The sequence below is a fragment of the Mustela lutreola genome, chromosome 8 (genome assembly GCF_030435805.1).
Source record: "Mustela lutreola isolate mMusLut2 chromosome 8, mMusLut2.pri, whole genome shotgun sequence".
Lineage (NCBI taxonomy): Eukaryota > Metazoa > Chordata > Mammalia > Carnivora > Mustelidae > Mustela > Mustela lutreola.
The window spans coordinates 98,303,997-98,851,696 of NC_081297.1; the positions used below are offsets into that span (position 1 = coordinate 98,303,997).

Here is a 547,700-nt window from a genome sequence, read left to right on the forward strand (position 1 = left end):
TACAACCGTTAATGAGAAAAGAGAAGAGACTGTTACATCTTAGAAGAGTTACTTAGGGATATTTGAGGATAATACGAATATGAAGAGATCTAAGACATTCTCCAAAAACACTTTTCCCTAAGCACTATGTTAATATCCTATCGATTTGGCTACTCACCGTAAACATCATTCCTCTATAAAGCTTACGCACATTAGTCATTGACCACACTCTAGGGTTTTTTGATATCAATGCTCTTGACATTTTGGGTCAGATGGTTAGTTGTGAGGGGCTGTCCTGGACTCTTCAATGTTTAGCAGTACCCCTGTCCTTTCCCCACTAGACGCCAGTAACACCCTACTCCCAGTTGAGACCAGGTAAAATCACCCCTGGTTAAGAATTCGTGTTGTAGGGGTGCTGGGTAGCTTAGTCAGTTGAGCCTCTAACTCTTGATCTCAGCTTAGGTCATGATGTCAGGGTTGTGAGATCGAGCCCCACATCAGGCTCCATCCTTAATGGGGAGTCCACTTATGATTCTCTCTCTTCCTCTCCCTTTGCCAACCCCCCCCAAATAAATAAAATAAATCTTAAAAAAAAAAAAAAAAAAAGAAAGAAGAAGAATCAGTGTTCTAAGCTCCAGACTAAATCTGTAGGATTCTTCCAATAAGAAATTATCTAAGGTGAGCCAGAAAATTGTACGATTTAAATGGAAGTAGACCAAGTAGAGTTCACTTTGATCTTCATAGGATGATTAAGAAGTCCTGTTCAGGCTCTCCACTCCTTTCTACCTACCCTGTGAACTCCCTTCTGACCTTCTCTTTAAACTGAGCTTCCTTTTCAAAGCTGAAGTTCTTGGAATTTTCCTTTCTTGTTAAACATCCAGAGAATCTGAATTTTCACTCCTACAATCTTCTTTCAATATTTAGGATGGACCTAGGGAAACTTCTGTTTTTCAGAGACATTAGGTGTAGAGAATGTAAAATAAGCTGTATAAAAGAAGAAAAGAAGGTTGGGAAAGTTCAGCTGTCTCATATGACTACTCGTAGCCAGTTTCTCTCATTCTTCTATCTACATTAACACCAGTCACTCTGGTGTTAATCAGCTTGCTGATTTTTTGACCCAGTCTTTGAAAGATAAAGCCAAGAGGACTATTGATGAAAAAGAGCAGGCTGCATCTTCTAGAAAGAGAGAATAATCCCTTAAGACAAAAGCAATATACGGGAAAATAAGTGGCGGGGCTAATTCACATCAATAATCTTGTATTTCATTTACAGAAATTATAGCATAAGTTTGATGAGGCCTGAAAGGCAATGAGAAAGGAAAAAAAAATGAGTAGGTGTATACTTCAGGGGGAAAAGCCAGCATCCCATCGTGGTAACCAACACAGACTTTGGGGGGAAATCCCTGCTACCAAAAACTTACTCTGTGGAAGTGGGTTCTGACATTTCCAGGACACAGTGGTGGCTCTCCAGGCTTTATCCAGATATGGAACAGCCACCTGCACCAGGACTGGGAAAGCTGCACAGGTGACCATCCAGAATTCACAGTCATTTGTCACAAATTTCCAAGTGGACGACAACAACCTCCTGTTGCGGCATCAGGTCTCATTGCCAGAGCTGCCTAGAGAATATTCTATAACAGTGACTGGAGACAGATGTGTGTATCTTCAGGTAAGACTCCAGTTATGTGGGAAAGTTTAACCTTACTGAATGAAAGGGGAGCTCTGATCTCTCCTTCCTGGACAAGTAAAGGGCAAATCAGAAAAGTTGAATGATAAAAAAGTGAGGAGTCCCAGGTAAGGAGAGAAGCTGACGGTGTGTCTGGTGTTCCACAGACATCCGTGATATACAATATTCTTCCAGAGAAGGAGGACTCCCCATTTGCCTTGGAGGTGCAGACTATACCCCATACTTGTGATGGACCCAAAGCTCACACCAGCTTCCAGATCTCACTGAATGTCAAGTAAGACTTCTGACTGAATCACATAATCCTGAGTCTAAAAGCTATCTGGAAACTTTAGTAATTAAAAATATATTTGGAAGCTATGCTGCTAGGTGGATATAATTTAAAATTGATATATCTACTAATGAAGTTAGCCTTATATACATTCAAAGTGATCCTTTTCTCTAGCAATTTTTTTTGTCTTAAAGTTTCAGTAACTTTAAAAACATTTAAAAGCAAAGTCTGGTCTTAAGCTGTCAAATAAAAAATGTAGACCATTCAAATGTTCTAATAAATTCCTACTTTTACACAAATTTTTTGTTCAACTCACTGCTGAAGAATGAGTTCCTTTCGGGCACTGGGGCGGCTGAGTCGTCTAAGCAACTGCCTTTGTCTCAGGTCATGATCCCAGGTCCCGGGATTGAGCTCTATACCAGGCTTCCTGCTCAGTGGGGGAGCTGCTTTTCCCTCTCTTCTTGCTCCTACCCCCTGCTCATGCTCTCTCTCTCTCTGTTGAATGAATCAATAAAATCTTTTTTTAAAAAAATTACTTTCCACAAAGATTTGTACTTTATGTTGAAGTAAGTCTTCCTTACCTCTTCTGAATAATTAAATTCTATTTTATTATTTTTCTAATCAAATACATAAATAGCAGATGTTAATATAAATGGTATAAATTAAATGTAAAATACAGAAATTGCCCTATAATAACCCATCAAAAACCTATAGGAATTTGGGGCTCATGGCTAGCTCAATCAGATGAGCATCCAGCTCTTGGTTCAGATCATGATTTTGCTGTTGTGAGATCCAGCCCTGAATTGGACTCCACGCTCCACATGGAGTCTGCTTCAGATTCTCTCTCCCTCTGCCCCTCCCCCTACTCGCATATGCTCTCTCCCTCTCCCTCTCTCTCTCTCAAATAAATAAATAAATCCTTAATTTTAAAAAATCTTATAGGAATCCTAAGAAAACATAACAGCATATAGTACTATGTGTCTACTGCTAATGATATTGATATTGTAAAACAAATTTTATTTCAGACAACCAACCTAATTAGTAAATATGGGTTTATTCAAAGTATAAAGCTTAAGAGTCTATCTGATCCCACAACACTTTGGAACTTCTCTGGAGACATGCTGTATTCAGGTTAACTAAAAATAGAAAAGAAATAGGGGTGCCTGTGGGGCTCAGTAGGTTAAAGCCTCTGACTTTGGCTCAGGTTGCAATCCCAGGGTCCTGGGATTGAGTCCCGCATCAGGCCCTCTGCTCAGCGGGGAGCCTGCTTCCTCCTCTCTCTCTCTGCCTTGTGATCTCTCTCTGTCAAATAAATAAATAAAATCTTTAAAAAAGAAATAGAAAAGAAATACCTACAAAATAAAAACTGTATAGTATAAATGCAGTGTCCAAAAACTGGCGATGCAGATTACCAAGCTTCCGTTCCAAAGATTCTGATTTGATAGTTTGGACTGAGACTTGAACATTTATGATTTTAGTAAGCTATAGATCTGACGTACATTCAGGGTTCCAAACACCAATGTCATACGTGTCCATGGAACAGAGATTTCTAGGAGTTAAAATGTTACAGAAAACTTCATGAAGCTAGGCATGTGTATGGTAGGTCTTAAAGGAGGGACTCTGTCTTTCTTTCACATACAAAGCCCTAATTCCTTTTTCCTTTGACACTACAGTTACACAAGGAGCCATCCTGTTTCTAATATGGTGACTGTTGATGTGAAGACAGTTATCATTCTCGACCCACAAGAACGACACGTAGCCTGGTATCTTGTTCATGTGGCTTCTCCTTTATTATCATACCACACTTGCTTATATGCAGTAGGGCACCCTATCAGAAGACAGAAATTCTCAAGACATCCAATCACAGACCTGCTGCTAAGCTTCCCCTAATTAGTCTATCCAGTGTCTGCTTTTCCTCCCCCACATGGGCCATCGCCGATATCAACTTGTTTACGTGGAGGTTTGTTTTGGCACCTGGCCAGGCGCCATCTTGTAATGGCGGGGACTTCCTTGGCCACAGATGGTCGCCTACATCTCCCCATTTTTTGTTTTATGGCAGGGATCGTGCCTGTCTTAGGTTGTCAACAGTAGAAGACATCCTCACCCGTCATTAGACATGAGATAGCAAAGATCTCTGTCCTGTCTTAGGTTGGTATGTCTCTCTGCTGATCTTACCCGTCCTTGACTACTGACCCAGCATGCTTAACCATATCTGGGGGATGTTCCAGCTTCAATCGCCAGCAGAGCTTGTACTAGGGCTCACTTTTGCTCCCGATGTTGTCATCTCCACTGACATATTTTCTTATTAAGAAGTAGCATGCCAATGAGGAGAAGGACAAGCAGACCAATCGTTCCAGCCCATTGTTTAGTAAAGTTAAAAACATTGCCGAATGCATTTAGTATGTCTGGAAATGATGCAGGCCGTACACGAGTACTATTAACCTTAGTGATCTCAGCAAGAAGGCTCCGTGTAAAATTTTGAAAGTCTTCAGACCAGGTGCCTTGTAAATATCGGGAGAGCAGTCGGGAGGAATTGCTAATCTGACTAAGGTTAGAGAATTTTACAGGGGTCACACAGAGTGCAGAAAAAGGAACAATACAACCAACACTCAGTATTACAGCTAGAATCATCGGATTTATGCACTGTGGGTAAGCCTAGGGTTTGATTGGTAGTGAAGAACGGGGGGAAGATAAAGGAAGAATTAGTTAAAGGTAAAGGATAGGGCCAAGCTTTCAGAATAGCTCATAATTTACGTGTCGCTGTCGGGGGAATTAGGAATATCAGAGTCCCCCACGACAGTAGGAGGACCACGGCTTCCTCTGTCCTCATCTTCGTTCTCAGGGGCCTTCCAGACCAATCTCTCTGGAATCCAAATCAGCACTTCTTTGTCCTGTGGGAAAACACAAACAGAACCTCTGCTCCAGATTAATACAGGATCCGGGCCTTTCCATTGTCCCGTAAGGATATCCTTCCAAAGAACTAAGGGCTTGGGGGAAGAATCCATATGGGCTGAATGTCTTTCAGCTGCTGCTTGACCGTTTTTATCGAGCATCAAAAAATTTAAAATAAATAGAATGGTATTTAGTTTGTCTTTAGGGGACTGGAACGTGTCCCCTATTCCCCCTTTTTGTTTTAAAAGAGTTTGTTTGATGGTTAAGTGGGCACGTTCCACGATGGCTTGTCCTTGAGGATTGTAGGGAATACCATGATTTAGGGTAATGTTTAGTTGAGTAAGGAAACCGTGGAATACTTGTGAGGTGTATGCAGGTCCATTGTCTGTTTTTATTTGTCGAAGTTTACCCCAAGCGGCGAAGGCTTGAAGGCAGTGGGAAATAACATCTTTGGATTTTTCTCCAGCATGGATAGAGGCGAATATATCAGAACATGTGTCCATGGAAACATGCACATATTTTAGTTTGCCAAATTCAGGGATGTGAGTAACATCCATTTGCCATATATGGTTGGGTAACAGGCCTCGTGGGTTGACTCCTAAGGAGGGGGATGGCAAGAGGGTAACACAGTTTTTGCAAGAGACTACAATGTCCCTAGCTTGAGCTTTAGTTATGTTGAATTTAAGTCTGAGAGTAAGAGCATTAACATGAAATAGCTTGTGAAATTGTTTTGCTTGTTGAATATTTTCCATTAAAGTGAAGATAAATTGCTCTTTGGTTAACATGTCTGCAGTGCGATTGCCTTCCGTCAAGGCGCCAGGGAGAGCCCATGTGCCCTGATATGCCCTATATAAAAGGGTACCTTTCTGTCCCATATAATGTGTTGGAGATTCTTTAAAGTTTCTGTAATGGTGGATTTGGTGCTGATGTGACCTACGTTTTCCAGGACGAAGACAGCTTGGACAACATATTTGCTCTCTGATAACAAGTTAAAAGGTGTATCATGAAACAACTGAGGCTTTAATGACTGCAAATAGCTCTGTAATTTGAGGGGATGGGCTTTGAAATAAAAAGGTCCAAGTGTTATCTTGGGTAACCACAGCACCCACCCCATTTTTAGAACCATCAGTAAAAACGAGTTTTGCATTATCCAAAGGTGATTGACGTGTAACCCTTGGATAAATTAATGGGTGAGTAAGACTAAATTGCAGCCATGGGTTTGCTGGATAATGATTGTCAAATTTTGCAGTTGAGATAGTCATGGTAATGGCCCAATCAACATCACATGCTGCTAAGCAAGTTAACTGCTCTTGTGTATAAGGAGTTAGGATGATGTCAGGTTGTTTGCCAAATGCAGTGATGCTAAGTTTTAGTTCTTTCAATATGATTTTATCTATGGCATTGGGATACCATGGCAGAACTTTTCCTGGAGAGTAAGCTAAATTGACCCAGGAGATGGGACCTTCCTGCCAAAAAACATCAGTGGGCGTGTGCTCTACTGCAAGAACACAATAATGTAGGGTTTCAGAGTAATTAATTCTATCAACTTGGGCAGTCTCAAGTCTATTTTGAATCAATTTAACAGCTTCTTGAGCTTGTTCAGATAAAATACGGGGGGAGTTCAAGTCAGAGTCTCCTTTCAATGTCTCAAACAGGGGCTGTAGTTCCTGATTAGTGAGTTTTAGGTATGGCCTGATCCAGTTAATATCTCCCAGGAGTTTTTGAAAATCACTTAATGTCTTTAATGAATCAGTTCGCAAAGTGATTTTCAAGGGCTTGACCTTTGTGCTGTCAAGCTTGGTGCCCAAGTATTCCTTGATAACTGTTTTTTGAATTTTTTCTGGGGCTATATTCAAGTCAAACTGTTTGAAACATTCGAAAAGGGAAACAAGGGCCTTTTCAAGCTGTTCTTCCTGTTTATGGCAAAGTAGTACATCATCCATATAATGGTATGGATGGATACCGAAGGATAGAGCTCCTTGACCTTTTGCAAGGCCTGATCAACATAAAGTTGACACATTGTGGGGCTGTTAGCCATATCCTGAGGAAGAACTGTCCATTCAAATTGCTGATCGGGACCAGAATGATTAATAGTGGGTATGGTAAATGCAAATTGGGGGGTATAATTGGGGTGTAATGGTATAGAAAAAAAGCAATCTTTGATATCTATAACAATTGAAGGCCATCTCGAGGGGAGGGCAGATACCAAGGGTAACCCTAATTGGACTGGTCCCATGATAACCATTTGGGCATTGATTGCTCTCAAATCATGCAATAACCGCCATTTACCTGATTTTTTCTTAATGACAAAGATAGGAGTATTCCATGGTGAAGAGGAAGGCTTTATATGTCCTGCAACAAGTTGTCCCTACACTAATGTGTGGGCTGCTTCATATTTTCCTTTGGGCAGGGGCCACTGAGAAACCCACACAGGCTTGTCATCGTGCCATTGAATTTTCAAAGGCTCAGTGGCCCCTATGAAAAACCCAACCCCAGTCACCAATCCCAGAGGTATAATTACTTAGGGATACTGAATTTGTAATACCCTGATTTTTCCTCCCTAATCCTCCAACTCCTGAATATCCAGCTTTAGTCATGAGGTTTCGAGCTTTCTCACTGTAAAAGGCTTCAGTAGTCAATTTTAGGTCCATTTGAGTAAGAATATCTCTTCCCCAGAGAGATATAGGGATCTTAAGTACATATGGCTGAACCAGGCCGCTATAACCTTCATCATCCTTCCATGGTAATGTAGCAGCACTACACATAGGACTTTGGGCAACCCCTAGGCCTCTAAGGGTTTGATCAGCCCTTTGTAGGGGCCAATCTTTTGGCCAATCAACTTCATTAATGATACTACGATCAGCCCCGGTATCCAGAAGGCCCATAAACTTTTTATTTCTGATCCACAGAGAATAAAGAGGTCTATCCTCCATTCCAAGTGTTAGACATGCGAGGGGTGGGCCAGTGGAGCCAAAACCCCTCTGTCCACGGGATTTTTCTGTGTTGGGGAATAGTTTATGACAGCTTGGTAACACTATAATTTGTGCTATTTTATCACCTGGACTGATAACTATAATGCCACGAGGGGAAGACACTAATATTTTGACTATTCCTGTATAATCAGCATCAATTACTCCAGGGTGTACTATTAATCTGGCAAGGGCTGTGGAGCTACGCCCTAATAATAGGCCTACAGTGTTCACAGGCAGTGGGCCCTTAAAATCCGATTCCACAACCTGGTTTCCCATCTCAGGGGTTAGTACGAATCTGGTGGTAGTGCGGATGTCCAATCCGGCGCTTCCTTTTATAGCCCGTCTTGGTTCGTCAGTGAGTAATGTGTGCGGGCTACCTGTTGAAGCACCTCATACATTTGAGGGCCCTGGGGTGATGGGCCCTATTTCCGGTTTTTTTAATTCCTTGGGGGTAGTGGATTACCTTGAATATCTTTTACTGCGCGACATTCATTCGCCCAGTGTGTACCCTTGCTACACCTAGGACATATGCCAGGTTGCTTTGCTGTTGGGGGACCCTTGCTGTCGGGACATTCTCGCTTAAAGGGCTCCTAAGTTCCACATTTGTAGCATCCCCCAGAATTTTCTTTAGTGCCCTTACGTTGGGGTAGCTGAATGCCCTGAAGGCCTTGAGTAATGGCTGAAGCAAGTACTTGTCCTTGAATAATGCTGTCATTAATATCCCTGCATACCTTGATGTATGTGCTTAAATCTTTAGCTTTCCATGGCCTAATGGCCTCTTTACACCATTTATTGGCTTGCTCATAGGCCAGTTGTTTAATTAGAGGCATGGCTGTGTCAACATCTCCAAATATTCTCCCAGCTGTTTGCATCAATCTTGCAACAAAATCAGCATATGCTTCATTTGGTCCTTGTATCACCTTAGATAGTTGACCCTGCAAGTCCCCACTGCCCTGGAGGGTCTTCCATGCTTTGGTAGCAGCAGCTGCAATCTGAATGTATACGGCAGGGTTGTATTGCAATTGGTCATGTTTACCAGTGTATGGCCCCATGCCCATAAGCATATCCAGATTCCATTGTGGATTGCCTGCTGTGGCATTACGCCATGCAACATCCTGGGAATGCTCTTGCCATGCTGTCTTCCAGACCAAATATTGCCCTCCAGAAAGGGCTGCCCTTGCTAAATTCCCCCAATCTTCGGGGATTAAATTCATGCCTGCTATGGACTCCACTAGAGAAATAGTAAATGCTGCCTGAGAGCCATACTGCATGACCACTTCCTTTAATTGTTTAACTAATTTAAAGTCCAAGAGCTGGTGATATCGTTGATGATTTTGGTCTTCTAGAACTGGGAACATCGAGCTGCTATTGGCCCCCCTCCATGCGGTCTTCCAATCCTCATTGGCAGAGGGATGACATTTACATGTTATCTCCTCCGCCAGGGGGTTGTAGGGAGGCGGAGCATTAGGGGTCACTGCTGAACAGGGAGGGCCTAGTTTTAATTTGAACTTCCACTCTAGCTCCTCCCCCGACATTTCTTCTTCCCCTTTGCTAGAACTACTCCTTTCCGAAGCACGAGATGAGCGTTCTTCTTTTACTTCCTCGAGTGCCTCAGCGCCCTCCTGAATAGCTGAGTCACATTTCGGCTTACATCCTCCCAGGCACCTTCTGACTAGAGTCCATATAACTAACGTTCCCGGCGGCAATGGTTTGTTTTTGTCCCCCTTCTTAAAAGCCTCACCTAAATGGTCCCATTGGGGGATATTTAGCAAGCCCTCGTCCAGAAACCAAGGCACCACTGTCTCAACTGTATTCAAGAAAGTTCTAGCAGTTTTCATTTTTAATGGCGTACCATTGGCCTTTAGAAGGTCCTTTAGGGAACCCTCTAACCTCGACTTTGACAGTCCAGATCCCATAATTAGAATCCCAACCAAATGGTTGTTCAGCGTATACTCGCGGCTAAATCCCGGCTCTAAGGCCGCCCCGCTTCTTATTGCGGACTTGTACAAGTTTCCCACCACCTTTGTCGTGGTTTTACCCCGCTTACCTGCGGACTTCTCCCTTGCAAGGTTTTTCTATTTTTCTTAATATATCCCGGGTTTCAGCACCAATTATCGTTCTCGACCCGCAAGAACGACACGTAGCCTGGTATCTTGTTCATGTGGCTTCTCCTTTATTATCATACCACACTTGCTTATATGCAGTAGGGCACCCTATCAGAAGACAGAAATTCTCAAGACATCCAATCACAGACCTGCTGCTAAGCTTCCCCTAATTAGTCTATCCAATGTCTGCTTTTCCTCCCCAGCATGGGCCCTCGCGGATATCAACTTGTTTACATGGAGGTTTGTTTTGGCACCTGGCCAGGCGCCATCTTGTAATGGCGGGGACTTCCTTGGCCACAGGCGGTCCCCGACAGACAGTGTCCGGTTTTATCCCCTTGAAACCAACAGTAAAAATGGTAGGTGTGTTTTAAGCCTAATAGATCTCATACAAAAGAATACTCTGTATCTTCAAACTAAGACCATATCAATATTAAAGCCTTATTTATAGCATCCTGCCTCAAGAAATATTTTTGAAAATCCAGGAAATTCATTTCAGTAATTGCTTATTTGTCTCTAATTGAGGGACTCTTGTGATACTGGAGAAACCCAAGAGGAGCCCCTCTCCTTGAGCCATACACAGGCTAGTTAGGGATTTAAAGCACATTTCAGTAATTGCTTATTTGTCTCTAACTGAGGGACTCTTGTGATACTGGAGAAACCCAAGAGGAGCCCCTCTCCTTGAGCCATACACAGGCTAGTTAGGGATTTAAAGCACATAGGGATTTATTTTACTGTAACAATGCAAGAAAGACAAACTATGATTAAGTACCAAATTGGCTGAAATGCTCTAAAAAATTCGGCAGTGATAAAGTTAATCTGACTAGATTCATCGCAGATGCCAGAGGGTCTAATTGTTACTTGGATATTGAGGCATGAAGGAAATCCTGATCTGAAAATACCTGGCTTCTGTCTCTTCACAGAAAGCCAGATGGTTTTTTCACACTCAAGACACAATAATGTTGGCCGTATCCAAATCTGATTCCTACCCCTCACCCATCTTTTATGTCTTTAATGTAACCCAGATATTTAATCATGAAAATTATTTATAGGAATCCTTCCCCTGACATCATTTAGACATCTGTCCCGGGGCACCTGGGTGGCTCAGTGGTTAAATCCTCTGCCTTCAGCTCGGGTCGTGATCTCAGGGTCCTGGGATCGAGCCCAGCGGGGAGCCTGCTTCCTCCCCTCTCTCTGCCTGCATCTCTGCCTGCTTGTGATCTCTGCCTGTCAAATAAATAAATAAAATCTTTAAAAAAAAAAATAGACATCTGTCCCTTACTACAATCTGCTTTCATTTTCTAACTTTAAATTTTCTGATTTTCCTCAGCTTAAGAGATCTAGCCATGTGAGCAGGATGGATGTAAGGAATAACCATGTCCTCATTTGTGTGGAACAGGTAAGAGTTCTGACATTTTGGCTGACACTATACATATTGGTGGTTTTTAAGTAGGTCTCTTCACTAGAAAATAAGTAGTATGAGGAAAGCAGTAATTAGTAGCACCCTTCCAAGAAGTTCCTTTATTCTAAGAGAACAGAAATCTCCTTTTAGATCCATGGAGTCTACTGTTCTCTCTAATTATGTTAAAATTGGAAAATGAGTATTTCTATGAAATTTCAAGTAGAAAAGCAATAGAACAAAAGGTTTATTGTGTCTGTTATTTTGAAGACCTCCCCCAAAAGAATAAATATACCACATGGTGACTGATCAATGATAGTGTAAACATTTCTAATAAATCACTATATAAGAGAAAATATAATCTAGACCTCATGAATATCTTCAAATCTGACTATAAAGCAAAAGAAATTACTTATCTGGCACACAAGTAGAATAGTTGAATAATTACAAATGGTACCTCTGCATCTTAGAAACCATTCACATGGGGTCAGAGAGTTAATCTCACACAGAAGATGACAAGAGAATATGGGGTCTCGGGTGTTTAGGAGAAAATCAGGGGAATTTTGCTCATGGTAAAGTGTTTCCAAAGTTGTGTATAAAACCCATCTTGGGGGCATCTAGGTGGATCAGGTCATAGTCTCAGTGTCGTGAGATCAAGCCCCACATCAGACTTCAGGGGGAGTCTGCTTGGAATTCTCCCTCTGCCTCCTCCCTTTGCTTCTACACCTTCTGTCTCTCTCTCTCTCTAACATAAATAAGTAAATATTTTTAAAAATAAGAAAATAAAACTCATCTTGTCACCCATAAATGTTTGGTCATGTAAAAGACACTACTGTATAAGAATCAGAGAACAAAAAATAATATAATTTACTCAGGGAAAAGGGAAGGAAGCTTTCTAGCCTCATCATTACTCCCACTTTTCCTTTTAGGTAACAAGTCAGACACTCAGCTTTTCCTTCATGGTTCTGCAAGACATCCTAGTAAGAGACCTCAAGCCAGTGACTGTTAGTCTATGATTACTATGAGACAGGTAAGTCAAAGGAAACCAAAACAACTACAGAATCTCAACCCAGAGCCAAGAAATGCATCCTGTTGTTACAGCAGACCCTAGTTTTAGTCCATCCAGTCAGTAGTACATCTATTTGTCTCTCTGCTCTGAGATACATAGTGTAGAAACTACTATCAGAACCAATTTATCAATATCTGTTGAGTCAGAAACTTAGAAATTTAAAAAGAAAGATAATATTTGGTCACTACTCTCAAAGAGTTTAGAGACACAGAGTGTAATACACATACGATGATAATACAATGAGGAAAAGCAGTTTATTAAAAATGTGTTAGAATATAGATATTTTAACCATCCTGTTCAACACTTGTATATTTATGCAGTTTTGACAATCCTGATATGATGTACTTTTCCCCACAAGTAAAGTGGACAGACAATATGGGCTCCAGTTTATAGATTTTTTTTTTTGGGGGGGGTCTCCTTTCATCCAACGATTCCTTCAGATGAGTCAGCCATTATTGAGTACATTGCCTCCTGCACCATAGGTAAGAGATCACATGCCAGGACCATAACTCCACAGAAATAGTGCTCCCTAACCTTCCTTTTGAATTTAAAATTCTCTACAAGTCTTTTCCTACACCCTTCATTGGGCACATTCTCACACAAAAAAACTGTGGAGAAAAGCACTTACTCTGTAGGTAGACTCCAACTTCAGTTATTCACACCATTATTAGAAAAGTCAATAAGCATTGTTTGCTCATTTGTTGATAAGATAGCTCTCACTATTAGGCAACATTTTCCATCACAGCTGATTTGTTTCCTTCTGACAAAGTCTAGCCCAATGTCTATCTTTATAAATGAAGTGTTTATTGGAACAGAGCCACACTCATTACATTATTTTTTTATAACTGCTTTCAAAAGTTGAGTAGCTGTGACAGAATCCACATGGCCTATACCATCCAAAATATTTACCATGTGGCCTTTCACAGCCAAAGTGTGCCAACCTCTGTTCTAGTCCCCTCTGCTCCCCAGGCTCAACTGAGGGAGTCTTCCTGAGAAAATCCCACAACCTTCCTATGTTTCTCTTTTTTCCATAGATGCAGAGTATGGCAACGTTTGAAGACCATAAGTAGGCTCTGTATTTTGCTGATTCCCTGTCCTGTACTTCTATTTAAAAGAAATGGAGTTGTTTGTCTCTGTGAAACAGACATCAAAGAAGCTTGTTGAATAAATGTAAGTCTCTGTTCAAGTGATCATTTGTTCTGTTGTTTACTTATCAAATATTAACTACATGTTCACATAAAGAATTATATTATTTTAAATAATGTGAAGAAGACAGATGTGTAATAAATCTACTTAGAGTTCAGCTGTGGATATTACCTATAAAGTCAAACAGGGAATAACTGATAATAGCTGACATTCTGAGAGACCTCAAGAAAAAACTCATCCATTGTTCTAGGAACCCTTTGCTTAGAGAGAGATTTTTTGAGAGGAAACTGGAAATATTTGTCTTTGTCTCTCAGCTAAGACATCAAAAATGGACTTCAGAAGAGACTAAAATAATTGAAATAAGAGAATGTGTTGGAGGGGCACCTGGGTGGCCCAGTGGCTTAAAGCATCTGCCTTTGGCTCGGGTCATGATCCCAGGGTCTCCACTCAGCAAGAAGCTTCCTTCCCTTCCTCTCCCTCTCTCTGCCTGCCTGTCTGCCGACTTGTGATCTCTCTCCTCTGTCAAATAAACAAATAAAATCTGTAAAAAAGAAAAAAAAAAAGAATGTGTTGGAGACAGGCAGTATCGTGCAGTGGTTTAAGTCTAGACACAGGCACCAGATTGCCTAGAGACAAATTCAGACTCCATCCTTTCCTCACCCGCTGAGTGAGAAGGAGAGGTACCTAACCTCTCAGCCTCAGATTCCTCACAAAGAAATGGGAATAACAGATTCTCCCTCAATGTAATGTTATGAGTATAAACTATTCTCGTGGAAGAGGGGAAAGAGAAACAGCTGAATCAAGCAAGGGCTCTTAAAGCTTTGGCTAAAATGAAGAGTATGTAAGTTCCATTTATATTCTATTGGCTAAGGCAAGTCACATGACCAAGCCAAACTTTAATGGGGCACTCATTCAGTAAGTTCTCACTTCCCTTCTTGGGAAAAATACAGGCCATGGGGGTTTCTGCTGGCACCAAACTGTGCCACCTTGGGGGAGAGTGATGAAAGCAAAGTGAAAGTATTCTTCTAACCCTCTTCAGTGCATCTATTCTCAGATCTCCCCCACCCCACACAGTGTGCTGGGACTTCCCCACTGGACTCTCCAACTCCCCCAGGGTACTCTCATCCATAACTGCTAAAATCAATGTTCTGTGGGGGGTGATGGTACAGAACTCTTATTGATGATGTCCCCTCTCATTTTTAGCCCTACTGTGGGTTTCTTCCTATCTCCAAAATTCCTTAATTGGTGATTGGGAAGAGGAAAGGAGGGTAAATGGACCTATATTTGATTCAGAAGCCAAATTATCTTTCAGTTGCTGTCCCCTTGATGAAAGCATTCTCAACTCAAACCATTTTTGAGGAGGAATTTTGTCTATTTACTTTTTATTTTTAATTTATATGGGTCTTCTCCTCACCCTCCTCCTCCTCTTCCTCCTCCTTCCTCTCCCCCACCTCCCCTTCCCCTTGCTCCTCCTTCTCCTCCTTCTTCTCTTCTCCATTCCCCTCCTCCTCCCCTTCTGCTTCCTCTACCTCCTCCTTCTTCTTCAGAAAATCAAATATTGATGAAATTTTATATTTGCATAGTATTTTAAACATCTCAGAGACTTTTCTAAATATCTCATTTTACCTAAACCATTTTGCAACTCACAATGAAATAATGTATCTAGGTCTTGAACACCAACAATTGCTAACATCACAAAGAAAAATAATTAGACATTCTGTGCACCCCAGTGGATGAATATAATGTTTCCTATGAAGTAGTATTGCCAAAAAATTAAATCTAATTCTCTGTTCCTGAGAAAAAGCTAAGAAACTGTATGAAAAAAACATTCTCTTGGCCTCCCTCAGAATCAAAGTCACCATGTTTCAAAATGGAAAGTTTTAAAGTCTTTAAAGATGACCCAAAGGATCTGATGCCAAATGAATGTGGGAATTTTGTAAAAAACAAGAGGTTTCTCAATCACAGGGATTAGATGGGACAACGAGAGGGAGGACAGAAGGGCAGGTCAGCCAGGAGCCTAAGAAATCCTCCCCTTGATCAGACCACTTATTGATTTCACCTTAGGTTTTCCAAAGAGAAAAGAATAAACTCTGCACTAATCCCTTCCTTTCAGTGATGCAGGTAGTGCTATTTATCCCCATGAATTTTATCCCTTTCTTATGAGGTCAAGTATTGCTGATCCATTCTAACATAAAGAATGGAAGAAGTAATAAACAGAGATTAACACATTTTTCCAACATTTCACTACTCCCAGAAAAAGACGTAACTCTCTTGATGCTAGTGCTCTTTATTAAATCCTGGGATTAAAATTCCATATTTCTAGGATCATATTTTTGCTTGCACAAGCAGGAAGAATATGTGTGTGGGCAGTAATGGCATTATCAAATAGAGACCAAAGAAGAAACTGGGGGGAGGGGGAGGGTAATTTTACCCACTCCTGTATAAGAAAATCATAACATGGGAGCCTAGCACCAGAAGTCTTTCTTTAAAAAGAAAAAAAAAAAAAAGTCTTTTAAACAAAAAGTGTTTTAATCCAATAATGTGAGGTTATGGAGATGTATATATAAAATGGAAATTACCAAAATGATAACTAGACTGTTCTCCCTTCCTTTATCTTTTCCTTTCTCTTTTTTCAAAAAGAAAATATATCTATGCACATACCTGAACTGAAACTATATATGTTCATTTTTCTTTCAAAACACTTGAAATATTCCTCAGTTTCCCAGCTTCCTTCCCTGAATAGCATGGAAGGATAACTTACTGAAAATTAACTGGTGTTTTGTTTTCACTTCTAAAAAGGATTTGGTAAGAATGTGATCTGTGCTGATACTAATCCCTTGTTTTTCCCTTCCCTATTTCAAAAGTGTAGCCAGGCCCTTGTGTTCTCTTGCCTTAAGAATTGTTAAGCTTAGAAGCAGAGGTTACTTAAAGATAACCTTGTGAAAGCCCTGCCTACTGAGCAAATTACTTACTCTAGGTGCTCGGGAAGAAGAGGAGAAAGAAGTTTTTGCAGGGAGGAAAGAATAGAAACCCAATTGGCAGGGAGAATCCAAAACCAGGAGTAGGGTGGAGTTTTGTGTGACCCAAGATAGTGGATACCTGTGGTCCCCTCCCTCCCTGCACAGAAGAGGCAAGACAGAGCCTCTCAGTTAAATGAGGCCCACTCTGAGCTACAAAGCTCTTAGTCTCAGCAAACAATCTCACGCCCAAATCTAACATAGAAACACCCAAGCAGCCAGGCTTTAAAGGGGTCTCAGGGATTTGACAATGACACGGCCATATCAGGAGTACCATTTCAAGCAAACACTAAAGCAATCTCCTCATTTTCCTTTGCAAATCGCACTGTGAAAAAAGCTCTAATAGAAACTAAGATTAAGTCTCACCCAGCAATTTGGAAAAATGGAAGCAGAATTGGGTTTAATTCAACAATTTTTTAAAAAAGGAATGTTATAGTTCTTGAATGCCACAATTTGTGGTTTCTAATTCATATCTGCTATGGCAATAAATGTCCTTAAAAATATGCCAACACTTCTATATCCTTACACCTGAAAATTGAAAGTTCTTATTCTTTTTACCATAATTGTGCAACCACTGTGACTAATTCAGGGTGTAGCATAAAGTAGTCAATTTCTTCCTCCCTTCCTCCCTTCCTTCCTATCTTCCTTCCTTACTTCTTTCCTTCCTTTATTTCTAAGTGGTTATTTTTCTTGAGGTATGACTGACATACAAAAAAAGACACACATATATCATGTCTACATCTTGATGAGTTTGAAGGTAAGTATATACTTATGAAACCATCACCATATACAATGCCACATATGTAATCATCATCAGTTTCTTCCCTCCCTCTTCTTTGATAAGAACATTTAACATAAGATCTACTCTTTTTGAGAAACTTTTTATGGATAGCCACATGCAAAAGAATGAAACTGGACATTTCTTTACACCATACACAAAATAGACTCAAAATGGATGAAAGACCTAAATGTGGGACAGGAATCCATCAAAATCCTAGAAGAGAACACAGGCAGCTACATTTGTGGCCCTCACCATAACAAATTATTGCTAGACATGTCTCCAAAGGCAAGGGAAACAAAGGCAAAGATGAACTATTGGGACTTCTCAAGACAAAAAGCTTTTGCACAGCAAAAGAAACAGTCAACAAAACCAAAAGACAACCCACAGAATGGGAGAAGATATTTGCAAATGACATATCAGATAAAGGGCTAGTATCCAAAATCTATAAAGAATTTATCAAACTCAACACTAGAAGAACAAATAATCCAATCAAGAAATGGGCTGAAGGCTTGAACAGACATTTCTGCAAAGAAGACATCCAAATGGCCAACAGACACATGAAAAAATGCTCAACATCACTCGGCACCAGGGAAATACAGATCAAAACCACAGTGAGATACCACCTCACACCAGTCGGAATGACTACAATTAACAAGTTAGGAAATACAGGTGTTGGTGAGGATGCAGAGAAAGGGGAACCCTCCTACACTGTTGGTGGGGATGCAAGTTGGTGCAGCTACTCTTGAAGACAGTATGGAGGTTCCTCAGAAAATTAAAAATAGAGCTCCTCTATGACCCAGCAATTGCACTACTAGGAATTTACACCAAAAGCCACAAATGCAGTGATCCAAAAGGGTACCTGCACACCAATGTTTATAGCAGCAATGTCCACAATAACCAAACTATGGAAAGAGCCCAGATGTCCATCGACAGAAGAATGGATAAAGAAGATGTGATTGATACACACACACACACAATGGAATATTAATCAACCATCAAAAAAATGAAATCTTAGCATTTGCAATGATGTGGATGGAACTAGAGAGTATTATGCTAAGAAAAATAATTCAATCAAAGAAAGGCAATTATCTTGTGATTTCACTGATACATGGCATTTAAGAACCAAAACAGAGGATCATAGAGGAAGGAAGGGAAAAATAAAATAAGATCAAATCAGACAGGAAGACAAAACAATAACAGACTCTTAACTACAGGAAATAAACAGAGAGGTGCTGAAGAGGACATTGGTGGGGGAATGGGGTAAATGAGTGAACAGCATTAAGGTGGGCACATGATGTAATGAGCACTGAGTGTTATATGCAGCTGATAAAGCACTGAACTCTACCTCTGAAACTAATAATACACTATGTATTACTTTATTGAATTTAAATAAAATAAAATAAACTTTTACACATACAATACAATGTTGTTAACTATACATGCTATGCTATACAGATTTCTAAAGCTTAGTCACTATGTGTAGGTAAAACTATATGCCCTTTAACCAACATCTCCCTGATTCTTCTTGCCCTTGGTAACCACCATTCTACCCTCTGCTTTTATGAGTTCCATTGTTTTTGATTTCTGATATAAGACAATAGATTTTTTGTTATTCTGTGTCTGATTTATTTCCTGTAGCATAGTGTCTTTGAAGTTCATCCATGTAGTAGCAAATGGCAGAATTTCCTTCATTTCTATTTTTTTTATTAACATATAATGGAATTTCCTTCCTCTTTAAAGCTAAGTGTATCTACTACCTGTATATACCACAGTTTCTTTATTATATTGTCCATAGATATTTAGGTTGTTTCCATGTCTTTGTTATTATAAATACTGTTTCAATAAACATGAAAGTACAGATATATCTTTAAGATCTGATTCCAGTTCTTTTGGGTAAACACCCAGAAGTGGGACTGCTATATCCTAAGGTAGTTCTATTTTTTTTTTTAATTGTTTGAAGAGCCTCCATACTGTTTCACATAACGGCTTTACCAATTTACATTTCCACTGACAACCTACAAGGAGTACCTCTGATCCACATGTTTCTAAATACTTGTTATCTTTTGACTTTTTGATAATGGTTATCCTGACACTTGGGAGGTGCTATCTCATTGTGGCTTTATTTGCCTTTCCCTGATGATTACTGATGTTGAACAGCATTTCATATACCAATAGGTCATTTGTACGCCTTCTCTGGAGAAATATCTATTTGGAGAAATAGTCTTTTGTCCTTTTTTTAATCATTATTTTTGGTGTAGTTTTGGGGGTTTTGGTGGGGGAGGGTTTTGGGGCGGGGTTTGCTATTGAGTCATGTGAGTTCCTTATATATTTTGGATATTAACCTTTTATCAGATACATGATTTGAAAAATTATTCTCTTCCATTCTGTAGGTTACCTTCTCACTTTGCTAATGATTTCCTTTGCTGTGCAAAAGCATTTTAGTTTGATATAGTCCATTTGTCTATTTTTGCTTTTGTTGCCTATGCATTTAGTGTCTTATACAAGAAAGCATTGCCAAGTCATTTGCTCTCTGTTTTCTTCTAGGAGTTTTACAGTTTTATGCTTAAATCTTTTTTTTTTTTTTCAAAGATTTTATTTATTTATTTGACAGAGAGAGATCACAAGCAGGCAGAGAGGCAGGCAGAGAGAGAGAGGAGGAAGCAGGCTCCCCGCTGAGCAGAGAGCCCGATGCAGGACTCAATCCCAGGATCCTGAGATCGTGACCCGAGCCAAAGGCAGCAGCTTAACCCACTGAGCCACCCAGGCGCCCCTATGCTTAAATCTTAATGCTCGTTGAGTTGATTTTAATGTATGGTGTAAGATAAGGGCACAATTTCTTTTGTATGTAGCTATCCTGTTTTCCCAAAAACATTTATTGAATAGACTATTCGTTCCCCATTGTGATTCTTGTCCCCCTTGTTGAAATTTACTGTAAACATATGGGTTTATTTCTGGGCCTTCTCTTTTGTTCCATTGGCCTAAGTGTCTGTTTTTATACCAGTACTATACTTCTTTGGTTGCTATAGCTCTGTAATACAGTTTGAAATCAGAAAGTGTGATGCCTTCTGCTTTGTTTTTCTTGCTCCAGATTGCTTTGGCTGTTCAGGCTCTATAGCAGTTGGAAAGGTTAATAAGCCTCTATCAGAAATGGAGTTAGAGCAGGCAGAAAATCAGCACCATCTGACAGCTGGCTATAACTGACATCTATAGACTACTTGATCCAAAACCAGCAGAACACACATTCTTCTCAAGCTCACATGAAATATTCATCAAAACAGACCACATTCTGGGCCATAAAATGCACCTTAACAAATTTAAAAGAATGGAAGTCATACAATGTTTGCTCATAGACCACAATAGAATTAAACAAGAAATCAGTAATAAAAAGATACCTTGGAAATAAAATACTTGGAGATTTAATTTCTAAATAACACATTTCAAAGAAGAAATCTCAAGAATATTTTAAAATATAATGAACTGATATTATGAACTGCTAATAAAAATACAACTTATCAAAATTTATGGGGTGCAGCAAAAACAGTGCTTGGAGGGAAATTCACTGTATTGAATGCACATATTAGAAAGAAGTAAACAGGGCGCCTGGGTGGCTCAGTGGGTTAAAGCCTCTGCCTTCAGCTCAGGTCATGATATCAGGGTCCTGGGATCAAGCCCCGCCTGGGGCTCTCTGCTCAGCAGAGAGCCTGCTTCCTCCTCTCTGTCTGCCTGCCTCTCTGCCTACTTGTGATCCCTCTCTCTCTGTCAAATAAATAAATGAAAATTTAAAAAAAAAGAAAGAGAGAAACACTTAAAATCAATAACCTAAGCTTCCATCTTAAGAAAGTAGAAAAAGAAAACAAATTAAATCCAAAGTGATTATTAGAAAAAAAAATTAACAATTAGAGCAGAAATCAATGAAACTGAAAAGAGGAAACAAATAGAGAAAACCAATGAAACCAAAAGCTTCTTCTTTGAAAAGATCAATAAAATTAATAATCCTCTTGAGACTAATTAAGAAACAAAAATAGATGACCCAAATTACTAATATCAGAAATGAAAACAGAGACATACTAGAGACCTCATGGACATCAGAAGGATAATAAAGGATACTATGGATAAGTCTACGCCCATAAATTTAATAATCCAGATGAAACCAATTCCTCAAAAGACACTTCCACAAAAACTCACAAAAGAAGAAACAGACAATTTTCATAGGTCTGTATCTATTAAAGAAATTGAATCAATAATTAATAATCTTCCAAAACAGAAACCACCAGGCCCAGACAGGTTGACTAGTGAATTCTACCAAATATTTAAGGAAGGAATCATACCAATTCTCTATAATTTCTTCTAGAAGATAGAAGCAGGAGAAGTACTTCCTAATTCATTATAAGCCAGTATTAATTTAATACCAAAACAAGACAAAAACATTATAGGAAAACTACAGACCAATAATGTCTCATAAGCATAGGTGTAAAAATCCTCAACAAAATATTACTAAATTAAGTTCAACATTGTATGAAAGAATTATACACAATGATGGGGCACCTGGGTGGCTCAGTGGGTTAAAGCCTCTGCCTTCAGCTCAGGTCATGATCCTGGAGTCCTGGGATCAAGCCCCACATCGGGCTCTCTGCTCAACTGGAAGCCTGCTTCCCCCTCTCTCCCTGCCTATCTGCCTACTTGTGATCTCTGTCTGTCAAATAAATAAATAAAATCTTAAAAAAAATAATAATTATACACAATGACCAAATGGGATTAATCCCAGGTACACAAGGCCAATTCAATATTTGAAAATCAATTATTCATCATATGAACAGGCTAAAGGAGAAAAGTCATATGGTCAAATCAATAGATGCAGAAAAAGCATTTGAAAAAAATCCAAAACACAATCATGTTAAAAACTCAGCAAATTAGGAATGGAGGGGAATTTCCTCAATTTCATAAAAAAAATATTTACTAAAAATTTAGAGCTAACATCACACTGAGCTTTTCCACTAAAATCAGAAGAAAGGGAAGGATATCCCCTCTCACCACTCTTTCCCAATATCATCCTGGAAGTCCTAGCTGATGCAATAAGTGGGAAAAAGGAAATAAAAGTTATATGGAGTGGGAAAGAAGAAAATAAAACTTTCTTTGTTCAAAGAGAACATGATTTCTTGTGCAGATGTCTGAAAGAATCAACAACAACAACCAAAAAAAAACCCTCCTAGAACTAATAAATGATTATAGCAAGGTCACAGTACATAAGGTTAATATAAAAAAGTCAATTGCTTTCTTATATATCAGCAATGAAGAAGTGGAATTTGAAATTAAAAACATAATACCATTTATATCAGCACCCCCCCAGTAAAGTGAAATACTTAAGTTTATATCTAACAAAATATATATAAAACCCAGATGAGGAAAACTATAAAACTCTGATGAAAGAAATCAAAATACTAAATAAATGGGGAGATACTCCATGTTTATGAATAGTAAAACTCAATATTGTCAAGCTGTCAGTCTTTCCAACTTGATCTACACACTTAATGCAATCCCAATCAAGTCCCAGCAAGTTATTTTGTGGATACCAACAAATTAATTTAAAAGTTTATATAAAGAGGCAAAACACCCAGTACAATATTTAAGGAAAAGAAAAAATTTGGAGGATACCCACTACCCAACTTTGGGCCTTTGTAATTAAGATAGTATGGTATTGGTGAAAGAAAAGACAAATAGATCAATGGAACAGAATAGAGAGCCCAGAAATTGACCCACATGATCTTTGATAAAGTAGAAAAGGCAGGGGATCCTGGGTGGCTCAGTGGGTTAAAGCCTCTGCCTTCGACTCAGGTCATGATCCCGGGGTCCTGGGATCGAGCCCCACATTGGGCTCTCTGCTTGGCAGGAAGCCTGCTTCCTCCTCTCTCTCTCTCTGCCTGCCTCTCTGCCTACTTGTGATCTCTGTCAAATAAATAAATAAAATCTTAAAAAAAAAAAAAGAAGTAGAAAAGGCTATTGCCTTTTCAACCAATGGTGAAGAAAGAAGGAAAGAAAAGGAAGAAAGAGGGAAGGGAGAGAGGGAGGGAAAGAAAAGAAAGGGAAGGAAGGAAGGAAGAAGAAGAAGGAGGAGGAGGAGGAGGAGGAGGAGAAAGAAAAGAAGAAAAGAAAAGAAAAGAAAAGAAAAGAAAAGAAAAAGGAAGGAAGGAGGGAAGGAATGAAGGAAGGGTGGGTGGGTCTGGGTCTGAGGGCACGGAAGGAGGTTAAGAGAAGGCGAGGATAGAAAGGAAAAGATCTAGACACAGAACTTATACTCACCACAAAAATAACTGAGGGCATATCATAGACCTAAACGTAAAGCACAAAACTATAAAAACTTGGAAGATAACATAGGAGAAAATCTGGGTAACCTTCGGTATGGTTGGTGACTTTAGATACACAGCAGAGACACTATCTATGAAAGAAACAATTGATAAGCAGGACTTCATTTAAAATTAAAAATCTGCTCTGTAAAAGATGCTGTCAATAGAATGAGAAGACAAGCCAAGGAGTGGGAGAAAATATGTATAAAAGACATGTCTGATAAAGCACTGTTATCCAAAATATTTTTTAAAACTCTTTAAACTCACTAATAAGAAAACAAACAACTTCATTTAAAAAATGGTCAAAAACCCAAACCTATACCTCACCAAAGAAGATATATAAATAGCAAATAAACATATGAAAACGTGCTCCACATCATATGTTATTAGAGAAATGTAAATTAAAACAATAAAATACCACTACACACCTATTAGAATGACACAAATTCAAAACACTGAAAAATACCAAATGCTGGTGAGAATAGGTCAAAGGAATTCTCATCTACTGCTGATGGGCATGCAAAATGATACAGCCACTTTAGTAAACAGTTTGGCAGAGTCTTACAAAACAAAATTTACTCTTGCTGTACAATCCAATGATTACACTCCTTGGTGATTTATCCAAATGAGTTGGAAAATTAAGTCCATACAAAAACCTGCACACAAATGTTTCTAGAAACTATATTCATCATTGCCAAACTTGGAAGCAACCAAGATGTCCTTCAGTGGGCGAATAGATAAATAAACATAATACATCAAGACAACAGAATATTATCTAGTATGAAGAAGAAAAAGCTGTCAAGCCATGAAAAGACATGGAGGAAACTTAAAGGTATATTACTAAGTAAAAGGAACCAATGTGAAAAAGCTGCATACTATATGACTCCCAACTATAGGACATTCTGGAGAAGGCGTAACTGAAGAGAACAAAAGATCAGTAACTGCTAGTGGTTAAGGGAGAGGGTTGGGTGGGTAGGCAGAGCACAGGGAATGTTATGGTGGTGGACCTATTCTGTATACTATAATTTCTACATTGTATAAATGTATTGTCAAAACCCATAGAATGCAGGACAGGAAGAATGAGCCCTAAGGTAAACTGGACTTTGGGTGATAATGATGTGTCAGCGAAGGTCATTATTTTCAAAGGCAGTACCACTCTGGGGAGGATGTTCTTTGTGGAGACTGAATTTGGGGGAGCAGGGCATATAGGAACTTTCTGGGCCTTTGATTTTGCTGTGAATCTAAAACTACTCTGAAAAAGTCAGTTTTATTTTTTAAAAGAAAAATATACATAGCTTTCAACTCCATGTAGATGTTGAAGGCCTCTGTGTTCTTAGCTATATCTCTCTCTCTTTGGACCACAACAATTAGTCCAAACACCCATTTCATCTTTCAAACCCTGTTGGCCACTATTCCTTTCTTACTCTCAGTATATGACCTTGGCCCATATTTTACTGAAAAACAGAGTTTATCACTTGAGAGCACCAGAAATTTCCTTTCTGCCAACCCAAGCAGATCAGAACTTATACTAATCCTGTCTTCCATCCTTTCTGGGTCAGAGAAGATGTGACCTTCTCCTCTCTGAGGATAATCTTACCCATTGTGTTTGGGACACCAGGCTTTTTAAAATTTATGAACTAAATATTTTACTTTATTAAATAAATGAATTAAATTTCTCTCTTTATTGGATCTCCTACCACAACTACTAAATATATTGAAATTGACCCCATTTTATGGGAAAAAAGAACAAATTAAAAAAAAAAAAAAAAAAAAAAAAAAAACACTTTCCTGGAGCTCAATTCACCATACCTACCATCCTGTTTCTCTTTTCTTTTGCAACTATTTCTTGTCTTTTTTTTTTTAAGATTTTATTTATTTATTTGACAGAGAGAATGAGAGCAGGAATATAAGGTGGGGGGAGGGGTGTGGGGGAGGGAGAATCAGGCTTCCTGCCAAGCTGGGAGCCCCATGCAGGGCTTAATCCCAGGATGCTGGGATCAAGACCTGAGCCTAAGGCAGACGCTTAACAACTGAGGCAACCAGGCGCCCCATGTAACTATTTTTTTTTTTATTTTAACTAAATACTAATTAAGTATTCCCTGAAGAAATTAACTTTACATTCTCGTCCCTACAGAATAAATAGCAATTTAACAAGATAAACTTATACAGATACGTTTAAGTTTGTGTCTGTTTCACAGTTAATTTTTTTTTTTTAATTTTGTAAGCAGTACATACCTATTGAAGTATATTTGGAAAATCCAGTAAGTCACAAAAGTAAAAATTAGCTACCTCTTCCCTTCTTCTCCTGAACAATTCAATCCAGTGCCACTAGGTGGAGCCATGTAAACTAGTTGCCAAACTGAATGAAAGACAGTTAACATAGAGTGGGGTGTACTACCCTGACAAGGGTGAGAATGTTGGCTAAGGAATGTGGTCTGGTTAAAGCTGTCAGAGCCAGAATAAGAAGAGGAAGATGTTCTTATGGATGGGATAGGCATTCTGTGGAGTATAGAAGGTATCAGGTTACGAAACCAGATTATGTATGTGCATATGTATGTATGTCTAAATATGCATATATTCCCTAGCTCTGTTTGCTGAGAGAGCCTGGTATACCTACAGCCCAGTTTGTGATTTTTAATATTATCCTCTAAAATCAGCAAGAAAACCTAAGTCCTTAGAGAAATGATGATCCCGGGTTTGGAGAAGGGAAATTAGAAAATGAGCTTAAAATATTTTAGACCTGAAAATAAAGAATTGTTTAAAGAATGATGAGGGCCTGTCGAAAGGACTCAGAAAGGAGCTTAAAAAGTGGCCAAATGGGGGCCAATTTAGTATCCAAATAATGACAGTAAAAGACTACAACCATTAAATGAAACAGAAGCCTTTACTCCATATTGGCATAAACAAATAAATGAATGCATTGATATTTTGATGAGAAGCAAGACATTTACATAGCCTGATAGTACATAAAATATTTATTAATTATAAAGGAAAAAATAACTTTGTAGGCCAGAAGCCTGGCACATATCACCTTAATCAAGTGATCAAATTTAATATTACCCAAAATGGAAGAAATAGAAACTTATGCCGCCTACCATAAGAACACAGTGTGGGATGTTCCTACTAAAGATGTAAATGTCTTCTACACATTTCTACTTGAATGTCTTACAAACATGTCAACTCTCCTCCTTCCTTTTCCTCTCCTCCTATGTGAACTGTCTTGGTAATGACAGGATCATGACTTAATCAGCTAAATTTACTCTTTCTCCCTCCATTCTAGATCCTTACCTGAAACACCATTATCTCTCACCCTGTAAGAACCTCCTTTCTGATCTCTTTGCTCATTTTCTTGCTCTCTTAAATCCATTTCCTACATAGCAATCATGTTTTTTTTTAATGTCCACAAGAGTACACCACTCTTGCTTAAATGCTTTTACTGGCTACTCCTTACAACTGGAGTAATATCCAACACCCTTGCATGATCCAGACTTTCCTTTTCAAACTCGTGTCACTATCCTCCCTATGCACTGTGCTCCCTTCACACTGGCTCCCTGCCAGAGTCTTAAGTGCTCCAAGGCCTTTTGTCATTCAGAGGGACTAACCCATTTGCCTCGAAACCTCCTTTTCTCTAATTTTTCCTGTCTAGTTCTTACTCAGGGATCAGCCAAATGTCCTTTCCTTTTCTGGATACCTGCCAATCTGTCTTCCACATTGCTATCAGGATGCTAGTTCTGGAGCACATAACTGATTGTGTCACTTCTCTGTTTTAGACTCTTTTGGTGAAGACTTTTAGCTTAGCCCCAGATCCCCACGTTCTGGCCCCTACCTCCTTCTCGGCTCTCAGCTCCCCTCACCTTTGCTCCTCACAGGTAGCCTTGACTATGTGCAGGGCATCAGGGAGACCATGCCCTTCATATCCCCATGTGTTGTCTCCTCTTCCTACTCTATCATCTGAAGAACTTCTGCTCTTCCTTCTAAACTCAGGTCCATGAGAATTATCCCCAGGAGCTTTTTCTTTGCCAGATTTAGGTGTCCCCCTACCACCTCCCCAACACACTAACTAGATTTAAGTCTTCTAGGACACTTGATACACAACAGTGTCATCATTTATTTATTCATCTGTCACTCAATAGATGAAGTACTCTCAGGGCTTTTCAGCTTAAGGAATCACAGCACTCCCCATACAGAGTAAGTAAGTGGGCAAACAAATGATGGTGAAATGAGTGACCTGTTTACACGAAGTGCCATCATCAATCTGCACAAATCAGTTTGTTTTTGTTGTGGGTCTATAAATTGTGCTACTAAAGATATTTCTCAGATAATCCAAATGAAAATTTTCAAAGTTCAGCCAACTTTTCAAAAGCCACTCAGCTTGTTTGCCTTAAAATGTTTACAGTCTGGTTTTTTTTGCTTGTTTGTTTTTTTGTTTTTTTCTTTTAAATGGGTAGCCGTCACATAGCTCAAACACAAGAACATATAAAAAGCTATGCAGTGGGGGTGCCTGGTTGACTCAGTTGGCTGAGCTTCCAACTCTTGATTTCAGCTCAAGTCATGATCTCAGGGTTGTGGGATCCCATGTTGTGGGATGGAGCCCTGCATCAGGCTCTGTGCTTAGCAGCGAACTGCTTGAGATTCTCTTTCTCCCTCCCCCCAACCTGCATATACTCTCTCTTTCTCTCAAATAAATAAATAAATCTTAAAAAAAAAAAAAAAGTTTTTATACAGTGAAAAGCTGGTTTCTCACCCTTGCTTTAGATTTACCTGCTTCTCACTCACTCCCACCTTTAGGCAATCCCTTTTCTTAGTGTTTTATGTAACTTTCCAAACTCTCAATACCCAAACAAATATGATTATTCACTCTTCTTTCCACCTTGTTAACATAAAAGGTAACATAAACTCACTTTTTATTTTCACATAATATATCTTAAGTGTATTTCCATATCAGTGAAGATTTTTTTCACAGCTTCAGGCATTATATTGTGTGCATGTCCCAAATCTTATTAACCTGCTGCCTACTGATGTAAATTTGGGCTGTTTCCAGTCTTTTACTACTACAAACAAGACAGCAATGAATAATCTTGAACATACACCATTTTGCAAGAGTGTTAATAAAGCAATAGACGGAATTCCTAGAAATTTGACTCAGCAGTCAAATAATTTGTGCACTTATAGGGGTTATTTGTGATTTATTTTTGATAGTTAGATGTTTTCTATAATGACAAATATTGCTGCATATTAATTTTATGTCCAGCTAACTTACTGATTCTCCTACTCTTTAATGTAGTTTCTTAGTTGGTTCTCTTATATTTTCCAGATATAAATCATCTCATATTCAGATAATCATCGTTTCATCTTTTCTTTTTGTACTTAATACCTCTATACTGGGACGCCTGGGTGGCTCAGTGGGTTAAAGCCTCTGCCTTCAGCTCAGGTCATGATCCCAGGATCCTGGGATTGAACCCCACATTAGGCTCTCTGCTCAGCAGGGAGCCTGCTTCCTCCTCTCGCTCTGCCTGCCTCTCTGCCTCCTTGTGATCTCTGTCTGCCAAATAAATAAATAAAATATATTTTTTAAATATCTCTATTTTACTTTATTTGTATTTGCTGAAATGTGTAGAACAAACTTAGAATAGTAGAAATAACCTTTTTGTCTTCAGTCTTCCTGTTGGAAATACTTTAATATTTTCATCTTAAGCATGGTCCTGGCTTTCAAGAAAAGATAATACATATGTATAATTATGAAATTAACCATTCATTACTCTTTTACTGAGTTTTTATAAAGAGTGGATTTAAATCTCTTCCTACATCTGTGGAAATGAATTCAACTTGGCCATGATGTAAAATCAGTTCTTCTTTGATGTGCTGTGGGATCATGCTTACAAATTTTTCATTTAAGACATGTTGCCGATGTTCCTGAGTGAGATTAGTCTCTATGTTATCTTTGCCAGGTCTGGTATCAATGTTTAACCCAGCTCATAAAAAGAAGTTGGAGTTTTTTGTTTTTCTGTACTGAGAAACAATTCACAAATTTTTGAGCATATTAAGTGAAATAATTAAAGCAAGATTCTCAGCACAATGCCTGGCACAAAGCACTTACAAATATTAGCTATTACCAACTTTCAGTGATTCTAAGATACAAATCTTTTCACATATCTGAAACCAGAATGTGTTTTACAATCAGTGGTGTATTCTAATTCAATTAGATGAGATTCTTTTCTTTAAATAGTGCCTTGGATGATGGTATCCTTTATATCAATGATATCTTAGAGGTGATAAAATGCAGTAATATAACTTTCTCCACTGTGCCTGTCGATATTAAACTAGTAATTAAGTCATGTTCAGTATACTTCAAATCCATATTTTCCCCCTCTGCCCACCGTTTCAACCTTACTTCAGGCCTTTCCTTTCTCTCACTGCAACACTGAAATAGTCTCCTGATTGGTCTTCTTGTCTCCTACAAGCTCTGCTCCAACATGTGTACCACCTTCCTACCAGAGTGATGATCATGCTTCTCCCATGTCTAACTCATTTCTACACAGTTGTCTACAGAATGAAATCCAAATTCTTCCCAATGGCACAAAAGCTCTAACTCCGTGTCTCTCTCTCTCTCTGGTCTTATCCCTAAGCCCCAGCCAAGCTGAACTCCTTTCTGTACTTGCAGATTACCTAATACCTGTGTTGTTTCAAAACCCATGTTTTTCATCACACTGACCTATCTACTTAGAATATATTTTGCATCTGTCTCTGTGTGAGCTAGGAATCCCTCTGGCAATAAATAACAGAAAAGCAACTAGTAGTTGTTTAAACAAATAAGGAAGAGGTCCATAGGTTGACATTTCAAGGTTGATACAATTGCCCAATAATGCCATCAGAGACCAAGGCCCTTTCTCTCTTATTTAGTGTGCAGACCTTCATCCTCCTCTTGTTGGTTCGTCTCAAGATGGTCACTGAATTCTCAGTCGTCACATTTCCATACAGGAAGAATGAGGAAAAACATTCAATGTGTGACTACTGAAATTTTTTCTTTTTATTAAGAAAGCAAAAGTTTTCCATAAACCCACTCTGCAGCACTTTTGCACTTACATGTCATTGGTCAGAATACCAAGCTAGACCCATGGCTTGAAGATGACTAGGGAGAAGGATGTTGCATAAGTAGTTAAGCCAATGAGCAGTGTCTGCAATGGTCTGCTTGGTAAATATCTTCTCAATTTTTGAGACTGAACCCAAGAACTATATCCTAGGAATTTAGAATATGTATCATCATTAAATGAATATTCATTAAACACCCAATACATACCAGGTACTGTTCTGTTCTAGGCTCTGGGAATATAGCAATAAACAAAATCCTTCCCCTTGTGAAACTTCTATCCTAGTATTAACCCTTTGATCCAATATGTCTACTTCTAGTAATTAACCTTTCAGACTACTCTTCAAAAACCCAGGTACTCCAAAACCAGACACATAGATCAATGGAACAGAATAGAGATCCCAGAAATGGAACCTCAACTCTATAGTCAACTAATCTTTGACAAAGCAAGAAAGAATGTCCAATGGAAAAAAGACAGTCTCTTCAACAAGTGTTGGAAAAACTGGACAGCCACATGCAGAAAAATGAAACTGGACCATTTCCCTACACTATACACAAAAATAAACTCAAAAGAGTTGGTGAGGATGCAAGCTGGCATAACCACTCTGGGAAACAGAGTTATCTTCCATGTATGTTCATTTTATTTAAGATTTTATTTATTTATTTTACAGATATCACAAGTAGGCAGAGAGGCGGGCAGAGAGAGAGGAGGGGAAGCAGGCTCCCCACTGAGCAGAGAGCCCAAAGCGGGGCTCGAACCCAGGACCCTGTGATCATGACCTGAGCCAAAAGCAGAGGCTTTAACCCACTGAGCCACCCAGGTGCCCCTTCCATGTATGTTTTAATGAGAATAAAATGTAAAGTAAAATGTATAGTATAGTAAAATCACACTTTTAAAAGAAAATCCATAACAAATTCATGTGGAATCTCAAGGGACCCTAAATACACGAAATGGCTTTGAGAAGAAGAATAAATTTAGAGGACTCACACTCCTTGATTTCAAAAATATTACAAAACTATAGTAATCAAAACAGAGTGGTACTGGCATAAAGTTAGATACAGAGATCAATGAAAGAGAATAGAGAGCCCCAAAATAAATCCTTCCATGGATGATCGAATGGTCTTCAACAACGGCGCCAAGACCACGCAAGAGGGTAAAAACAGTCTTTTCAACAAAAGATGTTGGGAAAACTGGATACCACATACAAAAGAATGAAGCTGGACCCTTATCTTATAAAATATACAAAAATTAACACAAATTATTATATTCCATTATTTATTTCTTACACAGTGCTATAGTACTACTATAAATTGTGGGTTATTTAATAACCCACAATTCAACTAATGGTTAAATAACCTTTAGGCATGACCAAAAAAACAAATAAATTAGAACATTTAAAGCTCTTAGAACATTGTTCAGTGTGTCTGTATAATATGTAGTATGTAATTACTAGCTATCATCTCTATTGTTGTTGTTAGGATTGTCTTTAACATCTGAGTAATTAAAGCTTGACATGTAATTTCAGCTTTTCCTGTTCTTAAAATCTGACTCTACTGTTTCTCCTGGACTAAATATAACTCTCTAAAATGAAGGTTCTGGGCCACCTGGATGGCTCAGTTTTAAGAATCCAGCTCTTTATTTCGGCTCAGGTGGTGATCTCAGGGTAGTGAGATTGAGCCCTGCATCGGTTTCTGCACTGGGCATGGAGTCTGCTTGAGATTCTCTCTTCCTCTGCCCCTAACCTGTATCACAATGTAGAATCCCATAAAAGACTATTTTTGGTTATCAGTACTCTTTAGAAATACAAAGAAGCAAATGGACTTTAACTTAAAAGATAAAACACTGAGGGGTGCCTGGGAGGGTCAGTTGCTTTAAGTGTCTGCCTGCAGATGAGGTCATGATCCCAGGCTCCTGGGATTGAGGCCCAAGTCTGGCTCCTTGCTCAGCAGGAAGTCTGTTTCTCCCTCTCGCTCTTCTTGCCAGGTCCCTGCTTGTGCTTTCTGTCAAATAAACAGTCTTAAAAAATAATAATAATAAACATAAAACATTGAGCTTTTTGATAATTTTGAGAAACTATATTAAGCATATTGTCTGAGTAGAAACAATCTGAGGGTTTGTTAGGCTTTTTATTTTTGTACATTCAAATATGTTTCCCACCAAAAATTAAATAAGCTTAATGAGATAGCACAAAGTTGAAACACTGATCTTTGAGACTGTCTCTGGAGATACAGAGTGTCCGAACTCCCAAGTTTTCCTCAAGCTACTTGTGCCAAGATAAAGCAAATGCACTCTCTGCTAGAATGAATATAATAGGCCATTCATTAAACTTTCTGGCTTTGAAGGAGGTTAACATGTAATCAGCTGAAATGTGCTTGATTTCACTGTGAGAAGCTGCACTATCCTGATGGTTCTCTTCACCCACACAAAGTAAACTGAGTATAACAGTTGTTACCACTAGACAAGCTATATTCAGTCCCTGGCAAGCACTATACCAATACAACGGAAACATTTTTTTTCTATGCATTTCTGTTAAGACCCATATAGGCCCTAATCCTATTTTCTCTCAATTCCAAAATAATCCTCCCTTGTTCTTAACGGCATGGGTTTTCCTGAATTTCCCTCCCTTGCTTTCTTTTCCAGGAACTGACTTTTTTCTTTCTCCTACTTTCCCTCCTATCTTATCCTTTTAACTCAGTAAATACAGTAAGTATTTGCAAAATACTTCAAACTTGTGTGGAACCTGTTCTCTTCTCTGTCAAGAACTTGTTACTCAGGTACCCTAACTTTCCTTATTTGGATGCCATTCTAGACCAAAGCCCAAAGCCCTTCTTCAGTCATTAAGATTCAAAAGATAAATATTCATTTTCATGGTTTCACGAAGGTTAACAGTTTAAAAAAAAACTTTCTTCCACATAACGTTATGTGTAAAACTACCCCAGGAAGCTGATAGCACAGAAATCACCAACCACATATTTTTTGGTGTGGAAGTTGAAGCTCAGGACAGTCAACTCAGTTATCCAGGACCTTATAACTGGGTCAGGGCTAGGACTCAGTGTCCTGACAACCAATCCAGTCACTTTTTCCTCTATACTCGCTTTTCCCTTTCCCAAGAAGAGAAACTCCATTTTGGGTGAAAGGAGCATTTTTGATAAAACTTACTTTCTACTGTTATACTGAAGTGATGTTATTTCTCCTGAAGATAATCTCTCTGTCCACTCACTTAGCATCCTCCTGACACATCCTCAGCCTTCTCTTGGTATAATCACTTCTCACAGCACAATATTCAGCCTCTCCCTTTTCATTCGACCCTCCCACTCAGCATTTATAGAAGCAACATTTCATTTAAACTTGTTCAAATTCCTTTCCTCTTAAAGAAACTCCTTGTCACCCAACATGGCTCCAAAGACTGCCCTATCATTCTCCTTCCCTTCAGATGAACTCAGCAAAATTGGCTCTGGTTCTCAGTTTTCTTCTCACTCCACAAGCTGTCATCAGGCTTCTGCCCAACATAGACACCAAAAATGCTGGGTCCCAGTGTTCTCCTCCCTATAACTAGGGAGGAAAAAAAAAAAGATAATTCAATCTATTATTTGATTTCTCTGTGGCATTTGACATGGATAGCCAGGGGTTTAACAATAAAAATCTTTATAGATCATCTTTGTAATTTATAAGGCAACAAATTAATGCTTTTAATGTTAATAATCCCTTATCCTTTAAGTAATTAATCTTGCGAATAAGTATTTCTTTGTTTCTAGTTTCTTCTTTTTTATTTATTTTTTATTTTTTTTAAATTTCTTTTCAGTGTACCAGAATTCATTGTTTATGCACCACACCCAGTGCTCCATACAATGCGTGCCCTCCATACTACCCACCACCAGGCTCACCCAACCTCCCACCCCCCACCCCTTCAAAACCCTCAGATTGTTTTTCAGAGTCCATAGTCTCTCGTGGTTCATTTCCCCCTCCAATCTCCCCCAACTCCCTTCTCCTCTCCATCTCCCCATGTCCTCCATGTTATTTCTCCACAAATTGCTCCGTGTTATTGCTCCACAAATAAGTGAAACCATATGATATTTGACTCTCTCTGCTTGACTTACTTCACTCAGCATAATCTCTTCCAGTCCCGTCCATGTTGCTACAAAAGTTGGGTATTCATCCTTTCTGATGGAGGCATAATACTCCGTAGTGTATATGGACTCCATCTTCCTTATCCATTCATCTGTTGAAGGGCATCTTGGTTCTTTCCACAGTTTGGTGACCATGACCATTGCTGCTATAAACATTGGGGTACAGATGGCCTTTCTTTTCAGTACATCTGTATCTTTGGGGTAAATACCTAGTAGTGCAATTGCAGGGTCATAGGGAAGCTCTATTTTTAATTTCTTAAGGAATCTCCACACTGTTTTCCAAAGTGGCTGCACCAACTTGCATTCCCACCAACAGTGTAAGAGGGTTCCCCTTTCTCCACATCCTCTCCAATACACGTTGTTTATTGTATTGTTAATTTTGACCATTCTAATTGATGTAAGGTGGTATCTCAATGTGGTTTCTATTTGAATCTCCCTGATGGCTAGTGATGATGAACATTTTTTCATGTGTCTGATAGCCATTTGTATGTCTTCATTGGAGAAGTGTCTGTTCATTAGCAACAAGCCCTAATAACTCCAAATAGGAAAAATCTTCTTTTGACTCTTCCTTTCTTAAAAATGTCCTTTTGTCAGGGAGGGCTTAGAGATCCTACACACTCCTATGTTTCTCTCTCTGCTGAGCCTTTCTTATTCCATTGGCTTCCCCTCCCTATCAAGTAGACCCTGGGGTTCCTTGGGGCTCTGTTCTGGGCTCTTTTCTCTTTTCACCAACATATCCTATCTGGGTATTCTCATCCATTCCCATGGCATCAGCTTTCCCAACAAACTGAGAAATCTCTAATCAGTATAAGTAGTCCATCTCAGTAAACTGGCAGTGTCCCGATTGTTTCAACTTTAACCTACAATAATAAATTCTGTACATCCTCATTGGACAGCTCACAATGAAACACTATAATCACATTTTCACATGTATGAGTACATTCATAGTTAAGAATAGAGATTATGAGAGACAGAGAGAGCGATAAAGAAATGACTTAGTTAGAATATAAGCTTTACTGCTCAGTGAGGAGATCTCAAAATGCAATGACTTAAATAAAAGAAAGTATTTTTCAATTATATGAAAGTCTAGGCTATAGTGGCCTTTGGCCTTTGGATGACTCAGGAACTCAGATGGTGTCTTGCTTGTTGCTCTGCCTTCTTTGACATGTGGCTTCCATCTTAAGGCCTACAACAGAAGCTATGAGTATAGCCATCATGCCCACATTCCAGCCAATGGTGAGGAAGGAAGGGGGAGCACAAAACCCAACTCGTCCTTTTGAAGTCATGAAAAGCTACAACCATCATTTTCACTCATAGTCCAATCACCAGAACATAGTCATATGCCACACTCAGCTTCAAGGGAGGAGGCTAGAAAATGAAAGTTTTCAGCTATGCAGCTTGTGTGCAGCTAAAACTCGGGAGTTCTGTTATTTTTTTAATGCTTTTATTTATTTATTTGAGAAAGAGAGCATGAGCCAGGGGGAGAGGCAAAGGGAGAGGAAAAGCAGGGAGCATGACCTGGGGTTCGATCCCAGGACCTTGGGATCATGACTTGAACCAAAGTCTAACACTGACTGAGCCACCCAGGCACCCCCTCAGGAGTTCTATTATTTAAGATTATAAAGATAGAATTGGAGAAGAGGATCATAGGATACCACCAACAGTTTCTGCTGCATGGATGTGAAATGAATGTTTCTGAAATCAATATCTCTTACTCATTCTGTTCATTACAATATTTCCTATTTTACTATATTCTAGATCACATTTTTTAAATCATACCATAGTTCATTGTGGATAATGACCCAAAATTTGAAAAATTTTGCTCTAAGCCTTTTGTGTCAAACATGGTAACAAGTAGCCACATGGCCTTTTGAGCACTCAACATGTGGCTAGTCTAAATTGATATGTGCTGTTAGTATAGAATCCCACACCAGATTTCAAAGACTTAGTACAAAAAAGAACGTGAAGTATCTTAGCAATTTTTATATTGATTAAATGTTTAAATGATAATATTTTAGCTATATTAAGTAAGATAGATAATCAAAATTAATTTAATTGTCGTATTTTTGTTTTTTAATGTGGCTACCAAAAAATGTAAAATTACATAGGAGGTTCATGTTGTATTTCTATTAAGCCATACTACTCTAAACTCTGGATGCAGACGTCAAACTCCCTTTGAAAATTAATACTTGAATATTCCATGAGCGCTCTCTTTTTTTTCTTTTTTCTTTTTTTCTTTTTAGAGAGAGTGTGTGCACACAGGCAGGGAGGGGCGAGGGGGAGAGAGAGAGAGAGAGAGAATCCCAAACAGACTTGTGCCCAGTGCAGAGTCTGATGTGGGGCTCCATCTCATGACCCTGAAACCATGACCCGAGCTGAAATCAAGAGTGGGACACTTAACCAGCTGAGCTACAAGGGTGCCCCTACAAGCACTTTCTAAAACCAGACTCCTTATCTTCCCAGCCCTCAGCCCTTCTTCTGTCCTTCGTTCCCACTCTGTATTCCCTCTGTTCCATTCAGTCAATTAAAGGCAACACAATTCACTCCATGACCAGCCAGGAAAACTGAAGGGCACATTTCATCACATACATATATTTGCTGTGTACTATAATTTTACCTCTTAAATAGGATATAAATGTATCAGTCTTTTTCTAATGTGATTATAAATGCCCTAGTTCGAAGATACCATCATTTCTCACCTACAATAATTGTATCAATTCCCAAACTGGCCCCTCTGCCTCGGGATTGTGTCCTTCCCATCAGTCTTCCAAATTTCAGTAAAAGCCGGAGAAGTGACTCCACTTATTACTCCCCACATACCTTACTACTGCCAACAAGATCCTTTTTGATTTGAGGTCAGCTTGTTTCACCACTTTCCTCAACACATGGGCATTTTTTTCTATACCAAGTACTTTTCATTCCACTAAATGGGTCTTGATTTATTCTCATCTCCTGAGCCTTTGTATAAGTCATTCCTTATGTGCTTAGAATGCATTTTTCATCTCCTTCTTTCCTCTGGCTAAACACTACTCATACTTTAGAGCTTAATTAAAATTTTGCTTTGCCATAGATTTCCTTTCCAAAGTCCAAGAGAGGATTATGTGCCCCTCTTACGTGCTCCCACAGTATCCTGGACGTCAATAATAATTTTTGGCTACCAAAAGGATGAGATCATGCCATTTGAGACAGCATGAATGGACCTTGAGGGTATTGTGCTAAGTGAAATAAGTCAGACTGAGAAAGACAAATACCATATTATTTTACTCATAAGTGGAATCTTTTAAAAATGTGTAAAAAAACAAAAAGAAGAATGGGAACTATAAATTCAGAGAATAAACTGTATTCCCTACCTCCAGTGGGAGCTAGAGAAGGCATGACGGGCAAAATTGGTGAAGGGGAATGGGAGGTCCAGACTTCCAGCTATAAAATGAGTAAGTCATAGGAATAAAAGGCACAGCATAAGGCGTATCATCACTGATACTGTGTAGCAGTGTATAGGGACAGATAGGGACACTTGTAGTGGACATAGCATATTGTATAATGTATAAATTTGTCACTATGTTGTACACCTGAAACCAATGTAACAGGGTGTGTCAACTATACTCAAAAAGTAAATAGATAAGTATCCTTCCATAAAAGCCTATGTATAAAAGATATTTGTAGGAGCGCTAGATGCTTGAAAGAATCAGGAGAATGCTGTCTCGGTGGACACATTGCTCAGCAGTATGGGCAGCATGTGACACACTCCTAAAAGAAACATGCACAACAATTTTTGGTAACAGTGGTATCTGAGTGAACTAAACCATACCACTGATTTTAGTAAAACACCGTATTTAGCGCTCTGTGCTGCGTGTTATACACTCCATATAGGAACATGTCCACAAGGTGATCCTGGCAATCAACGCTGGCTTCATGAATGATTCATTGCACTGCTATTCCCAAATAAAAAGACACAAAATATGAAAAGGAATCAATCACAGTTGAAGAATATAATAACCAATGAAACTATACTAGAGGAAATCAAGAGAAGATTAGGAGATGCCAAAAAATATACCAGAGATCTGGAAGACAAGGTAAAAATAGAAAGCACCCAAGCTGAAGAGAAAAAAAGAAAAAAAAATTTAAAAAGAGGAAACATTAAGGAATCTTTTGTACAGGATCAAGTAAATAAACATTCATATTTCAGGGATCCAAATAAATAATAATGTTTGCCTCCTATATTTTTATTGCTTGCTTATTTGTCTGGTTTCACACCCATAGAACATAAGATCTTTGGGGGCATATCTGTTTCTACATAATTGACCACACCATCTCCATAATTTTGCATGATACCTAGCCCTACTAGGCTCAATGAATATTTATAAAACAACCAGATGGATGGATGGATGAAATAGTTTACTTAATTAGAGATTGTTAGGTAGTAGCATATTTAGAAGGCTGTAACAAAATTTGTTTGTATAGTAGATTATAAATTGGGTTCTTTGTTATAAACAATAGGTCAAAGCTTTGCATTTTTTATTTATTTTTTATTTTATTTTTTTATAATTTTTTTTTGAGGTTCTGCTGCTTCTCTTTTCATCATTTCACTTTCTTAATACAGGAAAAATATTTCCCTATTATCATTCTTCCAGGGTCTGGCTCATCATCCACATTCAGGTACTATCCCTAAAGTCAAAAACTTATTACTGTAATCCAATACCATTTCCATAGGGAACTACTGAATTCTGAAAGTGCTTCAACATTGGAGTAGGCATATCTAATGGAGGACTCGCTCTGACTTGAAGTGAAATAGCTATTTTGAGCCTGTCCAGTGTTGCTTAAATTGTAGCTTCCCTTGCCAACTATTTAGGCAAGGGACGTGAGGAAAGCCTTAAAAGGAGCAGTGGGGAAATGGATGGAGGGAGAAGAGAGAGAAGGGGTTGAAGAGCCGCTTAGCTGCTTTACAGTAAAACCCAGAGAAAGGGAGCACTTAAGGGGAATGTGGATTTTATCCTTCCAGGAATTCTATTCACCCCACCCGGAAATAACCTTGACTGTAATTAGGCTGCGTAGAGCCATGACCCTTTCACAGAACATTCAGAAACCTCTACTTTGTTTAGACACCATGTGTGGGTGGAACTTCCTGTTTGCACCGGGAGCAGCATAAAGCCTCCTTGCTCTGAGGAATGTTTGGGACCAGCCCAGTTGCAGGGAGCAGGGCACAATACAGCCTGGTCTCCTCAGGGCCCTTCTCCCTGCAGCATGGGGAAGAACACACTCGTTCATCCAAATCTTATTCTCCTCCTTCTGGTCTTCCTGCCTGCAGATGCCTCAGTCTCTGGAAAACCGTGAGTTTCACAGAGGATGTGAAGAATCTTTTCCTTAGAGGAGAATTCTTTGATTCTCATTTAGACTATTCATATGTCTTTCCCACGAAACTGTCATCTTCTTATCTCCAAGGTTTCCTCCAATGATGAGATTGCATAAATCTGGTTTATTCATTCTTTACTTACTCTTAATTATTTTTCTCCAACTCTGAATCTCTGACTTTATAAATTTTCTAGGGTTATACAAAGTTTTCTGAGGGGCATTGGCAGTTGATACTTTTAAAGGAATCAATTTTCAGATCCTCACATTCAGATTGATTTGCTCGAGACCAGGCTATTTATCCTTCCTTATTTCTTTCTTAATTGCCCATCTTCCACTTTATAAAAGAAAGACAAATCTTTCCCTCAATCAGATGTCACTGTGGAGCATTGTCCTAGAGTATAAAAATCTATAGGGTGGAATAATTTGAAACAACTGATGCTGACGTTGAGAAAGCAAAGGATTCTAACAATGAGGGAGAAAATTCTTTTGCTTCAACCAAGTTGAAGGGGGATCTAAAGGAAACACCAGCTGATAGGTGATTAGGAGCAATAGGTACTGGGTGATTTTTGGTACCTAATGCGGAAGGAGTTCTAAGAACTGGTAACAATGATATAATTGTTTTATCTGTATTTTATTTACTTTATGTAAATAATTTTTTGTGGCACTCATGTCCATAAAAACTAAAAATACCAACAGAATTAATGTTACGCCTCCTTTAATTCTCACAATTAAGGAATATCCATCCATGGATACAGAAAAAAAGCTCATTGTTCTTATTAAAGATGTGTTTCAAAAATATTTTTATTTTATATCTAATATGTATGAATATTATAATACATGTATTTTGTTTTGATCAGTTATAGACTAGTAAGACTTGAAAATAATTCAATCCAGAAGAAAATGTTTAACAGTTTTATGATTATATAAAGAGTTGAATTTAAATTAAGCATCCATATATAACATTACATATATATGAGTATATGTCTCTCTCTATATATACATATATAGTTAATAAAGAAGCAAGAGCTATCCATAAATATATTTTGAAGCATAAAAATCTTAGGATAAACTTTTATGTAGTAAGTGGCATGGTAATTCAAGTTTACGAGGAAAAAAAAGGAAAGATGTTAAATTTCTGATCAAAAATAACCTTTTGGTGTACTTTTTAAGTAGGTCATACTGGGTATTTTATCACTAATATTTAAGAATCCATCGAAAACTTATAGAAGACTAAGTTTTAACTTAAAATTTCATCAAAAATATTGTCTTTTGTTATTGTTTGTGATAAAAATGTAGACGTTTACTTGAAAATATGTAAGGAATGCATAGTGTCTAAAAATTATTTTAGGAATTCTGTAAGCAAAAAAGTTTGAAAACTACGTAGTCAAAATTATATATGAGGATATTGGCAAAGCTTCTGTTCTAGTTGATGGGTTACCAAAACCCAAAATTCCATCACTAGAAGGCCATTTTTGGGTGGAGCCATTGTCTAGCCATGAGTTGAATGCCAAATATTTAAAATGCGAACAGCCAGGGTTAGATAACATGAAGATTTCATTAGTTACTTATAACTGAGACTTTAAACTAATGACTCATTTTCTTTGAGACTCGGATTCCACATCTGTAACGTGGAAGCAAGTATTTGCCTTATCATTTTCACAGGGTTGTTGAATATATATATCCAATGAAAATACTGTTTATTGATCGATTTTTGTAGTGTCTCTCCTGAGACTTTGCTTGCTTTTTATAGCAATCCTCGTGTAAAATAGATTTACAACATGAATAAACATAATTAGCATATTTTTATTTGAATTCAGATGCTTGCATATTGTGTTCCTTAAAGTGAAGTATCCTAGCAAATTTTAATCTATTTAAAGCTCACTTCCAGCAAAATGTTCACTGCCATGGCACTGGTGATGAACAGGGAATAATTCTCACGCATGCCATTCAACAGCAGAGACCAATGTCATGTTCATCAATATATCCTCTCTTGGTATCAAACTAATGGTAGTAACAATCATCGTGTTGGAAAATAGTGCTGGTCACAGCAATACCTGTCCTCCTGCACTTTCCGCTAACTGGACTCCCCCATTGCAGGCAGTACATGGTCCTGGTCCCCTCCCTGCTCCACTCTGAAACTCCTGAGAAGGGCTGCCTCCTTCTGAGCTACCTGAATGAGACAGTGACTGTGAGTGCTTCCTTGGAGTCTGTCAGGGAGAACAAGAGCCTCTTCACTGACCTGGTGGTAGAGAAGGACTTATTCCACTGTGTCTCCTTCACTGTGAGTATGCCTGTTTGACTTCATATACTTGATTCTACTGGTTAGGATAATAGGCATCTAGAATTCAGTCAAGATAAAGCTTGGAGAGCCTGGCAAAGACTTCAGAAGGAAATGTAAGTGTGGCAGCTGTGTGTAGAAATTAAGAAGCAATGCATGAATTTCCAATGGGGGACAAATACTTAGAGGCATATTAAAAAGCAACTTGATGATCGAAGAAAATTTCTTTTGGCCAGGAGGAAAAAGCAGTATGCACTAGACAAAAGGAAAATGTGACTTCTTAACATTAAAATGGAAAAAATATTAATAAAGCAAGCCGGATTAACCCATGACTTAAGCCTCCAGTGGGGGTCTGGCAGGAACACATCAGCCCATATTAAACAGGGAAAATTGTAGAAATTACCATAAGCCAATATCCACTATCTCTTCAGAGTTGCCCATATGTAAAATGCTTACAGCCTACGGCCAATAAAGTATGGTAGCTTCATTTCCCATAGACTTAAATATGCTTCTGCCATGCCCTTTTAACACAGAACATCAACTTGGTAAAGTTCATCATATAATTGAATCAAGACATATTGGCTGATCTATAAGGAGATGTAAGTCTCAATTACAAACTCTTTTATGATGTATTTTCCCCCACCTTCTGTTCTGTCTCCCCATTTGTAAAATAACAGAAGTAATTCCTGTCCATGCCAACTTCCCCTGATGAAAACGGGGGTGTAGTAAAAGGACCAGATCTCCAGGGAGGAGAGGAACAAAGAGTGGAGGAGGAAACTTGCAAGACTGAATGGGTTCTTATGGCCTGTCCTATATTTCAGGTCCCAAGATCTCCATCCAATGAAGAGGTCATGTTCCTCACTATCCAAGTGAAAGGACCAACCCAAGAATTCAAAAGGCGGACCACAGTGGTGGTTAAAAATGAAGAGAATTTGGTCTTTGTCCAGACAGACAAGCCCATCTACAAACCAGGGCAGACAGGTACAAAAAGGCCCTATAGTCAAAACAACTCCCAAAAGGAAAGACCTTCCTTCCCCGCATCTTCCCCAGTTAATGGCTCTATAGCCCTGGTTCTTTAAGAGTTTTTTTTTTTTTTTTTTCTATCAACTGCTAAGCCTGATTTAAGGTTTCTGGGACTCATGGAAAATATTTCTGTTTCAGTGAAGTTCCGTGTTGTTGCGTTGGATGAAAACTTTCACCCCTTGAATGAGCTGGTAAGTCTCCGAATACCTATCTAAAATCATTATTATCTGTGTAAACAATCTGGATGGTGGGGGAAGATACGGTGAGAAAGAAACCGGTATCATTAGCAGTGGTTTATGCCATTACAATAGTGCATGATCCTCGTTTAAACCAGAATCTCAGGTCAAGGAAGTAGCTAGTTCTTTCCACCTTGGTACTGGTACTTAGTTGTCACACAATCAAACTTACTCTTTATAAAGTTCTCCAGTAGGCAAATTAGAAAGATATATTAAGTAATAGACATGGCCTACACCATGAAATAAGTTAAATTCAAATAACTTCTCAAAGTTTTAGAATTTTTCTAAACACACCTACCAGAACCTCTTCTGTCAAGGAAGAGTATAATCAGTGTTTGTTCTTTGAGACTAACACCTGATTCTTATAAGAAACAACTCTTTCAATTTTAATGCAGACATCAAAGCAGAAAGTCTTCATTTTTCTCTCCCAAATGCACTGCTTCACTACATCTTCTTATCTCAGAGGCAATTCTTTTCTTCTAATCCTAAAACAAAAGCTTATCTTGGGGCACTTGGGTGGCTCAGTTGGTTAAGTAACCCACTCTTGATTTTGGTTCAGGTCGTGATCTCAAGGGTCCTGAGATCAAGCCCAGTGTCAGGCTGTGTTTAGTGAGGAGTTCGCTTGAGGATTCTCCCTCTCCCTCTCTCTCTGGCCCTCCTCCCACTCCCACTCACTCCCTCTAAAATAAATAAATAAATCTCTAAAAAAAAAAAAAGATTATTGCATAATCCCTATTTCCTCTCTTTCTCTCATACCTACATCCACTTTGTCAGAAAATCATGCTAGCTTGAAATATATCCATACTATTTCTATTTCCAACAACCTGAATTGCCACAATCTTCATCCTGGCCAATATCACCTCTAAACAAAGCTGTTGCAGTAACCTTGAAGCTGATCTAGTTTCTACTTCCATTCCTCTATCTAAAATAAACACCTCATCCATCATTCTGGCAGCCTTACCCTGCTTCATTTTGCTTCTCAATGTTTCAATACCTAATATAAAGTGTGTGTGTGTGTGTGTGTGTACACATATATATGTTTATCGTACATTTTTTTATCTTTGAGATATAGGATTGATACCATATCATTGATATATATGTCAAATAAATATCAATATCAAATTATATATATAAAATATTAAGTATATATAAAATCTATATCTCTCAGACATGTGTATGTGTGTATATATATGTGTATGTGTGTGTGTTTCTTATATATCGATCCCTATTAGAATACAAGCTCCATGAGAGCAAATATATCATTCTTTTGTGTATTGCTATACTTCTAGCACCTAGAATGACGTACAGTGCATGGTAACACTTAATAAATATTAGTTTTTTTTAAATGACTAACCACTGATAGTAAAGGAGCTATTCTTCCTCTTTAGTCTTAGAACTAAGAATTCCATGACCATCTCAGTATTTGGGACTAAGTACAAGTCTCATAGTTCCATTAGTTTATTTCTTAATCCATAAAATTTCATAACAAAGGAGTGTTCCTCACAGGATCCTTTAAGTATTTAAGTTATATTAGTAAATCCCATTCTAAATGAGTGGCTATGCATATGGATATTTGTTGCTCATAGCTTAATAAGTTCTTAACATTATTTATTAATTGCTTAAAATAGATTAATTGAAAGTTTGGTAAAATTTTTTAAATTTAATGTTAATTTAATTTTTTAAATTTAATGTTATTTTTTCAGTGTTCCAAGATTCATTGTTTATGCACCACACCCAGTGCTCCATGTAATACGTGCCCTCCTTAATACCCACCACCAGGTTCACCCATCCCCTCCCCTCCAAAACCCTCAGTTTGTTTCTCAGAGTCCACAGTCTCTATGGTTCGTCTCCCCCTAAGTTTTGTAAAATTTAACCCAGACTCTTTTTTCTGTTTTACTACAAAAGCTGTCTTGTTTATAAACCAGAACTGAGAATATTTGAGAATAATTCTGCATTCCTTTATTTCTCTTTTGTCTTTCAGATTCCACTAGTATACATTCAGGTAAGCAACATGAAACATTCCATAAACAGAATTAAATAAATTTAGAGAAAATGCTCATATTTGAGAGGTTCTTACAGCATACCAGAAACTTGTCATTAAGGGAGAAATGATTGAGTTCACATAGCGCTAGATAGTTCTAACATTTTTCCTCCCCACCCCTCACCACCACCCCATTGGTTCTCTTTGTGGATAACATAGGAGTTTCCATAGATTGCTTTTATTGTCTCTAATGCTCTAAGCTTTGTAAGTTACAATTACTGTATCCATAGGACCCGAAAGGAAATCGCATCGCACAATGGCAGAAACTCCTATTAGAGAATGGTCTCAAGCAATTGAGCTTTCCCCTCTCGTCAGAGCCCTTTCAGGGCTCTTATGAGGTGGTGGTACAGAAGGAATCAGGTGGAGTGACAACACACGCCTTCACTGTGGAGGAATTTGGTATGGATTATGAAAAGTCGTGGAGCATTTTCTTCATATCTAAACTTCTAGAGCCTAGTGTTGGTGCTTATTTAGAGTCCTTCTGTTTTCTATGTGTGAGGTTGAGCTTTGAGGAGAATCAATTATATTTAACTCCAATGAGACTGTCAGTGATCGGTGCATAGAACTTCTCATAGCTTGGTTATTTTTTGTAATAATTTTTAATCTCAAAAAATATGTAGAACATCCTTGTTTTAGATAAGTCTTCCATAATTCATTAAGGATACAGTCCTTCTATCAGAATATCCATTTTAGGGGTACCTAAATGGTGAGGGGTGGCCCAGTCAGTTAAGCATCTGTCTTGGGCTCAGTTCATGATCCCAGGGATCCCTGCCCAGTAGGGCGTCTGCTTATTCCTCTCCCTCTGCCCCTACCCCTGCTTTTGCTCACTTTCTTTCAAATAATTAATTAAAATCTTAAAAAAAAAATATATCCATTGATAGTAAGGTGGTTGTATTGGAAAGTATAGCTACCTTTTCAGAGCCCTAAAATATTATTAGGGAGTTTTACTGAAAATACTAAATCCCCCAAAATTGAAAAATAATCACTAACTTCCTTTTTCTCCAATAAACAGTGCTTCCCAAGTTTGAAGTGCAAATAACAATGCCAAAGATAATCACTATCTTGGAAGAAGATGTGAATGTGTCAGTATGTGGCCTGTGAGTTTATATATTTTTTAATCTTTTGAGAGCATTATATAAAGGAGACTCACCATTTGGGATATTTTGACTCATTTTTTTTAGGAGCAGTGAGAGTACAAATACTTTAAGTACTTGGGATCATCCTATCTCTGGAATGTTCCTCACCTGTTGTTTTTCTATTTTTCCTTCTTTTTCCTTTCATGGCCTTATCAGTATTATTATAACTATCATGGGGCAAACAACTGTTCTTAGAGAAGCTATCTACAGTGGTTGATTCTGAAAGTGACAAAGCTATACACACACATACACACACACAAATGGAACAATGTTGAAGAGTATAGTGACTTTTCCTTCTGTAGAGGAAATTCTGTCATCAACAGATCATTTACCTGACCTTGCATACATAGTGGAAAAACAGCTTAGATTCAGAATTTGTAGTGATAGACATATTACCAAAATCTCAGCTGAGTCATCGGTCTACCAAAGGCATGTCACACACCTCTCAGCACTGCCATTTTTACTGATGGGACTGGACACAATCTCTCAGCTTGGTCCTTTCCAACCTTGAAAATTCATGTTTCTAAAAATCTCATACCCTTCTCCAGTAGTCCAGGGGTAACACTAGCAGAAAACACTAGCAGAAAGCAGCACTAGCACTGAAGAAACCAGCTCTGCCTAAAGACCACACATGTAATGCGCCCACAGTTCACCTGGGTCCCTGCACTGTCTCAGAGCAATTGCCACCAAGTTCCTGATCCTATATAACGGGTGAGCCCATACTCTTGCAAATAAAGATAGGTAGGGACGGAAACAAATACCCTCGAAAACACACTAACCATCAATGACTTACATGTATATATGCCACAACCCCATTTTTATAAAAAGTAGACAAGTTAAACTCCATATAAATAGAGAGCTACACATTGGACGAGGATAATGGAAGGAAACACCATCATAGTCACAGTTTGTATTCCTAGGTAGAATTGAGGTCCTCTTCTCTCTCTCATTTTCATTTTGTTGATACTGCTTTTTTTTTCTTTTAAGAACAGGTGTAGCTTTAGTAATAAATACATCTTTTTAAAGATGAAATTAAAAATAAAAAATTAAGGGGAAAAAGATATGATCAAAGACTGTAGTCAATTTTAGCATGTGGCACTGGATATTTTTTTTTCAGTGTAACAGTATTCATTGTTTGTGCACCACACCCAGTGCTCCATGCAATACGTGCCCTCTCTAATACCCACCACCTGATTCCCCCAAACTCCCACCCCCCGCCCCTTCATAACCCTCAGATTGTTTTTCAGAGTCCATAGTCTCTCATGGTTTACCTCCCCTTCCAATTACCCTCAACTCCCTTCTCCTCTCCATCTCCCCTTGTCCTCCATGCTGAGTGAAATAAGTCAGGCACTGGAGATTTTTTTAAAAAGAGTCATAACTTAGCGTACTTGCTCTCAACACTGTGCTCTCAGCCTGCAGAGATTAGAAGTACAGAGGGTAAAAACATACTATTGCTAAGAGGGGAATGGAAATAAGTAGAAAATGGAGATTTTCAATGTCTGCTTTGACTCATTTGGCAATGTTCTTATGACAGATACACATATGGGAAGCCCGTCCCGGGACATATGACTATGAGAGTGTGCAGAAAGTACAGTAACCCTTCTCACTGCTATAGTGGAGAGTCACAGGCTGTCTGTGAGAAATTCAGTCACCAGGTAGGTGAAAAACTGTTCTTTCCAGGGACTAACAATGGAGACATTGTTAATAAGCAATGAATTACAACATGGTCCTAACTCAGGAAGAGAGCAATCTGTAAGGGAATTCTATGTTGGCTACAGTGATTTTTAAATATCAGTGATTCAGCACAATAGGAATTATTTATTTCTTGTAATTTTCCACTGTGGGTGTTCCTGGCTCACCATGCTCCCAGGATAATGAAAGTTGAGCAACCTCCAATACTTGGCATCCAGAGCTGCCTTGGGCATCTACTTGTATGAAGGAAGAAGAAAAAGCATTACACCTGTTAATCACTTTGGCTGGGAAGGGTATATGTTTTGCTTTTTTTCCATGAGCAAGAACTTGTCAGATAGCCCTTCCGAGGGCTCACAAAGATAGGAAACTGAGTCTCCAGATGGGCAGCCCCTTCCCAGCAACAGTTGGATACTATGGAAGGGGAGCTCAACTTGTGAAAAATTAGCTCCCTGCTATAGTAGGATTACCCACAAATTTTTAAGACATTTTCTATCACATTAACTCTAGGGAATATCAGATGCTAAGAAATATATCCATTATAAACCAGATACTATTATGAAATGCAATCATAATTAATCTCTAGAGAATATGTATTGTATTCTTGTCATAGAAGATCCCAGGTTATATTGTCCCCAAAAAATCCCACTGGATTAATCAACGACTGATCTGTCCAGTATTGTGTTTTTGTATTTTATCCCCACCTAGCTAAACAGCCAGGGTTGTGTCTCTCAGCAAGTAAAAACCAGGATCTTCCAGATGAAGAGACAAGGGTATGAAATGAAACTTGAAGTGGAGGCCAAGATCCAAGAAGAAGGAACAGGTTTGCATACCACGTGGGTATGGGAGAAAAAAAATGAACATGGATTTATTTCCTTTGCTGAACTATAAACTGCAATGGAAGTAATGTAAGAAGTTCAGGGAGATCATCCTTCCAGAAAAACTTATTTTTTTCTTTTCTTTTTTTCCAGGGGTAGAATTAACTGGAAAAAGATCCATTGAAATAACAACAACCATAACCAAACTTTCATTCATAAAAGTGGACCCATACTTTAGACGAGGGATCCCCTTCTTTGGACAGGTGAAGTATTTTCTAAGTCACAAATCAAATTGTGACTTAATAAGCATATTATATTCTGCTTAATCACTTAATAAGCATATTATGTTCTGCTAAAACCAGACCTGGTTTATTATCTATTGATTAGCATAACCAAAAGTGTAAAACCACATAAAAATAAATCTGTTCCTCTGAAATTAGTATATGAAATCTACAAAATTATTCTAAAACACCATCAAAATTTTTTTCACCTTTAGAACAACATTGTTAGATATCACTCAGTCTTTCCTTGGTTTACCAGTAGTCTCGGATTTTTATATTTTGTCACAAGAAAATATTTTCTCAGAAATTATGGTGGCCTTTTAAATCATCATGCTGTTACTAACTTTGTATGGAAATGAGTGGGTAGGCGGCTTTTTTATTTTGAAGTATAAAATATTCTACTGTACCTGGTGTTTCTTTCATGGATATTATATTTACATTATTTTCTCTATAATTTTCTCTATAAAGCAGGAACACATTTTTAAAAAACTGTACACAAAAGGATAAAATATTTCTATTTAAGGCTTCCAGATTTTATAAATATAAATTTTCTCATGTATCTACAAAATATCTGGTATTGTTATTTTTTGTATTATAAGCAGATGTGCAGATGGATCTTTCTGACTCCAGAAGTCTGAGATGGCAGATTTATGCCATCCCAGGACCCTGGGATCCTGACCTGAGCAGAAAGCAGAGGCTTTAACCCACTGAGCCATCCAGGCGCCCCTGTGTGTCATATTCTTAATGGAAATGTTATGAGGTTGTAGGTGTGGAGACCAAAGCAGAGAGGGATGAGACCCCACTACAGAGGGGCGGAGTATGTTTTAGAATGTTTTGATTATGTTATGACAGCAAAAGATTTGAGAAATTTTTGTCACTTCCCAAAATGAACAGTCCATTTATTTTAAATTTCTGAGAGGTATAGTGTATTTTTTGATACTTCATTCCTGCTAAATAACTACCCCATTAGTCATAAGACTCTTTCATCAAAAGAGAATCAGAATTTTGTACCTATCCTTGAATTTGTACGTGCAGCTAATATTTCATTGGCAAACTGAGATTTTATTAATCAATTACAAATATGGATCCAAGTCTCCCAATTGTGCTTCCTTCTACCAAAAGTAGCTTTAATGAAAAAGAATCATCATCTTTACAATCTGAATCAGATCATTTCATCTACTGAGTTCAATAATAGCAATAATTTGACTTTACGCCCTTATGTAATACTGTATGATTCTATTCAACTTTGCATTTCTCACATGGAAAGTCCCTCATAATATCTGCCTACCTTCCAAAAGTTTGAAAGTCTGGATTGAGAAGCAGATGTATAAAAAAACAACTAGAAAAGTATACAAAGTAATGTATTAGCAATTGCTATCTTTTGCACTTATATTTTAGAACACTAATCCACAGAAAGTTAAGGGTCGGTCATAAAAAATAAGTGTTTGGAGCTCAGTTAAATTTGGCTAAGGAGTTAAAAATTTTCATTACTATCTGGCACTTGTTGCTCTGTAACTCTCCAAGAGTTCTATATAGTACATGGCATTTCCAAAATATCCACCGAATCCTTTTTTCAGGTCACCCCTATCATCAGCTCCATAATTCTTAATCTTTTCACACTGCTTTATTTTATTTTATTTTATTTGGAGGGGAGAAGGAGCAGGGGAGAGGAAGAGAGAGAATCATAAGCAGGCTCTGCACCCAGTGCAGAGCCCAGTGTGGAGCTCAATCCCACAAATCTGAGATCAACCTGAGCTGAAATCAAGAAGCAATTGATTAACTGACTGAGCCACCCAGGCATCCCCACAATGCTTTATTTTTTGTCTTAGGGCTGATTACTACTAAATAAATATATATCATCTATGTGTTTATTTAACATATATCTCTTTTCTATGGCAGCAGGAACCTTGCTTTGTTCACCACTGTTAGCCTCAATGCCTGGAACCACGTGCAGTATATAGGACATAATAAATATTTGTGATAAAATGAATGTTTGGTGAATACTGGGTATTAATCATATAACTGATCCACAGATTTTAATCTTCAGGTGCAACTAGTGGATGGGAAAGGTGTCCCCATGCCAGATGAACTTGTCTTCATCACAGCAAATGAAGCTAACTATAACTCCAATGCCACCACTGATGAGCATGGCCTCGTTCAGTTCTCTATCAACACCACCAACATTACGGGTACCTCTCTCACTGTCAGGGTAAGTTTGAGGAGAAGTTACCAATGACATGAAGTAGTCTTGGAAATAAGGTTGCAGCCTAAAGGTGATGATACTTCCAAGTTGTGTTTAGTCCTATGGAAACAATCAATAAATAAATAAACAAACAAACATAACACCCTTCAGTTTTCAGGGTGGTGGGATTAAATGCGATGTTTAATTTCTTTTTTAACAGTTGATGTGTTTTTTTGAAATAAAAATAAATAAAAATTTACATATAAGAAATGATAACACAAGCTCCCTTTACCTTGGCTTTCATTGTAAAAGTCCAGTTCAACATCACTAGCATTTGCTTTCGAGCATATATACTCTCAATTGTTTTTTCTACTTTATTTTTGTCCTGCTATTCTAGTGTTTCTCCAGATTTTTTTTAATCCCCATATAATTTACTTTGTATAGCATAGAAATGTAGATATACAGTAAGAGATATATGGCTATACAATAGATATTACATAATAATGATAAATAAACAGGATAAATAGTATATTATATTGACTGCACTTAAAATAGATGGCATGAAAGCCCATATCTTCTTTTTTTTTAATCTTTTGTATTTAATTTTTTAACTTTATTTTTCCACTGTTTTAAAATTCATTGTTTATGCATCACACCCAGTGCTCCATGCAAAACGTGTCCTCCTTAATACCCACGAGCAGCTAGTTTTTTTTGTTTTTTTGTTTTGTTTTATTTCTTTTCAGCATAACAGAATTCATTGCTTATGCACCACACCCAATGCTCCATGCAATACATGCCCTCCATAATACCCACCACCTCGCTCCCCCAACCTCCAACCCCCCAGACCTTCAAAACCCTCAGATATCTTCTAATAATTAAAAATTGAGCATTCATTCATTTATTCGATCAAGAAGTGTCTTGGATATTTTCTATGTGCTAGGCAGTGTTCTCAACCTGAAAATAAAAATATTATTTTTAGGGGCACCGGTGGCTCAGTGGGTTAAGCCTCTGCCTTTGGCTTAGGTCATGATCTCAGGTCCTGGGATCGAGCTCACATCTGGGCTCTCTGCTCAGTGGGGAACCTGCTTCCCTCCCACCCCACACCCCACCTGCCTCTATGCCTTCTTGTGATCTTTCTCTCTGTCAAATAAATAAATTAAATCTTTTTCAAAAAATTATTTTTAAATGCTCCCTCTTTTTGATAATCATTTACTGTTATCACTAGAACATATATTAAAATATAAATGAAAGTGTTTTGCTGACACAAGGATTCATTCAATCGCTTGGGAGGCGAGGATAAGAATAAGGAATAAGGAATAACTTCTACATAGAGAAAAGTTGCACTGCAACTCAAATAGCGCCTATAAACCTTGAGAGTCCAGAACCACAGAAAGCTTTAAAAATAACCAGCCCTAGGACAGCCCAAGAGAGAGCGATGTCAGTTAATTCATCAACTCAACTCATGAACCAAAGCCATTGACAGAAAGTGTTCTCAGACCCCTATGGCTGCAGTATCACATTTATTCATAGTACCTATTTGAAACCCATCATAAATAGGTTTCTGGAATGTTGTTCTTCAGTTTCTGGAGAGTATTTAATCTCCTCAATGAGGCTTTATATTTCCAGCCTCTCTGTCGGCATAGGTAAAGTGGCCCCAAAAATGTCGAGCACATTAAGCAGAGCAAAAAAAAATGCCTCCATGTATGCACTTCAGAAATTTAAACACCAACCCAAGGAGCCTCTGCAGGGTTAAGGTCTGCAATACAGATAAACACTCTCTCACTTTTTACTGTGGAGCAAAAGCTTTCTAAGTACTAGTTAAGGGAGGACAGTGAACTAATGTAGTTTTGTGACAATGCTGATTCTCTATGACATACAATCTAGAAAATAATATTGTTTTTTAAATTCATTAGGTCAGACACAAGGATCCTAGTCCCTGTTACATCTACCAGTGGCTGTCGGCAGAGTACGAAGAAGCTGATCACACTGCTGATCTTGTATTTTCCCCAAGCAAGAGTTTTGTCCACCTAGAGCCCATGCCTGTTGAACTGCCCTGCGGCCAAACTCAGACAGTTCGAGCACATTATATTCTGAGTGGACAGGTCCTGCAGGAGCTGAAGGAACTCGTGTTCTATTATCTGGTAAGAAGGAAGGCCACTTCATTGACTCACCCATAAGCAAAAGTCCTCTGTGAGGCAAGGAATTAGGAAATTCTTTTAGCCATCACTACTTTGACTTATTATCCAAGTTCCTGTTGAAAGTTCGACTTCTCTTAGGGCTAATTATTGCCAGCTGGAGCTCAGTACAACAAACATAACGCATGAAGGGCAGGACGTGGGGTACAAGATTTCTGCCAGGCAAACAAAATTTCTTTTCCTTTCGTTTTTTGCAGATCATGGCAAAGGGAGGCATTGTCCGAAATGGGATGCACGTGCTGCCTGTGGAACAGGGAAATAGTGAGTATTTCCACAATTGTACGTCTCTGCCCCACTTTGACATAGTCAGCGTTAAGTTGCAGAAATACCAGAAAAAGTTTCAAATAAACGGTGGTGATTTCCATCAAACTCCAATAAATGAGAAGTTGAGAGGAGAAAAAAAGAATGGGTGTTTGTTTGTTCGTCTATTTTGCCCTTTATGAAATATTTTTCTTTTCCTTCAGCTTCTTCTGTTCAGATTACTTAAAATGTTGAGGTTGTTGTTTTAGAATCTATGCTTATTCCAGATTTTCAAACCATAAATTTTCATGGAGCTTCTTCTCAAAATGACATTTTAGAACTATTTCAGAAGACAGAGAGAATGCTTGGAATGCTTGGAATGCTTCCTAGGCACTAGGTCTTTGGCTGAGTCATTTCTATCTTTGTATCATATTTCCTTTTTGAAGATAGTTCTGATTTATGGAAAGTTGCATTAGATACTTCCACCATTGAATTGGACTCTCGCCATGAACAAATATGCAGCAATATAAACCTGTGACGTCTTCTGCTCTTCTAAAGAAGTTTGAAAACCACTTATAAGAAAACTATCTGTGAGCTACTCTCTTAACTATCAGTGAGCTACTATTTTGATGCATCTTCATAGCAACAGAAAAGCACCATTGTAGCCTTATTTACAGAACTTTAATATGACTATGTAGGCATCAAAAAACAACTATCAAAGGAGCACAGTATTCCCCTTAAGAAAAAAAAGTAGAATATTTTGTTCATAGAAAGTTAAAGAAGATAGAAGGATAAATACAATGTGCTGAACTCTGACGATTACATCACACAGCTTCATGTTCTAGTTCCCTCCTCTCGTGTGAAGTCTAGATCAAATAGTAGCCAAGTGGATGTCTCCATATCCTCAGATAGCATCAGAACTTTACAGAGATGAGCTAAAGCTGAAAATTGGTGTGAAATCATTATATGATTTATGAGAGAACACTTCAATAAAATTTTCTCTAAAGCTAGAGTTCTTAGCGGTAGAGAATTCTTAGACATAAATATTCATTTATCACATCTACTTTTTCTTTTATCTGTTATACCAACTAATAGAAACAGTCATTCACTGGCCCAGGCTCCTAAAAATGGCTCTGTGCAACAGAAAAATTTCATTTCAGCCCCGGGGAGTTGTCTAAGCCATAATCACCTCCTCGTTCTCTCTGTGCTCCAGTGAATGGCCATTTTTCCGTGTCCGTCCCTGTGGAGACAGACATTGCTCCCATCGCTCGATTGCTCCTCTTCACCATTTTACCTGATGGGGAAGTGGTCGGGGATTCTGCAAAATACGAGGTTGAAAACTGTCTAGCCAACAAGGTGGGTTTCTTTATCATGAAATTTTCAACATTTAAAACCAAAAGTTGCTGTTATTATCAATTACGTTCTGCATGTGGACACTGGGGCCAAAGGAATTAAATGAATTTTCCAGAGATTCCCGGCAGGGTAATGGCAGAGTCACACTAAGAAGACATGTCATTTGACTCTTGGTTCAAAATTCTCATGCATTGTCTCTTACTATATGATACAGTTCAGAATACCTTGCTCCTTTCCATGATGAAGTGTTGGAAAATATGTAAGTGAGTTTTTAAGGCTACTAAAGAGCCAAAAGAAAAATACAAGAGCATCTAGAACCATTTGCGTTCCACCCACACTTGATAAACACCTTACCATGTGCCAAAGGTAAAAAATGACGTCTCAAATTTAACAATTTATAAGAATAATTAGATATCATTATAATGGCTCAACTGACTCTTGAGCATCAGAATGATGTGTAAGGGACAAAAAGCCCCAAGACTCACATGGTGCCAACCATCACCAAGTCAGAGTGAGCGTATATTGAACGTGAGGAACCCTCGGGAAATGCTTGTGAATGCACAGTTAAATCAGGACATTTGTTTTTTCGACTGTTCTCCCCAATTCCATAGGTGGACCTGAGCTTCCGCCCAGCGCAAAGTCTTCCGGCTTCACATGCCCACCTGCGAGTTTCAGCTTCTCCTCAATCCCTGTGCGCCCTCCGTGCGGTGGACCAAAGTGTGCTGCTCATGAAGCCTGAAGCAGAGCTGTCAGCAGCCTCGGTGAGTTCCCAGCAGCCTTGGTGGTCAGGAAAGGCCACACAAGGGGCTCAGAGCAAGGAGAAATGCCTACCTGAGTAAGATCGGATCTATTAAAATTTTATTTATCTAGGAGTTCATAGTTTTTATCTCCTTCATGGGCACTTTTTTGATAAGAAATATATTACATTTGAATACATATATATTTATTTACATAATTTTATATACATGCTTATACAAACATATGTATGTATATGTTTTATATACATATTAATAAAATCAAGCACCATTCAAAGTTCCTGAAATCCTGGAGCTTGATGAAACCAGTAATAGTCATTTTCAAGCTAGTTGTAATGTTTGAAAAAGCCTAACAAAAGTGGTGCACTGACCTGCACTAAAACTGATATTAAATATCAGATTTCTGTTTTTATAAGAATTATAGCAAACAGTGTATGTCCCAAGATGAACACCATTTCTAAAGGAAGAAACAATATCTCTGATGAATAAAAATTTGGAAAAATGAATTACTTTCATTTACCAATTATGTTGGTAAATGAAATCCTTTAAAATGTTGGGTGAAGAGAAGAAATAGCACAAGCGTGTGGCTGGAGTAGAACAATGAGAAACAACCACACGAACTAACATTAGTCCGCTTACATCTTCCAATTTTCAATAGAAAGTCAGTTGAAATAACCTCGGTATTTTTTTTTTCTTACTATCAAAATTTTACAAAAGGAAATTAATATTTTACTCCCTGAAAAAGAAAGTTATAAGAAAAGACATTTAACATTTTGGTCCTTCCAAATGAAATTTAATCGAAAATATTAGAATTCTTCTAAAGGAAGTATTAAGTACATTTCAATGGGAACAAGAGGATATGTGGGAAAATAATGATGTTTTATGTTTATATAACATAATTTTATAGTTCTCAGGGGGGTTTTCTAAATTATAACAGTGTTGGCAGATAGAGAAGGCAGAATGTCCTTCCCATTGATTTTCTTAATTAAAAAAAAGCAGAAACTTTTAGGTAGTTAACAATAGACTTGGGGTAGAACACTAGCCCAATCCTCCACAGCCTTGATAACATTTTACTAATGAAACACTTCACTCCCAACAGCATAAGCCATCCATTCAACACATATTTATTTAGTGTCTGCTGCGTTCTAGGTGTGCCCACTGTTTGCTGAAGTGCTGCGGATCTAGTAGTGACCTATTCAAAAGACAAAAAGCCATGCTTTCTTGGGACTTGTGTTTCCAAAGATGAGATAGATAGTAACACATGATACGCTTTGGAGAAAATAGCAGAGCAGGGAGGTGGGGAATAGTAAGACAGAGCTACCTTTGAGAGAGCATTTAATTTCATTACCCTACTTACTTGGCCAAGCAGTTTTAAACCCCTCTGAACATAACACAGTGCACTATCAACATTTTTACATCTCTCTTCCCCTTCCCTTTCAAATGAATTTGGAAACATCATTTCCAGTACTTTATGTGCTGTGTGAAGGTCTGGAGCATTTTGTTCCCATGAATAATACCTAAGAAAATCTATCCTGTCCTACTTAGAGGACATAGGCTTATTCATGTGCCAGTTTAGAACATAAGTTCATTAACTTTGTTACACACTAGGTCAGTTGCAAACCACAAGGAGAGACAAAGCCATCATTTCATTCTATCATCCTGAAATTTTATGCTATGTCTCAAATACAGCAGACATCAATTTATCTCAAAGTTTTATTCCATTCTAGTATGGAGTCTAGTGTTTGCCTCTGAACTTTGTAACAAATTATTGTGGTCTTTGAGTACTCAGATGGGAATGTTTAGGCTTTTTTTCTCTCTCTCTCTTAAAAACAGCTTTGAAATCATCTCTGCAAATTACTGAAGCAACACGGGCACTCAAAGACTGATGGTGATTATACTTTTCTCTTTGCATTTAAAAAGAATAAGCCACAAGTAAGTTTGTCCTTTTGTCCTTTGCATTTGTACAGGTTTATAACCTGCTACCCATGAAGGACCTCACTGGTTTCCCTGGAAGCTTGCATCAGCAGGAGGAAGATGAGAGAGACTGTGTCAATCACCATAATGTCTATATCAACGGGGTCATGTATTCCCCTGTGTCAAATACAAATGAAAAAGATATGTATAGCTTCCTACAGGTAAATTCCTTATACAATAGATGATCCCTTCTAAAGATTTACAAAATATTATATATGAAAAAATTATTTATTATAATTTCTTCATATCATAATTGAAGGTACTAGGACACAGAGAGGTCAAGTGACTTCTCCAAGGTCACTGATAGTTGCAGATCTGCTAATAGCAACAGAGTCAAGGCTAGAATTTTTTGGACTAGTAATCAAGTATTTTTTTAAATTTAAATTTTAATTTTTTTAATTTAATTTTCCTGAAATTCATTGCCTTGTGCTATTTATAAAAATCATATATATAAAATATTACTGTTAAAAGAATCTTAACAACAGAATAAAATTACCTCCATATGTATACCAATATCCCTTCTACAGATGTGAACATTGAAAGTTTAGTATTAAGTTAATTGAATTATTTGTGAAATGCAATGAAATGTGTGCCCATATATATTTTAGAATACTTAGATACTGATTAGGTGATAATCTCGTTCACAGGATATGGGCTTAAAGGTGTTCACCAACACAAAGATTCACAAACCCAAAGTATGTTCACAACCTGAACACAAAGCAATATACTCATCTCGAAGACTATTCGCTTCTCCAGGTAAAGAACTAATAAAAGTTAATATCCTTAGTCAAATAAAAGAATATTTTAAAAGATCAAATGTGATAAAATTAACCAAAAAGTCCCTGTGATTCAGATATATTAAAGTTCTTGCTCAAGATCACATAGTGATACAAACCCCAAATTTCTGACTGTGTCAAACCCCCACATGCTGAAGAGAATACAAAGCAGACTGAGATGTTTTCTGAGAGGTACAGTAACATCGTGTGTCGACTTTTAAAAAAAGAAAGAGAGAGAGAGGCAGATAAGCAAAATAAAAGAAAGGGTTAATTCTCACTGAGCAATTGGGAAAGTCATTCCTAAAAGAATCTGCCTCTAGTAAATGGAGATGTGGGAATGGGTGATGTTGAGAAGAAAAGATAATTTCCAGAGGATTGGTATAAACTGAAACAGAAATGTTCACAAGTTGGGACTACATTCTCACTGGTTAGATAAGGAAGCTCTAACTTACCAAAATTAACAGCCAATATTCATGTTGAAGTCACATTCATTTGTCAATGAAATGGATTACTTTACTGATGAATCAGATAGTAACCAACCACTTATTTCTAGTCTGATTTTGTCAAATCATGGAATGTGTCAAAAATCAAGGAAAGCGTTTGGTGAAAATTAACTGGTTATGTGGAATTTAAGTAAATATTATATATTTTTATTACTTATAAATAAAAGTCTACCATCCTTTACAGTAGAATTTATAGTAAACTTATGTATGTACGAGGTATATATATATATGTACAAACTTTTTTCAGAGAACTGATTGTTGACTATTTACCAGTACACCATTAACAGAAGGTAAATAGGTGAAAAGACCTGACTGACTTTCTGGCACATGTCGAAATAAAGAATTTTTTTAATCCTTGATCCCTCACTCCTATAAACTTTCTCAGAGCCATTGTCTTCATGTTTGGGTATGATGTTTCTTTGATCCCAAAGAGGAACACACTAAATGGAAACTGAGTCTTCTCCTCCTCCTAACACACTTCCTATCATTTTCCTCTTGAGACAGAGCGTAGTGACCACAGAGGACTCTTTTTCTGCTCCATAGGCCATCCCAAGCTCCTTCTGCCTCTAGGCCTCTGCCCTCTGCTTGTGACTCTTTTCTTCCAGCTCACTTAGAACTCATCTAAGACTCCAGGAGTCAGCAAAAATATCACCTCCTCAAGGAAGCTTTCCATTATCACCCAAGCATCCTCTCTTGGTTTTTGTCTATTCTATCACCCTATTTATTTCTTCTGTAGAATGTATTATAATCTCTTTATCTGTGTATTTATTATTTCTGTCTCCCCCCCACCCACCATAGTTGTATCTGAATTGCAAAAAGGCAATGAATTTACGGAGATGGCCCTTGTTTCCGAGGCTCCCCCAGAGACTGTGCGAAAGTACTTCCCTGAGACGTGGATCTGGGACTTGCTGGTGTTAGAGTAAGTAACTTTCTTTATATAAAAAGGCAATGATATAGACTTCTCACAATTTTCCATTTTTAGCCAATTTTTCAATATCCAAGTATCTCTTAGACACATTGCATCAGAGCTAAGAAATTTTGCACACGGTTAATTCTAAGACTTCCAGAAAATGGGAATAAGGAGTAAATATGACCAGGCCCTGCAGAGACTAACACCTATATGAGATTCTTCACTGGCCAACAATCTTGAGTTAAAAACAGAATCAGTCAGGCCAACTACACACCGTAGTAGTAGAATTAAAACTTTAAAAAGCCTGCCTTCATTAGAACAGCATTTTAAAGAGTAAAATTTAAAAGCAATCTCAAAATACATATTTATTTCATAACAATAGTGTCTATACTAGAAAATGCTATAATTCTGTGTCTATAGGAAATTCTGATAAAGGCTAGAATTGAAAACAGAATTGGAAGTAAAGGACTTCTTACATTTTCCCACTTTGAGTCTTGATGATACTCTCCTTTATTGACATTTCTACTGGGTGCATAAGTCATGACAATAGAATTATTTATAGGGATTCTCTTCCTAGAAAGGATTTCTTTAACTGCTCACTTTCTGTTCTTCACATTGCCATCCTCCCCAGCTCATCAGGAGTGGCCGAAGTAGGAGTAAGAGTCCCTGATACCATCACGGAGTGGAAGGCAGGGGCCTTCTGCCTGTCCAATGTCACTGGACTTGGTCTCTCTCTTCCTGCCTCCTTCCAAGCCTTCCAGCCCTTCTTTGTGGAACTCACAATGCCCTACTCTGTGATCCGTGGAGAGGCCTTCACACTCAAGGCCACTGTCCTCAACTACCTTCCCAAATGCATCCAGGTAAAGACCTTTCTTTTCTAAATTGAATACAGGTATGGCAGTCAAGTAAATTAAAAATTCTATTCTTTGAAATACTGACAAGCTTCTGTGTATAAAGGGCTCTTACCCGAGGAGGAATACTCTCAGAGATATTCAGATGTGACAGAAGCTATGGTTGCTGATATTTCCATATACTTGCAACTTCAAACAAGCTTCTGACCCTTGCCCATAAGATTAGGAAGTTTTCACAATATGAAGATTCCTGACATAGCAAACAAAAATCAGTAGACTTCATTCTCATGTCCTAGATCCAAGTTTTTGACTTGTATGTTCCATATATTTAACTTTTGTATATCATCATAAAGCATTAATTAGATTAAGCCTTACTTTGAAAGTTATTTGTGAGCATCTTACCTCTGCTGAACCCATAACAGTTTATAAATCTTGAACACTCTGCTGGGAGAGCTGAGAGAATGGTCAAGATTCCAGGCCAAAGAAGTAGAAGTTCTGCAGGCAGGGGTGTTCTACTTTTCCTGACCTCTTGTGTCACCCCACAAAAGAGCAGATTAAAATACAAAGATTTCAATGTCAGATCCACTGTTAGGTAGTCAGTCTATGTTTAGATCAGCTTCAGTAGTAGGCAACTTAATATCTAAGCAGTCCCCCAATATGCTTTTTTTCAAACCATTCTACCTTTGGTTCCCTTCTCCCTCTAATCTTTCTTTTTGTCTCACCTGGGGTTTCAGGTTAGTGTGCAGCTAGAACTGAATCCTGCATTCCTAGTCCAGGAGAAGGAACAAGAGTCTCACTGCATCTGTGGGAACGGCCGACAAACCGTGTCCTGGGCAGTAAGGCCAAAGGCATTAGGTGAGGAACAGTCTCCTAGAGACAATTCTCTACTCAAGGATTGTATATATCAGTTGGATCCTTACATCTAGTGCTACTTCCCTCAGGCAAAGACCATGCCCCCCCCCCATACACACACCCCATCCCTGCTGCCACTGCCTTGTAGATACTTTTTCCTTTGTCTTTTATTCTAGGATGTCTAGAAGACTATCCCCTCCCTTCGCTTGCCTCCATCTATCTCTGCCTTGGATTCTCAGGGTCACTAGCCTCTAGTTGCTGCTGCTTCCATTCCTGCTCCTGTGTTTTCATAAAACAACAACAAAAAAAAAGGTTACAAAGTATTGAACACTTAACAAATCTTGAGGTTTGGAGACATGGAGAAAGAAGGAGATGGTGCTCATCTGTATTGCCCCTTTTTTAGGAAATGTGAATTTCACCGTGAGTGCAGAGGCACTGGAGTCTCAAGAGCTATGTGGGACTGAGGTGGTGGTGGTCCCTGAATATGGCAAGAAGGACACCATTATTAAGTCCCTGCTGGTTGAAGTAAGTAAGCCTACCTATTTGGTAGGTCACCATGAGCCAATAAAAACAATGGTGCATTGAAGGTTCCAAGTTTTAGATAAGAAGGGTGAAATAATACATAAGCACATAAGATTATAAATAATACTTAAGTACATAAGAATATTTCACAATAGTCTCTCTTCTCTCTCTTTATCTCTCAATCTCTATCTTTCTCTCTTGATATTTACATAATTTTTCCTCATTTTCTCCTCTCTGTTCTTCATATTGCTTATACTTAACAATTCTTTATGTGATACAATTGGAAGTCAGCTCCAATTCTTCTCTTCCTGATCAGGAAATTGGTGGTTCCACTATCAGCATAATTGTCCATTCTCACCTCTACCTTTCTTTCTTGCCACCTACAGCCTGAAGGACTAGAGAAGGAAGCAACATTTAATTCCCTGCTCTGCCCATCAGGTAAGAGTCATTCATCACAATTAGAATAGCACTGACTAAAGTTTCTATAATATTTAAAGTTGAGAGAATCCTATATCTTATTCCTACACCTCCCTATGAGCTTGACCCATTTGATAAATGAGGCAACTAGTTCCTAGAGAAGCCACATAATTTGATCAGGAGACTATCCCTAGCCCATGCTTTCCAAATTTTTACGTGTTATAGCACTTTTACAAACACCCAGATGTCCTTCTATGTATGACATGGTTACATAGGCAATGGTTACATAGGCAATGACTATTGTCAAAAGCAATGTTTCCTTGAATATTTGGTTACATACCATATGGGTAGCCAAATTCAAGCCACCTCATCATTGAGTTTTGCATAGGCAAGAGCATTTGATAATGGGACCATGCTGTGTCCTAAAGAAAGAATAGTCTCAGCCTATACCATTATTGTCATATCATTATTTGTTTGATGCCAATCTTGTACCTAATGTTCTATCAGTCATTTGAGAAGATACTAAAGAAACTCACAGTAGAAGATATAACTTTATTTTGGTGGAGAGTGTTCTAGTCTAAACAAAAACACAGAATGTTAATACACTAAGAAAGTTATCAGCACAGTATGTTCTCACCTCAAACAATGTCAAATCAATATCATACATGTCTTTTTGCCTTTCTCTTCAGTTTATATAATATTCAGTTTATATAATATTATATATATATTTCTTTTCTCTTTGTATAATAAGCAGTTCTGTTTATTATGCTTATTATACTCTCAAGACTTCAAATATATAAAATGTGTTCTAAAAACATAATTGCCTGGTTGTTTAGCCTTATTTTAAAATTTAAGTAAGTTTGCCACCAAATCCTTTAATCTTGGTATGTCTTCCATTACTGAGTTCTTCATTTTTTATTTATTTCTTATGTATCTAGGGCTAATCATCAAGTAGTTCTATTAAAATTAACTTAATTTCCCATGTAATACAAAAATATATTCTCCTTTACAAAATAAAACTTCATATTAAAGGGAAACTTTTTCAATACTTCAATGATCATCCATATATGTTTAGAAATACTGTGCACATGAATGTTTACATATGTGATTTATATAACTGGTATATGTTTCATTCTGTAACTAACATTTATAACTTTTTACTGAGCAACCTATTTTAGAAATCTAGCCATATTAAATTATAGAAGTAGGTAATCTTTTTCAGTCCCTTTTAATTCCATACTATCAATATATCATGGTTCTGATTGTTTTTTAGCTATTGATCAATTTTTTTAAACTATTTGCCAGAATGAATGAATGAATGAATGAATGCCTCCTTATATATACATGCAAGTATATTTAAGGTAGATAACAAAATGTGAAATTTCTAACAGGGAACATGTATATTCTTAAATTTTAATAGAACTTAAAAACCTTTCTTTTATTACCTAAATGTGTTAATAGTCTCACCAGTTTATATTGTGCTGCACAATCACCATCATCTTTAACCATCAGAGTTTTCAATTTTCATGAAAAATTTGCATGAAAAATAGTGTTGTTTCTATCTTAATTTCTATACTCACAAGTGAATATGAGCTTATTTTTACATATTCATGAATGACTTCATATCCTTTGACCATTCAGGTTCTAGTGGTTTGTCTTTTTTTCTGCTTCATCTGTATGACACTGATTTTTTATCAAATAAGTTGCAATTTTTTTCGCTTGGCAATTTGTCTTTTACCTTTGTTTATGGCATCTGTTTTCTTATTTTTTTGAATGAAGGTAAGAGAGGTTTCTTTAACATATAAATAATATATACGCAAGTATGTCTTACAGATATATCTCTTATTATAGTTTTATGTGATAAGAACACTTAATGTGAGATCTATCTTATTAACAAGTTTTTAAGTGTAAAGTATGATACTGTTAATAGTAGGCACTGTTCTAGAATGTATGTTGGTACAGCCACTCTGGAAAACAAAATGGAAACTCCTCAAAAAATTAAAAATGAGCTACCCTATGACCTAGCAATTGCACTACTGGGTATTTACCCCAAAGATATAAATGACATGATCCAAAGGGATACTTGCCCCCCAATGTTTAGAGCAGCAGTGTCCACAATAGCCAAACTATGGAGCGAGCCCAGATGTCCATCGACAGATTAATGGATAAAAAAAGACATGGTGTATATATATTTATATAATGCAATATTACTTGGCCATCAAAAAATTAAATCTTACATTTGCAACAATGTAGATGGAACTAAAAGGTAGTATGCTAAGCAAAATAAGTCAGTCAGAGAAAAGCAATTATCATGGGATCTCACTGATATGTAGAATTTAAGAAACAAAAGAGAGGATCATAGAGGAAGGGAGGGAAAAATAAAATAAGACAAAATGGGATAGGGAGACAAACCATAAGAGACTCTTAACTAGGGGAAACATGGGTGGCTGGGTGGTTTAGTGAGTTAAGCGTCTACCTTCAGCTCAGGTCATGGTCCCAGGTCCTGAAATCAAACCCCACATCACAGTCCCTGCTCAGTGGGGAGTCTGCTTCTCTCTCTCTCTTTGCCCCTCTCCCCTGCTTATGCTGTCTTAAAATCTTAAAGGAAAAAAAAAAAAAAAAACTGCAGGAAGCCAACTTAGGGTTCCTGGAAGGGAGGGGGATGGGAGGATGGGAGAATTGGGTGATGGGCATTAAGGAGGGCACGTGGTGGAATGAGCCCTGGGTGTTATATAAATATGACTGATGAAACTGAGCTCTGCTTCTGAAACTAATAATGCACTATATGTTAATCAATTGAATTTAAATTAAATAGTAGGCACTGTTCTCTACAACATAATCCTCTTGCATAACTGAAATTTTGTACCCTTTGACAAAAATTTCAATATTAATTTCATGAGGAAAGGCGGGCAGCATGAAAATAAATACATTTCTCTTTCATCATCCTGAAATTTACCAGGACTAAAACGGCGGTACATATATGCCTGTCACCAGCAATTATTTTATTTTTAGTGAGTCAAACGTCGTTCTTCTTCACCCCCAACTTCCACATCTTCCATGAAAATACTATCTTCATATCTGGTGAAATTTGATGGCAGTGAGGACAGAGCATTATTATAGAATTCAGAAACTTTCAGAGATTTTTTTCTTTGCTTATGTATACATTAGGGTTTTTTTCATTACACTGTTGAATAAAGAGGTTAGAGATGAACACTAAAGAGATCATCTTGTGATAACCATCTCATGCTAGCCACAGGATGACCACAACAGAGTCACAACATCATGGACACTTCTCAATCTGTAGCCTTCTTTTGGAATATACTCTACATATGGGGGAAAAAAAGGGATGAGGAAGGAGAATTTCTGGAAATCTCAGTTTCCCATTCGTACACATTTAAGATAAATACACACACACACATAAAACAAGCATATTAAAATAGTGACAACTTTTCAGAAGTTTAAGTGTAAGGCACAGTTCTGGCTTCTGGGTTTGGAGCTCTTCAAGAAGTTACATGGCAGAAGTAATTTCCATTATTTCTCTAGGTGCTGAGGTATCTGAACAATTATCTTTGAAGTTGCCAGAGAATGTAGTAGAAGAATCTGCCCGAGCCTCCACCTTCGTAGTGGGTAAGCTCCAGCCCTAGTGAATTATTCTCCTGTATTGATTGTTTTTCCTTTATTCTTTTCCATAAATACTCAAAATCACCATTGTAATATTAACTTGATTCTTCCCTCTTTCTTTGGGCTTTTGTATTATTCCCAATCATACTTCTGTCCCTGGACAGCTCACCCTTACTAAAAATATTTATTTTTCAATCTTCCTAAAATTATTCATTTCTTCTTAATGATTCACATAGATTATAATCTATAAGCTTTATCACATCCCATCTCTCTCACTCTCTAGGAGACATACTGGGCTCTGCCATGAAAAACATACAAAATCTCCTCCAAATGCCGTATGGCTGCGGAGAACAGAATATGGTCCTCTTCGCTCCCAACATCCATGTTCTGGATTATCTAAATAAAACACAACAGCTGACTCCAGAAGTAATGTCCAAGGCCATTGGCTACCTCAATACTGGTGAGTGATTAAATGAGTGAAGACTTCACAGTGTCATTTTAACAATAGATTGGATTTCCTAATAGGCTTGAGTTACTTATCAAGTCTATGATATGTTAGCGAATCATAGTATCATAGTTACTATGATAGGAAGGACAGTTAATTTTAAGATTATCCAGGGTCCAGCCTCTAATAAATGTTTAAAATGAAGAACCTTGTAACATAGGACAGCAAAATTTAGGAAATATCACAAGAGAAACTGAAGCATTTTAGTAATTTCTCTGGCCGCAACATACACAGTCGATCAAATTGTTTCATTAACCTTCCGTTTCAGGTTACCAGAGGCAGCTGAATTACAGGCACCATGATGGCTCCTATAGCACCTTTGGGGAGAAATATGGCAGGAATGAGGGCAATACCTGGTAAGTGATTGACAGTTCTTTGAGGTCCTATTTTTTTTACCAGCTCTTTACATATATTATCACAATTACATTCACAGTAACCTTATCAGATATGTATTATTAAACCTCTAGTTGGTTATACTTGACAAATATAGCAAGGTAACAAGCGGAAAAGCTGACATTCAAATATATGTTAGATTTGTTCCCTAAATTCATCCTGTTAGTAATAACCAAGGTATTCTTTCTAAAACAGCTAGTTTTTTGAGAGGAAGAGCGCACGAGCAGGGGGAGGGACAAAGGGAGAGAATCTTAAGCAGCCTCTGTACTCAGCACAGACTCCGACGTGGGGCTCGATCTCATGATTCTGAGATCATGACTTGAGCCAAAAATCAAGAGTCAGACAGTTAATTTCAGGTGGTTATCTGACTGAGCCACCCAGACACCCAGAAACAGCTCTTTTTTTTTTAATGGTTACTTTTTTTTCTAGAATAGTTCCCATAGCCATGAGTTTTTTAATACATTACCAGTGAACATATCATCTAATTTCTAGATAAACATCTAATTTCTAGATGTTCACTTCAGCTTTTAATATGTTTTTATATCATGGTCATCCTGACTGTGAATACATTCACTCATAGGAAGAAAGAAAAGAGGAGAACCCAGTGACAAGCAACATTGTTTTAAAATCCTTAAGGTGTGGGGCTCAGTCAGATAAGCACCTGACTCTTCATCTCAGCTCAGGTCTTGATCTCAGGGTCACAAGTTCAAGCCCTGTGCTAGGCAACAAGGTGGATGTACAGCCTACTTAAAAATAAATGGATAAATAAAATCCCAAAGGCAAACCAAAGCAGTGTGAAGTTATTCAATCTTCTTTTTTTTATTATTCTTTTTTTATTCAACCTTCTAAGTAAGGAGATTCTGCCATCTACAGAAGGAAATCTCTAATGAGAAGAAAGCCTTACTCAAATAAGTAAAAACAAGTAACATCAGAAGTTCTTATGGGGTGCCTGAGTGGCTCAGTGGGTTAAAGCCTCTGCCTTCGGCTCAGGTCATGATCCCAGGGTCCGGAAATCAAGCCCTGCATCAGGCTCTCTTCTTATCAGGGAGCCTGCTTCCCCCTCTCGCCCTCTGCGTGCCTCTCTGCCTACTTGTGATCTGTCTGTCAAATAAATAAATAAATAGAATATTTAAAAAAAAAAAAAGGAAAAGAAAAAGAAGTTCTTAGACTCTCTGTAGCAATGAGAAAATGAGTCAGCAAGGAAATACTAGATGTAGCCAACAAATCAAGCAGTCTAAAGACAATGGGAATTCTAAATACACAGGAATAGTTGTCAGGTGACTCACATAAATGTAAGCAGTGTCATAGGAAGCTTTTTCTGTGCCACAGTTATAAAACTATTGTAACAACATAAATATCATCTCTTCCGCCCTGCTCAGGCTCACCGCTTTTGTAATAAAGACTTTTGCCCAGGCTCAAAACTACATCTTTATCGAGAAATCACACATCACCCAAGCCCTCATCTGGCTCTCCCAAAGGCAGAAGGACAATGGTTGTTTCAGGAGTTCCGGGTCTCTGCTCAACAATGCCATTAAGGTGAGGTGTTCTCACATTCGTTTTGGTTTTTTGTTTTTTTTTCTAATAAGATTTTATTTATTTATTTGGGAGAGAGAGCGAGAGAGCACGAGCAGGGGGAGCAGCATAGGGAGAGGGAGAAGCAGTCTTTCTTGTGAGCAGGGAGTCCGATGTGATACTCCATCCCAGGACCCTGAGATCATGACCTGAACCGAAGGCAGGCACAACAGATTGGGCCACTCAGGCGCCCTTGGAATTAGTTTTGATTTGTCCATTTATGATGTCCACAAGGATGAGAAGAGGTAATAATATAGGAATATTTTAGCAAAGGTAACTAACTAACTAAAAAATAAATAAATGAAACCTGGATAGTACCAAGAAAGAGGGGATGGGACTTAGCTTGATTGTGGTAACTGGCCCCATGGGGAGGAATCTGAATCGGGATAAATTCCAGGACACAGCAGAAGGCAAAGAGCTGGTGAAGAGCGTGCTCAGAAGTTAAATTACTCTGATCTCTCCCTCTGACTCTCACTTACAGGGTGGAGTGGAAGACGAAGTGACCCTCTCTGCCTACATCACCATTGCCCTTCTGGAGATTCCTCTCCCTGCCACTGTAGGTACCACCCCCTCCCCTGTGTAGTTCTAGATGCAGTGACATCACTGCCCTGCTGTCAGAACCAGCCCTCTGCTCAAAGTCTGGTGTCAGCTCTCCCTTTATGCCTGGGATGGTGCTTCCCAGATCAGCAGAAAATTTGGACAATCCACTAAGAAAGATTGACACCATCCCAGGGTATGGACCTCCCACTGCTGCCATGTACACACCCAAAATGAATTCTAAAAATATGGCCTGTGTTCCTGACTTATGAATGTCATGATAACACGAAGATACTTTTCTCTCCATCCACAAGAATGAGAATAGATGAACACATGCCTTTGAAAATTGACCTGTGCTTTCTTGGTTCCCTCCTTGTTCCCCACCCCAGCACCCCGTTGTCCGCAATGCCCTGTTCTGCCTGGAGTCAGCCTGGAAGTCAGCAAAGGAAGGACCCCATGGAAAGCATGTCTACACCAAGGCACTGTTGGCCTACGCTTTCGCCCTGGCAGGTAACCAGGAGAAGAGGAGAGACGTACTCAGCTCCCTTCATCAGGAAGCCGTGAAGGAAGGTGAGCGCACATCTGCGGTCCTCTCCCTGCCCCCATTCTCTGTGTCAAGAACCGTACAGCAGAACCCCCACACCTACATTCTGTGACCCCTTTCCCCTGGCTTCTTTTGTCTATATCACTATAAAATCTGGGTTCTCTTAAGCAAGTCACACATCAAAAGATAAGAGGCAGTGTAGTGTAGTAGTGAGACACCCAGCCTCTAGAGACTAGCTCCAAAGCCTCTTAACCTACGAGGCCTTGGACAACTCACTTACCATGTCTGTGTTTCAGTTCCTGCAATGATAAAATGTGGATAATAGTCTTTACCTCATAGGGTTCTGTCAATATTAAATGAATGAATACAAGCAAAGCACTTAGTAAATAATATGGTACAAGTAAGTGCTGTGACAGGATTACCTATCGTGATTTTAATAGTCATTCTTTTTTTTTTTTTTTTAAGTTTTTACTTACTATTTGACAGACAGAGATCACAAGTAGGCAGAGAGGCAGGCAGAGAGAGAGGAGGAAGCAGGCCCCCTGCTGAGCAGAGAGCAGATGCGGGGCTTGATCCCAGGACCGCGTGATCATGACCTGAGCTGAAGGCAGAGGCTTTAACCCACTGAGCCACCCAGGTGCCCCTTTAATAGCCATTCTTAAGATATACCCAGTCCTTTCCTGGTGCATCATACCTTCTTAAACATAAGAAAAGAGTGAAGGAAGTCACCTCACAAATAAATTATGGTATTTTATGCTCATATCAAAAGTCTGATAATGTTGACAAATCTATTCATATTCACACGATATTTCTATGTGTGCTGTGGTCTATATGAGGGGTCAAAGAAATAGAAAATGCAAATGCAAATAATACTTTATCCAGTAAAACATATTTTACCTTTCACCCTTGACAGTGCCATTAATTGCTTATCCTTAAAATGTATTGGGAATATTTCAGATATGTAAACCACTTTATACTTTCCTCCCAGTTTAAGAAACACGAAATGACCAGTGCAGGAAAAATTCCCTGTGTACTACTCCCACCCCAAAAGGTAGCCATTATCCTGAATTTGTCCTTATAATTTCCCTGGGTTTCTTTATTTTTCCTACATACCTATTTCTAAACAATATTTGGAATTTTTACGTGTTCCTCATCTTTACATAAAGGTATCACACTTTTGAGTATTTCTGCATCTTGTTTTCTTGCCTGTTTGTCTGCCTTTTGTTTTTGATATTGAACCCTGGGGGAAGAGGAGGCCCCATATGAGTGCCTGTGGCTCTAATGCATTGTTTTCACTGCCACATAATATCTCACGATATATACATAGGTCATGATTTATAGTAAGGAGTCTCTCCCTCATGGACGTTTTCTTGTTTCTTATTTGTGGCTATTGCAAACCACGCTGCAATGAACACTCACAAACATGCCTCCTTGTACCTGTGTGAGTTTCTCTGAGCTACACTTCCAAGAAGTGAATTGCTGATTAGCAGGCTAAGCACATCTTCCTCTTTGCTGGATATACCCGAATTGCTTTCCAAAGAGCAGCTTCCTTCCCTCGGCAGCGTAAATTCCTATTATTTCCCATCTTCGTTAGCCTTTGGTATTTTAAGATTATGTACTTTTTCTGGCCTAAGGAGTATGAACTCCATTATCTCATGTCATCTGTGATCCTCACAAGAAACTTCTATAGAAAAAGGCTCAGTGGGTTAAGCCTTTGCCTTCGGCTCAGGTCATGGTCTCAGAGTTCTAGGATCGAGCCCCGCATCGAGCTCTCTGCTCAGTGAGGAGCCTGCTTCCTCCTCTCTGTCTGCCTGCCTCTGCCTACCTGTGACCTCTCTCTGTCAAAAAAATTAATATAATCTTTTAAAAAAAAATTTTTTTTAAAGAAAAATTTGTAGAAAATTTAACAAAGCCTAGATAAGGTCTGATTAACATCAAAAAGAGGAAATTCCCACAGCTGGTGAGGGATCTTGCTCTGCTCTGTCTCCCCAACAACCCAACCACAGCAACTTTTTGGAAACTTTGATGGCTGTGGGCTTCTGACTCCAGCAACATGTCTGCCTTCACCTAACTGAAACAAACAAGTTCAGATTTACACAGAAGGAAAAGCATCTAGATAAGGTTAAAGAGTGTACTCCACTTCAGCTCTGGCTTAGGCACTTTCACTTCACTTAAATAAGAATAGGTAGTCACTCATAAATCTCTTTTTCTCATCTCCAGAGAGTTCTGTCCATTGGGAGCGACCTCAGAAACCCAGGGAACCAGTGGGGCATTTTTACAAACCTCCGGCTCCCTCAGCTGAGGTGGAGATGACATCCTATGTGCTCCTGGCTTACCTCACAGCCCAGCCTGCCCCAGCCTCAGAGGAGCTGACTTCTGCCTCGCACATCGTGAAGTGGATCACAAAGCAACAGAATTCCCACGGGGGCTTCTCCTCCACCCAGGTCTGTGTTTCCCAGAACCTTTCACTTCACCTTTAGGTAGCAAAAGTTTTGGGATGGGCACCTGGATGGCTCAGTGGGTTAAAGCCTCTGCCTTCAGCTCAGGTCGTGATCCCAGGGTCCTGGGATCGAGCCCCACATCAGGCTCTCTGCTCAGTGGGGAGCCTGCTTCCCTTCCTCTCTCTCTGCCTGCCTCTCTGCCTGCTTGTGATCTCTGTCTGTCAAATAAATAAATATTTTTTTAAAAGGTTTTGGGGACATCTGGGTGGCTCAGTTGGTTAATCTGCTGCCTTCGGCTTGGGTCATGATCCCAGTATCCTTGCTCAGCAAGAAGCCTGCTTCTCTCTCTGCCTCTGCCTGCCACTCTGCCTGCTTGCGCATTCTCTCTCTCTGGCAAGTAAATAAATAAATAAAATCTTTAAAAAAATAGTTTTGAACAAGCTATAAAGACACACAAGAAGAAAAACTGAAGTTGAAAATAACTTGAATGAGGTAAATATTACTAGTATTCAGGGATAGTGAGGAAATAAGGAAAAATGAAAGTCAAAGAGGGCTAAAAAGAAAATGTCTGCAATCCTGGGATTCCATCCTTGTTACCATCATGGACTTCTCCTCCCGACAAAAATTCTACCTCCCTAAAGAAATGGGACCTGGTATGCAATGGCCACAGCAGAATGAATTTAAAAAAAAAAAAAAAAAAAAAAAAAAAAAAACAACCAACAAAAAAACTTACCTTCTGGAATCTTCTGGAAGTTCTAAGAGTGCCTTTCAAAAGTACCTTTCAAACTGTTCCCAGGAATGCTGCTCAAAACCCAATAACCTCTCCTTGCAAATCTCTCCATTCGTAGGTCCCCTTTAACTGGCTTATTTTAAAGTGGACACATTTTATACTTCTACTATTCACCTCTTACTATACAAACATCTGTTCACCAGGAACATGAAGAAATTTTTTTACTGAGCCAACATTCATCAATATGTACACAGCAGGTCATTTCCTTTTCAGAGAATTGAGAGGTTATCCTAAAGGCTAAACCTAAAAGAGAAAGAGAAAGTGACAACATGGCATCCCATCTTTTTTCCATTGTAATTTATCTCTTACTTTTCCATATGAATGGAAAAAAACTGAATACTTTTTACTACAAGCCATTCTTTCTCAGTAATCTATTATTTAATGGTGAGTGCTGTGAAGTGTGTAAGCCTGATGATTCACAGACCTGTACCCCTGGGGCCAATAATACATTATATGTTAATAAAAATAATTTTTTAAAAAAATCTGGAAAAAAAGAAATTTATTCTTTAAAGACTCATTCAGGTTCAGGTTCAGTGCTGATGAGAATGGAGAATATGACATGTAGGGATGGGAGGAATCCAGACTTCCAATAAAAAAGGGAGAGCCATAAATAATTATAATTAAGCATGACCCTAATCATGGTGGCAAAGGACCTAGGGCTTCCTCAGGGCGCTGACCTCACCCTAGAGCAGAGTTTCATCTGGGGTGAGAGCTGGACTGAATTTTGGCTGAATGGTGGCGGGTATGACCATAGTTATTAAGCAGGACCTCTGAGCAAACAACTAATGCCATTAACTGATTCCAATTCATGTATATTTTCCACATTCCATATCCCACAAGTATTTATAGAGAAAGATCCATTTTCTGAGAAATAAAATGCACTCCTAAAGCAGATATGTGACTGTTATGGTTCGATCTAAGGATTAGAATCAATCTTGAAATTAGAGCTCCAGTATTTAAGTAGTGAGGGGAGCCGGAGAGAGTGAATCAAGGCCCCCGTTGTGGCGGCTGACGTGGGCCTTTGGGCTTCAGAAGGTTACCAAGCCTACGCAGGTTCTCTCACTCCTGTCTTCCAGGACACAGTGGTGGCTCTCCAGGCCTTGTCCAGATACGGAGCAGCCACCTTCACCAGGACTGGGAAGCCCACACAAGTGACCATCCAACATTCGGGAACACTTGTCGCCAAATTCCAAGTGGATGACGACAACCGCCTGTTACTACAGCAGACCTCACTGCCAAAGGTGCCTGAGGAATATACCATGACGGTGACAGGAGGAGGTTGTGTCTACCTCCAGGTGAGATTCTTGGTCCACATTAGCCATTAATCTCTGACTCGGCAGAGGAGAAGGCAAGTCAGAGAAAGAGTTGAGGAAATTGGGAGAAGGAGAAACACAGATTTTTGTCTTTGATATTCCACAGACATCCCTGAAATACAATATTCTGCCAGAAAAGGCAGAGTTCCCATTTGCTTTGGAGGTACAGACTCTGCCCCAAAGTTGTGATGGACCCAAAGCCCACACCAGCTTCCAGATCTCACTGAAGGTCAGGTAAGACCTCTGCCTGAATCATCTAATTCTGTTTATAACAACTAGTCCTCTTACTGGAGTTTGTCATTAAGCTGAGCAACATGTCCATAAATATCTGCACTACGTTTATTGAAAAAGCAGTGTGTCCTCGGGTTCATACAGAATTTCTCTGTGGTGGGGAATTTATTCATGGTATGTCCTGTCTCCAGGATCTATGCTTGTTGAACCTCGTTATTTAAAGGTTAATTCCCCTCAATAACAGCTAAAAACAGAGAACATTCATCCTTGCCTCTGACCTGAATTCCTGATTTAATACTAATGTCATAGATCCATTCTTGGATTTCATTCTATTACAGAATATAAAATGTATATTCCATGTATAATGTACATGTATGTATATGTACATGTAATATAGAATATTGTAATATTGTAATAGAATATAAATACTGACCATTTCAGCAAGGATGCACCATAAAATGATAAGATCAGTCGACCAATAAGCCAATCTCATTTTATAGTTCTGTGTTCTAACATAATTTATTAGGTCTTACATTTGTGGACTTTATATTTTACAAGTTTTATGCACTTTTAATAAGGCTATAATGGTAGACCTTTTGATATTTGATATCATCCTTGCTCTATCCAGGGCAGATATGGAGAATTCCTGAAAAGCATGAATAGAAGGAAGTAGTGACTCTCTAATTAGAATTCCTACTGGCAATAAATAAATCTCAGATTCTATACAAAATAATCAATTTGGGAGAAAAATAGATATATATATACAGCACTATTCAGATGGCTCTAGGGCTAACAAAAAATGTATCTGTCCACAAGAATATTCTAACCTGGGTGGGGATACTATTCAGGAAAAAAAGTTAAAGTACATGTCACAAATAACTGGCAGAGATTAGAGGTCTCAGACCCAGCTCTGCATCACATGCTTTCTCAAACTGCAGTGCCTCGAGTCCACACATGTGAAGTCCTGACTCATCAGGTCTTGGGTACAGCCTGGTCTTTGTGGTTTCAACACATTCCCTGGAGATTGTAATGCATCCACTTGGGGAGGACATTTAGGAAGCCCTCCATGTACCTTTGAGGGCAGTGAGGGCTTGCTCTGGGCATAGAAAAGGAGAATACTTAGTAACACAGAAAATTTTAACTCCTTTCTTCCCTGAATCTTCAGTTACACCGGGAGTCGTCCCGCCTCCAACATGGTGATTATTGACGTGAAGATGGTGTCCGGCTTCATTCCCCTGAAACCAACAGTGAGAATGGTAGGTCTAGCGTATGTCCAGGAGGCTCTATTTTATTTAATGTTTTAGGTGTCTCCGGACTAAGAAAATATTAGAATCTTTTCAGTCACTTCTATGAAACGTCAAAAAATTACTTTCTCCAAAGTCAGAAATAGAATTTAACATGTTTGTATACAGGTTTTTTGGTGTGTGTGGACTTGCTCATTAAGCTTTGTTTTAGGGGGTCTCAAAATTCTCTGACAAATTTTTTGGTCAAGTTTCTCCCATTAAAAAGTACTTGTTTTTAAAACTAATAAGTTAAAACTCACACACACACACACACACACACACACACACACACGCACATACGCATATATACACAAATGAATGATCCACAAAACATTCTCTCTTCCCTCCAAAGGTTTTCTGGGGCATTTTTATCATTAGCCAGTCTTCCTTTTAAACTTAAGTGGCCAATTAAGACACACATTACTGTAACCATTCTTCTACAGCTGGTTAGGACTGGGGTGGAGGGCATTAGGGATAATATTCATTGAGCCTCCTGAACTTTCCGTGCAGACTTGGTGACCTTGCCAGCTCCAGCAGGCTTCCCGTCACTGCTTTGGTGACACCCACAGAGACTATCTGTTTCATGTTACAAACAGCTCCCTTCCAAGAGCCACATCTACTAGAAGAATGTCAGCAAGCTCCTGCTTTCATGGAGCTTAGACACTTAAGAAGATAAAGCTTGGGCTCCTGGCTGGCTCAGTCAGAAGAGCATGAAACTCTGGAACCTCAGGGTCGTGAGCTTAAGCCACATTTTGGGTGTAGAGGGTTACTTAAATAAATAAAACTTTAAAAAAAAAAAAGAAGAAGAAGATAAAGCTTATGCACCAGTGGAAAAAAATACAAAAATGACCAATAGATAAAAATGACCAATAAATATAAACTCTAATTATTACAGAAGTTCAGAGAAAAATGAGATTGCTATAAGAGCAAGCAAAAAGAAAAGTTTTAAGAGAAACCCTCCTTGGGCGCCTGGGTGGCTCAGTGGGTTAAGCCGCTGCCTTCGGCTCAGGTCATGATCTCAGGGTCCTGGGATCGAGTCCCGTATCGGGCTCTCTGCTCAGCAGGGAGCCTGCTTCCTCCTCTCTCTGCCTGCCTCTCTGCTTACTTGTAATTTCTCTCTGTCAAATAAATAAATAAAATCTTTAAAAAAAAAAAAAAAAAGAGAAACCCTCCTCTTGAAGGAATAGAATATACATTGAACATCGAAATACAGAAAGTTCCCAAGTTTAGGATACTTATTTCACTTCTCTTCAGATATATCAACTTTACACATAGGTCATGTGTCCTAATATCAAACCCTGCATCCCAATTATCTCTCATTTTTAATTTAAAAACATTATCATCTTCACTTACAAAAATCCCTTGAAGAAACTTTACCCTCAGGCTTAATTTGGTAATAAAAATTCTTCGTTTCTCTGGTTTTCGCAGAGGCTTCACCTGTTTATTAACATTTGTGATGTATTAATTTTCTTCAGCTTGAAAGATCAAACTATGTGAGCCGAACAGAAGTCAACAATAACCATGTTTTGATTTATCTGGATAAGGTGAGAGTCCTGCCAATCTAATTGCAAAAAATATATAGGCAATAATCTCTCGAAGGGAGATATACTAATCCTATCCTAAGGAAAGTGAATGAAGGCATTTTGGAGACATCGCCTCCATGGCAAAAGTTTGAGCATTCTAATATTAATTCCAGTAAATACTCTCCTCTTCTTTATTTGCAATTCATGTAAGACTGTGAGAAAAAATGACTATTATAATATGAGGATATGAATACTTCTTGACCTCATAAACAAAAAATTTCTCTGCACAATGTGTTTATGTCCATAACCTGTTTGGAAGATATCAAGTAATGTAAGAAAGAAACCCATTGGTTTCTTCCTTATATTATTGTATCAACATCAACATAATTGATGTTATACATTACATATTACATATATCATACCTCAGATATATCAATTATATAATTCACATCTCAATTATTATGTCGACAGTATAAAACGAGGAAATACTGACCATTTTAGCAAGGATACACCATAAAATGATAAGATCAGTCAACCAATAAGCCAATCTCATTTTCTAGTTCTGTGTTCTAACATAATTTATTCATTCTTATATTTACGGACATTATATTTTACAAGTTTTGTGAAATTGTAATAAGGCTGTAATGATAGATCTTTTATATGACTTGTTAAGCCAACACAGTATTTCTACAAGACAGAGAAGTAAAACTATACCAAATCTCTGGATATGGAAAAATGAATGTCGTCATTCACCCAACAAAATCATGTATCATTCACCCTTTACAAAGAGCCCATGGACCAGTATTGATCAGAGTATATGAATTGTTTGGGTTATTTAAGCAAAATTTAGGGATATTTTCATTCACCCTGGGAGCTTTCTGTGCCACTTAAGGACACTGTTAGTCGATAAAAAGTTTTTCTCTCCAAAAGTAGATGACTAATTAAACTCATTCAAAGAAGAGAGAAGAAAGCTTGTAATTCCCTTTTGCTTTCTAGGTGACAAATCAGACACTCAGCATGTCCTTCACGGTTCTACAAGATGTCCCAGTAATAGAGCTGAAGCCAGCCATAGTGAAAGTCTATGATTACTATGAGACAGGTGAGTGTGAAAAACTTTGACTTAGAAACTAAATTTCTGGTCACAAAAATTTAGATTTGAGAAATGTGGGGGGGCAACTTATTACACTGTTCTTTAATTTTGTCCCCATCAAATCTGACTCTTCTCTGTCTTCTATACATGTTATAGAAACTATCTATCATACAAATACATCAACTACTAACACAGACCACCTGTAGGATATTTAGTTCCCTTTTCTTCAGATAAATCAACTGCAAAACAATGTGAGACTTAAATACATAGAACAACTGAACTGTCTTTCAGACGTTTAGGGGAAAGAAATATACTGTATTTGAAGAGTTAACATATAAAACAGCAAGCAATGTATGAAATGGATGATGCTGATGTTTCTGATACAATTCTTCCCATAATAAAATATTTTTAACTGACCTGTATTCCATAAATCTTTCCCTCTCACTTCACCTAATGGTTTTGTTTTCATTCAGATGAGTTTGCAATTGCTGAGTATGATGCTCCTTGCAGCAAAGGTAAGTAATGCACTTTCTTTCCAAATGCAGTCAGAACCCCTTGGCTTGTCTCTTACATCCCTCCATAAAATTCTGGCTAACTATTTTTCATAGACATCATCTTGCTCACAGTGCAACTTATTAAAGAAAAATGCATTTATTGGGAAAGGGCCACTGATAGTCAAACTTCACATAGTTCATAGGATTATTTGTTGGATACATATAAGTAATAAATCTCACTTCCCACTATGCCAATCAGGCCTCCTTAGACAGAATGCTACCCAGATCTGAGGGATGGAAGAGTCACTACTCAGGAAGCCTGAGTCCATCTTGATTCTCTCTTCTTTCCACTATCACAGATCATGGAAATGCCTGAAGATCACCAACGACAAGGAAAACCGCTTTGCTGGGGTCCCTGTTCCATGGACTGAGGTCTCTGTAGATGAAAAGAATTTTTGTGATCTATGAAGATTTGAAATAAACCTTTTTACCTGGTCAATCTTTATCACTGTTTCCTCATTCTTTCAATAAACATTTATTACATTTCCATACAATTCCCGGTAGATTCCTGGGGTTAAAAATTCATAGCAATCAGGGGTTGAGGGACTTCAGCAAATGAGAACTATTACAGCAATGTTGGTCTGAACAGCCTTCATTAGGGGTTGCAGAGAAAGTATTGGATTATGCCCTAGGACAGTGTGAAGGGTGTTTAGCTACAGGAATACCCTAAGAAAAAGTCAGCATGCATTTTATGACTAGAAAAGAATTTTCACATTAAAGGGAAATAATGAAATACAATGTTGGGTAAGTTACATTGGGAGACATCATCATTAGTTGGAAATTTACCTGAACAGGGATTACATCTCCTCAGAACCAAATCTGCCATTGACTGATACAAGTGATTTGTCAGTTAACTGTGGGTCTCAGGTTCAATAAAGGATGACAGATGGAAAATGCTGAAAGGGTGACATGTTAGAAGCAAGCTCTCTTAGGAGTGCCTGAGTGGCTCAGACAGTTGAGTGCGGGACTCTTGATTTTGGCTCAGATCATGATCTTAGTGTCATGGGATCGAGCCCCTCTCTCCCTCTCCCACAGCCCCTCCCCCCGACTCTCTCTCTCTCAAAAGAAAGTGAGCTCTCTTAGAAGAAAGGGTATATAGGACTCAAAAGCCCGAATAAGTATGTTATATTGGAGTATTTTTTTTTTCCCAGAACATCAAACCAGGATCAAAGGATAGGTGTAAACTCAAGGAGGAGTTCAGAGGCAGAAATCACTGGCCAGGGGCGCCTGGATGGCTCAGCGGGTTAGGGCCTCTGCCCTCAGCTCAGGTCATGATCTCAGGGTCCTGGGATCGAGCTCCGCATTGGGCTCTCTGCTTAGCAGGGAGCCTGCTTCCTCCTCTCGCTCTGCCTGCTTCTCTGCCTACTTGTGATCTCCCTCTGTCAAATAAATAAAATCTTGAAAAAAAAAAAAAAAAAAAAAAAAGAGGGACGCCTGGGTGGCTCAGCAGGTTAAGCCGCTGCCTTTGGCTCAGGTCATGGGATCGAGTCCTGCATTGGGCTCCTTGCTCCTGCCTCTGCCTGCCTCTCTGCCTACTTGGGCGTACTCGCTTGCTCTTTTTCTCTCTCTCTCTGGTAAATAAATAAAATCTTTTAAAAAAAAGAAAGAAAGAAATCAGTGTCCCCAGAATACCCAGTCTCTACATTTTCTTTGTGGTAAGTATTGAAAGCATTTATTTATGGGTGGAGGGACAGAAGCCTCAGGAGTTCACCGAGATCTCTGGAGTTGTCCTAGGAGTCCATGTCTTCATTGGGGTTAGTTTGACTGAAGCTTGGATGGTATCAGCTAAGAACTCTCAAGGACTTTGAAGTTCAAGCATTATTAGCTCTATCCCTGGACTGGGCAAAAGTAAAAGATAAAAGCTATCACTGAATTCCACACATTCAGGCACCCCCCCTACTTGAATCCCAGATCACTTGCCCAGCTGCAGTAGCACAGCCGAGACCCCACACAGAAAAATTCACAGCGATGATGAGGCATAAGATTTATTCAGCACAAACTCGATAACCAGGGCCAAGCTATGATTATCCTAATGGTAAAGTGGTCAGGGACTGGGTTTCCCTCTTCTGCGAATCCTCTTCCTTCCACATTTTACATTATTTGCAGTGTCATATGGTAGGGGAAAAGCACATGTTTTCACAGATGTGGAAAATGGAATGGACTCAAAATTCAACTCTGCTACTTAGCACCTATGGAATCTTACCCACACTTAACTCCTCTCAAAACTCAGTTTTCTCATCCGTAAAGAAGGAAATCATTATCACCCTCCACAGGTGTGTGTGTGAGGGTGCAAAGACATCCACTGGAAGATGTTATTTATCTGACAGAGACACAGAGAGAGAGGGAACACTGTCGAGGCAAAGAAAAACAAGGCTGTACCCACCTCGAGTCTAGCCCTGACATAAGTACAGCCATCTTGACAAAACAAAAGCTGGCACTTTGTACCCCCTTTCCACCCACTCCCCTCCCCTTGGTAGTATGTGTGACATCCTCAGCCACCCGGGGCTGCCCTAAAAGAAAAACAAATAGCTAACTTGCTGAGATCACAATCCTGCAAGACAGGAGTCTCCCTTGGTTTACAAATGTCCTGGAGATTTACAACAAAGAAGCTATCTTAACAATAGCCCAATTTCCAAAGGTAAGTAACGCAGTTCCCCAAGCCCTAACGTCGCCCTCCCCACCATAAAACTAAAGAAGGCTGAGGCAGAAGGAAATGGAAATAAAGTTAAATTTCTCCTAAGCCCAAATCTCACTAACAAGGACACTTGATAGGAGAAATGTGAAACTTTATCTCTAAACCTCCAAGATAGTGTCGAGAATCATTCCCAAGTATATGGCCCACTGGTATACATCTAAAGGGTTTCACGAGAAGATTTTCAGTAATAAATAACCTTTCTCCCAACAATAGCTAGCCCTGCAAGGTCCTGGAGACCTTGCTTCCAAAATTCCTTAGAGACTTACAACAGCCCCTTTGTCCTCACCCACTGCCGAGTCCACCCCTACTCTGCCTTTAAAAACTTTGACTGTAATCTGGTTTGGGGTCCAAGTCCCTACTCCATTGTGTTAGGTATACTTGGGCCCAAGCTTAAGCTTGCTGAATAAACCCTCATATGTTTACATCGGTGTTGGCTCCTTGATGGTCTCTCGGACGCGAAAACTCAGGCACAACAAACACAAGCAGGAGGAAAGGGAGAGGGAGAAGCAGGCTTCCCGCCTAGCAAAGAGCCGATTCGGAACTCTATGGCAGGAGCTAAGCACAAGGCAGATGCACAACTAACTCAGTCATCCAGGCGCCCCAATTAAATAATGTTTTAAAGCCTGCCAGTAATAACATGATCTGTCCAAGGGAAATCCATTCAGAAATAGGAATGCTCAAGGTTGTTTCTGAACAATAATAACAATGCACTGGAAAGCAATTAACCACAAAAAAGCAAATGTGAAATGGCTTACCATTTTAAAAATTACATTTTATATCCAATCATTTTCTCCAATTTCCTGTGCACAGAGTTAATAGAAATCTGAGGCTTTAAAAATATATTGGAAAATGCAAGTAATTGGGTCCATGCCCTTGTATTCATTGTGCTGGCAGAGAAGGGAATGGGGAGATGACAAGGCAGAAGGGCCTGAGCCTGAGGGGCTCCTGCAATGGTTAATGAAATATGACACCAAAGACACAGATAGTAAGAGAAAATATAAGTAAACAGAACTTCGTTAAAATTAGAAACTTCATGCATCAACGGACACTTTCATTTTTTTATTTTTTTTAAGATTTTATGTATTTATTTGACAGAGATCACAAGTAGGCAGAGAGGCAGGCAGAGAGAGAGAAAGGGGGAAGCAGGCTCCCCCAATGGATACTTTCAAAGAGTGAAGAACGACCCACACAATGGAGGACAATATTTGCAAATCACTTATCTGATAGAAGTATGACATTCAGAATACAGAGAGAACTATAAATCAACAACAAAAACAGAACCCAGTTTAAAAACCTCCAATTTGGGACACCTGGGTGGCTCAGTCAGTTAAGCGGCTGCCTTTGGCTCGGGTCATAATCCCAGTGTCCTGGGATCGAGTCCTACATCGGGCTCCTTGATGGGCGGGGAGCCTGCTTCTCCCTCTGCCTCTGCCTGCCACTCTGCTTGCCTGTGCTTGCTCTCTCTCTCTGACAAATAAATAAACATAAAATCTTTATAAATAAATAAATAAAAATGTCAAAGCACTTGAATAGAGATTTCTCCAAAGAACATACAAAAATGGCAAATACGTACACAACAGACACTCAATACCATTAGTCATCAGGGAAATGTAAATCAAAACTACAATGAGATACCTCCTTAAGCCTACTAGGATGAGTAATTAAAAAAAAAAAAAAAAAAGGCAAGTAACAGTCGTTGCCCAGGATGTAGAGAAATTTTAACCCTTATATATTGCTCCTAAGAAGGTAAAATCCATAGCCACTAGGAAAACACTTAGTGATTCCTCAAAAGATTAAACACTGAATTACTGTATGGTTCAACAACTCCACTCCTAAGGACCAACTCACCCCAAAGATCTGAAAACAGCAGCTCATACACCACTGTTCACAGCAACATTATTCCCAATAAGGTAGAAGTCAAGCGTCCAACAGCAGATGAATGGAAAAATAAAATGTGCTGTATACTTGGGCTGGAATATTATTCAGCCATAAAAAGAATGAAGTTCTGGTACACACTGCAACTGCAGGAAACTTAAAGACATTATGCCAAGAGAAGTGAGCCAGACACACAAGGACAAAAACACTGTCTGATTCCACTTGTATGAAGTTATCTAGAATAGGCAAATTCATAGACAAGAGGTAGATTAGGAGCTACTGGAGGCAGGTGGAAGATGGGGGGCCAGCTATTGTGTAGTGAGTAGAGAGTTTGTCTTGTGTCTTAGGAATGATGAAAAGGCTTCTTTAGGGGCACCTGGGTAGCTCAGTCTTGTTAAGCATCTGCCTTCGGCTCAGGTCATGATCCCAGGGTCCTGGGATCAAGCCCTGAATCAGGCTCCCTGCTCAGCGGGAAGCCTGCTTCTCTCTTTCCCACTCCCCCTGCTTGTGTTCCCTCTCTGGCTGTCTGTCTCTGTCAAATAAATAAATAAAATCTTTAAAGGAAAAAAAGAAAAGAAAAGGCTTCTTCAGAACTAGTAGGGATGGTTCTACAACATTGCGTATGTAATTAATGCCACTGGACTGTACATTTAAACAATGGTTAAAATGGCTAATTTTATACTAAGATTTTTTCCACCAATTTTTGAAAAACAAAAAAATAGAAACCACAATTTGGATATTGAAATGTAATAAAATGTAGTATTGCACAATAGAACACTATAGGGCAGCTAAAATGAATTATCTGTCTCTTTATACATAGCAACATGGCTTGTGAAACACTATAACTGGGAGAACATAGCAAATTTTAGACTGACTATTTGCATACTGCTACCGTTATAGAGAAAAAACACTCAGCCGTGAGTTTTTTTCTATTGAGATACATAGATGGATGTAAAATAGTGATTTTTTTTTAAAAAGATTTTACTTATTTATTTGACAGAGAGAGAAATCACAAGTAGGCGGGGCGGGGGGGGCAGGCTCCCCGCTGAGCAGAGAGCCCAATGCGGAGCTCGATCCCAGGACCCTGGGATCATGACCTGAGCTGAAGGCAGAGGCCTAACCTACCGAGCCACCCAGGTGCCCCGTGATTGTTTTGTTTTTTTTTTTTTAATTCTAAATATCTCTTTGGAGAGTGTGGAAGACAGCAAATGAAGGGTAGTCACAGAGAACTTTCTCTTCATTTGTAATCATCTTTTTTTTTTCTAAGTATGCTTTCCATGCTTTTAAAAGAATGGAAAGAAAACTTCCCTGGAGAGAAACAAAATAAATGAACAGTGGATATTTCTAAAACAGGAAGTAGAAGAGTAGGGCTGATGAATGGAAGCCTTTTTTATTTTTTCTTTTTAATCTTCTGCATTTTTACCCAGTGTGTATTTTACTTTTGTCAGTTTTTAAATGCTGAATGGCTTCCCTATGTTATAAGCAATATTTAAGGCTGAGACATTGTTATTACTCCACCTGTGAAATGTGATTATGAATTTATCTCTGATTTTTTTTATTAGAACATTCAGAAACTCTTCTTCTATTAGATGAAATTCTTAATTCTTTACACATAAATGGCAGATTTTACCCACCTGGGGCAAGGAAAGAGAGAACTCAGCAAAATCCATGGGAAGTTTATGGGATCCCATAGGGAAAAAAGTAAATACGATTGATTTGCATTTAAAATGTCCAGTGAGGGGCTCCTCTGCTCAGCAGGGAGCCTGCTTCCTCCTCTCTCTCTGCCTGCCTCTCTGCCTGCTTGTCATCTCTCTCTGTCAAATAAATAAATAAAATCTTTAAAAAAATAAATAAAAAATAAAATGTCCAGTGAGTCAGTTTGTTTAATTTGCCTTACAACCCAGAAAAAAAGTTGAAAACAATAATAAAGCCTGGGTTTGCATTCCAGGCGTTGTCTGTTTTTGTTTGCAGCCCTCTATAACTGACCAGATGCTTGTGGACTATCATAAAAGATGTCTTTCATGCATCCTTTAAAAAAAAAAAAAAAAGGCAAGATGGAGAGATATTAAAACTCCCCTAGACAAAAATTTTGCAGGGGATTAAAGGAGCCATTGTTCTCACTGGACAATGGACTTGGGTCATTTGGGGGAGTAACCTTAAAGAAACAAGATCTTAATACTCAGAGACTGACACTGTTACCAAAGTATTGTATTTTTATAGCTTTTAGAAATGAATGAAATTGCCTAAATTACCAAATTCATTTTTAAAATGAAAGAATTATCATCTGATGAATAGCAATCATCTGAAAAACGTTTATTAGGTTTTTCACATAGTGTATTCTCATTAGCTTCCCATAAAAACAAGTATAGAGAATTAATATCATAGCATACATAGTTGGGCTGGCATTTTGAGAACAAAAAATTGGTCATGTCCAGTTATTGGGCTTTTTGCATTTGAAAGCAGTTAATATTTAACTAGACAAAATGTCCCTCAGCCACCGTAGGACTCAGGCAAAGTGCAGCTAATGTACTCTTACGTCATTTATTCTGATAAAGTTCAAATACAAGACAGAGACTCCTAGAATGCAGGAAGACAGGAGAGTTAATCCAGCCACACTGTAATTGTTATGGGAAACAAACATTTCATACAGCTTTCCTGTGCGTCTAGCCTCATAATCCCTATCTGCGTCAACTCTCAAATATTTTGCTTTCTGTTTCATGTTAAGGAACCACGCGTTCATTCAACAGTCATTCATTGAGCAGCCACACTGTGGACCAACAGGAAACAGAACAGAAGGCAAAATCTCTGCCTTCAGAGAACTTAATATTCTAGAGGATGTAGAAAGATTTAAAAAAATATATATATATAATATATATTTTTTATATATAAATTTTTATAAATTATATATATTTATATATAATATATATAATTTTTATCTATATATTTATATATAAGTTTTATATATAAATATAAATATATAAATATATATATATATAAACAAGAAATTTAAATTGCAAATAAGAAATGTTTCCTGCTATGGAGGGGGAAAAGGGGAGCACTGAAGTAGGGATGGGGCATGGTTACAGCTCCACTCTGCGTGGGGGTGCAGGAAAGACCTCTGTAAGAAAGTGTTGGGAGAAGAGACTTGTAAAAGGTGAAAAAATACTGCTCAGGGAAATGCTAATCACTTCTCAACTACATTTATGTGCTGCAAAAAGAATCAAGGTGTGTCCCAAATATTGAACCCTCAGCCCTCAAAGCAGTCACCTTTAGCTGCAACAAAACCTTTGACTTACTACTATCCTGAGCAAATATTCTCATTTTCCACGTGTGCCGTGATGTGGTAAAGTCTGGGGAACACTATTTTTTTTTAAGATTTTTTAATTAGTTAACTAATTTGACAGACGGAAATCACAAGTGGGCAGAGAAGCAGGCAGAGAGAGGAGAGGGAAGCAGCCTCCCTGCAGAGCAGAGAGCTGAGCAGGACCCTGGGATCATGACTTGAGCCCCAGGCAGAGGCTTTAACCCACTGAGCCACCCAGGCGCTCCCAGGAACACTATTCTGCTGAAGAAACTGCAGGCAATGACATGTCACTGGTAATAAGGTCTGAATCTTCCCAGCGTCCACAAACTGGGAGAGCTGAAAATCTCTTATCAGGACTTCATAAGCTAGTCGTTCTCGACAGAGGAGACCGGAGACGTCTTTGGTTGTCACACTGGGCAAATGCTACTGACATCTAATGGGTAAAGGCGGGGAGGCGGCAAAACACACTACAATCACAGCTCAGCACCCCAGAATAAACCCTCATCTGACCCTAAATGTCCACAGTGCTGAGGCTGCGAGGCTGTTCTAAGATGAGGAACATCTAAGATGTGGGTTCTGGCTATAGGATTTCCATTCCCTGGACTCTTTACTACCAGCATCTGCTTTGACCCACTTCTGGACACCGCTGAGAGCCATGACCCCTATCAGGGAGTTCTTGCCAAATGCCACACACCCTGCTTGGAAGCCTTGGAGTGGGACATTCTGTTTGCACAGAGCGCTCTCAGAAATAAATTCCTGTGAAGTGGGGGGGTTTCTGAGACCAGACAGAGTGCAAGGAGGGAGACACCATGTTTCTGATCTCTTGCACCATGGGGACAAGAAGATACGCTCTGGCACGTCTAGTTCTAATTCTTCTTGCCCTCAGTGCATGGAAGACCATGAGTACCACCCATAGCCCTATTTTATATTGTCCCCTTTCCTTCCAGGCTCTCTTCTGCTACCTCTTTCTATTGCTGTTTTCCACACCAAATCTCCAACTGTATGCTTGAATGCCACCTCCTACTCTAATACTACATAATTCTTTATCCTCTTTTTTGCTAAAGTAACTAACGTGACTAAACTTATATGCGATTTTATTGAGGAGAATTCCCTTCCTATGAGTCTGTCGCTGTTGGTTCATACCCTCCTCAGGAACTTCCCAGGTGAAATTTGAAACCAGCCCCTGGACATTGAGGGCAGAGAGAGACCAAATAAGCAAAGAGAACTTACACAGGGGCTGTGTTCAACAGCTGCAAAATGAGTAGCTCTCCACAGCCACGCGCCAAAACTTAACCTGGGTTCAGTATACCATGCAGGTGTTCCCAGGGCAGCTTCTGGGAGTAGGAAAGACAAGCTGAATATGTTCCAAGGCAAGAATGGGTAAGGAGCCTCCCAGTGCCAAGGTCAAGCCCATGGGTCAACCCACAGTCATGTCCTCTTAACAATGGCCTCCAACATTCCACTGGCTCTTATAATTTCTTCCCCAGTGTGGTCGGAGAAGTCAGCAAGGGGGTTCATGAGGATGGAGGTGGCTCATTTTCTGGTTCTCTGGCTGAGCTGGCCAAAAATGCCACTGGAAGAATGCAGATACAAGGAAGTGGAAAACACAGACTGAGACAAATATTCCCAAAATCCGTGACAATGTTTTCCAGCCAACGCCCTATGATCCAAAGCACTGATTTCTTCAAACCTGTAGCCTGGGGATCAGATGTTTCCGGCTGTTTACTTGTATCCTTACGTGACTTAATAAGGATGATATATTAGCAGACTGACTCACTGAGTGTGAACACACAACATTCTGTTTGGAAAATGGTACAAGTACTTCCTTGTGAGACATAATGACGTCTAAGGCCAGCCTGTTTGGAGGACAATCTTTCTCTTTAGAGCCACTGTGGTACTCAGTAAGGGCAGGCTTTGTTGCTATCATTTGAGGCTTGCTGCATGAGTTTAGGAAAGGTTTCTCTCTGTGCCATAATGCTCTCCAGGTCAATGGAGGGGACACAGGATCGTACCAGTGGAAAACAGAATGTGTCCACCTACGCTTGAGGAGAAGGAGATTGGCAGTTCAAGAGCTAGACCTGGTTGTACGTACCACAAATGCCGGTCAGGGAGACAGCACTGCCAGGCAGGAGGAGACAGGCCAAGGGAGAGAGATGCCAGACCAGGACTCCCATCTTTTCTTCAACACCAGGGTACAGATGGCCCGTTTCCAACTCCCTAAGGATTTGTTGTGACTCCCCTCCAGATGTCCAGGGTCTCACGTGCCCAGCGAGATCCCTGCAGGCTGGAGTAATCCAATCTATACAGGAGAGTCTGGATCCCACAGGGGACCATGAAGGACCGGGTGTGTGTGATGTGGCTCATTTTCTCTGCCTCCTTCTGGGTCAGAGCAACGCTGTGGCTCCTGTATTCTACAGCTGCGCAAACCACACCTGGAAACTTCCTGGGTCTTTTGTGGGAAGCTGGCAGCTCCTCAGTAAGCTCAGCGAGCCTGTATTCTCTGTCATAAGCATTTCCTGACTTGGGGGCTCCCCGCTAGCTGGGGGTGTTGTTGCTGTGTTTTTCTTTTTCAGTTTTCTTTTTCAGTTTTCCTTTGCATTACGAGCTGGAAGCCATGGAACTTGTTATCTGTTTCCCCGTCAAACCACACGACACCTCCCATCCCTTCTCCTCACTTTCCCAGGGATCCTCTTGGCTGCAGTGCACTGTGCACAGTTCTCAAACCAGCACATCAAAGCAGCAAGCGTATCCATGCCAAGGTCCACAAGCATCTGACATCTGGGCCACCCCTCCCCACACAGACGGCGGTGGTCAACGTGGGATCCCCCCCAACAGTCACTGAGACATAAAGTTCCAATAATGTTAAAGAGCCATTCCTTTGTGTTTTGAAGCCATTTAAACGCGACGGTCTAAAACACAAATACTTAAATTGTGGACACTCATGATTAGATGAAACGTTAAGACTGGAGCCGTACACTTGGGCCCCATGTGAGATGTGAACTAATCTCCTCTTTTTTGTTGTTATTATTTAAACTATTGTTTTTAATATTTTATTTATTTATTTATTTGACAGACAGAGATCACAAGTAGGCAGAGAGGTGGGCAGAGAGAGAGGGGGAAGCAGGCTCCCCGCTGAGCAGAGAGCCTGATATGGGGCTCAATCCCAGGACCCTGAGATCATGACCTGAGCCAAAGGCATAGGCTTAACCCACTGAGCCACCCAGGTGCCCCACTAATCACCTCTTGAGTCTAGATCAGTGTCTATAAAATGACCCTCACTGCTATACAGGGCTCTTGTGAGGATCAAAATGCCTTGGAAATCATCAGGTGTGCTATCAACAGAAAGTATTAAACACGCTATCAGGAGTCGTGTTGTCACATTGCTTTTCAAGCTCCGAGTCAGTCTCCCAGCTCAGCCTTCTTCTCCCTCTCCCACTCCCCTTGGTTGTGATCCCTCTCTTGCTGTCTCTCTCTTTCTGTGTGTGTCAAAAAATAAATAAATAATCTAAAAAAAAAAAAAAAAAGAAGAAGGAATAAGTATGGTGGTGGCAAAGTTCCGAGGAGATAAGAAAGTACAGAAGCAAATGAAATAGATACAGGGTTAACTTAATTTTTTAAAAAAGCCAATACTGTCTACTACCTGCTAGGCACTGTTCTCAGCATCGTGTTTGATATGTAATTCCAACTTCAGAATCACTCTCTGATTACCCAGTACGGTTAATACCATTTTTTTTACAATGAGGAGACAGAGGTGTGGAGAAGTTCAGAAACTTCCCAAGGTCAGCTGATGAGGAGGCAAAATTTGAAGCCCAGCATTCTAGCCTCAATCTCTACCTAACTTCCCTCTGTTACTTAGCTATGGGAAAGAAAGCGTCTCCTTTGGAGACTTTAGATAGTGGTAAGAGGCTGGATGCAGAAAGAGAGAGGTGTTTAAAAGAAGAACAATGTATGTGAGAGCAGAGAACGGGTAAGAAAAATGGGGCAGAGAAAGCAGGAAAGGCCGAAGTTAGGGGTTTGGCGGAGACCCTCAGGCAAATTCACCTCTAAGACCTGTGGGCATCACCAGGTAGTAATTGTCCCTTTCTTGCGGGAAGCAGAGGGGATTGACAGACTCTGGCCAGTGCTGCTAACACGGCAATAGGCCTTTCCCAAAATTCAAACCACACTGGAGAAGGAGGAAAGGTAACATCTACAAAATTTCGTGCTTAAAGCTTCTTTGAAGATGATGTTGCCTTATTTCCTTCCTAGAGTATACAGAAAGAAAAGAGCCCTTCAGTATTCCAAAAGAGCTAACAGACTTATGATTGGATAGTATCATAAGAGCCAAGAATCTTCTCTACGTGATCACAATGAAAGGGTCGGAGAACCTCTACCCTCAGCCTCAATCTGGCCATGCCCACAGGCTCTCTCTCATAAAAGGCAAATACTCTCTCTCTGTTAGATGCCCCAATCACAAGAGAGGCTACAAGGAGCTTAGAGCCCAGATTTGTGGAGCTCCTCCCAGAAATGGGCACAGTGAAGAATCCCAACTTCATGCAGTGAATTAGGAGTATTGTAAACCAGTAACCAAATACTGTTCGCATGGTACTTAGTGACAAAGAAACAGGGAAATCCTGCTGACAAGCCTCAGACTCTTGGAGCCCTGATATTTTTGTCTAATTGCAATAAAAGAAATATAAGACCGAGGATAGAAAGTGGAAGCAGCTTTCAGTTTTAGTCTGTGTTAGGAGAATCAGACCAGGTTGAATGTTAAAAAGGCATAACAGTGTTTATGGGAATGATAAAAGCTAAAGCCACAGGGTAGCCCAGGTGCCTCAGTCTGTTAAGCGTCTGCTTTTGGCTCAGGTCATAATCCCAGGGTCCTGAGTTTGAGCCGAGCCCCACGTTGGGCTCCCTGTTCAGTGGAAAGCTTGCTTCTCCCCCCCCCTCTGTCTTTCCCTCTTCTTGTTCTCTCTCTCTTGTATAAAAAGAATCTTAAAAAAAAAAAAAAAAAAAAAAAAACCTGAAGCTACAGAAGCTACAGAGATCAGGTGAGACTGATTCCTCAAGCATCTTCAAAGAAGTCTATATTTTATCCTACAATAGGGAGTGAATGGAATCTTTTAAAAACAGGTCAGTGCACAATGGATTTTGGTTTAGGACGGTAACAAGTGACAGGAAGGGGCTAGGTGGCAAGGAGATTATTACAAGAGTACTTATTTCTCATGAAAAATGTGCCTGGAAAATATGCTGTGAGTATACTCTACTTCTTAAAACTGTATTCCTTAATTTTCTACAATTTAGGGAAAGCCAGATGCTGTGTATCAATATGATCAGTTCTAGACCAAAATAAACGTCTACAAAAAAAAAAAAAAAATTAAGAATTGGGCCTATGGTGGATAGGTTCAGCTTCCTATGCTGTTTTTTTTTTTTTTTAAATTCCTGTACTCATAAAAAGGCACAATTGGTACTACATGGCAAATCAAGGTCAACAACTAATGTGTTTCCGTAGTAATTATACTTCTGGGTTAGAGGATGAGGAATGGGAAACTAAGAAAATAAGGTAATATTCAAGCTAACAAGATTTTAAAGGACAAATACTATAAGAAGATACAGATAGCATCTACGAGATTCATGGCTAAGATCCTGAGCATTCTGGCGAAAGATCATCTTGGATGTTCTGCTTTTTTTTTTTTTTTTTTTTTTTTTTCTCTTTAACGTGTCTCCTGCACACTTGCCTCTCCTCTAACAGCTTAGCATCAGTGGTGCCATGCCCCCTTTTCACGTACAGTAACGACAATCAGCCACAGGGTGGCAGCAAAGTTTAAAGAGTGAGTACCGCTTCTGCATTATTTAAAAAAAATTTTTTTTTTTTTTAAGTTAGGCATAAGGAAAAGAGAAAAAGAGGAATAAATAATTTTGGAAACTTAAAACAAGAAGATACCAAACTGAGGTATCTAGAACACACGATCCTTATCTGTGGGCAGAATTACATTCACAGTGCAGGACAGCGTGGGCTGGTGGGCAGGGAGCAGTTCTTGGAATCCGTGCATTCTACAAGAAAGATTACAATTTTTGTTTTCTGTCAGTGAAATGTGACTTTAAGCCTTAGCGCCATTGGACTACAGGAAATTCATCCCAGATATCCTGGGAAACGAATGCAGGATGGAGGTGTTGGGTCTTCAGGGGCTGCCGTCACCTATTGATTCACTACTCTGTGGCCTCCTTGTCCTTCGTAGGGATCCGACTCTTTGACGAAGATCTGTAATGTCTTTCTCTGGTTTTGGTGTTAGGGGAATGCTGGCCTCATAGAATGGGTCAGGAAGTGTTCCTCCTGTTTCTACCTCCGGAAAGAGAGTAGAGAATTGTATAAATGTTGGGTAGGATTCACCAACAAAACCATTTGGTTCTCGTGCTTTCTGTTTCGGAAGGTTAAAAATTGCTGCTTCAAATTCTTTAATAGATATAGACCTATTCAGATGATCAAGTTCTTCATATTAGAGTTTTGGTAGATTGTATCTTTCAAAGAACTAGTCCATTTTAGGTAAGTTATTAAATTTATGGGCATGAAGTTGTTCATAGTATTCCTTTAATTACCATTCTAGTTCCCAGCTTTGCGCAGTGGCAGTATCGTAGCCAATGAGGTTTATGCGAGGCGCTATTATTGCTAACTGAAAACCCTTCTAGTTCCCATAAAATCGGCTGTAATGTTGCTCTTTCATTTCTGATATTAGTAACTTGGTTCTACTTTTTTTCCCCCGTGATTAACCTGGTTCAAAATTTTATCAATTTTATTGATCTTTTGATTTTTTTCTATTGATTTCTTGCTTTTAATTACATTTATTTCTGCTCTAATTTTTATCGTTTCCTTCCTTCTACTTACTTTGGATTTAATTTGCTTTTCTTCTTTTTTCTTTTTTTTTTTTTTTTTGAGTTTCATTGGATTTTTTTTTTAATTTTTTATTTTTTATAAACATATATTTTTATCCCCAGGGGTACAGGTCTGTGAATCACCAGGTTTACACACTTCACAGCACTCACCAAAGCACATACCCTCCCTAATGTCCATAATACCACCCCCTTCTCCCAAACCCCCTCCCCCCAGCAACACTCAGTTTGTTTTGTGAGATTAAGAGTCACTTATGGTTTTTCTCCCTCCCAATCCCATCTTGTTTCATTTATTCTTCTCCTACCCACTTAAGCCCCCATGTTGCATCACCACTTCCTCATATCAGGGAGATCATATGATAGTTGTCTTTCTCTGCTTGACTTATTTCACTAAGCATGATACGCTCTAGTTCCATCAGTGTTGTCGCACATGGCAAGATTTCATTTCTTTTGATGGCTGCATAGTATTCCATTGTGTATATATACCACATCTACTTGATCCATTCTTCTGTTGATGGACATCTAGGTTCTTTCCACAGTTTAGCTATTGTGGACATTGCTGCTATAAACATTCGGGTGCATGTGCCCCTTTGGATCACTACGTTTGTATCTTTAGGGTAAATACCCAATAGTGCAATTGCTGGGTCATAGGGCAGTTCTATTTTCAACATTTTGAGGAACCTCCATGCTGTTTTCCAGAGTGGCTGCACCAGCTTGCATTCCCACCAACAGGTAAGAGGGTTCCCCTTTCTCCGCATCCTCGCCAGCATCTGTCATTTCCTGACTTGTTTATTTTAGCCATTCTGACTGGTGTGAGGTGATATCTCACTGTGGTTTTGATTTGTATTTCCTGATGCCGAGTGATATGGAGCACTTTTTCATGTGTCTGTTGGCCATCTGGATGTCTTCTTTGCAGAAATGTCTGTTCATGTCCTCTGCCCATTTCTTGATTGGATTATTTGTTCTTTGGGTGTTGAGTTTGCTAAGTTCTTTATAGATTCTGGACACTAGTCCTTTATCTGATATGTCGTTTGCAAATATCTTCTCCCATTCTGTCAGTTGTCTTTTGATTTTGTTAACTGTTTCCTTTGCTGTGCAAAAGCTTTTGATCTTGATGAAATCCCAATAGTTCATTTTTGCCCTTGCTTCCCTTGCCTTTGGCATTGTTCCTAGGAAGATGTTGCTGCGGCTGAGGTCGAAGAGGTTGCTGCCTGTGTTCTCCTCAAGGATTTGCATGGATTCCTTTCGCACATTGAGGTCCTTCATCCATTTTGAGTCTATTTTTGTGTGTGGTGTAAGGAAATGGTCCAATTTCATTGTTCTGCATGTGGCTGTCCAATTTTCCCAGCACCATTTATTGAAGAGGCTGTCTTTTTTCCATTGGACATTCTTTCCTGCTTTGTCAAAGATTAGTTGACTGTAGAGTTGAGAGTCTATTTCTGGGCTCTCTATTCTGTTCCATTGATCTATGTGTCTGTTTTTGTGCCAGTACCATGCTGTCTTGATGATGACAGCTTTGTAATAGAGCCTGAAGTCCGGAATTGTGATGCCACCAACGTTGGCTTTCTTTTTCAATATTCCTTTGGCTATTCGAGGTCTTTTCTGGTTCCATATAAATTTTAGAATTATTTGTTCCATTTCTTTGAAAAAGATGGATGGTACTTTGATAGGAATTGCATTAAATGTGTAGATTGCATTAGGTAGCATAGACATTTTCACAATATTTATTCTTCCAAAACAGGAGCATGGAACATTTTTCCATTTCTTTGTATCTTCCTCAATTTCTTTCATGAGTACTTTATAGTTTTCTGAGTATAGATTCTGTGCCTCTTTGGTTAGGTTTATTCCTAGGTATCTTATGGTTTGGGGTGCAATTGTAAATGGGATTGACTCCTTAATTTCTCTTTCTTCTGTCTTGCTGTTGGTGTAGAGAAATGCAACTGATTTCTGTGCATTGATTTTATATCCTGACACTTTACTGAATTCCTGTACCAGTTCTAGCAGTTTTGGAATGGAGTCTTTTGGGTTTTCCACATATAGTATCATATCATCTGCGAAGAGTGATAATTTGACTTCTTCTTTGCCGATTTGGATGCCTTTAATTTCATTTTGTTGTCTGATTGCTGAGGCTAGGACCTCTAGTACGATGTTGAATAGCAGTGGTGATAATGGACATCCCTGCCGTGTTCCTGACCTTAGCGGAAAAGCTTTCAGTTTTTCTACATTGAGAATTATATTTGCGGTGGGTTTTTCATAGATGGCTTTGATGATATTGAGGTATGTGCCCTCTATCCCTACACTTTGAAGAGTTTTGATCAGGAAGGGATGCTGTACTTTGTCAAATGCTTTTTTAGCATCTATTGAGAGTATCATATGGTTCTTGTTCTTTCTTTTATTGATGTGTTGTATCACATTGACTGATTTGCGGATGTTGAACCAAACTTGCAGCCCTGGAATAAGTCCCACTTGGTCGTGGTGAATAATCCTTTTAATGTACTGTTGAAGCCTATTGGCTAGTATTTTGGTGAGAATTTTCGCATCTGTGTTCATCAAGGATATTGGTCTATAGCTCTCATTTTGATGGGATCCTTGTCTGGTTTGGGGATCAAGGTGATGCTGGCCTCATAAAATGAGTTTGGAAGTTATCCGTCCATTTCTATTTTTTGGAACAGTTTCAGGAGAATAGGAATTAGTTCTTCTTTAAATGTTTGGTAGAATTCCCCCGGGAAGCCGTCTGGCCCTGGGCTTTTGTTTGTTTGGAGATTTTTAATGACTGTTTCAATCTCCTTACTGGTTATGGGTCTGTTCAAGCTTTCTACTTCTTCCTGGTTCAGTTGTGGTAGTTCATATGTTTCTAGGAATGCATCCATTTCTTCCAGATTGTCAAATTTGTTGGCGTAGAGTTGCTCATAGTATGTTCTTATAATAGTTTGTATTTCTTTGGTGTTAGTTGTAATCTCTCCTCTTTCATTCGTGATTTTATTTATTTGGGTCCTTTTTCTTTTCTTTTTGATAAGTCTGGCCAGGGGTTTATCAATTTTATTAATTCTTTCAAAGAACCAGCTCCTACTTTCGTTGATTTGCTCTATTTTCTTTTTGGTTTCTATTTCATTGATTTCTGCTCTGATCTTTATGATTTCTCTTCTCCTGCTTGGCTTAGGGTTTCTTTCTTGTTCTTTCTCCAGCTCCTTTAGATGTAGGGTTAGGTTATGTACCTTAGACCTTTCTTGTTTCTTGAGAAAGGCTTGTACCGCTATATATTTTTCTCTCAGGACTGCCTTTGTTGTGTCCCACAGATTTTGAACCATTGTATTTTCATTATCATTTGTTTCCATGATTTTTTTCAATTATTCTTTAATTTCCCGGTTGACCCATTCATTCTTTAGCAGGATGCTGTTTAGTCTCCATGTATTTGGGTTCTTTTCAAACTTCCTTTTGTGGTTGAGTTCTAGCTTTAGGGCATTGTGGTCTGAAAATATGCAGGGAATGATCCCAGTCTTTTGATACCGGTTGCGTCCTGATTTAGGACCGAGGATGTGATCTATTCTGGAGAATGTTCCATGTGCACTAGAAAAGAATGTGTGTTCTGTTGCTTGGGATGAAATGTTCTGAATATATCTGTGATGTCCATCTGGTCCAGTGTGTCGTTTAAGGCCTTTATTTGCTTGCTGATCTTTTGCTTGGATGATCTGTCCATTTCAGTGAGGGGAGTGTTAAAGTCCCCTACTATAATTGTATTATTGTTGATGTGTTTCTTTGCTTTTGTTATTAATTGGTTTATATAGTTGTCTGCTCCCACGTTGGGGGCATAGATATTTAAAATTGTTAAATCTTCTTGTTGGACAGACCCTTTGAGTATGATATAGTGTCCTTCCTCATCTCTTATTATAGTCTTTGGCTTAAAATCTAATTGATCTGATATAAGGATTGCCACTCCTGCTTTCTTCTGATGTCCATTAGCATAGTAAATTCTTTTCCACCCCCTCACTTTAAATCTGGAGGTGTCTTCGGGCTTAAAATGAGTTTCTTGGAGGCAACATATAGATGGGTATTGTTTTTTTATCCATTCTGATACCCTGTGTCTTTTGACAGGGGCATTTAGCCCATTAATATTCAGGGTAACTATTGAGAGATATGAATTTAGTGCCATTGTATTGCCTGTAAGGTGACTGTTACTGTATATGGTCTCTTTCCTTTCTGATCTACCACTTGTAGGCTCTCTCTTTGCTTAGAGGACCCCTTTCAATATTTCCTGTAGAGCTGGTTTGGTGTTTGCAAATTCTTTCAGTTTTTGTTTGTCCTGGAAGCTTTTAATCTCTCCTTCTATTTTCAATGATAGCCTAGCTGGATATAGTATTCTTGGCTGCATGTTTTTCTCGTTTAGTGCTCTCAAAATATCAGGCCAGCTCTTTCTGGCCGGCCAGGTCTCTGTGGATAAGTCAGCTGCCAATCTAATATTTTTACCATTGTATGTTACAGACTTCTTTTCCCGGGCTGCTTTCAGAATTTTCTCTTTGTCACTGAGACTTGTAAATTTTACTATTAGGTGATGGGGTGTGGGCCTATTCTTATTGATTTTGAGGGGCATTCTCTGAACCTCCTGAATTTTGATGCTCGTTCCCTTTGCCATATTGGGGAAATTTTCCCCAATAATTCTCTCCAGTATACCTTCTGCTCCCCTCTCTCTTTCTTCTTCTGGAATACCAATTATTCTAATGTTTCGTCTTATGGTGTCACTTATCTCTCAAATTCTCCCCTTGTGGTCCAGTAGCTGTTTGTCCCTCTTTTGTTCAGCTTCTTTATTCTCTGTCATTTGGTCTTCTATATCACTAATTCTTTCTCCTGCCTCATTTATCCTAGCAGTGAGAGCCTCCATTTTTGATTGCACCTCATTAATAGCTTTTTTGATTTCAACTTGGTTAGATTTTAGTTCTTTTATTTCTCCAGAAAGGGCTTTTATATCTCTCAAGAGGGTTTCTCTAATATCTTCCATGCCTTTTTCGAGCCCGGCTAGAACCTTGATAATTGACATTCTGAACTCTAGATCTGGCATATTACCAATGTCTGTATTGATTAGGTCCCTAGCCTTCGGTACTGCCTCTTGTTCTTTTTTTTGTGTTGAATTTTTCCATCTTGTCATTTTGTCCAGATAAGAGTATATGAAGGAGCAAGTAAAATACTAAAAGGGTGGCAACAACCCCAGGAAAATATGCTTTAACCAAATTAGAAGAGATCCCAAATCGTGAGGGGGAAGAAAGGGGATAAAAAGAGGTTCAAAAAGGAAGAAAGAAAAAAAAAGAAAAGAAAATAATTTAAAAAAAGAAAACAAATAAGAAAAATATAAAAAAAAATATATTTATATTGGATAAACTAGTTAAAAAACGTTAAAAAAGAAAAAGGTAAAAATTAAAAAAAATATTTACCAGAAGGCGAGAAAAAAAACAAAAAATGAAAAAGAAAAAAAATAAATAAACTGCAAGACTAAAAAAAAATCACAGGGTAAAAGCCATGAGTTCCGTGCTTTGCTTTCTCCTCCTCTGGAATTCTGCTGCTCTCCTTGGTATTGAAACCGCACTCCTTGGTAGGTGAACTTGGTTTCGGCTGGATTTCTTGTTGATCTTCTGGGGGAGGGGCCTGTTGTAGTGATTCTCATGTGTCTTTGCCCCAGGCGGAATTGCACCGCCCTTACCAGGGGCCGGGGTGAGTAATCCGCTCGGGTTTGCTTTCAGGAGCTTTTGTTCCCTGAGTGCTTTCCATAGAGTTCCGGAGGACGGGAATTCAAATGTTGGCCTCCTGGTCTCTGGCCCGGAGGAGCCGAGAGCCCAGTGCCGCACTCCTCAGTGCGCCCTCAGAGAACAGCGCCCAGTTACTCCCATCTGCCTGACCTCTGGCCGCGCTCCGAGCTCACCGAGCCTGCGACCGGTTCAAGGTTACACTAAGCTGTGAGCTTACTGTCGGCTCTGTCTCTGTAGCCGACTTTCCCGTTCCAATACCTGCAAGCTCTGCGACACTCAGACACCCCCGATCCTTCTGTGACCCTGCGGGACCTGAGGCCACGCTGACCCCGTGTGGGCTTCGCCCCAGTTTAGCCTCTGGAGCGATGTCCCTCCATGGAACAGACTTTTAAAAGTCCTGATTTTGTGTGCCGTTGCTCCGCCGCTTGCGGGGAGCCGGCCCCTCCCCCTGGGTCTATCTTCCCGTCGCTTTGGATTCACTTCTCCGCCGGTCCTACCTTTCAGAAAGTGGTTGTTTTTCTGTTTCCAGAATTGCTGTTGTTCTTCTCTTCGATCTGCCTATGGATTTTCAGGTGTTTGCAATCTTTAGATAAGCTATCTAGCTGATCTCCTGCTAGCTGAAGTAGTCTCAGCCTGCTACTTCTCCGCCATCTTGACTCCTCCTCCTAATTTGCTTTTCTTTTTCAAGTTTCCTAAGGTGGAAGCATACATTATCAATATTAGATGTTTCTTTTTTTTCTAACACACACGTTCAGTGCTATAAAATTCTGTCAAAGCACTGCAAGGACAGAAAAGGTCTGGGGAGTTAGCACTGTGTCTGTGACAGTGAGGGTTTTGTGCTAGATATTGAAATTACATAATTTCAATATAGGATTATAAGCCATTCTAAAAGATAACAAGAGGGGCGCCTGGTTGGCTAAGTGGTTTGGGCCTCTGCCTTTGGCTCGGGTCATGATCCCGGGGTCCTGGGATCAAACCCCGCATCAGGCTCTCTGCTCACCGGGCAGCCTGCTTCCTCCCCTCTCTCTGCCTGCCTCTCTGCCTACTTGTGATCTCTCTGTCAAATAAATAAATAAAATCTTTAAAAAAAAAAAAGATAACAAGATTTAGCTCTTTATTCTACCACACTGCTTTTTCTCCTACCTTACTGAAAGTTTAATTTCGTATAATTCAGTGTCACCTTTTATTAAGCATATGACGTGTCTCTGTTTTAGTCTCCTATGTTCTTTTTTCATTATAGAAACTTCTACTCCTGAAATTTCCAAGTTTCCTTGCTACTGAATGCTAGCATTTTTTTCTTTCTTACTAACTTGCTATCACTTTTGGACTAGTGTTCAAAACTAGCAACAACCTGAATACAATGTACATGCAGTCTTGCTAATCAAATGATCCTAGATCTTGATCTTGAAAATGTACAGGAACAATGGGAATGCCTGGCCACAAATAAACTATTCGTATCTGAGATCTGTCTAGAATCAAGGTAATAAGAAAATATTTTTTCCACAAGTGATTGAAAATATTCTACCCTTGACTGGCCACCAAAAACAGACAAACAAGATACGTGAAGGGGTATCTTTAATTATGTATCTTCTTTTTTGTTTGTTTGTTTTTTAATTTTTTTATTTTTTTAATAAACATATAATGTATTTTTATCCCCAGGGGTACAGTAATTAAGTATCTTCTCAGATGACCTTGGGCTAAGTGCTTTAGCAACTATCATTATCACTGCCATCCTTGGCTTTGACAGCAAGAGGGTTTAATTGCCCATTGTGTAATGAGATGATTACATATCAGTTTTTTAAAGTAAAGAAACAGAGGAAAAAGGTAGTAGAATAGGAAAAAGTGTTCTAATGTTTAAAAGCATGGGGTGCCTGGGTGGCTCAGTGGGTTAAACCTCTGCATTTGGCTCAGGGTCCTGGGATCAAACCCCACATCAGACTCTCTTCTCAACAGGGAGCCTGTTTCTCCCTCTCTCTCTCTGCCTGCCTCTCTGCCTACCTGTAATCTCTGTCTGTCAAATAAATAAATAAAATCTTGAAAAAAAAAGAATTTAAGAATTTAAAAGCAAAAGCATAATATTACACATGTGCAGAAGTAAGACTGTGTTGTCAGTTCTCTGTTTCTATGCCCACAAATCTAAATCAAAATGTCAGTCTTATAACCAATTCAAAAATTTCCCCTGCTGTTCTCTTGGTTCTGATCCTTGTTTCCGCAGACCAGCAGTGCAGTGGTGAGGCAGTCCTCCAGTCTCAGGACTGGAGGGGACTGGAAGAAAAAGCAAAGTCCTTCTCGTTAGTACTGAGGTTACCGGGTGGTGATTCTGTATGGAAGTTATCTGTGATGGTTAGCTGATGTGTCAGCCTGACTAGGCAACAGTCCCCAGTTATTTAATTAAAACATTAATCTTAGATGTTGCTATAGGGTATTTTAGAGAGATAATTAAAGTTTATAACCAATTGACTTTAAGTAAGAGAGGTGGTAGATAATCCTGGTGGGCTTGATTCAATCAGTTCAAAGGCCTGAAGAGCAGACTGGACACTTCTCAGATGAAGAAACCGCCCCAGTGCACCCCAGCTTCAGCCCTGCTGAGAAGTTCTAGCCTGCCTTTCCCCGCAGCCTGCCCTATGGATTTTGGACTTGTGAAGTCAGCTGCACGGTTGCACAAACCAATTCCTTGCAATAATTTCTTCATGTAAACCTAATGGTTCTGTTTCTCTTGTCGGATTGGATATAATACCAATACTAGTTATCTTTCACAGGACCTTCTATAGGTTTTAGCAATTCCTATATGCAGAGAGATACACTCCTGAGGAATTTCTGCCCGGCATCATTCCATGATACAGGTGATATGCTCTCTAGAAGGCCTCTTAGAGCCTCTTATGGCTTTATCTTAGCTCTCAACTTATGGTGAAACATTCCACAAGACTTCTTCCTTCTGGAGTCCCTTTGGCTGGCAGGACATCCTGTTGGATAAAGCCCTTTGTAGGTGACTCAAATCCCATTACCTTCTTCCACTTCCTCTGTGCTCAGGGAGCTCATATATGCACTCAACAAACAGTGAAACTGCAGCTTGTGTCCCTGCCAGCTCTTCTTCCTTACCTCATCTTTAGGGGCAATCTCTACAAATTTTTCTACAACCATCAGACCTCTTGAAAGCAGCATTCAGAGAGAAGTTTCTATGCCCTCCAAAGTAGGGAACTTGGGTCAAGTTCTTCTAAGCCCTCTCTTGTTCTCCAGGCAGTCTCAAATCTACAAGTTTCCAGGGCTGAGCAACACAGAACCAGGGAGTTCGACTCTGTTTCCACCTCCAGGAAGAAGCCCCGCTCTGTCTCAGCTGCCCTCTAGTTTTTCCTCTCACTTGGCTTGGTTGTGGGAGCACAGATACCCCAGCCATCTCTCCATCTACAAACTCCTGCAAAGGGCTTACCTGAAATCAGTCTTTAATTTCCCCTAATGAACTCTTAGTAATTGTCCTTAAACCCAGTACGGGGTTGGTCTAAGGACTCCCTTTAGAACATAGGACTTCTTGTCACCTACTACTCCCAGCGTTAGCTTTCAGCCAAAATTTCAAGATCATAGGATGAGATCTTTCTCTAATCTTCTACGGCTCTCATCACTAAGCGTTTGCACTCTCAGGAAAAGCTATTATTCATAGGTAAGCTTCTATGTAGAATTTTGTATCTTTATAGAGTATCTCAGGCTTTTCCAGACTTTCAACAATGTTTTCCACTTGCAGCTGTTTCTGAGTCTATGGATATTTGATGAGCTCATGAGTCAGTGACTATCTGTCCCACCATACAGTGCTTCTTAAAGCCTCCTGGATGAATCTTCAAACACATAATCGTTGACTCATCCATGTCTCACTGGCAGATGCACCAATTTTCCACGCTTCTTGTCACAACCATGCCGATCAGTTAGTTCTGATCCTTCCGTAATTCTGCATTTCATTAGAAGTCAATTGTCTAACTAATTAAGTTGTCTAACTAATTTGATCTTAGAATGGAGAATGAAAGAATTCAAATGCTATGAAACCCAGAACTGATTAAAAAACTATAAATTTGTGGGGCACCTGGGTGGCTCAGTGGGTTAAAGCGTCTGCCTTTGGCTCAGGTCATGATCTCATGGTCCTGGGATTGAGCCCCAAATCGGGTTCTCTGCTCAGCAGGGAGCCTGCTTCCCCCTTCTCTCTCTCTCTCTCTGCCTGCCTCTCTGCCTACTTTTGATCTCAGTCTGTAAAATAAATAAATAAATCTAAAAAAATAAGTAAATAAAAAATTAAAAACTATAAATTTGAGACATAAAAATCGCAAGTTTCTAACCAGGAAAAAAATCCCATCATATATAAGAAAAAAAGTGACCAACTAAGACAAAATATTTTCAATTTTTATCACACTCAAAAGGCTAATTTATTTAGTATATAAAGAACATTTTTTCTTACCAATTATTGAGGAAAAGCTCGCTCATCCAAAGTTTTTTTAAAGACTTTATTTTTTAATTTTAGAACACATGAGGGGGAGGGAGAGGTACAGGTAGAGGGAGAAGCAGACTCCCCACTGAGCAGGGAGCCCGATGTAGGACTCAATCTGTGACTCGATCCCAGAACCCCAAGATAATGACCTGAGCCTAAGGGAGACACTTAACCAACTGAGCCACCCAGGTATCCCCCTCATCCATTTTCTTTTTAAAGGATAAAGGTTGTGTCAGTTCACAGAAAAGCAAATGGCCCTTAGGCATGTGAAAAGATGCTCTCTATAGTTCCTAATAAGAGAAATACAAATTAAAGCCATAATGGGAAAATATTTTTTACCTATCTAATTAGCAAAGATCAAAACGTTTGATGAGAAAATGCATTGGTGAAGAAATTCTTATACATTGCTGGTGGAAAGACAAATCTGCAGATTTAAACAGAGCAATTTGGCAGGTCTACAAACACTCAAAAAGCATGTAGTTATGCCTATATGAAATATAATCATTGCAGCATTGTTTCTAAAGACAAAAAAGAGGAAATGATCTAAAACTTCCATTAATAGAAGACTAGGTTAGAGGTGCTTAGAAGACTAGCTTGCGGATGCCTTCAGCTCAAGTCATGATCCCAGGGTCCTGGGGGCAGGCTCCCTGCTGAGCAGGGATCCTGCTTCTCCCTCTCCCTCTGCCACTCCTCCTGCTTGTGCTCTCTTGCTCTCTCCCTCAAATAAATAAAACATTTTTAAAAAATAGAAGACTAGCTAAATAGTTATATCCATAAAATAGAATTCTATCCAACCATTAAAAAGAAAGAAGCAGCTCTTATGAGTATAATCATAAAAAGATACGAGATAGGGGTGCCTGGTTGGCTCAGTGGGTTAAAACCTCTGGCTTCAGCTCTGCTCATGGTCTCAGGGTCCTGGGATGGAGCCCTGCATCGTATTCTCTGCTCCTCAGGGAGCCTGCTTCCCCCTCTCTTTCTCTGCCTGCCTCTCTGTCCTACTTGTGATCTCTCCCAATCTGTCAAATAAATAAATAAATAAAGTCTTTTTAAAGAAAGATATGAGATAGATTGTTAATGGGTAAATGAGTTAATGAGTAAACTTCAGAGCAGCACGTGTACTAAGCTATAGTTCAGGTGTGTGTGTGTGTGTGTGTGCACACTCCTGTAAGTAAATGCTGTGTATGAAAAGATTATATCTGGAAAGGAACACGAAAAGGAATAAAACTGAGTGAGTCAGCAATCAGAGGTGGGAACAGACTGTTTTCACAGACACATCCCTTTGTCGCTTTTGCATTTTAAACTGTGAACATACACATTGGCAAAACATAGTAAGTAATAATTTCAAAGTAACACATAAAGAGAATCACAGACTTGACAGGAGTTTTGAAGGAACTACACAGTGGATGTCATAGAGACCAAGAGATTGGCTATTTCAGATGGAATGATCTTATAGGATGGATAAACCTACGCTGGGAGAAGTTAAGCATTTTGCCTCAAGTCGCACAGTAATTATTTTAAAACGGATTCAAATACAGGTTTGTCTTATTAACTCCAGCACTGGTGTTCTTCCCAATATGTTCCCACAGCTCCCAGGTAGGGACAAAGTATTGTCTAAAAATATACATATAACATACGGCCATACAAAGAGCTAGTGTAACTAATAGGTTTCAGGAGAGTGTTTGAGCATTGTATACCAATCACAGTAAGCAGCAATTAGATGTTATTAGTCACATAGGGTCTCGCAGTAAGGAATACCTAAGGAAAAAAACAGAAAAAACTGGGTGCCTGGGTGGCTTAGTTGGGTAGGCGCCTGCCTTCAGCTCAGGTCATGATCCTGGGGTCCCAGAATGGAGTCCTGCACTGGGCTCTCTGCTCAGCAGGGAGTCTGCTTCTCCCTCTGGCCCTCCACCATCTCATGCTCTTTCTCTCTCTCTCTCTTAAATAAACAAATACTTAAGAAAAATAAAAATAAAATAATATTAAAAAAAAAAAAAAACAGAAAGAACTAAGGGGAAAAACAAAAAAACAAAAAAACCTTCTCCTGGTTTTGACCAGGGAATCTACAGAACACATTCTACCAGCCTGTGGAGAGACAGCACATACATAACAGCTGTTTTGGGGCCACGCTGGTAAGAGCAGAACAGGCCACAACAGAACTTTTAGCCCAGAAAGGCCACCACCTTCGTCTCGGCATCCATTAGGAATCTGGAGGGAAGTCACTAACTCTGTAGTCATGTGACGAAGTGCGTCGCAATTTTAAAATGAGGGAGGATCTGTTCTGAGGGGGTGGGCGGGGAGAAGAAGAAAATGCAACATTTGATAGTGGATTCTTAAAACAGGGAGTGGTGGGGGTAGAGGGGAGAGGAAAAGGTACACTAAGCAATCTCAAGCACCACAAGGCAGCGGGACCACCCTCTAAACTTGCATTCCCACCGGAGCCAAACCAAACTAAGCCTCCAGCTGGGAAGAGCTGTGCAGAAACCCGGAGTCTGGGTGAACAAGAGCACCATGGAGCCCGAGGACCTCTTCACCCCTCATGGGCATTCGAGCTTGACGATTTTGTTGGAGGATAAAGACTGGTGGCTTTTTGTCCATTATTTTTGTTGTTTGGGCAAAAGATAAAAACATTCTCATTTTATAAGGTCTATTCTACAGAAAGAAAGCAAAGGTAAGGTGATACATTTAATCATTTCAATACCAATAGATATTTGAGTCGTTTGTAATTTTTCCCATTGGAGAAATGTAAAAACGTTCTTTGTACATAAATCTTGGCGCAGGCATACAAACATCCCTTTCGAATCCATTGCGGGCATTACCAGCTTACTGACCAGGTTGGAAGCAGGAAGACTGATCTGGTGTGAGGCACCATCAGTGTCCTGTCTGAGTCGGCAGGAAATGCTCACGCCTATCCTGGGTACCTGTGCCCACTCTTGTCCCAGTCCTGATCTGGGCCTCCCTGATCAGCCACCCTCTTGTTGCTCCTGCAGGCAAATCCCCTACCACTCGGGTGTGCCCACTGAACTCCAGTCACACTGAAAACAGGTTACATTATACTATTCACCTGTGTGCAGAATGTTCCCAAATTTCTTTATCTTAACTGGCCACAACAGTTTTGTTTTTTTTTTTTTCATTTTGTTTTTAAAGATTTTATTTATTTATTTGAGATACACAGAGTGAGAGGAGAAAAAGAGAGAGAGCACGAACAGAGTGAGAAGGACAAGCAGACGCCCTGCTGAACAAGGAGCTCGATGTGGGACTCGATCCCAGGACCCTGGGATCATAACCTGAGCTAAAGGCAGATACTTAAAGACTGAGCCACCCAGGTGTCCCATTAGGAAAAAATTTGGAAAATGTATGCATAATCCCAGGTAAAGTAGAAAACCAGACTCCGTAACTTGGGGGAGGGGTGGTAGTAGAGAATGAGAGATTTGACCTTATTAAAACTTAAAATACATGAATGGAAAAAAATCTCCATGACATTAAAAAAACACACAAATAATAGAAAGAAAACATCTGTAACACATATAACTAACAAAAATTTATTCCAAGTATACACAGTGCCTACAGATCAGTAAGAAAGGAAAAAACCAAAAACGCTGAGAGAATAAATAGTCAAGAAATATGTATGAAAAGGTAATTCAAAGGAAATACAAATTACAAATAAACTTGAGAAGATGCTCAAAGATATTAGCAGCTAGAAAAACCCAAACTATAACGGCGATGTAACATTCCTCCTCCTCCCCTCATACACAACACAAGAAAAAGAGTAAGACTGATGATAATAAGCCAAATTTAAAACTTTGAAAACATCTGGAGCTGAGAAGAAGGGAGGACCAGTGTTCTTATCCACTGCTAGTGGAAGTAAAATGGTTTCAGTCTTACAATCTTTTAGTATCATTTAAATTTTTAATTTGGCATACATTTTGGCCCAGGACTCTCACTTTTAGGAATCTGTTATAGAGAAATAGGATATATGTACAACAATGTTCACTGCAGTATTTCTGTCATCTCCTGTACTATTGATGAGGGAGCAGAAGGCAAGTTGAGAACAAAGCACAAGCTGACACCCCGCAAACCCTCCACAACTCCTCAGGCACTCCTGGCTGCTCTAAACCTAAGGGAAGGAGGGGGATGCTGGGGGGATGGTTAACTAACAGAGATCACAGTCCAACAAGACAGGAGTCTCCCTCAATTTACAAATGTCTTAGTGTTTACAAGAAAAAAAGCATTCTTATCAATAACATAACTTCCAGACGGAAACTGTTTTTTTGTTTTGTTTTGTTTTGTTTTTTTAGATTTTATGTATTTGACAGAGAGAGAGAGAGACATCACAAGCAGGCAGAGAGGAGGGGATGGGAGGGGGGCAGGCTCCCTGCTGAGCAGAGAGCCTGATGTGGTGGCTCCATCCCCGGAACCTGAGATCATGACCTGAGCTGAAGGCAGAGGCTTAACCCACTGAGCCATCCAGGCGCCCCGGAAGGAAACTGTCTTAATGTTAATGCTTAACTAGAGGGAAAAACTACCTTAACTGTGCAGTGACAAGGGCCCCAGTATCTTGTAGGTCCTCCTTAGCAAATAAAAGTTATTTTGATAACCTCCCTTTTCCTAAATCCCCCACCTACCAAGTATATAACCAGTCACGCCTCAGAGCCCCAGGGCAGCAGCTTTTTCTGCCCATGAGTCCTGTCCCCATGCTTTAATGAAATCACCTTTTTGCACCAAAGATGGCTCAAGAATTCTTTTTTGGTCGTCTCCTCTGGACCTCACCTACATTCCTAAAGTACATCCCTGTCACTCCCAAATCTTTTCCCATCCAGTACGTTCCTCACTCCAGGATTCCCTATTCTTTGGGTTTCTTATCTTCTTCTGGCTACTTCTATTTCCTTGAAAACTCCCTGCAAAATCCCCACCCCCCATCATTCCCACCACTTGACTTCTCTGTTATTACAACTAGTCTGACGGGGGCTGCAGCCAATAATCAGGCAGTAGTGCAGGCTGAAATCACCAAACATGTGTGGCCTCCTGCCTCACCTGAGCTCTCAGTGCTGGCCTGCAGTGCTGGGTCTCTAGGCAGAGATCTGTTTTCCCTGTGCAGAAATTCCACAATTCTGCCTTCTGTAGATCCCAAACCTATCACTTTCTCCTTCATTCTTAGCATATAAACTTGTCCTTTATTTCACTGAAAAAAATAGAGTTCGCCAGGCAAGAACAGTACATTTTCTTTTCTATCACTTAAACAAACAAATCAGAATCTTCCCCCATCATTCCCCCTTCCATAGGAAAAGAGACACTCTTTCCACACAAAATTATTTCTTCCATTTGAGCATTGGGTCACCCAGTCATCCACTGCCCCAAGGATCCTGGTCTTGCATAAATATATTTTTTAAAGATTTTATTTATTTATTTGACAGACAGATCACAAGTAGGCAGAGAGGCAGGCAGGCAGAGAGGAGAGAGGAGGAAGCAGGCTCCCTAGCTGAACAGAGAGCCCTATGTGGGGCTCGATCCTAGGATCCTGGGATCATGACCTGAGCTGAAGGCAGAGGCTTTAACCCACTGAGCCACCCATGCGCCCCATGGTCTTGCATAAATTTTTAATCTCTCTCTTTCAACTAAGTTGAAAGCTATAAACTCGAGCTACTCTTTCTTCTCTATATGTAAAAATGTATTGGTACAACATACAGCCTTTATTTAGATGTTATCATTTTCCTTTCTGCTGTAAGAAAAGTTCTTAAAAATTTCTTAAAAGATATATCTAAACTCATTTTTTTCCATTCCCTTACCCCCGTTTCACATCTTTCACATGCTAATAAAGCATGATGAACAATGACCTCCATATTGTCAATTTCATTGAATATTCTTCTGTCATTATGCTACTTTACATCTCTTTAGCATGTTATATTGATGAATGCTCCCTCCACCTTGAAAGCTTCCCTTAGCTTTTATCACATTTCTTTCGTATTTTCTGCTATGTGCTAAGAGCTTTCTCCCCTACCCTTTATTTCCTTCCTCATCTCATTACTAATATGGAAACAAAGACTTTATTATCATCAAGATTTTGCTTTGAGAGAGAATTATTAGCAAAGATCATTGCGAACTTTGCCTTATAGATTTCTTCCAATGTGAAGAACTTTCTTAAAAAAAAAAAAAACTCATAAGAGGGTAGAGCCAGGCGTGAAAATTCATGATCATAAGGAGCAAGTGGCTCACTTCAGCCTTACCAGAGGAGAGGAGGGTAGAGAGCAACAGGTACTTAACCTCATACATTGCTGGAGAGTTTAAATTAGTAGGCTCATTTGGACAAAGTATCCATTGACCCAGTAATTCATCCTGATATATTCATACATTTACAAAATAACACAGGAATAGAATATTTATCTAAAATATACAGTAAAATATCATAGGACTTAGAACAACTAAAACAATTTTGAAAAAGAAAAACAAAGTTGGAGGATCACACCACTTGATTTCAAGACATATGATAAAATTACAGTGGTATAGAAATGAACTGACAGACACATTAATAAATGGCACAAAAGATAAAATGCAGAAATAGGCCAATATAATCATTGATCTTCAACAAAGGTATCAAAGGAGCTTAATGACAAATGGTAGTTATTTCAATAAAAAGCGCTGGCACAATTAGGTTTAGATAAAAAGAAGAAAAAAGAGACCTCCACCCATACCTCACACCATATGTAAAAGTTGGATCAAAACAGATCACAGGCCTCAATGCAAAAGCTAAAACTGTAAAATTTCTGGAAGAAACATAAAGGCAATCTTTGAGAACATGGACTAGGCAAAGATTTCTTAGGTAACATACAAACACCACAAACTATAATACAAAGATTGATAACACAGACTTCATAAAAATTTTAAAATTCTATTCTTTGAAACTCATTATTAAGAGGATGAAAAGACAAACCACAGCCTGGGAGAAAATATTTACAAAGTGTATATCTGGTAAGAACTTGTATCCAGAATATTAAGCACTCTGAAAACTCAGCAGCAAGAAAACAAATAAAGAAGCAAAATATTTGAACAATTATTTCACTAAAGAAAAATATGTGGATGGCAATTAACCTTATGAAAAGTTGCTCAACACCACTAATCTTTAAGGAAATGGTCATTAAAACCACAACTAAATACCACTGAGTACCTACTAGAATGGCTAAAAACGAAAAGACTGCTGATACCCAGGATCACCGAGGATGTGAAGGAACTAGAATTCCCATACACTGCTGGCTGGAATATAAAATGGTACAAAGACTTTGAAAATAAGGTTTACAGGTTCTTAAAAAGTTCAACGTATACCTACCATATGATCCAGCCATTCCACCTCCTACATATTGTATCAAGAGAAAAGGAAGACTACGTCCATACTAAGATTTGTACCCAAATGTTCAGAACAGCTTTATTTTTAATAGCTCCAAACTGAAACTTCCAAAATGTCAATCAGCAAGTGAATGAAGAAACAAATTATGACACATCCATATTGTCGGAGGCAGGCCCCTGGCCAGGGTGGCCTCCGCCATTAAAAGATGGCGCCTGGCGAGTTGCCAGGTTAGGGTTGCCTCCTGCGACTAAGCGGAATGCCCAAAGAGGAAGTAAACAGCATTGGTTGCTAGCGAAGTTGTTCGTTTAGGTGCGCAGCCTGATTCGCTCCCTCCTGTACCCTGCTCACTGATTGGTCATGTAAGCATATATAAGTGTGTAGACTTGCAGAAATAAAAAGAGGAAGATGCATCTGAACTGGGGCTTCTTGTCATCCTTGCGGGTCGAGGGTGATAAATGGCGCCGGCACCCGGGAACTAAATAAAGGAATCTTGCAAGGTAATCCGCAGGAAAGCGGGGAGTAAAGGTCCGCAGGTAAGCGGGGACATTAGCCACGTTCAAAAGTGGGAATTCCGCGGTAAAGCAGGGAGTAATGGTCGACTGAAGTACATGCGTGTAAAAGGTTAATGTGTGTGTTAGTGTCGTTAACATCCGCGTCTATTGTCTGTGTGTTCATAATGGGATCTGAAGTATCTAAAGTGCGGTTGGAAGGGTCTTTAAAAGACCTGCTGAAAGCCAATGGAACTTCACTAAAAGCAAAAACTGCTCAGGCCTTTTTGAATACAGTGGAAAAGGCGGCTCCATGGTTCCTAGATGAAGGCTTGCTAAACATACCTCAATGGGACCGCTTAGGGGAGGATTTGAAGAAACAGGACAATAAAACGCCTTTGCCACCCGGGACCCTGGCAATATGGACCTTAGTCTGGGGATGCCTGGTGGGGCCTAAACCCAGATGTGAATCAGCTCTACAAGAGGGAGAAGAGGCATTGGAGGAAGTGAAAGAGGAGCGGTCTTCTCGTGCCTTAGAGGGAGTAGTTCTAGTGAAGACTTAGAAGAAATGTCAGGGGAGGAGTTAGACCATAAAATGCACTCCAAGTTTGAACAGTTGAAACTGTCGACTCCAGCGACACCTAGTGCCCCTCCGCAGTATAATCCTATGGCATGCCAAGGAGCTTGTAGCTGCTGCGCCACATGTGGTAGTGGCAGGTTTTCAAGCTGGAGAGATCATGACCTGACCTCTGCCTTTCCGGTTTTAGAGGACCAAAACAACCAGCGGTATCATCAGCCTCTTGATTTTAAACTAGTTAAGCAATTAAAGGAAGCAGTCATGCAGTATGGCCCTCAGGCAGCCTTTACGGTCTCTTTGTTGGAGACCATAGCGGGAATGAAATTAGTCCCTGAAGATTGGGGTAACCTAGCCTGTGCAACCTTGTCAGGAGGGCAATATCTAGTATGGAAAACAGCCTGGCAAGAATACTACAGGACACTGCCCGCCGTAATGCAGCAGCTGGAAATCCTCAGTGGGACCTAGAAATGTTAATGGGAATGGGACCGGACATGGGAAAGCAGGCCCAAATACAATACAACCCTGCAGTGTATCTGCAAATAGCCGCGGCGGCCACTAAAGCATGAAGAACAATTCAAGGCAGTGGGGATTTACAGGGTCAGCTGTCTAAGGTAATACAAGGACCAAATGAAGCATATGCTGATTTTGTAGCGAGGCTGATGCAAACAGCTGGTCGAATATTTGGGGAGGTAGAGGCAGCCATGCCATTGATAAAACAGCTGGCGTATGAGCAAGCTAATAAATGGTGTAAAGAAGCCAAAGACTTGAGTGCATATATTAAAGTTTGCAGGGATATAAATGACAGTGTTATTCAAGGGCAGGTTACGGCTGCACCAATCACTCAAGGTTTACAGGGATTACAGGGAGCTCAACAATATAAACATAGGGGTACTCCTGGAGTTTGCTATTACTGCAAGAAGCCAGGACACCTGTAGGAGCTATGGTTACCAAAGAAGAGAGTTGGACCTTCCTATTTCAAAGCTCCTCTCCCCAAGAAACCGAGCTGCTCACAGTGATAAAACATTCAAACATTTCAAATGTTTCATCAAGAACCCTTCAACCTTTTATCAGATAGTAGATAATGTGGTGCAAGCTGTCTCTATCATTGAAAGTGTGGGTTCTATTAATGCCAGGTCTACTATCTCTGAGGCATTACAAGAAATCCAAACATTAGTTTGGGACAGGAAGGCTCCATTTTTTAATGGCCACATACAAGCTCATACAACCTTACCAGGCCCCCTGATAAAAGGTAATTAATTGGTTGGCAGACTCCTTAACCAGAGGAGAATTTGTCTTTGCCATTGAGGACCCTGTGCAACAGGCGAGACATTATCATAAGCTGTTCCATGTGAATGCTTTAACCCTTCACCTCACATTTAACATAACAAAAGCACAGGCAAGGGACATAGTAGTCTCCTGCAGAAATAGCGTGACCTTACTACCTGCACCATCCTTGGGGGTTAATCCTAAGGGTTTGTTACCTAATCATATATGGCAAATGGATGTCACACATGTTTCAGAATTTGAAAAGTTAAAATATGTTCATGTCTCTGTAGATACCTGCTCTGGAATAATTTTCGCCTCAGTGCATACGGGGGGCGGGGGGGGGATCCAGAGATATTATCGTCCATTGCCTACAGGCTTTCGCAGCATGGGGAAAGCCACGCCAGTTAAAGACAGATAATGGCCCAGCCTACACCTCACAACCCTTTAAAGCCTTCCTACAACAACTTGACATTCACTTGATACATGGAATACCCTATAACCCACAAGGACAGAGTGTTATGGAGCGCGCGCATCTTACAATAAAAAATGTGCTTTATAAACAAAAAGGGGGGATAGGGGACACCTTCCCGCCCCCTAAAGATAAGCTCAACACCATTCTCTTTATTTTGAATTTTTTAACATTGGACAAAATGGGTAAATCAGCTGCAGACAGACATGCAAATAATGCTGCTGCTCCCCCTAAGCCTTTAGTACTTTGGAAGGACATCCTCACAGGAAAGTGGAATGGACCAGATCCAGTGTTAGTATGGAGTAGGGGGTCTGTATGTGTTTTTCCACAGGAAAAGGAGGCTACAATTTGGATCCCAGAGCGGCTGGTGCGTGCAGCCTTGCCTCTGAACACCAGTCATGATGCTGAAGATGCTGATGATAACTCTGGGGATGCTACACCTCCTGAAGCGGACTCAAGCCAGAGAACTGTGAGCAGTGGTTAAAGCATGGCCATATCCTTTACCAGTGACTAACTCTTCTCTCATATTCCCTCCTCTCTTTACTACCAACTCTCCTATAGGGCTACCCACTGTTCACATATCTACAGACATTGCAGAGGTGACTAATATTACTGTCTCTCTGTCCAGCACTCTCTGCTTTGTGTTGTATCTCAATACATCAGTCCGCACCCTGGACTGTATTCGCCTGAGCAATCAGACCCTGGGGCAATTTCAACCTTTTCACCATTCCTCAAACATAGGTAACGTTACTGTGATCCAGGGTTTGGCCCCTGTGAAACCTATTAATGCCTCGGGGCCATATCAACCTTTTAAGTTGCCCCGGTGCACCAATAATAGGGTATGGCCACCGGAGTGGTCTGGATGTCAGAGTACCTCGTGCTCAGTCTACCCATGTTCCTATCCCAGTTTCCATTCCAGAGGACAAGTTACCGGTGGTGCTATCCAGAAAGAAGAGAGACTTTGGTATCACAGCTGCCATTGTGACAGCATTGGCTGTATCTACAGCAGCTGCCACGGCAGCAGCAGTCTCACTTGCTACAACTATACCCACTGCGGAAGCTGTGAACACCCTTGCAGAAGGAACGGTGGCTGCCTTTCAAACACAGACTCAGATCAATGCACATTTGCAAGCAGGAATCCTGATAGTCAACCAGAGAGTGGATTTGGTTCAAGAACAAGTGGACATATTGGGGGCCCTATTGGGACTGGGATATATAGCACCCTTCCTGGCAATTTGTGTAACTCCCATAGCCTATACTAATATGAGTGACTTACAGAATGTCTCCTGACAGCTCTCCCAATACTTGCAGGGGAATTGGTTCGCAGAATTCCAAAACTATACTCAGCACCTGCTACTAGGCATAACAAGGATAAATACCAGAGTTGAGTTTGCAAACCTCCCAGAGATAATCAAAACATTGCAAGATGTGTTAACCTTCATGAAACAATGGGCTAGCGTAATTGGTCTGCTGATAATCCTTGTAGTGGGCTTGATTCTGCTAGTAAGGAAACTGCAAATTTGGAGGTGATAGCAACATAGGCAACAGCAAGCCATGGTGCGTGCCTTGTTAGCCATCGAGGCTGGTACATCCCCCCAAGTGTGGCTAAGTATGCTGGATCAGTAGTCAACAATGGGTAAGATTGGTGGGGGAAATATACCAACCTAAGACAGGACGCAGATCATTGATATCTGCCGTCTGGTGACAGGTAAGGATATTCCCCGCCACTGACAACCTAAGACAGGCATGATCCCTGCCATAAAAGAAAAAAGGGGAAGATATTGGAGGCAGGCCCCTGGCCAGGGCGGCCTCCACCATTAAAAGATGGCGCCTGGGTAGTTGCCAGGTTAGGGTTGCCTCATGAGACTAAGTGGAACACCCAAAGAGGAAGTAAACAGCATTGGTTGCTAGCGAAGTTGTTCATTTAGGTGCGCAGCCTGATTCGCTCCCTCCTGTACCCTGCTCGCTGATTGGTCATGTAAGCGTATATAAGTGTGTAGACTTGCGGAAATAAAAGGAGAAAAGATACATCTGAACTGGGGCTTCTTGTCGTCCTTGCGGGTCGAGGGCGATATCATATAATGGAATATTAGCAATAAAAAAGGGTAAACCATTGATACAATACCAGGAATGAATCTCAAAATAATTATTCTGAGTGAAAGAACACTGAAAAAGAAGAGTGCATATTTAATGACTCTGTAAAACTCTATGTACTGTAAAACTCTAGAAGACATAATCTAATCTATAGTGACATAAAGTAGATCAGGGTTTCCTGAGGACAGGAGAGTGTTGGGTGACAGGGACAAGAGAGAAGGAGGAATTACAAAATGCATGAGGAAGCTTTTCGGGATAGTTGCTGTTTTCACCATCTTGATTATGGTGACATTTTCATGGAGATAGATAAATAGAGATAGATATACGTCAAAACTTACCAAATTTTACTCTTGAAATATATTCAGATTATTGTGTGTCAACTATATCTCAATAAAACTATTTTTTTAAGATTCTATTTATTTGGACAGTGCACAGACATGAACAGGGGAAGAGGCAGAAGGAGAGAGAGAATCCTAAGCAGATTCCCTGCTCAGCACAGAGCTGCCTTCACACTCCATCCCATGACCTGAGATCATGAGCCACAACCAGGAGCTGGACACAACCACCTGAGCCAACCATGCACCCCCTTACTGAAACTATTTTTAAAGTTCATAACAAAAGACACTGTCACAGTAATCCAGGTGAACAACAACAGAGGTTTGGAATGGAATTAAAAGTGGAAATGGAGGAGCACCTTAGTGGCTGCTAGGTATCTCAACTGACAATTTTGGTTGAGGTCATGATCTCATGGGTCATGAGATGGAGCCCAGGTTGCTCAGCGGGAGTCTGCTTAAAAGTCTCTCCCTCTGCCCCTTTTCCAACTCAAACTAGTGTGCATGCTTTCTCACTCCCTAATAAATTAATAAATCTTTTTTTAAAAGGTAGAAATGGAGGGGCACCTGGGTGGTTCAGTAAAGCCTCTGCCTTCGGCTCAAGTCATGATCTCAGGGTCCTGGGATCAAGTCCCCCATCGGGCTCTCTGCTCAGCGGGGAGCCTGTTTCCCCTTCTCTCTTTCTGCCTGCCTTTCTGCCTACTTGTGATCTCTCGCTTGCTCGCTCGCTCTTTGTCAAATAAATAAATAAAATCTTTTTTTCAAAAGTAGAAATGGAAAGAAGAGATGAGATTTAGAATATACTTCGCTGGTGGCAATGATAAAATTTGTTGATGTAGAAAAATGAAATCAGGAAGCTCTTCAGTTTGGAATCTGAACAACTTAAGGTCATTTCCTAAGATGGGGAAGACTTTGGAGTAGGGATATAGAAGAGAATATCTACCCCATCACTGTTTGGGCTAGTGGGGAAACGGGGGTAACTAGGTGTCCATCATCAAGAGAATGAATACATGAAATGGAGATAATGCAGCAGCTAGAAGGATGAATTACATGTACCTCGTGCAACATGAATAGAACTCAAAAACATGTTCATGGAAAAAGTAAAATAATAAAATATATAGAATAATTTAACTAAATATGAAACAAATAAAGAATAGTACATATTTTATAAAGATACAAACAAGCTCAAGGACTATATCAAACATCAAAGTATGTTTGTGAAAGTGGGGATATGGGGGCAAGGGGAAAGGTAAATGGACTGCAAGAGAGGCATATATGACTGATGAAGATGGTGACCCATGACCTTAGGAATCTGATTAACTCTAATCACTATAAACTTTAAAACATGGATGAAAGAAATTGCAAACAACACAAACCAATGGAAAGATATCCCACGCTCACGGATTGGAAAAATAAATATTGGGGGCTTCTGGCTGGCATCGTCAGTACAGCATGTGACTCTTGATCTCAGGAATGGTAAGTTTGAACCCCACACTGGATATAGAGATTACTTAAAAATAATAAAAAATCTTTTAAAAAAAGAATATTATTAAAAATGTCTACACTACCCAAAGCAGTATATAAATTTAATGCAATCCCTTTCAAAACACCAACAGATTTTTCAAAGAACTAGAACAAACAATCCTAAAATTTGTATGGAACCACAAAAGACCCCAACTAGCCAAAGCAGTCTTGAAAAAAAAAAAAAAAAAAACAACTGGAGGTATCACAATTCGAGATTTCAAGAATCCCTACAAAGCTGTAGTAATCCAAACAGTACAGTACTAGCACAAAACAGACATATGAATCAATGGAATGGAAATGAACATCCAGAAATAAGCCCACAGTTATATGGTCAACAAATCTTTGACAAAGGAGGCAGGAATATGCAAGAGAGAAAGACAATGGTAGTCGAGCTAGGGCTAAGCATTTATTTCCTTCCAGGACTTTCTAGTTCTTAAGTTTTATGCTTGTATTTGATTATAGATGTCAGTGACATTTCATGGTTTCAAAGTCCTTGATGCTCTGAGAAGTGTAGAGTCTAGTGAAAATTACACTGCCATAAAAGAAATGTGTTTTGGGGGCACCTGGGTGGCTCAGTGGGTTAAAGTCTCTGCCTTCAGCTCAGGTCCTGATCTCAGGGTCCTAGGATCAAGCCCCGCATCAGGCTCTCTGCTCAGCAGGGAGCCTGCTTCCCCGCCATTCTGCCTGCCTCTCTGCCTACTTGTGATCCCTCTCTGTCAAATAAATAAATAAAATCTTTTAAAAAAATGTGTTTTGTTTTTGTTTCTTTTTTAAAAGTTGTGCTCTTATTGGTTCTACACTACCTAGAATACTGCTGCTTTGTGACAGTCCAACTGGATGCAGCGCCCTCCTTGTATTTAGCAAGGGTAAGCCTGGGTCTCTTACTACTTGATATGTTTGCATTAGTTAAGAGAGAAACTTGGTAGCTTGGTAGCTCAGTTAGAGGGGAGGGGAAATCTGCTGCTAGATGGGTCTGAACTGAGCCATACTCGTCTGGGTAAGAGCTGAGAAACAACCTCTGTACATTAAAAAAAAAAAAAAAAAAAAAATTAGTCAAACATCACATAGTAGGCAGCCATTAAATTATTTAAAAAGTTAATTTATGGGGGTGCTTGGGTGGCTCAGTGGGTTAAAGCCACTGCCTTCAGCTTGGGCCATGATCTCGGGTCCTGGGATTGAGCCCCACATCAGGCTCTCTGCTTAGCAGGGAGCCTGCTTCCTCCTTTCTCTCTCTCTATCTCTCTCTGCCTGCCTCCCCGTCTACTTGTGATCTCTCTCTATCAAATAAATAAATAAAATCTTTAAAAAAAAAAAAAGAAATTGTAATCTAGCATCATCAACAGTACAGTACAGAATGATGGTCCCCTCAGTATTCCTGCCCACGTCTTTTTTTTTTTTAAAAAAAGATTTTATTTATTTATTTGAGAGAGAGAGCATGAGTGAGGAGAAGGGCAGAGAGAGAAGCAGACTCCCCGTGGAGCTGGGAGCCCGATGCGGGACTTGATCCCCAGACTCCGAGATCATGAACTGAGCCGAAGGCAGTTGTCCAACCAACTGAGCCACCCAGGCGTCCCAACTGCCCACGTCTTTTAAACAGCACCTTCCCTCCCTATCTATCTCCAAACCCTACTTTTTTAAAAATATTTTATTTATTTATCAGAGAGAGAGTGAGAGTGAGAGTGAGTGAGCACAAGCAAGGGAGCAGCAGGCAGAGGGAGAAGCAGGCTGCACACCGAGCAGGGAGCCCGATGTGGGACTCCATCCCAGGACCCTGGGATCATGACCTGAGCCGAAGGCAGTCACTTAACCGACTGAGCCACCCAGGCGTCCCTCTCCAAACCCTACTTAAGAGAAATAACCAAGTTTTTCTCATTGTTGAGGCATTCATGCCTAAAATAATTTGGGAATCAAGCATATAAATGGCTTCTGTAAACTTTCCTCAGATTGACCACTATGTGAAATTAACCTGCAAATCACACATCCACAACATGGAAAAGATATGGTCATATATCAGTTTATTCAACCACATCTATGCACGCCTATAAAAATTAAATTCAGCCAAGGCCATGTCTTTAAGTGGTGAAGAGCTGAGAAGCAGAAAGCACCACCCTGTTCTCATCCTCTTTCTACAACTTAGGTTCTCACTATTAGCATTATCCTTTAGAATATAGCTTTCTCCGTGAAGGGCCACCATTAGGATAAAAATATATTATGAGGAATCAGTAACATGCCAACTTCCTAGCACTCATCAAAAACACCTACAACACATGAGCAATAGTATATACCTGCGCAGAGTTCATCAGTTCAGACCATAACATTGAGACATTGAGGAAAGGCACACTTTTTTTTTTTTTTTTTTTTTTTTTTTTTTTTTTTTTTATGACGGACAGAGATCACAGTAGGCAGAGAAGCAGGCAGATAGAGAGGAAGTGAAGCAAGCCCCCTGCTGAGCAGAGAGCCCAATGTGGGACTCGATCCCAGGACCCTGAGATCATGACTCGAGCTGAAGGCAGCACCTTAAGCCACTGAAGCAACCAGGTGCCTCAAAGGTACACTTTTGACAGAAATGGTGGGAATGGGGGTGAAGGAGGCAGCATCAGTCACTACAGTGAGAAGTACTACAAAAAACTTATATTTCCCAAATGATCCTAGATCTGATCTTTAAATTGTTAGGATAATATCTAAATGTTCTCAAGGAGAGTCCAGCAACAAACCTTCAGTTCCCAGGGAAGCTGCACTAATCTTACATCAAATGCTATGTCCTAGAAGGTTCATCATTCACCAAATAAATGCTCAGGGTCATCTGAGCACCCAGAGGCCTGCTCCCTCGTGTGAGGGAGCCTTACCACAGATCTGACCCCCTCAAAGTCTGACCTTCTTACAGATCCACGGTAAAAGAGCTTCACAGCTAGCAGCTTGGAGATGGTGTTGGTTGATGGCTCCACACTTCTGGATCAAGCTGTTTGAAACAATGCTGTAAGAAATCAGGAAAGTCAATCATTTAAGGTAACATGAGAGCAAAGGAGCTGCAGGCATGGAAGAGATAAAAACTGAGCAGTTCTTTCTCCCTATTCAGGCCCCACTTCTCTCAGCATCCAGAACATTAGCCTCTCTTTTTTTAGTTGTTGTTGGGGTTTTTTGTTTTTTGGGGTTTTGGGTTTTGTTTTTGTTTTTTGGGGTTTTTTTTGGCTCTTATCCACCATTCATTTCCTCTCCTGTTCTCGAGTTCCTTTCCTTACCCTTTCCTCTCCCCACCATCTATTGACCTTGACCTATTTCCCCATCACATACTTTCTCTTCTCCTTTTCTCTTTTTTCCCCATTTTTTTGAACCCCCTTACCTTGAGATTTTTAGGGGTGACCCATCTTCCCACCTCCAGCCAGATTTGTTCCTCAGACCAATCCAATAAAAATCATTTTTGAGGAACCGTAGAAGCAGGCTCTAGGGAGAGATTGAAGATGATGGAAAAAGGTAAGAAACTGTAGAAAACTAAAGAAGAGATTCAGTGTCATGATCGATAATTATTCTTTACACCCCCTCTCGTTACCATTATTATGGACTGAATATTTCTCCCCAAAATTCATATATTGAAGCTCTAATTAATAACATGATGGTACCTAGGCATATGGCCTTTGGAAGGTTATTAGTTTTAGACAAGGTCATGAGGCCCTCACTAATGATGAGATTAGTGTCCTTGTAAGAAGAAGAGTTCCCAGCGCACTCTCCCTCTGTCAGGAAAGGACACAATTATAGGGCAACTGTCTGCAAGCCACAAACAAGATCCTCACCAGAGACGGAACCCATCAACATTTTGATCTTAGACTTCTCAGCCTCCAGAACTGTGAGACATCAATGTCTATGGCTTAAGCCACCCAGTGATACTCTGGTTAGCAGTTCAAGCTGATTAAAACCACCACCTAGTCCAAATAACTAATCTCTCTTTTAAACTTTAATTCTAGAGTTACACGGCAGAGTGCAACATTTCCTATAATTCAACTTTATGTGTATAATTGCATTCTATAGCATGAAAGACAAGATAAATATTATACTCTGCCTTCCACTGTAACTTCCTCCTTGGTTAGATGAAGTACTTAATCGGTATTCAAATAACTTTTACAGAAGAAAAGCTTAATACCACTACGGAAGCAGTAATCTTTCTTATTATCATTTAATACATAAGTTATTATTAAGCTTTCAGCAATATACTTGCTTTTTTCCCACTACACTCTTATTTTTAAAGTTCTCATCAATCTTGCATATGACAAGTAAAATAAAAACAGTTCTTAAGGAAACAAGCATAAGACAAAGTTAAGTTGGTCCCATGCTACCACTAGAACAGAGATAACAGATTCTTTGCTCTGTAGAGTCTGACATTCAAATGAAGGAGTTATACTCTAAGGTAATTGCCTCAATAAGTGGAATAAAATAAAGGATAAATCCCAGAAGATTAATTCTATTGTACGATTTGGCATTAGTGTAATGAATAGACTTTGCAATAAACATCCTCAGCTTTGAAAATTGCTTTTGTTACAGAGACTTTTCTTGTGATGCTGAATTTTCAATGTGATGTTAATGTTAACAAGTAATGTGTTTCTTCATGAGCAAAATGGATAAAATTGTAAGTTTGAAGACCAATCTATTCATGGGAGACAGTTACATATAACATAAGTAGCTCAGTTTGTGTGTGTTTTAGAGCATGAGTGAATATTTAAAGGTATTCACATGTATTTTAACAGATACTCAACCCCCTGGGTTACAGGTGGTGGGCAAGCAAATATGTGTGCAGGAGCATTTGTAGACATTTGATAACTGATGTCCCTGTGTATTCAGCAAATACTGTATGTATACTTAATGAGATAATTTCCTGCATCTTCTCAACACTCTACTTCTTATTCTTAATCCTTGACGTCACTGCAATTCCCTTGCGAAAAAAAATAAAAACTAAAACTAATAAGAAAGCATCCAAGTTATATCTCCAGTCCTTCGATTTTGCTACCAGGAATCTTGTGTGTTAATGGTTTTGTTTGGTTGCTTGGTTGGTTTGGTTTTCTCTGAGTTAGAGTTTGACCTGATAGATGTTAAATGAAAAGGCCATAACTTGTTCCTGTGATCATGTACTTCCTGACTATTTGTCTTAAGCTTCCTTCCTACATTAATGCTCTGAGATAACCGTGACATCTTCTGGCAGTGGCCATCACAAAAGCACCATATTCTCAAATTCAGTGAACTTGCTTTGCTCTCTCTCCTCACTCCATAGACTTCTTCTGCTTGAAGGAATAGAAACTCAAAAAAGAGCAATTATTCCACAGCAACTTAGTGATAGTACTTGGACTAGAACCCAAGGTCTTGACCTAGTATGCAACACCTTGGCATGTCCTGTACTGAGATAGTCCATCTCTCTGCAACATCTCTCTCTCCTAAACTATGCTTTCTCGGAGTACCTGCCTGGCTCAGTTGGTATAGCATGAGACTCTTGATCTTGGGGTTGTAAGTTGGAGTCCCATGTTTGGTGTACATATTACTTAAAAAATAAAATAAAATGATGCTTTACCAGCCCTGAAAAAGATCATGAGACTAATAGGATGTGTCAAGAAACGTGCACATTTGGCTAAGAGACCACATTCTCTTTGATGAAACACACCAAGAAGACAACTTAAGCTTATAACATTAGATTTCAGTATTATTTACTGGGTCCCAGTGTTGCCACAGAACAGGCTGATGTATGGATAAGGAGGTCTACTAAAGTGAACACATCACGTTTGTTTCTCATTACAACCAAGGTCAGATATCCTAAAACTTGGGCTGGGTGAGGAAGACCTCACATGGTAAAGTACAAACTGCAGAACTAGAGGGTGAAAAGAAGCCACATCAGGGAAGAGAGGAAGTGTGAGGACATAATTCTGTGGAGAAAAGAAATGCAGGTGCACTCATGCACACTCTCTCTCAAATAAATAAATAAATAAAATTTTTAAAAGAAACTCATTGATAATAACACAATCATAGAAGGGGACTTTAACACCCCACTTACAGCAATAGACAGATCATCTAAGCAGGAAATTAAAAAGGAAATAATGGCTTTGAATGACACAATGGACCAGACAGATTTAACAGACATATTCAGAACACTTTATCCTAAAGCAGCAGAATACACTTTTTTTCCCTAATGCATATTGAACATTCTCCAGAAAAGATCACATACTAGGTCCCAAATCAGCCCTCAACAAGTACAAAAACACTGAGATCATACTATGTGTATTTTCAGGCCACAAAACTCTAAAACCTGAATTGGAAAGACCACAAATACATAGAGATTAAAGAACATCTTGGGGCGCCTGGGTGGCTCAGTGGGTTGAGCCGCTGCATTCGGCTCAGGTCATGATCTCAGGGTCCGGGGATCGAGTCCCGTGTCGGGCTCTCTGCTCGGCAGGGAGTCTGCTTCCTCCTCTCTCTCTCTCTCTGCCCACTTGTGATCTCTCTCTGTCAAATAAATAAAATCTTTAAAAAAAAAAATAAAGAACATCTTACTAAAGAATGAATGGGTTAACCAGGAAATTAAGGAAGAACTTTAAAAATGCATGGAAACAAATGAAAATGAAAACACAACAGTCCAAAACCTCTGGGATGCAGCAAAGGTGGTTATAAAAGGAAAATATGTAGCAATACAGGCCTACCTCAAGAAGCAAGAAAAGTCTCAAATACACAACCTAACCTATACCGAAAGGAGATAGAAAAGGAACAGCAAATAAAGCCTAACACCAGCAGAAGTAAAATTTTAATAAAGGTTAGAGCAGAAATAAACAATATAGAAACAAACAACAAAAACAAAAACAGCAGAACAGATAAACAAAAAGAGCTGGTTCTTTGAAAGAATTAATCAAGTTGATAAACCCCTAATCAGACATATGATAAAGAAAAAGAGGGTGCCTGGGTGGCTCAGCCGGTTAAGCATCTGTATTTGGCTCAGGTCACCAACTCAGGGTCCTGGGATCAAGTCCATCATCAGTCTCCCTGCTCAGTGGGGAGCCTGCTTCTCCTTCTGCCTGGTCTTCCTGCTGCTCCTCCTGCTTGTACTCTCTCTCTCTCTCTGATAAATAAATAAAAACCTTTAAAAAAAAACAGATTTTTATTTTAAAAAAGAGAGCAAGATAGAAAGGATCCAAATAAATAAAACCACCAGTGAAAGAAGAGAGATCACAACCAACACCACAGAACTATAAACAATTACAAGAAGTTATTATGAAAAATTATATGGCAACAAAAGGGGCAGTCTGGAAGAAATGGATAAATTCCTAGAAACATACAAACTACCAATAGAAAACTGAAACAGTAAGAAATTGCAAATTTGAATAGACCCATAACCATCAAGGAAATTGAATCTGTAATCAAAAATCTCACAACAGATAAAAGTCCAGGGCCAGATGGCTTCCCAGGGGAATTCTACCATACATTTAGAGAAGAGCTAATACCTATTCTTCTCAAACTGTTCCAAAAAATAGAAATGGAAGGAAAACTTCTGAACTCCTTCTAGGAGGCCAGCATCACCTTAATTCCAAAACAAAAGACCTCACTAAAAAGGAGAATTACAAGCCAATAAGCCTGATTAACATGGATGCAAAAAATCCTCAACAAGATACTAGCAAATGGAATCAAACAGTACCTTAAAAGAATTATTCACCATGATCAAGTGGGATTTGTTCCTGGGTTGCAGGGGTGGTTCAGTACTTGCAAATCAATCAACATGACATATCACATTAATAAAAGAAAGGATAAGAACCATATGATCCTCTCAATAGATGCAGAAAAATCATTTGACAAAATACACCATCAATTCTTGACAGAAACCCTCAACAAAATAGAGATAGAGGGAATACATCTTAACATCATAAAGGCCATTATAAAAGGCCCACAGTGAATACCATCCAGAACGGGAGAAACTGAGAGCTTTTCCTCTACAGTCAGGAACAAGACAGAGAAACAAGACATATATATATATATATAACAGATAAGTCTTGTGCCACAAGAATTTAAAACCTTTTGAACACAAATGCTCTGCCCTTTTTACTTTACCCCCATGGAGTACTTACTTATATATGTCGGGGGTAGGGAGGTAAACTGAAGAGTCAGGGAAGGGTAAGAGAGATGAAATGATGTCTTAATTTCCAGAATAGCTTGAAACTTTTCATGCAGTTTTTAACCAAGTTGATTTAAAGGAAAAAATGAGCTTGTTCTCATTCCTCTGGACATGGCAAGAAAAAGTCCGTTTCTTTCTTCCCTTTATTTCAAGGGTAGAGGGATGGCTGATAAAGCACAGAAATGAACAAAGACTTGCTCAAAAACCTCAGGTAGAGGGGTGCCTGGGTGGCTCAGTGGGTTAAAGCCTCTGCCTTCTGCTCAGGTCATGATCCCAGGGTCCTGGGATCGAGCCCCACGTCGGGCTCTCTGCTCTCTCTCTCTCTGCCTGCCTCTCTGCCTACTTCTGATCTCTGTCTGTCAAATAAATAAAAATCCTTAAAAAAACAAAAAACAAAAACCTGAGGTAGAGTCTGAGGAGCTGGGATTAGATAGTGCCAGCATACAAATGCCAACCCTGCACTAATTTACTACTCTCTCAACCCGCACAATTTTAAGTCACATGATCAGACCAGTTTACCACTTCTCACTGGTGAGGCTGGAGAGTGAAAGTTTTATTACCCCACTCAGAATAAACCTCAAAACCAGACTGTAATGATCAGTGCTCTGTGTACTCATGGACTGCGTGCGTGTGCATGTGCGTGTGCGCGTGTGTGTGGGTAGAAGCAGCACAGAAGCATAACCAAGGGCGTTGACTCAGAATCCTCGTCCTCCAGAGAGGGTATAAACGAAAGGACTCAGGTTTGTTGTATTTACTTTAGAGTTTGTGATATTTGGTCTTATTTTACAGAGAAAAAAATGTAAAACCTAAAAGCAAAATGAAGACAAAGCTCAAACAGATAAAATCAGATTATTTTTCTTTCTTTTTTTTTTAGATCAGTATTTATGCTTATATACCCACATACCTTTGCAAGTAATATTTTTAAATTATAACTTAAGTATTATTAAGGCATAGAACATACTCCTTAATCTACCAAACTAACATGGCTTATAGGATATAACTAAATTATTTCAATCTGTATGGAAATAAACTAATAATATGTCAAAGTTACTTGGTCATAACTTCAATTGGCTCATCTAATCTTAGGAACTATATCCTTAAAAAATGACTTCAAGAGAAATAATTCATATACATATGTTTTAAATGAATAAAAATTAGAAATAAGAAAAATGTTGTCTAAGATAAGAAAAATAGATAAACAATAATAGAATAAAACAGAACCATAAAAAATAAGTACCTACAATAATTTTTAAATGTTTGGAAAAAACAGTAAGGAAACAATGTTATATGATGAAAGCAGAACATAAATATAAGGTGTCCAAAAAACCTGGAAACATAGGATAAATATATTTTTAAATATATATATATATATGTTATAAATGTATATGTTATGTTTCTAAATAATATCATTAATTTATTTTTCTTCAATCTCTGGAAACCTTTTCATGTAAGGTATTTAAAGCAATGGATGTAGTTACTAATTTGGAAAAAAAAGTACAATACAGATCACCCATATCTAAAATCAACTGGGATCTATTGTTTTAAATTTAAAGGAGTTTTGCCTAAAAACATATCTAGAGATATATGGAGCATATTACTTGAAAATGTAACTAATATACTATTTAAAAATAAGTTTATCCTATGTTTCCAGACTTTCAGATACCTTATAGTTTACAGACAGCAATTAGTATCATATAAAAACATGCAGATACATTAAAACATATCAAAGGAAAATTTGACAGACTACAAATTACTAGAGTTTAATATTGATATGAATGTTCCCTATAATTTTGTCAAGTGCACAATAATAAAAATAAATTAAGACTTGCTATGTAAACCAGAGCACTCTCTTTAAAAGACAGTGAGACTGTCCATTAACAAATGAATGGATAAACACAATGTGATATATCCATGTAATTGACTATTATTCAGCCATAGAAAGTATTGCCCTCGATGCGCAAGGAAGACAAGCCGCCCCAGTTCAGATGCATCTTCTCTCTCTTTATTTCTGCAAGTCTACACATTTATATACGCTTACATGACCAATCAGTGAGCAGGGTACAAGAGGGAGTGAATCAGGCTGCACACCTAAACAAACAACTTTTGCTAGCAACCAATGCTGTTTACCTCCTCTTTGGGCATTCCGCTTAGTCTCATGAGGCAACTTTTCTTGGCAAATCGCCAGGTGCCATCTTTTAATGGCGGAGGCCACCCTGGCCAGGGGCCTGCCTCCGACATCTCCCCCTTTTTTCTTTTATGGCAGGGATCGTGCCTGTCTTAGGTTGTCAGTGGCGGGGAATATCCTTACCCGTCATCAGACGGCAGATATCAATGATCTGCGTCCTGTCTTAGGTTGGTATATTTCCCCCACCAATCTTACCCATCATTGACTACCGATCCAGCATACTTAGCCACACTTGGGGGGATGTTTCAACCTCGATGGCTAACAAGGCCTGCACCAGGGCTTGCTGTTGCCTAGGTTGCTGTCACCTCCAAATTTGCAGTTTCCTTACTAGTAGAATCAAGCCCACTACAAGGATTGTCATCAGATCAATTACGCTAGCCCATTGTTTCCTAAATGTTAACACATCTTGCAATGTTTTGATTATCTCTGGGAGGGTTGCAAGCTCAACTCTGGTGTTATTTATCCTTGTTATGCCTAGTAGCAGGTGCTGAGTGTAGTTTTGGAATTCTGCGGACTAATTCCCCCGCAAGTATCGGGAGAGCTGTCGGGAGACATTCTGTAAGTCACTCATATTAGTATAGGCTATGGGAATTACACAAATTGCCAGGAAGGGTGCTATACATCCCAGTCCCAATAAGACCCCCAATATGTCCACTTGTTCTTGAACCAAATCCACTCTCTGGTTGACTAACAGGATTCCTGCTTGCAGATGTGCATTGATCTGAGTCTGTGTTTGAAGGGAAGCCGCCGTTCCTTCTGCAAGGGTGTTCACAGCTTCCGCAGTGGGTATAGTTGTAGCAAGTGAGACTGCTGCTGCCGTGGCAGCTGCTGTAGATATAGCCAATGCTGTCACAATGGCGGCTGTGATACCAAAATCTCTCTTCTTTCTGGATATCACCACCGGTAACTTGTCCTCTGGAATGGAAACTGGGATAGGAACATGGGTAGGGATATGCATAATCACAGCCAGCTTGAAGGCTGTGACATTCCAGCACTGGGAAAGATAGCAATTCTTAGTGCAATTTAATGTATCATTCAGCTCGCTAGCATTTGCTACGAGGAAAAGGAATGGTGGCAAGATGCATATGGGAGCGGGCTGATAAGTAATATTATTGGGACAAGACATATTAACTGTTGTCTCAAAGGTACTAGAGTCATTTTGCTTATAAGAACAGTTGAGGTATTTGCCACCATTTAACATGGACACTGCTGAGATATCAGTACATGCTCCTAGCAAGTTACAGACCTGCCATGCATCAAAGGGAGAGGAGGGAATATGAGAGAAGAGTTAGTCACTGGTAAAGGATATGGCCATGCTTTAACCACTGCCCACAGCTCTCTGGCTTGAGTCTGCCGCAGGAGGTGTAGCATCCCCAGAGTTATCATCAGCATCTTCAGCATCATGACTGGTGTTCGGAGGCAAGGCTGCACGCACCAGCCACTCTGGGATCCAAATTGGAGTCTCCTTTGCCTGTGGAAAAACACATACAGACCCCCTACTCCATACTAACACTGGATCTGGTCCATTCCACTTTCCTGTGAGTATGTCCTTCCAAAGTACTAAAGGCTTAGGGGGAGCAGCAGCATTACTTGCCTGTCTGTCTGCAGCTGATTTACCCGTTTTGTCCAACGTTAAAATATTCAAAATAAAGAGAATGGTATTGAGCTTATCTTTAGGGGACCTGAAGGTGTTCCGTATTCCCCCGTTTTGTTTATAAAGTGCATTTTTTATAGTAAGATGTGCGCTCCACAACACTCTGTCCTTGTGGGTTATAGGGTATTCCATGTATCAAGTGAATGTCAAGTTGTTGTAGGAAGGCTTTAAAGGGTTGTGAGGTGTAGGCTGGACCATTATCTGTCTTTAGCTAGCGTGGCTTTCCCCATGCCGCAAAAGCCTGTAGGCAATGGGCGATAATATCTCTGGATTTTTCCCCCGTATGCCCTGAGGCGAAAATTATTCCAGAGCAGGTACCGACAGAGAAATGAACATATCTTAACTTTCCAAATTCTGAAACATGTGTGACATCCATTTGCCATATATGATTAGGTAACAAACTCTTAGGATTAACCCCCAAGGACGGTGCAGGTAGTAAGGTCACGCAATTTCTGCAGGAGACTAGTATGTCCAGTGCCTGTGCTTTTGTTATGTTAAATTTGAGGTGAAGAGTTAAAGCATTCACATGGAGCAGCCTATGATAATGTCTCGCCTGTTGCACTGGGTCCTCAATGGCAAAGACAAATTCTCCTCTGGTTAAGGAGTCTGCTAACTGATTTCCTTTTGTCAGAGGGCCTGGTAAGGTTGTATGAGCTCATATGTGGCCAATATGAAATGGAGCTTTCCCATCCCAAACTAATGTTTGGATTTCTTGTAATGCCTTAGAGATAGTAGACCTGTCATTAATAGAACCCATATTTTCAATGATAGAGACAGCTTGCACCACATTATCTACTATCTGATAAAAGGTTGAAGGGTTCTTGATGAAACATTTGAAATGTTTGAATGTTTTATCACTGTGAGCAGCTCGGTTTCTTGGGGAGAGGAGCTTTGAAATAGGAAGGTCCAACTCTCTTCTTTGGTAACCATAGCTCCTACAGGTGTCCTGGCTTCTTGCAGTAATAGCAAACTCCAGCAGTACCTCTATGTTTATATTGTTGAGCTCCCTGTAATCCCTGTAAACCTTGAGTGATTGGTGCAGCCGTAACCTGCCCTTGAATAACACTGTTATTTATATCCCTGCAAACTTTAATATATGCACTCAAGTCTTTGCTTTTCCAAGGTCTGATGGCTTCTTTACACCATTTATTAGCTTGCTCATACGCCAGCTGTTTTATCAATGGCATGGCTGCCTCTACCTCCCCAAATATTCGACCAGCTGTTTGCATCAGCCTCGCTACAAAATCAGCATATGCTTCATTTGGTCCTTGTATTACCTTAGACAGCTGACCCTGTAAATCCCCACTGCCTTGAATTGTTCTTCATGCTTTAGTGGCCGCCGCGGCTATTTGCAGATACACTGCAGGGTTGTATTGTATTTGGGCCTGCTTTCCCATGTCCGGTCCCATTCCCATTAACATTTCTAGGTCCCACTGAGGATTTCCAGCTGCTGCATTACGGCGGGCAGTGTCCTGTAGTATTCTTGCCAGGCTGTTTTCCATACTAGATATTGCCCTCCTGACAAGGTTGCACAGGCTAGGTTACCCCAATCTTCAGGGACTAATTTCATTCCCGCTATGGTCTCCAACAAAGAGACCGTAAAGGCTGCCTGAGGGCCATACTGCATGACTGCTTCCTTTAATTGCTTAACTAGTTTAAAATCAAGAGGCTGATGATACCGCTGGTTGTTTTGGTCCTCTAAAACTGGAAAGGCAGAGGTCAGGTCATGATCTCTCCAGCTTGAAAACCTGCCACCACCACATGTGGTGCAGCAGCTACAAGCTCCTTGGCAGGCCATAGGATTATACAGCGGAGAGGCACTAGGTGTCGCTGGAGTTGACAGTTTCAACTGTTCAAACTTGGGAGTGCATTTTAAGGTCTAACTCCTCCCCTGACATTTCTTCTAAGTCTTCACTAGAACTACCCCCTCTAAAGCACGAGAAGACCGCTCCTCTTTCACTTCCTCCAATGCCTCTTCTCCCTCTTGTAGAGCTGATTCACATCTGGGTTTAGGCCCCACCAGGCATCCCCAGACTAAGGTCCATATTGCCAGGGTCCTGGGTGGCAAAGGCGTTTTATTGTCCTGTTTCTTCAAATCCTCCCCTAAGCGGTCCCATTGAGGTATGTTTAGCAAGCCTTCATCTAGGAACCATGGAGCCGCCTTTTCCACTGTATTCAAAAAGGCCTGAGCAGTTTTTGCTTTTAGTGAAGTTCCATTGGCTTTCAGCAGGTCTTTTAAAGACCCTTCCAACCGCACTTTAGATACTTCAGATCCCATTATGAACGCACAGACAACAGACGCGGACATTAACGACACTAACACACACATTAACCTTTTACACGCATGTACTTCAGTCGACCATTACTCCCTGCTTTACCGCGGAATTCCCACTTTTGAACGTGGCTAATGTCCCCGCTTACCTGCGGGCCTTTACTCCCTGCCTTACCACGGATTACCTTGCAAGATTCCTTTATTTAGTTCCCGGGTCCCAGCGCCATTTATTGCCCTCCACGCGCAAGGATGACAAGAAGCCCCAGTTCAGATGCATCATCTCTCTATTTCTGCAAGTCTACACACTTATATACGCTTACATGACCAATCAGCAAGCAGGGTACAGGAGGGAGCGAATCAGGCTGCACACCTACACAAACAACTTTTGCTAGCAACCAATGCTGTTTACCTCCTCTTTGGGCGTTCCGCTTAGTCTCCTGAGGCAACTTTTCTTGGCAACTCGCCAGGCGCCATCTTTTAATGGCGGAGGCTGCCCTGGCCAGGGGCCTGCCTCTGACAAGAAAGGAATGAAATTCTGATACGTATTACAGCATGAATGGACCTTGAAAACATGGTCCGTGAGATAAGCCAGATACAAAAGTACGTAAGAGGCAAATTCAGAGACACAAGAAGTAGAACAGTGGTTACCAGGGGTTGGGGGAAGGGGGAATGGGAGTTAAGTGTTTAATGGATACAGAGTTTTGGTTTGGGATGAAGAAAAAGTTCTGGAGAGGAACAGTGGTGACAGTTGAAAAACAATGTAACTATACTTAATGCCACTTAATTGTACAATTGAAAATTGTTAAAACTGTATGTTTTATGTTTTGCATATATTTTACCACAATTCTGTAAAATGTTAACCAAAAAAAAAGATACTGAGAGATATCTTAACCTATTTACCACACCTACAATTTTTGTGTGAAGGTCACAGCTGCTGCTCGTTCTGTTTATGAGGGAAGGGTGACAAAAACATAGACATTATCAGAGTTCAACAGTTCTACCATCACCCAAATGCCTGTGTTTCCAGGCATTTCTTTGAATCTTCTAACATATTTCAGATATCCTCATAACAAAAATGCTTAGCTCGACAAGTCGTAATTTATTTTGTGATACATATTTATTGAAATTTCACATCTTGGGAGACATAAGAGAAAAGCAAGTTATTTTGACTCTAGGCTTCATTTTGAGTGACAAGGAAAATTAAAGTGGAAAAGAAGAAAAACTAAAATTAAGTGATTCCTATATGTTAAAGGAAATTCCACACAGATTTTCTCATTTAATATCATAATAATTCTGAAAAGAACTTTCTCTACTTCATACCTGAGGAAACTGAGAGTCACAGAAGGTAAGAAAATTTCTCGAGTTCACGTAGCTAGTAAAGCAAGTAGTAAAAACCAACTTGTGACTGTCTCAATGACACCAAAAAAAAGCCCTTTCTGTTACTTAAAATATGGGGGAAAGTGACCACCTTACCATAGTGTTTGTATTGTACTATCCAAAGAAGGAAGCCCTGATTATGTTTAGATGTAAATCCTAAACACAAAGAAAAGCCAATATCAAAAGTTCAGGAGGAAGATAGGGACAATCCCGAAGTCATAAACTCTGACAGGGAAGAGGGTTAAGGCTGAATGAGAAGTTGTTAAAACAAGAGCCTGGTGATAGAATGATTATGATAATAAGGAAGAAAGATGTCACAGGGTGAGGAGCATTGGAATAGCTTTAAAGAAACCAAAGTATTTCCACGGGGAACTTTCTGATCAACAAGGGTGTATTTTACGATAACTTACCAACAACTATAACAAAGGTTAAGAGAAGGGCAGAGCCACAAGGGGCTGGTTCTTGTGAGCTGGTGGAGGGTGCGGCTAAAAACAAACCCAAAACAACAACAAAAAACCCTAAAAGCAAATGCTAACATCCTAAATGAACTGAGCCTAACGGAAAAACATGGCAGCAAAAATCAAGAACTTGAATATACCTAAAGATCTAAAGATAAATTCAAAAGAGCAAGAAAAACAACAGAGTCAATGCCATCATGTAAACAGAAAAGTGAAGAAATAATGGAGTGATTCAATTTCCATTTCATTATTTTCTCAAAAATAAAATAAATATTTAAGTCCAAGATAGAAAAAAAGATAATAAGTGAGAATCTCACTACCTTAAATAGATTTAAATCCTTTAAGGTACATTCCAGATTTCAACTTCAAATAATTTTTTAAACATGAATAAGAAAAGCACAGCAGACAATTAATGGGAAAAGTCATCTCAGTTTTCAGCATGTGCAAGATGTATCTGGAAGCCATCAAGTACAATATTTCTGAGAGAGACTTTAAAAGGTTGACCTTTGCATATAGCGAACTAATTCTCTAGATGTGTTCTCCACCAGTGGAATCCCAGTTTGAAAACTTTCCTCCTTAATAGGCCCGTATGCTCTTCTAGCAGCTGTTTAGTCCGAAGTATGACACTAGGAATATCAGGCATACCTTAAAATAGAATATAAATCTTGCCTTGAGAACAAAAGAATAATGTCGCTAGTACAGGAGGCTCAGCAGATCAGACAGAAGTCAAGCCAGTGCTATAGAATCTGACAAAAGCTGGGGGCAAGACAAAGAATTAGACCCAAGAATCGAGCAAGGCTCCCTGGAGGGTCAGAAGCGAAACCCATCTGACTGCTATTAAATCTCTCAGGGGCATTCTACCCTCTCCGGCATCACCTTGAACCAAGGGGCCTTATGAGAAAATAAACAGGTTTTGGAAATGCAGCCAAACTAACTCTGTTCAGCTTACTTGACAGCAGAGGCAAGACTCAGGGAAAGTAAAGAAAGACAGACAAAAATCCTCTAATACCGCTCCATTCCTTTGGGAAGTGCTGAGAATCAGAAATATCCCACGCCCCAGATATTCTGAGCATTAGCCCCGGTCCCCCTCCCTTCTTATTAGCACACTGCCTCATTTGCAATAATAGCTGCTACACCACACTGCCTCTGGCATTGTTTCGCATTACGACTCACTACTCTATCAGCATGGTTCCTGCAATGTTTCAAGCTCTTTGCTCACTTCTATTGACGTTGGTCAGCTCAAGTCTTCAGATGCGGATATATCAGAGTGAGAACAGAAGTTGCTGCAAAAGGTGCAGAAAGTAAGGCTATTATGATAAGATGCCACAAAACCAAGATCTCACATATCGAACGAATAGATCCCAATGCATCCTATCATCTAGTTTAGGGAAGGCATATAAGAAAAGGGAGTAACAGGGACAGATTGATTTGAAATTAGATTCTATGTAGAATTTCAAAGGAATGGGGGCACATGAGTGCGTTAGTCAAGTGTCTGCCTTCGGCTCAGGTCATGATTCCAGGGTTCTGGGATTGAGCCCTGCATTGGGCTCCCTGCTCAGCTGGAAGCCTGCTTCTCTCTCTCTCCCATTCCCCCTACTTGTGTTCCCTTTTGCTGTGTCTCTGTCAAATAAATAAATAAATCTTTAGGGGGAAAAAAAGAATTTCTTTTTTTTTTTTAAGATTTTATTTATTTATTTGACAGACAGAGATCACAAGTAGGCAGAGACGCAGGCAGAGAGAGACGGGGAAGCAGGCTCCCCGCTGAGCAGAGAGCCCGATGCGGGGCTCAATCCCAGGACCCTGGGATCATGACCCGAGCTGAAGGCAGAGGCTTAACCCGCTGAGCCACCCAGATGCCCCAAAAAAAGAATTTCAAAGGAATGACTATTCCTCTTTCAACAGAAAACAAGACATCTAGATACTTTAATCTTTTCTTAAAATAAAAGTTATACAATTTAGGGACTGTATGTTCTCCTCATCAGCTTTAGAGTAGTTACTTCTCTGAATTTCCCCAAAGAATGTTAATATAATTGAGTTCTTTTTTTTTTTTTAATTGAAGTATAGTTGACACACAATGTTACATCAGTTTCAGATGTAGAATATAGTGTGGACAACTCTGGGTAAACAATGCTACAAAAGTATTTAACATCCATCACCATACAATGTTGTTATAATCATTATAGTTTCTTTTTTTTCTTCCTGATCCTTCTCTTTTTTATTATTATTATTAACATATAATGTATTATTTGTTTCAGGGGTACAGGTCTGTGATTCATCAGTCTTACACAATTCACAGAGCTCACCATAGCACATACCCTCCCCAATGTCCATCACCCAGCCACCCCAACCTCCTGCCTCCCTTCCAGAAACCCTCAGTTTGTTTCCTGGGATTAAGAGTCTCTTATGATTTGTCTCCCTTTCTGGTTTCCTCTTGTTATATTTTTTCCTCTCTCCCCCTATGATCCTCTGCCTTGTTTCTCAAATTCCACGTATGAGTGAGACCATAGGATAATTGTCTCTGATTGACTTATTTTGCTTAGTATAATACCCTTTAGTTCCAACCACGTCATTGCAAATAACAAGTTATAGTTTAATTCTTTTTTTTTAAGATTTTATTTATTTATTTATTTATTTATTTGACAGAGAGATCACAAGCAGGCAGAGAGGCAGGCAGAGAGAGAGAGAGGGGAAAGCATGCTCCCTGCTGAGCAGAGAGCCAGATGTGGGGCTCCATCCCAGGACCCTGGGATCATGACCTGAGCCGAAGGCAGAGGCCCAACCCACTGAGCCACCCAGGCGCCTCTATAGTTTAATTCTTAATAAACTGTTCTCTATGACTTAATTCTACCCAAAAGAGAACACGTAAAACAATATCAACACACAAAAAATCAACATGAAATTAGCACTAAAAACCTAACTAGGATTTATTTTCTTTGTATACTTTATTTACACTGACAAGTTAGAATTTGATTTTTGTACCAGGTTATCTCAGGATATCAATTCCTTGAGATGCTCTAGAATTAATAAAGAGCTCTCCTCCAGAAGACTGCTGGATGGACAGGAAGGATCTGAGGGTCATATAGGAAGTGGAGCCCACCAGATTAGCCCTGCAAGAAGAGTACGATCTCTCCCTCTCTCTCTCTGTCTCTCACACACACCTTTCCTTTCTTCTTTTCCAGCTCTCTGGAACTGCTTCCTCTTCATGCCCTACTCCTCAACCCAAGTGTTTCCTAGCCTAGAACTTACTGGATTCTAATAAATGAAGGTAAATCACTGAAAAAGGCACTGAAGCCCTTGCTACAGTCTCTTTGTTCCCATGATCTCTCTCTCTTCTGCTCCCTCCCAAATTCCACCAGCTGTTGCACAGGAATCTGCTATCTCCTTGTTGTTGGACCCGTATATTTCTGGCTCTAATGCTTTCTTTTCATTAGACTTGTATTTCAGGCCTAATTCAAATCTGTAATAGTCACCATCCTTCCACCTCCAGCACACACACAGACACACATACAGGAGTACACAAACATCTTCACTTAATAAACTTTCACATCGCTTCCCACCTTTGTGTCCACAAGATTTATTCTTTGACTCCATGAGACAAGAACCTTGCAATCCTACAACACTTTGATCCTTTTTTCTATTGTATTATGATCAGAGACTATGGACAGTAAAATCAATACTTAATAAAATCTGTTAAAATTTTATTTGTGGCAACATAAATGACCATGTTTTACTAATATAGACTCTTGAAAGCAGATGAGTCTTTAAACTTGCTTTAAATAAAGTGTGTTGCTCATATTGTTGACTGCTCTGTGCTTACTCAATGCTGTTACTATTTTTAGCAACTCGCTGTGTTTCTAATGCTCATCTAATGTTTATAGATTTATGTTCTCTGATTTAGTATCTTCTTGGTAAATTATCTTTTATTGCTGTCTATTATGTAATGCTGGTCATTAACCAATTTACTATTTTCAACCTTAAATAACATCTTGCATGCTGATGATATACGAACTCCTGATTTGGGTACATCTTCCATTCTCCCATTTCTTTACTTTAGAGTTTCTATAATATTCTTGTTTTAAATGTTTTTGTAAATTGTTTTAAGTTGAAAGTTCCTTTTTTTTTTTTTTTTCAGCTCAATCTGGTAGTCTGTGTTTTAATGAGAGAATTCAGTCCATTCATGTTGTGTGGTAATTATATTTGATATTGTTTCTGATTTACTTCCTGTGAATTATTTAATTACTTCATTGTAGAAGCATTATAGTACAGTAGTAAAAACATAGACACAGGAAGCACACTACCTTGGCTAAAATGTCAACCTTACCACTTGCAATCTGGGCACATTTTGTAACATTTTTTGCTTCAGTTTTCTCAACTGTGAAATATGTAGTACCGCAAGTGGGTCCTTTGAATTGAGGGAGAAAGGTGGGGACAATCTCTGGTAAGGTAAGTCAAGCTCAGCCTCTTGCAAGAACATATGTGGAAGAAGATTCCAAAGTGAAGTAAACGTGGCTAGAAGAGTCCGGCAGAATAGGGTCATGGGATATTAAGGAAGCAGGACTTATGCATGTCTCCTGTTTCAATTTCTGGAGCACCATGAACTTCAGGCTTCTGTCAATTGCAACCTGTCATTTGCACCTGCACCATCTTATGGATTACATCTTACTACTTTGCAGTGAAATAGAATTAATGTAGCATCTGTTAACTGAATAGCAATTGTCTATTAGATAGTCTTTTTAACTCTATCAGCACCCATTTTTTCTAAACAGATTATGTAACCTTGTGGTTTTTGCCTTTACAAGCCTATACTACTCACTTTTGATTTTGGTCCACTCTGTCTCCAGAATTCCAATCCATTGACTCTAATGGATTTGGTTACTTTACTATTTCTTTTTCTTGGTCAACACCTCCTGCCAGATCTGAATTCTCCAGGTACCGGCCCCTGCTCCTTGGACTTCCAAGGAGGCTTTGGCTGCCCAGATGTGAATCTCAGCACTCTGTTATTTTTTTTTTAATATTTTATTTATTCATCTTGACAGAGAAAGAGAGTGGGAGAGGGAGAGAGGGAATATAAGCAGGGGGAATGGGAAAGAAGGCTTCCTGCTGACCAGAGAGCCTGATGCAGGGCTCGATCTCAGGATCCTGTGATCATGACCTGAGCTGAAGGCAAATGCTTAATGACTGAATGACCCAGGCACCCCCATCTCAGCACTCTTGATGCACTATGTAATATAATATAATATAATATCACATAATTTTGAGGGGCTGTCTACAAGTAATCCTATAGTAGATAGAAAGGGTTTGAACATGTTTTCTCCAGAGACTTTTGCTTCGATTTCAGTAGCAGACCTTGAAAAGAAAATCTGCAGTCTTTTGTTTACCACTTTCAATGCGGCTGACTGAGCTTTTGAATATCCACAAGCCCAAATAGGTAGCCTTAAAAGAATAGTGCTAGAAAACTGCTGAGCCTTAAATCTGCTTACTGCTTAGCAGGGGTCACCTGGGCCCAACTTGGAAAAAAAAAAATGTTTTTATGTGAGTAATTTGAGAAAAATAACACGAGAACTAAACATAATGAAAGACAGTAGCAAGTAGCTAAGAGAAGTTCACCAAACCCCTGGAACTTGGGACAGTTTTGATCTATTAAAAATGAGCAATTGGGGAAATTGGCTGAGAAGTGTTATAACAAATAGCAACCATTGGGCTTTGGGTCATCAGATTAATTGTTTTATTACATTTCTAATGTCCCGAATTAGGAAGCAAATGTCTTCTTCCCAAATGTAGGTTCTCTGAGGTCGGCGGCTCTGGGAATGCAGGAGGAACAATAAAAATGGCCGCCAGGCCGTCATCTTCCAGGCTGCCCTCTTCCTTAACCCATGACTCTCCCACCAGAAGAACGTATGCTGAGGACACGAGGACACGTCACCAAAATTAACCCAATACCTATGCAGGAAATAGGAGCATCAAGAGTCCCCCAACCCTCCAATCACCGAATACCTTACCTTGTATGGCTGTGAACCTATGTCCTGTCTAAACCCAGATAAGAGACCCACTGGACCCATCCCGTGTGCGACTTCCCTGACTCAGGACTCTCTTCTCAGTCAGGGAACCTCGCCCGAGGGCACCTTTAATAAACATTTCCTTGTGCCTATCTCGCCTGGTGTCATGTTTATCTCACCTGTAAAGCCTTTCAGGTTCAAAATAAAATTCTTTTCCTTTCAAAGGATTTTCCTAAAACTCAACTGACCACGGATACTAAACCAACCCTCTTAAAAGGACATAACTGAGATGCTTGAATTTCAACCCTCTTGAAGGCCAGTGATATTCCATACCATGTCCCTCCTCTGCGGAACAAAACACATGAGATGGCCCCCCAGCTTCATGGAAAAACCCACTTGAGGACAACCTTTCTCTGCTCTACACTATATGATACAATCTTTAAAGAACTATGACTTTGACAAAAATTAACAACATCTGAATGACAGAATTGACCAGCATTGTTTTCTTTGAAGCATCTTGATCAAAGGGGGAAATGTGAAAAAAGGGGAAGCATGTAAAAGAATTTCAATCTAAAATGGAAAATCTCAGGCAAAAGTCAACAAGGGAAAAGGGAGGAAAAACATAAGAAAACATGAGAAAGAGACTGATTTCCCATCAATGCCTTATTTAGAGAAAACTGAATTTTCTTAAATGATAGGGAATTGGTCAGGGGTTCCCTGACCCCTGGTCAGGGGTGAGGGGTTCCCTCACATAAACCTTGGGGAATTTTTGCTGTGGATTCCAGAGATGTGAACAATGACCTCATCAGGTTAACCTCACAAAAAGCTGACTTGAGGGACACCTGGGTGGTTCAGTTGGTTAAGTGTCTGCCCTCGGAACAGATCAAGTGCCGGACCCTTGGCCAGGGTCCAGGGATCAAGTCCGGGCATCAGGCTCACTGCTCATCAGGGAACCAGCTTCTCCCTCTGCCTCTGCATACCACTCCCCCTACTTGCTCTCTTTACCTCGCTCTGACAAATAGATATATTTATTAAAAAAAAAAAAATGCTGACCTGAGCTTTATATGTATGATTGGACTGGTTTAGTCTGCTCAGGGAATTTTCAAAGCTGTTTTCTGTGTTTCATTTTCACAGTCTCTAAGTGGACTCTCCCCTCTTCACAGTCCCTGCCCAAAAAAACAGCCCACCTCAAACCCTCAACACACCCACCTGCAGCCTCTTACACTTTCTATGCCCCTAATGGCAACTCCTTTCTATTCCCAAATGAATTCATCTTTTTTGGACAATTTTGAGCTTGCCCCAGTTTAACTCTTTATTCAGTTGGCAACTTCTTTCTTCTTTTTACTACTTCATCTTATATTTCATAATTGACATTCTTCTTAACATGCATTTATTTTTATATTTTCAGTTTCCATTTTTAGCTTATTTTATTTTTTTCATGATTGATTTGAGAGAGAGAGAGAGAGAGAGAACTCTCTGCAGAGGGAGAGGGAGAAAGGAGTCCCAAACAGACTCCCTGCTGGGCTCCATCTCAGGACCCTGAGATCACCACCTGAGCCAAAACCGGAAGCCAGACCCTCAGCCAACTGCCACCTAGTCACCCTAATTTGTTCACTATTTTCATAGTTTATTACAGCATTTCAACCATATCTTTTATGTACTTCACCTTGTCATGGAATTACCTATGTTTTATATTAGAAAGCATTATTCCAAAGATACAATTGTTTCCGTTTCTGGACTTTTCTCGCAGCCTTGAGGAAGTTCTAATTTCCTAAATAACCACTCTGTTATTTCACTTATAGCTTCCCCTTCGCAATCCCAATGCTAAAAATTTGAAATGAGTCATTCTAAAGGTGTATAACTCCAAATCTCCACCACCATCCCGTAACACTTACACAGCAGTGATCACTCCATAGATAGTCCAATTCTTCCAAGGAAAAAATAAAATATAAAATACATAATATTTAACATACAGTCAGTGATGACTACATCCTGAAGAGGTATTACTGCATAATTGGAAAGAGAGATTGCAATTTACAGAGACATCTTAAATATGCAATTACCTCTAATTCTCTGTAATTATCAATTACAGAGAAATCTTAAATATAAGCTCAACATCTATTTGTTAATAGTAACCAGCTTGCTTCCAGTAGCGTCTCAAGGACTGTTCTCCCCTGCTTCTTGTAATAAATTCATCAGCTGATTTGCCAACAGGTAATTAAGAGAAACTTCTATTACTTCTGTTACTCCACATTTTCAACAAATAGAAGTCCTTCTTTCTGCATTTGATTTGATGAGAAATAATAACAATAACAATAATGATAATGTTTGATTGATTACTTGGGCAAGATGTGAAATGAAATGCATAAAAAAGTCAGGCATTTATTTCAAGCTTAAAACTTTGCGACATTATTTTGTCTCAATATCTGGAGTCCAGTTTTATTCTACAACTGGCAATACTTATAACTCTACCTCCCATTCTACACACACTAACATGGCAAGGACACTCATTCTCACCCACTCACAGTTGCTCAATGTACTGTAAAAATATCGTTCTTCATATAATTAACACATCAGATTATCAATGACACAAAGTCAACTCTTTTCATGGTTACTTACTCTCCTCTAGTCCTTGTTTATGTAAATATTTAATGCTGCTATTAGAACCATCCCTTAGCTTTGTGATGATTTACCTATGTTAATTAATGTAATACAGTCATACAGGAGTTATTATTATTAATCCAATGTTACAGCTGAAGAAGCAGAAGCACTGAGAAGTTGTGTAATTGGCCCAAGACGGCAGAATACCTGAGTGAGTCTATTCCGTTAACCCCTGTGTTGTCCAAACTTAAGTCCAGTTGAAATATTCCCAGGGTCACCTGGGTGGCAGTCGGTTGTGTCCAACTCTTGATTTCCACTAAGCAGGGTCTGCTCAGGGTCGTGAGATTGAGCCCTGCATACAGTTCTCTGCTCAGCGTGAAGTCTGCTTGTCCCTCTGCCTTTGCTCCTCTCCCTGCTTTCTCTCTCTCTCTCTCTAATAAACAAATAAATGACTTTTTAAAGATTTTTTCTTATTTATTTGAGACAGTGTGAGAAAAAGAGAGAGAGTGCGTGCATGAGCCAGAGAAGGGGCAGAGGGAGGAGGAGAAGCAGCCTCCCTGCTGAGCAGAGAGGCCTCCGCAGGACTTCATCCCAGGACCCCAGGAGTATGACCTGATTCAAATGCAGATGCTTAACTGACTGAGACCCAGGTGGCCCATATAAAATCTTAAAAATATATATTCTCACTCTGTATTTCAGATTTCTTCTTTTCCAGATACTTTTATTGCTTATATGAACATTATTTTAGCCAGGAAATGATATCAAATTATTTTATTTATTACTTCATTCCACAAATATTTATTGAGTGTCTATTTAACAGATGACTGGAATTTCATTAAATTTTCATTACTATTAAAAATTGGAATGCTGTGACTTTGACCTCTGACTTTGACATTTGGCTCAAATCTACCATTCATGTTCATCTTTGGCCTCAACCTATTTCAACATCATTTCTGGATCCCCCATTTTGTGTATAATCAATAATCCTATCATCTTTGTAGGTAATAATTATATAAAATCACTATCATAATGTTACTAATATAATTTAGATATAATTTGAAGATATATTTTAATATATGAATATTCACTTAGAGTTATATGTATTTTGGATCTATCTTGGAGTAGGAAACTACTTTCAGCCCCTTCCAAAAAGAAAATTCAAAAAATTGATATTTTCGGGACACCTAGGTGGCTCAGTCAGTTAAGCATCTGCCTTTGGCTCAGGTCATGATCCCAAGATCCTGGAATCAAGTCCCGCATAGGGGTTCTTGCTCAGTGGGGAGCCTGCTTCTCCTTCTGCCCACAGTTCCCTCTACCTGTGCTCACTCTCACCCTCTCTCTCTCTCTCTCTCTCTGAAATAAATGAACAGAATCTTTTTAAAAATGTGACATTTGCAAAAACTCCCTTAAGACATCAGAGCCCACTATTGGCCTTATACATCCAACTGTCCCAAACATATTCCTGGAATAAAAAAAGATACAACATTATAAGTGGGTAATTGGGGCTCATTTTGAAATTTTCTGTACTTATACATATTGTAGCAGTGGGTGGCAGAAATGATGACAACTTTCATTTAAAGTGCCCCCTCTTTTCCCCAGCCATTGTCAATGTCTATTTCCTCTGAGAGTTCCATAACAATAAAGCAGAGAGTGTGGGAAGAAATACTGAAGGGGGCATCTGTACTTCAATGTCCATAGCAGCAATGGTCACAATCACCAAACTGTGGAAAAAGCCAAGATGCCCTACAACAGACGAAGGGATAAAGAAGATATGGTCCATATATACAATGGAATATTATGCAGCCATCAGAAGGGTCAACATGGACAGGCCTGGAGGAGAGGATGCTGAGTGAAAGAAGTCAAGCAGGGAAAGTCAATTATCCTATGGTTTCACTTACTTGTGGACCACAAGGAATGACATGGAGGACATTAGGAAAAGGAAAGGAAAATGAATTGGGGTAAAGCTGAGGGGGAGATGGAGCATTAGAGACTGTGGGCTCCGATAAACAAACTGAGGGTTTTCAGGGGCAGGGGGTAGGGGATGGGTGAGTCTGGTGGTGGGTATTAAGGAGGGCATGTATTGCATGGAGCACTGCATGTGGTGCATAAACAATGCATCTTGGAACACTGAAAAAATAAAATAAAATTTAAAAGAAAAAAGAAATTCTTAAGTGGCAATGTCCTCCTGCCTCTGGGTAACAAGTACCCAGCAAGACTCTACCTTACCCTAGAATTTAGAAGTCAAACAATGATCATAAGGATGTGTATTTATGGGTTTATTAGGATACAAAAATGAAGCATTACTTGTCCTATCAGAAATGTTTTATCTGACCAATTATTTTGACTATGAGAACTGGCTTTGCAAAATTAGGTTAGTGGTGAACATTTACTAGAAATTTAATCAGCTAAATGTGTGAGTCATGATTTAGTAAATAAGTAAAGAATTTTATGAGGTTTTTGTTTACAAAACCATAATTGATTTAGAAATTATTTAATTTTCCAAATTTTTAAAAGTATATTAGCTGTCAGTAGGTAAGAAAGTAACAATCAGTAACACCTTATAAGTACTGGTAAGTCTATTTCATGCATTTCCTAGAAACTGAGAATGAGATGGATTCTAATGACTGAGTTCCAAACTCTTGTGCAATTGACCTAGTTACCAGTGATTTGTTTTCAACGAAATTAAGGAGGCTATATTTTTAGCTGAGAATTATAATTATATAACTACAACTATATTTAATGATAATTATAATGTGACCTTTGGCTTATACCTGAGACACCTAAATACTTAAATGATATTGTTCTAATTGAACCTCTCTCATTTCTCTCTTCTCTGTGTGAACAAGATTGCTTGGTGCTCAGACCTACATGATAGGAAACAAAACAGGAAAATTCTATAAAAGAAAAAGAATAGAACAGAAAAACTAGGAGGTAAATAGATAGTGGAAACTTGCCTTAATAGAGCATAAGTAATATTCATTCAAGGATACAAAATCTGACTGCAGAAACCAGATCGATGAAATGTACAATTTATTTCACTAAGAAATTATTTTCCAATAAAATTATCTCTTGTGCTTCATATTCAATAAGACCGTAGTAGATATAGATGGTCTTGATAGGTAATATACTGACAACACTTGTAATGAGAATTCAATCCAGAAAAATTGCATTACTACTCAGAACCTTATAGGTACAAAAACTTTTAGTGATTTTGATTACCTTAGTTACAGAAATGAATGATAAGGTGTTCATTAAAATATATTGAAGAGTACAGGAACCTGGGTGGCTCATTTGGTTGAGCGTCTGCCTTCGGCTCTGGTCACGGTCCCGATATCCTGGGATCAAGCCCCACATCCAGCTCCTTCCTCCGCAGGGAGCCTGCTTCTCCCTCTCCTTCTGCCTGCAGCTCTCCCTGCTTGTGTGCTTTCTCTCTCTCTCTTTCTCTCTGTCACATAAATAAATAAAAATCTTTTTAAAATTTTAAATAAATAAATAATATTGAAGAATAAAACACCAGGATGAAATTATGTGGGGAATTACAATGGAAATATAAGATTAAGAAGAAGCAAGAATGATGTAAAATTTCCAACTAGCAACAAAAGAATGCAACAAATGGATGATGGTAGACATAAATTACTGACAGTATGTACAATTCATTGGATATGTTTTAAAAGTGGAATTATAGTTTTATTTTTAAAATAGCAGTATTTATAATACACTTTTTTATCACCTTGCACATGACAAAAAAATTTAAGTTAAGGAAGTGTGACGAGTTACACGTTCAATAAAATTTTTCAGGGAATATAACTAAAAATATTGAAGACCAAAGAACGTAGAAGTTTTAGTTGAGAATGCTGAGAAAAGTATCATTTATGCCACGTAATATATATATTAAATATACCTAATAAAATTTACAATTAAAAATCAATATGGAGAAGATGGCAGAGAAGTAGCAGGCTGAGACTACTTCATCTAGCCGAGATCAGCTAGATAGCTTATCTAAAGATTGCAAACACCTGCAAATCCATCAGCAGATCGAAGAGAAGAAGAACAGCAATTCTGGAAACAGAAAAACAACCACTTTCTGAAAGGTAGGATTGGCGGAGACGTGAATCCAAAGCGACAGGAAGATAGACCCCGGGGGGAGGGGCCGGCTCCCGACAAGTGGCGGAGCAACGGAGCACAAAATCAGGACTTTTTAAAGTCTGTTCCGCTGAGGGACATCACTCCAGAGGCTAAACCGGGGCGAAGCCCACGCAGGGTCAGCGGGGCCTCAGGTCCTGCAGGGTCACAGAAGGATCGGGGGTGTGTGAGTGTCGCAGAGCCTGCGGGTATTGGAACAGGAAAGCCGGCTACAGAGACAGAGCCGACAGTAAGCTCCCAGCTCAGTGTTACCTTGAACCAGTTGCAGGCTCGGTGAGCTCGGAGCGCGGCCGGAGGTCAGGCAGATAGGAGTAACTGGGCGCTGTTCTCTGAGTGCGCACTGAGGAGTGGGGCCCCGGACTCTCGGCTCCACCAGGCCAGAGACCAGGAGGCCGCCATTTGTATTCCTGTCCCCCGGAACTCTACGGAAAGCGGAAAGCGCTCAGGGAACAAAAGCTCCTGAAAGCAAACCTGAGCGGATTACTCAGCCCGGCCCCTGGTAAGGGCTGTGCAATTCTGCCTGGGGCAAAGACACTTGAGAATCACTACACTAGGCCCCTCCCCCAGAAGATGAACAATAAATCCAGTGGAGACCAAGTTCACCTACCAAGGAGTGCGGTTTCAATACCAAGGAGAGCAGCAGAATTCCAGAGGAGGAGAAAGCAAAGCACGGAACTCATGGCTTTCTCCCTGTGATTTTTTTTAGTCTTGCAGTTCATTTAATTTTTTTCTTTTTCATTTTTTGTTTTTTTTTTTTCTTGCCTTCTGGTAAAATTTTTTTTAACTTTTACCCTTTTCTTTTTTAACGTTTTTTAACTAGTTTATCTTATACATATATTTTTTCTTTTTTATATTTTATCTTTTACGTTTTCTTTTTTTAAAATTCTTTTCTTCTTTCTTTCTTTTTTCTTTCTTTCTTTTTTTCTTTCTTCCTTTTTGAACCTCTTTTTATCCCCTTTCTCCCCCCTCACGATTTGGGATCTCTTCTAATTTGGTTAAAGCATATTTTCCTGGGGTTTTTGCCACCCTTTTAGTATTTTACTTGCTCCTTCATATAATCTTATCTGGACAAAATGACAAGGCGGAAAAACTCTCCACAAAAAAAAAAGAACAAGAGGCAGTACCGAAGGCTAGGGACCTAATCAATACAGACATTAGTAATATGTCAGATCTAGAGTTTAGAATGACAATTCTCAAGGTTCTAGCCGGGCTCAAAAAAGGCATGGAAGATATTAGAGAAACCCTCTCAGGAGATATAAAAGCCCTTTCTGGAGAAATAAAAGAACTAAAATCTAACCAAGTTGAAATCAAAAAAGCTATTAATGAGGTGCAATCAAAAATGGAGGCTCTCACTGCTAGGATAAATGAGGCAGAAGAAAGAATTAGTGATATAGAAGACCAAGTGACAGAGAATAAAGAAGCTGAGCAAAAGAGGGACAAACAGCTACTGGACCACGAGGCGAGAATTCGAGAGATAAGTGACACCATAAGACGAAACAACATTAGAATAATTGGGATTCCAGAAGAAGAAGAAAGAGAGAGGGGAGCAGAAGGTATACTGGAGAGAATTATTGAGGAAAATTTCCCCAATATGGCAAAGGGAACGAGCATCAAAATTCAGGAGGTTCAGAGAACGCCCCTCAAAATCAATAAGAATAGGCCCACACCCCGTCACCTAATAGTAAAATTTACAAGTCTCAGTGACAAAGAGAAAATCCTGAAAGCAGCCCGGGAAAAGAAGTCTGTAACATACAATGGTAAAAATAGTAGATTGGCAGCTGACTTATCCACAGAGACCTGGAAGGCCAGAAAGAGCTGGCCTGATGTTTTCAGAGCACTAAACGAGAAAAACATGCAGCCAAGAATACTATATCCAGCTAGGCTATCATTGAAAATAGAAGGAGAGATTAAAAGCTTCCAGGACAAACAACAACTGAAAGAATTTGCAAACACCAAATCAGCTCTACAGGAAATATTGAAAGGGGTCCTCTAAGCAAAGAGAGAGTCTACAAGTGGTAGATCAGAAAGGAACAGAGACCATATTCAGTAACAGTCACCTTACAGGCAATACAATGGCACTAAATTCATATCTCTCAATAGTTACCCTGAATGTTAATGGGCTAAATGCCCCTGTCAAAAGACACAGGGTATCAGAATGGATAAAAAAACAAAACCCATCTATATGTTGCCTCCAAGAAACTCATTTTAAGCCCGAAGACACCTCCAGATTTAAAGTGAGGGGGTGGAAAAGAATTTACCATCCTAATGGACATCAGAAGAAAGCAGGAGTGGCAATCCTTATATCAGATCAATTAGATTTAAAGCCAAAGACTATAATAAGAGATGAGGAAGGACACTATATCATACTCAAAGGGTCTGTCCAACAAGAAGATTTAACAATTTTAAATATCTATGCCCCCAACGTGGAAGCAGAAAACTATATAAACCAATTAATAACAAAAGCAAAGAAACACATCAACAATAATACAATAATAGTAGGGGATGTTAACACTCCCCTCACTGAAATGGACAGATCATCCAAGCAAAAGATCAGCAAGCAAATAAAGGCCTTAAACGACACACTGGACCAGATGGACATCACAGATATATTCAGAACATTTCATCCCAAAGCAACAGAATACACATGCTTCTCTAGTGCACATGGAACATTCTCCAGAATAGATCACATCCTCGGTCCTAAATCGGGACTCCACCGGTATCAGAAGACTGGGATCATTCCCTGCATATTTTCAGACCATAATGCTCTAAAGCTAGAACTCAACCACAAAAGGAAGTTTGGAAAGAATCCAAATACATGGAGACTAAACAGCATCCTTCTAAAGAATGAATGGGTCAACCGGGAAATTAAAGAAGAATTGAAAAAAATCATGGAAACAAATGATAATGAAAATACAACGGTTCAAAATCTGTGGGACACAACAAAGGCAGTCATGAAAGGAAAAAATATAGCTGTACAAGCCTTTCTCAAGAAACAAGAAAGGTCTCAGGTACACAACCTAACCCTACACCTAAAGGAGCTGGAGAAAGAACAAGAAAGAAACCCTAAGCCCAGCAGGAGAAGAGAAATCATAACGATCAGAGCAGAAATCAATGAAATAGAAACCAAAAAGACAATAGAACAAATCCACGAAACTAGGAGCTGGTTCTTTGAAAGAATTAATAAAATTGATAAACCCCTGACCCGACTTATCAAAAAGAAAAGAGAAAGGACCCAAATAAATAAAATCATGAATGAAAGAGGAGAGATCACAACTAACACCAAAGAAATACAAACTATTATAAGAACATACTATGAGCAACTCTACGCCAACAAATTTGACAATCTGGAAGAAATGGATGCATTCCTAGAAACATATAAACTACCACAACTGAACCAGGAAGAAGTAGAAAGCTTGAACAGACCCATAACCAGTAAGGAGATTGAAACAGTCATTAAAAATCTCCAAACAAACAAAAGCCCAGGGCCAGACGGCTTCCCGGGGGAATTCTACCAAACATTTAAAGAAGAACTAATTCCTATTCTCCTGAAACTGTTCCAAAAAATAGAAATGGACGGATAACTTCCAAACTCATTTTATGAGGCCAGCATCACCTTGATCCCAAAACCAGACAAGGATCCCATCAAAAAAGAGAGCTATAGACCAATATCCTTGATGAACACAGATGCAAAAATTCCCACCAAAATACTAGCCAATAGGCTTCAACAGTACATTAAAAGGATTATTCACCACGACCAAGTGGGCTTTATTCCAGGGCTGCAAGGTTGGTTCAACATCCGCAAATCAGTCAATGTGATACAACACATCAGTAAAAGAAAGAACAAGAACCATATGATACTCTCAATAGATGCTGAAAAAGCATTTGACAAAGTACAGCATCCCTTCCTGATCAAAACTCTTCAAAGTGTAGGGATAGAGGGCACATACCTCAATATCATCAAAGCCATCTATGAAAAACCCACCGCAAATATCATTCTCAATGGAGAAAAACTGAAAGCTTTTCCGCTAAGGTCAGGAACACGGCAGGGATGTCCATTATCACCACTGCTATTCAACATAGTACTAGAGGTCCTAGCCTCAGCAATCAGGCAACAAAAGGAAATTAAAGAGTCAAATTATCACTCTTCGCAGATGATATAATACTATATGTGGAAAATCCAAAAGACTCCACTCCAAAACTGCTAGAACTTATACAGGAATTCAGTAAAGTGTCAGGATATAAAATCAATGCACAGAAATCAGTTGCATTTCTCTACACCAACAACAAGACAGAAGGAAGAGAAATTAAGGGGTCAATCCCATTTACAATTGCAACCAAAACCATAAGATACCTAGGAATAAACCTAACCAAAGAGACACAGAATCTATACTCAGAAAACTATAAAGTACTCATGAAAGAAATTGAGGAAGACACAAAGAAATGGAAAAATGTTCCATGCTCCTGTTTTGGAAGAATAAATATTGTGATAATGTCTATGCTACCTAATGCAATCTACACATTTAATGCAATTCCTATCAAAGTACCATCCATCTTTTTCAAAGAAATGGAACAAATAATTCTAAAATTTATATGGAACCAGAAAAGACCTCAAATAGCCAAAGGGATATTGAAAAAGAAAGCCAACGTTGGTGGCATCACAAATCCGGACTTCAAGCTCTATTACAAAGCTGTCATCATCAAGACAGCATGGTACTGGCACAAAAACAGACACATAGATCAATGGAACAGAATAGAGAGCCCAGAAATAGACCCTCAACTCTACAGTCAACTAATCTTCGACAAAGCAGGAAAGAATGTCCAATGGAAAAAAGACAGCCTCTTCAATAAATGGTGCTGGGAAAATTGAACAGCTACATGCAGAAAAATGAAATTGGACCATTTCCTTACACCACACACACAAAAATAGACTCAAAATGGATGAAGGACCTCAATGTGAGAAAGAAATCCATCCAAATCCTTGAGGAGAACACAGGCAGCAACCTCTTCGACCTCAGCCGCAGCAACAGGAACAAAGCCAAAGGCAAGGGAAGCAAGGGCAAAAATGAACTATTGGGATTTCATCAAGATCAAAAGCTTTTGCACAGCAAAGGAAACAGTTAACAAAATCAAAAGACAACTGAAAGAATGGGAGAAGATATTTGCAAACGACATATCAGATAAAGGACTAGTGTCCAAAATCTATAAAGAACTTAGCAAACTCAACACCCAAAGAACAAATAATCCAATCAAGAAATGGGCAGAGGACATGAACAGACATTTCTGCAAAGAAGACATCCAGATGGCCAACAGACACATGAAAAAGTGCTCCATATCACTCGGCATCAGGGAAATACAAATCAAAACCACAATGAGATATCACTTCACACCAGTCAGAATGGCTAAAATCAACAAGTCAGGAAATGACAGATGCTGGCGAGGATGCGGAGAAAGGGGAACCCTCCTACCTGTTGGTGGGAATGCAAGCTGGTGCAGCCACTCTGGAAAACAGCATGGAGGTTCCTCAAAATGTTGAAAATAGAACTGCCCTATGACCCAGCAATTGCACTACTGGGTATTTACCCTAAAGATACAAACGTTGTGATCCAAAGGGTCATGTGCACCCGAATGTTTATAGCAGCAATGTCCACAATGGCCAAACTATGGAAAGAACCTAGATGTCCATCAACAGATGAATGGATCAAGAAGATGTGGTGTATATACCCAATGGAATACTATGCAGCCATCAAAAGAAATGAAATCTTGCCATTTGTGACAACATGGATGGGACTAGAGCGTATCATGCTTAGTTAAGTAAGTCAAGCAGAGAAAAACAACTATCATATGATCTCCCTGATATGAGGAAGTGGTGATGCAACATGGGGGCTTAAGTGGGTAGGAGAAGAATCAATGAAACAAGATGGAATTGGGAGGGAGACAAACCATAAGTGACTCTCAATATAACAAAACAAACTGAGGGTTGCTGGTGGGAGGAGGGTGGGAGAAGGGGGTGGGATTATGGACATTGGGTAGGGTATATGCTTTGGTGAGTGCTATGAAGTGTGTAAACCTCTTGATTCACAGACCTGTATCCCTGGGGATAAAAATCTATGTTTATAAAAAAATAAAAAATTAAAAAAAATCAATATGCAAACGTTTTGAAGACACCCCATTTATTCTTGTGTGCCTGAAGTTCAAGCTACAGTGATGATTTTTGCTTCATCCAAATATGGATTTTTCATTTTAGTCTTTAGACATTTGGCCAAAATACAGGTTTCTTTGTACATTCAATAAGTTTTTTTTTGCCTGGGAAAAGTAATATAGGACCTCTCATAAGTCATATATTACTTATTATACATTAATTCATCCTACATTAAGGAGGTGGAAAGTGTGTTATTTATGAAAGTTCAGGAGTGGAGAGGGAGAGTACAAGAGACCTTACTGTAGTGGAGGGAAGGACCCAAAATAAGATAGAAGATATTTATATTCTTTGAGCAAACATTTGCCACCTACTAAGGGCTGTGACAATGCTTTCTCACAGTTTATTCTGTTTGACTTTGCTTTATGTCACCCATAGTTTATTATCCTCCCAGGAATTGAAATATCTTACATACCTATAGTTTTACAGTTCCCCAGGAGTGCCACATACACTAGCATCACTTCTCACTCTCTCAGATCATTTACCAAATGTAGACAAAGCGGCACCAGGGTGGCTCAGTCTCTTAAGCATGCGACTCTTCATTTCATTCAGGTCGTGATCTCAGGGTAGTGACATTGAGCCTCGCCTCTAGCTCCCCACTGGGCGTGGAGCCTGATTCAAATTCTCTCTTTCTCTCTCCCTCTGCTCCCCCCTTCACTCATGCTCTCTCTCATTCTCAAATAAATAAATAGATTTTTTTTTAAGTACATCAAAAACAAAATGTACTTCATCTACGGAAATGCCTGTCTCTCACCACATCTTATTTTAAAGTGGTTCTCTACTAAAAATATGTCCACTTCTTTTTCTGGGGTCCCAGTTAAATTCGTGTAACAGTGTGGATCTTTCTTATTTTCAGGATTCCATGAATATAGATTCTAACACCCCAATCTCCCTTGGAAAGAAAACAGGATGATGAATCACAATTGATAACATCTTTTAAAAGATAAAATCTTTTAAAAGATTTTATTTATTTATTTATTTATTTATTTATTTATTTATTTGACAAAGAGAGAGAGAACACAAGCAGGTGGAGCAGCAGGCAGAGGGAGAAGGAGAAGCACACTCCCTACTGAGCAAGGACCCACAACGTGGGACTTGATCCCAGGATCCCAAGATCCTGACTTGAACTGAAGGCAGATGCTTAACTGTCTGAGCCACCCAGGCACCCTGATAAAACATTTTTATATTGCTCAAAATAGAATTATATAAGAATGTTCATCCAATAAAGGTCATTCCTTTAGGGAATAAAATGAGTGAATTGGCTTTAATTCTAGATGTTCAATGAACTTAGAAATAATAAGTATGCATTCCATTGGTTGTATCCATATGAACTTGCATTTTCTTTACAAACAAACATAAAGAGAGCTATGAATTGCACACGGTAAGCTGCTAACCAAAGGAGAGATTGTCTTCATATTTATTTTCTTTAAAATACTCTGATAATACATTATATGTTTATTTAAAATAAATGAAATCCTGTGATAAATTTCACTTCTTTGTTTCATTAAAGAACCAAATAGGATGAAGCCAAGGGGAATATGTGATGTTCCCTAGACTATTAAAAACTGATATGGGAGATGTACATTAATACTTCTTTTAAAAAAGAAATTGAAGCAGAGAGAGTCAATTATCATATGGTTTCACTTATTTCTAGAGCATAACAAATAGCATGGAGGACAAGGAGAGATGGAGAGGAGAAGGGAGTTGGGGGAAATTGGAGGGGGAAGTGAGCCATGAGAGACTATGGACTCTGAAAAACAATCTGAGGGTTTTGAAGGGGCGGGGGCTGGGAGGTTGGGGGAACCAGGTGGTGGGTATTAGAGAGAACATGGATTGCATGGAGCACTGGGTGTGGTGCAAAAACAATGAATACTGTTACATTGAAAAGAAATAAAATGTTGAATATAAATAAATAAATAAATAAAAATAAAGAAGAAATTGAAAGTCAAAAATATTGATTGATTTCATCAAGTCATATAATTTATTTTGTTTCTTCTTTAAAATATTTAAGGTACTGATTAATAACCAGAGCCAGTGTAGCCTTCAAGTCCTATTTCTCAAAGACTTAGAAAATTTGATAAAGTGGATTAAAGAATACTGATAGTTGTAGAAATAATCTGGAATTGATTTCTTTATACGGGAAGTAGTTAATGTGTTACAAAAGTCAACGGTTATCAGTTTCCTTTCACTGCCCATCAGGTAAAATAAAAACCGGAGATTGCAAGAACAGAGTTCAAGGAATCAAGGACTCAGCTTCCTATTATTTCCTCTTTGTCTCCCCACCATGAGGGGAAATCAACTGCCCAATCCAGTCTTGATTCTGTTTCTCCTGCTCCTTCCCAGAGATGCTTCCACTGCTTCAAAACCGTAAGCAACATTTCCAGAAAATTCTATGTCCTTCTCTATCTCATTGTGCTATCTGCCTCTTGCTATGTTTCTCTCACTTATTTTCTGATTTCCTCTGAAGTTATCGGCTGTTGAGGGGGTTGGAAAGGGCAATAAATTGTTATGGCTCATTTGGAAAGGGGCATACTCCAGTTCTAGAAAACAGAGATGTAGGGCAGTAACATTTATGAAACATTCACCAAATAAGAATACAGCATTATACAATATTCAGTTAATAATAACATAAAATCCCCGCCAAAAGGGGGGGGGGTCATACTTTTATAATTGTCTCATGAAAAGGGCTGCTGTGTCTCGTCCACTGTGAAATGGCTCAGTGGCCCTATTTTCCCCCAGTCAGGGATCACCAGGACAGATGCATGACTTTTCACACAAGCCAGGCTTTGTGTGTCAGATCACCCAATGTGTCAACAAAGCTGTAGAGGCTGGCATTAGATCTTGGGAATATACAGATTAACAAAATGTGGGCTCTGCCTTCAATACCTCACAGTATAGAAAATAGGAGGAGACAGTGCACAAAGGAATACAGTGCAAAACCAGAAGCAAGCACTACAGGATTTTGTGAGAATACCCACAGAGAAAACCTCCCTCCTCCTGGAAACTAAGTGATATAAGAGAAGGGTGTCACCTAAGTGTGCCGAGAGAAAGCTGTTCTTGACCAAAGTCCTATGAAATAAATAGTATGTATCGAGATAGACAAGGACACTTCAGAAGGAGAGACAGGCCTGGGCAAACCAGAGCATTGCAAATACGGCGCGTTTGAGTGGTTGCAAAGGATGGGCAAAGAACAGCAGGAAAGTGGTATTTTCTTCTGGGTGGACATGGTAATATATTTGGTGATTAGCCTTGCCTAGCTTGGCTTGTCTTCCAACATCAGAGAGCGTGAGAGAGAAAAGAGCTAAAATTGTTCCTGGAAAAATACTGCAAAGCAATTCAATTCCTCCTTACCTATTAACTGGTACCACTTTAGCGTCCTGAAATAAGCACATTCATGTCCTCCACATGAAACGCAAGACCATCAGTAGGTAGGTTCTTAAGGCTTTCATGATAATCAATGGGCTCATTACATTTTGTTGTTGCTAAAAAATTTTTTTTAAGTTTTTTCATCTTTATATACATATAATTGACAAATAAAATTGAAAAATATTTCAACTGTACCACCTGATGATTTCATATACACATATATGGAAGGATTTCTCTCTGGGTGAATTAACACATCCATCTCATGCATATTTACTCTACTTTTATTTTTCTAAGAACATATAAATTCTACTTCCAGCAAATTTCATTTATACAATGCAGAGTTGTCAACTATAGTCACCATGTTTTACATTATATCCTCAGACTTCATTCATCTTATTATAACTGAAAGTTTGTACCCTTTTACCAACCTTTCCATACTTCCATCAATACCCCTCCACCCCAGGCCCTGGTAGCCACCTTTCTATTCTCTGTCTCTATGAATTTGACTTTTTTTTTAAAAAAGATTCTATGTATAAGTGACAGCATGCAATATTATCTTTCTCTGGCACATTTCACTAATAATGATATCAAAGCCCATCATGTTGTTGCAAATGATAAGATTTCCTTTTGTTAAAGCTGAATAGTATCCCATTTCTAAATTTGAAAATGACTTCTTTTTTTTTTTTTAATAAAAAAAATTGTATTTACTTAGAAGCATTCAGAATGTCAACAAAACAGCTGCAATTTTTTTTTTTTTTTTTTTTTTGCAATTACAGAGTGGTATTCAGTTAACAGAACAACAATTATTTCGTAGAAGCTGCATCAGAGACAACTGAAGATGAAAAACTACCATCCCCATATATAACTAATTTGTGCTGTGCACCAACAAGAACTTGCTTTAAGTTTCCATGCCAATTTACAACCCCCATACTGTACCAGGCAAGGTTAGTGGCTATTGAAAATACCACCAGGACAGGGCTATCTAAAGACACATTCGGTAGTGTGTTAACTATACAAAAAAAGACACTGTACAGTTTAAAAACAAATCTTACACAGCCTTACATTTCAATTTTTTTCTTTAAAAGGAGTGAGTTGTGTACAGGGGGGTTAAATGCTTTATAGACAAGAAAAAAAAAACTGCGCTAGAACCAACTTATTCATCATCATCATCTTCTTCTTCATCTTCATCTTCTTCATCTTCCTCCTCCTCCTCATCCTCTTCATCTTCCTCATCCTCCTCCTCTTCCTTCTTTTTCTTGCTCTTTTCAGCCTTGACGACTCCCTTTTTTGCCGCATCAGGCTTTCCTTTAGCTCGGTATGCAGCAATATCCTTTTCATATTTTTCCTTCAGCTTAGCAGCCTTCTTTTCGTAAGGCTGCTTGTCATCTGCAGCAGTGTTATTCCACATTTCTCCCAGTTTCTTTGCAACATCACCAATGGATAGGCCTGGATGTTCTCCTTTGATTTGGGGGCGATACTCAGAACAAAACAAGAAAAAGGCCGAAGGAGGCCTCTTGGGTGCATTGGGATCCTTGAACTTCTTTTTGTTTCCCCTTTAGGGGGAATATAAGTTTTCATTTCTCTTTCATAAAGGGCCTTGTCAGCCTTTGCCATGTCTTCAAATTTTCCTTTCTCTTTAGCAGACATGGTCTTCCACCTTTCTGAGCACTTCTTAGAAAACTCTGAGAAGTTGACTGAAGCATCTGGGTGCTTCTTCTTGTGCTCCTCCCGGCAAGTTTGCACAAAGAATGCATATGATGACATTTTGCCTCTTGGCTTCTTAGGATCTCCTTTGCCCATGGTTAATTATTTTCCTCAGCGAGGCACAGAGTCACCCAGTGCCCGTCTGGCTCTCACTTGCCCCGGCGCTGTCTCTATGGAGCTCAATGTACTGCAATGGCTGTGAGAGCGGGAGCCAGACGCAGCCTCCTCACTCTCTCCGCTCTGTAACATTACTCTCCAGCCAGCGCGGCTCCTATTGGCTCGAAAATGACTTCTTTTTTTAAAAAGATATTATTTATTTGAGAGAGAGAGAGAGCACAAGCAAAGGGGCAGGGCAGAGGGGAAGCGAGAAGCAGACTTTCTGCTGAACAGGGAGCCCAACGTGGGTCTTTATCTCAGGACCGCAAGACCTGACCTGAGCTGAAGGCAGACACTTAACTGAAGCCGCCACCCAGGCGCCCCTGAAAATAATTTCTATCCAAAATTCAAAATGACTCCTTGATTGCTTATCCATAGCTTATGAATAGTTCTACAAATATTGTGAGGGTGAATATCTCCACAGCACAACAGCGGCTTATCAGTGCTTAACTGGTTGGAGGTTTCTGAGTTTCTAAGGTCTTTTGGATTGGCCTTTGAAGAATACATTCCTCTACCTTCTTGACGAAATCTGGCTCTGTTCTATGATTGGTGATTCCAGAAAAGGCGATCTAGAATACTGCCACAATAATGATGTCTTTCTAACTCTCCATGATTGATCCAGATGCCTCTTCTCCACAGGCAGTATCTGGTGCTGGTCCCATCACAGCTGTATGTGGGGGTTCCCGAGAAAGCTTGTGTCATGCTTAATCACCTGAATGAGACGGTGACACTGAACATAATTCTGGAATATGGAATGCAGACCAGAAACCTCCTTGCAGACGTGGTGACAGAGAAGAACTCCTTCTACTGCAGCCCATTCACTGTCAGTAGGACTCCTTGGGATACAGAAGCCTGTTAGAGGAAGACCATATTAGCTGATGCCTTGAGTCCTGACCCCTGACAATAAAAAAACATAATGAAAACACTGAGAAGTACAAAGTGGCTTTCAAATTAGATTCAAATTAGATTCTATTTGAACATATTTTCATAATATTTACAAACAACCCCAGTGCGATAGGCAAAATATAATAGTAGTGGTAGGAAAAGTTTCATTTGCCCTTAAACTTGTGATGGAAATAAAGTTCACGCCATTACCATAAAAACACTAAAAGTCATAAATCTAAGTGACTTACTTAAGATCTCACAAGTGGTCACTGATTAATGTCTTGTCCTTGTAGCCGTTTATTACATGAGGAATTAAATAGTTAAATGATACTGGCTTATTACCAATGATATAACACATAGTGTTGATGTTGACCAATGGAAAATAACATTTGATAATCATTTTAATGCCATCGTATTGCTGTGGAAATGAGAGCATGTTATTTCCTTCATGCCCATGACTGTTTGAAAAACTAGTTCCTTTCATTGCAGTGACATTTTCCCTTTAAATCAACAAAGTGTTACTGTTATGTTACATTAAACCTAAGAATCAATAAACCCAGGGACATAATTTTTGATTTATTCTTCCCTCGTTCTCTGGAACTGACCAGAGAAATAAGAAAGTCATGAAGGCTGAGACATTCAGAAGTGGGTCTACACAGATTTTTAGTTCTTTTCTACCTTCCAGCTTCCGGAGTTCCCGTCTTCCTCAGGGTTGATTACTGTGGAGGTGAAGGGGCCAACCCAGCAGTTCATAAAGAGGAAGACAGTGCACATCATGAAAGTAAACAGCCTTGTCTTTGTCCAAACAGACAAACCCATCTATAAACCGGGACAAACAGGTATCAGGAACCAAATCAGCAAGGGCCACTTTATGGGGCAGGTGTGTGGTTCCCTATTACCTTATTCTATAGTCATGAAAATCCAGGCACGTCGTTATCTGTGTTATTTACCCTCGATTCCCACTGGGTAGTTTAATGGGGAAAATCTCTATGTTTCAGTGAGATTCCGCATTGTCTCTGTGGATGTTAGTTTTCGCCCTTTGAATGACACGGTAAGTCTCATTACAGTGGATGCGTTTGGGGGAAATGGGAAATAATGTCAAGCCCATTTTTTTGCAGAACATGAGACCAATACAATCTCCTAAGAGTAACACTGCTGGCGAATAGTTCACCAACTGCATTGTTAAACTATTCAGTTGAAATTATCCTTTTTTTTAAAGATTTTATTTATTTATTTGACAGAGGGAGAGAGAGAGAGATCACAAGTAGGCAGAGAGGGGGCAACAGGCTCCCTGCTGAGCAGGGAGCCCGATACGGGGCTCGATCCCAGGACCCTGAGATCATGATCTGAGCTGAAGGCAGAGGCTTAACCCACTGAGCCACCCAGGCGCCCCAGTTGAAATTATCCTTTTAAAGATCCCAGTAATTTTTATTGAACAAAAGAAAGTAAGTGTGCTTGATTTCTTCCTTAGAGAAATGGAAACTTTCTCGGAGATAAATTTCATCTGCAAAATAATTTTATTTGGACATTTTTACCATAGCATAACTTTCCTCAATTGTACAATATTTCATAAAGGTAAAGTCATGACTTCTCAAGAGCTCTATGTCCCAAACTAAACATGTAAACCAAACTGAGGCACATTTCCTTGATTGGACAAGAAATAGACAGACTCACTCCTCTCATCTAGACAACATATCAGTGCGGATGAAATGGCTCTCTTGTTCTGACGTCTATCCCACACTCATACTATTTTTTTTTCTTTCCAGTTCCCAGTGGTTTATATTGAGGTAGGTAATATCTTATGCATCTCAGTTGGGATGAAGACTTACTACAAGTTATGTTCCATTGCCCCTTGCCACCCGTCTCCTCCCTTCCCACTAGCACTTCACCAAAACTAAACAGATTTCTCTATCTATCTTCAATCCTTTGGAGAGTGGAAAAGATGTAAATGAAGGGGAAAAAAATCCCCTGAAGACTATACAAGTTCATGACCTTCCAATATTTCTGACCAAATTGGATATGCATAATTTCACAAAGAGATATTGCGATCTGGAATATCTCAGAGCTGGTAAACTTGCTGCCCTTTGCTCAGTGTGGAATTCCTAGAAAACTTGGCTCAGTACGTTTGGTATCAACTTCACAACCATCTCTTACCCAACTCCCAATGTGTCCTCCCTAAAAAGCTTTTCCCCTACTCAGATTATGTATTTCAGTTGTTTCTATGAACTCATAGTATTTTTATCTATAGAATCCCAAGAGGAACCGAATTTTCCAATGGCAAAGTCTCAGACTACAAGGAGGACTCAGCCAGCTGTCCTTCCCACTCTCAGTGGAGCCCACGCTGGGTGCTTATAAGGTCAAGCTTCAGAGGGAGTCAGGGGAAGAAATAGAGCACCCCTTCGAAGTGAATGAATATGGTAAGAATTCTGCCTTTCTCCAAGACATTTATGACATTACTTAAGAGTTTAGGAGTTTTGACACATAGGTATAGGCAAAAATCTAACAGATAATAGTTGGAAATTAGCAAGTTTTTTTTTTTACTTTTTCCAAATATTCACTAAGAATCTTTCATCTACTATCTTATTTAATCCTTGTATCAACCATCTGAGGCAGATACTCTATGGTCTCCATTTTACAAATGAGTACATACTAGAACAGTTAGGAATTTACCGAAATTAGAGAGCCAGTTAGAGGTAAGAGAGATTTTAATAGGTCTATTACCTTATTCAAACCAAAATAGTTAACCAATGTAACATAGATCTGCATCATCTGTTGATCTGTATCTTATACCTCTATGATCTACACCTAGACTACTCTAATCAAAATGGTGAGACATTCAAGCCATCTTATTAGTTATCAGCCATGTGGATTTTCTCATGAAAATGAAGTATTTCATGCCATGGATGAAGAGATTGCTCACAAAAACATCATTCCCCAAATTCACCGGAACTGCTATGAGGATTATAGAACAGGGATATATTACAGGAACAGCGAGCCTTACACACCTGTGAGAGAGGATGGGAAAGTAAGGGTCCAGGAGGAGGAGCTAGATCATAGGAAATGAATAACTAGTTCTCCTGAACCATGGGTGAGGAGGAATAAATTAGCACCTTCCAGGGTACCTTCAGATTCCAAAGTGGACCACCAAGGGAAACCAACAGAAGAATCTATGGAACACTGGATGTATCTGTTCTTCGTATCTACCACTTCTTTATTTCTGTAATAAGTGTCTGGTGGTGGGTCTGGGGACTCTTTTAGTCAGCAGGACAAGCAGCTGGGAAGAACTGGACACAGAGGGAAAGAATAAAGACAAATTGGAATTTCCTCACCTCTCTGTACCTGCCACCACATCGAACTAATCATCATGATCTTCAGAGACTAACAATGCTGCTTTCTTTCCATCTTTAAGTCTCAACCAAGTTCAAAGGGGATTTTAGGAAATGTAGTGCCAGCGTATAGATAAACATGGTACAAGGACCCACGACCATAATTACATTTCTGTGGTCAGTAGAGGCCTTGCAGCTTCGTAATGTAATTGAAATCAGTTCACGTGCTTCGATGTTATAAGGTTCTGTAATAAAATCATTTGAAATACTCACAAGATATCCTGCCCACCCACATTCACCTCTTTCTTCCTTCTGTTGACAACAGTTTTGCCCAAGTTCGAGGTCCAAGTGAAAATGCCCAAGACTATCAGTTTTCTAGATGAAGAATTTACAGTATCTGCCTGTGGCATGTGAGTTACATTTTTTCATCCATTTTGATCTCCCTACTCTATGTTCATTGCAATTAATCGTTACCGGACTTCCAAGTATTTTAATTAGAGAATGACTTTCTCTCCAGGATACCTGAGCTCCAGTTAGAGAGCAGGGATGGCAGCATAAGACACTCTTACTACTACAAACAAAAGCATTTACAGAACACCTAAAATGTGCCAGAAAATGTTTTAAGTGCCTTGTGAGATGGGGGTAGTTCTCCCTAATTTGCAAATAAGGAGCTATAACACATGGGGGATAGAAAACTTGTTCAAGTCAATGGAGGACTAGAATTTAACTCCAGCAGTCTGGTTCCAGACCCTCAACTCTTCACCCTACAATTGCCTCTGCAGTTAAAAAAAGAAAATCTAGTTTCATGAAACATTCTACATGCCAAACACTGTTCCAAACTGAACACAGGACATCCAGCTCAAGCTCATGCTCATGTTCATAACCTCTGTGTTATTCTGTCTCCTATGATCCCCATTTTCCTATTGCTCACAATTTCATAAACTATGGAAAATTAGGGGGGGAAACGAAGCAGACCTTCTTAAATAGATATACAGATATATAATGTAGAATTTAAAAGACGTGTCATAATTATTTCCCTGATTGCATTTTAGTTCAATAGAATATTCTCCATTTGCACACCTCATCTCTTGCTTTTGAAAACAGTGTGGGGATCATATTTTCATCTTTCTTACCAGTTTTGATGCTTCAGATTTTTCCAACAGAAGGGAAAGCCCTTTGAGTGACACTTAAAGGTAACATTCAAACAAAGTGAGATACAGTAAGTGACTTACTGCTTTATCAGCCCTCCTAGAAATTAGCGGGGAAGAAACCTTAAAAAGGGGAGGATCAGGGTCATCGAAGCCAAAACTCATCTACCTCACAGTTTGGACCAAAGCAATAGGTCTCAAACTTAGGTGGACATCAAAATCTATGGAGGTAATTGGTTAAAATGTAGATTGCTTGACCCCCATATCTAAAGATTCCAACATAAATCTGAGGAAGGATTCTGGACTCTGAATCTCAATATATACATCAGGTAATCTCAATGTAGGTGGTCCGTTAAGCATAGACTGAGAAACAATGGATGAAGTTTGGCTTCCCATCATGTCTTACTTCACTCAGCCTGCTATGACAAAATACCACAGAATGGGTAGTTTATAAACAACAGAAATTTATTAGTCTTAGTTCTAGAGGTTGAGACATCTAAGATCAAGGTGCCAGCGTGGTCACGTTCTGGTGAAGGTTCTCTCTAATTCATAGCTGGTGCCCTCTTGGCATGTTCTCTTAGAGCAGAAGGGGCCATAAAAGAACATAAAAGGAGCTTCTTTTATAAAGGGACCAATCACATTCATGAAGGCTCCAGCCTCACTATCTAAGCACCTCTTAAAGAACTCATCCCCTAAAACTATCATCCTTGGCGTTTAAGACTTCCACATATACATGTAGGGGGGATGCAAACATTCAGACCAGACCATAGCATATCCTTCCATTAGATGTAGCAGAATCAGACTAAGTCATTGTGATTCTCTTCATTTATAACAGATATATATGTAAGTAATGCTTTTGAATATTTAAATTCCCATTTCACTTCTCATTTATCCTCTTAAAATACATACGAATTAGGGAAGATTTAGAAATACCCTGTCTACATATCCTTACATTTTCCCCTAAAACAACTTGGTTCTTGTCAAAGCTGGAATTATAACCTAGATCATCTGATGGCAGGGAAAGAAGGAAATAAGATAGTCTTATAGTAAAACCTCAACTGAAAGGGAGGAAAGATCTGAGAAACACTACATTGTTAATTTCCCCTTTAGAGGTGTTTCAAAGAAGATTCAGTAAGTATTTTCTCTTGGAGTTGTAGACGTAGGTCAACTTAGATAATTAAGACCTAGTCTCAGAATAAGTGCTCCTGAAGTACAAATGATACGTAAGGAAATATAATTGTTATATGACCGAGATGGATGTATGAGGGGATCAAATCACGTGAAAAAATATAGGAGTTGTTTATATCAAATATTCTTTTGTGTAACTGCTTTACTGTTATAGATACACATATGGAAAGCCTGTCTCTGGTCTGGTGACAATTAATGTATGCAGAAAACACTCACAATTCCATTCGACCTGCCATGGAAGACATTCACAAAGTATCTGTGAAGAATTTGGTCAACAGGTATGTGGAAACCATCCTCCCCAGACGCTAACACCAGATCTTGTTTTCTCATGGATTATAATGCAAGAAAGAATATCATACAAAAAAATATATAATATTGTATGGTGAAAACAGTACAACAGAAAGTAGTGTGGAGTAATGGAAACATTGTAAGATTGTCTGGTAATGCTTGGAGCCCACTGGAGAGTTGAGTTCATGAATTTATACTTTTATTTATTTGGTCAGTTTTGTAACTTCCTTCTGAGAGCAATCAGCATGCCAGGTGTAAAGGCATAAAATAATATGGAAGTATCCAAAGTTTGCCTTTCTCAAGCAGATAATAGAAAAAGAATGTGACTGATGTTAAGAATTTGGTTAGTGGGAGGGGGCAACTGATTGCTCAGCTGGAAGAGCCTACTACTCTTGAATGCAGGTTCATGAGTTCCAGCCCCCTGTTGGGTGAAGAGCTTACTTAAAAATTTTTTTTTTGGTTAGTGGAAGAATCAAATGACATGCTATGGAATCTAAACTTCATATGGAAGAATAAAAAGATAACATAAAAGTCCAGGGAGTGGCAGTGAGTGGGAACTCTAAAGGTATGGAAAAGAAAGTGACCAAAGCTTCAGAGAGGGTCGCCTGGGTGGCTCAGTCAGTTTAGCACCCAACTCCTGCTTTCAGCTTGGGGAATCATCTTGGGATGGTGGAATCGAGCCCCACTTTGGGCACCATGCTGGGTGGGGAGCCTGCATAAGATTCTCTCTCCTTCTCCTCTGCCTCTTCCCCAACCCACCATACTCCTCCTCCTAGACTCATGCGTGCTTGCCCTATTTCTCTTAAAACAAACAAACAAACAAAAAACATGCAGAGAGCAAATGAATGAAACGCTTATTTTGACAAATAAACATCAGTAAGAAAGATAAACATGAGAGAAAGTAGTTGCCAAAACTCTAATATATCAAGGACGCAGGAATTAATTTTTACTTTCAAGTGAATACATTAAAAAATGATTAAGTAAATTATAAGTAAATATAGGTACATTAAATATGCTTAAGCTTTATTATGCAATGCATATTTTCATGTAAATAAGTAAAAAAAAATGAAAACAAATCTTTCTTAAGATGTGGTTCCCAATGTTTAGTTTGGAAATCTAATGACCGTAATGATTCATCTATTCAGAGAATATATATGTTTTTAGTAATGTCCTAGGCATAGAGAAATACAGCCAAGAAAATGTAATCCTTAGTTGAGGTGTAGATGAAGACGAAGATGATCGCAGAGGAAGTGTTGTGTCTGAGCTGTGTTTAGAAGAGCAGTAACTGTTAGGCATGATAAGAATGGAAGAAAAAGAATGTTATCACTTGGGGAACTATGTATGCAGAGAGATTTCGATGGCACATTTGGAAACCAGTTAGTTTATTTGGAAGAGACAGGATAGACTTTCAGAAGAGAAGGAGGAAGGGAAAGGTGGGCAATGAGTAACTCAACGGTTAATGAAGACATCTGATGCCATTTTTGGCTTGGGAAAGGATCAGCACCTACAAGATGGTGAGAACTTTTGTAAAATTTCCTTTGCCAATGAAAAACATTCACAGGTTGGTAAATGACTTTTTTTGACGGCAAACCAGAGGACCCAGAAACTCTCTTTCTTCCTCTTCAGGCAGACAGTGAAGGCTGTTTCACACAACTCGTGAAGACTAAAGTATTCCAGCTGAGACAGAAGGGGTATGACATGAGCATACAAGTGGAAGCCAAAGTCAAAGAAGACGGAACAGGTTCATGTGATTTTGAAATATTTATTATTTCATTAATCCACCGATATATTAAGCATTTTTCAAATGCCCATTCCATGTGAAACACTTTGTAGTTTCTGGGGACTATAAAATAACACAGTCCTTCCTGTTAGGGATCTAGAAATCTAAAAAGAAATTACTTAGAGGTATGCATATGTGTATATGTATATACGCTTATATGAATATATTTATAACCATAACAAAATTTCCATGAGCAATGGAAAAACTAAAGCCCAAATGAATATGAAAAGAGAGAATTAATTCTTCTATAGAGATAAAGAAAGTTTATAAAGTACCACATGAGCTGATTTATGTAAAATGGCTAAAATTTTGAAAGCTCGTGAGGGACTGAGAACACATGATTCACATAAAGCAAATGTGTTTGGTCTCAGAAGAATCTGAAAACATAAGTTGGAGCTAAGGTGTGTAAAAAAGTAAATCGTGTGCTACAAAGATTAGACTGTATTATGAAAAACCTTGGATATTGGCAGATAAATTCAAAGAGATGTTCTAAATAAACTGATTTTTGAAAATATAATTCCAAAAGACACAAAGAGGACAGGCTAGAGGAAGCGATTTGAAGAGGTTACAATGGGATACATCAGATTCCTGTCCTAAATTCTTTCAAAGATGACGAATCTGGGACCTGGGAAATGGAAATGCCACTCACTAAGATTAGGAGTAGATGAGAATGTGTCAAAGATAATCAATTATAATCTGGAATATCCAGATAGAAGTTGACTCATTCTGCTTTAAAAATAATTTTAAAGGAAAACCAGAGCAAAATCAAGACCAGAAATGTAAATCTGAAACAAGTCCCATTGTATCTATTTCCTCCTAAGAGTAAGTGCATTTATTCTGAAAGTGAACTCACTTAACATTGCCAAATAGGAGCCAGAGACAAACAAAGAGAGAGTCTCCAAGGACAGAAACAACTACATTGAGGACATAGTGTCAAATAAACCAGCTATAATAAAAATAGAAGTCATAGAGATGGGGGGAAACAATAAAGCTTTAGATGATGAAGCCCAAACACAGACTACACTTCACTTATGGAAAGACACTCATGGAAAGACACCAGGTGTTGGCTATACGGGAAGAGCCATACAGTGACAAGAAGGGTCTTGCTGGGGAAGTAGTTTGTGATAGACATTTAAGTATATTTTGAAGCCAATGTGAAAACTCATGTTGCATGCAAAAAGTCATGGGGAGAGGGGAGGGATCTGGGAGACACAGAAACGAAAATGGAGCAAGCTCATGGAGGACATGGGAAGAACCTAAGAACATGGATGCAACAGGTAAGATACCTGTGAAACCAGAGGAACTGGGAAATTAGATATAAACTTTTGTATGAAAGTGAAGCTACTGTCAAGTCGATTGTATTTTCTAGGTGTGAAAAATTCTGGAAAGGGTAAGAAATAGAATAGAGATAGTACTTTGCTGTGATGAAGTGAGGCTGGGGTGGGTGTGAGAGGCGAGTGGAATCTAAAGAACAATTAAACTTCACTTTTTTCTTTTTCAGAGTTGGAATTAACTGGACATGGATCGTGTGAAATCACAAATACTTTAAGCAAACTGAAATTTACAAAAGCGGATACACATTACAGGCATGGGCTCCCTTTTTGGGGGCAGGTAAAATAATTTCTCAAGGGAATCATAACTTCTATAATTTGGGGGATGTGGACTTTAAGAAAACAAATTTTTAGGGTGCCTGGGTGCCTCAGTGGGTTAAGCCGCTGCCTTCGGTTCAGGTCATGATCTCAGGGTCCTGGGATCAAGTCCCGCATCGGGCTCTCTGCTCAGCAGGGAACCTGATTCCCCCTCTCTCTCTCTCTGCCTGCCTCTCCATCTACTTGTGATTTCTCTCTGTCAAATAAATAAATAAAATCTTTAAAAAAAAAGAAAACAAATTTTTATACCACAAAAGTAAAATTGATTATAAAAATATTTATTTAGAATGAGGAAAGAAATTATAGCCAATGACAAACTTAAAAGGCGAATACCATCACATCCAGAAAAACAAAGCACGCTTTTACTAGTTTACTTCCTAACACACCTCTATAATCCATTTCTCCTGTGTAGTTTGGCTGCATACTTTTTGATTGCCTCTTTATAAACAATGATTTTGTAATATAATCTTTAAAGATATTTCCTCATCTAGATTTTTTCTATTGCTAGTTTTTAAAAGTTTTTCTTAGCTTCAAAGCTCAATATTGGTAACTATTGATAAGTTTCCAGACTGATATCCAACCTAGTGAACTCCCAGTTTTCTGTTGTATAAGAGATATAGGTTACTAGCCATTGTAAATTTCCTTTTTTAGTATCTTGGAATGGACAGTTGATAGGCGATTGACAGTTGATAAGCAATTGGGAGATGATAGGCAAAATCTCTTTGTCAACTGGGACATTCCTAAGTATGTCACAGTTAATAACATTATGAATTTTCTATTTTCTTCATTTATTGCAGCATTTTGTATCAAATAGACAAGAGATTAATAAATGTATAGATAGATATGTTGGGGCAGGGCCATTTTGGATCAAGAGAAGAACGTGAGGAAACCGAGGACTTAAAATGAATATGACTTGGCCAGAAATTTAAGAGAGGGGAGAACGACCAGGGCTCTAGGTATTAAACAGCTTTTAAAAAGCAGAGAACTAGGAGTGTGACTGACTGAGGTAGAAGACAGACTAACTGGATTGGCTGGATAGCTGTAGGTAAGCCAGAGCAGATCTTGAGGGCCTTTTAGGTTACGTTCAGAATTTTGGACTGAGAAGTTACTGAAGGATTGAAGGAGAATAACATGAACGTTTACTCAGGCTGTAGGAAGAATGGTTTGAAGTAAGCCTGAAGCAGCAAGAGGGTGAACTGTATAAGGTTAAATAAAAAGCTATTGGAAATTGGGTAGGGAAAAAAGATTGTGTTTTGTTGGCTGAGAAAAGAGGTAGAGCTAAGATAAAAACAAAGCCTTTATTTGGGGCCTAAGACTTGCAATGCAGAAAACATGGATTTCGGCTGCAGCTCAAATAGCGGCTCCCTGTCCCCAAGAACCAATAACAAGGGTTTTTGAAGACAAGAGAATTCTTGGACACGTAATTCAAATGGAGTTTTGATTGGTGCTGTTGGCAGAAAAATAATCTCGACTGACTACAATTGGTTGCTAAGGCTACCACCGAGTAAAAGCTTCTGCAGCAGGTTGCAGGTGTTTCTGTGAGTTTGGGCCCAGTTCAAAAGTTCATGGGTCCTCTGGTGAGGATGTCAGAAGGCCCATCTCCTTAATGGCCTCCCAGCTCCATTGGAAACCCCTTGATAAGTGATCTCATTTTATTTCACCTGAAACAGGTTTAACTGAGATAGAAATCAATGAAGTGTGTTTAACAGAGTAAGAGATAGCACTTGGCCATGGGTTAGCATGAGTCAGTGAAGGAGAGAAAATGATTTTTTAAAAGGCCCTTGATATTGCTGCATAACCTATGGGATGGATAAAAGCACCACATACCGAGACAGAGAACCCTGGGAATGAAGAAAATAGGGAAGGGTGATACCCTGAGTCCATTTTTTGGATATTATCAATTGTTTTGTGCTCACAGAATACTTATATAGGAATGTTGAAAAGAAAAATAGTTTATAGCCCAGAAAACAAATCTTATTTTCAGACTGATTCTAAGATCTTCAGTCAATGACAGCGGCCACGGGGTCAAGAGGTGAACGCAACTGAAAGGGTAAGATGTCATTGCTATGTAACACCAGCTATCATTTCCACACTTCTAGGTTCTTCTTGTGGATGAGAAGGATCAACCAATCCCCAATAAAGCTGTAAGCGTCAATGTGGATGTGACTGCGTACCATTCCATCCTTACCACAGATGAGCACGGTCTGGTGAACATTTCCATTGATACCACCAACTTCATATCTTCTTCCTTTACAATTAGGGTAAGTGGGAAGGGGCATCCAGGACTACAGAGAGATTGCTGAGGTCACATGATTTAAGGATATATGGGGAGCATGTAAATTCTAGGGAGAAAAGAAATGGCAGTAAAGAGTAAAATAGAAATTAAGCAATTTGGAGACCTAAATTATAAGAAATCACTATTTGTCAAAAAACTTTGGCTTTAGAGAGACTCCGTTTGTGGAATGGTCTAGCTTCAGAAAACACATATTAGATCATCTTGATTGATCTTTGACTCCTTGATTCTTGATTCCCTTGTAAAATTCTATATTTTTACAATTTTATTACAGATTAGATTTTGTTTGGTTTCTTTGGCGTACTGCCATTTTTTGCTTCCTGTAAAAAATTTAAATATCTTTATGTAGTTTATAGGCATAAGGGTATTAAGGAAAATAACTGATCTTGATTGTGAGTGAATATGATCTACCAAAATGGTATAGAACAACCTTATATAAATTTACGGAAAAGGCACTCACAGATTATGCTTTATTTGGGAAAGCAGATTATGACGGAACCAAATAAGCACGGTTCACATAAAATCTTCAGTAAACGACTCTTCAGAGTGACGAATATATACATAATGTACATTAACCAATAGCCTTTCTAAGACCTTTATTCTTTCCACCAGGTCACTTACAAACAAAGTAACCGCTGTTTTGATAACTGGTGGCTTGAAGAAGTTCATACAGAAGCACAGCACACTGTAAAGCATATTTTCTCCGCAAGCAATAGCTATGTTCACCTTGAACTTTTCACTGGTACCATGGCCTGTGGACAAATCCAGGATATACGGGCACACTACATCCTGAATGGACAGATCCTGAAGGATGAAAAACAATTAACCTTCTACTATTTGGTAAGAGTGGAAACCACTGTAGCTCTTCCTAAATGTGTAAACGCCAAAATGATTGAATTCCTATCTAAGTAATGCTTTTGTAAGATATCAGAATAAACCCTTTTTTGAAGAAAAGCTGCTTCCTAATAAAATTCTTAATGCTTTAATTGCTTATTTATGTTCTGGTCTCTACAGAAACATTTAGTTTTTATGAGTTCCAATGGAAAACTATTGAATGAGAGGAAAAATCAGAAACTTAATCAAGAGGAAGTAAAAATTATAAACTTTGAGACACTTGTTTGGATTAGTTGGTGGTTAAGCACCCAAGTTGCAATTGGTCTCAGCTCAGGTCTTGATCTCAGGGTTTCAAGTTCATGCCTCATGCTGGGCTTGCATTGCACAAAGAGCCTACTTTCTTTTTTCTTTTTTTTTTCAGTGTTCCAAGATTCATTGTTTATGCACCACATTCAGATTTTTAGGATCCTACTTCAAAAAAAAAAATACTTCTGGAAAATACTCAATTTTGACAATAATTGGGGAAGTGGGAAAAAGAACAATAAAGCAGTAACATTTTACACACATAAAGCTTCTAAATAGACTACAAAGTTCATGACTAGTGCCATCGCAGGGGGAAAAGGGCATTGACAGGCATATTATAAATTGGGATGATGCTTCTGAGAGCGATAAACCTATTTGTATCCCAAGACATAAAATAAGATCTAAAGTTGGTAGTTATTCAAATAAGTCATTCTAAGAAAAAAAGTTAATGTGTGGGAAATTCTATATAGGAACATTAACTATAAATAATATTTTTTAAAATTCTGTGAAAAAGTAAAAAAAAAAGACAATAAAAATCTTAGTTTTATTTCTTCCTAGTTCTGTGATCCTGGGCACTTTATATAATCCTTATTTGTACAGACAAATGTCAATCATCTTCCCTGAATACTAGGGATGAAATTTAAATCTATTTCATGGGAATATTGTGCACACTAAATAAAATCCGAAAACCAAATTATTTTGTTCAATGCCTGGCACATAGAAATTATCATATATTTAGTTTTTTAACAATACAGAATACCAACATTTATTTTATATCTGCCTTTACTGTATATTACTTTGTGTATTTCTAAAATATTTGTTGAAAGGACATGTAAACTTGAAGTACTGATATTCAAGATAAATAGCAAACATTAAGTAAAGTACTAAAACATTACAAATGTTATTTATGGTGTTACCGTTATTCATGGTGTATAACTATACATATAGAAAAATGCTGAAAGAGAACTTGAGTATTTGAAACTTCAGGGTTGGAGTTGTGAAATAATTTACTTCTCTCTTTTGAATACACTTATGTAAGTTTAATATGTGTGTGCCCTTTAGAATGATAATGGATATATTTCTCTACTCAGATCAAAGCAAGAGGAAGCATCTCTCAATCGGGAACCCACGTGTTATCCATTGAACAAGGAGACAGTAAGTACTTCCAGGGTTTCCGGGGTTTTTTTCTCGCATATACTCAATCCTGAACATTGTAGCAAGATGGAGTTATTTTCACATCTTATATTTTACATGTACAGTTTATGGAGATTATGGTGACCAACCTTCTTCCATCAACCAAAGATGAAGAAGTTAATATAAAAAGATAGTGTACTAGGTTCATTTTAGTCTGTTTAGTATTTTCTTCATTTTATAGCATTTCTATATTTTAAATTTTATTCCTAAAGTAAAATATACTCATTTTATAAGTAAATGTCTCAAAACACATAAAATAATTTGAAAGCACAGAAAATCACCAAAGAAAAATCTTACTGTGTAGGTCTTTGTGTATTCATTTCCTATTGTTACTGTATTAGATTGCCACCCACTCTCTGGCTTAAAACCACGCAAATTTATCAGCTTACGTCTTTGGTCAGACATCTCCCTAGGCTAATATCAGGGTGTCGGTAGGATTGCATGCCTTCTGGAGCTCTAAGGAATTAATTATCTGTTTCCTTGCCCAAGGACCTCTTGCTTCCCTTGGTTTCTGTCTCCAATGCCAGAAGTACATCATCTTCAAACTCTCTCTTGCTTTTCTGCCCCCTCTTTAAAGGTCTCTGTGATGACATTGGGCTCACTTCGTTAACCCAGGATCATCTTCGCATCTCAAGGTCCTTAAATTATTCACATTTGCCAAGTCCCTTTTGCTAATAACATAGCACATAGATGTTTTTGAGATTATGCTGTCTTTTGGAGACATTAGTCTACATATCCAAACTGCCCTCTGGCCCCAAAGAGTCGCATCCATCCCGTATACAAAATCCATTCATCCAATTCCACCAACCCTAAAAGACTCAATCTCTTATAGCATTTACTCAAGTCCAAAAGTCTCATATAAGTTTCATCAGCTCAAAAGGCCCAAAGAACATCATCTCAATTATCTAAATTAGGTACTGGTGAGGCCTTGGGTATAATCCTTCCCAGGATGACAAAGAAATTTTGAAAGGAGCTGGGAAAATAACATTAGGTTTCAAGATACTGCTTTTTCTGCATCTTACCGGTATCTGCACAACATCTTCATTTATGCTTGGTTCAAAACCTTTTCAGGGGTATCTGGGTGGCTCAGTGGGTAAGCTCCCACCTTCAGCTCAGGTCATGATCTCAGGGTCCTAGGATTGAGGCCCATACAGGGCTCTCTGCTCATCAGGGAGCCTGCTTTCCCCTCTTTTTCTGCCTGCCTCTCTGCTTACTCTCTCTCTCCCTGTTTCAAATAAATAAATAAAATCTTAAAAAAAAAAACATGATTTTTTTTCAAATTTCCCTATGAATGTCTACTTTGGACTATGGGAGATTCATAAAATAAATATGTTATTTAGTTTCTAAATATTGAGATTTTTTTCAGAATTTTTCTTATTGATTTCTCATTTAATGCCATTATGATCATTTCTTTTAAATTTACTGAGACGTGGGGAGCCTGGGTTGCTCAGTCAGTTAAGTTTCTGATACTTGATTTCAGGTCAAGTCATGATCTCATGGTCATGAGATCAAGCCCCATGTCAGCTCTGCACTCAGTGCAAAGTCTGTTTAGGATTCTCTCCCCCAATTCCCCTGTTCAGGCATGCTCTAAACAAACAAGCAAATAAATAAATAAATAAATAAATAAATAAATGCCGTCCTTTAAAAATTAAAAAAGATAAATTTACTGAGACACATTTTATGGCCCCAAATATGATCTCCCTTGGTAAATGTTAACATTTCTATTCTTTTGCTCAGAAGTAGAGTGTGTTCTAAATGTCATTTAAGTCAAGTTGGTTCAGAGCATTTCTATATCTTAGACCATACTTTCCTTCTGGATTTTCTTGAATCATCTCCATCTCTTGATGAAAGAAAAATTAACTTTCTAAAAAGGGTCTGTTACAAAAAGATGAGTACATTTGGTCTATTTATTGGTTACATGTCCCGAGTCTAAATCTCATAAGTAGCTTCCCTTTTTTCTATTCATTTGAATAATGACAAGCTATCATTTTACTAAGAGAAAATAAAAATAAAATAAAAACTTTTTATTGACAGAGCATATTTAGAGAGATCAAAAACCTCATTTACCCAAAATGGGTCAGAATATCCAGGATAAATTGAAGAATACATGTTACAAAGGTTAAAAAGTGTTTGTCTTTTGTCTTTGAACTCCCATTTATTCTACTAGTCCTTGGCACACACTGGGTATGAACTAAATATTTTTAAACTAATTCATTAATGAAGGCTGGATATCTCTTTGTTTATAATTTGTGATAGCTAAACTTCATTTGAGGTTTATATATTTGAACTATCCTTGATGAAAACTGAATTGGAAGGTAATATATTTTCCTATTTTCATAGAGTTCAATATTAAGACTTTTGGATAAAAACATTCATAAAATATGGCCCATGCTCTCAAGATGCTACGTTACTTATGAGCTCCTTGTATGGTTTTAGTACTATCGTTTCAAATTATTTTATTGAAGTATAATTAACACAATGTTATATTAGTTTCAGGTGTACAATATATTGAGATGACAATTCTATACATTACTCAGTGCTCACCTTGAGAAATATAGTCACCACCTATCACCATGCAATGTTATTACAGTATTATTGACTGTATTCCCTGCCTGGTACTACTCAGCCATAAAGGAAAAAAGCATGAGATCATGGCACGTGAGACAACATGGGTGGACCTAAGTCAGAAGTTTCAAATTTATTTTGACCCTGTGGTTTCTGCGTATTTTCACCACAAACTGTCCTCAAATTTTCTATAGATAGAGGACAGCTACAATTTTTAAAGCATTTTATGCTACACAGAATTTAGGACATTTATGAAAGAATTAAGTGGGTATGTCCTATAAGCACTATGTCCACACACAGAAAGAAAGCACCGAGATAAATACAGGGACCTCTCTGATAAAAATCAGAGACACAGCTGGTTTTGTATGGTACTATTTGTACTTGTATCTCTGCAGTATTGAGAACGGCCTGAAGGTAAACCCTGGGCTGCATTCTTTGAATTATCCTCATGCCTATGACAGGAATTGTGTTGATCTGGATCATAAATAGAGATAATTAAATGTCTAGACGTTCTTCTCTCTTGACTTCTTTATTAAACAATCTTTTTATTTTTTAAATTTTAAAACAAAATTGTGCATTAAATGTTTTTCTCTACTTAAGCAAAGGAAATGAACAATTTATCCTACATCCTTAAGAAAAACTGTTATTGGTGCAGCATGTCAGCATATGTGCACAATGGTACACATGCACGTCTTCTCTTACTTTAGTGTGCTCCAAATGTGAGTAAGTTAAATAATTGGAGAGCCTCCTCTTCCTCAAGTTGAGAACTCTTCCCTCTTCCTAACCAATTATCCTGGACTTTCTTTATTCTCCAGGGAAAGGGGTATTTTCCTTCTCGTTTCGAGTGGACTCAGACATTGCTCCTGCCGCCCAGTTGCTGGTTTATGCCATTTTACCCAATGGAGAAATTATTGCCGATACTGAGAAACTCGAGATTGAAAACTGTTTTGCCAATAAGGTGGGTCTTTTGTGCAAGCAGTTTTTTATTCACCTCCCTTTTTGAAGTATGGAAAAGAAGGAAATTGTGTCTGCTTTTAAAACTACTGTGTAGGGTTCCTAAAACATCCTCTGATGGACCTCCAAAGGCCAACAGTGATGTCATACCGTGCCTGAGAGGGTTAGTGAAGACATCCAAAGCAGGTGGTCATAAACACGATGTTGTAAAAATTTCTTGTTTTATCTTGAAATGCATGTGGAATCCAAAATATGTTCTCTTATAAAGCTTATTTTTGCAGTGTTTTGTGCCCTAAATTTTCAATTAGAAATGATGCTTCCCAAGGATGTGTCAATTTACCCCACCATACCCCCACCAAGTACACATTCATGTACTATCACAGAAGCCAGTAACTCACTGTGAGTTAAATTCTGATATTACAGAACAGAGGTGTATGTATGTGGTCCATGTTGAGAAAAATAGCCTGGGCTCTCTAAAAAGGACCACAGCAGTAAAATCAAACATATTTTCAAATGGGATCTTATATTTCCAAAGAATACACTGTTGTAATAAGAAGCCCACTGAAATATAAATAAGATTTATCCCAAGAGAATTTCATGCTGTAACTGTAACATTAACAATCAGATAACATTCACTGACTTCACATATATTTTTTATAGTATACCTAGATGGGCACCTGGGTGGAAGCAAGCCCCGCATCGGGCTCTCTGCTCAGCAGAGAGCCTGCTTCCCCATCTTTCTCTGCCTACCTCTCTCCCTACTTGTGATTTCTCTCTGTGTCAAATAAATAACTAAATCTTTTTTTTAAAGAAAAAAAAAAAAAAAATATATATATATATATATATATATATATATAAACTCTTTAACATGAGGTTTTTGGAGATTGAAACTGCATTATAGCAACTGAACATTTCTGCAAGGAAAACTGTATTAGAGTAACCTTTTTAAATATTTAATGATCCACATAAACAATGATCCAAAAAAATACTCAATGGATATTGATTTACTATTCATCCATCTTAGTAAAGAATGCTATTAAATCTGGACAGGTATCCAAGAGCATAGTTTCTGTTCTGTTTGAATGTTCTGTGTGTTAGATGGGAACCTGGGAGACATTCCTGTCTTGAACTTCCATGCCCTCCCTGCTAATCGTGGGTAGTTAGTGTGTTAAACCATTTTCCATTCTAAATTCATATCCCTCTTTCTAAATTTAAAAATAACAGATTTATATGGACATTGGGGAAGCTGTGTGCTATGGTGAGTGCTGTGAAGTGTGTAAACATGGCGATTCACTGACCTGTACAGTGCGGCTAATACATTATATGTTAATGTATTAACATATATATTAATGCGGCTAATACATTATCTGTTAATAAAAATTATAAATTTTTTTTAAAATAACAGATTTAGTATACATGTTAAATACAAGATAAGGGTTTGAATTGCCTGTACTTCTTGACCAGATATGATTATTTGTTAAGGATAACATTGATTAATATGAGTAAACAAAGACTCTCAAAGTATGTCTTCAAATTCTCTTTTGTTCTCATATCAATAAAACATTTTACACTTTCTAGCACAGCCACTTCTTGATTAACAGTATTTTCAGTTGATCATAATCCCCAATAATTCATGTGTTCATTTGAAATAGGCACTCACAAACATATTTTAAGAAACTTAAATTTTCTAAAAATAAAAACAAACATGCTTAAAGCAGAATTTTTCATAAGCAGTTTTCATAATTTATTGAACTCTAGAGATGAATATTACTTCTTTGTTTTGAAGATTCATTTATGTATTTTGAGAGAGAAAGAGAGCGGCACGACTGAAGGGAGGGTAGAGGGAGAGAATCTTTAAACAGACTCCCTGCTGAGCACAGGGGTCACTCTCATGACCTGTGAAATCATGATCTGAGCTGACACCAAGCATCAGATGCTTAACTGACTGAGCCACCTAGGAGCCCCTAGAGATGAATATTCTTTCACTTCGACAGTAAATCAATTAATATTTTTCATATAGGTCTCATGATACATGAATCCAACTGTTACATTAACTCACAGATCTCACAGCAGGATTATCATAGTTGAATTCACCAATCCAAGTCAAATATTATTTAACTAAACATACTGACGTTTCATTCCAATCCAAATCAACTTGCAATTCAAGAACCTAGGAAGTTACCTGACGCTACTTCAGTATCTAAAGCCTAAATGATTTGATTTTATATAGGTCAACTACAGCAAGGTATGTAACTTCCTTAGCATGCGTGTTCTTATTCCCATTCAGGTTTCTGTTTCAGTGTGACCAAAACCAATTTACATTTCACCAGATATACAAGGAGCAGGAAACCTGAGTCAACTGGAACCACGTTTCCAGTTTATTCCAGAGAGAGTTAACCAGTAGTCCCAAAATGTAAGAACCACTTGAACCTGGCCTAAAATGGATGAAGAGAAGCTGAGTGTAGAAAGAAAGAGTCCTAGCCTGGGGTAGAAGAGAGTGTTTGAGGTTGCAATACTTTGAAAATTTGCTGCCATAATCATATCCTCTTTACAGGTGAATTTGAGCTTCTCCTCAGTCCAGAGCCTGCCAGCCTCACACAACAATCTGGAGGTCACAGCCAGTCCTCACTCCCTCTGTGCCCTCCGTGCAGTAGACAAGAGTATTCTGCTGATGAAGCCTGAAGCTGAGCTCTCCTCTCAGTCGGTGAGTCCCCTTTCAGTCTCGCATGTCAGAAAATGCACACGTGAGAGGACCAATTTGAGAAAATGGAGGTTGTGACTGAGAAGACATGCTCTTCTGAGTGTCAGGCACAGTGTACTAAGTTATGTATGAGATGAAATTAAATTCATTTCCACAGAAGACATTGCACAGACAGCTTCATGTGTCTCACCTTGCTTCGTGCTCCGTTATAATATGTTCTCAGTGAGGGAGCAACATGGTTCCCCTCCGCATTCCCTGCCTAGCCCAGTACCTCATGTATAAAAGATGCTCAACACATCATCCATGAATGAATACAAGAAGAATAATTCTTGAAGGTGGGTATTATTAACTTCATTTTAAGAATGAAGAAAACATAACGCAGATACATCAAGCCCCTACAGAAAGAGCAGGCCAAAAATATAACTGGAGGGTGGAATTGGAGTCAGATTTCTCGTTCGGTGCCACCTTCAATGCACCACATTTCAAGACAGTCTGTGAAATGCCTGAGTTTTAAGCTTTCCTTAAAATCTAAGCCCTTACTCACTGGTTTGAAGTATGGACAAAAATGTTCTCATTCCAACTTGTCTTTGAGAGCTGCCTCTTATACCAAAGCACTTTCCAAAACGCCCTGTAGTTTACTTTCATCATCCCTTTACTCATTTAACAAATGTTCACTGCACCTTTTTTTATATTTTTGATTTATTTATATATTTGACAGGCAGAGATCACAAGTAGGCAGAGAGGCAGGAAGAGAGAGAGAGAGAGAGAGGAGGAAACAGTCTCCCTGTAGAGCAGAGAGCCTGACATGGGGTTCTATCCCAGGACCCTGGAATCATGACCTAAGCTGAAGGCAGAGGCTTTAACCCGCTAAGCCACCCAGGCATCTTGACTAGATGCCACTGCATCTTGACTAGAGACTGGAGCCTCCTCTGGGAACAGGAGTTCTATTGGTGAATAATCAGATGTGGTTCTTTGACCATCTTGGACTTACAGCCTTGTGAAGTATTAGAATAAACAAACAAGCAACAGAAACATATAAACATGGAATCGTTCCAAATTTTGCTGAATATAATGAAAAGAACAAAAACTGATGACATATAGAAAAAAGGAGTTGGACATTTTTTGAAATCGTGATTAGGAGTGTCTTCTTAGATGGTCGGAGAATGAAGGGGTAAGGGCAGGTATGTCAAAGAATGAGAGCAGCATCCCCGAATGTCTTGGGTTCAGGCTAAGACTGGAGCGCTCTAAAAGGAAAAGGTAATGACCTAATATGTAGTGGGTAGGGAAAAGGATGGTAGAGGCCATAAGCAAAATGGAAAGTAAGGAAAATTGTGACTAGCTCTGTTAGACTGGAATGGAATTTGGAGTTGACAGCAGATGCGGAGTTGACAGCAGATGCTATGGTAAATCTCAAGAGTTTGTTTGTTTTTAAGATTTTATTTATTTATTTAACAGAGAGAGAGAGAGAGAGAGAGCTCACAAGCATGGTAGAAGAGGCAGAGGAAGAATCACACTCCCCACTGAGCAGAGAGCCCAATGTGGGACTCGATCCCAGCACCCTGGGATCATGACCTGAGCCCAGGGCAGATGCTTAATCAACTGAGCCATCGAGGAGCCCCAAAGCTCAAGTATTTTAAACAGCAGAATGACCATTCAGATTCATCAGTTAGGGAGCTGCTGTTTGCTGCTGAGAGGATGAGAGCAAGAAAGAAAGATGAAAATGGTTAGTAGATTATTGTAGTAGCGTACATAAGAGATTAATGTAGCCAGATGAGGAGGTCCACACAGAGGCCAGTGTTTGCTTAATGGCCCCGGGTGCTATGTGACCCAGCAGGTGGCCCCACACTAGGCTCTGAGCAAAAAACTAACTGCAGCTGATTTCCAGGATGACTGTGCACCTATTTTTCCCTCAAGCTAAAGCTGGTCCTAACACAGTAGACTAAAACAAACAAACACAACACTTGGTAAGAGTTAAAAACAACTTAATCATTTTATAAAGTGGAAAAAGGAACAAGGGGAACCTGGGTGGCTCAGTGGGTTAAGCCTCGAGGCCGAGGCTTAACCCACTTAAGCCTCAGCTCAGGTCATGATCTCAGGGTCCTGCGATGGAACCCCACCATCAGGCTCTCTGATCAGCGGAAAGTCTGATTCCCATGCCCCCCCCCGACTCCACCTGCCTCTCTCCCTACTTGTGATCTCTCTCTGTAAAATAAATAAATCAAATCTCTTTAAAAAAGGAACGAATCAAGAATTTACAGTGATTATTTCTGAGTGATGGCATTATGAGTGCTTTTGTTCTTTCATCACACTTCTCCATACTGTTCGCATTTTCTGCTTCCTGTCTTCCTTAAGACTTATTTACTTGTCTAGGAAAGAAAAAGTGCATGTGCAAGTAGGGGAGGAGAGCAGAGGGAAAGGGAGAATCTCAAGCAGACTAATGAACCTGACAGGATCATGACCTGAGCAACCCAGGAGCCCCTTGGTTTCCTTTTGAAAGAATGCATTTGGGCTGGGAAACAGGAAACTTGAGTTTTATTCTTACTCAACGAAAATGGAATCTGAGACTTGGATCAATTAATTTGATTTTTGTATGTATTAATTTCTCTTGTATAACAGGAGGATTCGGAAACAAAACTTTCATGGTCTTCCCATGATTGTGTTCCTTTTAATAGTATTGGCATGGGAGTATTAAAGAAACACCATGATCTTTAAATCCCAGACTGAATATTTTCACACAAAAAATAAAATTAAGGACAACATCATCAGAAAGGATGAATACCCAACTCTTGTAGCAACATGGACAGGACTGGAAGAGATTATGCTGAGTGAAATCAGTCAAGCAGAGAGAGTCAATTATCATATGGTTTCCCTTATTTGTGGAGCATAACAAATAGCATGGAGGACATGGGGAGGTAGAGAGGAGAAGGGAGTTGGGGGAAATTGGAAGGGGAGGTGAATCATGAGAGACTATGGACTCTAAAAAACAATCTGAGGGGTTTGAAGTGGTGAGGGGGTGGAATGTTAGGGTACCAGGTGGTGGGCATTATAGAGGGCATGATTGCATGGAGCACTGGGTGTGGTGAAAAAATAATGAACACTGTTATGCTGAAAATAAATTTTAAAATAAATTAAATTAAATTAAATTAAGAAACAAAACAAGAGTTTTTCCCTTTGTTGTCTTGATTTTTCAGGTCTATAATTTGCTGCCAGTAAAGAGTGTCTTTAGCCCTGAATATGGCTACCCCCTGAATGAAGATGGTGAGCCCTGTATCAATGCAGAGGACATCATGCTGCATGGAATCATGTACACACCAAGGCGGATCCTGGATGACGATGACATTTACAGTGTTTTTGAGGTAATTCATCTTCCCAAATATATAACCAAAATCGAGTTTTAAGTCTTTGTTAAAATGGAGAACAAGCGACTTCTCAGCTCTAGAATCTGATCCTGTGTCCCATAAAGCAAAACGAAGATGAACAGAGAAATGCTGAGCCCTCGGAGGCATGGAGGACTTGTAGACATGTAGATGTTCAATCACCAATTTATCTGGCCCTTTAAAGAGCAAGAGGTATAACTTTAGGAACCCCAGCCTTAACCAAGTTAATCCCAAAGCTATTTATTACTGTCATATCCCCCTCTCAGCCTCTGCCAGAGATTCTAGTAAGTGAGAATAACCTAACATTTTCCGTCATGCCTCTGACACATTGGAAAGGGGAGTGAGTACATTATGGACAGCCATTTTAGCAGCCTTTGGCACAATAAATACGTATTGAATGAATAAATGACTGAAAACGAAAAGTCTGATACTTTCATCATCTTCAGGGCAGCAGAACTTCAGGAAAACTTGAAAGCAGCCTTTCAGGAAGAAAAGATTGACAAAACTAGGGTAATCATGCTCACTTTCTGGGTCTGTTAGATAAACTGCTTCTCTTAGAGATTAACTTTAAGGAGGCAGTGTTATGTAAGGAGAGTACATCCAGCTTGTGAGATTAAATCTTATCACCACCAAGAGGACTAACAACTCTCTTTAAACTTGAAGGAAAAACAGGTCATTCTTCTGCAGCCAGGCAGACAGCAATTTGAATCTCCCTGTTCTGGAGCCTCCAGAATCATACTCCATTGGTGGCAGCGATAGAGGACTTTTTAGGTCTACTAGAAGATTGTTTCATCTTTTATCGCCCTCGACCCGCAAGGACAACAAGAAGCCCCAGTTCAGATGTATCATCTCTCTTTTTATTTCCGCAATCTACATACTTATATATGTTTACATGACCAATCAGCGAGCAGGGTACAGGAGGGAACGAATCAGGCTGTGCACCTAAACGAACAACTTCGCTAGCAACCAATGCTGTTTACATCCTCTTTGGGCATTCCGCTTAGTCTCATGAGGCAACCCTAACCTGGCAACTAGCCAGGCGCCATCTTTTAATGGCGGAGGCCGCCCTAACCAGGGGCCTGCCTCTGACATCTCCCCCTTTTTTCTTTTATGGCAGGGATCGTGCCTGTCTTAGGTTGTCAGTGGTGGGGAATATCCTTACCCATCATCAGACGGCAGATATCAATGATCTGCGTCCTGTCTTAGGTTGGTATATTTCCCCCACCAATCTTACCCATCGTTGACTACCGATCCAGCATACTTAGCCACACTTGGGGGGATGTTCCAGCCTCTATGGCTAACAAGGCCTGCACCATGGCTTGCTGTTGCCTATGTTGCTGTCGCCTCCAAATCTGCAGTTTCCTTACTAGCAGAATCAAGCCCACTACGAGGATTGTCATCAGACCAATTATGCTAGCCCATTGTTTCCTAAAGGTTAACACATCTTGCAATGTTTTGATTATCTCTGGGAGGGTGGCAAGCTCAACTCTGGTGTTATTTATCCTTGTTATGCCTAGTAGCAGTGCTGAGTATAGTTTGGGAATTCTGAGGACCAATTCCCCCGCAAGTATTGGGAGAGCTGTTAGGAGACATTCTGTAAGTCAATCATATTAGTATAGGCTATGGGAGTTACACAAATTTCCAGGAAGGGTGCTATACATCCCAGTCCCAATAAGGCCCCCAATATGTCCACTTGTTCTTGAACCAAATCCACTCTCTGGTTGACTATCAGGATTCCTGCTTGCAGATGTGCATTGATCTGAGTGTGTTGGAAGGGCAGCCACCTTTCCTTCTGCAAGGGTGTTCACAGCTTCCGCAGTGGTTATAGTTGGAGCAAGCGAGACTGCTGCTGCCGTGGCAGCTGCTGTAGATATAGCCAATGCTGTCACAATGGCAGCTGTGATACCAAAATCTCTCTTCTTTCTGGATAGCACCACCGGTAACTTGTCCTCTGGAATGGAAACTGGGATAGGAACATGGGTAGGGATACGCATAATCACAGCCAGCTTGAAGGCCGTGACATTCCAGCCCTGGGAAAGATAGCAATTCTTAATGCAATTCAACGTATCATTCAGCTCGCTAGCATTTGCTACAAGGAAAAGGAACGGTGGCGAGACGCATATGGGAGTGGGCTGATAAGTAATATTATTGGGACTAGACACATCAACTGTTTTGTTTATAGAACAGTTGAGGAACTTGCCACCCTTTAACATGGACACTGCTGAGATATCAGTACATGCTCCTAGCAAGTTACAGACCTGCCATGTATCAAAAGGAGAGGAGGGAATATGAGAGAAGAGTTAGTCACTGGTAAAGGATATGGCCATGCTTTAACCACTGCCCACAGCTCTCTGGCGTGAGTCGGCCACAGGAGGTGTAGCATCCCCCAGAGTTATCATCAGTATCTTCAGCATCATGACTGGTGTTCGGAGGCAAGGCTGCATGCACCAGCCACTCTGGGATCCAAATTGGAGTTTCCTTTTCCTGTGGAAAAACACATACAGACCCCCTACTCCATAATAACACTGGATCTGGTCCATTCCACTTTCTGTGAGGATGTCCTTCCAAAGTACTAAAGCTTAGGGGGAGCAGCAGCATTACTTGCATGTCTGTCTGCAGCTGATTTACCCATTTTGTCCAATGTTAAAAAATTCAAAATAAAGAGAATGGTGTTCAGTTTATCTTTAGGGGACCTGAAGGTGTCCCCTATCCCCCCTTTTTGTTTATAAAGCGCATTTTTTATTGTAAGATGCGCGCGTTCCACAACACCCAGTCCTTGTGGGTTATAGGGTATTCCATGTATCAAGTGAATGTCAAGTTGTTGTAGGAAGGCTTTAAAGGGTTGTGAGGTGTAGGCTGGGCCATTATCTGTCTTTAACTGGCGTGGCTTTCCCCATACCATGAAAGCCTGTAGGCAATGGGCGATAACATCTCTGGATTCCGCCCCCCCCCCCATATGCACTGAGGCGAAAATTATTCCAGAGCAGGTATCTACAGAGACATGAACATATCTTAACTTTCCAAATTCTGGAACATGTGTGACATCCATTTGCCATATATGATTAGGTAACAAGCCTTTAGGATTAACCCCCAAGGACAGTGCAGGTAGTAAGGTCACACAATTTCTGCAGGAGACTACTATGTCCCGTGCCTGTGCTTTTGTTATGTTAAATTTGAGGCAAAGAGTTAAAGCATTCACATGGAACAGCTTATGATAATGTCTTGCCTGTTGCACCGGGTCCTCAATGGCAAAGACAAATTCTCCTCTGGTTAAGCAGTCTGCTAACAGATTACCTTTTGTCATGGGGCCTGGTAAGGTTGTATGAGCTTGTATGTGGCCAATATAAAATGGAGCCTTCCTGTCCCAGCACCACATATCTACTATCTGATAAAAGGTTGAAGGGTTCTTGATGAAACATTTGAAATGCTTTTATCACTGTGAGCTCGGTTTCTTGTGGAGAGGAGCTTTGAAATAGGAAGGTCCAACTCTCTTCTTTGGTAACTATAGCTCCTACTCCTTGCTTTGATCCATCAGTGAATAAAAGCCTTACATTACTGAAGGGTTTATGGTGAGTGATCCTAGGGTATATGATTCACTAGAACTACTCCCCTCTGAGGCACGAGAAGACCATTCCTCTTTCACTTCCTCCAATGCCTCTGCTCCCTCTTGTAGAGCTGATTCACATTTGGGTTTAGGCCGCACCAGACATCCCCGGACTAAGGTCCATATTGCCAGGGTCCCGGGTGGCAAAGGCGTTTTATTGTCCTGTTTCTTCAAATCCTCCCCTACGTGGTCCCATTGAGGTATGTTTAGCAAGCCTTCATCTAGGAACCATGGAGCCGCCTTTTCCACTGTATTCAAAAAGGCCTGAGCAGTTTTTGCTTTTAGTGAAGTTCCACTGGCTTTCAGCAGGTCTTTTAAAGACCCTTCCAACCGCACTTTAGATACTTCAGATCCCATTATGAACACACAGACAACAGATGCGGACGTTAAAGACACTAACTAACACATTAACATTTTACACGCATATACTTCAGTCGACATTAACTCCCCGCTTTACCGCGGATTACCTTGCAAGATTCCTTTATTTAGTTCCCGGGTGCCGGCGGCATTTATCGCCCTCGACCCGCAAGGACGACAAGAAGCCCCAGTTCAGATGTATCTTCTCTGCTTTTATTTCCACAAGTCTACACACTTATATACGCTTACATGACCAATCAGCGAGCAGGGTACAGGAGGGAGCGAATCAGGCTGCGCACCTACACGAACAACTTCGCTAGCAACCAATGCTGTTTACATCCTCTTTGGGCGTTCCGCTTAGTCTCATGAGGCAACCCTAACCTGGCATCTAGCCAGGCGCCATCTTTCAATGTCGGAGGCTGCCCTGGCCAGGGGCCTGCCTCCGACAGTCTTTAAACACGTATTTCTGACATCTTTCTCCGTGTTCCATGTGGCCGCCACCATGGACAGCTGTGCCTCAGTGTCCCACAATTTGCCGGTACTCTGAGCAAAGACAGCAAGTAGTATTTGCCTGTGACTAGTATTGAAGAGAAAGATGACTGGGACCAGGTGGACTGTAGGGGTCAGGCTATCCTATAGCCATCTGCCTACCTTATATTTGTTTGGGGCCAGAAAAGAAAGGGAAGATAAACATCCAAGCGTGTTTATTTAGCTTCTTGGATGCAAAAGATAGTTAAAGGGGCATCAGTTTACAACACACAAAATTCGGAAATAGGAATCAGGAGTCATGGGTTCTGAACCCAACTTCTCTTTGCTAACTGGATGCACTCGACTTTCCATGACTCTGTTTCCCTATTTGTAAAATAGCTCTGTTCCCTATTGTGTAGAATTTTCATGAGGATGAGCTCCGTGCATAAAATAATGAAAGTGTCATAGTGTAGGGAAAGAAAAATTCTTCCTCTACCCTCCTTCAGAGTCTTCCTTCTGAACTAAGAATTACATTTACATGCGACAGATTAACTGGAGATTAAAAAAAGACAAAAAACAGTGTCATTATGTGTTCATGAAGGTCCAATAACAAAACCAAGGCCTAAAGAAATGAAGAAGCCCCCGGCTTTTACACTTTTTACACAAAGACACAATCCATTTGTGAGAAATTGGCAGGGTAAGGAAAACAGAGGATTGAGAGCTTTAGGATTCTAAGTGGAATTTGGCTTGAGGTCATGGATTAGAAAACAAAACTAACAGGGCTTTTTTGGCTTTAAAGTTTCTATCTCTGGTGATAAGGATTTTTTTTTTATTATTCCTAGTACAGGGCGTGCACCTCTCACGGGAGATGTGTTTCCTGCTGTGAGAGGGACAGAGAAGGGACTAAGAGTCCTTGTACCAGCTGTCCCCCAAATAACTTTAACTCAAAATAATCAAACGCCATGTGGGATATCTTGGGGCACACTGCCCTTGGCCCCTACAGTCCAAACGTAAGATAATATTCCACTCTCAAGATTGGTTTGCCAATGTGCTCTCATAATTAATTTTAGTCCAGTCCGCAGGATTAAATGTTTTTACCAACTCAAGAATCCGCAAGCTGCATTTCTGTCCATCGTTCTTGCCGTATCCAGGAATGCCTATGACCTATCCAGAAGGTAAGGATGAGATTTACTTACCTGCTAGGATAATCAGCGGGGGGTGGGGGGATAATGTTTTTCTGAATATAAATGTTGTGACTCTAGACCAACTTCTTGGTAAGTTTCCCCCAAATCACATGCCCTCCCACCAAAAAATCTGATTTTTAAAGCAATTATTGTTCTCTCTCTCTCTCTCTGAAATCTCAAAATTGACTGTCTTTTTGTCCCAGCCTTCAGCAATCTTTCTATTTCGAATCCTTCTTATCCAGGGTGGTTTCAACACCTACATGGTCAGGGTAAGACAGACTGTACTGCAGTAAAACAAACCCCCACATCTCAGTGTCCAAGCATATAACAGTTTTATTTTCTGCTCATACAAAACTGCTTTTTGAGTCCAGTGGCTGTCCGGAGCAGCTCATTACCAATCAATGAGTCTGGGATACCCATTCTTGTTTCACCTATGACTCCATCTCCAATGTGACATTTAAGGTCATTACCACGGGAAAGGAGTGGTTTCCACATGACCTTTTGTGGCCAGCTGTGGAAGTGGCATATATCACGTCTTCCCTTATGGCAAGGGAGACTGAAAAATGAGAAGGATCCTACAGACATTTATTGTCTGTGTGACATTCTTTTATAAAAACCAAAGAGATGGGGCGCCTGGGTGGCTCGGTGGGTTAAAGCCTCTGCTTTCAGCTCAGGTCATGGTCTCAGGGTCCTGGGATTGAGCCCTGCATAGGGCTCTCTGCTCAGCGGGGAGCCTGCTTCCTCCTTTCTCTCTGCCTGCCTCTTTGCCTACTTGTGATCCCTGTCTGTCAAATAAATAAATAAAATCTTTAAAAAACAAAAACATGATACGCTCTAGTTCCATCCATGTTGTCGCAAATAGCAAGATTTCATTTCTTTTGATGGCTGCATAGTATTCCATTGTGTATGTATACCACATCTTCTTGAAAAAACAAAAAACAAAACAAAGAGGTTTTGATGTATTGGACAAAACAGAATAATCCAACTTTCAGCAGAAATACCACAAGTCTCCTTGTGGGTTTCAAGTATATCTGCAAATGAGGGAAAGTTGAAAAGATTCTCAGTAATCTTTTTGATGGCTGTCAGGCCTAGAGAAATTTCTCATTGCATGTTTGGATATCTACTAATCTTACTTTTTAATGGGAAATGGGCTGGGGTAAAGCATTTCTTAAAAATAAACACATACTGTAGTACAGTAGAAATACTTTAATAGAGTAGGAATTATTTACCTAAGAAGACAAAGAATAATGTTCTAATTGACAACAGGGGAGTAACTAAGAATACTCCCTCAACAGAAAGAAAATTCTGCATACAAAAAAAAAAAAAAAAAAGAAAGAAAGAAAGAAAAAGAAAATTCTGTGTACAGAAAAAAGAGCACTGTGCTGAGAGCAATGGGACACGTTCTCGTCATACTCCTGCGTGGTAGGGCATATGGAACTTTGAAAATTCACAGGCTCATTTAAACTTCCAAAGGCTCAGTTTCTTCCAATCTAAAACCAGAGTGACAACCTCAAAGTTACTGAGCATATGTGCGAACATAAAAGAAGAAAATAGAATTATGATTCCATGAATAGTATGTTTTTTAAAAAAATAATTTGAAAGCACTATTATTTTCATATCCCTCTTAATACCAAGGGTGTATTTTCTTTCCAGTCCTAAGAGAAAATGTATTCGTACAATGATCCTGAAAACAGAGTACCATCATTACATTCCTTTATATATATATATATATAAAAAAAAAAGTTCTATTTATTTGCAAGACAGAGAGAGAGGGAAAGGTCTCACTGGAACAGGGGGAGGGGCTCTGAGGGAGGGAGTAGCAGACTCCCCGCTGAGCTTGGAGCCCAGCACAGCTGGATCTCACAACCCTGAGATCACAGTCTGAGCAGAATGAAAACCAAGAGTTGAATGCTTAACCAATTCTTCGCCACCACCAGAGGCCCAGTCCTTGCATGCTTCTCCCACATATTCTCTAAGGCTCTATGCAAACTCTGCATTTGTATCTGTCACCTATCCATCATTTCTTTTTCATTTCCACCTTAGTCTTGTGCCTCCTTATTTAGGAAGGAAATGACTTAAAAACCATCCTAAATTACCTTCTTGCCTCCAGTCCTTCTCTATTTCAATCTGTCCTGGACACTGCAAAAAGCATTATCACCCTTAAATATTACTTTTATCATGTCACTTAGTTCTCATAAACGTTTACTATTTTCAGAATTTGTAGAATTACTGCTTTAATGTTCTAAAAAAGCATATCCCATGATATTATTTTATATATGTAATATATGTATCACATTTCTATTTATATATTTATACCTGTGATCTCTATCTTCTGATCTCTAGAGTATCACCTTTTTTTAATTAAATTTTTTTAAAGATTTTATTTATTTATTTGACAGAGATCACAAGTAGGCAGAGACGCAGTCAGAGAGACAGAGGAAGCAGGCACCCTGCAGAGCAGAGAACCTGATGCAGGGCTCCATCCCAGGACCCTGGGATCATGACCTGAGCCAAAGGCAGAGGCTTTAACCCATGAGCCACCAGGCGCACCATATCACTTTTTTTTTTTTAAATCAACCTAACTCCTACCTTCACAGATCTAATTTTTTGTCCCAATCTTCATGGTGTTTCATTATATACATCAACTATTTACTCAACACAGCCCTAAATTAGACAGCTTCCTCCATTTTCCCTGCAGGGAAAATTCTGACCTCTGCATGTGTGTTCATAGAGCCATTTCCATCAAATACCTCCTCCATTCTCCTTTGTTTCTCTTTCTCCAGGGATCATCTAAAAGTCTACTTCAGTGAAGTCTTCTCTAGCCAATCTGAAGTTCATTTTCTGTTCTTTATTGAGTCTCTGCTGTCTGTAATACATACTTTACTGTATCCTAGAGTTTCTGTCCATATCTCAACCACTGTAAAAAAACAAGAACAACAAAAAACATTTCTGAAATCCTCTTGCTGTAGCTACTATTCACTCTTCTTTTTTCAATTAGCAATAATCGTGCCTCGGATAAACCTCATTGGCTACGATACTGCCACTGCGCAAAGCTTCACTCTTCTTTTTTGATTCTCCCTGCCAATGGAGAACATGTGATTATCCTTTCAGCATCAAAACAGTATTTGGTGTGTTAAATTACTCTTTAGTCTTCCCTTTGCCCCTTGAATAATCAGCTTCTAGAGAGCTACATTTGCTTTCATGTCCAGAGAAAAATACATTTACCTCCAGTCTCTTTGAAGAAGCGATAGGATTCACTTGCCTAGAAGACAAATAGATGAATGAACAAAGTCACAAGCTGGTAGATTAGGCCATTCCAATAATAAACATTCCCTGAGCAAATGACCTCATTTTACTTGAGAAACTAGGCAACTCTAAGGAATTCATGATAAAAATGAGGTTTACACGGGGACCCTCATATTGTCCTGCCACAGTCCTTCCTCTAGCAAGTGGTGCTGGAGGACCAGTGCTCCCGAGAGAGAACTCTCCCGTTGTGGAAGTGAAAGAGACAGTCCGGACGTATTTCCCTGAGACCTGGATCTGGGACTTGGTTCCACTCAGGTAAGTAGGGTGTTGCCCAGAATTTCGTTGAGGAAAAGATGTGGCTCACCCTCTGTGATTCTGGTGTTCCTGTGCCTTGCAGTTCTGTTCCACTTCTTCCTGGTAAACTTTTAGGTTCATAGTTCATTGATCTCATAGCTCAACGATGCAATTTTTTTTAAATTTTTAAACTTTATTTAAAATTTTTTATAAACATATAATATATTTTTATCCTCAGGGTACAGGTCTGTGAATCGCCAGGTTTGCACAGTTCACAGCACTCACCAAAGCACATACCCTCCCCAATGTCCATAACCCCACCCCCCTTTGCCCAATCCCCTTCCCCTCAGCAACCCTCAGTTTGTTTTGTGAGATTAAGAGTCACTTATGGTTTGTCTCCCTCCCAATCCCATCTTGTTTCATTTATTCTTCTCCTACCTCCTTAACCCCCCATGTAACATGCAATATTTTTTTTAATTTGGCCCTGAGATATCTAAAATCATGATAAGTAGGAAAATACCCTTGTCTCTAAAAGGAAAGGAAAACTTTTCAGAGACCTCGCTAGCAGTGCCAAACTAGTAATCAGGTTTAGCGTTAACCATACTGGGTTACTAGGTTAGCACACTATCAGCTAGTATTTGTGCTAAAAAAAAAATAAAAATAAAAAAAAATAAAAGATTGTTTCCCAAGACTTCCTCTTATTCCCTTCTCTAGTTTATCAGGTAGAAGTGAGTTGGCCGTGAAGGTCCCTGACACCATCACGGAGTGGAAGGCCAGCGCACTCTGCTTGTCTGGAACCACAGGGCTGGGCCTCTCCCCCATCATCTCTCTTCAAGTGTTCCAGCCCTTCTTCCTGGAACTCACTCTCCCCTACTCTGTGGTGCGAGGAGAAGCCTTTACGCTGAAAGCCACCGTGTTCAACTATTTGGCCCATTGCATTCGGGTAAGGACACTTCTCTGGAGGAGAGCAAAAGTGGAAGGGAGACACCCAGTTGCCATTTAATATCCAGGTCTCCTAGGTAATGTGCCAGCAAATCATAGCTGAAGAATGGTGTAACCTCATTTGGCAATGGAATAGTTGCTAAGGGCAAAGCTCACTGGTTGAGGTGAGGTTATATTCACTTGGGACTTTATATTTCCTGTGTATTCCTAAATTCAGACCTCATTTCCACCTGATTTTTTTTTTCCACTCAGACTAAAGCAAACACCTCTTCGCTGTGCTGGCACAATCCTAAATCCTGGGAATTATCTCAGTTCTTGTCAGTTTTTTAGCTCCCTATTGGCAACATCTAAACTACAAAGTGCTGGACAGGATTTACCTTGTTTGAACAATTTCCCAAAGCCTCTCAGTTCCCATTGTCCCTTGAAGCTCCTTGCACCTGTTATTGTCCCTCTACTTGTGTTCTTTCTCAAACTTGTGCATGGTTATGGGGATAGGTCAGTGTGCAGCTGGAAGCCTTCCCTGACAAGTCAGCCGACTTAGTGAAAAAGAATGAAGACACTCCCTGTATCTGTGGAAATAAGCAGGAAACCATGTCCTGGGCTGTGACCCCAAAGTCACTGGGTAAGTGGTAAATCTGTTGACAGATCCTACTTCTTATGTTGTAATGATTTGCTTTCCACACTCTGAACCAGGTACATGTCTTTTTCTCCTCCTTCAACAGTGATGCCTTGAAAGAAAAAAAAAAAATATATATATATATATATATATATATATATATATATAGTGCAATATATGTAGTGTAGGAGAAACTTAAAGACAAACCATGCAATATAGAATCACTGTTTAACTCCGTAAGACTCTTACTCCTCAGGAAAGGTGAATTTCACAGCTACTGTGGAAGCCCTACAGTCTCAGGAGTTGTGCGGCAAGGAGGTGCCAAGAGTTCCAGAACTTGGACAGAAGGATACCGTAATCAAGCCCTTATTAGTTGAGGTATGCCGATAAACTTTCTCTGTGTCTCAGAGGCCTTATTATATTATACAGCATGGTCTAATATGTCTGTCATGGTGACATTTCACTCCCAAAAATATGGATGTATCTACAACTCAGTTTCTTACTAATGTTTCCTCCTCTACTTTAAAGTGATTGATTTTTTTCCTATACACTCAGTATGACCTTCTTTTTCACCTTTTTTCCCAATATAAAGCCCGAAGGAATAGAACAGGAAGAAACTTTCAACACACTCCTCTGTGCAGGTAAAAAAGAGACAAAATTTCCGTGTTAAGCCACTTGCCAAAGTATATAGTTTTAGAATGCTCTTCGGGGTAGGTTTTCCTCTGGGGAAACAAAAAAATTAGTGTAATCTCCTGTGTGAAAATCTAAGGATATTTGATTCAGAAGTCTCTTCTGCTGACGGCTTAAAGAAATTAAAAGACCTAGAAGATCCTGGCTGATAAGGAGAACTAAAGTCAAAGACCATAGAACAGGATTCTTTCCCATACTTTCAAACTACATTTTAAACAATTTTCAAAGTATTAAAATATCTACATGCAAAATATCTAATAAATAGTAATATTTTTATTCCATTAATAGTTTAAAGGTACTCAAGGTTAATTTTCTTGTGTCAGTTATTGAAGAAGAACTTCAGGTCACTAACGTATGTAGAAAATCCATAAAAATTACCTTTAAAATATTCAACTCTGTACCATCTAGTCTCATCTTGAGGACAATGCTCAGGGTGAGATCTCCCCTCTCTAGAAGCATCCCTTGATAATCTCATTTAGTCACAGAACTTAAATAACAACTTTGTAATGGAGACCACAAAATAAACAACTTGGTCCACACAGCTTTCCTCACTCAAACTTGTGTATTCAGTTGCCCACTAATCATCTCCACTTACAGGCCTGTAAACAAATAGACATCTCAAACCTAGCATGTTCAAAACTGCTCTTCTGTTGGTCTCCACAAACCCACACCTCCTACAATTTTCTCCATCTCAGAGAATGGAAATTCCATTATTCTACCTGCTTGAAATAAAACTTTGGAGTCATCCTTTAGTATGTTCTTTCTCTTTCTCTCCACACCCAATCTACTTTCAAATCTAGTTGGCTCCACCTTCACATTATGTCCAGAATCTTCCCACTTCTCACCATGTCTACTTCTATTCTAGCCTTTTCTCTCTCAGATCATCTCAATAACCTCCTACCTGGTCGCCTGGTCATCTTTCCTTACATCCCTGCAACAAAAGGGATCATTTAAAGCACGTTTCAGATCATGTGCCTCTCTGTCCAAGCCTTCCAAGAGTTTCCCATGTCCCTGAAAGTTAAGGGCTATGTCTCCAATGTCCCCTCCAACCCTTGCTAACCAAGACTTCATATCCTATTACTCTCTCCCTCACTCACCCTCCCCCGGCCACACAGGACTCCTAGTCTGCTCTTGTAACACAGCTAGCATGCTCTCATCTCTGGATTCTATTTGCTTTTGTTCCTTCTTTCTGGAGATCTCTTTTCCCAGATACCTATAAATCTTACACCTTGGCATACTTAAAGTCTCCAGTCACCTATGATTTTGTTTTATCAAAGAGGAGAACCCGCTTCCCTCACCCTACACTTTCTGATTGGCGCTGTCTTACTAGCTCACCCGTACAAACACTTTGCTTTAATTTTCTCTAAGAACTTACTAGCATCTATCATACTAAATATTTATTTGGTATCTTATTATTCCCATTATTATGAAAACTCTGGGACATCAGGGAATTTTTTTTTAAATTGTTTTATCACTGCACTTAAAACAGAACCCATCACATAGCATGCACTTAACACATATTTATGACATGAGTGTTACTTTCAAAAAAACAGTAATAATAAATACTAACAAAAACAATGAAGGGCAAGAAAGAAGTATAACATAAGGTATGTGCCTATAAGGAAATCTGTAAAAATTTAGCACATAATATGAATTTCACTGCGAAATGAATCACGACTTTAGGAGAAACTCAGATTGCATCGAAGAAAGTATAGAATGATCAAAAGACATGACAGGCTGAAATTTGATCCAAAGAGGAAAAATTTCAAAGAAAAACTTGAATATTTCTCTCATTTTTTCCCTTCCCATATATATATATATATATATATATATATATATATATATATATATATATTTGTCTTCTTTCCTTAGAAACTGGTGTATCTGAAAAGTTGTCACTGAAAGTTCCTTCAGATGTGGTTGAAGGATCTGCCAGGGAGACGTTTTCTGTTTTGGGTGAGTCTCCCAGCCCAAGGCAAGCCACTGTCCATCTCATTACTCTAGTGCATGCAGCCTCAACATCCACGGTTAGTGAAGACTTTGGCTGTAAGCACTGGGTTGAGAGAAAGAGCGCTAAGCTAAGAATTACACTGTATCTTCATCAGGAAGGGGGTTAAAGAGATGTTGTGCTTATTTCTATACCTTGACATACTCAAAAGTGTCATCTCTCTGTGCCCTTATCTTCAGAGACTGACTAGGTGGTGAGGCTTCCTAATAGATTTGAAAACAGTTGGTTTTTACCAGGCATGTGGTTCTTCAGAAAAGATATGCCCAGCCATTGTTTTTTCCATCCTGGAATCATCAACTTTTTTTTACCACTTTTGTCTGTCCTTTCTGTTCGTTGTTTTTCTTCACCTCTTATGCTTTCTTGTATTACTCTCCATACATGATTTGACCTCTTGTTTAGCAAGTAATCTATCTTCTTATCCCAGTAGAAACCAGCCCTGAGTTCCTCTGGGTTTTTTTAAAGGTTTATTTCTTCATCTGAGAGAGAGAGAGAGCCACCACGGAAGCCAGTGGAGGAACAGAGGCAGAGGAAGAGAAGACTCCTCCCTAAGCACAGAGCCCAAGGCGGGGCTCAATCCCACCACCCTTGAGATAGATCAGGACCTAAGCAGAAACTAAGAGTTGGACACTTAACTGACTGAGCCACCCAGGCACCCTTCCTCTAATTTTTTGAATGCCTTTCATTCCCCAGGTGACATATTGGGCTCTGCAATGAAAAATCTTCAGAATCTTCTCCGGATGCCGTATGGTTGTGGAGAGCAAAATATGGTCCTTTTTGTCCCTAACATCTATGTTCTGAACTATCTGAATGAGACCCGACAGCTGACAGAGACCATCAAGTCCAAAGCCATCGGTTACCTCATCAGGGGTAAGCAATAATCCCAAAAGGAGAAATCTTGATTCCCTAAATATGTCTCTCAGGGAACTCAAATCAGCATCCCTTTGGTTAAGATTTAATAATCACTGTTGCTGTGACAACCAATAAAATGTCCCACTCTAATACCAGGAAATTCAATGGCATATCAAGCCTTGGAGACATCTTAACAAAATAGGCGTTTTCCTATGATTCCCAACCACATTCTGAAGAAAAAATCTAATTACTTCTCCAATGTCTCTGCTATTTCATAAATCGATGAAAACTTCCTCTTCAGGGTACCAAAGGCAGTTGAATTATAAGCACAGTGATGGTTCATACAGCACCTTTGGGGATCATTATGGTAGAAGTCAAGGAAATACATGGTAAGATCATTATTTTCATATGCTTGCTATAGATCCATTCTATTCTCAAATTCTAAAAATAATTATTCTCTGATACCTGGAGTTCTTTCATGGAAATGGGTTATCCTTTAAAAATCCATATGTCTTCCAATTACCCCCAACTCCCTTCTCCTCTCTTTCTCTAAGAGAGGAGAAGGGAATTGGGGGAAATTGGAGGGGAGGTGAACCATGAGAGACTATGGACTCTGAAAAACAATCTGAGGGGTTCAAAGTGGCGGGGGGTGGGAAGTAGGGGAACCAGGTGGTGGGTATTAGAGAGGGCACAGTTTGCATGGAGCACTGGGTGTGGTGCAAAAATAATGAATACTGTTATGCTGAAAATAAATAAAAAATAAATTTAAAAGAAGTCCAAAAAAATCCTTCTGTCTGTCATCACTACTATGTGATTGCATCATTTCGTGTATGAAGGCATGCCAGCTGTGATAGCACAGTAAATAGCAGTAAAATGAAGATTCCCCCGAAATGGAAATAGAAGGCAGAAGGTGTTATAAAGTGAAATGGTAGTAGAAGAAGTTCTATACTGTGCATTAAGGGAAAGGCAGAGGGAAAAGAGAGAAAGAGGCTGTGATGTTATTCAAATCATTCAGGAAATGGCAACATGGGGGATAGAAAAGATTGGGATCTCCAGCAAACATTTTGTGAGAGGAAAAAAAAGAAAAAAGTGAAAAGCATCAATTTGGAGGAAAACAATAAAGTAGAGATTGTAAAAGGAATCCAGATACTTGCTGAACAAACAAGAGTATTTAGTGCACAAGTGTCGCTTCTCCCAACCAATTCTCCCCAACAATTTCCTCCCGTGGATGGCAAAGACCAATGTCTAAATGCAGTTGCCAAAGTGGGCTTTAAATGTGAGATTGTCCTCATGTCTGTCTCTCCTGTACTGGACAGGCTCACAGCATTTGTGCTCAAGTCCTTTGCTCAAGCCCAGTCACACATTTTTGTGGAGATATCACACATCACGAGTGCCCTCACCTGGATCTCACAGAGACAAAAAGAAAATGGTTGTTTCCAACGCTCTGGATCGCTTCTAAACAACGCCATTAAGGTGGATGCTGTTCATTTTGTTCTAGTCCCTGAAAACAGAGACAGGGAGGGGCAAAGACACTCCTGTTCATTCCTCTTGTCCTGGTGACATATCTTTAAGGAAGGATGGTACTCTCTAAAGCTTCTGAAATCTGACAATAAAATAGTCATTTTTTACTGAATAATAAAATAGGGTGCATAAAAACCTCAATGTATTACTAAAAGTGAGGGAAAAAATTTGAGGTTGATTCAAGAATTTAAGAGTGGAGGGGAATGGGGAAAAATCAACAAGATTGTGCAAGAAAAGATGCTTTCTAGTGAAGAGTGTGTGGAGTAGAGAGGGTGGGGGAATAGAATGATCCAGCCCTGCCTAATGACTATTGGAGTGTTTGAGTGTCTCTGCTTCTGCTCTCTACAGGGTGGGGTAGATGATGAACTGACGCTCTCTGCCTACATCACCATTGCTCTGCTAGAGATGCCACTGCCTGTCACTGTATGTACCAGCACCTCTACCTCTCTCACAGATACAAGGAATACCAATCATGAAGCTGTGACTCTGTGAGGAAAATAAGTTGTGGTTGTCCTGTTATTTAATTTTGGTATATTTCACTAGACCATAAAAGGCTAAATGCCTTTGGAAGCTGCCAAGGAAATTATTCTCTGGTCAGAACCATGAGTAACCTGACACATTGGGCCTTTTGATCTGGTGTTAGCCTGTGGACAATTCATTAGCCTGCTTCCACTATCGAAAGATTTTTTTATCTGCCTTATAGCACCCTGTTGTTCGCAGTGCTCTATTCTGCCTGGAAAATGCCTGGAGATCCATCTCAGAGGACCAGGGAAATCCTGTCTACACCAAGGCATTACTGGCCTATGCCTTTGCCCTAGCAGGAAACCAGGCCAAGCGAAGTGAGCTTCTTGATTCGCTGGACAAAGATGCCATAAAAGAAGGTAAGGGCTGCTACTGCAAAATTTACCTCCAGAATCAACAGTGATTGATGGGTGCCTGGGTGGCTCAGTTGTTAAATGTCTGCCTTCAGCTCAGGTCATGATGCCCAGGTGCTGGAATCGAGTCCCACATCAGGCTCTCTGTTCAGTGGGGAGTCTGCTTCTCCCTCTACCAATTCCCCCTGCTCATGATCTCTCGCTCTCTCTCTCTCTCAAATAAAAAAATAAAATCTTCAACAACTAATTAAATAAGATCACTCTTTAAGTCTAAGATCATATCCTTTTCCATTTCAAAGAGGACTCAATCCACTGGCAGCGTCCTGGAAAATTTGAAGAACTTACGACACTTTATTATCAACCTCGGGCTCCTTCTGTTGAAGTGGAGATGACCTCATACTTGCTCCTTGCCTATCTGACTGCTTGGCCTGCCCCATCTTCAGAAGACCTGTCTGTGGCTTCACGGATTGTGAAATGGATCATGAAGCAACAAAACCCCAATGGGGGCTTCTCCTCTACTCAGGTCTGTGGAGAGCCTCTAGGAAGAAAAATACATATGTCAATACATATGTAGACACAAGCATATTCTAGGAGTTGACTAATCAGATAGTATTTCTAATTCATGCTTTCCCCATTTCTCCATCACCAGAAAGGTTCCAGACTCATTATTTAATATATTCATTATTGTTCTGTCCTCTGTCCAATCTCTCATCTCTTCTCTCCTTCGTCAACCCATAAATGTAATATGGATCAATCTTCCTAAAGCAATACTTCATAAAATGACTTCCCTGGTAAAGGAAACCTTTTTTTTTTCTCATACAAAAGAAGACTGAAACAATCTACTAATGTTATTCAAAGTATTTACTCTTCCCCACTAAACACAAATACTCCCTTCTAATTAATTTCTGGAATTGGCCATCTCTTTTTTCAATGTCTCCACATATCCCACTCTGGTAGCCCCTGATGCCTCTCTTTCTGTCTGTATAAATCCTTCTCAAGATTCACACATGATTTTATTTCTTCTTCACAGTACCTTCTTCAAGTAAGTCTTCTTACTTACCTTCTTTAGGAAGGGTTCTCTTACTAATCTAGCTCTGCTTTCTTCCCCCTTCCCTGAATGTTTACAACAAATATATATTATATAAATTTCTATTATTATTATATATTATTACATAAATTTCTAATTTATTGAAGTAGCCTCTGCTCTATGTCAATGTTTGGGTCTAATTTCCACATGTATAGTGTAAACTACTTGAATGGGGAAACTTTTTCATGTCCCCCTAAAGTACACAGAATAGTTCGGGGTTAATAATGGGTCTGGGTTTAACATGAAATCACTCTGAGAGAGAGTAGTATTGATGTGATCTACATCCAGTATGATTCTGTTACCTTCACTCCTGTGACTTCTGCCCCATCTTTTTTTAGGACACGGTGGTAGCTCTCCAAGCCCTGTCCAAATATGGAGCGGCAACTTTCAGTAAAAGGGAGAAAGCATCTGTAGTCACGGTCAAGTCTTCAGAGACGTTCTCTGAAGAATTCCAAGTCCACGATGCCAATCGCCTGTTGCTGCAGGAGGTCGGGCTGCCGGAGATTCCAGGGGAGTACAGCACGACCGTGTCAGGGTCCGGATGTGTGTACCTCCAGGTGAGTCTTCCAGGGTTGAGGGGATGCTACAGATGCAGGGGGAAAGCTTCAAGAACTGGATATGAATCTCCAAATGGAAAAAGATGTGTGAGCTAAGGAAAACAGACTATTTGAGGGCAATGATAAAGGATTTTTTTCCATTTGTTTTAGACATCCTTGAGATATAACATCCTGCCCAAGAAGGAAGGAACAGTCCCCTTCACTCTGAAGGTTGATACTCTCCCCAAGAATTGTGATGGAGTACATGCTCACAGGAAATTCCAGATTAGCATCAACATTAGGTAAATCCTTTTGTTGGTAAGACTTTTTGTAGAACATGGAGAGAGTGGTTTTCTTTTGCAGGGGAGTAAGCCACAAACTATGAATATGGCATTCTTGCAATATTTACTAACAAGAAAATTTCCTTCACCCAAACTGAAAAACCTTGACACTGAGCATATGGTGTTGCCATACCTGCAGAGTGTGACTCATACTGCTCGGTTCTCCAAAAGCAGAGCAGACACAAATAGAATAGATGGGGAAGCTGAGCGGTAGTTCAAGATAGGGAACAGCACAAATGAAAGAGAGGGGGAGTTTATGTCTTCAATGAACTCTAAAGAATTTTGTTTGAATGCCTTGTCCCTGTGCCTTGTCTTCATAGTTACACTGGGGAGCGACCTAGCTCCAACATGGTCATCGTTGACGTGAAGATGGTATCAGGCTTCATACCTGTGAAATCATCTGTGAAAAAGGTAAACCCTAAGTCCCTTACAGAGAGCAAAATTATGATAAATGCTGACATTAATGCTTGTCCGTTTTATTGGGTTTTCAAGAGGTTTACTCCCTCACAAGTCTTCTCTGGAGTGTTTAAGTCATTTCAATAGTGGGTGTAGCTGTTTTGCAGTAGGCAGTGTAAGACATAAGTCATCGACATGGTTAATAATGCTCCAGCATCCCTTGAGACATTAGGTATATGGAGAGGTATTGAATTATCCTATATTTTAAAGAAGAGAAAATGTATATAGACATATGTATGATATAAAAATATACTCACATATACACATATGTATGATATATGTGATTGTCTTCCTTTCTTCTTTTTTTATGGAAAAGATGAGTCTCATATATCACGAAAATGTGGGGGGTGCCTGGATGGCTCAGTGGGTTAAGGCCTCTGCCTTCATCTCGGTCATGATCCCAGGGCCATGGGATCAAGCTCCACATCAGGCTGTCTGCTCATTGGGGAGCCTGCTTCTCTCTCTTGTCTCTGCCTACTTGTGATCTCTGTCTATAAAATAAATAAATAAAATCCTTCGAAAAAAAAGAAAATAAAATGTGTATGATAGAGATAGTTTAGATAGATGATAGACAGATGGACAGATAGATACAGATATATATATATATATACAGGTATAAATGGATGATGGAGATGATAGTTAATAGGAAAGTGTTTGATAAATATTACTGTAATTCTCAAAGAAATCAAAATTAGCCATTTGGATGTTTCTGAACAGCCAGTTAGATCCTAAATACCTGAAAAGTGCTCTTAGCCTGGAATTTCCTGATCCCCTATGTCTGGTTTATACTCTTGGTCAACAGCTCCAACAGAAGCCTCAGATTCAAAGGACTGAAGTGAGCACCAACCATGTCCTGATTTACTTTGAAGAGGTAAGATTCTGTGACTCTGCTAGATCTGGGGGAACTACTAGAGGTTCCAACACACCAATCCAGATTCTGGAGAAAGTTTTGCACACACATACAAGTGAGGGAGAAGAAAATCGCGATAGAGGGAAATGAAACCTGTATTGATCAACAAGGCTCACTTTACTACATTTGTCTCTCCATAGAATCATCTCATTTGTCCTCCTTATATCTGCCATTGAGTGTATTCTGCAAGTCTCAAAATGTCCCATTCTTTCCATAGGTTTTGATACAGTTGAATAGCATAACCATAAGGTTGGATAATACCATAGGAAGAGAAAATGGTAACTAGAAACAAGTTAATCTTTGATTCCAATTCAGTTTTCCTGTCTCTCCAGCTAACCAATCAAACCCTGAGTTTCTCCTTCTCAGTGGAACAAGACATCCAAGTTGATCATTTAAAACCAGCCACCATAAAAGCCTATGATTATTACGAGACAGGTGAGTGAGATTCAGACATGCTGAGCTTTGAAAGGGAAGAACTGAGGAGCCTGATAAAGAGTGACCCTGCCTCAAACAAAATTCCACAATCTTTCACCAGAAGAAAGAAGGAGTTTGTGGTCTTTGCATAACCATGTGCCCCCTAAATGAGTCTTGAATCGTTCGTATAAAGTAATAAGAGGATCAGTTCTTTCTAAATCCTCTTATAAAGTTGTTTGTCCTGGAGTGAAATATTCCAGAAATATAAGTAGAGTAGCAATAACTAAAAAAAAAAAAAAAAAATCAGTACTGATATATGATATGAGATCTAAAATTTGATCTGTTTAAAAAATATTTTATTTACTTATTTGAGAGAGAGAGTATGCACAAAAGAGAGAGCATGATCTGGGAGGAGGGATGGAGGGAATGGGTGAAGCAGACCTCCCCTGAACAAGGAGTTTGATGGTAGGAAACTGGGAAAGAAAGTATAAAGATCCCAGGACCTGAGCACAAGGCAGATACTTCAATTACTGAGCCACCCTAGTACCCCAAATTTGATCCATTGTTGACTCATGCCTTGAGTAGTCTCACAAAGTTTGGGAAACTCTGGAATACAGCAGGAAATTCTTCCATTTGCTCATGACTTTGAACTAGAAATTTGCAAGCATCCTAAGATGCTGGTAACGTAATACTTTACTCCTTCCTGGAGTGAGAAAGAGTTCAGAGAGGAAGTTAAATTCCTATGAAGAAAACACAGCTGTGAAGAGGGCCATAGAGTATCCCATCGACAGACAACCTTCCATCTTTGAAACCTGCCCTTGACTTCTGTATCCAAGCCCAGTTTTCTCTCACTGCCTCCTCCGGTAGTCCCGGATGGGTTAGTACAGAAGTCATTCATTTCCATTGGCTCCATAACTGTCTTTATACTTTCTCTCCTAGTTTACACAGTTTATTTACAGTTAACTTCCCATATGCCTATTACTGAATGTCTTCACTCTTTCTGTCTTATATATTCTCTTTCAGAGGAATTCGCTGTGGAAGAATACAGGGATCCCTGCAGTGCTGGTAAAGTATAAACAGCAAAGTCTAATGCCAACATAAAGAAAATAAATAAACATCAGTTGTCCGTATAAGGCTGTTTCTCGAGTATATCCTGATCATATTATAAAGCCCATGATGTATCATTTAGGAACTTCAACTATTTCAAATATATCCTAGAATTTCTCAGTTAAAAAATGCATGTAAATTATAATTACTGGGTCTGAGGTGACTTGTTTGCAGATGAGTCCAGGAATTTGCAACATATAAAAACTAAATCCTCTAATATTTAGTTTATATTCGGTACCCAGTCGTGATCTGTTTATCGCCTATCACCTTTTCAGGATACTTCTAAACTTACACTAGTTAAGGTCAGGAAATTTTTCCCTGTAGTTTCCTATATAACACAGCATGAGAGATGTGATCTACAAGATTTTCCTTTAGGCCAGTCAACAATGTTCATTTCGGCAATAGAACACTCACTGTGACACCTTCAGTTCTCCATTCTAAAAGAGGAAACAAAAAACAAAAACAGCCCTATCATTAAAAATAATTAAAATTTATTAAGGTCAAATATTTATGATTGAGGTATGAAAAGTTATTCCTTCAGTGGATGACAGGATTTCCCTAACTTTCCTGTCATTTATTCTACTGTTTAGAATCTGAACACAGAAATGCTTGAAAATGGAAACTTATGGACCTCATCAGATGCTCTTCTCCAGAAACGAAAGACAAAGCCTTATCAGAAGAGAGAAAATAGTAGGAGAAATAGGGGACAGGAATTGGAAATATATGAAATTTGTATGTTGAATAAATTTATGACATATACACTTCTACCATTTCTTTTCTTCTTTATCAATATTAGATTTCCCTTCTGAAGTATGTGTCTATTCTCTGCAGCATTCTTACAAACACTATAGAAATTATCTGAAAAACTAAGCTAAATGCACTTCAGAGAAATCAAAATGGAATTCCAAAAAGTGTTCAAGTAATCCACAGAAAAGTAGGCGAAAGAAAACAATGTTTCCAAATATTGGAAACAACCAAAATGTCCATGTCAGGTGAATGATTATACTAACTGTGGCTCATTCATGCTGTGGAATACTACTCAGCAGTAAAAAGAAACAAACTATTAATCTATACAACAATTTGAATGGATCTCAAGAACATGATGCTTGGTTAAAAATAAAGCCACTTTCAAAAGGTCACATGGTATGATTCCTTTTATCTAACAGTCTGGAAATGAAAGAATCATAGAAATGGGGAAAAATCAGTGGTTTCCAGGGATTAGTGAAGGTAGGCCAAGAGGGTTGGGATTGGCATGCCTGTAAAGGGACAGCTTTAGAGAGATCTTTGGGGTGATAAAATCCGGCATGCCTTTCTTTACAATTAAAATACTTGCATTTCCGTGGCTTAATAAAATGTTTTAATAATGACTATGTGTTAATTAAATGGCTGTCTTCTGCTCAGTTCATGATCCTGGGGTCCTGGGATGGAGCCCCAGGCTGGGCACCCTGCTCAGTGGGGAGTCAGCTTCGCCCTCTCCTTCTGCCCCTCCCCAACCCCCACTCATGCTCACTTTCTCTTTCTCTCTCTCAAATTAATAAATAAAGTCTTTTAAAAATATAACTGCTATGGTTGGTTCCTCTCATTTCTCTTTTCATCTTTTTTTTAAAAATAATACTGTTTATTATTTTCCCCAGGTAAAACTTTGAAATCCTTTGTCGAGTTAATTGCCCCGATAATCACACTGGGTACTGTGTAGTGCTGCATTGAATATTTCTCAATTTATAATGATTATGTATGTCAACATCCTTATAATATTTAGCCTTCCCTAGTCAGACACAGTTTATCTTCCTTTATTCAATGCGCATGAAGTGAATTCTACGTTTGATTTGCTTTCTCCATTTGAACTGAACTTCAAAGTTAAAATTGAAGATTAACTTCATGAATATATATAACATGATAAGATGAAAGCATGAAACAATGTATACATGGAGACAAAAGATATATGCTAGAATCAGATTACAAGATAATGACATTGTTGTATGAGTTCCAGTAGTTCGGGGGTGGAGTCTTTGGATTTTCCATATAAACAATCAGGTCATCTGCGAAGAGAGAGAGTTTGACTTCTTCCTTGCCAATTTGGATACCTTTTATTTCTCTTTGTTGTCTGATTGCTGTTGCTAGGATTTCTAATACTATGTTGAACAAGAGTGGTGAGAGTGGGCATCCTTGTCGTGTTCCTGTAGTCAATGGGAAGGCTGCAAGCTTTGTCCCATTGAGGATGATATTTGTTGTGGGTCTTTCATAGATTTGATGAAGTTCAGGAATGTTCCCTCTATCCCTATACTTTGAAGCGTTTTAATCAGGAACGGATGCTGGATTTTGTCAAATGCTTTTTCTGCATCGATTGAGAGGACCATGTGGTTCTTCTCTCTTCTCATATTAATTTGTTCTATCACATTGATTGATTTGTGAATGTTGAACCATCCTTGTAGCGCAGGGATGAGTCCCACCTGGTCATGGTGGATAATCTTTTTAAAGTGCTGTTGGATCCTGTTTGCTAGGATCTTGTTGAGAATCTTAGCACCCATATTCATAAGTGACATTGTTCTGAAATTCTCCTTTTTGGTAAGGTCTTTGCCTGGTTTGGGGATCAGGGTAATGCTGACTTCATAGAAAGACTCTGGAAGTTTTCCTTCTGCTTCAATTTTTTGAAACAGCTTCAGAAGAATAGGTGTTATATCTTCTTTGAAAGTTTGGTAGAATTCCCCAGGGAATCCGTCAGGTCCTGGGCTCTTGTGTTTTGGGAGGTTTTTGATCACTGCTTCAATCTCGTCACTAGATATAGGTCTATTCAGGTTGTCAATATCTTCCTGGTTCAATTTTGGGAGTTTATAGTTTTCCAGGAATGCATCCATTTCATCTAGGTTGCTTAGCTTATTGGCATATAACTGTTGATAATAACTTCTGATGATTGTTTCTACTTCCTTGGTGTTAGTTGTGATCTCTCCCTTTTCATTCATAATTTTATGAGTTTGGGCTTTCTCTTTTCTTTTGGATTAGTGTGGCCAATGGTTTATTGATCTTATTGATTCTTTCAAAAAATCAGCTTCTGGTTTCATTGATATGTTCTACTGTATCTCTGGTTTCTACCTCATTGATCTCAGCTCTAATCTTGATGATTTCCCTTCTTATGTGTGGAGTTGGTTTGATTTGTTGTTGATTCTCCAGTTCTTCAAGGTGTAGAGACAGCTGCTGTGTTCTGGATTTTTCAATTTTTTTGAGAGAGGCTTGGATGGCTATGTATTTCCCCCTTAGGACAGCCTTTGCTGTATCCCATAGATTTTGGAACGAAGTGTCTTCCTTCTCATTGGTTTCCATGAATTGTTATAGTTCTTCTTTGATCTCAACGACAGACTACAACAATATTTTTCATTTGTTGATAGAAACCATTGCAACATTGGAAGCAAGAGACTATTTCAGATTTGCATTTTAAGAGTTTGTCTTCTAAGTGGAGGCAAGAAGGAAGTTTTTGCTGATCTCCAAATACACAGGCCATTTCTGCAAAGCTCAGCTCCATTCTTTATGCTTCATCAAATGGGTTAGCACACTTGTGTCTATTCACTCTTATACAATTCTACACTTTAAAAAATTATTCTCCTTTGACCTATGACTCAGACCTCTTTGAAAACCAAACCTGTATCTTGTCTGCAGCGTGTTCACTCAATGTGCCATGACTATCGCAGGCACTCAGTGAAACAAAGGAGTGACTGAATGGGTCACTGCCCAAATGAGCATATTCCCATATGTAGGTGAAGGAGAAACAGAAGAACACAGAGGTGTTGGAATAACCTGTAAGGAAACTGAGATAGAAGAATTTCTAGAGGGAAGGTGAAGGGGTTGGGCATTAAGGAGGACATTTGAATTAATGAGCACTGGGTGTTATATGGAACAGATGAACCCGTAAATTCTACCTCTGAAAACTAAAAAAAAAAAAAAAAAAAAAAAAAGAGGAAAAAAGGCTATATTTTAAAAAGAAGAAAGAAATAAAGAAAATGAGCCAGGAAGACCATTTTACTTAAACCTGAGCTGAATCACTTAATGCTTCACAAATGTATTATGGAAAAGATTTTTGTTCTTTTCCAAAGTCAAATAAATGAGAAGGAAAAGGATATTTCATTATTTATTAACACGTTAAGCAGAACTTGTTTAAAAGTACCTTTTATACATTCACTGAGCTCTAAGAGGAAAATTATTGCCTCTGTCTTGTAAAACTGGCTGTCAGCAATCATCAAAAGGGTCTATATGTATTTTCTCTGTTGTGGGTTGAATTGTGCCCCCCAAAAGATATACTGAAGTCCCAATCCCTGGCACCTGCGAATGTGACCTTATCTGGAAATAGGGTCTTTGCAGATGTACTTGAGATGTAAGTTAAGATGAGATCATCCTGGAGTGGGATGGGCCCTTTATCCAATACTACTGTTTTTCCATAAGAAAAGGTGAAGATATACAGAGACAAGCATGCATAGGGAAGACAGCATCAGACACACAGAGAAAAGGTCATGTGGTGATGGAAGCAGAGACAGAAACCCCAAGGGCTGCTGGCAACAGGTGAAGCGAAGAGAAAGGCAAGCAAGAGTTTGCCCTGTAGAGCACTTGGAAGCTGTGTGATGCTTTTCTCACCTTGATTTGTGACATTTTGCCTTCAAAACTAGGAGCGAATAAATTTCCATTCTTTTAAACCACCCAGCTATAGGAAACTACTGTATTACCCAATAGAAATAATATATTTTCATTACTGGCTCAGTGTACTTGGTTCATTCATATCTGTCTTTTAAATCAGAGCAAATGGAATGCTTGTGTGGTTCACTCAGTTAAGCATCTGACTTTGGTTCAGATCATGATGTCAGGGTCCTGGGATGGAGCCATGTATCAGGCTCCACCATCAATGCTGAGTCTCCTTGAGTCTCTCTCCCTCTACCCCTCGCCTGACTCATGCTCTCTCTTCCTCCCCCTCTCCCTCAAATAAATGAACAGTAAAAATCTTTAAAAGAAAATTAAATAAATCAGAGCAAATGAGCCTGTTCCAAATGATTGAGTGGTGGAAGGAAAAACCAAGAAATTTTCTTCTTGTTTTATATATTCCTGCACAGCTTAATAATAAGATATCTTGTTCCATAACATAAAACAAACAAAAACTAAAATGAGATATGGGGTCTATTTTCGCACATCTAGCCTTCTAACATGTTTATAGCTTATCTCAAAAAAGATGAATCTCTTCTTGCTCTTAAAGTTCTCCAGGAGGATTTTCTTGTTTATTTCTCCCATGGATCATAAAGAAAATAAAACGGTTCATAATACAAATAAATAAACCCGTGAGCCATTAAGATTGCTGGACTTCAAGACACATTTGGGTGAAAATGCTGATTCGTAGATTTTAATCTCTGCTCATATGCTCCCTCAAGGAATATTTGATTAGTACTTAAAACAAAGTACAAGTTACAGACCCTTCTTCTTAGAGATTTTATAAATATAAAGGAGTCACTATTATTTAAATGACAATAGTGCACAAAATATCTCTATATGCTTTTCACTTGATTTTCTCAGGCACTCTTCTTATAAAATTTAGGAATCAGAATTAATGAGATAATATTAAAATTAAGAATACTCAAGCTACTAACTGCAAAAGGTCTGCAAGGATTGAAATTATTGTCAAACAAAGTTTGGCCTGAGAAAATCTGTGCCAAGATCCAATGTGTACTTAATCTGACAAAATGAAACTTGTTATGTCCAGTAAATGATCTTTGATTACCCAAATTCTGTTCATATATAAGCCACACAAAGACATTCATCCTCAGTACACTTGGATATCACCTGGCCCAAAAATTCTCTCCCAAAGACACTAAGCAGCTGAATATAAAATTAAATTGCTTCTTGATACCAGGCATACAAAAAGAAATGGTTGAAAATAAAAGAGCACTACATGTGGTGCATACACAATGAATCTTGGAACACTGAAAGAAATTATATAAATAAATAAATACAGGGGAAAAAAGAAGTCCTTTGCCAATTCGTGTAAACTAAAACAACACCTTTTCTATGAATTTTTTCATAATCTGTACCCAGACTCATAGATAAATATTATTAACTATGGGATCTTCTTATTTTAACTAGTTATTCATCAAAGTATAATTTTCAAAAAGAAACTATGTATTCACATATACAAAAGTTATATTCTCAAGAAAACATAAACACATGTCAAAGATTTTATTTGACCTATTGATTAAGTAGTCAGTAAGATGTTATAACCACTTCAAAGAACATCCAAAAGCTAGGATATTTACAGACAATTTAGCAAAACTGTTAAGATAAGAAGGATGAGTTGTGTCTAAAACTAAATAATGTAAAATATGCCATAAAATCCTTGGGGTTATCTTTTCCATTGGACAGAAATTATTTGCATTTTTATCAGACAAAAATGCACAAGTAACTTCACTGAGCCTGGGGCCTTTCAGTTGTAGTAAGTTATGATGAACTAAGTATATTCCCCTTGATAAACTTTAAGTGGCCCTTGCCCGCAAGTTGTATTGAAAGAATGTGTTACTCCATATTTTTGCCTTATTGCTGAGTTTCTGGTCATTTTTCTGGCAGTCTCCCCTCTGCAAATATTATTCTTAATTTTAAAAAAGAGAAGTGACAGTCTCCTGAGTGAGGTCTGCACAAATCGTTTTCATAAGTGGTAGGATGGTTAGTTAGTCATATAGGCCTCCTTGATTTTGTCTACAAATCTTGAGCCTTCAGCATTAAGCAACATAATTAACTTCTGTCCAGCAGCTTTCATAAGCCTGAATTTTGGTTCAGGCTTTTAAGATCCTCTATGACACCATTTCACCCACAGTACCACAAAGATAGATGAATGCTTCTTATCTAAAAGTCCCTGAAATTCTGGGGACCTTGGCTTGCACGAAAGTGGCCTGATTTATACTTAAGAGACAGAGGCCCTGTAAGTCAGGCACCAGGTCAGTTTCATGAGAGAACTTTGTAGGCATTGACTCCACTGATATTTCTCAATAGTGACCTTAACATGCTCGATGATAAATAAGAATTATCTTCAAATAATTGTAGGCCTTGATTACACAATCAACCTGTCCAATTATCTCCATGTTAAAACCAAACAACAGATTCTTATTAACCATGCAATATTTGCCAAGCAAAGTGTAAAAATTCAGTGACAGTATGTATTTGAACTACAAGGGAATCAGTGGGAATCAGATATAATTTTTAAATGTTTTGTTTTCATCCACAGAAACAAAATCTACTAAATTAGGGGTTAGATACAATGTAAAAAGAAAGAAAAATACTTGTCCCATTTTTGTTAAAAACACAAAATTTAAAATAATACTTAACCATATTCCAAAGAGAGAACCACATTTTAATTTCCCTCCTTGGTTTATTCAATCCTCGTGATTCTTGTTCTGTTTGATCTTGAACCAAGCATTCTTGCTCTATTTGCTTTTAAACTAAAAAGAGTCCTGGATACCTTGACTGATCCATTAGCACAGCCTGAAAGTTGTCTAAGGAAGAACGGCTCAGAAACCTGAATTCAAGAGTCTGCTCTTTGAAATACTGATGTTCATAGTATCTAATACAGGACTTTCCAGAAGCATTCAGCAAAAATCCAGAAGTAAACACCTATGGCACCTGGTGGCTCAGTCAGTTGGGCGTCCCAGTTCTTGATTTCAGCTCAAGGCATGATCTCAGGGTTGTGAGATCCAGCCACACTTGTGGCTTGCATGGAGCATGGAGCCTGCTTGAGAGTCTCTCTCCCTTTCCCTCTGCACCCCCAGATTCTAAAACAAAAAGAAAAAAGGAGACACCTCCATGATAGTGAAATTAGTTAATTTATAACAATAACCAATAACATTACAGTGAAGGAGGACAAATTTCTCTATAGGCATACCGCGCATAGCTATTCTACAACGGTTTGATCACTGTTTTCCTAGAAGTGACAATAGGGCTGCCTGGGTGGCCCAGTCAGTTAGGCATTCAATTCCTGGTTTCAGCTCAGGTTGTGATCTCAGAGTCGTGATAGTGAGCCCTGCATCAGGCTCCGCACTCAACTGAGAGTCTGCTTGAGATCCCTTCTGCCTCTCCTGTTGTGTTCTCTCTCCTTCTCTCTCTCCAATGAGTAAATAAATATTTTTTTAAAGTGAAACTATGCTATGAACAGTGAAGACATTGACAAATCTCCAGTGTCTTCACATAAAAGGTATAATTTCTGAAATATTTATACTGATATTTTGCCTGTTCAGATTTAAACTAGGGTAGGCTAACTCTATCTTCTAATTTGATCATTCTAACCAACTAGGTCTTACAACACTGATAAGCTAAATATAAATGCAATGAAAAAATCCTGAATTTATTTTTTTTTTTTTAATTTAGAATTCCACCCAAGGGAAGCAAAAGAAAGTAGTTCAATTGTACCTGGTAACTAGGTTAAAAGGGGAAAATGATACTTTGTTACCTATTACTTAATCAAAGTATTAGGTAATACTTTGTTACTTATTACTTAATCAAAGTGAAAATATTTTAAAGCTAATGTAAGGGAAGAAAAATAACATGATTGTGAAGTCAACACAAAGCTAAGAAAAATATTCTGGTGCAACACTGAATAGTTGTTATCTGGACACATTACAAAAGAAAATAAGTAAAATTCTCAACCACTGTTGAGAACAAAACCTACTAAATTGAGCATTAGATATAGCACATAAAGAAATGAAAAGAACTTCTTATATTCTTTTTTTTAAGATTTTTATTTATTTATTTGACAGAGAAAGACACAGAGACAGAGGGAACACAAGAAGAGGGAGTGAAGGAGGCTTTCCACTGAGCAGAGAGCCCAATGCAAGGCTCAACACCAGGATCCTGGGATCATGAACTCAGCTGAAGGCAGATGCTTAAGGACTGAGCCACCCAGGTGCCCCTCTTATATTCTTTAGAAATACAATCTTTATAATCATACCTACTATATTCCAAGTAAATAAACACAATTTAATTTCTAAGAACAATATATCATTAATACCAAAAGTCCAATCTTAGTTTTACATTAATATAAATTCTGCAGTAAAAGTTTTATAAGTTTTTAAAAATTAATAAACCCATCAAAATTGACCCAAAAAGGAACATCAACAAAAATGGTAGAGTAAGGAACTTCAAAATATCAAATACTCATGAACTGAAAGACATATATTAATATAAAATATATTACACAGAGTAATGAAATATATATAAATTTTACTATACTAATATATTGATATTATTAAGATGGCAATATATCCCAAAGTGATCAGTGCAATAGATTCAGTGTAATCTCAACCAAAATTACAAGTACTTTTCTTTCACAATGAGCAAGTTGATCCTGAAATTCATTTGGAGATGCAAGGAACCCAAATTAGCCAAAACCATATTGAAAAGGAACAAAGAAGACTCACATTACCCTATTTTTAAACTATTTTCAGAATTTGATCTGGGATCCAGAACACATAAAATCCTCTAAAAACTCAACCATAAGAAAACAATCAAATTAAAATGTGGTAAAGGAATTGCATAGAAATGTCTCTAAAAAAGATATGCAAATAATAAACTCATGAAAATATGCTTAACATTATTCATTTTTAGGGAAATGCAAATCAAACCCACAATGAGACATCTCTTCACACCCAGTAGGATAGGGATAATAAAACAACAACAACAAAACAGAGAACTACAGGTGTTTGTGAGGATGTGGAGAAAAGAGAAGACTCATTTATGGAATGCAGCAATGTGAAAAGCTGCAGCTGTTTGGAAAACAGTCTGGCAGTTCCCCCAAAATGCTGGACAGAGAGTTCCAGTGTGAACCAGCAATTCTACTCCAGCGTACACCCTGAAGAGACTTGAAAACATATATTCACACAGAAACTTTTACACAACTCTTCATGCCAGCATTATTCATAGTAGCCAAACAGTGGCAATAGCCCAAATATCTTATCAACTGAACAATAAATAAAATATGGTTTGTCCTTATAATGGAATATCTTTCATCCATATAAAAAAGTAAAGTACTGAGGGGCCCAGGTGCCTCAGTCGGTTAAGTGTCTGCCTTTGGCTCAAGTAATGATCCCAGGGGCCTGGGACCCAGCCCCCTGTCAGGCTCCCTGCTCCTCAGTAAAGCCTGGGACCCAGCCCCCTGTCAGGCTCCCTGCTCCTCAGTAAAGCACTGATACAGAACAGCAGGAATGAACCTTGAAAATATGGTGCTAAATGAAAGAAGCCAGACGCAAATGGTCACATAAGGAATTATTCCAGTTATTTACATGAAATGTCTAACCAGACAAATCCATAGAGAAAGAAAATAGATTAAAAGTTGTCAGAAACTGAGGAGGAAAAAATTGGGAGCAGGTACAACATTTCTTTGAGGAGTAATGGAATATTTAACAATTAGACCCTAAAGATACAAACGTAGTGATCCAAAGGGGCACGTGCACCCGAATGTTTATAGCAGCAAAGTCCACAATAGCCAAACTATGGAAAGAACCTAGATGTCCATCAACAGATGAATGGATCAAGAAGATGTGGTATATATATACAATGGAATACTACGCAGCCATCAAAAGAAATGAAATCTTGCCATTTGCAACAACATGGATGGAACTAGAGCGTATCATGCTTAGCGAAATAAGTCAAGCAGAGAAAGACAACTATCATATGATCTCCCTGATATGAGGAAGTGGCGATGCAACATGGGGGCTTAAGTGGGTACGAGAAGAATAAATGAAACAAGATGGGATTGGGAGGGAGACAAACCATAAGTGACTCTTAATCTCACAAAACAAACTGAGGGTTGCTGGGGGGGAGGGGGTTTGGGAGAAGGGGGTGGGATTATGGACATTGGGGAGGGTATGTGCTTTGGTGAGTGCTGTGAAGTGTATAAACCTGATGATTCACAGACCTGTACCCCTGGGGATAAAAATATATGTTTATAAAAAATAAAAAATTTAAAAAAAAAAAACAATTAGACAATGGTAATGATTGCCTAACACCATGAATATACTGAAGTCATTTAACTGGACACTTGAAAAGGAACTCTAGCATTATGTGACTTACATCTAAGTAAAAAATTACCCCAAAAATGTGCTATCTATGGGAAAAGGTGTAATGCTTCTTTCCAGATTCAGTGCTACAAATGAAGCGGGGGGGATCCTTTCCTGCAGACCTTGTTCTACATTCATTCTGGTTTTCTCTTTCACTGTTCTATTTCATATTTTGAAATAATATTTTATTTTTTATGTTAATAAAGTCATTTCAGAGCAAAAGTATTCTCTTTTTTCCCTTGGAAAAAGAAACATTCAACTCATTACTTTGCACAATTGTGTTTTTCGGTTTCCAATATGGTCTCCCCTTATTCATAATTACAACTTGTAGCCCTATATACAGAAAAACAACTGGAAAAGAGATCAGTGAGCAGTGTCAGCTCCCAAGAATACACATATTATAATTTTCTGCAGCCACCCATATCCCTTTTACAACTTTTCAAAGGTTGGAGTTGTAAAAACAAGGACCAGAAAATATAAGGCAAGGAAAATGTGGTTAGTACGAAAAAAATTACAAATCATGCAAGAAATAAAAAATTACTTCATTGAAATAAAAAAGAAATCAGGGGAACCTGGTTGGCTCAATCAATTAAGCAACTGACTCTTGATTTCAGCTCGGGTCTTAACCTCAGGGTTCTGAGTTCAGGCCCCAAGTTGGTCATTGGGCTGAGCATGGAGCCTACTGAAAGAAAGAAAGAAAGAAAGAAAGAAAGAAAGAAAGAAAGAAAGAAAGAAAGAAATCAACTAATCCTTTAAGCAGTAGTTCTAACAGAGATAAAATGAAAATCAAAAAATTTGTATTTACCCCAAAGATACAGATGGAGTGAAAAGAAGGGCCATCTGTACCCCAATTGTTCATAGCAGCAATGGCCATGGTCACCAAACTGTGGAAAGAACCAAGATGCCCTTCAACAGAGGAATGGATAAGGAAGATGTGGTCCCTATACACTATGGAGTATTATGCCTCCATAAGAAAGGATGAATACACAACTTTTGTAGCAACATGGACGGGACTGCAAGAGATTATGCTGAGTGAAATAAGTCTAGCAGAGAGAGTCAATTATCATATGGTTTCACTTATTTGTGGAGCATAACAAATAGCATGGAGGACATGCGGAGTTAGAAAGGAGAAGGGATTTGGGGGAAATTGGAAGGGGAGGTGAACCATGAGAGACTATGGACTCTGAAAAATAATCTGAGGGTTTGAAGTGGCAGGGGGGGTAGGAGGTTGGGGGAACCAGGTGGTGGGTATTATAGAGGGCACGGATTGCATGGAGTACTGGGTGTGGTGCAAAAATAATGAATACTGTTATGCAGAAAATAAATAAAACATAAATTTTAAAAAATTGTACTAAGATCTGAAGAAATTACTCATGATGCAAAAGAGAAAAAAAGTTATACAAAATATCAAAAACCAGTTTTAGAGTCAACAATTATTTCCGACAAAATGGAAAATTAAATTTTTTTAAAAATGGAAAATCAGCACAGACTGTTTCTTCCTTCTTTCAGATAACCCTTGAGAAACAATATAAGCAAGAGAGAAACAGAGGTTGTAGGAACCAACAAAATATTAGATAAAAAAGCTGAAGAAAATGAAAGCAATCTGGAGCTGATGAAGAAGTGGCAGGGGAGTTGGCAGTCAAAGAGAAAGGAATTTGGGAAATGACTGACTTGGTAAATTAAAAAAAGATTATTTAAGTTCTGCTGCTAGTTTTCTTTGAAGCCAGTTTGGGACCATCTAAATTCCTTCACCACAGAAATCAGCAGCAAAAGCCTAGAGTAAAATTCCGTTAACCAAACCAAACCAAATCCAATGTGGAACAACCAGTGCTTGGTTATTTTTCCAGTCTCTCCCCCTATCATTCCTCGAAGCACTGGATTCAATTTCTTTTCACTGCTGTCACCTAAAGATATAAAAATGTACCAAGTAAGAGTGGTCACCACTGGCCCTTGGTGACTGGGGATTCCCTCCCTGGACTCTACCTCCCCATAATTTTAAGTCACTGGCAAGATCACAGGCAAGGGTCTGATCTTTGGCTCTTCCCCTACAAATATATGGACAAAGTAGCCCATTAATAATGGACTCATAGGCCAAAATAACTAAACACATGTAAGCTGTTCAAGTCCTATAAAAGAAACACAGTATACTGTGTTTGTTCAATACATATGTTCAACATATAATACCTAGAGAATTACATTCTTAATATAAACAATCTTAATATTTTACAATCTTAATATAATATAATCTTAATATTTTAATATAAAACAATCTTAATATTTTAAAGTAGTTAATAAAAGGTATACAAAATATAAATTAAAAACTAGAAACCATAACACAAAAAGAGTAATATTAGATATGGATACATTATTTGATATTTGTGAGATTAATATTCTGATGTATAAGCTGAAGAACAAAATAATGAGCTTGAAGATGAAGTTGAGGAACTTTGCAAAACAGCAGCAGAAAAGTTGAAATAAATATGTAGACAATGTAAATGGAAAGCTAAGTAATATGAAAGACTGAAGTAAAAGAATGAACATCTACATCTTAGATTTCCCAGGTGAGATACAAGTAAAAGTGAAAAGGAAAAAAATAGGAAACAATAATGGAAATAAATTTCCCGGAATCAAAAAAGTATAAATAACTACAAAAGAGAAATTTAAAAAAAACACAAACCTGGACACATGCTAAACTTTTTTTAAATGTATAAGATAAAGAAAAATTCTGGGACACCTGGGTGGCTCAGTTGGTTAAGCAACTGCTTTCAGCTCAGGTCAAGATCCTGGAGTCCTAGGATGGAGTTCCACATCGGGCTCCCAGCTCTGTGGAGAGCCTGCTTCTCCCTCTGAACTTCTCCCTCTCATGCTCACAACCTCAGAAGTTTTGCTAGACAAGAGCCCTACACTGAAACTATTCAAGAGAAAGTTTGCAAATAAAAAAAATGACATAAACTAGGGTATATAAAAGATGTGAAAGCAAGAATGCTTTAAAGCATTAGTGCTAATTATGGATTTCTTTGAATACAATGTGCAAAATCAAAGAAACAGAGAAAGTATACATTTCTATCAGGCAAGGTACACTCAGGGGATCAAAACATTATAATTTGAAGAGGGAAAGTTTAATATAAAGTATTATACACAAACACAGGAGATTAGGATAATGAGATATTGTTTATTTATTTATTTTCGAAAGTTTTTTTAAAATATGATTTATTTATTTGAGAGAGAGTGACCACGCACAAGCAGGGGGAGAGGCAGTGGGAGTGGCAGAGGGAAAACCAGGCTCCCCGCTGAGCAAGGAGCCTGATGCAGGGCTCCACCCCAGGACCCTAGGATCATGACCTAAGCCAAAGGCAGACACTTAAACGACTGAGCCATCCAGGCTCCCAAGTGAGATTAGTTAATACAGAATAAAAAGAACTCTTAAAAAAATGTAAGAGTAACAGGACTATGGAGCAGACACCACCCACGGGCTGAAATAGTGCACCAAGGAAACGACAGATCAGAAGTACATCCAAAGAAGGAAGAAAGAATACTGAGTACTGAATTTTGTTGGCGAGGGAGCAGCCCTGGCCCACTGGATGATAGAGAAGTTCACTAAGGCTTTGAAGCCAGGTGATAAGAAAAGGTACTGGGCTGGTGGCACTCTTGCTGGAAAGCACCTCAGAAGGTGTTGGGGAAAATCATACACAGGAAGTCACCCATTGCTGCTAGCTATGGGACACCATAGAAGCCTAGCGTGTGGAAGCCACACACACACTGCTGAAGATCGGTGCTGAACAGATCATGCAAACTGCAGGAAGCAGGCACCAGAGGAGGTTGGGACTGTGGAAACCACATCTGCTGAAGGAGACTACATAGAGGAGCACCTTAGAACCAAGAAGAGAAATTTGTTCCTACTCCGATGTTCCTCTAGAACTCTTTATTAGAAGAGCTTAACATCCTGGCAAAGGAAAAAAATTCATAGGCACCAGCTCCAGAAGGCAAAGTCGGCAATGAAGTATAGATTTGGAATATATTGAATTGGTAACTGGCACAAAACTCTGTAACTCATTACTTTAAAAAAAATAAAAAGTATATGGGAAAAAGGATAGATGTAGGAGAGTCTAAACATACATAAGAAGTTTCTAAAATATCTGCGTTATTACACTGAAGATGTGGAAAGTCTAAACTATCACAAGAATAAATAAACACAAGTATATCTTAGGTTAAAGCAACAATCATAAGACAAAACAGAATGTATATATTTTAAATCAGATGAATAAAAATTTCAAAAATTACAATAACTAAATGCATTAAACTTAAAAATTAAATGAGAGGAACTATTAAACTAGCTGATTTTTAAAAAGGGAAAAATCTAGTAATGTGTTGCCTACACTTAAATAAAAAGTTTGAAAAAAGAAAATTTGAAATGAGATATAGCTTGAGATGAGATAAAGCAATCAATTCGAATCGAAGAAAAGCTCCCCAGGTAACAATCTAATATCTACCAAAATTATACTTAAGGAAAAATAAATCAGAAGGGACTGTGAGGGACATTATATATTTTAAAAGAAATATAAAGCAGGAAGATATGTCCATTGTCAATATAGAGTCATTAAAAGTATACAAACAGAAGTGGAAATAAATTGCAATGCAAAATAAATATTAACTGACAGTGGCTGTAGAGGGAAAAAAACAAGAATATCAAACACTTGTGCAGTGAAATGAATAAGCTCAAATCACATGTATGCAGGGGAGAAGGATACTAGTACAAGAATGAACAAAAAGACCACTGGTAGGAAATTAAGAGTTCAGATATGGATCGATGTATATATGAGACTTTAACAGACCATCTAAGCAGCACAACAAATCAAGGGGATTAATAAGATTGTTAGTAGAAGGGGCTAGGAAAAGTAAAGTTTAAAAAAACACACAAAACTTGGATCTGTATAGAAAACTACATGCAAAGTTAGAATAGAGATAGTTTTCCTGGGGATAAAAATATATGTTTAAAAAAATAAAAAATTTTAAAAAAAAGAATACAGATAGTTTGCTGATACACTTGTACAGTCCTCTACCAACTGAGCTATCGAAAACTCCGCCACTGATACACTTGTAAAAGGTCAAACTATAAAATTAACAGAAGAATCAAATTTGGGCTGGGAAAAAATATCTTTTTTTTTTTTTTTTTTTTTACTTTGAATTCCAGTAACTTTTTTTTTATTTTTTTCTATTTTTTATTTTTTATAAACATATAATTTTATCCCCAGGGGTACAGGTCTGTGAATCACCAGGTTTACACACTTCACAGCACTCACCAAATCACATACCCTCCCCAATGTCCATAATCCCACCCCCTTCTCCCAAACCCCCTCCCCCCGGCAACCCTCAGTTTGTTTTGTGAGATTAAGAGTCACTTATGGTTTGTCTCCCTCCCAATCCCATCTTGTTTCATTTATTCTTCTTCTACCCACTTAAGCCTCCATGTTGTATCACCGCTTCCTCATATCAGGGAGATCATATGATAGTTGTCTTTCTCTGCTTGACTTATTTCGCTAAGCATGATACGCTCTAGTTCCATCCATGTTGTCACAAATGGCAAGATTTCATTTCTTTTGATGGCTGCATAGTATTCCATTGTGTATATATACCACATCTTCTTGATCCATTCATCTGTTGATGGACATCTAGGTTCTTTCCATAGTTTGGCTATTGTGGACATTGCTGCTATAAACATTCGGGTGCATGTGCCCCTTTGGATCACTACATTTGTATCTTTAGGGTAAATACCCAATAGTGCAATTGCTGGGTCATAGGGCAGTTCTATTTTCAACATTTTGAGGAACCTCCATGCTGTTTTCCAGAGTGGCTGCACCAGCTTGCATTCCCACCAACAGTGTAGGAGGGTTCCCCTTTCCCCGCATCCTCGCCAGCATCTGTCATTTCCTGACTTGTTGATTTTAGCCATTCTGACTGGTGTGAGGTGATATTTCATTGTGGTTTTGATTTGTACTTCCCTGATGCCGAGTGATATGGAGCACTTTTTCATGTGACTGTTCGCCATCTCGATGTCTTCTTTGCAGAAATGTCTGTTCATGTCCTCTGCCCATTTCTTGATTGGATTATTTGTTCTTTGGGTGTTGAGTTTGCTAAGTTCTTTATAGATTCTGGACACTAGTCCTTTATCTGATATGTCGTTTGCAAATATCTTCTCCCATTCTGTCAGTTGTCTTTTGATTTTGTTAACTGTTTCCTTTGCTGTGCAAAAGCTTTTGATCTTGATGAAATCCCAGTAGTTCATTTTTTCCCTTGCTTCCCTTGCCTTTTGCGTTGTTCCTAGGAAGATGTTGCTGCGGCAGAGGTCGAAGAGGTTGCTGCCCGTGTTCTCCTCAAGGATTTTGATGGATTCCTTTCGTACATTGAGGTCCTTCATCCATTTTGAGTCTATTTTTGTGTGTGGTGTAAGGGAATGGTCCAATTTCATTTTTCTGCATGTGGCTGTCCAATTTTCCCAGCACCATTTATTGAAAAGGCTGTCTTTTTTCCATTGGACATTCTTTCCTGCTTTGTCGAAGATTAGTTGACCATAGATTTGAGGGTCTATTTCTGGGCTCTCTGTTCTGTTCCATTGATCTATGTGTCTGTTTTTGTGCCAGTACCATGCTGTCTTGATGATGACAGCTTTGTAATAGAGCCTGAAGTCCGGAATTGTGATGCCACCAACGTTGGCTTTCTTTTTCAATATCCCTTTGGCTATTCGAGGTCTTTTCTGGTTCCATATAAATTTTAGCATTATTTGTTCCATTTCTTTGAAAAAGATGGATGGTACTTTGATAGGAATTGCATTAAATGTGTAGATTGCTTTAGGAAGCATAGACATTTTCACAATATTTATTCTTCCAATCCAGGAGCATGGAACATTTTTCCATTTCTTTGTGTCTTCCTCAATTTCTTTCATGAGTACTTTATAGTTTTCTGAGTATAGATTCTGTGTCTCCTTGGTTAGGTTTATTCCTAGGTATCTTATGGTTTTGGATGCAATTGTAAATGGGATTGACTCCTTAATATCTCTTTCTTCTGTCTTGCTGTTGGTGTAGAGAAATGCAACTGATTTCTGTGCATTGATTTTATATCCTGACACTTTACTGAATTGCTGTACAAGTTCTAGCAGTTTTGGAGTGGAGTCTTTTGGGTTTTCCACATATAGTATCATATCATCTGCGAAGAGTGATAATTTGACTTCTTCTTTGCCGATTTGGATGCCTTTATTTCCTTTTGTTGTCTGATTGCTGAGGCTAGGACCTCTAGTACGATGTTGAATAGCAGTGGTGATAATGGACATCCCTGCCGTGTTCCTGACCTTAGCGGAAAAGCTTTCAGTTATTCTCCATTGAGAATGATATTTGCGGTGGGTTTTTCATAGATGGCTTTGATGATATTGAGGTATGTGCCCTCTATCCCTACACTTTGAAGAGTTTTGATCAGGAAGGGATGTTGTACTTTGTCAAATGCTTTTTCAGCATCTATTGAGAGTATCATATGGTTCTTGTTCTTTCTTTTACTGATGTGTTGTATCACATTGACTGATTTGCGGATGTTGAACCAACCTTGCAGCCCTGGAATAAATCCCACTTGGTCGTGGTGAATAATCTTTTTAATGTACTGTTGAATCCTATTGGCTAGTATTTTGTTGAGTATTTTCGCATCTGTGTTCATCAAGGATATCGGTCTATAGCTCTCTTTTTTGGTGGGATCCTTGTCTGGTTTTGGGATCAAGGTGATGCTGGCCTCATAAAATGAGTTTGGAAGTTTTCCTTCCATTTCTATTTTTTGGAACAGTTTCAGGAGAATAGGAATTAGTTCTTCTTTAAATGTTTGGTAGAATTCCCCCGGGAAGCCGTCTGGCCCTGGGCTTTTGTTTGTTTGGAGATTTTTAATGACTGTTTCAATCTCCTTACTGGTTATGGGTCTTTTCAGGCTTTCTATTTCTTCCTGGTTCAGTTCTGGTAGTTTATATGTTTCTAGGAATGCATCCATTTCTTCCAGATTGTCAAATTTATTGCCGTAGAGTTGCTCATAGTATGTTCTTATAATAGTTTGTATTTCTTTGGTGTTAGTTGTGATCTCTCCTCTTTCATTCATGATTTTATTTATTTGGGTCCTTTCTCTTTTCTTTTTGATAAGTCGGGCCAGGGGTTTATCAATTGTATTAATTCTTTCAAAGAACCAGCTCCTACTTTCGTTGATTTGTTCTATTGTTTTTTTTTTGGTTTCTATTTCATTGATTTCTGCTCTGATCTTTATGATTTCTCTTCTCCTGCTGGGCTTAGGGTTTCTTTCTTGTTCTTTCTCCAGCTCCTTTAGGTGTAGGGTTAGGTTGTGTACCTGAGACCTTTCTTGTTTCTTGAGAAAGGCTTGTACCGCTATATATTTTCCTCTCAGGACTGCCTTTGTTGTGTCCCACAGATTTTGAACCGTTGTATTTTCATTATCATTTGTTTCCATGATTTTTTTTCAATTCTTCTTTAATTTCCCGGTTGACCCATTCATTCTTTAGAAGGATGCTGTTTAGTCTCCATGTATTTGGGTTCTTTCCAAACTTCCTTTTGTGGTTGAGTTCTAGCTTTAGAGCATTGTGGTCTGAAAATATGCAGGGAATGATCCCAATCTTTTGATACCGGTTGAGTCCTGATTTAGGACCGAGGATGTGATCTATTCTGGAGAATGTTCCATGTGCACTAGAGAAGAATGTGTATTCTGTTGCTTTGGGATGAAATATTCTGAATATATCTGTGATGTCCATCTGGTCCAGTGTGTCGTTTAAGGCCTTTATTTCCTTGCTGATCTTTTGCTTGGATGACCTGTCCATTTCAGTGAGGGGAGTGTTAAAGTCCCCTACTATTATTGTATTATTGTTGATGTGTTTCTTTGATTTTGTTATTAATTGGTTTATATAGTTGGCTGCTCCCACATTGGGGGCATAGATATTTAAAATTGTTAAATCTTCTTGTTGGACAGACCCTTTGAGTATGATATAGTGTCCTTCCTCATCTCTTATTATAGTCTTTGGCTTAAAATCTAATTGATCTGATATAAGGATTGCCACTCCTGCTTTCTTCTGATGTCCATTAGCATGGGAAATTCTTTTCCACCCCCTCACTTTAAATCTGGAGGTGTCTTCGGGCTTAAAATGTGTTTCTTGGAGGCAACATATAGATGGGTTTTGTTTTTTTATCCATTCTGATACCCTGTGTCTTTTGACAGGGGCATTTAGCCCATTCACATTCAGGGTAACTATTGAGAGATATGAATTTAGTGCCATTGTATTGCCTGTAAGGTGACTGTTACTGTATATGGTCTCTGTTCCTTTCTGATCTACCACTTGTAGGCTCTCTCTTTGCTTAGAGGACGCCTTTCAATATTTCCTGTAGAGCTGGTTTGGTATTTGCAAATTCTTTCAGTTGTTGTTTGTCCTGGAAGCTTTTAATCTCTCCTATTTTCAATGATAGCCTAGCTGGATATAGTATTCTTGGCTGCATGTTTTTCTCGTTTAGTGCTCTGAAAATATCATGCCCGCTGTTTCTGGCCTGCCAGGTCTCTGTGGATAAGTCAGCTGCCAATCTACTATTTTTACCATTGTATGTTACAGACTTTTTTTCCCGGGCTGCTTTCAGGATTTTCTCTTTGTCATTGAGACTTGTAAATTTTACTATTAGGTAACGGGGTGTGGGCCTATTCTTATTGATTTTGAGGGGCGTTCTCTGAACCTCCTGAATTTTGATGCTCGTTCCCTTTGCCATATTGGGGAAATTCTCCCCAATAATTCTCTCCAGTATACCTCTGCTCCCCTCTCACTTTCTTCTTCTTGTGGAATCCCAATTATTCTAATGTTGTTTCGTCTTATGGTGTCACTTATCTCTCGAATTCTCCCCTCGTGGTCCAGTAGCTGTTTGTCCCTCTTTTGCTCAGCTTCTTTATTCTCTGTCATTTGGTCTTCTATATCACTAATTCTTTCTTCTGCCTCATTTATCCTAGCAGTTAGAGCCTCCATTTTGATTGCACCTCATTAATAGCTTTTTTGATTTCACCTTGGTTAGATTTTAGTTCTTTTATTTCTCCAGAAAGGGCTTTTATATCTCTCGAGAGGCTTTCTCTAATATCTTCCATGCCTTTTTCGAGCCCGGCTAGAACCTTGAGAATTGTCATTCTGAACTCTAGATTTGACATATTACCGATGTCTGTATTGATTAGGTCCCTAGCCTTCGGTACTGCCTCTTGTTCTTTTTTTTGTGTTGAATTTTTATGTCTTGTCATTTTGTCCAGATAAGAGTAAATGAAGGGGCAAGTAAAATACTAAAAGGGTGGCAACAACCCCAGGAAAATATGCTTTAACCAAATTAGAAGAGATCCAAAATCGTGAGTGGGGAGAAAGGGGATAAAAAGAGGTTCAAAAAGGAAGAAAGAAAAAGAAAAGAAAAGAAAAGAATTTTTAACAAAAAGAAAACACCTTTCAGAAAGTGGTTGTTTTTCTGTTTCCAGAATTGCTGTTCTTCTTCTCTTCGATCTGCCGATGGATTTTCAGGTGTTTGCAATCTTTAGATAAGCTATCTAGCTGATCTCCGGCTAGCTGAAGCAGTCTCCGCTTGCTACTTCTCCGCCATCTTGACCTGGGCTGGGAAAAAATATCTTAAAGCAAACCACAAAAGCCTAAATCACAAGGAAAAGAAGTTGGAGATTATCAGTGCAACATTAAGAAATAAAGGATAATATGGACAGTTACAGATGAGAAAATGAAAGAAAATATCTATAATATCTAAAAATGATGATGAGTTGTATCTAGATTTATACAAAAAAAATTTCAGGAAATCAACAAGACTAAGATAGCAACTGTAATTTTTAAAAATGAGAAAAGGAAATGAACGAGCAATTTACAAACTAAAGGCATACTAAAAACAAACAAACAAACAAAAAAACCCCAAAGTCATTGATAGTGAGATAGATACAAATTGAAACAATGATACAATATCACTTCACACCTTTTTGTTTGGCAAAATGTAAAGACCACCTGCCATTAGAAATGTGAGGATATGAAAATCCTCCTGCACTATTTGGTGGAATCATAGTGTGTTACAGCCATCCTGGGAGAGTAACATGCCTCAGATCCAGAAAACCCACCTCTGTGTATGTGCCCTCCAAAGAATTTTGTCTAAGGGTCCAATGAAACATGTTAAAAAGATATTTATCAAGGCATTATTTGTGGTATCAGGAAGAAGGAGGTAATCTTGATTCTATCACTGGGAGAGTGGACACATAATGAGTGGTTGATGATGACCTAGCAGTGTGATACTGTAACAAAATACAACTGGTTCAATATCTACAAAATAACATGGATGAATCTCTTATATGGAGCTGTCCATCAGGAGCTTTGCTGTCAAAATAAAAGAAAGTTCATTCTAAATAAAATATGAATTTTATCCTCTGGAAATGCCTCAGAGCCTGTCAGAGGTTAGACTTGAGGATAATGAGGCAATCACTGAGAGCATTGACTTTTTTCTAGGAAGCTCTGCCCAATTCTGAGCTCCATTTGGAGGCCTTGCGGAGTTGGGCACAATACAGTGGCTGAGATCTATCCCTCACTATGGAGAAAGGCAGACTTCCTCATTCATGTTTTATGCTACTTCTCCTTGCCCTGCTTTCCACCAGTGCTTCAGACCCTGCAGAACCTAAGTCTCGCTTGAAGCCCCCTCCTCCCTTTTCTGTAACTTATCTTCCTCTCCTCTTTATATCTTTGCCTTGACTTTCCCATTAAATGCTACCCTTCCAATTCTTTTCTTTTTTTTTTAAGATTTTATTTATGTGGTTGTCAGAGAGAGTGAGCACAGGCAGACAGAGTGGCAGGCAGAGGCAGAGGGAGAAGCAGACTCCCTGCTGAACAAGGAGCCCAATGTGGGACTTGATCCCAGGATGCTGGGATCATGACCTATGACCTGAGCTGAAGGCAGCTACTTAACCAACTGAGCCACCCAGGCATCCCATACCCTTCCAATTCTTAACATACCTTGCAATCATAAGAGATGAATCATAAGTGTTCCTTCTTTCACTTTTCTCTACACTTTTTTTTTCCATTGGGTCATCATAATCATAAAAAGAATAAGTAGTCCCTAGAAGGCGTGATTTTACTAGAAGACACTGAAACCTCAGATCCCACCTTCACAGAATCATCCTTTAGGGAGGAAAGCATTGACTATAAAAATAGTTACAGTACATATTGTTTAATCCATACTGTAGATCACACATGTAGAAGTAGAACTCCTTTGTTTTTTGATAACTTACTGAATCTTTAGCAAGAGACCCCGGTAACTGGCCAGTCTGGTAGGGAGGCAGGGAGTAATGAAAAACTATTCAGTTATGAAGTTGGTGAAATCTAGTAATAGTAAGAATTCTCTTCTACCTCTCCCCAGTTCCTCCCCAAGACAAGATCTAGAAGGTTGTGATCTCCATTCCTTCCTGGTGGAGTAAAAGACTCAGAATCTTTGGTCTGAGAGTTCTTGGACTTCCTTGGCCATTGTTAATCTGGCTTCTCACCCACCAGCCTTCATCATCTGAATCTTCAGCCATCTGGTTTGTCTCAGCTCTGCCCCTTGACCAACAGTCCCAGAAGACCTCTCTGACTGACTCCCATTCACCTCAGCTCTTTTTTATCCTATAGAGCCCCCAACTTGCCACAGCATCCTGCTTCCAATTCTGCGACTATTCCAATACAACCTGTACTATAGTCACCTATCGCCTTTGAAGTTCAGACCCCTACCCACTGTGCACTCCTGCCTTGAATGGAGCTACATTCCGGATGGATACAGGCAGCCTCCAGAGTCCTAAACGTGCAGAGGGATCAAATGATCCTTTTCTCTTGGTGTTGGCTTAATCCACTTAAATACAATTGGCCCTCTTCAGGCCAGAGCCCAGGAAGCAGAAGTCAGAACTCTGACCAACTCACTTTCCTTTCTTCTTCAAAATTCTTCAGTGCACAATTTCCCAGTAATCAGTAGGGGTACATTTTTCTGCCACCATCCCTCTACCTCACATACAGCTGTGAATGGTAACACCTCCCACTAAATTCCACCCAGAAAGCATCTGGGAATATGTGGGGGCTGTCAGATTTCTTAGTAAAGGCTGAATGGATGAAGCAAGTGGCATTTATCAGGGTTAGATATGGTAAGCAGTCTGTTTTCAGTCCAGCACAACATACGATCATCCTGCCCACTGAAAACTTATTACTTTACATAACATCCAACATTTGATAAAGAACAACACACTTCACAGCCTAGTTGTCATGAACAGAAGAGGTATCTTCTCACTATGCAGAAAACATCCCATATCCCTCCAGCATTATTAGCCTTCCAGGCGATCAATGAGAACCATTGCCCGAAAGACCCAGTAACTACTCCTTTGCCTTCAGAGAGGTGAAGGTGGCAGGGGAACACGAAAAAGAGAAAATTAAAGGTCATGTTTAGTATTTGCAAAATTTAGTCACTCCTACAAAGGCAAATATTTAAAATGCAAACATTCATGGTTAAGTAATACTTTAGTGGTTTAATTGCTCACTTACAGATGAAACCTTGGGTAAATTACTCAACTTGATGGGTTCCAATTTTAATATCTATTAAATGATACTAACCAAACCTTTATGAAATAGTGAAATATCTAATATATGTGGAATTAATTTTTAAATTAAGACATCAATTAGGCTTATAACAAATAAGAATAAAAATAGTATATTGAATAAAATTATAATACAATGATCCCTTCTTTCATCTGAAGATCAAAGAAATAGAGGGGCAAAATGTAAAGGTGGGGAGGATTTAAAAAATAACTTATATCATGTACCATATCTTTGAAACAGTAGATGATTCACATAAAAAATATCCAGATGCCAGAAAGAGATTAAATGAGCAGTTCTATCTGAATGATTATGGGTAGGTTATTTTTTTTTAAGATTTTTACTTATTTATTTGACAGACAGAGATCTCAAGTAGGCAGAGAGGGAGGCAGAGAGAGGGGAGGAAACAGGATCCCTGCTGAGCAGAGAACCCAACAGGGGACTCTGCCCCAGGACCCTGGGATCATGACCTGAGCCAAAGGCTGAGGCTTTAACTCACGGAGCCACCCAGGCAACGCTATGGGTAGGTTATTTAACTGTTCTGAGATTCTCTGCTTTAGAACAAAACCTTAGCATTTATGCAATTTAAAAATCTTGAGATTTTGGGGCACCTGAGTGGCTCAGTGGGTTAAGCCGCTGCCTTTGGCTCAAGTCATTATCTCAGGGTCCTGGGATCGAGTCCCGCGTCGGGCTCTCTGCTCAGCAGGGAGCCTGCTTCCTTCTCTCTCTCTCTCTGCCTGCCTCTCAGTGTACTTGTAATTTCTCTCTGTCAAATAAATAAATAAAATCTTTAAAAAAAAAATCTTGAGGGCGCCTGGGTGGCTCAGTGGGTTAAGCTGCTGCCTTCGGCTCAGGTCATGATCTCAGGGTCCTGGGATCGAGTCCCGCATCGGGCTCTCTGCTCAGCAGGGAGCCTGCTTCCCTCTCTCTCTCTCTGCCTGCCTCTCCATCTACTTGTGATTTCTCTCTGTCAAATATAAATAAATAAAATCTTTAAAAAAAAAAAAATCTTGAGATTTTTCATTTCTGAAGACTGGATCTAAAGATACATGGCATATACTTTTGCTGAGGAATAACTTAAAATACATACAACATGATGACTGGGCTAGAGCAGACCACTTGGAGAGAGAACCAAACTTGACTTCCAGATGCCACAACTAAACTGTCTCTGTTACTCTCTGCTCCTAGTTTCACACCTATTAACTTTGAAAAGCAGTAAAATAGTTTTCCATGTGTCAGATTGCCTGGTTTGGGGGGTTTTACGGGGTTTTTTTTGTTGTTGTTGTTGTTTTTGTTTGGTTTTTAGTGTAAGAGTCCATGTTGGAAGTAGAAAGGAAAGGATAGTAAAACAATATAAGAAAATAATACCTCTCTTTTGCTTAATTGTAAATCAACTCTATACATAATGACTTAAACCTGCAGCTATTGAATCATTAAAGTCTTGAGGAGTCACATTTTATGCACGATTTACTGATTAGTGAGTAGGCAGGGATTTTATCTTACTGTTATATATTCAAATTTGGGGACTGGCAAGGATCTCATGTTTTAGTTTTCATGAATATGAAGAACATGAGGTATGCATCATACAAGGAGGATTAATACAGACACTGCTTAACACAATTCCTTGCAAGTAGTAAATATGTAGGAAACACACATTCTCTTTCAGCTCATAGGGATTCAGAGTATGGAGAGATTATACTGAGCTGACGGCTTCAGGAAGTTTTTGTATCAAATGTGTCACTTGGGATAATTCCCAAAGAATGGATATAATTGTGCCTGGAAATATGAGGGGACGAGTGGGTGGGGGGAAGTAGGATATGGGAGGATATAACAGATAATGGAAACTTAACGATGAAGTCAAGAGAGTAAACACCTGGGGACACCTGACTGGCTCAGTTGGTAGAGCATGCAAGTCTTGATCTTGGGACTATAAGTTCAAGCCCCACATTTTTTGTAAAGATTACGTAAAAATAAAATTTTAAAGAAAAGAAAGAAAAAGGAAATGAAAGATTGCATGTACATCTGAGTAATTATATTCAATATTTAGAACTAAAAAGTCTGCAGTATAACACATTTTATATGAACTTGTTTTTTTGTTAAGTAAAGATAAATTATCTACCTGTATAGGTATGACATAAGCATATATTCTTGGACTTTGAAGGATTAAAATTAATATATTAATATTGATTACCTCAACAGGGTGAGAATGAAGGAGAATGTTAAACAAATGCACTGTGTACTTGTGTGTGCTTACACATTATTGACAGAAATAAAAATTTGTTGATGAAAAAATTACTGATTTTGGCTAATATCTGAGGAACCATAGAAAATAGGAAGTATACTGTGTTTTCAGTTTTGCTGTGATATAGAAAATAATTTTACAATATAGATATGAGTTATTTTATGTAATGGATATATGTTTATGTAAATTTTTCAGTTGAATTTATATAAATTCAGTCATGGTGTTCATGTGTTAGGATGTTTATTAAGCAAATTTTAATGTAAATCTTTTTTTAAACATAGAATGTATTATTTCTTTCAGGGGTACAGTCTGTGATGCATCAGTCTTACACAATACACTAGATTTAGGGTATATTTTGGTCTGTTAGTCCAAAATTTTAAAGAAGGAAATTTTTAATAATTTAACTTTGGAAGACTAAAGAGTCATGGGGGAAAAGCCATGAATTCTATGTGCTGTATCCCCTAGCTCTTGACTTTCTCAGTTCTCATTGATCAGTAACCTTGGTCTCAGCTGGATGTTCTTGCTAATCTTCTGGGGGAGGGGCCTATTGCTGTGATTCTCAAATGTCTTTGCCGGAGGTGGAATTGCACCGCCCTTGCCAGGGGCCAGGCTAAGCAATCCGCTCGGTTCGCTCGTTCTCAGAAGCCTTTGTTCCCTGAACGTTTTCCATACCACTTTGGAGGATGGGAATGAAGATAGCAGTCTGCCAGTCTCGGACCTTGAGGAGCCCAGAGCTCTGGCCGCACCCCTCAGTGCGCCCTCAGAGAAAAGCAGTCAATCCCTCCCATCTCCCTGATGTCCAGCCGCACTCTGAGCTCATGAGGCCTGTGACCAAGGGTTTCTGTCTCTGGCGCATGGCTCCGTTTTTAGTCTCCAAACCCAGCCGATTCCTGTAGTGGGATCCCGTGCCACGCCCTCCAGAGGAGGAAAGAGGAGGTCTCCCCAGATCTGCCTCCTGTGCCTTGGATCACAATTTAAGGTAACCCTGAGCAGAAAGCTCACTCCTCGCCTCTATCTCTGTCTCTGTAACCGGCTTCCCCACTCCGATATCAGGAGCTCTGCCTGGTCTTTTTGTGACCTCACTGGTCCTGAAACCACACGGTCCCAATCAGTGGCCCAGACTTCTGAAAGTTCTGACCCTGTGCTCCACTGCTCTCTCATTTGCTGGACCCAGCTGATGGAGGTTCCCTCCCCCACCTGCGGTCTTGCTTCCATTATGTCACCTCAGACTCACTCTTCTGCATGTTCTACCTTCCAGAAAATAGTCACTCTTCTGTTCATAGAATTGTTACTATTTTTTTCTTTGATGGCCTGTTAAGTTTGTAGGTGTTCAGAATGCTTTGATAACTATCTAGCTGAATTCCTGGGACCAGATGAAATTTAGGTCTCCTACTCTTCCTACCATCTTGATCTTCCTTAATGTAAATCTTGTTATACAATGAATAATCACCAGCAATTCATTATATATGTGTACTTTTATGGCTATATATTCTGGAATTCATATATTAATGCTCTATAACACAAAGAATTCCTATAAAACTTAACATCCTTGAGGCAACTTCCAGCAGACTGTGTGGGTGAGGCACTACTAAGGAGTAAAAAATATAATTCTTACACCAGGCAGTGATACAATGTCCATCTTTTTTTTTAAGATTTTATTTATTTTTATTTATTCATCAGAAAGAGAGACAAAGAAATCACACAAGCAGGCAGAGAGGTAGGCAGAGGCGGAGAGAGAGGTGGGCTCCCCACCAAGCAAGGAGCCCACTGTGGTACTCCATCCCAGGACCCTGGGATCATGAACTGAGCCGAAGGCAGTGGCTTAACCCACTGAGCTACCCAGGCATTCCTAGAACGTCCATCTTAATGCTTTTAGTCCATTGACATTTGCTATACAACCAAATGTAGCAAGATAAATATATTGTTATAGAAAACACATACATAGTTGAAAATGCTTCCTATCCTCCATTTTTCCCTGATTTCAGTCTTCTTCTCTTCCCAGACAGTATGTGGTCCTGGAGCCTCCCTGCTCCACACAGGGACCCCTGAGAAGGGCTATCTGAATGAGACAGTGTCTGTAAGTGCTTCCTTGGAGTCCATCGGGGGCAACCAGAGCCTCTTCATTGACCCAGTGGTAGAGAAGGACTTAAATCACTGCATTTTCCTCACTGTGAGTACGATCTCCCTGTCCTTGTTTGATACAGTATATTGAGTCATGGTGATGAGGAAATGGTGCTGAATCCCAAAGAATGACTTTACTGTTAGTGAGGACTTCATCAAGGACGAAAGGGAGTAGGTTTTAAGCTACCAAGGAACAAAGTACAGATCTTACACCAACTTAGGAGAGAAATATTTTTTATGGTTTAAAATCCAATTTAAGTTCTTAAAGAAAATCCTATTAACCATAGAAAACATATGACTTTGTCAGAGAGATTTTTCAGCTTAGATATATAACCATCTCTTTAAGGCCAGAGTATGATAGTGCCTAGAAAGAAGTTATACAAAATCTCAAGATAGGACAGCATGTAGCAGAATGTTTCCCCTGGGTGAGACGTTAGACATCTCTGTCCTCTGAATGTGTAAATGGTGCAAGATACTCAAAGGAAACCTCCAGTACCTCTTCGAGGTTGCCCAGTTTGGGATACTCAGCTACCATATTCTCCCACGTTTTTTTTTTTTTTTTAAATTTTTAATTTTTTATAAACATATATTTTTAGTCCCCAGGGGTACAGGTCTGTGAATCACCAGGTTTACACACTTCAAAGCACTCACCAAAGCACATACCCTCCCCAATGTCCATAATTCCACCCCCTTCTCCCAAACCCCCTCCCCCCAGCAACCCTCAGTTTGTTTTGTGAGATTAAGAGTCACTTATGGTTTGTCTCCCTCCCATTCCCATCTTGTTTCATTTATTCTTCTCGTACCCACTTAAGCCCCCATGTTGCATCACCACTTCCTCATATCAGGGAGATCAGATGATAGTTGTCTTTCTCTGCTTGACTTATTTCACTAAGCATGATACGCTCTAGTTCCATCCATGTTGTCGCAAATGGCAAGATTTCATTTCTTTTGATGGCTGCATAGTATTCCATTGTGTATATATACCACATCTTCTTGATCCATTCATCTGTTGATGGATATCTAGGTTCCTTCCATAGTTTGGCTATTGTGGACATTGCTGCTATAAACATTCGGGTGCACGTGCCCCTTTGGATCACCACATTTGTATCTTTAGGGTAAATACCCAATAGTGCAATTGCTGGGTCATAGGCCAGTTCTATTTTCAACATTTTGAGGAACCTCCATGCTGTTTTCCAGAGTGGCTGCACCAGCTTCCATTCCCACCAACAGGTAGGAGGGTTCCCCTTTCTCCGCATCCTCGCCAACATCTGTCATTTCCTGACTTGTTGATTTTAGCCATTCTGACTGGTGTGAGGTGATATCTCATTGTGGTTTTGATTTGTACTTCCCTGATGCCGAGTGATATGGAGCACTTTTTCATGTGTCTGTTGGCCAGCTGGATGTCTTCTTTGCAGAAATGTCTGTTCATGTCCTCTGCCTATTTCTTGATTGGATTATTTGTTCTTTGGGTGTTGAGTTTGCTAAGTTCTTTATAGATTCTGGACACTAGTCCTTTATCTGATATGTCGTTTGCAAATATCTTCTCCCATTCTGTCAGTTGTCTTTTGATTTTGTTAACTGTTTCCTTTGCTGTGCAAAAGCTTTTGATCTTGATGAAATCCCAATAGTTCATTTTTGCCCTTGCTTCCCTTGCCTTCGGCATTGTTCCTAGGAAGATGTTGCTGCGGCTGAGGTCGAAGAGGTTGCTGCCTGTGTTCTCCTCAAAGATTTTGATGGATTCCTTTCTAACATTGAGGTCCTTCATCCATTTTGAGTCTACTTTTGTGTGTGGTGTAAGGAAATGGTCCAATTTCATTTTTCTGCATGTGGCTGTCCAATTATCCCAGCACCATTTATTGAAGAGGCTGTCTTTTTTCCATTGGACATTCTTTCCTGCTTTGTCGAAGATTAGTTGACTGTAGAGTTGAGGGTCTATTTCTGGGCTCTCTATTCTGTTCCATTGATCTATGTGTCTGTTTTTGTGCCAGTACCATGCTGTCTTGATGATGACAGCTTTGTAATAGAGCTTGAAGTCCGGAATTGTGATGCCACCAACGTTGGCTTTCTTTTTCAATATCCCTTTGGCTATTCGAGGTCTTTTCTGGTTCCATATAAATTTTAGCATTATTTGTTCCATTTCTTTGAAAAAGGTGGATGGTACTTTGATAGGAATTGCATTAAATGTGTAGATTGCTTTAGGAAGCATAGACATTTTCACAATATTTATTCTTCCAATCCAGGAGCATGGATCATTTTTCCATTTCTTTGTGTCTTCCTCAATTTCTTTCATGAGTACTTTATAGTTTTCTGAGTATAGATTCTGTGCCTCTTTGGTTAGGTTTATTCCTAGGTATCTTATGGTTTTGGGTGCAATTGTAAAGGGGATTGACTCCTTAATTTCTCTTCCTTCTGTCTTGCTGTTGGTGTAGAGAAATGCAACTGATTTCTGTGCATTGATTTTATATCCTGACACTTTACTGAATTGCTGTACAAGTTCTAGCAGTTTTGGAGTGGAGTCTTTTGGGTTTTCCACATATAGTATCATATCATCTGCGAAGAGTGATAATTTGACTTCTTCTTTGCTGATTTGGATGCCTTTAATTTCCTTTTGTTGTCTGATTGCTGAGGTTAGGACCTCTAGTACTATGTTGAATAGCAGTGGTGATAATGGACATCCCTGCCGTGTTCCTGACCTTAGCGGAAAAGCTTTCAGTTATTCTCCATTGAGAATGATATTTGCGGTGGGTTTTTCATAGATGGCTTTGATGATATTGAGGTATGTGCCCTCTATCCCTACACTTTGAAGAGTTTTGATCAGGAAGGGGTGTTGTACTTTGTCAAATGCTTTTTCAGCATCTATTGAGAGTATCATATGGTTCTTGTTCTTTCTTTTACTGATGTGTTGTATCACATTGACTGATTTGTGGATGTTGAACCAATCTTGCAGCCCTGGAATAAATCCCACTTGGTCGTGGTGAATAATCCTTTTAATGTATTGTTGAATCCTATTGGCTAGTATTTTGTTGAGTATTTTCGCATCTGTGTTCCTCAAGGATATTGGTCTATAGCTCTCTTTTTTGATGGGATCCTTGTCTGGTTTTGGGATCAAGGTGATGCTGGCCTCATAAAATGAGTTTGGAAGTTTTCCTTCCATTTCTATTTTTTGGAACAGTTTCAGGAGAATAGGAATTAGTTCTTCTTTAAATGTTTGGTAGAATTCCCCCGGGAAGCCGTCTGGCCCTGGGCTTTTGTTTGTTTGGAGATTTTTTAATGACTGTTTCAATCTTCTTACTGGTTATGGGTCTGTTCAGGCTTTCTATTTCTTCCTGGTTCAGTTCTGGTAGTTTATATGTTTCTAGGAATGCATCCATTTCTTCCAGATTGTCAAATTTATTGCCGTAGAGTTGCTCATAGTATGTTCTTATAATAGTTTGTATTTCTTTGGTGTTAGTTGTGATCTCTCCTCTTTCATTCATGATTTTATTTGGGTCATTTCTCTTTTCTTTTTGATAAGTTGGGCCAGGGGTTTATCAATTTTATTAATTCTTTCAAAGAACCAGCTCCTACTTTCGTTGATTTGTTCTATTACTTTTTGGTTTCTATTTCATTGATTTCTGCTCTGATCATTATGATTTCTCTTCTCCTGCTGGGCTTAGGGTTTCTTTCTTGTTCTTTCTCCAGCTCCTTTAGATGTAGGCTTAGGTTGTGTACCTGAGACCTTTCTTGTTTCTTGAGAAAGGCTTGTACCGCTATATATTTTCCTCTCAGGACTGCCTTTGTTGTGTCCCACAGATTTTGAACCGTTGTATTTTCATTATCATTTGTTTCCATGATTTTTTTCAATTCTTCTTTAATTTCCCGGTTGACCCATTCATTCTTTAGAAGGATGCTGTTTAGTCTCCATGTATTTGGGCTCTTTCCAAACTTCCTTTTGTGGTTGAGTTCTAGCTTTAGGGCATTGTGGTCTGAAAATATGCAGGGAATGATCCCAATCTTTTGATACCGGTTGAGTCCTGATTTAGGACCGAGGATGTGATCTATTCTGGAGAATGTTCCATGTGCACTAGAAAAGCATGTGTATTCTGTTGCTTGGGATGAAATGTTCTGAATATATCTGTGATGTCCATCTGGTCGAGTGTGTCATTTAAGGCCTTTATTTCCTTGTTGATCTTTTGCTTGGATGACCTGTCCATTTCAGTGAGGGGAGTGTTAAAGTCCCCTACTATTATTGTATTATTGTTGATGTGTTTCTTTGATTTTGTTATTAATTGGTTTATATAGTTGGCTGCTCCCACGTTGGGGGCATAGGTATTTAAAATTGTTAGATCTTCTTGTTGGACAGACCCTTTGAGTATGACATAGTATCCTTCCTCATCTCTTATTATAGTCTTTGGCTTAAAATCTAATTGATCTGATATAAGGATTGCCACTCCTGCTTTCTTCTGATGTCCGTTAGCATGGTAAATTCTTTTCCACCCCGTCACTTTAAATCTGGAGGTGTCTTCGGGCTTAAAATGAGTTTCTTGGAGGCAACATATAGATGGGTTTTTTTTTTTTTTTATCCATTCTGATACCCTGTGTCTTTGGACAGGGGCATTTAGCCCATTAACATTCAGGGTAACTATTGAGAGATATGAATTTAGTGCCATTGTATTGCCTGTAAGGTGACTGTTACTGTATATGGTCTCTGTTCCTATCCGATCTACCACTTGTAGGCTCTCTCTTTGCTTAGAGGACGCCTTTCAATATTTCCTGTAGAGCTGGTTTGGTGTTTGCAAATTCTTTTAGTTTTTGTTTGTCCTGGAAGCTTTTAATCTCTCCTTCTATTTTCAATGATAGCCTAGCTGGATATAGTATTCTTGACTGCATGTTTTTCTCATTTAGTGCTCTGAAAATATCATGCCCGCTGTTTCTGGCCTGCCAGGTCTCTGTGGATAAGTCAGCTGCCAATCTAATATTTTTACCATTGTATGTTACAGACTTCTTTTCCCGGGCTGCTTTCAGGATTTTCTCTTTGTCACTGAGACTTGTAAATTTTACTATTAGGTGACGGGGTGTGGGCCTATTCTTATTGATTTTGAGGGGCGTTCTCTAAACCTCCTGAATTTTGATGCTCATTCCCTTTGCCATATTGGGGAAATTCTCCCCAATGATTCTCTCCAGTATACCTTCTGCTCCCCTCTCTCTTTCTTCTTCTTCTGGAATCCCAATTATTCTAATGTTGTTTCGTCTTATGGTGTCACTTATCTCTCGAATTCTCGCCTCGTGGTCCAGTAGCTGTTTGTCCCTCTTTTGCTCAGCTTCTTTATTCTCTGCCATTTGGTCTTCTATATCACTAATTCTTTCTTCTGCCTCATTTATCCTAGCAGTGAGAGCCTCCATTTTTGATTGCACCTCATTAATAGCTTTTTTGATTTCAACTTGGTTAGATTTTAGTTCTTTTATTTCTCCAGAAAGGGCTTTTATATCTCTCGAGAGGGTTTCTCTCATATCTTCCATGCCTTTTTCGAGCCCGGCTAGAACCTTGAGAATTGTCATTCTGAACTCTAGATTTGACATATTACCAATGTCTGTATTGATTAGGTCCCTAGCCTTCGGTACTGCCTCTTGTTCTTCTTTTTGTGTTGAATTTTTCCGTCTTGTCATTTTGTCCAGATAAGAGTATATGAAGGAGCAAGGAAAATACTAAAAGGGTGGCAACAACCCCAGGAAAATATGCTTTAACCAAATTAGAAGAGATCCCAAATCGTGAGGGGGGAGAAAGGGGATAAAAAGAGGTTTAAAAAGGAATAAAGAAAGAAAAAAGAAAAGAATTTTAAAAAAGGAAACAAATAAGAAAAAAATATATATTAGATAAACTAGTTAAAAAAGAAAAAGGTAAAAGTTAAAAAAAAAATTTTTCCAGAAGGTGAGAAAAAAAAAACAAAAAATGATAAAGAAAAAAATTAAATTAAGTGCAATACTAAAAAAAATCACAGGGAAAAAGCCATGAGTTCCGTTCTTTGCTTTCTCCTCCTCTGGAATTCTGCTGCTCTCCTTGGTATTGATACCGCACTCCTTGTTAGGTGAGCTTGGTCTCGGTTGGATTTCTTGTTGATCTTCTGGGGGAGGGACCTGTTGTAGTGATTCTCAAGTGTCTTTGCCCCAGGCGGAATTGCACCCCCCTTAACAGGGGCCGTGGTGAGTAATCCCCTCGGGTTTGCTTTCAGGAGCTTCTGTTCCCTGAGCGCTTTCCGTAGAGTTCCAGAGAACGGGAATACAAATGGCGGCCTCCCAGTCTCCGGCCCGGAGGAGCCGAGAGCCCAGGGCCCTACTCCTCAGTGTGCCCTCAGAGAACAGTGCCCAGTTACTCCCATCTGCCTGACCTCTGGCCGCGCTCCGAGCTCACCGATCCTGCGACCGGTTCAAGGGAACACCAAGCTGTGAGCTTACTGTCGGCTCTGTCTCTGTAGCCGGCTTTCCTGTTCCAATACCCGCAAGCTCTGCAACACTCAGACACCCCTGATCCTCTGTGACCCTGCGGGACCTGAGGCCACGCTGACCCTGCGTGGGCTTCGCCCCGGTTTAGCCTCTGGAGCGATGTCCCTCAGCGGAACAGACTTTTAAAAGTCCTGATTTTGTGCACCGTTGCTCCACTGCTTGCCGGGAGCCGGCCCTTCCTCCCGGGGTCTATCTTCCTGTCGCTTTGGATTCACTTCTCCGCTGGTCCTACCTTTCAGTAAGTGGTTGTTTTTCTCTTTCCAGAATTGCTGTTCTTCTTCTCTTCGATCTGCCGATGGATTTTCAGGTGTTTGCAATCTTTAGATAAGCTATCTAGCTGATCTCGGCTAGCTGAAGTAGTCTCAGCCTGCTACTTCTCCGCCATCTTGACTCCTCCCTGCCACACATCTTCTCCCACGTTTTTACAGAGAGACTTCTTTCCATTCCTCCACAACGTATATACTCTGTTAATAGGAGAATGATTTTAGAACAAGAGTTCCTAGTAAGCTGTATGGAGATTTGGGTCCCACTGATGTGTGCTCTCACTGATCTCTTTCCCCTATATCTTATATTATTATCTCCAAACATTTCTACAGAAATATTCTACTTACTTAGCACTTTGTGAGGCTGAAAGAGAGACAGAAAACAGTCATGGATGAAGGATTGGGAGGGAGAAGATTGTGTGGCTCCTCAGCAGTGTTCTTTGTTCCGTAGCTCCCAAGGATCTCATCCTCCTTACCGGTGGTATCCCTCACTGTACAAATAAAGGGACCAACATAAGACTTTAGGAAGAGGAACACAGTGCTGGTAAAGAATGCTCAAAGTCTGGTCTTTTCCCAGACAGACAAACCCATCTATAAACCGGGACAGACAGGTATGTCGGGAAATTCCTCTATTTCTCTCAGTCGTGGGCAGTGCTGACAAGGAGAGGACTCCCCTCAGCAGGTTTTGCAGAGTAAACTTGCAAAATCCCCGTGTCTTAGCTTCCTGCCTTATCACTCACGTTCCCTGCTTTATCATGCCTGAGTCTTAGCAGAGAATTTCTTTTTCAGTAAAATTCCATATTGCCTCTGTGGATGAGAAATTTCACCCCCTGGATGAACTGGTAAGTATCTCAAGAGTTATGGTTTTGGTGAGGGGTTGGGTGGGAGTGGTCATCCAAGTGGGAGCAGGAAGGCCCAGGACAAGCAAGAAGACAAAAAACATTCCTTTTGGAACCTGGGCTCCAGCTGCACCACAGATCTAAACCCTTGTGGAAGGCCTAACTGAAGGGTGAGAGATGAGGAAGCTATTTCTCTTGGACAGTAATTAATCATTTGACCATAGATGGATTTATTGCTCTAAACACAATACATTAAACACAATGAAGAGACAAAATTAAAAAGTTAGGCGCTATCCATAGCCATACTCTCAAGGAGCTTATGATTATTTAAAGCATGAAAAGTTTCATTGATTCTGAATATATTTCTCCATCTATCTGTAGTAGACAATATTGTAATATAGTAGTAAATATGTATATTTTATATATTTTTTCAATAATATATATTAATACATAATGTAGCATAGATATAATATAGAACATACATTATACACAAAGATCTTTTTTTGCTAATCAGGTGTCCCTTCTTCTAACTAGCTTTCAACAAGGCAAAGGAATAAAGCTACTATGAAAACACTGAAAAAATAAAATAAACAACAATTTTTAAATTAGAAAAAATACTCTTGGTTAACTGTTAACCAAATCATTCTAAGAACTCTATTCCTATTTTGTCATAATTATAATAACATATCACTCTATTAATATCCATTTCCTAATTTATACAACTAAACAGTATAATCATATTCTTTACCTCAGTACCTAATTACTAGTAAATAATATTAATAAATTAGTAAATATTAAGAAAACTTATTCACCAATATTAAATTAGTAAATATTAAGAAAACTTATTCACCAATAATATTTTTCAAGGAAATGGCAACACAATGATTGTTGTGGAGTCCTTATGCTTTTCTTAGAACTATTTATTGTTGTGGATACTTATGCTTTTCTTAGAACTATTTCCTGGTTTCCCTAAGTAATTCTAGTTCTCTAATGTTTCAGGTTAAATATTATTATATCTTACTATTTTTCCTAAGTACGCTATTGAATCATGAGTCTGAAATCACAGCCTTTGGTGAAATTCCAATCACATCACATCAATTCTTTCCTTTTCTCATATAGATTTCACTGGTATACCTTGAAGTAAGCAACAGAAATAGTCTCATATAAAGAAATCAACACATTTAAAATTAGAAGTTCTGATATTCCTTACAGATGAATTACTATTTAAAAAATCCTTTTAGGGCGCCTGGGTGGCTCAGTGGGTTAGGCCGCTGCCTTCGGCTCAGGTCATGATCTCGGGGTCCTGGGATCGAGTCCCGCATCGGGCTCTCTGCTCAGCGGGGAGCCTGCTTCCTCCTCTCTCTCTCTGCCTGCCTCTCTGCCTACTTGTGATTTCTCTCTGTCAAATAAATAAATAAAATCTTTAAAAAAAAAAAATAAAAATAAAAATAAAAAATCCTTTTATATCTAAAATTTCCTATTCCCAAATGTCAGGTTTATTCTATCTTTCTTCTGTATTTATCTCTTCTGAAGGCAAAGCCAGTTACCAACCCAGAGTCATTTGTTTGGTTCAAAGACTGTCATGGTTACATAATTACTCCACTAGCTCCTTGTTTATCCCTAGGACCCCAAAAGAAATTGAATTCGACAATGGCAGAGTCTCAGGTTGAAGAGTAGCTTCCAACAGCTGGCTCTCGTCTGAGCCCATTCAGGGTTCTTACAAGCTGGTGGTATAGAAGAAATCAAGTGAAAGGATAGAGCACCCCTTCACTGTACAAGAATTTGGTATGCATTCTGAAAACTGAAAAAGACATAACTTTTGGGTTCATACCATGCATTCACTTGGACTTTCTGAATCTCCCAAAGGTATGTTGAACTTGGGTTAGAATCAACTTGAGCAGTCTCTAAAGCCATCATAATTCTGTGCACCAGAAACTCACAAGAGCTTGATTGTCAGTAGCAAGTTATACTTTGCCGAGTATCAAAATTCTTATTGCGGTGGAGCCAACATCCCTTGACAGTGTCATTGAGATCTGCTGTGATTATAAAGTCATTTAAATTTTACATGAATTGTTAAAACCTATCATCTTAAAGTTGGCACCTGAAAAATGGATCTAGGGCACCAAGGTGTCTCAATGTGTTAAGCCTCTGCCTTCAGCTCAGGTCATGATCTCAGCGTCTTGGGATCGAGTCCCACATTGGCTCTCTGCTCAGCAGGGAGCCTGCTTCCCTCTCTCCCTCTCTCTCTCTCTCTCTCTCTCTCTGCCTGCCTCTCTGCCCACTTGTGATCTCTGTCTGTCAAATAAATAAAATCTTTTAAAAAGAAAGAAAGAAGAAAGGAGAAAGGAAGGAAGGAAGGAAGGAAGGAAGGAAGGAAGGAAGGAAGGAAAGAAGGAAGGAAGATGGATCTAGCATTTCAGGGTATTATTTTGGGAAACATTGTAGACTTGAAATATTTGTATTTCCATTAAATGTTCACCCGTCTCCCTAGTTCCATTATCTCTATCAACAGTGCTTTCCAAGTTCGAGGTCAAAGTTCCAGGTGCCAAAGATAATCAGTATCCTGGATGAAAAGTGAACATATCAGTATGTGGGATGTGAGTTAAATTGCTTTTGTCTGAAATTTCATATTTTGCCTCAATTTTGAGTCATTATATATATAATTAGAAGTTAACTTTCTGCAGAATTAAAAATTATTTCAATGACTTATTTCAACTGCTTAATTACTAAGTTTTTCAAATATACAAAGGAATAGAAGACACCCCCCTTCATAATTTTAACAATTGGCATCATTCTATATTTGCTACACTATTTTCTTTGCTTTAATATTTCAGGATAATTTACAAAGATCATGACATTATGCCCTAGATATAGTACTATGTACCTCTAAAAATTACTGACATTTTTCGGGACATGGTCATGATGCCATTATGACACTTTACAACATTAAAAGTAATTTTCCAAAATTAGATTTTATTTTACAATTAAGTTTCCTCAATCTTTCTAAAAATGTGGTTTACCCATTGCTTTCAGTTATTATGACTCAAGTGTACCCTTTTGTTCCAACTCTCTACAATAGAAATTTTCAACAGAATGCAAAAGTTAACAAAATAGTAAAATGAAAATCCACATACCCATCAACCATGATAAAAACTATGAAATTTTGTCAATTTTGGTCCATTTATTCTCCCCCATTCCAATTTTTTTCTCCAATATTTTTTAACAAGCCATGGGAATCTGTAAATATATTAAAGCTTTAAAGGCCCTTACCCTCAGGGTGCCTGGGTGGCTCGGTCCATTAAGCATCTGTCTTCAGCTCAGGTTATGATTCCAGGGACCTGGGATTAAGCCCTGACATGGGCTCCCTACTCATAGGGAGCCTGCTTCTCCCTTTCCCTCTATCTCCTGCTCTGCCTACTTGTATTTCTCTCTCTCTCTCTCTGTCAAACAAATAAATAAGTAAAAACAAAAATCTTTAACCTCCTTTTATCCCCATGATGTTAATTTATTGAAAAGCATAGGTCAGTTGGGCTGCAAAAGCCCCACTTGCTGGATTTGCCTGATTGCCTCCTCATGGTACATTAAATTGATTAATTTTCATTTCTCCTCTGGCCAACTTCAAGAGTAGTATTTTGGAGTATTTTGCATAGATAGGTCATAGATCCTCTTGGTGCAGCATAAAAGAACAGATTTTTTTTTTCAAAGACTCCATTCATTTGACAGAGAGAGAGAAATCACAAGTAGGCAGAGAGGCAAGCAGAGAAAGAGAGAGGAGGAAGCAGGCTCCCCGCCAAGCAGAGAGCCCAATGCAGGGCTGGATCCCAGGACCCTGGGATCATGACCTGAGCAGAAGGCAGAGACTTTTACACTGAGCCACCCAGATGCCCCAAGAACAGATTTTTTAAATCTGAAATAATCTCCGTTTTTAATTTTTTGAGAAACCTCCATGCTTTTTTTCATTGTTACTGCACCATTTTACATTTCCATCAACAATGTACATAATGACCAGTATCATAAAGCTTCTCCCTATATTTTTGATAGAAATTTTATAATTTCAAGTCTTACATTTAAGTCTTTAATCTATTTTGAATCAATAATTGTGTATGGTATAATATAAGGGTTTAATTTCATTCTTTTGCTTGTGGGTATCCAGTTTTCCTGACCATTCTGTTGAAGACACTATCCTCACTATTTATTTTTGGCACCCTTTTCAAAGACCAACAGAACATATATATAAATGAATTTATTTCTGTGCTTTGATCCATAAAAAAAGAAAAAGCTTTTCCTTTTTTCTTAAGACTGTTTTGAGGTCCTTTATTATTCTATATGAATTTTAAGATTTTTTTCTCTTCCTGGAAAGAATGCCATTACAATTTTGACCGGGACTGCATTGAATCTGGAGATTGCCTTGGGCAGAATGGATACCTTAATGTTGTCTTCCAATCCATGAACATAGGATGCCTTTCCATTTATTTGTGACTACTTTCTTTCATTGATGTTTTGTAAGTGTACAAGTCTTTCATCTTCTTGGGTAAGTGTATTACTAAGTTTTTTACTCTTTTTGTTGCTATTATAAATAGGATTGTTTTCTTCATTTCTTTTTCATACAGTCCATTGTTAGTGTACAGAAACATAGCTGGGTTTGTATGTTGATTTTGTATCCTGCAACTTTATTGTATTGGTTTATTAGTTCTAACAGTTTTTGTGTAGTATGATGTCATTAGAAAGGTTTCTGTATATTATATTATGTCCTCAGCAAATAGTGATAATTTTACTTCTTTTCTGATTTGGGTGACTTATTTTTTTGGTATGCTTTCTATTTTTTTATCTGAGTATCGGTGACACATAATGTGACATTGGTTTCATTTGTACAACATAGGGATCTGACAATTTTATATGTTGTATGCATATATTTTACATTTTATATGTTTTATATGTTATATACTGAGCTCAGTCCAAGTGCAGCTACCATCTGTCACCATATAACATCAATAAAATGTCATTGAATATATTCCTTTTGCTGTGCATTTTACTCCCATGACTTATTCATTCCATAACTGGAAACCTGTGTCGCCCATTTCCTTTCACCCACTTTGTCCATCCCCTCTAGCAATCATCAGTTTGTTCTCTGCATGAAGAAATCTGATTCTGCCTTTTGTTTGTTTATTCATTTTTTGTTTTCCAGATTCCATATATAAGTGAAATTATACAGTAATTTTCTCTGTTTATTTCATTTAGCATAATACCCTCCAGATTCAAACATGTTGTTGTAAATGGCAAGACCTCATCCTTTTTTTTTTATTTCTTTTCAGTATAACAGAACTCATTGTTTATGCACCACACCCTGTGCACCATGCTATACATGCCCTCCTTAACACCCACCACCTGGCTCCCCCAACCTCCCACCCCTCACCCCTTCAAAACCCTCAGTTTGTTTTTCAGAGTCCATAGTCTCTCATGGTTCATCTCCAATTTCATGGTTCATCTTCCAATTTCCCTCAACTCCCTTCTCCTCTCCATCTCCCCATGTCCTCCATGTTATTTGTTATGCTACATAAATAAGTGAAACCATATGATAATTGACTCTCTCTGCTTGACTTATTTCACTCAGCATAATCTCTTCCTGTCCCATCCATTTTGAGACAAAAGTTGAGTATTCATCCTTTCTGATGGAAACATAATACTCCATAGTGTATATGGACCACATCTTCCTTATCCATTCGTCTGTTGAGGGGCATCTTGGTTCTTTCCACAGTTTGGTGACCATGGCCATTGCTGCTATAAACATTGGGGTACAGATGGCCCTTCTTTTCACTTCATCTGCATCTTTGGGGTGAATACCCAGTAGTTCAATTGCAGGGTCATAGAGAAGCTCTATTTTTAATTTCTTAAGGAATCTCCACACTGTCACACTGTTCTCCAAAGTGGCTGCACCAACTTGCATTCCCTCCAACAGTGTAAGAGGGTTCCCCTTTCTCCACATCCTCTCCAACACATGTTGTTTCCTGTCTTGCTAATTTTGGCCATTCTAACTGGTGTAAGGTGGTATCTCAATGTGATTTTAATTTGAATCTCCCTCATGGCTCATGATGATGAACATTTTTTCATGTGTCTGATAGCCATTTGTATGTCTTCATTGGAGGAGTAAGACCTCATCCTTTTTATGCTTGAGTAGATATATATATATATATAGATAGATAGATAGATAGATAGATATAGATATAGATATAGATATATATCACATCTTCTTTGTCCATTCATCAATTTATGGACACTTGTGTTGCTTCCATACCCCATACCTTGATTATTGTAAAAAAATGTTGCAGTAAACACAGTGGTGCATATATCTTTTCAAATTAGTATTTTCATTTTTCTTGGATAAATATCCAGTAGCAGAATTATTGAGTCATATGGTGATTCCATGTTTAATCTTTTGAAAAACCTCCATAATTTTTCACAGTGCTGTACCAATTTACATTCCTACCAATAGTGTACTAGGATTCCTTTTTGTCCACCATCTTTGCTGACATGGGGTATAATATGCTAAATATGTCTCTTAAGTACATGCAGTCTCTAAGGTTGTTCAGTATGTTTCCTTATTGAACTTATGTCTGGATAGTCTATCTATTATTGAAAGTGTGGTACTGAAGTCTCCTGCAATAATTGTATCATTGTCTGTTTCTCCTTTTTGTTCATCATCAACACAGTCAGCAGATACATTGGATTGCCTCCTGTGTGTCAGGCACTCTTCAAAGGCACTTTTTTTTTTTTCACTTTAATGTGTTTCTTCTATCTGACATTTAAATTAGAAACTTTGAAAATCTAAGCTTCTTTCTGTTTTTTTAACCCTAACAACAAACGTGAATTGGCCATCTTTAATCTTTGTATTGCAGAGAAGAGAGTTAAGTATCATTGAGAATGGGGAGGAAAAAGATGATGGACTGGTTTTTTCCTATGCTAGACACTGGGGTAGGCTTTCTTCCCTCTGTAAAGGCTCTCTCCCCTCAACACTTAATGAAGACACATACTGTATGTGCTGCAGGCATGAAACTGGGAAACTCACATGTGAATTTGAGTGCACTCCATGAATAAGTTGGGGGAAAGGAAACCAGGATTATTTTCTATCCCAATTAAATCATGTCAGGATTTAAATCACCAGAAGAACCCGTGAGCATTCTTGTAATTAACTGAAATTAAGGCCTGAAATATTCTGAAATATTTTACCAAATTCCACTTCAACCCAGAGCTAAACTTAACCATGGTTGGGATTTTTTCCATAGCCATGTGTGTGTGTTTTTTCTAAGATTTTATATATTTATTTGAAAGAGAGAGAAATTGAGAGAATGAGTGGGAGGAGGGGCAGAGGGAGAAGCAGACTCCCTGTGGAAATTGATCCCAGGACACTGGGATCATGACCTGAGCCACAGGCAGATGTTTAACCAACTGAGCCACCCAGGTGCCCTATAATTTTTTTTTTTATAATTCCTTTCTCTATCAAGCTGGAAAGTAAAACATCAATTATATTTTTGATTTTCCATATTGAAACAATACCAGGAGAGGTTAAATTTAAAAGAAGGTACTAATTAATACTCTCAACAATTAACAATTGTGGGGCACCTGGATGGCTCAGTTGGCTAAGGGTCTGCCTTCAGTTCGGGTCATGATCTCAGGGTCCTGGGATTGAGCCCCACTTCTGGCTTCTAGCTCAGTGGGGATTCTGCTTCTCCCTCTGCTTCTCCCCACTGCTCGTGCTCTCTCTTTATCTCAAATTAATAAATAAAATATTTTTTAAAATTAATACCTGTTTGAATTAAACATTAAAGAGTGCTGCCAGCTTTGAATATCAATTATCCCAATATTTATATAGGAAGAGTTTGATATAGAGAATGGACCCCACTATATGCCTTGTTTCCATTCAATACATTAATGTTACCTGTTTTTTCTATTTTCTTTTAATAATGGAATATATAACACATTTCTAGAAGTAGATGAGTGTCTTAAAACATTATAAGTTTATCTGATTTTTCTTTCCTGATATTTTAATTTGTGCATCATTCAGAAAAAGATCTCTACATAATAATATGAGGAAGAGTTTATTATTTACTTCATGAAGACATCACAAAAAAGTAATGCAAGTAACTCAGCCAATAATTAAAAGGAATTTCTTTATAAACTCAATGAATTCATAATTATTTATAATAAAACTATTTAATCACACATTGTAATTATGTTATTAATTACCAGTTTGTTCTTCATAAGATGTACAGAAAATCCTTGACTCTCTAAGTTAAAAGAACCAAGTCTGTTTACAACTTGTCTAAATTCAACCTTTTCCATTGCTTACTCACATTCTTTTCTAATACTACTCTGCAGGATTTTTTTTGTTTTTTGTTTGTTTGTTTGTTTTTGTTTTTTTTAAAGATTTTATTTATTTATTTGACAGAGAGAGATCACAAGTAGGCAGAGAGGCAGGCAGAGAGAGAGGAGGAAGCAGGCTCCCTGCGGAGCAGAGAGCCTTATGCGGGACTCAAACCCAGGACCCTGAGATCATGACCTGAGCCGAAGGCAGCGGCTTAACCCACTGAGCCACCCAGGTGCCCCACTACACTGCAGTTTTAACATCAGGGTGCAAATTACTAATTTCAGAACTATTTCTGAGTCTGTTTTAAATTCAGAATTCAGATTTTAATGACAAAGCCTTCACCATTTTCATTACTAAAAGGTTACTTTCCTTCCAATATTCTCTGGGGAAAAAAATCTTCCATAACTTCTCTTTCTATTTCTGTGATGCTTTAATAAATTCTTAACTATTGTTGATCACACCAGACATGGAAATACAAGGATTTATATTACCCTCCTGTGAGGGGCCGCTAGGTGGTTCAGTTGTTAAGCATCTGCCTTCAGCTCAGGTCACGATCCTGGGATCCCGGGATCCTGGGATCGAGTCCCATATCTGGCTCTCTGCTCAGTGCTTCTTCCTCTCCCACTCCCCCTGCTTGTGTTCTCTCTCTGTGTGTGTCAAATAAATACATAAAATCTTTTTTTTTTTTTAATTACCCTCCTGTTAGAGAAAAACTTATTTCCTTTTAAGGGGTCTAAGTTAAAACTTGATCCCTCCAATGGGACAAAAATATGAATGCCATGACACTTCCTTGGTTGTTCTAAGGGCAGGGGGATGGGAAACAGGAGAATTGTTGTTAAATGAGCATAGATTCAGATCTGCAACATGAGAAAGCTTTGGAGATCTATTCCACAGCAATGTGAATATACTTAACACTACTGAACTGTACACTTTTAAATGGTTAAGTTGATGAATTTTATGTTATATGTGTTTTTACCACCATAGAAAAGACATGTATTTGGGGGGAAAAAGTGAGCTCTATGATTATATCTTACAAATTATAGCTCTGTATTTTAATTGAGAATCACCTCTGGCCTGCAGTCTAAATGAAATGGTTTCCATTCATCATATAGATTTTTATATATCTTTACATATTTATAATATATTTATATAAATTTATATTTTTATGTATCATTACATAAATGACATATATAAGAAGTTCCTTATTCTATAATTTTTAACTGAGTACAGCGGGCTTTATAAAATATTTTGTACATATATACATATGTACAATAACTTTGAGCTCTTCTTACATAAGTTGGTTACCATCTTAGTTAAGTGGAAAATCAGACACAGCCTTGAGTGTAAGGAACTTTTACTTATTCTACAACTGAAGTTGTAAAGGGACACATTAGCCTATTAATGTCACCAAATAATGAGAATGACATTAAAGAGACCATGCATTGAATATGTCGGTACAGTTCTAAACTGGGTTAAGATCTAGCAACAGTGTTCTGACTCATGACCATCTTGTCTTATTTTCTCCACATCCCCTCAAAAGGCAGTTTTTCCTTATCCTTCCCTGTGGAGTTGGACATGGCTCCCGTTGCCCTATTGTTCATCTGTACCGTTTTCCCAGATGGCAAAGTTATTGGAGATTCAGAGAGCTTTGAGATTGAAAATTGCCTAGCCAACAAGGTGAGGCCAATCACAAGTAAATAGTACCATAGGTGTTGTCCATTTACCTCAGAGAAAACGGGTCCAGAAAATTAAATGAGTTGCCTAAGGGTTCTCAGCAAGTTAGTGGCAGAGCCAAATTTCCAGGCACCTAGCAGAGTACTTTTTCAATTATGCCAAATTGCTACAACATCAAACATAATTCAATCTTGTGTCCATGGTGCACTACTCCACTAATTCTATTGCTTGATGTATGTATGATGCTAACACTCAGAAGTTCCAAAAACCTGAAGGACAAATACAAATACCTGGAATCACCTTATAACGAATCAGAGGTAAAGACAGGCCTCTAAAAGTCAAACAAGCTATTTACCCCTTATGAGTATCAGTTGTGCCTGGAGGATAAGACTGAGCTATTGAATAAACTTTTTCAACAGTGAAGGGCAGAAGGGAAAAGAGGTTCCTGACTTGACACATCAGCAGTCCTAGAAGGCTAAGGTAAAGATGACTCGGGACAGGTGGGTGACTGCAGGATTGTAAAGGTAGAGGTCATGCTGACTGACTTTTCCTTCTATTCTCACAGGTGGACTTGAGCTTCCGCCCACCATAGTTTCCCGGCCTCACACGCCCACCTGAGAGTTTGAGCTTCTCCTCAGTCCCTGTGCGCCCTCCATGGTGTGGACAAAAGTGTGCTGTTCGTAAGGCCAGAGGCTGAGTTTCCCTGGATTTGGTGAGTTCCTGGCAGTCTTGGCGTCAGGAGGGGCCACTGGAGGGGCGGCAGGTGACAGGAGGCAAAAGTCCCTCTTGGGAGTAAAATATAAAAATAGTCACCATTGTCTAATTTTTTATAATTTCTTGAGTTTTCTCACATACATTTTCTCATGCAATCCTCCCTAGATCCTAGGGAGTAACAGACACATTTTAAGATGTGGAAACAAAGAGAATATTTGAGAGATTTGTGCAAGATTACCCAGAAATAAATGACATAGCTGAGCTTCTGAAACTGCCCAGAAGCTTTGATCTCTTCCCTGACATAACTTCTTTTTTCTCTAGAGAATCAAATCTAAATCTCAATTACTCATGCTTTACAATGATATTAATTAAAAGCGATGTGTTTTACAATTAACCACTTATGGGATTGTCTTATTTATAAAAGAATTAATACAAGATGGGATCGGGAGGGAGACAAACCATAAGAGATTCTTTTTTTTTTTTTTAAGATTTTTATTTATTTATTTGACAGACAAATCACAAGTAGGCAGAGAGGCAGGCAGAGAGAGAGGAGGAATCAGGCTCCCCGCTGAGCAGAGAGCCCAATGCGGGCCTTGATCCCAGGACCCTGTGATCATGACCTGAGCTGAAGGCAGAGGCTTTAACCCCCTGAGCCACCCAGGTTCCCCCATAAGAGATTCTTAATCTCACAAAACAAACTGAGGGTTGTGGGTGGGGGGGTGTGAAGAGGTAGGGATAGGGTGGTTGGGTGATGGACATTGGGGAGGGTATATGCTCTAGTGAGTGCTGTGAAATGTGTAAGACTGATGATTCACAGACCTGTACCCCTGGGGCAAGTAATACATTAAATGTTTATAAAAATATTTTTTAATTATTAAAAATTTTTTTAAAACAAAAAGGAATTAAAAATGGGACATCTGGGGGACTCCATCAGTTAAGCTCCTGCCTTTGGCTCAGATCATGATCCCAGAGTCCTGGGATGGAGCTCGAATCCTGCTCCTTGCTCAGTGGGGAGCCTGCTTCTCCCTCTTCTTCTGGCTGACCCCCTGTTTGTGCTCTTTCTTGCTCTCTCTCTCTGTCAAATACATCAACAAAAGCTTAAAGAAATAAATAAAAAGGAGAAAAGAATTAATAAGTTCCCAAAGTATTAGATAATATGGATCATATCTAAAAGAAAATCATTTTTGGTCAATGGAGTAAGTAAATTTTTTATAAAATTGATATTTACAGGCAAAAGTCCTGTACCGCCCAGCCAGTCTAATTATTTCTATCCCTAAAATTCTTGTGGTCTATGAAATTGAAAGTGATTCACAAATTATCTTCAACTTAAAAAAAAAATGACCTACTACATCTTTGTCAACAATGATGAGTCACAGCCTAACTAAAATTTTCAGTCTCTTCCTTTTTTTTTTTCCTAGAACTGTATTAATTCATAGTGATAATATTTGGTGTATCATGCTGATCTTTATTTTCTTCTTCTTCTTCATCATCATCATCATCATCTTGCAGACACACTATGTACTGGGTCTGTTTTAGGAGCTAGGGAAATAGTGGTAAACAATCATAGTCCTTGTCCTTAGAGAGCTGTCATTTTAGAGAAACTGTAATAAGAGATTACATGTGGCTCAGAAAAATAAAAGATGAAAATTAATATTAGGAGAGAGTACTTTCAAACATGAGGCTTTTGAAGAAAAAGCTATTGGCAGGAAGGGAAACTTCAGAAACAACTTCTCTAGCCTAGTCAGAACTAGATTACTCATATTTTGAAAATATTTAGTATGATGCAGGAAAAATGATATGTTATTAGAATTTGATCATTGTCAAAAAGTTATCCCTGGAAAATTCTATAGCTCTCATAGGCTTATGCATCAATATTTAAGCAGATCAGCTACCTAACCTGCCCATTTGGGAGTTATTACTTATCAATATTGGAGGATAAGTTGATAATATAGAAGTTCCTTCTGGTTTTGTTCTAGTTTCTACTTCTCAAAATTCATTTATATGTCTCACATTTTCTTTAAATATTTGTTTATTCATTTTGAGAGAGAGAGAGCACTCACATACAACAGGAGGGGCAAAGGGAGAAGGAGAGAGAAAATCTCAAGCAGACTCACTGCTGACACGGAGCCCAACACAGGACTCCATCTCACAATCCTGAGATCATGACCTGAGCCAAATCCAAGAGAAGGATGATTAATCAACCACACCACCCAGGTGCCCCATATGTATTAAATTTTAAGACTGTAAGATAAACATATCAAGAATCACTATCCTGTTTCTAGTTATCAAACTGAACATTCTTCAGAATGGAGTATATAATCAAAATTTTTCTCAACCTTGTCTTTTATTGACATGTCAAAATATCTCCCTATAGCATAATAATTTTTACATAAAAGACATGTTTCTCTGACTAGAGTTCTCTATTTGAATTAGAAGGTAGCATAGGAAGTTGACCTGAAAAGTAGAGAATTTTCTTCCCCGGTGCTTAATAGCTTACTTTTTAAAAAAGATTATTTATTTGAAAGAGAGAGAGAGAGCATGGGGAGGAGCAGAGGGAGAGAATTCAAGTGGACTTCACACTGCACACAGCACCCCACAGAGGGCTCAATCTCACAACTTTGAGGTCATGACCTGAGCTGAAATCAAGAGTCTGATGCTTAACCAACAGAGCCACCCAGGCATCCAAAGGAATGGCTTGTTTTTTTTTTATACTCCATATTTATGGTAGCCTGTTCTAAGCAGTTTTTCAGCTTATGTTGATGGAATTCAGTCTACTTTTCAGTATTTTTATGTCTGTCCCATTTTATGTCATTATATAAATTTAATAGTTGCTTCAGTTGCATTACACAGCTTTGTACATTATAGAGGTAAGAAAGGGTTTTGAACTAACTGGAGATTTGGGTTCTTAAAGTTGTGAAAATCCTTAAGTCACCTGCTTTCACCCTATATAGATAATGCATGCTCATTTATGTGACCATTTAGTTCTTCTACTCAAAAACAAAGTAAATAGATAAAGAAGTTTGAAGGGTGTTTATGGTTAGTTTTCTACTGATACAGAGCAACCTTTCCCAAACTTAGTGGTTTAAAACAATAAACAGCTATTATTGTATGCACTTTCTGTGGATTAAGAATCCCAAAGTGACTTATCTGGATGGTACTGCCTTGTGATCTTTCATGTCAGTCCATATGTCAACATGTTAGCTAGTGATTCAATCATCTGAAGGCTTGACTGAGGTTGAAAGTCCACTTCTGAGATGTGTTACTCATATAATTGTCAGGAGGCCTTAATTCCTCACCACACTGGCTCCTCCATAGGGCTGCCTGGGTGTCCCTACACATGGCAGGTGATTTCCTCCAGAACAAGCGATCCAAGAGAAAAGCTAAAGCTGTGATATATTTTATGACACAGCCTTGGAATTTATACACTATCACTTCCACAAAATCTTATTAGTTATAGATGTCAACCCTATTCGTAATGGGAGAAACTACATAAAAGCATGAATACCGTGAAGTAGAGATTTTGGGGGGCAATTTTGGAGGCTGTCTTCATGGTCTGCCCTTTGACTCCCAGTGATTTATGACCCTTCCACAGGTAAAATACACTCACTTTCCTCCCAAATTCCTAGAAGTGTCATTTCTCAATAGCAATAGCTCAAAGTTTGAATTTCATCATTTAAATTAGGTCCAGGTACAGATGACGTTTCTTGGATGTAGTTCCTCAACTGCAATTCCTCCTGATATGAAGACCTTGAACCAAAGTGAACTTAAGTTATTTACCCCCTTGTATGCATCCAGCATACAGTGGTGGAACTGGCACACTAACATTTCTGTTCAAAGGGGGGAAAAAGTCGCATGGGCATAATTGGTCCAAGGCAATTCTAAGATCCAGCCAAAGGTTCAAAGTACTTTGATTAGGATTTGTCTTACTCCAGCTTAGGAAATAAATACCCAGGCCTTTTGGTTCCACTCTACGGATTCTTGGTTCTTTCATTTAAGTCATCCCTATTCAAAAAAAAAGTGGCCCATATTTGTAATTGTGTAGACATTGTTTTATTGAATATAGATCATATATATTAATTTATGTACCTATGTGGTTCTTCTATCCAAGAACAAAGCCATATAGAAATGGAAGGTTAATAGATTGCAATAATTCTACCTAAATTTGTCAGGGTATTAAGTATTCATCAAACACAGAGACAATTTAGATCTCCTTTCTATATTTGATCTAGTTTTACCTATAGATATTATTTCTTTGAAACATTTTCCCAGGTAGGTTTTATATCATTAGAACAACAACAAAAAAAAAAAAAAAAAAAAAAAAAAAAACACTTAAAAATAAACAAACAAAAATTTTAACTTCTCTCTAAGGTACCAACTACTTGAAGGTACTCAAGAAAGGATTAGTGATGGGGGCATCTGAGGGGCACACTCAGTTAAGCATCCAACTCTTGATTTTGCCTTAGGTCATGAGATCCAGTCCCATGTTGGGCTCTGCACTTAGCATAGAATCTGCTTGGGATTTTCTCTGCTTCTCCCTCTGCCTCTCCTGCATACTCTCTCTCTCTCAAATAAATCAATCTTTTTTAAGAAACAAAAAAGGAAAGAAAGAAAGGATTGATGATGAATCTATTTCTCTCAGTTCCCTGGATATTTCAAGAGAAAAACAGGTACAAGCACTGTCTTTGATCTCTCCACTGTTACAGGTGTATAATCTGCTAAGTGTGAAAGATCTTACTGATTTCCCTAAAAATCTGGACCAGCAGGAAGAAGAACAAGCAAGTCATAGCCATCCTTATGTCCTTCATAAAGGAGCCATCTATATTCGCTTACCAAGTTATGATGAATGATAGCTTCCTAAAGGTAAAGTCCCTATTATTTATTAATGTACCATCTTATGAAAGTTTTAGTGTTGATAAAACTAAATATATATAGTTTAGAAATTGTTTAGCCTAACAGTTGGTAAGTCAGAGGTCCAGGTACCTCTGACTAGACCTAACCTCTGTCATTTCATTGAAAGATTTTTGTTATATTTAATTTATTTGCAAAAGGCCACATGTAATAAAATCTTAATAAGCCATAAAATTTATAATTTTACCACTCTCTATATATTTATTGAGTTTGTGTATCTCCATGAAATTAATATAACATTAAGGCTATTAGAGTTACATAGGGACATTTCTAAGGAAAATATATTTCATATATTCTAATCAAGTTTACAAATGTATTGAATCACAATTTTTACAGGTATGGGATTAAAGGTGTTCACTAACTCTAAAATCTGAAAACCACGGCCATGTTCAATGATTTACCCACATGTAGGAAGAGAAGGGCAACCACTGATGGCAGGTACAATAACAAGTTGCTTTCAGTTTTTTATTACATCCAACAATATTACTTAGCAAAAAAAAAAAAAAAAAAAAAGGTAAAATGAGATAGATAGTGTAACCATTTTATACATAGAGCAACCAAGGTTCAGATAACATGTTTCTTGCTGAGATCACTTAGCTGGGAAATGGCATATCCAGAACTGACCAGAGTGCTTTAAAGTTGATTCAGATACTTTAGGGCACAAAATCAGATGAAACACAAGATTCTACTATAAGATAAGGAAGGAAAAAATTTACAGAGTAAGGGGAGAATAATTTTAATTATGGAATCAAGAAACATTCTGTTCTGTATCTTAAAGAACAGAAAGGAAGAGAAAAAGGCACCTGGGTAGCTCAGTCTTTCAAGCATCTGACTTCAGTTTAGGTCATGATCCCAGGGTTGTGGGATGGAGTCCCGCATCAGGTTCCTTGTTCAGCGGGGAGCCTGCTTCTCCTTCTTTCTCTGCTCTTTCACCTGCTCATGTTATGTCTATATCTCAAATAAGTAAATCAAGTCTTTTTGAAGAAAAAAAGAAGGAGAAAAGGCCTCACTAGTGAAAAGAAGTAGTGTGAAGATGGCAGAAAAATCTCCTAATCCAAGGCCATAAATAAATAAATAAATAAATAAATAAACAAACAAACATCAAATGAAGCCACCTCTTACTACACCCCTCAATTTTCCATTAAAACTTACGTTCCAATCCCCAGGTCTATTTATACTTGGCAGCAATTAACCAATCCTTTTTCCTCCCTTTCTCCCATGATTCTGACTGTCCATGTGTCCAAGATATTCTTGAGGTCTACTATTTTTGAATATTAACATCTTTTGAGTTTGGGTTACAAATCAGGGGTTTTATGTGTTAGGTGCATATGTGATGCCTCTTCTCTATGCATCAAATCCTTCATCAATAAATTGAAGGAATTTGACTAAAGGCTCTTCAAGGCCTTTCAAAATACCCAATAAAAATAACAAAATATGATGTACCAGAACAAATTAAGAATTTTGACTGCTTAAAAATTGTTCTGAGACATTGGTAAGGTTAACTATACATCTATAAACCAGCCCTGTAATGAAGAAAAAAATGCTATCAGCTTACTTTTAAAAGACCATAGACTATTTTTCTCAATAATAACACAAATAAATTCCAAAGAGTTTCTCAGTGATGGTAAATACGATTTTGTCAAGTAACTAACATGTTATATAAATGATAGAGAATAAGGAAAAGGAAAATAATCATGAAAGTTACAAAGGAATAAGTCTGAGTTTAAACCATGGAAGTTTGAGGGAGAAGGAAATTTTCTAGAATTTAATAAGGATAGAATTGTAACCATATAATATAACTCAAAAAAAAAAAAAAAAACTTACGAAGTATATAGATATAAATAGCTGAGAATTGAAATAGGCAGATATATTGAATGATAAACAGGTAGATTTAAATGAATCAAGTATATGATGCAATGAAAGAGCTACAAAACTAGAATATTTTGTGGAAGTTCTTAAAAATAATTTGAAGAACATAAAATCCATTCCCATGTCTGTTTGGGAAGGTATCATACAACCTCCAAGGGCTTGATGACATGGAACAATATACCTGGAAAATAAAACTTTAATATTGTCCCTAGCATGAGAGAGAGAAAAGTGGTTCATCCAAAAAAGGGATTAAAATCATGTTAGACAATGATAAAAATAATTAGGGCCTGAAACTACAAAAATTAAGAAGTCATATGAATAGTCATTGAACACTTACAGACCTACTTTCTAGACATATAACAAATGTTGAGAACAAAAATCTTCACTGTTTTGAAGGTCATGTCCTAATGGACACAGGAAGGATGTAAACAAAATTAGCAAGTATATTATATAGTCTATTAACTGATGATAAAGGCTATGGGAAGAATTAAAAGAAAGAATGTAATATCAAGACTAAAGGATGTCAGGGACCGCCTCTGGCCAGGAAAGTCCCCGCCATTACAAGATGGCACTTGGCTCACTGTCAGCAAAATACGCTGCAAGTAAACAACAAACGTTCTGGTGAAGCCCACCTAAAGGAGGACATAGTCATTGGCTGTTTCAAATTTAATCAGCATAGTAACAGGACTCTCATTGGCTCTCCCCATTGCTTGGCCCCTTATTGGTCACCCAGCCGCATATAAGCTAAGGAAGTTGATGAAATAAACGAATGAAGCATTAACACCATACCAGGCTCATTGTCGTTCTTGTGGGCTGAGGGCGACAAATGGTGCCGAAACCTGGGAATTGTTAACGAGTAGTAAACCTTGCAAGGAGTAAAACCGCAGGTAAGAGGGAAGGGACCACGATCAAAGTGGTGGGAATCTTGTTTAAGACCACAAGAAGAAGTGGGGCGGCCATAGAGCCAGAATTTTCTTATCGCTTGTGAAATTAACCTAAGCGCCAGATGGGTTCTGAATTATCAAAATCTAGATTGGAGGGTTCTTTAAAGGACCTTCTCAAAGCCAACAGTGCACCTCTGAAATCAAAAACTGCTAGAGCATTTCTAACTACAGTGGAAACCGTTGCACCTTGGTTTTTGGATGAGGGTTTGTTAAATATTCCGCAATGGGACCATTTAGGAGAGGATCTTAAGAAAAGAGATAAAAGCCAACCATTTTCGCCTGGAACATTAGCTATATGGACTCTGGTTAGAGGATGCCTTGGGGGACATAAGCCAAGATGTGAGTCAGCTATTCAGGAGAGAGCTGAGGCCCTTGAGAGTTACACATAGCACCAGAAAAAATTCAAAAAACATCTATCAATGACTATCTGGGCACTAGACTTGATGATACTAAAGTTAAACCTTAAAAGGTAACCCTACAAACAGATAATTTAAAAACATTAAATGACTTCCAAAAGCTACTAGGAGACATTAATTGGATTAGGCCTTATTTAAAGCTTACAAACCAAGAATTACAACCTTTATTTGAAACACTCAAAGGAAATGCTGATCTCAATTCACCCCGTCATATGTCCAGATAAGCCCAAGCAGCTATGAAGTTAATTCAAAAAAGACTGGAAGCTGCTCATGTTGACAGAATTGATTATTCAAAAATGCTATATTATTGTATTCTCGCTGTGGAACAAGCCCCCACTGCGGTCTTCTGGCAGGAAGGACCCATATCATGGGTCAACCTAGCCTACTCTCCAGGAAAAATTCTGCCATGGTATCCAAACACCATTGCAAAAATTATACTGAAAGGTGTAAAACTCAGTGTCTCAGCATTTGGCAGACAACCTGACATCATCATCACTCCCTATACACAAGACCAATTAACCTGCTTAGCAGCATGTGATGACGATTGGGCTATAACCTTGACCATTAGCAAAGTTCGACAATCATTATCCTACAAGCCCATGGCTTCAATTTAGCTTAACCCATCCACTCATTTACCCTAGGGCAACTCACCACAAACCACTCAATGGTGCTAAATTGGTTTTCACTGATGGATCCAAACATGGGGTGGGTGCTATAGTCACAAAGGAAAAAAAATAAAAAATTGGACCTTCTGATTCAGAGCTCTTCCCCACAGGTCACAGAGCTACTTACTGTTACAAAAGCATTTCAAATGTTTCATCAAGAACCCTTCAACCTTTTATCAGATAGTAGATATGTGGTGCAAGCTGTCTCAATCATTGAAAATGTGGGTTCTATTAATGCCAGGTCTACTATCTCTAAGGCATTACAAGAAATCCAAACATTAGTTTGGGACAGGAAGGCTCCATTTTATAATGGCCACATACAAGCTCATACAACCTTACCAGGCCCCTGACAGAAGGTAATCGGTTAGCAGACTCCTTAACCAGAGGAGAATTTGTCTTTGCCATTGAGGACCCGGTGCAACAGGTGAGACATTATCATAAGCTGTTCCATGTGAATGCTTTAACTCTTTGCCTCAAATTTAACATAACAAAAGCACAGGCACAGGACATAGTAGTCTCCTACAGAAATTGCCTGACCTTACTACCTGCACTTAGGGGTTAATCCTAAGGGTTTGTTACCTAATCATATATGGCAAATGGATGTCACACATGTTTCAGAATTTGGAAAGTTAAGATATGTTCATGTCTCTGTAGATACCCGCTCTGGAATAATTTTCGCCTCAGTGTATATGGGGGGCGGGGAAATCCAGAGATGTTATCGCCCATTGCCTACAGGCTTTCACAGCGTGGGGAAAGCCACACCAGTTAAAGACAGATAATGGTCCAGCCTACACCTCACAACCCTTTAAAGCCTTCCTACAGCAACTTGACATTCACTTGATACATGGAATACCCTATAACCCACAAGGACAGTGTTGTGGAGCGCACACATCTTACAATAAAAAATGCGCTTTATAAACAAAAAGGGGGGATAGGGGACACCTTCAGATTTCCTAAAGATAAGCTCAACACCATTCTCTTTATTTTGAATTTTTTAACATTGGACAAAATGGGTAAATCAGCTGCAGACAGACATGCAAGTGATGCTGCTGCTCCCCCCAAGCCTTTAATCCTTTGGAAGGATATTCTTACAGGACAGTGGAAGGGTCCAGACCCTGTACTAATCTGGAGCAGAGGTTCTGTTTGTGTTTTTCCACAGGACAAGGAAGTACTTATTTGGATTCCTGAGCAGTTAACCCGACAAGCCTCAGACCCTGAAGACAGCGCTAAAGAAGATGCCACTGATACTACTGATATGGGGAGCATTAACACTCCACATCCCACTGATAGTGACCCGTGAATTGTGAGCAATCCTTAAAGCCTGGCCCTACCCTTTGCCAGTTACTAACTCCTCATTAATATTCCCTCTATTTTTCACAACTAATCAAACATTAGAACTGCCTACTGTACACAATTCACCTGACGTCGCATCTTTACAGAATCATACCTTCTATCTGCCAGGAACTTTACTATTACCTTAGACATGAACCAAACATCACCCCCATGTATCCAATTGAGTATAATCACACTGCCGTTAAAGGTTATGTTCCCGTCTTATAGGGTCTTACCCCCAGCCCTTTGTGTTACCCCTATAAAATTCTCTCAATTTAATAAGGCCAGGAATTCCTCCCAACAGCTCTCCCAGTATTTGCAGGGTGCTTGGCCTGACGATTTTCAAAATTTCACACGAATCCCTCTGGCTGAGATAACTCAACTAAATAGTATGCGTGTGCAACCAGCTTCCCTCCCAGAGCTATTTCAAACATTCAGCAATATATTCCAGTTCACCAAACAATGGGCTGGCACAATTGGTCTTCTTGTCCTCCTTCTTATTGGCATTCTGCTTTTATTCAGAAAAGTTCGCCAATGGAGAACACAGCAGCGAGAGCAGAGCCGAGCTATAGTACAAGCCCTTAGGTCAATAGAGGCTGGGACATCTCCCCAGATATGGCTAAGCATGCTAGATCGGTAATCAAAGACGGGTAAGATCAGTAGAGAAGCATACCAACCTAAGACAGGACAGAGATCATCGATATCTTGTGTCTGATGATGGGTAAGGATGTTTTCTGCTACTGACGACCTAAGACAGGGGGAGATGTCGGGGACCGCCTCTGGCCAGGAAAGTCCCCGCCATTACAAGATGGCACTTGGCTCACTGTCAGCAAAATACGCTGCAAGTAAACAACAAACGTTCTGGTGAAGCCCGCCTAAAGGAGGACATAGTCATTGGCTGTTTCAAATTTAATCAGCATAGTAACAGGACTCTCATTGGCTCTCCCCATTGCTTGGCCCCTTATTGGTCACCCAGCCACATATAAGCTAAGGAAGTTGATGAAATAAACGAATGAAGCATTAACACCATACCAGGCTCATTGTCGTTCTTGTGGGCCGAGGGCGACAAAAGGAGTTGCAACTTTCAATAAGGTGCTCAGTGACTATCCTATCAAGAGAGTGAAATCTGAGCAAAGACTTGAGGGAAGACGATAAAATAAGAGACTATCTGGAAGAAGAGTATATCAGTCATAGAAAGCAACATGAATAATAGAAAATAGAAAATACCTGTGGAGTGCTTACTTTGTTTTGGAATACCGATGAGAGGGAGATAGAAGATAGATGGCTTTATTGAGATGTAACTGACATGTAATATATGTTTAATATATATATATATATGTTTAATATAATGCTCTTATTTTTTAGAGGGTTGGAGCAGAGGAAGAGGAAGAGAGAGAATCTCAAGCAGACTGCCCATTGCACATAGAGCCCCACATAGGGCTCAATCTCATGACCCTTAGATCACGGCCTGAGCCAAAGCCAAGAGTCAGACACTTAACCACTAAGCCACCTAGATGTCCCATGATGCACTTATATATATTGCAAAATGATTATCACCACAGCATTAACTAAAATTTCCTTGGCCTTGTAATTTCCATTTCTTTAAGTTTTTGTTTTAATTCCAGTTAGTTAACATACAGTGTTTTATTAGTTTCAGGTGTAGAATTTAGTGATTTCTTTACTTCCATACATCATCTGGTGCTCATCACAAGTGCCTTCCTTGTAACCCATCGCTTACTTCACCCATCTCCTCAACCACCTCCCCTCTGGTAACCCATTAATTTGTTCTCTAGAGTTAAGAGTCTGTTTCTTGGTTTGTCTGTCTGTCTCCTTTTTCCCCTCCTTTGCTTGTTTGTTTTGCTCCTTAAATTCCACATATGAGTGAAATCATCTGGTAGTTGTCTTTCTCTGACTGCCTTAGGAATTTTATTCATCCATTTAAAAAAATGAAATCTTGCCATTTGCAACAACATGGATGGAGATAGAGACTGTAGAGCTAAGTGAAATGAGTCAGCCTATTTCTTTTTTATGTTTATCACCACTTTTCAAATGGAAAAGTAACTCAAGCCATTAAGATGCCACAGCCAGTTTAGATATGGAATGGGGATGGATTCAAATCTGGATGTTTGACTCCAAGATCCATGTTTTTTAACCTCTATACTATTCTGTCTCTCAAAGACTCTAAGGTGAGAGCTTGTCTAGAGCATTCTAAAGGTAAGGGAACCATTGTGGTCAGAACGGAGTGAATCAAGGGAGAGTGAAATCAATGGAATAACTGAGGCCAAATTGTATAGGGCTTTGTAGGTCATTAAAAGAACTTAACTTTTTACTCTGCGTGAGATGGAAAGATGTTTCAGAAGGGATGGGTAAAATGATCTAATATGTTCCTTATAAGATCACCTAAATACTACATTTAGAAGAAAATTAAGTTTTGAGTTTTTATACTTTTTTGCTTGAAATAGCAAAGGTCAAAAATGAATACAAGTATTACAAAGCTAGACTAAGTGGCCCTTTAACAGCCATGAACAGAATGTCCAGGAGAAAGTATTTTGTGATCAGCAGTGAAATAAAATATAAGAGGATATGTTCAGGGATCAACACATTTTGATGAAATCAGATGGGGAAAAGAAACAAAATAATAATAATAATATTTTGTCTTGGGAAATTAAAGGCATTTCAGTAGAGTTTATGAGTTGTGAAATAAAGAAGAATAAAATTTTAATGTAAACACTGTGGAAGGATCAGTAGAGAGTTATGGTGACCTTGAGAATAAGACAATAAGGAAAATATAGTCTTCATCCAATAAATGGAGTTAAAATAACACATTAAGCCATTCTTCATTAACTACAATAGCTGGAGAAGTTGAAGGGTCTTTGACATATGGAGCAGGAAAGAGAAAATAATTTATTTAGATGCACCATCCATTAAGATAAACTTGAATACTAATAATCTGTTTCCATATTCAACCTAAGAGTAAAGACATAATAGAGCAACATCAGTGAGAAACCAAAGGCAATAATAGAGATGACTGCCACTTAGAAGGACATGAGGGAAAGAAGATGTATGATATTTAAAGCAATTACTATTGATGCTTTTTATAGTTGAGAGATATTGAGGAGAAATTCCTGGTAATGGTTTTCCTTATAAATGTTCTTTCACAAAGGCAATTCTGAAATATCAGATGGAGTACTTGGATGGAGAGCCTCAATCAAATTCAATTAAGGATGATTTCTAACAAAAAAGAACCAGAAAGGCTTCATGTTTAGTTCTCTACTCCTTCACTTTGTAAATAATTTCTGTCTCCATCATAGAGCTATACCAAATGGAAATGTCTCTTTGGCATCTTGAATTTTTCATTTCTCCTTCCCAAGAAATAAAGAGAATGAATTCTAATGCTCTAGTCTTGTAATGAGTTTCCAAGCTTCAGTATAGTGCAAAGAGTTGATATTATTAAAATTCTGTTCACCCCATTGGTAATTCAAACAAATGAATACATGTTGCCTAAAGAGAATTTGGCATTTTCTGCTCAATCCTTTTTATGGAGAAAACAATACTCTGATCTTGAGAAGTCACTATTTCTCCCACAAACCATAAATGGATCTCCAAGTTATCTTGTCCTATTATCCATTATCTTGTCTTAGTATCCTGTTATCCATTGAGTCTCCACTCAACATAGAATTATGGTATCTCCAGGAAACATGGAGTTTCTACCTTCAACAAAGACTTCTCTCTGCTCAAAGAATAAGGACTCAACAAGTTATTTCCAAAGTTCTACAACTCTCAGGAGGACAATCTGAGTGGGAATACTAAAAATTTGCTCTTCTGAAGTAAGTCAATCAGAGAAAGACATTTATCATATGATCTCTCTGATATAAGGAATTTGAGAGCCAGGGTGGGGGGTTTGGGGAGTAGGGAAGGAAAAAATGAAACAAGATGGGATCAGGAGGGAGACAAACCATAGAGGACTCTTAATCTCATAAACAAACAGTGTTGCTGGGGCGTGGGGGGTAGGGAGAAGGTGGTTGGGTTATGGACATTGGGGAGGGTATGTGTTATGGTGACTGCTGTGAAACATGTAAGCCTGATGATTCACAGACCTGTACTCCTGGGGCAAATAATACATTATATGTTAATAAAAATAATTTTTTTAAAAAAGAAGAGACTAATAGATCTGATTCTTCCCCTCTGCATAGAAGCAAAGCACACAGCATTGTGAGGTTATTTTTTTTCACTAGCAGCAAGAAATTTGCTTATTTTAATGCAAGAGTATGTAAAATGGAAGTTTGCATTTGAATTACAGTTTCAATAAACAGAATCACTATAAAAAAATTTGCTCTTCTAAATTTTACATTGGCACCATGAAATGAATGGATGCTTTTTCTTTAACTTGATTGTAATTTTCCCTTAATTTTATAGCAGGTTTAGCAGCAGGTCCTCAATTTCACTCATATAATATGTCCGCAAATAATATGCAAAGTTCAGAGGCAATCTCTGAAACAGTATGGGTTTATTTCCCTGAGACCTGGATCTGGTATTGGGTGATGGTAGGGTAAGTACCTTCATTCTCCTCCATTTGCTGTGGGTGAGGGAATGTGGGTTCTTCAGCATTTTCAACTCTAAGAATAATCTTTCTGAAAAGTTCTAAATAATCATCTTAACATCTCATCCTTTCAGGATGAGCCTTTAAAAATGCTTTTATTATTTGGTTTTTATTTATTTGTTTGTTTGTTTATTATTTTATTAGTTATTTTTATGATTGATTTTAGTATTTTTATTAATATTTATATTTAATTGATAAATTTATTGTTTTATTTATTTATTTTTATATAAATCATTTTATTTATTTATTTTATTATTTGGGTTCATTAGTAAAATTGTCTCAGAGATAAGCAATTCTGAAAGAATTATTCCTGAGACTGCCAGAAAACAGATATGGGTACTAAAAGTATCCAAATGCTAGATTGCCTAATGCCATTGGGGGAGACTTCCATAAACAATATTAGAACATGCACATAAACACCCTAAGCTATATAAATTTATTGGTCTGCTTATTAGATCATGATCCTTAAGTATGCTGGTTTATGAGATCACACAACAGTGAGGGAAGTTTAATAACCAAACTGAATCACATTAAAATATTTTTCTTTAAAGTATAGACATGTTGATAAGGGAAAGAGGCAGCATTTAGTGCCTTTTGTATTCCCAACTCAGTTTGCCTATACATTACCTAGTGGACACATGTGCACATACTGATTCTCACTTGAGAAGAGATGTTTCACCTGTTCACTTTCTGTTCTTCACATTTCTATCTTCCCCCAGCTCATCAGGGGTGGCCAAAGTGGGAGTAACAGGCCCTGGTACTATCACAGAGTGGAAGGCAGGGGCCTTCTGCCTATCCAATGACACTGGACTTGGTCTCATTCTTCCTGCCTCCTGCTGAACCTTCCAGCCCTTCTTTGGGGAGCTCACAGTGCCCTACTCTGTGATCCACGGAGAGGTCTTCACACTCAAGACCACTGTCCTCAACTACCTTCCCAAATGCATCTGGGTAAGAAAAATAGGGTGAAGAGAATCAAAAATTTCTTTCCCTCAGCTCCTGATTCAGTTTAAACCTGACAAGCAGAAACCAGTAGGTCCTGCTCCCAAGGGCAATTATACCATTGCTTCTTTTCCCTACTGCCCACTGCTTCATCTGCAGAGTTCTCCAGTCTACCCTAATGCAAAGGCCAGATCCTCCTAGTAAGTGATCATCCTTGATTTGCATAATTGCATCCTCATACTTCTCAAAGCATACATGAGCTTATACGACATCATTTTGTCCAAATCCCAATTTAGTCCCCCACCTCATTTGTGGCCCCAATTCTGCACATTCATTGTCTCTCTGAACATATTCTGGTAATTTCTCTCCCTCTACTTCCCTTGCAAGTGATAGGTCAGTGTGGAACTGAAAGCTTCTCCAGCCTTCCTACAATCCCAAAATGAGAAGTGAGAAGAAACCTATCACATCTGTGCAAATGAGCAGCAAACCCTGGTTTGGATGATGACTCCTAAAACTCTGGGTAAGTGACATTCCACCAAAGGTTCTCAGGTGGACAAGGGTGGTGGATATCTGAACACTACTGATACCACATTTGCTTTTTTGTTTCCCATAAATATAATTCCATAAAGTTAGGTCTTTTCTTCTTTTGATTTCACCCACAGTGTTTTCCTCCCAGTACTCCCACTGCACCTGGGCCCCATAATCACTGTACTTGGGCACGGGAATGCTCCGTGTCCATTAGCCTTGAGGTTTTTTTCAGCTTTATTTCCTATTCCAGCTGGTAGTAAGTCTAAAGGGCAGCCCTTCAAGACGATTACAGAGCAAAAGTCATTTTCAGCTATTAGGAATGGCTTGGACTGCTATCAAGATGGTTGCTCATTTTTTTCCCACATTCTCTGTTTTAGGGAATGTGAATTTCTCAGTGAGTGCAGAGGCAGTGCAGTCCCCAGAGCTGTGTGGAAATGAAATTGCTGAGGTCCCTGAAATCAGGAGCAAAGATACGGTGGTCAAAACCTTGTTGGTGGAGGTAAGTTGGTCTGAACCACTTCAAAATTTTCCTGAGACTGTAACAATAGGAACAGTGAGAAACAGCATGACCATATTCTTGGACTAACAAAGAATAATTAACACTGTACCCACACAATCCACCTGATAATAAGACTAATGGAATTTCCTGCCCTAAAAGTATTATAGCAAACTTTTTTAGCTAACTTTTTTTTGTGTGGATATATTTCTTTATTAGCATAAATGAGAAATTTCCTTTTTTTTTTTTAATTTCTTTTCAGCGTAACAGTATTCATTGTTTTGCACCACACCCAGTGCTCCATGCAATACGTGCCCTCCTTAATACCCACCACCTGGCTCCCCCAACCTCCCACCCCCAGCCCCTTCAAAACCCTCAGGTTGTTTTTCAGAGTCCATAGTCTCTATCATAAATACTCTTTCTTACGAATTATTTCAGACCTAGTCCCTTTTCCTGACCTCTCCATCTCTTCTAAGATTCATTTATTTCTCACACTTTTTACCTTTGATTATCTTTCCTTATTATCCCTCATTTTCTCTTCTGCTGGTCTCCATGGTTCTTCAGAGTTTAATGGATTTATCATAATTTGATGATAAGTAGGGTGTTAAGATGAACCCCACCCTTCAAAGCAATGAACCTGTGGTTATCCTTCAAAAACCTGGACATTTATCCTTTTTCTCCTCCCCCCCCCCAACTTGAGCCTGAAGGTATTGAGCAAAGACTTTCAACTCTATAATTTGCACTTCAGGTAAGAGTCGATCTTCAGAGGGCTCCTGGATGTCTCAGTGGATTAAAGCCTCTGCCTTCAGCTCAGGTCGTGATCCCAGGATCCTGGGATCGAACCCCACATCAGGCTCTCTGCTCAGCGGCGAGCCTGCTTTCCCCCTCTCACTCTGCCTGCCTCTCTGCCTACTTGTGATCTCTCTGTGTCAAATAAATAAATAAATAAAATCTTTAAGAAAAAAAAAAAAGAGTCCATCTTCATAATCAGAGTGAGAATAATGCCTCCCAGGGACATGTATGTCAAGTTACAATGGATGTCCATACATGTTATCTCCCCTTATCTTTAGAACATTCTCTTAAATTTGACATAGCAATAAGTATTTCTTTATATGCATTTTACAGAAGAGGACACTGAGCCCAAGAGAGGGGGTTATTATGTCCTTGGGGTATGGACAAGACCAACACTGGGGCTTGCTCAGTTCACATTTAACCTTTACCTCCATAGTCCAGGAACTGCTCATGAACCAATAAGGACATAGTAGCTCAGAATGTCATAGTCTAGGTAGAAAGACAGCAAAGTCTTAATAAGGTTGAATGATGGTGATATTCTCCAAAATAGTTAATGATGAAACATACAGCATTTTGTACTCATCTTACTGAAAAATTGTTTCACGGCCAAAAAACAAACAAACAAACAAAAAAACACTTTACATTAGGGATTTATCATTTCATTAAGGAACAGCTGTAGCAGGGCACACCTGGGTGGCTCAGTGGGTTAAGCCTCTGCCTTCAGCTCAGGTCATGATTCCAGGGTCCTGGGATGGAGCCCCGCACTGGGCTCTCTGCTTAGCAGGGAGCCTGCTTCCTCCTCTCTCTCTGCCTGCCTTTCTACTTGTGATCTCTGTCTGTCAAATAAATAAATAAAATCTTTAAAAAAAAACAAAAAAAAGGAAACAGCTGTAGCCTTTAAATTACATTACCATATTAGTATTAGTTCTACATCCATAGTATATCTGACACTGTTCTTGTCTTTTGAGAAGGACCAATTTAAAACATAAAAAGCAGAGAACAATACAATCAGAGGATTAGACAATGAGATCAAAGAACTACACATCCTATCAGCTCCCACACCTTCTTTTAGAGAGAACCACCATGCAGAGCTACCCAGAACATAGTAAAATGAGAGGGGAAAGGACTCTGGAAGTCATTTTGTGCCAAGAAGAGCTGTACAATTAAAGGTAATTTCACCTTAAGTCAAAGTCCTTATTCCTCAGACCCAGGGTTCCTAAAGGAGACACAATAATATGACTAAATATAATAATAACCACAACAGTAACTGCCCACCTGTTTGGAGACATCAAGTGTTGCATGGGCTGTTCTAATGCACGTGTGTTTTACATGCATTCTTCCACTGAATCATCACATGGGCAAGTTTGACTATGAGGAGGTTGAGTAATGCACCCATGGTACAGAGGTAGTAAGTATGGATCTGAAGCCCCTCTCGAACCACTACATTCTATTACAATAAGAGATGTCATACGCTGGTGTGGGTTATCTGTTTCCAAAGGTACTGCATTATCTGAGCAGCTATCCCTGAAGCTCCCACCAAATGTGGGTCAAAGAATCTGCCAGAGCCTCTTTCTCACTTTTGGGTGAGTCATCTTGCACCTGGAAAACTTGGGACAAAAGAACAGCTATCATACATCTGAATCTATAAACCTATATCTATATATTTGTGGGGGATTTTAAGATTTGTTTATTTATTTGAGACAGAGAGAAAGAGAATAAGGGGAGGGGCAGAGGGAGAGAATCTTCAACCAGACTCCTCACTGAACATGGTGTCTGATGTGTGGCTCACAACTGTGGACCATGACCTGAGCTGAAACCAAGAGTCAGACACTCAACGGTTTGAGCCACCAAGGCACTCCAATATTTATATTTTAAATTGCAACTTATTGGGCACCTGGGTGGCTCAGTGGGTTAGACCTCTGCCTTCAGCTCAGGTCATGATCTCAGAGTTCTGGGAACAAGTCCCGCATTGGGCTCTCTGCTCAGCAGGGAGTCTGCTTCCCCTCTCTCTGCCTGTCTCTCTGCCCACTTGTGATCTCTCTCTCTGTGTCAAATAAATAAATAAAATCTTTATAAATAAATAAATAAATAAATTGCGACTTATTAATAGCATCTATCTCTCTTAGGATTCTGGAAGTCTTACTCTCTAAATATAAATTTCCTCTTACCTAAATGATGGTGTCTATGACTCTAAATATGAAAACAATTTGTCTTTAATAATGTTGGTCTAAGGGTGCCTGAGTGGCTCAGTGGGTTAAGCCTCTGCCTTTGGCTCAGGTCATGATCTCAGGATCCTGGGATCAAGCCCTGCATCGGGCTCTCTGCACAGCAGGGAGCCTGCTTCTCCCTTTTTCTCTGCCTGCCTCTCTGTCTGCTTGTGATCTCTCTCTCTGACAAATAAATAAAATATTTTAAAAAATAATTTTGGTCTTCTTAAGAGCTGAAATTACTCTGATATCTAATTTTTCACATTCCCTAGGTGACATATTATGTTCTGCTATGCAAAATATACAGTCTTCTCCATATGCCCTATGGCTAGGGAGAACAAAACATGGTCCTGTTTGCTCCTAATATCTATGTCTTGAACTATCTGAATGAAACCCAACAGTTGACTCCAGAGATCAAGTCCAAGGCCCTTGGCTATATAATCAGTGGTGAGACAAAAGTTTACTTTGTTATTCTGAGACTTTTCCCGATTAAACTTGAATTATATAACCAGATATTAAGCTAATGATGGTGACTTTGTGGAAATGATGATTTTCCCTCTATTTAATAAAATGTAGTATTATGGCATATCCATAATATTCTTAAAACCATGTCAGATAGGACATGTCTGTGGCTTCTGGCTGCATCAGCCTGCACTTATGGGTGGTCTGCCTTTCTATAACACTTCTTGTGCTTCTTGAACCTTCCATTCCAGGCTACCAGAGACAGCTGAACTACAAACACCAAGATGGTTCCTATAACACCTTTGGGGAACAATATGGCAGGAACCATGGTGACACTTGATAAGAAAAGAAAATCTATTCTGACTTTCAACTATGAGTTCACAGCATGTACATAAATTAGCCAATTTAATTCTTAACACAATCCTGTCAAATGAAAGCTATTCATTTCTTTTTACAAAGGAGGAAATGACATTCAGCATGGATAAATAAACATCTCTGGTACAAACAACTAATAAGTGGCAGAACGGAGAACACTTGGAAATTGATTTTTTTTTTTATATATCTGATACACCAAGCATCTTTTTCTCTCTCGTGTTGCTAAGGGACCATTGTAAGTTTGTAATTTTCCTTCTTAAGTTTTTTTCTCAGTACTGAGAGATACTAGAAACAGATTAGAAAAACTGAATGTATATTACCTTCTACTAGATGACTCTGTGTGTGTGTGCCTTTCTCTCTCTCTCTCTCTCTCTCTGTTTATATCTGTCTTCTGTCTCTCCATCCAACTGTCTGTCCATCCATCCATCCCATCTATGTACCTGTCTGTCCATCTGCTGATATACCTCTCTATGTATCTATCTGTCTTGAATAAGTCTGACCACACAGGAAAACAAGTGGAAATCAATGACCCAGAAAGTGGTGGAGGGGCTGGGTGATGTGGAGGGAAATATTTACTGAAGCAAGACCTTCAAAGTAGTTAGTTCATTAAAGTATTAGCTGCAGAAAAGACTATAAGAAATTTGTGAAAAAGAAATAAATACAGAAATCCCAGAAGTGTGAGAGCAAATATCATAACTACCCAAGAACCCTAGGAGATACCTGAATCTCTAAAGTGACACAGAAATGCTTTAGGAAGCAGGGATGGGTTGGTATGTGTTCACGTATCATCTACTAGTAATCAGGATTCTCTCATTTTTCTCACCCTTAAGACAACTCAGTCCACTGGGAGCAACCTCAGAAACTCAGGGCACCAGTGGGGCATTTTTACAAACCCCCGGCTCCCTCATCTGAGGTGGAGATGATGTCCTATGTGCTCCTAGCTAACCTCACGGCCCAGCCCGCCCCAACCTCAGAGGAGCTGACTTCTGCCTCGTGCATCATGAAGTGGATCACAAAGCAACAAAATTCCCACGGGGGTTTCTCCTCCACCCAGGTCCGTGGTTCCCAAATAGTCTTCTTCAGTCTCTAGATTCACTTGGCACATGGGAAGCTTGAAAATACAGCAGTTAATGAGGAAAGATAAGAGACTGTTACATCTTAGGGATATTTGAGGATAGTGAGAATATGAAGAGAAAGATCTAAGACATTCTCAAAAAACACTTTTCCCTAAGTACTATGTTAATATCCTGTCGATTTGGCTACTCACTGTAAACATCATTCCTCTCTAAAGCTTACGCACATTGGTCATTGACCACACTCTAGGGTTTTTTAATATCAATGCTCTTGACATTTTGGGTCAGATGGTTAGTTGTGAGGGGCTGTCTTGGACTCTTCAATGTTTAGCAGCACCCCTGTCCTTTCCCCACTAGACGCCAGTAACACCCTACTCCCAGTTGAGACCAGGTAAAATCACCCCTGGTTAAGAATCCGTGTTGTAGGGGTGCTGGGTGGCTTAGTCAGTTGAGCCTCTAACTCTTGATTTCAATTTAGGTCATGATGTCAGCATTGTGAGATGGAGCCCCACATCAGGCTCCATCGTTAATGGGGAGTCCGCTTATGATTCTCTCTCTTCCTCTCCCTTTGCCAACCCCCTCAAATAAATAAAATGAATCTTTAAAAAAAGTGGAAAATAGTGTTCTAGGCTCCAGACTAAATCTGTAGGATTCTTCCAACAAGAAATTATCTAAAGTGAGCCAGAAAATTGTATGATTTAAATGAAAGTAGACCAAGTGGAGTTCACTTTGATCTTCTTAGAATGATTAAGAAGTCCTGTTCAGGCTCTCCACTCCTTTCTACCTACCCTGTGAACTCCCTTCTGACCTTCTCTTTAAACTGAGCTTCCTTTTCAAAGCTGAAGTTCTTGGAATTTTCCTTTCTTGTTAAACATCCAGAGAATCTGAATTTTCACTCCTACAATCTTCTTTCAATATTTAGGATGGACCTAGGGAAACTTCTGTTTTTCAGAGACATTAGGTGTGGAGAATGTAAAATAAGCTGTATAAAAGAAGAAAAGAAGGTTGGGAAAGTTCAGCTGTCTCATATGACTACTCGCAGCCAGTTTCTCTCATTCTTCTATCTACATTAACACCAGTCACTCTTTTTCCTAGCTTGCTGATTTTTTGACCCAGTCTTTGAAAGATAAAGCCAAGAGGACTATTGATGAAAAAGAGCAGGCTGCATCTTCTAGAAAGAGAGAATAATCCCTTAGGACAAAACCAATATAAGGGAAAATAAGTGGCGGGGCTAATTCAAATCAATAATCTTGTATTTCATTTACAGAAACTATAGCATAAGTTTGATGAGGCCTGAAAGGCAGTGAGAAAGGAAAAACAATGAGTAGGTGTATACTTCAAGGGGAAAGCCAGCATCCCATCGTGGTAACCAACACAGACTTTGGGGGGAAATCCCTGCTACCAAAAACTTACTCTGTGGAAGTGGGTTCTGACATTTCCAGGACACAGTGGTGGCTCTCCAGGCTTTATCCAGATATGGAACAGCCACCTGCACCAGGACTGGGAAAGCTGCCCAGGTGACCATCCAGAACTCACAGGCATTTGTCACAAATTTCCAAGTGGACAACAACAACCTCCTGTTGCAGCATCAGGTCTCATTGCCAGAGCTGCCTAGTGAATATTCTATAACAGTGACTGGAGACAGATGTGTGTATCTTCAAGTAAGACTCCAGTTACGTGGGAAAGTTTAACCTTACTGAATGAAAGGGGAGCTCTGATCTCTCCTTCCTGGACAAGTAAAGGGCAAATAAGAAAAGTTGAATGATGAAAAAATGAGGAGTCCCAGGTAAGGAGAGAAGCTGACAGTGTGTTTGGTGTTCCACAGACATCCGTGATATACAATATTCTTCCAGAGAAGGAGGACTCTTCATTTGCCTTGGAGGTGCAGACTGTACCCCATACTTGTGATGGACCCAAAGCTCACATCAGCTTCCAGTTCTCACTGAATGTCAAGTAAGACTTCTGACTGAATTACATAATCCTGAGTCTAAAAGCTATCTGGAAACTTTAGTAATTAAAAATATATTTGGAAGCTATGCTGTTAGGTGGATATAATTTAAAATTGATATATCTACTAATGAAGTTAGCCTTGTATACATTACAAAGTGATCCTTTTCTCTAGCAATTTTTTTGTCTTAAAGTTTCAGTAACTTTAAGAACATTTAAAAGCAAAGTCTGGTCTTAAACTGTCAAATAAAAAATGTAGACCATTCAAATGTTCTAATAAATTCCTACTTTTGCACAAATTTTTGTTCAACTCATTGCTGAAGAATAAGTTACTTTCGGGTGCCAGGGCGGCTTAGTCGGCTAAGCAACTGCCTTCAGCTCAGGTCATGATCCCAGGTCCTGGGATTGAGCTCTACACCAGGCATGCTGCTCAGTGGGGAACCTGCTTCTCCCTCTCTCTTTGCTCCTACACCCTGCTCATGCTCTCTCTCTCTGTTGAATAAATTAATAAAATATTTTTTAATTACTTTCCACAAAGATTTGTACTTTAGGTTGAAGTAAGTCTTCCTTACCTCTTCTGAATAATTAAATTCTATTTTATTATTTTTCTAATCAAATACATAAATAGCAGATGTTAATATTAAATAGTATAAATTAAATGTAAAATATAGAAATTGCCCTGTAATAACCCATCAAAAACCTATAAAAATTTGGGGCTCTTGGGTGGCTCAGCCAGATGAGCATCTAGATCTTGGTTCAGGTCATGATTTCGCTATTGTGAGATCCAGCCCTGCAATGGACTCCATGCGCCACATGGAGTCTGCTTCAGATTCTCTCTCCCTCTGCCCCTCCCCCTGCTCGCACATGCTCTCTCTCTATTTCTCTCTCTCTCTAAAATAAATAAATAAATAAAATCCTTAAGTAAAAAATAACTTACAGGAATCCTAAGAAAACATAACAGCATATAATACTATGTGTCCACTGCTAATGATATTGATATCGTAAAATGAATTGTATTTCAGACAACCAACCTAATTAGTAAATATGGGTTTATGCAAAGTATAAAGCATAAGAGTCTATCTGATCCCACAACACTTTGGAACTTCTCAGGAGACATGCTGCATTCAGGTTAACTAAAAATAAAAAAGAAATAGGGCGCCTGTGTGGCTCAGTGGGTTAAAGCCTCTGACTTCAGCTTAGGTCACAGGGTCCTGGGATTGAGCCCCACATGGAGCCCTCTGCTCAGCAGGGAGCCTGATTCCTCCTCCTCTCTCTCTGCCTCTCTGCCTAGTTGTGACCTCTCTCTGTCAAATAAATAAATAAAATCTTTAAAAAAAAATAGAAAAGAAATACCTACAAAATAAAAACTGTATAGTATAAATGGAGTGTCCAAAAACTGGCAATGCAGATTACCAAGCTTCCGTTCCAAAGATTCTAATTTGATAGTTTTGGACTGAGACTTGAACATTTATTATTTTAGTAAGCTATAGATCTGATGTACATTCAGGTTTCCAAATATCAATGTCATACGTGTCCATGGAACAGAGATTTCTAGTAATTAAAATGTTACAGAAAATTTCAAGAAGCTAGGCATGTGTATGGTAGGTCTTGAAGGAGGGGGAGGGACTCTGGCTTTCTTTCACATACAAAGCCCTAATTCCTTTTTCCTTTGACACTACAGTTACACAGGGAGCCATCCTGTTTCCAATATGGTGACTGTTGATATGAAGACAGTGTCCGGTTTTATCCCCTTGAAACCAACAGTAAAAATGGTAGGTGTGTTTTAAGCCTAATAGATATCATACAAAAGGATACTCTGTATCTTCAAACTAAGACCATATCAATATCAAAGCCTTATTTATAGCGTCCTGCCTCAAGAGTATTTTTCCAAAACCCAGCAAATTCATTTCAGTAATTGCTTATTTGTCTCTAATTAAGGGACTCTTGTGGTACTGGAGAAACCCAAGAGAAGCCCCTGTCCTTGAGCTGTGCATTGGCTAGTTAGGGATTTAAAGCACATAGGCATGAAACTTTATTTTACTGTAACAATGCAAGAAAGACAGACGATGATTAAGTACCAAATTGGCTGAGATGCTCTAAAAATTTTGGCAGTGATAAAGTTAATCTGAACTAGATTCATCACATGCCAGAGTGTCTAATTGTTACTTGGATATTGAAGCATGATGGAAATCTTGATCTGAAAATACCTGGCTTCTGTCTCTTCACAGAAAGCCAGATGGTTTTTCCACAGTCAAGACACAATAATGTTGCCCATATCCAAATCTGATTCCTCCCCCTCACCCATCTTTTATGTCTTTAATGTGACCCAGTTATTTTATCATGGAAATGATTTATAGGAATCCTTCCCCTGACATCATTAGACATTTATCCCTTACTACAATCTGTTCTCATTTTCTAACTTTTTAAATTTTCTGAATTTCCTCAGCTTGAGAGATCTTGCCATGTGAGCAGGATGGAAGTAAGGAATAACCATGTCCTCATTTATGTGGAACAGGTAAGAGTTCTGACATTTGGCTGACACTATACATATTGGTGGTCTTTTTAAGTGGGTCTCTTCACTAGAAAATAAGTAGTATGAGGAAAGCAGTAATTAGTAGCACCCTTCCAGGAAGTTCCTTTGATTTAAGAGAAGAGAAATATCCCTTTAGATCCATGGAGTCTACTGCTCTCTTTAATTATGTTAAAATTGGAAAATGAGTATTTCTATGAAATTTCAAGTAGAAAACCAATAGAACAGAAGGTTTATTTTGAAGACCTCCCCCAAAAGAATAAATATGTCACATGGTGATTGATCAATGATAGTGTAAACATTTCTAATATATCACTATATTATAAGAGAAACTAAAATCTAAACCTCATGAATATCTTCAAATCTGACTATAAAGCAAAAAAAAAATTATTTATCTGGCACACAAGTAGAATAATTCAATAATTACAAATGGTACCTCTGCATCTTAGAAACCATTCACATGGGCTCAGAGAGTTAATCTCATACAGAAGACTACAGGAGAATATGGATTGTCTCAGGTGTTTAGGAGAAAATCAGGGGAATTTTGTTCATGGTAAAGTGTTTCCAAAATTGTGTATAAAACTCATCTTGGGGGCATCTAGGTGGATCAGGTCATGGTCTCAGTGTGGTGAGATCAAGCCCCACATCACACTTCAGGCTCAGTGGGGAGTCTGCTTGGGATTCTCCCTCTTCCTCTGCCCCCTCCCCTTGATTCTGCACTTTCTCTCTCTGTGTGTGTCTCTCTCTCTAACATAAATGAGTAAATATTTTTTTAAAAATAAGAAAATAAAACTCATCTTGTCACCCATAAATGTTTGCTCATGTAAAAGACCCTAATGTATAAGAATCAGAGAACAAAAAATAATATAATTTACTCAGGGAAAAGGGAAGGAAGATTTCTAGCCTCATCATTACTCCCACTTTTCCTTTCAGGTAACAAATCAGACACTCAGCTTTTCCTTCATGGTTCTGCAAGACATCCTGTAAGAGACCTCAAGCCAGCGACTGTTAGTCTATGACTACTTTGAGACATGTAAGTCAAAGGAAACCAAAACAACTACAGAATCTCAACCCAGAGCCAACAAATGCATCCTGTTGTTACAGTAGACCCTGGTTTTAGTCCATCCAGTCAGTAGTACATCTATTTGTCTCTCTGCTCTGAGATACATAGTGTAGAAACTATTATCAGAACCAATTTATCAATATCTGTTGAGTCAGAAACTTAGAAATTTAAAAAGAAGGATAATATTTGGTCACTGCTCTCAAAGAGTTTAGAGACATAGAGAGTGTAATACACATACAATGATAATACAATAAGGAAAAGCAGTTTATGAAAAATAAGTGTTAGAATATAGATAATTTAACCATCCTGTTCAACACTTGTATATTTGACAATCCTGATATGATGTACTTTTCCCCATAAGTAAAGTGGACAGACTTAATATGGGCTCCAGTTTATAGATTTTTTTTGGGGGGGGGTCTCTTTTCATCCAACAGTTCCTTCAGATGAGTCAGCCATTGTTGAGTACATTGCCTCCTGCAGCGTAGGTAAGAGGTCACAGGCCAGGACCATCATTCCACAGGAATCGTGCTCCCTAAACTTCCTTTTAAATTTAAAATTCTCTACAAGTTTTTTCCTACACCCAAGTCTGTTCACTGGGCACATTCTCACACAGAAAACTGTGGAGAAAAGCACTTACTCTGTAGGTAGACTCCAACTTCAGTTATTCACACCATTATCAGTAAAATCAATAAGCATTGTTTGCTCACATGTTGCTATTCATTTGTTGATAAGATAGCTCTTTCTATTAGGCAACATTTTCCATCACAGCTGATTTGTTTCCTTCTGACAAAGTCTAGCCCAATGTCTATCTTTATAAAATGAAGTGTTTATTGGAACAGAGTCACACTCATTACATTATTTTTTATAACTGCTTTCAAAAGTTGAGCAGCTATGACAGAATCCACATGGCCTGTAATATCCAAAATATTTAGCATGTGGCCTTTCACAGCCAAAGTGTGCCAACCTCTGTTCTAGTCCCCTCTGCTCCCCAGGCTCAAGTGAGGGAGTCTTCCTGAGAAAAATCCCACAACCTTCCTATGTTTCTCTTTTTTCTATAGATGCAGAATATGGCAATGTTTGAAGTCATAAGTAGGCTCTGTATTTTGCTGATTCCCTGTCCTGTACTACTATTTAAAAGAAATGGAGTTGTTTGTCTCTGTGAAACAGACATCAAAGAAGCTTGTTGAATAAATGTAAGACTCTATTCAAGCTATCATTTGTTCTGTTGTTTATTATCAAATATTAACTACATGTTCACATAAAGAATTATATTATTTTAAATAATGTGAAGAACACAGATGTGTAACAAATCTACTTAGAGTTCAGCTGTGGATATTACCTGTAAAGTCAAACAGGGAATAACTGATAATAGCTTACATTCTGAGAGACCCCAAGAAAAAACTCATCCATTGGTCTAGGAACCCTTTGTTTAGAGAGAGATTTTTTGAGAGGAAACCGGAAATATTTGTCTTTGTCTCTCAGCTAAGACATCAAAAATGGACTTCAGAAGAGACTAAAATAATTGAAATAAAAGAATGTGTTGAGGGGTGCCTGGGTGACTCAGTGGGTTAAAGCCTCTGCCTTAGGCTCAGGTCATGATCCTAGGGTCTCCACTCAGCAAGAAGCTTGCTTCCCTTCCTCTCCCTCTCTCTGCCTGCCTGTCTGCCTACTTGTGATCTCTCTCCCCTGTCAAATAAATATATAAAATCTTTAAAATAAATAAATAAATAAAAGAATGTGTTGGAGACAGGCAGTATCGTGCAGTGGTTTAAGTCTAGACACAGGCACCAGATTGCCTAGAGACAAATTCAGACTCCATCCTTTCCTCACCCGCTGAGTGAGAAGGAGAGGTACCTAACCTCTCAGCCTCAGATTCCTCCCAAAGAAATGGGAATAACAGATTCTCCCTCAATGTAAGTTATGAGTATAAACTATTCTCGTGGAAGAGGGGAAAGAGAAACAGCTGAATCAAGCAAGGGCTCTTAAAGCTTTGGCTAAAATGAAGAGTATGTAAGTTCCATTTGTATTCTATTGGCTAAAGCAAGTCACATGACCAAGCCAAACTTTAATGGGGCACTCATTCAGTAAGTTCTCACTTCCCTTCACGGGAAAAATCACAGGCCATGGGGGTTTCCCCGGCACCAAACTGTGCCATCTTGGGGGAAGGTGTTGAAAGCAAAGTGAAAATATTCTTCTTACCCTCTTCAGTGCATCTATTCTCAGATCTCCCCCACCCCACACAGTGTGCTGGGACTTCCCCACTGGACTCTCCAACTCCCCCAGGGTACTCTCATCCATAACTGCTAAAATCAATGTTCTGTGGGGGGTGATGGTACAGAACTCTTATTGATGATGTCCCCTCTCATTTTTAGCCCTACTGTGGGTTTCTTCTTGTCTCCAAAATTCCTTAAATGGTGATTGGGAAGAGGAAAGGAGGGTAAATGGACCTATATTTGATTCAGAAGCCAAATTATCTTTCAGTTGCTGTCCCCTTGATGAAAGCATTCTCAACTCAAACCATTTTTGAGGAGGAATTTTGTCTATTTACTTTTTATTTTTAATTTATATGGGTCTTCTCCTCACCCTCCTCCTCCTCTTCCTCCTCCTTCTTCTCCCCCACATCCCCTTCCCCTTGCTCCTCCTTCTCCTCCTTCTTCTCTTCTCCATTCCCCTCCTCCTCCCCTTCTTCTTCCTCTACCTCCTCCTTCTTCTTCAGAAAATCAAATATTGATGAAATTTTATATTTGCATAGTATTTTAAACATCTCAGAGACTTTTCTAAATATCTCATTTTACCTAAACCATTATGCAACTCATAATGAAAAATGTATCTAGGTCTTGAACACCAACAATTGCTAACATCACAAAGAAAAATAATTAGACATTCTGTGCACCCCAGTGGATGAATATAATGTTTCCTATGAAGTAGTATTGCCAAAAAATTAAATCTAATTCTCTGTTCCTGAGAAAAAGCTAAGAAACAGTATGAAAAACCGTTCTCTTGGCCTCCCTCAGAATCAAAGTCACCATGTTTCAAAATGGAAAGTTTAGAAGTCTTTAAAGATGACCCAAAGGATCTGATGCCAAATGAATGTGGGAATTTTGTAAAAAACAAGAGGTTTCTCAATCACAGGGATTAGATGGGACAACGAGAGGGAGGACAGAAGGGCAGGTCAGCCAGGAGCCTAAGAAATCCTCCCCTTGATCAGACCACTTATTGATTTCACCTTAGGTTTTCCAAAGAGAAAAGAATAAACTCTGCACTAATCCCTTCCTTCCTGTGATGCAGGTAGTGCTATTTATCCCCATGAATTTTATCCCTGTCTTATAAGGTCAAGTATTGCTGATCCATTCTTACATAAAGAATGGAAGAAGTAATAAACAGAGATTAACACATTTTTCCAACATTTCACTACTCCCAGAAAAAAGATGTAACTCTATTGAAGCTACTGCTCTTTATTAAATCCTGGGATTAAAAATTCCATATTTCTAGGATCATATTTTTGCTTGCACAAGCAGGAAGAATATGTGTGTGGGCAGTAATGGCATTATCAAATAGAGAACAAAGAAGAAATGGGGGGGGTAATTTTACCCACTCCTGTATAAGAAAATCATAACATGGGAGTCTAATACCAGAAGTCTTTCTTTAAAAAGAAAAAAAAAAAGTCTTTTAAACAAAAAGTGTTTTTATCCAATAATGTGAGGTTATGGAGATGTATATGTAAAATGGAAATTACCAAAATGATAACTAGACTGTTCTCCCTTTATCTTTTCCTTTCTCTATTTTCAAAAAGAAAATATATCTATGCACATACCTGAACTGAAACCATACATGTTTATTTTTCTTTCAAAACATGTGAAATATTCCTCAGTTTCCCAGCTTCCTTCCCTGAATAGATAACTTACTGAAAATTAACTGGTGTTTTGTTTTCACTTCTAAAAAGGATTTGGTAAGAATGTGATCTGTGCTGATCCTAATCCCTTGTTCTTCCCTTCCCTATTTCAAAAGTGTAGCCAGGCCCTTGTGTTCTCTTGCCGTGAGAATTCTTAAGGTTAGAAGCAGAGGTTACTTAAAGATAACTTTGTGAAAGCCCTGCCTACTGAGCAAATTACTTACTCTAGGTGCTCCCTAAGAAGAGGAGAAAGAAGTTTTTGCAGGGAGGAAAGAATAGAAACCCAATTGGCAGGGAGAATCCAAAACCAGGAGTAGGGTGGAGTTTTGTGTGACCCAAGATAGTGGATATCTGTGGTCCCCTCCCTCACTGCACCTAAGAGGCAAGACAGAGCCTCTCAGTTAAATGAGGCCCACTCTGAACTACAGAGCTCTTAGTCTCAGCAAACAATCTCATGCCCAAATCTAACATAGAAATGCCCAAGCAGCCAAAGGGGGTCAAAGGGGTCTCAGGGATTTGACAATGACACGGCCATATCAGGAGTACCATTTCAAGCAAACACGAAAGCAATCTCCTCATTTTCCTTTGCAAATCTCACTGTGAAAAAAGCTCTAATAGAAACTAAGATTAAGTCTCACCCAGCAATTTGGAAAAATGGAAGCAGAATTGGGTTTATTTTTTTTTATTTTTTTTAAAGATTTTATTTATTTATTTGACAGAGATCACAGTAGGAGAGAGGAAGGAAAGAGATCACAGAGAGAGAGGAAGGGAAGCAGGCCCCCCGCCGAGCAGAGAGCCCGATGTGGGACTCGATCCCAGGACCCTGAGATCATGACCTGAGCTGAAGGCAGCAGCTTAACCCACTGAGCCACCCACGCGCCCCAGAATTGGGTTTAATTCAACATTTTAAAAAAAGGAATGTTATATTTCTTGAATGCCACAGTTTGTGGTTTCTAATTCATATCTGCTATGACAATAAATGTCCTTAAAAATATGCCAACACTTCTATTTCCTTACACCTGAAAATTGAAAGCTCTTATTCTTTTTACCATAATTGTGCAACCACTGTGACTAATTCAGGGTGTAGCATAAAGTAGTCAATTTCTTCCTCCCTTCCTCCCTTCCTTCCTATCTTCCTTCCTTACTTCTTTCCTTCCTTTATTTCTAAGTGGTTATTTTTCTTGAGGTATGACTGACATACAAAAAAAGACACACATATATCATGTCTACATCTTGATGAGTTTGAAGATAAGTATATACTTATGAAACCATCACCATATACAATGCCACAAATGTAATCATCGTCAGTTTCTTCCCTCCCTGTTCTTTGATAAGAACATTTAACATAAGATCTACTCTTTTTAGAAAACTTTTATGGATAACCACATGCAAAAGAATGAAACTGGACATTTCCTTACACCATACACAAAATAGACTCAAAATGGATGAAAGTCCTAAATGTGAGACAGGAATCCATCAAAATCTTAGAAGAGAACACAGGCAGCTACCTTTGTGGCCCTCGCCATAGCAACTTCTTGCTAGACACATCTCCAAAGGCAAAGATGAACAATTGGGACTTCGTCAAGATAAAAAGCTTTTGCACAGCAAAAGAAACAGTCGACAAAACCAAAAGACAACCCACAGAATGGAAGATATTTGCAAATGACATATCAGATAAAGGGCTAGTATCCAAAATCTATAAAGAATTTATCAAACTCAACAACTGAAGAACAAATAATCCAATTAAGAAATGGGCAGAAGGCTTGAACAGACATTTCTGCAAAGAAGACATCCAAATGGCCAACAGACACATGAAAAAATGCTCGACATCAATCGGCACCAGGGAAATACAGATCAAAACCACAGTGAGATACCACCTCACACCAGTCAGAATGACTACAATTAACAAGTCAGGAAATACAGGTGTTGGTGAGGATTCAGAGAAATGGGAACCCTCTTACACTGTTGGTGGGGATGCAAGTTGGTGCAGCTACTCTTGAAGACAGTATGAATTTTTTCCTCAAAAAACTAAAAATAGAGCTACTCTATGACCCAGGAATTGCACTACTAGGAATTTACCAGAAAGACACAAATGCAGTGATCTAGAAGGGCACCTGCACACCAATGTTTATAGCAGCAATGTCCACAATAACCAAACTATGAAAAGAGCCCAGATGTCCATCAACAGATGAATGGATAAAGAAGATGTGATTGATATAGATACACACACACACACACACACACATACACGCACAATGGAATATTAATCAACCATGAAAAAAATGAAATCTTAGCATTTTCAATGATGTGGTTGGAACTAGAGGGTATTATGCTAAGAAAAATAATTCAATCAGAGAAAGGCAATTATCTTATGATCTCACTGATATGTGGCATTTAAGAACCAAAACAGAGGATCATAGAGGAAGGGAGGGAAAAATAAAATAAGATGAAATCAGACAGGGAGACAAAACAATAATACACAATTAACTACAGGAAATAGAGAGTTGCTGAAGAGGACATTGGTGGGGGAATGGGGTAAATGAGTGAATGGCATTAAGGTGGGCACATGATGTAATGAGCACTGAGTGTTATATGCAACTGATAAAGCACTGAACTCTACCTCTGAAACTAATAATATACTGTGTTAATTTATTGAATTTAAATAAAAGAAAATAAAATAAACTTTTACGCATACAATACAATGTTGTTAACTATACATGCTATGCTATACAGATTTCTAAAGCTTATTCACTATGTGTAGGTAAAACTATATGCCCTTTAACCAACATCTCCATGATTCTTCTTGCCCTTGGTAACCACCATTCTATCCTCTGCCTCTATGAGTTCCATTGTTTTTGATTTTTGATATAAGACAATAGATTTTTTGTTCTTCTGGGTCTGGTTTATTTCCTTTAGCATAGTGTCTTCGAAGTTCATCCATGGAGCATCAAATGGCAGAATTTCCTTCATTTCTATTTTTTTTATTACCATATAATGGAATATCCTTCTTTTTTAAAGCTAAGTATATCCACTACCTGTATATACCACATTTTCTTTATTATATTGTCCATAGACATTTAGGTTGCTTCCATGTATTTGTTATTATAAATACTGTTTCAATAAACATGAAAGTACAGATATCTCTTTGAGATCATAATTCCAATTCTTTTGGGTAAACACCCAGAAGTGGGACTGCTGTATTCTAAGGTAGTTCTATTTTTATTTTTAATTGTTTGAAGAGCCTCCATACTGTTTCCCATAATGGCTTTACCAATTTACATTTCCACTGACAATGTACAAGGAGTACCTCTGATCCACACGTTTCTAAATACTTTTTATCTTTTGACTTTTTGATAATGGTTATCCTAACATTTGGGAGGTGCTATCTCATTGTGGCTTTATTTGCCATTTCCCTGATGATTACTGATGTTGAACAGCATTTCATATACCAATAGGTCATTTATACGCCTTCTCTGGAGAAATATCTATTTGGAGAAATGGTCTTTTGTCCTTTTTTTAATCATTATTTTTAGTGCAGTTTGGGGGTTTTGGTGGGGAGGTTGCTATTGAGTCATGTGAGTTCCTTATATACTTTGGATATTAACCTTTGATCAGATACATGATTTGAAAAATTATTCTCTTCCATTCTGTAGGTTACCTTTTCACTTTGCTAATGATTTCCTTTGCTGTACAGAAGCATTGTAGTTTGATATAGTCCATTTGTCTATTTTTGCTTTTGTTGCCTAAGCATTTAGTGTCTTATACAAGAAAACACTGCCAAGTCATTTGCTCTCTATGTTTTCTTCTAGGAGTATTACAGTCTTATGCTTAAGTCTTAATGCATTTTGAGTTGATTTTAATGTATGATATAAGATAAGGGCACAATTTCTTTTGTATGTAGCTATCCTCTTTTCCCAAAAACATTTATGGAAGAGAGACTATTTTTTCCCCATTGTGATTTTTGTACCCCTTGTTGAAAATCAATTTACTGTAAACATATGGGTTTATTTCTGGGCCTTCTCTTTTGTTCCATTGGCCTACGTGTCTGTTTTTATACCAGTACTATACTTCTTTGGTTGCTATAGCTCTGTAATACAGTTTGAAATCAGAAAGTGTGATGCCTTCTGCTTTGTTCTTCTTGCTCCAGATTGCTTTGGCTATTCAGGCTCTACAGCAGTTGGAAAGGTTAACAATCCTCTATCAGAAATGGAGTTACAGCAGGCAGAAAATCAGCACCATCTGACAGCTGGCTATAACTGACATCTATAGACTACTTGATCCAAAACCAGCAGAACACACATTCTTCTCAAGCTCACACGAAATATTCATCAAAACAGACCACATTCTTGGCCATAAAATGCACCTTAACAAACTTAAAAGAATAGAAGTCATATAATGTTTGCTCATAGACCACAATAGAATTAAACAAGAAATCAGTAGTAAAAAGATCCCTTGGAAATAAAATACTGGAGATTTAAGAACATATTTCTAAATAACACATGAGTCAAAGAAGAAATCTCAAGAAAATTTTAAAATATAATGAACTTATTATGAAATGCTAATAAAAATAGAACTTATCAAAATTTCTGGGGTGCAGCAAAAACAGTGCTTAGAGGGAAATTCATTGTATTGAATGCATATATTAGAAAGAAAGAAACAGGGCGCCTGGGTGACTCAGTGGGTTAAAGCCTCTGCCTTCAACTCAGGTGATGATCTCAGGGTTCTGGGATCAAGCCCCGCCTGGGGCTCTCTGCTCAGCAGGGAGCCTGCTTCCTCCTCTCTGTCTGCCTGCCTCTCTGCCTACTTGTGATCTCTCTCTCTGTGTCAAATAAATAAATAAAAATTTTAAAAAAGAAAGAAAGAAACACTTAAAATCAATAACCTAAGCTTCCATCTTAAGAAATTAGAAAAAGAAAACAAATTAAATCCAAAGTGATTATTAGAAAAAAAATTAACAATTAGAGCAGAAATCAGTGAAACTGAAAAAGGAAATCAATAGAGAAAACCAATGAAACCAAAAGCTTCTTCTTTGAAAAGATCAATAAAATTAATAATCCTCTTGAGGCTAATTAAGAAACAAAAATAGATGACCCAAATTACTAATATCAGAAATGAAAACAGAGACATTACTAGAGACCTCATGGACATCAGAAGGATAATAAAGGATACTATGGATAAGTCTACGCCCATAAATTTAATAATCCAGATGAAACCGATTCCTGAAAAGACACTTCCACAAAAAAAGAAACAGACAATTTGCATAGGTCTGTATCTATTAAAGAAATTGAATCAATAATTAATAATCTTCCAAAACAGAAACCACCAGGCCCAGACAGGTTGACTAGTGAATTCTACCAAATATTTAAGGAAGGAATCATACTAATTCTCTATAATTTCTTCTAGAAGATAGAAGCAGGAGAAGTACTTCCTAATTCATTATGAGCCCATTATTAATTTAATACCAAAACAAGACAAAAACATTATAGGAAAACTATAGACCAATAATGTCTCATAAGCATAGGTGTAAAAGTCCTCAACAAAATATTACTAAATTAAGTTCAACATTGTATGAAAGAATTATACACAATAACCAAATGGGATTAATGCCAGGTAGGCAAGGCCAGTTCAATATTTGAAAATCAATTATTCATCATATGAAGAGGCTAAAGGAGAAAAGTCATATGGTCAAATCAATAGATTCAGAAAAAGCATTTGAAAAAATCTCAAACACAATCATGTTAAAAACTCAGCAAATTAGGAATGGAGGGGAATTTCCTCAATTTCATTAAAAAAATATTTACTAAAAACTTAGAGCTAACATCACACTGAGATTTTCCACTAAGATCAGAGGAAAGGGAAGGATATCCCCTCCCACCACTCCCTCCCAATATCATCCTGGAAGTCCTAGCTAATGTAATAGGGGAAAAAAGGAAATAAAAGTTATATGGAGTGGGAAAGAAGAAAATAAAACTTTCTTTGTTCAAAGAGAACATGATTTCTTGTGCAGATGTCTGAAAGAATCAACAACAACAACAACAACAAAAACCCTCCTAGAAGTAATAAATGATTATAGCAAGGTCACAGTATACAAGGTTAATATAAAAAAGTCAATTGCTTTCTTATATATCAGCAGTGAAGAAGTGGAATTTGAAATTAAAAACATAATACCATTTATATTAGCACCCCCCGGTAAAGTGAAATACTTAAGTTTATATCTAACAAAATATTTATAAAACCCAGATGAGGAAAACTATAAAACTCTGACGAAAGAAATCAAAATACTAAATAAATGGGGAGATACTCCATGTTCATGGATAGTAAGACTCAATATAGTCAAGCTGTCAGTCTTTCCAACTTGACCTACACATTTAATGCAATCCCAATCAAGTTCTAGCAAGTTATTTTGTGGATACTAGCAAATTAATTCAAAAGTTTATATAAAGAGGCAAAACACCCACTACAATATTTAAGGAAAAGAAAAAATTTGGAGGATACCTACTACCCAACTTTGAGCCTTTGTAATTAAGATAGTATGGTATTGGTGAAAGAAAAGACAAATAGATCAATGGAATAGAATAGAGAGCCCAGAAATTGACCCACATGATCTTTGATAAAGTAGGAAAGGCAGAGGTGCCTGGATGGCTCAGTGGGTTAAAGCCTCTGCCTTCGGCTCAGGTCATGATCCTGGGATCCTGGGATCAAGCCCCACATCGGGCTCTCTGCTCAGCAAGGAGCCTGCTTCCTCCTCCCTATCTCTCTGCCTGCCTCTCTGCCTACTTGTGATCTCTGTCATAAATAAAATCTTTGAGGAAAAAAAAAGTAGAAAAGGCAATACAATAGAGTGGGCTGCCTTTTCAACCAATGGTGAAGAAAGAAAGAAGGAAAGAAAGGAAGAAAAAAAGGAGGGAGGGAGGGAAAGAAAAGAAAGGAAAGGGAAGGAATGAAGAAGAAGAAAGAAAGAAAGAAAAGAAAAAGGAAGGAAGGAGGGAAGGAATGAAGGAAGGGTGGGTGGGTCTGGGTCTAAAGGCACGGAAGGAGGTTAAGAGAAGGGGAGGATACAAAGGAAAGGATTTAGACACAGAAATTACACTCGTCACAAAAATCAATTGAAGGCATAGCATAGACCTAAATGTAAAGCACAAAACTATCAAAACCTAGAAGATAACATAGGAGAAAATCTGGGTAACCTTCGGTATGGTTGGTGACTTTAGATACACAGCAGAGACACTATCTATGAAAGAAACAATTGATAAGCAGGACTTCATTAAAATTAAAAATCTGCTCTGTAAAAGATGCTGTCAATAGAATGAGAAGACAAGCCAAGGAGTGGGAGAAAATATGTATAAAAGACATGTCTGATAAAGCACTGTTATCCAAAATATTTTTTAAAACTCTTAAAACTCACTAATAAGAAAACAAACAACTTCATTAAAAAGTGGTCAAAACCCAAACCTATACCTCACCAAAGAAGATATATAGATAGCAAATAAACATATGAAAACATGCTCCACATCATATGTTATTAGAGAAATGTAAATTAAAACAACAAAATACCACTACACACCTATTAGAATGACACAAATTCAAAACACTGAAAAATACCAAATGCTGGTGAGAATAGGTCAAAGGAATTCTCATCTACTGCTGATGGGCATGCAAAATGATACAGCCACTTTGGAAGACAGTTTGACAGAGTCTTACAAAACTAAATTTACTCTTGCTGTACAATCCAATGATTGCACTCCTTGGTATTTATCCATCCAAATGAGTTGGAAAATTAAGTCCATACAAAACCCTGGACACAAATGTTTCTAGAAGCTTTATTCATCATTGCCAAACTTGGAAGCAACCAAGATGTCCTTCAGTAGGTGAATAGATAAATAAACGTGATACATCAAGACAACAGAAAATTATCTAGTATGAAGAAGAAAAAGCTATCAAGCCATGAAAAGACATGGAGGGAAATTAAAGGTATATTACTAAGTAAAAGGAACCAATGTGAAAAGGCTGCACACTGTATGACTCCCAACTATAGGACATTCTGGAGAAGGCGTAACTGGAGAGAGCAAAAGATCAGTAACTGCTAGTGGTTAAGGGAGAGGGTTGGGTGGGTAGGCAGAGCATAGAGAATTTTATGGCAGTGGACCTATTCTGTATACTATAATTTATACATTGTATATATGTATACATTGTATAAATGTGTAAATTATACATTTGTCAAAATCCACAGAATACAGGACCGGAAGAATGAGCCCTAAGGTAAACTATGGACTTTGGGTGATAATGATGTGTCAGCGAAGGTCATTATTTTCAAAGGCAGTACCACTCTGGGGAGGATGTTCTTTGTGGAACCTGAATTTGGGGGAGCAGGGCATATAGGAACTTTCTGGGCCTTTGATTTTGCTGTGAATCTAAAACTACTCTGAAAAAGTCAGTTTTATTTTTTAAAAGAAAAATATACATAACTTTCAACTCCATGTAGATGTCGAAGGCCTCTGTGTTCTTAGCTATATCTCTCTCTCTTTGGACCACAACAATTAGTCCAAACACCCATTTCAACTTTCAAACCCTGTTGGCCACTATTCCTTTCTTACTCTCAATATATGACCTTGGCCCATATTTTACTGAAAAACAGTTTATCACTTGAGAGCACCAGAACTTTCCTTTCTGCCAACCCAAGCAGATCAGAACTTATACTAATCCTGTCTTCCATCCTTTCTGGGTCAGAAAAGATGTGACCTTCTCCTCTCTGAGGATAATCTTACCCATTGTGTTTGGGATACCAGGCTTTTTAAAATTTATTAACTAAATATTTTACTTTATTAAATAAATATATTAAATTTCACTCTCTATTGGATCTCCTACCACAACTAATAAATATGTTGAAATTAACCCCATTTTATTGAAAAAAAGAGCAGATTAAAAAAAAATACACTGGGGCTCACGTCACCATACCTACCATCCTGTTTCTCTCTTTTCTTTTGTAACTATTTATTTTCTTTTTTTTTTAAGATTTTATTTATTTATTTGACAGAGAGAGAGTGAGAGCAGGAACACGAGTGGTGGGGATGGAGAGGGGAGAAGCAGGCTTCCTGCCAAGCCGGGAGCCCCATGCGGGCCTCAATCCCAGGACTCTGGGATCATGACCTGAGCAGAAGGCAGACGCTTAATGACTGAGCCACCCAGACGCCCCATGTAACTATTTCTTTACTATTTTAACTGGATACTAACTAAGCATTCCCTGAAGAAATTAAATTTACAGAATAAATAGCCCCTACAGAATAAATAGCAACTTACCAAAATAATTTATATAGATATGTCTAGGCTTGTGTCTGTTTCACAGTTAATTTTTTTTTAATTTTGTAAGCAAATTTTGCTTACAAATTTTGTAGATATCTACAAAATATCTATTTTTAAATTTTGTAAGCAAAATATCTGCATATCTACTGAAGTATATTTGGAAAATTCACTAAGTCACAAAAGTAAGAATTAACTACCTCTTCCCTTCTTCTCCTGAACAATTCAGTCCAGTGCCACTAGGTGGAGCCAGGCAAGCTGGCTGCCACACTGAATGAAAGAGAGGTAACAGTAGAGTGGGGTGTACTATCCTGACAAGGGTAAGAATGTTGGCCAAGGAAGGTGGTCTGGTTCAAGCTGTCAGAGCCAGAATAAGAAGAGGAAGATGTTCTTATAGATGGGATAGTCTATCTGTGGAGTATAGAAGGCATCAGGGTGGGAAGCCAATCAGATTGTGTATGTACATATATACGTATGTCTAAGCATACATACATTCCCTAGCTCTGTTTGCTGAGATAGCCTGGTATACCTCCAGCCCAGTTTGTGATTTTTAATATTACCCTCTAAAAACAACAAGAAAACCTAAGTCCTTAGAGAAATGATGATCCCGGTTTTGGAGAAGGGAAATTTAAAAGTGAGCTTGAAATATTATAGACCTGAAAATAAAGAATTGTTCAAAGAATGGTGAGGACCTGTCAAAAGGACTTGGAAACCAGCTTAAAAAGTGACCAAATGGGGCGCCTGGGTGGCTCAGTGGGTTGGGCCGCTGCCTTCGGCTCAGGTCATGATCTCAGGGTCCTGGGATTGAGTCCTGCATCGGGCTCTCTGCTCAGCGGGGAGCCTGCTTCCTCCTCTCTCTCTCTCTGCCTGCCTCTCTGCCTACTTGTAATCTCTGTCAAATAAATAAATAAATCTTAAAAAAAAAAAAGTGACCAAATGGGGGCCAATTTAGCATCCAAATAATGACAGTAAGAGATTATAACCCATTAAATAAAACAGGACGCCATTACTCTATATTGGCATAAATAAATAAATGAATGCATTGAAATATTGATGAGAAGTAAAACATTTCTTTTACTCTTTTTTTTAATTTTTTAATTTTTTTTTCTTTTCAGCATAACAGTATTCATTGTTTTTAAAACCCTGAGAAGCAAGACATTTACATAGCCTGAAAGTACATAAAATATTTTTTAATTATAAAGGAAAAAAATAATTTTATAGGCCAGAAGCCTGGCACATATCACCTTAATCAAGTGATCAAATTTAATATTGCCCAAAATAGAAGAAATTGAAACTTACGCTACCTACAGTAAGAACACAGTGTGGGATGTTCCTACTAAAGATGTAAATGTCTTCTACACATTTCCACTTGAATGTCTTACAAACTCGTCAACTCTTGCCGCTCCTCCTTCCTTTTCCTCTCCTCCTACGTGCACTGTCTTGGTAATGACAGGATCGTGACTTAATCAGCTAAATTTACTCTTTCTCCCTCCTTTCTAGATCCTTACCTGAAGCATCATTATCTCTCACCCTGTAAGAACCTCCTTTCTGATCTCTTTGCTCATTTTCTTGCTCTCTTAAATCCATTTCCTACATAGCAATCATGGTTTTTTTTTATGTCCATAAGAGTACACCACTCTTGCTTAAATGCTTTTACTGGCTACTCATTACAACTGGAGTAATATCCAACACCCTTGCAAGATCCAGACCTTCCTTTTCAAACTCGTGTCACTATCCTCCCTATGCACTGTGCTCGATTGACACTGGCTCCCTGCCAGTGTCTTAAGAGCTCCAAGGCCTATTGTCATTCAGAGGTACTAGACCATTTGCTGCCTTGAAACCTTCTTTTCTCTAATCTTTTCCTGGCTAGTTCTTACTCAAGGATCAGCCAAATGTCCTTTCCTTTTGTCTGTCTTCCACATTGCTACCAGGATCCTAGTTCTGGAGCACACAACTGATCATGTCACTTCTTGTTTTAGAATCTATTGGTGAAGACCTTTAGCTTAGCCCCAGATCCCCACGTTCTGGCACCTGACTCCTTCTCTGTTCCCAGCTCCCCCCACCTGTGCTCCTCACAAGTGGCCTTGACTGTGTGCAGGGCATCAGGGAGACCATGCCCTTCACATCCCCATGTGTTGTCTCCTCTTCCTTCTCTATCATCTGAAGAACTTCTGCTCTTCCTTCTAAAGTCAGATCCATGAGAATTATCCCCAGGAGCTTTTTCTCTGTCAGACTTAGGTGTCCCCCTTACCACTTCCCCAACACACTAGATTTAAGTCTTCTAGGACACTTGATACACAACAGTGTCATCATTTACTTATTCATCTGTTACTCAATAGGTGAAGTACTCTCAGGGCTTTTCAGCTTCAGGAATCACAGCGCTCCCCATATAGAGTAGGTGCGCAAACAAATGATGGTGAAATGAGTGACCTGTTTACACAAAGTGCCGTCATCAATCTGCACAAATCAGGGGCTTTTTTGTTGTTGTGGGTCTATAAATTGTGCAACTAAAGATATTTTTCAGATAATCCAAATGAAAATTTTCAAGGTTCAGCCAACTTTTCAAAAGTCACTCAGCTTGTTTTCCTTAAAATGTTTACAGTATGGGTTTTTTTTTTTTCTTTTAAAATGGATAGCCGTCACATAACTCAAACACAAGAACATATAAAAAGCTATACAGTGGGGAAGCCTGGGTGGCTCAGCTGGTTGAGCTTCCTGCTCTTGATTTCAGCTCAAGTTATGATCTCAGGGTTGTGGGATCCCATGTTGTAGTGTTGTGCCCAAATTCCAAGACCCCCCAAAGACGACCACCAGAGTCCAGAATCAAAGCCAAACAGCAGGGGTCCTTTATTATGAGTTCGAACCCGGACCTCCGCGCACTCGTGCCGGTGATGCTAAGAGGTCCCGAGCTTGGGATCACAACACCTTTTATACACTATTTTTGGGGAGGCAGGGACTTAGCATACATCATAGTGTCTTGTAACAAATCGCCACATACCGCGGGAAAATCAAAAAGGAACTCTATAATATGACTGGAGCGCTACAGAGCAGGAAAAGGCTGGGAACGGATTATTGGTTAGGTCAAAGGGCTGTCATTCTTCAAACTGCTGAGTTGGCGCCACTAGTGTATGTGTCACCTCAGGATTGGCCAGGGTCTCTCTGTCAAGCCGCAGGGTGCCAGATGGTTGTTATCTCTTGGCCCAGAGCCGGATGGGGGGTCCAGGAGCTGTCATTCTGTCATGCCCAATTCCGGGTGGGGATTTCTCTGGCGTCAGATGGCTGTTATCTCTTGGCCCAGAGCCGGATGGGGGGCCCCGGGAGCAGCCATTCTATCACGTTCAATCCTTGGCGGGGGATGTGTGGTTACAGAGTGTCTATAGAAAGTCTGCTGGTATTTTTCCACCTTCTCATAGGATAGCAAGCGAAGGTACAGAAGCAGAAATAGCGGTAATGGTTATAATTTAGGCATCTCAGTAGGACAGAGCCCTGCTCTGTCTGTGCTCAGCAGGAAACCTGCTTGAGATTCTCTTTCTCCCTCCCTCCTTTCCCCCCAACTTGCACATACTCTCTCTCTCTCTCTCTCTCTCTCTCAAATAAATAAATAAATCCTAAAAAAAAAAAAAAATAGCTTTTATAAAGTGAAAAGCTGGCTTCCCACCTTTGCTCCAGATTTACCTGCTTCTCACTCACTCCCTGCTTTAGGCAGTCCTTTTTTTAGTGTTTTATGTAACTTTCTAAACTCTCCATACCCAAACAAATAAGATTATTCACTCTTGTTTCCACCTTGTTAACATAAAAGGTAACATAAACTCACTTTTTATTTTCACATAATATACCTTAAGTGTATTTCAATATCAGTGGAAATTTTTTTCATAGCTTCATGGCATTATATTGTGTGCGTGTCCCATATCTTATTAACCAGCTGCCTACTGATGTAACTTGGGCTGTTTCCAGTCTTTTACTACCACAAACAATACAGCAATGAATGATCTTGAACATAAAACACCATTTTGCAAAAGTGTTAATAAAGCCATAGACTGAATTCTTAGAAATGTAACTGCTGAGTCAATTTGTGCACTTATAGGGGTTTTTTGTGATTTATTTTTGATAGATGTTGTCTATAATGATGAATATGGCTGCATGTTAATTTTATGTCCAGCTAACTTACTGATTCTCTTACTCTTTAATGTATTTTCTTAGTTGGTTCTCTTATATTTTCCAGGTATAAATTATCTCATATTCAGATAATCATCATTTCATCTTTTCTTTTTACACTTAATACCTCTATTTTACTTTATTTATATTTGCTGAAGTGTGTAGAACAAACTTAGAACTTAGAATAGTAGAAATAGCCTTTTTGTCTTCTGTCTTCCCTATTGTAAATACTTCGATGTTTTCATATTAAGCATGGTCCTGGCTTTCAAGAAAAGACAACACATACATGTAATTACAGAATTAACCATTCATTACTCTTTTACTGAGCCTTTATAAAGTGTGGATTTAAATCTCTTCCTACACCTACAGAAATGAAATCAACTTGACCATGATGTAAAAATCAGTTCTTTGATGTGCTGTTGGATCATGTTTACAAGTTTTTCATTTAAGACGTGTTGTCAATGTTCCTGACTGAGATTAGTCTCTATGTTATCTTTGCCAGGTCTGGTATCAATGTTATACCCAGCTCATAAAAAGAAGTTGGAGTTTTTGTTTTTCTAACTCAGAAACAATTCACAAACTTTTGAGGCTATTAAGTGAAATAATCAAAGCAAGATTCTCAGCACAATGCCTGGCACAAAGAACTTACAAATAGTAGCTATTACCAACTTTCAGTGATTCTAAGATAAAAATCTTTTCACATCTCTGAAACCAGAATGTGTTTGACAATCAGTGGTGTATCCTAATTCAATTAGATGAAATTCTTTTCTTTAAATAGTGCCTTAGATGCTGGTGTCCTTTATATCAATGATATCTTAGAGGTGATAAAATGCAGTAATATAACTTTCTCCACTGTGCCTGTCGATATTAAACTAGTAATTAAGTCATGTTCAGTATACTTCAAATCCATATTTTCCCCCTCTGCCCACCGTATCAACCTTACTTTAGGCCTTTCCTTTCTCTCACTGCAACACTGAAATAGTCTCCTGATTGGTCTTCTTGTCTCCTACAAGCTCTGCTCCAACATGTGTACCACCTTCCTACCAGAGTGATGATCATGCTTCTCCCATGTCTAACTCATTTCTACACAGTTGTCTACAGAATGAAATCCAAATTCTTCCCTATGGCACAAAAGGCTCTAACTCTCTCTCTCTCTGGTCTTATCCCTATGCCCCAGCCAAGCTAAACTCCTTTCTGTACTTGCAGATTACCTAACACCCGTGTTGTTTCAAAACCCCTGTTTTTCATCACACTGACCTATCTACTTAGAATATATTTGGCATCTGTCTCATTTGAGCTAGGAATCCCTCTAGCAATAAATAACAGAAAAGCAACTAGTAGCTGTTTAAACAAATAAGAAAGAGGTACAGAGGTTGACATCTCATGGTTGATACAATTGCCCAATGACGCTGGCAGACCAAGGTCCTTGCTATCTTATTTAGCATGCAGACCTTCACCCTCCTCCTGATTCATCTGAAAATGGTCACTGAATTCTCAAGCATCACATCCATTTTCCATACAGGAAGAATGAGCTAAAATATTCATTGTGTGACTACTGAAATTTTTTCTTTTTATTAAGAGAGCAAAAGTTTTCCATAAACCCACCCTTCAGCACTTTTCCACTTATAAGTCATTGGTCAGAATACCCATAGCTTGAAGATGGCTAGGGAGAAGGATGTTGCATGAGTAGTTAAGCCAATGAGCAGCGTCTGCAATGATCTGCTTGGCAAATATCTTCTCAATTTTTGAGACTGAGCCCAAGAACTATATTCTAGGAATTTCGTATATATATCATCATTAAATGAATATTTATTAAACACCTAATACATACCAGGTACTGTTCTGTTCTAGGCTCTGAGGATATAGCAATGAACAAAATCCTTCCCCTTGTGAAACTTCTATCCTATTAACCTTTTGATCCAATATGTCTACTTCTAGTAATTAACCTTTCAGACTATTCTTCAAAAACACAGATGTTCCAAAAACAGACACATAGAACAATGGAACAGAATAGAGATCCCAGAAACGGACCTCAATTCTATAGTCAACTAATCTTTGACAAAGCAGGAAAGAATGTCCAATGGAAAAAAAGACAGTCTCTTCAACAAGTTTTGGGGAAACTGGACAGCCACATTGAGAAGAATGAAACTGAATCATTTCCTTACACTATACACAAAAATAACCTCAAAAGAGTTGGTGAGGATGCAAGCTGGCATAGCCATTCTGCGAAACAAAGTTATCTTCAATATATATTTTAATGAGAAAAAATGTAAAGTAAAATGTACAGTATAGTAAAATTACACTTTCAAAAGAAAATCCATAACAAATTCATATGGAATCTCAAGGGACCCTAAATATACAAGAAGAGTAAATTTGAAAAGAAGAGTAAATTTAGAGGATACACACTTCTTGATTTCAAAAATATAACAAAACTATAGTAATCAAAACAGAGTGTTACTGGTATAAAGTTAGATACAGAGATCAATGAAAGAGAATAGAGAGCCCCAAAATAAGGATGAGCAAATAGTCTTCGACAACAGTGCCAAGACCACTCAAGAGGGAAAAGACAGTCTCTTCAACAAAAGATGTTGGGAAAACTGGATACCCACATGCAAAAGAATGAAGCTTGGGCACCTGAGTGGCTCAGTGGGTTAAACTGCTGCCTTTGGCTCAAGTCATGATCTCAGGGTCCTGGGATCGAGTCTCGCATCAGGCTCTCTGCTCAGCAGGGAGCCTGCTTCCCTTCCTCTTTCTCTGCCAACTGGTGATCTCTCTCTGTCAAATAAATAAATAAAATCTTTAAAAAAAAATGAAGCTGGACCCTAATCTTATATAATATACAAAAATTAACATGAATTATTATATTCCATTATTTATTTCTTACACATTGCTATAGTACTACTATAAATTGTGGGTTATATAATAACCCACTAATAATAACCAACCCACTATAATAACCAACTAATGGTTAAATAACCTTTAGGCATGACCAAAAAAAAAAAAAACACAAACAAACAAATAAATTAGAACATTTAAAGCTCTTAGAGGGGTACCTGGATGGCTCAGTGGGTTAAGCCACTACCTTCGGCTCAGGTCATGATCCCAGGGTCTTGGGATCAAGCCCCACATTGGGCTTTCTGCTTCCCCCCTCTCTCTGTCTGCCTCTCTGCCTACTTGTGATCTGTCTGTCAAATAAATAAATAAAATCTCAAAAAAAATAAATAAATAAAGCTCTTAGAACATTATTCAGTGTATCCATATAATATGTAGTATATAATTACTAGCTATCATCTCTATTGTTGTTGTTAGTATTGTCTTTAACATCTGAGTAATTAAAGCTTGACATGTAATTTCAGCTTTTCCTATTGTTAAAATCTGACTCTATTGTTTTCTTCTAGACTAAGTGTAACTCTCTAAAATGAAGGTTCTGGGACGCCTGGGTGGCTCAGTTGTTAAGCATCCAGCTCTTGATTTCAGCTCAGGTGGGGATCTCAGGGTAGTGAGATCGAGCCCTGCATTGGGTTCCACTCTGGGCATGAAGCCTGCTTGAGATTCTCTCTCCCTCTGCCCCTAACCTGTATCACAAGGTAGAATCCCAGAAAATAGACTATTTTCGGATATCAGTATTCTTTAGAAATACAAAGAAGCAAATGGACTTTAACTTAAAAGATAAAACACTGAGGGGTGCCTGGAGGGTTCAGTTGCTTAAGTGTCTGCCTTCAGATCAGATCATGATCCCAGACATCTGGGATGGAGGACCATGTCAGGCTCCTTGCTCAGCAGGAAGTCTGTTTCTCCCTCTCCCTCTGCCTGCCGCTCCCCCTGTTTGTGCTTTCTGTCAAATAAACAAAACCTTTAAAAAAAAAAAAAGATAAAACACTGAGCTTTTTTATCTTGAGAAACTATATTAAATGTATAGTCTGAGTAGAAACAATCTGAGGGTTTGTTATGCTTTTTATTTTTGTACATTCAAATATTTTTCCCACCAAAAGTTAAAGAAGCTTAATGAGATAGCACAAAATTGAAACACTGATCTTTGAGGTCATCTCTGGAGATAGAGTGTGGGAACTCCCAACTGTTCCTCAAGCTACTCACACCGAGACAAAGCAAATGTACACCCTGCTAGAGTGAATATAGTAGGCCATTCATTAAGCTTTCTGCCTTTGAAGGTGGTTAACATGTAATCAGCTGAAATGTCCTTGATTTCACTGTGAGAAGCTGCACTATCCTGAACAGTCTCTTCACCCACACAAAGTAAACCAAGTAACAGTTGTTACCACTAGATGAGCTATATTCAGTCCCTGGAAAGCACTATACCAATAAAATGGAAACGTGTTTTTCTATGCATTTCCGTTAAGACCCATATAGGCCCTAATCCTATTTTCTATCAATTCCAAAATAATCCTCTCTTGTTCTTAATGGCTTGAGTTTTCCTGCATTTTACTTCCTTGCTTTCTTTTCTAAGAACTGACTTTTTTCTTTCTCCTACTTTCCCTCCTATCTTATCCTTTTACCTCATTAAATACAGTAAGTATTTGCAAAATACTTCAAACTTGTGTAGAACCTGTTCTCTTTTCTGTCAAGAACTTGATACTCGGGTACCCTAACTTTCCTTATTTGGATGACATTCCAGACCAAAGCCCAGAGCCCTTCTTCAGTCATTAAGATTCAAAAGATAAATATTCATTTTCATGGGCTCACTAAGGTTAACAGTTTAAAAAAAAAAAAAAAAAACACCTTCTTCTACATAACATCATGTATAAAACTATCCCAGAAAGCTGATAGTACAGACATCACCTACCACCTATTTTTTGGTGAGGAAGTTGAAACTCAGGACAGTCAACTCAGTTATCTAAAACCTTATAGCTGGGTCAGAGCTAGGATTCAGTATCCTAACAACTGATCCAGGGACTTTTTCCTCTATACTCATTTTTCCTTTTCCCAAGAAGAGAAAGCTCCATTTTGGGTGAAGGGAGAGTTTTTGATAAAACTTACCTTCTATGATTATACTGAAGTGATGCCATTTCTCCTGAGGTAATCTCTCTGTCCACTCACTTAGCATCCTCCTGACACATCCTCAGCCTTCTCTTGGTATAATCACTTCTCACTGCACAATATTCAGCCTCTCCCTTTTCATTTGACTCTCCCACTCAGCATTTATAGAAGCAACATTTCATTTAAACTTGTTCAAGTTTCTTTACTCTTAAGGAAACTCCCTGTCACCCAACATGTCTCCAAGGACTACCTTATGATTCTCCTTCCCTTCAGATGAACTCAGCAAAATTGGCTCTGGTTCTCAGTTTTCTTCTCACTCCACAAGCGGCCACCAGGCTTCTGCCCAAAATAGACACCAAAAATGCTGGGTCCCAGTGTTCTCCTTGTGCCTAAAACTAGGGAGAAGAAAAAGAAAAAAAAAAAGATCATTTAATCTATTACTTGATTTCACTGTGGCATTTGACATAGATAGCCAGGGATCTAACAATAACAATCTTTATAGATCATCTTCGTAATTTATAAAGCAACAAATTCATGCTTGTAATGTTATTAATCCCTTCTTTAAGGAATTAATCTAGCAAGTAAGTATTTCTTTATTTCTAGTTTCTTAAAAACAACTTAAGTTCTGTTGTATTTTGAATCAACACATTATAAAAATCATGTAAAATTTTTTCTAATTCTGTATGCCATTAATAGATGCCTTAGCATCAAGCCCTAATAACTCCAACTAAGAAAAATCTTCTCTTGACTCTTCCTTTCTTAAAAATGTCCTTTTGTCGGGGAGGGCTTAGAGATCCTACACACTCCTATGTTGCTCTCTCTCGACAACAGTGCCAAGACCACTCTTATTCCATTGGGGTGCCCTTGCCCATCACGTAGATGCTGGGGTTCCTTGGGGCTCTATCCTGGGCTCTTTTCTCTTTTCACCAACATATCCTGTCTGGGTTTTCTCATCCATTCCCATGGCATCAGCTTTCGCAACAAGCTGAGAAAACTCTAATCAGTATAAGTAGTCTAGGTCTCAGTAAACTGGCAGTGTTCTAGTCATTTCAACTTTAATCTGCAATAACAAATTCCATACATCCTCATTGGACAGCTCACAAGGGAACACTATAATCACATCTTCACATGTATGAGTATACTCATAGTTAAGAATAGAGATTATGAGAGACAGAGAGAGCGATAAAGAAATGACTTAGTTAGAATATAAGCTTTGCTGCTCCAGTGAAGAGATCTCAAAATGCAATGACTTAAATAAGAGAAAGTATTTTTGAATTACATGAAAGTCTAGGCTACATCGGCCTTTGGATGACTCAGGAACACAGACTATTTCTTGCTTGTTGCTCTGCCTTCTTTAACACATGGCTTCCATCTTAATGTCTACAACAGAAGCTATGAGAATAGTCATCATGCCCACATTCCAGCCAGTGGTGAGGAAGGAAGGGGAAGCACAAAACCCAACTCATCCTTTTGAAGTCATGAAAAGCTGCAACCATCACTTCCACTCATAGTCCAATCACCAGAACATAGTCATATGCCACACTCAGCTTCAAGGGAGAAGACTAGAAAATGAAAGTTTTCAGCTATGCAGCTTGTGTGCAGCTAAAACTCAGGAGTTCTGTCATTTTTTAAATACCTTTATTTATTTATTTGAGAGAGAGAGCATGAGCCATTGGGAGAGGCAAAGGGAGAGGGAAAAGCAGGCTCCCCCTGAGCAGGGAGCATGACCTGGGGTTCCACCCCAGGACCTTGGGATCATGACCTGAGCCAAAGTCTGAAGTTTAACCAACTGAGCCATGCAGGCGCCCCCTCAAGAGTTCTATTATTTAAGATTATAAAGATAGAATTGGAGAAGGGATCATAGGATACAACCAACAGTTTCTGCTGCATGGATGTGAAATGAATGTTTCTGAAATCAATATCTTTACTTATTCTGTTCATTACGATATTTTCTATTTTACTATACTCTAGCTCAGATTTTTTAAATCTTGGTCATAACTCACTGAATATATAATAGCTCATTGTAGATAATGACCCACAATTTGAAAATTATTGCTCTAAGCCTACTGTGTAACCAGTAGCCACATGGCCTATTGAACACGCAAGATGTGGCCAGTCTAAATTGATATGTGTTGTAAGTATAGAATCCAACACCAGATTTCAAAGACTTAGTACAAAAAAAGAAATGAAGTATCTTAGCAATTTTTACATTGATTAAATGTTGAAATGATAATATTTTGGCTATATTAAGTAAAATAGATAATCAAAATTAGTTTGTCTTATATTTTTTTTAAGATTTCATTTATTCGTTTAACAGAGAGGGAGAGTACAAGCAGGGAGAGCAGCAGGCAGAGTGGGAGGGAGAAGCAGGCTCCCTGCTGAGACAGAAGCTGGATGTGAGACTTGATCCCAGGACCCTGGGAAAATGACCTGAGCAGAAGGCAGCCGCTTAACGAACTGAGCCACCCAGGCGTCCCTTATCTTTGTTTTTTAATATGGCTACTAAAAAATATAAAATTACATAAGAAGTTCACATTATATTTCTATATTATATTTCTATATTTCTATTTCTATTTCTACTCTAAACTCTAGATGCAAATGTCAAAATCCGTTGAATATTAATACTTGAAGATTCCATGACACTTTCTTTTTTTTTTTTCTTTTTTCTTTTTTTTCTTTTTGGAGAGAGAGTGTGTGTGCACAGGCAGGGGGGAGGGACAGAGGAAGAGAGAGAATCCCAAGCAGACTCCATGTCCAGTGCAGAGTCCGACATGGGGATCTATCTCATGACCCTATGGTACTATGCAGGTGCCCCTACAAGCACTTTCTAAAACCAGACTCCTTACCTTCCCAGCCCTCAGCCCTTCTTCCATCCTTCGTTCCCACTCTGTATTCCCTCTGTTCCATCCAGTCAATTAAAGGCAACACAATTCACTCCATGACCAGCCAGGAAAATTGAAAGGCACATTTCATCACATACATATATTTGCTGTGTACTATATTTTACCTCTTAAATATGGTATAAATGTATCAATCTTTTTCCAGTGTGATTATGAATGCCCTAATTCAAAGATACCATCATCTCTCACTTATATAATTGTATCAATTCCCAAATTGGCCCCTCTGCCTCTTGGATTGTCTCCTTCCTGTCAGTCTTCCGAATTTCAGTAAAAGCCAGAGAAGTGACCACTGATCACTCCCCACATACCCTAATACTGCCAACAAGATCCTTTTTGATTTGAGGCTAGTTTGCTTCATCACTTTCCTGAACACATGGGCATTTTTTTCTATACCAAGTACTTTTTCATTTCACTAAATGTGTCTTGATTATTCTCAACTCCTGAGCCTTTGTATAAGTCATTGCTTATGTGCTTAGAATGTGTTTTTCATCTCCTTCTTTCCTCTGGCTGAACACTACTCATACTTCAGAGCTTAATTAAAATTTTGCTTTGCCATAGATTTCCTTTCTAAAGCCCAAGAGTGGATTATGTGCCCCTCTTACATGCTCCCATAGCATCCTGGACTTCAATAATAATTTTTGACTACCGAAAGGATGAGATCATGCCAGTTGAGACAGCGTGAATGGAACTTGAGGGTATTCTGCTAAGTGAAATAAGTCAGACTGAGAACGACAAATACCATATGATCTTACTTATAAGTGGAATCATTAAAAAATGTATAAAAAAACAAAAGAATGGGAGCTATAAACTCAGAGAATAAACTGTATTCCCTACCTCCAGTGGGAGCTAGAGAAGGCGTGATAGGCAAAATGGGTGATGGGGAATGGGCGGTACAGACTTCCAGTTACAGAATGAGTAAATCACAGGAATAAAAGGCACAGCATAAGGAGTCAATGATACCATGTAGCAATGTATAGGGACAGCTGGAAACACTTGTAGTGGAATAGCATATTGTATAAGGTATAAATTTATCACCATGTTGTACACCTGAAACCAATGTAACAGGGTGTGTCAACTATACTCAAAAAGTAAATAGATAAGTAACATTCCATAAAAGCCCATGTATAAAAGATATTTGTAGGAGTGCTAGATGCTTGAAAGAATCAGTAGAGTGTTATCTCAGTGGACACATTACTCAGCAGTAGGGGCAGCATGTGACACACTCCTTAAAGAAATATGCACAGCAATTGTTGGTAAAAGGATCTGAGTGAATTAAACCATACCATTGATTTAAGTAAAACGCCATATTTAGCGCTCTGTGCTGCATGTTATACACTCCATACAGGAACATGTCCAAAAGGTGATCCTGGCAACACTGGCTTCATGAATGATTCATTGCAGTGCTGTTCCCAAATAAAAAGACACAAAATATAAACAGGAACCAATCACAGTTGAAGAAAATAATACCAATAAAACTACACTAGAGGAAATCAAGAGTAGATTAGGAGATGCAGAAAAATATATCAGAGATCTGGAAGACAAGGTAAAAATAGAAAGCACCCAAGCTGAAGAGCAAAAAAAGAAAAAAAAAATTTAAAAAGAGGGTAAGTTAAGGAATCTTTTGTACAGGATCAAGTGAAGAAACATTTGTATTTCAGGGGTCCAAATAAGTAATAATGCTTGCCTCCTGTATTTTTATTTCTTGCTTATTCGCCTGGTTTCATAACCATAGAACATAAGACCTTTCAGTGCATATCTGTTTCTACATATTAGACCACAACATCTCCATAATTTTGCATGATACTTAGCCCTACTGGGCTCAATAAATACTTACAAAACAACCAGAGGGATGGATGGATGGATGAAATAGTTTATTTGATTAGAGATTGTTAGGGAGTAGCATATTTAGAAGACCATAACAAAATTTGTTTGTATAGTAGATGATAAATTGGGTTCTTTGTTATAAACAGTAGGTCAAAGCTTTGCTTTTTTTTTTTTTTTTTTTTTTTTTTTTTTTTTTTTTTTTTTTTGAGGTCCTGCTGCTTCTCTTTTCACTTTCTTAATACAGGAAAAATATTTCCTATTATCATTCTTCCAGGGTCTGGCTCATCTTCCACAATCAGGCACTATCCCTAAGGTCAAAAAATTATTGCTGTAATCCAATACCATTTCCATAGGGAATATTGAATCTGAAAGTGCTTCAGCATTGGAGTAGGCATATCTAATGGAGGACTCCCAGGCACTCTGACTTGAAGTGAAGTAGCTATTTTGAACCTGTCCAGTGTTGCTTAAATTGTAGCTTCCCTAGCAAACTATTTAGGCAAGAGAGGATGAGGAAAGCCTTAAAAGGAGCAGTGGGGAAGTGGACCTAGGGAGAAAAGAGAGAAGGGGTTGAAAAGCCGATTAGCTGCTTTACAATAAAACCCAGAGAAAGTGAGCACTTAACGGGAATGTGGATTTTCATCCCTACAGGAATTCTATTCACCCCACCCAGAAATAATCTTGACTGTAAGTGGGCCCTGAGAGCAATGACCCTTTCACAGAACGTTCAGAAACCTCTACTTTGTTTAGACACCATGTGTGGGTGGAACTTCCTGTTTGCACAGGAGCAGCATAAAACCTAGCTCCTCTAAGGAATGTTTGGGATGAGACGAGTTGCAGGGAGCCGGGCACAATACAGTCTGGTCTCCTCAGGGCCCTTCTCCCTGCAGCATGGGGAAGGACACACTCATTCATCCAAAGCTTATTCTCCTCCTTCTGGTCTTCCTGCCTGTGGATGTCTCAGTCTCTGGAAAACCGTGAGTTTCGCAGAGGATGTGAAGAATCTTTTCCTTAGAAGAGAATTCTTTGATTCTCATTTAGACTGGTCATTTGTCTTTCCCACAAAACTGTCACCTTCTTATCTCTAAAGGCTCCTCCAATGATGAGATTTCATAAATCTAGTATATTCATTCTTTATTTACTCAATTCTTTTTCTCCAACTCTGAATCTCTGACTTTCTAAATTTTCTAAGGATATACAAAGATTTTCTGAGGGGCATTGGCAATGATACTTTTAAAGGAATCAATTTTCAGATCCTCACATTCAGATTGATTTGCTCGAGACCAGGCTATTTATCCTTCCTTATTTCTTTCTTAATTACAGATCTTCCACTTTATAAAAGAAAGACAAATCTTTCCCTCAATCAGATGTCACCATTTAGCATTGTCCTTGAGCACAGAAATCTGTACAGTGGAATAATTTGAAATACTGATAAAGGAATAATTTGAAATACTGATGCTGATGTTGAAAAAGCAAAGGATTCTAACAATGAGGGAGAAAGTTCTTTTGCAGATTATGTGGTGATGAATTCTTTATTTCAACAAAGTTGAAGGGAGATCTAAAGAAAACACGAGCTGATAGATGATTAGAAACAATTCTTGATAATAGGCACTGGGTGATTTTTGGTACCTAATGCAGAAGGAGTTCTAAGAACTGGAAACAGTGATACAGTTGTTTTTTCTGCATTTTATTTATTTTATGTAAACAATTTTTTGTGGCACTCATGTCCATACAAACTAAAAATAGCAACAGAATTAATGCTAAGCCTCCTTTAATTCTCACAATTAAGGCATATCCATCCATGGATACAGAAAAAAAGCTCATTGTTCTTATTAAAGATGTGTCTCAAAAATATTTTTATTTTATATCTAATATGTATGAATATTATAATACACTTATTTTGTTTTGATCAGTTATATACAAGTAAGACTTGAAAATAATTCAATCCAGAAGAAAATGTTTGTTTCATGATCACATAAAGAATTAAATTTAAATTAAGCATCCATAAATAACATTACATATATATGAGTATATGTGTGTATTTATACACATATATGTACATATACACACATATACATATGTATATGTACTCATATATATGTAATGTTATTTATGGATGTATAAATGTATAATGTTATTTATGGATGTGTATGTGTATACATACATATATACTTATGTATATATGTATGTATACACACATATACTCATATATATGTAATGTTATTTATGGATGCCTAATTTAAATTTAATTCTTTATGTGATCATGAAACAAACATTTTCTTCTGGATTGAATTATTTTCAAGTCTTATATATATGTATATATATACACAGGTATATATGCACACACATGTATATATACACACATATATAGTTAATAAAGAAACTAGTTAATAAAGAAGTAAGAGTTATCCATAAATATATTTTGAAGCATAAAAATCTTAGGTTAAACTTCTCTGTAGTAAGTGGCATGGTAATTCAAGTTTAAGGAGGGAAATAAAAGGAAAGATGTAAATTTCTGATCATTACAAAAAGAACCTTTTGGTGTACTTTTTAAGTAGGTCATACTGGGTATCTTATCACTGATATTTAAGAATCCATCGAAAACTTATAGAAGACTAAGTTTTAACTTAAAATTTCATTAAAAATAATATATTTTGTTATTATTTGTGTAAAAATGTACATGTTTGCTTGAAAATATGTAAGAAATGCATGGCATCTAAAAATTATTTTAGGAATCCTGTAAGCAAAAATGTTTGAAAACTACATAGTCAAAATGATATATGAGGGAATTGGCAAAGTTTCTGTTCTGCTCATGAGTTACCAAGACCCAAAATTCCATCACTAGAAGGCCGTTTTGGGGTGGAACCATTGTCTAGCCATGAGTTGAATGGCAAATATTTAAGATGCAAACAGCCAGGGTTAGGTAACATGAAGATTTCATTAGTTACTTACAACTGAGACTTTCAACTAGGTTTTTAGTTTGGGACTAAAAAACTAAGTTTTTTCTTTGGCACTCAGATTCCATATCTGTAAAGTGGAAGCAAGTATTTGCATTATCATTTTCACAGGGTTGTTGAATATATATACCCAATGAAAATAGTGTTTATTGATTGGTTTTTGTAGTGTCTCTCCTGAGACTTTGCTTACTTTTTTACAGCAATCCTCATGTAAAATAGATGTACAACATAATTAGCATATTTTTATTCGAATTCAGATGCTCTCATATTGTGTTCCTTAAAGTGAAGTATCCTAGCAAATTTTAATCTATTTAAAGCTCACTTCCAGCAAAATGTTCACTGCCATGGCACTGGTGATGGAACAGGGAATAATTCTCACGCATGCCATTCAACAGCAGAGACCAATGTCATGTTCATCAATATGTCCTCTCTTGGTATCAAACTAATGTTAGTAACAATCATTGAGATAGAAAATAGTGCTGGTCACAGCAATACCTGTCCTCCTGCACTTTCCGCTAACTGGACTCCCCCATTGCAGGCAGTACATGGTCCTGGTCCCCTCCCTGCTCCACTCTGAAACCCCTGAGAAGGGCTGCCTCCTTCTGAGCTACCTGAATGAGACAGTGACTGTGAGTGCTTCCTTGGAGTCTGTCAGGGAGAACAAGAGCCTCTTCACTGACCTGGTGGTAGAGAAGGACTTATTCCACTGTGTCTCCTTCACTGTGAGTATGCCTGTTTGACTTCATATACTTGATTCTACTGGTTAGGATAATAGGCATCAAAGATTTAGTCAAGATAAAGCTTGGAGAGCCTGGCAAAGACTTCAGAAAGAAATCTAAGTGGGGCAAAAAAATGTGTGCAGAAATTAAGAAACAATGCATGAATTTCCAATGGGAGACAAATACTTAGAAGCATATTAAAAATCAACTTAATGATCAAAGAAAATTTCTATTAGCCAGGAGGAAAAAGCAGTATATACTAGACAAAAGGAAAATGTGACTTCTTAACATTAAAATGGAAAAAATGGAAAAAATATTAATAAGGCAAGCCGGATTAATCCATGACATAAGCCTCCAGTGGTGGTCTGGCAAACACACATCAGCCCGTATTGAACACGGAAAACTGTAGAAATTACCATAAGCAAATATCCACTATCTCTTCAGAGTTGCCCATATGTAAAATGCTTACAGCCTATAGTCAATAAAATATGGTAATTTCATTTCCCATAGCCTTAAATATGCTCTGCCATGCCCTTTTAACACACAACATCAACTTGGTAAAGTTCATCATACAATTGAATCAAGATGTATTGGCTGATCTATAAGGAGACATAAGTCTCAATTATGACCTCTTTTTTCCTGTATTTTCTTCCATCTTCTGTTCTGTCTCCTCCCCATTGTAAAATAACAGAAGTAATTCCTGTCCATGCCAACTTCCCCTGATGAAAATGAGGGGGTGCAGTGAAGTAAAGGGGCCAGATCTCCAGGGAGGAGAGGAACAAGGACTGGAGGAGGAAACTTGCAAGACTGAATGGGTTCTTATGGTCTGTCCTATATTTCAGGTCCCAAGATCTCTAACCAATGAAGAGGTCATGTTCCTCACTATCCAAGTGAAAGGACCAACCCAAGAATTCAAAAGGCGGACCACAGTGGTAGTTAAAAACCAAGACAGTCTGATCTTTGTCCAGACAGACAAGCCCATCTACAAACCAGGGCAGACAGGTATGAAAAGGCCATATAGTCGGAACAACTCCCAAAAGGAAAGACATTCCTCCCCCACATCTTCCCCAGGGCTCTATAGCCCTGGTTCTTTAACAGTTGTTTTTTTTTTTTAATCAGCCGCTAAGCCTGATTTAAGGTTTCTGGGACTCATGGAAAATATTTCTGTTTCAGTGAAGTTTCGTGTTGTTGCGTTGGATGAAAATTTTCACCCCTTGAATGAGTTGGTGAGTCTCCAAATACCTATCATTATTATCTGCGTAAACAATCTGGATGCCTGTTTTTGGTGCTGGGGGCAGACAGGGAGAGAAAGAATCTGGTATCACTAGCATGATTTCTGGCATTAAAATAGTGCATGATCCTTGTTTAAACCAGAATCTCAGGTCAAGGAAGTATCTAGTTCTTTCCAGCTTGGTACTGGTACTTAGTTGTCACACAATCAAACTTACTCTTTATAAATTTCTCCACTAGGCAAATTAGAAAGATATATTAAATAATAGACATGCCTACACCATGAAATAAGTTAAATTCAAATAACCTCTTAAAGATTTAAAATTTTTCTAAACATGCCTACCAGAACCTCTTCTGTCAAGGAAGAGTATAATCAGTGTTTGTTCTTTGAGACTAACACCTGATACTTATAAGAAACAACTGTTTCAATTTTAATGCAGACATCAAAGCAGAAAGTCTTAATTTTTTTCTCCCAAATGTACTGCTTCACTACATCTTCTTATCTCAGAGGCAATTCTTTTTTTCTAACTCCTAAAACAAAAGTTTATCTTGGGGCACCTGGATGGCTCAGTTGGTTAAGCAACCCAGTCTTGATTTTGGCTCAGGTCACCATCTCAGGGTCCTGGGATCAAGCCCAGTGTCGGGCTCTGTGTTCGGTGAGGAGGTGGCTTGAGGATTCTCTCTCTCTCTCTCCCTCTGCCCCTCCTCCCACTCCCACTCTTGCTCCCTCTAAAATAAATAAATAAATCTTTAAAAAATTATTGCATAATCCCTATTTCCCCTCTTTCTTTCATACCTACATCCACTTTATCAGAAAATCATGCTAGCTTGAAATATATCCAGACTATTTCTATTTCTAACAACCTGAATTGCCACAATCTCATCCTGGCCAATATCACCTCTAAACAAGGCTGTTGCAGTAACTTTGAGCTGATCTTCTAGTTTCTACTTCCATTCCGCTATCTAAAATAAGCACCTCGGGGTGCCTGGTTGGCTCAGTGGGTTAAAGCCTCTGCCTTCAGCTCAGGTCATGATCCCAGGGTCCTGGGATCAAGCCCCTCATCAGGCTCTCAGCTCCGAAGGGAGCCTGCTTCCTCCTCTCTCTCTGCCTTGCCTCTCTGCCTACTTGTGATCTCTGTCTGTCAAATAAATAAATAAAATCTTTAAAAAAAAAAAAAAAAGAACAGCTTTAAAAAAAATTTTTTTAATAAATAAATAAATAATAAAATAAAATAAGCACCTCATCCATCACTCTGGAAGCCTTACCCTGCTCCATTTTGCTTCTCAACATTTCACTACCTAATATAAATCAGGTGTGTCCATATGTGTGTCTATGTGTGTGTGTGTATGTATATACACACATATATATGTTTATCATCATTTTTTATCTTTGAGATATAGGCTCCCTATCGCTCATTGATACATATGTCAAATAAATACTGAATATCAAATAAACACCAATATGAAATTAGATGATATAGTAATTTATAAATATATAATATTTTATATGTACTTAATATACTATATATTAAGTACATATAAAATATATATCTCTCAGATATATGTATCTGTGTGTATATATATATATGTGTGTGTATGTGTGTGTTTCTTATATATCCATCCTTCTTAGAATATAAGCTCTTTTGTGCATTGCTATACAATGCACATGGTAAGCACTTAATAAATATTAATTTTTTTAAAATGACTAACTACTGATAGTAAAGGAGCTATTTTCCCTCTTTATTCTTAGAACTAAGAATTCCATGACCATCTCAATATTTGGGACTGAGTACAGTTCTCATAGTTCCATTAGTTTATTTCTTAATCCATAAAGTTTCATAACAAAGGAGTGTTCCTCACTAGGATCCTATAAGTATTCAAGTAATGTTAGTAAATCCCATTCTAAATGAGTGGCTATGTACATGGATATTTGTTGCCCATAGGTCTAATAAGTTCTTAACATTATTTATTAATTGCTTAAAGTAGATTAATTAAATGTTTTATAAATTTTAATTTAATGTTATTTTTTCAGTGTTCCAAGATTCATTGTTTATGCACCACACCCAGTGCTCCATGCAATATGTGCCCTCCTTAATACCCACCACCAGGCTTACCCAACCCCCCAAAGCCCTCAGTTTACTTCTCAGAGTCCACAGTCTCTCATGGTTCATCTCCCCCTAAGTTTTGTAAAATTTAACTCAGATTTTTTTTTCCGTTTTACCACAGATAGAGTTATTCTACATAAAACTGTCTTGTTTATAAATCAGAATTTGAGAATAATTCTGCATTCCTTTATTTCTCTTGTCTTTCAGATTTCACAAGTATACATTCAGGTAAGCAAATAAACAGAATTAAATAAATTTAGAGAAAATGTTTATATTTGAGAGGTTCTGACAATGTACCAGAAACTTGTCATTAAGGGAGAAACCTTTGAGCTCACACAGCACTAGATGGTTCTAACATCTATCCTCCCCACCCCTCACCACCACCTCATTGGTTCTCTTTGTGGATAACTTAGGAGTTTCCATAGATTGTTTTTATTGTGTCTAATGCTCTAAGCTTTGTAAATTACAATTACTGTATCCATAGGACCCGAAAGGAAATCGCATCGCACGATGGCAGAAGCTCCTGTTAGAGAATGGTCTCAAGCAATTGAGCTTTCCCCTCTCGTCAGAGCCCTTTCAGGGCTCCTATAAGGTGGTGGTACAGAAGGAATCAGGTGGAGTGACAACACACGCCTTCACTGTGGAGGAATTTGGTATGGACTATGAAAAGTCGTGGAGCATTTTCTTCATATCTAAACTTCTAGGACCTAGAATTGGCATTTTAATTTAGAGTCCTTCTCTTTTCTATGTAGTGAGGTTAAGCTTTGAGTAGAATCAGTTATATCTAACTCCAATGAGACGATCAGTGATCTGTGCATAGAACTTCATATAGCTTGGTTATTTTTTGTAATAACTTTTAATCTCAAAAAATATGTAAAACATCCTTGTTTTAGACAAGTCTTCCATAATTCATTAAGGTTACAGTCCTTCAATCAGAATATCCATTTTAGGGGCACCTGGGTGGCTCAGTCAGTTAAGCACCTGCCTTGGGCTCAGGTCATGATCCCAGGGATCCCTGCCCAGCCGGGTGTCTGCTTATCCCTCTCCCTCTGCCCCTACCCCTGCTTGTGCTCTCTCTCTTTCAAATAATTAAATAAAATCTTTTAAAAATATATCCATTGATAGTAAGGTAGTCGTATTGGAGAGTATAGCTACCTTTTCAGAAACCTAAAATGTTATTAGGGAATTTTACTGAAAATACTAAGTCCCCAAAAGATGAAAAACAATCACTAACTTCCTTTATCTCCAATAAACAGTGCTTCCCAAGTTTGAAGTGCAAATAACAATGCCAAGGATAATCACTATCTTGGAAGAAGACGTGAATGTGTCAGTGTGTGGCCTGTGAGTTTATATATTTTTTAATATTTGGATATTTGGGATATTTTGACTCATTTTTTTAGGAGCAGTGAGAGTACAAATACTTTTAGTGCATGAGATCATCCCATCTCTGGAATGTTCCTCACCTGTTGTTGTTTTTTTTCCTTCTTTTTTCTTTCATGGCCTTAGTAGTATTATTGTAACTATCATGGGGCAAACAACTGTTCTAAGAGAAGCTATCTACAGTAGTTGATTCTGAAAGTGACAAAGCTACACACACACACATATACACACACAAATGGGATAGTGTTGAAGGGTATAGTGGCTTTCCCTTCCTTAGGCTGTAGAGGAAATTCTATCATCAACAGATCATTTACCTGACCTTGCATGCATAGTGGAAAAACAGCTTAGATTCAGAATTTGCAGAGATAGGCATATTACCAAAATCTCAGCTGAGTCACTGGTCTACTGAAGGCATATCACCTACCTCTCAGCACTGCCACTTTTACAGATGAGACTGGACATGATCTCTTAGCTTGGTCCTTTCCAACCTTGCAAATTCATGTTTCTAAAATCTCATGCCCATCTCTAGTAGTCCAGGGGTAGCACTAGCAGAAAACACTAGCAGAAAGCAGCACTAGCACTGAAGAAACCAGCTCTGCCTAAAGACCACACATGTAATGCACCCACGGTTCAGCTGGGTCCCTGCACCACCTCAGAGTAATTGCCACCAAGTTCCTGATCCGATATAACAGGTGAGCCAATACTCTTGCAAATAAAGATAGGTAGGGACGGAAACAAATACCCTTGAAAACACATCAACCATCAATGACATACATGTATATATGCCACAACCCCATTTTTATAAAAAGTAGAGAAGTTAAACTCCATATAGAGAGAGAGAGCTACACATTGGACGAGGATAATGGAAGGAAACACCATCATATTCACAGTTTGTATTCCTAGGTAGAATTGAGGTCCTCTTCTCTCTCTCATTTTCATTTTGTTGATACTGTTTTTTTTTTCTTTTAAGAACAGGTGTAGCTTTGGTAATAAATAAATAAATATATATATATATTTTTTTTAAGATGAAATTTAAAAAAATTAAGGGAAAAAAGACATGATCAAAGACTGTAGTCAATTTCAGCATTGGCACTGGAGATTTTTTTTAAAAGAGTCATAACTTAGTACTTGCTCTCAACACTGTGAGAGCCCTGCAAAGATTAGAGAGAAGTACAGAGGGTAAAAACATACTATTGCTAAGAGGAGAATGGAAGTAAGTAGAAAATGGAGATGTTCAATGTCTGATTTGATTCATTTGGCAATGTTCTTATGACAGATACACATATGGGAAGCCTGTCCCGGGACATATGACTATGAGAGTATGCAGAAAGTATAGTAACCCTTCTTACTGCTATAGTGGAGAGTCACAGGCTGTCTGTGAGAAATTCAGTCACCAGGTAGGTGAAAAACTGTTCTTTCCAGGGACTAACAATGGAGACATTGTTAAATAGCAATGAATTACAACATGGTACTAACTCAGGAAGAGAGCAATCTGTAAGGAATTCTATGTTAGGTACAATGATTTTTAAGTATCAGTGATTTAGCACAATAGGAATTATTTATTTCTTGTAATTTTCCACTGTGGGTGTTCCTGGCTCACCAAGCTCCCAGAATAATGAAAGTTGAGCAATCTCCAATACTTGGCATCCAGAGCTGCCTTGGGCATCTACTTGCATGAAGGAAGAAGAAAAAGCATTACACCTGTTAATCACTTTGGCTGGAAAGGGTATATGTTTTTCCTTCTTTCCATGAGCAAGAACTTGTCACCTGGTCCCTCCTAGGGATCAGGGAGACAGGAAACATAGTCTCCAGATGCGCAGCCCCTTTCCAGCAACAGTTGCATACTATGGAAGGGGAGCTAGACTTGTGAAAACTTAGTTCCCTGCTACAGTAGGATTACCCACAAATTTTTAAGACATTTTCTATTGCATTAACTCTAGGGACTATCAGATACTAAGAAATATATCCATTATAAACCAGATACTATTATGAAATGCAATCATAATTAATCTCTAGAGGATATGTGTTGTGTTCTTGTCATAAAAAATCCCTAGGTTATATTGTCTCCCCAAAAGTCCCACCAGATTAATCAACATCTGATCTGTCCAGTGTTATGTTTTTGTATTTTATCCCCACCTAGCTAAACAGCCAGGGTTGCATCTCTCAGCAAGTAAAAACCAGGATCTTCCAGATGAAGAGACAAGGGTATGAAATGAAACTTGAAGCGGAGGCCAAGATCCAAGAAGAAGGAACAGGTTTGCATACCACATGGTTATGGGAGAAAAAAAAATGGACATGGATTTATTTCCTTTGCTGAACTATGAACTGCAATGAAAGTAATGTAAGAAGTTCAGAGAGATCATCCTTCCAGGAAAACTTATTTTTTTCTTTTTCTTTTTTCCAGAGGTAGAATTAACTGGAAAAGGATCCACTGAAATAACAAGAACCATATCCAAACTCTCATTTACAAAAGTGGACCCATACTTTAGACAAGGGATCCCCTTCTTTGGGCAGGTGAAGTATTTTCTAAGTCACAAATCAAATTTTGTACTATCACTTAATAAGCATATTATGTTCTGCTAAAACCAGACCTGGTTTATTATCTATTGATTAACCTAACCAAAAGTGTAAAACCACATAAAAATAAATCTGTTCCTCTGTAAATTAGTGTATGAAATCTACAAATTATTCTAAAGCATCATCAAAATTTTTTTCACCTTTAGAACAGCATTGTGTGATATCACTCAGTCTTTCCTTGGTTTACCAGTAGTCTCAGATTTTTATATTTTCTCACAAGAATCTCAGAAGTTATGGTGGCCTTTTAAATTATCGTGCTATCACTAACTTTGTATGGGAAATGAGTGGGTAGGTGGCTTTTTCATTTTGAAGTATAAAAGATTCTACTTTACCTGGTGTTTCTTTCATGAGTATTATATTTACATTATTTTCCCTATAACGTAGGAATATATTTTAAAAAACAGTGCACAAAGGGGTAAAATATTTCTATTTAAGGCTTCCAGACTTGAAAAATGTAAATTTTCTCATTATGTACATAATATCTTGTATTGTTATTTTTTGTATTATAAGCAGATTTGCAGATGGATCTTTCTGACTCCAAAAGTCTGAGATGGCAGCTGTATGTCCATCAATGTATAATCATTGTGTGTCATATTCTTAATGGAAATGTTATGAGGTTGTAGTGTGGAGACCAAAGCAGAGAGGGACAAAACCCCACTAAAAAGGGGTGGAGTACGTTGTATAATGTTTTGATTATGTTATGACAGCAAAATATTTGAGAAATTTTAGTCACTTCCTAAAATAAACAGTCCATTTATTTTTAATTTCTGAGAGGTATATTGTACTTTTTTGATACTTCATTCCTGCTAAATAATTACCCCATAGTCATAAGACTCTTTCATCAAAAGAGAATCAGAATTTTGTACCTGTCCTTGAATTTGTACGTGCAGCCGATATTTCACTGGCAAACTGAGAGTTTATTAATCAATTACAAATATGGATCCAAGTCTCCCAATTGTGCTTCCTTCTACCAAAAGTAGCTTCTACTGAAAAAGAATCATCATCTTTGCAATCTGAATCAAATTATTCATCTACTGAGTTCAATATTAGCAATAATTTGACTTAGGCCTAATTTGACTTTAGGCCCTTATGTAATACTGTATGATTCTATTCAACTTTGCATTTTTCACATGGAAAGTCCCTCACAATACCTGCCTACCTTACAAAAGTTTGAAAGTCTAGATTGAGAAGCAGATGTATAAAAAAAAAAACAACTAGAAAAGTATACAAGGTAATGTATTAATAATTGCTATCTTGGGCACTTATATTTTAGAACACTAATCCATAGAAAGTTAACGGTTGATCATAAAATAAGTATATGGAGCTCAATTAAATTTGGCTAAGGAGTTAAAAATTTTCATTACTATCTGACACTTGTGCTCTGTAACTCTCCAAGAGTTCTATATAGTACATGGCATTTCCAAAATATCCACAGAACCCTTTTTTCAGGTCACCCCTATCATCAGCTCCATGATTCTCAGTCTTTTCACACTGCTTTATTTTGTTTTATTTGGGGAAGAGTGGGGCAGGGGAGAGGAAGAATGAGAATCATAAGCAGGCTCCGCACCCAGTACAGAATCCAATGTGGAGCTCAATCCCATAACCCTGAGATCAACCTGAACTGAAATCAAGAAGCAGATGCTTAACTGACTGAGCCACCCAGGCAACCCCACAATGCTTTACTTTTTGTCTTCGGGCTGATTACTACTAAATAAATATATATCATCTATGCATTTATTTAAAATAATCTCTTTTCTATGATGGCAGGAACTTTGCTTTGTTCACCACTGTAGCCTCAATGCCTGGAACCATGTCCAATATATAGGACATAATAAATATTTGTAATAAAATGAATGTTTGGTTACTGGGTATTAACCATATAACTGATCCACAAATTTTAATCTTCAGGTGCAACTAGTGAATGGGAAAGGTGTCCCCATGCCAAACGAACTTGTCTTCATCATATCAAATGAAGCTAACTATAACTCCAATGCCACCACTGATGAGCATGGCCTGGTTCAGTTCTCTATCAACACCACCAACATTAAGGGTACCTCTCTCACTGTCAGGGTAAGTTTGAGAAGTTACCAATGGCATGAAGTAGCCTAAGTTGCATTTAGTCCTATGGAAACAGAAAAATAAATTAATAAATAAACAAACAAACAAACACCCTTCAGTTTTCAGGGTGCTAGGATTAAATGTGATGTTTAATTTCTTTTTTAACAGTTGATGTGTTATTTTGAAATAACAATAAATAAAAATTTACATATAAGAAATGATAATGCAAGCTCCCTTTACCTTGGCTATCATTGTAAAGTCAAGTTTAACATCACTAGCATGTGCTTTCAAGTATATATACTCTCAACTGTTGTTCCTACTTTATTTTTGTCCTGCTATTCTAGTTTTCTCCAGGTTTTTGTTATACCCTTATAACTTACTTTGTATAGCATAGAGTTCTCTATTCATCAATAGAAATGTAGATATATAGTAATAGATATATTGATACACAATAGATATTACATAGCAATGATAAATAAACAGAATAAATAATATATTTTATTGACTGCACTTTAAATAGATGGCATGAAAGCCCATACTTTCTAATAATTAAAAACTGAGCTTTCATTCATTTATTCAATCAAGAAGTCTCTTGGAGGGGCACCTGGGTGGCTCAGTGGTTTAAAGCCTCTGCCTTCAGCTCGGGTCATAATCCCAGGGTCCTGGGATCGAGTCCCACATTCGGCTCTCAGCTCAGCGTGGAACCTGCTTCCTCCTCTCTCTCTGCCAGCTTCTCTGCCTACTTGTGATCTCTGTCTGTCAAATAAATAAATAAAATCTTTAAAAAAAAAAAAAAAAGATGAAGTCTCTTAGATGTTTTCTAAGTGCTAGGCAATGTTCTCATCCTGAAAATAAAAATATTATTTTTAGGGGCACCTGGGTGGCTCAGTGGGTTAGCCTCTGCCTTTGGCTCAGGTCATGATCTCGGGGTTCTGGGATCGAGCCCCACATCCAGCTCTCTGCTTAGCAGGGAGCCTGCTTCCTCTTCCCCCTCTGCTTGCCTCTCTGCCTATTTGTGATCTCTTTCTCTCTCTCTGTCAAATAAATAAATTCAATCTTTTTTAAAAAATTATTTTTAAACACTCCCTCTTTTTGATAATCATTTACCTGTTGTCACTAGAATATATATTAAAATAGAAATAAAATGTTTTGCTGACACAAGGATTCACTCACACCACTTGGGAGGTGAGGATGAGAATAAGGAATAAGGAGTAGCTTCTACATGGAGAAAAGTTAAACTACAACTCAAATAGGGCCTATAAACCTTGAGAGTCCAGAGCCACAGAAATCTTTAAAAATAACCAGCCTAGGACAGCCCAGGAGAGAGCGACTTCAGCTAATTCACCAACTCAACTCATGAACCAAAGCCATTGACAGAAAGTGTTCTCAGACCCCTATGGTTGCAGTATCACATTTATTCATAGTACCTTTTTGAAACCCATCATAAATAGGTTTCTGGAATGTAGTTCTTCTGGAGAGTATTTAATCTCCTCAGTGCGGTTTTATAGTTCCAGCCTCTCTGTCTGCATAGGTAAAGTGGCCCCAAAAACGTCGAGCAAATTAAGCAGAGCAAAGATGCCTCCATGTATGCACTTCAGAAATTTAAACACCAACCCAAGGAGCCTCTGCAGGGTTTATCTGCAATACAGATACACATCATTCACTTTTTACTGTGGAGCCAAGTCTTTCAAAGTCTTTCTAAGTACTAGTTAAGGGAGAACAGTGAACTAATGCAGTTTTGTGAGAACACTGATTCTCTATGACATACGATCTGGAAAATAATATCATTTTTTAAATTCTTTAGGTCAGACACAAGATTCCTAGTCCCTGTTACGCCTACCAGTGGCTGTTGGCAGAGTACAAAGAAGCTCATCACACTGCTAATCTTGTATTCTCCCCAAGCAAGAGTTTTGTTCGCTTAGAGCCCCTGCCTGGTGAACTGCCCTGCGGCCAAACTCAGACAGTTCGAGCACATTATATTCTGAATGGACGGGTCCTGCGGGAGCTGAAGGAACTCATGTTCTATTATCTGGTAAGAAGGAAGCCACTTCATTGACTCACCCATAGGCAAAAACCCTCTGTGAGGCAAGGAATTACGAAATTCTTTAAGCCATCACTATTTTGACTTAATATCCAAGTTCCTATTGGAAGTTTGACTTCTCTTAGGGCTAATTATTGCCAGCTGGAGCTCAATACAGCAAACATAATGCATGAAGGGCAGGATGTGGGGTACAAGATTTCTGTCAGGCAAATCAAATTTCTTTTCCTTTCCTTTTTTGCAGATCATGGCAAAGGGAGGCATTGTCCGAATTGGGATGCATGTGCTGCCTGTGGAACAGGGAGATAGTGAGTATTTCCACAGTTGTACATTTTTGTCCCACTTCAACATAGTTGGCCTTAAGTTGCAGAAATACCAGAAAAAGTTTCAAATAAACAGTGGTGATTTCCATCAAACTCTAATAAATGAGAAGCTGAGAGGAGAAAGAAAGAAAGAAAGAATGGGTGTTTGTTCGTCCATTTTGCCCCTTATGAAATATTTCTTTTCTTTTCCTTCAGCTTCTTCTGTTCGGATTACTTAAAATGATGAGGTTGTTGTTTTAGAATCTATGCTTATTCCAGATTTTAAAACCGTAAATATTCATGGAGCTTCTTCTCAAAATGGTATTTTAGAACTGTTTCAGGAAACAGAAAGAAGGCAAAATTTTGGAATGCTTCCTATACACTAGGTCTTTTGCTGAGTCATTTATATCTTTGTATCATATTTCCTTTTTGAAGATAGTTCTGATTTATGGAAAGTTGAATTGGATACTTCCACTATTGAATTGGATTCTTGCCATGAACAAATATGGAACAATATAAACCTCTGAAGTTTTCTGCTCTTCTAAGGAAGTTTGAAAGACCTCTTATAAGAAAACTATCAGTGAGCTACTCTTTTGATGCATCTTCATAGCAACAGAAAAGCACCATTGTAGACTTATTTATAGAACCTTAATAAGACTACGTAGGCATCGAAAAACAACTATCAAAGGAGCACAGTATTCCCTGTAAGAAAAAAAAATTAGAATATTTTGTTCATAGAAAGTTAAAGAAGATATAAGGATAAATACAATGTGCTAAACCCTTGGCGATTACATCACACAACTTCAGGTTCTATTCCCCTCCTCTAGTGTGAAGTCTTGATCAAATAGTAGCCAAGTGGATGTCTCCATATCCTCAGATAGCATCAGAAATTTAGAGATGGGCTAATGCTGAAAATTGGTGTGAAATCATTATATGCTTTATAAGAGAGCACTTCAATAAAGTTTTTTCTAAAGCTAGAGTTCTTAGTGGTAGAGAATTCTTAGACATAGACATTTATTTATTACATCTACTTTTTCTTTTATCTGTTACACCAACTAATAGAAACGGTCACTCACCAGCCCAGACTCCTAAAAATAGTTTTGTGCAACAGAAAAATTTCATTTCAGCCCTGGGGAGTTGTCTAAGCCATAATCACCTCCTCATTTTCTCTGTGCTCCAGTGAATGGCCATTTTTCTGTGTCAGTCCCCGTGGAGATAGACATTGCTCCCATCGCTCGATTGCTCCTCTTCACCATTTTACCTGATGGGGAAGTGGTCGGGGATTCTGCAAAATACAAGGTTGAAAACTGTCTAGCCAACAAGGTGGGTTTCTTTATCATGAAATTTTCAACATTTAAAACCAAAAGTTGCTATTATTATCAATTATGTTCTGCATGTGAACACTGGGGCCAAAGGAATTAAATGAATTTTTCAGAGTTTCTAGGCAAGGTAATGGCAAAGTCACACAAAGAAGCCATGTCATTTGACTCTTGGTTCAAAATTCTCATGCATTGTCTCTTACTATATGATACAGTTCAGAATACCTTGTTCCTTTCTATGATGAAGTGTTGGAAAATATGTAAGCAAGTTTTTAAGGCTACTAAAGAGCCAAAAGAAAAATACAAGAGCATCTAGAACCATTTGCGTTCCACCCACACTTGATAAACACCTTACCATGTGCCAAAGGTAAAAAATGACGTCTCAAATTTAACAATTTATAAGAATAATTAGATATCATTATAATGGCTCAACTGATTCTTGAGCATCAGAATGATGTGTAAGGGACAAAAAGCCCCAAGACTCACATGGTGCCAACCATCACCAAGTCAGAGTGAGCGTATATTGAACGTGAGGAACCCTCGGGAAATGCTTGTGAATGCACAGTTAAATCAGGACATTTGTTTTTTCGACTGTTCTTCCCAATTCCATAGGTGGACCTGAGCTTCCGTCCAGCACAAAGTCTTCCGGCTTCACATGCCCACCTGCGAGTTTCAGCTTCTCCTCAATCGCTGTGCGCCCTCCGTGCGGTGGACCAAAGTGTGCTGCTCCTGAGGCCTGAAGCAGAGCTGTCCGCAGCCTCGGTGAGTTCCCGGCAATCTTGGGGGTCAGGAAAGGCCACACAAGGGGCTCAGAGCAAGGAGAAATGCCTACCTGAGTAAGATCAGATCTATTAAAATTTTATTTATCTAGGAGTTCATAGGTTTTATCTCCTTCATGGGCCCTTTTTTGATAAGAAATATATTACATTTGAATACATAGATATTTATTTACATAATTTTTATATATGCATACACAAACATGTATATGTATATGTTTTTGTATGTGTATACATATATTAATAAAATCATATACCATTCGAAGCTCCTGAAATCCTAGAGCTTAATCATACTAGTAACAGTCGTCTTCAAGTTAATTTGTTGAAATGTTTGAAAAAGCCTAACAAAAGTGGTGCACTGACTTCAACTAAAACTGATATGAAATATGAAATTTCTGTTTTTATTTCTTTTTTAAGATTTTATTATTTCTTTGACAGACAAGTAGGCAGAGACACAAGCAGAGACAGAGAGAGGAGGAAGCAGGCTCCCCACAGAGCAGAGAGCCTGATGCAGGGCTCTATCCAAGGACCCTGGGATCGTGACCTGAGCCGAAGGCAGAGGCTTTAACCCACTGAGCCACCGAGGTGCCCCAAATTTCTGTTTTTATAAGAATTATATCAAACACTGTATGTCCCAAGATGAACACAATTTCTGAAGGAAGAAACACTGTCTCTGATGAAAAAAATTTGGAAAAATGAATTAATTTCATTTACCAATTGCATTGCTAAATGAAATCCTTTAAAATGTTGGGTGAATAGAAGAAATAGCACAAGGGTGTGGCCAGAGTAGAACAATGAAAAACAACACGAGCTAACAGTAACCTGCTTACATCTTCAGATTTTCTATGAGTTCAGTTGAAATAATCTCTTCCTTAAGGTACTTTTTTTCTCACTATCAAAATTTTACAAAGGGAAATTTATATTTTACTCTCTGAAAAAGAAAGTTATAAGAAAAGACATCTAGGGGCGCCTGGGTGGCTCAGTGGTTTGAGCCTCTGCCTACAGCTCAGGTCATGATCTCAAGGTCCTGGGATTGAGCCCCGCATCAGGCTCTCTGCTCAGTGAGAGCCTGCTTCCCTTCCTCTCTCTCTGCCTGCCTCTCTGCCCCTCTGTGATCTCTTATCAAATAAATAAATAAAATCTTTAAAAAAAAAAGAAAGAAAGAAAGAAAGAAAAGACTCTAACATTTTGGTCCTTCCAAATGGAATTTAATTGAAAATATTAGAATTCTTCTAAAGAAAGTATTAAGTACATTTCAATGGGAATAAGCGGATACATGGGAAAATAATGATGTTTTTATGTTTATATAACATAATTTTTTAGTTCTCGGTGGGGGTTCTAAATTGTAACAATGTTGGCAGATAGATAAGGCAGAATGTCCTTCCTATTGGTTTGTTAATTAAAAAAGTAGAAACTTTTAGGTAGTTAATAGTAGACTTTGGTTAGAACACTAACTCACTAACCCAATCCTCCACAGCCTTGATAATATTTTACTAATGAAACACTTCGCTCCCAATAGCATAAGCCATCCATTCAACACATACTTATTTAGTGTCGGCTGTGTTCTAGGTGTGCCCACTACTTGCTGAAGTGTTGGGGATCTAGTAGTAACCTACTCAAAAGACAAAAAGCCATGCTCTCATGGAACTTATGTTTCCAAAGATGAGATAGATAGTAACACATAATACGCTTTAGAGAAAATAGCAGAGCAGGGAGGTGGGGAATAGTAAGACAGCTACCTCTGAGAGAGCATTTAATTCCATTACCCTATTTACTTGACCAAGCAGTTTTAAACTCCTCTGAATATAACACAGTGCACTATCAGCATTTTTACATCCGTCTTCCCCTTCCCTTTCAAATGAATTTGAAAACATCGTTTCCAGTATTTTATGTACTGTGTGAAGATTTGGAGCATTTTGTTCCCATGAATAATACCTAAGAAAATACTATCCTGCCCTACATATAGGACATACACTTATTCATGTGCCAGTTTAGAACATAAGTTCATTAACTTTGTTACACACTAGGTCAGTTGTGAACCAGAAGGAGAGACAAAGCCATCATTTCGTTCTATCAACCTGAAGTTTTATACTATACTGTTTCAAATACAGCAGACATCAATTTATCTCAATAAAATTTTATTCTAATCCAGTATGGAGTCTAGTGTTTGCCTCTGAACTGTGTAACAAATTATTGTGGTCTTTGAGTACTCAGATGGGAATGTTTAGTTTTGTTTTTTTTTTCTCTTAAAACTCTTAAAAACAGCTTTGAAATCATATCTGTAAATAACTGAAGTGACAGTGGTGCTCAAAGACTGGTGGTGATTATTGTTTTCTCTTTGCATTTAAGAAGAATAAGCCACAAATAAGTTTGTCCTTTTGTCCTTTGCATTTGTACAGGTTTATAACCTGCTACCTGTGAAGGACCTCACCGGTTTCCCTGGGAGCTTGAATCAACAAAAGGAAGATGATAGAGATTGTATCGATCACCAAAATGTCTATATCAACGGGGTCATGTATTCCCCGGTAACAAATACAAATGAAAAAGATATGTATAGCTTCCTACAGGTAAATTCCTTATACACTAGATGATCCGTTCTGAAGATTTACAAAATATTATATGTGAAAAAAGTACTTATTGTAATGCCTTCATGTCATAATTGAAGGTAATAGGACACAGAGAGGTGACCTCTCCAAAATCACTAATAGGTGCAGATCTGCTAATAGCAACAGAGCCAGGGCTAGAATTTTTTGGACTAGTAATCAAGTGTTTTTTTAATTTTTTTAATTCAGTTTTCCTAAAAATCATTGCCTGGTGCTATTTATAAAGGATCATATATATAAAATGTTACTGTTAAAAGAATTTTAACAACAGAATAAAATTACCTCCATATGTATACCAATATCCCTTCTAAAGATATGAACATTGAAAGTTTAGTATTAAGTTAATTGAATTATTTGTGAAATGCAATGAAATATATGCCTGTATATATTTTAGAATACTTACGTGCTGATTAAGTGATAATCTCCTTTACAGGATATGGGCTTAAAAGTGTTCACCAACACAAAGATTCACAAACCCAAAGTATGTGCACAGCCTGAAAACATAGTAGCACACTCAACTCAAAGACTATTGGCTTCTCCAGGTAAAAAAAATAATAAAAGTTAATACATTGAGTCAAATAAAAGAATATTTTAAAAGATAAGATGTGATAAAATTAACAAAAAAGTCCTTGTGATTCAGATACATTAAGGTTCTCACTCAAGATCACAGAGCAATACAAACTCCAAATTTCTGATTGTGTCAAGCCCCCGCATGCTGGAGAGAATATGAGGCAGACTAAGATGTTTTCTGAGAGGTACAGTAACATCGTGTGTCGACTATACTTCCATTTTTAAAAAGAGAGAGAGAGAGAAGGGCAGATAAGCAAAATAATAAAAGAAAGGGTTAATTCTGACTGAGCAATCAAGAAAGTCATTCATAAAAGAATGACTCCCTCTAGTAAATGGAGATGTGGGAATGGGCAAGGTTGAGAAGGAAAGATAATTTCCAGAGAATAAGTATAAACTTATCTGTTGTGAAACAGAAATATTCACAAGTTGGGACTACATTCTCACCAGTTAGATAAGGAAGCCCTTTAATTACCAGAATTAGCAGCCAGTATTCATGTTGAAGTCACATTCATTTGTCAATGAAATGGATTACTTTACTGGTGAATCAGATGATACTTTACATTTATTTCTAGACTGATATCGTCAAATCATGGTGGAATATAGGTTGAGTACATCTAGAGAATGTGTCAAAAATCAAGGAAAGCGTTTGGTGAAAATTAACTGGTTATATGGAATTTAAGTAAATATTATTATATTTTTTATTATTTATAAATAAAAGTCTACCATCCTTTACAGTAGAATTTATAGTAAAATTACATATGTACAAGGTATATATATATATATATATATATATGGGGAGGGTGTGGGGGGCTGTGATATACAAATTTTTTTCAGAGAACTGATTGTTGACTATTTACCAGTACACTATTAACAGAAGGTAAATAGATGAGAAAATCTGACTGACTTTCTGGCACATGTGGAAATAAAGAATTTTTTTAATCCTTGATCCCCCACTCCTATAAACTTTCTCAGAGCCATTGTCTTCATGTTTGGGTATGATGTTTCTTTGATCCCACAGAGGAACACACCAAATGGGAACTAGTCCTGTCCTGCTCCCAACACACTTCCTATCACTTGCCTCTTGAGACAGAGCACAATGACCACAGAGGACTCTTTTTCTACTCCATAGACCATCCTAAGCTCCTTCTGCCTCTAGGGCTCTGCCCTCTGCTTGCGATTCTTTTCTTCCAGCTCACTTAGAACTGACCTAAGACTTCAGGATTCAGCAAAAAGACCACCTCCTCAAAGAAGCTTTCCCTTATCACCCAAGCATCGTCTCCTGGTTCTTGTCTGTTCCATCACCCTATTTATTTCTTTTGTAGCATGTATTATAATCTCTTTATCTGCCGGATTTATTATTTCTGTCTCCCCCCCTCACCCACCATAGTCGTATCTGGATTGCAAAGAGGCAATGAATTTATGGAGATGGCCCTTGTTTCCGAGGCTCCCCCAGAGACTGTGCGAAAGTACTTCCCTGAGACGTGGATCTGGGACTTGGTGGTGTTAGAGTAAGTAACTTTCTTTATATATAAAAGGCAATGATATAGACTTCTCACAAGTTCCCATTTTTAGCCAATTTTTCAATATCCAAGTATCTCTTAGACACATTGCATCAGAGCTAAGAAATTTTGCACACAGTTAATTCTAAGACTTCCAGAAAATAGGAATAAGGAGTAAATATGATCAGGCCCTGCAAAGACTAACACCTATAAGAGATTCTCCAGTGGCCAACAATCATGAGTTAAAAACAGAATCAGTCAGGCCAACTACACACCATTGTAGTAGAACTAAAACTTTAAAAACCCTGCCCTCATTAGAACAGTATTTTAAAGAGTAAAATTTAAGAGCAATCTCAAAATACATATTTGTTTCATAAGAATAGTGTCTATACTAGAAAATGCTATAATTCTGTGTCTATAGGAAATTCTGATAAAGACTAGAATTGAAAACAGATTTGGAAGTAAAGGACTTCTTAAGTTTTCCCACTTTGATGATACTCTCTTTTATTGACATTTCTACTGGGTGCATAAGTCATGACAATAGAATTATTTATAGGGATTCTCTTGCTAGAAAGGATTTCTTTAACTGCTCACTTTCAGTTCTTCACATTGCCATCCTCCCCAGCTCATCAGGAGTGGCCGAAGTGGGAGTAACTGTCCCTGATACCATCACGGACTGGAAGGCAGGGGCCTTCTGCCTGTCCAATGACACTGGACTTGGTCTCTCTCTTCCTGCCTCCTTCCGAGCCTTCCAGCCCTTCTTTGTGGAGCTCACAATGCCCTACTCTGTGATCCGCGGAGAGGCCTTCACACTCAAGGCCACTGTCTTCAACTACCTTCCCAAATGCATGGTGGTAAAGACCTCTCTTTTCTAAATTGAACACAATGTATGGCAGTCAAGTAAATTTAAAATCCTATTCTTTGAAATACTGACAAACTCCTATGTATAACGGGCTCTTACCCGAGGAGGAATACTCTCAGAGATACTCAGATGTGATAGAAGCTATGGTTGCTGAGATTTCCATATACTCGCAACTTCAAACAAGCCTCGGACCCTTGCCCCAACCCCATAAGATTAGGAAGTTTGCACACTATGAAGATTCCTGACATAGTGAACAAAAATCAGTAGGCTTCATTCTCATGTCCTAGATCCAAGTTTTTGACTTGTACATTCCATATATTTAACTTTTATATATCATCATAAAGCTTAATTAGATTAAACCTTACTTTGAAAGTTACTTTTGAGCATCTTACCTCTGCTGAACCCATAACAGTTTATAAATCTTGAACACTCTTGCTGGGAGAGCTGAGGGAATGTTCAAGATCCCAGGCCAAAGAAGTAGAAGTTCCACAGGCAGAGGCATTCTACTTTTCCTGACCTCTTGTGTCACCCCACAAAAGAGCAGATTATTTGTATTAAAATACAAAGATTTCAATGTCAGATCCACTGTTAGGTAGTCAGTTTATATTTAGATCAGTTTCAATATTAGGCAACTTAATATCTAAGCAGTCCCCCAATATGCTTTGTTTCAAACCATTCTACCTTTGGTTCCCTTCTCCCTCTAATCTGTCTCTTTGTCTCTGTGGTTTCAGGTTAGTGTGCACCTACACCTGAATTCTGCATTCCTAGTCCAGGAGAAGGAACAGGCACCTCACTGCATCTGTAGCCGGCAAACCATGTCCTGGGCAATAAGGCCAAAGGTGTTAGGTGAGTAATAGTCTCCTAGAGGCAATTCTCTACTCAAGAATTGTATATATCAGTTGGATCCTTACATCTAGTGCTACTTCCCTCAGGCAAAGACCATGCCCCTCACACACACACACATCACCCCTGTTGCCACTGCCTTGTAGATACTTTTTCCTTTGTCTTTTATTCTAGGATGTCTAGAAGACTATCCCCTCCCTTCGCTTGCCTCCATCTATCTCTGCCTTGTATTCTCAGGGTCACTAGCCTCTAGTTGATGCTGCTTCCATTCCTGCTCCTGTGTTTTCATAAAACACACACCAAAAAAAGCTTATAAGGATTGAGCACTCATAAATCTTGAGGTTTGGAGGCATGGCAAAAGAAGGAGATGGTACTCATCAGTATTGCCCCTTTTTTAGGAAATGTGAATTTCACCGTGAGTGCAGAGGCACTGGCATATCAAGAGATATGTGGGAATGATGTGGCGGTGGTCCCTGAATATGGCAAGAAGGACACCATTATTAAGTCCTTGCTGGTGGAAGTAAGTAAGCCTACCCATTTGATAGGTCACCATGAGCCAATAAAAACAATGGTGCGTTGAAGGTTCCAAGTTTTAGGTAAGAAGGGCTAAATAATACATAAGCACAGAATATTTCACAATAGTCTCTCCTCTCTCTATCTCTCAGTCTCTATCTTTCTTTCTCTCTTGATACTTACATAATTTTTCCTCATTTTCTACTCTATCAACCTATCTCCTTCATATTGCTTATACTTATCGATTCTTTATGTAATACATTTGGAAGTCAGCTCCAATTCTTCTCTTCCTGATCAGGAAATTGGTGGTTCCACTATCAACATAATTGTCCATTCTCACCTCTACCTTTCTTTCTTTCCACCTATAGCCTGAAGGACTAGAGAAGGAAGCAACATTTAATTCCCTGCTCTGCCCATCAGGTAAGAGTCATTCATCATAATTAAAATAGCATTGACTAAAGTTTCTATAATATTTAAAGTTCAGAGAATCCTCTATCTTATTCCTACACCTCCTTATGAGCTAAGACCCAAAGAACCATTGACCCATTTGATAAATGAGGGAAGCAGTTCTTAGAGAAACCACATAATTTAATCAGGAGACTATTCCTAGCCCATGCTTTCCAAATTTTTATCTGTTATAGCACCTGTACAAACACTCAAATGCCCTTCCATGTATGACGTGGTTACATAGAAAGTGAGTAGAATCAAATGAATATTGCCAATGTTTCCTTGATTATTTAGTTACATACCATATGGGTAGCCAAATTCAAGCCACCTCAATATTGAGTTTTGCATAGGCAAGAGCATTTGATAATGGGACCATGCTGTGTCCTAAAGAAAGAATTGTCTCAGCCTATACCATTATTGTCATATCAATATTTGTTTGATGCCAATCTTGTACCTAATGTTCTATCAGTCTTTGGAGAAGATACTAAAGAAACTCACAGCAGAAGATATATTTATTTTGGTGGAAAGTGTTCTAGTCCAAACAAAAACACAGAATGTTGATACACTAAGAAAGTTAATCAGCACAATATGTTCTCACCTCAAACAATGTCAAATCAATATCATATATCTTTTTTTTTTGCCTTTCTCTTCGGTTTATATAATATTCAGTTTATATAATATTTATATATATATATATATCTCTTCTGTTTGTATAATGAACATTTCTGTTTATTATGCTTATTATACTCTCAAGACTGCAAATATATAAAATATGTTCTAAAAACATAATTGCCTGGTTGTTTAGCCTTATTTCTACATTTAAGTAAATTTGCCACCAAATCCTTTTATCTTGGTACGACTTCCATCACTGAGCTCTTTTTATTTATTTCTTGTGTATCTAGGGATAATCATCAAGTAGTTTTATTAAAATTAACTTAATTGCCCATGTAATATAAAAATACATTCTCCTTTACAAGATTAAACAAAACTTCAGGAGCGCCTGGGTGGCTCAGTGGGTTAAGCCTCTGCCTTCGGCTCAGGTCATGATCTCAGCGTCCTGGGATCCAGCCCCACATCGGGCTCTCTGCTCAGCAGTGAGCCTACTTCCCCCTCTCTCTTCCTGCCTCTCTGCCTACTTGTGATCTCTCTCTCTCTGTCAAATAAATAAATAAAATCTTTCCAAAAAAAACTTCATATTAAAGGGAAACTTTGTCAATACTTTAATGATCATCCATGTATGTTTAGAAATAATATGCACATGAATTTGTTTATATATATGTGATTTTTATAAATGGTATATGTTCCATTCTATAACTAACATTTTATAACTTTTTACTGAGCAACCTGTTCTAGAAATCTAGCCATATTAAATTATAGAACTAGGTAATCTTTTTTAGTCCCTTTTAATTCCGTACTATCAATATATCATGGTTCTGATTGTTTTTTAGCTATTGCTCAATTTTTTTAACTATTTGCCAGAATGAATGAATGAATGAATGAATGCCTCCTTATAAACACATGAAAATATATTTAAGGTAGATACCAAAATGTGAAATTCCTAAGAGGGAACATATATATTCTTAAATTTTAATAGAACTTAAAAACCTTTCCTTTATTACCGAAATGTGTTACTATTCCCACCAGTTTATATTGTCCTGCACAATCACCATCATCTTTAACCATCAGAGTTTTCAGTTTTCCTGAAAAATAGTGTTGTTTCAATCTTAATTTCTATACTCACAAGTGATTATGAGCTTATTTTTACATATTCATGAATGACTTCAGATCCTTTGACCATTCAGGTTCTAGTGATTTGTCTTTTTTTCTGCTTCATCTGTATTACATTGATTCTTTATTGAATAAGTTGCAAATTTTTTTGCTTGGCAATTTGTCTTTTACCTTTGTTTATGGCATCTGTTTTCTTATTTTTTTGAATGAATGAATTTATTTAACATATAAATAATACATACATAAGTATGTATTACATTTCTATCTCTTACTATATTTTTATGTGATAAGAACACTTAATGTGAGATCTATCTTATTAATAAGTTTTTTTTAATAAATATTTTTCTTTATTTATTTGACAGATAGAGATCACAAGTAGGCAGAGAGGCAGGCAGAGAGAGAGAGGGAAGTGGGCTCTCTGCCCAATGTAGGGCTAGATCCCAGGACCCTGAGATTACAACCTGAGCCAAAGGCAGAGGCTTAACCCACAGAGCCACCCAGGCGCCCCTTATTAACAAGTTTTTAAGTGTACAGTATATTGTTAATAGTAGGCACTGTTCTAGAATGTATGTTGGTACAACCACTCTGGAAAACAAGATGGAAGTGCCTCAAAAAATTAAAAATGAGCTACCCTATGACCCAGCAATTGCACTACTGGGTATTTACCCCAAAGATATAAATTACATGATCCAAAGGGGAATAAGCCCCCCAATGTTTAGAGCAGCAGTGTCCACAATAGCCAAACTATGGAACGAGCCCAGATGTCCATCAACAGATGAATGGATAAAAAAAGATGTGGTGTATATATATATATATATATATATATATATGTATAATGGAATATTACTTGGCCATTAAAAAAATTAAATCTCACCATTTGTGACAATGCGGATGGAACTAAAAGGTAGTATGCTAAGCAAAACAAATCAGTCAGAGAAAAGCAATTATCATGTGATCTCACTGATATGTAGAATTTAAGAAACAAAAGAGAGGATCATAGAGGAAGGGAGGGAAAAATAAAATAAGACAAAATGGGATAGGGAGACAAACCATGAGAGACTTAACTAGAGGAAACAGGGGTGCCTGGGTGGTTTAGTGAGTTAAGCGTCTACCTTCAGCTCAAGTCATGGTCCCAGGTCCTGAAATCAAACCCCACATCGCAGTCCCTGCTCAGTGGGGAGTCTGCTTCTCTCTCTCCCTTTGCCCCCTCCCCTGCTTGTGCTGTCTTAAAATCTTGAAGAAAAAAAAAACTGCAGGAAGCCAACTTAGGGTTCCTGGAAGGGAGGGGGATGGGAGGATGGGAGAATTGGGTGATGGGCATTAAGGAGGGCACGTGGTAGAATGAGCCCTGGGTGTTATATAAATATGACTGATGAAACTGAGCTCTGCTTCTGAAACTAATAATGCACTATATGTTAATCAATTGAATTTAAATTAAATAGTAGGCACTGTTCTCTACAACATAATCCTCTTGCATAACTGAAATTTTGTACCTTTTTTTTTTGAATTTTGTACTCTTTGACAAAAGTTTCAATATTAATTTCATGAGGAAGGGAGGCAGCATGAAAATAAATACTAAATTTTCTTTCATCATCCTGAAATTTACCAGTACTAAAACGGCGGTACATATATGCCTGTCACCAGCAATTATTTTATTTTCAGTGAGTCAAACATTGTTCATCTTCAACCCCCCCACACACTCTCACATCTTCCACAAAAATACTATCTTCATATCTGGTGAAATTTAGTGGCAGTGAGGACAGAGCATTATTATAGAATTCAGAAACTTTCAGAGATTTTTTTCTTTGCTTGTGTATACATTAGGGTTTTTTTCATTACACTGTTGAATAAAGAGGTTAGAGATGAACACTAAAGAGATCATCTTGTGATAACGATCTCATGCTAGCCACAGGATGACCACAACAGAGTCACAACATCATGGACACTTCTCAATCTGTAGCCTTCTTTTGGAATGTACTCTACATATGGGGGGAAAAAAGGGATGAGGAAGGAGAATTTCTGGAAATCTCAGTTTCCCATTCGTACACATTTAAGATAAATACACACACACACACACACACACACATATGTGCATATGTATATATATATTTTTTTAAACAAGCATATTAAAAGAGTGACAACTTTTCAGAAGTTTAAGTGTAAGGCACAGTTCTGGCTTCTGGGTTTGGAGCTCTTCAAGACATACATGTCAGAAATAATTTCCATTATTTCTCTAGGTGCTGAGGTATCTGAACAATTATCTTTGAAGTTGCCAGAGAATGTAGTAGAAGACTCTGCTCGAGCCTTCACCTTCGTACTGGGTAAGCTCCAGCCCTAGTGAGTTATTCTGCTCTATTGATAGTTTTTCCTTTTTCCTTTTCCATAAATACTCGAAATCACAATTGTAATATTAACTTGGTTTTTCCCTCTTTCTCTGGACTTGTGTATTGTTCCCAATCATACTTCTGTCCCTGGACAGCTCACCCTTACTAAAAATATTTATTTTTTAATCTTCCTAAAATTATTCATTTCCTCTTAATGATTCACATAGATTATAATCTATAAGCTTTATCACATCCCATCTCTCTCACTCTCTAGGAGACATACTGGGCTCTGCCATGAAAAACATACAAAATCTCCTCCGAATGCCCTATGGCTGCGGAGAACAGAATATGGTCCTCTTCGCTCCCAACATCCATGTTCTGGATTATCTAAATAAAACCCAACAGCTGACTCCAGAAGTCATGTCCAAAGCCATTGGCTACCTCAATACTGGTGAGTGATTAAATGAGTGAAGACTTCACAGTGTCATTTTAACAATAGATTGGATTTCCTAATAGGCTTGAGTTACTTATCAAGTCTATGATATGTTAGCGAATCATAGTATCATAGTTACTATGATAGGAAGGACAGTTAATTTTAAGATTATCCAGGGTCCAGCCTCTAATAAATGTTTAAAATGCAGAACCTTGTAACATAGGACAGCACAATTTAAGAAATATCACAAAGAGAAACCAAAGCATTTTAGTAATTTCTCTGGCCGCAGCATACACACTCTGTCATATTGTTTCATTAACCTTCCGTTTCAGGTTACCAGAGGCAGCTGAATTACAGGCACCGTGATGGCTCCTATAGCACCTTTGGGGAGAAATATGGCAGGAATGAGGGCAACACCTGGTAAGTGATTGACAGTTCTTTGAGGTCCTATTTTTTTACCAGCTCTTTACATATATTATCACAATTACATTCACAGTAACCTTATCAGATATGTATTATTAAACCTCTAGAGCATGAGCATAGGGAGAAGGAGAAGCAGGCTTTCTGCTGAGCAGGGAGCCCTAGTTGGTTATACTTGACAAATATAGCAGGGTAACAAGCGGAAAAGCTGACATTCAACTATATGTTAGATTTGTCCCCCAAATTCATCCAGTCAGTAATAATCAAGGTATTCTTTCTAAAACAGCTAGTTTTTTAAGAGGAAGAGCACACGAGCAGGGGGAGGGACAGAGGGAGAGAATCTTAAGCAGCCTCTGTACTCAGCACAGACTCCGACGTGGGGCTCGATCTCATGATTCTGAAATCCTGACTTGAGCCAAAAATCAAGTCAGACAATTAATTTCAGGTGGTTAACTGACTGAGCCACCCCGACACCCAGAAACAGCTATTTTTTAAATGGTTACTTTTTTTCTAGAATAGCTCCCATAGCCATGAGTTTTTTAATATATGGCCAATGACCATATCCTCTAACTTCTAGATAAACCATGTTCACTTCAGCTTTTAATGTTTTTAGATCACAGTCATCTTGACTGTGAATAAATTCACTCATAGGAAGAAAGAAAAGAGGAGAACCCAGTGACAAGCAACATTGTTTTAAAATCCCTAAAGCATGGAATTGAGCCACTGGGTGGCTCAGTCAGATAAGCACCTGACTCTTAATCTCTTAATCTCAGCTCAGGTCTTGATCTCAGGGTCACAAATTCAAGCCCTGTGCTGGGCAATAAGGTGGGTGTACAGCCTACTTAAAAATAAATGGATAAATAAAATCCCAAAGGCAGACCAAAGCAGTTTGAAGTTACTCAATCTTTTTTTTTTATTCTTTTTTTTATTCAATCTTGTAAGTAAGGAGATTCTGCCATCTACAGAAGGAAATCTCAAAAGAGAAGAAAGCCTTACTCAAATAAGTTAAAACAAGTAACATCAGAAGTTCTTATGGGGTGGCTCAGTGGGTTAAAGCCTCTGCCTTTAGCTCAGGTCACGATCTCAGGGTCCTGGGATCAAGCCCCGCATCAGGCTCTCTGCTCAACAGGGAGACTGCTTCCCCCTCTCTCTCTGCCTGCCTCTCTGCCTACTTGAGATCTGTCAAATAAATAAATAAAACTTTAAAAAAAAGAAGAAGAAGTTCTTAGACTCTCTGTAGCAATGAGAAAATGAGTCAGCAAGGAAATACTAGATGTAGCCAACAAATCAAGCAGTCTAAAGGCGATGTGAGTTCTAAATACACAGAAAAAGTTGTCAGGTGACTCACATCAATGTAAGCAGTGTCATAGGAAGCTTTTTCTGTGCCACAGTTATAAAACTATTGTAACAACATAAATATCATCTCCTCTGCCCTGCTCAGGCTCACCGCCTTTGTAATGAAGACTTTTGCCCAGGCTCAAAACTACGTCTTTATCGAGAAATTACACATCACCCAAGCCCTCATCTGGCTCTCCCAAAAGCAGAAGGACAATGGTTGTTTCAGGAGTTCCGGGTCTCTGCTCAACAATGCCATTAAGGTGAGGTGTTCTCACATTCGTTTTGTTTTTGTTTTTGTTTTTGTTTTTTCTAATAAGATTTTATTTATTTATTTGGGAGAGAGAGAGCGAGAGAGCACGAGCAGGGGGAGCAGCATAGGAAGAAGGAGAAACAGGCTTTCTTCTGAGCAGGGAGTCCGATGTGAGACTCCATCCCAGGACCCTGAGATCATGACCTGAGTCGAAGGCAGACACTTAACAGATTGAGCCACTAATTCCAAGGCGCCCTTGGAATTAGTTTTGATTTGTCCATTTATGATGTCCACAAGGATGAGAGAAGGTAATAATATAGGAATATTTTAGCAAAGGTAACTAACTAACTAAAAACTAAATAAATGAAACCTGGATAGTACCAAGAAAGAGGGGATGGGACTTAGCTTGATTGTGGTAACTGGCCCCATGGGGAGGAATCTGAATCGGGATAAATTCCAGGACACAGCAGAAGGCAAAGAGCTGGTGAAGAGCGTGCTCAGAAGTTAAATTACTCTGATCTCTCCCTCTGACTCTCACTTACAGGGTGGAGTGGAAGACGAAGTGACCCTCTCTGCCTACATCACCATTGCCCTTCTGGAGATTCCTCTCCCTGCCACTGTAGGTACCACCCCCTCCCCTGCATAGTTCTAGATGCAGTGACATCGCTGCCCTGCTGTCAGAACCAGCCCTCTGCTCAAAGTCCAGTGTCCGCTCTCCTTTTATGCCTGGGATGGTGCTTCCCAGATCAGCAGAAAATTTGGACAATCCACTAAGAAAGATTGACACCATCCCAGAGATGCTATTTCTCCCGTATGAACCTCCAACTGCTGCCATATACACACCCAAAATGAATTCTAAAAATATGGCCTGTGTTCCTGACTGATGAATGTCATGATAACATGAAGATACTTTTCTCTCCATCCACAAGAATGAGAATAGATGAACACATGCATTTGGAAATTGACCTGTGCTTTCTTGGTTCCCTCCTTGTTCCCCACCCCAGCACCCCGTTGTCCGCAATGCCCTGTTCTGCCTGGAGTCAGCCTGGAAGTCAGCAAAGGAAGGACCCCATGGAAAGCATGTCTACACCAAGGCACTGTTGGCCTACGCTTTCGCCCTGGCAGGTAACCAGGAGAAGAGGAGAGACGTACTCAGCTCCCTTCATGAGGAAGCCGTGAAGGAAGGTGAGCGCACATCTGTGGTCCTCTCCCTGCCCCCATTCTCTGTGTCAAGAACCGTACAGCAGAACCCCCACACCTACATCCTGTGACCCCTTTCCCCTGGCTTCACTATATCATTATATTACTATATTATTTATATCACTGTAAAATCTGGGTTCTCTTAAGCAAGTCACACATCAAAAAATAAGAGGCAGTGTAGTGTAGTAGTGAGACACCCAGCCTCTAGAGACTAGCTCCAAAGCGTCTTCTCCTACGAGGCCTTGGACAACTCACTCACCATGTCTGTGTTTCAGTTCCTGCAATGATAAAATGCGGATAATAGTCTTTACCTCATAGGGTTCTGTCAATATTAAATGAATGAATACAAGCAAAGCACTTAGTAAATAATATGGTACAAGTAAGTGCTGTGACAGGATTACCTATTGTGATTTTAATAGTCATTCTTTTTTTTTTAAGTTTTTACTTACTATTTGACAGATAGAGATCACAAGTAGGCAGAGAGGCAGGCAGAGAGAGAGGAGGAAGCAGGCCCCCTGCTGAGCAGAGAGCGGATGCGGGGCTTGATCCCAGGACCGCGTGATCATGACCTGAGCTGAAGGCAGAGGCTTTAACCCACTGAGCCACCCAGGTGCCCCTTTAATAGCCATTCTTAAGATACACCCAGTCCTTTCCTGGTGCATCATACCTTCTTAAACATAAGAAAAGAGTGAAGGAAGTCACCTCACAAATAAATTATGGTATTTTATGCTCATATCAAAAGTCTGATAATGTTCACACGATATTTCTATGTGTGCGGTGGTCTATATGAGGGGTCAAAGAAATAGAAAGTAAAAACGCAAATAATATTTTATCCAGTAAAACATATTTTACCTTTCACCCTTGACAGTGCCATTAATTGCTTATCCTTAAACTGTATTGGGAATATTTCAGATATGTAAACCACTTTATACTTTCCTCCCAGTTTAAGAAACACGAAATGACCAGTGCAGGAAAAATTCCCTGTGTACCAATCCCACCCCAAAAGGTAACCATTATCCTGAATTTGTCCTTATAATTTCCCTGGGTTTCTTTATTTTTCCTACATACCTATTTCTAAACAATATTTGGAATTTTTATGTGTTCCTCATCTTTACATAAAGGTATCACACTTTTGAGTATTTCTGCATCTTGTTTTCTTGCCTGTTTGTCTGCCTTTTGTTTTTGACATTGAACCTTGGGGGAAGAGGAGGCCCCATATGAGTGCCTGTGGCTCTAATGCATTGTTTTCACTGCCACATAATATCTCACGATATATACATAGGTCATGATTTATAGTAAGGAGTCTCTCCCTCATGGACGTTTTCTTGTTTCTTATTTGTGGCTATTACAAACCACGCTGCAATGAACACTCACAAACATGCCTCCTTGTACCTGTGTGAGTTTCTCTGAGCTACACTTCCAAGAAATGAATTGCTGATTAGCAAGCTTAGCACATCTTCCTCTTTGCTGGATATTCCCAAATTGCTCTCCAAAGAGCAGTTTCCTTCCCAAGGCAGCGTAAATCAGTTCCTATTATTTTCCATCTTCATTAGCCTTTGGTATTTTAAGGATTATGTACTTTTTCTGGCCTAAGGAGTATGAACTCTATTATCTCATAACATCTGTGATCCTCACAAGAAACTTCTATAGAAAAATTTGTAGAGCGGCACCTGGGTGTCTCAGTGGGTTAAACCTCTGCCTTCGGCTCAGGTCATGATCTCAGGGTCCTGGGATCGAGCCCCACATCGGGCTCTCTGCTCAGTGGGGAGCCTGCTTCCTCCTCTCTCTCTGCCTGCCTCTGGCTACCTGTGACCTCTCTCTGTCAAATAAATAACTTTTTTTAAAGAATTTTTTAAAAAATTTAAAAAAGAAAAATTTATAGAAAAATGAACAAAGCCTAGATAAGGTCTGATTAACATCAAAAAGAGGAAATCCCCACAGCTGGTGAGGGATCTTGCTCTGCTCTTTCTCCCCGACAACCCAACCACGGCAACTTTATGGAAACTGACGGCTGTGGGCTTCTGACTCCAGCAACATGTCTGCCTTCAACTAACTGAAACAAACCAAGTTCAGATTTACACAGAAGGAAAAGCGTCTAGATACGGTTAAGAGTGTACTCCTCACTTCAGCTCTGCCTTAGGCATTTTCACTTCACTTCAATAAGAATAGGTAGTCTTAAATCTCTTCTTCTCATTTCCAGAGGGTTCTGTCCATTGGGAGCGACCTCAGAAACCCAGGGAACCAGTGGGGCATTTTTACAAACCTCCGGCTCCCTCAGCTGAGGTGGAGATGACATCCTATGTGCTCCTGGCTTACCTCACAGCCCAGCCTGCCCCGACCTCAGAGGAGCTGACTTCTGCCTCGCACATCGTGAAGTGGATCACAAAGCAACAGAATTCCCACGGGGGCTTCTCCTCCACCCAGGTCTGTGTTTCCCAGAACCTTTCACTTCACCTTTAGGTAACAAAAGTTTTGGGATGGGCACCTGAGTGGCTCAGTAGGTTAAAGCCTTTGCCTTCAGCTCAGGTCATGATACCAGGGTCCTGGGATCGAGTCCCACATCAGGCTCTCTGCTCAGGAGGGAGCCTGCTTCCCTTCCTCTCTTTCTGCCTGCCGCTCTGCCTGTTAGTGATCTCTGTCAAATAAATAAATAAAATATTTTTTAAAAAAAAGTTTTGGGGACGCCTGGGTGGCTCAGTTGGTTAAGCTGCTGCTTTCGGCTTGGGTCATGATCCCAGTGTCCTTGCCTGGTGGGAAGCCTGCTTCTCTCTCCGCCTCTGCCTGCCACTCTGCCTGCTTGTGTGTGCTCTCTCTCTCTCTCTCTCTCTCTCTGACAAATAAATAAATAAATAAAATCTTAAAAAAAAAAAAATTGAACAAGCTATAAAGACACTCAAGAAGAAAAACTAAAGTTGAGAATAACTTGAATGAGGTAAATATTACAATATTCAGGAATAGTGAGAAATAAGGAAAAATGAAATTCAAAGAGGGCTAAAAAGAAAATGTCTGCAATCCTGGGACCCCATCCTTGTTACCATCATGGACTTCTCCTCCCGATAAAAACTCTACCTCCCTAAAGAAATGGGACCTGGTATGCAATGGCCACAGCAGAATGAATTTTTAAAAAAACAACAGCAACCAAAAAAAAAAAAAAAAACAAAAACAAAAACAAAAAACCTACCTTCTGGAATCTTCTGGAAGTTCTAAGAGTGCCTTTCAAAAGTACCTTTCAAACTGTTCCCAGGAATGCTGCTCAAAACCCAATAACCTCTCCTTGCAAATCTCTCCATTTGTAGGTCCCCTTTAACTGGCTTATTTTAAAGTGGATATATTTTATACTTCTACTATTCACCTCTTACTATACAACCATCTGTTCACCAGGAGCATGAAGAATTTTTTTTACTGGGCCAACATCCTAAGCCTAACTCTATAATCTTATATTTGAAAAATTCATCAATATGTACACAGCAGGTCATTTCATCTTCAGAGAATTTAGCCCCTACAGGCTAAACCTAAAAGAGAAAGAGAAAGTGACAAAATGGCATCCCATCTTTTTTCCATTGTAATTTATCTCTTAATTTTCCAAATGAATGGAAAAAACTGAATACTTTTATTACAAGCCATTCTTTCTTAGTAATCTATTATTTAATGGTGAGTGCTGTGAAATGTGTAAGCTTGATGATTCACAGACCTGTACCCCTGGGGCCAATAATACTTTATATGTTAATAAAAATAATTTCTTTTAAAACCTGGAAAAAATAGAAATCTGTTCTTTAAAGACTCATTCAGGTTCAGGTTCAGTGCTGATGACAATGGAGAATATGACATGTGGGGATGGGAGGAATCCAGACTTCCAATAAAAAAGGGAGAGCCAAAAGTAATTATAATTAAGCATGACCCTCATCGTGGCTGCAAAGGACCTTGGGCTTCCTCAGAGCACTGACCTCACTGCAGAGCAGAGTTTCATCTGGGCTGAGAGCCAGATTGAATTTTGGCTGAGTGGTGGCGGGTATGACCACAGTTACCAAGTACGACCTCTTAGGCAAACAACTAATGCCAATAACTGATTCCAATTCATGTATATTTTCCACATTCCATATCCCACAAGTATTTATAGAGAAAGATCCATTTTCTGAGAAATAAAATGCACTCCTAAAGCAGATATGTGACTGTTATGGTTCGATCTAAGGATTAGAATCAATCTTGAAATTAGAGCTCCAGTATTTAAGTAGTGAGGGGAGCCGGAGAGAGTGAATCAAGGCCCCCGTTGTGGCGGCTGACGTGGGCCTTTGGGCTTCAGAAGGTTACCAAGCCTACGCAGGTTCTCTCACTCCTGTCTTCCAGGACACAGTGGTGGCTCTCCAGGCCTTGTCCAGATACGGAGCAGCCACCTTCACCAGGACTGGGAAGCCCACACAGGTGACCATCCAACATTCGGGAACACTTGTCACCAAATTCCAAGTGGACGACGACAACCGCCTGTTACTACAGCAGACCTCACTGCCAAAGGTGCCTGAGGAATATACCATGACAGTGACAGGAGAAGGTTGTGTCTACCTCCAGGTGAGACTCTTGGTCCACATTAGCCATTAATCTCTGACTCGGCAGAGGAGAAGGCAAGTCAGAGAAAGAGTTGAGGAAATTGGGAGGACAAGAGAGAAACACAGATTTTTGTCTTTGATATTCCACAGACATCCCTGAGATACAATATTCTGCCAGAAAAGGCAGAGTTCCCATTTGCTTTGGAGGTACAGACTCTGCCCCAAAGTTGTGATGGACCCAAAGCCCACACCAGCTTCCAGATCTCCCTGAATGTCAGGTAAGACCTCTGCCTGAATCATCTAATTCTGGTTAGAACAACCAGTCCTCTTACTGGAGTTCGTCATTAAGCTGAGCAGCATGTCCATAAATATCTGCACTACGTTTATTGAAAAAGCAGTGTGTCCTCGGGTTCATACAGAATTTCTCTGTGGTGGGGTATATATTCATGGTATGTCCTGGAAGATCTATGCTTGTCGAACCTCATTATTTAAAGGTTAATTCCCCTCAATAATAGCTAAAAAAGGAGAACATTCATCCTTGCCTCTGACCTGAATTCCTGATTTAATATGAATGTCATTGATTCATTCTCGGATTTCATACTATTACAGAATATAAAATGTATATTCTATGTATATGTGTACATGTATGTACATGTACATGTAATATAGAATATTGTAATAGAATGTAAATACTGACCATTTCAGCAGGATGCACCATAAAATGATAAGATCAGTCGACTAATAAGCCAATCTCATTTTATAGCTCTGTGTTCTAACATATTCAGTCTTATATTTATGGACTTTATATTTTGTAAGTTTTATGCAGTTCTAATAAGGCTGTAATGGTAGACCTTTTGATATTTGATATCATCCTTGCTCTATCCAGGGCAGATATGGAGAATTCTTGAAAAGCATGAATAGAAGGAAGTAGTGACTCTCTAGTTAGAATTCCTGCTGGCAATAAATAAATCTCAGATTATATACAAAATAAACAATTTGGGGGAAAATAGATAAATATGCAGCAGTATTCAGATGGCTCCAGGGCTAACAAAAAATGTATCTGTCTACAAGAATATTCTAACCTGGGTGGGGATACTATTCAGGAAAAAAAGTTAAAGTATATGTCACAAATAACTGGCCGAAATTAGAGGTCTCAGACCCAGCTCTGCATCACATGCTTTCTCAAACTGAGCCGCCTCAAGTCCACACACGTGAAGTCCTGACTCATCAGGTCTACGGTACAGCCTGGTCTTTGTGGCTTCAACACATTCCCTGGAGATTGTAATGCTTCCGCTTGGGGAGGACATTTAGGAAGACTTCCCATGTACCTTTGAGGGCAGTGAGGGCTTACTCTGGGCATAGAAAAGGAGAATATTTAGTAACACAGAAAACCTTAACTCCTTTCTTCCCTGAATCTTCAGTTACACCGGGAGTCGTCCTGCCTCCAACATGGTGATTATTGACGCGAAGATGGTGTCCGGCTTCATTCCCCTGAAACCAACAGTGAAAATGGTAGGTCTAACGTATGTCCAGGAGGCTCTATTTTATTTAATGTTTTAGGTGTCTCTGGACTAAGAAAATATTAATATCTTTTCAGTAACTTCTATCAAACACAAATACTTTCTCCAAAGTCAGAAATATAATATAACATACATATATATATATATATATATATATATAACATAATATAACATAAAACATGCTTGCATACAGGTTTTTTGGTTTTTTAATGTGTGTGGTTTTTTCCCTCATTAAACTTTGTTTTAGGGGGTCTCAAAATTCTGACAGATTTTTTTTTTTTAAGATTTTATTTATTTATTTGACAGACAGAGATCGCAAGCAGGCAGAGAGAGAGAGGAGGAGGCAGGCTCCCCCTGGAGCGGAGAGGCTGATATGGGGCTCGATCCCAGGACCCTGGGATTATGATCTGAGCTGAAAGCAGAGGCTTTAACCCACTGAGCCACCCAGGCACCCCACTGACAGATATTTTAGTCAAGTTGCTCCCACTAGAAAGTACTTGTTTTTAAAACTAATAAGTTAAAACTCACACACACACACGCACATATACACAAATGAATGATCCACAAAACATTCTCTCTTCCCTCCAAGGTTTTCTGGGACATTTTTATCATTTTATCATTAACCAGTCTTCCTTTTAGACTTAAATGGCCAATTGAGACACACAGTACTGTGATCATTCTTCTACAGCTAGTTAGGACTGGGGTGGCAGGCATTAGGGATAATATTCATTGAGCCTCCTGAGCTTTCCAGGCAGACGTGGTGACCTTGCCAACTCCAGCAGGCTTCCTGTCCACTGCTTTGATGACACCCATAGAGACTGTCTGTTTCATGTTACAAACAGCTCTTTTCCAAGAGCCACATCTACTAGAAGAAGAATGTCAACAAGCTCCTGCTTTCATGGAGCTTAGACACTTAAGATAAAGCTTGGGGCGCCTGGCTGGCTCAGTTAGAAGAGCATGAAACTCTGGATCCTCAGGGTCATGAGCTTGAGCCGCATATTGGGTGTAGAGGGCTACTTAAATAAATAATAAATAAAACTTTTAAAAAAAGAAGAAGATAAAGCTTATGCACCAGTGGAAAAAATACAAAAATGACCAATAAACAAAAATGACCAATAAATATTAACTCTAATTATTACAGAAGTTCAAAGAAAAATGAGATTGCTGTAAGAGCAAGCAAAAAAAAAAGTTTTAAGAAAAACCCTCCTTCATGAAGGAACAGAATGTACATCGAACATCGAAATACAGAAAATTCCCAAGTTTAGGATACTTGTTCCACTTTTCTTCAGATACATCAACTTTCCACATAGGTCATGTGTCCTACTAATATCAAACCCTGCATCCCAATTATCTCTCATTTTTTTATGTAAAAACATCATCATCTTCACTTACAAAAATCCCGTGAAGAAACTTTACCCTAAGGCTTAATTTGGTAATAAAAATTCTTCGTTTCTCTGGTTTTCCCAGAGACTTCATATGTTTATTAACATTTGTGATGTATTAATTTTCTTCAGCTTGAAAGATCTAACCATGTGAGCCGAACAGAAGTCAGCAACAACCATGTTTTGATTTATCTGGATAAGGTGAGAGCCCTGCCAATCTAATTGCAAAAAATATAGGTAATATACAGGTCATAATCTCTTGAAGGGAGATACACTAATCCTATCCTAAGGAAAGTGAATGAAGGCATTTTGGAGACATTACCTCCATGGCAAAAGTTTGAGCATTCTAATATTAATTCCAGTAAATACTCTCCTCTTCTTTATTTGCAATTCATGTAAGACTATGGGAAAAACTGACTATTATAATATAGGAATATGAATACTTCTTGGACCTCATAAACAAAAATTCTCTGCACAATGTGTTTATGTCCATAACCTATTTTTGAAGATATCAAGTAATGTAAGAAAGAAACCCAATGGTTTCTTCCTTTTATTATTACATCAACATCAACATAATTGATGTTATATATTACATATATCATACCTCAGATATATCAGTTATATAATTCACAGCTCAATTATTATATCAACAGTATAAAAGAGGGAAATACTGACGATTTCAGCAAGGATACACCATAAAACGATAAGATCAGTCAACCAATAAGCCAATCTCATTTTCTAGTTCTGTGTTCTAACATAATTTATTCATCTTATACTTACGGACATTATATCTTACAAGTTTTGTGAAATTTTAATAGGGCTGTAATGACAGATTTTTTATATGACTTGTTAAGCCAATACAGTATTTCTACAAGATAGAGAAGTAAAACTATACCAAATCTCTGGATATGGAAAAACGAATGTCACCATTCACCCAACAAAATCATGTATCATTCACCCTTTACAAAGAGCCCATGGACCAGTATTGATCAGAGTATATGAATTGCTTGGGTTATTTAAGCAAAATTTAGGGATATTTTCATTCACGCTGGGAGCTTTCTGTGCCACTTAAGGACACTGTTAGTCAATAAAAAGTTTTTCTCTCCAAAAGTAGATGACTAATTAAACTCATTCAAAGAAGAAAAAGAAAGCTTATAATTCCCTTTTGCTTTCTAGGTGACAAATCAGACACTCAGCATGTCCTTCACAGTTCTACAAGATGTCCCAGTAATAGAGCTAAAGCCAGCCATAGTGAAAGTCTATGATTACTATGAGACAGGTGAGTGTGAACAACTTTGACTTAGAAACTAAATTTCTGGTCACAAAAATTTAGATTTGAGAAATGTGTGGGGGCAACTTATTACACTGTTCTTTAATTTTGTCCCCATCAAATCTGACTCTTCTCTGTCTTCTATACATATTATAGAAGCTATCTATCATACAAATACATCAACTACGAACACAGACCACCTGTAGGATATTTAGTTTCCTTTTCTTCAGATAAATCAACTGCAAAACAATGTGAGATCATAGAACATTTCAGCATGACCCTGAGGAAAGAAATATACTGTATTTGAAGAGTTAACATATAAAACAGCAAGCAATGTATGAAATGGATGATGCTGATGTTTCTGATACAATTCTTCCCATAATAAAATATTTTTAACTGACCTGTATTCCATAAATCTTTCGCTCTCACTTCACCTAATGGTTTTGTTTTCATTCAGATGAGTTTGCAATTGCTGAGTATGATGCTCCTTGCAGCAAAGGTAAGTAATACACTTTCCTTCCAAATGCAATCAGAACCCCTTGGCTTGTCTCTTAAATCCCTTCATAAAATTCTGGCTAACTATTTTTCATAGACATCACTCACAGTGCAACTTATTATAGAAAAATGCATTTATTGGGAAAGGGCCAGATAGTCAAACTTCACATAGTTCATAGGATTACTTGTTGGATACATTTAAGTAATAAATCTCACTTCCCACTATACCAACAAGGCCTCCTTAGACAGTATGCTACCCAGATTTGAGGGATGGAAGAGTCACTACTCAGGAAGCCCGAGTCCATCTTGATTCTCTCTTCTTTCCACTATCACAGATCAAGGAAATGCCTGAAGATCACCAACAACAAGGAAAACCGCTTTGCTGGGGTCCCTGTTCCATGGACTGAGGTCTCTGTAGAAGAAAAGAATTTTTGTGATCTATGAAGATTTGAAATAAACCTTTTTTTCTGGTCGATCTTTATCACTGTTTCCTCATTCATTCAATAAACATTTATTACGTTTCCATATAATTCCCGGTAGATTCCTGGGGTTAAAAATTCACAGCAATCAAGGGTTGAGGGACTTCAGAAAATGAGAACTATTACAGCAATGTTGGTCTGAGCAGCCTTCATTAGGGGTATGCCCTAGGACAGTGTGAAGGGTGTTTAGCTACAGGAATACCCTAAGAAAAAGTCAGCATGCATTTTAGGACTAGAAAAGAATTTCCACATTAAAGGGAAATAATGAAATACTGTTGGATAAGTTACATTGAGAGACATCATCATTAGTTGGAACTTTACCTGAACAGGGGTTACATCTCCTCAGAACCAAATCTGCCATTGACTGATACAAGTGATTTGTCAGTTAACTGTGGGTCTCAGGTTCAATAAAGGAAGACAGATGGAAAATGCTGAAAGGGTGACACGTTAGAAGCAGCTCTCTTAGAAGCGCCTGAGTGGCTCGGAGAGTTGAGTGCGGGACTCTTGATTTTGGCTCAGGTCATGATCTTAGTGTCATGGGATCGAGCCCCACATGGGACTCTCTCCCTCTCTCCCTCTCCCACAGCCCCTCCCCCCGACTCTCTCTCTCTCAAAAGAAAGTGAGCTCTCTTAGAAGAAAGGGTATATAGGACTCAAAAGCCCAAATAAGTATGTTATATTGGAGTTTGTTTGTTTGTTTGTTTGTTTTTTTCCCAGAACATCAAGCCAGGATCAAAGGATAGTTGTAAACTCAAGGAGGAATTCAGAGGCAGAAATCACTGTAGAGGGGTGCCTGGATGGCTCAGTGGGTTAGAGCCTCTGCCTTCAGCTCAGGTCATGATCCCACGGTCCTGGGATCGAGCTCCGAGCTCTGCTCGGCGGGAAGCCTGCTTCCTCCTCTCTCTCTGCCTGCTTCTCTGCCTACTTGTGATCTCCCTCTGTCAAATAAATAAATAAAATCTTAAAAAAAAAAAAAAAAAAAAAAGAGGGACGCCTGGGTGGCTTAGTGGGTTAAGCCGCTGCCTTTGGCTCAGGTCATGACTCAGAGTCCTGGGATGAGTCCCGCATCAGGCTTCTTGATCGGCAGGGAACCTGCTTCTCTCGATGCCTCTGCCTGCCTGTGTGTACTCGCTTGCTCTCTCTCTCTCTCTCTCTCTGGCAAATAAATAAAATCTTAGAAAGAGAGAGAGAGAGAAAGAAAGGAAGGAAGGAAGATCAGTGTCCCCAGAATACCCAGTCTCTACATTTTCTTTGTGGTAAGTATTGAAAGCATTTATTTATGGGTGGAGGGACAGAAGCCTCAGGAGTTCACACAGATCTCTGGAGTTGTCCTAGGAGTCCTTGTCTTCATTTGAATTAGTTTGACTGAATTTGGATGGTATCAGCTAAGAACTCTCAAGGACTTTGAAGTTCAAGCGTTCTTAGCTCTATCCCTGGACTGGGCAAAAGTAAAAGATAAAAGCTATCACTGAATTCCACACATTCAGGCACCCCCTGCCCCACTTGACTCCCAGATCACTTGCCCAGCTGCAGTAGCACAGCCGAGACCCCACACAAAAAATTCACGGCGATGACGAGGCATAAGATTTATTCAGCACAAACTCAATAACCAGGGCCAAGCTAAAATCCTTCCAAAAACAAAGGGAAGAAATGATTATCCTAATGGTAAAGTGGTCAGGGACTGGGTTTCCCTCTTCTGCGAATCCTCTTCCTTCCACATTTTACATTATTTGCAGTGTCATATGGTAGGGGAAAAGCACATGTTTTCACAGATGTGGAAAATGGAATGGACTCAAAATTCAACTCTGCTACTTAGCACCTATGGAATCTTACCCACACTTAACTCCTCTCAAAACTCAGTTTTCTCATCCGTAAAGAAGGAAATCATTGTCACCCTTCACAGGTGTGTGTGTGAGGGTGCAAAGACATCCACTGGAAGATGTTATTTATCTGACAGAGACACAGAGAGAGAGGGAATACTGTCGAGGCAAAGAAAAACAAGGCTGTACCCACCTCGAGTCTAGCCCTGACATAAGTACAGCCATCTTGACAAAACAAAAGCTGGCACTTTGTACCCCCTTTCCACCCACTCCCCTCCCCTCGGTAGTATGCGTGACACCCTCAGCCACCCGGGGCTGCCCTAAAAGAAAAACAAATAGTGAACTTGCAGAGATCACAATCCTGCAAGACAGGAGTCTCCCTTGGTTTACAAATGTCCTCTAATGTCACCCTCCCCACCATAAAACTGAAGGAAGCTCATGCAGAAGGAAATGGAAATAAAGTTAAATTTCTTCTAAACCCAAATCTCACTAACAAGGACACTTGATAGGAGAAATATGAAACTTTATCTCTAAACCTCCAAGACAGTGTCGAGAATCATTCCCCAACATATGGCCCACTGATATACATCTAAAGGGTCTCACGAGAAGATTTTCAGTAATAACCTTTCTCCCAACAATAGCTAGCCCTGCAAGGTCCTGGAGACCTTGCTTCCAAAATTCCTTAGAGACTTACAACAGCCCCTTTGTCCTCACCCACTGCCGAGTCCACCCCTACTCAGCCTTTAAAAACTCCGACTGTAATCTTGTTCGGGGTCCAAGTCCCTCCTCCGCTGTGTCGGGTATACTTGGGCCCAAGCTTAAGCTTGCTGAATAAACCCTTGTATGTTTACATCGGTGTTGGCTCCTTGGCGGTGTCTTGGACGTGAAAACTCAGGCATAACAAACACAAGCAGGAGAGGGAGAGGGAGAAGTGGGCTTCCCGCCCAGTAAGGAGCCCAATGCAGAACTTGATGCCAGGAGCTGAGCGGAAGGCAGATGCACAACTAACTCAGTCATCCAGGCGCCCCAATTAAACAATGTTTTAAAGCCTGCCAGTAATAACATGATCTGTCCAACGGAAATCCATTCAGAAATAGGAACGCTCAAGGTTGTTTCTGAACAATAATAACAATGCACTGGAAAGTAATTAACCACAAAAAAGCAAATGTGAAATGGCTTACCATTTTAAAAATTACATTTTGAAGTCCAATCATTTTCTCCAGTTTCCTGTGCACAGAGTTAATAGAAATCTGAGGCTTTAAAAATATACTGGAAAATGCAAGTAATTGGGTCAATGCCCTTGTATTTGATGAAGTTCAGAACCTAGGTGAGGTTCGGTGGGCTGAGGTCCAGAGCCGATGACCAAAGAAAGAATTCTTGAGACATCTTTGGTGCAAAATGGTGGTTTATTAAAGCACGGAGACAGGACCCGTGGGCAGGAAGAGCTGCTGCCCCGGGTTGTTGAAGGATGGCAGGTTAAGTACCCTGCAGTTGGGGGAAGGTGAGGGAAAGGGAGGTTTCAATGGAGTTTTCATATGCTAAAGAGGGCCTACAAGGTACCAAGATACCTGAGGCCTTGCCCTTGATCAATGTCCTCTTTAGGCCAGCCATTAACATTAAGATAGTTGGGAGACTTTTTGGTGGGATGTCATAATCCTGCTATCAATCCTCTTTGTTAGTGAGATTTAGGATATTTGTAAACCAAGGAAGACTCCTGTCTTGCAGGATTGTGATCCCTGCAAGTTAACTATTTGTTTCTCACTTATAGCAGTCAGGGGTACCTGAGGAATGTCACACACATTAGGGGAGGGGAGTGGGTGGAGAGGGGGTGCAAGGTGCCAGCTTTTGCTTTGTCCTCAGCCAGCTTCCTGCTCCCTCATCATATTCATTGTGCTGGCAGAGAAGGCAGTGGGAGAGGACAAGGCAGGAGGAGGGCATGCATCAGGCCTAAGCCTGAGGGGCTCCTGCAATGGTTAATGAAATATGACACCAAAGACACAAATAGTAAGAGAAAATATAATAAACAGAACTTCGTTAAAATTAGAAACTTCATGCATCAACAGACACTTTCATTTTATTTATTTTTTTTAAGATTTTATGTATTTATTTGACAGAGATCACAAGTAGGCAGAGAGGCAGGCAGAGAGAGAGGAAGGGGGAAGCAGGCTCCCCCAACGGATACTTTCAAAGAGTGAAGAACGGCCCACACAATGGAGGACAAGATTTGCAAATCACTTATCTGATAGGAGTATGACATCCAGAATATAGATAGAACTATACATCAACAACAAAAACAGAACCCAGTTTAAAAACATCAAAGTTGGGACACCTGGGATCGAGTCCCACATCAGGCTCCTCAGTCAGCGGGGAGCCTGCTTCTCCCTGTGCCTCTGCCTGCCTCTCTGCCTGCCTGTGCACGCTCTCTCTCTCTCTCTTTCTCTCTGACAGATGAATAAACATAAAATCTTTATCAATAAATAAATAAAAATGTCAAAGCACTTGAATAGAGATTTCTCCAAAGAAGATACAAAATGGCAAATACATACACAACAGACACTCAATACCATTAGCCATCAAGGAAATGTAAATCAAAACTACAATGAGATACCTCTTTAAGCCTACTAGGATGAGTAATTAAAAAAAAAAAAAAAGGAAAATAACAGTCGTTGCCCAAAATGTAGAGAAATTTTAACCCTTATATATTGCTCCTAAGAAGGTAAAATCCATAGCCACTAGGAAAACACTTAGTGATTCCTCAAAAGATTAAACACTGAATTACTGTATGATTCAACAACTCCACTCCTAAGGACCAACTCACCCCAAAGATCTGAAAAAAGCAGCTCAAACAGATATTTGTACACCACTGTTCACAGCAGCATTGTTCACAATAAGGTAGAAGTCGAGTGTCCATCAGCAGATGAATGGAAAAATAAAATGTGCTGTATACTTGGGCTGGAATATTATTCAGCCATAAAAAGAATGAAGTTCTGATACACACTGCAACTGCAGGAAACTTGAAGACATTATGCCAAGTGAAGTGAGCCAGACACACAAGGACAAAAACACTGTCTGATTCCACTTGTATGAAGTTATCTAGAATAGGCAAATTCATAGACAAGAGGTAGATTAGGGGCTACTGGGGGCAGGTGGAAGATGCAGGGCGGCTATTACTTAGTGAGTAGAGAGTTTGTCTTATGTCTTAGGAATGATGAAAAGGCTTCTTTAGGGTAGACTACGCAGTTAGACTGGGTAGCTCAGTCATTAAGCGTCTGCCTTTGGCTCAGGTCATGATCCCAGGGCCCTGGGATCAAACCCTGAATAGGGCTCCCTGCTCAGCGGGCAGCCTGCTTCTCTCTTTCCCACTCCCCCTGCTTATGTTCCCTCTCTGGCTGTCTGTCTCTGTCAAATAAATAAATAAAATCTTTAAAGGAAAAAAAGAAAAGAAAAGGCTTCTTCAGAACTAGTAGAGATGGTTCTACAACATTGCGTATGTAATTAATGCCACTGGGTTGTACATTTAAACAATGGTTAAAATGGCAAATTTTATACTGACATTTTTTTTCCACCAATTTTTGAAAATCAAAAAAATAGAAACCACAATTTGGATATTGAAATGTAATAAAATGTAGTATTGCACAAAAGAACACTATAGGGCAGCTAAAATGAATTATCTGTCTCTTTATACATAGCAACATGGCTTGTGAAACACTATAACTGGGAGAACATAGCAAATTTTAGACTGAATATTTGCATAATGCTACCGTTATAGAGAAAAAACACTCAGCTGTGAGTTTTTTTCTATTGAGATACATAGATGGATGTAAAATAGTGATTTTTTTTAAAAAAGATTTTACTTATTTATTTGACAGAGAGAGAAATCACAAGTAGGCGGGGCGGGGGGGGCAGGCTCCCCGCTGAGCAGAGAGCCCAATGCGGAGCTCGATCCCAGGACCCTGGGATCATGACCTGAGCTGAAGGCAGAGGCCTAACCTACCGAGCCACCGAGGTGCCCCGTGATTGTTTTTTTTTTTTTTTTTTTTTTAAATTCTAAATATCTCTTTGGAGAGTGTGGAAGACAGTAAATGAAGGGTAGTCACAGAGAACTTTCTCTTCATTTGTAATCATCTTTTTTTTTTCTAAGTATGCTTTCCATGCTTTTAAAAGAATGGAAAGAAAACTTCCCTGGAGAGAAACAAAATAAATGAACAGTGGATATTTCTAAAACAGGAAGTAGAAGAGTAGGGCTGATGAATGGAAGCCTTTTTTATTTTTTCTTTTTAATCTTCTGCATTTTTACCCAGTGTGTATTTTACTTTTGTCAGTTTTTAAATGCTGAATGGCTTCCCTATGTTATAAGCAATATTTAAGGCTGAGACATTGTTATTACTCCACCTGTGAAATGTGATTATGAATTTATCTCTGATTTTTTTATTAGAACATTCAGAAACTCTTCTTCTATTAGATGAAATTCTTAATTCTTTACACATAAATGGCAGATTTTACCCACCTGGGGCAAGGAAAGAGAGAACTCAGCAAAATCCATGGGAAGTTTATGGGATCCCATAGGGAAAAAAGTAAATACGATTGATTTGCATTTAAAATGTCCAGTGAGGGGCTCCTCTGCTCAGCAGGGAGCCTGCTTCCTCCTCTCTCTCTGCCTGCCTCTCTGCCTGCTTGTCATCTCTCTCTGTCAAATAAATAAATAAAATCTTTAAAAAAATAAATAAAAAATAAAATGTCCAGTGAGTCAGTTTGTTTAATTTGCCTTACAACCCAGAAAAAAAGTTGAAAACAATAATAAAGCCTGGGTTTGCATTCCAGGCGTTGTGTGTTTGTTTTTGTTTGTAGCCCTCTATAATTGACCAGATGCTGTGGACTACCATAAAAGATGTCTTTCATGCATCCTTTAAAAAAAAAAAAAAAAGGCAAGATGGAGAGATATTAAAACTCCCCTAGACAAAAATTTTGCAGGGGATTAAACGAGCCATTGTTTTCACTGGACAATGGGCTTGGGTCATTTGGGGGAGTAACCTTAAAGAAACAAGATCTTAATGCTCAGAGGTTTACACGGTTACCAAAGTATTGTATTTTTATCGCTTTTAGAAATGAATGAAATTGCCTAAATTACCAAATTCATTTTTTAAATGAAAGAATTATAACCTGATGAATAGCAAAGGTCTGAAAAACGTTTATTAGGTTTTTCACGTAGTGTATTCTGATTAGCTTCCCATAAAAACAAGTATAGAGAGTTAACATCATAGCATAGTTGGGCTGGCATTCTGAGAAGAAAAAATTGATCATGTCCAGTTATTGGGCTTTTTGCATTTGAAAGCAGTTAATATTTAACTAGACAAAATGTCCTTCAGTCACCGGAGGACTCAGGCAAAGTGCAGCTAAGATACTCTTACGTCATTTATTCTGATAAAGTTCAAATACAAGACAGAGACTCCTAGCATGCAGGAAGACGGGAGAGTTAATCCAGCCACATTGTAATTGTTATGGGAAACAAACATTTCATACAGCTTTCCTGTGCGTCTAGCCTCATAATCCCCATCTGCATCAACTCTCAAATATTCCCGCTTTCTGTTTCATGTTAAGGAACCACGTGTTCATTTAACAGTCAATCATTGAGCAGCCACACTGTGGACCAACAGGAAATAGAACAGAAGGCAAAATCTCTGCCTTCAGAGAACTTAATATTCTAGAGGGTGTAGAAAGATTTACATATATATATATATATATAGTCTTCTATTTTTTTTTTAAGATTTTATTTATTTATTTGACAGAGAGACAGATCACAAGTAGGCAGAGAGAGAGGGGGAAGCAGGCTCCATGCTGAGCAGAGAGCCCGATGTGGGGCTCGATCCCAGGATCCTGGGATCATGACCTGAGCCGAAGACAGAGGCTTTTAACCCACTGAGCCACCCAGGCGCCCCTATTCTTCTATTTTTAAAAAATGTTTTATTTATTTGAGGGACAGAGCAAGAGAGCACAAGCAGGAGGAGTGGCAGAGGGAGAGGGAGAAGCAGGATCCCTGCTCAGCAGGGAGCCCACCCCCAGGACCCTGGGATCATGACTTGAGCCGAAGGCACCCTCAAGCTAGTCTTCTAGGCGCCTCTAACCTAGTCTTCTGTTAATGGAAGTTTTAGATCATTTCCTCTTTTTTGTCTTTACAAAAAATGCTGCAATGACTATATTTCATACAGGCATAACTACATGCTTTTTGAGTGTTTGTAGACCTGCCAAACTGCTCTGTGTAAATCTGCAGATTTGTCTTTCCACCAGCAATGTATAAGAATTTCTTCACCAATGCATTTTCTCATCAAACGTTTTGATCTTTGCTAATTAGATAGGTAAAAAATATTTTCCCATTATGGCTTTAATTTTTATTTCTCTTATTAGGAACTATAGAGAGCATCTTTTCACATGCCTAAGGGCCATTTGCTTTTCTGTGAACTGACACAACCTTTATCCATTAAAAAGAAAATGGATGAGGGGGATACCTGGGTGGCTCAGTTGGTTAAGTGTCTCTCTTAGGCTCAGGTCATTATCTTGGGGTCCTGGGATTGAGTCACACATTGAGACCCACATCAGTGGGGAGTCTGCTTCTCCCTCTGCCTGTACCTCCCCCTCCCCCTCATGTGTTCTAAAATTAAAAAATAAAGTCTTTAAAAAAACTTTGGATGGGCGAGCTTTTCCTCAATAATTGGTAAGAAAAAATGTTCTTTATATACTAAATAAATTAGCCTTTTGAGTGTGATAAAAATTGAAAATATTTTGTCTTAGTTGGTCACTTTTTTTCTTATATATAATGAGATTTTTTTCCTGGTTAGAAATTTGGGATTTTTATGTCTCAAATTTATAGTTTTTTATTTTTTAAAGATTTATTTATTTTTTAAAGATTTACTTATTTTTTTTAAAGATTTATTTATTTATTTTACAGACTGAGGTCACAAGTAGGCAGAGAGGCAGGCAGAGAGAGAGAAGGGGGAAGCAGGCTCCCTGCTGAGCAGAGAACCCGATTTGGGGCTCAATCCCAGGACTCTGAGATCATGACCTCAGCCGAAGGCAGACGCTTTAACCCACTGAGCCACCCAGGCGCCCCACAAATTTATAGTTTTTTAATCAGTTCTGGGTTTCATAGCATTTGAAATCTTTCATTCTCCATTCTAAGATCAAATTAGTTAGACAACTTAATTAGTTAGACAATTGACTTCAAATGAAATGCAGAATTACGGAAGGATCAAAACTAACTGATCGGAAGATGGCGGAGAAGTAGCTGGCTGAGACTACTTCAGCTAGCCGGAGATCAGCTAGATAGCTTATCTAAAGATTGCAAACACCTGAAAATCCATCGGAGATCGAAGAGAAGAAGAACAGCAATTCTGGAAACAGAAAAACAACCACTTTCTGAAAGGTAGGACCGGCGGAGAAGTGAATCCAAAGCGACGGGAAGATAGACCCCGGGGGGAGGGGCCGGCTCCCGGCAAGCGGCGGAGCAACCGCGCACAAAATCAGGACTTTTAAAAGTCTGTTCCGCTGAGGGACATCGCTCCAGAGGCTACCCGGGGCGAAGCCCACGCGGGGTCAGCGTGGCCTCAGATCCCGCAGGGTCACAGAAGGATCGGGGGTGTCTGAGTGTCGCAGAGCTTGCGGGTATTGGAACGGGAAAGCCGGCTACAGAGACAGAGCCGACAGTAAGCTCGCAGCTCGGGGTGACCTTGAACCGGTCGCAGGCTCGGTGAGCTCCGCGCGGCCGGTGGTCAGGCAGACGGGAGTAACTGGGCGCGGTTTCTGAGCGCGCACTGAGGAGTGCGGCCCTGGGCTCTCGGCTCCTCCAGGGCCAGAGACCAGGAGGCCGCCATTTGTATTCCCGTCCTCCGGAGCTCTACGGAAAGCGCTCAGGGAACAAAAGCTCCTGAAAACAAACCCAAGCGGATTACACACCCCGGCCCCGGGTAAGGGCGGTGTAATTCCGCCTGGGGCAAAGACACTTGAGAATCACTAAAACAAGCCCCTCCCCCAGAAGATCAACAAGAAATCCAGCCGAGACCAAGTTCACCTACCAAAGAGTGCAGTTTCAATACCAAGGAGAGCAGCAGAATTCTAGAGGAGGAGAAAGCAAAGCACGGAACTCATGGCTTTTTCCCTGTGATTTTTTTTAGTCTTGCGGTTAATTTAATTTTTTTCTTTTTGATTTTTTGGTTTTTTTTTCTCGCCTTTGGGTAAATTATTTTTAACTGTTACCTTTTTCTTTTTTAACGATTTTTTACTAGTTTATCTAATATATATATCTTTTCTTTTTTATATTTTTCTTAGGTGTTTTCTTTTCTTTTAAATTCTTTTCTTTTTTTTTTCTTTTTTCTTTTTTTTTTTCCTTTTCTTTCTTCCTTTTTGAACCTCTTTTTATCCCCTTTCTCCCCCCTCACGATTTGGGATCTCTTCTAATTTGGTTAAAGCATATTTTCCTGGGGTTGTTGCCACCCTTTTAGTATTTTACTTGCCCCTTCATATACTCTTCTCAGGACAAAATGACAAGACGGAAAAATTCAACTCAAAAAAAAGAACAAGAGCCAGTACCGAAGGCTAGGGACCTAAACAATACAGACATTGGTGATATGTCAGATCTAGAGTTCAGAATGACAATTCTCAAGGTTCTAGCCGGGCTCGAAAAAGGCATGGAAGATATTAGAGAAACGCTCTCGAGTGATATAAAATCCCTTTCTGGAGAAATAAAAGAACTAAAATCTAACCAAGTTGAAATCAAAAAAGCTATTAATGAGGTGCAATCAAAAATGGAGGCTCTCACTGCTAGGATAAATGAGGCAGAAGAAAGAATTAGTGATATAGAAGACCAAATGACAGAGAATAAAGAAGCTGAGCAAAAGAGGGACAAACAGCTACTGGACCACGAGGGGAGAATTCGAGAGATAAGTGACACCATAAGACAAAACAACATTAGAATAATTGGGATTCCAGAAGAAGAAGAAAGAGAAAGGGGAGCAGAAGGAATACTAGAGAGAATTATTGGGGAGAATTTCCCCAATATGGCAAAGGGAACGAGCATCAAAATTCAGGAGGTTCAGAGAATGCCCCTCAAAATCAATAAGAATAGGCCCACACCCCATCATCTAATAGTAAAATTTACAAGTCTCAGTGACAAAGAGAAAATCCTGAAAGCAGCCCGGGAAAAGAAGTCTGTAACATACAATGGTAAAAATATTAGATTGGCAGCTGACTTATCCACAGAGACCTGGCAGGCCAGAAAGAGCTGGCATGATATTTTCAGAGCACTAAATGAGAAAAACATGCAGCCCAGAATACTATATCCAGCTAGGCTATCATTGAAAATAGAAGGAGAGATTAAAAGCTTCCAGGACAAACAACAACTGAAAGAATTTGCAAACACCAAACCAGCTCTACAGGAAATATTGAAAGGCGTCCTCTAAGCAAAGAGAGAGCCTACAAGTGGTAGATCAGAAAGGAACAGAGACCATATACAGTAACAGTCACCTTACAGGCAAAACAATGGCACTAAATTCATATCTCTCAATAGTTACCTTGAATGTTAATGGGTTAAATGCCCCTGTCAAAAGACACAGGGTATCAGAATGGATAAAAAAACAAAATCCATCTATATGTTGCCTCCAAGAAACTCATTTTAAGCCCAAAGACACCTCCAGATTTAAAGTGAGGGGGTGGAAAAGAATTTCCCATGCTAATGGACATCAGAAGAAAGCAGGAGTGGCAATCCTTATATCAGATCAATTAGATTTTAAGCCAAAGACTATAATAAGAGATGAGGAAGGACACTATATCATACTCAAAGGGTCTGTCAAACAAGAAGATTTAACAATTTTAAATATCTATGCCCCCAACGTGGGAGCAGCCAACTATATAAACCAATTAATAACAAAATCAAAGAAACACATCAACAATCATACAATAATAGTAGGGGACTTTAACACTCCCCTCACTGAAATGGACAGATCATCCAAGCAAAAGATCAGCAAGCAAATAAAGGCCTTAAATGACACACTGGACCAGATGGACATCACAGATATATTCAGAACATTTCATCCCAAAGCAACAGTATACACATTCTTCTCTAGTGCACATGGAACATTCTCCAGAATAGATCACATCCTCGGTCCTAAATCAGGACTCAACCGGTATCAAAAGATTGGGATAATTCCCTGCATATTTTCAGACCACAATGCTCTAAAGCTAGAACTCAACCACAAAAGGAAGTTTGAAAAGAACCCAAATACATGGAGACTAAACAGCATCCTTCTAAAGAATGAATGGGTCAACCGGGAAATTAAAGAAGAATTGAAAAAAATCATGGAAACAAATGATAATGAAAATACAACGGTTCAAAATCTGTGGGACACAACAAAGGCAGTCCTGAGAGGAAAATATATAGCGGTACAAGCCTTTCTCAAGAAATAAGAAAGGTCTCAGGTACACAATCTAACCCTACACCTAAAGGAGCTGGAGAAAGAACAAGAAAGAAACCCTAAGCCTAGCAGGAGAAGAGAAATCATAAAGATCAGAGCAGAAATCAATGAAATAGAAACCAAAAAAACAATCGAACAAATCAATGAAAGTAGGAGCTGGTTCTTTGAAAGAATTAATAAAATTGATAAACCCCTGGCCTGACTTATCAAAAAGAAAAGAGAAAGGGCCCAAATAAATAAAATCATGAATGAAAGAGGAGAGATCACAACTAACACCAAAGAAATACAAACTATTATAAGAACATACTATGAGCAACTCTACGGCAATAAATTTGACAATCTGGAAGAAATGGATGCATTCCTAGAAACATATAAACTACCACAACTGAACCAGGAAGAAATAGAAAGCCTGAACAGACCCATAACCAGTAAGGAGATTGAAACAGTCATTAAAAATCTCCAAACAAACAAAAGCCCAGGGCCAGACGGCTTCCCGGGGGAATTCTACCAAACATTTAAAGAAGAACTAATTCCTATTCTCCTAAAACTGTTCCAAAAAATAGAAATGGAAGGAAAACTTCCAAACTCATTTTATGAGGCCAGCATCACCTTGATCCCAAAATCAGAGAAGGATCCCACCAAAAAAGAGAGCTATAGACCAATATCCTTGATGAACACAGATGCGAAAATACTCAACAAAATACTAGCCAATAGGATTCAACAGTACATTAAAAGGATTATTCACCACGACCAAGTGGGATTTATTCCAGGGCTGCAAGGTTGGTTCAACATCCGCAAATCAGTCAATGTGATACAACACATCAATAAAAGTAAGAACAAGAACCATATGATACTCTCAATAGATGCCGAAAAAGCATTTGGCAAAGTACAACATCCCTTCCTGATCAAAACTCTTCAAAGTGTAGGGATAGAGGGCACATACCTCAATATCATCAAAGCCATCTATGAAAAACCCACCGCAAATATCATTCTCAATGGAGAAAAACTGAAAGCTTTTCCGCTAAGGTCAGGAACACGGCAGGGATGTCCATTATCACCACTGCTATTCAACATAGTACTAGAGGTCCTAGCCTCAGCAATCAGACAACAAAAGGAAATTAAAGGCATCCAAATCGGCAAAGAATAAGTCACATTATCACTCTTCGCTGATGATATGATACTATATGTGGAAAACCCAAAAGACTCCACTCCAAAACTGCTAGAACTTATACAGGAATTCAGTAAAGTGTCAGGATATAAAATGAATGCACAGAAATCAGTTGCATTTCTCTACACCAACAGCAAGACAGAAGAAAGGGAAATTAAGGAGTCAATACCATTTACAATTGCACCCAAAACCATAAGATACCTAGGAATAAACCTAACCAAAGAGACACAGAATCTATACTCAGAAAAGTATAAAGTACTCATGAAAGAAATCGAGGAAGACACAAAGAAATGGAAAAATGTTCCATGCTCCTGGATTGGAAGAATAAATATTGTGAAAATGTCTATGCTACCTATAGCAATCTACACATTTAATGCAATTCCTATCAAAGTACCATCCATCTTTTTCAAAGAAATGGAACAAATAATTCTAAAATTTATATGGAACCAGAAAAGACCTCGAATAGCCAAAGGGATATTGAAAAAGAAAGCCAACGTTGGTGGCATCACAATTCCGGACTTCAAGCTCTATTACAAAGCTGTCATCATCAAGACAGCATGGTACTGGCACAAAAACAGACCCATAGATCAATGGAACAGAATAGAGAGCCCAGAAATAGACTCTCAACTCTATGGTCAACTAATCTTCGACAAAGCAGGAAAGAATGTCCAATGGAAAAAAGACAGCCTCTTCAATAAATGGTGCTGGGAAAATTGGACAGCCACATGCAGAAAAATGAAATTGGACCATTTCCTTACACCACACACGAAAATAGACTCAAAATGGATGAAGGACCTCAATGTGCGAAAGGAATCCATTAAAATCCTTGAGGAGAACACAGGCAGCAACCTCTTCGACCTCAGCCGCAGCAACATCTTCCTAGGAACAACGCCAAAGGCAAGGGAAGCAAGGGCAAAAATGAACTATTGGGATCTCATCAAGATCAAAAGCTTTTGCACAGCAAAGGAAACAGTGAACAAAATCAAAAGACAACTAAAGAATGGGAGAAGTTATTTGCAAACGACATATCAGATAAAGGACTAGTGTCCAGAATCTATAAAGAGCTTAGCAAACTCAACACCCAAAGAACAAATAATCCAATCAAGAAATGGGCAGAGGACATGAACAGACATTTCTGCAAAGAAGACATCCAGATGGCCAACAGACACATGAAAAAGTGCTCCATATCACTCGGCATCAGGGAAATACAAATCAAAACCACAATGCGATATCACCTCACACCAGTCAGAATGGCTAAAATCAACAAGTCAGGAAATGACAGATGCTGGCGAGGATGCGGAGAAAGGGGAACCCTCCTACACTGTTGGTGGGAATGCAAGCTGGTACAACCTCTCTGGAAAACAGCATGGAGGTTCCTCAAAATGTTGAAAATAGAACTGCCCTATGACCCAGCAATTGCACTATTGGGTATTTACCCTAAAGATACAAACGTAGTGATCCAAAGGGGCACGTGTACTCGAATGTTTATAGCAGCAATGTCCACAATAGCCAAACTATGGAAAGAACCTAGATGTCCATCAACAGATGAATGGATCAAGAAGATGTGGTATATATACACAATGGAATACTATGCAGCCATCAAAAGAAATGAAATCTTGCCATTTGCGACAACATGGATGGAACTAGAGCGTATCATGCTTAGCGAAATAAGTCAGGTGGAGAAAGACAACTATCATATGATCTCCCTGATATGAGGAAGTGGTGTTGCAACATGGGGGCTTAAGTGGGTACGAGAAGAATAAATGAAACAAGATGGGATTGGGAGGGAGACAAACCATAAGTGACTCTTAATCTCACAAAACAAACTGAGGGTTGCTGGGGGGAGGGGGTTTGGGAGAAGGGGGTGGTATTATGGACATTGGGGAGGGTATGTGCTTTGGTGAGTGCTGTGAAGTGTGTAAACCTGGTGATTCACAGACCTGTACCACTGGGGATAAAAATACATGTTTATAAAAAATAAAAAATTATATTAAAAAAAAACAAAAACCAAAACAAAACAAAAAAAAAAAAAAACTAACTGATCGGCATGGTTGTGACAAGAAGCGTGGAAAATTGGTGCATCAGCCAGTGAGACATGGATGAGTCAACGATTATGCGTTTGAAGATTCATCCAGGAGGCTTTAAGAGCCACGGTATGGTGGGATAGATAGTCACTGACTCATGAACTCATCAAATATCCCTAGACTCAGAAACAGCTGCAAGTGGAAAACATTGTTGAAAGTCTGGAACAGCCTGGGATGCTCTATAAAAATACGAAATTCTACATAGAAGCTTACCTATGAATAATAGCTTTTCCTGAGAGTGCAAACGCTTAGTGATGAGAGCCGTAGAATACTAGAGAAAGACCTCATCCTTTGATCTTGAAATTTGGGCTGAAAGCTAACACTGGGAGTAGTAGGTGACAAGAAGTCCCATCTTCTAAAGGGAGTCCTTAGACCGACCAAATACTAGGTTTAGGGACAATTACTAAGAGCTCATTAGGGGAAATTAAAGACTGATTTCAGGTAAGCCCTTTGCAGGAGTTTGTAGATGGAGAGATGGCTGGGGTATCTGTGCTCCCACAACCAAGTCAAGTGAGAGGAAAAACTAGAGGGCAGCTGGGACAGAGCGGGGCTTCTTCCTGGAGGTGGAAACAGAGTTGAACTCCCTGGTTCTGTGTTGCTCAGCCCTGGAAATTTGTAGATTTGAGGCTGCCTGTAGAACAAGAGAGGGCTTAGAAGAGCTTGACCCAAGTTCCCTACTTTGGAGGGCATAGAAACCTCTCTCTGAGTGCTGCTTTCAAGAGGTCTGATGGTTGTAGAAAAATCTGTAGAGATTGCCCCTAAAGATAAGGTAAGGAGGAAGAGCTGGCGGGGACACAAGCTGCAGTTTCAGTTTGCTGAGTGCCTACATGAGCTCCCCCAGCGCAGAATAAGTGGAAGAAGGTTAATGGGATTTGAGTTACCTACAAAGGGCTTTATCCAACAGGACGTCCTGCCAGCCAAAGGGACTCCAGAAGGAGAAAGTCTTGTGGAGTGTTTCACCATAAGTTGAGAGCTAAGATAAAGCCATGAGAGGCTCTAAGAGGCCTTCTAGAGAGCATATCACCTGTATCACGGAATGATGCCAGGCAGAAATTCCTCAGGAGTGTATCTCTCTGCATATAGGAATTGCTAAAACCTATAGAAGGTCCTGTGAAAGATAACTAGTATTGGTATTATATCCAATCCGACAAGAGAAACAGAACCATTAGGTTTACATGAAGAAATTATTGCAAGGAATTGGTTTGGTTTGTGCAACCGTGCAGCTGACTTCACAAGTCCAAAATCCATAGGGCAGGCTGCGGGGAAAGGCAGGCTAGAACTTCTCAGCAGGGCTGAAGCTGGGGTCCACTGGGGCGGTTTTTTCATCTGAGAAGCGTCCAGTCTGCTCTTCAGGCCTTTGAACTGATTGAATCAAGCCCACCAGGATTATCTATCATTTCTCTTACTTAAAGTCAATTGGTTATAAACTTTAATTATCTCTCTAAAATACCCTATAGCAACATCTAAGATTAATGTTTTAATTAAATAACTGGGGACTGTTGCCTAGTCAGGCTGACACATCAGCTAACCATCACAGATAACTTCCACACAGAATCACCACCCGGTAACCTCAGTACCAACGAGAAGGACTTTGCCTTTTCTTCCAGTCCCCTGTATCCCGAGACTGGAGGACTGCCTCACCTCTGCACTGCTGGTCTGCAGAAACAAGGATCAGAACCAAGAGAAATGCAGGGGAAATTTTTGAATTGGTTATAAGACTGACATTTTGATTTAGATTGGATTTCACTTATCAGGCATCAGTTTGTGGGCATAGAAACAGAGAACTGACAAAGCGGTCTTACTTACCTCAGCATATGTGTAATATTATGCTTTTGCTTTTAAATTCTTAAATTCTTTTTTTTTTTTTCAAGATTTTATTTATTTATTTGACAGAGATTACAAGCAGGCGGAGAGTCAGGCAGAGAGAGAGAGGGAGAAGCAGGCTCCCTGTTGAGCAGAGAGCCTGATGTGGGGGCTCGATCCCAGGAGCCTGAGCCCAAGGCAGAGGCTTAACCCACTGAGGCACCCAGGCACCCCATGCTTTTAAACATTAGAACACTTTTTACTATTCTACTACCTTTTCCTCTGTTTCTTTACTTTAAAAAACTGATGTGTAATCATCTCATTACACAATGGGCAATTAAACCCTCTTGCTAAAGCACTTAGTGCAAGATCATCTTAGAAGATACTTAATTACTGTACCCCTGGGGATAAAAATACATTATATGTTTATTTAAAAAAAATAAAACAATTAAAAACAAACAAACAAAAAAGAAGATAATTAAAGATACCCCTTCAGGTATCTTGTTTGTCTGTTTTTGGTGGCCAATCAAGGGTAGGATATTTTCAATCACTTGTGGAATAAATATTTTCTTATTACCTTGATTCTAGACAGATCTCAGATACGAATAGTTTGTGGCCAGGCATTCCTATTGTCCCTATACATTTTCAAGATCAAGATCTAGGATCATTTGATTAGCAAGACTGAATGTACATTGTATTTAGGTTATTGCTACTTATGAACACTAGTCCAAAAATGATAGCAAGTTAGTAAGAAAGGAAAAAATGCTAACATTCAGTAGCAAGGAAACTTGGAAGTTTCAGGAGTAGAAGTTTCTATAATGAAAAAAGAACATAGGAGGCTAAAACAGAGACACATCATATGCTTAATAAAAGGTGACATTGGATCATAGGAAATTAAACTTTCAGTAAGGTAGGAGAAAAAGAAGTGTGGTAGAATAAAGAGCTAAATCTTGTTATCTTTTAGAATGGCTCATAATCCTATTATGTAATTTCAATATACAGCACAAAACCCTCACAGTCACAGACACAGTGCTAACTCCCCAGGCCTTTTCTTCCTTGCAGTGCTTTGACAGAATTTTATAGCACTGAACGTGTGTGTTAGAAAAAAGAAACATCTAAAATCGATAATGTATGCTTCCACTTTAGGAAACTTGAAAAAGAAAAGCAAATTAAATCCAAAGTAAGTAGAAGGAAGGAAATGATAAAAATTAGAGCAGAAATAAATGAAATTAAAAGCAAGAAAGCAATAGAAAAAATCAAAAGATCAATAAAATTGATAAAATTTTGAACCAGGTTAATCACGGGGGAAAAAAAAGTAGAAACAAATTACTAATATCAGAAATGAAAGAGGCAACATTACAGCCAATTCTATGGGAACTAGAAGGGTTTTCAGTTAGCAATAATAGCGCCTCAGATAAACCTCATTGGCTACGATACTGCCACTGCACAAAGCTGGGAACTAGAAGGGTAATTAAAGGAATACTATGAACAACTTCATGCCCATATATTTAATAACTTACCTGAAATGGACCAGTTCTTTGAAAGATACAATCTACCAAAACTCTCATATGAAGAAATTGATCATCTGAATAGGTCTATATCTATTAAAGAATTTGAAGCAGCAATTATTAACCTTCCGAAACAGAAAGCACGAGAACCAAATGGTTTTGTTGGTGAATCCTACCCAACATTTATACAATTCTCTACTCTCTCTTCCCGGAGGTAGAAACTTCCTAACCCATTCTATGAGGCCAGCATTACCCTAACACTAAAACCAGAGAAAGACATTACAAATCTTTGTCAAAGAGTCGGATCCCTATGAAGGACAAGGAGGCCACAGAGTAGGGAATCAATAGGTGACGGCAGCCCCTGAAGACCCAACACCTCCATACTGCATTCGTTCCCCAGGATATCTGGGATGGATTTCCTGTAGTCCAATGGCGCTAAGGCTTAAAGTCACATTTCACTGATAGAAAACAAAAATTGTAATCTTTCTTGTAGAATGCACGGATTCCAAGAACTGCTCCCTGCCCACCAGCCCACGCTGTCCTGCACTGTGAATGTAATTCTGCCCACAGATAAGGATGGTGTGTTCTAGCTACCTCAGTTTGGTATCTTCTTGTTTTAAGTTTCCATAATTATTTATCCCTCCTTTTCTCTTTTCCTTATGCCTAACTTAAAAAAAAATAATTTTTTTTAAATAATGCAGAAGCAGTACTCACTCTTTAAACTTTGCTGCCACCCTGTTGCTGATTGTTGTTACTGTACGTGAAAAGGGGGCATCGCACTGCTACTGCTAAGCTGTCAGAGGAGAGGCAAGTGTGCAGGAGACACGTTAAAGAGGAAAAAAAAATGCAGAACATCCAAGACGATCTTTCACCAGAATGCTCAGGATCTTAGCCATGAATCTCGTAGATGCTATCTGTGTCTTCTTATAGTATTTGTCCTTTAAAATCTTGTTAGCTTGAGTATTACTTATTTTCGTAGTTTCCCATTCCTCATCCTCTAACCCAGAAGTATAATTACTCCGGAAACACATTAATTGTTGACTTTGATTTGCCATGTAGTACCAATTATGCCTTTTAATGAGTCCAGGAATTTAAAAAAAATCATAGGAAGCTGAACCTATCCACCATAGGTCCGATTCTTAAATTTTTTTTTTTGTAGACGTTTATTTTGGTCTAGAACTTATCATATTGATACACAGCATCTGGCTTTCCCTAAATCATAGAAAATTAAGGAATACAGTTTTAAGAAGTAGAGTATACTCACAGCATATTTTCCAGGCACATTCTTCATGAGAAATAAGTACTCTTGTAATAATCTCCTTGCCACCTAACCCCTTCCTGTCACTTGTTACCATCCTTAACCAAAATCCATTGTGCACTGACCTGTTTTTAAAAGATTCCATTCGCTCCCTATTGTAGGATAAAATACAGACTTCTTTGAAGATGCTTGAGGAATCAGTCTCACCTGATCTCTGTAGCTTCTGTAGCTTCAGTTTTTTGTTTTTGTTTTTGTTTTGTTTTTTTAAGATACTTTTTATATGAGAGAGAGAACAAGAGCACAAGAGGGGCTGGAGGAAAGACAGAGGGGGAGGGAGGAGCAAGCTTTCCACTGAGCAGGGAGCCCAACGTGGGGCTCGGCTCAAACTCAGGACCCTGGGATTATGACCTGAGCCAAAAGCAGATGCTTAACAGACTGAGGCACCTGGGTTACCCTGTGGCTTTAGCTTTTATCACTCCCATAAACACTGTCATGCCTTTTTAACATTCAACCTGGTCTGATTCTCCTAGCACAGACTAAAACTGAAAACTGCTTCCACTTTCTATCATCGGTTTTATATTTCTTTTATTGCAATTAGACCAAAATATCAGGGCACCAAGAGTCTGAGGCTTGTCAGCAGGATTTCCCTGTTTCTTCATCACTAAGTACAATGCGAACAGTATTTGGTTACTGGTTTACAATACTCCTAATTCACTGCATGAAGTTGGGATTCTTCACTGTGCCCATTTCTGGGAGGAGCTCCACGTATCTGGATTCTAAGCTCCTGTAGCTTCTCTTGTGATTGGGGCATCTAACAGTGAGAGCATTTGCCTTGTATGAGAGAGAGCCTGTTGGCATGGCCAGATTGAGGCTGAGGCTAGAGGTTCTCTGACCCTTTCATTGTGATCATGTAGAGAAGATTCTTGGCTCTTATGATACTATCCAATCATAGGTCTGCTAGCTCTTTTGGAATACTGAAGGGCTCTTTTCTTTCTGTACTCTAGGAAGGAAATAAGGCAACATCATCTTCAAAGAAGCTTTAAGCACGAAATTTTGTAGATGTTACCTTTCCTCCTTCTCCAGTGTGGTTTGAATTTTGGGAAAGGCCTATTGCCGTGTTAGCAGTGCTGGCCAGAGTCCGTCAATCCCCTCTGCTTCCTGCAAGAAGGAGACAATTACTAACTGGTGTTGCCCACAGGTCTCAGAGGTGAATTTGCCTGAGGGTCTCCCCCAAACCCCTAACTTCGGCCTTTCCTGCTTTCTCTGCCCCATTTTTCTTACCCGTTCTCTGCTCTCTCATACATTGTTCTTCGTTTAAACACATCTCTCTTTCTGCATCCAGCCTCTTACCATTATCTAAAGTCTCCAAAGAAGACACTTTCTTTCCCATAGCTAAGTAACAGAGGGAAGTTAGGAAGAGATTGAGGCTAGAATGCTGGGCTTCAAATTTTGCCTCCTCATCAGCTGGCCTTGGGAAGCTTCTGAACTTCTCCACACCTCTGTCTCCTCATTGTTAAAAATGGTATTAACCCTACTGGGTACATCAGAGAGTGATTGTGAAGTTGGAATTACATATCAAACACGATGCTGAGAACAGTTCCTAGCAGGTAGTAGACAGTACTGGCTTTTTAAAAAAATTAAGATAACCCTCTATCTATTTCATTTGCTTCTGCACTTTCTTATCTCCTCAGAACTTTGCCACCATTCTTTTCCTTTTTTTTTTTTTTAAGATTATTTATTTATTTTTTGACACAGAGAGAGAGAGAGAGAGACAGCAAGAGAGGGATCACAACCAAGGGGAGTGGGAGAGGGAGAAAGCTGCTGACCTGGGAGGCTGACTCGGAGCTTGAAAAGCAATGTGACAACACGACTCCTGATAACATGTTTAATACTTTCTGTTGATAGCACACCTGATGATTTCCAAGGCATTTTGATCCTCACAAGAGCCCTGTATAGCAGTGAGGGTCATTTTATAGACACTGATCTAGACTCAAGAGGTGATTAGTGGGGCGCCTGGGTGGCTCAGTGGGTTAAGCCTCTGCATTTGGTTCAGGTCATGATCTCAGGGTCCTGGGATCAAGCTAAGCCCCATATCAGGCTCTCTGTTCAGCAGGGAGCCTGCTTCCCCCTTTCTCTCTGCCTGCCTCTCTGCCTACTTGTGATCTCTGTCTGTCAAATAAATAAACAAAATCTTTAAAAAAATAGTTTAAATAATAATAAAAAAAAGAGGTGATTAGTTCACATCTCACGTGGGGCCCAAGTTTACGGCTCCAGTCTTAACGTTTCATCTAATCATGTGTCCACAATTTAAGTATTTGTGTTTTCGACCGTCGTGTTTAAATGGCTTCAACACAAAGGAATGGCTCTTTAACATTATTGGAACTTTATGTCTCAGTGACTGTTTTGGGGGGGGATCCCACGTTGACCGCCGCCATCTGTGTGGGGAGGGGTGGCCCGATGTCACATGCTTGTGGACCTCGGCATGGATACGCTTGCTGCTTTGATGTGCTGGTTTGAGAACTGTGCTCGTTGCACTGCGGCCAGGAGGATCCCTGGGAAAGTGAGGAGAAGGGACGGGAGGTGTCGTGGGGTTTGACGGGGAAACAGGTAACAAGTTCCATGGCTTCCAGCTCGTAACGCAAAGGAAAACAAAAACACAGCAACAACATCCCCAGCTAGTGGGGAGCCCCCAAGTCAGGAAAAGCTCATGACAGAGAATACAGGCTTGCTGAGCTTACTGAGGAGGTGCCAGCTTCCCACAAAACACCCAGGAAGTTTCCAGGTGTGGTTTGCGCTGTTGTAGGATACAGGAGCCACAATGTTGCTCTGACCCAGCAGGAGGCAGAGAAAATGAGCCACATCACCCACCCCCTGTCCTTCATGGTCCCCCGTGGGATCCAGACTCTTTTGTATAGATTGAATTACTCCAACCTGCAGGGATCTCACTGGGTACGTGAGACCCTGGACATCTAGAGGGGAGTCACAACAAATTTAGGGAGTTGGAGACGGGCCATCTGTACCCCTGGTGTTGAAAAAAAGATGGGAGTCCTGGTCTGGCATCTCTCTCCCTTGGCCTGTCTCCTCCTGCCTGGCAGTGCTGTCTCCCTGACCGGCGTTTGTGGTACATACAACCAGGTCTAGCTCTTAAACTGCCAATCTCCTTCTCCTCAAGCGTAGGTGGACACATTCTGTTTTCCACTGGTATGATCCTGTGTCCCCTCCATTGACCTGGAGAGCATTATGGCACAGACAGAAACCTTTCCTAAATTCATGCATCAAGCCTCAAATGATAGCAACAAAGCCTGCCCTTACTGAGTACCGCAGTGGCTCTAAAGAGAAAGGTTGTCCTCCAAACAGGCTGGCCTTAAACATCATTATGTCTCACAAGGAGGTGCTTGTACCATTTTCCAAACAGAATGTTGTGTGTTCACACTCAGTGAGTCAGTCTGCTAATATATCATCCTTATTAAGTCACGTAAGGATACAAGTAAACAGCCGGAAACATCTGATCCCCAGGCTACAGGTTTGAAGAAATCAGTGCTTTGGATCATAGGGTGTTGGCTGGAAAACATTGTCACGGATTTTGGGAATATTTGTCTCAGTCTGTGTTTTCCTCTTCCTTGTATCTGCATTCTTCCAGTGGCATTTTTGGCCAGCTCAGCCAGAGAGCCAGAAAATGAGCCACCTCCATCCTCATGAACCCCCTTGCTGACTTCTCCGACCACACTGGGGAAGAAATTATAAGAGCCAGTGGAATGTTGGAGGCCATTGTTAAGAGGACATGACTGTGGGTTGACCCATGGGCTTGACTTGGCACTGGGAGGCTCCTTACCCATTCTTGCCTTGGAACATATTCAGCTTGTCTTTCCTACTCCCAGAAGCTGCCCTGGGAACACCTGCATGGTATACTGAACCCAGGTTAAGATTTGGCGCGTGGCTGTGGAGAGCTACTCATTTTGCAGCCGCTGAACGCAGCCCCTGGGTGAGTTCTCTTTGCTTATTTGGTCTCTCTCTGCCCTCCATGTCCAGGGGCTGGTTTCAGATTTCACTTGGGAGGTTCCTGAGGAGGGTATGAACCAACAGCAATAGACTCATAGGAAGGGAATTCTCCTCAATAAAATCGCATATAAGTTTAGACACGTTAGTTACTTTAGCAAAAAGGAGGATAAAGAATTATGTAGTATTAGAGTAGGCGGCGGCATTCAAGCATTCAGTTGGAGATTTTGTGGGGGAAAACAGCAATGGAAAGAAGTAGGAGAAGAGAGCCTAGAAGGAAAGGGGACAATATAAAATAGGGCTATGGGTGGTACTCTTGGTCTTCCATGCATTGAGGGCAAGAAGAATTAGAACTAGACGTGCCAGAGCGTATCTTCTTGTCCCTATGGTGCAAGAGATCAGAAACATGGTGTCTCCCTCCTTGCACTCTGTCTGGTCTCAGAAACCCCCCCAATTCACAGGAATTTATTTCTTAGAGTGATCTGTGCAAACAGAATGCCCCACTCCAAGGCTTCCAAGCAGGGTGTGTGGCATTTGGCAAGAACTCCCTGATAGGGGTCATAGCTCTCAGCGGTGTCCAGAAGTGGGTCAAAGCAGATGCTGGTAGTAAAGGGTCCAGGGAATGGAAATCCTATAGCCAGTACCCACATCTTAGATGTTCCTCATCTTAGAACAGCCTCGCAGCCTCAGCACTGTGGACACTTAGGGTCAGATGAGGGTTTATTCTGGGGGGCTGTGCTGTGATTTTAGTGTGCTTTGCCGCCTCCCCGCCTTTACCCATTAGATGTCAGTAGCATTTGCCCAGTGTGACAACCAAAGACGTCTCCGGTCTCCTCTGTCGAGAACGACTAGCTTATGGAGTCCTGATAAGAGATTTTCAGCTCTCTCAGTTTGTGGACCCTGGGAAGATTCAGACCCTATTATCAGTGACATGTCATTGCCTGCAGTTTCTTCAATAGAATAGTGTTCCTGGGGTCGCCTGGGTGGCTCAGTGGGTTAAAGCCTCTGCCTTGGGCTCAAGTCATGATCCCAGGATCCTGCTCAGCTCTCTGCTCGGTGGGGAGGCTGCTTCCCCCTCATTTCTCTGCCTGCTTCTCTGCCCACTTGTGATCTCCGTCTGTCTAATTAATTAATTACTTAATTAAAAAATCTTAAAAATAAAAAAGTGTTCCCCAGACTTTCCCACATCATGGCACACGTGGAAAATGAGAATATTTGCTCAGGATAGTAGTAAGTCAAAGGTTTTGTTGCAGCTAAAGGTGACTGCTTTGAGGGCTGAGGGTTCAATATTTGGGACACACCTTGATTCTTTTTGCAGCACATTAATGTAGTTGAGAAGTGATTAGCATTTCCCTGAGCAGTATTTTTTCACCTTTTACAAGTCTCCTCTCCCTCCACTTTCTTACAGAGGTCTTTCCTGCACCCCTATGTGGAGCAGAGCTGTAGCCACGCCCCATCCCTACTTCAGTGCTCCCCTTTCCCCCCTCCATAACAGGAAACATTTCTTTCTTTCTTTCTTTCTTTCTTTTTTTTAAAAATTTATTTATTTGACAGATAGAGATCACAAGTAGGCAGAAAGGCAGGCAGAGAGAGAGAGAAGGAAGCAGGCTCCCTGCTGAGCAGAGAGCCCACTGCCTGGGCTCGATCCCCATGACCCGAGCTGAAGGCAGAGGCTTTAACCCACTGAGCCACCCAGGCCCCCCTAGCAGCTATTATGAGTATAATCATTAAAAGATACGAGATACGGGTGCCTGGGTGACTCAGTGGGTTAAAACCTCTGGCTTCAGCTCTGCTCATGGTCTCAGGGTCCTGGGATGGAGCCCTGCATCGTATTCTCTGCTCCTCCGGGAGCCTGCTTCCCCCTCTCTCTCTCTGCCTGCCTCTCTGTCCTACTTGTGATCTCTCCCAATCTGTCAAATAAATAAATAAATAAAGTCTTTTTAAAGAAAGATATGAGATAGATTGTTAATGGGTAAATGAGTTAATGAGTAAAGTTCAGAGCAGCACGTGTACTATGCTATAGTTCAGGTGTGTGTGTGTGTGTGTGTGTGTGTGTGCGCACACTCATGTAAGTAAATGCTGTGTATGAAAAGATTATATCTGGAAAGGAACACAAAAAGGAATAAAACTGAGTGAGTCCGCAATCAGAGGTGGGAACAGACTGTTTTCATAGACACATCCCTTTGTCGCTTTTGCATTTTAAACTGTGAACATACACATTGGCAAAACATAGTAAGTAATAATTTCAAAGTAGCACATAAAGAGAATCACAGACTTGACAGGAGTTTTGAAGGAACTACACAGTGAATGTCATAGAGACCAAGAGATTGGCTATTTCAGATGGAATGAACTTATAGGATGGATAAACCTACGCTGGGAGAAGTTAAGCATTTTGCCTCAAGTCGCACAGTAATTATTTTAAAAAGGATTCAAATACAGGTTTGTCTTATTAACTCCAGCACTGGTGTTCTTCCCAATATGTTCCCACAGCTCCCAGGTAGGGACAAAGTATTGTCTAAAAATATACATATAACATACAGCCATACAAAGAGCCAGTGTAACTAATAGGTTTCAGGAGAGTGTTTGAGCATTGTATACCAATCACAGTAAGCAGCAATTAGATGTTATTAGTCACATAGGGTCTCGCAGTAAGGAATACCTAAGAAAAAAAAAAAAAAAGAAAAGAAAAAAGAAAAAACTGGGTGCCTGGGTGGCTTAGTTGGGTAGGCACCTGCCTTCAGCTCAGGTCATGATCCTGGGGTCCCAGAATGGAGTCCTGCACTGGGCTCTCTGCTCAGCAGGGAGTCTGCTTCTCCCTCTGGCCCTCCACCATCTCATGCTCTTTCTCTCTCTCTCTCTTAAATAAACAAATACTTAAGAAAAATAAAAATAAAATAATATTAAAAAAAAAAAAACAGAAAGAACTAAGGGGAAAAAAAAAAACAAACAAAAAAACCTTCTCCTGGTTTTGACCAGGGAATCTACAGAACACATTCTACCAGCCTGTGGAGAGACAGCACATACATAACAGCTGTTTTGGGGCCACGCTGGTAAGAGCAGAACAGGCCACAACAGAACTTTTAGCCCAGAAAGGCCACCACCTTCGTCTAGGCATCCATTAGGAATCTGGAGGGAAGTCACTAACTCTGTAGTCATGTGACCAGGTGTGTCGCAATTTTAAAATGAGGGAGGATCTGTTCTGAGGGGGTGGGCGGGGAGAAGAAGAAAATGCAACATTTGATAGTGGATTCTTAAAAGAGGGAGTGGTGGGGGTAGAGGGGAGAGGAAAAGGTACACTAAGCAATATCAAGCACCACGAGGCAAAGGACCATCGTCTAAACTTGCATTCCCACCGGAGCCAAACCAAACTAAGCCTCCAGCTGGGAAGAGCTGTGCAGAAACCCGGAGTCCGGGTGAACAAGAGCACCATGGAGCCTGAGGACCTCCTCACCCCTCATGGGCGTTCGAGCTTGACGATTTTGTTGGAGGATAAAGACTGGTGGCTTTTTGTCCATTATTTTTGTTGTTTGGGCAAAAGATAAAAACATTCTCATTTTATAAGGTCTATTCTACAGAAAGAAAGCAAAGGTAAGGTGACACATTTAATCATTTCAATACCAATAGATATTTGAGTTGTTTGTAATTTTTCCCATTGGAGAAATGTAAAAACGTTCTTTGTACATAAATCTTGGCGCAGGCATACAAACATCCCTTTCGAATCCATTGTGGGCATTACCAGCTTACTGACCAGGTTGGAAGCAGGAAGACTGATCTGGTGTGAGGCACCATCAGTGTCCTGTCTGAGTCGGCAGGAAATGCTCACGCCTATCCTGGGTACCTGTGCCCACTCTTGTCCCAGTCCTGATCTGGGCCTCCCTGATCAGCCACCCTATTACTGCTCCTGCAGGCAAATTCCCTACCTCTCGGGTGTGCTCACTGAACTCCAGTCACGCTGAAAACACGTTACATTATAGTATTTACCTGTGTGCAGAAGGTTCCCACATTTCTTTATCTTAACTGCCCACAACAGTTTTTTCATTTTGTTTTTAAAGATTTTAATTATTTATTTGAGATACACAGAATGAGAGAGAGCATGAGCAGAGGGAGAGGGACAAGCAGACTCCCTGCTGAACAAGGAGCTCGATGTGGGACTCGATCCCAGGACCCTGGGATCATGACCTGAGCTGAAGGCAGATGCTTAAAGATTGAGCCACCCAGGTGTCCCATTAGGAAAAAATTTGGAAAATGTATGCATAATCCCAGGTAGGGGATTCAAAGTAGAAAACCAGACTCCGTAACTTGGGGAAGGGGTGGTAGTAGAGAATGAGAGATTTGACCTTATTAAAACTTAAAATACATGAGTGGAAAAAAAATCTCCATGACATTAAAAAAACACACAAATAATAGAATGAAAACATCTGTAACACACATAACTAACGAAAATTTATTCCAAGTATACACAGTGCCTACAGATCAGTAAGAAAGGAAGAAAACAAAAACAAAAAAACAAAAATGCTGAGAGAATAAATAGCCAAGGGATATGTATGAAAAGGTAATTCAAAGGAAATACAAATTACAAATAAACTTGAGAAGATGCTCAAAGATATTAGCAGCTAGAAAAACCCAAACTATAACGGCGATGTAACATTCTTCCTCCTCCCCTCATACACAACACAAGAAAAAGAGTAAGACTGATGATAATAAGCCAAATTTAAAACTTTGAAAACATCTGGAGCAGAGAAGAAGGGAGGACCAGTGTTCTTATCCACTGCTAGTGGAAGTAAAATGGTTTCAGCCTTACAATCTTTTAGTATCATTTAAATTTTTAATTTGGCATACATTTTGGCCCAGGACTCTCACTTTTAGTAATCTGTTATAGAGAAATAGGATATGTACAACAATGTTCACTGCAGTATTTCTGTCATCTCCTGTACTATTGATGAGGGAGCAGAAGGCAAGTTGAGAACAAAGCTCAAGCTGACACCCCGCAAACCCTCCACAACTCCTCAGGCACTCCTGGCTGCTCTAAACCTAAGGGAAGGAGGGGGATGCTGGGGGGATGGTTAACTAACAGAGATCACAGTCCAACAAGACAGGAGTCTCCCTCAATTTACAAATGTCTTAGTGTTTACAAGAAAAAAAGCATTCTTATCAATAACATAACTTCCAGAAGGAAACTGTTTTTTTGTTTTGTTTTGTTTTGTTTTTTTAGATTTTATGTATTTACTTGACAGAGAGAGAGATCGCAAGCAGGCAGAGAGGTGGGGGTGGGAGCGGGAGGCAGGCTCCCTGCTGAGCAGAGAGCCTGATCAGGTGGCTCAATCCCAGGAACCTGAGATAATGACCTGAGCTGAAGGCAGAGGCTTAACCCACTGAGCCATCCAGGCACCCCTGGAAGGAAACTGTCTTAATGTTAATGCTTAACTAGAGGGAAAAACTACCTTAACTGTGCAGTGACAAGGGCCCCAATATCTTGTAGGTCTTCCCTAGCAAATAAAAGTTATTTTGATAACCTCCCTTTTCCTAAATCCCCCAACTACCAAGTATATAACCAGTCACGCCTCAGAGCCCCAGGGCAGCAGCTTTTTCTGCCCACGAGTCCTGTCCCCATGCTTTAATAAAATCACCTTTTTGCAACAAAGATGGCTCAAGAATTCTTTCTTGGTCGTCTCCTCTGGACCTCACCTACATTCCTAAAGTACATCCCTGTCACTCCCAAATCTTTTCTCATCCAGTACGTTCCTCACTCCAGGGTTCCCTATTCTTTGGGTTTCTTATCTACTTCTGGCTACTTCTATTTCCTTGAAAACTCCCTGCAAAATCCCCACCCCCCATCATTCCCACCACTTGACTTCTCTGTTATTACAACTAGTCTGACGGGGGCTGCAGCCAATAATCAGGCAGTAGTGCAGGCTGAAATCACCAAACATGTGTGGCCTCCTGCCTCACCTGAGCTCTCAGTGCTGGCCTGCAGTGCTGGGTCTCTAGGCAGAGGTCTGTTTTCCCTGTGCAGAAATTCCACAATTCTGCCTTCTGTAGATCCCAAACCTATCACTTTCTCCTTCATTCTTAGCATATAAACTTGTCCTTTATTTCACTGAAAAAAATAGAGTTCACCAGTCAAGAACAGTACATTTTCTTTTCTATCACTTAAACAAACATATCAGAATCTTCCCCCATCATTCCCCCTTCCATAGGAAAAGAGACACTCTTTCCACGCAAAATTATTTCTTCCATTTGAGCATTGGGTCACCCAGTCATCCACTGCCTCAAGGATCCTGGTCTTGCATAAATATATTTTTTAAAGATTTTATTTATTTATTTGACAGATCACAAGTAGGCAGAGAGGCAGGCAGGCAGAGAGGAGAGAGGAGGAAGCAGGCTCCCTAGCTGAACAGAGAGCCCTATGTGGGGCTTGATCCTAGGATCCTGGGATCATGACCTGAGCTGAAGGCAGAGGCTTTAACCCACTGAGCCACCCAGGCGCCCCATGGTCTTGCATAAATTTTTAATCTCTCTCTTTCAACTAAGTTGAAAGCTATAAACTCGAGCTACTCTTTCTTCTCTATATGTAAAAATGTATTGGTGCAACATACAGCCTTTATTTAGATGTTATCATTTTCCTTTCTGCTGTAAGAAAAGTTCTTAAAAACTTCTTAAAAGATATATCTAAACTCATTTTTTTCCATTCCCTTACCCCCGTCAGGTCACTGAAATTTCACATCTTTCACATGCTAATAAAGCATGATGAACAATGACCTCCATATTGTCAATTTCATTGAATATTCTTCTGTCATTATGCTACTTTACATCTCTTTAGCATGTTATATTGATGAATGCTCCCTCCACCTTGAAAGCTTCCCTTATCTTTTATCACATTCCTTTCATATTTTCTGCTATGTGCTAAGAGCTTTCTCCCCTACCCTTTATTTCCTTCCTCATCTCATTACTAATATGGAAACAAAGACTTTATTATCATCAAGATTTTGCTTTGAGAGAGAATTATTAGCAAAGATCATTGCGAACTTTGCCTTATAGATTTCTTCCAATGTGAAGAACTTTCTTAAAAAAAAAAAAACTCATAAGAGGGTAGAGCCAGGCGTGAAAATTCATGATCATAAGGAGCAAGTGGCTCACTTCAGCCTTACCAGAGGAGAGGAGGGTAGAGAGCAACAGGTACTTAACCTCATACATTGCTGGAGAGTTTAAATTAGTAGGCTCATTTGAACAAAGTATCCATTGACCCAGTAATTCATCCTGATATATTCATACATTTACAAAATAACACAGTTTGAACAGTTGAAACTGTCGACTCCAGCGACACCTAGTGCCCCTCCGCAGTATAATCCTATGGCGTGCCAAGGAGCTTGTAGCTGCTGTGCCACATGTGGTAGTGGCAGGTTTTCAAGCTGGAGAGATCATGACCTGACCTCTGCCTTTCTGGTTTTAGAGGACCAAAACAACCAGCGGTATCATCAGCCTCTTGATTTTAAACTAGTTAAGCAATTAAAGGAAGCAGTCATGCAGTATGGCCCTCAGGCAGTCTTTACGGTCTCTTTGTTGGAGACCATAGCAGGAATGAAATTAGTCCCTGAAGACTGGGGTAACCTAGCCTGCGCAACCTTGTCGGGAGGGCAATATCTAGTATGGAAAACAGCCTGGCAAGAATACTCACAGGACACTGCCCGCCGTAATGCAGCAGCTGGAAATCCTCAGTGGGACCTAGAAATGTTAATGGGAATGGGACCGGACATGGGAAAGCAGGCCCAAATACAGTACAACCCTGCAGTGTATCTGCAAATAGCCGCGGCAGCCACTAAAGCATGAAGAACAATTCAAGGCAGTAGGGATTTACAGGGTCAGCTGTCTAAGGTAATACAAGGACCAAATGAAGCATATGCTGATTTTGTAGCGAGGCTGATGCAAACAGCTGGTCGAATATTTGGGGAGGTAGAGGCAGCCATGCCATTGATAAAACAGCTGGCGTATGAGCAAGCTAATAAATGGTGTAAAGAAGCCATCAGACCTTGGAAAAGCAAAGACTTGAGTACATATATTAAAGTTTGCAGGGATATCAACGACAGTGTTATTCAAGGGCAGGTTACGGCTGCACCTATCACTCAAGGTTTACAGGGATTACAGGGAGCTCAACAATATAAACATAGGGGTACTCCTGGAGTTTGCTATTACTGCAAGAAGCCAGGACACCTGTAGGAGCTATGGTTACCAAAGAAGAGAGTTGGACCTTCCTATTTCAAAGCTCCTCTCCCCAAGAAACCGAGCTGCTCACAGTGATAAAACATTCAAACATTTCAAATGTTTCATCAAGAACCCTTCAACCTTTTATCAGATAGTAGATATGTGGTGCAAGCTGTCTCTATCATTGAAAGTGTGGGTTCTATTAATGCCAGGTCTACTATCTCAGAGGCATTACAAGAAATCCAAACATTAGTTTGGGACAGGAAGGCTCCATTTTATAATGGCCACATATGAGCTCATACAACCTTACCAGGCCCCCTGATAAAAGGTAATCAATCGGTTAGCAGACTCCTTAACCAGAGGAGAATTTGTCTTTGCCATTGAGGACCCGGTGCAACAGGCGAGACATTATCATAAGCTGTTCCATGTGAATGCTTTAACTCTTCACCTCACATTTAACATAACAAAACCACAGGCACTGGACATAGTAGTCTCCTGCAGAAATTGCCAGATCTTACTACCTGCACCGTCCTTGGGGGTTAATCCTAAGGGTTTGTTACCTAATCATATATGGCAAATGGATGTCACACATGTTTCAGAATTTGGAAAGTTAAGATATGTTCATGTCTCTGTAGATACCTGCTCTGGAATAATTTTCGCCTCAGTGCATACGGGGCGGGGGGGATCCAGAGATGTTATCGTCCATTGCCTACAGGCTTTCACAGCATTGGGAAAGCCACGCCAGTTAAAGACAGATAATGGCCCAGCCTACACCTCACAACCCTTTAAAGCCTTCCTACAACAACTTGACATTCACTTGATACATGGAATACCCTATAACCCACAAGGACAGTGTTATGGAGTGCGCGCATCTTACAATAAAAAATGCGCTTTATAAACAAAAATGGGGGATAGGGGACACCTTCAGGTCCCCTAAAGATAAGCTCAACACCATTCTCTTTATTTTGAATTTTTTAACATTGGACAAAATGGGTAAATCAGCTGCAGACAGACATGCAAGTGATGCTGCTGCTCCCCCTAAGCCTTTAGTACTTTGGAAGGACATCCTCACAGGAAAGTGGAATGGACCAGATCCAGTGTTAGTATGGAATAGGGGGTCTGTATGTGTTTTTCCACAGGAAAAGGAGGCTACAATTTGGATCCCAGAGCGGCTGGTGCGTGCAGCCTTGCCTCTGAACACCAGTCATGATGCTGAAGATGCTGATGATAACTCTGGGGATGCTACACCTCCTGCAGCGGACTCAAGCCAGAGAGCTGTGAGCAGTGGTTAAAGCATGGCCATATCCTTTACCAGTGACTAACTCTTCTCTCATATTCCCTCCTCTCTTTACTACCAATTCTCCTATAGGGCTACCCACTGTTCACATATCTACAGACATTGCGGAGGTGACTAATATTACTGTCTCCCTGTCCAGCACTCTCTGCTTTGTGTTGTATCTCAATACATCAGTCCGCACCCTGGACTGTATTCGCCTGAGCAATCAGACCCTGGGGCAATTTCAACCTTTTCACCATTCCTCAAACATAGGTAACATTACTGTGATCCAGGGTTTGGCCCCTGTGAAACCTATTAATGCCTCGGGGCCATATCAACCTTTTAAGTTGCCCCGGTGCACCAATAATAGGGTATGGCCACCAGAGTGGTCTGGATGTCAGAGTACCTCGCGCTCAGTCTACCCATGTTCCTATCCCAGTTTCCATTCCAGAGGACAAGTTACCGGTGGTGCTATCCAGAAAGAAGAGAGATTTTGGTATCACAGCTGCCATTGTGACAGCATTGGCTGTATCTACAGCAGCTGCCACGGCAGCAGCAGTCTCGCTTGCTACAACTATACCCACTGCGGAAGCTGTAAACACCCTTGCAGAAGGAACGGTGGCTGCCCTTCAAACACAGACTCAGATCAATGCACATTTGCAAGCAGGAATCCTGATAGTCAACCAGAGAGTGGATTTGGTTCAAGAACAAGTGGACATATTGGGGGCCCTATTGGGACTGGGATATATAGCACCCTTCCTGGCAATTTGTGTAACTCCCATAGCCTATACTAACATGAGTGACTTATAGAATGTCTCCCGACAGCTCTCCCAATACTTGCAGGGGAATTGGTCCTCAGAATTCCCAAACTATACTCAGCACCTGCTACTAGGCATAACAAGGATAAATAATACCAGAGTTGAGTTTGCAAACCTCCCAGAGATAATCAAAACATTGCAAGATGTGTTAACCTTTACGAAACAATGGGCTAGCGTAATTGGTCTGATGATAATCCTTGTAGTGGGCTTGATTCTGCTAGTAAGGAAACTGCAAATTTGGAGGTGATAGCAACATAGGCAACAGCAAGCCATGGTGCATGCCTTGTTAGCCATCGAGGCTGGTACATCCCCCCAAGTGTGGCTAAGTATGCTGGATCAGTAGTCAACAACGGGTAAGATTGGTGGGGGAAATATACCAACCTAAGACAGGACGCAGATCATTGATATCTGCCGTCTGGTGACAGGTAAGGATATTCCCCGCCACTGACAACCTAAGACAGGCACGATCCCTGCCATAAAAGAAAAAAGGGGAAGATATTGGAGGCAGGCCCCTGGCCAGGGGGGCCTCCACCATTAAAAGATGGCGCCTGGCGAGTTGCCAGGTTAGGGTTGCCTCGTGAGACTAAGCGGAACACCCAAAGAGGAAGTAAACAGCATTGGTTGCTAGCGAAGTTGTTCGTTTAGGTGCGCAGCCTGATTCGCTCCCTCCTGTACCCTGCTCGCTGATTGGTCATGTAAGCGTATATAAGTGTGTAGACTTGCGGAAATAGTAGGAGAGAAGATACATCTGAACTGGGGCTTCTTGTCGTCCTTGCGGGTCGAGGGCGATACCATATAATGGAATATTAGCAATAAAAAAGGGTAAACCATTGATACAATACCAGGAATGAATCTCAAAATAATTATTCTGAGTGAAAGAACACTGAAAAAGAAGAGTGCATATTTAATGACTCTGTAAAACTCTATGTACTGTAAAACTCTAGAAGACATAATCTAATCTATAGTGACATAAAGTAGATCAGGGTTTCCTGAGGACAGGAGAGTGTTGGGTGACAGGGACAAGAGAGAAGGAGGAATTACAAAATGCATGAGGAAGCTTTTCGGGATAGTTGCTGTTTTCACCATCTTGATTATGGTGACATTTTCATGGAGATAGATAAATAGAGATAGATATACGTCAAAACTTACCAAATTTTACTCTTGAAATATATTCAGATTATTGTGTGTCAACTATATCTCAATAAAACTATTTTTTTAAGATTCTATTTATTTGGACAGTGCACACACATGAACAGGGGAAGAGGCAGAAGGAGAGAGAGAATCCTAAGCAGACTCCCTGCTCAGCACAGAGCTGCCTTCACACTCCATCCCATGACCTGAGATCATGAGCCACAACCAGGAGCTGGACACAACCACCTGAGCCAACCATGCACCCCCTTACTGAAACTATTTTTAAAGGAGTTCATAACAAAAGACACTGTCACAGTAATCCAGGTGAACAACAACAGAGGTTTGGAATGGAATTAAAAGTGGAAATGGAGGAGCACCTTAGTGGCTGCTAGGTATCTCAACTGACAATTTTGGTTGAGGTCATGATCTCATGGGTCATGAGATGGAGCCCAGGTTGCTCAGCGGGAGTCTGCTTAAAAGTCTCTCCCTCTGCCCCTTTTCCAACTCAAATTAGTGTGCATGCTTTCTCACTCCCTAATAAATTAATAAATCTTTTTTAAAAAGGTATAAATGGAGGGGCACCTGGGTGGTTCAGTAAAGCCTCTGCCTTCGGCTCAAGTCATGATCTCAGGGTCCTGGGATCAAGTCCCCCATCGGGCTCTCTGCTCAGCGGGGAGCCTGTTTCCCCTTCTCTCTTTCTGCCTGCCTTTCTGCCTACTTGTGATCTCTCGCTTGCTCGCTCGCTCTTTGTCAAATAAATAAATAAAATCTTTTTTTCAAAAGTAGAAATGGAAAGAAGAGATGAGATTTAGAATATACTTCGCTGGTGGCAATGATAAAATTTGTTGATGTAGAAAAATGAAATCAGGAAGCTCTTCAGTTTGGAATCTGAACAACTTAAGGTCATTTCCTAAGATGGGGAAGACTTTGGAGTAGGGATATAGAAGAGAATATCTACCCCATCACTGTTTGGGCTAGTGGGGAAACGGGGGTAACTAGGTGTCCATCATCAAGAGAATGAATACATGAAATGGAGATAATGCAGCAGCTAGAAGGATGAATTACATGTACCTCGTGCAACATGAATAGAACTCAAAAACATGTTCATGGAAAAAGTAAAATAATAAAATATATAGAATAATTTAACTAAATATGAAACAAATAAAGAATAGTACATATTTTATAAAGATACAAACAAGCTCAAGGACTATATCAAACATCAAAGTATGTTTGTGAAAGTGGGGATATGGGGGCAAGGGGAAAGGTAAATGGACTGCAAGAGAGGCATATATGACTGATGAAGATGGTGACCCATGACCTTAGGAATCTGATTAACTCTAATCACTATAAACTTTAAAACATGGATGAAAGAAATTGCAAACAACACAAACCAATGGAAAGATATCCCACGCTCACGGATTGGAAAAATAAATATTGGGGGCTTCTGGCTGGCATCGTCAGTACAGCATGTGACTCTTGATCTCAGGAATGGTAAGTTCGAGCTCCACACTGGATATAGAGATTACTTAAAAATAATTAAAAATCTTTAAAAAAAAGAATATTATTAAAAATGTCTACACTACCCAAAGCAGTATATAAATTTAATGCAATCCCTTTCAAAACACCAACAGATTTTTCAAAGAACTAGAACAAACAATCCTAAAATTTGTATGGAACCACAAAAGACCCCAACTAGCCAAAGCAGTCTTGAAAAAAAAAAACAACTGGCGGTATCACAATTCGAGATTTCAAGAATCCCTACAAAGCTGTAGTAATCCAAATAGTACAGTACTAGCACAAAACAGACATATGAATCAATGGAATGGAAATGAACATCCAGAAATAAGCCCACAGTTATATGGTCAACAAATCTTTGACAAAGGAGACAGGAATATGCAAGAGAGAAAGAGTCCCCTCAACCAATGGTAGTCGAGCTAGGGCTATTATGCTTGTATTTGATTATAGATGTCAGTGACATTTCATGGTTTCAAAGTCCTTGATGCTCTGAGAAGTGTAGAATCTAGTGAAAATTACACTGCCATAAAAGAAATGTGTTTTGGGGGCGCCTGGGTGGCTCAGTGGGTTAAAGTCTCTGCCTTCAGCTCAGGTCCTGATCTCAGGGTCCTAGGATCAAGCCCCGCATCAGGCTCTCTGCTCAGCAGGGAGCCTGCCCCCCCCCACTCTGCCTGCCTCTCTGCCTACTTGTGATCTCTCTCTGTCAAATAAATAAATAAAATCTTTTAAAAAAAAAGTGTTTTGTTTTTGTTTCTTTTTTAAAAGTTGTGCTCTTATTGGTTCTACACTCCCTAGAATACTACTGCTTTGTGAAAGTCCAACTGGATGCAGCACCCTCCTTGTATTTAGCACATTTGTAAGCCTGGGTCTCTTACTACTTGATATGTTTGCATTAGTTAAGAGAGAAACTTGGTAGCTTGGTAGCTTGGTAGCTCGGTTAGAAGGGAGGGGAAATCTGCTGCTAGATGGGTCTGAACTGAGCCAAACTCGTCTGGGTAAGAGTTGAGAAACAACCTCTGTACGTTAAAAAAAAAAAAAAAATTAGTCAAACATCACATAGTAGGCAGCCATTAAATTATTTAAAAAGTTAATTTATGGGGGTGCTTGGGTGGCTTAGTGGGTTAAAGCCGCTGCCTTCGGCTTGGGCCATGATCTGAGGGTCCTGGAATTGAGCCCACATCAGGCTCTCTGCTCAGCGGGGAGCCTGCTTCCTCCTCTCTCTCTCTCTCTGCCTGCCTCTCTGCCTACTTGTGATCTCTGTCAAATAAATAAATAAAATCTTTTTTTTTTTTAATTTATGAAGAAAGAGCTTCTGTACAGATTGGGAAAAAAAGAATTTCATGGAGATAACTGTATGATCAAGAGAGTTAACTTTTTATTTTTGCTTTACTAGTGCCAGGGGTAACTCGTTTGGTTCAAGAAAACTGTGGTTTTCTTTCCTAGGATTTGTTGCTAAATGCCAAAAGACATTTTTGAACTGTACATTTGGTCAGATTGTTAGCCTTTTCTATTTTCCTTCTTTTGAAAACCCTTGACTAAATAACATCTGAATTTTTTTTAAAATGGTATTGGGAAAACTAGTCAAAAGTATGCAAAAGAATGAAAATGGACCACTTTCCTGCACCAGACACAAAGATAAACTCAAACTTTATTTCACTAGGCAAGGGAGAAGAATTTGAGTTAGTAACTGACCCTGGCTCCTAATGAGTAAGTCCAGGGAACAAATAAATAGCTAGGAGGTCAGTGATTTCTAATGTAACATCCTGAAGGGAGGAAGAGCAGGGAAGAACTAGATCCAATTCTAATGAGAGGTGGTGAGAAATTCTTGCAAAAGACTGAAACTTCATCACAGAGAAGAATTGCCCACAAGCTGCCTACTCAGGGGAGAGCTTAGGAGGGCACCGTCCTCCTCTGCTTCTCTTTGAATAAGTAACTGAGATTGTGTGCTCTGTAGCAGCAACGCCAGGGCCCAAAAGGAATCAGGATCATTGCATCCTTAACCAAGCCAGAATCGCTACCATCACATGCATAATCAACAGACACCCTCCCTCCCCAGAGCCAACAGGAAGAGATCATAAGCAGACAGAACTTTGTTTCTACCACTTCCTTCTCTAAACATTACATCCAGACCAAACTGCCTCTTTGCCTTTTTAGAGGCAGCTACTGAACGCACACATGAATGGGGTCAGAAAGGATTAGAAAATACTGTATTTCTTGCCCTTCATTCCTGTAATCAATTCATGGGCTAACAGAAAAAAAGTAGAATAAGAATGTTTTAATTTTTTATTCATCCATTCTTTTATTTAATATTCACTGATACAAGCACTATTTTAGGTGGGGGGAGGATATAACAATAGATAAGATAGAGTTCATGTTCCTCAAAAAAAAAAAAAAAACTAAGAAAAAGGGCCAACAGACACATGAAAAAGTGCTCAACATCACTTGACATCAGGGAAATACAAATCAAAACCAGAGTGAGATACCACCTCACACCAGTCAGAATGGGTAAAATTAACAAGTCAGGAAATGCAGATTCTGGCAAGGATGCGGAGAAAGGGGAACCCTTCTACACGGTCGGTGGGAATGTAAGCTGGTGCAGCCACTCTGGAAAACAGTATGGAGGTTCCTCAAAAAGTTGAAGATAGAGCTACCCTATGACCCAGCAATCACACTACTGGGTATTTACCCTAAAGATACAAATGTAGTGATCTGTAGAGGCACATGCACCCGAATATTTATAGCAGCAATGTCCACAACAGTCAAATTATGGAAAGATGTCCATCAGCAGATGAATGGATAAAGAAGAAGTGGTGTGTATATACAATGGAATACTATGCAGCCATCAAAAACTGAAATCTTGCCATCTGCAACAACGTGGATTGAACTAGAGAGTATTATGCTAAGCAAAATAAGTCAATCAGAGAGGTACAATTATCATATGATCTTACTGATTTGAGGAATTTGAGAAACAAGACAGAGAATCAGAGAGGAAGGGATAGAAAAATGAAACAAGATGAAACCAGAGAGGGAAACAAACCTTAAGAGACTCTTGGTCTCAGGAAACAAACTGCGGGTTGCTGGAGTGGAGGCGGGTGGGAGGGATGGGGTGGCTGAGTTATCAACATTGGGGAGGGTATGTGCTACAGTGAGTGCTGTGAACTGTGTAAGACTGATGAATCACGGACCTGTGTCCCTGAAACATATAATACACTATATGTTAATTTTTTTTAAACTGAGAGAAGGGTAAGAAATTGTAATCTAGGGCGCCTGGGTGGCTCAGTGGGTTAAGCCGCTGCCTTCGGCTCAGGTCATGATCTCAGGGTCCTGGAATCGAGTCCCGCATCAGGCTCTCTGTTCGGCAGGGAGCCTGCTTCCCTCTCTCTCTCTCTCTCTCTCTCTGCCTGCCTCTCCGTCTACTTGTGATCTCTCTCTATCAAATAAATAAATAAAATCTTTAAAAAAAAAATTTTTTTTAATCTAGCATTATCAACAGTACAGTACAGAATGATGGTCCCCTCAGTATTCCCGCCACGTCTTTTAAACAGCACCTTCCCTCCCTATCTATCTCCAAACCCTACTTTTTTTTTAAATATTTTATTTATTTATCAGATAGAGAGTGAGAGTGAGAGTGAGTGAGCACAAGCAAGGGAGCAGCAGGCAGAGGGAGAAGCAGGCTGCACACCGAGCAGGGAGCCCAATGTGGGACTCGATCCCAGGACCCTGGGATCATGACCTGAGCCGAAGGCAGTCACTTAACCGACTGAGCCACCCAGGCGTCCCTCTCCAAACCCTACTTAAGAGAAATAACCAAGTTTTTCTCATTGTTGAGGCATTCATGCCTAAAATAATTTGGGAATCAAGCACATAAATGGCTTCTGTAAACTTCCCTCAGATTGACCACTATGTGAAATTAACCTACAAATCACACATCCACAACATGGAAAAGATATGGTCATATATCAGTTTATTCAACCACATCTATGCACGCCTATAAAAATTAAATTCAGCCAAGGCCATGTCTTTAAGTGGTGAAGAGCTGAGAAGCAGAAAGCACCACCCTGTTCTCATCCTCTTTCTACAACTTAGGTTCTCACTATTAGCATTATCCTTTAGAATATAGCTTTCTCCGTGAAGGGCCACCATTAGGATAAAAATATATTATGAGGAATCAGTAACATGCCAACTTCCTAGCACACATCAAAAACACCTACAACACATGAGCAATAGTATATACCTGCGCAGAGTTCATCAGTTTGGACCATAACATTGAGGAAAGGTACACTTTTGACAGAAATGGTAAGAATGGGGGTGAAGGAGGCAGCATCAGTCACTACAGTGAGAAGTACTGCAAAGAACTTCTGTTTCCCAAATGATCCTAGATCTGATCTTTAAATTGTTAGGATAATATCTAAATGTTCTCAAGGAGAGTCCAGCAACAAACCTTCAGTTCCCAGGGAAGCCGCACTAATCTTACATCAAATGCTATGTCCTAGAAGGTTCATCATTCACCAAATAAATACATGCTCATGGTCATCTGAGCACCCAGAGGCCTGCTCCCTCGTGTGAGGGAGCCTGACCACAGATCTGACCCACTGAAAGTCTGACCTTCTTACAGATCCACGGTAAAAGAGCTTCACAGCTAGCAGCTTGGAGATGGTGTTGGTTGATGGCTCCACACTTCTGGATCAAGCTGTTTGAAACAATGCTGTAAGAAATCAGGAAAGTCAATCATTTAAGGTAACATGAGAGCAAAGGAGCTGCAGGCATGGAAGAGATAAAAACTGAGCAGTTCTTTCACCCTATTCAGGCCCCGCTTCTCTCAGCTCCCAGAACATTAGCCTCTCTTTTTTTCGTTGTTGTTGGGGTTTTTTGTTTTCTGGGGTTTTGGGTTTTGTTTTTGTTTTTTGGGGTTTTTTTGGCTCTCATCCACCATTCATTTCCTCTCCTGTTCTCGAGTTCCTTTCCTTACCCTTTCCTCTCCCCACCATCTATTGACCTTGACCTATTTCCCCATCACATACTTTCTCTTCTCCTTTTCTCTTTTCTCCCCATTTTTTTGAACCCCCTTACCTTGAGATTTTTAGGGGTGACCCATCTTCCCACCTCCAGCCAGATTTGTTCCTCAGACCAATCCAATAAAAATCATTTTTGAGGAACCGTAGAAGCAGGCTCTAGGGAGAGATTGAAGATGATGGAAAAAGGTAAGAAAATGTAGAAAACTAAAGAAGAGATTCAGTGTCATGATCGATAATTATTCTTTACACCCCCTCTCGTTACCACTATTATGGGCTGAATATTTATTTCTCCCCAAAATTCATATATTGAAGCTCTAATTAATAACATGATGGTACCTAGGCATATGGCCTTTGGAAGTTTAGTTTTAGACAAGGTCATGAGGCCCTCACTAATGATGAGATTAGTGTCCTTGTAAGAAGAAGAGTTCCCAGCGCACTCTCCCTCTGTCAGGAAAGGACACAATTATAGGGCAACTGTCTGCAAGCCACAAACAAGATCCTCACCAGAGACGGAACCCATCAACATTTTGATCTTAGACTTCTCAGCCTCCAGAACTCTGAGACATCAATGTCTGTGGTTTAAGCCACCCAGTGATACTCTGGTAAGCAGTTCAAGCTGATTAAAACCACCACCTAGTCCAAATAACTAATCTCTCTTTTAAAACTTTAATTCTAGAGTTACACGGCAGAGTGCAACATTTCCTATAATTCAACTTTATGTGTATAATTGCATTCTATAGCATGAAAGACAAGATAAATATTATACTCTGCCTTCTACTGTAACTTCCTCCTTGGTTAGATGAAGTACTTAATAGGTATTCAAATAACTTTTACAGAAGAAAAGCTTAATGCCACTATGGAAGCAGTCATCTTTCTCATTATCATTTAATACATAAGTTATTATTAAGCTTTCAGCAATATACTTGCTTTTTACCCACTACACTCTTATTTTTCAAGTTCTCATCAATCTTGCATATGACAAGTAAAATAAAAACAGTTCTTAAGGAAACAAGCATAAGACAAGGTTAAGTTGGTCCCATGCTACCACTAGAACAGAGATAACAGATTCTTTGCTCTGTAGAGTCTGACATTCAAATGAAGGAGTTATGCTCTAACGTAATTGCCTCAATAAGTGGAATAAAATAAAGGATAAATCCCAGAAGATTAATTCTATTATAGGATTTGGCGTTAGTGTAATGAATAGACTTTGCAATAAACATCCTCAGCTTTGAAAATTGCTTTTGTTACAGAGACTTTTCTTGTGATGCTGAATTTTCAATGTGATGTTAATGCTAACAAGTAATGTGTTTCTTCATGAGCAAAACGGATAAAATTGTAAGTTTGAAGACCAATCTATTCATGGGAAACAGTTACATATAACATAAGTAGCTCAGTTTATGTGTGTTTTAGAGCATGAGTGAATATTTTAAGGTATTCACATGTATTTTAACAGATACTCAACCCCCTGGGTTACAGGTAGTGGGCAAGCAAATATGTGTGCAGGAGCATTTGTGGACATTTGATAACTGATGTCCCTGTGTATTCAGCAAATACTGTATGTATACTTAATGAGATAATTTCCTGCATCTTCTCAACACTCTACTTCTTATTCTTAATCCTTGACGTCACTGCAATTCCCTTGTGAAAAAAAAATTAAAACTAAGATTAATAAGAAAGCATCCAAGTTATATCTCCAGTCCTTCGATTTTGCTACCAGGAATCTTGTGTGTTAATGGTTTTGTTTGGTTGCTTGGTTGATTTGGTTTTCTCTGAGTTAGAGTTTGACCTGATAGATGTTAAATGAAAAGGCCATAACTTGTTCCTGTGATCATGTACTTCCTGACTATTTGTCTTAAGCCTCCTTCCTACATTAATGTTCTGAGATAACCGTGACTTCATCTGACAGTGGCCATCACAAAAGCACCATATTCTCAAATTCAGTGAACTTGCTTTGATCTCTCTCCTCACTCCATAGACTTCTTCTGTTTGAAGGAATAGAAACTCAAAAAAGAGCAATTATTCCACAGCAACTTAGTGATAGCACTTGAACTAGAACCCAAGGTCTTCACCTAGTACACAACACCTTGGCATGTCCTGTACTGAGAAAGTCCATCTCTCTGCAACCTATCTCTCTCCTAAACTATGCTTTCTCGGAGTACCTGCCTGGTTCAGTTGGTATAGCATGAGACTCTTGATCTTGGGGTTGTAAGTGGGAGTCCCTTGTTTGGTGTACATATTACTTAAAAAGTAAAATAAAATGATGCTTTACCAGCCCTGAAGAAGATCATGAGACTCATAGGATGTGTCAAGAAACGTGCACATTTGGCTAAGAGACCACATTCTCTCTGATGAAACACACCAAGAAAACAACTTAAGCTTATATTATAACATTAGATTTCAGTGTTATTTACTGGGTCCCAGTGTTGCCACAGAACAGGCTGATGTATGGATAAGGAGGTCTACTAAAGTGAACACATCACGTTTGTTTCTCATTACAACCAAGGTCAGATATCCTAAAACCTGGGCTGGGTGAGGAAGACCTCACATGGTAAAGTACAAACTGCAGAACTACAGGGTGAAAAGAAGCCACATCAGGGAAGAGAGGAAGTGTGGGGACATAATTCTGGGGAGAAAAGAAATGCAGGTGCTGTAATGGGAGGGAGTTTTGATCCAGGAAAGAAAGAAAGAGAAGAGAAAGAAAGCAGTGCAGGGAACTGCGCAAGACAAACACTTCCCCAAAACCACTGACTGGCTAAACAAGAGCAGCTGATTATCACAAGTTTTTACAAGCCAGGAAGTCCAAAGTCTGAAGCTTCAGAAGTCCATTAGCCACAGCCCAGTGGAGCCTGGTGGCCACAGCAGTGCTTCCGTGGGGAAGGAAGGCAGAGACCTGGGACCAGATAGCATGGTTTGAGGATCCCCTGGGTTGCACTGGAAGAGAGAGTTCCCCTTCTTGGAGTGCATTTGGGAGAGGCAGCATGGCCTCTCGGGGGTCAAAAGAGCTTGTAGACACTAGTATGCTGCCCCGTTCATTAGCATAGGAACAGAGACACCACCAAGAGCAGCAAACCCTGGTGCCTGCTTTTGCTACACTTTACCATAAACTCCAAGCCAACACACAATCATGTCACTGCTTCTCTGGGACTAATGGACACCAGCTGCAGCATGGCAAGACCCTCCCCCAGCGGATCATCACCACTCTGCACCACTCTGGGTCCCTAAAATTTGGAGTTTTGAAACCTAGCCATGAGCATGACAGAAAATACAGGAGTACTGTGTCATGCGGTGGGCAGATGGCTCAGTCACAGACAGCATGAGGGCAGGGCCTGATGGAAGCCAGGAACACAAGAGAGGAGACTGCAGAGGACTGACCTGAGGGATAGAGCAGCCAAAACAGAAAAACACAGTGCATACTGTGAAACACATCCTAAAGCACCAGGCCTGGGACAGTATAGGACCTCTTAATATAGCCATTATTCTCAGGATCAGGAAACATAAGAGGCTTTCTAACACAGAAAAAACAGTGACCTACCCAAAATGACAAGACAGAGGAATTCACCCCAAAAGAAAGAACAGGAAGAAGTGATGACCAGGGAACTAATAATAAATAATATGTCTGAACCAGAACTTAAAACAACAATGCTAAATATACTAGCTGGGCTTGAGAAAAGCATAGAAGACACTAGAGAATACCTTTCTGTAGAGATAAAAGAACTAAAAACTTGTCAGGCCAAAATAAAAAATGCTGTAATGAGCGGTGCCTGGATGGCTCATTTGGTTAAGCATATGCCTTCGGCTTAGGTCATGATCCCAGGGTCCTGGGATCAAGCCCCTCATGGGGCTCATCCCTTTCCCTCTGTCTACCACTTCCCTTGTTTGTGCATGTTCTCTCTGTGTATCAAACAAACAAACAAACAAAGTATTTTTTAAAAATTAAAAATGCTATCACCTAGATGCAAAACTGACTGGATGCAATGACAAGGATGAACAAAACAGAGGAACTCATCAGTGATATGGAAGATATAATTATGGAAAATAATGAAGCAGAAGAGAAGAGGGAAAGAAAAGAAAGATCCATGATTCATGGACCATGAATGTAGACTTAAGGCATTCAGTGACTCCATAAAGCATAATAAAATTTGTATCACAGGAGTCCCAGAAGAAGAGAGGGAAAGGTGGCAGAAAGTTTATTTGAGCAAATTATAGCTGAAAGCTTCCCTAATCTAGGAAAGGAAACTGTCATCCAAATCCAGGAAGCACAGAGAACTCCCATCAAATTCAACAAAAGCTGGCCAATACCAAGACATATCATAGTACAATTTGCAAAATATAGAGATAAGGAAAGAATCCTGAAATCAGCAAGAGAAAAAAATACCTAACCTACAAGGGAAGATAAATCAAATTAGCAGTAGCTGTCTCCACAGAAACCTGACAGGCCACAAGAATGTGGCATGATATATTCAATGTGCTGAATGGGAAAAATATGCAGTCAAGAATACTTTATCCCGCAAGGCTGACATTCTGAATAGAAGTAGCGATAAAGAGCTTCCGAGATAAACAAAAGCTAAAAGAGTTTCAGGACCACTAAACCAGTCCTGCAAAAAGTATTAAAGGAGACCCCTTAAATGGGGAAGAAAGACCAAAAGCAACAAAGACTAGAAAGGAACAGAAAAAAATCTCCAGAAACAGCAATTTTATAGGTAATACAATGGCACTAAATTCTTATCTATCAATAATTACTCTGAATATAAATGGACTAAATGCTCTAATCAAAAGATAAAGGGTATCAGAATGGATTAAAAAAAACAAGACCCATCTATATTTTGCTTACAAAAGACTCGTTTTAGACCTAAAGACACCTCCAGATTGAAAGTGAGGGCATGGAGAAACTTCTATCATTCTAATGGAAATCAAAAGAAAGCCAGAGTAGCGATACTTATATCAGACAAACTAGATTTTAAACCAAAGACTGTAACAAGAGAAAAAGAAGGCACTATATCATAATTAAGGGGTCTATCCAACAAGAAGATCTCACAATTATAAATATACATGCCCCCAACTTGGGAGAACCCAAATATATAAACCAATTAATAATAAACATAAAGGAACTCATTGATGGGGTGCCTATGTGGCTCAGTCAGTTAAGTGTCTGCCTTCAGTGTAGGTAATGATCCCAGGGTCCTGGGAAAGACCCACATCAGGCTCCCTGCTCAACAGGGAGTCTGATTCTCTCTCCCTCTCCCTCTGCCCTTCCCCCCACTCATGTGCACTCTTTCTCAAATAAATAAATTTTTTAAAAGAGACTCATTGATAATAGCACAATCATAGAAGGGGACTTTAACACCCCACTTACAGCAATAGGCAGATCATCTAAGCAGGAAATTAACAAGGAAACAATGGCTTTAAATGACACAATGGACCAGACGGATTTAACAGACATATTCAGAACATTTTATCCTAAAGCAGCAGAATACACTTTTTTTTCCTAATGCATATTGAACATTCTCCAGAAAAGATCACATACTAGGTCCCAAATCAGCCCTCAACAAGTACAAAAACACTGAGATCATACTATGTGTATTTTCAGGCCACAAAACTCCAAAACCTGAAGTCAACCACAAGAAAAAATTTGGAAAGACCACAAATACATAGAGATTAAAGAACATCTTACTAAAGAATGAATGGGTTAACCAGGAAATTAAGGAAGAACTTTAAACATGCATGGAAACAAATGAAAATGAAAACACAACAGTCCAAAACCTCTGGGATGCAGCAAAGGTGGTTCTAAAAGGAAAATATGTAGCAATACAGGCCTACCTCAAGAAGCAAGAAAAGTCTCAAATACACAACCTAACCTATACCGAAAGGAGATAGAAAAGGAACAGCAAATAAAGCCTAACACCAGCAGAAGAAATAAAATCTTAATAAAGGTTAGAGCAGAAATAAACAATATAGAAACAAACAACAAAACCAAAAACAGCAGAACAGATCAACAAAAAGAGCTGGTTCTTTCAAAGAATCAATCAAGTTGATAAACCCCTAATCATACATATGAAAAAGAAAAAGAGGGTGCCTGGGTGGCTCAGCCGGTTAAGCATCTGTCTTTGGCTCAGGTCACCATCTCAGGGTCCTGGGATCAAGTCCCTCATCAGTCTCCCTGCTCAGTGGGGAGCTTCTCCTTCTGCCTGGTCTTCCTGCTGCTCCTCCTGCTTGTACTCTCTCTCTCTCTGATAAATAAATAAAAACCTTTAAAAAAAAAACATATTTTTATTTTAAAAAAAGAGAGCAAGAGAAAAAGGATCCAAATAAATAAAACCACCAATGAAAGAAGAGAGATCACAAACAACACCATAGAACTATAAACAATTATAAGAAGATATTATGAAAAATTATATGGCAACAAAAGGGGCAATCTGGAAGAAATGGATAAATTCCTAGAAACATACAAACTACCAATAGAAAACTGAAACAGTAAGAAATTGCAAATTTGAATAGACCCATAACCATCAAGGAAATTGAATCTGTAATCAAAAATCTCACAACAGATAAAAGTCCAGGGCCAGATGGCTTTCCAGGGGAATTCTATCAGACATTTAGAGAAGAGCTAATACCTATTCTTCTCAAACTGTTCCAAAAAATAGAAATGGAAGGAAAACTTCTGAACTCCTGCTAGGAGGCCAGCATCACCTTAATTCCAAAACAAAAGACCTCACTAAAAAGGAGAATTACAAAAAAATAAAAAATAAAAAATAAAAAAAAAATAAATAAATAAAAAGGAGAATTACAAGCCAATAAGCCTGATTAACATGGATGCAAAAATCCTCAACAAGAGACTAGCAAATGGAATCGAACAGTACCTTAAAAGAATTATTCACCATGATCAAGTGGGATTTGTTCCTGAGTTGCAGGGGTGGTTCAATACTTGCAAATCAATCAACATGACATATCACATTAATAAAAGAAAGGATTAGAACCATATGATCCTCTCAATAGATGCAGAAAAATCATTTGACAAAATACAGCATCCATTCTTGACAGAAATCCTCAACAAATTAGAGATAGACGGAACACATCTTAACATCATAAAGGCCATTATAAAAGGCCCACAGTGAATACCATCCAGAACGGGGGAAACTGAGAGTTTTTCCTCTACAGTCAGGAACAAGACAGAGAAACAAGACATATATATATATATATATATATATATATATATATAAACCTTTTGAACACAAATGCTCTGCCCTTTTTACTTTACCCCCATGGAGTACTTACTTATATATGTTGGGGGTAGGGAGGTAAACTGAAGAGTCAGGGAAGGGTAAGAGAGATGAAATGACGTCTTAATTTCCAGAATAGCTTGAAACTTTTCATGCAGTTTTTAACCAAGTTGCTTTAAAGGATTATTTAAAATGGAAAAAATGAAATTGTTCTCATTCCTCTGGACATGGCAAGAAAAAGTCTGTTTCTTTCTTCCCTTTATTTCAAGGATAGAGGGATGGCTGATAAAGCACAGAAATGAACAAAGACTTGCTTAAAAACCTCAGGTAGAGGGGTGCCTGGGTGGCTCAGTGGGTTAAAGCCTCTGCCTTTGGCTCAGGTCATGATCCCAGGGTCCTGGGATCGAGCCCCACATCGGGCTCTCTGCTCAGGGGGGAGCCTGCTTCCTCCTCTCTCTCTCTCTGCCTGCCTCTCTGCCTACTTGTGATCTCTGCCTTTCAAATAAATAAAAATCTTTAAAAAAAAAAAAAAAAAACAAACCTGAGGTAGAGTCTGAGGAGCTGGGATTAGATAGTGCTGGCATACAAATGCCAACCCTGCACTAATTTACTACTCTCTCAACCCACATAATTTTAAGACACATGATCAGACCAGTTCACCACTTCTCACTGGTGAGGCTGGAGAGTAAAAGTTTTATTATCCCACTCAGAATAAACCTCAAAACCAGACTGTAATGATCAGTGCTCTGTGTACTCATGGACTGTGTGCATGTGCGTGTGCGTGTGTGTGTGTGTGTGTAGAAACAGCACAGAAGCATAAACAAGGGTGTTGACTCAGAATCCTCGTCCTCCAGAGAGGGTATAAACGAAAGGACTCAGGTTTGTTGTATTTACTTTAGAGTTTGTGATATTTGGTCTTATTTTACAGAGAAAAAAAATGCAAAACCTAAAAGCAAAATGAAGACAGAGCTCAAACAGATAAAATCAGATATATTTTTCTTTTTCTTTCTTTTTTTTTAGATCAGTATTTATGCTTATATACCCACATATCTTTGCAAATAATATTTTTAAATTATAACTTAAATATTATTAAGGCATAGAACATACTCCTTAAACTACCAAACTAACATGGCTTACAGGATATATCTATTTATTTCAATCTGTATGGAAATAAACTAATAATATGTCAAAGTCACTTGGTCATAACTTCAATTGGCTCATCTAATCTTAGGAACTATATCCTTAAAAAATGACTTCAAGAGAAATAATTCATATAAATATGCTTTAAATGAATAAAAATTAGAAATAAGAAAAACGTTGTCTAAGATAAGAAAATAGATAAACAATAATAGAATAATACAGAACCATAAAAAATAAATACCTACAATAATTTTTAAATGTTTGGAAAAAACAGTAAGGAAACAATGTTATATGATGAAAGCAGAACATAAATATAAGGTGTCCAAAAAACCTGGAAACATAGGATAGATATATTTTTAAATATATATATATGTTATAAATGTATATGTTATATTTCTAAATAATATCATTAATTTTTTTTTCTTCAATCTCTGGACACCTTTTCATGTAAGGTATTTAAAGCAATGGATGTAGTTATTAATTTGGAAAAAAAAGTACAACACAGATCACCCATATCTAAAATCAACTGGGATCTATTGTTTTAAATTTAAAGGAGTTTTGCCTAAAAACATATCTAGAGATATATGGAGCATATTATTTGAAAATGTAACTAATATACTATTTAAAAATAAGTTTATCCTATGTTTCCAGACTTTCAGATACCTTATAGTTTACAGACAGCAATTAGTATCATATAAAAACATGCAGATACATTAAAATATATCAAAGGAAAATTTGACAGGCTACAAATTACTAGAGTTTAATATTGATATGAATGTTCCCTATAATTTTGTGAATATGCACAATACTAAAAATAAATTAAGACTTGCTGTGTAAACCAGAGCACTCTCTTTAAAAGACAGTGAGACTGTCCGTTGACAAATGAATGGATAAACACAATGTGATATATCCATGTAATTGACTATTATTCAGCCATAGAAAGGAATGAAATTCTGATGTGTATTACAGCATGAATGGACCTTGAAAACATGGTCAGTGAAATAAGCCAGATACAAAAGGACGTAATAGGCAAATTCAGACACAAAAAGTAGAACAGTGGTTACCAGGGGTTGGGGGAAGGGGGGATGGGGAGTTAAGTGTTTAATGGATTCAGAGTTTTGGTCTGGGATGAAGAAAAAGTTCTGGAAAGGAACAGTGGTGAGAGTTGAAAAACAATGTCACTATACTTAATGCCACTTAATTGTACACTTGAAAACTGTTAAAACAGTACGTTTTATGTTTTGCATATATTTTACCACAATTCTGTAAAATGTTAACCAAAAAAAAAAGATACTGAGAGATATCTTAACCTATCTACCACACCTACAATTTTTGTGTGAAGGTCACAGCTGCTGCTCGTTCTGTTTATGAGGGAAGGGTGACAAAAACATAGACATTATCAGACTATAACAACTATAGAGTTCAACAGTTCTCCTACCATCACCCTGTGTTTCCAGGCATTTCTTTGAATCTTCTAACATATTTCAGATATCCTCATAACAAAAATGCTTAGCTCGATAAGTCATAATTTATTTTGTGATACATATTTATTGAAATCTCACATCTTGGGAGACATAAGAGAAAAGCAAGTTATTTTGACTCTCGGCTTCATTTTGAGTGACAAGGAAAATTAAAGTGGAAAAGAAGAAAAACTAAAATTATGTGATTCCTATATGTTAAAGGAAACTCCACACAGATTTTCTCATTTAATATCATAATAATTCTGGAAAGAACTTTCTCTACTTCGTACCTGAGGAAACTAAGAGTCACAGAAGGTAAGAAAATTTCTCGAGTTCACGTAGCTAGTAAAGCAAGGTAGTAAAAACCAACTTGTGACTGTCTCAAAGACACCAAAAAAAGCCCTTTCTGTTACTTAAAATATGGGGGAAAGTGACCACCTTACCATAGTGTTTGTATTGTACTATCCAAAGAAGGAAGCCCTGATTATGTTTAGATGTAAATCCTAAAAACAAAGAAAAGCCAATATCAAAAGTTCAGGAGGAAGATAGGGACAATCCCGAAGTCATAAACTCTGACAGGGAAGAGGGTTAAGGCTGAATGAGAGGTTGTTAAAACAAGAGCCTGGTGATAGAATGATTATGATAATAAGGAAGAAAGATGTCACAGGGTGAGGAGCATTGGAATAGCTTTAAAGAAACCAAAGTATTTCCACGGGGAACTTTCTGATCAACAAGGTATATTTTACGATAACTTACCAACAACTATAACAAAGGTTAAGAGAAGGGCAGAGCCACAAGGGGCTGGTTCTTGTGAGCTGGCGGAGGGTGCGGCTAAAAACAAACCCAAAACAACAACAAAAAAAACCCTAAAAGCAAATGCTAACATCCTAAATGAACTGAGCCTAACGGGAAAACATGGCAACAAAAATCAAGAACTTGAATATACCTAAAGATCTAAAGATAAATTCAAATGAGCAAGAAAAACAACAGAGTCAAGAGAATCTCACTACTTTAGATTTAAATCCTATAAGGTACATTCCAGATTTCAACTTCAAATAATTTTTTAAACATGAATAAAAAAAGCACAGCAGACAATTAATGGGAAAAGTCATCTCAGTTTTCAGCATGTGCAAGATGTATCTGGAAGCCATCAAGTACAATATTTCTGAGAGTGGCTTTAAAAGGTTGACCTTTGCATATAGCGAACTAATTCTCTAGATGTGTTCTCCACCAGTGGAATCCCAGTTTGAAAACTTTCCTCCTTAATAGACCCGTATGCTCTTCTAGCAGCTGTTTAGTCCGAAGTATGACACTAGGAATATCAGGCATACCTTAAAATAGAATATAAATCTTGCCTTGAGAACAAAAGAATAATGTCGCTAGTACAGGAGGCTCAGCAGATCAGACAGAAGTCAAGCCAGTGCTATAGAATCTGACAAAAGCTGGGGGCAAGACAAAGAATTACACCCAAGAATCGAGCAAGGCTCCCTGGAAGGTCAGAAGCGAAACCCATCTGACTGCTATTAAATCTCTCAGGGGCATTTTACCCTCTCCGGCATCACCTTGAACCAAGGGGCCTTATGAGAAAATAAACAGGTTTTGGAAATGCAGCCAAACTAACTCTGTTCAGCTTACTTGACAGCAGAGGCAAGACTCAGGGAAAGTAAAGAAAGACAGACAAAAATCCTCTAATACCGCTCCATTCCTTTGGGAAGTGCTGAGAATCAGAAATATCCCACGCCCCAGATATTCTGAGCATTAGCCCCGGTCCCCCTCCCTTCTTATTAGCACACTGCCTCATTTGCAATAATAGCTGCTACACCACACTGCCTCTGGCATTGTTTCGCATTACGACTCACTACTCTATCAGCATGGTTCCTGCAATGTTTCAAGCTCTTTGCTCACTTCTATTGACGTTGGTCAGCTCAAGTCTTCAGATGTGGATATATCAGAGTGAGAACAGAAGTTGCTGCAAAAGGTACAGAAAGCAAGGCTATTATGATCAGATGCCACAAAACCAAGATCTCACATATCGAACGAATAGATCTCAATGCATCCTATCATCTAGTTTAGGGAAGGCATAAAAGAAAAGGGAGTAACAGGGACAGACTGATTTGAAATTAGATTCTATGTAGAATTTCAAAGGAATGGGGGCACCTGAGTGCCTTAGTCAAGTGTCTGCCTTCGGCTCAGGTCATGATTCCAGGGTTCTGGGATTGAGCCCTGCATTGGGCTCCCTGCTCAGCTGGAAGCCTGCTTCTCTCTCTCTCCCATTCCCCCTACTTGTGTTCCCTCTTGCTGTGTCTCTGTCAAATAAATAAATAAATCTTTAGGGGGGAAAAAAAGAATTTCTTTTTTTTTTTTTTAAGATTTTATCTATTTATTTGACAGACATAGATCACAAGTAGGCAGAGACACAGGCAGAGAGAGACACAGGGGAGGCAGGCTCCCCGCTGAGTAGAGAACCAGATTTGGGGCTCGATCCCAGGCCTGAGATCATGACCCGAGCTGAAGGCAGAGGCTTAACCCACTGAGCCACCCAGATGCCCCAAAAAAAGAATTTCAAAGGAATGACTATTCCTCTTTCAACAGAAAACAAGACATTTAGATACTTCAATCTTTTCTTAAAATAGAAAGTTACACAATTTAGGGACTGTATGTTCTCCTCATCAGCTTTAGAGTAGTTACTTCTCTGAATTTCCCCAAAGAATGTTAATATAATTGAGTTCTTTTTTTTTTTTTAATTGAAGTATAGTTGACACACAATGTTACATTAGTTTCAGATGTAGAATGTAGTGTGGACAACTCTGGGTAAACAATGCTACAAAAGTAGTTAACATCCATCACCATACAATGTTGTTATAATCGTTATAGTTTCTTTTTTTTTTCTTCCTTATCCTTCTATTTTTTATTATTATTATTAACATATAGTGTATTATTTGTTTCAGGGGTACAGGCCTGTGATTCATCAGTCTTACACAATTCACAGAGCTCACCATAGCACATACCCTCCCCAGTGTCCATCACCCAGCCACCCCAACCACCTGCCTGCCTCCCTTCCAGCAACCCTCAGTTTGTTTCCTTGGATTAAGAGTCTCTTATGATTTGTCTCCCTTTCTGGTTTCCTCTTGTTATATTTTTTCCTCTCTCCCCCTATGATCCTCTGCCTTGTTTCTCAAATTCCACGTATCAGTGAGACCATAGGATAATTGTCTTTCTCTGATTGACTTATTTTGCTTAGTATAATACCCTTTAGTTCTAATCACGTCATTGCAAATAACAAGTTATAGTTTAATTATTTTTTTTAAAGATTTTATTTATTTATTTATTTATTTGACAGAGAGATCACAAGCAGGCAGAGAGGCAGGCAGAGAGAGAGAGAGAGCCACATGCGGGGCTCGATCCCAGGACCCTGGGATCATGACCTGAGCCGAAGGCAGAGGCCCAACCCACTGAGCCACCCAGGCGCCCCTATAGTTTAATTCTTAATAAACTGTTCTCTATGACTTAATTCTACCCAAAAGAGAACACGTAAAACAATATCAACACACACAAAATCAACATGAAATTAGCACTAAAAACGTAACTAGGATTTATTTTCTTTGTATACTTTATTTACACTGACAAGTTAGAATTTGATTTTGGTACCAGGTTATCTCAGGATACCAATTCCTTGAGATGCTCTAGAATTAATAAAGAGCTCTCCTCCAGGAGACTGCTGGATGGACAGGAAGGATCTGCGGGGCACATAGGAAGTGGAGCCCACAGATTAGCCCTGCAAGGAGAGTACGATCTCTCCCTCTCTCTCTCTGTCTCTCACACACACACACCTTTCCTTTCTTCTTTTCCAGCTCTCTGGAACTGCTTCCTCCTCATGCCCTACTCCTCAACCCAAGTGTTTCCTAGCCTACCTAGAACTTACTGGATTCCAGTAAATGAAGGGAAATCACTGAAAAAGGCACTGAAGCCCTTGCTACAGTCTCTTTGTTCCCATGATCTCTCTCCCTTCTGCTCGCTCCCAAATTCCACCAGCTGTTGCACAGGAATCTGCTATCTCCTTGTTGTTGGACCCGTATATTTCTGGCTCTAATGCTTTCTTTTCATTAGACTTGTATTTCAGGCCTAATTCCTATCTGTAATAGTCTCCATCCTTCTGCCTCCAGCACACACACAGACACACATACAGGAGTACGCAAACATCTAGGTTTCCATACCTGAGGGCTGCTGGGTCAAGCAGAGACTGAGTAAGGAGGAGTAAGAAGGAGGGAAGGAGCAGGGGTAGAGGGGGAGGAAGGAAGGGAAAGAGGAAAGAGAAGGATAGGGTAGGAGAAGAGTGTTCCTTTTGTTCCTCAAAAGAGAATACACAGTACATTGGAACAGCATTCATCAACAGAACAACCATTTGCTAAATGTTTATGTTTACCATTTCCCATCTGTCTGTGAACTCAAGGAGATGTGAATCTTTATCCAGGCAGAATTCCAGGCTAGCGTTCCAGTCTTTTTTCTCCAGTGAGAAGTAATAACAGTAGTTACCATTCTTCATAAAGAGGTCTGGACAACTGCAACAGTTGGCACAACTGGCACGACTGGAACCTGGAAAGGAAGAGGACCTGGTTCACACCTTTATGGACCACTCAGTCTTGGAAATGAAATGGGAGATAAACAGAGCATGGCGGACGCCCCGTCTTCCCTACCCCACCACTTTCCAGACTGAGGTTTAGAGAAAGGCACAACAATGCCTGGCCTCGGATTGAAATCTTCATGATGTCCAGCTCTCTCACTACTCCTGTGCGTTCCACCACTGAAGCATGTGACTAGGACTAAAGCAGGTAAGGAAATGGATACAGCCTGGCGGCGGATCGTGGACAGAGTACATCACTTGTGCTAGAGAACCTTATGCACATCTGCTGTATTCATACCAGATAAAATAACTAAGCGTCTGCATTATATGTATCTGTCCATTGTCTATGTAGTTTTAGTGCACACAGTGTGTAACTGCGTAATATACATCGCTGCAATCAGGCCAAATCTTCCAAAATGTCCAACCTTAACCTGATACCACATGATAATGCAAAAGAAAAGGACAGAAACTAGAAAAAGCAAACTTAACTAGAGTGTTTTATCATTTATCACAAATGTGATTGTCATCATTAGATATTAGATAAAAGTCTTACACTTCAGCAAAAATAATTTATCGAACAAAAGTTTCTGACAGAGAAGGATATCAGATGCTGAAGTCAGAAGTGATGTAATTTCTTCACAGGGCTCTTTTAAATACAGAACATTCTCACTCCTTTGAAATGGCCAAATTAGGGGCGCCTGGGTGGCTCAGTGGGTTAAGCCTCTGCCTTCGGCTCAGGTCATGATCTCAGGGTCATATGATTGAACTCCACATCTGGCTCTTTGCTCAGCGGGGAGTCTGCTTCCCCCCTCTCTGCCTGACTCTCTGTCTACTCGTGATCTCTGTCTGTCAAATTAATTAATTAATTAATTTTTTTAAAAAGGTTAAAATGGCCAGATTATATCTTTTAAAAGTGCGGGGGGGGGGGGGGGGGAATGCCTCCATGGCTCAGTCAGTTAAATGTCTGCCTTAAACATCTGTCTTCAGCTCAGGTCATGATCTTGGGGTCCTGGGAATAAGCTCCATGTTGAGGTCCCTGCTCAACAGGGAGTCTGCCTCTCCCTCTCCCTCTGTCCCTCTTCCTGCCTTGTGCTCACTCTCTCTCTCAAACAAATAACTAAAATATTTTTTAAAAATGGGTGGATTATAGTTCTGTGAAAATGAAAGGAAACCTAATAAGATTTCAAGGTCATTTCAGCCAAGATTCCATAATTCTATTGATTTTCTATTTTCATAAAACATATTTGTATAAACCCCTCACAGGCACAATTTCACAACAGGCACACAGGAGCCATTATAGCAAATGAGCACATGTGGATATATGACTGCATAATAGGTTATATACCTAATCTAGATTTAGGAGTTAAAAAGCAAAGGCAGTCTTTTTTTAAAATGTCAAAATTAGGCAGCTTTTCTGTGGCTTGACATGGGACCAATAGAGGGTTCTGGAGATTAAGCTACAAAGTTGGCACTTTATAAATTTGTGCTTTTTCAATACAACTGTGACATTACCCAGCCTGGATGAGAAATTCCCAACTTTCTTGAAGTCTCTTTCTGTCAAAGGATTTAGGTCTGAGGTAGAGGTCCTAGGGCTGAACCTTAGTTTAGGATTAGAGTCCTAATGAATAAATTCTGTAAAAAATCATCTGTCACTAACAATCATCTTCAGATAACATAAACTTAAGTCAGGACTCTGGATTGTGAAACAATAAACCGAGGGCTTTCTGGATCATCATAGTTAATGACCTAGAAGGATTAAATCTAGAAAATTTCACTTCAAACATCGTGAAAGCACTCTCGTTGAAAATAATCAGAATATATTTAATTAAAATTTGATATATCTATTATGTGAAAAGTTAAATACAATACATAAATAGTACAATTTTAATTTTATTATCATAATAAATATGGTATTAGGAAAGTGTTTATGACATAATATAATTAAAAAGCAATATATGAATTATAAGCATCCAATGATTAGAACTATACCTAGTCTTACCTTTTTTTTTTTTAAAGATTTTTATTTATTTATTTATTTGACAGAGATCACAAGTAGGCAGAGAGGCAGGCAGGGGGCTAGGGGAAGCAGGCTCCCTGCCAAGCAGAGAGCCCGACTTGGGACTCGATTCCAGGACCCCGAGATCATGACCCAAGCGGAAGGCAGCGGCTCAATCCACTGAGCCACCCAGGTGCCCCTATACCTAGTCTTACCTTTAAAAAAATAAGGTGGGGAAGATTTTAGAGGACTTGATATTCTTTGTTTTGTTTTGTTTTTTTAAGATTTTATTTATTTATTTGACAGACAGAGGTCACAAGTAGGCAGAGAGGCAGGCAGAGAGAGAAGGGGAAGCAGGCTCCCTGCTGAGCAGAGAGCCCAATGCGGGGCTCAATCTTAGGACCTTGGGATCATGACCTGAGCTGAAGGCAGAGGCTTTAACTCACTGAGCCACCCAGGTGCCCCTTGATATTCTTTGTTAAAAGAACAAATACTTCTACAAATGCATGTAGTCAAAGACTAGGAGGTGACAGTCAGGAAATGTTGTATACAAGTGATGATTTATTTCGTTAGCATTTTCACTTTTCATCTTTTCTGTTATATTATATTGCTTTTATAACACAATATAGGTAAATTAGGGATACTTGGCTGGTTCTGTCAGAAGAGCATGCAACTCTTGATCTCAGGTCATGAGTTCGAGCCCCACACTGAGTCTAGAGTTTACTTAAATAAGTAAACTTTTTTTAAAAAAGAGGCAAGACAAAAGATTTTTACTTAAGTTAGTACTTACCCCGGCAGTGAATCCATTGGACAAGCAGGAGACACACAAAAATGATGTTCAGAACACCCAAAACTATTGCCACCCGGTGTGAGAGAGGGAACCTGGGAGAAACTGCAAGAAGAGAATCCAAAACAAAATCCTGAGTTAGAATAAAAGTTGAAGGACAAGAAAAGGCAAAGGATATCTGGAGTCTTGAACAAATTTGGCCTAGTGAGAACTGAGACCTAGGCCCTAAAAGTTTCCTTGCTAGATATTAGGGATTTGCTCTGAAGTCTAGAGTGACAACCCACATCTGTATCAGGAAACATTCTATATTTATCGAGCTAAGAATACTTTTTCTTGGGATGCCTGGATGGCTCAGTTGGTTAAGCATCTACCTTCTGGTTGGTTGTGATCCCAGAGTACTGGGATGGGTCCTGCATCAGGCTCCTTGCTCAGTGAGGGGCCTGCTTCTCCCTCTGCCTGCCGCTCCCCCTGCTTGTGAGCTGTCTCTCTGACAAATAAATAAATAAAATCTTAAAAAAAAAAAAAAGAAAGAAAGAAAAGAAAATACATTTTCACTATAGTAAAATATTTAATGAAATAAATTTAGATGTTACACAAAATGAAAAGAGATACCAAAACTTAATTGCATTTGTGTAACCACAATTTGTGAAAATTTAAATTTTTTAAAAATTTACTTTAGAAATATACATAGTAAAAGGCTTTTAGTAGAGTACATACAGTACATTGCATAGACAGGCAAAAATCAAAACAGTAACAGTAATAATCACCACATTGTTGTAAAATTATTAATGATTTTTATTTTCTTTTATCTGCTTTAATATGTTCCCTATTTTCCATAACAAACATGTAATAATTTTGTAAAGAGATTTTTTTTTAAATATTTTATTTGTTTATTTGACACAGAAATCACAAGTAGGCAGAGAGAGGAGGAAGCAGGCTCCCTGCTGAGCGAAGAGCCTGATGCGGGGCTCGATCCCAGGACCCTGGGATCATGACCTGAGCCGAAGGCAAAGGCTTAACCCACTGAGCTACCCAGGCACCCCTTGTAAAGAGATTCTTAATGTAATTTTAAAGCCCCTAGTCTATTTTCCTATTCTCAAATATAGTACCCTAGAAAGCTGGGGTAGAAATGAGCATACTGGCAGCAAACAAGAATGGGCAATGTGGAGTGTATGTAAATAAAAAACTACTTGCCTAGAAATCAAAATAATTATATTCAAGTTCCAACTTACCATAACCTGTGTGACCTTGCCCTTAAACTTTAGAATATCGATTCCTTTAACTTAATGTTCCTATTCCTTAGAAATTGGGATAGATTTAAGCCAAAAGAAATCTACATATCCAATATCCAATGCCATATAAATTAGAGTAATGGAAATAAATAAATGTCCAAATGTACTAGAATGACATAGCGAATTATAGTATTGCTTTCAAAGAACAATACTAAAAATTATAATAATATGATTATGTAGCAGAAGAGAGAAAGCTGATGAAGTCGCCCTAAAGAACATACTTTATGGGAGTGTATTGCCTAAGATAAAAGAACAAATATTAATTTTGGCTCTTATAGTATAATGTATCTATCCCAGAAAGCATTTTTTCAGGGCTCCATATAAAAATATCTTTTTCATCCTCAAATCCCCAAAGAATGGGAATACTTATTTGTAATATTCTTAATGCCTTCTCCCTACTCCCGTCACACTCTCGTACGGTACTACGGGAGGGAAACCTAGAGAACGTGAATCAGTTTCTTTTCTGACAAACTCTTACTATTATCCATTAGCAAAGTTACTGGTGTCTTTCTCCCAATTTCAAAATCAGAAAAACAGAGATACTTAGAATTTAAACAGCCTTAGCTTGGGTTTCATAGATGAGACCTTAGAAGTGAACAGTTAGAAAAGACTTTACCTAAGAACTAAGAGCAGATCCATGACTGTATACCAGATTTTCATACCCCCAGTCTGGACTTCAAACTGAACCAGATGTATTCCTTCAAATTACCATCCATATTTCTGCATCCTCTACTCCAAACTTATTCTACCTTCCATTCATCCCTTAGTCTATGGGCACTGTGCATTGTTTTGCACACTAACTTGATTAACTCACCTTTTTGCTGTGGTCTGCAATCATTCTGGGTTTGAGGTTCAGTAGACAATGGAAATGTAAAATAAATACCATTGTCCATTATCTCCATCTAATATCATCCGTATTCAGTTGAGAGAGTAAAATTACAGAAGTATGAAGAGACACATGTCAGTGAGGGAACAACCCAATGTCTCAACTGCGAGCAGGAAATTTGAAGGTTTTCAAGTTGGTTTTTGTTTTTTGTTTTTTTTTTTTTCAAATGGCCCAGTATGATAAAGACAGAAGCAGTTTTTCAGGAAATGGCTCAAAATCTGCTGCTGATTAAGAAGTTAATATTCCTGGGGAGCCTGGATGGCTCAGTTGGTTAAGCGACTGCCTTGGGTTCAAGTCATGATCCTGGAATCCTGGGATCCAGTCCCACATCAGGCTCCCTGCTTGGAACGTAGTCTGCTGCCTGGCAGGTGGCGTGCCGTGATCATATAGTGGTTAGTACTCTGCGTTGTGGAAGGTAGTCTGCTTCTCCCTCTGACCCTGCCCCTTCTCATGCTCTCTCTTTCATTCTCTCTCTCTCTCAAATAAATGAATAAAATATTTAATAAATAAATAGAAATTAATATTGTAAACTATTTTTTTTCTGCCTCAGCACTCTCTCTAGATATTCATTAAATACATACTGATTCCCACCTCACTCAGTCTATTTAACAAGGAAAAGTTGCTCTGAAGTCCAGAGCACTATAATTTCTATAATTTCAATTATAGAAACTGGAATAAAAATGACAGTGTTCTTAGCTATGAATTTATCTCAGATTTTATATTTGCTTTGTTTCCTTTTGAAAAAATAGATGCATGCCAAATGGGACAATTTTCATTGTTTCTTAGAGCTTTTGGTTAGTGATATATGGCAAGAGAAATTGACTGTTGGTTGCATGTGCCTGGCATCATGAGAAAAATGAACTATTTCCCCGATATATGGTTTGTGAATGTGCTGTACCCCTACCTACATTCCCCCAAATATCTTCCTGATTGTGTTCTAATCTTTATACTTCATTGGGTCAGAAAGTCCATTAAATTTTCTCTCCTATTTTTTATTTTTTTTAAGATTTTATTTATTTATTTGACAGACAAACATCACAAGTAGGCAGAGAGACAGGCAGAGAGAGAGGAAGGGAAGCAGGCTCCCAGCCAAGCAGAGAGCCTGATGCAGGGCTCGGTCCCAGAACCCGGGAGCTGAAGGCAGAGGCTTTAACCCACTGAGCCACCCAGGCGCCCCTGTTCCTTTATTTTTATATGCAAAGACAGCTATAAGGAGAACAAATTAAATAAATACATACTACGGGTGAATAATGTATTTCTAATAGGTAAAACGTTAATAAGTAGTTAAAGTAAGGAAAACAGAAACGGAATTAAAATCTACGTAAGTTCAAGACAGGAAAGAGATGAAAAACAGGGAGAGTAGACTAATAAAAACTAGTAGAACTCCGGGGCACCTGGCTGCTCAGTTGGTAGAGCGTGCGACTCATGATCTCAGGGTCATGAGTTTGAGCCCCTTTGAGGGACTTTGAGTCCCCCAGAGATTACTTTAAAAATAATAATAAAAAGTTTAAAAAATTAAAAGAAATTTTTAAAAAAACCTAGTATAGTCCTGCTTCCCACCATGACAAAGTAAGACTGGATTTGCTCTTCAACAAAAAAACTATAAATGGGGATGGCTGGATGGCTTAGTTGGTTAAGCATCTGCCTTTAGCTCAGGTCATGATCCCGGAGTCCTGGGATCAAGTCCTGCATCGGGCTCCTTGCTCTGCAGGGAACCTGTTTCTCCCTCTGCCTGCTACTCCCCCTGCTTGTGTTCTCTCTCTGTAATGACTAAATAAATTCTTAAAAAAAAAAAAAAAAAAGGAACTATATATGACAAAATACATAAGCAACTGTTTTCAGGCACAGAAGTACAAGCAGCACAGCAATCCCTGAGAGAATGAAACACGCAAAGGTGAGCACCAGCATCACCCTGGCATTATACTACCCAGGGTTACTTTCTGGCCCAAAGCAGGAAACTGAATTTTTTTTTAATATATTTTTTATAAACATATAACATACTATTAGCCCCAGGGGTACAGGTCTGTGAATCGCCAGGTTTATACACTTCATAGCATTCACCATAGCACATACCCTCCCCAATGTTCATAACCCCACCTCCCTCTCCCTACACCCCTACCCCCAGCAACCCTCAGTTTGTTTTGTGAGATTAAGAGTCTCTTATGGTTTGTCTCCCTCCCGAGCCCATCTTGGCAGGAAACTGAATTCTAAGAGCAGCAGTCTCACCAAGCTCAGGAGGCAGGTGCAAGTTTTGAGCTGTTTATGTGCCTGGGGTTTGCAGGACAGGGTAACTGACAAGAGACTGCAGAGAGAGGTATCCAAAAAACAGCATGGGAATTCACCACGCTCCTTGGCTAAGGGCTAGGCTGCACAGGCAGAGGACAAGCCCCTAGCAGCCCCCCTCCCCGCCGAGATGGCCTCCAGCAGGGCCGACAGCTGATTAGAGACCCAACCTGATGCAGTGTTGACCAGTGTGAACAGAGAAAAAAATAAGTAAAGTCTGACAGAACCAAAAAGATCTACCAGTAATTTAGCTGTCCCAACAAACAAATTTTGATGCCCTTAAAAAGAAGACAACACAAAATGTGGTCTAACATAAAATGGGATATTATTCAATCTTAAAAAGGAAGAAAATTGGGTCACACTCTACAACATGGAGGAACCTGGAAGACGTTATGATAAATGAAATAAGCCCATCCCCCCACACACACACAAATACTCTAAGATTCCACATATATGAGGTATCTATAGTAGTCAATTCATAGAAACAGAAAATAGAGATTGCTTGAGCTGGGGAGCAGGAAGAACAGGGAGTTATTTAATGGTTATAGTTTCAGTGCTGCAAGGTGAGAAACTTCTGGAGCTCTGTTGTACAACAAGGTGAATGGACGTGTATCAGTCCTCTTAGAGAGCCATAACAAAATCCCCTAGGCTGGGGTAGCTTAAGCAACAGAAATTTATTTGCTCACAGTTTTGGACACTAGAAGTCCAAGATGAAGCTGCCTGCAGGGTTGGTATATGCTGAGAACTCCCCCATTGGGTTACAGTGGCCTTCTCACTGTGGTCTCCCATGGCCCTTTCTCAGTGCACGTGTACAGGAAGAGAATGAGCAAGCTCCCTGGGGGCTCGTCTTATAAGGACACTAATTCTATCAGATCAGGACCCCAACATCAAGACCTCATATAACTTCAGTTATTCCTTATATTAGGACTTAGTTGTACAGTTAGATAGTCAGGGCCAGAGTCCCCAGCAAGAAAATATGGAGTCAGGACAGCTAAGATAAAACAGCACTGACATCCTGTTTTGCAGCTTAGACAGGACTGCGCTAGCATTCTGCTTTGCAGCCTTTGCAGAAATGACTTCTGCAAAATGTCCTAAAATAAGACAACCACAAAAGCATTTGTCAATATCACGGGCAAGGGGCAGTGAAGCCATAAGCCCCCAGACATCAGCAAAAAAAGAGCATCTGCACAGAGACATTAACCTAATAGATAGACAGATCCGTGACCAAAGCCCTAACTGGCATGACTCAGCACACCCTGATTGCTTAAGATAGTTCAGCAAAAGAGCTCATAAAAATCCCTAAACTTTAAAAAAAAAAAAAAAAAAAGCCCTGAACTTAGAAACTCTGGAGGCAACCCACTCGCTGACCCCCTCCCTGCAGGAGCTTTAAACTCTTGCTCAGTAAACTTTGCTTTGCTGTCCACCACTCTCCATCTGATCTACCTCTTCATTCTTCAAAATGGCATGACCAAGAACCTGAGCACTGAGGGGACAAAAATCCTGTAACATTTAGAGGTCCCATCACAAAAGAACAAACGAAGCCACACTGGAGGTTAAGGTTTCAACAAATGACTTTGAGGATGGAAGGGTCACAAATATTAAGGCCATAATTATAATTAACACTGCTGAACTGTACACTTAAAACAGTTAAGATGACTGAAGAAGAAGAAGAAGAAAGAAGAGTAGGAGGAGGCAGTGGCGGCAGCATAAGAACCAGAACTTCTTGAGGAAATGACTAAATCTAGGGTCAGAGCACAAAAAACCCAAGATGAGTCTGGGGCACCTTTTAGTCTTTTAGTGCTAGAAAATGAGGAAGTACTCAAAAACTTAAAAAAAAAAAAAAAAAAAGAGGGCATGTCAGAAGGACACAGGAACCAAGCTGACAAAACTCCCAATGGCTAAAAATGAAACAATTAGAGCAAGAAAATAAATAATAGTATTGGAGTATAACTCAGGAATAAAAAAGAACTATGATTTCATACTGACTGGTTTTTATCTGCATGCACTTTTAATTAAAGTTGTACATATTTATTACTCTGCCATCAAAAAAAATGAAATCTTGCCATTTGCAATGACGTGGGTGGAACTGGTGGGTATTATGCTAAGCGAAATGAGTCAGAGAAAGACAAATACCATACGATTTCACTCATATGTGGAATTTGAGAAAACAAACAGATGAAGGGGAAGGGAAGGAAAGATAAAATAAGAGGAAAACAGAGATGGAGGCAAACCATAAGAGACTCTTAATCATGGGGAACCAACTGAGGGTTGCTGGAGGGGAGGTGGGTAGGAGGTAAGGGATAATTGGGTGACGGGCATGAAGGAGAGCACTTGAAGCAATGACCACTGGGTGTTATACACAACTGATGAATTCTACCTCTGGAACTAATAATAATACAGTATATGTTAATTAATTGGGGGGAAAATGTATCTATGTAAAGCATTTAATGTGGAACTTTTGATGTAAGTACACATTGTGAAACGATTACCACAAACTAATTTACATATTCAACACTTCCAACAGTTACCGTCTCTGTGTGGGGGTGTGGGATTATGCTGAAATCTACCTTTTTTTTTTTAAGATTTTATTATTTATTTATTTGAGAGAGAGAAAGAGAGAGCGCACGCACAAGCAGGGGGAGTGGTAGGCAGAGGGAGAGGGAGAGAGAAAAGCAGGCTCTCACTGAGCAGGGAGCCTGATCTGGGACTCAATCCCAGGGCTGTGGGATCATGACCTGACCCAAAGGCAGACACTTAACACACTTAACCAACTGAGCAACCCAGGTGCCCCAAAATCTACTCTCTTAACAAAATTCAAATTTTTGTTTTTTAAGTAGGTTGCCACACCTAACAAGGGGCTTGAACTCACAACCCCAAGATCAAAAGTCAGACGCTGTGGCTGAGTCAGAGGCCCCTCAAGTATACATTATTTTTTAATAGCTTTACTGAGGTACAATTAACATATATGCATGCATCAGTGAAACTATTACCACAATCTAGAAAGTAAACATATTTGTCATCCCTGAAAATTTACTTGTGTACTCTTACTGCCCTTCTGCCCCTCCCATTCCGCTTTCTCTAGGCCTCCATTGATCTGCCTTCTGTCACCATAAATTAGTTTGTATCTATCCCAAGTCTTTCATAAAAGGAAACTCATCCATATTGAAGTGTGTATCAATAATTCATTCTTTCTTATCCTGAATATATTCCAACCTATGGATAGACCAGACTAGTTTGTTTATCCACTCTCTTGTTAATACATTACCATCAAGTACAGTCACCATGCTGTCTGTACATTAGGTCTCCAGAGCTTATTCACCTTGTAACTGAAAGCTTGTACTCTTTGATCAGTATCTCCTTTCTCCCCCATTTACTAGCCTCTGGTAATGACCTTTCTACTCTGTTACTATGAGTTCAATACTTTTTTCCTTTTCTTCGTTTTTTTAGATCCCATAGTGAGATCATGTAAAATTTGTCTTTCTGGTCTGGCTTATTTGACATAGATAATTCCTCTAGTTTCATCTATGTTGTTGCAGATGGCAGGATTTCTTTCTTCTTTTAAGGCTGAATCATTTTCTGTTCTATATATATATTCTCATATATACAGTGTATATAAATATATATTTTTTCTTTACCTATCCACATACATTAAGTTTGCTTCTATATTAGGATTACTATGAATAATGCTGCAATGAACATGGCAGTGTGGATATCTTTTCAAAAATAGTGATTTTATTTCCTTTGGATATACAACCAGAAGTGATATTGTTGGATCATACAGTAGTTCCATTTTTTATGTTTTTTCAAAACATATATAGCCACTGTTCCATAGTGGCTATACTAATTGACATCCCCATTCATTTTGTTGTTCCCTTGGCTGTGCAAAAACTACTTAATCTCACATAGTCCCCCGTTTATTTTTGCTTTTTTTTTTTCTTGTTTGGGGGGTTTTTTGGCTTTTTTTCTTTTTTTTTTTTTAGGCTTGGACTCATTACCCTGAAATCAGCGCCCGAGATCAGGATCTCAGATCAAGAGTCAGACACTTGGGGTACCGGGGTGGCTCAGTGGGTTAAAGCCTCTGCCTTTGGTTCAGGCCATGATCCCAGGGTCCTGGGATTGAGCCCTGCATCGGGCTCTCTGCTCAGCAGGGAATACTGTTATGCTGAAAATAAAAAATAAATTAAAAAGAAAAAAGAAGTAGTCTACTAAATACCTGACTAGTACTCTTAACTATATCAAGGTTATGAAAAATAAGGAAATACTGAGGAACTACAACAGACCAGAGGATTAAGGAAATATAAATACAAGGCAGTATCCTGGATTAGATCCTGGAACAGAAAACAAACATCAGTGAAAACCTGGTAAAGTTCAAAGAAAACCTGCAGTTAGTTAATAAAAGTAGGGCAGTTATTAATTCTTAGTTTTGATTCAATGATTAAATGATTATTTAATATGTTAACATTAGAAGTAATGGGGTAAAGGATATAAAAAATTGCTATGTACTATCTTCTAAAAATCTGACATTATTCCCAAATAAAAATTTTATTTAAAAAAAGACAACATAATGCATATTCCCTATAATGTATTTGATGTCCAGCATACAATAAAAAAGTATTACAATGCAGAAAAATAAGAAATTGTGGGCCACCACTCAGAGAAAAGTAAATAACTAAAAAGAAACTTAAAATGACATAGATTTTGGAATCAGCAAACAAGGACTTTAATAGCTGTATAAATATGCTCAAAGACAAGAGGAAAATATGGTCATACTGAACTAGAAGATGAAGAACCACTGCAGGGAAACAGAAAGAACCAAGTAAAATTCTTAATCAGAAAGGAATATGGTTGGTGCTGCTTGTGTGCTCGTTTGGTGATGACCTGATACCTCTTTTGTGAAGCGACAGCAGAAGAGACTCATGCTTGCATGGCCAACAAAAAGCCCAAGGAAGGAGACAAGACTGAGAACAAAGATCAAATTAGTTTGAAGGTGGTGGGGCAGGATGGTTCTGTAGTGCAGTTTAAGATTAAGAAGCATACACCACTTAACAAACTGATGAAAGCCTATTGTGAACGACAGGGTTTGTCAACGAGGCAGATCAGATTCTGATTTGATAGGCAGCCAGTCAATGAAACAGACACACCTGCACAGTTGGAAATGGAGGCGGAAGATACAATTGATGTGTTCCAGCAGCAGATAGGAGTGTCTACTAAACAGGGAACCTGCTGCTTTACTCCAGAATTCCATTCCTCTAGACCAAAAAGACATTCTCAATTAGAAAGCCACAATTGGGTTCTACCACATCCTGACTGCTACAGTAGTTTTCTCTATTCTTTCTTTTTCCCCTTCCCTATTCCTTTATTGTACATAAAGGAACTGTGTATGTGCACAAGCGTATCACATTTTTTTTAAGTAAATGGCCAGTGGTATGTTTTGATCAACATCAAATGGAAATGGGATGGAGGGAAATACTGCTTCTGTGAAAATACCCACTCTCTCCATTAGTCGCATGCTCAGTCAGCTGTTATCTTTATATCCCAGTAAGTTATTTTGTTCTCACAGTTTAACAAAAAAACAAAAACACAAAAATCCTTGCACACCTTGTTCGATTGGGGAATTTTAATGTTCTTCATTTATCATTATAAAACTAAGAGCAATTTTATGACTTTTTTATATGTAGCTGTTACATGTAGGGCACTCTGTCTTTAAGTAGGGATAAATTAAAAGAAATGAATCCTAGATAGTTTTCCCTTCAAGTCAAGCATCTTGTTGTTTAAACTTCTTGTTTAAAATGAAAAAAAAAAAGAAAAAAAAAGAAACAAGAAATAAAAAATAAAGCAAAAAAAAAGGGGCGCCTAGGTGGCTCAGTTGGTTGGGCATCTGCCTTTGGCAAGGGTCCTGGGATAGAGCCCGCATTGAGCCCTGCACCGGACTCTCTGCTCAGTGGAAAGCCTGCTGCTCCCTCTCCCACTCCCCCTACTTTTGTTCCCTCTCTCGCTCTTTCTGTCAAATAAATGAATAAAAATCTTTTTTAAAAAATGAAAAAAAAAAATGGGGGGGGGGGGTGCCTGGGTGGCTCAGTGGGTTAAAGCCTCTGCCTTTGGCTCAGGTTGTGATCTCAAGACCCTGGGATGGAGCCCCAAACTCTCTGCTCAGCAGGGAGCCTGCTTCCCTTCCTCTCTCTCTGCCTGCATCTCTGCCCACTTGTGATAATAAATAAAATCTTTTTTTTTAATGAAAAAAAAGATCATGACCCATAATTTTTTAAAAACTAAAATTAAAAGCCCCCCAAAATTAAAAATTAATTAAAGATTAAAAAAAAACCAACTGAATGGGATTATTGGCATACTGGAGAGGACAGAAGAAAAGGTCAACGGAATATGAAGATAGATTGCTAGATATTATCCAATATAAATAACAGAAAAAATAAATAAGTAGAGCCTCAATGATCTGCAGGACAATATCAAGTGCTTATAAGTGAAGCCCCAGAAAAAGAGGAGAAAAATACTGGAGCAGGAAAACAATTTGAAGAATTAATGATCAAATATTTCCCAAATTTAGTGCAAAATGTACAGATATGAGATATTCAATGAACCCCTTTCAGGATAAATATAAGGGAAATCCCACCTAAGAACATCATAACAAAACTGTTGAAAACCAGATAAAGAGAAAATATTGCAAGTAGCCAGAGAAAAACAACATATTAACAGAGGGGAATAATAACGTGAATGATTGCTGAATTCCCATCAGAAACCAAGAAGGAGAAAACAATGGAACTCCATTTTTTAAAAGGTAAAATAATAATACTATTGGTACAGCCACTATGGAAAACAACATGGAAGTTCCTAAAAAAAATTAAAAACAGAACCACCATATGATCCAGTAATTCCACTTCTGGGTATGTAGCTAAAGGAAATTAAATCATAATGTCAAAGAGGTATCTGCACCCTCTTGTTCACTACAGCATTATTCACAATAGTTAAGACATGAAAACCATCTATGTGCCTATCAAAGGATGAATGGATAAAGAAAATGTCATATACATATATAATGGAATGGTATTAAGGCATTAAAAATGAAAGAAATCCTGCCATTTGTGACAACATGGATGGACCCTGAGAGCATTATGCCAAGGGAAATAAGTCAGAGAAAAACAAATGCTACATAATCTCATTTATATGTAGCATCTTAAAAAACCAAACTCGGGGTGCCTGGGTGACTCAGTGGGTTGGAGCCTCCGCCTTTGGTTTGGGTCATGATTGCAGGATCCTGGGATCGAGCCCCGCATCAGGCTCTCTGCTCAACAGGGAGCCTGCTTCCTCTTCTCTCTCTCTCTCTGCCTGCCTACTTGTGATCTCTGTCTGTCAAATAAATAAATAAAATCTTAAAAAAATATTAAAGAAAATAAAAAAACCAAACTCATATTAATAAAGAGAATGGAGGTTGCCAGGGGCTGAGGGGTAAAACAAATTAGATGTAGGTCAAAAGGTATAAACTTCCAGTTATAAGATGAATAAGTGGTAATGTACCACATAGAATTACAGGTAACAATGCTATATTGTATACTTGAAATTTGCTAAGAGTGACTGTTAAATGTTCTTACCACAAAAAAGAAAGAAAGAAAGAGAGAAAATTATGTGAGGTGTTGGATGTAGTAACTTATGTGGTAATCATTTCACAATATATACATGTATCAAATCATCACACTGTATACCTTAAAATTATACAATGTTATACGTCAATTATATCTCAATAAATCTGGGGTGTGTGGTAAATGATACTACCAGCCAGAATTCTATATCCAGCAAACACATCCACCAAAAATAAAGAGGAAGAAAAAAACACTTTTATTTAAAGAAAACATAGCATTGTCATTAGCAGTCTAGCACCATAAGAAATGCTAAAAGCAGCTCTTCATACTAAAAAGAAATGTCACAAGATGAAAATGTAGACTTATAAGACTGAAGAAGAACAGAAATGATAAGTACATAGGAACATATAAAAGATTGTGTTTTTCTTAACTTCCTTAAAAGAAAGAAGAAACAAAGGAAATAAAATACACAAGATGAACTGTAAACAAAGAGCAAAATGACAGACCTAGTGCCAACCATATCAATAACTGAATTCATCATAAATGCACTAAATACATCAAATAAATGGCAGAGATTGGAACGCAAGGGAAAAAAGCAAAAAAAATAACAATACGCTGTATATAACACATGCACTGTAGACATAATAACACAAAGAGGTTGAAAGAAAGTATAGAAAAAGATACCTGCAAACAGTAAGCAAAAGGAACCTGAAGTGGTATATAGGTTTCTTAATGTTGCTGTAACAAATACCACACAGTGGCTTAAAACAATGTACCTTTATTCTTTCACAGTTCTGCATGTCAAAAATTTTAAATGAAAATGTTGGAAGGCTGCTTTCCTCTGGAAGCTTTAGAGAAGAATTCATTTTCTTTATTTGTCCTGCATCTTTCAAAGGGGGGGTATTTTTTTATGTATTACTTGGGGGGGGAGTGGGAGACAACATGAGTGGGGAAGGGGCAAAGGGAGAGGGAAAGAGACAATCTCAGGCAGACTCTGTGCTGAACACAGAGCTTCATGTGGGGCTTGATCTCACACCCCTGAGATCATGACCTGAGCCAAAACCAGGAGTCAGAGGCTTAACCAACTGAGCCACCCATGTACCCCAATTTTTCCTGCTTCTATAGGCTGCCTGAATTGTTTGGCTTGCAGCCCCTTCCTCTTATTTCAAAGTGTACCACCCCAATGCCCGTTTCCATCATCATATCTCCTTTTTCTAACTTTTACTCTACTGCTTCACTGCAATTATACTAGATCTACCTGGATAATCCAATATAATCTCCAATGCAAGATTCTTAATTTAATTGTATCTATAGAGTTTCTTTTGCCATGTAAGGAAATGTAATCACAGGTTCCAGGTATTAGACATAGACATCTTTGGAGGTGGGAATGGGGGACATTTTTTAGCCTACCACAAGTGGTTCTATTAATATACAACAAAATTGACAAGTAAAAACAGGTACATTTCATAGTTATATGAATCACAGCATCAAGTATACATAACAACTGCAAATTGAGTATGAACCTAAAAATACAATTTCAAAACATTTGAAGCAAAACCTCACTGAATTAAAAAAGAAATAAGCAAATCCATAATTATAGTTGAAAATTTAAACACCCTTTTCTCAATAACTGATAAAACAACTAGACAAAAAAAATCAGTAAAAATTTTTAAACAATACTATAACTATCTTGACTTAGTTGAAGTATATCCAACAAAATGATATCAAATAACCACAGAATATGCGTGTCTTTCAAGTGTAAACGGAATATTTACCAAGTAAATTATGTATACTAATACAAATTTTAATGAATTTCAATATGTTACAATCTTAAAGATGTGTTCTAGAGCCAGAGTAGAATCAATAACAAGAAAAAATCTAGAAAGTTCCTAAATACTTAAAAATTTTAAAACACACTTATAATCATCAGAGAAATAAAAGTCAAAATACAATGAGGTATGACCTCCTACTTGTTAGAATGACTACTTCTAAAAATAGCCAGGGGCACCTGGGTACTTTGGTTCAAGTCATGATCTCAGAATCCTAGGATCAAGGTCAGAGTCCTGGGATCAAGCTCCCCTGCTCAGTGGGGAATCTGCTTGTCCCTCTTTCTCTGCCTCCCCCTCTTTCAAATAAATAAAATCTTTTTTTAAAATAGCGAAAAAAAAAACCCAGAAACAAAAACCAAGAAATAACAAGTGTTTATTAGAGTATTGGAAAGGATGTGAGGAAAAGGCAACCCTGGGCACTACTGATGGGAATGATATTGGTGTAGCCATTATGGAAAACAGTGTGAAGGCCACCTTAAAAAGTAGAACTACCATATGATCCAATAATTCCACTTTTGGGTATGCAGTTGAAGAAAACAAAATCACTACCATTTGTATCTTTTATATCAAAATACATCTGCACTCTCACATTCACTGCAGCATTACTCACAATAGCCAACACATGGAAACAAACTAAGTATCAGCTGATAGATGAATGAATGAAGAAAATGTGGTGTATATACAGAACGGATTATTTAGCCATTAAAAAAAAAAGAAGAAAATCCTGTCATTTCTGACTATATGGATGGACCTTGAGGGTACTGTTAAGTGAAATAAGTCAGACAGGGAAAAACAAATACTGTATGATCTCATTTATATGTAGGATTTAAAAAACAAACAAACAAACAAACAAACACTGAACTCTTAGAGAGAAGAGATTGGTGGTTGCCAGCTGTAGGGGGTGAGAGGAGGGTAAAGTTAGTTAAAAGGTACAGACTTCCAATTACATGAGTAAGTCATGGGGATGTAACGTATAGCACGGTGACTATAGTTAATGATAATGTATTATATATTTGAAAGCTGCTAAGAGAGCAGATCTCAGAAGTTCTCACTATAAGAAAAAAACTGGTAACTGGGGTGATGGATGCTGACTTAACTTACTGTAGTAATCATTCTGAAATGTAAGCATATATCATATCATTACATGTACACTCAAAAATTAAGTTCTGTTTGAATAATTAACATGACTTTTTGTATACCTAAAACACACACACATACACATTCTAAATAATCCATAGGTTAAAGAAATAATAAACAAAATTAGAAATTATTTAAAAAACTAAATAATTACAAAAATTTGTAGACCAAAGCTAAAACAGTAACTTAGAATGTTAGAGCTTTAAGTGACTAAAAAAGAAGAAATACTTGAAATAAATAATCTGTTTCTGGTTTAAGAAGATAAAAAAGAAAAACAAATTAAAACCAAAGCAATCAGAATAAAGGTCGGGAATTTTAAATTCTAAACAAATAATATTTAAAAAACTAACCACAACCAACAGAAAAATGAACAAAATTTTACTATTATATAATATATACATTTATATGTTACATAATACATTTAATATAAATTAATAAAATTAACAATAAGCAAATAAAAATTGGGTTATTTGGTAAGATTATTAACTGATAAACTTCTAAAAAAATTTACCAAGAAACAAAGAAAGACAAACTATGAATATCAAGAATGAAGCAAGTATATTACTACAGATTTTAAAGACACTACAAGAGTAATAAGGGAATATTCTATCTGTATGCCAAAAAATTTAACAATTTAGATAAAATGGAAAAATTCCTTGAAAACCACCAGGTGTTATATAATACTGATGAATCACTGACCTCTACCTCTAAAAGAAATAATACATTATCTGTTAATTAACTGAATTTTTTTTTAAAGTCTGTAGAGAATATAAACAGATAACAGATTTTATAGGATAATGTTTCATAATGATAATTAATATTAGCAAATGAAAATGTATTTGATTTTTAATTTTTTGTATTTATAAAGAGTTCAAATAAATTAAATGTATAGTAATTCCTAAAAAAAAAAGAAAGAAAGAAAGAAAAACACAATTTACCAACTAACACAACAAGAAACAGAAATTTCTGAATGGCTCTACTAAAGAAACTGAATTTCTTAATACAAACCTTCCCATTAAAAAAGCTTCATGCTCAGAGGACTTCAATAGCATGTTCTATCAAGCTTCGAAGAATAAATAACACAATTCCTTCAGAAAATAGAAAATGAAAGTATACACTCCAACTTATTTTAGGCAGCATCATGATTCTGATACCAAAACTGACAAAGAATTACAAGAAAAAAAGATTATGTACACCTGGGTGGCTCAGTCGGTTAAGCCTCTGCCTTTGGATCAGGTCATGATCCCAGAGTCCTAGGGTAGAATCCTGCATTGGGCTCCCTGCTCAGCGGAGAGCCTGCTTCTCCCTCTATCTGCAGCTCCCCCACTTATGCTCTCTTGTGCTCTTCCTCTCTTTCTCCTTGACAAATATATAAATAAAATCTTCAAAAAAAAAAAACAAAACTAGACTCATGAACACTCATGAATATAGACTTCAAAATCTTTGAAAAGATATCAGCAAATGAAATTCAGAAAAATACAAGAGACAATTCATCATGACAAAGTGCGGTTTATCCCAGGAGCAAAGCCAGGATGATGTTTAATTTTATCATTTCTATGCAACACTGTAATGAAAATCCTAGACAGGAACATGAGGAAATATTCTTGGGTGATGAAAATCGACTAAATCTTGATTACAAGGTGGCTACAGTTACGATGCATTGTTAAGATTCATTGAATTATACACCTATGAGTTGTGTACTTCATTATTGATAAATTGTACCTCACCAACAACAAAAAAATGAAACTTCAAACAAATATTGAACTCCAATAGGCTTGCTTTACACATTGGTATGGTTTATCAGTTATAAAGCTACTTCCTGTATTTTCTTGTCTGTAAACAAATGTATAAATATATTGTGTAATGGGAGCAGTTTCTCACTCTTAGAAATATATATAGATTTCCTAACTCTGCCTAGAGGCACTAAAGCAGTGACCCAAAAGTAGCAACAAACACACCTTGTAATCAGATCTTGGTTTTTCAACACCACTCTCCACTAAGAGGAACCAGGCTCCTGTGGAGAAATGACTGATTCTAGGATAATTAAAATACAAGATAAACAGGGAATATCTGTATACCCAAAAGTAAAGAATTTGCTCCAAACGTGATGGGGAGATGTCAAAATGACAAAATGAGGCTCCCACTGGCAGTCGACATCAACCCACACCCTCCAGCAATTTATCTGTTATCTCATCAGTGGGCTGCATGTTCCTGTGGCAGGAACTACACCATCTCTTCACAGGCCTGAATCTCTACCTCGTGGTTGGGGAAGCGAGCACTTCTTCAAGCTTCTAAGGTACTTCCTTGCTAACTCTTCTTCAGCCCAGAGGTAGTAGCTGCATTTTGTAGTTACTATTTCTTTTTTTTTCTTTTTTTAAGATTTTATCTATTTATTTGACAGAGAGAGAGATATCACAAGTAGGCAGAGAAGTAGGCAGAGAGAGGGGCAAGCAGGCTCCCCACCGAGCAGAGAGCCCGATGCAGGGCTCGATCACAGGACCCTGAGATCATGACCTGAGCCAAAGGCAGAGGCTTAACCCACTGAGCCACACAGGCGCCCCAGTTGTTATTTCTGTGTAACTTCTCTATAACCTAGAGTCCTTGTTGAGCCCCTCTTACTAATTATTCTTTACTAGAAAACAAGTCTATATTAAATGTTTCCTTAAAATCACTGGTCTGGTATCTGTCTTCTAATTGCATCTTGACTGATAAGAGGACACATCACTTCTTAGTCCTATCAAAAAGCACATACCTAGGGGTGCCTAGATAGCTCAGTGGTTTAAGCCTCTGCGTTCAGCTCAGGTCATGGTCTCAGGGTCCTGGGATCCAGCCCCGCAGCCAGCTCTCAACTCAGCAGGAAGCCTGCTTCCCCCTCTCCTCTCCCTCTGCCTGCCTCTCTGCCTACCTGTGATCTCTCTGTCAAATAAATAAATAAAATCTTTTTAAAAACATTAAAAAAAAAAAGAAAGAAAAAGAAAACATATACCTAAATATAATCACGAGGAAAACCCAAAATGAGAGATATTTTACAAATTAAGTGACCTGTACTTTTCAAAATTTCAGTGACAAAGAAAAATGGCAACTAACTGCAATGTGTGACTCCTGCTTGGACTCTGTGGTTGGGGAATGAGAAATAATTACAAAGCATATTTACTGGGATGACTGATGAAATCTAAATATGGGCCATGGATTAGGTAATAATATCCTACCAATGTTATATTCCTAATTGTGATGATTACACTGTAATAAGTTAAGAGAATGTCTTTATTCTTGGGAAAAACACACTAATGTCCTTAACAGTAACGGGCAACTTTCAAATTGTTCAAAATAAACCATTGCGTGAGTGTGTATATATTGTGTGGTGTGGTGTGTGTGTGTGTGTTTACAGGAATGGGAGAGACCAATAAAGCAAATGGGGCGACTTGTAAACAACTGGTAAATCAAGGTGAAGTGAATACAAGAGTTCTTTTTTCTATTCTTGCATCTATTCTAAAAATGTTAAATTATATTAAAGTTGAAAATTACCAAAACCAAAAAATGTATTTAGTCCTTGAAATATGTTAAATGTTTTAAAAGGAAAGCATCAATAAAAATTCAAAACTGAAATCCAATTCAAGACAGCAAACTAAATACATGCATAACAGGATTAAGAATCTACCAACAAATTTCGAAATATCCCTGAGTAGATCAGAAATTGTGAGCAGGCTGGATTTGATAGTAAAACCAGAGCAAAACCTGCAATGCAAAACTCATACAGAAGGAAGCTATTGAGAGGTTTAAAAAGCCATTCCCAACCTCCCAGCTCAGAGTTAACAAAAAAGTAGACGGGGAAAATTATCAAAGCAACGAATTGATGGAAGAATTCAGGATACAGTAGTATCCCCTAGACACAGTTTCACTTTCTATGGTTTCAGTTATTCAAGGTCAACCACATCCTGGGAGCAGATGATCCTCCTCCTGACTTATCTGTCAATGACAACCTAACCTTAAATCACAATTGTATGTCATTCACCTCACTTCCTTTCATCATGTGAGCGTATCATCTCTCACCATCACAATGAGAAGGAGGAGTACAGTACAGTTAAATTTCTTTTTAATTTGACAGATTTTAATTTTAAGTAGGAAAGAGAGGCAGGCAGAGAGAAGGGGGTAAGCAGGCTCCCTACAGAGCAGACAGCCCGATGCAGGGCTGGAATCCAGGACCCTGAGATCATGACCTCAGCCAAAGGCAGAGGTTTAACCCAGTGAGCCACCCAAGCACCCCACAGTTAGATATTTTGACAGACACCACATTCACATATTGTTATAATTGTTCTATTTTATTATTGTTGTCATTAATCTCTTACCATGCCTCACTTACACATCAAGCCTTATCATAGGTTATGTATAAGAAAAAAAATACAGTATATATGGGGCTCAGTACTGTTCCTAGTTTCAGGGATCTTGGAATATATCCTCCATGTACAAAGTGGAAAGCACTAGATCTTTCCAGCATCTTCCCCTCCTCTGCTTATACTAAACAGGAGGCATCCTTAACATATGATTTTAGAACAAAAGTCACAGAACTTTCTAAACAAAGTGAGCAATTGTATGTGGGAGGGGGTGTGGGTGTGGGTAGAGTGTGGAGGGTGTTCTTGTTAATGATAAGGCTAGACAGACACAGAGCAAAAAAGCAAAAACCCTGCTAATTTCAGTTTTGTCCCTGACATACATAGTTTCCATAATCAGCCCTAAAGGCTGAGAAGCAGGGAAGTAACCCAAGTTATTTGTAAGGGATGGAAAGGGAGGTCTCTCCCTCCTTCTCACTCCTACTACATAAGACAAATTATTCATCCTACTCAACTGTGTTGCTGGACCTTTCACCATTTCCAACATACAACCTACCTTCCCTCAAGCCCAACACGACTGTAGGCAATGACCAGAGGCAAGATTTCTGAAGTTAAAATTTGAATTCACCAACAAAAGAACATTAATGCTAGAATGAAAGCTCATTGTAAAAGAGATTTTTGTCTTTTATTTTCTCCCATTCATCACCCAAAATCTGTAACAGTGTAACTAACTGCTCAGTAACTATATGTTGAATGAATTGAAAAAAAAAAAAAAAAAATTCAGTAGAAATGCCTTAAATACCTAACTCTAATGGAATTGCTTAAGCAGTAATCCATGCACCTAAATATTATGCAACCATTAAAAAGTTTATTTGTGGGGCGCCTGGTGGCTCAGTGAGTTAAAGCTTCTGCCTTGGGCTCAGGTCATGATCCCAGGGTCCTGGGACCAGTCCTGCATCGGGCTCTCTGCTCAGCAGGGAGCCTGCCTTCCCCCTCTCTCTGCCTGCCTCTCTGCCTACTTGTGTTCTCAGTCAAATCAATAAAGAAAATCTTTAAAATAACAAAAATTAAAAAATTAAAAGTTTATTTGTAAAGTTAGCGATATAGAGAAAAACTTTGATTACATTAAATGTTTTTAAGAAGGAAATGGATAACACATTCCTGAGAGAAATACATAACCTCTTTGTGGGTTTTGGATTTTTATTTTGTCCTTCTCTGTATTTTCTGATTACAAATTACTCTTATTATTAGAAAGAGATTAACTTTTAAATTTTCTTATATTTTTCTTTTTTTTAAGATTTTTTAAAAGATTTTATTTATTTATTTGACAGAGATCACAAGCAGGCAGAGAGGCAGGCACAGAGAGCGAAGCAGGGAAGGCACAGAGAAGGGAAGCAGGCTCCCCGCTGAGCAGAGAGCCGGACGTGGTGCTAGATCCCAGGACCCCGGGATCATGACCTGAGCCGAAGGCAGAGGCTTTAACCCACTGAGCCACCCAGGAGCCCCTAATTTGTTTATATTTTTCTTGAGAACACATTCAAACCCAACCCAGACATGATAACCACCTTGGCTGAACTGAATGTACCAATCAATAAACAAATGCAGAATCCTAAACAGTGAGCATAAAGTATTGCGTGAGAGCTTCGACTCTGAAGACTACATGCACATATAACTAACTTACGCCTCAATTACGGAACCTGAATACTGACAACGTTAACTTAATAGACGTGGCAACCAGAGTTAAGTTCCTTAGCCACCATCAGCTTTAAAATTGAAAGCTTAGGTTTAAGATTAAATCAATCAATTCCCATTTAAGCACTTAGAACAGTGCCGGCACCACAGAACCATGCACGTATTCGCTTCCATTATTACTGGATTCAAAACATTGTACTAGCTCTGGTGAGAAGGACGCATCAAAATCCAGTCCCTACCCGCGAAGAGAGGGGGACACACACAAAAGCAACGCAAGAGTCAAAGCAGCATGGAATCCGGTTAAAACCAAGTAGAGGCAACAAGCGGGCACTTAAGAGGAAGGAGTTCTTCATTCCGAAAAGCGTTAAAATCCAGAAAGTCACGGGAGCAAAAGCATCTGAACCGAGTTCCAGGAACGCGCAGGACTTGAGCAAGCGACGAGTTCAGACCGACCTGAGGGAAACCGCGGAGGATCTTGGCAAAGGCACGCAGACTAAAAGAGGATAGTTCTTTCCCCAGGACACCAGGAATGCGGACAGGGTGGGCTGAACAGAATCGGTTACGGAGGGCTCAGCACGCAAAATGCCGCGAAACCTCCGGTGAGCAGAACTGTTTGCCGTGTTTTACGCAGAATGACCGGGATGACCAGGTTAACAACAGACCCCAAGGTACTCAAGTATAGAAAGGAAATAAAGAACAAAGGTGTCGTTAAGAAAGCCGCGACCCAATCGCTGTCCACTCTCCTCTAGATGCCGATCCTGAAGACAACGCGCCTCGACGCAGGCCGACGGCGAAACAGCGCCTCTCGCCGGCGGCAAACCGGCACGGGAAACACCGACAGGAAGAGACCCGGGGCGAGAACTACAGCTCCCACTGAAGCCTGGCCGACGGCCTCCTTTCCCAATTTCCGCTTCCGCCGCCCGCCCTCGCGTACCCTCTTCTGGGAGCTGGCCGGCGCGTGACCGCGCGTGACTCCGCGAGCGACTCCGCGAGTAGAGAAGCTCAGGGGCGGGACTCTGGGACCCCATTGGTAGAAACGCGAACCCCCCCGCCCGAAGGTGGAACGCAACTTGAAAATCTCGGAAAGTGGTTGGAGTTGATAGGACAAGGGCGGAGCTTCAGGACCCGGATCCTGACCAATCAGGGCCTGGGATCGGCCGGGAGACCGGGAAGGGGAAAGGGGCGAAATGGTTCTGTGGTCACATGCCGCGGGGTCTAGTGGGAGGAGCAGTTGCCCAGAAGACGCCTGGTGCTTCCTGTTTCCGGTTCCCGGAGTGGAGCACGGCGAGGCGCCTTGGGGAACGCTGGCCTTTGACACGAGTTCTGGGTCCGGGGTCTGTGGCTGGCCCCTCGCTGGCCCTGTCTCCCAGCCCCAGACAGGTATTCAGCCAGGGATTCTGCGCCTTGGCTACTCCCTGTGCCCGTGACACGTGAGTATGAGGGGCGTGGAGGAGGAGGGGAGCTGGAGAGCGCTCACACCCCGGTGCCCGGAACAGGGGCTGGGGATCGCTAAGTCTCCCTTGGCCGCGGTTCTAGCCAGGATTCCAGCTGAGGAGCCCTAGGGCAGAATGGAGGCGGAGGCGGCGTGAGGGCGGGGAGTTAGAGAGTCCCGAAGGGAGTGAGGGAGAAAGGACCTACCAAGTCCGGAGGAGGATTCGACGTGTATTTGGAAGGCAGAGAAAGGAAGGACCCTGGGTATGGAGTCGCTGGAGGTGTTCCTGGATACCTGTAGAGGGAATTTTTGGCCTGCATTGTGGAGGAAGGTAAAGTGGCATCATATGGAGAGGATACGGCTCTAGGCAGTTGGGAAATCAGGAGACTAGAGGGAATAAGAATTTCTAGAACCCTGGGAGAAGTTCGAAGAGGGTGCGTGTATGGTATGGGATAGCTACTAGAGGGCTTATCTCGTGCTTTCTCTTTCTGGGGAGCTTCCGCCCATGGGACCTAGAGCCGCTTGTCTAGGGCTTCTCAGCGTCGGGCTGCTCTTCTGAAAGGGTAGACTGCTGGAGACAGGAGATGAGGGTGGTTACCTCAGGAATGAGCCAGACAGCCGAAAGTAGAAATTCCACTGAAAAATGGAAAATGCTCATGGCTAGTCTTGACGGGTGGGAAAGAGTGGTACAGATGCCCAGTGATTTGAACTGCTTCCCAATTCCTGGCTTAGTCAGTGGTCATTCCATTGAAGAGAATTGTTTTAGCATTAGCAAAATAGATCTGTCCTAGAACAAGAAAATTGAAGGGGATTTTCAAAATCTTAAAGTTCGGCCCTTTATTTCCAAAGTATCTAGACAGACTGTTGCACCTTGAGGATCTAAGTGTAGCACATTAAAAGGGAACTACACAGCCCTTGGATTTCATACGCTCGCTAATAAATTTTTGCACCCCTATATTTATCAGAAAATAGCTTTATGCCATGAATCATCCAAGTTGCCCCACCAACTTCATACATGTTTAATACTTGTGTAACCTAGGGCAAATAATTTAGCCTTTGTAAGCATCAGTTTCCTCATCTGTAAAATGGGAGAAATTATACCTACTTTTCTTGACTGTGGAGATTACAGACAATCTAGATAAAGCACTTAGAGCATTTGCCACTGAATCAAAGAAGTAGCTCAAAACAGACAAACCTTAGGCAGAAAAGAGAGAAGAGTGTAAGTTGAGTCTCAGCCTAACTTCTTGAACAAATAAGCAAATGAAAGAGAGTTCAGCTCCACAAATGGAGACTGCGGGGTGTTTAACCCTTTATCCTATCCCAATTTTGTTCTAATTTGGGAAAAGAAATCATAAACTATTAACAAATAAGGAACTAACTTTTAGGCCATATAACACAGCCTTCTGTATGAGAATCCCCTCTGGAAAACTAGTCCTGGAAAAAAAAAAAAAAAAGCTTGACAGTCCAGAACGTTGAAATTTTAAATTAGATCCTGAGAGAATATAAGGAAAATGGCATGTTAAATCAATCTAGTAAAAGGAATCTCTTAATTTTTTTTTTTTTTTTTTTTAGGAACAATGCTGGTCATGTAATGTGTTGAGCAATGAGTTAATTTAGGGAAGGTAGGAGTTTGAGCTTTGAGTTCGTTATTCTACCTCTTATTCAGTGAACTATGTGAGGAATCACTTCCCCCTGCTTTGTCAAAAAGAAAGCAAGGCTTTGGCTGCCTACCCTGAGTCCCAAAAAATTAATGTGAAAGGGGATACACACTTAAATGTAGACCATGAGCTCTGGAGCCAGACTTTCTGGGTCACTCCATTGGCTATGTCTCAGTTCTTTCATCTGTAAAATAAGGACAATAATTGTATTTACTGCATAGGGTTTTTGTAAGGATTAATTAGTTAATGCATGTTAAATGCTTTTAAGAGTAAAAGGCAAGTACTCTATTATAAAGTTTCCTATTAGTGCTCTAAATCTGTTTTATGGGGGCATTGGACATTACGACTGGTGATAATTATTCTATGGAAACACTTTACTAATACTACTGTAGTGAGTTGGTTTTGGAAATACACAAAGTCGTTGGAACATCTGGGTGGCTCTGTCAGTTAAGTGTCTGCCTTTGGTTCAGGTCGTGTTCCCAGCATCCTGGGATCAGGCCCCATGTCAGGCTCCCTGCTCGAAGTGGAGTCTGCTTCTCCCTCTGCCCCTCCCCATGCTTCTGCTCTCTCTCTTATCTCAAATAAGTAAATAAAATCGTAAGAGAAAAAAAATACACAAAGTCAGGGAGACAATTTCCCAAGCATTTGTTGCCCTAATGGAGTGTGGAAAACAGAAGGTCAAATGTAAGTTTGTTTAGGGGAGTAGAGAAAATTCAGTCAGGGCAGAGACAATTCAGTCAGGGCTCAGAGTTTTCCATTTTCCTATCTTCAAATTTACTAATACCCATTAAACTCTGCCTAGTTTTTTATTCTAGAAATGTACTGGAGTTGATTAACTAACCTGAAAAAGAATTAGAGGACTCTAAAGAGTTAATTAGCCAAAGTCCAGGCTTGTAGTCTGGAAGCATGTTACTACAAGTAAGAAAAGTTTGGAAGAATTAAATATTTGTATGATAACAGTGACACTGTTATGAAATTAACAAGTAGCAGTGGCCTGGAGGATCATTAACTAATGGACATCAGAGTGAAGTCTTTTGCAAGGATAAATGAGTATGTCCTGGGTGAAGATGGATTAGAGGAAAAGAAAAATGAGTTTAGGAAATGGAACCATGTGTTTCCATTCCTAGAGCAGTACAAGAAACAGGGGAATTGGAAAGTGACTTAGTGATTGCCAAGAATTGTCACCAGTTCAGAGTGTACAAAGACAACTGCTTACTGGAAGTTTAGAAACTCTTGAGATTTATGATATGTAGAGCCTGAGGTGGATTTTGAAAGACGTCTTCAGTCACTTCAACCTAGTGAATTTTCTTCTTCCTATAATTTAAACGATTGTGCTTTCAGAGATGAGCCATTAACTTAGGTAAATGTCAGCTTTTAGGTGCTGTGCCTTTATCTCTTACCATCTTTCTTACGATGAATATGAACAAAGACTGTTGAAGTTTCTGAATATTGACAGAAGTTAGGAGCCAAAGTACTGGAGTCCCTTTCCTTAAAAAGAAAAATAAACCTAAAGATTAAGAATCCTGTTCTGAGTATTAGAGGAGAGGGAAAAAAATAATGGGTGGAAAGCTAAAAGCCCGAAATAGACCCAAAAAAATAAAACCCAACTTTGTGTTAATAAGGAAAATTGACTAATGTAGAATAAGTGGTGGATGGAAGATAAAACAGTAAAAATTGTACATTCATGTGCTTTCTCTCTCTCTTCCCCCACCCCGATCTTCCCCACTTCGTCAACACCCACACTCCCTCTCCCAAAAGGATGTTCCTCTTCTACAGCTGCTGGAGGACTGGACTGCTCCTGCCACTGCTCCTAGCTGTGGCAGTAAGAGAATCCTGGCAGACAGAAGAAAAAACCTGCGACCTGGTAGGAGAAAAAGGGCGAGAGTCTGAGAAAGAGTTGGCTCTTCTGAAGAGGTTGCAACCACTGTATAACAAAAGGTAGCTGAGAACAGCTTTAAAGGACTTGAGAAAATAACTTTGTTAAAGAATCTTTTCTTCTCGGGGGCCTGGCGGGCTCAGTTGGTGGAGCATATGACTCTTGATCTTGGGGTTGTAAGTTCGAGTCCCACATTGGGTATAGAAATACTTTTTAAAACAAAATCTTAAGAATATATTTTTTTTCCTCCACTTACTGACTTTTAGTATTACTACTCTCTGTGGAGGGAAAACGTGTATAATAACCAACTCTGGGAGATGGTTCTAGTCTGAACTTTAGTAATGTTGGTCTTATTTGGCCATGATATCTTACTTTTTTTAAAAGCAGGCTCCATGCCCAGCGTGGAGCCTAGCGCAGGGCCCAAATCCTAAGCTGAGATTGAGAGCTGGATGCTAACCTACTGAGCCACCCAGGCACCCCTGTTTGGTTTTGCTTGTTGGTTTTTTTTTTTTTTTTTTTTTTTTTTTTTTTTTTTTATGCTGTAGAGCAAATTCTGAGCCCAGTTTTTAGTAGCAGTGTGCAATTCTCTTATGCAGAAGAGAAAATGCACTGTTTTTAAGACTGGATCCAGGAGACCACCTTGTAGGAATTAAAAAGCATTATTTGGTACTTCCATGTAATAGGACTTTAGAAGTATCAGATAAACATTGAGGCCTGTACACATCAGAAGTGTCAGGAATCTTTGGGTATGTAAATCTAAAGATGATCTTCAAGGAACAAGAAGCCATGGGATACTTCCCATGAATATAGATCCTATTCACTGGGAAATAGCAACTGACACTTCAGCATAGTCTAGAATAGGTATTCTAGAATATCTAGCTATCTTGGATGTTGTGTTTTAAACCATCATCGTCAGCAGTTAGGATTGTCTTCTTTCAACAAATGAACTATTCACTATTACATGGGTATTTCATAATCAACAAATATTATTAACTAGTACATTTAGTTGTGACAGATAAGTAAATTAATCACACTTGGCAGGAGGTGGGGGGCGGGGGCGGTAGGGGTAGGCAGCTTAAAGGAAGAGAGGCTGCTTGTCCTAAAGCTGATAGCCAGTAACTTCTCTTCCTTCTTTCTCCTCACTTCTCCTTACAGCTTTGAGAGCACTGTGGGCCAGGGTCCGGACACATACATCTATATATTCAGGGTCTGCCGGGAAGCTGGCAACCGCACCTCTGGGGCAGGCCTGGTGCAGATCAACAAAAGTAATGGGAAGGAAAGAGTGGTAGGGAGACTCAACGAGACTCACGTCTTCAATGGAAGTAAGACTCTCCCTGTTGGTTAATGGATCCCAGGTCAATCCCTCTGACGATCCTGTATGTGTCAGCCTTTTGCATTCTTTTTAGAGTATTATATGGTACATGTGCTTCAGTTCACCTGAGACTAAACCACAAGATACCTAGTTCCACCGCTCCTCTGGAGTCATGGGTCAGGACCTTTATGTTTGTTTTAAAGTTAATGAAAAGCTCATGCATAAAGAATCTAGCTGGGATTCTGTAGCTTAATATGTTTTTCATACCAGGCTTGAAAACACCAACAACTATTTCTCATTGAATTAGTCCAGTTTTGCCAGTTACATTTTCAGAGATTAAACTTTTTTTGCAAACCTGTCTACCAAAACTTCCCCAGCTAACTTGGGCTGTGGTGATTAGGTTTCTCAGAAGTCATAAAATCATATTGCTGGAAAGAACTATGTGAACACCTGTGGTCTAATCCCCTCCCTTAAGCAGATAACGTATTTTCCAGTGCAGATATTTGTTCATATCAATAATATAATGAAAAATAACATCAAGAATTTGGGGGTAAGTAGGGGTTGTAAGACTGGATTTTTGACCCAGCTCGTTTACTTGCCTATGACTTTGAAAAATCATTTCATCTTGTGTTTCTTCATATGTGCAAGATTAGAAACAGAATCTTTACCTTATTCACCTCACATGATTGATAAATCAAAGGATATTTTGCAAAAGAAATTTGAGTGCCATAAGTATTAAAGAAGAAATGGCTCCCGATCTTACACCTTGCATTTATCTGTGGCTAATTTTAAATCTTAAGTTTTCCCCTACCACCTAAGAATTTTATGGAACCTCTTCTTTTGATGTGAGCAGGTGTTCAGAAAATGTCAATCAGTATGAAAGCATGGGTCCTAATTGTTTTTGCACTATTAGTTGCCTGTCTTTAATATCTTCGTTGTCTTAAGGAAACACAAAGCTGTTACAAAGAAGCAGGTTTTAACTTGGTATTTCTGGTTTACAGAGCTCATACTGATACTGGTTATTTTAATCAAAACCAATTTCATTGAACTCCTCCATTCCTTTCTGCCATCATACCTAGGCCTGCCTTCCTGCCCCAAAGCAACATTTCCGTTGTCCCTCCTCAGGTAATTGGATCATGCTGACCTATAAAGGGGGTGACGAATATGACAGTCACTGTGGCATGGAGCAGCGTCGTGCAGTGGTGATGATCTCCTGCAATCGACACACACTAGCGGTGAGGCATCCCGGGGCACATGAGCCTAGAGAGCAGATGAGAGCACTGACCTGAGGTGGAAAGAATTTCCACAGGGAAAATGATACATCGGGACAGACAAGAGAAAACTAGTTCAGTTTTTCCTTGTGTCACAGACACCTGTGTTCAATCATACATGGAAAATAAATTACTGAATCAGGAGAGAAAGCAAATGTTTTTTAGTTTGTGGGTTTATTTCTTTTTCTAAGTAAGCGCCGAAACAGTTAACCACATTGTTGTGTTCTCTTCTGTCCTTTCATCATCAGGACAATTTTAACCTTGTGTTTGAGGAGCGAGGCAAAGTTCAAGATTGTTTCTACCTCTTTGAGATGGATAGCAGCCTGGCCTGTTCCCCAGAGATCTCTCACCTCAGTGTGGGTTCTATCTTACTAGTCACGTGAGTGCTTTTTCCTTTATCAGTCCAAACCTTCCCTTTTTTTCCCCCTTAAACTCAATTACTTGGTGACACTTAGACACAAATTGTCTGTATATGTGTACACACTATACTATAATTGGAGGGGGAGGATACTTTTAAACTCTGATTATGCAAGTTTTAAAAAGTTAGATACAATGTTTCACCTCTAATATTTGCATTTGGAAATGCTTTACGTCCCATTACTGGAAAACCGGACAGTTTTTTTATTATCCCATTAGATTATAAGAACTTTCGGGGAAGTGGAACTCTGTACTTAGCTAATAGTACTTATTCTTGGCTACAAGTCAGAGTCACACATGAAGTCTTATTTTTGTCTGAGCCTTTGCTTTTAGATGTGCTCTAACTGGTTTTCTAAAGAAGGCACCCTTCCCATTTTAGGGGCGTTTTTTCCCCCCATTTTTATAGAATACAGACTAGGAAACCACTAATATAAAGAGTACCTTTTCTTATCAGTTTTACTATTCCTTGGTTTTTAACTAGCGATGTCTTTCTTAATAGGTTTGCATCACTGGTTGCTGTCTATATCATCGGAGGGTTCCTATACCAGCGACTGGTGGTGGGAGCTAAGGGAATGGAGCAGTTTCCCCACTTAGCCTTCTGGCAAGATCTTGGCAACCTGGTAGCAGTAAGTAACAGGACTGGTGGCTGAGTCTGTAGCCTGCCGCCAAGGTTGAGTGACCAACCACCCTGGTTTACCTAGACGGGGGGATTTCCAGGGACATAGGACTTCGGGTGCTAAACACAAAGGAGTCCCAGGCCGTAGTACAAAGTAACAAGTAGCATAGCATCTTAGTATGGCCTTGGGAAAGGCTTAGCTGGAAGAGCAACACTGTTGCTTAAGTTGAGGAATCTGATAAAGCTGTTAAGGGACCTGGATGGGGAGAAAGTAAGACCTAATTAGAATTTTTCTCACATTAGCCCTAAATTCAATTTAGGCTGGCCCTTAGAGCTTCTGGATTTTCTCATTATCCTTGAGCCATAGGTGTATTTTGCCTCACCCTCAAAGTTGGTTATTCCAAATGATCATTTCCTTCCTTTGCTTCTCTCTACAGGATGGTTGTGACTTTGTGTGCCGTTCTAAACCCCGCAATGTGCCTGCTGCGTATCGTGGTGTGGGGGATGATCAGCTGGGCGAGGAGTCAGAAGAAAGGGATGATCATTTATTACCAATGTGATTGCACTTTAAATGCCCAGCTGCTTCTTCAGTCCCCCAAACCAAAGCATACTCAGCCAGATTTCTTAGGCAGTCTCCACTCCAGTCTCTCATCCCATCCTTAACATTGATCTTGCTTTCCAGTTTGCTTTTGATTTGCATTCTCTTCTCACTAGTAGAAATGCCTTCCCTTCGCTCCCCATTTTGTTTTTTGTTTTTTTTTTTCTAGAGAGGTACAGTTATAGGACAGAGATAAAACAATAGGGCCTGTGCAGAAGAGGCTATCACACTATCTCTTGGTATCAGAAGGTACAAGATAGTTACAATGAGCAAAAAAGTGTGGCAGGCTCCCAGAGTCTTTTTTAAACATATTTTCACAAGTTTTTTTCACAAGTTTTGAGACACTGGATTTCTTTAACTAAAAAAAAGGGGGGGGGGGCAAAGAAACATTATTTATGCAAGGTTTGATTGCTTTCATGCTGTTACTCTGTACTCCATGAGAACCTGGATGTAATTTCTTGCTGCTTGGAACTACTCTATGGTGATTACTTGGTTACATTCCAAGTATTTCTATTTGGTCTGAGCCTGGGGATGTTGCAGGCTTGCTTCTTCCACCTCTGGGATTGGGATGGGGAAAATGTTAATTTCCCACTTAGAGGATTATAAAATACCATCACATCAGTTGTTGGCAGTGGAGTGACCTTATAGCTGGAACTGGACCCTGGCTTGTGGCCTTGTGGTCGTGGACCTTGTAAGGCCAAAATACCTTATCCAGAAGTCTAGTCCGTTAGAAAGGGAAAGTGAATTGGACCTCTTGTGCTATAGGGGTTTCAGAAAAGGAAGTCTGTTTACCCATGGTGGGATCTCCTTGATGGCTTTCTTCTCCCACTCACAGTAAAAGCTTTAGGCAAAGCTTTTCTTCTAAGCTGTTTTCCTCTACCGGTATTTCCATATATGTTGCACTTTCTTCACAGGCATGTCGACTTCCCCCTTCCCTCCCCAGCTAATCTTCTGGAAAGGAATGAAAGCAGAGGTGGGATATCTAGTGCTTTGCCATCCTGTGCTCTGGGTGTGGAATGCTGCTGCACCTGTCCCTTCTGGCTCAGGGAAGTATCTTCTTGCCCCCAGCAGTTTCTGTGGGGAGAGGTTTTGAATCCTGTGATGCTTCCACTTTTTTGTTTAGGCCATGTGCCCAGAAAGAAGCCTGGCCCAATCTTTCCATAGTAGTGAACCTGGGCCATTGAAGAGTAACATGGCTCCACTGGACACAAGAGGGCGCAATAGGCAGGGGCTTTTAATAGCTTTTAGGGAAGAAAAAAATTATTTCATCTTTGGACTTTTAAATACTATTGGAATGATTTTTTTTTTCTTCTTTCTAAACAGGGAAAATAATGTTATAAAAGCATCTTTTTTGTTAATTTGTTTGCATCCCTCCCCCACACTGGTGTTTTAAAAATGCAAAAAGAAAAGAGAAAAACTACATTTTTTTGTATAAAAACACTTAAAAGATTAAAAAAACAAACAAGTTGCCCTAGTCTTTTGTATGAAAGAAGAGGGTAGAGACAACAAACCAATTTTTATCCTTTTACAGAGAAGGAAAAAAATATTTAATATTTTTGTTGTATAAGGAATAGCGCCTAAGGTAGGTACTTATACTCCTGACCTCAGCCCCACACACTCCCGTTTTAATAAAGCTATAGGACAGAGCAGAGTTGGAGTTGAAAAGAAAGGCAGGGCAGGAGACACAACAGAGAAACTGAAGGGAGCAGGGGGATGCAAAAAGAATGACAACCATGTGTGTGCCACACACCTTTTAGCCCCTGCAGCAAATCAGAATGACGCCCACCAAGTCTCTGCACCAGCGAGGGAGCCTGCCACAGATGCAGGAGAAAACGTTCAGTACTAAGGGAGTGACAACAAAGAAAGCTCTGGGCCCCAGCCACAGTTGGGCAATCCAGAGGGAAGAGAGGGAGTACCAGATGTCGCTACTTGTGTCACACAAGCTAGAGAAACCCTCTCTCCCACTGTTGAGGCACACCTATGTCCCACCCACTGCCTTACCATATGGTACTGTCTACTCCTCTTGGAGAGCTGAGACCCTGGCTAGATCCTCCACTCCAGGATAAGGCTGAGCAGTCCTCGTTCTCTAGACTGCTTTTATAAAGATTGGATTAGGTGAGAAAAGTAAGAACTGTAATGATTTTAAAAAATAAGGTAGAACCAGAGGAAAATGTCACAGCTGCCGCCATGTAGCACCAGCAACCAATTCTTGCACTTCTCTTCCCTGTCTCAGTAATCCCCTCTACAGAAGATTCGGGTAATTGGAACAGCTCTTTCTTCCCTGTAAAGTCTGCTGGTACCAGGTTATAACCTGGACAGTGGAGAGTGTCTGCCTTAGGCTCGTTTGTGCAAGAGGGCCACCTTAGGTCTCCTTGAGGATGTTTATCTTGGCGCAGATCTTGAGGGCAGGGCCCAACTTGATGTTCATGGCACTCATAAGATGCTCCTCTTTAAGTAATAAAAGGGCCTGTCCATCAATCTCCTGGGAACGAAACTCCTCTGCAATCTCTTGGCAGCCTAGAAGGAAATGGTGGGAATACATATGAAAAACTATGTGGTCGTACATACAGAGGACAGGAGGGGGAATTGAAGATGAAATAAAGGGGAATCCAGTAGTGGTTAATCCCAATGTACTCATCCTAAATTCAGGAATATAAAAGTCTGGGGTGGCAAGCTTTGGAAGTAAAATGAAATCTGAGAAACTGGCTATTTAAAAAAGCCAAGAGGAAAGAATAACAAAGTTGTTCAATCACAGAAAAAACTTCATTCAACTAGCTTGAGGGAGAAAAGGGAAGGAGCTAGATCATATGTTTTCTTTTACACTAGCAAAAAAAAAAAATCAAAGATCAGAGCCTTTATGACCTCTTTGTTTAAGAGCCCAGGGTTCAGACAAATGGCAAAAAGGGTAGGTTGATTTTCTTTTCTGGAGAAAACCATCCTTTGTCAAGAAGAGTTTATAAACAATCCTGCCTAGAAGAGTGTGGGATAACAATGGTCCCTACTTTCCTAATCCCATTAGTGGAAACAGTGTTTTATCCATGACAGGTGTCACAAAAATCACATATAAAAAATACACTTTATCTAAAAATTACTGGTAAATAGAAAAGTGAAAATCAAACACTGCAAGATTGCTGACATAGTAGAGGACAATCAACCCAAAAGGAAATTAAACCAGGGTGTGTGCAAGTTACTTTGTGGAAATATGAAGAATAGAACCTCTGCCATACCATACTTAAGTGCCTACTGCTTAAAAGTCCATTCTGTTCCCTATCACAAAGGCCCATGTGGGATAACCTAAAGAAAAGTAAACCTGTATGTGATCTGGGTTCTCCTGGATAGGCCCTCAATACCTTGTAGAGAAGCGATAAACTCATACACCTCTTCTACACTCCAACGGCTGGGATTGCTGGACAGGAACACAGGGTTGATGCCATGTAATTCTGGCGTTGGTGGTGCCGTATTGGGGTTCCCCAGGTCACGTTCTCCATGCCCAGTTCGCACAGATAAAGGCCCAGGAGATGTTGGAGAGAGTGCTTCATCATAACTGGAATTATCTGAACCCCGGCTAGAGTCCTCTTGACCCTACAGAGAACAACACAAAGCCATGAGGTCATGAACAGTGTCAGGACGTTTCTTCACCCCTTCCCAGCCAACGGGGTTTGGGTTAATACTAGGCACAAAGCAAAAACTAGTATTAGACTGAAGAAACTGTACTTTGTTTGCAAATGCCCGGAGTCACTAGTCCACCCTCAAGTAACTTCCAAGTATAAACTATCACTTTCTTGATTGACCCCTTCTTCCAACAATCAATCTAGATTTTGTCAAATATAATGTGATATAATGATTAATGTGTACATGACCCAGTAATCACTTGAGAAGAGACAAGGAGTCACGATCTCTTGGAATCTGGACGAATGCTATCAATACAGAACTCAGAGTTCTGGTCTCATACTCTTTTATCAGGGCAAAGGAACTGCCTGGCAGGGAATGAGGAAGGAAGAAGGACCATTTTAAAGGTAGCTGGCCACGCAACGGAAGCTCACCCGGTGGCGCTTGCCCTGGATCTTGGCACGAGCGATGTCTGAGGAGCTGCGGCGGGGTCCCCGCCGACGAACGCGAGCATAGTTGGCTTCTTGGAACTCTTTCATTTTTTTCCTCTTCAGCCGGAACTGGTGACTACAGCTCACATTATACCTACAGGTCAGGGCATATACGGAGTGTCAGCGGTGCTGGAGGAGACCACCGGGCTAGCCATGGCTACGTGGGAGTTGGTATTTTAAGAACTGACTTGGGGAAGAACACGAAAGCGAAGACAGGGAATGTCAGCTATGAGGTCATCCTAGGGAAGGGGCCCGCTATTCGATGGAGGAACTGGTGCTGAAGGTAAGGAAGGGGCAGGTGCCCACAGTACCTCTTAGCGCAGGTCATTGAGCAGAACCTCTTGGAGCCGCGAAACTGCTCAGCAGGAGCATACTTCCCGCAGTACTCACACTTCAGGAGGTTCGCCTTCTTATCTAGCTCTGGAAAATAACGCATCCCTGGGGAGCTATTGCTGATCCCGCCACTGCTCAGGCCATCATTAGGCCCACAGCTGGCTAATTACTCTCAGGGTTTGCCCCTCAAGACCTATACAACCTAATTCAGAATCCCTAAAACATAGAGTTCAGAATCCAAAACCATAAAGACACATCCTTCAGGAACATCATGGCCTTCCTGACTTAAACCAGCCCAGTTTCCATCTTCAATGACTAACTTGATCCCAATTTATACTCTCAGGTTGCCAACAAAACTGCATTTTAGAATAGGAGAGAGGAACTAATTACTAACTAGAAAGATGTTGGATCCATCTCCCAACACAAGTTTACAAAAGCAGTGGGAGTAATATAAACAAGAGCCCTTAATATAGATGATAAAACCTAAAATGAGAAATGGAAATTTAGAAATATCCTATTTTACATCATCTTTTGAAAAATACATACTTAGAATAAATAATTCGAGAGGTTAGCTTGATAAAACCCTAATTCTATAAGGAACTCCTTTTGTGTGATTCTATACATTTTGATATTTAATACAGTTCCTGCATGTGGCTAGACTTCATATAACTCCCACTTTAAATAATTACTGTTTCACACTGAGTGCTCAAACACCTCTATCTCCCTGAGCCTCCTTCCCCAGATGGGTCTCTAAATAAATACTTACCAGCAGATGGGCTGTCCCCTCCCAAGGGGCCCCCTGACTGATTCTCATTCAGCCCTGGCAGGCCAGTCTGTAGTGGCTTCTCAGACTCTTTCAGTAACTGAGAACAACCCACCTGTGCCAGAAAAAGTTTACAGTTAAGTTAGCCTCGTTCCTTTCTGCTTCTCTATAACTTTCCCCAGTATTTCTCACTGCCATGTCTTTGCCTGGTTCTCAGAGTTAATGGCCACGTCTGATTTAGAGAAACATTTCTCAACATGGCAATCAAGAGGCCCTACCTGGCTCTTTTCAGATGAGCCACTGAAAAACATGTTCCTAACTTGATATCCTAGCTTGTCCTTTTCCTTCCAAAGTTGCAGACACCTGCATTCTAGGCCTAGTTCTGCAACTCCTGATATCTAGAAAAGTCCCTTAACTTCTCTACCACAAATTTCTTCATTATGAGACAGGCTAGTTTGTGTAACTAAACATTATAGCTTCTTCCTTCTCTTCTCCTCTTCCCAACATTTGCATTTGTTGGTCTACACATACTATTTCCTTTCCCCCTTCCCTTCCTCCTCCACAATTAACTACACAAACAATAGAATTGAACCATTCTCCAATAATTAAATAGTTCCGAGATTTGATTTTAGTGAACTTTGGAAAGATAATAATCAGACCAAGTCCCCACTTGAAAGTCCCACCTTATGGCCCTGCCCTCACCGGGAAAGGCTCTGCTCCTTCCTGGATAACGAAGCCTTCAATGATGTGGGTGAGAATCTGGGGCTTCACGATGGCCTGTGGGGGTTTTGAGTCACCCATCTGTCTGGACACCATGGCTAGTGTAGGGGGCGGTGCAGCTGGGGCAGGAGCCAAGGCTACTAGTTCACTGCTTGGAGTACTAGCATTCACACCAGTCACTGGTTCAGCTTTCTCTGGAACAGATTAAGGAACAGATAAAAGGATGACGTAACTGATCCATCTATTAGCCAAGCCAGTCTGATCTTCCACAATAATACATGTTCACCTTTGATCATTCACCCTGGAGTCCCTGTTTTTGGATCTACCCATTGGTCCACCAAGTTCAGGGTCATCTTCTATGGAACCAGATTTAGCTCTGAGCTCACTCAGAACACTTCTCTAATCTCTGCACTCAAATCACACTGCAGAAGTCAGTTACCTCCAAGACTGCTCTTCTCCTCCATGGCCTTTGGACTTTCAGCTACTGGAGATGCCTTGGCAGGAAGCATTGAACCCAACGTGGAGATATCATCTCTCTCCTCCTCAGACTCTGCCTTGCGTTTGACAGCCAATGTCTGGGGTTTGCTCTATATAGTGAAAAACAGGAAAGAAACCAAGATGTATGAATGAAGGATATAAGGAACCTCAGTGACCACCATACTATCAGTGAAAACGTTCTTGGTTCCAGATTACCCAATCTGCATACTTCCCATGGTACACTAGAATTCCCGGTCATTCCCAAGAAGTGTATCTTCTACATCAGGACAAAAGAAAATGTCACATTTAGTCCTGACCTACACCTCAGGATTCTAGTTCATTATGGCTCCACCGAGAACCTCTGTTTTTCTAAAGACCAACTTAAGTGAATAGGGCTATCTTGACCTAATTTAGTACAGATCCAAAAACCCAGAATGATTTCAGGAGCAAATCAAGCAGTGTGAAGTACAGATTATTATACACGGTAATGTCTCTCCTACAAAAGGAACAAATAAATACCAGTATCTTAACCTTCCATCAATGCCTCTCTTACAAAAGGACAAACCAATATCTTTTAAGTGTTACAGTTTGTAACAAATAGTTGTTACAGATAAGACAATATGATGATTCACAGAGCAGTTGGTACAATACCATATTCACCCGCCATGCTCACTCACCCACACATATTAATTATCTATTTGTTATGGACTTAATGTTTGTGGTTCCCCTCCCCCACCCAATTCCTAAGTCCTAACCCCAGTATGGCTGTATTTGGAGATGGGGCTTCTAAGGAAGTAATGAAGGTAAAATGATAAGTATCTCAACCTTCCGAACTCGTTACTCCCCTCCTAAGTTAAGCTCTATGTCCACTGAGCCCCAAGTCCACTCAAGACCTCACTCACCGGCAGGTGCACAGACTGCATGTAGAAGGCAGCAGGTACCTGGGCCACAACAGGTGAGGAGGTCGTAGCCCCACCCTTTACCACATGCGCTGTCCCCTGCACAGGAGCGAGGCTCATCCCAGACGCCAGCGTGGGAGGGCACTCTTGCAGGGCCCCGGCAGCCTGGGATGAAGGTGGCGAGGAGGCCAAATGGGCCTGACTGGGCTGCACTGTATTGGGCATGCCCCGGGAAGTAGGGACAGCAGCGGCCAGCTGTGCCAACCCCAGAGCCTGTGCCTGGGCCGTCCCGGGCTGCCGGGTGCCCACCACTTGCACAGGGATATGGGGTGGTGGTTGCTGGGTAGCTGACATCTTAGCAGCGCCTAACTGAGGAGGCTTGATAGGTGCTACAGGTGGTTTGGACTGGATGGGGATGGGTGGCTTGGGGGTTGGGTCAGGCGGGAGGGACAAGGGTGAAGACTGAAGCATGGGTTGGACCACCAGGGTCTGGGCTTGCTGCTGGGACTGGGAAGGAGGGACCTGCTGAGTAGGTGGGACCTGCGGTGGCTGAGGGGCAGTGAGTGTGGCAGCTGGCGGCGGGGGCGGCGGCGGCGGCTGCTGCTGCTGCTGCTGCTGCTGCTGGGCCAGCTGGAGGTGTGTGGCTGTGTGGAGGAGCTGGGACTGCCGGTGCTGGAACTGCTGCTGGTGGTGGATGGCGATCTGCTGCTGGATCACCACCTGTTTCTGCTGGAGGTGGATCTGCTGCTGTTGCTGAATCAGGGAGTGGGGCTGGATCTGCGTGTAGGTGGCTACAGCGGGGCGCCCCGAGTGGAACAAAAAAGAGCGGAAAATTATCATCGTTACAAATTGAAAGGGAAATCACCTTTCCAAGCTGTACTTGGCTTTGGGATCACACAGCGAAGGGAAATCGAACCTGGCAGACCCAAGAGATCACTTCATTCACACTCTCGCCTCTGAGTCAGACATTACCAAGTCTCTCTCTGTAGCGAAGCACCTCCAAGGAAGAAGTCCCTTGCCCAATCATTTCACAGTCCTCGGTAATTTCTTGAAGCTATCTAACTTTTATTTTCTTTGCTACACTAAATCCTGATAGTTTGACACAGCAAAGGAGAATGGCTGGCCCATCTCCCTTATGACTAGACTCAGTTCTTCAAGGGTTGAGTCCTTGCTCTATTCATTTTTACATCCCTAGAACCCAGCCCCATGCCCGGCACATGATAAAGACTCAATGGTCACTAAGAGAATTAATGTCCACGAAGGTAAAGATTCAAACATCCTCCCACGAATGCCTGGGTTTTTCAGACTCATCAGTTTGGTCACCACCTACAAGAAGGCATAAGAGTCAACGGCTGCAGGCCCAGCCTTTATGCAGTTTCCTCCACTGCAGGTGAAGCCACGACACACCATCTTCCAGATCACCCAGAGAGCACATGTAACATGAAAGCACTTTGGAAACAGAGTGCTAAGGTATGTAAATACTAGGTGGTAGTAGTACAGCTGGTGATTAACTCTTCATTTTTTTTGTAAGCAAATCATCCAAACAGAGCAACAACCGAAGTGCCAGAAACAAGGCAGGTAAAAATAAACATTACCAAGTGAGGTACGCACTTCTAACTATACTGAACCACATTCTAAAAGCAACTATAAACCATCTGAGGTTATTATTATTTATTCCTTTTTTTATCCTTATCCTTGATCAGATGATCACAGTTAACTATACTAAACCGTTTGCTAGTCCTGAATGCTCTAAGGCACTTAGACCCTCTCCACTCTACCCTGGTCCAGCTAATCATCATTAAACAGAGTAAGGAGAGAAGTCATCCCTTGCACTAAATCATAAACTCCATGGGGACAAGGAATCTGTTTTTCAAACATGCATCCCCAAATAATACATTATATGTTAATAAAAATAACTAAAAAAGAAAAAAAGATGCATCCCTAACACCTCCTACAACACAGTAGGCAATACCCAGTAAGAACTGGGTAAATGAATGGGTGGGATGGATAAACTGAGACTCAGGGCCTAAGAAGAAGGGGACAAAGCAATTTGTACAGATTGCTGCCTTGTAGAAACAGAGATCTACTTCTGCTACCTGTCCTACTACTCTCTCCCTGGACTAATCTGATAAAGGCTGATGTGATTTTTTTTTTCCTTCCACTACTCCAGGACCCAGAGAAGCAGGATAAATGGCAAAGAAAAGTACTCTGAGGATTTCAAACAAGTTCTGAGAGAATAATGACATTGTGAGAGGTGAGAGCTTACCTGAGCTAATAAGGGTCTGGCTGGGAGCAGGTGTAGCTGTCCGTGTCAGGTTCATGCCCACATTCTGCTGACCAGCCCCATCTGCTTCTGCCTTCTTAGCTGCTGCACTTTCTGCTTCTGTCTGGCTTCCCTGACTCACAGTCACTGTTTGGGCGGCAGGCAAGGGCTGCACCACTCCTGTGCCCTTCCTGGGACAGCTCCCACCCCCACCCATTCCTGAGGAAGGCAAAGGACCCAAGCCCCCGGGTGCCTGGCCACCACCACCTGGCCCCATGGACCCTGGGATGCTACTCCCACTGCCTGTGCCAGCTTGACTGAGGTTGAGGGACTGGCCTGAGGCCCCAGAGGAAGCCTGAGCCACAGCAAGGGCCTGGCTAGAAGCCTGGGAGAGGCTAGAAACAGGAGAGGCTCCAGGAGGAATGGCCTTCTGAGTAGAGCCTTGCATTTGAGGTCCTTGGGCTGAGGCCTGTTGGTTCCTCACTGCCAAATTCTGCACCTGAAAGATAAGAAGAAAAAGATATATTGAGAAGAGGGGAACAGGAAGCATGAAGGTCAAAGATGTCTGTGACCGATTCAGAAGCAGTGAAGACAGCTACAGATATTCCCAGCCCCCCTCAAAACTTGTCCCCTTACCTTTACAATTACATACACTGAAGTCCTTCCGGTCACCCGGGGAGGGACTCTTGAATCCTATTTGACTTTTAGTCTCCTTCATTCACTATCAAATCTATCAGCAAGTTCGCTCATTTATTCCTTCGAAATGTCTCAAATTTTCCTTTCTTCTGTTTATTCATTCAACATTGACCAAATACCATACTATGCTTCCAGTAGTACACTGGACACTGGAAATGCAGGGACGAAAGAATGTCCCTGCTCTTAATGAGTACTTTCTACCAGAAAGGACAGACACGAAAATCACCAACAAACCTGTCATACTATGCAGAGATATACACAAAGTGCCATGGGAGCACAAAGGAGGAAGATAGACTCAGACCAGGGAAAACTTCCTAAAAGTCTTTTGTTTCATCTGAGACTCCATGGGTGAGAGGGAAAGTGAAGTTTGAAGACACAGGTAACAACACTTGGAAGACCTTCGAGTGAAGAAAGAGCAGAGCATTTTTGGAAATTATAAATATTTCATTATGTTTGGGGTGAGTTAGAGGGAGTAGCAAGAAATGAAGCTAGGAAGACAGGCTGAGGCTGGGGAGGTAGAAATGTGTGTTCAAATGAGGAATAGAAAGTCTGTCTTCCCCATTGTTGTATTTCCAGCACAGTGCCTGATAGAGTAAGTATTCCGAAATATGAAGAGAAGACTGATGAGCACTTCAAATGACAGGAAGCCACTGAAGACTATTAATCAGAATAAAGATCATCAACACTACAGCTGTAGTGTACAACACTACAACACTACATTTTTTTTTTTAAAAGATTTTTTATTTATTTATTTGACTGAGAGAAATCACAAGTAGATGGAGAGGCAGGCAGAGAGAGAGGGAAGCAGGCTCTCTGCCGAGCAGAGAGCCCGATGCGGGACTCGATCCCAGGACTCTGAGATCATGACCTGAGCCGAAGGCAGCAGCTCAACCCACTGAGCCACCCAGGCACCCTAACACTACATTCTTTTAAACACTGCTTACAGGAGTGTAAATCAGTACAACTGCTTTGAAAACGGTTTGGCATCCTATCCTAAAGCTAAACATTCACACACCCTCTGATCCAGGAATTCTACAGGAGCAACTCTTGCTCCTGTAGCAACAGGAGGCATGTGAAGGGAAGTCCACAGCAGCACTATTCAGTTAATGGAAGTCTGGAAGCAACCCAAATGGCCATTATCAGAAAAGAAGATGAATGAACCACAGTATATTCACATGATTCAATACTACAGAGAAATCAAAATTAATAAAATACAACTACATGCAACAATACAGATGGATCTTGACAATAAGCTATTAAGAAAGTATTCCCCCCAAATTACATACAGCACAAAGACCTTCTACACTTAAATACAAATATGTGTGTGTATGTGTGTGTGTGTGTGTGTGTGTGTGTATAAAATATATAGAACATATGGTATCTGGAATTTACTTCTAAATAATCCACAGTGGAGGGAAATGGTCTGGAGAGAAAGGCTGTGTGTTGATAAATATTGCAGCTGGTTAGCAGGTGTGCAGAGATTCATGTATTTTTCTATTTTTGCATAAGTTTGAAATTTTCCATAATAAGAAGTACTTTTGAAAAACCCATGTAAACACAATAAAACTATAGAAAAAGGGACAGAGGGCAGGATGAACCTAGGAATCAGAATGATTGTTACCATAGGTGGGGCAGGCAGTGGGTGGAGCTGGGGAATGCTTATTACATCATTAAAACATAGTAAGTAAATAAGATTGGGCCATGATTGGACCACTGCTGGGAGGTATCATGAACCAAGGATTATGACTTATAAAACCCGGAAAACCAGAAGTACCATTTAAAATAACGTTAGGGGGCGCCTGGGTGGCTCAGTGGGTTAAGCCACTGCCTTCGGCTCAGGTCATGATCTCAGAGTCCTGGGATCAAGCCCCGAATCAGGCTCTCTGCTCAGCAGGGAGCCTGCTTCCTCCTCTCTCTCTGCCTGCCTCTCTGCCTGCTTGTCATCTCTCTCTGTCAAATAAATAAATAAAATCTTTAAAAAAAAAAATTTAAAAAAATAAAATAATGTTAGGAACAACATGTATTTTCTTATTGAAAAAACTTATTCTGAAGATAATATGGAAGATGCTTAGAGGTAGACAAGGCTGAAGTCAAGAGACCAATTAGAAAACTAGAAGAATAATGCAGGTGAAAAATACAAGGAACCTGAGTTCAGGTGAGGAGTAAAGAGGTGAGAGCTTTTGAGAGAGCTTTACAGGAATTACCAGGATGGGGTGTTGGGGCACTTAATGTGATACGACATTTATATAGTTTGTTTCCAATCAGCTTTCCATAATGACTACTCAAAACTTTCCTAGTTCCCAATATATCTCAGAACCACTTGCTCTTCCCCCTCTTCCTCATCACCCCTGCAGAGATGATAAAACCACGATGTGAGCAGTTCCATCACCAAATCTATAATCCCCTTCATGAATCCCCACCACCGCCTTTTCCCGGCTCTCCCCTCTATCAGCCCTCCTATCAAATCCTTCTCCACACTCAGGGCCTCAGCTCTTCTCCTTCTCAAGGAGCTTGTGCTATCAATTCCTTCCTGTCTCTTCAACCTCCCCTCTAAGGCACCCTCCAATCACACCTGAAGCCCACTTCCCAACCCCCGCTTCATCCCCCTTTCCTTTGATTGCTAAACTGGTAATAATTGTTTACATTCACTGCATCTATTCTCACTATCCAGCCATTCCTCAGGTGATACTAGTTGGCTGCAATCCCCCAATCCCCAAACTCCACTGAAATGGTTCTCTGTCCATATTGGTAACTCTTTCTTGTCCTCTCTACTACATTTGACAGAGGACTCCCTGCCACTTCTAACGTTCTGCTCCCTTGTTTTCATGACACTACACAATCCAGATTTTCCTGTTTCACTTTCTACTCCCCTCTGCCACTTCATCAGCCTCTACTGACCCTGAGCTGTTATATTTTCTAAGAAGTAGTCCTAACCCTCAGGGTTCCATTTCTCATATCAATCTGTACCTTTCCCTAAGCAATGCCAAATGCTCTCTTAACTTCCATTATCCTGTGTCTACTCTTGAATGTTGATTTCCATGCAGACCTTCTCTCTATTCTCAAGCACCAACTATCTAAAACTGCTGACCTCAGTGACTCACAAGCACATCCAAGACAGCGGTGTACAAAAGTTAACCTCACCATAAGTCCACTTCTCCAACATTCTACCTCTCTAGTCACACTACGCTGTCACCTCACTGCTGTCACATCTCGTCCCTGGCACCTCTCTCAACTGAATCAGCTTTCCTTTTTCAAAGATCTTCTAAGTTTTTTCTCAAATCTATTCATTTCTGTCCATGTCCATTGTTACTGCCTAACCCAAACACCATCTTTCCTCTAAATTGTTGTCCCTAGATTCACACTCATTTATTCACACACACTTCCATTTATTCTCTACAGAGGAGCTAACATAGTCTTTTTTTTTTTTTTAAGATTTTACTTATTTATTTGACAGAGAAAGAGACAGTGAGAGAGGGAATGCAAGTAGGGGGAGTGGGAGAGAGGGAAGCAGGCTCCCGGCCGAGCTGAGAGCCCCATGCCGGGCTCCATCCCAAAGCCCTGGGATCATGACCTGAGCCGAAAGCAGATGCTCAACCCACTGAGCCACTACGCCCCCAACATAGTCTCTAAACAAACAAATGAACAAGCCTCAAACCCCACCATGTGATTTCCAAATTTAAAATCCTCCCATAATGTCCCATCACCCTTCGCATAAAGCCCAAAATCTTAAACACTGTCCCCAATGCCCTGTAAGATGAAGTCTCTCCTACCTCCCCAGCACCATCTCCATCCTGCTTTGCCAAACTCCAAGCATGTAGGTCTTCTTTCAAGTCCTCAAATATATAAAGCTCCTTCCCTCCTCTTTGGATTCAAGGGGTATTTGGACATTAGGTTTCCATTGGCTTCACCACTCTCTTTCCATGCCTTCACCAGACACTCAGTTTAAATGTCACCTCCTTGGGGCAGTCTTCTCAACTTTCACCCCAAGCCCAAGGCTGAATTAGGTCTCTTCCTGTGTTTTCAAAGCACTCTGTACTTTCTAATGAAGCAATTGTTAAGCCATTCCGGTGATTTTTGTTTAATGTCTGGCGCTTCAGTGATATGTCATCTCTAACTCATTTATCCTCAACACACTCCAAGGTAGGTATTTAACAACAGCTATTTTATACACGAAGAAACCGACAAAAAGATGTTAAGCCGTCTGCCTAGGTCACACAGGAAGTCATGGACTTGGAATCAGATTCTTATTTTCAAACACTACTCTGTCCCTTCATATATTGACACTCGAGTATCTGATGAGTAAAGAGATGGATGAATCAAAGAACTGGATATGAAACCAGTCTCAACCTCATCCTCTGATGCCGACGCTATTACCATAGTCTAAAACGAATGTCTGGGGCTCCTGGGTGGTTCAGTGAGTTAAAGCCTCTGCCTTCCGCTCAGGTCATGATCCCAGTGTCCTGGGATCGAGCCCCGAGTCTCTGCTCAGCAGGGAGCCTGCTTCCTCCTCTCTCTGCCTGCCTCTCTGCCTACTTGTGATCTCTGTCTGTCAAATAAACAAAATCTTAAAAAAAAAAAAGAATGTTTTACCCTAGTAACTAAATGAGCCCCAAGAATCTCTTACTAGGTTCCTTAACTTCTCTTTCTTCTCCAGGCACATGTTCCTAGATGATTCTTTCCAGAGTATTGTCCTTATCCTATTAATCTGCTGTTCAATAGCCAGCCATGACCCCTGCTACCTACAAAGTTATTTGGCTTTCAGACTTCTCCCTGACAATGACCTTTTCTTTTTCTTTTTCTTTTTTTTTTTTTTTTTTTATGTATTTGACAGAGAGAGATCACAAGCAGGCAGAGTGGAGGAAGTAGGCTCCCCACTGAGCAGAGAGGCCGATGTGGGGCTGGATCCCAGGACCTCAGGATCATGACCCAAGCCGAAGGCAGGGGCCTCAACCCACTGAGCCACCCAGGCGCCCCTGACAATGACCTTTTCTAACATCAGGTGTGCTGTCTCCACTTTATCCACTCATCCCCAATTCAGTCACATACAAGTCATGGCTTTACACACACTGTTCTCTCTCCAGTTTTCTTCTAACTCCAAATCAAATCGTAACAATCTTTCGAGAATCTGCTCAAGTATCCCAAAAGTCACTGAGCAGGAATGCAGCCAACTCTTCTCTAAACTCATGTGTCACTCTGAGTTAGGACCATTTACTTTGGACTCCTTTGGGCACTAAGGTCTTTGTACTTCTTTGTTCTCTAAGATCTTTGAAGACTTGACTTGTCTTTCTTTTCAAGCTTCCCAAGTTTCTAGTATATATCTGAGCACATCAGTAGAAAGAGCTCAAACTCACTATTTACTTGCTAACTGATAAACTAAGAGAATGAAAAAAGTTATTATGAGATCTCAATTTGTATTCCATCATAAGAAGCCAAAACTTCAGGCATGAAATCCGTGTCCATGTTTGGGGGTAAGGCACAGAAAGCAACGGTGAGGAACACTTTCCTGGGCACAGAGACCACTGAGAGTCAGCAGCCACAGTGACTCATAAAGAGAAGGACACAAACATCCTTCCTGCAACAGCCCGGTGGGCTTCACATCTATCTAACTGCAGAATTCCCTCAGCCATCCCTTACTCTAAGAGAGCACTGCAAAGAAAGAGAATTAAGACCTCCTGAATAAAACTGAGCCATGGAGGTCTAAAAGAATGTAAGGACATCTGCCCTGGATTGAGAATAAGGCTTCCCAGGTCCACAGGGCTGTTTTCAGTCAACTTCACCTCCCTTCGTAACTCACATAACTCAAAAGTTACAAGAAATTCGAGTGCTATGGAAATGAAGAAAAGGGGAGAAAAAATAAGAACCCTGAGAAGTCGTCATGGGGTAGCAGGGTAGGCCCTGGTCTGTGGTGGTTCCCTTCATCCTCCCCAGTGCCCATCCGCAGGTCAAGTGGTTGCCACTGACCTGATCTGCATCTGTATGAACTCCCGGAGATGGAGCAGATGGCACCTCCTGCTGGACCGCAGCCACCGCCCCGTTAGGCATCAGGATGAGTTGGGAGGCTAGAGGCACATTCCGGCCCAGGGTCCGGTTTACCTGCAATAGGTTTCCCAGCTGTGGCTGGCAAGGAGAGGAGGAAGAGGAAGAGCAAAGGAAAGAGAACAAGAGAAGAAGAAAGAAGAAATGGAAGGGAAGGACCACAAGACAAAATAAACAGAAGATACGAAACTGCTAAGCCCTGCCCCTTTCCACACCAACCCAGGAGACCCTTATTCTCCATATGCAATGAATCATCCAGAAGGAAACCTAGAATGTATATAAAACTATAGATTGATATCAAAGAGTCAAACATCAAGGAAGCTGAGACAATGAGGATTTTAGAGCAAGTATTTATGTGTAGTAAGTAGACAGGCTAAGAGATAACACTTAGAATTTGGGTACTAGAGCCACAGGTTTAAAGATTAGATTATATGTGACACTACTTCAGTCAAAAATACTAAGGCAAACACCTTCTCACTTAGCATCTCAATTCAATCTGCAGGCTACCTGTGAATACCAAGCATCACTTCTAGAGATAGGTAAGGCCCAGGAAGTCCATCAGCGTATCTTACCATATTTGGGCAACCATATTTAAATCAAACAGCTTTCACTCAAGTCTTTGCCAGGGGCACAACATTTATGCCTCTGGAACAATGGCGGTTGTGTCTGTGGCTTACCCGTAGATACATCTGGGCCTGGGACTGGTTGAGAGGTGGGGAGGTGGTGTTCCCCAGTAGCACAGATTGGGTCAAAGTGGTAGCACTGGGAGAGCTCACACTCTGCGATCGGCTGATGAGCTGGGCGCCCGACGTGGTGGCCAGATTGATCTGTGTGGTACAGAAAGGAACCAGAACTAAGGATTTTGGAAAGGTAAAAAGAAATGCACATCACTGACAAATGCAGAGGGACACAGTCAAGAACAGAATATCTCATTTTTTTCTTTTTTTAAGAACAGACGATCTCATTTTCAGAGTCAGGGGCAAATGAATACCTTCCTGACCATAACTGTCATCCTGACTACTGCAAGGTGGTACCAAAGTAAAGAAACTAGTCCCTAACCACTAACCACTAGCCACCACTGCTAACCACTAACCTAACTACTAACATTACTAACTGAGAGGGAAAAGGAACAAAATGGAACAGACTTCACGCCTCGTTAAAAGGTCCAGAGATGAGTCGCCTTCCTTTTTCATCCTCTCTTCTTCCCCAGGATTTTCTTTCTCCTTTCTTAGACCTCCTCCCTGAGACTCTGATATAGGCTCAGGTCAGTTGTTTCCCTTGTACTAATATTGTCTACGTAAGAGCGATCTTCTTCATTCACAGCTCAATACACAAGGTTGTTCCACCCAGAGACCCAGGGAAGGAAGCCTCTCAGTGGGGAGACCCAGTACTACTCACTGAGGCCTGGGTGGTAGTAGTCTGCTGCTGGGCAGTGCTGGTGTTTGGGGAGCTGGCCTGCCGACTGGCAGCAATCGTGGCCTGTTAGAGGGAAAGGAAAACAAAAAAGAGCAGAGACAATGGAGGAAAAGACTGAATCTTGGAATCACAGGCACAAAATGTAATAGAGAGTTCAGATAAAAAGCCAGAGGCTCTACTATGGAACAAGGAAAAGCATATTCCCTATCTCCAAAACCCTCACATTACCACATATGCCAGCCTAATAACTCCCACACAACCCTTCTGGGGCAATCAGGTACTCTGCCCCCTCCTCCCACTTTCTTTTAGGTGGAAGAACAACCTTTGATCAGATCATAATCATGAGTCACTCATATGTCTAACCCAGGGCTGTCTAAAACAAATACAATGTGAGCCACATAAGTAATTTTCTAGTATGCATTTTTTAAAAAGTGAAAAGAGGTGCAACTGGGTGGCTCAGTCAGTTAAGCGTCTGCCTTTGGCTCAGGTCATGATCCCAGGGTCCCAGGATCAAGTACTGCCCTGGGACTCCCTGCTCAGCGTGGAGCCTGCTTCTCTCCCTCTCCCCTCCCCACCAGCTTGTGCTCGCTCTATCTTGCTCTCTTTCTCAATCTCAAATAAATAAAATTTAAAAAAATAAAAAGTAAAAAAGGGAAAAGAAACAGGAGAAATTAACTTTACTCAAGCCAATGTATCTCATTTCAACATACCTCTGGAACAATGGCGGTTGTGTCTGTGGCTTATGTATGTTGAAATGAAACTATAAACTGAGATAGTTTATATTTTCTTACGCTATGTCTTTGAAATCCAAATTGTACTATACAGCTCAATATGGACTGGCCACATTTTAAGTGCTCAACAGCTACACGTGACTAATGGCTGCCATACTGGACAGTGCAGTTCTGGAACACAGCCATTCTACCTACTAATTCCTACTGCAACCCCCAAAAGAAAAGACTATGATTCTAGCCTGAGTGGCAGGAGCAGTGGAAACAGTATGCCCTAACCCACCTGTAGTGCCCATCCCCTCCCTCTTGGGCCAGCTAGCTGCTGACCTCTCACCTGCTGGACCGCAGCCAGGCTATGCAGCTGGGCATTGCTGAGCTGCTGCTGGAGCATGAACTGGTGGAAATACTGAGCCGCATTGGGCTGACGCTGCAGTGCCTGCAGAGCCTAAAAGGAAAAGAAAGGATCAACCCACTTAGAATGAATCACTCCTAATTCCTATTCTATGCAAATGACTGTGATAAGGTGAAAGGGACAATTGGGAAAAAGAAAAACAAAGGGAGATGGGGAATGTGGCTAAATCAACATCTGATTTGCCCATTTTTATATTAGAACATGTAAGTTCACATAGTCTTCAAAAAGTGGATAAACAGGGGTGCGTGGGTGGCTCAGTGGGTTTAAAGCCTCTGTCTTCGGCTCAGTTCATGACCCCAGGGTTCTGGGATCGAACCCCGCATCGGGTTCTCTGCTAAGCAGGGAGCCTGCTTCCTCCTCTTTCTCTGCCTGCCTCTCTGCCTATTTGTGATCTCTGCCTGTGAAATAAAGTCTTTAAAAAAAAAAAAAAAAAATGGAGAAACAATTAATTCTGTTATTCTCTATTCTTGTATACAAAGAAAAGGAATATAAGCAATGTAACTCACATGAACTCTTAATTCCCAAAATGGAATGGAATTCCCAAAATGACATAGCAAGAAAAAGAACTGGACTAGACAAGTCGAAAATAAACTGGACATCAAATAATATAAAGAGAAGGGGCACCAGGCTGGCTCAGTTGGTAGAATATGCAACTCTTGGTCTCGGGGTTGTGAGTTCTAGCCCCAGACTGGGCATAGAACTTACTTAAAAAAATTAAAAACAGGGCTCCTGGGACGCCTGGATGGCTCAGTGGGTTAAGCCGCTGCCTTCGGCTCAGGTCATGATCTCAGGGTCCTGGGATCGAGCCCACATCGGGCTCTCTGCTCAGCAGGGAGCTTGCTTCCTCCTCTCTCTCTCTCTCTGCCTGCCTCTCTGCCTACTTGTGATCTCTCTCTGTCAAATAAATAAAATCTTTAAAAAACAAAAACAGGGCTCCTGATGGCTCAGTCAGTTAAGCATTCAACTCTTGATCTCAGCTCAGGTCTGTGATCTCAGGGTCATGAGTTCAAGCCCAAGGTTGGGCTCCAACATGGAGCCTACTTAAAAATAAATGGATCTCCTAACCGCCACGCACAATTCCCACCCTGCCGCACCTCTGCCCCGTACTCACCCCGCACCGCCCCTTCCCTCGCTCCTGCTCCTGCCTTCCCTTTGTTCGGTCCCCAAAGCTGCCCTTCCCGCCCTAGCCCTGCCCAGGTCCTGCCCTCCCCACACTGCCCCCCTCGCTGTTCTTCCCGCCTTTGCCCTGGCCGGGTCCCCAGTCGTCGCCTGGTCCTCCCCCTCTCACCTGCCCTCCTCCCTCCTTCCCTGCCTACGCAAATAAAATTTTAAGAAAAAAAAAAAAAAAAACGAATGAAAAAAATAAAGACCATATTCTAGGGACACAAAAGACCATGTTCTAGGACACAAAGGTGACAGAGCCCCAAGTGGTTGAAAATGATGAAAAATAGAGTAAATAGTGGCTTGTGAAAGATTTTATCAAGTAATATTTTCAAATAACTGGCATTTTCAAACACATAAATGTTTATAAAGATGATGCTGGTAATGCAGTTTGAGTGTCACCTTTGGGTTATTACTGTATTCTTATTCCATAATAATTAGAACTATTCTTATTTTGTGCGTGGTTATTCTAGCAACCAAGATATTTTGAGTAAGATGCCCCATTCCCAAGATTTTTTAAAGCATGGGATTTACTATTTGTCCAGGATGATTTACAAGAGAGACAAAAGGTTAAAAACCTGACAATCCACGAAAAGAAACGGTTAGTTAAACTCTAGCTATATGAACTGAATGGTATTAAAAAAAAAAAAAAAAACCATGATTTGAAGACTGAATCTCATTCTCTGCTTGCTTGAACTATTGTAAATTCCTAAGATTCTCAGAGTTGGAAGGGACGTTAGTCATCACCTAATCCAACTCTCCCAGTTTGCTGGAAAGGAACAACGAGCGGCTATCTTCCAGCACCAGTGCCCACCTGAAGCCAATATTCACAGATCACAGCCCCTCACTCTTGAGCCTCACCTGCACCGCCTGCCGTTCATACAGTGACATCTGAGCTATCTGGGGCCGAGAGCTGCCCCCAGAGCTGGAGCTCCCATTGGTGGAGTTGGAGTTCTGCTCACTCTCAGTCTCCATGATAGTGGTCCAGGGTCCCAAAAGCTGTTGCTCTGACTCAAGACCTAGATGGAAGTAGCGAAGGATTAAAATTCACACCTGATCTCAAACTAATATTTCCTGTTATTTTTCATGTTATCTAATACTCTTCCTCTCTTCCCTCTGTTATCCATGATTCCTTGGGCTTCTTTAACTACCAAATCTGCAATACACACTTATAACCACATGCTTCCTATACCATCTTTTGAAGCTATCCAGTGTCTCAAAAGAAACCTTTACAGATCCCTCATGACTGTCTATTAAATATCAAGTGGCTAGAATGTAAGACCATAATACTAAGGCTACCTTACATTCCCATAGCATTTGTAACAGTTTAAAATAGTCCTGCTTAAAAGTTACTGTTTTCTCATTTTTATCTGCACCTGCAACATCAGTACCAACATCACCTTAACAATGGCTACCACTGAGAAGCCACCAGGTGCCTCCTCTCGCTGGCCTAGGCTCTTCATCTCCATTACCTCTCATAGTGCTTTGAGGTAAATATGATTGTCCCCATTTATAATTGTAGAAATGAGGTTTTCCGAGATTAAAGAAGTTATCCTAGTAGGTATCAAGTCTTTACATTAATACGTGCTGCTTCCTCAAACAAACAAACAAAAAAAGGCTGTGATTAAGGCAGTGTCATTTCTTTTGAGTGTTCACTGTCCTCGTTTTATGGAGAAGGGGCTCAAGATACAGATATGTTAAATGCATCATGGAAAGTCATAAAACTAGAGGTAGAGGGACGCCTGACTGGCTCAGTGGGAAGAGCATGCAAGTTATGATCTTGGGATCATGAGTTCAAGTCCCACACTGGGTGTACAGATTACTTAAATACAACTTTAAAACAAAACAAAACAAAAACTAGGAGGTAGGAGAGCTAGTCTGCAGCCAAAATAGCTGCCTGATTCCAGCTCAGGCTACTAATAAAAACACTGTGGGCACATCACTTTCCCTGCCAGCCCCTCAGTTCCCCCATTTGCAGAAAAGCCTTCACAAATGAATATATCATTTTAACAAATGACTATCAGGCATTAACATATTAAATACACAGCAATGAAAGGCTTCAAGAAAGTAAAACTAAACTTTTCACTTTAGTAATCAGAGTTTACTCTCTGCGGTCTACACTAAAATTTGCCAAAAGACATGAAGACATTGCTAGGAACCAAGCAGAGACAGGAGAAAAGAAGCAAGAAGAAATATGCCTCCAAATAACACTAAATGACAATGAGGGGTTTTGTTCATTCTTTTTTTCCCCTCTTTTGTTGGGCGTAGACACTACCTTCTCTACTCCGGAGGCACAGGGCCACTAGAAATATTAGGTCAGCAAAGCACTGGTTTGGTTTAGGAATGTAAACATCAAACCAGAATTTCTGCTAAGGCCTGTCAACAGTTTTATCACAATGGATTTATCGTAATAATTACATCCAAAATAAAGTAAATAAAATCAAACCGCTTGGCCCTGGAAACAGAGTTGGGGAGATTTCTTATTCAGTTCCCAATATCATCTGATCGCATCATTATCCCCCACGTACTCAACCCATCTCTTCAGTTTTATTTAGATATAGCAAACGTCACTGCAAACATGGAATATAACACAGGAGAAATCATATCAGCTTCAACTCTATAGTTATCTTCTCCCACAGTATCAAAGCACTAAACAGATACAGACCCATGAATCCTCATTATCAGCATGTGAAGAAAAAAAGTGGGTAAGGATTAGAGGCAGCATGGCATAGTTGTATAGATCAATGGACTTAGTTTACTGTACTCAAAGACAGTAAGACCGAAGAGACCCCTTCTTTAGCTAGAGGAGACATTAACTCCTACATTCGTAGGTGAAAATGCTAATACTGTAGGACCCCACATCTCCCCCAAAATGGAAGTCTTTTTTCTTTTTTTTCCAGATTGTGAAATGAAAATAGAGATGGAAAGATGCTGGCTTAAGTAATAAAATCAGGAGAAACTGACATCAAAACCAGGAGTCCTGGACCCGAGGCACACAGATCTATTCACTTGTGATCAACGTTGGGACTGCACAATTAAATACAGAAAATGAAAACAACAAAAGGTTTGGGAGGCACAGTGCATTTAAATGTTCAGAATTACCTCAGGAGAGAAAGTGTGAGAAGCTGATCCACAGAGGTGCCTACAATCGCTAAACTATTGTCACCCTGAAAGGCAGTATTTGAGTGTGTATGGGCTGGGTTGGGTTCATTGGGTCAGTTTGGGTGGTTAAGGAGCACAGACCTCTGGAAGGCAGCTAGAAAAAGATAGTTAAGTGGACCTGCGACTGGGTTCACTGAGCCAAGAGTTGGAGGAAATAAATTTCCCTAAACCTAAAACTCTGTCTTGAAGAAAGTACGGGACACAGAAGGCGGCAAGAGAAGGGAGTGGGGGCTTGTTGGGGAAGACTGTGCCAAAGAAATGGAAGTGATCTGGAGAATAGGGATAGTAAGCGCCCAGGGGTCCTTGTTGTATACAGAACCTTGATGAAAATGAGGTTCCAAAGAGGAATCAAAGACACCGAGGGGAAGGGGACAGATAGAGTGGAGCCAGGAGTGAACTGACCCAAGTGAGCAGGGAAATGTGCTTACTGATAGCCGGGAGACAAGCAGGAGAGAGACAGACAGAAGTCAAGAATTGGAGACCGAGGGACCAAGCGGACCATAAAAAGCAGGGGATTATCAGACAGCATGCTTGGATGGGAGGACCCAAAGTCAGAGAAGGAAAAATGAATGAGAAAATGAGCAGTCAGAAGCAACTAGGGTGACGGACAGACGGCATTCAGCGCAGCGAAATGAATAGCAAGAAGACTTGGACAGACAGTGCCGAAGGACGGCAGAGCGAAGCGCAGAGGTAGGCAGGGAAAGAAACTGGGGGAGGTACCTGGGGCGTTACAGACGGAGGTGGCTGAAGAAACATCCCCGAGCAGCCAAGCCCCCAGAGGTCCTGCCCCTCCCCAACCCGCGGCCGCCCGGGTACCTTCGCGCCTGGCTCTGCACCCAAGTGCTCCCGGGGGGCGTCCACCTCATGTGCCCGGGTCCCTAGTCGCCAGGCTGGGCGGGGGGCTCGCTCGGCCTCCGCGGCGGGCTCCCCTCTCCTCCTCCCCTTCCTGGAGGGGCGGGGGCGCCGAGGGCGGGGTGGGAGGTGCCCGGCGCGGCAGCGGCTCCCCGCCCCTCCCGCGGCTCCGGGTCCGGGCCCGGCCGCGGCTCTGCCAGGCCTCCGGGGCTCGCTCCGGGCCTGTCACTTCCTGCCGGGCCGAGAGGGTGGGGGCTGCGGGCCGGGGGCTGCGGGCCGGGCTGGAGGAGGGGGCTGGCGGGGAGGTGCTTCCGGGGCAGCTGGACCCCTCCCCCGTCCCTCCCCTCCCCTCGGCGCCCTCCTCCCCCTCCTCCCTCCCGCGCGTCCCTCGTTTCCTGCCGGCGCCCGTTGCCATGACGACGCCGCTCCCGGGCCTCTGCGCTCCAGGCCCCGGGGTTGGTTTTTTGTTGGGTTTTTTTTTTCCCCCCCGTCTCTCGCTCTCTTTCTCCTCTTTTTTTCCCTTCTTTCTCTCCGAGTTCTGCACGCCGGTTGGAGGGACGAAACTGAGAAAGTGCTGGCCTCTAGTGGGGACCTCGCTCTCACCGAGGAGATGCGAGAAGGGAGGGAAGTGACGTGAAAAGGGGGGGAAAAAAGGAGGTATTTTCTGGAGCTTCTGGGAATAAGGGATAGAAAGAAAGGATCAAAGGGACGATCAAGCAGAGAGGGAGAAAGCGAAGCCACAACCCTAAGAGAAACGACAGACTGGGAAAGGGAATTAAGCCGAGGAAAGGAGAGAAGGGGGGGGGGGATGACTGAGGAATTGCAGAGAGAATGCTGATTGTTTAATCCCTCACCTCAACTCCGAGAAGGCGGGAAAGAAGGCTGCTCTGAAGCTGAACCCATTAGGAGTTGACGTTCATTTAAAAGCAGCCCCGCAATAAGACTTGCTTTGAATAACACATTTAGGTCTGTAGTTTCAGGGATTTTATGTACGTGTGTGTTGTTAGATTTAAATGTGTATGTAAAAGAGAACGACAAAAATAAGGGAAGAGGCATAAAGAGAACAGAACAATGGGGCTGTATTTGGGGATGCTAAACACTGGATGAGGCAGTAGCCTTTGTCATTTTATTTACGATAGCAGTTTGTCAGTTTTTAATTCTCCTAGTCTTGTGAATATTCAGGAAATATTCGCAGAGCACCTAGGATGTGCCGCCTCCTGTTTTGGAAGCTTGGATTACTTCCGTGCACAGAACAAAGATAATTGCCCTCCTTTACCTTTACAGAAGGCTGGGGGACTCCTCCTGGACTAGTAACTGAGGCTGGTGCTTTTCTGGTGTCCTCTTAATCCAGTAACTATTTTTTACGTCGTATTTTTTTCTAAACTCTGTTTTCGTCAGTTATTTTCTCTTCATTCTCTCCTTTAAAAGCCAATGCATGCTTTGTTTTTAGAGGAAAAAATAGGAGTTCTCTCTTTGTTTATAAATTAGATCCATTTAGATTTGCACCCAGAGAGGTGTGTTTGGACTCCTGGCTCTTAGTTTGTGGTAGCCAGATTTGTGTCAAGAAATCCCTGCCAGGCTTCTAAGAACCAGCCAGACGAGTATGTGAGGAAGAAACCGGAGGGCAGCCAAAGGACTGGAAAAGCCAAAGGCATGAGGTATAGGGAGGTAAAAGGGTATGTTGTCATGATGGTTGACAGGCTTTGGCAGAGGATGAATTGAAAAGATTCTGGCAGAGAACTAGTGGTAAAAACTAGGTAAAGCATTAGCCATTTAATTCAAACTTAGGTTTTTGGCATGTCAAAGAAATTTAAAGCTTTCTTGCGGAAATGTACAGTGGATATTGAGCCTAAGCTAAATCTCCGAGCACCAATGAAAAAGTTGTTGTATCCATAGATAATTTTCAGATGATACAAGGCTCACATTACTCATGTACTTCCATGGGTTCCATGGGAGAATTATTGCTGTTAAGTGTCTAAAGAAGGTCCGTAATATATTCCAAGGATAAGGAATCCAGGTACCAGAGAGTATTTTTCCAAAAGCCCGTGGAAGTTGCATACCTTGGCAACTTCCAGCCATTCTAGCCCCATTGGAAGTGAAGCACTACTACCATATAGAGATGCATTCTGGCTCTAAAGATGTTTTGTATTCCCTGGTCACCAGCCCTACCTCTACCAAAAGTTACACATTTCGATGATATTAGGGGAAAAAGATAGTGATGATGTATAATTTTGTTGAATGATCTCAGTCTAGCCTGGGAATACTCATAGACCATGTCTTATGGATTATGAACCAGTAGTTTAATTTTCTGACCTAAAATCTTGTACCCCATATTTCACAGTAATTCTTTTCAACTTCATTTCCCTCTAAGACAGACCAGTCTTTCAGAGTCATGGGGTCTTAGCAGTTTTCCAAACACAATTTCAGGATGAAAAAGAATGGATCAATAATAAAGTGAAGTATTGGGAAAAACTCCATCCATAGGAAAATCATTCTCGTGGACTAAATCAGCTTGGGAACAGGTACTGAAGAATGTGTCTCCCTCGATGTAAACAGAGCAAAACAATTTGTAATCCCTAGAAAATCCTTGACTGACTTTTCCTTTTTTTTTTTTTTTTTTCCTAATTTTGCTAAGCTTTCTCATTTTCATTTAATGATTCTGCTGGAATTAGTCTTTTCTTTTTCAAACTAAATAGTTCTGAATGGAAAGCTAAATAATTTCTTTACTCTGCATAACACTGAAAGTCATTAGCCTAAATAGGTGAAAAGGAAATGCATTCTATCTGTTTAAGTAGAAGCCCTCCCCTTGCAAGCTCAGCTAAATAAGGAAAGATCAGGATTTGAAAGGAGCTTAGTTGTTCGACAACAACTAAAGCAAATAGAATAGTAGGTTGGCCAATATAATTTTGCATATCAACCTAACATTGAATAACCTTTCCTCAAAACTTCTAAGCCCAGCAGTGCACAATAAATTGAGGAAGAGTGGGCCCTTACCCCTCGAGGTGTTAGTACCATTGGAAAGTATCTGTTTACAGGTAACCAAGTAAGTAAACAAGTATGATCATGACTTCTATGCAAAGGTGACCTGGACGAAGTAGGGAAAATAGGAAACCATAACCTTCACTCTAACTATCACCAATTGCAGGTGTGAACCACCATACACGTCACAGTCCCATGCCACCACCAGGCTATATGCCACTTTAAGGTCTAGTCGGGAGGAAATAAGATGAAGATTAAAAGGACTTAGAGACTCTCGCAAAAGAAGAACTTTAAAATTATCCAAGCCCCTCAACTTTAATGGAGAAAATTGAAAGCTAAAAGATGAATGTAAAAGAGGGACATTTCGTAATCCTTACTAAAAAGAAGATGTCCAGTAAATATTAGTTAACTGAATTAATTCCCTAGATGTTTGCCGTTCTTTGAATAAACTATATAATTTATTATATAGTTTATATATAATGAATAACTGAATAAAATATGCGGAATTAAAAAATAAAAAATGCCTCCTATTCCTCACCACTAATACCCATGATGGAGTTCTCAGGACACACTACCCTGAAATAAAGCACCTTGTTGTAGATTATTTTTAACTGAAGAGAGTTTGAAAAACAATGGCAGAAACCCGAAAGTCATTCTAAACTCCTGCTTCCCTCTTCCTTCTTCTCTAAAACAGGTCATAAAACCCTCCTGTGAGAGGTGCCCTGGGCAGAAAGGAACATCCTTATCTCTGAAGACAAAGGGACACCAAGACGAGTCTCCCGATTTATAACAATTACCTCATACTCTTTAACTTACGATATTCCCCTACTACTGTTCACTCTTTATCAAACCTAGCATAAAACCACCCTGGTCTATATCTTTGGGTCTTCATTTTCTGATGAAGGCTCCCAAGTCACATCAAAATTATAATAAATAAATTTTGTTGAAATAAATTTGTAGGTCTGAGATGGGGTCACTTCTGCCCAGGATGCTAGGCCAGCAAACTGAAATTTAGATAAATGTCATGTCCCTGTAAATACTTCACTAGGCCAAAAACTCAATATATCCAATCAGCCAATCCCCAAACACTAAGCCAAACCTGAGCTCAATAATTACTTCCTTGTTTTTTATTATTTATTCTATAAAAGTTTCCTGCCTTCTTCCCCATTTTGTAGTTCTCCGAATGGAAACTGTCCACTTGTTAAAGTGTTAAATAAAGTTTGTTTGTGTCTACTACATTGTGTTCTTTAATCATTTTTTTTAAAGATTTTATTTATTTCACAGACAGAGATCACAAGTAGGCAGAGAGGCAGGCAGAGAGACAGAGAAGCAGGCTCCCTGTTGAGCAGAGAGCCCCATACGGGAATCGCCTGGGACCATGACCTGAGCCCAAGGCAGAGGCTTTAACCCACTAAGCCACCCAGGGGCCCATGTTATTTAATCATTTTTTTTTAAAGATTTTATTCATTTATTTGACAGAGATCACAAGTAGGCAGAGAGGCAGGCAGAGAAGGAGAGGAGGAAGCAGGCTCCCCGCTGAGCAGAGAGCCCGATACTGTCTCCATCCCAGGACTCTGGGATCATGACCTGAGCCGAAGGCAGAGGCTTTAACCCACTGAGCCACCTAGGCGCCCCTTATTTAATCATTTTTAAACAATTTGTATGCTTTTCTCCGGTTAATCTATTTTTGTCAATTTAACTCTCAGGCTTGGCCAGCGACCCTAAGAGGGTTAAAGGAAAACTTTTTCCATCTACTACATTGACCATACTTCCTTTAGAGTAGAAGTTTAAACTTACCATATTGATTGATTCTTCTCAGTATTCCATCCAGCATGTCCATCAAAAAAAATGGATAGGGGCCCCTGGGTGGCTTCAGCTCAGGTCCTGATCCCAAGGTCCAGGGATCAAGCCCCACATCATCGGAGGTCCCTGCTTGGGGGAAGCCTGCTTCTCCCTCTCCCAGTCCGCCTGTTTGTGTTCCCTCTCTCACTGTCAAATAAATAAACTCTTAAAAAAAAAAAAAAAAAAGAAAGAAATGGATACACCCCCACATCCTAGAGTAGCAAAAAGTTAACAATAACATAGGATTCAACAGTTTAGACTGTTAGCATCCAATTAGGGCAAATAATGTACCTACTTTGGGCCTTGATTTTTTTTCTGTAAAATAGGAATAACACCCTGTAGTTATTGGAAGTAAATATAACACTTATAAACTATTTCATACAATGTCAGACACACAATATGATCTTTTATTATTAGCCTATTTCATTAACTCAATATTTTTGTCATCACCAAATTATCTAAATCACTATTTTTTTTAAAGATTTTTTTGTCTATTCATTAAAGAGAGAGACCCAGCAAGAGCAGGGGTAGGTGGGGAGGGTCAGAGGGAGAGGCACCGACCAGGGCTAGGTCCCGTGATCCCTAGGATCATGACCTGAGCCAAAGGCAGATGCTTAACCAACTGAGCCACCCACATACCCTCCTAAATCTCTATTTTTTATTGAGAGGAAGAAAGAAAAGAAGGAAGGAGGGAAGAAGAAAAGAGAAGAAAAAAGAGTGTTTCCTTCCCCATGTACAAGATTGACCTCCTTTTGGGGGGAGGCGGAGAGGATGCCTGGCTGGCTCAGTCAGAAGAGCATATACCTCTTGATCTCAGGGTGGTGAGTTGGGAGTCCCAGGTTAGGTGTAGAGATTACTTTTTTAAAAATTACCTCCTTGGGACTTCCCGTGTGTCTTCTGGTCTACTTTTCTAGGTTTGGGTACAAATCTATGTTGAAACCAAGCATTAGATTTATACCACTTGGGGTTATGTACCCTAGGTCAAGAGAGCTAATCTCCTGGGAAGAAGTCCAAAAGGAAAAAATGATTTAAATATAATTAGAGCTTCTGTTCATGACTTCACATACATTCTTGTGTTCAACCCTCTCAATAACCTTTTTCACTAGCTATTATTAATCCTTAATATACAAATGAAGAAATTAAAGTGTAGGAAGGTTGGGGAAATTGCTCAAAGTTCATGAAAATGGTAAGTAATAGAATTTAAATTCAATTCTGCCTGAGTTCATCACATCTTTCATTCTATGAAAATAGAGTAGTGCAAAAGATCTATTTAAAATGCATAGCACACACATTAACGTTTGCACAAAGATACCCAGCATTTGCCACTGTAAATACGTGCCGTGGAAGGCTCACATTGCCTTTGTTAGCAAGGGACCTAGCTCTGGTCCGCGAAGATACTGGAGAGATGTCTCAGCAAAAAAATAAAGACGAGAATTGTATATATTATTTCCCTAAATTCTCTGTTTTCTCCCTTGATGCTTATAACCTATGGTATGCAGAGAATGGTTCCAAAGATGTCCTCATCTATGAAACCTGTGAATGTATTATGGCATGGAAAAGGGGCATTAAAGTCGCAGATGGAATTAAGGTTGTTAATCGGCTGCCCTAAAAATAGGGAGATTGGGGGCGCCTGGGTGGCTCAGTGGGTTAAGCCTCCCTTCGGCTAGGGTTGTGATCTCAGGTTCCTGGGATGGAGTCCCGCATGGGGCTCTCTGCACAGCAGAGAGCCTCCTTCCCCCTCTCTCTCTGCCTGCCTCTCTGCCTACTTGTGATTTCTGTCTGTGTGTCAAATAAGTAATTAAAATCTTTTTTAAAAAAATTAAAAAAAAATAGGGAGATTGTTCTATATTATCTTAATGAAGCCAAATAGCAAGGATCTTTAAAAGTGTAAGTGGGAGACAGAATAGACAAGTTGAATGTTGCCATATGAGAAGGACTGTCATTGCTGACCTTGAAGATGGAAGGGGACCATGAACTAAGCAATGCAGGAAGCCTCTAGAAGTTGGGGAAAAAAACAAGGAAATGGATTTTCCCCTACAGTCTACAGTAAAGGGCACAGCCCTGTGGTCCCTCAATTTCTACCCAGTGAGATGCATGTCAGACTTCTGACCTATAGAATTGTGAGGTAATAAATTTGTGTTGCTTTAAACACTGAGTTGTGGTAAAAACTGTTAGAGCAGCAATAGAAAACTAATATATAAGCTGACCAATATTTCCAAAAGCAGCAGCAAATTTTAGGCCTTCTCTGCAACCTAAAGTCCATCCAATTGCCAACTTCATGACTCCTTTGTCTGCTAACAGCAGGATACAATATATTGTATCAATGCTTTGACTAATCAATAACTAAGTGCCAGGAATTATTTTGAGTGGCATCTTTTCAGTTCTGTGAAAATGATATTAACATGTAATTTTCAAAAATGTAGAGTCCCAACTCTCCTGCAAATAGAAGATGAAGAGGTGTCAAAGGTTTTCTATAACTTGTTAAGTAATGAAACAACAAATGAGACATTAAAATCAGCTCAAACTTCGAGAAGCTTGGTGCTTACAGTCAATTTTTTCAAAAATATTTTATTTACTTATTGGACAGAGATCACAAGTAGGCAGAGAGGCAGGCAAAGAGAAGAGGTGGAAGCAGACTCTCTGCTGAGCAGAGAACCGGATGCCGGACTATAAAACTGCTTAGCGGCAAAGAAAGGAATAAGAAGATATGTGTATACATATATCATATATATGTATACACATGCACATATATAATGGAATACTATTTAGCCATCAAAAAGAATGAAAACTTGTCATTTGCAATGACATGGATGGAGTTAGAGTATATTAAGCTAAGTGGACTGTGTCAGTCAGAGAAAGACAAATATCATATGATCTGTAGAATTTAAGGTAGAAAACAGATGAACATATGGCAAGAGGGAAAAGGAAAAAAAGAATAGGGGGAAACAAGCCATAACAGACTCTTTTTTTTTTTTTTAATTTATTTATTTGTCAGAGAGAGAGAGAGCACAAGCAGGGGGAGCAGCAGGCAGAGGAAGAGGAGAAGGGGCCCTGCAGAGCAAGAAGCCTGGTGCGGGACTTGATCCCAGGATCTTGGGATCATGACCCAAGCCAAAGTCAGACACTTAACTACCTGAGCCACCCAGGTGTCCCATGTCAATGGTTTCTTAGGTTGTAAAGCCTCTAAGGTTGTTGTGCCAAAAGGCGAACTCATGAAGTCTCCCCTGATTTCTATTTTTTATTTGTAAATGACTGCAACATGTTCTCTGTGTCATCATAATATTGCATAATATAATATTGCATAATAAAATAATCAATTGGAGAAGACTGTAAGATAAAGTTACAAGTTCTAGGAGAGAAAATTGAAAATTTTTGAAAGCTTCATTTGAGAGTTAACACAGTCCCATAGAAGTAAGGCACTTTGTAGGAGAAAATAATCAATTTGTATATATTTTAGCTTGTATTATGTTTTCAACACTGTGCTATCCAATGTAAGGAATACAGCAGAACTATAAAACATTATGCCTGTTCTCAAAAAGCTTGTAATATGGTAGTATAGAAAAAAATTACTGATATAAATTGCAGCAGGCAATCAAAACATACAAATTTTTCTTTGCTGAAAATACTAACCGTATCATATATAATCTCTGGACAGTGAATGGAAGAAAAGAAAACTAATATCAGACTAAAGGATTTCACATGTAATGTCCTATTTAATTCTCTCAAGCATTCCTTGAATTAAGGACTATTTTCTCCACTTTTATAAATGAGGTTACCAAAACAAATATGCTAAATGACTTATCCATGGTAACTGATGAGCTAAATAATTAATCCATGGTAATATTAATAAATATTAGAACTCAGACTAAAACTACATCCTTTATTGTTTTTACCATATAGAGGCAACCTTTAAAATCTGTTACAAAGGGAGGTGCCTGGGTGTCTCAGTTGGTTAAGCATCTGCCTTCCACTCAGGTCATGATCCCAGGGTCCTGGGATGAGCCCTGCTTCTTCTTCTGGCTCTTTGCTCAGCAGAAGCCTGCTTCTCCCTCTCTGTCTGCCCTTCTCTCCTTGCTCATGCTTGCTCTCTCTCAAATAAATAGACAAAATCTTAAATAATAATAAAAAGACTTGTCACAAATGTTCCAGATCTTTCTCTTTCTGGGCATATGGTGGGATTGTATTTCCCTGCCCACTGGAAGTCAGGCATGGCTGTGTGACCTGCTCCAGCCAGTGAAATGTGAGCGGATGTGATATGAATCATTTCTGAGCAGAAGCCTCAAGAACTGGTACACCCAATTAACCTTGTTCTCTCTTCCTCTGCCACAAAATGTAACAATATTCAATATGGCAGCTGCTTAATCACTTTGGGCCCTGGAATGAAGACAACATGGAGCACAGGCCCTATCCAACCCTCAAGGGACATGAAAAATGAGGAATAAGTGTTTTTACTTTAAGCACTAAGCTTTAAGTTTGTTTACTTTGGCAACTTATAACCAGTCCTAACTCACTAGAACTGGAAATATGGAGCCATTCTCATTAAATTCCTAAAATATGTGACTTTAGCTTAAGAACTAGTCAGCAGGTGATGAGGAAACTCATTGGAGACTGAAAGTCTGGGACGATATGTTGTTATTTTGTCTGTAATAACTTGAAAGTCAGAAAATATATTTGACCATGTTATAGGTCTAGAAGAAGTTGGAAAATGGAATATTAGTAGCATATTTTGGTTACTACGTTCAACAGAAATTGACAAGGTGCTACAAGAGATGACCACGGCAAAGAACTGGCCAGTTTTCCATCAGGAGTGTAAGGGAAAAGAGAATCCTAAGCTCTGGGTATTTAATGCGATCTGAAGGGGCAACTGTGAGCTAAAACTTTTGAATAATAGAGGTCAATGAGACCTTAGTTTTGTGGCAAAGATCAAATAAAGTTATGGTAGTCCCATTAGTTGTTAAAACCTCAGAATGGATTAATGTATTGCCCAGCAAATTCTTTCAGTTAGAAAAAATGGCTCAGAGTATAGCTCTCCCAAGAAAGCTGCTTAAGTCTAGAGTAGCCTCAGACTGAGAAAGATATAAATCTTGAAAGAATTACTGTTGTGGCTAATGACACATGGAGGTGACAAGAATAAAAGAGATAACAAGCTGACTAACTTTGAAACCATGAACCTGAATTAGGAAATCTATAGACATCGGAGATGGAAAATGACTCCAAGATGCTTAATCTTCTGTAGAGAGCAAGCAAGGTGTAAACACAGCTCAGTAATCTAGCATCTTCTTCAGCAATGGCCAAGGGAAATAATGGCAAAGGAAGATCTCTCAGAGGGAGGAGCCAGGACCACAGAGAACACAGACTGGTGAGTCCCACCTGGAAAACAGAACTGATTAAGAAAATTTCTGATTGGGGCGCCTGGGTGGCTCAGTGGGTTAAGCCGCTGCCTTTGGCTCGGGTCGTGATCTCAGGGTCCTGGGATCCAGCCCCGCATCGGGCTCTCTGCTCGGCGGGGAGCCTGCTTCCCCTTCTCTCTCTGCCTGCTGCTCTGCCTCGCTGTGATCTCTCTATCCGTCAAATAAATAAATAAAATCTTAAAAAAAAAAATTTCTGATTAAGAAAATTCCTCATCGGGGTGCTTGGGTGGTTCAGTGGGTTAAAGCCTCTGCCTTCAGCTCAGGTCATGATCCCAGGGTCCTGGGATAGAGCCCCCCATCGGGCTCTCTGCTCAGCAGGGAGCCTATTTCCTCCTCTCTCCGCCTGCCTCTCTGTCTACTTGCAAATAAATAAATAAATAAAATCTTAAAAAAAAAAAGAAAAAGAAAGAAAGAAAAAGAAAATTCCTCATCTCCTGAGTAAGAGACCCTCTGAACATTTGTCTAGAATTTTTCCAGGGTAACAATTTTTCCAGTTTTTTTTTTTTTTTTAAAGGAGCTCAGGATTCCTTATCTCTCTTTCTTTATTTCTCTCTCTTTTTTTAGATTTTTATTTATTTATTTGACAGACAGAGATTACAAATAGGCAGAGAGGCAGGTAGAGAGAGAGGGTGGGGAAGGAGGCTCACTGCTGGGCAGAGAGCCCAATGTGGGGCTTGATCCCAGAACCCTGAGATCATGACCTGAGCTGAAGGTAGAGGCTTTAACCCACTGAGCCACCCAGGCAACCCTGAACTTGTATTTAATAGGGCCCTCTCCAGCTGCCTTCATATTATGGTGCTATGGAATAATTCTTTCTCTCCCCTGCCATAGAGCCTTGTAACTGTACTTTAAGATAGAAAAGAAGAAATCAGGAATAAGAGAAAATGTGCCCCACTGGTTTTGCCAGAACCATGATCGGTTAGATAAACTGTTGAGGGGGAAAAATGCTGGTTCAATACTTCAAACAGCATTAGAATTCAAACAGAATGGAATCATTCAACACAAGAGATGAAAACATGCATACTCTGAAAAAAAGTACATCACATATCACTGAAGAGCAAATGCTAGTGGATAGCTATTATTTAAGGAATATCTCATACCCAGCTTCTGTATTTCTGTAACAACTGTTAGAGGGTAAAAGATGACATTTCTTTTTTTCCTTCTTTTTTTTTTTTTTACTTTTTTCCAAAACTGACATTTCTTACCCGAATACATGTATGACTGAGTAAGCACAGAATTTTTTAATATTTCTTTTTTTTAAAGATTTTATTTACTTATTTGACACAGAGAGAGATCACAAGTAGGCAGAGAGGCAGGCAGAGAGAGGGAGAAGCAGGCTTCCTGCTGAGCAGAGAGTTCAGTTGTGGGGCTTGATTCCAGGACCCTGAGATCATGACCTGAGCTGAAGGCAGAGGCTTAACCCCCTAAGCCACCCAGGTGCCTGCACAGAATATTTCTGAAAAGATATACAAGAAACTGAGAACTGTCTACATTAACTTGACTTTACTATTCTACTGTCCTCACCAACAGGAATTTAGTATCCCAGGAAATTCTTACCCAGAAAATAAAAGTTGCAAATAATTGTCGTGTTCAATTCAGGAACATCCAGAAAAACCATCTGAAACTCCTGAGCTTTTCCATAGGCAGTTATCAAATGATTATTCCCTAAGACATTTCAAAACCCTCACCATCACTGTGTCTATAGTCCTAAACCATGATCCTTAACCAATCTTAATCAAACCCCTACACTGAAAGATGCCCCCATTCAAACCAGACCTCCAAATCACACAAATATCTTGACTTAGCCCTCCCCTCCCAAACACTACTAAAGTTTCTCCAAGGCAGGGTGCTTCCTTACCACCGTTTGAATAAACCCAGCTTTGCCTTATCATGGGTGTTAGTATTTTCAGGGAGCTAGTTAGCATTTGTCAAAACTAACAGTCGTTAATCTTGAAGAGCAAACAGAGAAGAGACAAGGAAGGTGGGGTTTTTTGTGCCCTTGAATTTTACAGCAGTATGTTTTATCTATTCCTAAATAAATGATAAAAACAAAAATGAGGTAAAATCCGAACATTATGTGTACTCCCCTCTCTGGCCAGAAGGTGTCACTTTCTTACGTAGGTCCAAGCTGCCTCTACCCTTTCTCAGTCAGTTACAGGGCAGTAGACCTGAAAGGAACTCCTGGGAAGGAAGAGTTCAGGATCTCTCCTCACAATAATAGCTAATATTTATTGAATGTTTACTAAATGCCAAATAATATTTTTAATGGCTGTAAGGTAAAATTAATATAACTAACCACACATTTTTTTTTAAAGATTTTATTATTTATTTGACAGACAGAGATCACAAGTAGGCAGAGAGGCAGGCAGAGAGAGAGGGGGAAGCAGGCTCTCCACTGAGCAGAGAGCCTGATGCGGGGCTCGATTCCAGGACCCTGAGATCATGACCTGAGCCGAAGGCAGAGGCTTAACCCTCTGAGCCACCCAGGCGCCCCTAACCACACATATTTAAAGTCTACAACTTTTTATTTCTTTTTAAAGACTTTATTCATTGGTGGATGGGGAAACAGAGAGAGCACAAGCAGGGGGAGTGGCAGGTAGAGGGAGAAGCAGTCTCCCTGCTGAGAAGGAGCCTGCTGTGGGGCTCCTTGATCCCAGGAACCCCGAGATCATACATAACCTAAGCCAAAGGCAGATGCTTAACCGACTGAGCCACACAGACACCCTGCTGCCTGCATTTCTTTCTGCAGATATGCCATTTCACTTCAGTGCACATGAAAATTTTAACAATCGTGCTGCCTGTGATGACAGGGGTGTCACCTGGGGTGGTGACTGCGCCACCTGCCTGCAGGGATGAGGTTCTCTTCTGCAGCTGGTCAGTTGAGGATCCAGCAACAAAAGCACCATTTAGAGTCTTTTTCTTGGACCTGTTCTGATACCACTGTGTCAAATCAGATCGTCTAGGAAGCAGACTTTGAGATGTAACTTCGCATGTAGGAAATTTATTAAGGAATGATCTCAAGACCAATACCTGTTGTTGATGAAGGGAGAAGCTGGCTGCAATTAATTCCTTCAGTGAATCTCATGAGGAGCTCTGGAGCTGAGATGATTGTGCAGACTGTTCCCAAATTGAGGCAAGAAGGTAGAATATTTATCCCCCACACTGGCCCGTTGTTGATTATGGGCTGTCCCAGGGAAATGGATAATAGCTGAGGGCAATAATCCAGAAGGAACACGGCTGCAAGTTGTCAGCTGTTAATACTCCCAGTACCTGGCGCAAATAAATGCTTCTGAGCTGAAATGGAATAGATGTGGGTGCTGTGCCAGAGTCTCCTACACTGTTATATAGATTGCAAGGTTTTGTACCTAAATAATCTAAAAGATTCTAAGGAAAAATCAAGACAATAAGTAGATTTAGGGGCCTCTGAGTGGCTCAGTCTGAATCCTCTGCCTTCAGCTCAGGTCATGATCCCAGGGTCCTTGGATTAAGCCAGGCATCAGGTTTCCTGCCCAGCAGGAAGCCTGCTACTCCCTCTCCAACTTCCCCTGTTTGTGTTCCCTCTCTCGCTGACTCCCTCTCTGTCAAATAAATAAGTAATCTTTTTTTTTTTAAAAAAAAAAGCAGATTTCTAAAGATCACTGGATTCAAGTCCAAATATAAAACAAACAGGAAATTAAATTTAAAGACTACTATCAGGGGTGCCTGGGTGGCTCAATGGGTTAAGCCTCTGCCTTCCACTCAGGTCATGGTCTCAGGTCCTGAGACTGAGCCTTCATTGGGCTCTCTGCTCAGCAGGGAACCTGCTTCCCTCTCTCTCTGTGTTAAATAAATAAATAAATCTTAAAAAAAAAAAAAAAAAAGACTTATCATTTACAATAGTATAAAAAAAAACCCTATAAATACTTAGGAATAAATCTAACATAATTTGCACAACACCACTACATTGAAAACTATAAAACATTGATAAGAGAAATTAAGAATGACCCTTAAATCGATGGATAAAGCATATTTATAAATCAAAAGATAATACTATAAAGATGTCAGTAATCTGCAAATCTATAGCTTCAAAACAATCCTTCCAAGTTCCCAGCAGGTGTTTTGAGGAAATTAACAAACTGATTTAAATTCATATGGAAATTCAAAGGCCAGGGAATAGCCAAGGCCATCTTTTTTTTTCTTTTTTTTTTTAAGATTTTATTTATTTGACAGAGATCACAAGTAGGCAGAGAGGCAGGCAGAGAGAAAGGGAAGCAGGCTCCCTGCTGAGCAGAGAGCCCAATGCAGGGCTCAATTCCAGGACCCTGGGATCATGACCTGAGCCAAAGGCAGAGGCTTTAACCCACTGAGCCACTGAGCCACCCAGGCACCCCTGGCAAAGGCTATCTTGAAGAAGAATCACAAAACTAGAAACTATACTACCATTATAAAGCTATTGTGTGTGTGTGCATGTGTATGTGTATGTCGGTGACATTATTGTGAGAATAAGCAAACTAAACAATGAAAAAAGAATCCAGAAGTAAACTCTCATATGTAAGGTTACCTTGTCTATAGTAAAATAACACACCACAATGTAGTAAGGAAAAGATGGTGTTTCAATAAATGATGCTGAGTCAATTGAGTATCCATAGAGAAAAACAATGTATTTTGTCCCCTACTTCATACCATTTGCGAAAATTAATTCCAAGTGGACTTTATATCAAATGTGAAAGTTAAGAGGCACTTATCATTTACATTTACTTGGTTTTTTCAGTGGTTTGAACATGTGACTCTTGATCTCAAGTCTGTCCCATGTTCAGTGCAGAGATTACTTTTAAAAAATAATAAAATCTCGGGGCGCCTGGGTGGCTCAGTGGGTTAAGCCGCTGCCTTCGGCTCAGGTCATGATCTCAGGGTCCTGGGATCGAGTCCCGCATCGGGCTCTCTGCTCGGCAGGGAGCCTGCTTCCCTCTCTCTCTCTCTCTCTCTGCCTGCCTCTCCATCTACTTGTGATTTCTCTCTGTCAAATAAATAAATAAAAAATCTTTAAAAAAAAAAAAGTTTTTAAATAAGTAAACCATTTATTATTTTCATTACCTATCCAATATGTCCAAGAACAGGACAGATCCGTGATGTCATCAGACACCCAAACACCTTTTATCTTTCTGCTCTCTCAGCTTCAGCATATGGCTTTCATCTGCATGATTGCAAAAGGATGCTGTTCCTCCAGGGTTCTTTTTTTACCCAAATATTTTTATTTACTTATTTGACAGAGAGAGAGACACCGAGAGAGGGAACACGAGCAGGGGGAGGGGGAAGGGGAGAATCGTTAAGACTGAGCCACCCAGGCAACCCAGAATATGCAGTTTCTAACAGAAAATGTGAGCCCAGTTTGGTAAGTCCTCAGTAGGAAGTACATAGTGCTGTAGGAATGGAGAGGAGTTCTTGCGGAAGACTTACTAGAGTAGAAAACACACCTTGCAGGCCATAGCTTACAGGACCAAGGAAAGTCCTCCAGGCAGGGTTGAGGTGGAGATGGAGAGGCTTTGCAAGCAGCATAAAAAGCATGTTTCAGAATTATCAGAGAACATATTAGAAACAGGAAACTAAACGTAGTTTGGTGTTCCTAGAGAAATAAGGGTAAGGTGGGGAGACCAAAGGGACATCGGGAAGCAGATACAGGAAGAACTCTCTGCTTTCCTCCTTCCCCGTTTCTGCCTGAAAGCAAAGCATTAATTTCCTTTTGTGAGAGTGTCTCCACTCCCTTCTCCCATACCAGGAAGAGACCAACCTTTATCACAGGAGATAGAAAGTCAGCATTAATTTTTTTTTAAGATTTTATTTATTGATTTGATAAGAGAGTGAGTGAATGAGATGGAGAGAGAGAAGGAGCAGAGGGAGAGGGAGTAGACTCCCCATGGAGCAGTGAGTCTGATGTGGGACTCAATCCCAGGACCCCAGGATCATGACAGGAGCCTAAGGCTGACACTTAACCAAATGAGCCACCCAGGTGCCCAGTCAGCATTAATTTGTATCTGCACAAGTAAACCTTACTAAAATAGCCTCAATCTTCTATTCCTTTCCCCCTCTATTTATTTACTTTCATGCAATGTCATTGCACCTAGAAGCCCAAATCCCTTTTCCTTTGTTTTGTCATTTCTTCCACAACAGCATCACCCTTTGTAAAACTAATAATATAAGCCCCCAGGCCTAACTGATTCTTGGGGTTTTCACTTTTTTCCTGTGAAGTGACCTGGTGCATACAAATAGATCTTTTCTCCTGCTAATCTGTCTTTTGCCAGTTTAATTCACAGGACCCAGGCACTGAATAGAAGGGGTTAGAAGCAAAGGTTTTCCTCTCTCATGTATTGTACATGTATTGTACAATTTCTCTCTACTTTCTCAAACTAACTTTTAGACACACACACACATACACAAACCCATGAGTGTGCTGGACTACTTGGATGAAATGCAGAAAGGCAGAGATAGGGAATCCTGGTCAGCTAGTCTTTTATCAATCATGTTTTGTCCTGCAGTGCTTGGCTGGCTGAACACAGTCAGTCCCTTATTTAGGATTCTCTACTCTGACCCCACCTGAATCCGTAAATATGATTCTCTGACATGTCTGGGTCAAAAGGTCTAATGAAGAAGCCAGAATGTGAGTTTTGGTTAAAGGGAGATCATCATCTTCAAACAGAACCTTTGGTATCCACAGAAATATGCACAGGGCCAAGGACGCAGATTTTCTTTCCAAAGAAAAAAATATTTTTAATCTATTCCCAAAGCCCTAAGTTACATCTTCTCTTAGATTTAACCCTCAGGAAGATGTTTTTATCTTCCGTGGATCACCTCTGTATCCCCTCTGGAGAGTTCCCCTATGTGGCTAAACCACATTTCCTCTCCCAGTGGGCTTTTCCATGTAATTCCTCTTTGTGTGAATATTCCTCCCCATCTCCCGCAGCCCTTCATTCTGGCGTCTATGCGTCTACGTAGTAGAAAGTAGCTGAGGTTCAAGCCTGCTCATTTATTACTCACTCTCTAGTCAGTCACAGAAAGCACATTATTTGATTGAATGTATTTTGCTTTAAGAGGCAGAAGAATGCTGTCCAGTAATGTCACAGAGGATTAAATCAGTCTCTTTCCAACTTCTATCCTGGGAGACGGAAAAAAAAAATCATGATACTCAGAAAATCTTCACAAGTATAGAGAAGCTTTTTCTTATCCATTTATTTTTTAATTTTTAAAAATAGGGTTCCCACTGAGGAGGGAGCCCAATGTGTAGCTCGATCCCAGGACCGTGGGATCCTGATCCAAACCAAAGGCAAATGCTTTAACAACTGAGCCACTCAGGCGCCCCTAATTATTTTTTAAAAGTTATTTCTATGCCAATCGTGGGGCTTGAACTCACAGTGCTGACATCAAGAGTCCAATGTTCTACTGACTGAGCCAGCCAGGCTTGTCCTTGTTTTTTCCTATGTAGAAAAAATCTCACAAAAGCATGTTGAAATTATTAATAGTGTTATCTCATGGGAGTAGAATCAGGTAATTTTTACTTTTCCCTTAGCATTTTTATATAACAAAGATGTAGAATGTAAAAGTAATTTTAAAAATTCATCAATTTTAATCAGAAAAAATATTGTTTTTAAAAATCACATAGATGGCTACTTGGGTGGCTCAGTTGGTTAAGCATCTGACTCTTGACTTTGGGTCAGCTCATGATCTCAAGGTCTTGAGATCAAGCTGTGTCATCTGGCTCCATGCTCACTGGGGAGTCTCCTCCTCTCTTTCTCCCTCTACCCCTCCCCCTACTCTTGCTTTCTCTGTCTGTCTCTCTCTCTCTCTAAAATAAATAAATCTTTTTTAAAAATAAAAAAATAAAAATCATCTGGGGCGCCTGGGTGGCTCAGTGGGTTAAGCCTCTGCCTTTGGCTCGGGTCATGATCTCAGGATCCTGGGATCCAGCCCCACATCAGGCTCTCTGCTCAACAGGGAGCCTGCTTCCCTCTCTCTCTGCCTGCCTCTCTGACTACTTGTGATCTCTGTCTGTCAAATAAATAAATAAAACCTTTAAAAAAATAAAAAATAAAATAAAAATCATCACATAGACATCCTCACACAAATTCCACTGTTAACTTTTTCTGGTGTGAACTATGGAGATTATTCTTCTTCCTTTCAGAGTCTGGGACAAAAATGAGGGTGCCAGCCTGGTTCAGTCAATAGAGCACATGACTCTTGAGTCTTGTGAGTTTGAGCCCTATGTTTGGTACAGAGTTTACTTTAAAAGAAAAAAGTTCAAGACAAAAAAAAAAAAAAGAAAAGGAAAGCCTACTTTAGTTCTTTCTTTTTTTTTTTTTTTTTTAAGATTTTATTTATTTATTTGACAGACAGAGATCACAAATAGGCAGAGGCAGGCAGAGAGAGAGGTGGAAGCAGGTTCCCCTACCAAGCAGAGAGCCTGATTCGGGGCTCAATCCCAGGACCCTAGGATCGTGACCCAAGCCGAAGGCAGAGACTTTAACCCACTGAGCCACCCAGGCGCCCTGGAAAGCCTACTTTCTTTTCTTTTTTTTTTTTTTTAAAGATTTTATTTATTTATTTGACAGACAGAGATTACAAGTAAGCAGAGAGGCAGGCAGAGAGAGAGGAGGAAGCAGGCTACCTGCTGAGCAGAGAGCCCGATGTGGGGCTAGATCCCAGGACGCTGGGATCATGACCTGAGCCGAAGGCAGAGGCTTTAACCCACTGAGCCACCCAGGCGCCCCGAAAGCCTACTTTCTATCAAAAATTAACTACCAGGGTACCTGCATGGCTCAGGTTTTTTCTTTTTTTTTAAGCCTAGTTTAGAGATTTTATTTATTTATTTGACGGACCAATCACAAGAGGCAGAGAGGCAGACAGAGAGGGGGGGGGGGGAAGCAGAACCCTGCTGAGTAGAGAACCTGATGCATGGCTCCATCCAGACCTTGGAATCCTGACCTGAGCCGAAGGCAGAGGCTTTAACCCACTGAGCCACCCACACGCCCCTGCATGGCTCAGTTTTAAGTTAAGTGTCTGCCTTCGGCTCAGGTCATAATCCCAGGGTCCTGGGATGGAGCCCCACATCAAGCTCCCTGCCCTCTGCCACTTACCCTGCTTGTGTTCTCTCTCACTGTCCCTCTGTCAAATAAATAAATAAAATCTTTCAAAAAAAAAAATTAGCTTCCAAAAGACAGTAACAGTAACTCAGAAGAAGTTCCCCTTAACTTCTGAATAGTATCACCCTACCCTAAAAGCTCACCCTTACCTCATTCACAGGGGTCAGAATACTGAACTGTTGCCCGTTCATCTGTAAAATGAAATGACATGTATCATTATGTTACAGGCCTCATGCATTCAAAGAGAAAATACTTCATGAAAACTACACTTTATCCCTATAGGTTATGAGCATATTAAGAATTACAGGAAAGTCCCAAATACTAATACTGTGGTAAATTATTAATCATAGCAAAACATTCAAAATAGTCCTTAAAGAACAATGGTTTGTATAGTTTCTTTTGGTCTATGGACCATTTCTGATAAAATATCCCAGTGCAGAAGATTTAAAAATAATATATAATTAAATTATAATGTTTTAGAAGATTGAATAATGTAGTTATGTGTCACTTGGATTGGGAAGCTTTATTTGTAAAATAAAGAGCCATGTCATGAAGAATGAGGCAGAAACATGTTGGGAGACACAAGTAGATCTCAGCCCTCACCTGGGAGATAGTAGTCATAAACTGTGATGGTTGCTGGTTTCAGGTTAGTGACTAACACACTTTGGCTGATGGTGAAGGTATAGGTCTGAGTCTTCTTACTCAGCTGTAGAGAAGAAAGACAAAACATCATATAAAACTAAAGTGAAAATAACACTCTCTATGTGGAGGTTAAAAGACTCTTATCTTGGGTGCCTGGGTGGCTTAGTCAGCTAAGTGTCTGCTTTCAGTTCAGGTCATGATCCCCAGTCTGGGCTCCCTGCTTCTCCCTTATCTCTCCCCCCAAGCTTGTGCACATAGGCTCTCTGTCTGACAAATAAATAAATAAATTCTTAAAAATAAATAAATAAATAAACCACCCTTAAGAAAAGGAAAAAAAAAAAAAGACTCTCGTTTCACACAAATTTTCCAAAACCTTTCTACCTGTCCCTTCTGCCCCATGCTAGTCTTAAAGATACTGGCTTCTGCTGACTTCCTGACTCTTTCTTCTTAGGAGCTTACAGCTCCCTGGCTCTTCAGTAAATTGGTCCCCTCTGCTCTTGGTCTACTCTAACCTGTGGCTCCTCCACTAAATTAACTGAAGTGGCCAAAGAAACAAACTTTCATTTTATTTCAACAGTTCTATACTCCCTATTGGCTTTATCTCTTCATTGCAGTCTGATCAAATAACGTCTCCTCAGAGAAGCCTTCCCCGACCACTTTCTTATAAAAGGTCACATTCTAGGGTGCCTGGATGGCTCAGTTGGTTAAGCAACTGCCTTCAGCTCAGGTCATGATCCTGGAGTCCTGGGATCAAGTCCCTCATCGGGCTCCCAGCTCCATGGGGAGTCTGCTTCTCCCTGACCTTCTCCTCTCGCATGCTCTTTTTCATTGTCTCTCTCTCTCTCTCAATTCATTTAAATAAATAAAATATTTTAAAAATAAAATAAAATAAAATAGTCACATTCTGGCCACACATTTTTAAATGACATAGATAGTTCATATTCCACATCTGTTAGGCAGTACCTCCCTGGAGGTGAACAGGAGTATTTTATAGAATACCAGCATGGAGGCAGAATTCATTTTCTGGCTGTGGACTCATTCTATCTCATTCTTTCCTTTCCCTCCTCCCTGTGCATGTGACACTAGTACATAGAGATTAGAAGGGAAGTTGCAAAGCTGTATAAGCAAGCAAGCTCTTAGGTTCATTTCCGAATACCTACCTCTTCCAAATAAATATGCAGTACGTCAGTTCCAGATTCAACCTTCTTCACCAGAGGCTGTTGGAGAAGCTGAATAAAAAGGGGAAAATAAAACAGACGAAGATACAGAGCCTTCCTAATGACCTAGGGCAATATCCCAAAGCTCTTTCATGATCAAGGGAATAATAAATACTGTGGGAAGGTAAGAAAAAGGAACAAGACTATTCCAGTTTCCATTTTATATTTCTGATGCACCTTTGTAGTCCACTAAGACAATGCAGTCGTGATTGTAAGTATGTACCGTGACGCCCACTGCACCAGCTTTTTAGGGATAGTGTTGGGTCCTCTTGGGGCTAGTTAAATGCAGAAAACAGAACAGACTTACCAACTGATTGGTGCCCTCCATGGGACTGAACCCGGAAAGCATCTTCACTTCGACAATGACCATATTGGAAGAGCTGCGACTGCCCACATAACTAAATGCAGAAAGGAACACATCAGTGTGAAACCGTTATGTTTCCTCTTAGCATACTCTATATCCTCAACACACACACACACACACACTCAGTTTCTGTAATCCAGGTGCCCCCACCACCAGCTCAGCTCTTCTCACCTGGTATGCACAGTAAGTGTCAAGGATCGAGAAGTAGCTCGCTCACATCTAGCTTTTCCCATTTCCACACTAAGACTAAAGGTGTCCGCAAATTTAGGAGGGGGAATATGGTATTTCAGCACCGTCTAGTAGGGAGAAATAGAGAACCAAATCAGAGTTGGGAAGAACTTTACGCACAGTCCAAACTATTTCCTTTACAAGTAAGATAGAGAAAAGGTTCTACTGGAGGCAAAGTCGTCCTCAGGTTCTCCTTCCCAATGCATGCTTGTTCTCCTGGACCACTGCTTACCTGCACATAAACGCAGCCCTGGCCTGAGGCCTCCAAAGTGTACACCCCAGGGACATTGGGCAGATTCTCCTGTTGAAGTACCAACCGGTTGGCAGCCTGAATGTTGAAATCGTGCTGGAAATCCTCAGTGGATGTTACAGCCAGGCTGACCTCCTCAGATGACACATAGGCAGTAGTGGCATATTTGGCAAGAGCTTGGAGAGCAACTACAGTGTCCTTAAGAAAACAACCAAGTATATGCTTATGAATCGAGCCACTGGTATTAACCTCAAACAACCCTATACCCTACACATCTGGTTGCTGTTCCCCAGCATGGACAAAACCTGCTCTAAGTAACTAAGAACCACAGTCACCAATGCTGCGGAAGCTGACATAGAGATCATATCTTGCCTGTAGAGAAAATTGCCATCAAGCCAGTATTAAACGTCTATAGGTCACTAGGCTAATCTCATATTCATATTCAACCAAGCCTAGCTTCAGAATGAGCTAGGGTTAGAAGCCAGTGGATAACTGTTCAGTATATATTTTGTAGTTTCCTTATTTGGAGAGGAAAGAGCAATGACATGATAGCTCTAAAAACTGTACATTCTTTGAAGTTATTTAGCTGTGCAATGATCTTCTGTGGCACAGCTGGGATCCTTTCTTGCAAGCCCTGTGCCATGTGACAATCTTTTCTTCATCTGGGCATAAGACAGATAAACTGCCACTAAGAGAGCATGACACTGTGTACTTGGGACTTCTCCATTCTGAAAACATGATTTATATACATTACAACAAAAGGAAAGACAAAAAAGAAAGAGATGTTCAGAAAATTGTATTTTACTGATACAAGTATATCTACATGCTTGTGTAGTACCCACAGAATCAAGGAACCTCACTTCTTCCTCTCCCAAATTAAAGAGACATCATACTGTCATATAAAAATGGAAAGATAGGTCACTGGGGACCTTCCCTAGGGAAGCTGGGAATCAGTAAAACCTGTGCAGTTAACCATAGACAAACAACTTTTTGTCTACTCTCTGTGAACAGGGTCCAAGGAGGTCCTTATTGCTCGAATATGTGAAAACAATTAAAAAAATGAGACCTCATCATTAGCTGAAAAACCCATGTGGGTGATATGTGACTTCTTGTAATAGCTAAGGACTTTATTGAAAAACAATTTTGACATATGTGTCACTGAGTTTTCTAAACATCTTACCCATTGCTTTCTAAAATTGTATATCATAATTATTTAGGGCTCAGCAAGAAGAAGAAAGTCCTTCCTGATCTTTGGCTAAAAATTTCCTTGAAGTAAGGAAGTAGGGTACCATATAATTTCTTACTTATTTTTAATTTTATTTTATTTTTAAGATTTTATTTATTTATTTGAGACAGAGAGAGAGTATACAAGCAGGGGAACAGCAGACAGAGGGAGAGGGAGAAACCGGTTTCCTACGGAGCTGGGAGCCCTATGGGGGGCTCAATCCCAAAACCCTGGGACCATGACCCAAGCTGAAGGCAGATGCTCAACCAACTGAGTAACCCAGGTGCCTCCCACAGAATTTTTTAAAAATTCCACTTAAGTCTTTATCATATTCAAGCTCAGTGCTCTTAACATCTTTACCAAACATTGTATCAATTAAAATCTATTCTGTTTCCAGGTCTAATCTACATGTTATATCCTCAGTGAAACTCCCTAGTTTCAACAAGTCAGAATATAATGTTTACAAAAATAAGAAATGTGGTTTTTTTGATTATTTTGTTTTCTCAGTGAATTAGAAATTGATACCATTTGAAGAAAAAATAAATTAATGACTACACTCTTTATGATCATTTAAGATAATTTTTATGACACTATTCAAATTTATCATGCAGTTCTACCCCTTCTTCCCTTACTGCCATCCTACTAATTCAATTTCTCCTTACCCCTAACCTGGGCAAATGAAGTAGTGTCCTTATCGCTTCAAATCCAGTGTCTACCTCCACTAAATCACCCCCTACACCAATAACAGGTCATTCTCTTTGAAACAAGGTAAAAAAAGTTAATAGCTCCTCAGAATTGGGTAAAATCTTGTGTCTGATATGAAAGGGCCCCCTTGGTATAAAACTGCTTTAACATTCTAAACTGAAGTCCCATTATGCTTTAGCTAACCCAGTTTCCCCAGGTCATTCTGGACTTTTGCAAACTGTTGTCTTGCACAAGCCATTTCCCCTTCCTTTCAATAGTTCTGTCTCAAAATCATACATACCCTTTTATTTTACCTATCTATTTTTTTAATCTATTTTTTTTAAGATTATTTATTTATTTATTTGAAAGACAGAGATCACAAGTAAGCAGAAAGGCAGGCAGAGAGGAGGAAGCAGGCTTCCTGCTGAGCAGAGAGCACGATGTGGGGCTTGATCCCAGGACCCTGGGATCATGACCCAAGCCGAAGGCAGAGGCTTTAACCCACTGAGCCACCCAGGCGCCCCTTTAATCTATTTTTTAAGTAGGTTCTTCACCCAATGTGGGGCTTGAACTCACAACCCCAAGGACAAGAGTCACATGATCTACTGACTGAGCCAGCCAGGCATCGCTACATAGCCTTCTAGATCTATCTCAAATGCCATGCCCCTGAAGACCTCTCTTATCCTTCAAGTTTATGGAAGCTCTCTTTCCCTTTTGAAATGTGTTGTTTTGTACCTTTTGTATCTTATGTTATATAACCAAATCCTGCTCTGTAATTATAGAACTTTTCCTAACTTTAGTTCTAGTTTTTAAACTTTTAATTTTTTTAAAGATTTTATTTCTTTATTGACACACAGTGAGAGAGAGAGAGAGAAAGCACAAGCAGGGGGAGCAGGAGAGGGCAAAGTAGCCTGCCCGTTGAGCAGGGAGCCCAATGGGGGGCTTGATCCCTGGGCCCCAGAAGCATCACCAGAGCCAAAGGCAGACATTCAATTGCTGAACCACCCAGGCACCCCCTAGTTCGTAAACTTCTTTAAGAGTAAAGATTATATATCTTATTGGCTTCCCAATACATTCAATAGTAGAAGGAAGTAGAAGGAAGGAACCTTGCTTTTATGTTTCTAATCCCATAATTGGCTTTTAATCTGTTAATTTATAATTTAGCTATAATTATATATGTCTTATTCACATGTGGTAAAACATTGATCTCATGACGTTTCATACTCTAAAAAGAGAAAGAGCATTAAATGCATATAGTACTATGTATGTGTTCACATGACCCAATGTTATGAATCCTGTATCTTTTTCACATGCTTTTCTCCCTCCCTATAGAATTCTAAGTCCCTTGACCTAGAAGTCAAGGGCAACAGCTTTGGTTTTTTGTTGTTGTTCTTATTGTTGTTGTTTTTTCTTATCTCTACACAGGACCTAATAGTACCTGAAAAGTGGCAGTTGGAGAGCAGGCTATTTACCTGAGTAGAAGAGAAGCCTCCATATGCATTACGTTGCTTGGCCAACCAAGCCACTATGGCAGTGGCCTTGGCGATCTCCTTTTGAATCAAGCTGGCTTTGCTAAGCTGGGCCAGTAGGACATATGCTGTCAGTTCCACATCTACAGCCTCAGGCTGAGACCAAGGTCTGGCATCCAGGGACAGAGCAGGCTTTGGGCTCCAGTGAATGGACTCTCCTATGGGAAAGCAGCACAATTAGGAAGGTCTTAGAAGGTAATGATTTCTCATATTCAATTTGTAAATGTTGTATCTTAGAGCAGAGCAAGTACCAACCAAAAATGAAACATGAGTTAGAAAAACATATTTCTTAGTATCTTCTGATATATTAGCCATAATGTTTACGTAGGGATGTGTGTACCTAAGTGTGGATGTACAGCCATACATCCTTCCCCAAGATGAAACTAACACTATCAATAAATGCTTCCACCAATTACATGAAAACCACATTTACTAATTTATAAATTCTCATGCTAGTGGAGACAGGCAAGTAGAAACATATAAGAATCTTATGTGTCTGGGGGCAGTTTTTTGGCTTATAGAATTTTAAGTTTAATTTTTTAGGCTTTCTTAAAGATTTTTATTTATTTATTTGAGAGACAGAAATCACAAGTAGGCAGAGAGAGAGGAGAAAGCAGGCTCCCTGCTGAGCAGAGAGCCCGACGTGGGGCTCGATCTCAGGACCCTGGGATCATGACCTGAGCCGAAGGCAGAGGCTTTAACCCACTGAGCCACCCAGGTGCCCCTAGGCTTTCTTTAATCTAATCAAAAGTTTAACATTTTTTTAAAAGATTTATTTATTTATTTTAGAAAGAGAGAGAGAGTGTGTGCCCTCATTGGGGATGGGGCAGAGTGAGGAAAGAGAGAATCCCAAGCAGAGTTCCCGTTAAGCACAGAGCCTGACACAGGCTCCATCTCACAACCCTGAGGTCATGACTTGAGCTGAAACCAAGAGTAGGACCACTGGGTTGCCTGGGTGGCTCAGTCAGTTAAGCGTCTGCCTTTGGCTCAGGTCATTCATCCCAGGGTCCTGGGATCAAACCCCACATAGGGCTCCTTGCTCAGCAGGGGGCCTTCTTTTCCCTCTGCCTGCCACTCTGCCTGCTTGTGCTCTCTCTCTCTGACAGATAAATAAATAAAATTAAAAAAAAAAAAAAAAAGAGTAGGACCCTTAACTTAATGGGTGTGGAGCTTGCTTAACATTCTCTCTCTCTCTCACCTTCTCCCCCTCCCCATGCCTCTCTAAAAAAAAGTCTCAAGTTTAACTCTTACCCAGTCAACTTCAGTGATCTCATACCAAGGAACTGTTAGAGACCTACAAAGGGGTGATTTTACAATGCCCAGGTCTTCTGACTAGCTTCCACTGTCTCTTTCCTCTTCGTGCTAAAAGTATAATAATACCTTTTGGGGTACCTGGGTGGCTCAGTGACTTAAGCCTCTGCCTCTGGCTCAGGTCATGATCTCAGGGTTCTGGGATAGAGCCCCCGAATCGGGCTCTCTGCTCAGCAGGGAGCCTGCTTCCCCCTCTCTCTGCCTGCTGCTCTGCCTACTTGTGATCTCTCTGTCAAATAAATAAATAAATAAATCTTTAAAATAACAAAACAAAACAAAAAAATACCTTTTAAGGACTTCCATGGGTTTTCTCACAAAACTCTCAACAATGATTTAATGACGTTACAACTCTTCCTAAAAGGAATCTTATATATGATAGAATATATGTGGGACTATGGGGACTGAGAAAAACTACAGGTAACTCAGAACATATTTTCATAATTTCAAAAAAACTCCCAACCCAGTCAACATACCTGAGATGATAGCCTGCTGGTCTAACTTTTCAAGGAGAATGTCTCTGATGTCCATCTCCCCAGCCAGAGAGAATGTATAAGCTAGGAGGGCCTGTGCGTAGAGGCTGGTAGTGGAGAAAACTGAACCTTTGAGGCACTGCAGACCCTGACTCACCCTCGGGTCCTGGAAAGTAAGATGAAGAACCGAACTGATAAGGCATTCCTTGGAAAATGGAAAGCAATGAGAGAATCGTCATATCCTTTTTGAGTTTACAAGGGTGAACAGGGATTAAAAGTAGGTGAATTCCTCTAGAACTAGGCACAATAAGGATATAAAGAGGAGGAGCTAGAGACACTCACATGTGTGGTCATTCCCATCTCCAGCAATGCCGCTGTGATGTACTCAGTCAAGGAAATCTCATCATCAACGCCGCCCTAGAGGGTGACAGGGAGACGGGTCAGGGCAGCCACCAGCACGGCCTATGTGAGAATTGTGTGCAATTTGCAAAAAGGCATCCCCTCCGAATGGGTGGATTACTTAAACAAACAAGCAAACAAACACAGCCCAGGGGATAGGGAGACAATCTCTTATTCTCAGCTTCTTACTCAATCTGAGTCTCCTCAAATGGACATCCTCTCAAGAAGAAAAAGGCCCACCCTCTTCTCCAGGAGAGACTAGGTGACATTTGCCTTGTTTAATGTCTTTCACAGAAAGATATTAGCAAGTTTTTAAAAACAGCTAATTTAAATTGTTACCCTCATTTATTACATAAAGAAAAAAAAACCACTCAAAAGGTTAAAGGCTTGCTTGAGATTACACAGCTAATAAGCAGCAGGACTAGGATTTGAACGCAGGGAGTTTAGTTATGGAGTTCCCGCACTACACCACTGCCCTTGCTACGCAGGGGATGGGTTTTTTAAAAGACTGGCCAGGTCTGGTAAGAAAGGAAGAGGAAGGATCTCTGGGATCTTAGGGTCTGGCCCTGGCTTGGGCTCCTCCCACGTGTACTTCACACAGTGCATAAGAGGAGAGAGCCTCAGGGGCACTGATAAAATCCTACATAAGGAAAACCAGTGAATCCTATACAGAGACTTTTTTTTTAATGCCCAAGATTTTTAATCCAGGCCCTGGAACAGCACTGTCAATGATTTCTCAAGCAACATACCCACAGATCTTTCTTCCACTGGGCATATTCTGAATTGAACAAATTCTCTAGACGCATCCACACCTCATCTTGTGTTTAGGAAGGGGCAAGGGCAATGTAGCGAACAGACCAGAGCAGTGCCTCTGGAGGCCAGTGGCTGTGGTTCAAAGGACAGTCCTACCATCCATTAGCATTCACCTTGGGCAATTCACTTAATCTCTGCTCCTTAGTTTCTCTCTCTGTAAAATGGGATTAATAATGGTATACCAGCAGCTAGCTCATTAATTTGTTGTAAACATTAAATAATATCAAAAAAACAAAGTGCTTAGAATAGTAAACCTCTTACAAAAAATACTGGGCCGCCTATCAGTCTTCACCAGAGCAGATGGCCTTGCTGCAGATTTAGGGAAATAGTAAAAAAAACCTCTAGAAAGAACTTTCAGAGAAATTCTAGTCCAGTGGTTCTCACACTTCCACGAATATCAGAACCACTTCAAGGGCTGGTTAACACTGCACGTGTATTTATTTGTATTTTTATATTGTGAATTTTTTCAATGGAGACATAGTAGTTACTAAGTGTATGTTCCTGATTATATAGTTCTTGCTTTATTATCACATAAATCAGTCTTCCTGATTCCAAAAGCAGTACACATACACACAAATACACACATTTGAAAAAGACTGCTCAAGGGCTGGTTAAAAGTACAAAATTGCTGACCCACACTCCCAGAGCTTCCCAGAGTAGGTTCAAGGTAGGACTGGAATTTGCATTTCAAACAAATTCTCAGGTGCTGCTGATGTGGCTGATCTGAGGACCACACCATGGGAGCCACTTGCCAGTACATATTCCCATTCTACAGATAGGGAAGCTGAGTCTCAGACTGGTTGACCAAAGTCATCTGGAGCCAGGGCTGAGACCTGAAGAACGCTGCTTCCCGGGCTTATGCTCTTTTGATTCTGCTCAGTCAGAAATGCAAATTCCGGGGCGCCTGGGTGGCTCAGTGGGTTAAAGCCTCTGCCTTCAGCTCAGGTCATGATCCCAGGGTCCTGGGATCAGCAGGGAGCCTGCTTCCTCCTCTCTCTCTGCCTGCCTCTCTTCCTACTTGTGATCTCTGTCTGTCAAATAAATAAATAAATAAAATCTTAAAAAAAGAAAAGAAAAGAAATGCAAATTCCTCCCAGACAGGTAGTGGGCTGAAGGCTGGGCGGGGAAGGGGGTGGGGTGAGGGGGTGGTGGTGTTGTGGTTTGCACCTTCATAGCTGTGTGAATGAGCCTTCCCACATTGGCGTAGCAACCTCTGGGGAGCTGCTTTCCTGCCAGCCAGTTGAGAGCATCCTGGATATTACTGTCATCAATGAAGATGAATTCTTGAGCTTGGCCAAAGCATTTGGTGACAAACGCTGTCAGCCTATATGGGTAAAGAGGAAAGTGTGGCATGAAGGGGGATTTCCTAGCAAGGGTACAATAGTTCGATAGCTTATTTTGGGACAGGGTTCCAGAAGGGGATTAAGGAAGCATAAGACCATAGGAGCCTAGAAAAGGGAGGTACTGATGGGCATCAATGGGGACATGAACTGGGAAGGTACAAGGTCAGGAAGAAGGGTGAGGGGCTTGACCATATGTGAGGCTGAAATAAACAATATTAAAGAGGTAGAGAGGATGGATAGAAAAAGAATAGGGTTAAGAGGAGTGGTAGAGAAATAGTTCCATAGTTCCAGGAATTATGCACTGGGGTACATTGAGAACTGGGCAATATTACCATGTGTTTCCATCTCCATCCTCTTCCCCAAAGGCACTGTATGAGCCGTCTCTACGTTTGTACATTAGCTCCTTCTGGTACCCTGGGAAGCCAGGTATGATGTTAAATCACAGAGACGACTTCAAAAAACATGGCTTTCAAGGGTGCGGGGCACTTCAGGGGAAATTCCCCTGTGTCTTATTAAACTAGCATTAAGGTTTAGAGAATGTGTCCAAGAAGAAAAGATCGAACCAACTCACCTAGATTCAAGAAACCCACTGCCCGAGACCTGATTTCCTTTGTCAGCAGCTTTGCCTTCTCCAGATACTGCAAGACATAGATTATAGGAGCAAACAAGACCATGTTCTGCTCCCCACAGCCGCTTGGCATCTGCACCAGATTGTCTAGGTTCTGTAGGGCTGTGCTCATAATGTCTCCTGAAATCCAAAAGGAGAGAGAAGGTGATGGTAGAGAGAAAAAGGAGCCTTTGTGAGTTACTGTCATTCATTTAACAAACATGTATCAGCAACCATTTAGTTGAGCACCTACACTGTGCCTGGGAGACAATAAGTCAAATACAATCTTTACCTCAAAGGATCATAATCAGAGGGGCAAACAATGACAGAACATTGCGGTAAAATTCCTTACAAACAATTGCAATATAGCACTATAATACTGGGTTCATACATGGTGCCGGAGTGCAGAGAGAGGTACACAGGCTACTGAAGGGAGTTCAGGACTTTTAAGAAGGTATGTCAGTGGAGCTGGTGAGTGACCTAACAAAACCCGCCATCCTCAGACTCAATCTCTAAAGTCCTCCACTGCCTATAAATACATTATCCTCCAAAGTGCCACGTTCCCCCCAACCATACACACTCCTGACACTGTTTTCCAGGGATAGCTACTGACTCATTCATATATTTATTTTATAAACCAGTAAGCCTGACATAAGCGGCCCATTAAGATTGGTACTTTCAGCATCAAGTTCAGTTTAAATCTATAAATAGGTACTGAAGGTAAACTATTTGGCAGGAACTATACTAGGACATGGCCCTTACCCTCAAGGCAGTTTGAAAGACAGACATAGACAGTGAGCTATACTACAATAAGATGTCTGATAAACAACAAATAAGATTCAAATAGAGTCCAAACAGAGAAATTTTAACCTGGAAGGGATCTCGGTAGGGACTAAGAATAAAGAAATAACCTAACATGTCCAGGGCTCCTACTACCTGCTAGATATTATGATGGAAACTTTATATTTAATTTTGACACCAGTCCTGAGAGGTAGATTATCATCAGTGTCTTTTTTTTTTTTTAAAGATTTTATTTATTTGACAGACAGAAATTACAAGTAGGCAGAGAAGCAGGCAGAGAGAGAGAAGGGGAAACAGGCTCCTGCTGAGCAGAGAGCCCTATGTGGGGCTCGATCCCAGGATCCTGAGACCATGACCTGAGCCGAAGGCAGAGACTTAATCCACTGAGCCACCCAGGCGCCCCTATCATCAGTGTCTTGAGGAAGGGGAAAAAAAGGATGAGAATTGTTCACTTATTTATTCAAGGTCACCTGGCTATTAAATGGCACAATCCCGGCCCAGTTTTGTATGATTTACAAGCTCAGTCTTTTCTACTCAGTTCCCCTCCTTGCCCAGAAGAGTGAAGTGTCCCTTCTGTATAAATATGCTTTTATCTTCCCTAACTATACTCAGATACATAAATTCCTCACTTTCTAAGTGGCTGCTATAAACACTGTGTTTCTTCTCCCCTCAATTTATAGACCACCTAGCCTAAATACATATGGAGCTTTGTTGACCTTTAACTTTCTCCTGTCCAGACTCCTTCCTGTTTTTGACTCTCATATACATCTAATCCCATGAGTGCTGTTACCTATACGGTGTATATACCAACTATACAAAATAAGTTCTTCTGTCACATGCCTTCCTTCAGATTGGTCCACATGCCCCAACCCACTCCATGCTTTGGCAAATTTCAGCCCCATTTTTTTTGTTTGTTTTTGTTTTGTTTCTTTTGAGCAAGAATCCCTGGCTATTTACCCAGAACCGTAACATAAGCCTTGCTTGAATCAGGAACAACATCTGCAGGGAGCTCCAGCGAGATGGATTCTGAAGCCACTTGTCCTGTGAAAGGCAGAGAAAAGGTGAAAGTAGGGAAAGTGGAAATAGAGCGAGTTCAAAACCCAAACTTTAGAAAAAACTTTCTGTGATCCAGGGTTTTCTGTAGCCAGTGCTTTCTGTGGGTTGGAGACAATTTTTTTTTTAACCTGTTAATATTGTTCTCTGCTGAAAGTAAATTCCAAAAAAAACCCCCAAGAATGCATTGCACATTTTTTCTTCTTTACCCTGTCTCTCAGCTAATTGGCCCTATTAGGGACAGCACCCCAGACAGCACCTCTCCTATCCCTTCTTGTCCTATATATTCCTCTCTTGGCCTACAAATAGCTCCTGTTGCTGCCAGGAATTCTCAGTACCAACCCTTGTCTGCATTCACCCACCTTTTGGGCAAAGTAGTGAGCTGTATGTCTTCTCCACAAGGACTCCCTCTGGCTGACATGGAGACATAGTGGGGGAAACAGTGAAGATGAATGTCAGGGCAGATGGCACTGAAGGAACAGCAAACGGGAAGGGAAATGGGGAGAAGAGGCCCTCCCTGTGCCCCCAGGCTTCTCAGAACTGGAGAGGATATACTTTCTCCTTGAAGCTCCCAAGAACTACACTTCAATGCAGGAATGGGTCTATCAATAAAATTCTTTCTGGGCAAGGGCTAGAGCTAAGGACAAGTTTAGGAAACTCCTAAGAGGCAGGATTGACAATGGGGCTCATAGTGGGATAAAAAAGCAGTTAATAATGATATTAGAGATCTTAATAAGAGAAACTAACATTCATTGAGTATACCAGGTACTGTATTAGGCACTTTCACAGAGCATTGGAATGGGTTAAGCAAATAATTAAAGGCAGAAAGGGGCCACAGAATAAGGAAGGTAAGCTGATTGATTGAAGCTGGAGTCAGACAGCTGTGAAAGACTAACTGTATGGCTGGACACATAGAACATTGCTGGGCTGACTGCTACCTCCAAAGCTAGGTCTACAAAAATCTCACAGAAAGAAAGAAAGAAAGAGGAAGGAAGAAAGAAGGAAGGAAAAGAAGAAAGAAAGAAAAGAAGGAAGGGAGGGAGGGGAAAAAAAAAAAAAAAAAGGAAAGAAGAATGGGGAAGGGAAGGGACAGAAAACTCACCTTGACCAGAACTGGTTTGATGAGTGTGTCACTCTGGCCCTTTGCTGGAACAAACCCCTTTTGCCCCCCACAGAGTTCATTGCTGTCCAGAATCTTAGTAGTGATGGTAAAGTTCACGTGACCTGGAAGAAAGAAGGGGAAAGGAAGGCATTAGCCCTATTGCCAGACGTACCGATGAGGCCTCTTCCCATTTAGACCAGGGCTTCTTAAACTTAACAACATGCGAAGACCTACAGATCTTGTTAGAATACAAACTGATTCAGTTCATCTGGGGTGGAGCCTATATTCACATTTCGAACAAGTTTTTAGGTAACGTCAATAATGCTGGTCCAGTGTGGCAGGCAGCCTGTAAGGACCCCCAGTGATCCCTGCTTCCCAATATCTACATTGTTGTATAAGCTCCTCTCAGAGTGGGGGCTGGACTAAGCAACTCACTTCTAATGAGGTGGCTAGGGCAGAAGCAATGAGATGCCACTCTGGGACTAGGTTACAAAAAGGGTATAGCTCCTGTGTCAGGCACACTCTTTATCTTGGGCCCCTTGCTCTGCAGGAAGCCAGCTGTCCTGTCCTGAGGCAGCCCAGTGGAAAGACTCATGTGGTAAGATACTGAGGGAGGCCCCTAGCCCACAGCTGAGGCCCAGAACTACAGCCTGTGAGGGACAGAGGCTTTGGGAGGAGCGTGGAAGTGGATCTTCTCCCAGTCGAGTCTCCAGGTAAAGACACAGCCTTGCTGACAGCGTGACTTGTATTTCATGACAGACCTTGAACCAGAGGCACCCTGCTATGCTCTGCACCTGCATTACTGGCCCAAGGAAACTGTGTGATCAGAAATGTTTGTTCTTTTAAGCCTCTAAGTTGTTGGGAGTTTTTTTGTGTTTTTGTTTTGTTTTATTTTTTTAGGATTTTATTTATTTCTTAGAGAGAGAGCATGAGTGGGGCCCCATCCCAGAAGCCCAAGATCTGACCTAAGCCCAAAGCAGACACTTAACTGACCAAGCTACCCAGGTGCCCCAAGCCTCTAAAGTTTTAGGGTGATTTGTTAAGCAGCAGTAGATAACTATTCATCTGAAGACCATACTTTCAGTTGCCAGGGTTTTATCCTAAGAGCAAATGACATCTAAGTGATACTGTGATGATTAAATGAGTCACCACATGTCAAGCAGTTAGAATAGCAGCTGGCCCATAGTAACTATTTGATAAGTAACATTACTATATATCCCTTGTCCTGGCATAAATATTAAAAGCCCCCCTTTTCACATTCAAAATTGTCCCATTTGGATAATTTTTTGGTCATCCATCAAAGAGCATTTTCTTATTTTTTTGTGGCATAGACTTAAGAGGGAAAAAAAATAGAGGCAAATAAAATGAGAAAGAACAAGAGAATAAAGCAAATGCAGGAGAGGAAAGGAGAGAGTTCTCAATCATTGAGCTTTTGCTCTGTGTTTTCCTTGCTCCTCTACTGCTTCCTTCTCTTACCTAACTTGATAGCAGTGATATTCCAGTGATAGCTTTTTGCTTCATCAGCACAGAGACAGCTGGAGCCCTGAGAATCTGTCCATGATTCCACCTGGTACTTATCTGATGTACCCAGGTTAGTCTCAACCTGCAGATGTTTAAGAAATAAAAGGTCTGAATACAGGAAACAACACACAGAGGCTTCGAAAAATATGGGGGTGGAGGCACACCCCACCTCTCTCCCAGGGACATCTGCTTCCTGTACCTCCAACTCTTACCCTGATGCAGTCCTTCAGATAATTGAAGATGGTGGCAGTAAGGCGAAAGGATTCCCCACGAACTACTGAGTAAGGGAGAGTCAGCTTAACAAAGAATGGCTTGAAAGCAGTCAGTCCAACAGTAGGTGAAAGACCAAAGCCTCTGGACTGGGAGGTACAGAAAGTCATGGCCTTCCACTCAGTGATGGTATCGGGAACCGTGACATGGATAGCCTCCTTCCCAGAGTCACTGTGAGAACACGAGAGCCCAGGTGAGGCACACATCAGGAGAGTATTGTGAATTAAGCTATAAATTTACCTACAGAAGTCATTGTTATTGTTGTTGTTGTTGTGAGGGGTGGGGTAAAAAGGCAACTGAACTGAGGAACGTGCTAATCTCAGAGTGTGAATGTTCAGGTGAGTGATGATGTATGAATATGGGAGAAAGAGGTGGTGTCTGGGGATGTGAATGGGTGAGTGAGAGTAGGGGGTCATGTGTGCAAATACAGCTTAAGCGGTCAGTGCCCTCTGAACCTGTGAGGGGATATCTCACTGGAGTTTTGACTGCCCTTTCTCTGATGGTTAGTGATTTTAAGCATCTTTTCATGTGCCATTCTTCTGGCTTGTCAAAATGAGCAGGTAAGCAGTGGGCAGGAACTGATGTCAACATGTGCCTTTCCATCTGTTGGATGTGGACTCCGAATGCCCTGTCTGCACTGTGTAAATGTGGAGACATGTGAGTTCGTTTTGAGGGATTGCCTGTGTTTGCCTAAGAATTCAGGAAAAAGGAAAGTTCCCATGTCCCCATTAAACTCTCTTGACTTGAGACTGAGATTCATTAAGAATTATCTGAGTCTGGGGCACCTGGGTGGCTCAGTGGGTTAAGCCGCTGCCTTTGGCTCGGGTCATGATCTCAGGGTCCTGGGATCGAGTCCCGCATCGGGAAAAAAAAAAAGAATTATCTGAGTCTGAGTTTACTGCTGAATCCCCACTGTACAGTCTTACTGTACCTACCTTTGAGGCATCACTTACCCGATAGGAAACAGATCCCAGAGCCAAGTCTCTGGGAAGTACTGGCGGACCTGAGAGTCCTGTGACTGAAGTGATGAAGGTGATGATGACCCAAAACTCGCTTCACCAATATCATAATTCACTAAGGAGAGCAAGAATAAGGGAATTGGTGGGAGGGGGTGCTGGTGGTGGACAGAAGACTTCCGTTGTAAGACAAATTGAAGCAGAGGGACTACTACTGAGAAATTTAGTGGGAAACAGAAAACATCCAGTCACAGACAAGGAGAAAGGACCACTGAGGAACTGACTATTCATAAGGCCATCGGGGGGGGGGGGGGGAGAGTGACAGATGAGGAGGTTGGACCAGGGGATGAACAGGTAAGGGCTTCAGGTTTCAAAAATTCTCCCCAGGGAGAGAGAGCCGGCTGCCTCATCTATGACCCACAACCCACGGCCACTCTGAGGCACGAGGCTCAGTGCAGGAACAGGAAGCAAAGAGTTAAGTGTTCAGAGTTCCATGATTTAAACATTTCAAGAGAATCCACAAGCCACACAGGTAGCTTACCTTCAGACACTGCAGTGCTATATTTTAGAGACTGATGACTGCAGTCTACTGGCTTCTTAATTTTGGCATTGGACAGTATTTTCAGGCCCATACCCTGAAAGGCACCAAGGAAACCAGAGAGTGAAGTGTCACGGTGGTCCCCTCCCTTATTACCAGGGCGACAGCCTAGGAATTCCACCCTCAAAGGACTGAACCAAGACATTCTTTTCCTATTAATTTTGAGACTAGTGGTTACTACCCAATACCCCAATACTCAGCCACCAAGGTTCTGTTTGCTTTTGTCAGCTAATGTGAATATCAATGACAATTTTAAAAAATATATACACATTTATTTTTAAATATATACTTTAAATATACTTTTCAAATATATACTTTAAATGTATACTTTGCAAAATGATCACCACAGTAAGTCTAGTCAATAACCATCACCATACGTAGTTACAAAAAATTTTTTTCTTGGGATGAGAACTTGTAAGATCTACTCTTTAGCAACTTACAAATATGCAATATGAGGTCAAGCACACTGTCACCATGCTGTACATTTCATCCCCAGGACTTATTTGTCTTATAACTGGATGTCTGTACCTTTTGATAACCTTCACTCATTTTGCCCACCCCCAACCCCTGCCTTGGGCAACCACCACATTGTTCTGTGTATCCATGAGCTTGGTTTTGCTGTTGTCGTTGTTTTTTAGATTCCATGTGTAAGTGAGGTCGTATAGTATTTGTCTTTCTCTGACTGACTTATTTCACTGAGCGTAACGCCCTTAGGATCCATCCATGTTGTCGCAAATGGCAAGATTTCGTTCTTTTTTATGGCTGAATAGTATTCCACTTTTGTCATTGCCAAATATGTTTAATGCTTCTTCCAAATATTAGTCACTGGGTCATTATTATTTGCTTTAGACTGAACTTCCCAAGGGTAGGAACCATATTGGCTCAGTCAATCCAACAAAAATACATTGAGTATTATGAAGGACCAGTCATAGAGAGAATACAAAGATGAGTAAGACATGGTTCCTGACTTCAGAGACTTCCTGGTCAGTCTTGGGCCACAGCATCCCCAACTTCTACTCATAAAGTACTCAATTTCTACTCATGAAGTACTTTTTATAATAGTGGTAAGAAACCTCTGGTCTATCTTTCCTCATTTTTCCTTCTTGACTGATCCCATGGAAATTAGTTCATTTGGGGGCAGAAAGAGGCTGCACACAGCTTCTCAGTGGCTCTCTTCCAATGCAATCAGGTGACTGGGCCCCTTCTTCAAGCACAAGGACCATGGGAGGTTACCTCACATATCAGGAGTTTCTTCCAAGATTTTATCCTTTCGGTACCCACATGAATCTGTTTTTTTAGGTATGGACTTTCCTTCACCCCCTCCCCAACCACCACTGTTTCTATAACAAAATGGGTAAGAACATTTACCTGAAAAAAATGGAAAAGGTCCATGCCTTCAGAGACCCAAGGCCTCCACATAACTGAGAGGGGCTGAGGAGCATCCCAGGCGCCAGACATTGGACACTCATCATATTCAGCCACCTGATAGGGGTAGTGACCATACGAGAATGAGAACATCCTATAGACCTGAAATAGGAGGGGAAAAGGAAATAAGCTACTGACACGGTGAAATCGGTTGAGAAACTTCACTCAGATTCTGGTGCCACAGTTCACTGCTCTTGTATTATTTCTCTTCATTACCTCAGAATTGTTCCTATATTCATTCCATCATAATCCCTTCCTACTTTTTTTGTTTAGTAGGTGCCAAGCTGGGCTCCAGTGCGGGGCTTGAACTCATGACCCTGAGACTAAGTAAGACCTGAGCTGAGATCAAGAGTCAGACGCTCAAACAACTGAGTCACCCAGGCACTCTATCCCTTTCCTGCTTTCTAAATTCTGATCTCTTCCTCACCTTTTTCAATAATTTGTCACCCTTACCTCCTATTACAAATTTCCTACCTCTAGTGCACATGAACCATACCTTTCTCATACCACCGTTTGACTGTCATTTCCACACCAGCTTTTCTACCACCTTATGGTGACACAGTATTTCCCTCAGACTTTTCTTCCCACCCCCCCTGAAGCCCATCTTTTAATTCAGTCAAACCATCTTCTCTGTCAAGTCCCTCTTTCTACCCCATTGGCAGACTACTCACAGAATTGTTGCTCAGCTCTGTCTCTGGCCTAAGCAGTAAGACACTCTCATCCACAGCCCGGACTGCACACAGGGACCCAGGAGCTGCCTGTAGCTGTAGTTCTAAATCTGATCCTGGAAGCTGCTGGGAAGGTGAGAAGCCAAGGGAAACCTGTGGAAGGAAAAAGTGCAACTTGGGGATCAGGTCAGCCTGGAGAGAAGGGGAAACAGTGTAATTTGGATCATCAGCCAATATCTCCTAACTTTAGCATTTCAGCCCAATCCTTCACTTTTATACTGATTTTTTTTTTTCTTTTGTAAAGTCTAGTCCTTTCAGAACTTGTGACTTGTGGTACAATTGGAAAAAGTGAGCAGCATAGCACAGAAAAACATAGAAAGTTTAAGAGATCCCCTCCAAAAAAGTTGAAAAAAAAAGTTTAAGAAACAAAAACTAGAAAGAAAGAATTGCTATACAAAATATATAATTTCCTAGCACTCCTTCTTAAAAAGAAGTGGGAGATAGATTTCAACAAAATATACTGAGACATAAATACAACAATGACATCTACTTCAATATAATCTTATTTCCCTACCCCTGCCTGATTTCCAACCCCAGCACATACACTATCTCTCTCTATGCCCAGACCTTTTCTTCACCTTTCTCAACTGCCATTTTACCTGATTGTCAAAACACATCTCTACTGAGAACTGAATTTGGTCAGCTATAATGCCTCCACTGGGAAAAATGGCATAGATCACCAGGGAAGGATCAGGGGCTAGTCTGGAAGTGAAGGTCAGTGAGAGGGAAAAAGAGCCTTTTGTTCCTGAAAAAGAAGAGGGGATACACAGGGATGAGAACACATACTCGTCTCCTGACGACCTCCGACCACATGTCTGCTCTTCTCCTTGGGCCTGCTGCTGGCCTCATGGTGCAAGTTACATCCCATTTTCCTGTTCTCCTATGCTTATCGTTAGTGTTCTACCCTCATTGCTTCTTCTTTTGCTTCTAGTATAACAGCATTTCCTGGAAGCTTAAAGTATCCTTTGGTTTTCAGCAGAAGCATGAACACTCACCTTCCTCCTCAAAGTCCAGGTGTTTCTGCCCCTCCATCTCCAAATGCCCTTTCCCTATTAACTAAAAAAGACCAAAAAAAAAAAAAAAAAAAAATCAACAGCAGGGAAGTTATGAGAGTTTAGCCTTGACCCTAGCCTAGAGCATCCTTGCACCTCTCCATAAAGAGAGGCTCCTTTCATATCTCCAGAGCCTGGGTCAATACTTCATGCAGCTTCCATCAGTTGGTCAAATGGTGGATAGTGCCAAGAGCCCTGCTGATTCCTCCTCCAGGAGGTTCTGCATGAGAACCACAGGGGTGCATGGAAGGAGACAAAGATCATGAGTTACCTCACTGCCAAACAGAAGAGAAACCATCCTCCACAATGGATAGCTGTCCACCAATTCTTGAAAATCTCCAGGTTTTATTCTCTTATGATCCTTATAGCACAAAGTTACCTAAAATTCATCTTCATCTTCATGACCTTTTTTTTAATTATTCTTAATCCAAAATTCAATGGAAATGAGTGTGCTTTAAACTGACTTGAGCCCTTCTGACATTTGACTCTTTGGAGGAGAAATCCCCTTTGTCTGAGTCTCCCTTCCTATTCATTCCCTTGAAACCAAATTCAGTGAAATTTTCTAAGCAGGGCTGTCATCTCAGACTGCTGTCAAGGGCCCTGTGGCCAGGTCCTGGGCCTCCTGGCTGACACTCAGCCCTTCTACACTGATCAGCTGGCTACTTCTCTGGGGCTCACCACACCCCTGTCCTAAAGGCAGGCAAGTGCCATCACTCTTGACTATTCACTCTGTTGCACCAGGATGATTGTTTCGGCTTGACAAAGACACAGAAATGAATCAATGCAGAGAAAATCCCTCAGAAACTCCAACCCTCCTCTTACCAGAGGATGGTAAGAAAATGGAGACTCTAAGGCATCAAACCCAGGATTTACACAAATCTAATTTCTCACTGTCACCAAGGTGACCATTAAAGCTGCTTATAGTTATACATTTCTTTCAAGCTACAAGTTACAGTTTTGCACAACGAAGCTGCTATCCGTGTTTAATTTTAACCTTTATCATCTATTTTGAAATTTTAACCAATGAAACACAGTATGAAGTTTATTCTGCGTCCCATCCCCTCCTTATCCTCTTCCTCACTCACCCGCCAGCTCCCGTCCAGTCCCGACCAGCAAGGGTTTATCCTTAATTCCTCATTTTATCCTCCAACACAATTTTCCTGTTTAAAATCGCTTTTTTGGGGGCGCCTGGGTGGCTCAGTGGGTTAAGCCGCTGCCTTCGGCTCAGGTCATGATCTCAGGGTCCTGGGATCGAGTCCCGCATCGGGCTCTCTGCTCAGCGGGGAGCCTGCTTCTCCCTCTCTCTCTCTCTCTGCCTGACTCTCTGCCTACCTGTGATCTCTCTCTGTCAAATAAATAAATAAAATCTTTAAAAAAAAATAAAATAAAATCGCTTTTTTTTTTCCTCATTTCCTCCCCCAATCCTTTATGCTTACACTGAAATACAATTAGCCGCTAGCCACATGGGACTGCTGGAGCCTTTGAAAGGTGGCTCTATAAAATACATAATCAGCTGCAATAAAAAATGTGAAATATCTATTAATAATTTCATATGGATTTCATGTTGACATCATCATATGCTGGATACACTGGGTTAAATAGATTTATTTTTTTTTTTAGTTTATTTACTTATTAAGTGATCTCAACACCCAATGTGGGGCTCAAACTCACGACCTAGAGATGAAGAGCTGCATGTTCCCCTCAATGGAGCCAGCCAGGTGTCCCCCCCAAAAATAAATAAATATATATATATATATATATTTTTTTTAAGTTTTATTTATTTATTTGACAGAAAGAGATCATAAGTAGGCAGAGAGGCAGGCAGAGAGAGAGGGGGGAGCAGGCTCCCTGACGAGCAAAGGGCCTGATTCCAGGACCCTGAGATCATGACCTGAGCTAAAGGCAGAGGCTTAACCCACTGTGCCACCCAAAAAAATATATTTTGGGGGCCCCAAAAATATATTTTTAAAATTAGTTTTACCTAGGGGTACGTGGCTGGCTCAGTCAATTAAATAGGGGATTCTTTTTTTTTTTTTTTTTTAAGATTTTATTTATTTATTTGACAGAGCGAGAGAGCGAGCACAAGCAGGAGGGAGAGGCAGAGGGAGAAGCAGGCTTTCCACTGAGCAGCAAGCCCGATGCAAGACTTGATCCCAGGGCCCTGGGATCATGACCTGAGCAGAAGGCAAATGCTTAACTGACTGAGCCACCCAGGGGCCCCAAAGTGGGGGATTCTTGATTTCAACTCGGGTCAAGATCTTGGGGTCCTGGGATGGAGTCCCAGGTCAGAGTCCACACTCAGAAGGGAATCTGCTTGGGATTTTTCTTCTCCTTTTCTCTTTGCCCCTCCCCCAACTGGTGTATGAGCTTTCTCTCTCCCTCTTTCTCTCATAAATAAGTAACATCTTTTTAAATAAATAAAATGAAATAAAATTGTTTTTACCTACTCTTTTAATTTTTTAAATATGGCTTCTAAACATTTTGAAATTACCTCTGGGACTCGCATTAGGTCTCTAGACAGTCTACCCCCTCTCTCTGGCTCACTCTCGTCACTTCCTTTCCTCTCCCGGAGCACTTTCACCAGCCCTCATTGCCCTGTCTCACATAGTAGGAGAAGATGACTTCCTGATCAGGGTTTGCGTCTGCAGGATCGATGTAATAATCCACCAGCACTTCCTGGGGCTGGCCACACGCCAAGACTCCATGTAGCCGGTGGATGCCAACAAAGCTCCGAGTTGGGTTGTAGAAGGGCTGCACATGCAGATAGCCATTTCTGTAGTAATGAGGCTTCTGTCCCGGATTATACACCGAATTTTCCATTTGGAATCTTCCCTAAGAAATGAGAGAAAGCAAAAGGCTCTTCACACATTCTCTGACCCAAGCAAGCCCATGGACTAGTTATGGTTTTCACAGATCTCTCAAATCTTCACTGCCTAAGAGCGGCATGTAGATATTTTACTAGAGGTCCAGCCAAGGATCTTTGAGAAATCCACAACAGCAGTACTTCAGTAGGCAGAGGAGTGAAATAAGGGCTGAATTATAGCTGTCAAGTAAGAGGCAATTGTGGATGATAAACTTTCAGGGATTGATGTAGGGACTATAGATAAGCATGATCAAGATTACCTAGAAATTAAAGAATATATCCTAGGAATAAGAAAACAAGGCATAAAGGATAACAAGATTAAAAATAAATATTTCTAAGTAGGGTGATTGAGTGATGCCTTGTGTAAAGGCCTAAATTAGCCACAACACAAACTGTATGTGTTTGCTTAAGTAGTATAGCTCAGTGATTGCATTAATGGCACAATCCGTCCCTCCCCATGTTCATGTCCTTTACCATGTAATCATTACCCTTCTAGTCTAACTTCAGGCCTACCATGTGACTTGCTGGGAATGGGATGTGAGCATATGCCAGCTTGGAGAAACCCTTTTGGGTCCACTTTTGCTCTTGTATCTCATCGTTGCCATCAGAATATCCCTGGGATAGCTTTCTGGAGCATGAGACACTGGCCTTCATCCCCAAACATGTAAGGAAGTCCACCAAGATCAGCAGAGCTGCGTATCTGACTACCCCAGATGTAGGAGCAATAAAGCCTTGTTGTTATAACACTAAAGTTTTGTAGTTGTTTGTTGAGCAGCATTATTTCACAGTTGATTACTGATATGAGTAGTTTTCCTTATAAGTTAGCCAAAATGTAGAGTTTTCTTCTTTGCCATTTTTTATGAGTAATGGCCCAGGGCAGGTGAGAAGAGGGAAATAGGAGGAAAAGAATGACTCTGAACTATTTTTTCCTCCCTACTCTGATTTTATTTAATTTTTTAAAAAAGATTTATTTATTTATTTATTTATTTATTTATTTATTTATGTGACAGAGATCACAAGTAGGCAGAGAGGCAGTCAGAGAGAGAGGAAGGGAAGCAGGCTCCCCGCCAAGCAGAGAGCCCAACTTGGGGCTCAATCCCAGGACCCTGAGACCATGACCTGAGCTGAAAGCAGAGGCTTTAACCCACTGAGCCACCCAGGTGCCCCACCACTCTGATTTTAAATATAGGATCAAAATAGAGATGGGGATAAGTTGAAAGATGAATTAGTAGAAATAACTATTTTTAGGGTGCCTGGGTGGCTCAGTGGGTTAAATATAATCCTTAGGCTCTAAGAAGATCTGGATTGTTCTTGGTCTAGAGAAAAGATGACTAAGGATGGGCCTAAATGGATCTAAAAATATACAAGGTTATTGTGTGGAAAAGTTATTTGGAACTTAAAAAAAGATAGATGTATTGTTAAGTATCAGAAAGAAGACAGGAGGTTAAGCCTTGTTGTTATAACACTGCCTTCAGCTCAGGTCATGATCTCAGGGTCCTGGGATCAAGTCCCACATCAGGCTCTCGGCTTGGAAGGGAGCCTGCTTCCTCCGCTCTCCTCTCTCTCTCTCTCTCTCTCTCTCCGCTTACTTGTGATCTCTCCCTTGGTCAAATAAATAAACAAAATCTTTAAAAAAATAAAGAAATAACAATTTTTATCTGAAGGGCCATTTATTAGATTGATATTAAAAACAAAACAAAACAAAAAAACCCTTGGGGCACCTGGGTAGCTCAGTTGGTTGGGCATGCTACTCTTGGTTTTGGCTTGGTCATGATCTCAGGGTCCTAGGATTAAGCTCCATGTCACGCTCCATGCTCTGAGTCTGCTTGGGGTTCTCTCTCCCCCTCCCTCTGCCCCTTCCCCCTTCCAAATAAATCTTTTAAAAAACCCAAAATTTTCTCAAGTGGGAAGCAGGACTGATGAGTGATGGAGATGGAATTACAGCAGAGGGAGAAGGGGAGAGAAACAGGAAAAGTTTGACGTTTTCCCTCAGGGAAGCCTTACCTCCAGAGAAATATCTCCCCCACTCCAATTAACTGTATCCAGCTTGAAGGGAGCAAGGCCGTCATTGTCTGTAGTTAGGGTCTGATTGATGGTTCCATTTGTGCCATAAATCACCAGATATACTGAATGATTCTTGAGAAGGGAGCCATCATGGCCCCTAACTCTTATCTGGGGAATGAAGGTTATTGGGATGTTAGAATTAGGTTTGGAGTAAGTTCAAGTATGTGGTAAATTGAGGTGATAAAAGAAACTCTAAGAACGCATTTCAGGAGGGAGTCCAGAAAACAGGTAAGTGTGATTCAAGCATTGGAAACTAACATCTATGAGGAAATGAGAAACACACAGGAGGAGCTCAGCCTGGAGCAGAAGTAGACTTGCCATGTAGCTAATGAAGCTTTAAGATGCTTCATTTACACGGGCCCCTTCCAAGGCTCTCTGTACATTATATTGCTTTAATTTTTTTTAAACAGAGTCCCCTTCCACTCGCAAATTGTATAATCCTTAGGCTCTAAGAAGATCTGGATTGTCCTTGGTCTAGAGAAAAGATGACTAAGGATGGGCCTAAATGGATCTAAAAATATACAAGGTTATTGTGTGGAAAAGTTATTTGGAACTTAAAAAAAAAGATAGATAGATTGTTAAGTATCAGAAAGAAGACAGGAGTGAAGCCTGACTGGCTCAGCTGGGAGAGCATGTACCTTTTGATCTGAAGGTCAAGCCTTCAAGCCCCACGTTGGGTGTAGAGATTACTTAAATAAATAAATGGGGTTTTTTTGTTTTTGGTTTTTTGTTTTGCTTTGTGTTTTTTTGTGTGTGTGTTTTTTTTTTTTTTTTAAGAAAGAAAGAAGACACCAACAAAGGAAATTTTTAAATCTCTGAGGAAACTGCTTAAGGAGCTATCAATGGCTCTCTGTTAAAGAAAGTTAAACATTCATCTTGCTTAGGGGAGGAGCCACAGTAGATGATTTCTCTAGATACCTTGCAGGTCTAAAATTCAAAGATTTGTACATTAGGAGCCCCTGGCATTGGCAAAAGCAATAAAGTCACATTAATATTCAAAGTGCATCTCATGTGAGATTAAGGGCAGCACAGCATAAGGAATTAAGAGTATATACTCTGGATCCAGGCAGCCTGGCTCTCACTCTCTCACTTGAGAGTACACTTGAGATAGGCCTGATGTTGATCCTAGTTACCACTTACCAACTGTATAACTTTTGGAAAATCACTTAACCTTGCTGTGCCTCAGTCCCCTTATCTGTAAAATGGGGCCAATAACAGTTTCTACCTCACTGGGTAGTTGTAAAGATTAAATAAGTAAATACCTGTAAAGTACTTAGAGCAATGCTAAATTAGCTATTATTACGTCTACAGGAAGAAGGCAACGGTGGATGGTTAAACATTTTTTGTGTAGAGACGAATTTCAACATACCTTCCCACTGAAGGGGAAATTGGGGTAATAAAAGTCTTTGGTGTCTTCAAAGGTTATTGATCCCACTTCTGAAGAAATGTAGATATCCTGAGTAGTATTGGCTTCTACTCCTGCAGCGGGAAACCAGATGTATGACAATCGAAATACCTGATATCCTCATCTTCATGTTTAACATAAAATCCCTGGGGCACCTGGGTGGCTCAGTGGGTTAAGCCTCTGCCTTCGGCTCAGGTCATGATCTCAGGATCCTGGGATCAAGCCCCACATCGGGCTTTCTGCTCAGTGGGGAGCCTGCTTCCCCTCTCTCTCTGCCTGCCTCTCTGTCTACTTGATCTCTGTCTGTCAAATAAATAAATAAAATCTTAAAAAAAAAAAAAAAAAAACACATAAAATCCCTGAAAGGAGAGTGCCACTAGAAGTATGAAGCTGAACATATTTCTGGCCAAAGATCCAAACAAACTCTTCCTCCCCAACCTTTCGGGAAAACAGTAACAGATGACAGACTGGAATCTGGCACTTCCCTTTGACTATAACCTAGGAACAGAGTCATTCCCAAACACTAGTGAGGGTAGGTCTTGAGTCCTCTGAATAAGTTTATCTCTGGAACAGGCCTTCTCCTTCCTCTTTTCTTAATGAACCAAGACTATTCCACTTACCTGTACCTTCCTCCACCACAGTAGCCACAATATTGATGGTGTGGCTGTACATGTAACCAGTGAGGTTGAAAGTGGACATGTCCACAGAAGCAGAGAAGCATCCTGTTTTGTCTGTCTGGTGAAGCAATCAGGGGGCCAAAAAGAGAGGATGAATAACCTAACTTTTACCCCCGTTTCATAACGCACTATCGAAAGAAATTCTTATCTCCATGCTTTGGTTTCTCCACCTTCAAGACAGAAAAACTTCCCTATAACATAGAGTATATACACCAGCAACACACAATCATGAAACAACTCTGAAGTTCCAAGATATGGGAGGGGTGTGGGCGAGAACCAACTGCAGGAAAACTGTACCTCTCAAGGATTTAGGTTAATTTCTTGACTCTAAGGCAGATTCTAAAAAAGACTTCATCTATTTAGAGTAAAGAAGACTGCTTTGTTCTTTGGAACTAGGGCAATAATTGTATGAAATGATTTCTACTTTGGGCTTTTTACTGCTTTTTATTTTTTAACCACTTTTCGATTTTTTTTTCTTTTTTCAGTTTTTGTTTTCTTTTTTCAGTTTTTATTTAGGTTTCAGTTAGTTCACATATAGTATAATATTAGTTTCATTAGTAGAATTTTGTGATTTATCACTTATATATGACATCCAGTGCTCATTACATCATGTGCCCTCCTTAATGTTCATCACCCAGTTACCCCATCCCCCCCACCTGCCTCCTCTGCAGCAACCTTCAGTTTGTTCTCTATAGTTAAGAGCCTCTCTCTTTTTCTCATGTTCATCTGTTTCAATTTTTAAATTCCTTTACCACTTTTTAATACTGATGCTTAGCTATTCATTAGGACATAGGAATAAGGTTCCTTTTCTACATTCCATTTACTCACCTGTCCAGAAAGATTCCTGCACTTGTCAGGTAGCTGTTCCCGTCCTGCCTCTGGAAAATGGTAAGTATATGCCTTTTGACACACAGATACCTGTGCTGTCCCCAGGATGGGCTTTCCGTAGGTGTACCTAACCCAGAAAAGCACGAGAAGTCAGAGTTGGGAGAGTGCACTTGAGATCCAGCCCTCCTCTTCCAAAACACTATTGTCTCTTCTTTCCCCTACTCCAACTTTGTGAAGTACTAACAGTCCTTCCCTAGTCTTGTTCACTTCCCTGCTTCACTCATAGCCTTATGAACCTTCTGAAGGACAGAGATGGTGTTTTCTCTCTCCTTGTTCCTATTTCTTCATGGGACTCAATATTGTTTTCTGCATTAGGTAGACACTGAATCAATAATGCTGACTCAGCAGAGACACAATTAGAAAATGTGTTCTTAGGGGTTCCTGGGTGGCTCAGGTGGTTAAGCATCTGCCTTCAGTTCAGGTCATGATCCCATCACCCTGGGAATAAGCCCCGCATTGGGCTCCCTGCTCTATGGGGAGCCTGCTTTTCCCTCTCCCTCTCCTGCCACCTCCCCTGCTTACGCACACGGTGTGCTCTCTTTCCGTCAAATAAATAAATAAAATCTTAAAAAAGAAAAAAAGAAAGAAGGAAGAAAAGAAAGAAAATGGTTAAGTCATGACTTTGGGACCATCTAAAAATATCTTACATTTTAACCACTGCCTCCATGCCTCCACAACAACTCTCCCCATAACACTCCCTTTGTCAGCTTCTCAATACAGTTTTACTCTTCACCAGATCCAGAGCTTTACTCTTACCTACAACAGATTTTCACTAAGAAGGATTCCTCCATTGTTGATAATTGCCTGGGCTCCACCACATCCACCTTAAACTTAGGCAACACTGGAGAGAGTGGAAATAGATGTGGGAAAGGAAAAGAAAGAAAGAGGATTTGACCATACGGGTAGTAGACAGAGGGGTATAAAAACAGTCATACTTAAATTAATTTAAGGGGGGAGTATTAAAGCAAAATGCTCCCAAAGTTATTAGCTGGTTTAGCCTGGATTCAAAAATAAATTTAGGGGCACCTGGGTGGCTCAGTGGGTTAAAGACTCTGCCTTCAGCTCAGGTCATGATCCCAGGGTCCTGGGATCGAGCCCCACCGTCAGGCTCTCTGCTCAGTGGGGAGCCTGCTTCTCATCCTCTCTCTCTCTGCCTGCCTCTCTGCCTACTTGTGATCCCTGTCTGAAATAAATAAATAAAATCTTTAAAAAAAATTGTTTTAAAAATCCCTCCCCATAGTAGATTTTACTTTACCTTTGCTGATTTGGGGACAAGATTGTGTCCAACACTTTGACCTGCTAATTCTCCCACCTACCATATTCTTCCACACTGAAGGTGCCAAAGGCCGTGCCCCCGGCCACTGCTACTGTATAGGTTCCCAGCGTTGCCTCTGGTGCCAGCTGGAAGGAGAGGTCTACAATGCCTTGCTCAGGAACCACTTCCAGCCACTGTGCGATCCTGTTGCTATTTGGATCCTGTGTTTGTTAGAAAGAAATTCATGACGTACCTGCCTGTTTCTCACTCGGCACTGCAAAAAGCAGGTAAAGACACAAAGTGCAGGGGAAGAATCCCACTCGTTGCTCATGACCAGGAAGAACAGCTATAGTTTCAACTATGATTTTTTTTATTACTAAGCACAATAAATTTTCCTATGGGTCCGACCCCATTTGGGATAAAAAGCATCCTTGTGGATTCAAATAATCAGACTGAGTTCTCAAATGTGTTACTGCCAGTTTCAGAACGTGGGTTTTAAAATGTCCTTTGCAAAGGGCTTATTCTTGGTAACTATTTAGGGGCAATGCTGAAGGAATTTAGCACAATGTACCTGAAAGATAATCTAACAGAACCATGGAGGGGTTGCTGTGGGCAGTCACCGTTCTAGACCCTTTCCTGCTTAGTACTTCCCACAGTATTCGTGTCCTACTCAACTGCTGAGTATCTATGATGATAGCGATTAGAATAAGAGGAGTACCGAACCAAGGCTGGCCCAGAAAAGTCACAGGAATCAGAGTAGGAGGGCTAGTCACAGCAGAGTGGTGTCCTTCTCTACAGAGGCTCAGGACCGAGGGGGCAGGAGGCACAGGCAGGAGAAAGGCTCAGCTGGGGTGGAGCTGTGGGTGCTCAGTACTGAGGCAGTCTCAGGCTTGGGGCCAAGATCTCAGAGTTGTTTCTGGCTTTAAAGCTTAGCACTAAATTAATTTCCCCTTTCCACAACGGACAGAAAAGAAAAGGAAACTTTGACTTACCTGCAGCTCCACCAGGGAGTACTGAAAAGGAAAATCAGATAATGTGGGTTAAAGCAGGATAAGCAATAAGGATGGGCTGAAAGCAGAAAGTTCACAAGGGCCTCTCTCTTTCTCTGTTGCCCTCTTCTTCCTTCCTAAATGGCTCTTTTGTGCCTTCATCAGGGTAACGATGGAGCAAAAGCTTACTGGCTAGGGGAGGAGAGAGAAGAGATTTCCTCAGAGGGACTGACAGTCCCCAGAACATTTGAAGAAATGAAGCTTCAGACCCTTCAGCATCCCTTAGGGCTCTGGGACTGAGCTCTACCACAACATGCCTGAAAACAAAGTCTTCGCATCTGGAGGCTCCCGGATGTTTAAACCTCTTCTTGGGAGCCAACTATCTCCTTGACTCCTCCTCTGCTGTCTGAATCCCTTCTAAAAAATATTTTGTTTAAAAGAGTTCCATGGAGGTGCCTGGGTGGCTCAGTTCGTTAAGCATCTGCATTTGGCTCAGGTCATGATCCCAGGATCCTGGGGATCGAGTCCCGGGTATCAGGCTCCCCCCTGCTGCTCCCCCTGCTTTTGCTCTCTGTCTCTCTCTCTCTGTCAAATAAATAAATAAAATATTATTAAAATATTTAAAAAAAATTTTTTAAAGAGTTCCATCAAAAGACTTCAAGAAAATGGATGCTAAAATTAAAAGGTTAGTGGTGAACAGGTTATTGGGCTAAGTGCTAAAGTGTCACCAAAATTATTTACTAATTAGAAAAAAAAGACCGGGACACCTGGCTGGCTCAGTCAGTAGAGCTTGTGACTCTTGATCTCAAGGTTGTGTCTAAGCCCCAAGATGGGCATGGAACTTACATTAAATAAATAAAAAAAAATGAGGGACACCTGCATGGCTCAGTCGGTTAAGTGTCTGCCTTTGGCTCAGGTCATGATCTCAGGGTCCTCGGATTGAGCCCCACATTGAGTTCCACATCCAGCTCCCTGCTTGGTGGGGAGTCTGCTTCTTCCTCTTGCTCTGCCCCTCCCCCCAGCTCATGCTCGCTCTCTCTCTTTCTCTCTCTCTCTCAAATTAATATTGAAAAAAATAAAAATTTAAAAATTTAAATAAATTAAAAAATCTGAAGAGAAGACATATCTTTACACTAGAGAAATTACTTACCTTAAGCAAGTAATCAAATTCATTTTCACTAATAATGGGACAACCTGACATTATGTGTATCCTTTAGAGTATACTGGAGGTTCATAGCATTGTCTAGTAAATATTTTTGCCAAAAATGTTTAGCTTAAATCTAATTAAGACCTGAGAACAACTTCCAGAAGATGGGGAAACAAGTTAGATTACACAGTAAAGAAATTATCAAACAAATCAAGAATGTTGAATACTCTGTAAGACAACTAGGCTTCCCTAAAAGTCGATGTCATATTCTGGAATGATGACATTCTACAAGTCATTTAGCCCGATCACTTTCTCTCTCTCTCTCTCTCTAAAAAAAAAAAAAAGTCAAAAATGAAAAATTAAGATTATTTTAAGTTAAGAGAAATTTAAAAGACAGAAATTTAAAAGACTTTGATCAGATCTTAGTTCGAAAAAACCCTCAAACTCATTTGAAAAAAGCTGATTTAAGACTGGGTATAGGGATGCCTGGGTGGCTCAGTTGGTTAAGCAGCTGCCTTCGGCTCAGGTCATGATCTCAGGGTCCTGGGATCGAGTCCCACATCGGGCTCCTTGCTCGGCAGAGAGCCTGCTTCTCCCTCTGCCTCTGCCTGCCTCTCTGTCTGCTGTGCTCGCTCGCTCTCTCTCCCTCTGTCTCTGACAAATAAATAAAATCTTTAAAAAAAAAAAAAGACTGGGTATTAAATGATATCAAATGATTATTGTTAATTTTCTTAGGTTTGATAATGATATCATGATTATTTAAGATGGACCTTTTCTTTCTTTTTTTAAAGATTTTAATTTTAAGTAATCTCTACACCCACCAGTGGCTCAAACTCACAACCTCAAGATTAAGAGTCGCACTCTCCACTGACTGAGCCAGCCAGATGCCCCTAGGATCTACTTTTAAAAAGATACATGCTAAAGTGTTCAGGAATAACATGTTATGATATCTGCAACTTATTTTTAAATGATTCAGAAAAAAAAGAAAAAAGATCAATTAAAATGAATATGGCAAAATGAAACATAATGAATGTTATGTTTGAAAATTCTTATAATAAAAAGTTGAGAACAAAATGACTGCTCCAGATAATCTATGAGAAAAATCATCTTTTTATTGTGTTATTTGTATAAGATCTTTTGATTTTTTTTGAAATTGTAATAATTAGAATTGTACAAAATCATAGCCAAGGAAATTGGTAATTAGAATATCTAAAATGTTGGGGGTGCTGGGGTGGTACAGTCAGCTAGGCACTGACTCTTGGTTTTGGCTCAGTTCAGGATCTCAGAGTCATGAGACTGAGTCTCGAATCAGGCTCCACACTCATTGCCGAGTCTGCTTCAGATTCTCCTTCTCCTTTTGCCCCTGCTACTCATGCTCTCTCTCTCTCTCTCTCTCTCTAATAAGTCTTAAAAAAAGAGAGAGAGTATATGTCTAAAGTATAAATATAATTAAGACTTGATTAGAGGGTGCCTGGGTGGTTCAGTGGGTTAAGCTGGTGCCTTCAGCTCAGGTCATGATCTCGAAGTCCTGGAATCGAGTCCTGCATCGGGTTCTCTGCTCAACAGGGAGCCTGCTTCCCTCTCTCTCTCTCTGCCTGACTCTCTGCCTCCTTGTGATCTCTGTCAAATAAATAAATAAATAAAATCTTAAAAAAAAAAAAAAAGACTTGATTAGAGACTATACACTTACGGAATTCTGGGCATTCCAATTAGTATTATATACACTTAAAAACTAAATGCGATTGAAAGCTGGAATTTAAATACAGGGGCCTCCGAGAGCATACAAGAACTGGATCTCACTTGGAAGGAAAAGGGAATGAAATCAATATGGTGCTTGCCTTTGATTCTTAGACCAAATACCACGTGATGTTAACCAGTGAAGAAACAGAGATTCATTAAATACAACTATCAGCCCTGATATCCAGGTTAATGGCAATTCTTCAGAACAGCCAAAAAATGAGAGATAAGGATTATAGGAACAGAAAAATTTCCCTTCTTCCCTTCTAGGTTCTTTGGCTGGTTTAATAATTAAATTGACAAAAGATGGAGTAACAGGAGAAAAAATTTAATTACATACATCTGCACAAAGACAGTGAGACTCATGGGCTGCCAGGCAACTGAGACTCACTTATATGCCATTCTAAGCTAAGGAATGAGATAGGAGCCTGGGGCTTCAGCGGGAAATGGGGCAATTCACAGGAAGATCAGAAGAGCAGATGGTTGGTAATCAAATGTTTGTCCTACCATGCAGATGGATCTTTTAGGTAAAAAAAAGTTGTATCTGGTAACTGGGCCATGCCCCCATTTAAGATCTCCTTTTTTTTTTTTTTTTTTTAAGATTTTATTTAATTAGAGAGAGAGAGAGCAAGAGTGGGGGAAGGGCAGAGGGAGAGGGAGAGGAAGAATCTCAAGCAGACTCCACCCTGAGCATGGAGCCCAAGGCAAGACTTGATTCCAAGACCCTGAGATGTGACCTGAGCCAAAATCAAGAGTCAGACATGCAACAAACTGGGCCACCCAGGCACCTTCCCAACTATATAAATTCTTTTAGTCAGTTAAGGGAGAAGTAAAATAATTTTTCCTGAGCATTTTGGCTCATCATTGCCTTCAGCTCAAAATAATCCACATGGCAAAGGAGCCCATGTTGGGGTAGCACATTCTGCTCCCCTTCAAGATAAAGAGGGAGACAGGATTCTTACAAACCACAGCTACACAGACAACAAGGAGACACAAATGAGACTACTGTGGACTGCTAAAAAGTACAGAAAAAGAACACCTCTCAGATGACAAAGTACTCTTCTCACATAGAGAGTCAAGAATCTGGGAGGACACCAATTACCCAGAAGTAGGCTCCGGAAAAAAACAAGTGTTCAACAATGCTAGGAAAATAGCATTTCCAACCGGAAGCAGGCTGAGATTTGTGAATAAATGGTTGTAGCAACCAAACCAGAGAGGCTCAATAAATCTCAAGTATACTTCAGTTGCCTCAGGATAAAATACTGTCCTCTGTAACCTCACAATCTTTGTCCCTCAGTTTCTTAGAAAAAATTCCTTTAGTTTATCTCAGTATTCCAAATTGGAATTTCAAATTTTCAGTGTTTCAGATTGGATCTTGGAGTCGGGGGCTGTGTAAAGAAATGCTGTGGAGAGGAAGGAGTAATTTTACAACAGAAATAGAGAATAAGGATGGAAATCAGAACATCTCTCAGTAATGGGTCTAACCTGTGTGGAGGAGGAGAGTAACAAGGGGTAGCTAATGAGATCCACCTTCAGGGGGCAGTAGAGCCTAAACTAACACTTGGCTGTGGTGGCCACGCTCTCCACTAGTACTTCCCTCAGCACTGGGATTACCAGTCTACTGAGAAAAAAGTGGGCAATATTAGGGGCTCCTGGGTCTGAGTCGGTTAAGCGTCTGCCTTGGGCTGGGTTCATGATCCCAGGATCCTGGGATAGGATCCCACATTGGGGTCCCTGCTCAGTGGGGAGCCTGCTTCTCCCTTTCCCACTCCCCCTGCTTGTGTTCCCTCTCTTGCTTTGTCTCTGTCAAATTAATAAATAAAATCCTGGGGAAAAAAAAAGTAGGCAATATTAAGCTGGATTGATGAAGAAAGGATACAGGTGATAGGAAAGAGCAATAGAAAAGAATTCTAAATTGAGGAAGAAAGTAGTGGTGAAGGAAGCTGCTGATCCCTTCATTGTGTGTTCAGGGAAAAGAAACAAGCTCTGAGAACATGGAGATGGGAATAAAGAATAATGCTTACCCTATCACTATCTTTAGAAGCTTCGTGACACAGCATGTATCCCGAGCTGTGACTGAAGGAGAGAGAAAACAACAGGCATCTCCGAGAGGCAAGCATTTCAGAAATGTAAAACTGACACGAGGCCTACGTTGAGATCAAACGTATCATAAGGCTTATGATTCTAGGGATTGAACTGTTCAAGGAGCATTCAAATAATCTCCAGATGTTACCACCTTTTAACTTTTGGCATATAATGTAGTCTATTTTTTTTTTAAGATTTTATTTATTTATTTGACAGAGAGATCACAAATAGGCAGAGAGAGAGTTGGGGGTTGGGAAGCAGGCTCTCTGCTCAGCAGAGAGCCTGATGTGGGGCTCAACCCCAGGACCCTGAGATCATGACCTGAGCCAAAGGCAGAGGCTTAACCCACTGAATCACGCAGGTGCCCTGGCACATAATATAGTCTTAAGAGAATTGCCTACTTTATCAAACACCTTGCCTTGTAGTAAAGGATGGTGGGGATGGATATTCTTTTTTTTTTTTTTTTTTTTTTTTAAACATCCTCCTGAATTATTTCTAATATCAGAACAGCAAAGCCACATGGTGTCATTCCTGGAGAAAAGGCCTGGACGTTTTCAAAAACTCTCTTTATTTTTAAGGACTTATTTATTTATTTGACACAGAGAGAGAGAGAGAGAGAGGAGCATGTGCTCTAGCACACAAACCGGGGGAGTGGCAGGCAGAGGGAGACGCAGACTCCCCTGCTGAGCAAGGTCCCAGATGCAGGGACTTGAGCCCAGAACCCTGGGATTAAGACCTGAGCCTGAGGCAGATGCTTAACAGACTGAGCCATCCAGGTGTCCCTTTAAAAATCCCTTTAAGATGACAGTGGATATGAGCATCTCTCAGGAATGCTAATCTAACTGATGTTCTCAGCTATCCATGCTGCCTGTTTTTAGAAGATAGGACAAGGAGGGTTTAGACTTGTAATCTGAGACTAGCACAAACATTCTGGATCTCACATGACTTCACCTCATCGCACTCTTTAGAAAGAATCTCCTTTTGCCCACTCTCTCTCAGTCTGCCCTACTCCTCTCCCTTTCCCTCTTCCCAACTAAATTCTCACCTTGTCATTCACTGGGATAAAGCTGCTGTTCAGGGTGACAATGCGGAAGTGCACTAGAACAGAACAGACATCATTGGCAAAGGGGGTTTTCCCCTCTATGAATCTTTTTTCCACCCTTTCTACTTCCCCCACACACTTCGAAGTCAGCAAAATTCCATCAGGTTTTACTTTAAAACAAAACAAAAAACTAAAACTGAGTCTGAGAGAGAGGTCAAAGCCCCACCCAGCCCCTCACTTGGAAACATTAGAATGTAAGGCCCTTCTACCGAAGAAGGCACAAAGTACAAATACCAGGGGCTCAAGCAAAAAGCCCTTGAAAATGTTCTTATAAAATGTTTCTTGATGCTGTCTTATTCACATCAGCAGCTTGCTGTAAGATGCAGAAGCCCAGTTAAAGTTGCCAAATTCCATCCCAGGAAAAATGTGTACTTTTGTTTCAGATACACACACACACTAGCAACTCCACCCACTTACTCCCACTGATGTAACACAGCGTGTCTTCAACACCTGGGACCCCTCCTCCCTGCAAACCTTCCTCCCTCCTGCCTTGTTCCATTGACCTCTCACCCAACCACAAAGGCCCTCTTTCAGAATATGGGCAACGGTTTGTCCTGTCTTTTGTCGAATCCCGTCTGTGTGCCTCTTACCTTCCTGCCCTGGGTTGTAGATAGGTTTGTCAGTTTGTATAAAGACGCCATTCCCCTGCCTCTGAATTAGAACCTTTTTCTTCTCCTCAAAGCTGGTATTATTTCCAGTAGCCGAAACCCAGATTGTAGCCACTTCCTCTGTGCCACCAGCAGGAGGTGGTACCTGAAAAGAGAAGGGAGCTCTGTGGCAGAGTAGGATATTGGGGAAACAGCTGGGGGTAGCAAGGGTAGGGTCATAAAACAAGTTGCCAGGAAGAAGAGAAACCATGTTCAGAGGTTAAGGTCAAAAAGTAAAAGAAGAAATCCAAGGTCAAGGAAATTGTGAATGTGTTACGGCCAAGAGTTCAGTTTAGGTTTAGGGGAGACAGGTTTAAAGACTGTAGCAAAAGTAAAATAACAGAAATCATACTTACAGTTTAGATTGTCTAAATGCCTAGGAAGGAAGCTAAGAAAGGAAGAGAGCAGAGTTGGAGTTAAATCTGTGCTTACCAGAAAGGAGATGCACTGTAAGTGCCTCTTCTTCAATCCAGAGGTTTCTAGCAACTTCTGAGTCTTGTCCTTGGTCTTCAGAGTAATAGTGAATTTTACATCAAGGCACCCAGGGCTCAGATCCAAACAAACTCTCTGGGTAGAGGGGAAGTTAAGCTGGGCTGGTACTGTCACCAGGTAGTTTCTATTAAGGAAGCAAAAGGATTTCAGGGCGTAATGATTCATTCACTCAGTGAAAAATTAAGCCCTTTCCTAAGCACTCAGCATACAGCAGTGAATTTAACAGACTGATCCCCGCCTTTGTGAACCTTATTTTCTATAAGGGACAAACAGGTGAGTAACAAATAAATCAGCCTTAAGCTGTGCACAGCCTTAAACCAACCACAACTAGGAGGCCATCACTGAGAATCTACACCTAGGGTACCAGAAAGGAAATTAATTCTATTAGAGAGAACAGGGTATGAGGAGTCTACTATAAACATTATCTTTTTTTAAAAACATTATCTTTTTTATTTTTTAAAGATTTTACTTATTTATTTGACAGAGAGAGATCCCAAGTAGGCAGAGAGAGAGAGAGGAGGAAGTAGGTTCCCTGCTGAGCACAGAGCCCGATACAGGACTCGAACCCAGGACCCTGAGATCATGACCCAAGCCAAAGGCAGCAGCTTAACCCACTGAGCCACCCAGGTGCCCTAACGTTATCTTTCTTAAAGCTTCCTTTTGGTGCCTCTGCCTTTCTCTCTGGATAAAGGAGAAATGAAACCAAAGAAGGAACAGATGAGAAGGAAATTAAAATAAATCAGAGATTATCTCTTCTCTTCTGTATTTACATTTGAGAAAAGCAAAGAAGCCACCTGCCCCAAATCAACACTGACACCAAGCACTTATGGGAGATATTTTTCTGCAATGGCTAGTGTTAGGGTCAATATTCCTAGAAGGAGTTGAGCCCACATCCTTGTGGGTGAGATTCCTCAATAGCAGGAACCAGAAGTCTGGGTCCCTGCTATAATATATATATTAACCCCACAGGGTGTGGAGCTTTTGATTAATGCATCAGCCAATCACCTATTGGAGCCCTCAGGCTAAGGTGGTAACCCTGGGTAGGACTTCTATTCACTCCCTCAAATTTATTTCTCCCTGAAACATTCATACTGGCTCAGCCAGTCCTTAATACCTTTCTGGGGAAATCTCAGGGCTGAGTATTCACAGTGGTAATGCTCTCAGAACAAATTTTGGACTTCTCCCTTTTTTTCTGGTTTCATTCCAAATTTCCATCCACGTTTGATCTTTGCTCTCTTGTTATTCTATTAAGAAATACTTGGGGGGCGCCTGGGTGGCTCAGTGGGTTAAGCCTCTGCCTTCGACTCAGGTCATGATCCCAGGGGCCTGGAATCGAGTCCCGCATTGGGCTCTCTGCTCAGCAGGGAGCCTGCCTCTCCTCATCTCTCTCTCTGTCTGTCTCTCTGCCTATTTGTGATCTCTCTCTCTGTCAAATAAATAAATAAAATCTTAAAAAAAAAAAAAGACATACTTGGGAACACAGGTATAGGAATAGTATCAAGAGAAAAGCAGTATATCTCTATCTATTGGGGAATTTTAAAAATTAATACTACTCAGTATTCCTGTGATTATGTGGAAATAGGGACATATACACTCCTTATAAAAGTATAAATGGATAACCTTTCTGAAGACAATTTCACACACATCGAAACACTTTCACATTTCTATGACCCAGCAATTCTTATTTTGGAATTTTTTTTTTTTTTTTAAGATTTATTTATTTGACAGAGAGATCACAAGTAGGCAGAGAGACAGGCAGAGAGAGAGCTGGGGGGGTGGGAAGCAGGCTCTCTGCTGAGCAGAGAGACCCATGCAGGACTCAATCCCAGGACCCTGAGCCAAAGGCAGAGGCTTAACCTGCTGAGTCACCCAGGTGCCCCATTGGAAATGTTTCTTAATGAGCGAAGAGAGCATGCATGTATGCAAAAAATGTATCGACCGTAAGTTTCTTCACTGTATTCTTTATTTTAGCGAGACTTGAACGCTACCTAGGGTATAAATTAGGATACTTTCTGGAGTACAACCCAAATGTACAACCCAATGAATGAACAACCCAAATCAAACCAACTTAGACGAAAAAGAATTTTTTGGTAATGGGTGGATCAGACATGAAGAATCGAAGGAACCAGAGAAACTGGAAATGCTATGGCCTGAAATTAGGCAATGATGCTGTCAGGACTCATTTCTCCCAATCTCTCAGTCCCACTATACACAGGATTTCCTTCAAGTAGTGGAGAAGAGGGAGTTGGGAATCCTTCCAGCCCTATGATCCCAAGATACAGAAGTTTTTCATCTAACTCAGAGAAATTTCTGAAAATGGATTTTGTTCCTCCTTGTCTCATATGCTCAGCTCTGGATTAATCACTGTAGCCAAGATACTACAACAGGTGGACCTGGGTCATTCTTACCATGCAGAGGCCAGCACGATGAAGTACTGTGACTGGCAATCCCAAAATAACACATGGAATTGGACAGGAGGGGGTTTTCTAAAGAAAGGAGTCCATTACTATAGGAAGTGCACTGGAGTAAAGATGCTGGGAAAATCAAATGTTAAGTCTATACAATGCCCAATAATATAAATTTGGTTGGAAAATTGCTATATTAATATAAAGCAACAATACACAGCCATTAAAAACAGTATTTTCATGACAAGGGGAATTGTTTGCAACACTAATTGGATGACACAAAACAATAGGTAGGAAGTTCCACTTCCACTTAGGATATTAAAAAAAAAAAAGTTGGAAAGAGCATTTTCCCCTCCCTGATACTCAAAAAAGCTAAATCATAACCTTTTTTGAACCAGAAAGTTGAATGTAAGAGCTGAGCAGAGATTGCCAGTTAACTCACTAGTCTAAAATCCAAGGAGGCACAGCTTCTTCCAAGAAGAGACTTAAGTGTTGAGTTGTCTCCTCTGTGCTGGAACATGGGAGGTACTTGGGCCATCACAGAAGCAACTAAGGACACAGCTAAGATTTTAATGAATCACTAAAGGTCTAGTTTGGTCTAGAATAACAACAAAGAATCTCTGTGTGCCATACGGGAAGCTTGTACTTATTTACGGGTTCTCTTCCATGACCGTTACCAAGGGCTCGTAAGAAAGATTGGATACAGAATGAGACTGAAAAGAGCCTCCCATAGTAGTATAGACATAGAGGACAGTATTATCTATCCCGCAGGAAAGGCCCCAGCTGCCCAAACTCTTTTAAGAAAGCTTAAGATTCTGGAAAAAAGTGGTAAATACTGTTCTCCCAATTGTTGCACAGGTAAAGACCCACTGTTGCCAGGGAAAGGACAGAGTGAAAAAGAGGAAAAAACAAAAACAAAAAAAACAACAAAAAAAAACACAACCTCACAGGGAGGGAAAAGAAACAGACCTCAGCCAAGAATTCTATACTCATACTTTCAGAGGTTTCCTAAGACTGAAGGAAGGGCGGGAAACACCTACACAAGACATGCCATAGACACAAAGCAAAGTTTGATTAGGAGTAGAGGCAGGACTTCTAAGAACATCTTATCCTCCAAGGCACAGGCATATAGACTACCTATGACTGAAGATGAAAAGGTCAAGAGAGAACTACCGCACCCTCTCACCAGCAACCCAGCCAAAAACATAACAAATAGTAGCAGTCCACCACTGGCAGAGGGGCAAAAATATGGAGAGAGACCACCTCTGTGGTGCCTATAATGTGTATAGGGAACTGAGAGCTGAAAGTGGAAAACAAACATTGAGAAAAGCCTCCAGCATTCCAGACCCGACCCCAAGTACAAGGCATCATAAGAGGAATTTGAAGCTTATGGTACACGGAAAGAGCAAGTCCTAAATCCACCTCATCTTTTAACCAGAATGACTCCATCTACTGAGAAGAGATGTGTCCCTTTCTAGATATAAAGGCTATTTACTTAATCTCCCCTGTTTTGGACAAGGTGTCTGTCATTTAAGCAAAAATTATGTGATGGGGTGCCTGGATGGCTCAGTTATTAGAGCATGCAACTCCTGATCTCAGGATTGTGAGTTTAAGCCCCATGCTGGGTGTAGAGCTTACTTAAAAGAAAAAAATTATATGACTTACAAAAAGAAGATGATGATGACAACAAAGACAACAATGGTGACAACGCCCTGTGAAGATACAAAGCAACCGACAGAGTCAGACTCATAGATGATATTGGAGTGAGATCTATCCGAATGGAACTTTAAAATGACTAGAAGAGGGGCTCCTGGCTGGCCCAGTCAGTAGAGCCTGGGACTCTTGATCTCCGGCCTGTAAGTTTGAGCCCCATGTTGGATGTAGAAAATATTTTGAGAAAAAATCTTTTAAGAAAATAAAAATTAAAAATCAAATGGCTAGAAGTAATAGAAGTAGAAGTAATACTATATATTATAGTCCTTAAGGACTATAATAAAAATGGTGGACAATATCCATAAACTGATGGGAAATTTCAGCAGAAAGATGGAAGTGATAAAGTCAATTAGAAATGCTGAAAATTAAAAAAAAAATAAGTTATCAGAGATGAGCAACTCCTTCCTCAGGCTCTTAAGTAAACTTGTCACAGCTGAGAAAATAATTAACCAATATTTACCTTATAAATAAGTCAATAGAAATTATCCAACTGAAGCACAGAGGACAAAAAGGTAGAAAAAAATTTAACCTCATCAAAAAGACAAGAGGTAACAAATGTTAGCTTGTATGTGGAGAAAAGGGAACACTTGTGAACTGTTGATGGGCTTATGAATTGGTGCAGCCACCATGGTAAACAGGATGGAGGATCCTCAAAAACTTAAAAATAGAACTATCATATAATTTCACAATCCACTTTGGGGACTATATTCAAAGGAAATGAAAACATTAACTTGAAAAGGTATCTGCACCCCCATGTTCACAGCAACATTATTTGCAATAGCCAATACATGGAAACTACCTAAGTATCCACTGACGGATGAAAGGATAAAGAAGTTGTGATATATATGTGTGTATATACTGGCACATACACACAGGAATATTATTTAGCCATAAAAAATGAAGAAATCTTACCACTTACAATGTGGATGGAGTTTGAAGGCATTATGCTAAGCAAAATAAGTCAGACGGAGAGAGAAAAATATTCTATGAGTTTACTTATTTATGTGGAATCTAAAATAAAAAAAATAGGTGCCTGGGTGGCTCAGTCAGTTAAGTGCTCAACTTGATTTCGGCTCAGGTCATGATCTCAGGGTTGGGAGATCAAGCCCCATATTGGGTTCCATGCTGAGCATGGAGCTTGCTTAAGATTCTCTTTCTCACTCTCCCTCTGCCTCTCACCCCTGTCCCCTATTTGCACACTCTCTATATGTCTCTAAAACAAAACAAAACAAAGCTCATAGAAAAAGATATTAGACTTGTGGTTACCAGAGATAGAGGGGAAGGGGAATTGAAGGTTGGTGGTCAAAAGGTATAAACTTCCAGTTATATGATAAATACATAGTAGAGATGTAATGTACATCATGATAACTGTAGCAAACACTGCCGTAGGATTTATAGGAAAGTTATTTTTTAAATTTATTTTATTTTTATTTTAAGAAGGATTCATGCCCAATAGGGAGCTTCAACTCATGACCCTGAAATCAACAGTCAGATTCTTCATCAAATGAGTCAGCCAGGTTCCCCAAATAGGAAAGTTGTTAAAAAGGTAAATCCATGGGGCACCTGGGTGGCTCAGTGGGTTAAGCCTCTGCCTTCGGCTCAGGTCATGATCCCAGCGTCCTGTTATTGAGTCCCGCATTGGGCTCTCTGCTCAGCAGGGAGCCTGCTTCCCCGCCCCACTCTGCCTGCTTCTCTGCCTACTTGTGATCTCTCTCTCTGTCTGTCAAATAAATAAATACAGTCTTTAAAAAAAAAAAAAGACTTAAAAAATAAATAAAAAATAAAAAGGTAAATCCTAAAAGTTCTTTCTCATGGCAAGGAGAAATTTTCTTTCTTTTTTCTTTTCTTCTTTTTTTTCTTTCTCTTTTTACTGTATCTATTATAAGAAAATGGATGTTAGCTGAACCTATTCGTGTAATCATTTCACAATATACATAAATGAAAACATCATGCTGTATGCCTTAAACTTATACAGGGATGTATGGCCATTGTTTCTCAATAAAACTAGAAAAGAAATAGAACAATACATCCAAGAACTGTAGGAGCATATCAAATGGTTTAAAATTTATGTCATCGGAATCCTAGAAAGAGAAGAGAGAAAGAACAAGCAGAAGAAATGTTTGAAGAGACAACAGGTGAGAATTTTCCAATCAAACAACAGATCCAAGAATCATAGAGAATTCCAAGCAGGATAAATGCCAAAATAAAATACACCTAGTATATAGAAAAATAAAGGTAGGAAGTATACCAAATTTCCCATGAGAAACAATGTTAACCAGAAGACAATGGATTGACGTTTTCCAAATAATGAAGGAAAAAACCCCCAAAAGTCAGCATTCTGTAGCCAACAAAAATATCTTTCAATAATGAAGGGGGAAAAAAGACTTTTTCAGAGAAGCCAAAGCTGAGAGAATGCATTGCCAGATCTGTGCTACAAGCAATATTAAAGGGAGCTTAGGAGGCAGATACGACAGAAGGCGACAAACTATAGCCTGCACTATATAAACTGAGAGCCTGTTAAATCCAGCCTCTCACAGGTTTTGTAAAAAAAGTTTTATTGGAGCACAGTAACAGTCATTTGCTTTTGCGCTATCCTGGTAGACTTGAGGGATTACAAGAGACCATTTGCCATGCAAAGCCTCATTACTTACTATCTGATCATTTATAGAAAGTTAGCTAACTCCTCTCAGGGTGCCAGACAGAAACTGCACAAATAAATGAGGATTTCTGGAAATGGTATCAAACAAAATAAATACAAAAGACATTCAAGTCCATTTTTAATCACTTTAAAAGATTAAAGACTGCATAAAGCAAAAAAACAGTTCATTCGGAGTTACATCATAGGAATGAGGCATTTTTTTACATGTCAAGACAAAGGGAATGAAAAATGAGGAAAGAAATACTGAGGAACATGCTTTGCATAATCTCTTTGGCACCTTTTTCTTCTCTTCTATTTTGATTTTCTGATGCAATTTTTCTCCTCTTCCCTTTGTAACTTCTTCAGGGCCCACCACTACTCATGTCTGTTTCTCTCAGCTTTTCTATAAACCCAATAAAGCCACCTAAATTCTCTTCAGCCATTAATCTTCTTTTATCCTGGCCCTTCAATTCTAGCAGATAAGATTGGTTAACTTTGGGATCCTATTGAATATTTTCCAATTCTGTGGATCTAAAAGAGAAGCTAGAATGGGTCTAGGCAAGGTTCCAGCCATGGGGACTATCTGTGCATCTAGTAATGTATTAGTTATGGAATGAAAAAATAGTATTGCCTGAGCTAGAAAAGGGTGCTTAGTTATATCAAATGTATTTAGCTTGAATTTCTAGGATGTTAACTTCACTGCAAAGGGAGATTTAAAACAGCTACTTGCTGCCATAGCAACCAGAACACACCAGTCTTGCAGAAGACAATGGTACAAAGAATCTGTATACTGAGTGCCATTGGTTAGCTGTGTGACTCATGACAAGGTATTAACCTCTCTCTGCTTTGGTTTCCTCATCTATAAAATAGGAACAATAATACCACTTATCTTACAAAATTGGTGTAAGAATCAAATAATGTGATGCATGGAAGTATATAGAAAAGTGCCTGACGCATACTTAGCTTCTTATAAATATTAGCTTTATTTTTTTAAGATTTTACTTATTTATTTGAGAGAGAGAGAGAGAATGAGTGGGGGAGGGGCAGAGGGAGAAGCAGACTCCCTGCCAACCAGGGAGCCCAATGCGAGACTTGATCCCGGGACTCTGGGGTCATGACCTGAGCCGAAGGCAGACACTTAACTTACTGAGCCACCCAGGCACCCCAAATGTTAGCTTTAGTATTATTAAAAACAATGGTGGAACAGGCTTTCTCAGAGTTAGCAACTTTCCGGCAATTAGCAATTTGAAGAATGATATAAGCAAGATTTGCAGACTTGCTACACAACAATGTGAATGTGGTTAACAGTCCTGAACTATACACTTAAAATTGATTAAGAGGGTAAATTTTACTTTATGTATTTTTTACCATCATTGAAAATTAAAATAGAGGCAGCTGGCTGGCTCAGTTGGTGGAGCATGTGACTCTTGATCTTGGGGTCATGAGTTTGAGTCCCATGTTGGGCACAGAGCCTACTTAAAAATAAATAAATAAATAAATAAACTATCTTCAAAAATTTTTAAATAATAATAATAAAAGATCTGCAGGTTGTGAAAAAATAATAAAAGTAAATTTGTGTTTCAGTATTTCCTAAATTTAAAAACTTGCAACTTTCATTAAAAAGAGGAAGATCTGGGGGCATCTGGGTGGCTCAGTTGGTTAAGCGACTGTCTTCTTCTCAGGTCATGATCCCAGGGTCCTGGAATAGAGCCCTGGATTTGGCGGGGGAGGGGGGTCCCTGCTCGGTAGGGAGCTGCTTCTCCCTCTTCCTCTGCTATTCCCCATGTCTGTGCTCTCCTGCTCTCTTTCTGTCAAATAAATAAATAAAATCTTAGAAAGAGAGAGAAAGATCTGTAGAGAGATGTTTTTCTTTTGTTTGGCTACACCAAGGGTTTCACATGATCAGCAGAAGGCACAAAGAGACACCGCAAAGCAGACAGGAAAGGACTTCATACATGTAGCTTTTGTCCATGTCATTCCCTTTGCCCAGATTGCCTTTTCTCCTTCTCTACCTGGAGAATCTCTCATCATCCTTCCAAATTTAGCTGACATTTCCATAAGACGTTTCTACCTTACTTCATATTCTTCACTGCTCCAGAGAGAACTTTGTCTTTTTCCTATGTCCCAAAACTTGGGTTCCTAGTGAGTTTGACCACAGCACTAGTCATCTTGTCTTGTCACTCTTTACTTACGTTCCTCTTTCCCAACCTATTCTGTGAGAGGCAGAGCTTATCCTAATCCTTCCTCTAGCCTAGTTACTCAGGATGAATGCATAAATAAGGAGCAAAGGGCAAAGATCATCCCACATCTTATCCATCTCTTAATTATCTCCAAATTCATTTCCTCTGTTCTGACTCTCCACACTCTTTCAATGTTCCCTCTCTGTCTGAAGCTTCTGTTGGGTATGATTTTATGATCAGTGGCACCATTAATTAATTGTTCTTTCTTGTAGCTTACTTTCCACACTAGGAAGAAGGATTCATCTTTTTTTTTTTTTTTTTTTTTTTTCCTTAAGTAGGCTCCACACCCAAGGTGGGGCTTGAACTCACAACACTGAGATTAAGAGTCACACACTCTACCAAACTGAGGCGGCCAAGCGTCCCAAAGAATCTATCTTTCGTCTCAATTGATTTATTAATAAGAGAGACATGACAAAATGTTTATTGAAATACCTTTTGTTGGGCCCCTGTCCCAGAGTTTTTTACTCCTTGGTCTAAGGTGGGGCCTGAGAATTTGCCTTTTGAACAAGTTCTCAGATGACGCTGATGTTCCTGGGCCAGGGAACATACTTTGAGAATAGCTGCTATAATGCTAGTTACTCAGAAAGACTGCCTGGAGTTTAGAGCAAAGTTCTGATCATAAAGGCTCAGAATGCCGACTCTCCTCTGCACTTCCCACACCAATGTCCAATAGGAAAAGGTCATGAAACTGTCTACCTTTCCCTCATTGTTCTCGTTCTCTTGCAGTCAGTTTTTCCCAGAACTTCTCTGAACTTATCATTAGCGATGTAGTTTGGTGCTCTGCTACCTGGAATCAAGTGAAAATGGTAACTGTATGGGGTAGAAGAAATAAGATGCCAACACTCCTGAGCTCTCTGTGGAATGAATCCACATGAACTCTCCCTTGATGGGAAAGGAGAGTTGTTCAGAAAATATGAGGGGCTGCCTCTGTGTTTTATTTTCTGTAATTTTCTTTAATATATACCCATATAAATAGTAACAGGTAAGTAAAACAGTGAATGTTAAATTTAATCCACACTGTGAAATAGTTAGTTAGCATCTGAAGGCCCAGGATATAAGATTCACATCTACATTCATTTGGAAGCCTCTCTGGTAGGCATAGACTATATAACTCCTGAGGACAGGAACTCTATTTTGCTAACTGTTTTATCTCCACATTTAATATAGTACCTGGCATCCAGGAAGCTTTCAGTCTATCAGTCAACACTGATAAGTGCTGGTGAGATCATGATTAGATTGTCCATAAATATCCATCAGAGTCTTATTAGAAATATACTAGGAAACTTGCTTCTACAGTTTAAAATAATTCCTATGTGTTTCTCTCATTCCCACAACAAACATACACACACATGTACACAGCAAAGTTCTCTTTTTTTTTCTAATTTTTAAAAAATATTTTATTTACTTATTTACTTCACAGAGATTACAAGTAGGCAGAGAGGCAGGCAGAGAGAGGAGGAAGCAGGTTCCCTGCTGATGTGGGGCTTGATCCCAGGACCCTGGGACCATGACCTGAGCCGAAGGCAGAGGCTTTAACCCACTGAGCCACCCAGGTGCTCTCTTTTTTAGGTACAGAACACTTTGTGGTTGCCTCTGAAGGTTCTGGTTGATACGGATACAAGGGAAAACCAGTATGTCCAATTTCAATTTTAGTCTACATCAAATAAATCTTAAATAATCAATTTTATTATACTCTATATTCATAGTCTACAGAAAGTTAATAAAAAAATGAATACCAATTTGGAGGAACATAAAACATGAAATTTTGAAATACCCTAAATTATATTCCATTTTCTATTATTAATAACTACTTGTATTTATTATTTTTATTAAAAATTTTTTATTACTTGTCTTTTAATATATGTTTCTATCTTATATTACCCCTTTCCTTTATATCTGTCTCTCCCTGAAGTGACTATGAAGAGTAAGTGTCAGGTAGCTTTTAACTGGTGATAGCACCAGTCTTGCTATATAGACACTTCAAACACAAACTATCTGAAAAAGAAGCTTTTAACAATCCCATTTGAAGGGCACCTGGGTGGCTCAGTGGGTTAAAGCCTCTGCCTTTGGTTCAGGTCATGAACCCAGGGTTCTGGGATCAAGCCCCTCAGCAGGGAGCCTGCTTCCCCCTCTCTCTCTGCCTGCCTCTCTGCGTACTTGTGATGTCTCTGTATGTCCAGTAAATTTTTAAAAAATCTTAAAAAAAAATAAATTCCCATTTACAATAGCATTAAGATCAATAAAATACTTAGAGTTGTACATGTGGAAACTATAAGACATTAATGAGAAAAAATGAAGAAGACACAAAGAAGTAGAAAGATATCTCAAGGTTATGGGTGAGAAGAACTAATATTGTTAAAATGTCCATACTATCCAAAGTCATTTATAGACTCAATGCAATCCCAATCAAAATTCCAATGTGTTTTTTTCCTCACAGAAATAGAAAAATAAACATTGAAATTCATATGAAACCACAAAAGTCCCCAAATAGCCAAAGCAATTTTGAGAATGAGAAAGCTTACACCAAGCCCTGTTCCCTGCACTCTGAAGAACGCCCTTTCCAGTAACACACTGCCCCCTCAGTCCCAGCATAATGGCCCCCTCCCCTAGAAGACTGGCTCCAACCCTGACAACACCACATCTCCAAACCCAGGAGTTTTGCAAGGCCTCAGTTTCTATGGCAGCAGCAACAGGCCTCACTTCACAAGCAGACTAGAGCACACCTAGTTAAAACAAGCCACATTCTGGCCAGGGACCAAACACTGACCAAAACAGGTAAAGACAGCCTCTGCAGACAACCAGCCTGAAGAATAAAGGAGCCAGGACACATCAGCAAAGCACATGCTGCACATGTTAGAGAGATTTCCAGAAGCATCAGTCCCTGGGGAACAAGGGTATGCTATACTGCAGGGCACTACAGGACCTCTTCTTCATTAAGCCATTACCCTCAAGAACAGGAGACGTAACTGACTTTCTGAGCATACAGAAACAGGCACAGAGACTTAGATAAGATAAGAAAACAGAGAAATTTGTCCCAAATGAGAGACGAGTACAAAGCCATAGCCAGAGATCCCTATCTCAAAAAATTAACTTAAAATGGATTAAGGACTTAAATAAATGTAAGAGCTGAAATGATAAAATTATTAGAAGAAAACGTAAGAAAAAAGCTACTTAATGCTGGTCTTGGCAATGATTTTTTTTTAAAGATTTGTTTATTTTAGGGGCCCCTGGGTGGCTTAGTTGGTGAAGTGTCTGCCTTCAGCTCAGCTCACAATCTCAGGGTCTTAGGATTGAGCCCCACATTGGGCAGGGAGTGGGGGGGAGGGGGTTCCTGCTCAGTAGAGGGTCTGCTTCTCCCTCTCCCTCTCTAAAATAAATAAATCTTTAAAAAATACTTTATTTATAAAAAGATATTTTACTTATTTATTTGAGAGAGAAGTAGCACAAGCAGGGGGAAAGGGCAGAGGGAGAGGAAGAAAATCTCAAGCAGACTCCCTATGAACGTGGAGCCTGACACAGGGCTTGATCTCATGACCCTGAGATCATGACCTGGGCCAAAATGAAGAGATGGCTGCTTTAGAGCCACCCAGGCACCCAGCAATGACTTTTGGATATGACACCCAAAGCACAAGCAACAAAAACAAAAATAAGCAAGTACATCACATGAAAAAGTTTCTGCACAGCAAAAGAAATTATCAACAAAATGAAAAAGCAATGTATTGAATGAGAGAAAATATTTGCAAACCATCTATCTGATAAAGAGTTGACATCCAAAATACATAAGGAACTTGTACAACTCGATAGTTTAAAAAAAAAAAAAAAGCAAATGGGGTGCCTGGGTAGCTCAGTTGATTAAGCCTTCAGCTCAAGTCATGATCCTAGGATCCTAGGATCAAGCCCTGAATCAGGCTCTTTGCTCAGCAGGGAGCCTGCTTCTCCCTTTCCCTCTGCCTGCTACTCTGCCAGCTTATGCGCTCTCTCTCTCTGTCAAATAACTAAATAAAAGTTAAAATAAAAATAAAAATAAAAATTTAAAAAGGCAAATAATCCAGTTTTAAATGGGCTAGAAGAGGGGCACCTGGATGGCCAAGTATGTTAAGTGTCTGTCTTCAGCTCAGGTCATGATCCTGGAGTCCTGGGATCAAGTCCTGCATCAGGCTCCCTGCTCAGTAGGGACCCTTCTTCTCCCTCTCCTCCCTCTGTTTGTGATCTCTCTCTCTGTCAAATAAATAAATAAAATCTTTTAAAAATAATAAAATGCACAAAGATCTAAAATAGACATTTTCCAAAGAAGACATACAAAAGACCAACAGGTACCTGAAATTTTGCTCAACATCACTAGTCATCAGAGAAATGCAAATCAAAAGCACAATGATGTATCTCACACCTGCCAAATGGCTACAATCAAAAACACAAGAAATAGTAAGTGTTGGTAAGGATGTAAAGAAAAGGGAAACCTCCCACACTGTTGATAGGAATGTAAATTGGTAGAGCCCTGGTGGAAAGCAGTAAGAAGTTCCTCAAAAAGTTAAAAATAGAACTACCATATGGGGCGCCTGGGTGGCTCAGTGGGTTAAGCCGCTGCCTTCAGCTCGGGTCATGATCTCAGGGTCCTGGGATCGAGTCCCGCATCGGGCTCTCTGCTCAGCGGGGAGCCTGCTTCCTCCTCTCTCTCTCTCTGCCTACTTGTGATCTCTCTCTGTCAAATAAATAAATAAAATCTTAAAAAAAAAAAAAAAAGAACTATCATATGATCCAGTAATCCTACTATTGGTTATTTACCCAAAGAAAACAAAGCACTAATTCAAGAAAATATATGCACCTCTATGTTTATTGAAGCATTATTTATAGTAGCTAAGATACGGAAGCAACCTAAGAATTCACTGTGATAAACAAGTGAATGGATAAAAAGACGTGGTATGGGGGCGCCTGGGTGGCTCAGTGGGTTAAGCCACTGCCTTCGGCTCAGGTCATGATCTCAGGGTCTTGGGATCGAGTCCCGCATCGGGCTCTCTGCACAGCAGGGATCCTGCTTCCCTCTCTCTCTCCGGCTGCCTCTCCGTCTACCTGTGATTTCTCTCTGTCAAATTAATAAATAAAATCTTAAAAAAAAAAAAAAAAGACGTGGTATGTGTATACGTACACATATATACACATAGCCATAAAGAAAGGATGAGATCTTGCCATTTTCTTTTTCTAAAGATTTTATTTATTTATTTGAGAGAGAGACAGTGAGAGAGAGCATGAGCGAAGAGAAGGTCAGAGAGAGAAGCAGACTCCCTGTGGAGCTGGGAGCCGGATGCGGGACTCGATCCCGGGACTCCAGGATCATGACCTGAGCCGAAGGCAGTTATCCAACCAACTGAGCCACCCAGGCATCCCTTGCCATTTTCAATAAGATGGATGTGACATACACATATCAAATCATCACATTGTATGCCTTACACTAACATAATGTTATTTGTGGATTATATCTCAATAAAGCTGGTGGCAGGGGAGAAATTTCAAGCATGCTTCACTAGTTAAGTATTATATTTACACTACTTTAGTCCAAATAATTTCCTATCCATTATACTTAATGATCTAACTAATTAATATTTTGAGTTATAATCACGAAGCCTTTCAGTGTCAGCTCTAAATTTGAATCAAACTGCTTTTGAAATAAGCTCCAGAGCACGAACTCCCTGAGGCCCCCAAGAATGTGGTTTGCCCGTAATATTGGCAGCCGATAAGAACATGATACAAGCTTGATTTTGGCCGGTCTTGTCTCTCTGTTTCTGTCCCATCTCTCTGTCCCATCACCCTGTTTCTGCTTTCTGTATAAGGAGAATCACCCAATAATACCAGCCCCTCCTCTGTGGGAGGCTAGCTGACCTTCCATTAGTTGCTTACTTCTTTTTACTACCCTTTTAGTCAAATATTTTTATCTCTTCTGATCCATTTTAAAATCTATTTAATGGGGGCATCTGGGTGGCTCAGTTTGTGCTGTCTGCATTCAGCTCAGGTCATGACCCTGGGGTCCTGGGATCAAGCCCCACATTGGGCTCCCCTCCCTCTTCCCCTCCTCACTGCTTGTGCTTTCTCTCTCTCTCTCTCAAATAAATGAATAAATAAAATCTTTATAAAAAAAATCTATCTAGGGAGGCCTGGGTGGCTCAGTTGGTTAAGCAGCTGCCTTGAGCTCAGGTCATAATCCCAGCGACCTGGGATCCAGTCCCACATTGGGCTCCTTGCTCAGCAGGGAGTCAGTCTGCTTCTCCCTCTGCCTCTGCCTGCCATTCTGTCTGCCTGTGTTCACTCTCTCTCCCTCTGTCTCTCTCTGACAAATAAATAAAAAAATATTTAAAAAAATCTATCTAATGCAGTTATCAGTTTGATAACCTGCCTGGAATTTGGTGGGGGAAAATGTCTGGGGTTTAATAATTTCCAAAACTGCATAAAATCCCATTGCTGACACATCACAAACACATACAGAGGAAACAGCCACGTTAATAGTTATTCTGTAAAGACTTAGCCTACTTAGTTTTGTCATGGATATCAGAAGCCTGACTTGAAGGTTTTAGCTTGAATAAACACCATAATATATCACCTAGAAGGGGGGAACTTTATTGTAAATAATAAAGGTGTTTCTGGAATAACAATTATATAAATTATATATTATCCTATTGTTATCATCTTATCCTAACAGTTTGCTACCTTATGCTACATATTATCTTAAGCATAGCTAGGTTAAATATATTCAGTTATATAATGTATATAATAGTTATTCAGGGACACTCATAAATTTCCAATTCATCTATACCAAAAGCTTACTAGTAATAAGCACTCATTAATACAGCTAAGGAAAAAAAATTGTTCTTGTGTGCTTGGAATTCTTCTTTATTTATATTATTCCAGCTTTCTTGATCCCTTTAAAAATATATTTTATGTGGACACCAGTTGGTGTTGGTTAAGCATCTGCCTTTGGCTCAGGTCATGATCTTGTGGTCATGGGATTGAGGCCCAAATCAGGCTCTGCTCAGTGGCGAGTCTCCTTCTCCCTCTGTTATCTCTCTTGCTGTCTTCAAAAAAAATGAATAAAATCTTAAAAAATATGTGTGTGTGTGTATAATATCTATCTACCTATCTTATATTTTGTCCATACTATTCTACTCCCTGGTGTTACTTTTTTAAGTCCAGATTATTTCTACTTTTTCACAAATAATCTTTGGTCTTTCACCTGCTAACATTCTCTTTGAATACTTTGTTCTCCAAAAAGCTACTGGCACACCTTATTCAGTAATCTCTTATAAGATACCTTGACTACTATCCTACACGGTATGGTATTCTCAGAAAACCAGCTTTCTGTTCTCATTCCAGGAGAGGCCAGAAGACAGGGGCCTGTCCATCCCACTCCAGGACTGCGGACTTGAGACTCGACTGCTGGAGAATCAGGAGCTAAGCAGATCAAGTTATAATTTGGGGAAAAGGAAAGGATGATCCAGTTGAAGTTAGGACCACTCCTTGCTTGCCTCTGTGTCCTCCCCACCCTTCTCTACTAATTATAGGTTTCACTATTTCTTCTTCAAATCTATTTGAGTAAACTATACAGCGTATCAAAGTTCAAATATGAATGCATCAGGGCAAAAGAAGTTGCTACCCAACCACACCCAAACTCAGACAGCAATTGAACCATGATGCTATAGCCTCAGTCCACTTACAATAGTGTCTGTCTGTGGCAGGCATTTAATAAATATGAATGAACTCTTATTTTAAAAATTATTAACTCATCTTTTAGCAAGGGGGAAGGGGTAAGGGGAGAGGGAAAGAGAGAGAATCTTAAGCAGGCTCCATGCCGGGCTTGGGTCTCATGACCCTGAGATCATGACCTGAGCCGCAATCAAGAGTCAAATGCTTAACCAACTGAACCACTCAGGTCCCCCTGAATTAATTTTTTAAATGAGAGCAAAAAGGTCTAATTGGGGTGATTTCAGCAAAACTCATGCAGTAAGGATTTTTAAAAGCAACAACAACAAAAAATCATAGCAAAATTGTCAGGATCAATTTTAGGACCCTGGAAATCAACTGAAGGTTTGCAGCAGTCCAGAGAATATTTATTTAAGAAAAACAGCTGAGTCTTGGTAATGGCAGTGAGCTTTATGGCATCTTCTTTCCTTAGTCCCACCCCCCACTTTCCAGTTCCATAGTAACCTTGAAAAATAACAGCCTCGGGGTACCTGGGTGGCTCACTGGGTTAAGCCTCTGCCTTTGGCTCAGGTCATGGATTCAGGGTCCTGGGATCGAGCCCCGCATCAGGCTCTCTGCTGGGTGGGGAGCCTGCTTCCACCTCTCTCTCTCTCTCTGCCTGCCTCTCTGCCTAATTGTGATCTCTCTCTCTCTCTCTCTCTCTCTCTCAATCTGTCAAATAAATAAATAAAACATTTAACAAGAAGAAAGAAAGAAAGAAAGAAAGAAAGAAAGAAAGAAAGAAAGAAAGCAAGCTGCCTATACTTCTAATAATGGGGGAGGGGGATATGGAAAGAATCTCATTCCCCCAAAAATGTCATTATTTGACCTGTCTGCCAATGGGTCCCTGGAAGACTACTGGAAAGTCCTTTCTTTATCCAATCTCACACAAACTTGCCCACTGCTAAATACCTCAGGGAAATAGAGGAGAGCTTTTGTTGAATGTTTTAACATTATAGCTGCCTAAGATGATGGCATAAATAATAGACTAACCAAAATGCTTAAAAAGAAATGCTGAGGAATGAGATATTCATAGGGATGTTGAAAATTTTATGGAATTAGTTCAGAAGTCACTGGACAAAGAACAACTATAAAAAAGGAGTAACAATAATAAATCCAGAGGAGGCAGAAGAATCTGATTTCTAGAGATGCCACATTTTATTATTTTAAATGCTGTTGTCTTTTTTTTTTTTAAGATTTTATTTATTTATTTGACAGAGAGAGATCACAAGTAGGCAGAGAGGCAGGCAGAGAGAGAGGGAGAAGCAGGCTCCCCGCTGAGCAGAGAGTCCTATGCAGCGCTCGATCTCAGGATGCTGAGATCATGACCTGAGTCGAAGGCAAAGGCTTAACCCACTGAGCCATCCAGGTGCCCTTGAAATGTTCAGTTTTCAACAAAAAATTATTAGAAGCAAAAAAGTTTGACCTATACACAGGGAAAAAAAAAAAAACTCAGCAGAAATAATCCCCAAAGTCCCTGAACTTACTAGACAAAGACTTTAAATTAGTTATTTTAATTAGGTTTAAATAACTAAAGAAAACAATGTCTAAAAAAGCAAAAAAGTATGAGAACAATGTTTTACTAAATAGAGACTATTAATAAAGAGACAGCAATTTTATTTTATTATTTATTTATTTAAAAGGATTTATTTATTTATCTATTTATATGAGAGAGAGCACAAGCAGGGAGCAGAGGCAGAGAAGCAGGTTCCCTGCTGAGCAAGGAGCCTCATACAGGATTCCATCTCAGGACTCTAGGACCAGAACCCGAGCTGAAGGCAGACACTTAACCAACTGAGCCAAAAAGGAACCCCAAGAGATAGCCATTTTAAATGGAACCAAATAGAGGGGCACCTGGGTGGCTCAGTCAGTTAAGTTTCTGCCTTCAGCTCAGGTCATGATCTTGGGCTCCTGAGATAGAGCCTTGCATCAGGCTTCCAGCTTAACAGGGGGTCTGTTTCTCCGTCTCGCTCTGCCGCCCTCCCACTTCTGTTCTCTCTCTCTCTCTCTCTCTCTCTCTCTCGTACCTGCAAATAAATAAATAAATAAATAAATAACATCTTTATTAAAATAAAATGGAATCAAATAGGAATTCTGGGGTTGAAAAATAAAATAACTGAAATGAGAAATTCACTAGAGGGGCTCAACATCAAATTTGAGCAGGCTGTGAGAAAAAAAATAAATCAGTGACTTTAAAAATATGTCAATTGAGATTATCCAGCATTAGGAACAGAAAAAGAATGAAGGAAAATAAACAGAGCCTTAGAGACTTGGAGACCATCAAGCATGACAATATACTCGTAACTGAAGTGGTGAGAGGGAAAGGAGCAGAAAATAGTATTTGAAGAAATAATTGCCAAAAATTCCCCAAATTTGATTAGAAAAACATTAATCTACACAACTAAGTGCAATGAACTCCAAGTTAATAAACTGAAAGAGATCAACACCCAGATGCATACAAACTATGAAAAGAGGAGAGAGTCTTGAAAGTAGTAAGAGAGAACAACTCATCATGAATAAGAAATCTCCCATAAGATTAATAGCTGATTGCTCAGAACACACAGAGATCAGAAGTGCCTGGCAGGCTCAGCCCTAGAGTGAGCAATTCTTGATCTCAGCGTTATAGGCTTGAGCCCCTCGTTGAGTATAAAGATACTTTAAAAAAATCTTTAAAAACAAAAAAGAAATGTTGATCAAAAGGGATAATACATTTAAATTACTGAAAGGGAAAAAAACCTGTCATTCAAGAATTCTAGATCCAGCAAAAACATCTCCCAAAATGGAGAAATTAAGTAATTCATGGATAAACAAAAACTTCAAGATTTCCTTAGTAACAGAAATGCCTTACAAGAAATCCTATAGGGAATCATTCAGGCAGAAGTAAAAGGACTTCAGACAGTAACTTGAATCCTCATTTTTTTTTTTTTTTAATTTATTTGTCAGAGAGACAGAGAAGGAGCATGCAAAGCGGGAGAGGAGCAGGCAGAAGGAAAAGCAGGAGCTGAGCAAGCAGCCTAATGTGGAACTGGATCCCAAGACCCTGGGATCATAAGCTGAGCAGGCTCTTAGCTCTCCCTTTGTGTGGTTGTTTTTTTGTTGTTGTTGTTGTTGTTGTTTTTTAAGATTTTACTTATTTATTTGACAAGAGATCACAAGTAGGCAGAGAGGCAGGCAGAGAGAGAGGAAGAAGCAGGCTCCCCGCTGAGCAGAGAGCAGGATATGGGTGGGGCTCCATCCCAGGACCCTCAGATCATGACCCAAGCCAAAGGCGGAGGCTTTAACTCACTGAGCCACCCAGGCGCCGCCTGGTGTTTGCTTTTTTAAACAAGCTCTACACCCAATATGGGGCTTGAACTCACAATCCCAAGATCAAGAGTCACATGCTCTACCAACTGACCCAGTCAGGCATCCCTTAATGCCTCATGAATAAAATGAAGAGCACCAGTAAGGGAAACTATGTAGATAAGTGTAAAAATAGAGTATAATTGTACTACTTGTTTGTAACGCTTTCCTTCCCTGTCTAATTTAAAAGACAATTGCATAATACAATAATTACAAATATAAGTTTAAAGATACGATTTCTAAGAATAACAGCATGGTAGGGGGCAGGCTACATTAAAAACAGAATTTTAAATACTCTCAAAATTAACTTGGCATTAATCTAAATTAGATTGTTATAACTAAGATACTCATGATAATCCTTAGGGTAACCACTAAGAAAAAAAGTTCTAATTATAAATTTAGCGTTGACCTATTGTCAAATATCAATTAGACGTTTGCATGGAACTTATCTTGAATTTATTCCACTTCTCCAATAAATGAAAAGTTAATAGTAGAGACTTGATCTTCAAAAACTTGTCTAACAAATAGGCATAGTAGGATTCTATAAAAATTCCAAGAGCATCCTTCTAAAAATGCCTTCTATATAGCCTCTGGCTTTGTAAAGGTCTTTGGGGGCAGATTTGACGATTTTTAAATTTTTTTAAACTTTAAAAATTTTTTTAAATTTTTTTTAAATTTGAAGGTATAAGATTAAAGATTAATATGTTTAAAATCCAAAGAATGTCACCAAGTTCCTAAAAGAGATGCCTATTTCCATTAATGACAAATTCTATATTCACAGAAGTAAAAGGAAGTGGATTGTTGGTGAAACCCATTGTTATTTCAAGCTCCAACCAGTAGGTGGAACGAGAGTACAAGGGACCCATCCAAGGGAAAAAGGGTATTGGAATAGGACAAAGCAATTATTTTAAAAGGCATGAGCAGAAATTGACAGTCACATGAGCACTGACATTAGGAAGCATCCTTTCGGAGAGATTGTTATCTTTGGGCTGGAAGGCTAAAAGGAGGTAACAGAATCTTTGTGAAAGAAGTTTTAAGAAACTATGCTAAAGGCGCGCCTGGGTGGCTCAGTGGGTTGGGCCCTCTGCCTTGGCTCAGGTCCTGGTCCCAGGTTCCTCCGATGGAGCCCCGCATTGAGCTCTCTCAGGAAGGAGACTGCTTCCTCCTCTCTCTGCCTGCCTCTCTGCCTGCTTGTGATCTCTGTCAAATAAAAAAAATCTTTAAAAAGAAAGAAAGAAAAGAAGAGAAACTACGCTAAAATCTCTGTCAAATAAATAAATAAAATCTATAAATAAGTAAATAAATAAACGTCATTTGCTCAGTTGCTTCTAACTCATGACAGAAGGATGACCTAAGTTACTTATTCTGATTCTATTCATTTCACTGATTTTTTTTTTTTTTTTTTTTTAAGTAATCTCTACGCTCAATATAGGGCTTGAATTCACAGTCCTGAGATAAAGTGTCACACACTCCATGGACAGAGGCAGCCAGGTGTCCTTCATTTCATAACTTTTATTCAATCTTTTTATATATCTCCTACATCTCTTAATCCTCGATGATTGGCCGGTCTTTCAAATGCACCCATTCTCCTAAGAAGTAATTGAAGGACAATTTAAGAATTTTAAACTGTCTTCAGAGAAAACCTTTTACTTTTTCTTTTTCTTTTTGTTTTTTAGAAGAAATGGTCACTTTTTTTCCCCCAGATTTTATTTATTTATTTATTTGACAGAGATCACAAGTAGGCAGAGAGGCAGGCAGAGAGAGAGGAGGAAGCAGGCTTCCGGCTGTGCAGAGAGCCCAATGCGGGGCTAGATCCCAGCACCTGGGATCATGACCTGAGCCGAAGGCAGAGGCTTTAACCCACTTAGCTACCCAGGTGCCCCTGGTCACTTTTTTTTAAACGATTTTTTTTTTAAACATTTATTTGACAGAGAGAGAGATCACAATTAGGCAGAGAGGCAGGCAGAGGGTGGGGGGAGCAGCCTCCCCGCTGAGCAGAGAGCCCGATACAGGCCTCTATCCCAGGACCCTGAGATCATGACCCCAGCCAAAGGCAGAGACCTAACCCACTGAGCCACTCAGGAGCCCCAGAAAACTTTCTAAGTAGAGATTTTGATTAAGTATGTTTGCTTCCCTGCCAGTTGGGGAGCTTTAAGATTGGGCCAAGTTAACTAATGAGGCAACTACAAAATACTACAAACATTCTAGTGGAGTCAAAAAGATAACGAGGACTGTGTCTGGGTGGTTCAGTGTGTTCTGCCTTCAGCTAAGGTCATGATCCCAGAGTCCTAGGATCAGGTCCCATATTGGACTCCCTGCTCAGCTGGGAATCTGCTTCCCCTCTGACCCTCTCTCCTCTCATGCTCTCTCTCACTCTCTCTCAATAAATAAATAAAATGTTTTTTAAAAAGATAGAGGAAGTATTATAAATGATGTTATGACAACACATTTGACAACTTAGCTAAATAAAGAAATATTTTGAAGATACAAACTACAAAGCTCTTTCAAGAAAAAATAGATAATGTAATTAGTCCAATATACATTAAAGAAAACAAGTTTGTATTTAAAAACCCTCCCACAAAGAAAAATCTAGGCTCATGTGCATTCCCTAGTGAATTCTACAAATATTTAGAGAAGGATGATAGCAATTTTACACCAGCTTTTCCAGAAAATAGAAGAGGGAATACTTGACAGTATACATGAAGTCCGCTCAGGAAGAAAAATAAATGAACTATTGTTACCTGCAACGTAAGAGAGTATATACTTTCCCTGTTCCTGGTGTAGGAGGAAAACATATAATGTCTTACTGTTAAGTGTGATGTTAGCTGTGAGTTTTTTGTGTAGATGTTCTTTGTCAAGTTGAGAAACTTTGAAACTCTCTTTCTAGCTTGTTTGGAGGGTTTCTGTTTTTATTTTATTTTTTTGCTTTAAAATTTTTTTTAAAAAAGATTTTGTTTATTTGACAGACAGAGATCACAAGTAGGCAGAGAGAGAGAGGAGGAGGCAGGCTTCCGGCTGAGCAGAGAGCCCGTCAACAGGATGATGCGGGGCTCAATCCCAGGACTCTGGGATCATGACCTGAGCCAAAGGCAGAAGCTTTAACCCAATGAGCCACTCAGGTGCCCCATGCTTCTAAAAATTTTAATCAAGAATGGGGTTGGATTTTGCCAAATGCCATTTCTGCACCTAATGATATTATATTTTGATATAATGGATGTGATGGATTATACTAATTGATTTTTGAATTGATTCAACCTTGCCAGATGTCCTTTATCCAGTCAAAGGAGTTTTCTTCTAGTCCTAATTTATTTATCATGTAAGGTACTGGATTTTGTCAAATACTTTTTCTGCAACTCATGTTGAGATATTCATGTGGTTTTGACTTTATTCTATTGATATGATATATTCTTAAATTGATTTCTGGATGGTAAATTAACTTTGCATTTCTAAATTAATCTCACTTGGCCATAGCGTATAATCCTTTTTATACAAAGCTGCATTCATTTTGCTAGTATTTGGTGAGGATTTTTTCATCTATATTCATAAGAGATATTGATCTGTAGTTTTCTTGATTGATCTGTGATGTTTTTGTCAAGTTTTGGTATCATGGTAATACTGACTTCACATACTCAGCTGAGTAATATTCCTTACTCTTTTATTTTTTGGAAGAGTCCATTGAAAAATTGGTGTTAGTTCTTTAAACATTTGGTAGGATTTTTCAATAAGTTCCCTTGCCAAGGTTTTTCTTTGTTAAGAAATTTTTATTACTAGGGGCCCCGGGGTGGCTCAGTCAGTTAAGCGTCTGCTTTCAGCTCAGGTCATGATCTTGGGGTCCTGGGATGAAGCCCCGAGTATGGCTCCCTGCTTGGCAGGAAATCTGCTGGAGCAGGAAGCCCACTTCTCCCTTTCCCCCTGCCCCTCCTCCCTGCTCATGCTCTAGCTCTCTCCTTCTCTCTCAAATGAATAAATAATCTTTAAAATTTTTTTTATTACTTAGTCTTTATTTTTATATATCTATTTCAGATTTTCTGTATTACCTTGAGTCAGTTTTTTTTTTTTTAAAAGATTTTATTTATTTATTTGACAGAGAGAAATCACAAGTAGATGGAGAGGCAGGCAGAGAGAGAGAGAGGGAAGCAGGCTCCCTGCTGAGCAGAGAGCCCGATGCGGGACTCGATCCCAGGACCCTGAGATCATGACCTGAGCTGAAGGCAGCGGTTTAACCCACTGAGCCACCCAGGCGCCCCTTGAGTCAGTTTTGATAGTTTTTATTTTTCTAGAAATTTGTCTTTTTTTCCAGATTATCTAATTTGTTGACATACAGTTGTTCATAGTATCTCTAATAATCTTTTTTAATTTCAATCAAGTCAAAAGTAATGTTCCCTATTTCATTCAAATTTTAATAATGAGTATTCTCTCCACTACTCCCACCCCCACCTTGGTCAGTTTGGCTAATGGTCTGTCAATTTTGTTTTTGTTTTTTTTTAAGATTTTATTTATTTAAGGGGTGCCTGGGTGGCTCAGTGGGTTAAGCCTCTGCCTTTGGCTCAGGTCATGATCTCAGGGTCCTGGGATCAAGCCCCACATCAGGCTCTCTGCTCAGCAGGGAGCCTGCTTCCCCCCTCTCTCTCTGCCTGCTTCTCTGCCTACTTGTGATCTGTCTGTCAAATAAGTAAATAAAATCTTAAAAAAAAAAAAGATTTTATTGATTGATTTATTTGACAGAGATCACAAGTAGGCAGAGAGAGAGAGAGGGGAGGAAGCAGGCAGGGAGCCTAATGTGGGGCTCGATCCCAGGACCCCGAGATCATGACCTGAGCCAAAGGCAGAGGCTTTAACCCACTGAGCCACCCAGGCGCCACCAATTTTGTTGTTTATTTTAAAGAACCAACATTGTTCTGTCTTGTTTTAATTTTCTTGATTGTTTTTGTATTCCCTATTTCATTAATTTCTATTCCAGAATTTATTATTTCCTTCCTTTCACTTGTTGGGGATTTACTTTGCTTTTCTTAGTTCTCCAGGTGGAAGTTCAGGTAAATGATTTGCATTTTTTCTTCATTTTTTATGTAGGTACTTACAGTAAACATTTGCTTCTAGCCATTGCTTGCATTGTATTCCATAAGTTTTCTGTATATTATCTTTATTTTTATTCACCCCAAATTATCTTCCAGTTTTCTTGTGATTACTTCTTTGGCCCATTGATTACTTAGATGTTGTTTAATTTCCACATAGCGTATGTTCTAACCTGCAAAATGTTTTGATTGTGTTAGAGAAAAAAGTATGTCTTTTGTTGCTATTGGGTACTGAAGTATTCAACAGATGTCTATCAGGTGTAACTGGTTTATACTGCTGTTCAAGTCTTCTATTTACTTTTTGCTCTTCTGCCTCGTTCTATCCATTATCAAAGGTGGGTATTTTTGCTATCTTCAATTTTGTCCATTTTTTTGTTCCATGCTTTTTGGATTTCTGTTATTAGTGCACATATAATTGTTATTTCTTCTTGGTAGACTAACCTTTGTCATTATGTCCTTTTTTTCCCTCATAACAATTTTTGTCTTAAAATCCATATTATCTGATATTAGTACAGTACTCTAGTTCTCTTTTGGTTACTCTTTCATGGCATATCTTTTACCATCCTTTTAATGTGAACTTACTTTTTCTTTGAAATGACATTTCAAAGAAATGACATTTCATTTCATCCAAAAAATTGGATCACATTTCTTTTTTCTTTTTATATAGCCATATGCCAATTTCTGGTGTTTGAGAATTTAATCTGCTTACATTTAATGTAATAAAGGATAAAGGAGTATATATGTCTCCCATTTTGCCACTTGTATTTTTTTCGTTCCTCAGTTCTTCCATTACTGCATTCTTTTCCATTAAATGGGTATTTCTATGGCATCGTTTTAATTTCCTTATTGTTTTCTTATTTATTTTCTTAGTGGTTGCTTTGTGGATTAGCATTTTAACTGATCGCACTCTAACTCAGATTAATAAATTTAATTTCTATAGTTTGCAAAAACTGTGTGTGTATATATGTACACATATACATATATACACACATCACACCCATTTTATTTTGTATAATCTTAACTGCCTATCCTCAAGTTTGCTGATTCTTTATTATTCCTCCTCAGAGTTCCTTTAGTGCTTATTTTGTTTCAGATATATTATATTTCAACTCCAGAAATTTTATCTGGATCTTTTGAATACTTTTAACCTTTTGGGGTACCTGTGTGGCTCAGTTGGTTAAACATCTTCCTTTGGCTCATGTTGTGATATCAGTGTTGTGGGATGGAGCCCCATGTGGGGCTCCCTGCTCAGTTAGGAGTTTGCTTCTACCTGTCCCTCTGCCACTCCCCCAAGCTCATGCTCAAGCATGCATGCTCTTTTTCTCAAATAAATAAAATCTTTTTTTTTAAATGTGCTTTTTCTTTTTTCAAGATTTTATTTATTTATTTGACAGAGAGATCACGAGTAGGCCGAGAGGCAGGCGGGAAGGGGGGGATCAGGCTCCCTGCCAAGCAGAGAGCCCAATGTGGGGCTCCATCCCAGGACCCAGAGATAATGACCTGAGCCGTAGGCAGAGGCTTAACCCACTGAGCTACCTAGGCGCCCCTAAAATCTTTTTAAAAATGCTTTTTTTATTGGGATTCTCAATTTGATGAGACATTCTTCTCAAACATTATTTTAGTTCTTTATAGTTTTCTCTTAATTCTTTGCACATATTTCAAATAGATAGTTTAAAGTCTTGGTCTAGTAAATCATTTGTTCTTCCTCAGGTAGAGTTTCTATAGAATGTTTTCTTTCCTTCTATGTATGGAAACTTTCTTGTTTCTTTGCATATGTCCTCATTTTTGGTTGAAAATAGGACATTTCCTGGACAACTGGGTGGCTCAGTCTCTTAGATGTCAGTCTTTAGCTCAGGTCATAATCTCAGGGTCCTGGGTTGGAGCCCCACATTGGGTTCCTTGCTCAGCAGGGAGACTGCTTCTTCTTCTACATGCCACCTTCCCTGACTGTGCACTCACACACTCTCTCTCACAAATAAATAATATTAAAAAAAGAGAGAGAGAGAGAGAAAGAAAAAGGAAATGAGGTATTTCAAACAATATAATTAAGCAACTCTGGAAATCAGATTCTTTCACCTTCCCAGGGTTTGTTGTTTTTGGTACTTGTTGTAGTTACTGTTTTTGTTTAATAACTCTTTCTGGACTGGTTCTATTCAGTCTGTATATGTGTGTGTGTGCGCGCGCCACTGGCACCCCTCCTCAGCTCAATGGTCACCTAATAACTGGAGAGAAATTTCCTACATGCTTAAAAAGAGTAAATCTCTGTCTCTGCTGAGGGGTCTTTATGCATGTTGAAGCACATGTTCTACATTTACCTATGCAGTTTACAACTTTATCTTAGCCTTTATTTCCTGCTTGTGTGTACTCACTAGGCCAGTCAGAAATGAGAGCTTTAGACTTCAGGTCTTTCCTGAGCGCAGTCCCATGTAGGCTCTTAGAACCCAGGAATATGTTGGAGTATTCAAGCCCATCTCATTCATCACCTCATTCATCTCATTCCTCACCTTTTCCCTTTAATGACTTTTGGCTAATCTATTGTTTCCCCCAACTGTGATTGAGGCTTTCTTTTAAGTTTGTTAGGTGTGATGGAGCAGCCTTTACTCTAGAACAATTTTTTCCCACTCCTGAAACAATACCCTTCTTATTTCTCTACTTTTTCTCCCATAATCTACTTAGTTTTTCCACTCTGGCTGGTGGGAATACTAATTATTCTAAACCTCTCGTGAGCCCCAGGAACTGTTGTCACTAGTGATTCCAGGTGGTTCTTTTCCTGTCCTTGGGTAGTTTCTTCATACACATGTGCTGAACAGTACTCATCCAAAAACTCAGGGAGATCCTCTGCAACCTCTGTACTCTGCTCTGGGAATTCTAGGTGTGCTGGCTCTCTAATTCTCAGCTCCATTCCTTCAACTCATTAAGACCACTAGGCCCTGGTTAGATTGTCTTCTCCTGCACTGTGATGAAGAAACTCCCCATGTAGTATGCTGGAAATCATGGGGCTCATCTTGGTTCTTTTCCCTCTCTAAGAATTCATCTTCTACTGATGTCATTCATATATATATATATATTCCTGTTTTCTAATTGTTTCAG

At 39.6% G+C, this 547,700-nt stretch overlaps 8 protein-coding genes, 1 long non-coding RNA gene, 3 other non-coding genes and 3 pseudogenes across 33 annotated transcripts; 7 read left to right on the forward strand and 8 right to left on the reverse strand.

Annotated features, from left to right (window-relative positions):
• Positions 1-40,021: 40,021 nt before the first annotated feature.
• LOC131839081 (alpha-2-macroglobulin-like) lies at positions 40,022-80,090 on the forward strand. The gene is made up of 36 exons (XM_059186183.1): positions 40,022-40,194; positions 42,314-42,497; positions 43,316-43,475; positions 43,656-43,708; positions 45,735-45,755; positions 46,025-46,193; positions 46,807-46,891; positions 48,465-48,585; positions 49,328-49,442; positions 49,591-49,700; positions 51,766-51,927; positions 53,814-54,041; positions 54,293-54,356; positions 55,549-55,691; positions 56,300-56,449; positions 58,411-58,578; positions 59,065-59,173; positions 60,495-60,615; positions 61,238-61,466; positions 62,192-62,312; positions 62,713-62,834; positions 63,218-63,269; positions 66,792-66,875; positions 67,153-67,329; positions 67,643-67,730; positions 69,147-69,303; positions 69,821-69,895; positions 70,266-70,446; positions 72,641-72,864; positions 74,728-74,946; positions 75,071-75,198; positions 76,361-76,451; positions 77,954-78,022; positions 78,998-79,100; positions 79,565-79,606; positions 79,945-80,090. The coding sequence occupies exons 1-36, from the start codon at positions 40,109-40,111 to the stop codon at positions 79,959-79,961; spliced, it is 4,428 nt and encodes a 1,475-aa protein (XP_059042166.1). The 5' UTR covers positions 40,022-40,108; the 3' UTR covers positions 79,962-80,090.
• An 8,660-nt stretch (positions 80,091-88,750) lies between these two features.
• KLRG1 (killer cell lectin like receptor G1) lies at positions 88,751-429,920 on the reverse strand. Of its 11 annotated transcripts, none has more exons than XM_059186197.1 (9): positions 423,985-424,155; positions 408,332-408,447; positions 407,964-408,065; positions 404,980-405,149; positions 390,795-390,895; positions 390,330-390,429; positions 122,016-122,116; positions 121,550-121,649; positions 88,751-88,853 (listed from the first exon to the last, which is right to left on the reverse strand). In XM_059186197.1, the coding sequence occupies exons 1-9, from the start codon at positions 424,026-424,028 to the stop codon at positions 88,809-88,811; spliced, it is 879 nt and encodes a 292-aa protein (XP_059042180.1). In that variant the 5' UTR covers positions 424,029-424,155; the 3' UTR covers positions 88,751-88,808. The 11 variants fall into 11 exon arrangements, with proteins under 11 accessions (XP_059042180.1, XP_059042179.1, XP_059042183.1 ...); XM_059186196.1 differs by lacking the exon at positions 88,751-88,853 and adding an exon at positions 88,862-89,092 and having other exon boundaries at positions 423,985-424,156; XM_059186205.1 differs by lacking the exons at positions 88,751-88,853; positions 408,332-408,447; positions 423,985-424,155 and adding exons at positions 88,866-89,092; positions 425,729-425,892; positions 429,450-429,920.
• LOC131839948 (U4 spliceosomal RNA) lies at positions 94,109-94,245 on the forward strand. The gene has a single exon (XR_009357084.1). It is a non-coding gene; the product is annotated as a U4 spliceosomal RNA (small nuclear RNA).
• LOC131839086 (uncharacterized) lies at positions 128,787-133,194 on the reverse strand. Its single transcript, XM_059186208.1, has 2 exons — positions 133,103-133,194; positions 128,787-130,462 (listed from the first exon to the last, which is right to left on the reverse strand). Exon 2 carries the CDS (start codon positions 130,190-130,192, stop codon positions 129,506-129,508), a length of 687 nt encoding a protein of 228 aa, XP_059042191.1. The 5' UTR covers positions 130,193-130,462; positions 133,103-133,194; the 3' UTR covers positions 128,787-129,505.
• Positions 155,883-205,663, forward strand: LOC131839089 (pregnancy zone protein-like). The gene is made up of 36 exons (XM_059186209.1): positions 155,883-156,055; positions 159,554-159,737; positions 160,485-160,638; positions 160,798-160,850; positions 161,566-161,586; positions 162,048-162,216; positions 163,451-163,535; positions 165,616-165,739; positions 167,376-167,490; positions 169,031-169,140; positions 171,278-171,439; positions 172,084-172,311; positions 173,700-173,763; positions 177,183-177,325; positions 179,876-180,025; positions 183,214-183,378; positions 188,904-189,003; positions 192,447-192,573; positions 193,267-193,495; positions 193,990-194,116; positions 194,367-194,488; positions 194,703-194,751; positions 196,673-196,756; positions 197,499-197,675; positions 197,959-198,046; positions 198,974-199,130; positions 199,527-199,601; positions 199,882-200,059; positions 200,353-200,576; positions 201,479-201,697; positions 201,848-201,978; positions 202,338-202,428; positions 203,276-203,344; positions 203,716-203,818; positions 204,821-204,862; positions 205,495-205,663. The coding sequence occupies exons 1-36, from the start codon at positions 155,973-155,975 to the stop codon at positions 205,515-205,517; spliced, it is 4,425 nt and encodes a 1,474-aa protein (XP_059042192.1). The 5' UTR covers positions 155,883-155,972; the 3' UTR covers positions 205,518-205,663.
• On the reverse strand, positions 158,113-159,012 carry LOC131839087 (high mobility group protein B1-like; annotated as a pseudogene).
• On the reverse strand, positions 191,931-192,067 carry LOC131839941 (U4 spliceosomal RNA). The gene has a single exon (XR_009357082.1). It is a non-coding gene; the product is annotated as a U4 spliceosomal RNA (small nuclear RNA).
• LOC131839088 (pregnancy zone protein-like) lies at positions 233,610-243,414 on the forward strand (annotated as a pseudogene).
• Positions 295,472-323,165, reverse strand: LOC131839091 (uncharacterized). The gene is made up of 4 exons (XR_009356790.1): positions 323,033-323,165; positions 320,964-321,174; positions 302,040-302,184; positions 295,472-299,569 (listed from the first exon to the last, which is right to left on the reverse strand). It is a non-coding gene; the product is annotated as an uncharacterized LOC131839091 (long non-coding RNA).
• Positions 307,327-348,690, forward strand: LOC131839080 (alpha-2-macroglobulin-like). 2 transcript variants are annotated; one of them, XM_059186180.1, is made up of 36 exons: positions 307,327-307,487; positions 310,006-310,189; positions 311,029-311,188; positions 311,306-311,412; positions 313,729-313,749; positions 314,006-314,174; positions 314,778-314,862; positions 316,178-316,298; positions 317,042-317,156; positions 317,306-317,415; positions 319,387-319,548; positions 321,341-321,568; positions 321,819-321,882; positions 323,057-323,199; positions 323,808-323,957; positions 326,371-326,538; positions 327,008-327,116; positions 328,532-328,652; positions 329,269-329,497; positions 330,237-330,351; positions 330,747-330,868; positions 331,230-331,281; positions 335,274-335,357; positions 335,635-335,811; positions 336,126-336,213; positions 337,655-337,811; positions 338,346-338,420; positions 338,806-338,986; positions 341,202-341,425; positions 343,346-343,564; positions 343,693-343,820; positions 344,964-345,054; positions 346,577-346,645; positions 347,621-347,723; positions 348,172-348,213; positions 348,545-348,690. In XM_059186180.1, exons 1-36 carry the CDS (start codon positions 307,402-307,404, stop codon positions 348,559-348,561), a joined length of 4,476 nt encoding a protein of 1,491 aa, XP_059042163.1. In that variant the 5' UTR covers positions 307,327-307,401; the 3' UTR covers positions 348,562-348,690. The 2 variants fall into 2 exon arrangements, with proteins under 2 accessions (XP_059042163.1, XP_059042165.1); XM_059186182.1 differs by having other exon boundaries at positions 311,360-311,412.
• On the reverse strand, positions 367,340-367,477 carry LOC131839944 (U4 spliceosomal RNA). Its single transcript, XR_009357083.1, has one exon. It is a non-coding gene; the product is annotated as a U4 spliceosomal RNA (small nuclear RNA).
• On the forward strand, positions 417,346-417,986 carry LOC131838204 (small ubiquitin-related modifier 2-like; annotated as a pseudogene).
• A 264-nt stretch (positions 429,921-430,184) lies between the features above and the next one.
• On the forward strand, positions 430,185-439,641 carry M6PR (mannose-6-phosphate receptor, cation dependent). Of its 3 annotated transcripts, XM_059186194.1 has the most exons (8): positions 430,287-430,426; positions 432,001-432,050; positions 433,845-434,024; positions 435,118-435,284; positions 436,400-436,509; positions 436,794-436,924; positions 437,462-437,588; positions 438,016-439,641. In XM_059186194.1, exons 3-8 carry the CDS (start codon positions 433,846-433,848, stop codon positions 438,136-438,138), a joined length of 837 nt encoding a protein of 278 aa, XP_059042177.1. In that variant the 5' UTR covers positions 430,287-430,426; positions 432,001-432,050; position 433,845; the 3' UTR covers positions 438,139-439,641. The 3 variants fall into 3 exon arrangements, with proteins under 3 accessions (XP_059042176.1, XP_059042177.1, XP_059042178.1); XM_059186193.1 differs by lacking the exon at positions 432,001-432,050 and having other exon boundaries at positions 430,185-430,426; XM_059186195.1 differs by lacking the exons at positions 430,287-430,426; positions 432,001-432,050; positions 435,118-435,284 and having other exon boundaries at positions 433,889-434,024.
• A 49-nt stretch (positions 439,642-439,690) lies between these two features.
• On the reverse strand, positions 439,691-462,309 carry PHC1 (polyhomeotic homolog 1). 8 transcript variants are annotated; one of them, XM_059186188.1, is made up of 15 exons: positions 462,159-462,309; positions 459,042-459,199; positions 456,942-457,052; positions 455,862-455,942; positions 455,141-455,290; positions 454,389-454,544; positions 447,735-448,230; positions 445,472-446,259; positions 444,532-444,679; positions 444,075-444,286; positions 443,376-443,487; positions 442,588-442,714; positions 442,220-442,370; positions 441,527-441,758; positions 439,691-440,693 (listed from the first exon to the last, which is right to left on the reverse strand). In XM_059186188.1, exons 2-15 carry the CDS (start codon positions 459,153-459,155, stop codon positions 440,539-440,541), a joined length of 3,033 nt encoding a protein of 1,010 aa, XP_059042171.1. In that variant the 5' UTR covers positions 459,156-459,199; positions 462,159-462,309; the 3' UTR covers positions 439,691-440,538. The 8 variants fall into 8 exon arrangements, with proteins under 8 accessions (XP_059042171.1, XP_059042172.1, XP_059042169.1 ...); XM_059186189.1 differs by lacking the exon at positions 462,159-462,309 and adding an exon at positions 462,063-462,082; XM_059186186.1 differs by lacking the exon at positions 462,159-462,309 and adding an exon at positions 460,846-460,865 and having other exon boundaries at positions 454,389-454,520.
• A 14,938-nt stretch (positions 462,310-477,247) lies between these two features.
• On the reverse strand, positions 477,248-544,769 carry A2ML1 (alpha-2-macroglobulin like 1). 2 transcript variants are annotated; one of them, XM_059186210.1, is made up of 36 exons: positions 544,617-544,765; positions 519,416-519,599; positions 518,927-519,089; positions 518,280-518,332; positions 512,269-512,289; positions 511,338-511,497; positions 510,778-510,862; positions 509,962-510,088; positions 509,077-509,191; positions 508,421-508,530; positions 506,992-507,159; positions 504,729-504,956; positions 502,068-502,128; positions 501,672-501,817; positions 501,016-501,165; positions 500,288-500,446; positions 498,863-498,956; positions 498,319-498,439; positions 497,308-497,536; positions 497,051-497,177; positions 495,575-495,696; positions 494,835-494,886; positions 494,377-494,460; positions 492,583-492,759; positions 492,344-492,425; positions 491,836-491,992; positions 489,799-489,873; positions 489,460-489,622; positions 487,619-487,833; positions 484,220-484,435; positions 483,931-484,055; positions 483,703-483,793; positions 483,339-483,407; positions 482,140-482,242; positions 481,686-481,727; positions 477,248-479,555 (listed from the first exon to the last, which is right to left on the reverse strand). In XM_059186210.1, the coding sequence occupies exons 1-35, from the start codon at positions 544,646-544,648 to the stop codon at positions 481,687-481,689; spliced, it is 4,305 nt and encodes a 1,434-aa protein (XP_059042193.1). In that variant the 5' UTR covers positions 544,649-544,765; the 3' UTR covers positions 477,248-479,555; position 481,686. The 2 variants fall into 2 exon arrangements, 1 of the variants encoding a protein (XP_059042193.1); XR_009356791.1 differs by lacking the exons at positions 477,248-479,555; positions 481,686-481,727; positions 482,140-482,242; positions 483,339-483,407 and having other exon boundaries at positions 483,770-483,793; positions 484,305-484,435; positions 544,617-544,769.
• Between the last annotated feature and the right edge of the window lie 2,931 nt (positions 544,770-547,700).

Bases quoted from the DNA above. Each gene is read 5' to 3' on its own strand.
- LOC131839089 (XM_059186209.1), top strand. From the start codon at position 155,973: ATGAGGGGAAATCAACTGCCCAATCCAGTCTTGATTCTGTTTCTCCTG. The intron at 160,851-161,565 runs GTAAGTCTCATT...TTTTCTTTCCAG, and splicing joins TTCGCCCTTTGAATGACACG to TTCCCAGTGGTTTATATTGA. The intron at 177,326-179,875 runs GTGGGTCTTTTG...TCCTCTTTACAG, and splicing joins AAAACTGTTTTGCCAATAAG to GTGAATTTGAGCTTCTCCTC.
- LOC131839086 (XM_059186208.1), bottom strand. From the start codon at position 130,192: ATGTTAAATGGTGGCAAATACCTCAACTGTTCTTATAAGCAAAATGAC.
- KLRG1 (XM_059186196.1), bottom strand. From the start codon at position 424,028: ATGCTATTGAAGTCCTCTGAGCATGAAGCTTTTTTAATGGGAAG. The intron at 390,430-390,794 runs GTAAGGGGGTTC...GATTTCTTACAG, and splicing joins TCACCCCTAAAAATCTCAAG to CATTGTTTCAAACAGCTTGA. The intron at 121,650-122,015 runs GTAAGGGGGTTC...GATTTCTTACAG, and splicing joins TCACCCCTAAAAATCTCAAG to CATTGTTTCAAACAGCTTGA.
- LOC131839080 (XM_059186180.1), top strand. From the start codon at position 307,402: ATGGGGAAGGACACACTCATTCATCCAAAGCTTATTCTCCTCCTTCTG. The intron at 336,214-337,654 runs GTAAGTGATTGA...TGCCCTGCTCAG, and splicing joins AGGAATGAGGGCAACACCTG to GCTCACCGCCTTTGTAATGA. The intron at 343,821-344,963 runs GTAAGACCTCTG...CTGAATCTTCAG, and splicing joins CAGATCTCCCTGAATGTCAG to TTACACCGGGAGTCGTCCTG.
- PHC1 (XM_059186184.1), bottom strand. The intron at 455,943-456,941 runs GTGAGAGGTCAG...TCCCTCTAACAG, and splicing joins GCCTGGCTGCGGTCCAGCAG to GCCACGATTGCTGCCAGTCG. The intron at 444,287-444,531 runs GTAACTGACTTC...AATCTGTTCCAG, and splicing joins GGAGAAGAGCAGTCTTGGAG to AGAAAGCTGAACCAGTGACT.
- M6PR (XM_059186193.1), top strand. From the start codon at position 430,200: ATGCCGCGGGGTCTAGTGGGAGGAGCAGTTGCCCAGAAGACGCCTGGT. The intron at 435,285-436,399 runs GTAAGACTCTCC...GTCCCTCCTCAG, and splicing joins GACTCACGTCTTCAATGGAA to GTAATTGGATCATGCTGACC. The intron at 436,510-436,793 runs GTGAGGCATCCC...TTTCATCATCAG, and splicing joins GCAATCGACACACACTAGCG to GACAATTTTAACCTTGTGTT.
- A2ML1 (XM_059186210.1), bottom strand. From the start codon at position 544,648: ATGCAAGCAATGGCTAGAAGCAAATGTTTACT. The intron at 491,993-492,343 runs GTAATATTGCCC...TTACCCATATAG, and splicing joins GATGGAGATGGAAACACATG to GCTGACAGCGTTTGTCACCA. The intron at 489,874-491,835 runs GTGCAAACCACA...GTCACCCTCTAG, and splicing joins TCATTCACACAGCTATGAAG to GGCGGCGTTGATGATGAGAT.
- LOC131839081 (XM_059186183.1), top strand. From the start codon at position 40,109: ATGGGGAAGAACACACTCGTTCATCCAAATCTTATTCTCCTCCTTCTG. The intron at 49,701-51,765 runs GTGAAGTATTTT...TTTAATCTTCAG, and splicing joins GGATCCCCTTCTTTGGACAG to GTGCAACTAGTGGATGGGAA. The intron at 60,616-61,237 runs GTAAGTAACTTT...CATCCTCCCCAG, and splicing joins TGGGACTTGCTGGTGTTAGA to CTCATCAGGAGTGGCCGAAG.